The 576,716-nt window shown below is 39.4% G+C and overlaps 5 protein-coding genes across 7 annotated transcripts in view; 4 read left to right on the top strand and 1 right to left on the bottom strand.

The window, feature by feature from the left end:
• The window catches only part of mbtps1 (membrane-bound transcription factor peptidase, site 1), a 119,036-nt gene extending 108,464 nt beyond the window's left edge, over positions 1–10,572 (top strand). For both annotated transcript variants that reach the window (XM_051932364.1, XM_051932365.1), the window contains exons 21-23: positions 4,286–4,412; positions 4,651–4,781; positions 9,830–10,572. In XM_051932364.1, the coding sequence (XP_051788324.1) occupies positions 4,286–4,412; positions 4,651–4,781; positions 9,830–10,026 (455 nt within the window). In that variant the 3' untranslated portion in view covers positions 10,027–10,572. The remainder of the gene's footprint in view (positions 1–4,285; positions 4,413–4,650; positions 4,782–9,829) is intronic.
• Positions 10,573–54,142: 43,570 nt separating this feature from the next.
• LOC114657732 (oxidative stress-induced growth inhibitor 1-like) lies at positions 54,143–66,272 on the top strand. The gene is made up of 6 exons (XM_028809613.2): positions 54,143–54,500; positions 58,223–58,303; positions 58,676–58,812; positions 59,637–59,828; positions 61,045–61,136; positions 65,167–66,272. Exons 2-6 carry the CDS (start codon positions 58,243–58,245, stop codon positions 66,137–66,139), a joined length of 1,455 nt encoding a protein of 484 aa, XP_028665446.2. The 5' UTR covers positions 54,143–54,500; positions 58,223–58,242; the 3' UTR covers positions 66,140–66,272.
• Positions 66,273–72,093: 5,821 nt separating this feature from the next.
• Positions 72,094–82,271, top strand: LOC114657539 (histone H3, embryonic-like). Its single transcript, XM_028809425.1, has 3 exons — positions 72,094–72,140; positions 81,870–82,095; positions 82,143–82,271. Exons 1-3 carry the CDS (start codon positions 72,094–72,096, stop codon positions 82,269–82,271), a joined length of 402 nt encoding a protein of 133 aa, XP_028665258.1.
• Positions 82,272–99,612: 17,341 nt separating this feature from the next.
• On the top strand, positions 99,613–132,358 carry slc38a8a (solute carrier family 38 member 8a). The gene is made up of 10 exons (XM_028808890.2): positions 99,613–100,117; positions 112,062–112,260; positions 114,116–114,272; positions 118,106–118,210; positions 118,336–118,393; positions 119,927–120,041; positions 121,179–121,326; positions 124,050–124,249; positions 129,524–129,575; positions 132,179–132,358. Exons 1-10 carry the CDS (start codon positions 99,929–99,931, stop codon positions 132,279–132,281), a joined length of 1,326 nt encoding a protein of 441 aa, XP_028664723.1. The 5' UTR covers positions 99,613–99,928; the 3' UTR covers positions 132,282–132,358.
• A 6,970-nt stretch (positions 132,359–139,328) lies between these two features.
• On the bottom strand, positions 139,329–574,263 carry necab2 (N-terminal EF-hand calcium binding protein 2). Of its 2 annotated transcripts, XM_028809612.2 has the most exons (13): positions 573,934–574,259; positions 529,921–529,945; positions 414,325–414,433; positions 399,224–399,249; positions 374,046–374,143; positions 244,525–244,661; positions 238,912–239,036; positions 221,572–221,651; positions 191,598–191,654; positions 170,681–170,793; positions 155,866–155,943; positions 147,148–147,239; positions 139,332–140,857 (listed from the first exon to the last, which is right to left on the bottom strand). In XM_028809612.2, the coding sequence occupies exons 1-13, from the start codon at positions 574,198–574,200 to the stop codon at positions 140,829–140,831; spliced, it is 1,236 nt and encodes a 411-aa protein (XP_028665445.1). In that variant the 5' UTR covers positions 574,201–574,259; the 3' UTR covers positions 139,332–140,828. The 2 variants fall into 2 exon arrangements, with proteins under 2 accessions (XP_051788326.1, XP_028665445.1); XM_051932366.1 differs by lacking the exon at positions 191,598–191,654 and having other exon boundaries at positions 139,329–140,857; positions 573,934–574,263.
• Between the last annotated feature and the right edge of the window lie 2,453 nt (positions 574,264–576,716).

Below are 576,716 nucleotides of genomic sequence, written 5' to 3'. Positions count from 1 at the left end.
AGGTTTTTGCAAATTTATTAAAAATAAAAAAACTGAGAAATCACATGTACATAAGTATTCACAGCCTTTGCTCAATACTTTGTCGATGCACCTTTGGCAGCAATTACAGCCTCAAGTCTTTTTGAATATGATGCCACAAGCTTGGCACACCTATCCTTGGCCAGTTTCGTCTATTCCTTTTTGCAGCACCTCTCAAGCTCCATCAGGTTGGATGGGAAGCATCAGTGCACAGCCAAATTTAAGATCTCTCCAGAGATGTTCAATCGGATTGAAGTCTGGGCTCTGGCTGGGCCACTCAAGGAGAGTTGTCCTGAAGCCACTCCTTTGATATCTTGGCTGTGTGCTTAGGGTTGTTGTCCTGCTGAAAGATGAACCGTCGCCCCAGTCTGAGGTCAAGAGCGCTCTGGAGCAGGTTTTCATCCAGGATGTCTCTGTACATTACTGCAGTCATCTTTCCCTTTATTCTGACTATTCTTCCAGTTCCTGCCACTGAAAAACATCCCCACAGCATGATGCTGCCACCACCATGCTTCACTGTAGGGATGGTATTGGCCTGGTGATGAGCGGTGCCTGGTTTCCTCCAAACGTGACGTCTGGCTTTCTCATGGTCTGAGAGTCCTTCAGGTGCCTTTTGGCAAACTCCAGGCGGACTGCCATGTGCCTTTTACTAAGGAGTGGCTTCCGTCTGGCCACTCTACCATACAGGCCTGATTGGTGGATTGCTGCAGAGATGGTTGTCCTTCTGGAAGTTTTCTCCTCTCTCCACAGAGGACCTCTGGAGCTCTGACAGAGTGACCATCGGGTTCTTGGTCACCTCCCTGACTAAGGCCCTTCTACCCCGATCGCTCAGTTTAGATGGCCAGCCAGCTCTAGGAAGAGTCCTGGTGGTTTCGAACTTCTTCCACTTATGGATGATGGAGGCCGCTGTGCCCATTGGGACTTTCAAAGCAGCAGAAATGTTTCTGTAACCTTCCCCAAATTTGTGCCTCGAGACAATCTTGTCTCGGAGGTCTACAGACAATTCCTTTGACTTCATGCTTGGTTTGTGCTCTGGCATACTCCAGGCGGACTGTCATGTGCCTTTTACTAAGGAGTGGCTTCCGTCTGGCCATTCAACCATACAGGCCTGATTGGTGGATTGCTGCAGAGATGGTTGTCCTTCTGGAAGGTTTCTCCTCTCTCCACAGAGGATCTCTGGAGCTCTGACAGAGTGACCATTGGGTTCTTGGTCACCTCCCTGACTAAGGCCCTTCTACCCCGATCGCTCAGTTTAGATGGCCGGCCAGCTCTAGGAAGAGTCCTGGTGGTTTCGAACTTCTTCCACTTACGGATGATGGAGGCCACTGTGCCCATTGGGACCTTCAAAGCAGCAGAAATTTTTCTGTAACCTTCCCCAAATTTGTGCCTTCAGACAATCCTGTCCCGGAGGTCTACAGACAATTCCTTTGACTTCATGCTTGTTTTGTGCTCTGGCATGAACTGTCAACTTGTGGGACCTTATATAGACAGGTGTGTGCCTTTCCAAATCATGTCCAATCAACTGAATTTACCACAGGTGGACTCCAATTAAGCTGCAGAAACATCTCAAGGATGATCAGGGGAAACAGGATGCACCTGAGCTCAATTTTGAGCTTCATGGCAAAGGCTATGAATACTTATGTACATGTGCTTTCTCAAATCTCAAGTAAACTTTTTTCACGTTGTCATTATGGGGTGTTGTGTGTGGAATCTGAGGAAAAAAATGAATTTAATCAATTTTGGAAAAAGGCTGGAACATAACAAAATGTGGAAAAAGTGATGCGCAGTGAATACTTTCCGGATGCACTGTACTTGCTGATTTGGTGACACTAAAATGACGCTAGTGTATGTGGGTGCTTGTATTCACCTTGCGATGAACTGATGCCCTGTCTAAGGATTGTTTCTGCCTCATGTCCAATGCTTGCTGGAATGGACACCTCCCTGGATTGAGTGATTTAATCATTAAACATCCTTTTCAGAGATATTGCGGCAAGGTGTCATCGGAATTTAATGGGTGTTTCAGGCAATTCACAACACAGTGAAGCTGAACCTGTTCTCACAGTGATAATATCTCGCACTGTAACCTGGTGGATTTTTCCAGATTTATGTAAAGTATGTGCACAAGTATAAACAGTAAAATGCTTGCATAGCAGGAGTGTCCGCTGTAGCACGCATCGCGTGAAGTATAAACACGGCCTTACGAGTTTCCAACTGGTTCTGTATGTTCTTGTACATAACACAGAAGTTAATTCTGGGAGATTCCTTGTGAGATTAACTCTTTCGTTTGTAGCTGAGCTGTTAACCAATTACCTCTCAGCTGTCCTCACTAAGCACTGCAGAATCTTGTGATAATGGGCTTTGCTGTTCCCAAACCAAACAGTGATACCGTTTTTCAGGGTATTCTCCATAGTTCCTCTGTGAAAGCTGAAAAGAAAGGGTTGTGGCAAGCCAATTCACTTCAGTCTCTGCAGGAAAAAGTTGTTGTGATGTCTTGACAACAGAGTTGGTGTTGATTGTCCAGGAGGGGGTCATCAGAATTATACACACCTCCACAGCAGAGCCATTGATGAGCAGTGGGGAATAGTCAGCCAGTGTTTTCCTGAAATCAATAAGCATCTGATCCTACTTTGTCTCAAAGCTAATAAAGCATTCTAAAGTAAGAACGTCATTACTATAATAAAACATGGGAGTGGTAGTATAAGGGTGTAGAATGTTTCCTGCCTAAGGACCTGAAAGACTTGCCAAAGAAACCATGAGTTCTGCTTTTTACCACAATATTCTTAAAGAGAATGTTCAGTCTGTGGCTTGAAACTGGAGCATCATTAGGTTATGCAGCCGGACAATGACCCTGAAAGTGCCTTGTCCCTGTATAAGGTCAAGGTAAACAGGAGCCTATACTGTTGTGACGCAAGGCAAGAATCAGATTTTAAGCAAGGCAGACACCCAAACTATTCATAACTATTTAGATTTCAGTCATCGTAATCCTAAGTCTTTAACTGAAAATTATCAGGAGTCATCAGAGGAGATCTCCATGAGCACATATACAATGTAGAGCCACCTTACATCCTGGGTCCAAGGCAGGCATGTCAGCATTGGTAATAAGAGAGTCCCTGATGATGACCATCATTTTCTGTAGTATTATAAAACAGACTTTTCAGTTCATTTCATTTTGAAGAGGAAATCACTTTAGTGCTTGCTATTAATACTGCATGAGTGACATTGACCTTACATGTGGTGGCCATCTGACAGGTTGGAGAGATGGCCGGAGTCCGGTGTTAACATAGTCCCAAAGCTATTATTCTTGTATTACTGTTTTGTTTTTGAAAAGTGTATACTCATTTTGGATTTAAAAATCTTTGCTGAACTCCATGACAGCGCTATTTAAGAATAAATTGTATTATGTATATTTTATTTATTTGTTATTGTCTGCATTTAGGATGTTGTAGGGATGTTAAGCTCAATTCCATTTAGGCTTCTGCGGTCTTGTGCTGCCTCCATCTGTACTGATAATTTGAACCTGAGCTGAGATGCAGTGTAAAATAGCACAGCAGATTTCATTTACATATTCATGTTACGCAGCAAAATCAGTATGGTTGCACTGTGTGCCACATTCATATTAAGGAGTATGAAGCAATTTATTTACAATTATTTTTATAACCGTGTCTACTGGACTGTCCTTGTAGTTCGAATCCCAAAATTCATGAAAGACTGTGCTTTAGAGAGTTATATTTGGTAATGATGCCATGTCAAAATATCATCACTTAATTGTTCTACAACAAATATTTTCTTTACCTTCATTGAACAAAAGTCGTGGCAGTATGAGCAGAGAAAAAGGCCAATTTAAAAGCTATTTTAATTTGCTCAATGCAGAGGCCATTCCATTTTATTTACTGTGTGCTGATGTGCTGCCAACGTCCCTTTCTAAAAACATAACATGTAAAAACAGTTTAACTAGCCTGGAAAGTGTGGTTATTCTCTTGCTGTTTGTCAAGGTCAAAACATGATTGTGAAATTTGGACGATTTACTTCTTAAAGCACTGATACAGTTAAAAAGAGGTCTGATAAAGATTTAGGTTTTTTTGTCTTTTTATTCTTGAGCAAAGGTAGCATTTGCAGTATAGTCTTGGAAGTGTAAAGAATAGGCAGTTCCCTTTCTATTTTTTTTTTTTTGTGTGTGTGTTTTTACTTGGTTTTTGTTGTAGTTTTTCACTTTTGGCTTTGTTTTACGTATTGGGTGGTGTTCTCATTTCTTTTTTCTGATTCAAAGGAAACCACTTGTATCGCTATTCTAAGGTTCTTGAAGCTCACCTGGGAGATCCAAAGCCCCGTCCCCTCCCTGCCTGTCCACATCTGTCTTGGGCAAAGCCACATCCCCTCAATGATACTGCGCCAAGGTTTGTATTCTACAACTTCAGTCAATTTTGCTTGTGTCTCTGTAAAGGTTATTTGTTGCCATTAGTTGCTGGTTACTCTGTCATTTGTTAATGTTAACAGTTTGCATAGAATAACAAATTGCCAAAACCTGTAGTCAGTGGTATGGTTAGACCGTCTAAGTTAGAGCTGGATACATTTTTCACTTCAGTGATAACAGTAAAATCCGTGTTAACCCAGCTGAATTTAATTAATTTACAGCAATCTGTGGAAACACCAGAAACTCCTCTCAATAGACCTGGACAAAGTGGTTTTACCAAACTTCAGACCGAACCGCCCACAAGTGAGGCCTTTGTCCCCTGGAGAGAGTGGAGCTTGGGACATTCCAGGGGGTAAGTTTTGTCTAATTTGTAAGAGACTGGAATAGCAATATCACTGATTTTCAAAAATACTTGCATCTTGATATACTTTTTTCCCTCTCCTTGACTATGCACCTTTGTATTAGAGTAAATTGCTATACTCTGTGCTTGACCATATTGATTGTATTGTTTAAATTAAGTATTCCTTAAAGTTAAAACGAGGGTTGTCTGGGTTCCGCGCGGAATCACTCGAAATAAGTAGCCAAGGATTTTTTTTTTTCTATTTTTCTCATGTACTTCGATCCTTTTTAAACTTTTTCCAAGTATTCACCACCAACATCAATGCACTTTTGGGCTCTTCTGACTCACGCCGCAAAACACTCGCGAAAGGCTGTCTTTGGGAGGCTGTCCAGCTGTTCTTTGACAGCTGCAATCAGTTCCTCTCGAGTTTCGAAGTTGTGGCCTCGCAGGGGTTCTGTCACCTTCGGGAAGAGCCAAAAGTCACATGGTGCAAGATCAGGCGAGTAGGGTGGCGGGTTCAAAACGTTGACACCACTGTCTTCAATGAAATGCTTTGTCGCATTAGCCGTGTGGGCTGGCGCATTGTCATGATGCAAAAAGTGCCTTCGCAAGTTCTTGGACCGGCCTCTAGCCATCGCAGAAAAAACGTCGGGCAGGCACTGAGTGTTGTACCACTCAGAGGTCACAGTTTTCCTCTCCATCAGCGGAATTGACGTAACAATGCCATCGATGTTGAAAAAGATGGCAAACATGGTGCGTTTCACCGAGCGGATTAAACCATCAGAAAAGTCGTAAAAAATCATCACTCGAAAGTCACGCACGCACGGAGTCGGGAGCTTCGCTGCTAGCGCCGGCTACGCACTCTCAGTTCGTTTGCTTCTCGTGTTCATTCTGAAGGAAGAGAGGGAGCAAAACATCTGAACAAAAACATGCAACCACTTGAATAATCCCTCTACACAGCAGAACAGGTTTCGACAGGCTGACACTCGACAAACGATAAAATTCCGCGCGGAACCCAGACAACCCTCATACATTGTGTTATATAAGCAGCCCTGCCTTGGGCCATTCTTTTACTGCTTCAGTATGCCATTCTGCAACATATGTTAAATTCCCCATCTATCAGTACATCTGTCAGTGTGTTATATAAAACATCCAATGTTATTTGTTGATGAAAACAAGGGGTTGTTATCAGTCTAATCAGAGTAACCTAAAAGTGTGGACAAAAGTAATTAGGATTTGTTAAAAGAATTACATGTTTACATAGTATCGCCTAAAATGTTTAGGGGAGTGCAGAATAGCTGGAATATATTGCTTAATTAGTAAGCCGCTTTGTTCTAAAGCTTTTTAACATGAATAGGAAAAGTACAAGTTTAGTATTAATTCTTTTAGTATTTTACTTGTGAAAATATGTTGAATGCATATCAGCAATAGGTTTATTTCACAGTATGGCCTTACATGGTAGTATAATGTCCTAGGGCTTTGGGCCCTTTTTTACAAAGAGATTGTAATAGTTCAGTGTTCAGCACAGTGTTTTCTAGCCTGTAATACAAGTATCTGTGTCAGTTTATAGTCCGAATAATCTCTAGTCAGGATAATCTCAGGAATGAATGAGGGAAAATGCATAAAATATTTGTAGGTCTTGATAACTGTATGTTTGCAGTCTTGTAAGTGCTGTCTGTACTGTGGATTGCTTATTTTTAACCTTATATATTTGTGGTCTTTCCAATGTTTCTGTGCTAATGAATGTTTTTGTAGATTTTTCAAATGAAAGAACCTTTCATCTCAGTGTGTTGAGACTTGATATGGACATGTTTCTGAAAGTAAAGCCCTAGCCAATCATGTCACTGTTAAAGAAAAACGTTTGAGATTTTTCAGGTTGAAATTATTTCGTCATAAACATGGTATAATGCATTTGCCACACAAAATTGTGTTCCAAAGGCAAGTACCTTCTGTAAACTTAAAAAAATATCTTGCCCACAATGGCACTTTACAATGGAGGATGTAGGGCACAGAGGAAAAGCTTACAAACTTACAAAATATGTCATGATCCGCTCCTTCCGTGTTTGCGATTCATGTTTATGACAACCAAAGGGAGCTGGCAATAATTGTTTTATTGCATATTCCTGATATTTATTTTTCTCATGGCAAAGTTCAATTTTCTGTTCACTTGTGTGAATTCCCACATAAATAGTCTCTCAAAACAAAACCAACCACATGGCATGAAAACTTTACACTGATTTGGTGTTTCAAGAGGAAACCACCCCGTGATGGGCAGGACCTGGAAGATCAAGTGCTGAAATATTGCACACATCTGGTCTTCTTTTCAAATGGCTGAATCTCATAATATTGTGTTTTATTTATTTATTTATTCAGAAATGACATGTACAGGATGAGCCAAACATTTATAATACAAAAACACTGCAAGATAAAATAAATTTCATTATGACACAAGAAAGGGTATACAAAATAGATTTTCTCATTATGTTTTCAAAATGATGTCTTCAAGGTGGTGGCCATCATTAGCGATATGCTCCTCAAGACGATTTCGGAATGCTAACATAACTCATTTGGCCATTTCAAGGGAAATAGCTGCGATTTCATGGCAAATAGCGTCCTTGGGGGCTTCAAGGTTTTGAGGTCAGTGTGTATAACATACCTTCGACTTGAGATACCCCCACAAAAAGAAATCGTACAGAGTGAGATCAGGTGAATGTGAAGGCCACCCGACATCACCGTGCAGGGAGATCAGCTTACCTGGAAACATCTCCCACAAAACTTGCATAGATCTCTGTGCCGTATGAGCTGTTACTCCATCCTGTTGAAACTAGGCATCCACCACATCCATTTCTTCCAGATGGGGCTGCAAAAAGTTCACTAGAATTTCAATGTACAGTAAAACCTTGGATTGCAAGTAACTTAGTCTGTGAGTGTTTTGCAAGACCAGCTAAAATTTTTATAAATTTTAACTTGACAAACGGGCGAGGTCTTGCAATACGAGTAGTACGTATACGCTTTGTCTTCCAAGCGTCATGTGATCACAACTGAGCTGATGGTCCTCTCTCGCTGTGGGATTGTGGGTAATTGTCTCCCATGCTTGGTCTCAGTCAGCGACTGAACAGGAACAGCACGGTTATTTATTGTAGCGGGATCTGCCACTCTCCTATACACAGACACAGCAATCAGGCAGGGTTGGGGCCAGGTTAATGGCCAAGTAATACTGTGCCCTTGCATTTATAATGTTCCTTGCATCACCCATCGATGGCAGGCGCTTATAGCATGACTGCGATCTTTTTGGATTCGCTTTTGCAGTGAACTGCTACAGTGCTGGGATCCTGCGGTTGCTTCGGGACGCTCTTCCGCGTGTCGTCCCATTGGGGGGAATCCCAAAAGAGTTTAGAAACCTTAGTGTGTAAAGCATTTTTTTTATTTTGTGTCCAAGTGTAGTGACTCTTCAAGGAAAAGCAACTGTCATTGGATAGGTTCCTTGTTAAAGTCGCAAAAAAAAAGATGATTCCAGTGAGCCAGTGATTCCATTACTTATAGTGAAAGTTGTCCTACACAATAACCCTCCTCCCCTCTCCTCTCTCTCATCTCCCTCATCTCCCTCATACCAGCCACGATTCTTTTCAAAGGTAAAGCGCAGTTTAATTTGTTTTATGTATTTTTACGTTATTTTGTATTAATCATTTTTATATGAATATTTTTGGGTTGTAGAACGAATCATCTGAGTTTTCATTATTACTTATGAGGAAATTCGCTTTGATATACTGTACGGGTGCTTTGGATTACAAGCATGTTTCCAGAAAGAATTATACTTGCAAACCAAGGCAGCACTGTAACTTTCTAAAGTGATGGTGACTGTTGCTCCCCCGTCCTCAAAAAATTAACAGCCTACAATGCCAAATTCTGCAACGATGCACCAAACTGTAACACGCTCACTGTACAGGGGACTCTGATGAAGTTCACGAGGGTTGGTTTCAGCGTTGGTTCCAACGTGACGATGGCATCTCGATGAACGGTTTGCGGAATGTTCACGCGCAACTCTCTAAGGCTCTCCCAGTCCCTCTCAGTGAGTTCCTGAACTACCATCTTTTTGTATGGATGGAAATTAATATCCTCATGCAAAATCCTCCTCAAAGATGTGTTGGAAATGCCTAAGGCAGAATCATGTTTGCGTGCTGAACGTCTAGGAGACTACAAAATTGATGCCCTTACAGCTTGGATGTTTTCAGGTGTTCGTACATTCCGAGGACAGCCTGGAGATTTTCTGTTCAATGTTGTACCTGTCTGTCTAAATTTAGCCACCAACTGAAGAATTGTTGTCCGATTTTGGATATCACCATTAGGAGGAATGCTGAAGTGAATTCTGAAGGCGTGTTGCATAGTGATGATGGATTCTTTGTTTTTGAAGAAAGATTCAACAGTGAAAGCACAGTGCACACCGGACCAAGGCATGCAAGGGATTGTCTATCAAAGGACCCCCACCACAACCCACTCGGCTGCCTCTACCTTGCACAATGACCTTGACAAATGTGGTACTTCATTTTGGCTCACCCTGTATAAACTATTTTGCAATGGGTGTATACTTGCAAGACACTGATCAATACTGAACAACTCTCATTGTTTAAAAAAAATGGACGTTTGGTACGTTAAGTTTTTCCTTCATGCCCCGTGCCCTTCAATGTAAAGTGCGAGTGCAGGCAAGTTTTTTTTTTTTTTTTAATTTATTGAAAGCATTTCACTTTAGAACACAATTCTGTATGGCAAATGCATGTAGAGAATGTAGGTGAAGAAATAATATTGACTTGAAAAATCCCTAACTTATCCTTTAACTCTGCTAAGGTGTTTAAGAAAGAAATGTCAACTAGAATTCTGCCAGGTTATTTGTTCTTTCTAGGCTGAAACTGAAAGTTCATTGGCTGACTAACATTTTAATCTGTGTTTGGTGTTTTTCTCTTTACATTATTAAATCTCAAATGTGATTCCATTAGAATTTATAGTAAATGTGGTTTGTTTCTATAATCACTGAAGTTAATAATGTACTCTTTTTTTCCTTGTAGGTATAATGCCAGGTCGTTACAATCAAGATGTAGGCCAGACCATCCCAGTGTTTGCTTTCTTGGGGGCCATGGTGGTTTTGGCTTTTTTTGTAGTACAGATCACCAAGTCTAAGAACAAACCAAAGAGAAGAAAACCAAGGGTGAAGAGGCCTCTTTTCTTGCAGCAGCCACATTCAGCAAAATCACCATCAGTGTAGCATGGAAGAAGACTTTTGGAAAATGATGAGTGGATTATTAATATTAACTTTGTTTGAGAGTCTTTCGGATCATGGATCCAACTGCTTGCTTTGAAAGCATACATCCCATCACATCTCATCTTTTTTTTATTGAAATATGGATCTGAAATTCAGACTAAGAAAAATGGAAATCCAAAAACATTAAATTATTTGATTTAGTGCAGGCCTAAGAAGTGGCCTCTTAATTATGACCAAAACGTGGCCACATTTTTGGTTGCGCTTTTTTTTTTTTTTTTTTTTTGTATTATTTATTTTACATTAATTAAAAGGGATACAATTACTTTCTAGTGGGGGCTGTAAATTATATTTGTGTTTTGTTTAATTATAGATACAATTTTTTTATTGGGGGTGATATATATTTTTGCCAATAGTGACTTCTGCTGCTGTCCTTGTCTGTCTTTTATAAAATGGCATCTACCATGACATTTTGTAAATAATCATAATTTCACCGTTGTTGGTGGAGATACGGATTTCTAAAATATATACTATCAAGATGAAGCTGACAAAGGTGTCCATCTTTTTATTTCTTGGGAAGTTTCTTCAAAAGAAGCTTTATTTACCTACTGCAAATAATCTGATCTGATGTAGCATGGCAACTAAACCAACGTAGAATGACTGAATTTAGCAAGGTCTTATTTATGGAGAGCAGTTTTCATTTCTTTTTTATGGCCAGGTGTTTCTGTCAAATTAAAACGACAATACAAAGCTCTGAATAGATTGTTTGACATTTCTGTAACAAGTTCACTGCTGTTATTCCTTTTTGTGTGTGTTTCTTCTTAATAGACTGCTTGTAAAGCTGCACACAAGCTCAGCACCATTTCTTCCTCCATGTCAGGCATCCTTCAGAAGCTCAGATGTAAATCTACTGACTTGGGACCACTAAGCCCACTATGTGATTGTCAACTAAATCTGTATCATAATCTGTCTTTGCATACAAATCTAGGTTTACTTGGTTTCATTTCTCTTTTTCAGCTCCATTTAGGAAGTTATGAGAACAGTGGTTTCAGACTTTCAAGTTCATTCAAAATGATGGTAGGCTTTGAAGTATAAGAATACAGATTAATCAGGAGTTTACTTTGGTGGGTATACATATTGTTAACATCTCTAAAATATAAACATATGGGCTTGACTCTCATCATATGACTCCACATATATTTTCTTGGCCTTTTTGCAACATTCCTAATAATTGTTAACTTGGCATATTTGTTTCTGATGATTGCCACAAAGTAGTTTTTTTTTTTTTTAATAGTAATACCTTCTTTAGCATAGTATTATTTTGTATTTTTCCTTTTTAGATCTTAAAGGTGATGCTGTATTACACAACTTCTATTCACTGGATATGTCCGACTTGCCGACTGCAGTTACTTGTCTCATTGCTGGGCCATGTCAGTTTACACAGCTGAAAATTGCTGGCCATGTCATATTTAGCAATCTCGTGTTGGCATTCTGTCACAGTCATGTGTGTCCCTTTTTATGAAAGCCAGTAGTGTGCTGTTTGATTGGGCCAGTGCTGTACAGAGGGTTAATGGAGCATATAGAGAATTCAGCAGCAATCTTTTTTTTTTTTTTTTTTTTTTTCCTCTTCAGCGCTAAATGTAAGTTCTATCTGCTCTCTGCCCTTTGAGGGCACGTTTATATGCTGGGTGTCCTGCAGCATGTACAGTTCAGGTTTTCCAGCCAACAGTGTAGACAGCTTCACCTGCCAAAAGTGTTTAGTTAGAGTTGGTTGGGAAAATACACAAATTGGATGACCACATTAGGAACCTGATAGCATTTAGGCAAACCGAAAATTGGATTGACTTCGTTTGTTTAGACAATTCGGCTACTTCTGATTCGGCTTCAGTCTCTCCAGGTCCCACTGTAGTCAGTGTGCGGCCAAAGTCAGCAGCACCAATTCAGCCACAGGGCGAGTGGGTAACAATAAGACGGGGTCTAAGAAGCCAAAATTTAGTTCTTCTGCACCCAGGTCACCAATTCGGACCCGGAACAGATTCTTAGTACTCCGCAGCACGCCTGTGGAAACTGAGAATAAGAAAGTGCTCATAATTGGCGATTCCATAGTGCGGAATGTTTGAATTCCAAACTATGTTAAACCAGCAGATAATGTTAAATGCCTCACAGGGGCCAAGATTTCTGACATAGAGGCCGCATTGGATCGTGTTGCAGATGATGAAGTATCTACTTTATTGCTGCATGTCGGCACTAATAATATTTATTTACAGCAATCTGAGGTATTAAAGAGGAACTTCATCTCTCTATACACCAAAGCTAAAATAAAATGTTGGAGTTGAGTTATATCTGGCCCCTTAACAAGATTATATAGAGGGGATGTGATTTATAGCAGATTGCGTTCCCTTCACTGCTGGCTAGAAACCTGGTGTGCAAATAAAAGCATAGCATTTGTGAACAGTTGGGATGATTTTTGGGAAAGGCCTGGATTTTTCAAAAGAGATGGTCGTCATCCTAACTGGAGGGGATCTTATGTATTATCCCAAAATATGGCAGCAAAACTGCCTGGCTGACTGATTAGAGCACCATCCAGGCCGCAGTCATGTGATCTTAAATCACAGGCTGTTGTTTATCCCACCTGTTACTTTCCTGAAGCTGTTACCCATAATCCCTGTTGTGTGGCATCTAGTAAATTTAGTCTTGATGCAAACCTTAAATTACTTGATAACCAAAAAATAAGGTGTATAATTAGACTAAGGGATAAAACCAGACCCTCCACCAGGGGCATCTGTAATAGAAATTTACTTTAAATTAAAACAAAAAATATATCACCAGTTCAGAAAGAAGCGTGCAGTTTTAAATGCTGCTTAGTGAATATTCGCTCTCATGGCAGTAAAGCTGTTTTGGTAAATATTAAGTATAAAATCTGATCTGTGTCTTCTCACTGAAACCTGGCTTAGTAAATGTGACACTGTCCCCCTAGCTGAGGCGTCACCAGATGGATACTCGTTCCTTCATAAGTCTAGAGATTCTGGTCGAGGAGGAGGCCTTGGAATAATTCATTGTAACAAAATAAAAATCACTTCTAAAAATTTAGGCGACTTTACATCCTTTGAGGCATTCACTTTACATATTAAAACAGATTCCAACACAATTATAGTGCTAGTCTATAGACCACCAGGGCCATATTCATTGTTCATGACTGAATTTAGCAACCTTTTATCTGATTTGGCTATAAATTATGATCACGTAGTATTGATGAGGGATTTTAATATGCACATTGATGTGGAAACTGACACTTTTAGCAAATGTTTTATTTATTTGTTAAATTTAGTAGGATTTTGTCAGATTGTCAAAGATCCAACTTATAATTATAACCACACATTAGATTTAATTATAACTTACAAAGTTGAAATTCAAAATTTAAATATTACTTCATTAAATGAAGTTATTTCCGATCACTACTTACTGTAATTACATTTGATTTCGTTTTGCCCTTGCCAACGCACTCACAGATTAAAACAAAGACAGTACTGTGGTATAGCGGGTCCGCGGCTTCCAATAAAAAAAGGCCGTGTTTTTAAATCCATATAGCCGTGACGTTCTCCGTGGGCGCGATCGCACGACCACGGGGAGTTAGTGAGGTAATTGGAGCGACGTGTGGGTGCGGTCATTCTTGATTGCCTCATTGGCTTCCTGCGGTGTGTGATTAAGGCGCTGCGCCCACGGAGGCGCGCGGAGGTTGGTGTGTATATATACGGGTCAACACCAGAGAAAGGGGAATGTAGAGAGATCGATCGATGGAGGTGAAGTAAATAGAGGTTAAGTAAGTGAATGAGTGGCAGCTTGGCAAGACGATCTGGCCACCTTGGATAAGGAGACACCACGAGCTGGGGCCCCGTGTAGGAGCGTTAGTCAGTTGCGCCCCACTGAAAACAAGCGAGTGGGGTGAGCAGAGAGGTTTCCTCCTGTGGGATCTGAGGAGCGACTGCAGGTGTGCGAAAGATCATGGGAGAAGAGCTGACCTCTACGGTCTGGCAGTGATGTCTGGAAGGAGGCCAAGACAGAGGTTAGCTGAAGGAGCTTGTGACTGTTGGTCTCCGCCGGCTGCGAGCAATGGGTGAGCCGGGGAGACAGTGACGGAGGTGGGTCGGAGAATAATGAGAGAGAGACTGCTTTTTAACTTCTGCACATTTTAACCTCGGAGTTTAAAGGATTTATTTATGGATGACTGTTTTTATCCCCACTAAACACTGGTTTTATGGAATATTTATCTTTATTCTGTTCTTTTGATGATGCGCTGTTATTTTTGCACCAAACATACCTTTTGGCATTATGGCCAGATAGTTCAACCTTGGCCTCATCAGACCATTAAACATTTATTTTTTGCGCATGGATATGGGAGACTGGGTATACCTTTTTGCAAAGTTTAACCGGGCTTGGATGTTTTTCTTTGTGAGAAAAGGCTTTCTTCTTGCTACCCTTCCCAACATCCCAAACAAATGAAGAATATGACTGATTGATGTTGCACATGGGGAACAACCAATACTTGCCAGGAAATCCTGAAACTCCTTTAATGTTGCTGTAGGCTTCTTCTTGGCTTCCCTCGCCAGTTTTTTCCCCATCTTCTCATTAATCTTGGGAGGGATGTCCTGATCTTGGTAGAGTCATTGTTGAGCCATATTTTCTCCACTTGGTGATGATTGTCTTTACTGTCCTCTCTGGGATGTTTAATACTTGGGATACTTATTTGTACCTCGTCCTGATTGATACCTTTGAATGATAGCATCCCATTCATGGATTTTGGAGTATGTTTGCAACCAAGCAGATATCGGAATAATCCTACAGGAACAGCCAAGCTTTATCTGAGTTTTTTTGTTTTTAGTTCATCCAGATCAAGGAGCTGTTTATTCAATATGAGTTAGAGCTCTTTAGTTTTTAGACAGCCCAAATCATGGCTACCCAGGCTGTTGTAATTGGGCTTGGTTTAATGCTGGAATGACATATTCTGTTTGTTTCTTCTTTTGTATAAATAGGTTAGGGTTTGAAGAAGATGCCCTCTCGAGGACAACATGGCCTGGGTATACTGACTGTCTAACCTATACGTGTTTATTAATTTCATGTACAATCTGCAAGATATTTTGGTGTTTCCTGGATATGGATAAGAGTAATTACTTCATCATTTATCTTTTTACATTTATAGAAGTGGAGCAAATGTAACTCTGTTTAGCTTTCACTAAGATAATTTCTTCCATCCATCCATCCATTTTCCAACCTGCTAAATCCGAACACAGGGTCACGGGGGTCAGCTGGAGCCAATCCTAGCCAACACTGGGCACAAGGCAGGAACCAATCCCGGGCAGGGCGCCAACCCACTGCAGGAAGATAATTTCTTCCCCTCCCTAATTTTTTTTGTTAATGGTTGCAGTTTTCTTTGTTCTTTTTCACTTGCAGTATGGTGATGATTTTTATGATCCTTATTTGCCCACTAGGGCCCTTTTTTCATGTTCTTATTTTGATATCAAAAACAAACTTATTTGCTTTTTGAATCAAGTGTTTTGGGTTTGTCTACTTTTAGGAGAATGCTTATATTAAATGTCCTTTTTGTACACTTTTCAAAAAGCATGCATTTCACACATTGTATGGCTTCATTTGAGTTTATATTCAAATTCTCAAAAGAACAAATTAAAGGAATATCTGTTTATCTGTTATTTCTCCTGTGTTTGTAGTTATGGCTGAGTGAGATAAAGGACCTTGCCCAGTACCAGCTGCTTTATGTGACTCTGGTATTGCCAAGCGTGAACTGAGAGATATGGACCTCTGAGGTTAAAAGTGAGTGAAAAAATATTATCAGCTGGAGTAAACTGCATGTCTCCCATTGGTGAATATCTTCGAGGCATCAATTCAATAATGAGGTTGCATAGACAGTCAATAGAAATACCTGGAAATGCTGAACTTGTGGATTAACAAACCATGAATGAGGAGGAAGGTGAATTCTCGATTCCATTCACTACTGTTGTGCATAACCACATTCTTCAGAAGTGATTTATTTAAAATTATTTTAGCAATAACGCTTATGTTTGCAGCATGCAACTGGATACTTAATGGGCTGATTATGTGACACAAGTAATTTTACATTTTTTCCTGGCCATTTTGATATTTTTTGCTGCTGTTGAGTATTTGTCTCCACTGATGCCTATTGTATCAGTTTTTTTATTATTATTATTATAAACCACTCTTCATAAAAATATAAGATTATCAGTTTTTCTCAGCTATAACTACAAACAGCACAACATAAGTAACAGATAAACATATTATTACTTTTGGATGGAATATTCCTTTAATAATGTTGTGAAATTAACAAAGCTGAGCCTTTGCTAAACTTTTGACACCTCTGTGTCCTGAGGAATTTTCTTTGAATTCTCTGATTAAGTCCATTTGGGGTAGTAGAAGGGGATTAAATTATTCATTGTGTGGAATGCAGTCCTGGTTGCATACTTGATTGATTTGTGTCTTGTGTTTTCTCCCCAAAAGTTTGCCCACCTCTTTCTATGTTTGATTGTAGGTCATGTATTCTGCTGGCTTCTCCTTGGCATTTCATTAAGACCTATGGCTCTTTCTACTTGGCTGACGGTTTTTTTGTTTTTTCCTCTTTCCTGTGTTTTACTTGATCTCATCAAAATTAATGTGTTCTTCAAGAAGCATATGGCACCTCAGAACTGACAATAGTGTTTATTTGCATTTTGTTTTTTTCTGCTAGGCATTGCTAGTGTGTGTCAAGCTCTTGAGGGGAGTTTCAGTAAGTGACATTGACCTCAAGTAGGTTCAGCAGGTAAGGCTCGTCTTGCTTGTCGGTGAGTCATTGCAGTGACGCCTGACACAGCTACTCCTATACTTGCTATTTAGCCTTGAGTTAGAAATTATGAGAGTTACCTAATGAAATGGGCGTAGAGCTAAGCAAATCACTCATTGGCTGATCCATAACCCTTATTTAAAACTTGGCAGAATATGCCACGTGCTGTGGACTGTGACTGCGCTCATGATGTAGATAACCTTTGAGATTCAAGTATGCCTTTTTGAAATACTCCGTTAAGGGAGATGATGATATAAGCAATAAAAAAAAACCTATATTTACCTTTGCAATTATCACCAAGTTGGATAAATCTTTATTTACCTAATAAAGTTACTCATGTTTTGAAGATATCAGTTACTGGCTGCTTTCCAGAGAAAGTCAAGATGGTGACAATGTCCATCTTCACATGCTTTTCTTTGCAGGTGTCTGTCGGTGTCTCTTAAAAGCATCTTCATACTGTTTAGAGTGCATTGGGTTGTGCAGATATTGAATAAGAATTGTTCAACATATTTGAACCAATGTTAATCCCATGTAGCCCTATTTATCAGAATCTACCAGGGTAACTGTAGAATCAGTTTGCTTTTGGGTCCTGTCTCTTTATTAATGTCAATTCAAATTATTTGCACTGCTGTTCTTTTTTTATATGTGACCATTGAAACTTACTTCTTACTGTGTGTAAATCCTGCAAGCCTTAGCAATTTACAGATGCGCATTGGAGAAGTAAATTTGTGCATATGCTATACAAAAATGTACAAAATTTTCCTAATATACTGATTCCATTGCAGGATTTCCTCATAGAAAAAACATGGATATGAGAAGAACGTCCAAGAAAATGTCAAGAAAAACTGTCCAGCCTGTGGACTGAACTGGGCCACAGTGTTAACCACTGTAAGCCCCTGTTACCCTCGTAAGTCCATTAATTTATTTTTAAACTTGCTAAATGCAACTTTAGGTTCACAGGGTCCGAGTCTGTCCCAACAGCATCTGATGTAATGCAGGAAGTGGTCTTAGATGGGCAGCCAGTCCATGATAGAGCAGTTTCATGTACACAGCTACACTGGATCAATATCAAGCAGTACATTGTCCCTAAAATGTCCCTCTGGTGACAAAGTTCTGTCTAAAAAGGTTGCATTTTAGACTAGAAGAAAAAACCCCACACTCGGTGACCAGCTGGGATTCACACCACCTCTCCTGGATCTGACAGCCAGCAGCGTCCATCACTTTGCCAAGCTGCTGCACTCTTTTTATACATTGATGTTCAGTTAGTTCCTGCCAATCTTCATTAAATACTTCTACTTTCTCTGCTGTAGTTTGGACATGATGATAAACCTATTTTCAACAAATAGCCCAAACATGCTTGCTGCAATAAACCAAATAATTTAATTTATAACATAAAGATAATAGATGATGGGCCTATGTGTTTAAGGTAATTGTCCTGCTGCACAATGAATTTGGTTCATTCTACACAGACCATCATCTCAATTTCCAGAATTGCAGCCCCAAATCTGCAGGGATTACTATTGGCAGCAGACACTCGTCCGTGTAGCTCTCTCCAGCTCTTCTGCGGTCCTCATCTATTCCTTGTAAAGCAAACATCACCTAAAGAGGGTAGATAAAACAATGGCATGTTTATGAGCAAGAATATGTGTTCTGTGATTACTATGGCATGGTGAGGAGGTGCAGTTTTTTTACCTGAAAAGTGGTACAGCTAGGAATTGAAAACTTTAACTCCAGAACTCTCTCATAGTCACAACTGCTTGGAGAAGCATTTATTTTGCTAATCCAGGCCTTTCCCCATCTTGTCATGTGATTGTTCTAAACCACTAAGGTATTTGTTTAGGTTATTCCTGCTGGCACTGGGATGGGACTTTAATGTCATCTTTTCACTGGTGATGATCTCAATGTGAGAACTTTCTTGTATTTTGCAGTATCATTGTGTATTTGCCTGGTGCATTATGGATGTGGCCTAGGAAGAGCCAGATGGCCAAGGTGTGTAGACTGTTCTTCATTCTCAGTGGGTCTTAGCTTAGTATAGTCAAACGGATTAAGAATTGTTTATTCATTTCCAGAATGTGCAGACACTCATTTTTGACCTGTAGGCAGTCAGATTCTACTCCATGTGCTCATTCGCATTATCCAGTTCAGAGCCTCTTTTAGAAATCACTCAGAAGGAGGCACACAAAGTTTAGCCAGCCACCACATCACAACATCCCCTGTTTTAAACACCTAATTTGTTAAAGCTAGTTTGTATAGCTCCATTTTAGTTTTGAATACAGCATTGTTTAGTTGCCTATTGGTTTGTGAGTTAATCACACACTTATTGTAAATGGGTGGCAAGATGGAGCAGTGATTATGTAGCAAAGCTCAAGGGGAATTGCACTGCTAAAGAAAAGAGACACACTTGTAGTCAAACACCTGACTAGCCATGTTAGCCTTTGGAGTTCTCCTTTGGCAAAGACGTTTACTTTCCCCACTGTATGCAGGATGTATGACTGAGTGGGCATTACTCAGTTTTGTTATGCTTTCAGTGGCACATAGTCTTTGCTGTGACAAGATTAGACTGACAAAGCCAGTTGCATCTCTTCCACTTACACCCCTGTTCTTTAGCTCTACAAGCATTTGGTCGGCTTGCTTTCTGAATTTCATTTGATAACAAGAGGTGGTAATCAAAGATAAAGTGACTTCTTTGCAGACCCAAAGAGGCACCTAAAAGGATCTTCATCTTAACTTGTACCTGCAAGCTGAAACCTTACGTACTTTGATGGATGAATTCAGGCACTGACCTGTACTAGGAGATGGACTCTGATCCAGTCAGTTGAGCTGACTGCACACCTTCCCTTAAAAACTAGCCGAATGTCTCTGGTCATTTTGTTGGTGGCCAAAAAGCTCCATCTTTGGAACAACTAAGCTGATGTTCTGTTTGGAAATCAAAAGCTCTTTCTGTGGACCTGCTAACTCACCGTAGTGCTTATGGAGTTTGGAATTTCCCCTTGGAGGATCACTAAATGTAAGATACTGCTCTCCTAGCTTAGGCTATTTGCTTGTGGCTGAAGCAAACATGAGGAAAGAGTCTTTAGTTCAAGAAGTCAACATAAACAGTTGCTCCAGAGAGAATTGTGCTTTTCCTTATGAAGTTGCAAAGAGCTAAACAGCCAGCTGAAGAACACAATGCCTCACCATTAGGGAGCCGAGAGTATAGTTCTTTACTTGAAACTGGAGCACCTGCATGAAAGTCCACGCAGCATCAGCTATCATCTTTAAAGGCTTGATATAAAGAAAAAAAAGTTTACATACCTGTGCTAAAAGAATTCAGAACTCTTAAGTAATAAGCCAGTTAAGGGCCTGCTTCATCATCTTTGTTACTGTTCAACAAGCTCACAGTCAAGTGTGTCAGGTAAACTTCTAGTTTTTACAAGCCTTAATATAATCTGGAGTCAAAAAGAGCCCGTTGTCACAGCCCCCTCTCTCTCATGGCTATGCATTACATTGGGGGGAGCGGACTTTGGTACTCTAAAAATTCCAAAATAGAACCATAAATGAAAATCCCCTTGTTTTTGTCCGTCTCATTTGTTTTGCATCTCATGTTGTATATCAATACATAAGTAGTTATGATATTTCTGTCATTTTTGTGTTTCTCCATTTATTGTATTCTGTTTCAGTCGCCTTAATTTAAAGCTGCCAGTTGGGGATGCCCATCTACAGGAAAAAGTAAAGAAAATAAAGTGGAAGTCTTTACCAATGTGTCTCATTAATTACTGCCAATACTACAGGCAAACAAGATATTGACGTAATCAGTTGATCCATTCCTCTTCTCCACTTGGGTGAGAACTAGAGTTTAGGCCTCAGAATCCCTGGAAGTAAAGCTGATGGTGACTGTGCAGAGTGAGCCTGGTTACAATTAGTATGGCAGCTTCAGGAGGTTCAAAGTCTGCATGTTCTCCCACCTATAAATTGGTTGATCTGCAGCATCCAAAAGGCATGAATGTTGGTTTAACTGGTGGTCCTAAGGTGGCCCCATGTCAATGTGCCAGTGATAAACAGGCGCGTGATGAAGCCAGGAGCAGCTTTGGTTTAAAAGAACTTGAATTGAATAACTACTTGGATATATTTGCACATGGTAGGGTACTTTGCATGCAATGTTGAACTGAAATGTGCTGTTTTCTGTGAATGGTGGAGTATGAGATTAGGATTATTTTATAAACAGCTATATGAAATAATGTTTGAGGTTGGTAAAATGAAAATGGAAGAACCTGCAAACACATTGCATATTGGTTAGGCAGGTGTTGTGTTCACTGGCTCCATGGAATCCTATTTTATGCATGTTTTTTCTCTCTTAACGCTTTATTTAATTACACATGTCAGACAAATTGACAATTGTTACTTGCTCGGTCAGAATGATTGTGTGTGCGTGTGTGTGTGTGTGTGTGTGTGTGTGTGCGTGTGTGTGTGTGTGTCATGGACTGGAACTCTACTATGCACTCTATATGGACAGTTTAGGCTCCATCTCTGAAATGTGTTAGCTGGGTTCAAATGATAAATGGAAGGCTTTGCTCCTTTATGCAGTTCTTACCAGAAAGCAAACATACAGGAGAATTTTCTCCATTGTGTTGGCTTACTCCTAGGACGGTGGTGGCGTCTCTGTTTGATGGCAGAAGGTTGTGTTTGGTGGTCAGTCGAGCTGTTTGCGGCATGTCTCCTGTAGTGTCCCATACATTGTAACTCTTGAACCCCTTACTTTTCAGTAGCAATAACTAGTTCCCCATCGTAGCCTGTAATGCTTTACTCATACGTTGACAATCCTGATTCTCAATGGCCAATCACTTCTAGTTGAACATGAGCCATTGTCTGTCTATGTAATACTTCGACTGAATATGACTGACTCCGTGTCGGTGAGTTTTTTATTCCGTTATTGTTCTGAGTCCTGTGGTGCTTTGCTTTGAATGTCACTTTCTGTCCTCTTTAGGATACTGCAAGAGGTTGGCCCACCTTGGTGGTGGTTGAAGTGGCTTCTCTACTATCTATGTACAGGTGCATCTCAATAAATTAGAATATCATCGAAAAGTTAATTCATTTCAGTAATTCATTTCAAAAAGTGAAACTCATATATTATATAGATTCTTTACACACAGTGATATATTTCAAGCATTTATTTCTATTCATTTTGCTGATTACGACCTACAGGTAATTAAAACTCAAAATTCAGTATCTCAGAAAATTAGAATATTACATAAGACCAATAAAAAAATCTTTTTAATACAGAAATGTTGGCCTACTGAAAAGTATGCCCATGTACACGCTCAATACTTGGTTGGGGCTCCTTTTGCATGAATTATTGCATCAATGCAGCGTGGCATGGAGGCGATCAGCCTGTGGCCCTGCTTAGGTGTTATTGAAGCCCAGGATGCTTTGATGATGGCCTTCAGGTCATCTGTATTATTGGGTCTGGGATCTCTCCTCTTCCTCTTGATAATACCCCATAGATTCTCTATGGGGTTTAGGTCAATCGAGTTTGCTGGCCAATCAAGCACAGTGTTATCCTGGTCATTAAAGCAGGTATTGGTACTTTTGGCAGTGTGGGCATGTACCAAGTCCTGTTGGAAAATGAAATCAACATCTCCATAAAGCTTGTCAACAGAGGAAATCATGAAGTGCTCTAAAATTTCCTGGTAGGCAGCTGTGCTGACTTTGGACTTGATAAAACTCAGTGGACCGACACCAGCAGATGACATGGCTATTCATCACTGACTGTAGAAACTTCACTCCACTCCACTTCTCCACTTTTCCTCCAGACTCTGGGACCATGATTTCCAAATGAAATTCAAAGTTTACTTTCACCTGAAAAGTGGACTTTGGACCACTGAGCAACAGTCCAGTCCGTTTTCTCCTTAGCCCAAGTAAGATGCTTCTGATGTTGTCTCTGGTTTAGGAGTGGCTTGACACAAGGAATGTGACAATTGTAGCCCATGTCCCGGTTACCATTGCTTCACAATCCTCTCAAGGCTGCGGTTATCCCTCTTGCTTGTGCACCTTTTTCTGCCACATTTTTTCCTTCCACTCAACTTTCCATTAATATGATTGCATACAGCACTCTGTGAACAGCTAGCTTCTTTAGCAATGACCTTTTGTGGCTTACCCTCCTTGTGGAGGGTGTCAATGACTGTCCTCTGGACAACTGTCAAGTCAGCAGTCTTCTTCATGATGGTTTGGCCTACTGAACCAGACTGAGAGACCATTTCAAGGCTCAGGACACCTTTGCAGGCGTTTTGGGTTAATTAGCTGAGTGGAGTGCGACACCAGGATCCTACAATATTCAATATTGAACCTTTTCTCAATATTCTAATTTTCTGAGATAATGAATTTTGGGTTTTTATTAGCTATAAGCCATAATCAACAAAATGAAAAGAAATAAATGCTTGAAATATATCACTGTGTGTGTAATGAATCTCTATATAATATGAGTTTCACTTTTTGAGTTACTGACATAAATTAACTTTTTGATGATATTCTAATTTATTGAGATGCACCTGTAAAGAGCTTTGCATGCCTGTCTGTTTTTCTGTCTCTCCATCTCTCTATCTCTCTATCGTCCCCGTCTCCTGCCATCAATACCTCCATGACTCCTCAGTTAAATTTTTGTGATTCTCTTTTCAACACTCTCCTGCCATGAAGTGTTCACAGATGACTGCAGTCCCAGACTCATTGTCCCAGTCCTAGTTTCTCATTCCATCACCTGCCAAAATCTAGTTTAAATTTCAGCTATAGCCTGAAATGCTGAAGCTCATTTTTTTCTGTTTTCTTCATACAGTTGTGACTTCCCAGGTAGTAAATTGCATTTTTAATCAGGTAAAATGGTATTTTGTTTTATAATGTGACTTACTGTATATACATGGAAAAACTATTTGAAATGCCCTGTTGAAAATGCTGATTAATTTACCAGTTAAATATTGCTGCCCTCCTACGCATTCAAAGTGGAAAGAAAAGACTTTTGAATTAAAAAGAAAGACTTGTTGGTTTGATGAGGCTTATCTTTTAAATAGTGGATTTCAGCTGTGATTTACACACCCTTGTTTGAGAACTGCTCCTAAAGATTAATGCTTAATTATATCTTCTGAACATATGGAGCAAAGTTAACATTGTGTGCTGGCAGCATTGTGAGGAGATATATAATATATAAAATATACAGTACTGTGCAAAGGTTTTAGGCAGGTGTGAAAAAATGCTGTAAACAAAGAATGCTTTCAGAAATATAAATAATTGTTGTTATCAATTTACAAAATTCAAAGTGAGAGAACAAAAGAAAAATCTAAATCAAATCAATATTTGGTGTTACTACCTTTTGCCTTCAAACCAGCATCAATTCTTATAGGTACACTTGCACAAAGTCAGGGATTTTGTAGGATTATAGTCAGGTGTATGATCAACCAATTATACCAAACAGGTGCTAATGATCATCAATGTCACACGTAGGTTGAAACACAGTCATTAACTGAAACAGAAACAGCTGTGCAGGAGGCTTAAAACTGGGTGAGGAACAGCCAAACTCTGCTACCAAGGTGAGGTTGTGGAAGACAGTTTCATGTCATGGCAAGATTGAGCACAGCAACAAGACACAAGGTAGTTATACTGCATCAGCAAGGTCTCTCCCAGACAAAGATTTCAAAGCAGACTGGGGTTTCAAGATGTGCTGTTCAAGAAGATGTGGTCTTCATAGAAGAGTTGCAGCCAAAAAGCCATACCTCTGACGTGGAAACAAGGCCAAGCGACTCAAGTATGCATGAAAACATAGGAACTGGGGTGCAGAAAAATGGCAGCAGGTGCTCTGGACTTACGAGTCAAAATTTTAAATATTTGGCTATAGCAGAAGGCAGTTTGTTCGTTGAAGGGCTGGAGAGCAGTACAATAATGGAGTGTCTGCAGGCAACAGTGAAGCATAGTGGAGGTTCCTTGAACGTTTGGGGCTGCATTTCTGCAAATGGAGTTGGAGATTTTGTCAGGATTAATGGTGTTCTCAATGCTGAGAAATACAGGCAGATACTTATCCATCATGCACTACCATCAGGGAGGCGTATAATTGGCCCCAAAATATATTCTGCAGCAGGACAACAGCCCCAAACATACAGCCAAAGTCATTAAGAACTATCTTCAGCATAAAGAAGAACAAGAAGTCCTGGAAGTGATGGTATGGCCCCTACAGAGCCCTGATCTCAGCATCATCAAGTGTGTCTGGGATTACATGGAGACAGAAGGATGTGAGTAAGCCTACATCCACAGAAGATCTGTGGTTAGTTCTCCAAGATGTTTGGAACAACCTACCAGCCGAGTTCCTTCAAAAACTGTGTGCAAGTGTACCTAGAAGAATTGATGCTGTTTTGAAGGCAAAGGGTGGTCACACCAAATATTGATTTGATTTAGATTTCTCTTTTGTTCATTCACTGCATTTTGTTGATTAATGAAAATAAATGATTAACACTTCCATTTTTGAAAGCATTCTTTGTTTACAGCATTTTTTTCACACCTGCCTAAAACTTTTGCACAGTTCTGTGCGTGTGTGTGTGTGTGTATATATAAAATATATATATATATATTATAATAGGATTGGGTCACTGCTTTTTGCAGATGATGTTATCCTGTTTTCTTTATCAGACCGTGATCTTCAGCTCTCTCTGGATCGGTTCGCAGCTGAGTGTGAAGCGGCTGGGATGGGAATCAGCACCTCCAAATCCGAGACCATGGTCCTCAGCCGGAAAAGGGTGGAGTGCCCTCTCAGGGTTGGGAGCGAGTTCAAGTATCTTGGGGTCTTGATCACGAGTGAGGGAAGAATGGAGCGTGAGATTGACAGGTGGATCGGTGCAGCATCCGCAGTGATGCGGGCTCTGCATCGGTCTGTCGTGGTGAAAAAGGAGCTGAGCCATAAGGCAAAGCTGTCAATTCGCCAGTCGATCTATGCTCCTACCCTCACCTATGGTCATGAGTTATGGGTAGTGACCGAAAAAACGAGATCGTGAATACAAGCGGCTGAAATGAGTTTCCTCCGCACGGTGTCTGGGCTCTCCCTTAAAGATGGGGTGAGAAGCTCATTCATCCGGGAGGGGCTCAGAGTAGAGCCGCTGCTCCTCCGCATCGAGCGGAGTCAGATGAGGTGGCTTGGGCATCTGATCAGGATGCCTCCTGGACGCCTCCCTGGTGAGGTGTTCCGGGCACATCTAACCGGGAGGAGGCCCTGGGGAAGACCCAGGACACGCTGGAGGGACTATGTCTCCCGGCTGGACTGGGAACGCCTCGGGATTCTCCCGGAAGAGCTAGAAGAAGTGGCCGGGGAGAGGGAAGTCTGGGCATCTCTGCTCAAGCTGCTGCCCCCGCGACCTGACCTCGGATAAGCGGAAGAGGATGGATGGAAGAATATATATATTTATCTATCGAGAGATATAAAAGCTGTTCAAATACTAAGCCCATTCTGTTGTCTTCTACAGGCTGCTGCTTGCATTCTTCCATAGTTGTTCCCTTCCTACCAATGACATGTGCCCTGTTACATAAGAGCTGGTGAGGCACCCTGCAGGCATGCCATCTCATTGGATACTTCACTATGGAAAATGTATTCTCATGAGAAGACACCTCTGATAGTAAAAGTGGTTATTGTACATCAGAATGATGCCAAATGTCTGTTGAAAGTCTGCTTATCTTGCTTAGCAGCCCTTAAGGACTTGCCATGTTAAAAATGTTGAGCTGATGATGTACAGGCACCATCTCTGTGTGCAATTCATTTCTTCTTTTGATCAGAGACTTGAATGATGCCAAAATTCTTTCTGTGGCTGCCAGACCTCAGCTTTTAATAGTTCCCAAGGTGCTTTGTTCACCCATATTTCTAAATATTGTAATCCAGCAACAGCAGTGGCTTCTAGAGCATCCATATCACCATCACAGCCATGCTCAATAGGATGAGCTTCTAATAGTCTCCTTTTCAGTGAGATCCATGTGCCCCATACCTGTTTCTCATATTTTGAAGCCTAGACAGTGCCTTTAAAAAGTATTCTCTCTCTGGAAAGTTTTCAAATTTTGTTATACAACATTACATCAGTGGATTTAATTTGTCATTTCTGACATTCATCAACAGAAAAATGTATCTTTAATGCCAATGTGAAAACACATGGCTGCGAAGTGGTCTAAATTATTTACAATTATTATAAAACAAAGTAATTATCTGTCTGGTCCACAAGGTTTATTCTCGCCTGGACAAGGCTGGCAGCACTGTGAGGATTTAGGTTTTATGATTTCTCCAGTGCTTTCAATACCATCCAGCCATCCCTGCTAAAGAGTAAACTCTGAGAGCTGCAGGTGGATGTGTCTGTGGCGTTCTGGATAATGGATTATCTGTCAGGCAGACTGCAGTTTGTAAGACTTGAGGATTGTGTTTCTTATACAGATGTGAGCAACACTATAGCACCACAAGGAACAGTTCTGTCTCCTTTTCTCTTCATTCTGCACACCTCTGACTACAAATATAACACCAGGTCATGTCACTTGCAGAAATGTTTTGTTGATTCTGCACTTATGCGGTGCATTGATAAAGGGGATGAGGCAGAGTATAGGAGTCAGGTGGGAAACTTTTGTTTCTTGCTGCAAAGAGAATTGTCTGCATCTTAACATCACCGAAACCAAGGAACTAGTTATTGACTTTTGATGCACCAAAGAGCCTTTCTGTCTTGTCACTGTTCAAGGAATGGATGATCCACTCCTACAAGTACTTTGACTGGTCTTGGAACACAGACAAACTATGTAAGAAAGGACACATCCTTCATGTCTTCTATAACTCGCTGTTGGCCAGTGTGATTTTTTTTTTTTTTTGCTGTGGTGTGCTGGACTGGTGACATCACTGCATGAGAGGCCCACCAAATCAACAAGCTAATTAAATGAACCTCCTGGAGGGTAGTAGTGAAGAAGAGAATTAAAACTAAACTGAGAGCTGTCATAATCAATGGTGCACATCCTTTCTCTGACACTCTAACAATTAGTACTTTCAGTCAATGGTTTATTTAGCAGAAGTACATCACACAATTGGGGCTCCTTTATAAAAACAGTGATACGTCTGCATAATTCCACACTGTGCCTGTGACTGTCAAGTCAGAAGTTTTTTTATTTTATTTTATTTTATTATATAAATTCCTGCTGAGTCATGCTGGTGTGTATTTAGACTATAGTGTGCATATGTGTTTGTGTATGTGTGTATATGCATATTTGTCTGTTTTTATATTTATTTATTTAAACAGCTTTCTGTAAAAAAAAAAAAGAGATCACCTAAATGGGGTTTCAGTGCACCTTATCTGGAAGGTCCAACTTGTAGTGAGTCGGTATGATGACCTAACCTACACAATGAAGAGAAAAAACATGTCAAGTAACTCTCTAAACAGGTGACTGAAAAGCAAAAGTCAAGGGGATGGACACAAGAAAATATCCAAGTAACTGAATATTCCTTGGAGTCAAATTGAACCAGTCATTAAAACATGAAAAGAGAATGGCAAAAGTGTAAATCTGCTTAGAGAAGGCCATCCACAAAATCTTAAGTACAAGAAGACTAGTAAGGGAGGCCACCACCAGACTCCTGAAGGAGTTACAAGCTACAGTGAGTATTTGGGCACTTCACCGGAGCTTGTTGGCCATCAGACTAAATGTTGTGTGGTGTAAGCCAAGTACTGCACATTATCAAAAATATACCATCTCCTCCGGGAAACCTGGTAGATTTGTTTTCTAGCAAGAAGACAACCCCAAGCATAAAGCCAAAATTACACAGGAATGGCTCAGAAACAACAGTGTTAATGGGCCGGAGTGACCGAGTCTTAGATCTCAGTCTAATTGAGATTTTGTGGCTGGACTTGTAAATGGCAGTTAACTCAGGATCTCCATGCAACCTGATAGAACTTGAGCAGTTTTGCAAAGAAAAATGGGAGAAATTGTCCGCTTCCAGATGGACAAGCAGTCTATACACACTGCAGACTGTCATGGCTACCAAAGGTGTGTCTACTGTGCACTGACTTAAAGGGATTGAAAACTTATGTGATCAGTTATTTAGCTTTTTGTATTTGTAATTAATTTGGACCACTTTGCAGAGATCTGACTTCACTTTGACATTAAAGTCTTTTTCTGTCAAAAGAATTAAATCTGTTGTGTTTCACTGTTACATAATAACAAAATGTGAAAACTTGCAAGGGAGTTAATACTTTTTATAGGTAATCTGCCTAAACCCACTTAGTAAAATGTAAGAAACTCTGTGAAGGCAACATTGTGTTATGCTCCTACAGTGCAGATATTTTGTTTGAATAACTGTACCATAAGTTTTGTGTGAATCAATTAGCCTAATATACTCCTTTGGCACTCTGTTAATTGAGCATTCTGTTGCCATTGAAATAGTTGAGTTTTTGATTTGTTTTTAGTTATCCTTTCTCCCAAGCATTAGTCTGTCAATAAAATGGTCATTATGCAGATGTACTTGTATTCAGATAACCATCACATTACTGCGTAGTATGTACGCTAGATGTTGTGTACTGTAAGTATACAAAGCTGCATTTTAAAAAGTATTTCAGTACGAGGTATTGGTAATGGTAACGGGCAATTTAAACAGATTTGACCATCTGCTTATATATTTATTTGTTTTATTTTTTCATTATTTTATTACTATGTTTTAATTATTACAAAATTAAAAGTAGAATGTGCTATTTATTTCAGCATTTGTGTGACACAATTGGTTTCATTTAAAACTGACTCTCACATTCCCATTTTGCGTGCTAGTTTCAGTTGCCTCCTGCTATCTTCTCGATGCATCACTTGTACATGAAAGACCACTAATAAAAGTATGCCAGACTTTACTTAATAATCATTTCCTCGAGGTTCTTGTTTTAAGATATTACGTAAAATGTGTTATTTGGATAAAATTAGGGGACAGCAGACTAGTGGCATGTTAACACTAGACGCGTGTTCTTACTCGAATTAATCGGGCGAAAAATCGAGGCGCAATTGTCCTCCTGTCATCAACCCAACAGCGAAGACCCCTTTATTTTTCTCGACTGTCAACACAACATATAAACTCAACCGCCCCATGATCGGGGCTGAATCAAATAGAATAGACAAAAACACCAAGGGTTTCACAATATTTTCGTATACATTCCCGAAAAACGACCAAGGGCTGGGCAGAATACATCAGGAGCTAAAGTCTCTGCCCCCTTAACAATGCCACTGATTAACACCAAACACTTCTCCGAAACTTGAATGAATTACTGCGAGTTGTTATGCAGAAAATGAGCAGTTCGTCTAAAATAATAGAAATAGTAACACTTTTAGAACACATTCCCTCTGAGCTCTGACACATTACAGGCGGACAAGCAATCTCCATCCATCTAGCCCTCCGCAGACGAGCAATCTTGCGTGCTTAAATGAAAAGGCGGCGGGCACCACAACTCTTGCGCATGCGCCACATTAAAACGCGTGGACTCCAGCGAGGCGAGGGTCGAACCTGCAAACACAGCCCATCCTCTGCTGTCTTGTAATTCCGTTAGCATATAGGAAAAATTTGAGTGAACCGACAGGAAATTCTGGTAACGATGTAAAGAGATGGAGGAATAGGAATAAGAGAAAGGTAAGAACCAGCAAAGAATAGTATTTTTAAAACTGTGAAAAGGTTTGGAGTACAGAATCCATGAAGGAATACAAAAAATTGAGTAAATGCACCTGGGAGGGTGGGTAAAAAACACAAATCTTTTTTCTGAAATGAAAAATTAATAAATATAGCGTGTTAATGTATAATATACAGTGCATACAGAAAAAGAGCTCTTCTTGTCAACTCGAGACAAAGGAAATAAAGAAATTAGTGGTTTTTGTTGGCAGGTACAATAATACAAATGTGTAATCCATACCAGAGATAACAGTTGAAAAAATCACTAAAAGCAACTAATTCAACATTAAAATGCATTCAAGTTATAAGTCAGGGATTTGAAAAAAATGGAGAGAGTAAAGAACATTTTTGAGAAGCAGAAAACGAGAAGTCGCAGGAACAAATGTATGCATTTCCTTCTGAAATTATTTTAAAGGCCATCAAAATTGTGAACAGTTTGAACTGTTGACTGTGGAGAGAAAAAAAAAAACCTCACTGAAATGGCACTTTTTGAACAGAAAATGTAAAATAAACAGCAGCCTGAGTGAGAACTTCTGCCACATAAATATGAAGCAGTTGAAACTGAGATAATAGACAAGAAGGGGCACCAGCCACTAGAGTTACAAAAGTCAATCCAGGATTTAATAAAGGCATGGACATTCTCCTTAGTATCACAAAAAAGGAATTTGCAAGCATGAGATATCTTGAGGAGGTGGTGGTAAGAATGTTAATGTGAGTCTAGTAAGAAAGGAAGAATCAAAAAAGAAGTCAAGGTTTCTTGCAGAAGATAAAAATGTGAAAGTACTGTCAACAAGTACATAAAAAGGCGGGCATTTTCATAAGCCAGACTTTAGTACCAATTAATTGCTGTATAGAGTTTTTCAAGGCAGATCATGAGGGAAGAGAATTCTGATCAACATCCTTTAATACTTAAGTAGGACAATATTATCCAGCAGATTCAGAAGCATGCTGCTCTCTGGTAACCTTCAACACACTCAGATACTTTAGAAAAATGAGATAAGAGATAAGAAGAAAATTGTTCAGATTGTTAGCATCAAACTCTCGCTTTAATGCTGCAGTTACAGAAGCAATGCCAAAGAGCTGGGAATTTATTTATTACTGTTGTGTTGTGACAGCTGCATTATAACACATTTTATTTTCTGAATTCGAACAGCATTACACTACACTATGTGATGTTTGCAATTAAACTGGACACAAGACAAAATGCAAAATGTTTTTGCTTTTATTATTTTCACCTGTATCCTGAAAAGGGAATTGGGTTCAAATTTTGCAGCCTGTTTGGGAAGTGGAAAAGTGCAAGCAGTAAGAGACTTCAGGACAGCAAGAAAATGACAAATGTCATAAGGACTAATAAGAATAGACATGTTTCCTTAGTGAGAAGGAATTGGGGTGTAAAAATAATCTTTAGATAAAGCACTACACAGCAGTTTCAGGGAAAGGCCAGTACAAGACTGGGAGCATAAGAATTCATTCAGACTAGGAACATATTCTTTAAATATGGCATTTTGGTAGCACCAGGTGTGAAACTAAAAAGGAGCATTGTGTTATAGGAAAACAGTCACCTAGATCAGGGATTCTCAAATTCGGTCTGGGGGGCCCACTGTGGCTTCAGGTTTTTGTTTCAACCAGATTCATAATTAGTTATAATAATTGATTACAATTGATCTCATTTAATTAATTGTTTCTCTTACTCTACATCCAGAAAAGCACAGAAGCATGATTTTTACATTTATAAGAGAAAAGCCAAGCAAAATGACACCTTTTATTGGCTAACTAGAAAGATTACAATATGCAAGCTTTCGAGGCAACTCAGGCCCCTTCTTCAGGCAAGATGTAATACAGAAACTGAAGTTTCCTATGTTTATATACACACTCTAGGACAAGAAACAACATTGGTAAATATTTAAATGAGAGATTTTGTATGTAAAAAATTAATACATTCATTCAGGCTAGGGTTAATTTAGCAAGAGAGAAAAGAACAATGTATTGTCAAGATCTCTGGATAAGATAACTGTCCAACAAAGTCTTTTGAAGTTTGTAATGAGTTTTTTCAAAACAATGTAGATCTTGTAGACAGGTTGTCTGTCATTCTGAGAGATGTAAACAATCCTCATATCTGGCCATAAAACTCTTGTCTTTATTCAATCCATGTTGTAAAGTATTAAATTTTAGCATGAGTTCAACTTCCCATTCTTTTCTCTCTTGCTGTGTTTTGAAGTTGCCCATAAGTACTGTGACCTTAAAGTCCTTCTCACAGTGTCCATGGCTGTTGAAGTGGGCCGCCACAGGAACATCTGTGTTGCCATGTTTAATGTGGAACCTGTGTAAGTTCATTCTCTGGCGGAGTGTTTGTCCAGTTTCTCCCACATAGAGTGCAGTGTCAGGACATTTCATGCAGAAAATTAGGTAGACTACATTAGATGATCTGCAGGAAAATGATCCCTTGATGTGATGTTCAAGTCGGCAGTGTAGTATAACTATACGGTCTGTATCATAGATGTGGGCACATGTTTTGCATCTTTTCTGTAGGCATGGAGATGTGCCATTTTCTGTTGGTTCACTTAGGGAGCCTCGGACAATTAATTGTTGAAGGTTTGGTGGTTGTCTGTATGCCAGGAGGGGAGGTTCAGGAAATACATTTTTCAGTGTTTGGTCATTGTTTAGTATTGGCTGAAGTTCTTTTATAATTTTTCGAAGTGTTTCAAGATGTGGGTTGTAGGTGACAACAAGGGGGATGCGATCCTTGTTGTCTTTGTTTTTATATTCCAGAAGGTTGTCTCTGGGTATGGCAGTAGCTCTTCTTATTTGAGTGTCTGTTGTTTTCGGGGTGTAACCTTGTTTGATGAAATCTTGTCTGAGCTCCTGCAGTTGTTGATCCCGGTCTGTTGGGTCTGAGCAAATACGATTGTACCGTATTGCTTGGCTGAAAATAATGGAGCGCCTTATATGCTTGGGGTGGAAGCTATCATTTTTCAGGTAGGTCCGTCTGTCTGTCGGTTTGTGAAAAATAGAAGTTACAAGGGTGTTGTCTTTCAGTTGAACGGTGGTGTCAAGGAAGCTGACTTCTGTTTTTGAGTAATTCAGCTTCAGCTTTATGTTGGGGTGAAAACAATTATATTCATTATGAAAATGGAGGAGGTCCTTTTCACTGGCAGTCCAGATTATGAGGATGTCATCTATGTAACGGAGATACAACATTGGTTTTACGATGCACATTGACATGAAATCTTCCTCCAATTTTGCCATAAAAAGATTTGCATAGTGAGGTGCAAACCGACAGTTACAACAACCCCACCAATAAATCCACATGGACACCAGAAGCTGGCAGAAACTCTACCCTGGATAATTATATAGACTGCTTCCGACAGAGAGTGAAAACAGGAATCTTAAACAGGCAACAAAATCGGATAGAAAACATTACTAGGGATGAGCAGAGAGCCATACATTCACTAAGGGAAAATACAGAAATCATTATCAAACCAGCAGACAAAGGGGGTGCTTTAGTCATCATGAACACATCAGATTACATACAGGAGGCACAAAGACAATTGTCCAATACTATGCATTATCACAAACTGCAAGAAGACCCAACAGATCTCTACAAAAAGGAACTAAAAAAAATAGTAAGTAGCTTTCCTCTTGACATCAGGGATCATGTAAACAGTTTAATTCCTGAGAACCCCAAAATGGGTTACTTCTACATGCTTCCTAAAATCCACAAAGAAGGGAACCCAGGAAGGCCTATAATCTCAGGAATTGGCTCCCTTACAGAAAATGTTTCAGGTTGGGTGGAGCAGATCCTTAAACCCCTCACCCGTAACACAACCAGTTACATCCAGGACACCACTGACTTCTTAAAAAAACTGTCTGCTTTAGGCCCCTTACCTGAGGGAACCTTACTGGCCACAATGGATGTTGAGGCACTAACATCCCCCATGATGATGGCATATTGGCATGTGAAATGTACCTCAAACAACATGATTTACCCACAAAGTCAGTAATAGAAATGATAAAATTCACTCTGACACATAATCTATTCTCTTTTGGACAGGATTGCTACTTACAACAAATGGGGACTGCAATGGGCTGTCGGTTTGCACCTCACTATGCAAATCTTTTTATGGCAAAATTGGAGGAAGATTTCATGTCAATGTGCATCGTAAAACCAATGTTGTATCTCCGTTACATAGATGACATCCTCATAATCTGGACTGCCAGTGAAAAGGACCTCCTCCATTTTCATAATGAATATAATTGTTTTCACCCCAACATAAAGCTGAAGCTGAATTACTCAAAAACAGAAGTCAGCTTCCTTGACACCACCGTTCAACTGAAAGACAACACCCTTGTAACTTCTATTTTTCACAAACCGACAGACAGACGGACCTACCTGAAAAATGATAGCTTCCACCCCAAGCATATAAGGCGCTCCATTATTTTCAGCCAAGCAATACGGTACAATCGTATTTGCTCAGACCCAACAGACCGGGATCAACAACTGCAGGAGCTCAGACAAGATTTCATCAAACAAGGTTACACCCCGAAAACAACAGACACTCAAATAAGAAGAGCTACTGCCATACCCAGAGACAACCTTCTGGAATATAAAAACAAAGACAACAAGGATCGCATCCCCCTTGTTGTCACCTACAACCCACATCTTGAAACACTTCGAAAAATTATAAAAGAACTTCAGCCAATACTAAACAATGACCAAACACTGAAAAATGTATTTCCTGAACCTCCCCTCCTGGCATACAGACAACCACCAAACCTTCAACAATTAATTGTCCGAGGCTCCCTAAGTGAACCAACAGAAAATGGCACATCTCCATGCCTACAGAAAAGATGCAAAACATGTGCCCACATCTATGATACAGACCGTATAGTTATACTACACTGCCGACTTGAACATCACATCAAGGGATCATTTTCCTGCAGATCATCTAATGTAGTCTACCTAATTTTCTGCATGAAATGTCCTGACACTGCACTCTATGTGGGAGAAACTGGACAAACACTCCGCCAGAGAATGAACTTACACAGGTTCCACATTAAACATGGCAACACAGATGTTCCTGTGGCGGCCCACTTCAACAGCCATGGACACTGTGAGAAGGACTTTAAGGTCACAGTACTTATGGGCAACTTCAAAACACAGCAAGAGAGAAAAGAATGGGAAGTTGAACTCATGCTAAAATTTAATACTTTACAACATGGATTGAATAAAGACAAGAGTTTTATGGCCAGATATGAAGATTGTTTACATCTCTCAGAATGACAGACAACCTGTCTACAGACCCACATTGTTTTGAAAAAACTCATTACAAACTTCAAAAGACTTTGTTGGACAGTTATCTTATCCAGAGATCTTGACAATACATTGTTCTTTTCTCTCTTGCTAAATTAACCCTAGCCTGAATGAATGTATTAATTTTTTACATACAAAATCTCTCATTTAAATATTTACCAATGTTGTTTCTTGTCCTAGAGTGTGTATATAAACATAGGAAACTTCAGTTTCTGTATTACATCTTGCCTGAAGAAGGGGCCTGAGTTGCCTCGAAAGCTTGCATATTGTAATCTTTCTAGTTAGCCAATAAAAGGTGTCATTTTGCTTGGCTTTTCTCTACATTCATAATGGCTAACACGGTACAACACCCTAGTACTACATTTATAAGACAAATGGAAATACAGTATTTCTATTTTTGCTCTAGATTTAAATGCTGAACTCTGTTTGATTGATTTCATAATGTTTTGCCCTTTCTCTGTTTGCTCCCTTCATTGTATCTTATTAATGACAATTTAAAATGAACAGAGCAGAGCAGACACCCAGGCAAACAACACCAAACCACGAAAAGCTGCAACTACGTTAGCATCAGACCCACTAATTAGTAAATAATGGATTAATTAGACAATTAGAATACCTGGAAAAGCAGAATGAAAATCAAGATGAAAATATTGTTTAAAAGAAAAAAAAATACATTATTCCCATATAACTGCTTGGTACATTTTAATTATAATATATATATATATATATATATATATATATATATATATATATATATACATATACACACACACACACACATATAGTTAGGTCCATAAATATTTGGACAGAGACAACTTTTTTCTAATTTTGGTTCTGTACATTACCACAATGAATTTTAAATGAAACAACTCAGATGCAGTTGAAGTGCAGACTTTCAGCTTTAATTCAGTGGGGTGAACAAACGATTGCATAAAAATGTGAGGCAACTAAAGCATTTTTTTAACACAATCCCTTCATTTCAGGGGCTCAAAAGTAATTGGACAAATTAAATAACTGGAAATAAAATGTTCATTTCTAATACTTGGTTGAAAACCCTTTGCTGGCAATGACAGCCTGAAGTCTTGAACTCATGGACATCACCAGATGCTGGGTGTCCTCCTTTTTAATGCTCTGCCAGGCCTTTACTGCAGCGGCTTTCAGTTGCCGTTTGTTTGTGGGCCTTTCTGTCTGAAGTTTAGTCTTCAACAAGTGAAATGCATGCTCAATTGGGTTAAGATCAGGTGACTGACTTGGCCATTCAAGAATTTTCCACTTCTTTGCTTTATAAACTCCTGGGTTGCTTTGGCTGTATGTTTTGGGTCATTGTCCATCTGTATCATGAAACGCCGCCCAATCAATTTGACTGCATTTAGCTGGATTTGAGCAGACAGTATGTCTCTGAACATCTCAGAATTCATTCGGCTGCTTCTGTGCTGTGTCACATCATCAATAAACACTAGTGTACCAGTGCCACTGGCAGCCATGCACGCCCAAGCCATCACACTGCCTCCACCGTGTTTTACAGATGATGTGGTATGCTTTGGATAATGAGCTGTTCCACGACTTCTCCATACTTTTTTCTTGCCATCATTCTGGTAGAGGTTGATCTTGGTTTCATTTGTCCAAAGAATGTTTTTCCAGAACTGTGCTGGCTTTTTTAGATGTTGTTTAGCAAAGTCCAATCTAGCCTTTCTATTCTTGAGTCTCATGAGTGGCTTGCACCTTGCAGTGCACCCTCTGTATTTACTTTCATGCAGTCTTCTCTTTATGGTAGACTTGGATATCGATACGCCTACCCCCTGGAGAGTGTTGTTCACTTGGTTGGCTGTTTTCTCTTCACCATACAAATGATTCTGCGATCATCCACCACTGTTGTCTTCCGTGGACGTCCAGGTCTTTTTGCGTTGCTGAGTTCACCAGTGCTTGCTTTCTTTCTCAGGATGTACCAAACTGTAGATTTTGCCACTCGTAATATTGTAGCAATTTCTCAGATGAGTTTTTTCTGTTTTTTCTGTTTTTGCAGCTTAAGGATGGCTTCTTTCACTTGCATGGAGAGCTCCTTTGACCGCATGTTGTCTGTTCACAGCAAAATCTTCCACATGCAAGCACCACACCTCAAATCAACTCCAGGCCTTTTATCTGCTAAATTGATGATGACATAACAACTGACTTGCACACACCTGCCCATGAAATAGCCTTTGGAGTCAATTGTCCAATTACTTTTGAGCCCCTGAAATGAAGGGATTGTGTTTAAAAAAAAATGCTTTAGTCGCCTCACATTTTTATGTAATCGTTTTGTTCAACCCACTGAATTAAAGCTGAAAGTCTGCACTTCAACTGCATCTGAGTTGTTTCATTTCAAATTCATTGTGGTAATGTACAGAACCAAAATTAGAAAACAGATGTCTCTGCCCAAACATTTATGGACCTAACTGTGTATGTATGTATGTATGTATGTATGTATATATGTATATATATATATATATATATATATATATATATATATATATATTTTACCAAACTTAGTTTTCTAATTTCTATATTGTTTCCAAAGCACAGAATTTGGGAAATAACAGTTCACTTAATTAGCCCAGGAGTCCAATTAAAAACAGAAGCTGGTTGGAACAAAAGCCTGCAGCCACAGGGGGTCCCTAGGACTGAGTTTGGAAACTCCTGACCTAGATCAGCAGTCGGGAGAAAGGGAAAGTAATCAAAAATAAAGACACAGGCAATCAAGAGATGAGCATTTTACAGGGTTAAATAACTTCAATAGTTCATTTAAATCATTTTATTTTTTAAATAATGTAATTTAAATAATTTCCACTTTAATAAAAATGGAGCTGACAAATTTACTAATACCATTTTTGGGAATGAGGCCAATATAATGCAAGTTCTGTTGATGATGGAGCCTTTGTAGTGTAACTTGGATGAGTCATTCCTTGAGTTGAGGTAGAGTTAGGTTGGCCATGTTTACACAAGTAAAAAGTGCACTCTGTTCTCGGGCATCAACCCCAGAATTGTAAATGTCGAACCATTTTCAGGACCATACGGAACTGGATGGTGACTTTGAAAACTCTTGAGATGGCAAGCAGGTATGAGGAACCAATGGGTCATCTCAAAGCTTGTCCACAAAAAGAGGTACAGGTGGTGATAGTGGTGGTCGTCGCTCCAGGAGCAGACACCTGTGTACAGTTGGTCCACAGATGGGGGATTTTCCTGTAAGGGTGGATATATACAGTATGTCATTGTCCATGTTGGAACAACATGGCTATCACTTCTGCTGTCAAAATTAAAGAGGTAAGTGCCAAGCTGAAGTACAGAATTGACAAGGTAGTTTCTGAAGGTGTGCCACACATCAGTCCTGGTAAGACTGACGACATTGAAACATTTCAGATATTTGCTGGAACCTTAGTGTAGGATAGGAAAGTATAGGTTTATGGGACATTGTGACTCTGTCTGGAAAAGATGGCACCTGTTCTACTGTGATGGCATACATTTGAACAGACGCTGTACCAATATATTGGGGAAGCGTATGAGTAGGTTAGTCAAGGATTCAGGACCAGGGAGTTTAACACAGGCTAGGTTTAGACATTAACTGTGGTGGAATAATAAATATGCCCAGTAACTTAATTTCCAGCCCAAGTTTAAAGTGCTGAAAATTAGCTGTCCTTCACTGTGTTTTAATTGAATTGTCCACATTATTACCTCATAACTTCATTTGGTCACCTAAAGACAGTTTTATTTGGTCAATTAAAAAAAATATGAGACCAGAATATTAACAAGTTGTGGTAGGAGTTTTGCATATGCTACTATTTTAAAATTCAATAATGCTAGTGATTTAAGATACAAAAAATGTACAACCTATTTAAAAAAGTGTCTATAAAATGCATCTGCTCACATTTGCTTTAGCATGTGGGCTGGGAGGGACTATATCAAGTGAATTAGGAACAGAAAACTATTGTCATCCGGCACTGTTAAGTCTATAATTGAAAAATAGGCATATTATGGCAGAGTGTTGCGTTTATCTGCAGCAGGCCGTAAAGGAAAATAGGTTTAGTCTGAAAAGGTAGAAACAAAATCAAAATGGTGCCACAGCTCTGATTGGTGCTTTATATGATTCTGTCAAATGAAATCTAAATGGTTATGATAAAATACAGAATTAATTACTGCATATTTTAATTTGTAATTAAGTTCCAGTTATTAGACTTTTAGTTGCACAGTGATTAGAAAGTCCCAGCTTCTTCCTTGGCACTTCCAAAACTGTTTTTCGTGATCTTGGTCATCTCTTAACAGGTGCAGTTGCATTGTCTTGGAAAGGTTGACATTTCTTCATTGGATCTTCTATAGAGGCATGTTGGAGTTTGCTCAAAAATGTAACACCAGCAAAAATAGGTATGGTCAGGAAATCCCAGATAATAAATTCACCAGAGTCGTCCTGTACAGCTGGAATGCATCCTGAAAATAATTTAAACAATTAGGAAATTACATTTAAGAAGGGGGATCGGATGGTGTGTTCCAACTACAGAGGGATCACACTCCTCAGCCTCCCTGGAAAAGTCTATTCGGGGGTTCTGGAGAGGAGGGTCCGTCGGATAGTCGGGCCTCGGATTCAGGAGGAACAGTGTGGTTTTCGTCCTGGTCGTGGAACAGTGGACCAATTCTATACCCTTAACAGGGTCCTGGAGGGTGCATGGGAGTTTGCCCAACCAGTCTACATGTGTCTTGTGGACTTGGAAAAGGCATTCGACCGTGTCCCTCGGGGAATCCTGTGGGGGGTACTCCGAGAGTATGGGGTACCGGCCCCCCTGATAAGGGCTGTTCGGTCCCTGTACGATCGTTGCCAGAGCCTGGTCCGCATTGCCGGCAGTAAGTTGAACCCGTTTCCAGTGAGAGTTGGACTCCGCCAGGGCTGCCCTTTGTCACCGATTCTGTTCATAACTTTTATGGACAGAATTTCTAGGCGCAGCCAGGGTGTTGAGGGGGTCCGGTTTGGTGGGCTCAGGATTGGGTCACTGCTTTTTGCAGATGATGTTGTCCTGTTTGCTTCATCAGGCCGTGATCTTCAGCTCTCTCTGGATCGGTTCACAGCCGAGTGTGAAGCGGCTGGGATGAGAATCAGCACCTCCAAATCCGAGACCATGGTCCTCAGCCGGAAAAGGGTGGAGTGCCCTCTCAGGGTTGGTAGCGAGATCCTGCCCCAAGTGGAGGAGTTCAAGTATCTCGGGGTCTTGTTCACGAGTGAGGGAAGAATGGAGCGCGAGATCGACAGGCGGATCGGTGCGGCATCCGCAGTAATGCGGGCTCTGCATCGGTCTGTTGTGGTGAAAAAGGAGCTGAGCCGCAAGGCGAAGCTCTCAATTTACCAGTCGATCTATGTTCCTACCCTCACCTATGGTCATGAGCTATGGGTAGTGACCGAAAGAATGAGATCACGAATACAAGCGGCTGAAATGAGTTTCCTCCGCAGGGTGTCTGGGCTTTCCCTTAAAGATAGGGTGAGAAGCTCAGTCATCCGGGAGGGGCTCAGAGTAGAGCCGCTGCTCCTCCGCATCGAGAGGAGTCAGATGAGGTGGCTCGGGCATCTGATCAGGATGCCTCCTGGACGCCTCCCTGGTGAGGTGTTCCGGGCGCGTCCAACCGGGAGGAGGCCCCGGGGAAGACCCAGGACACGCTGGAGGGACTATGTCTCTCGACTGGCCTGGGAACGCCTTGGGATTCTCCTGGAAGAGCTAGAAGAAGTGGCCGGGGAGAGGGAAGTCTGGGCATCTCTGCTCAAGCTGCTGCCCCCGTGACCCGACCTCGGATAAGTGGGAGACGATGGATGGATGCATGGATGGATGGAGGAAATTACATTGATATTATATACATGAATATAAATAAAGACAATCAATTGTACACAACACTGTACATTAAGGCCCATATGGAAAGACATGGTAAAGTTGAGCTGTCTTAGTTCTACCTTCCCACGCTTAGGTCAATGCCTAAAAATGAGAACTGATCTCGGTACAACAGGCTGGTGTAATAGATGCGGGTGAGATAAAGTCCAAACGACCTTAGACACGATCAGATGTCTGGTCACGGGAGGTGTCGCTATTAACTCCACGGTGGTACAACTTTGTTTGCAAACTCCCCTTTCCAATATCGAGGTAAAGATTAATTGCAAGCACAATCTGAAGTCTGAAAGTACTTTAATTCCTGTGGCTGTGTTCTGTAAACAAATTAAATACATACACTAAGTTACAACGTTACGTACAAATACACATTTTCTTTCTGAACGTGTAAGTTTAACAAACATTTGAACCTCTTTATATCAAATTATCTATGATAAACTTACTTTTCCGCAAGGACGCACAGCATGGCTCAAGTGATAAGAGAAAAGGACAAACTATTCCCACAACGTGCAGCAAGCAAACAAAGGGACGAAAGACGTGCGAAGCCTGAACTTTCACCTGGAAATATGTAGGAAAGGCGCCACAAGTGATTTTTAATATTCTGCCATTAGAGGTTCAAATTCAACCTGACAAAGGACTTTCTGACATAGCCGCCCCCAAATTTGTTAGCACAAATTTGTACTTCAAGAAGAAAGTCCTCATCACCCATCTGGTCTATATCCATCACAGTCTTCAACAGCTGGAAGCCTGACTAATTTGACTGTGGGTCGGATATACACTCGATCCTTTACCTGAATCTTCACTGTACGTATGCAACCATCAGGTCCTGGGTAGGTTTCAATGATTTTACCGCTTGGCCATGATGCTCTTGGGAGTTGCGCATCAATAATCATGACTACCTCTCCAACCTTCAACTCATCACAGTCAGTCTGCCATTTCTGACGGAGCTGGAGACCAGGTAAGTAATTCTTGACAAAATTACTCCAAAAATGATCAGCTAAAATCTGACTGTGACGCCATCGCCGTCGTCCCAGCAAATCATCTGGAGGGTAAACTACCTGTGGTAGTGAAGCATCTCGCCGCCCCATGAGCAACAGATTCGGAGTTATCGGGTCAGGATCTGCCACATCTGAGGATACATATCCCAGGGGTTTGGAGTTCAAAATACCTTCAACTTCTATAAGAACGGTAGCTAATACGGCCTCAGTCACAACATTGGTTCCAAGAACTACTCGTAAGGCACTCTTCACTGACCTGATTTCCCGTTCCCAGGTCCCTCCAAAATGTGGACTACTTGGTGGGTTGAACTGAAATTTCACTTGCTGCTTAGCGAGTTGCTCCTGCAAGGAAGGTGTCATGGCAGTAATAGCTTCCTTTAACTCAGCTTCTCCTCCTCGGAAATTTGTACCTCTGTCAGACAGAAGTTCAGAAGGCTGGCCTCTTCTTGACACAAACCGACGGAAAGCCATGAGAAATGCATCAGTATCTAAATTTTCAATTAAATCTAAATGAACACAACGAGTAGTCATACATTTGAATATAATTCCCCAACGTTTTTCCGTCCTCTGGCCAATTTTTACCGTAAAGGGACCAAAGCAATCAACCCCTGTGGACCAAAAGGGTGGCTTAAATAGCCGTAGTCGTGCTGGAGGTAGATCCGCCATCTTTGGAGCCCGAGTGGTGGCACGCCAACGCTGGCATTCCCTACATTGGTGCTGATGTCGTCTGATAGCCTCATGACCCCTTAATATCCAATATTTTCTTCTTACCTCTGCAAACACACGCTCTGGGCCTGGGTGCAGAAGTTTTTCATCATAGTTCTGAATGAGCAGTTTAGTTATTGGGTGACATGGGTCCAGTACAATAGGATGGATGCCTTCCTCATTAAAACCCTCTATTCTTCTTAGTCGGCCACCGACTCGAATGAGACCCATGGTATGGTCAAATTCTGGTGATAATGTCCTCAAGCGACTGCTTAGAGGTATTTCCACTCCTGATTGAAGATTCTTGACTTCTACAGGGAAACTGCTCTGTTGAGCTCTTCTTAGGAGTTCAACTTCCGTCTCCCTCCAGGTTTCTGCTGAGGAATAAGCACTTGAATTCCCATCAGCCGCCCCATGAAGATCCTGAATGGTAGCCTTAACTAAATCATTCCAAGACTGGGATCTGGATATCTAGTGTGCTGCTCCATTACAAGACTCCCACAAAAGGTAGCATTCTTCATTTCAGTGGAGTCCTCAGGTGGGCCAGTAATCAAGGAACATGGCCATTCGTTAATAGGCTGTTTGAGAAAGGAAGGTCCATTCCTCCATCTGTTTAACTCACTAAGCTCCTTTAGGGTCTTTCCCCGGGTAATGTCATCAGCTGGATTATCTTTGGTTGCTATGTAATTCCAGTTGTCTAAATTGGTTAAGTTCTGTATTTCCGCTACTCTGGTGCCTACAAACACTTTATACCGACAGGATTCGGATTTCAGCCAGGTCAAGACTGTAGTGGAATCACTCCACAAGAGTACCTGCCCTATAGGCAAGCTCAGCTCTGTGGTAAGTAGATGCGCTAACTGAGCACCAGTTAAAGCAGCACAAAGCTCTAGACGAGGCATTGAGATTTGCCATTTGGGGGCTACCCTGGACCTAGCCATCACAAAGCTAACATGTATTCCCCCCTTTTCATCTTCAGTACGTAGATAAGCAACAGACCCATATAATCGCTCGGAGGCATCACAGAATACATGCAAGTCTCTCTTAGCCCCGGGAGTATCAGCACATGGTGGGATGTAGCAGCGAGGCAAGATTACATGCTTTATACTGCCTAGCTCCTCTACCCAGGTAAGCCATCGTTGCACAAGGGTGTCAGGGGTAATGTGATCATCCCAACCACTTTCAGTCTTCCAAAGGTCTTGTACCAGAACCTTGGCTCGTGTTGTAAAGGGAGTGAGAAACCCCAGTGGGTCATACTGGCTGGCAAGTACCTTATAAATGTTCCGCTTAGTTGGCTCAATGCATTCAATTGGGCAACATCTGTAACCAAGACTGTCCATGGTACAGTTCCAGCGGAGACCTAGTGTTGGCTCTAGTGGCTCTTCGCCATGCTGTGAAAGCCACAATACAGAATTCTCTGATCTGGCCTCATCTGGGAGATGTTGAATGACTGATGTGAAATTGCTGGCCCACTGCCTAATTTCAAAGCCACCTTCAGAAAGATGTTGATACAATTTATCTACCAGCTGCTTGGCACTTTCTATACACGGTAAGCTGTACAGACAGTTATCCACATAAAAAGCTTTATTAACACAATTCCACACCTCTTCAAAGCCTTCCTGATTGTCCTGAGCATGTTTTCTCAATGCATATGTTGCACAACAAGGGCTACAGGTTGTGCCGAAAGGTAAGACTTGCCATTCATAAACACTTGGTAACTTATCACGGTCCATATTTCTCCATATAAACCTCAGTAATGACCTGTCAGAAGGTAGCAAACATATTTGATGAAACATAGCCTTGATGTCACCAGATATGGCAACTATATGCTGGCGAAATCGAAGAAGAACACCCAGTAATGAGGGTCCCAAAGTTGGACCTGCAAACAGATGATCATTTAAGGCAAGTCCGTCCCTCTGATAGGAGCAGTTGAATACAAGCCTGTATTTACCATTATGCTGCACCATATGATGTGGTATATACCAAGCCTCTTCATGTGATTTTATTTCCTTTTCAGTCAGAATTCTGACATGGCCTGCATCCACAAGCTTCTGGATGTGCAGTGTATGTAAGTCAGCCAAATATTGATCTTTCATAAGACACCTTTCTACACGTCTAAGGTGGGGAAGCATAGCTTTTGGAGAAGCAAGGAAGCATGGACTTCTGGAACGTCTCAATAATGGGGTGGCATATCTTTTGACCCCATGGACCTCAACTCTCACAGTCCTTGTTTCAAGCAAGTCCAGGGCTTCTTGGTCTTGCTTGGACTGGGTCACCTGCTGCAGGTTCAGATAGGGTAAAGTGTCGGTCTGCCAAAGCCGCTCTACATTTCTTATTAGTTCAGTTGAGGGGGATGAGACATTCATCAGTATACATCTTTCATCTTGTCCCTGTCCTTGGATTAGACCTGCAGGCCCTTGTAGTGTCCATCCCAAAGCAGTGTGGACTGCAACAGGTGCATTCGGTGGACCAAAATTTACTGGTTGAATCGGCATCACCAGTTGGGGAAAATCTGAGCCTATCAGAAGCAAAGGACAGGCCCGGTCTATCTGAGGTAATGGTACATTGCGTAGATGCAGGTAACGCTTCTTTAACTCATTAATAGGGTATGAGTATTCTGACAAGCACAGACTGTTTGCAGAGAAGGCCCGTTGAATGGTATATTTCTTGTTGGGTTCATTCACTGAAGAGACTTCAAAGTTCACTGCATTACCAGGAATCCGGACAATATCCTGTCGGACTGTTCTAAGAGTCATTACCTCTGGGGTTTGGGGTAACTTTAGTGTGCTGACTGCCGCAGTCATGATGATGGTCCTTTCCGATCCATCATCTAGGACAGCAAAGGTCTCAACTGAACGCCCAGCATAGTGTACTAGAATCTTCACGACTTTAAGTAACACTTGATGTGGACGTCTGTTCCGGTCAATGTATATGGCATCAGACTTGACTACGGTCATGAGTACACTCTGCCCTCTTCTCTGCATAACAGTATCATGCAGAATTGTAAGGTGGAGCTCCTTGCATGTGTTGCATGGCTTCTTCAACGTACACGAGTCAGGGGTGTGTGTACGGCCACATTTCCAACAACGCTCGTTATCTCTTATCCAGTTGGCAACCTGTTCAGCACTTAATTTCTTAAAGTCTGTGCAGGCATTCAGATAGTGCTTCTCGTTATTGCAGAATGGGCAATAAGGTTTGAGCTTTTCATTGGACGTTTTAAGTGAAGGAGAGGAGTGAGGATTCTTTTGAAATGCAACTGGCTCAGCATTATAGTAAATTGTGTTGGTTGGCTCTGTTCTCCAGACTGAAATTGTATTCTCCTTTCTGCCATGCTTCAATGTCTCCCCCCGATACAGGGTAGCAGCTTACTCCGAAATACGTTTAGCACGGGACTTGGTTTGTAGCCAGACTGAAAGGTCCTGCAGTGTGTAGGTACAGTCTGCATTGGACTGTAATATTCCTTGAGCAAAGCAATATTCCACAAATCCATCACGATAACTAGGGGGCAACTTGCTCAAAAGCCGATCCACATGTGATCCACACCTCAATTCGTAACCACCTTCTCCTTCCAAAGCCTGAAGCATACCAACCAATGCATGTACTGAAAGGGCAAAGTCCTCAAATGCTTCAGCATCCCCAAATTTTATAGGTGAAGCATTAAGTATTGTTCCTATTTCACTCTGTACTAGCTGCCTTGGTTGACCATATTTCTCTTTCAGCGCTTGCAGGGAAATCGAATATGGATTTGGGCAATGCATATATGCTTTGGCCAATTTGTGTGCACCAGGAAATTTCAAACATCCAAGCAGCACTTGGTATTTGTACTGTTCAGTGAGATGGGGATGGCCATTTAAAAGACTGTCTAGTCCCATTTTGAAGAGAGCAAATTCACTCTCTTTGCCACTCTCAAAGCATGGCAGTTTCGGCTTAGGAATCCCACATGATGAAGCAATAAGCAAGTCCATCATATCGGGTGCGACTTGTACTGAAGGGGCATAGGCAGATGGCTTTGACAGGAAGGGTGATTCTGTAGGCATGTTAGAAATCGTAGGAGGGACATTCACCAGCTGGAAAGGCTGATGTACAAGTCGTGGACCCCCAGGCAGTTGGTGCCTGGCGTTTCCACTCTGCATATTATTTGTTACGTGTTGGATTGGTGTATTGATTATAGGAAAACTAAAATCCTGGTGGTCTTGGGACATTATTGTTGCAGTAGGGACCCTGGCACTGTCATCCTTATTTCTGCCACTCAGGTCTAATGGATAGGACATGGTGAAGGGCTCTGCATTCACATTAAGCAAATCTTTAGTTGGTGCTGACAGATTTGAGAAGTGCTTTGGGATCTGGGAAACAGTAGGGGTCACAATCCCTTTGCGTTCATTTTCCATAACAAATGAAGAAATCATTTGTGCTTCTTCTAAGTCCTGCTCAGCCCTTCGGAGACGTCGCTGCTGAGACAACTGCTGGGCTATAGCCTCTCTTTCCTTCAATGCTTCTCTAGCCTGAGTGTCTAGTAGTCTACATTGCTCATCTATTTTAAGGTCTTCCTCTATTTGTTTTCTGAGTTCTTGCAGTTCCACAAGTTTCCTTTTTTCTCTAAGAAAGGCAGACTGTGAATCGCTTAATGACAAATGCGTAACATTACTATGCTGTGAACTTACAGTGCGATGTGACCGCTCGCTGTGACCTACATGGGAACCCAAAGCCGTCTGAGGAATAGTCGGTTGGGATATTGAGCAGCTTGTAACAGAGCGTGCCTTTTGTCTTGATGGGTAATATCCCACCTCATAGGCTTCTAGCTGGGGTGGAGCGCGAGTCTCCCGGTGGATGCGGAGGTGAACTGACTGCTGACTGCGTGCATCTGCGGCAGAACTTGTTTGGCAAGTTGTGCTCACTGTGCATTCAGGAGGGTAACTCGTCTCAGTACATAAAACAGAAGGACTGACCTGACCAGCTACTGAAGGGTTAACATTTCCTGCCGTATTGATCAGGTCCGCTTTATCTGAAGTGTTACTTTGAAGAGCTGGGCTCAGCTCATCAGCGTTTTGCTCCTTATCCATTTGCCTTTGAACTTTTTCCTTGTAAAGAAAAATCCGGCTCGAAGGACCATAAAAATGAGAACTGATCTCGGTACAACAGGCTGGTGTAATAGATGCGGGTGAGATAAAGTCCAAACGACCTTAGACACGATCAGGGACTATGTCTCTCGACTGGCCTGGGAACGCCTTGGGATTCTCCTGGAAGAGCTAGAAGAAGTGGCCGGGGAGAGGGAAGTCTGGGCATCTCTGCTCAAGCTGCTGCCCCCGCGACCCGACCTCGGATAAGTGGGAGACGATGGATGGATGCATGGATGGATGGAGGAAATTACATTGATATTATATACATGAATATAAATAAAGACAATCAATTGTACACAACACTGTACATTAAGGCCCATATGGAAAGACATGGTAAAGTTGAGCTGTCTTAGTTCTACCTTCCCACGCTTAGGTCAATGCCTAAAAATGAGAACTGATCTCGGTACAACAGGCTGGTGTAATAGATGCGGGTGAGATAAAGTCCAAACGACCTTAGACACGATCAGATGTCTGGTCACGGGAGGTGTCGCTATTAACTCCACGGTGGTACAACTTTGTTTGCAAACTCCCCTTTCCAATATCGAGGTAAAGATTAATTGCAAGCACAATCTGAAGTCTGAAAGTACTTTAATTCCTGTGGCTGTGGTCTGTAAACAAATTAAATACATACACTAAGTTACAACGTTACGTACAAATACACATTTTAACACTCTGAACGTGTAAGTTTAACAAACATTTGAACCTCTTTATATCAAATTATCTATGATAAACTTACTTTTCCGCAAGGACGCACAGCATGGCTCAAGTGATAAGAGAAAAGGACAAACTATTCCCACAACGTGCAGCAAGCAAACAAAGGGACGAAAGACGTGCGAAGCCTGAACTTTCACCTGGAAATATGTAGGAAAGGCGCCACAAGTGATTTTTAATATTCTGCCATTAGAGGTTCAAATTCAACCTGACAAAGGACTTTCTGACAATGCCAGTAAACTCTTTTCTCCTGTTTTGCTTCTTGGCAGAAAGAAGCAAGAAATGATAAACTTTTCTGTCAACCAAGAACATCTGTTTCATTGTGCACTTTACCTTAACATTGCTTTTAGAAATACTATGACAGGTATAAACTTTTAAAAATTATCAACAGAGAATGAGAATATGTCAAGGATTTACAAATTGTTTTGTCATCTCTGACAAAATAGGTTAATTTATGGTTTAAAAAAATTTGATCTTTTATTACAATTGCCCTAAAATTTCTCTTTAGTTAGCTTCATTTTTTTCTGTGTAATTTTTCGAAACTGTCAGATAGTGACATAACTGTTGCTTATTGACATGATGATTAATATATTTTGTATAACCTTATGGCACTGACACTGAAGACTTTCAGGCGGGTGGGTATGCTCACTAGGGAGTGCATACAGGCCTAGAATATTTTCCTGTACAAGAGTTCTATCTTATGTATTTTTTCCAAACAACATCTGGAACCAGTGTTCAATTTCTAAGTCACACAATGAACTGTTCTGTCTGCCACAGAACCTCAGGTGCAGTGTGGGCTTGTACATTTTTGATTTTTTGATTAATATGCAAGGATGAGACCGAGTATAGCAACATCAATAAGTTTTTTGGAAATGTCAGTACTGCCAATAATTTTACATGTTTTTTTTATTGTTTAATGTATGTCAGAACTGGCTAGGGCATATAGCAGTTAGCTAACCTAGGAAAATCACGTAATCGACTTTAAAAGTTTCTTCTTGTTTTCCTCTAATCTAAGGTACATCATCAGCCTGTGGGCGGACTATTGTTCTGTAGAAGCAGGCCAGTGAAGGCTGACCAATGGTCTGTCAAGAAAGGCGGGCCATTGGCGTGTGACGGCGAGTCATTGGTCAATGAGGCGCAGACCACTGGCCCGTGACGGGGCAGAACGTCGGGGAGGAGGTACTGGTCCGTGGAACTTAAACGTAACAAAACACTCTGCAAAATGTGAAGGCGATTACTTTTTCTGCGACCTTTAAACATTCACCTTTTCTCATGAACCAAATAAAAAAGGCAAAAGCATTTCCAAACGGGGAGAATTTGTTGTAGAAATGTCCTGCACGACCCCTTATCAAGCAAAAAGAAAAAAATTGAATATTGTGGTGTAATGCTGTTCGAATTTTAAAGCTGAAAAAAACGGTTGTGTTATAACGGCAACTGCACTTAAGTATATGGCCACTGGCTATTGTAATGTGAGTCCTGAGCCATTAGGGGCCCGTACTGCCCCTTGACTCGGTGTCCCGTGGAGCGTGTGAAGACACCTCGGTATCTTGTAATGAACACGGCGGTCCGTGAGCGGCTGCCTCTGTTCAGTGACAGTCCCTGATGCTGAAGCCCTCTCTCCATAATGAGGTGTTTTGTGAAACACACGAACATCAGCGTCGACTGTTTTAACGTTGCGCATCTACCCTTGCGCCGATCTTGTCTTTGAAATTGTAACTGAGTTCAATGCAACGCGCCCGTGGACTAAGAAGATCTCATGGTCTTAGACTAAGGGTGACCAAGCGTCCTCTTTTGCCCGGACATGTCCACTTTTTACGTCCTGTCCGGGGCGTCCTGGCGGGTTTTATAAATTCACGAAAATGTCCGGTTTTTCATAGGACCATTACGCGTGTACGTAAATTGACTGGCGTTTTGCACACAATACTAGGGTACTACTTTTTTGCGTGACGTAATTACCGGGAGGCTGCCTCGTGGGCAGGTCTGCGCCGCGCGCGCAAACACACAGACACAGACAGGGATCAGAGCAGAGAGCGGAGCAGTATAGCAGGGGAAATGCCGAAGCGTAAGTGCAGCTTCACCGATGAACTGCAAAGAAAATTTCCCACATACCGTCCCGGTCGGGACAAGTGGGAGGAGGAGTGCACCGTGTGCAAAGCCGGTACATATGTCTCGGTATCCAATAAAGGTGCTGGGGATGTGAAAGCCCACATGGACACCGAGAAACATAAAAAAGCTGTGCGAGGTGAGACTAGTTCATCTGCAAAGTTGACAGTTTTTTGTCAGACCAGGAAAAACAGAGGATGATGTAAATGCAGCAGAAGGTGCAATGGCTTTTCATACAGTGAAACATCACAACAGTTACAGGTCCATGGATTGCACCAGTACTTTGCTTAAAAAGGCATTTCCTGACTCTGACATTGCAAAAAAGTTTAGTAGTGCTCGCACCAAGACCGAAGCCATCGTCAATGGTGCTATAGCCCCCCACTCTGTTGAAATCACTCATGAAGCACTCAAAGAAATCCAGTACTGTGGTGTTTCCACAGACGGGAGTAACCACGGAGCAGTGAAAATATTCCCAGTCATAATCCAGTATTTTGACTGGAAGAAGGGTGGCGTGCAAACAAAATTGATTGAAGTTAAAGACACACCCAATGAGACAGCAGAAACCATTGCAAAATATCTCACAGAAACCCTGGCAAAAAACAATCTGTCGGAAAAATGCATTGCATTTATTGGAGACAATTGCAACACAAATTTTGGAGGAATCCGACGTGATGAAGCTGTACAGAATGTGTTTGCAATTTTGAAGAGTTTGCTGCAAAACAAGACTCTGATCGGTGTGGGTTGCCCAGCACACATATTGAATAATTGTGCACACCATGGGGCAGGCACAATAGAAATTGACATTGAGAATATCATATTGAAAATCTACCAGTACTTTCACATTTACACTGTGCGCACTGAGAGCCTGAAGGACTATTGTGATTTTGTTGAGATTGATTACAGAAGGATGATCTCTCACAGCACGACAAGGTGGCTGTCATTGTTCCCAAGCATTGAGAGGATGCTACAGATGTTCCCAGCTTTAAAGGCATATTTTCTGTCTCAGCAAAAGCCACCCATAGCACTCAAGAGTTTTTTTGAAAATGATTTTGCTGAAATCTACCTTTGGCACATGCACACACTCATGTCTGTGTTCCACACCCACATTCAAGAAATGGAACAGGAGAACATGTCCATTATGGAAGTGAAGAAGATATTAAACAATATACATACCATTCTTCTTCAACGCAAGAGCAACAACTTCATGTCCCTTAAAGTTAAGGGACTACTGGCACAGAAGCGCAAAGATGGACTTGACAAAGGCTGTGACCAGTTCTGTGCAGATGTGCATGGCATGTACAGTGCATGTCTGGAGTATCTGGAGAAGTGGATGACTCCCATGGAAGAGTTCTCAACATTCATGGGGATGGATCTGAGTGAGCCACCAAACATGGAATGATGTGGAGGCATGCATCAATTACCTTGGAGAGAAGGGGGTGGCAGTTGATGATGTTAAGTGTTTTGACCAGGTCACCAATCTGAGGAAATTCACAGAAACGTGCAACCATGATGAGGAGTTCAGTGGCCTGCAGGTACACCAGAAGTGGACCAAATATTTTGAAAAGGCAAAAAGCATTGCAGGTTACTCAGAGCTACTGACAATTGCACAGTTTGTCTTTGCACTTCCCTCTCACAATGCAAATGTTGAGAGGGTTTTTTCACTAATGCAAAGCCAGTGGACCAAGGAGAGGAACCAGCTCTCCGTAGAGTCACTAAAGAGGATTCTACTAGTTCAGTACAACTTCAAAGACATGTCTTGCAAAGACTTTCATGCTTATTTGTTAAGCTATCAAATAGGAAAGATCAGCGCTACAGCAAAATATGGATGAGCAGACAAGGAGGATGAAGAAGAGAAGCAGGATGAAGAAGAAAATTAAAGATGAAAAGTCTAGATTCTTTTTGTTTAAGTTTTTTTGTCTTTGTGAGACTCTTCTGTTATTTATTTTATTACATTTAATAGATATATTGTTGAAGCTGGAACAGAATAGTTCATATTTAGAACAATATTTAATTATTTATTTGAAGAGTCTAAGAGAGCTATTATTTTGTTATAAGTTTTTACAGATTTCATTTTATTTTATTACAGAGGTTAATTCTGCACCATTGAAGTATAATGAATAATGTTCATCAACCACCAAGAAGCTTGTCTGAATTCGTCTGGAGGCCGTGCCGATCGTCCTCTTTTTTGGAAATCAAAATATGGTCACCCTATCTTAGTCCCCTCGTGATTTTCGCGAGCGGTGCTACTGGTATATAAAATCGAAGAGATTGGGAGTGGATAAATGGGGAAGCGTGTGTTAATCAAATTAAATTAATAAGAATGGAAGGGGAATCCACCTTAGGTTTTTCGCCATTAATCAGGAACAAGAGGAGCAGGGATCTATCGAAATTAATATACTGTACAAGTATGAATTTCCCATCGGGATTAATAAAGTATCTATCTATCTATCTATCTATCTATCTATCTATCTATCTATCTATCTATCTATCTATCTATCTATCTATCTATCTATACGATTTAGAAAAAAGATCAACCCAGACGTCACTGGTACGAATTACCCCGTTCTCTAGGTCACTCCCATCTTCATGTTAGATAATCATCCTATTAGTTTTACGAAGATGTTCGGGTTACTTTCATTTTCGTATTCCCCATTGCTTCAACTCAGACGTTCACATTTCTGTGCATACACGTGCTTCGTTAAAAAAATGCCAAATTATACTGAAATGAATACCAAATACGCTACTTAAGCAGTCTAATTAAAAGCGTGTAAATAAATTCACTTCCTTTAGTTTACGATCAGTATAACTGTGAAACAATGTCCTGGAAACATAACCCGATGTGAAATAAAACGGAACAATGTGGGCGGCCGCACTGTAGCAAATGCAGTCACGAAGGCTGACACAGCAGCGAGATGCCTTACAGTGTGCCTTTACTGTAGGTTTTATGTAAGCCTTGTCAGCTGACGGTCTTTGCTGAATCATGCTTGCAAAACAGTATCGCTAACTCCGCCTCATCGGGAAGTGAATCAGCCAGTTAGTCTTCTAGATCAGTCTGCGAAGGCGACGTTACAAAGCCGGCGTGAGCAGCGGACCTCGTGCACTTTAAGGAGCTTACTGAAGCGAGCTGAACTTCGAATCGGGTAAATCCATTACAGTATTTAACGCAGAGCGATCACTGCTCGAGTCTTGGAAATTTTAAGTTATTCGATTTAAGCTGTACTTATGTGTGTAAAATTTAAGTTATTCGATTTAAGCTGTACTTATGTGTGTAGGTAGCTAACTGTTTATATAACCTGGTTAGTTCAAAGCAGGGTTTTGGGTGTGTGCAAGATTGGACAAACCGTGTAGAGGATATTACGGTATGTACCGTATATATAGATGAGGGGTGTGCGTGTTTGTAAGCATAGCCACAAGGACCTGGGTTCATATTCTGTTCTGTCCGTTTCTGGTTCCATGCCTAAGATCTTAAATCAGCCGGTCACGATGTATGTGCGCGGAGGTGTGAGCCTTACGATGGGCTGGCGTCTCATGTGGTTCTTGTTTTGCACCCATTTCTGACGATTTGTGCCGCCTTGTCGAAATATGTTACGCGTGCAAATATGTAAAAACGAAAACGTCGAAATGAGCATAAGATTTCTATGGCGTTACCGTCAGCCAACGTTTTTTTTTTTCTAAAGTTGCACAAACCAGTCATGTTCTGTTAACAATCACAACTCTAATGGACGAAAAAATACTGAAATTAAAATGGGAAAAGCATTGGACTGAGGTGTTGGATACGTTTGTTCCTAATACCTAAAACGACAAATAATAAAGGTAGTAGGGTCTGTTTTAATTAATTGTTTTTTAAAGTAACTTGTTTATTGACTGTTGTTATAAAACAAGTGTATACTGCACGTGTGTATAACAGCATTGGAGCCAATTTCGATAGGTTGCGTGGTTGGATAGAATACCGGCTTCTAGTAAATGTTGTACGGGTAAATAACGATCTTTGTTTTAATCCGCTATGCATTTAAACCTCTAAATTACCATCTTGCTTATTTAGCTTATCAAGATGTCAGTGTGTTTATTCAAAACTACATGCCATTTTGCATTTTTTCCTCACAAAAGTCAGAGGGCAGAGTGGACAACAAGAAAAGTAATTAATCTCTGATGGTGCCAAAGATGTGGCTCAATACGTTCAAACACTTTTATATTTTGATTGTCCTGCAAACACCATATCCTTCATCAACTGGAAGTGACCACTTGAGTAGGTTTGAAACATCCTAAACCTCTGGTAAAGCCTTAAAAACTTGCAGGCATGAACACTTCATCCATCTGGAATGCTATACTGGAATGACCAAGCATTTTGTAGGCCTGCCATAGCATAACAACAAGTGGTTTTGAAATTCAAACTCTCAGGAAAAACGCATACAAGTTCCATCTTATAAACGTTATGATTGCATACTTTAAAAAAATTAAGTAGATAGGGCTGTAAGATTGTGAGAGTTTTTAAAACAAAGTTTCAATAGAAAAGGCAGCTCGGAATCACTTCAGGATGGCACAGCGAGTAGTGCGTTGTTTAGTGCCACTGCTTTATGGCATCCAGGAACCTGGGTGTGAATTCCTGCGTGAAGATTACACATTCTCCCCATGTGCATATATGTTGTTAGCCAGGTACTTCTCGTACTTCCCAAAGACGTAAAGGTTAGATAGTATTTCTTTATTGGACCAGTGTGGCTGATTGTGGGTTTGCGTGTCTGTGCCCTCTCCAGGGTTGTTCCGCGCCCTTGGATAGGTTCCAGACCACATGACCTGGGTTAAGTGAGTTCGAAAATGGATGGAGGAATACATTGCTTCGGCCATTTGATCTTTGTGAGACTCTCACCATTTCCATTTGCAATCCATCCTTAGATAAGAACGAGTGTTCAGGAAGGGTGTGGTGATGCACTTACCTCGGATATCGTTCCTGTCAGCCATTAGAGTTTGCATTACGATGAATCACTTCTACACTTAGATAGCTTTTTACTAAATGTAAGGTCACCACAATTAAAATGTAGATCTATAAATTTATAATTTACCAAAAAAGGTAGGTTGGCATGCTGGCATTGGTACAATAAATATATAAAAGGAACTTATAACATATACAGGTGCTGACAGGTTAAAAAAGAGGGTCAGTTTCAAAATATTAAACATAATGAAATTTTGTTTCAATTTAGATGAGTCAATGAGAAGTTTGATAAACAAGCCTTGTGGTTGTTTCAGTGTATTTTGCTTATTTTTGTTCAGAATATTTAGTTTGCATCTACTTGTTATACAGTAAATGCAGCACCATCAACACAGTGGTTCTATTTGAATTAGAGCCTAATTATGTTTGAGACATGCGGTGACAGGCAATATGGGGGACGTGGGACGTTACTTGTAATGACAGTCATCAGTTACTAGCTGCAGATTTACCATTGATGTAGCAGGTGCCAACCTTATTAATCATCTCTTTAAGAGGAGCGAGGGCTAGATGTGAAAGCTGTGTTTTTACTGGGTGATCCATGCAAGCAGGATATATGAAAGTGAAAGGCCTGGTGCAGCTGATCAAGGCTGATGTCCAGTGAGTCACTGCAGGCTGATGAGAGTGGTCATCTGTATCTCAGGGCTGTGTGTCCAGTCTTCAAAATCCACAAGAGGAAGTGCTGCTGACCTGGCATCAGTAGAAACTTGGAAAAGAGAAGCAAGTTATTTTTGCACATGACATTCTACCATCTGCTTTATTGAGCAGCTCTCTCATTCCCTGCTTCTCTTTAGACGTATATTTTTAAATTTTGTAAGACACTGACCCAAAACTGAAAAGGACACAGATGTAGAAATCAGCAAACTGTTTTAGGACTAGTTCTGTATTTATTTCACATCACAATAGTAGACAAGGCATCAGTGGGACTGGAAAATTAGGAAGAGGGCAAAAGGGCTGCAGCCATCTTACATAAGCCATTAAAGAAGGCATCAATACAAATAAGTGTAAAAAAAAAATGAACAGATTGAGAAACTGAATGAAGGGTAGAAGGAAAATGTAACTTATATGAATATTCTGTAGAATTTTGCAGCCACCTTTTATGCAAGTGACATTGAAGATTTTCTTTCCATTTTCTTGTCTCAGCCCAGACTTTAGACCTGGCAGTGACTGCAGCCTTTAAGCATTCCACTATTTTTTTTGTTTGTTTAACCGGTTATCAGCCTGGCTTAGGTTGAGTCTTTATAGGTTAAAATTTCTATGTCCTTGAAAGACATTGACTGGGAATGAGAATCCCTCCCCCCATGGATGCTCTTCATCCGTGTGCCACAGTCAGATACAGGCTCATCTTGAACAGCACAAGGCTCTCTGATACTTACAGTGTGGTAAAAATCTGCTTCTGTTTTCAAGACTCCTTAAAAAATACAAAGCCCCATGGCTGAACATACACCCTTCTGCTTAGAGCTAAGAACAGAGCAGTTCTTTAGAAATGGGAACCCACTGGGCTGGTCTGACTTATTTGGGAGAGGGCCTGATGAAAGGAGGCCATTGTCTGAAATATTTGTCAAAGCGAAGTCCCCATACAGATTCTCTCACATTTGACACAGGTCCGCATATCTTTGATATTTCTGATGTTCCGCCTTGAACTCTTGCATCATTCTGGTGGCAAGTTAATGATTTCCCAGGGTGATCTAAACACTGACAGCTCAATTTATTTTTGGGGTCAATGTCATCCAATGGAGTCATAAAACATGCCAATCATTTACCTCGGTCCTAGGATGGTGCTTGTGGCCTCTAGAACCTTCTGTAGTAAGATGAGAATTATGTTTGGGGAAAAGTCCTAGGAGAATGCTCTTCTAAGAAATGTCCCATTTCTATTTCCAGAAAGTGAGAAATCGCCCACAATGTCTTTTGACATGAAGAAGTTGACAAGTGAGCAGCCTGCTCTGCCTGTGGTGATAGTCGGTAAGAGAGCCTGTGGTCCTGTAAGAAGCAGATGAGTGACACTGTCATGTTTTGTGGAAGACACCCCTGAGAATGAGAGAGGGCTTTGCTTTTTTCTTTTTTATTATCATATTCATTAATAATGTAATGCATGGTTTCATGCAGGTTATTTGCACAGAGATGGAAGAACTACTTAAAGGGATAGGGTGATACATACTGTTATGGGGGGGGGTTCAAAAACAGCATGGCCTAGTTGTTAGAACGTTGGACTAATAACTATGAACTTCTCACTTAAACAGCTTGTATACCAACAGGAAAACTGTAGGATTTATTGTGTTATGATACCTTGAGGTTGAATATAGCAACAAAATCTTTTTTTAATAATTTGCATAGGAAATGGACCATCTGCAATCTGCCTGTCGTATTTCCTCACGGGTCACAGACCCTACATAAAGAATGGAGCTGTCCACCCAAACCCGATTCTCCAAAAGAAATTGCAGCAGATAGGCGATTGCTCTTTATTGGATCAGGTAAGTTCCCAAACTAGTTAAAAAATAAAAAGTGTTAGACGTGACAGAACCCTGATATCATATGCTCAGATCACCTGCTCTCATTCTTGTCTCACTTACTGCACAATGTTTTAATATCCCAGAAGTATATCTTGCCACAATAAAATAGCTACAGTTGCCATTCAAGGGAAACTTTTGTCCTGTTTCTAGGGGCTTGTTGTGGACTTGTATAATTTAAACTGTCCCTGTGGTCATTCCCTCCTTGTGTGTGTGTGTGTGTGTGTGTGAGAATGCATCACGCAGTGTGTGATCTGGTGGCATTAGGATGAACCCAAAAGGCCATTGGCCTAAATCATATCTCTGACCTTCAGAATGTCCTAATCTGTCTTTTTTTCTTATCATTCTCATAATGTAAACTGTTTTTGGATGGTGGCCACAATGGAAATGCACCGTAATTAACTAGTGTAGTCGCCTTTTCATGTTTGCGTTGAGCTTCGAATTTTAAATCCTGTTGCTACAAAATGGGCGCATATTTAGCTATGGTGAAGCAACACCATTTGTCAGTCTTGCCACTCAACAGTACAGTCTATGATGGACGCACACAGAGCTCTCCCTATAAATATCCTTTGCCTTTTTCACGTACCTGAAGACCTAATCCCTTATTCATTTTTTGTGTAGCAACATTTGCTTCTTTCAGTGGACTTTTAAGGCTTTTAAATTGTGCAACCTTACAGCAGTCAGAGAAAGGATGCAGTGTTTGGTTTATACATGCTGGGTATTTTTAGAAGGTGTTTTGCCAACAACTTGATATTTTCTTTTTGTTTTTTTGTTTTGGTTTTTCTTAGGATCTTGAGTATCTGGCAGAAGGTGTGGAGGGCCGCTCCCAGAATCCTATGGCTGTTCTGTTTGATTCCCTAGTTAGACCCGACAGAGATTTTGGTGGAACAGCTGATTCGGTGCTTACATGGAAGGAGGATCACAAGGATCATATCCAGCATCTGGTATTGGGCAAAGGTCCTCCTGGGGGCTCCTGGCATGTAAGTTCAATGCTCCTTTGTATCTGTCATTATCAGTGTAGGGGGTAACATGTTAAAAGTAACGTGTGTTACGTAGTCAGGTTATTTTTTAAAGTCGCAAGTAACTTAATGCAATACTTATTTTAATAAAGTAAAAATACATGCATTACTTAAAGTTATGCATTACTGTATTACCACTGAAGCTTATTCCTGCCAGTCAGAAGGAAAAAAAAAAAAAAGCCAAGTTATTTCACGGAAGCATTGCATATTTTCACAAAGACATTTTCTACTGCTCACTGTGTAATATCGTGTACATACATGTTCTCCAGCCTTCTGGTGACAACTCGTGAGGAAGAGGTTAAGCACGTGTCCACCGTGCAAGCAAGTGAGAAGAACTGAACAAAAGTTATAAGTGTACATTTAACTGTGCATGTGCTGATGGGTACATTTATTCAAATTATTCAGCCTCGTTTAGCGAGTCACAGGGAGCCAGTGATCATCAGTGTAAGCAAGAAGCAAACTCAGTGAGCGGTACGCTTAGCTTTTTTTATACCAGATATCTGCTATAGATATTCTGAAAGAGTGTGATCTGGTGGTGCAGCGGCCAGCGTTCATACTGTTAATCTTCAGGGGCTTGTTTGGAGATGGAAAAGGGGATGGATGTTATTTACTTTATAGCACATGAAGGACTAAACATATTTAAAAAATACAAAATGATCCAATATGGCCTTACTTGTGGTCAGGTTCATAAAGATTCATACAGTATATGGGCTTATGATTTCATAACTAGTGCTTACCAGTGTTCAGTTTTTCTTACAAAAGAAGAAAAAGTAATGCAAAAGTAACACACTATTTGTAACATTTTACAATAAGTAACTGTATAACATATTTTTGTAAGTAATGAGTGATGTAACTAAATTACTTTTAAATGCAACATTCCCCAACACCGATCATCATATCGGAGGCCCTGGGTACTCCGGTGTAGGGAAACCCATCTCATCTTACTTTGGCCTTGCTTTTTGTCACTGTCATGACTAACAGAAGCCAACAAAGTTAATAAACCAGCAGACATTAAACGATGAAGGCAGAATAGGCACATCTATCTAAAGCTCAGCTGCCATTCCCAATCCTACATAACAGCCAACAAGAAATGTGCATTATTAGTTTGTATGTATTGTTTTGTGTGATAAGGAGCCTCATACTTCTGAAAGTGACCTGACCTTTACATATGTTGCAGTCTTTTGACGGTTCGATGACCACGTTGAGTCTTGGTGAATGGATGGAGCTTCCAGGTTTAAACTTCAGAGACTGGATAAGAAGAAAGGGCAGGTAAGCCGCCAGAGGTGGCAAAATGTTTACAAGCTGAACTGAAGATTATTGAATATATTATAATATGTATGTCATAAATGTAAACTTTTGATAGTGCTCTGAAGGCCGCTATACAAAAGTAAAGTGCATTGAATGAAACTGAAGTTGATTAACTGCAGCTTATTACAATGAATATGAGGAGTCACCATATCATATATTTACAGATACTTGTCACTTAATGTCCACAATGTGTTCTGTAAAGTAAAACATTATGTGAACACCATATTATAGACAGTACTTAGCAAAGCTACTGTATGTGGGATACTATAGTAGACCTTTATTGACCAAATAGCCAAGATACTGTAATCATACAGCACTGTATTTCAGCCATGAGACCCATGATTCATTTCATTGTAATATTTTCAAAAGAAACATTAAACAGAGAGATAACATTACAGTACAACAAGAGACGCACAATACATGAGTTTGGGTGTAGCTGCCTACGAGTTGAAGCATACACTGTTATACAGTAAACTTTTTATTTTTAAGTAGGAAAAGTTCACATTAAAATAATGATAGAAAGTACTAGGCCTGGGAAAAAATATCAATTTTCCGATTTTTTTTTTTTTTTTTTTTTTAAATGATTCGATGTTGAGATCGATCTTGTGAATCTCTATCCCGCTCAATTAGTATATGTAGATTTTTGCTTAATGTGCTAATGTGCCTGTTAAGGCTTTCTACAGAAAATGCACTTTACTACGGGTGGTCCTCGCTGGAGGGGAATGGGAAGGGGCAGAGGCGGAGCTCAGGGGGGCAGGATACAGACATCTACCTCTGCAAACACAGATAATGTTACATGGGCGAGTCTGAAAGCCTGTGCATGTGCACATCCCTCTGAGCTCTGCACCCTGCCCGCTTGAGCTCCATCAGCCCAAACTTGCGACAGCTGAACATCTAGGGCAGCAGATTCCGATGGTTGTGCTAGCAGACAAGTGCGCTGCATGCTAGTCATATCAGAGCAACCTTGCTGCATATACAGTATGCAGAGCTGCTGAGATGGACGGCTCGCTGGCTATTGTTCCAAAAACCTCTCTAGCATTTCCAATGCGCTGTACCATTGTATGACCACATCAATAACAAGTTAGTGTGCTGGCAAGTCCATTAAACGTTACTTCTGTTTAAGCACGTGGCTAACTGTAATGCTGTGGGGAAAAAAGTTTCCAACGCTCCTTACCCGGCCAGCTGGCAATGCCAAAATGAGCGTGTGTAGAAAGCAGCTGACGTGAAGTAACTGCATAAGCTGTACTGTAAGGATCATTAACGGCGTGATCAGTCACGGTGGTTGGTTCTTTATCTTTTATCTTAAACCAGCAAACCCGCGATTCTCGAAAGAATCGCAAATCCAAGAATGGTATCACTTTCTGTTCCCTCCGATATTTGGAGGGAAGAAAAATCATGGAGGGTGGGTGCGTCCTGGAAAAAATAAATAAACATTTGTACCAAAGCGGTTTCTTTTTGGAGCCGTGACTCATCTGGTTCTGGTGTTTCAGAAGCGCGTTGTAGGCACCTTCGTTTATTGTTTTTATCCATGCAGTCTCGTTTTTGTTTTTCTATGGGTGTATTGTTAGCTAGAAGTCATTTGCTGGCGGCAGCGGATTCGCATGCTGAAGTGACGATGGTGGCGGACACCGGGCTTGGAGGGGTACATTACTAAACAAAGGTGGTATATGCGGTGGTGTGGGCAGTCGCGTTCGGGCGGCGGTGGTAGTGTATACGGCTTGCTTGTGGCCTCTGGCATCTGTGCATATATACAACCTGGCGTGCACACTTTACCTCAAGTTTAGTTTACAGGTCGTGTTGTGTTGTTTGGGTGCCACCTACTGAGTCTGGGAAGCCGCTGGGTTTGACTCGGGGGCACAGTGCGTGTCTGCTTGGTGCATCTGGCATCCGTGCATATATACAACCTTCGTTTAGTAACATAGATTCATCCAACACTGCTGTCAACAAGCATCAGTTCTAGATCCTAGTTTTAAAACGTTTGCTTTTTTTAGTCTGAGAAGGAACAGTGAGGACACATTTTCAAGACTGATTAACATGACTGCTACTCATGAGCAACTGAAGAATATGTAACTTGTACAATTATAGAAAGATGTGTGTCTTCCCGCTGTATCTCTAATTTCAACTAATTTTAAGATTGTTTTAAATGTCCAGTAGGAGAATAAATTCTGCCAACAGTTTAGTTGAAGGGTGTCTAGATGGAGATTCATAACACATGAATAGGTTATTGAATAACATTTATTAAATAAGAAGCAATATCTGATTATTTTATAATATTATTTGCAAGATAATACAGATGTTTTATAACGTAGCTGACATTGCATTGTATTAAATTGAGGAGCCCTCAATAATATGTTTGTTGATACTTTCATCCATCCATTATCCAACCCGCTATATTCTAACTACAGGGTCACTGGGGGTCTGCTGGAGCCAATCCCAGCCAACACAGGGCGCTGGGCAGGGTGCCAGCCCACCGCAGGGCACACACACATCCACACACCAAGCACACACTAGGGACAATTTAGAATCACCAATGCATCTAACCTACATGTCTTTGGACTGTGGGAGGAAACCCACGCAGACACCTGGAGAACATGCAAACTCCATGCAGGGAGGACCCGGGAAGCAAACCCAGGTCTCCTAACGCTACCACTGCGCCACTGTGCCAATATCCGGCCCTAGAAAGTACAATACATACAGTACATAACCCAGTAACGTAGGCGTTTTATTATGAATATCAAGACCTATATTGTAGGTTATATATGTGCTGTACTATTATACGCCTTGCAACACAATTGCTTTGCCTACAAGAGACATGAGATACACGTATAGTGTACAGGAAGCTGTTGCATTTGCTATGTCTGGTAACGTCCACTACATCCAGTTCTCTGAGCGGGATTTCTGTACTCTGTTATAACCTTCTGCAACCATCGATGTATATGTGGTTGGACGTTGCCCGGACTGACATTAGTGGTGTATACCTCTATGTATAAAGTGTAAGCTGGTTTAAAGTAAAAGCTTTCGATTAGAGAAGACCTATATGGGCATCAAAAAAACACACCTACTCCTTTCCATTTCCAGGTACACTGTTGTGTTCACCCATAGAGGGTCACTTCAGAGTCACCAACTCATCCTATGTGCAGACAAACTGGAGGAGCTAAAGGAAAACACAGGCAGACATTGGGAAATTATGCAAACTCCACACGGATTAGGTTTCCAGTGTGAGCTCGTGGAACTATGAGGCCTATCACCATGGTGCCTAGTATATATATATATATATATATATATATATATATATATATATATATATATATATATACCTTACACAGTTGTCATATACAAATTACAAATGTGTATTTCTTTCATCTTCATTAGTATTTAGAGTGTGCTTGTCTTTTATATGTACAGTATGCATCTATGTGTGTAACATACATAATTACTTGAGACTGTCATATTCATCTTTCTCACTACATAACTTCATGTGAATTCTGCACATATAAAAGCACAATATGGCATCTTAGAAAGTTGAGTGGGCTGTGAACCTTGAATTGCAGCCTGTGCTGCACAGGATTTCTGTATTTTTTTCTTGACTGTTCATACTTCACACAAAGCGGAAATCAAATATTTACACATCCTGATGAAAATGTAGCTTTTCTTGACAAATCATGCCAGGTCTTTTTAACTTTAATAAGATCTTGCAATTAAAAATATAGTGAAAACATATTCATTTCAGTGTCTTGGCTACAGAAGTCTGCACTCCCTTCACACTTTTATAACTGAATTTGGATTTAATCGGTCACATTCCAAATTACATAAAATAAACTTACACTTCCAAGGCAAAGCTGACATTTCAGTCCAGTGTGCATGACCTGCTACTCTTCTCTTCATATTTCCTATCCTTTGCTGAAGTCTCTGCTACTGTTTGCCTGTCCCCAGTGCTTCATCCTGTCTGAACGAGATCTTCATAGCTGTAATTCTGTTTTCTTTGTTTCAGGAACCTAAGGAACGACAGAGCTACAACCAAAGATGTCGCCCAGTACTATCAGCACTATGTTAAGGTCATGGGTCTGAAGAAATATTTTGCCAGTGGGACTTTGGTGACTTCTATCAAGCCAGTTGACTTGTCTTCACTTCAGAGGACATCTCTGAGTCTGCATTCTACTGAGGACTTGAGTAAGAAGTTGTATGAGATCAAAGGAGTTTGTCTGTCTAAGGAGGCACCAGAGACCCCTTTCTGTGTATATGCAGAGAATGTGGTTTTAGCAACGGGTACTTATGACAGCCCAGCCCACCTTGGAGTGGATGGAGAAGACTTCCCTTTTGTCTACCACAAGATCTCTGATCTAGAGTCGGCTGTTGAAGAGCAGAGACTCGGTCCAAATTCGGATCCTATCTTGGTAATTGGGGCAGGCCTGACAGCAGCAGATGCAGTGCTACTGGCACACCACAGAAATGTTCCAGTCCTTCACACTTTTCGTAGAGGCTTGAATGACTTGGGTCTTATCTTCAACCAGCTCCCTCAGATGATGTACCCAGAGTACCACAAAGTCCACCAGATGATGAGAGAGAAGTGCTGCCTTCCATGTAAATGTTATACTGGGTACAGGAGCCTCCCACTCCACCATGTGAAAAGCTTCTCTTCAGACAAGACCTGCGTCCTTAAGAGCACAAAAGAGGGAAAGAAGGTCTTCAGAATCTCAATGGCATTTGTCCTTATTGGATCAAACCCTAACCTTTCCTTCTTGGCCAATAGTGGAAAACATTTAACTGTTGATCAAGAGCATGAGGTGAACTGTAAACGCAACCCCATAGACACACACCCCTTCACGTACGAGAGCCTGCAGGAGCCAGGCCTGTACGCCTTGGGGCCGCTTGCAGGGGACAGCTTTGTGCGCTTTCTGCAGGGTGGGGCGTTGGCAGTTACTGCCTCCTTAATTCAGAAGAGGAAGGTACAGTCCGTCAGGTGACTGCGGTTTGGGGGTCCAAGGATGCTGTTTGTTTCAGTTTGTATTAACGTTTCAAATGAAATGTCATATCAATGTAATGAATATTTCAAAATTGAAATTGTAACACACAAACTTTATTATGTGTGTGTGTGTATTATTGTTTATACATATTATATTATTGTATTTTAATATATATATATATATATATATATATATATATATATATATATATATATATATATTTATATTAAACTGTAAGAATTATTTTTTTATATACGTCCTCCTCAGTGGGAAGTAAATTCAGAAAACTGGTGGAAGGATTTTTTTGTAAGTGTAATATTGTGTGTATTTTTTCTTCTTTTGTTTTTTGGACCTTTAAAAACCCTCTCAATTTGGTTGTTCATTTGTGCCAAAACTTTCTTGGGATTGTGACATTCCATTCTGTTTAATTATTACTATTGTATTTTTCTTTCTGTAGTGAAGATTTCTTTTCCAGTGCACACAGTTAAGAGCTGTTTCTGTGTTGCTAGTCTAAAGTGCACTCAGTGTGTCTTTAGATTTTCTCCGTGTAGCCCAAGATCAAGTGTTATAATGGGACCAAGTGGCCAGGGTTGAATTTTATGGCAGATTCACACGTTTCCAACTTCCCTGGACTTGATTTGACGTAATTCCCATTGAGTGTGCGGCACACTCACAAGTTAGGTAAGTTTGACTCTCTTGTTAAAAATCCTAAAAACACTAAAGTTGGTTCATGGGAACTTTCTTGTCATGCTTATCAACAACAACAACAACAACATTTATTTATATAGCACATTTTCATACAAAAAGTAGCTCAAAGTGCTTTACATAATGAAGAAAAGAAGAATAAAAGACAAATAAGAAATTAAAATAAGACAACCTTAGTTAACATAAAAAGGAGTAAGGTCCGATGGCCAGGGTGGACAGAAAAAACAAAAAAAAAACTCCAGAAGGCTGGAGAAAAAAAATAAAATCTGTAGGGGTTCCAGGCCACGAGACCGCCCAGTCCCCTTTGGGCATTCTACCTAACATAAATGAAATAGTCCTCTTTGTAGTTAGGGTTCTCACGGAGTCACTTGATGCTGATGGTTATACAGACTTCTGGCTTTTAATCCATCCATCATTGTTGGAACATCATGGTGCTTTGGGTAGATGGTGGTGGCACAAGCCACCACCAATAGGACACCGGAAAAGGAAACAGAAGAGAGAGTAGGGGTTAGTACAAATTTTGAATGAATAGTTATTATAATGAATTGGATATACAGAGTGTCAGGATTAAATTACAGTGAAGTTATGAGAAGGCCATGTTAAAGTAATGTGTTTTCAGTAGTTTTTTAAAGTGCTCCACTGTATTAACCTGGCGAATTCCTACTGGCAGGCTATTCCAGATTTTAGGTGCATAACAGCAGAAGGCCGCCTCACCACTTCTTTTAAGTTTTGCTCTTGGAATTCTAAGGAGACACTCAGTTGAGGATCTGAGGTTACGATTTGGAATATAAGATGTCAGACATTCCGATATATAAGACGGGGCGAGATTATTTAAAGCTTTTTAAACCATAAGCAGAATTTTAAAGTCAATTCTGAATGACACAGGTAACCAGTGTAGTGACATCAAAACTGGAGAAATGTGTTCGGATTTTCTTTTCCTGGTAAGGATTCTAGCAGCTGCATTCTGCACTAATTGCAAACGATTGATGTCTTTTTTGGGTAGTCCTGAGAGGAGTGCATTACAGTAATCTAGCCGACTAAAGACAAACGCATGAACTAATTTCTCTGCATCTTTCGATGATATAAGAGGTCTAACTTTTGCTATGTTCCTTAGGTGAAAAAATGCTGTCCTAGTGATCTTATTAATATGCGATTTAAAATTCAGATTACAATCAATGGTTACCCCTAAGCTTTTTACCTCCGATTTGACTTTTAATCCTAATGCATCCAGTTTATTTCTAATAGCCTCATTGTATCCATTATTGCCAATCACTAAGATTTCGGTTTTTTCTTTATTTAATTTGAGAAAGTTACTATTCATCCATTCTGAGATACAGGTTAGACATTGTGTTAGCGAATCAAGAGATTTGGGGTCATCAGGTGCTATTGATAAATACAGCTGTGTGTCATCAGCATAGCTGTGGTAGCTCACGTTATGTCCCGAGATAATCTGACCTAATGGAAGCATGTAGATTGAGAAGAGCAGCGGACCCAGGATAGAGCCTTGTGGAACACCATATAGAATATCATGTGTCTTTGAGTTATAATTACCACAACTAACAAAGAATTTTCTCCCTGCCAGGTAGGATTCAAACCAATTTAAGACACTGCCAGAGAGGCCCACCCATTGACTAAGGCGATTCTTAAGAATATTATGATCAATGGTGTCAAATGCGGCACTCAGATCTAAGAGGATGAGAACAGATAAATGGCCTCTGTCTGCATTTATCCGCAAGTCATTTACTACTTTAACGAGTGCAGTTTCTGTGCTGTGATTTGTTCTAAAACCTGACTGAAATTTATCAAGAATAGCATGTTTATTGAGGTGCTCATTTAACTGTATAATGACTGCCTTCTCTAGAATTTTACTTAAGAAAGGCAGGTTAGAGATGGGTCTATAATTTTCAAGAGCAGAGGGGTCGAGATTATTTTTCTTAAGTAGGGGTTTAACTACCGCAGTCTTAAGACAGTCTGGGAAGACCCCCGTATCTAATGACGAATTTACTATGTCAAGAACATTATCACTAAGCACACCCGATACTTCTTTGAAAAAATTTGTTGGTATTGGGTCAAGGGCACAGGTGGATGGTTTCATTTGAGAAATTATTTTATGTAAATCAGGTAAATCTATCCTAGTGAAAGACTCTTAATTTATTTATTATGGAGTACTGGGGTTTCGGAGGATCCTTAGTGTTGGGGAGATATACTATGTTATTTCTAATATCATTAATTTTTTGATTGAAAAATACAGCGATAGCCTCACAGGTTTTACTGGAAGTACTTAGGAGGCATTCCTTTGAGTTACCTGGGTTTAACAGATGGTCAATTGTCGAAAATAAGACTCTGGGATTACTAGCATTGTTATTTATAATCTTAGAGAAATAGCAGCGCCTCTCAAGACGGACTGTGTTATTGTATTCTGTTATTTTAACTTTTAATATCTCATAGTCAATAGTTAGTTTAGTCTTCCTCCATTTACGCTCAGCTCTACGGCATGTTCTCTTTAAATCAGACACTCTTTGGGTCTTCCAAGGTATAACAATGCTAGAAGATTTTTTAACTGTCTTTTCAGGTGCAACTATGTCAACAGCAGCCCTCACTTTAGTATTAAATCTTTCCACCTTACTATTTACATTCTCCTCGCTATTATAGTTGGCACTATAAACGGACTGATTGGTTAGAATGTTTGTAAGTTTTAAAGTTGCTGATGAGTCAAAGAAGCGTTTTTTAACAATATGCTTCTCATGAGTGTTTTCTATCATTATTTCTATATTAAAAAGTAGAAGAAAATGGTCTGAAAGACCCGTATCAATGACCTGCTTTATATCAACTTTTAGTCCTTTAGTAATTACTAAGTCTAACGTATGACCTGCTTTATGTGTAGGCTGATTAACGAGCTGTCTCAAATCAAAAGAGTCCAGGAGGTTCATAAATTCTTTTACTTTTTGGTCACATTGATTATCTACATGAAAATTAAAGTCGCCGACTATTAAGAGTGCGTCATAGTTCGTAATTAAGATTGACATCAAGTCAGAGAATTCCTCAAAGAAAGACGCGTTGAATTTAGGAGGTCTATACACGGATAATACTAGAACGTGAGAATCTCCTTGAATAACAATGGCGAGATACTCAAAAGACTTGAACTTACCAAAACTGATATTTTTACATTTTAACCTGCTAGAGTAAATGTTTGCTAGTCCTCCACCTCTCTTTCCTTGGCGATCAGCACGAGTAAAACTGTAATCCGGAGGCGCAGATTCAATTAAAACAGCTGCGCCATCTGAGCTAAGCCACGTTTCACTTAGTGCAATAAAATCTATTTTTTTATCACTAATAATGTCGTTGATAAAAAACGTCTTGTTAGTTAAAGCTCTAATATTTAATAGTGCCATATTCAATGTTTCGGAGGAGCAGAGATGAATACTATGTGCGTTATTGATATATGGAACAGGAATTAAGTTATTTTTATTAGCGCCGCTCTGTGTGTATTTTTTGTTTAATCTATGATCTGTTTTTACAGTTTTAATACATTGTTCATCTAAAGTAGTAACTTTAATTAAATTATTGGCGTTTATGCCGTATTGCCTAGATTTTCTATGTGCATCATTTAGATTTTTACTGTAAGTAAACAAAAAGAAGTAAAGTTGTAAAAAATGAAAGGTTCTAGATTTTGTTTTAAGCCATTTTTCTGTTTTCAACCATTTCTGGTCTGCCGTCAATTTACATTTTAATGCTTTGAAAGTTGTAGCTGGCTCAGGACCGATGACTTTGATGTTTTGAAGAAAATGTATCACAAAACATTTTCCAATGTTTCCATGCTGTCATCATTGTACGTTAAATATGAAGGAAGGTGTTTCTATCTTTGAAAAAGCAAATATTTTCAGTAAAGTGTTTTTGATTAAACTATTTGTAATAAGAATTATTTAAATGTTTACAATGCGTTTTGAAATTCATAATCATCTTTAAACTGCTGGAGGTTCTCATCTGTCATCCTATGTGTCTACTCAACAGAACCTCATCTCTGTTCTTTTGTATCTTAAACAAAATGTTATAAAGTTGTCATGAATGGAGTGCACTAGAGAGTGGCAGAGATCAATGGCAAGCTTGGTGTTGTTGGTGCCCCTGAGAGTAGTTGGGGTCTGCTGACAAGCTGCCTGATCGTTCACCATTGTGATCAGGGCTACACTAATAATAAATAATTCATTACATTTATATAGCGCTTTTCTCAGTACTCAAAGCGCTATCCACACAGGGAGGAACCGGGAAGCGAACCCACAACCTTCCACAGTCTCCTTACTGCAAAGCAGCAGCACTACCACTGCGCCACCTGTGAGGACACTAAGGCCATGTCAAGAGCAGAACAGGTCTGTCACTCATCATTTCTTTAACTTGGCTATTTTTCCATGATGTGACTGCCATGACATTATGCTTTGCACATATAGTGTCAATCCATCCATCTTCCTAACCCACTTACCCAGGGCAGGAGTGTGGAGCAGCTGGAGCCTATCCCAGGAATCATCAGGAGAGGAATAACACCTGGACAGGGCACCGGTCCATCGCAGGGTGAACAGACAGACACGCACAGAGACATCGAGGCCAAGTTGGCATCACCAGTCCAACTCACCTAAATGTCACTGAACTGTGAGACGCGGGGAGAACATACAAACTCCACAGAGGGTCCACCCAGGATGCAAACCTTACCAAGATGGCGGCAGCAGCAGCAGCAGCACTATCACTGCACCAGCAGAGTGTGCAAAGTTTCACAATTGTGACATCTTTAGAAGTCATAAAATACAATAATGTGTTACCCATGACACAATCCGGTGACATCAATAAAGATACAAAATTATGAAAAATAAAGTGTGCATAAATGTTAGAAATAATCCTCATTGCATTCTTGAAATCCTTCGACTCTTGCACTTAGTGAATATTTACACCCGCTTTATTTCTGATGTTCAACTCCATTAGTAAATCGGTCTTAGGGCGAGTTGTGTGTGAGAGCTCAGACATCTTAACAGTGTCCAGAATCAACACCCCTGTCATTTGGGACTGAATGTTTCTCTCACTTTTGCACAAATAAACACTGAAAACCATCAAAACATTACCTCGCGGTGCCTCAGTGTCAAATTCACGGGAAGCTTTGTCATTGTGGCATCTCCTGCTCTGTTCTCATAATGTGACGTATTTTGGTAAGTCAAATTTAGTAAAGATGCTATTTTTGCAATTTTTTTTAGGAATAAAAAGCTACAATGTCGGATGACATGGCACACGACATTGCAGAAAAACTTGGTGCTGAGTGAGTGCAGATGTCATAACTCTTTTGCCCGCTGTGGTCGTCCTGAATGTCGGGCTCAGTGTGACGGCCGTCATTCCTAAAGATGTTGCATCACTGCTGTCGGAGCAGGCCAGGGTTTCTCATCGGCTGCAAAGTTTTTGGGTAGTGCATTTCTTAATGATGATTCATGTATTTGGTAAAGATGTCCTTTGTAAATTTACATGAGTGTTGTTTGCATTAACATTACATTGCTGGCTTTGTTGGCTGAGGGTTTGGACTTCGACCCACAAAGCTGCCACTTCTGTTAACTGTCTGTGTGACACTGAAGAAGTGATCTAAACAGTCGCATTGTGTCCAGATCTTGGGACAAAGGTGTTGGTCAGATGTGCGTTAAGGACAGATAGTAGTAACTTTTTCTCTTTGGTTTTTGTGAATTTCATTAAATTTTGTCATGATGTGCCATGAAACATGAGGACAGACAGCTTGGGGTCAGTCACCCTTCTAGTGTATAAGGTGGGACTGACTGTTGCCAAAGAGCAGAGCCTGTTGATAGCTTCACTGCAGCTTTGGCCACTCGCTCACTGTATTCACGGCTAAAGATCACATTTTGATTGCCTTGCATACCAAACAAACATTTAAATAAGCTCCAAACATTGGGATCAGACTCTTTTTATATTAGTACACCCCTTAAAAGGATCTGATCGAGACCATTACGAAGAGTACACAAGAATGCAGAAAACAAGATGGTGGCTGATTGTTTTTCACAGAATTGCAGTTGATAAATTTACAGAAACATCAACATACAGTATCTTATCTATATGACGTATAGTGCTTTTCATATCTGTCTATCTAAGGTGTCATTTTGGTTGACTTCTCATTACATCCATAATGGCTAACACGGTACAAGACCCTAGTATCTATCATAAAAGCTTATAAGAAAACAGAGTTGAATCCTGCCTGTTTATTTGCTGTAATTGCTGATTGCATCTTCTCCATTAATATTTTATTACTATTACTAGCAAAATACCCACGCTTCGCAGCGGTGAAGTACTGCTTTAAAATTTTAAATAATAAACTGAGGGAAAATGTACCAATAATTATTTGTTAAGGATCTCTTTGTATACCACATTGTCAGTTCGGCCCTCCGGTTGTAATATGACCAAGCTGTGCGAAGAGCTTACTCTTGAGCATGCAACGTACAGTTTGCCATGTGAAAAGTAATCTTACCTCAAATCAATGCCAACCTTTTGTAGGGTCTGTCCCCGAGACTTATTAATTGTCATTGTGAAGCAGAGCCGTACTGGAAATTGGAGGCGTTTGAATTGAAATGGGAGATCAGAGGGTATAACGGGGATGCGAGGAATAAAAATCTCTCCTCTGAGCCACTGCCAGTAAAAATAGTTGCCTCAATTAGGTTCTTTTGCAGACACGTGACCTGAAGTCTCGTGCCGTTACAAAGTTTCGGTGGCTGTAAGTTTCTCAGTAACATTATTGGTGCCCCAACCTTCAAAATTAGATTATGCTCAGGAGTGCCTGGAGGATTCAGAGTGTGGACCGAACTGCAGGCTATGGACGTATATATGTACGTAAGTAGGATTCAGTTAGCGTTGGGAACCTGCGTACCAAATTTCTTGAAGATGGGCCCATTAAGTAACAAAGACCGTTGGGAAGTTCAATATGGCGGCCGACAGTGGTGTCATACCACTGAAATAAGTACGTATATCGGTTTCAGTTAGCGCAGGGAAGCCGCCTACCAAATTTCGTGAAGATGGGGCCATAAATAAGAAACTTTAACATGGCGGACGTTGTCGACTGTAATGACCATTACGTGTAGAATTTCGAAATGAAACCTGCTTAAATTTTGTAAGTAAGCTGTAAGGAATGAGCCTGCCAAATTTCAGCCTTCTATCTACACGGGAAGTTGGAGAGTTAGTGATGAGTGAGTCAGTGAGGGTTTTGCCTTTTATTAGTATAGATGTGTATATATATATATATATGTGTATATATATATATATGTATGTGTATATGTATGTTTGTGTATGTATATTTTATATATATATATATTCACGGCATTCGTAGTCTGTGAGGTTCGATTCCCGAGAGGGAGTGCAGTGGAGTGTGTACGCCTGATGAGCCCAGACTGAGGGCGAAACACGTGTCTTTGCATTTATTTGACAGTAAACTATTTCAACCATATATATATATATATATATATATATATATATATATATATAATATGGTTTTGGCAGCTAAGCGCTTTTTTTCCAACCTAGAAGACGTCTCTTGAGATCCGTTTAATCGCCTCGTTGATTGCATGTCTTCCAAGGTAGTTTCAATACCCATTTCCTGCACCGAGTCATCTCCCCTTTTATGAGTGACTGTGTTAGTGGCCGTACTTCGTACAGGTCTTTGAACGCACTGAATACTTGTAACTGGTGTCGCCTGTCGGCTACTTTCGACAGGGAATGGAAGCAATTGTTTAGTAATAAAAATTATTTGTAAGTGATTTCGCATTGAAGAAATAGTAAAAACTTGATCACTTCGGTCACTTGCGTCTTCATAAACTATGGGAGGTTTGTAAGGAAACGAAGCTGCTCTTCGGTGAGGTTGAATTTTTTATCGGCGTTTAAACTGTCATAGACATGAATTACAGCACCATCATAACAGGTACACACCCAGTGAGTCACTCGTTCAGTAGCTGCAGAAGGTAATATTTGAATATGTTTTGCATTTTGTGGAATGGGCATTATAGGTACTGTATGTCAGGAGTCCACATTAGCAAAACCTTTTGAGGTTGGAAAATTGTATGCGCAGTTAAAATTTTGTTGAATTTGCTCATGTGATCTGTTGATAAATAATCATTATTTACCAACTCATTCATTGCAAAATCTGACAGTGGTAAGATCACTCCTTCCATAACACTAAACACAAACACTAAGTAGACACTAACACTAAAAAACGGCAACACCGCCGGGAAGAACACTAAATGAGATAAAGTAAAAGTCTACTAAACTTCTTTATTATAACTGCTTTATTGTAGCAGGTGAGGGGACGCTGGCACACGCTTGTTGTTGCCGCTCCTCCCTGTTAACAACACTTTTCGCAAAATTCACCTTAATTCTGCACTCTCTTACGCTTGTTTTATTTTGTTTATTGTACGTATAGTTCGTGGATACAGCTGACTCGAATTGCATGGATTTGGCTTAATATTTACAGATTTTATGGACTCCACTTTACTGGGAACAGCTGAGTCTGTGGATCACGGGACGAGACCTACGAACATTTCTTTGTACCTGGCGATCTAGCACCTCGGGATGATCTGTCTCCGTGATTATATTCGCTATGCTGATCTGCTCCCATTTCATCTTACAGTACTCTATGACCCGGAACTGATCTGATGTTCATACTAACCTGGTTTATGGCTTATGGCTCCGGGGCGATCACACCTGAAATTACCAAGCGTTACTGTTTATGGCTGTGTATTGGAACATCCAAATCCTGCATCCTCCTCCTGCTGTGCTTTCTGCTGCTTGCTATCGCCGCTCACCTACGCTACCACACCCGCCTGTCTTATCGGCTGCGTTGTGCTGTGCTGCTTCTACACTGCTATCAGCTAAGTATCACTCACTATTTTAGCACTTTGAGTACTGAGAAAAGCTCTATATAAATGTAATGAATTATTATTATTTATTATTAAACACTAAAGTGCAAAAACGAAGTAGAAAGTAACACTAAACTGCAACACCGCCGGGAACACCAACACACCGTGTCTACTAAACACTAAGAAACACTAAAGGAAAAAATACTATTCAGTAAGTACCGCGTCTACTAAACAGTAAATCAGTAAAGGTGAAAGGACTAACCGCGTCAGCTGCGGAGCTCAGCTCGGAGCGAAATGAAGTGAATGGGAGGGGAGATGATCACGTGACTCCAACACCCGCCTTAACTCTCCGTCCCTCCACAAACACACAAACACAGCCACACGGATCCCAACTCTCCTTTATATATATATATATATATATATATATATATATATATATATATATATATATATATATATATATATATATATATATATATATAGATAATCTGCGGTGGGTTGGCACCCTGCCCGGGATTGTTTCCTGCCTTGTGCCCTGTGTTGGCTGGGATTGGTTCCAGCAGACCCCCGTGACCCTGTATTCTGATTCAGCGGGTTGAAAAATGGATGGATGGATGGATATATATACTGTGTGTGTATATATATATATATATATATATATATATATATATAATTTTTTTTTTTTTTTTTTTCTGATTATTTAAGTGATAAAACTGAAATAGCTTTCCAATGTCATTCATTATTGTGGGCCCTGGGCTCTTCTGTGCTTATCAATAATTCTCAGTATTTGGTTAAAATTAAGAGAGCAAACCCACAGATATAAAGATAAAATAACAAAACACTTTAAATATGGAAATACAGTATATGGCAAAATAAATCTGTTTCTGCATAAATACAGCTATGAAATTACTGCATATTTCTTAATGCAAGAGAAAGAATAAATGTCAGACAGTTCATTAATGAGATCAATAAAAGGCAAAAATAATTCACTGACTGTAAAACTTGTCAGGGGTGTTCTTTGTTTGGAGGTCTGAATCTGGACCGGCATTCAAGGTGGCACAGGCTGGACAAAAGTCTGGTGCCAGTCAACTCCTGATTACCTGTCACTAATGCCAATGAAAAGTTCTTTTTTATGGATGTGGGCTTTGGCGTAAAGTAGACTGAAGTCTGCAGTGTATCAGGAAAGACTCCACAGTCTAACACTGATGCCCTTTGGCACTGATACCGTTCAACAACTGGACTTCACAGGAACCACAATGTTACTGCAAAGAGCACCAGAATAAAAACCTTATGAAGGCTCATACAAGATATTTTACCAATTGTGGTATTTCGTATTCTGTATTTACCTAAGATTTTATGGATGTTGTGGGTTGACTGGCCAGACAGCACATTGTGTGGACTGGTGGAAGTGACCTTGTTGCTCATATTGTGTTGTTTTCAGCTGATTCCCACTATTTATTTCGTACAGTGATTGTTGCTGATATCATATGGTTAATCTAAATACCAGATTGTTTTTTCATAGTGCACATTTCTATGGTCCATAATATGTTGTGGCATTGGTATGTTTACAGTGATTTGTAATTGATGCTCGCTTTGGGACACTCCCTAAAGGTCAGGGGCAGAGAGGTGGGGTGTCTGTATTAACAGAAATGTCATGAGTGGCTCAAGGCTGAGATCAGCATAGGGACCCCCAAATAAATGAATCCACCCCTGGTTATAATTTCCACAGTTTTTGGGTCTGAGAGAGTGACCAAAGACTAGTTCAAGCTACCTGGACATGTCGACCATTAACGTGGACCATGCAGAACTTGAAAACCAAGGACGTTTATTTTGAAGCTTGTGCTAAGGTGTATTGTCCTGGGACCGTGCGCTCTGGCGAGCCTCCTGCTGCAGGCTTGCACTGGATTGACTCACAGAGGTTCAATTCCTTGTCTCTAGAACACCATGTCATTAGAATATCAAACTGGTCCATTGCACATTTACCTAATAAGTGCTCTCACTTTGGATGGCGAGACTCACTGAATATAAAAAAGAAAAACACACATGAATTTCTAACCTCCTTTATTGCTCTTTTTAAAATATTTCACAGTTTCTGTTTTGGTAAGGTTTAGTCCATGAAGTGATAATCTTCCATGTCCAGAATCCAAATTGCACAAACCATTACATGCAGAAATCGGGACATAATTGTACTGTTTTATTACACATTGGTTTCAACTTAAACACACTTTTTTGATCACTGGCATTCCAACATCTGCAATCTCCTGGTACTTTATGAAAATTCCATGGCCCTCTTGTTTACCACTAGAGGGTGCAAAAGGACTTGGCACGGGGCTGGCTGTGAGTCTGTAGAATGTGAAGAAGACCAAGAACTGAAGAGATACTCTGCTGAGCTTTCTTTATTCAAACCAACTGCCAAGCACAATAAGTGGGTTGTAAAACGGTTTTCTATATCATACTTCCTGCTGACTTTTTCCAAATTATGATGAGTAATCTTTGTCAGGTCAAACAATAGAATTGTTTAAAATATTAATATAAACCAGTGTGCTTGTTTCAAATGTGTAACGTTGATACTTGTACATGACTTCTACTATGATTACCCTGCCCGTCTGCAGTATGCAGAGCACTAACGGACTGCTCAGCTTTCCATCTCTTATGAATCATGCAGAACATCCATCCATCCATTTTCCAACCCGCTGAATCCAAACACAGGGGCACGGGGGTCTGCTGGAGCCAATCCCAGCCATCACAGGGCACAAGGCAGGAACCAATCCTGGGCAGGGTGCCAACCCACCCAGGACACACACAAACACATCCACACACCAAGCACACACCAGGGCCAGTTTAGATCCATGTATTTATTACAGATAGAAGTGCCACTACTCTCTATTATGTCCTAAGTTTCCATCCAGTTTTTTTGCGACATTTTGTTATCGACAAGCAGAATATACGTAAAAAAATGTGCGAAATTTGCTGTCTCCAGCAAACATATCTTCCTCTTCAAAGGAGTGCGCGTCAGGAGCAGAGTCTGTCAGAAAGACAGAAGAAAGCAAACAAATCAATAGGGCTGTTTGCTTTTAAGTATGCGAAGCACCGTGCTGCATGTCGCTTCAGGAAGCAGCTGCACAGAAGGTAGCCAACGTGAAGATAATCTTTCAGCATTTTTAGAAGAGTGTCTGTAGCGTTTAGGTGTGCGAACAGCCCCCCTGCTCAATCCCCCTACGTCAGGATCAGAGAAAGTCAGCGCAAGAGAGAGAGAAAAGTAAGCTGGGTAGCTTCTCAGCAATCTGCCAATAGCGTCCCTTGTATGAAATCAACTGGGCAAACCAACTGAGGAAGCATGTACCAGAAATTAAAAGACCCATTGTCTGCAGAAACCCGCGAACCAGCAAAAAATCCGCGATATATATTTAAATATGCTTACATATAAAATCCGCAATGGAGTGAAGCCGTGAAAGGCGAAGCGCGATATAGCGAGAGATTACTGTATCGCGAAAAAAATCTGCCCTTGAGCCGTTTCCATACATAATTTTGTGTATGTCGCAAATTATCTACCTTTTGTTTTCCACGTTACACCCCCTCCACTAAACAAAGAAATGGAGAGATTATTCAGACAGTTTTTTGAAATTTGCCAGCTTACTGTTAATTCAGTTTCACAAATAATTGGAATTGTATATAATAGCCGAAGACAACAGCAGAATGAAGCAGTTGCTTGTCTGATAGCCCTAGAGCTCGAAGAAAGTACCCCAGTGCGACGAAACCCACGGGTATGGGAGAGACGACGGAATAAGACCTTCTGGGAGGAGGTGGTGGAGAGACACTTCACAGAAAATCTCTGGCTGCAACATTTTAGAATGACACGGCCGACGTTTGAGATGTGTGGATTCATCAGTCCTGATGTTGCGCCCATCACAGGTTGCCACCGACCACCAGTTCCAACCCAAAAGCGGATTGCCATCGCCCTTTACAAGCTGGCAACCTGCGCCGAGTATAGAGTAGTTGGAGAAACTTTCGGGGTTAGTAAAACTACCGTCCATTGATGTGTATATGCTGTGTGCGCCGCTATTAAAGAAAAATTAATGCGGCGTTATATCAGACTTCCGACTGTAGTGGAGGCCAATGAAATTGCATACCGTTCATACACGTGATGAAAATGTGACTCATTTATTTGCGTTAAAGCCCTTTTTTCCGACAAAAACTGTTTCCAATGTAGTTTTTGCGACATCTGAAGTATCGATATGGAATTTATGCGCTAAAGTTAAACGGAAAAATATTATGTCGACATGTACAACATTTTCTCGATAATTAGCATTTCCATCGGCTATATCGGTAAAAAAATTTGAAGCGCTAAATATTTTTTCGCAAAAACTCTTTGGATGGAAACCTGGTAGTGATTCCTTCCTGAGCTTTCTGAGCCTGCTTATTGTAGCTCATTGAAGGCAGACAGGCCTGGCTCAGCAGTTCCACATTCAAAGCAGGAACCAGCCAGGAGTGGAATGTCAGTCTATTGATGGCACAGTCACAGTTGCCCCAGAGAGGTAGGCAGACATTGGGGTGGATCTCTGTGTTATGCCTGGCTAGAAGGATAGGCAAAGGAAATATTTATTTGGATGAGACCTTATTCAGGCAAAGTCAAAAGAAATAACCAAACTACTGTACCAACCCTAAAATGTGAACCAAAAATAAATACCATGGAGGCAAGCCAAAGATTCTTAACCAATATTTCTTTTATACTTTTAACAGCCACTGTAAAATGTTTTATGAGAATCTAAAATCTTGGACAACCATGAAGTGCCTAATGTTGACCTTTACACTAGTGCATCATGCGCTTCAACTCCTAGTTGTCATGTTGTAGCAGCAGGGGTGAAAATCATACACAAATGCAAATCAAAATGACAGACCAATAAAGAAAACAAAATGTTGGCACATCCACATGCAAAATATTTGCAAGAACTTAAAAAATAGTTCCAAATTACAAAACTACTTTATAGCGGTCCAGTGCCGCTAAGATTCACACCAGACGGTGATTTCATTATTTTTATGGTGGAGACTCCAGGGACGCTCCCAGCCTTGGCCCGACCCGCACGCACTCACAAACAGAGACAAAAACAAAGCAAACTGGTTATCAAACAACAATTAATGAATGTAATAAAAACAAATGAAAACAACAATACCACCCCTGTTCCCCTTACACCGATATTACATTAAATACACAAAGCACAAACAAAACACACACAGCAAAGTCCATGAAAAACGGCAACGGATGAAATGTAATGATGAAGATAGATAGTCCAGAGATCTACACATTGAATGGGAATGTAAAGACATGAGGATGAGGATGGGGAAGAGTAGCATTGAGAAGACCGCTGTCATCACCCCGGAGGGGTCGTTCCTGTTTAGGGTGATGCCCTTTGGCAGGGGTGGCGAACTCCAGGCCTGGAGGGCCGCAGTGGCTACAGCTTTTCATTCTGACCCTTTTCCTAATCCGTGACCAGTTTTCACTGCTAATTAACTTTTTTCCCATCACTTTAATAGCCCTGTTAGAAGAGTTCAGCCCTCTGAGTTGATTCCTTTCTTCATTAAATAAAAGTCAGAAATGAGATGTGAAACGAGGCAACAGATGAGCAGCTAAACTGGAACATCAAACTCCAACCAGTTTCACTCCAATCACTTTCTTAATGAGAAGCCAATTCTTGCTGTTAATTAAACCCGTTATTAAACAATCAATGGCTTGTTGCTGCTCTCATTCTGCCACAGCACACATTTTGAAAAATGTTGTTTTTCTGTTCTTTCTGAAATGTTTTGGTGACCTGAGAGATCAACCTTACCAAGACCATCACCTCTTTTTAATTTCAGATATTGTGTAATGGGCACAGGGGAGCTGGTCATGCGGTGGTTTGTTTTGTGTCTCATTATAGTTTGGCTGCTAATTAAAGAAAAAGAAACAACTATGGGGCCTGAGTCAAGTTAATTAAAAGAAGTAATCAGCAGCAAAAACTGGTCACTAATTAAGAAGATGGTAAGAATGAAAACCTGCAGCCACTGTGGCCCTCGAGGCCTGGAGTTCTCCACCCCTGCCCTATTGACTTAAAAATGCAGGGGCATCACTCCAACAGCTAATGGAGCAGGTTCTCTCTTTTTTATTGTTTTAGTGCGTTGTTTCAATGGCAAGAACGAAAAGAGACAGCTTGCAAATCTACGGGTGGTAAAGCTCTGCGTAAACAGCTTGCCATGAGAGCAGCTCGTAAGAGCGCTCCTGCTACAGGTGGGGTAAAGAAGCCTCACCATTACAGACCCAGCACTGTAGCTCTGCGAGAGATCCGTCGCTACCAGAAATCTACTGAACTGCTTATTCGTAAGTTGCCTTTCCAGAGACTCGTGAGAGAAATGGCCGTTTCCAGAGCTCCGCTGTCATTGCTTTACAGGAGGTCAGTGAGGCTTACTTGGTCAGCCTGTTCGAAGACACCAACCTGTGTGCCATCCACGCTAAAAGAGTGACCATGATGCCCAAGGACATCCAGCTGGCTCGTCGTATTCGTGGGGAGTGCGCCTAACTTAAGGAAACTGACTCAAAAGGCCCTAGAGAGAAGAAAACAACAAACAAATGTGAAATAAAAATAAAGTTTAATATAAAAGCACATACAAGAAAGAAAGAAAGAAAGAAAGAAAGAAAGAAAGAAAGAAGGCAGGAAGGAAGAGTTATTGCATGTAAAAGATGTAATACTGTGCAGTAATGGGGCACAAATAAAGAATACAGCCACAATGCTCAGACGTAGGTCCTACTGGTGTCCTTTACAAAACTAACAAAATCGCAAAGAGCTTATCGTTGAACCCACTAATGTTTGCCTCACTCACCTTTTACTAAATGGACCTGCATAGAGACGGCATCAAATTTGGGAAAATTAGACCTCAAAAATGCTGGATCAAAAAATGACACGTACAAAGTCTAAAATTCATGCATTGAAGACATATTTAAAAAGTTTAAAAACAGGACAAAGAAATAATAATAAAAAAAAAAATATTCTGTCTATTTCAAAAATATGGGAAGATCCAATCTTATTGTCCCAAGCTTAATTTTATTGGGAAAATGAGCGCTGTGAAGTCACACGCCTCCTTGTGTGAGTGTCTGTTGATGCTGCAGTTTGAGATAACAGCACAGCATCAGCTAGACAAAAAAAAAAATATGAAGAACGAAAACAATCATTTAATTGTCAAAGATGGAACACAAACGAGTTTGGCCAGCAGACTGACCAAATGTGCAGATCGTCTGGAGGTGCTAACCGTTGTACCGCCTCACTTCTCCTGCCCATTTTGTTCTGGCAAAATTGATCAGCAGGGAAATGGCATTCATCAACAAGCAGTCCTCAATCAATACTCAACTTGAAGACATTTAGGTTAAGAGACTGACAATCTGGAGATCTGGGGACCTGGGTTCGATTCCCGGGTCCTCCCTGCGTGGAGTTTGCATGTTCTCCCCGTGTCTGCGTGGGTTTCCTCCGGGCGCTCCGGTTTCCTCCCACAGTCCAAAGACATGCAGGTTAGGTGGATTGGCGATTCTAAATTGGCCCTAGTGTGTGCTTGGTGTGTGGGTGTGTTTGTGTGTGTCCTGCGGTGGGTTGGCACCCTGCCCGGGATTGGTTCCTGCCTTGTGCCCTGTGTTGGCTGGGATTGGCTCCAGCAGACCACCGTGACCCTGTGTTCGGATTCAGCGGGTTGGAAAATGGATGGATGGATGGATGGACTGACAATCTTGGTGGGCCCAATGGCATCCTTTAGTCACAACTAGTGGCAATCAGTTTCTGTTATGTCCGATATGGATGACATATCATGGAGGGTGGGTGCGTCTGGGGAAATGTCATTTAATTACATACGCATATCTGTAGTAAAGCGGTCTCGTTTTGTGGAGACGTGAGTCTGTTGCCTCTGCTGACACCAACTGTTGGCAGAGTGGAGCACAGCAAGTTCAGCCCAGCGCCCTGCGTCCATATCCGGTTTATACCGTGTAGTTTGGCCGTCTGTGGATACCGTACTGTAATACTGTAATGTGATTCACATGTGCGCTGAATCCTCTCGTTTTTGTTTTCTCTGTGGCGGGCTCATTGCAGTGCGGCTGTGCGCGTGCGCCTCAATGCGCCCAGCACCCAGCGTCCATATCCGGTTTATAACCTTCGGTTAGTAAGATGGATTGTTCTAATGTTTAATTGACTGGCTACACTTTTTGTACTTGGGATTAGCCAGAGATTTTATTCTTTGTGTTTTCTAACAGCCTTTCCTGTGCTGGAATTTGAATTATTTAAAGACAGGGGACCTGACCTTCAGTAGGATGGTGTGTCCAGTTAGACACAGATTGACACAAGAGACACGCTAATACAGCAGTGGCACATGTTCTTGACCACTAGAATTGCACAGAAAAAGCAGAAGGTCATGGAATATGTGCTGAAGGACATAACAATACCAAAACAGAAACTGATTATTAAGAAAACAGCTAGAAATGTCTGGATCTTATGAAAGAACTTTTTATTTTAATGTCTGAATTTTTACTTTTGTTACTTTCAGAATCTCATTTGAGAACATTCTGAACCATTTTATGTAAGTTTTAGAATTTCTGCTGTTGGTATTTGTGTTGGTACCAAACCTGATTATTTTTTGTAGGTTGTGTCACGTTCTTGATGGTAATGACCATTGTTGTTAGACACAAGGGCTAATGGTGATGCATCGTGTGGCATTAGTACACCAATTCAATAACAGATGCTGGCGCGCTTGATTGTATTGTGTGTCTCAAGTTTACATTTATGTGACGCCAGCTGTACACTTCACACTCATAAGCGGGTTCTTGTGTTGACAAGCCATTTCACCTTTCTGCTTACAGTTTCTCTCAGCCTTCTCTAGAGAAAGTTGAAAAACTGGAGCTGTGTTTTAAATACCTTCATTCCACAAAAGGCAGTCTCAGACATTTTCTCAAGCTGTTTGATCCACTTTTAATGGGAATTAGTGCCCTGTGAAAATGCCATCCAAGCATACGTTGGCAGTTTCAATAAATGTTACTTATCTATAAAACATGAGAAATGACCCTATGACCAGTGTCTGCTGTTAATAGGATTTCAAATCTTTTTTTAAATGAGGTCACATGCCCTTGTGTGCTGGAAGGCTCCCAGCTTTATTTCTCAACTTCCTCCTTGAGTGCTTGGCTTTTAATTGATGTGTAGCCAGTTCTTTAGACATAATGGACTCTGCCGATTTGGGCCAATTTTCAGATTATGAAAATGAAAAAACTGAAATAATTGACGGTGTGGCTTACATTAAAGTGTGGCTTAAAGTTTTGAATTTGTAATGCCCAGTACAAGGATGCCAGATCTCCTCCACCTTGTTATCATCATATGGCCTGAGCAAGGTATGTGATCTGACAATATCACATCAAACAGAGGTCCAATGTCACCCTCCTCAAGCAAAATTCAAACCATCTTCTGCTTATGTGGCAGATATATGTGGATAGAAAATGCATCTGAAGTTGCACTTGTGTTAAATGTGGCCAGTTTCATTTTCTGACCACCTCCGAATATGGCAGATTGCTTTTACACCTAGCTTTTAATGTGGTCAAAAACTTTCTGTCCAGAAGGAAAATAATTATTTATGCTGGGTGTAAAGTGGCTTCATTTAAAGGTGATAACTGGGCTGAGAACATCTTGTTGACATCAGTGGCCTGCACATCACAAATTTTTGACATTGTAGCACCTGTTGGGCATATGGATGTTGAATATATTGAGTGAAGGAAGAATGTTGTGCTTGTCTAGAAAGATATGGGAAATAACAGCACAGGTTGTGCAAAGTACAGCCTTCAGCGCTTTCCACTTCAGCTTGACGGCTGAAATCTGTGTCAATACATTTAAGATTAATGTCCACCTCAGCCCTACCCCTGCCAAAGTAGGCTGCTCTCGTATTGTGCAAGATAATCCAACATCTGACCCTACAAATCAAAAAAAGGCAGGATCATTCAAAATCAACTGATGCTTTTGCAAACTCACCTCGGACACTCAGACCCCTAGACTTGGCCTGGTCAGCAAGAAAGGAGACCCTAATTCACCACTGCAAGTCTTGATGGACTAACGAAGGAGCCAATTATTTAAAAAAAAAAAAAAAAAAAAAGGTTGAACCAATTTCCACCCAAGAATCCTTAAAGTGGGTGGCGCAGTGGGTAGCGCTGCTCCCTCGCAGTTGGGAGACCAGGAGACCTGGGTTCTCTTCCCGGGTCCTCCCTGCGTGGAGTTTGCATGTTCTCCCCGTGTCTGCGTGGGTTTCCTCCCACAGTCCTAAGACATGCAGGTTTGGTGGATTGGTGATTCTATATTGTCCCTAGTGTGTGCTTGGTGTGTGTGTGTGTGTGTCCTGCGGTGTGTTGGCACCCTGCCCGGGATTGGTTCCTGCCTTGTGCCCTGTGTTGGCTGGGATTGGCTCCAGCAGACCCCCGTGACCCTGTGTTCGGATTCAGCGGGCTGGAAAATGGATGGATGGAATCCTTAAAGTTGAGTGCAGGTCTGCAGTTGCTCTCAGTTTGGGCTCAGATGTTGCACCCTGTAATGGACTCTCTGTTACCTTGAGCAGCCCTCCAGTCCAAAGGGGATTTTGAAGCTGGAGTTCAGAATCTGAAATGAGGTTAGTGGTGTGGGCGCTAAAGCAAGATGTACAAGCAAAGGTGGCCTACTATACTATATGGAACAGCGATGTGTCATTTTGCAAATGTTACCTGATTGTTAGCCTAAGCAGACATATTTAATGTTAACAACAAATAATCACCACTTGAGACTTCAGGAGACAATAACTGCTATGATTCTGTGGATCATTTTGAACTAATGTGATATTTTTAATGAAACAATTCATCATTTTTTGTATTATTTTTATTGTTGTGTGTTACATTCCTATATTTTCACAAGTGCCCTTGATTCTATCGACATGAGTGCCACCACTTTATTGTTGGCTGCTATGGCAGTTGATGGTCATGTGATCTGCACTGTACAGACTTTTGCGTGAGTGTGCTGAACCTGAAATAATTACTTGTGTTTCTTTTGCTTTTTTCTTTCTTGTGTTGACTTTTTTTTTTCAACTTTTGGTTTTAGTATCACAGCATTTTTTGGCATTTTTGTTTATAAAAAAAACCAAAAAAACAAGCCTCAAGTTTTTGATTTTTCCCCACGGCTCCTCTCCAAGTTCTGCTCCTTACTCTGGGGCTAAACTGAAAGACCTGCCTGACAAAATGCAAAGTACACTCCTTCTACACGTTGTCCAAGTTGTGACCATTCCTTATGGCCTTTGAAGGTTTAAAGGTTACATCTAATTAAAGGTCACATGAGGAGAAGGTTTTAGCAGTACACAGGACGCTCCGTGTCTCTCTGTTAAAAGGAGCACTGGTCTGTGATTGGGCAAATCAAATTGCACACATTCAGTACCATTTAGATCCTTTGCGTCATTCATAAGTCATAAACCGCAACAAGGCCAATAATTTGAGTCTTTCTTACATGCACTCTTCAAGATGTACCTCGCGCACTGTAACTCATTAAACAGCCTTCCACTGTGACTAAGATTAAGGTTGTGGGTTACTCAGGAGTAATGAGGACTATCGATTAGGTGTGACTTGTGGTCGCAGTGTCATGTAGTGCTGACCTTTCTCAGAGTTTTCACTGTGTAAATCATGTGAATTAGACCTTCAGTCTGACTGGCCTTTCTGTAGAGCTTCTGAATTGCAGCACTCTGAAGGCCTGCAGTTAGACCCTTCACCATCCTGGTCCAAGAAGAGGACTGCTATTGCTGCACTGTCTCTGCCCTATACCATGTCCCCTTCTTTGTTAGATTTGCGTAACTTCACTTGCTACCCATACCAACCACCATAATGACATAAGTTCGTCCAATTGAGATTACTGTATGAGGCTGTACTGGTACACATTTGGACGCACCCCCTCTAGTCAAGAAAACCCAACATCTAAAAACAAATGGAGATTTTCCCCAAACCTCCTTCTCTTTTCTTGCGAGTGTGGGATTTTACTGAAATTTTCCTGTGGTCCTTGAATTCTTTAGGACAAAGTATCACCTCCAGCATCTGAGACAGCAAGTACCAGAAAAGGACAAAGTATCACTGCTGCTTTGTACTTACGGTACTGAGGCTCATACGGATTGTAACTTTGGAGCCGCAGTGAATATATCAGTGTATGTATTTCTAGTCATTGGCGTTCCTTGAACCAGAAACAGGAAAATGTTAGCTTTTATGAGTTTTTTTCCTCCAAACGTAAGATGAAAAGGATGTTTGTGTCATCCTTTAAACTAGCAGCACCATATTGACTTTAGACAGATTCTGACATTGCACACACACACACCAATTCAAGCAATTAAAAGCCAGAGCAAAGTAACATTTATTTAGGTAATTCTTTGGAGTAGAATTAAAGACTAGAAATATATTTCATATGATTGCAATCTTTAATGGAAAAAGAGAGAGTGAGGGATTTGGTCAGCCTAGTTTTTATATTTTGTTTTGCTTGCTTGTTATGTTTTTTGTGCCTGTATATGCACGCATATAGTGTCTTTTATATCCCTGTTATTATGAATAACTTATATTATTTATTTTTTTATGCCAGCAACTTTGCAGTATTCTGACAGCGTCAATCAACCAACCAGCCTGAACCCAGAGCCCGATAAAGTCAAACTGTTTTTTTTGTAATCCTTCATAAATCAAAACTGTTCTGTCTCCTACATAATTTGACATTTAACATCTTTATGGAAAGACACCATTAACCAGTAAGTGTGTTTTACTCAGAGTTGTAAACTAAATTCTTAGTCTTTGCTCATTTTTGGCATTCTTCCTGCATTTGTCTGACATTTACAATTTCCTGCTCTGCATGACACAACCACACTTACTGACCAAATGCCCTAACAGCATATCTGGATAAACCAAACTCCATGTTTAAACTCACACAGACATGGTGATCACAAACATAGTTGTGCTCCCTGAAACCTAACTAGCTCAGGCCCAGGAGCTGTAAAGCATTGCCACCATACTGCCTAATACTACTAAAATCAGTTTTTAGTTTTATAACAGAATAAAGCGCCTGTTGTAGAGATGTGTCATAACATCATAACTATTGCAGAGACAGAAACCACTTTTGACTCAAGAAATATTCTTTTATATCTGTTTTCCATTTTAAAACTAGAATTCACGTTTTTGTGCATTTATGTTTTATAAGATTACATTCATGGCCGGATCTATGATTAGGGTGTCTTGGATGCCCACACTGAGGCTGTGTTCAAAAAGAGACCCTATACGAGGAAAGAAAATCCCTAAGTAACATAAAAAGTCCAAATAACCTCTTGATAGACACTCACAGAAACTCACCGTACAGCAAATATCCCTACCCCACTTCAATCCTTGTGATTATAAACCTATCCAGTCAGACCTACTGTAAATAAAAAGCTTTTAAACCAAAAATACGATTAGGGAGGGCATGATCACAGCAGATGTCTAACAGGTCACTTTTAGGAGATCGTATATTTGAAGTGTTACCATGTTGCAAAAGAAAATACAAAATGGATGACCATTCAAAACAACGCCCACAAAAGGAGAATTTACACATGAGAGAGAGAACTAAAACACGCAATTTTGCCAAACATTATACATGGCATTTACAGCTTAAAAAAAACAAACTTAAATTCCAGTTTGAACAAGTCATACATACGCAGATGAGGTTAATGAGACTGACCTTACTGATAGTACAGATAGTCGACAATGGCTAATATCACTGCTTCTAGCTGGCTAGGAAAAGCAATCATCAGCAGTCTGCAGTCCGATTATGAGTCCCGTAACACCAACACAGGCATGAAAAACCATGTCCAGGCCAGAGAGCACATCAAACAGAACCCAACCAGAACAAATGATTCCATCCACATTCTTTTATTTTATTTGGTGTAAATATGAAAACCCAAATCACTCAGTTACGTATTACCTTGTTTCCACAGAATTGCACAGGCGTTTTGAAAATATTTAACATTTCTTAACTGTGCTGTCAGAAGAAATTTGAATTCCCATAGATGTGATGTCACACTCATCAATTCATTTTTTACATTTGTTGTATGTATTGTGCAACAAGAAAAGTAAGGTGAGATGACGTGATATAAAGTTTTTTTTTGTTTGCCCGTACCTGATTTATTGCTGCCATACGTGCGGTTTGTAATGTCTGAGTATACGTGTGTGTCTGCTACAGAAAGTGAGGGGAGTGACACCCTGGCACCTGTGGAGGGCTTAATCCGGCCTGGGGTGTCGTAGGTGTTGTCAAAAACTCTTACATTGGAGATGAATATTTCATGGCAAACCTTTTTCAAGTTTTATTTAATGATTTATAAAACTGCACTTTTTTCAATGATACCTTGAAAGCAGATATTTCTTTTTTTTTTGTTTTTTTTAAATTTTATTGATTTTATTGTAATCATTGAAAACAAACCAACCCCCACTCCTGAGAAAGAGAGCATGGCCAATGGACTAAAACTTAAAAATAGTAAAAATAAATAAATTGATGAGTTTAATAAGTGGATAAAGATAAATGGAGAAGAAAAAGAAATGGGAAGAGAATCTGCTTCCTCAGTTCTTTAAGAGTTTATTCTAAAATATTATTAATTAGATCCAGACAGGTTTTGAAAAAGTTCTGCACAGATCCTCTAATTGAGAATTTGATTTTCTCCAATTTCAAATAATATAAAACATCAGTTACCCACTGACTTCAAAGAGGAGAGTTAGGATTCTTCCAGTTGAACCAAATAAGTCTGTGTGCCAGTAGTGTAGTGAAGGCCATCACAGTTTGTTTGTCCTTCTCCACTTTAAGCCCCTCTGTGAGCCCACCAAACACAGCTGTTAGCAGATTAGGGGGGATTGGGACACCAGGGCTGTCTGAAAGGCACTTAAAAATGTTTGTCCAGAATGATGTTAACTAAAGCAGATATTTCTAGCTAAATAAGATAACCTGCCTTTGTGGCCGACTTCTTTTCCACTTGTTTTTATTGTTGGCAACGTGTTTTTATGAAATTTATCAATGTTTTTGTGTTGATGATATTTACACCTGACATTTTTAATTCTATTTCTTTAATGGGTGACTGTTCCACACATGTTTGCTTATTTTTTAATAGGTTAGCTTTATTTTACTGCTCTGAAAACATTCAATATCAAACTCGAGACTCTCTCTTACCTGACTCTCTTCTTTTTGAAGAAGTATTCATAAAAAGGAACGGTGGATAGATGGCTTGGCGTCACTGAAACAGATCAGACCGACACAGAAAATCTCTTAGAACAGCTGCCACTCATTGGGACACAGTCAGTTGGCCAGGAACAGTGGAGCTGCCACTTGCCAGAAGATGGCTAGTAGGACAAGAACAAACACAACACAGCAATGTAGTTGAAATGACAACAAAAGGTTAGTTTGTGCCAAAATGAAAGCCTTTATTTTCTTCCCCTTTTATTCCAGAAGACTTCTTCTGTTGCCAAATCAGAGAAAGTAGCAGAAAAGAAGGACTGCTTTTGCAGCGTGGATTATAAGAACCCGTTTTCATGTGTGCACGGTGTCCTGTCATCAAGCAGTTGAGGGTAAGCTTATAGTTTTTCTTGATTTCAGCTGTGGGCAAATTTCATTTTATTTGCAGTTCTTGGTCTTTGTTTTGGTCACCACTAATAGACTTTTCAGTACATTTATGTAGCTTTTTTATGCTAAAGGGTTTTTGCAGCATTGTAGTAATGTTTATTGTGTTAAGAAAGACTGAGCTAGAAAGGAAAAGAGAGAGCAAAGTGAATGCTAGATGTTAACAGACTCGGTCACAAAGTGAAGCAAACGAAAGAAGAAAATAAAAAGCAGAGGAGTGGGTTAAGGCCTAGAAACGTTTGAAAGTCACAAACGAGTCTGTACATGAGTCTGACCATAACGCGTGACACGTCACTAAGATATGTCCAACTTACTCCCGCTGTTAACACTGACCTGTAGATGTGCTGCATTTAGACTTTTACCAAGAGACTAAGAGTTTTGCCAAAACCACTTAAAGAGTCAAAAGTACTAACTGCTGCATGTTGCCTTTGTAAAAGTAATCACACCACACAAGCCAGACTGACTTTAAGGTACCAAGGCAAAGAATGGGGGGCTTTGCCTATTTGAGTGGAAATTTTAAAATGTGGCATATTTCATGCACAGTTCCATCTGAAATGGTCATTGCTTGGACAAGTGTGGATGTTTAACTCAGTGGACACTTAAAAAATGGAAGAGTTTCCCCTTTGAAGTAATCTGCAGTGCACTCCACACATTGGTAGGTACCAGCATGTCTCAGTGACGTTAAGGATGGGAGCTATCGCTGCATGACATTCTCAAATATTTTCTTCATGAAAGACGAGTAGTAGTCTCTCATGTCTGGCTTTTTTTGAAACTCACATCTGAGGGGCAGAACATCATTCAGTCCTTGCTCTTTAAGGCTGTGGCTCTGAAGGAAAGAGGGCAACCCTGGTGCTCGAATTATCTTTGACTAGGCCCTGCTAATCTATAGACACTCTGGTTGTCATCGTTTGTTCTTTGAAATACAGTGCGCCTTAGTTAGCCCTGGTCACGGTCAGGGATACGGCTCAAGGTTCTATGAAGGGATAGCATAGATGGCTGCTGTGTGGCAGGTCTTTTTTTTTTTAAAGATTATTGTGATGTGGCTGAAAAAGGGAGTGATGTCTTGTCACTGTGTGTTTGTAAATATGCTCTTAAGTCTAGAAGCTCCATGGCTGATAACAAATGGTCCTTTTGTTTTTAAATATTGGGGTTTTTTTCTTAGTGTGTGTGTCTTGCTCTTGACAGTCCTTGACTTTTCCTATATTTGCTGCACTGTAAGTGCTCACATTGTTGTAACTCAGCACTTCTATAATGTGTTAAATGATACTTTTGTTTTATAACATGAAAGATCCCCAACTACCACCACAATCAATGTCATGGAACTGGGATCCAGGAGTGAATCGCTATCTCTCTTCTCTGATTATGTTCATGGGTTTTTTTCACTTTAAAAATACAAGCTAGCCACCTTAATCAAAGTTATTGTGTATTTATACCAAAATGTGAATTGCTGTTTCCCTCTCCTCCAGACAGTATGCAATATAATCACAGAATAAAATCACTTATAATTACTCTTATTATTTAGTACATGTATTAAAAAAGATACCAGGCTAAACGGAAAACTTACAGGTGCAGTGGCGCCACTCGGGGCGGGGCGGGGCTTCAATTTACCGCCCTCCAACGTGTCTGAATATGTTAACTTATTTAAATAGAAAATTAAAATGACGTATAGAGAAAAATTAAGATACATTTTGCATAGATTTATTTATATATAGAAAAACAGCAATTTTTTTCACATATAATTATTTATAAGCATCAACTAGACAAGAATATAGTACAGACGCACTGATAAGCCGTGTTCTGATTATTAGTTTAATATAATTACGCTGCGAAAACCAAAACCAGCGTGGTGTACAAGTGATAGGTGGGGATGAGCAAGAACGCATTCGGATTGATAACGAAACGAAATTATACATTGTGAATTAGTTGTTTATCTTCCTAGAAATTATTATCGGTGTAATGAATTTGTGAATTTCCCCTTGGGACTAATAAAGTATCTATCTATCTATCTATCTATGTTTATTTTTGTTATTGCCTCATAAATTTCAACTGCCGTGTCTGGTGCCATCACAGAAGGACCGTCTGAAAATGATTTTTGAAGCATTTGTGGATGAAAATCAGAGAATTCATTCAGGAGTGATATTTTTCCGAACCCTGCTGATTACACTTGAAGTGTTCTGAGCCTTTTGGCCAATAATGCCGCCCCAAAAATGTGCCGACCGGGGCGGACCGCCCCCTCCTCCCGCCCCTAGCTACGCCACTGTATAGGTGATCCAGTTATTTCAGTTTACTAAAATAAAAAAATAAGAATATGATCCAGTGTTGGATAGGTACTACAATTTTGACATTGATACCAGTATCAGGTTTCGGATGGCAGTACTGGTACTGAAGCAATAACAGATAAATCCTCTTCACCGTATAAATGCGTGTCTCCCTACTTTGTTACATATTGCGGCCTCCCTTTGAATTCTTCAGTGTATCGAAATTCGCTGTCCAAGGCGTCCATTAACGGTATGCATCTAAATTGCATTTTGTAAAGTTTGACTGCTACATACGTGTGTAAAAACAAATTACATACCAGTCGCTTCAGTTTTACGATAAATCCCGTGGCCGGTGCACTGTGGTAGTGGAAAATTCAGAGCCCCTTGAAAATCAGATTGTAAATAATTGCTTGCAGCCTCTAACGCACATTTATTATTTAAAATTAATCAATTCTATTAGTGGATGGGTGTAGAATGTGTAAGATGAATAAATATATATGGATGGTCCAAATAGTGACACCCGGTTTGTGAATGGGTGTTGTTTCTTTAAGAGACTAATTCACCCACCGGTATAAATTGGCCTAAAGGTCGGAATCCAGGAGTGTGAAGGAATCAGCGGCTAACTGGGTTTTGCAGTGAGGAAGTAAAATCCGTGTGCCTTAAATGTTCACTTGTATATGGCGAGTTTTCATTATTTAAAGGGTTTTATTTTTTATGGGGATTTTAAGTATTTTGTATATATGTATGTATTTTTAAGGATCAAGGTATTTTATCTAATTGTAAGTTTTGTTTTGTAGAGACAATGGGGCTTGTCACGTTTTTCTTTACTCCTTTCACAATATTGCTGTATTGATTTGCCATGGGGCGGCACGGTGGCGCAGTGGGAGACCTGGGTACCTGGGTTGGCTTCCCGGGTCCTCCCTGTGTGGAGTTTGCATGTTCTCCCCGTGTCTGCGTCGGTTTCCTCCCACAGTCCAAAGACATGCAGGTTAGGTGGATTGGCGATTCTAAATTGGCCCTGGTGTGTGCTTGGTGTGTTTGTGTGTGTCCTGCGGTGGGCTGGCACCCTGCCCGGGATTGGTTCCTGCCTTGTGCCCTGTGTTGGCAGGGATTGGCTCCAGCAGACCCCTGTGTTCAGATTCAGCGGGTTGGAAAATGGATGGACGGATGGTTTGCCATGTGTTATTGTTACACAGTTTGTTTATAGATTTTGCTTTTCCTTGTTTTATTATCATTTCACTAGTTCCTGGGAGGTTTGTGGGATTTTATTGTACATTACGAAGTTCATTTGTATTCACGTTTTAATGGAAGCTTTGATGAGTCATATTGTATTTTTTTATCTATTGTTTGTATTCATTTTTATTTGTATGACTCCATAAAGGCATGAGCATTTATATTTATATTAAATGCTGCACTTGTGCTACCATTGCAGCTGATCTCATAATATTACTGGTCAGACAGGGAGAGACATGAAAGCCCAAACGTAGTAAAGTGACGCTATTAATGCAGTTTATTTATGTATTGAGTATGTTTTACAAATGTTCTTTGGTACAAGATGTGCTCCAATTGCTGTGGACTGCTTGTACTCAATCATCTCGTGAATGAACACAGAGCTAAACACTTTTTTTGTGTTGCTTTAATATTTGCTTTGTTTTTATTTAATGATAAGACAACCATTGCCAGTTCTGAAAACTGTAACTTTCAGATGTAATCCGCATGTCAACGTGACGTGAGGATAATTCACTTGTTCCACTCCTGCCTTGATTTTTTCAATGAAAACATTGTAATGTGGATGGAGCCTGAGGGGAGGGAGTGTTTTAGGGTGAGCGGCCCACACGGCATCTTTAGTGCCCCTCACTGCCTTGGCACAAGCATTAATTCCCCTTTGAATTCTCTAATGCAGAGGTTCTTAAACTTTTTAATCTGAGGGACCAAATAAGAAAATGATTACTGTACGGAGATCCAAGAAGAGGATTATTATCTTAATGACAACAAAGTTATAAAGAGATAAATACCAATGGCCATATAATAAAAGGGTAAATGTTTTTGTTTTCATTCAAGCATATTTGTCACTTGAATATTACTAAAAGAGAAAAGTGGAAAATTAAAACAATACTCCATCCATCCAAACCTACTTATGCTGAGCAGGGTCACGGGGCAGCTGGTGCCTATTCCAGCAAGCACAGGACACAAAGCAGGGTACAACCCTTGTCCGTCCAGGGTGAACACTCTCTCTCTCACACACACACACTCTCTCTCACACACACACACACACTCTCGCACACACACACTCACACACCAGAGGCCAATTTAGCATTCACTCATATTTCAAGCACATAAGTCAGACTGAGCAATATGGCCAAGGCTGGCGACCTTAGCTTCAAAGCAGAGCAAACATGAATTGCTTTTCAGGTGCCAAGAGCCGATTGCTGCCCCGGGGCACTTGATATTCTTCAGAATACCTTAGCAAATGAATGTAGCAACTTCAAGACGTATGCTCCTGGTGGCACTTTCCGGATAACACTTAAACAGGCTGCACAAGAAAATCACACAGAGTCTGGCAACCACAGTTTCAAAATACCCTGGCAGGATCCAAAGAGGTGCCAATATCCTTCAGGTTTTTTATTGTTACCCCTGCAAGGGCTGCGCCATTCTAGCAAAACAAGCACGCCTCAAACCTGCAGCAACATAACATTCATACTCCAACAAGGTCAGAGCGTTACTTTTGACAGAGCTAAGCAAAGTACAGATTACTCAAACAGGTACACTATGGGCAGATGATATCAATAAACAAGGCAAGTATCAGTTTGGAAATATTCATGCCTTAATTTAGTCATTACTTATGCTTATTTGTTGGGAAACATCTACATCTCCACAGCCGAGTAAAGGAGCTTCATAAAAATAAGGTCCAAGGTTAGATAGGATGGAATAGCAAAAAATAAATAAATAAATAAATAAATAATAACAGTAAGATAAAACCTGCACATCATACTAAATATTTTTTAAAAGACAACTTTTAGAATCCATCCATCCATCCATCGTCTCCCGCTTATCCGAGGTCGGGTCGCGGGGGCAGCAGCTTGAGCAGAGATGCCCAGACTTCCCTCTCCCCGGCCACTTCTTCTAGCTCTTCCGGGAGAATCCCGAGGCGTTCCCAGGCCAGCCGGGAGACATAGTCCCTCCAGCGTGTCCTGGGTCTTCCCCGGGGCCTCCTCCCGGTTTGACGTGCCCGGAACACCTCCCCAGGGAGGCGTCCAGGAGGCATCCTGATCAGATGCCCGAGCCACCTCATCTGACTCCTCTCGATGTGGAGGAGCAGCGGCTCTACTCTGAGCCCCTCCCGGATGACTGAGCTTCTCAGCCTATCTTTAAGGGAGAGCCCAGACACCCTGCGGAGGAAACTCATTTCAGCCGCATGTATTCGCGATCTCATTCTTTCGGTCATTATCAATAAAGTAACCACATCTAATGTAAAACAGGCTGTACGGGTTCACAGTTAGTAGAAGTCCCCACTTCATATTTTGCTCATAAACATTACAATGTAATTTTATCAGTCCTAACCTTAAAACAAAACTTTCTATAATTGCTTTGTTTCATGAAAGTGCCTGGAAACTATGGTCCCCACTTTGCATGTGTAGAATGACAGTCCCTACTTAGTACGGTAAACGTTTGTGTGTGTGTTTGTTTGCGCGCGCACGCGTGTGTGTATGTCTGTGTGTGTTTGTATGTGCACGCGCGCACCGTACAATGGACTGGCGCACGATCCAGGTTTTGTTCCCGCCTGGCACCTGATGCATGCTGGGATAGCCTCAAGCGGCTTCACTACCGTGCTCTGGATGAACGTGTTTAAAATGGATGGATGAATTTGGCGTTTGTTAGTTATGTGGAATGAATGTCTTGTTGAAGAAATGTGAACGAGACAAGGTTAACGTGGACGATAAACTCGACAAACAACCTTTTAGGTTGTGCTAGCAAAAGGAAACCAGCAGAACTGCAAAGCGTTTCTGAGTCTGGAAATTTCGGTGATGCCCAAATGAGGAGTGAAAACCCCGCTGTCTTAAGTACCGCAGAACAGATAGTAGTAGGTGGCTGGAATACAGGAGGTCGAAAGACAGTATTCCCTTTCTTTCTTTTTCTCCAAAAATGTCAGGCATTTTGGTGATAACCTGACTGAGGGCAGATTCACTCCAGGATTCATGACTGGAAAGGCACGATTAGGCATGGAAGTCACGTAAAGCTAATGGAGAGGTGCTTTGTAAATGCACGCCTCACAAGGAATGTCATTGCCTTTACTGGCCTCAGTGATAACGGTTATTATCTGAGATGTGCTCGTGTCTTGAACGTATCCTCAGAAAGGTAGGCAGTCAGTTATTTTCACCTTTTGTAAATGGATTAGTGTTAACAAAAATCCATTCAAATTAAACGAAGAAAAAAACCGATGAAGCCGTTTACATTGGTATTACTGGACTTTAAAAATTATGTTTTTAAAATAAATATATGTATGTATTTATGTAAATAAATAAATGCTCAACTTCCCTTGAGCCTTTAACAGTAATGAAAAAAACTTTTGAATCACTAATGAGAAATCTAGACCCACACATTTATGAAGTTCTGGAACTACCATGAACAAATATGTCAAAATAACTAACATAAAGTTGAATGTAGAATTATAGCAAGAAAAGGTCAAAAATCACAGGTGGAACAAAATACAGAAGAACATGGGACAAATGCAACAGGATGAGAGCATGAATGAGAAAATAAGAAAGGTGCTGGGCAATTTACATCGCATTTTTAACAAGAAAGACAATTGGAAAATATTGGCACTGATTATGTGATTTGCAAAATCATTAAATTGAAGAAAACTTGATTCCCTCAAATGCTTAATCCTAATTATCTAACCATAGCTTCAGTGGGAGTTTGCATGACCAGCAATTAAACTGAGTGGGCAGTTGAATGATGAGAAATTGCAGATACAGAAAACTCATGCATTTATTTCAAAAGGATGAAAAAGTTTAAACTGCTCTTTCCTTCGATTACTTAAAATATGCCATGAGGTTTATTTCTAGGATTAGGAAGTGTAACCATGTAAGTCCTCTTATATAACTCCTCTTCTTATGTCTCTACAGTGGCTTCCAGGAAAGTTTCAGACTGATTGTCAAAATATACCTTGTGACATGTAGATCTTTAAGTATCTTGATCCGTTTTTATCCAACAGAACGTCACCCTTGATCAGTTTGATAACAAGGGCAAGAATAGGAAATTAGTCACAGTATGAAAAAATATTTATCGAATTAACAGACTATGACATTAGGAGACTTTGTTAATACGATTGAGGGTTATGCCAGGCTTTAATGCTATGGGCACGTGGCGGAAAACAGTGCCGGGGCATCACAAGGTCCACTTACACACAACAGGGGGCAATTCAGAATGAGCAATCAACCTTATTTCCACGTTATAAAATGATGCACCTTACAGTTAAAAAAGGTTTTCTAAACTTCAAAAAGTTGTGATTATTGGACCAGAACAATTGTGCATCACTTTCCTAGAAACACATGCTAAAAAAATGGCATTCTGAAGAATGCAAAGATGTTGCCAGATTCAGACAGCTTTTGATTAAGGAACAATAATTGAACAAAGTGTATAAGATTACAAAAATTATTGGCGGCAGCACAGAGGTTACAGATACATCCTCGCTGGTGCAAAGCCCTGGGTTCAAATGCTGGCTCCGGTGTGGAGTTGGCAGGTTCTCCCGAGTTTGTGCCGCAGTTTTCTACCTTGTTAAATGGCGACTCGAAATTGATCCGTTATGATTATGGATGTCAGAGCTTGTGTTGGATTGCCATCCCGTCCAGGAACTGGCCCGAGCAGTGCCACCGGGCGAAACGAACTTGATCACGTCAATTCGGTTACGGCGAAATGCATTTAACTAAAGTACGTCAAGCCTGCACCTGAGCTTCTTGGCCGTTTTAATGAAATCCGTCACGAAATTACACAAATGGCGCAAAAGAACGTTGGACTTTTCATGGCTCAAAGCTGACTGATTAGCGCTGGTCTGCTTGACTCTAATTCTGTGTGCGCGGTCTTTTTTGACTCTATAATTAAACAATCGAAGTGACATCGCACCTCCTTGATTACGGAGTCCCTTTTGAGATCTGCAAAAAAAACAAAACCGTGCAACCCCCTCCCCCCCGGGCCCGGAGTGCAGAGGTGGGCTGACAAGTTGAGCTACAAAGTTTCGACAGACCCTGCAGCCTGATAGATTTGTAAGCTGGGAGCCAAAAGAAGTGAGCAATGGAGGAGCTGGCGAGAGAAAGCATCAGCCTACTAGCCAAGCCGGCACTGGACTGGGACGGACCAGGTCTGTCCTCCTCCGGAGCAGTCTTCATTATGCTCAAGTCGGCCTTGGGGGCCGGATTGCTGAACTTCCCTTGGGCCTTCAACCGAGCCGGCGGAGTTCATACCGCCCTTGGTGTCGAGCTGGTAAGTACCCAATTTGTGTAATTGACGCATAACCGGCCGTCTATCAAGCAGGATTGGTTCACGCTTGAATTTGGATCAGCAAAATGTAACTGCAGCTTTTTTTGTATTTTTAAATGCACTATTCTTCAAAGCATATGATAATCAAAATTGTATGTGTAACCTTAAGATTTAATAGCGTTATATTAAAAAGCTGTGTATGCGCATGCGTGCAATATTACCTCTAATCCCGGCTGGTAAAAACACGCTGAATGTTTGGTGGGAATATTTGAAAATTCAGCTAAAGCGACACCTGCTTGACACATTTTCAACCACAATAAACCGAGATAAGCGAGTGAAAAGACAAGGATGGACATATTAGTTCCATTGACCTTTTCTGAATATACGTGGCACTGCATTGGATGAGCTTATGTAAAACTAATTAAATTTAAGGAGATTTTGGCGATCTTTTGGAAATTAGGTACATTGATTAAACGTGCGTTAAAATGTGCGTCTTCCCACGAGCAGGCAGTTGATAGTGTTGGGTGCTGCTGGGTGTATAATGGGGATGTGTGGCATTCTGGAAGAGGAGATCTGATGGGGATTACAGTGAGCATGTCACCCATTTTAACAGATCTCACATCCTAACGTTTTCCTTTTCACCAGTGATCTCGTGGACAAAGTGGAGGCAGCAGACTGGACGCTTGTCTCGCAGATCACTTTCGTGAATGCACGTGTAGATAGCGCCAGGGTGATGTCAACAAGCCAACTTCACATTCGCGATTCGGATCGAGGACTAGGACAGGAGCTAAATGGTAGCTGCGGTGTTGATGAGGTGCCTAGAAGTCTTCACCTGACATATCGTTTGTGCAGTTTACACCTACAGTATACCAGTACACCTTTTGGGTATTCTGGGGTCAGAGAGGCGTCCGTTTACGGTATATGTTGCAGTCGCAAAGTGTTGCGTGATTTACAACATGTATCCAGCAGAAGAATGTTTGACGGGATTTCTCCAATTTAGGTTCGCCGTCAGCCTTAGCCCGCAAAACACTTAACGAGACAGCAGTGAACTAGGCGCCAGTTCTTCACGAAACTCGTCGGCGTGGAGGCAACTTACTTCCATTGTGGATGTACGTCAAGTCTTATTTGCAGAATGTACAGACTCCACAGAGAATACAGTACATGGGTGAAACAGCTTTGGCAGAGACCTAAAGGAATTTATACGGAGAACAATCTCGAATCAAAATGTTTGGAAATCTAAATCCAGCTAAGCTTTATTTTTTAACCGTGGAAATGTTCTTAGCCCAGTCATCTCTCTTACCCTCGAATATTCGAAGGCCAGAACCCGCAAAAACGAGATAATTCACCTGTGTTGGCATCGTCAGCCTGGCACACCCAAAAATGACATCGTTTTTAGAAAAGGTGCGGCAATAAAAAAATAAGTGCGGCGGTCATAGGAGAAATCATGCAGAAAACAGAGATGTTTGAGAGTCGTGAGTTCCATCCATTCATTTTCCAATCCCGCTGAATCCGAACACAGGGTCACGGGGGTCTGCTGGAGCCAATCCCAGCCAACACAGGGCACAAGGCAGGAACCAATCCCGGGCAGGGTGCCAACCCACCGCAGGTCATGAGTTTTACACCACTATTACAAAACGGTACATTTCATCGATTGACATGGACAGACGTTCATGCAACAGCTACCAGCAAAATTTAGAGAAATGCATTTTTAATATCTGTGATATGTGATAGCGCCCGTTCAGGTTGGGTTTTTGTACACCACGAAGCCGGGAGAGGCGCAGGTCCACCACCACCACCACACCAGTAGGCGTGTTTGAAAACGCGTTGTGTTAAAATGAATATTTGTGCATATCAGCTCAGTGATGCTTATGCTTAATCGGACATTTAAGTGCTAAAGGTGTATGTACGTTTTGTGGATTGTGCGATCCTATTCATCAATACTCTATTAACGTTTAACTCGTTTTTTTAAATCCATTTTACCAGTTTATCCAGCTCGAGGTCGCCGTCGTCATCAGGGCATTATAGAGCAGGGGTAGGCAACGTCGGTCCTGGAGTGCCACAGTATGTGCAGGTTTTTGTTCCAACCCAGTTCCTTAACGAGAACTCAATTATTGCTGATGAAGCACATATTGCTTAAGTGACATTTTAATGCTTCATTTTAGTGGTCTCGCTTGTTAAGGTTCTCCAACCTTAATTGCTTATTTCAATCTTAAACTGCTGCATTCAGTGTTTTAATTGCTCCTTATTAGCAATAAGATGTAAAACAGGGGTAGGCAATGTCGGTCCTGGTGAGCCGCAGTGGCTACAGGTTTTCATTCAACCCAATTGCTTAATTAGAAACCAATCATTGCCAATCTCAGACCTTATTTAATTTTATGGCTTGTTAGTCTGTGCAATGTAAGGCTTTTATATCGTAGATTTTTTTTCCTTTCCAAGGATATCATCCAAATGATTTGAAGCCTAAAACAGATCATTTTCAGTCTGTCACATTTTTCTATTAAGTGTTTTATTAAATCAAACAGTGCATGATGAACACACACAGATGTAATTGGAAAAAAGCTAGCTGGAGAACTGCTGGCTGCTTTGTCTTTTACATCTTATTGCTAATAAGGAGCAATTAAAACACTGAATGCAGCAGTTTAAGATTGAAATAAGCAATTAAGGTTGGAGAACCTTAACAAGCGAGACCACTAAAATGAAGCATTAAAATGTCACTTAAGCAATATGTGCTTCATCAGCAATAATTGAGTTCTCGTTAAGGAACTGGGTTGGAACAAAAACCTGCACATACTGTGGCACTCCAGGACCGACGTTGCCTACCCCTGCTATAGACAACAGACGGAAACAAACCCACACGCGCGTTTAGTTCTACTGGGAAAATTCCCCTCTTCCTGAAGGCTGGCAGGCAAATCTACAACCCGAGCTGTGTGTGCGTGGAAAGGCCTTGCGGTTTACTGGCCGAACATGCAGGCTCGCATCTTGCCTTGCACTCAGTCTTTCCAGGTCGGGTTCCTGCCTCCAACAACAAGCTCAACACAATAAAGTTCACCGGGATGTATGAATGAACAACTGGTAACGCACTGCAAGAATGTATCCTTTCATTTGCGCCGTATGGTGGTGCAGTGGTTGTGCTGATTCCTTGTAACATGAAGAGCCAAGGTCGTGTCTCGGGTGCGCCCTGCGTCGGGTTTGTCCTGTGGTTTCCTGGCACTGTCTTTTATTATCAGTTTATTTATACTGATGATGCCCAGTTGTCCCTCATATGTGTTTGCCCCTGCTTTAAACCCAGTACTTGCTTGGATAGGCTCCAGCTTCTCTGCAACCCTGTTCTGAATAAATGGGTTTAGAAAAGTGATGTATGGATGGACGTAATTCAGCATAAAGCAAGAATGGCCATTCATTAATTGCATCAAGTATGCTCAAACAAGTGCATTTTTTAACCTTTTAAAACTTAACAATTTATGTTTTGTGTACATCAGCATTAATAAAGATCTTAATTTTTTGTTATCAATGACCACTCATTAAATTTGAAGTTTATTTAAATATGTGCATTGTCCTTGAGCTGGGCCCCGAGGTGTGCTGGCCCTTCACAAACCAGAGTTGGATTAAGCAGGTCTGGAAATGTTATGTGATCAGTTCAAATTATTGGAGATCGGATAAACCAGAGAAAGCAGAGGGCTTGATACACCAAACTGCATGTCATAACAAATCTGCTCGTTTTAAACGTCTTGCTTAATTTTAAAAAGGTAATTTTCTTAAGTAAACATCCCCAAAGACTTCCATGTTCGGTTGAATTCTAAATTGTTATGGCCCGTTGCTCTGTCCATAGTTGGTTGCTGCTTTGTCCTGGAGACCACAAATTGAATCAAACAAACCACATATTAGGGCCATTAGAGAAGGAAAACCTGTGCAGACTTTACACACACTATCGAAAAAATTACAGTTCTGGGTTGTGTGGTTCCTCATAGAGCCATTTCTTGATGAAGAACCATTTTATTCAGGGTAGGATTGTTTGCATGTGACAATGATGGTTCTTTGTGCCTTGAAAAGGTTTCTAATACGTGGGCAAAACTGAGATCTTTAATGTATAGTAGGTGGCCTAGCAGGATACGCCAAAAAAAAAGAAAAATGTGAAACTGTAAACAGCAATAGTCCTTTTAAACTCATGAAGCCATTTGTATTCTACAAAGCTGTGATCTATTTATGGTTATTTGTGGCGCCTGTTTAGAGTTCTTTCTAGACCCTTCACAATGGTTCTTGTGGAAATCAAAAAATGGTTCCCCAATGGCATTGTTCTGAACCACTTGGCACCTTTTATTTTTAAGATGATAAGTCTAAAGCTTTAAACACGAGGCAAGTGAAAATCTAAGTTTGTGAAGTGTTTATTTTGTGCTATTTCGAAGGTTGCTGATCACAAATATGATTGAATATTTTTGATATTTGATTCTTTAACCAGTGGTCCTAGCCTTCTCAGAATGTTACAAATGATAAACTTTAAGCATAGGCACATGGAGCATTGCTTTAGACTATTTAAAGGTCAGTGATTATGAATATGATGTTATTTTTATGCATAACTAGTGGTCTAGGTCTCTATGGATCTCTACCAGAGGGTCAAAAATGACACCTTTCTATTACAATTGAGGACATTTAGACTTTTAAACTGAAGCACATTTCTAAATTTTTCAAATATCTGGCACAGCTGTTCTTGTTTGTTGTGTACGTCAACCTCATGAAGTACATCATTGCGTTTCTTTTGAGCTGCTCAGATTAGGGTGGTTTACGCCAAATCAGACTTTCATGTTCCAATTTGAGGAGTCCCGTTTGACTTGGAGGTTTCAGACTTTTTCCAGACAGTGCGCTCGCCGTCACACACATTTTAGTTTCTGCGCCTCCGCACTTCTTCCATTTTCTGTTAGGTTTTGCTCCGCGTTCAACGACTTCATTGAAATTGTGAAACTCGTACTGGACCGTTTGTAAATCCCACGTGTACCTAACTAATTTGGTTCTCAATCTTTTTTCGAATAAGTGCATTCCATTTGTCATTGATTCGACGCGGTGTATTTTTTTGCTGCTTTCTTTTAGCCACGGGATTTTCGGATGAATGGAGTTACATTGTGCCATTTTGAGACCTGCGCTAACTGCCCCTCGTGCATTCGAGTGTGTTATTCATGAGGATAATCGGTCTCCGGGCCAGTCTTGTGGTATTTTTAGTTCCAATTGTCTAATAATAATAATAATTCATTAATGACTCAGCCCTCCTTCCAGCATATTGCTAATTAACACCTTATTAGCAGCCTTAGTAATAAATTCAGGATCAAGAAATAATGCTGCTAATCCCGCAGGATCTTTATGTGCTTTTCTTTTCAAATTTATTGCAGACAAAAAAAGAAAAAAAAAATCCCCCTTAAACTGCGATTTAATCTCCTCTCGACTGCTGAAGTCCTGTTCGTGCGGATTTGACGTCTGTTCTCTTTGGGCCCTTGTTGAGTTGAGGGGTCCAAAACGATGCGCTTGAAGTGATGCCACTCTAAAGGGATCTTTACATATAAAATTGGTTCTTTTGGCACTGACAAGCCCCCCCGCCCCCCACCCCTCCCGAATTATAACTGGCACTGCAATAGACCCATCGTTACATGAATATTAGTGACCGGCATCATTAAGCTCGTCCCCGCACTTTTAAAGTTAAAGATGCCAGAGCGGCCCTTTCGCTATAAGGAAACATTTTTAGTTCCCAAAAGAACTACCCACATGAAGGTTTCAGAAAGAAACCTTTTATATGACTCTGTAACATTCCATTAACAAACGAAGAACTGATACTGGATTTCTGAAATGCCAGTTTATTCCTGCTTTTTAAACGGACTCTTGTTGCACATTATAACACAGGCCACGTCCAGGTCTTCTTGATCTGCTCAGTTAAACTAATATAACTGTAATCCTTCTGGACCGCCAATCATAGTTGCACAACTTCTAAGCCTTTTATGGAATTTACAAAACCAAATTAAATACCCGATCTTATCAAAAAACATAAAACAATAAGATTAAATTATTTAAACCGACACCCTGAAGTTACGGGGGGGGGGGGGGGGGGGTAGAACTAAGGAAGAAAATTTGCTGCATAGCACAACTAATTGAATTAAAAATGAAAGCGTAAAGGAGTGATGGAAAGCTCGCTTGAGTGCATGCGGTGACATTTAGGGCGACCCCGCTAATTACGTGTGCGGTGCCCACGGCTCCATACGACTCTGTGTAGGCGAACATCTGAAGGGTTTGCGGGGCTCTGATTTTCGGACGGGACGGGGGTGGGGTGGGGGGGGATGGGGTCACACACGGGTCAAACTGCCCTCGACTTGCCCTCACCGGCTAACTGAAAGTAGCGTGTACCAGATAAGGAGTATTTGCCGACCTCACCGAGGTGCGAATGCGGCTTCTCTTCTCACACTGACCTGATAATTAATGGTGGAGGATGGCAGCGGCCATGCAGTGGCGATTTGCTGATCTTTGCAATCTGACGTTGAGGCCAGAGGCGGTTACTGATGGATGCCTCATACTGTGGATTGGGTAGCATTTTGGAGAACTAATGAAAATCACACAAACCCTCTTTAGGGTCTCCTACACACTGCACAGTAAAATGTTCCATTGCCGTTAAAGATTAAATGAAATGTTAGAATATGATATGAGAAGAGTATAAAGAGTTTTCTCAGGGCTTAAGGACCCTAAACCACCTTCACCAGACTGCCCTGCTCTGATCTGCATTAAAGAATCCGACGTGTGTGAAATTGAATCTGCCGTCTTTAGTGAGTGAGTCTTTTAAAATGGCTGATGGCTTCCAGCTTATCATCAATTGGTTTACATTTTTTGACCCAGCCTGCACCCTTAAAATCATAAAAGGAGCATGAAGGCTCTGTCCTTGGGGGTTCTGGAACATTCTGATCCTGACATTCTCAAATCTGCTTAACCCTGCAAGGCCCACTGTTGTAAAATTACTACATTACCTTTAGCTCTCCTGAAAATATACCTGTAAATGTTTTTTTTTTTAAATGACCACATTTACTTTGTCATTGAGTCCTATTGTTTAGCCTTGCAATGCTATTGGATAGTAAATATGTATATGTGCCTGGCCATTTGGTCATAAACTCATTCAACCTGCAACCGCTCCTTGAAGCTCATCCCCTTGTTTTACTGGACTGGATATAACAAGATTCAAGTAAGTAAAACGCCTGAAATATATTTTTATGTGTTTATTACAATGTCTAGGAGCATGTAGATACTAAGTTACTGTGGAATATTTTCATCAAATTAGATTTTGAGCATATTATGTCCATGTTGTATTTCTACAACATTGGGTGAGGTTGGTAGTCAAAGTAGCATATGCACCTTACATATTGCATGGGGACTTTACACTTCATATTCACATATGGAAATAAAAAAAAAAACTAGAATAGAATAATAGATATGCAATGTCTATGGTGATTCCAAAGTTCTGCATGTAATTTCTTTGTTATAATTTGGAGTTTTGACCTGCCTGGCTGGAGTTTTGGACTTTGAATTACATAAGGAATGCGTTACTTCTAGTTGCTTGAAGCTCTTTCTGTAGGTGTATGTGTACATCATTACATTTCACAAACAACTTGACAGTGTTGGAGACAAGAAAGAAAGATAAACTCTGGAAACTCAGACCATGGCTTGACTCATTCAGAGAGAAATGCCTGCAGGTGGTACCAGAATAGCAACTCTGTGGATGAGATGATGATTCCTTTCAAGGGTAAATTCAGCTACATCAAGCAATATATGCGAGGCAAGCCCCACCCACGTGGGTTCAAACTATGGGTAAGAACTGGCATCTCTGGCATGCTTTGTGACTTTGATGTGTACCAAGGCGGTATTGATGGGATACGAGCCAAATCTGAACTTGGATTGTCAGGTGATGTTGTGGTGAAGCTTGCCTCCACACTCCCAAAGGGTCAGAACTACAAGATCTACGCAGACAACTACTTCACCTTTGTCCCATTGGTAGCTAAGCTCCTTGGTTGTGGAAATCATTATGTGGGAACAGCCTACCCAACTGTAACCTTGAAGATGAGAAGAGCTTGAAGAAAAAGGGGAGAGGAAGCTTTGATGCCAGAGTGGAGGGGAACCACAACATCTGTGCTGTCAAATGGTATGACAACAGGGCGGTTACACTTGGGTCAACCTATGCTGGCCCAGAGCCTGTGCAAAAAATTCAACGCTGGGACAAAGCCACCAGAACCTACATTGAAGTTGAAAGACCTTACATTGTGGGTATCTACAATAAATACATGGGAGGTGTGGATTTGTTGGACTCATTTGCAGCCAAATATAAGTTCCCTATAAAATCACGCCGCTGGTATATATACAGTACATCTTCTGGCATACCATTATCCTTGCTGTGATCAACGCCTGGCTCCTCTACAAGCGGGACTGCAAAGCTCTCAGCATTCCTAAGAAGGAGATTTTGAACAGGAGACAGTTTCAGGCGCAACTCGCATCTTCTCTTATATTGATGAATGCTGCTGCCAACAGACTAAAGAGAGGGCGACCATCGTCAGGCAATAAGCGCCCAGAAACATCAAGGAGCCCTTTGAATGTGCAGAAAAGGCCATTTTCAGGTGATGGGAGTCCAGCAAATAGGATCTCAGCCAAGAGGCCATCTGTGCATCCTCCACCGGATGTGCGCAAGGACATTATTGCACATTTCCCCGTGAAAATAAAGAGAGGACGCTGCAGACACTGTGGTAAAGGATATACCAACACGCTGTGCAGCAAGTGCAATGTCCGTCTCTGTTTTTCAGATGACAAGAACTGTTTTTGGGACTATCGCTGCAAATGAATAGTCATTGGTTATAGACAGTTTTCATTAAGTTGTCTAAATACAATTTTATCCTGTTTTCTAAATTGATTATCAATAAATCATAATTGATAAAAATGCAAATGTTGTTCAATTATTATTCATAATATATAGTCTTATGGTGGTACATGAGCAGTAAAACTTGCAATTAAACCCTTAGGTGTTTATATTTGTTTAGAGAGTGTGAGTACAAAATGTGGAAGTTCTGCTCCCAACTAGGCCCAATGTTGCAATATTACAACACAAGTAAGCCCGCGGTTCGCTAGCGAATCGGAAATCCAAGAATGGCAATCAGTTTCTGTTCCGTCCGTTATCTGGATGGATGACATATCATGGAGGGTGGGTGAGTCTGGGGAAATGTCATTTAATTACATAAGCATATCTGTAGTAAAGCGGTGTCGTTTTGTGGAGACGTGATTCCGTTGCCTTTGCTGACACCGACTGCTGGCAGAGTGGAGCTCAGCAAGTTCAGTTTACAGGTTGTGGTGTTCGTGTGCCAGCCACTGAGTCTGGGAAGCCGCTGGGTTAGAGTCTGTGACCGTCATGTGATCTATATAACGGGCACAGTGGAGTAGAGCAAGTGTAGCTCACAGGTTGTGTTGTTTGGGCGCCACCTACTGACTCTGGGAAGCTGCTGCGTTTTGGGAAGCCGCTGCGTTTGACTCTGGGGTGGGCGCCACCGTGTTTTGGGACGCCGCCGCGTTTGACTCTGGGCTCTGGGGAGGGCACCAAACTGAATGACCGTTATGTGATCTACATTACTGGCACAGTGGATTAGAGCAAGTGTAGTTTACAGGTGGCGGGCTCGTTGCAGTGCGCGTGACGTCTGGTTTACAACCCTCTTGTCCATATTACTAACCTTTCTGTGGCTGTGTCGTTAGCTATAGGAGGGCTCGTTGCAGTGTGCATGCGCTTCGATGCGTCCATAACCTTCGGTTAGTAATATGGATATCCCTAAAAACTAACTAAAACAAAAATTTTTTTAAAACTCTTTCATTTCTGCATCAGAGGCCTCCTACAACAACATCTGGAAGGAGAAAAAAAATTGCTCTTTTTTTTTTTTTAATATTTGGGTTTTACAGGGTTAATCTAATTCAGGGTCCTCGGAGTTGGAGTAGTGGGCACCACGCCGGAAAACCTTCCTAGAGGGAGCACAGGACCATCACAAGGCCAATGAGGAGTTCCTAGTTAACCAAACCTGCATGTTTCTGGACTCGTAGGGGTAAAACCACAACAACATTTATTTATATAGCACATTTTCATACAAAAAGTAGCTCAAAGTGCTTTACATAATGAAGAAAATAAAAATAAAAGACAAAATAAGAAATTAAAATAAGACAACATTAATTAACATAGAAAAGGACAACACACAAATCCTACGTTTTCTATTCTGTACTTAATGTAATTATCTAGAAAGTCTTGCTTCATGTAGTATGTGGTAGCGTCTTTGTGCTGAGGCGCTGGACCAGCTGACCCTGCAGTGTTCGCTATACCCTTGTGTGTGTTTGTGCGTCCTGAACTTTTCAGTTTAGCAGTGGGGGGTGTAGTTCCTTGCCCAACTAAAATGAGGGCTGCCTGTTTGAAGTGGTTGGGATTTATTTTTATTATGTGTGTTCTAGTTCTAGGTTGAACTTTTCTCAATCAATGTTATGTAGCACATGCCAGAGAAGTTGCATCCATCCATCCCTCTATATCCTAACTACAGGGTCACAGGGGTCTGCTGGAGCCAATCCCAGCCAACACAGGGCGCAAGGCAGGAAACAAACCCTGGGCCTCATTTCATTTTTTTTGTAATGCAAAAGGTGTGTGAACTTTGCATGTTTTGCTAGTCATTAGCAAAGGAGAGACCAACGTTAGTTAGGTGAGTTCATGTAAACATTCGAGAACTCTGCAGACATAAACTCTGGTATGGTCCTATTAGAGAACGCCACTGCTAAGGTGGTTTAACTCCAGTAGCTTGTTAGGGTTGGGCTTGGCTGCTGCTTTGCACCAAACTGTATATATTTGGATTAAACAATTTTTTTTTTTTTTATATATGTTGTGATATTAATTTGTGAAGTGACCTGCATCTTAACTAGCAGGGGGTGCTATCAGACAAACTGGGGCTTTACAAGATACCAGATTCTTTAAAGGAATGACCGCTGATATTTTGGGGATCCCCCTAATAAACCTGCTAGGGGCAGCCTTTATGTGCTGCATGCCTACTGGCGTTCAATGGCAGCGGAGTACAGAAACATTTGGGGCCAGTAGGGGAAGCTCTAAGAAGAAGATACCAGGGATTCTACATGACATTCAAGACCCGAAAAATAATTCCTGGATACACCCTGAAGAAGTGGTGACCTGAGAGGGGACACGGGCAAGAACTCAACAGGTGAGAGAAGGTGACCAAGAAAGTGGATCAGCAGTCTCCTGTGCACAGTTAGTCCTGTTGGGGTGTCAGGTAGTTGTTGTTTTTATTTTTTTCCTTTTTTTTTTTGTATTCTTCATTTTAATATTACAATTTCCTTTTATTAAAACCCTTCTTGCCTTTTATGACTTTATTTTCCTGGTCTTTTTTGGATTTGAGAATATCACATGACCTGCCTGCTGTTCACAGCGTGTTGTGAGCGTCTCCAGCATTTTGCACATTTCTCCTGAGGTGTCTGTGCTCAGTCTGCCTGTTCTCTTGGTGTTTGTGTGCTTTTTCTTTTTCAGGTGCTCTAGTTTTCCTTCTGTGCTCCATGTTGAGTTGATTTGCACTCTAAACTGGCCCAGTGTGGGTTGTTGTATAGTTTTGGACTGGTAGCCCATCCATCATTGTGTCCTGCCTTACACCTGATGTTACTGGAATAGGCAGCTGTCCATCTGACCCAGCAGGTTCAATGGTGGATGGCAGAGAACACAGTGGTTAGTAATTCTGCCTCACAGATCATGATAGGCTGCTGTTTGTGGTGTGTGTGTTTTATTTATGATATAAGCTGAATATCTCATGGAGGGTATAAATGTATTGGCCTAAACTTCTAAATCCTTTTCAGAATGTGACCACCTTATTCACAGGTCGTATCTAACTATCTGCCTCACTCCTCCGTCTTGTTTCTTCAGGTTTCCTTGGTGTTCCTGGTCAGTGGCCTTGTCATCCTGGGCTATGCCTCCTCTGTCAGCGGTCAGTCAACCTACCAGGATGTGGTACGAGAAATCTGTGGGTCCGCCATTGGCAAGCTCTGCGAGGTCTGCTTCGTCTTCAATCTCTTCATGATCTCTGTGGCTTTTTTAGTGGTGGTGGAAGACCAGCTTGCAAAGTGTAAGACTGCAGGAGCAGAAATTGACGATGTCAAAAAGAGTATTGGGGGGGGTTTGTTTCAGACTAGGGTGGTGCTGCTTTTCATGAGTTTGGAAATGGGGATGTTGGGATGTGGCCCATGTTTGAAATGCTCTTCTTTTGAACACATCTGTGCAGCTTTCAGTGGGTGAATAGGTGACACTCTGCCACCCTGCCCATGTCACATGCCAGATGTTCATTAAGCCTTTGGCTTGTAGAATTGTTTTCTGAGCAGAGTAACCAGACTGTCTGTCGGTGGTAAAACAAAATGGAAAATTATATTTGAAGAGATTGATGGCACAAGGGTTAGGACTGCTACCTCCTATCTGTAGAGAGCAGAGCTGGACTCTTGGCCTAACCACTGTGTGATGTGTTTATGCTGGCTGTATCTCCGACGCTCCCTTAAGAGTGAGTGCATGTGACTGTGGGCTGGCATTCTGGACACAATGGATTCGTGCCTTATGGCTGCTGCCACTGGCATAGAACACAACTGACTGTGACTAAGCAGAAGATTAGCCTTTGGGAAGAAAGAAGTTTGTAAAAGTACTCTGTCTGCCTAAATCTGCTGTATGAAACTAAAGAAGTTTTTGATGTATAAATTCTGTATGCTTATCTTGAAGAATTTGTTAGTCCAGAATGAATTAATCAGGGTTATGAATTCAACATGGTGTCCAGTGTGGCACCAGCATATTGGCACATGCGAGTTGGTGGATGTTTACTCCAGATCTATTGATCCATCTTTTACTGGATAGAGGTCTCATAAACTGGGGTCCTCTGCATTACGATTAGTTCAATGAAATGTTGCTGGAGTCATTCTAGAATTTTTCTGTGTGGCACGAAGCATTATGCTGCTGCAAATGCCCATGTGTAGATAGTAAGACACCTACCATGAAAGGTGCCTCTGATTGGTAGAGATTATCAAATATTTGGCGGTGATTACATGTATGAAGAGAGATGATGTGCATCATGGGATTGTGCAGCTCAGATTGCTATACTGCCTAGGTTGTTGGCACCCGACACGACTTCACAGAAGCTTGGAATCGCTAACACTGATAATGTACAGTATGTCCACTTCTGTAATCTTTCTGGTTTTTAATCAGAATCGATACCATTTTGGACCTTTGTTGCCATACCCATCCATGACAGAGTGCCAAGGTTTGCATGCTTCCTTCAGCCAGCCACTGCTGTGCTCAGCTTTTAGATGACTGACTGTAGTCCATCTGTTGTTCTACATAAGTGTGTTTGACCTCCATAGGTTGTTTTGGATTTAGAGTATAAGACTGCCAGTGGCTGGATGTCTTTCGGCTGTGGCACGTTCTTTGGCAATGTCACATTGTAGGCTCAGCATTGTTTTTGCTCCTTGTACATTCACGTTGGCTGCTTTGAATGTATGTGACTGCACATATGCTGCTGTCCAATTGAGGTGTCTGTTATGTGGGAAGAGCCGGTGGACCTCAAAGTGGCCACTCTGTTTCCAGTTGTAGCATTGTGATAAATCTGCATTTTAGTTTGTTAAAAGAAACCAAAACAATTCTGATTCACAATGGCTGACTTCATCTTAACATCCCATGTTAGACCCATGGCTCAGGCAAAATCTGAAAACTGGAAAAACTGATTAGCAGCACCACTTTGCCAAAAAAGGTCTAGTGGGTGCCCCATTGAATTTCATCTGAGAAGGTGCACCTCGGGCACGGAAGGTCAGTGTCTTTACACGTGTGTGATTTTTTATTTATTTATTTATTTTTTGTCTGCCAATTCATGTTTTCATCTCTACTCTTTCTTTCTTTCTGGATGGCCTTGGTTTTGCCATCTGACTCTACTTCCTTCTCTCTTCTAGTATGTGATTCGCTGTTCCTGAACATGACGGCTCCTGCTGAGATGGCTGTGCCACACCACTGGTACAATGACGAGCGCTTCTCACTGTCTATTATTTGCACCCTGGTTATCCTTCCATTGTCCATCCCAAAGGAGATTAGCTTCCAGAAGTACACCAGGTGCCTGTTTTTTGTTATTACCCAAACTTCAAATGAACTTGTAAGAGAAGTTGAATGATGGCAGAGTGTCAATCAGGGGGTCACACACCCCATTTAATATTTATTGTATTAATCTGCAGTGTAATCCTTGTTTGTGTAAAATATGTCGAGATGCCAAGGGTTAAAAATCGTATCCAGTCCTGTTCATTGTCCACATACATGAATATCCCTTAACTCTGAATGATTTGTAGGGCAGTTAATTCATTCTGCGGCTGCAGCTTGGTGCTTATGGCAATGCATGCTGTTCCGAGTAAAGGCACCATTAAAGGGGAGCTGCATGCTGTGGGCAAATGTCAAAATGATTCTTGCTTTAACTGTCTGTTCATCTGGTATAAGCGGCTAGCGCTGACATTCCTGCAATAGCTGAGAAGAAGGAGTTGAACTTGCAGCGATTTGTCCAGCTTGAACTAACACATGGTGAAGGAGAGAGAGAAATGTCTGTTTAAATCTTTGACAAGATTGGTTGTCTATGGGAGAGTGGGATTTGCAATCCTTTGTACAAGCTGCTTTTCCAAACACCTGCTACCAGCTCTGGACAGGAAGTTCTAGTTCACACTTGTTCACACACCATTACACAGCAAATGTATCAAACTAGAGGGGCTGACACAGTTGGGCCTCCTAAAAGGGCACCCCATTCCCCGCTGTCCCAACCTGTACTTATGGGCTGCACCTTGTTAGCCTTCATCCAGCCCATGCCCGATGGTCCTTATAGGGGTGAAGCCATCATAGGCACCTGCTGGTTTGCCTGCCCCATACTGCCTTTTTCTTTCCAGACCACTCTCTTCTTTTCGTTGTTCCAGTGTCTTCCCTTCTTCTATATTGTTAGGGACCTCATGCCCTCCATGACCCAGTCACCTCTACTTCCTCACTGGATGGAGGCTTAGTCATCCTTGGCTCCTGTTGGATCTGCCTGTCTTCCATGCTCCCCAGAGCACTCCCCTTTTTTCCTCCAGGTTGCCCTCTTCTCTTTTCTCTCCTTCATGGCACCCTTCTGGTGCTGCCCCTCCTGCACTGTCGTGGTGACCTGCCCCGTCCCTACCAGTGCACACTTCCCTTTCTCTCCTAGGGTTCACTGAGCTCTACCCTTCCCCTGTGCCTCTGTCCCTGTTCACTTGGCCACCCATGACAGAACTCGAAGGTGAATGACCAAATAAAACAAAATTGTGTTCAGTCCAACAAAGACATGTCTGATGTGTGTGGTGACCATGCTTACTTACATGACCGCATAAGCAATTTGATAAATGAGAGGAGACCATTCAGTCCATCAAGTCTGATTCTCTTGTAAATAGCTAAGCTTTAGTTATTGTGCAAAAAAATGATCCTTGGTGTCCATACACTGTGCTTGATTTCTTTATGTCCTTCACTTAATTGTGTTGTTCATGAAGTCTGAAGGGTGTAATTTAGAAAGGTTACAATTGGGAACTCAAACTATCCAAGGTCAGGGTCCCAATGCAACAGTGAAATTGTTAGAGACCATTAACAGCAGATTTGGTATGCGCTGAACTTGAATCTCATGTCGAGTTCCAATGGAAATGGGTCAGAGCCCCAGGACTTTCAAAATCCCTCCCCACAGTCTAAAATATTTAATCTAATCTAAGACTTCTATCCAAAGTGATTTTAAATCAGAAATGTACAAAGAAATTCTTGCCACATTTGTAAAGTGAGAGAACTGCCATGTTAAGTCCTGCTTGGACAGGTAGACGATGGTAGGGATTGAAGCGGCCTCTTTGGTATTTAAAGGCCACTGCTAACACAATCCATGCAGTTTGTGGTTTGCGTTGTGAACAGTAAAGTAATGAGGTTAAAGCCTTTTAATCGGTCTTTTCGGAAATATACAATGAAATGCAGCGTACTAGCAGAAGTGCACAAAGAAAAGCACATGGTGACAAATGCACGAGCCAGAAGGATCCTCCTTCCAACTCCAGCAGTTGCTGTGTAGAAAAGCACAAGAATTTATTTTTGTGAATGCTTGGAAAAATGACAAAGCTCCTCATGCATATTAAAATACAATTAGCTTTAACTTTTGTGCGATGCGATGACGTGTCTAGTTCTTTGAATAGCTTGTAGATATTTCCTCCTCCAGAGTTAGAGGCATCCAAGTCAAGGAATGTCCAAGAAAAGATCGGGCATTAATGTGATTCTAGACATTTCACAGTACAGGTACCGCTGTGTTTACATGCTTTTGTGTGTTTGTTTTTCCTCCATTTTATGTTTTGTTTTGCCACATTTACATAGTATTGTGAATAAAGAAAAAGTCCTAAGCACATGTAGAAACATTATGTAGCATGAAGATAATTTCAAAAATAACTATTATGAAGTTTCTAAATATCAAAATATTTACCCTACTTTAGTAAGCTAAAGTGGTGTGACAACTCTTTTTGTCTTTAAAACGGTTTCAGTTTTCTTAGGTCTACCGGTGTGAAGTTTTCTAAGAGAGGCAGCTGGTAGTTTGTTCCAAACGTCATGGAGCACTTGCTCCAGTTCTTCTGCACACTTTGGCTATCTTGCTTGTTTCCATCTCTCCAGGGAATCCAGGCAGCCTTGACATGAGGGTCCTGGGAAGGCCAAGCGATCTGTTGCAGAACTCCTTGGTTTTTAATTTTGTTTAAGGTGGTTCTTTTTGACCTTGGCCATGTGTTTTGGGTCGTTATCCAGATACAGAATGAAGTGGGGACCAACCAGACTCCTCAATGATGGTACTGTGTGATGAGGGTTTGACTCATTCTGACCAGATCACCAATTCCATTTACAGAAATGCAATCCCAAACCTGTAGGGAACCTCCAGCATGCTGCTACCCCAGTCCTTCTGTTTTTGTGCATAGGCAGGTCCCTTTGGAGGAATGATGTTTTGGCAGCCAACTCTTCCATGAAGACCACTTCTGATAAAATTTTCTCTGGACTTGAAACACAAATGCAGAAGATCAAAATAAATATTTGTTAAAAAAAATCTGGGGCGTCAGTACTGTGTGAGCTATATATATATATATATATATATATATATACAGTATATTTTACTACAAAAAAATGATCATTTTGGTGGCATAATTGCAATTCTCAAAAGGCTTATGTATCTCAGTTGAAATGAAATGTGTGCTGTTTATGTAATGGAAAATATATTTACTGGGGCGGTTTACTAGCTGTGCGCATTTGTCACTCTGCGTTTTTCCACCACATTTTTAATGGTGCACCTTTATAAATATTTATAGGGTCATCTTTGGATACAGAGAAGATGGAACTAATCTGTGTGACCATGAAGGCGTGTGGTGTGTTCATTTTGGAATACGCGAGGCTCAATGGAGTTCTTCACCAGCATGTTTTATTATATATTTGTTTGTCTTCCATAATTTTAATTTTCAATACACTGCTAGCCATGGTGCTGAATGAGAGTATTGCATACAGACTCTCCCCATCTCAAGTAAACACAAAGTCCTGCTTTTTGGTGGCTGCTTGTGGTCTTTGTTGGCCACTTTTCTAAGGTGTTACTGTGATTTATTTTTTCCCATGAGACCTGCCACAGCCTAAATGAAGAAGAGCAAAACTGGCACTGCCGTCACATTCCAATCAAATCTCTCCCTCGGATGTGACGGTTTTAGCCGGCCGTTTGCTCAGTGAAGGGAAGCTCCGAGTCTGCAGGGCCTTTGTTAGCACGAGTGAACAGATGCCTCTGTTTAGCAGTCTTTGAAAATTGATGTTGTGCAGCCACCTGCTCAGCCTCAGTCTGTTGTGCTGTCTCAGAACTCAACAGCGCAGCTTTCATTCTGTTTCTAACAGATGTGTTTGTTTTCTTTTTCCAGTATCCTTGGCACCCTGGCAGCAACATACTTGACAGTGGTGGTGGTTATTAAATACTATCTAGTGAAGGAACATGTTGTGATCAATGATCCACTTTCTAAGAACAGGTGAGATGATTTATTTGGGGACTAGGATGAATAATGAAGAAGGCACGCCTTACCTACTCAGTGCTGTCTCTGGCCTCCTAGGCTTCAGGCCCATTAACCTAATGTTATTTTCTTTAATTTTCCAGCTTATCCTCGTGGGCCTCAATGTTCAGTGTGATTCCCACTATCTGCTTTGGATTTCAGGTAATGTGATATAAAGGTGCTGATCAGGTCATGTTTAAGGATAACCCCAATGGCAAATCTTGATGATCAAGCCCTTGGTTTCCCTTTTTCAAGCCATGGAGTCCTTTATTTGTGATCCAATTTGGAAATTTTAGTGCAGAGAATACTAAAAGAAATTAATCACCCGTTTATTTTGTGTACAATAATCTCTGAACCCGGGCAGAGAGCACTGCATTAACCACTAAATGTAAACCTGTTAACCAATTTACAAAAATCGGCTAAAAATGACAGCAGGATATTTGGATCAAATAAACAGTCAAAACAACAAAAGTAAAAGGAAACCCCTAAGGATTTGCATAAAGTGGACGTGACATAAGTGTGGGTCAGTTGGCCACAGTCCCCATTCTAGCAGTAAGAACAAACGGGCAAGTGTTAAGAGTGACGTGGTTGTGGTGGTGCAGCCGGTCAGACTCCTGTAACTGTAAAATGGCAGCGTATGTGTTCTCAGGTTGTGTCCCAGGAGCTTTAAAGGCTGCCTGAGTAAATGCTGTCCTCGGACCCTGGGGACTATATTTAAAATAAAAAATGCAGATTCATCTCCTACACTTAACTGAACATCTGTGGTTTTTTTCCTTCTTTCAATTTGTATTGTGTACGGTGCAAATAAAAAATGAAAAAGCTTAGCTTTGAAATTCTGAGACCTGTCAGCTTCTTCGGAGATACGTCTTCAGAACTGCCGTTTGTTAGAGAAGCCGCCATCACTCACCACAAGCCTGTGGCACCTCGACCCTCCACAGTCTTCAGTTCAAGCCTTGGCCCAGGCACTACTTGCATGGAGTTCACGTTTTTCCCCTAAGCCCATATGGATCATAGATTGATACTTTATTAATCCCAGTGAGAAATTCACATACTCCAGCAGCAGTATACTGATAAAGAAAATATTAAATTTTAAAGAGTGATAACAATGCAGGTATACAGACAGACAATATCTTTGTATAATGTTAATGTTTACCCCCCTGGGTGGAATTGAAGAGTCACATAGTTTGGGGGAGGAACGATCTCCTCAGTCTGTCTTGGCTATAATTTGATGGTAACCTTGATTTTAAAAAATATCCGTTGGGTGATTCTGCACTAGCGGTGAAAAGTGTGTCGAGTGTGCATGTGTCTTAGCGTATCGTGTATATATAATTGATAGGTGTGGATGGACTGTACGTAACGGTGTTCCTCTGCTGCAGTTGTCCTTGTCAGGTTCCTTTTTATTGTCTGCCACCTAATGGTTGTCTCTTATTAAAGTTACAGATCAAGTCGTTTCCTGTCCTCCCCAATGCACAGTTTTCTGCTTGATTTTCTTGACTGAAACTGAGTATAAATCAACAATTTGTCTTCAGTGAAGCTGATTGTTCTGTCTTTGTCAACTCTGGTAGCTAGCAGCTCATTGGAGCGGCTCATAAAGTGTACACCATTACAGCTCTAGTAGATCCTACCATGGATAAGTGTTATGTTTGTCTGTTCTTATTTCGGCTTGTAGTTTCACTGAACCTGTTTGTCTTCCAGTGTCATGAAGCTTGCATTGCTATTTACAGCAGCATGCAGAATAAGAGGCTCTCCCACTGGGTCCTCATCTCCACCATCTCCATGCTCTTCTGCCTGCTCATCTACTCCCTCACAGGTGAGGTGCAGTTGACTGGACTGGAGGAGTGTAGTCCAGACTTCTAACTTGTGTTTGTGATGGGAGATCTGGAACAGACAGAATGGCTTAGGGACTAAGGCTCTGGTCTGTGCCTTCAGTTTCATCAGCTGGCTGACCTACTGACAGTCATTTTATGTTCACATCAAAAAGGATGGGCTTCGTTATACACCACCATGAAAGGCACCACAGTTGACTTTGGTTCTGTGGAACTATTTTGTTTGTGCTGGCAAAATGTCTTTGGACCTACAAAGAGGGAAATGATTTTGACCTGAAGGATCGACCACTCATTCATCATGTCATTAGTAATAATAAGTAATAGAAAATGTCAGGAAACAACAATTACAAATACATTTTATTCCTTAAGATTTGTTTGAGGGTGGCACACAGCCTTGCAGATCCGGTGCTCTGGGGTCAGCTTTCCATCTTGGTTGCTGTATCTGTGGCCCATGCCCATATCCCCAGTATTCCCATGAATGTTCTCCCATAAAACACAAGTGTGTTTATTTTCACTGGTCTTGTCAAGCTGGCCTAGTGTGAGCGGGCCCTACAACGGACTTGGCTCCTCTGTCCGGTTTTGCTTCCTGCTTTACACCCATTGCTGTTGCACTTCCACACTGTTTAGACTCTGAATTTAGTTCCTTTGGCAATGAGTTTTGTGGATTGATGTTTAGGACTGAATTGTCTCATTCCAGAATAGTGTGCTAGTAGTCTGCTGTGCACTGAGAGAGGTCCCAGCCTTTAGGATTGAGGGTGCTACATTATAAGCATAATATTTACATTTGAGGAGGGTTGCCAGTCTTTTGTGAATATCGCCTGCCTCCAAACCTAAGGAGGTTTAGCCCACCTGGCATCTGTTTCTTAATTTAGGCAGACACAAATGACAGAGTTTCCTCCTACAGTCCAAAGACATGCAGGTTAAGTGCATTGGCAATCCTAAATTGTCCTTAGTGTGTGTGTGTGTGCCCTGCGGTGGGCTGGTGCCCTGCACAGGGATTTGTTCCTGCCTTGCGCCCTGTGCTGGCTGGGATTGGCTCCAGCAAACCCCCATGATCCTGTGTTAGGATATAACGGGTTGAAGAATGACTGACAAATGACAAAGATGTTCCTCTGTTTCAGGCATTTTTGGCTTTTTAACCTTTGGGTCCAGTGTTGCTGCTGACATACTGATGTCCTACCCCGGGAACGACGTTGTCATCATCATTGCCAGGCTGCTGTTTGCCGTGTCCATTGTTACCATCTACCCCATCATTCTGCTTCTTGGCAGGTGGGTGTGCTGTTTCTGGGCTGTGACTTTAAACCTCTGCCAGTGTCCTTCTGTAAGGTTGATGTGAAGGAGTGATACTTCAGCACCACTTCCCACATCCCAAGTCCTGATCTGCAATCCATTATCTGCCTAATTTCAAAATTCAAAAAGTTGTGAAAAGGGCACTTTCTCTAATTTTTGGCTTGGTTTGTGCCAGACATGAAGCAACATCCACGATGCCAGGTAGCACACAAACGTGGTCAGCAGTGTGCCTTTTGAGCCTTTAGGCGTGTTCGAGAAGTCCAGACTGTTAGTGCTGGGTGCGTATTTCAAAGGGAAGCCTTCTGTTGCTGTCCTTGTGAAAATGTTTTCATTTTATGTAAGCATGTGCCAGTGAAATATGAAAGGTGTTGATTACTTAAAGTTCTTAATTTTGTTTAATGTCCCACAACTGCTCTGTACATACATTTATGTTTTGTGTTTTTTCTCTGTAGGCTCTCACAAACTAGGCTGAGTGTGAGGTTGGCCTTCCTAAAGTGCTTGTCGAGCAGACAAACCTGCGTCTTTTTGCTGAAACCCCCCCCCCCCCCCTACCCCCCCTAGTCATTGGCGGTGTCAGTCTTGCTGGCTGCAGTTGCCAGTCTTGTCACTGGAGCAGGTCATTTTCCATTCCTGAACATTGTTAGGCATGTCGCATTTAGCGACTGCATGCCGGTCGTCCAGCACTGCCACGCTTTCTCGTTTTTGTGACAGCCAATAATGTGTGGCGAGCTCAGCTGCAACCTCCGAATTTTTTTTTTTCTTTTTTCATTTCTGTTGTGGCACATAAACCGCAGACATCAGACAGACAAGCTTCTTTTCTGTTTGTGAAGTCCACAACTCCCACACTTGTCGTTGTTCATCATTGCTACATTATATGTCTTGTGCTTCTGGTTGTACATTCATTGATTGTCGGCTCTCTTGCACACACAACTTCTCTCAACTACTAAAGACAAAATCAAAGCTGACTAGCTGGAGTGACTTTGCTGAGCATGTCTGACTATGCGGCTGACTTCATGGGAGCGTGTCTCCGACTGCCTTATGTAAATAAAGGCCACTACAGAAAATTGCTGAAAAGACATGGCCTTCACGCAAAGTGTGACACAGGACTGGAGTTCTATGATATTACAGTTGACATTTAATGGTCCACTTTACAGTGTAAAGCACAAATAATTCTTGGGACAATACTCTGCTGCCGTCTATCGGGTAAAATTACATTATACGAGAAAAATTCATACATTTTTCAATGCGTTTTGCCACTCTAAGGTAACTCCTCAATATCTTTGAGAGGAATGGAGCCTCAGTGGTGTGTAAGCATGAAGCTATAAACTCAGTTTTTAAAACAAACTGAAAGTGAACCACGAGTTGAATCAAGCGATAGTCATGACAATGTGAATTGCTCATCAGAAAAATGATGCATATGGCACTGAACATGAAGGTTCAGCTTGGTGCTGGTAGCCTCGTAGCAAAAAAGGCAAAGGGATTGCAATCGAGTGCAAGGACAAGAAAGACGTTGGCCTCCTAAGCATTGCTCACAGTGTATCAACGGTCCGTATTTCTTTGAGGGGAAAAGTGAAAGTCGCTAAATCTCATGCTGTGGTAGCATATAATAACACAAGAGGATTATCAATTGTGTAATTCAGGCATCGACATTCTGTCCTTTCATTCACAGTCAACTGGAAAAATAAATATAAGAAAAGTGCACCAAGAAACCCACTTCTCCTGTCCCGACTGTGACTATGCGCTAATGACTGTTTCAAAACCTGCCACACGAAGCTGGTGTAATGAATCTGCAACAGTACAGCAGTGGACGCTCTGCATGCCTTGCCTTTATTTATGTTGATGTTTTAATATTTGCATCTTGCTGTTACACAACATTAGGAGCAAACCTAACACTAAGGAGGGTAAAGCGTCGGTGTTTGAGCAGGAGTTTTGATGGTGGTATGTGCACAGACCAGGGTGTTGGGATGAACTTGGTGTGGACACAAACTGAGGAACAAGGACGGCTCTGCAGACAAGTGTGGTCATCTGACAGACAGAAAAGTGACATCATTTTGTATGTGCGTGGAAGCTAAAACTTTCAAAAGTGCTGCAATAACCGAAAAATTAAGGAAAAACTCAATATATGCTTTCATCTTGTAAGGTATGTCATCCTTAAGACAGCGTAACCCAGGCGTACTCGTGCAAATGCACACATTGTTACACCCATAGTGTGTACCATTCCAAAATCTCAAATTTCAAAGCCCATCTTGGCCTTAGCATTTCACATGGAGGATCAAGAACTGTACAATTAATAAGAAGGGAACAGAATTTATTTGAAATGTTTAAAGAAGGGAGCCAAGCCACCTCCTGAAAACAGCACATCTATGGAAGTGGCATAAATTGTGATGCAAATTGTTGCCAGCAGTAAAGGAAGGCTCCGCCAGTGGTAAATGGGTATGAAGAGGGGTAGTTTCTAGAAAATGGTGGACAGGTTTCATTATAATATGCTTGGCAGTGTTGTGTTGAGGACTACAAATGCACAGCCAAGTGATGGTGGTACTTGGAGACTCAAAGCTGCCATGTGTGAACCTTGCTTGTTGCCATCTGGCACCAACCTATCCTTAAAACTCCAGGACCACCAACTGTCCATCAGTGTTCCTTGATTATAATGCCTGGCCTTACTAATTAGCTTCTCAAAGGCTCTGTCTTGCTCTCTTTTTTAGGTCGGTCATTCAGGATTTGCTTCTGAAGAACCGGCGGAAGTACACGGTGGTCACCGAAGACTATGAGAAATGGTCCAGAATCTTCCTGACAGTAGCATGGATTGCCATCACATTGCTTATTGCGATGTTTGTGCCGGACATCAGCAAGATCATTAGCGTCATTGGAGGGATCAGCGCATTCTTCATCTTCATCTTTCCAGGTCAGAAATATTTTGGTCATGTTTAATAGTGAGTTTAGTCAATGCGATGGGCAGTAGGACTGTTTTGTGAAGTTGGATCTGGTCCTTGCCTGCATATTTTTGTGTGATTATCATTTTTGGGGAAATAGATGCTTTTTGCATTTTTTATTTTTAGGCTGAATGGAATTATCAATCGAAAAGTACTGAGGTTTTTGTACCAAGTCTTCTTTCTACTTCTTGCTCAATCAATACTAATTGTCAATTTACTAACAGCCTACTGTGGTAGTTCACCATTTACTAAAGATATGGAACCAACAGAAGGCACATTTTACGGCAGAGAAACCGCTCTCTGATGTCCAATACATGACAATTGCCAATTTTCAGCCACTTCTAATTGTGTATGTAGTGTTCAAAAGATACAAACATATTCTCAGTACAGGGGTCTGAAAATGTCACAATCCCTAGCATCTTCCGCTGGTTGAACATTTAAAATTAGATCTTTCAGCGACACAATTTTTCTTGTTTATACAAATCAGATATATTGTTAAAAACAACCTTCCCAGGAACTGACCTCTAATGAACTTAAGGAATGATCAGAAATGGATCTCTTCATTAAACAATTTTAGAAAAGGAATTTTTCATAAATTACTGTGTCCTGTATGCAGTGTGCCCCAGTCCAACTAAAAATATTTCAGAAATCACACATGTCTTATGGAAAATATACCAAGGCAAAATTCCACCTGTGAGTAAGTTTGTGATGCCAAGTGCATGCATCGCTAGGTCACACACTTTGAGCCCAAATGTTTGTAGATCTCTCAGCCTTGGATTTAAACGCACTTGGAATGCATTAACAGTAACATCTGGAGTAATACCAGGTGGGATAAAAGTGGGCTATAAAACTTGGTGGTAACATCCTGCACCACATTACCTGCACATACACTTACTTTACTGAGCGGGAAGGTTCCTGATCCCCACCCTCCGTAGCTCAGTGGATAAACAACAATGCTTTATATTATCTCAAATTTGAGAAAAGTCAAATTCTGTCTGAGAATCTGTGCAGAACGTTTTCCAAACTCCTTAATGCAATCCTACAGTTAAAATGCTAGGCCTCTGCTCAACCTTCTTGCTTTACTTGCTGTTTTATCGAATCTGAGCAACCATTTTAGCTGGGCCTCTCTAGTCATAGATCTGAATGTTCATGAAGTGTCTTCAGAGTAGGAGTGAATCTAAATGTAAATCCTTGGCTGAGCTGAATTTCCCAAAAAGTTGGCCTGAAAACTCTTAGTTTTCTTTTTCATTTAATTTTTTGCCCATTTTGTTTTTGTTGTATTGCATAAGACCTAAATTAGGTAAATTTGCACTTTTAATTGATGCTTTTCAATGGCACTCAATTGTAAAAGTACAAGCTGATGAAAAATTGTTTTGTCAAAGCCAGTCTTTTCAGAGGATAATTTTTAAAATAAGATCGATGATGTACGCATGGTGGAACTTTCAGGTGCGTTTGCCGACTAAAGTAACTGACAAAGTTGGAGCATTTCACATGTTTTATTCACTTCATCCAAGAGTCAGGTATCACACTTTTATTTATGAAATAGTTGACAATGAGCCATATTTCATAAGTCCTATTCAAATAGAAGAGCAATTATAGAATGCAGTTCCATGTGCTAACAGACTACATTTAAATACGAGCTTCTTAACAGCACTTTACAATGGAGTAGAAAACCGAGCACAGATAGACTTGTGGTGGCTTTCACACATGGCAGACTGCAATTTCAAATGATGTGAAAAGGACATTGATTGTTATCTGTTGAAAGTGCACCCAATAATTAGCAAATGAAATGCTGATAGTAGCATAACTGTGGTGGGCTGGCGCCCTGCCCCGGGTTTGTTTCCTGCCTTGCGCCCTGTGTTGGCTGGGATTGGCTCCAGCAGACCCCCGTGATCCTGTAGTTGGGATATAGCAGGTTGGATAATAGATGGATGGATAGTCGCATAACATCATTATCAATATTGCCTTATAAAAGGAGAAAAGGAACTGAAATAAGTTTGTCTAGCTCTTAATATTAGTTAAAGCACAGTAACTCATTAAAATTAAATAAATATCCGAAAACTTGGAAAGGAACTGATTTATTGTAGAACAGGAATACGAATAGCACATAAAGTGCAAATAGCTCCGGGGCTTGCCGTGATTGATTGTGTATCTCTGGGACTGAACGATCAGGAGCTTACGCCACTGAAGCCTCACACCTCCAGACTCCGCTGTCCTTTTTTTATACCCATCCCAAGTTTATATCAGTAAGCTGCAGATGAATAATGTCAGTTCTTTATAATAATAATCTGTATATAATACCGTTCAATCAATTCAGTCTTATATATGCTTTACTCATCCATTTATTTCCAGACAAGTGACTTTTTGTTTTGTACTCGGTTAACTTGGCTAAAGCAGCAGGAGAAGGTGCTGCTGGGCGAGCTGTTTGCATGCTCATGCTCTGCCTGCCTGGCGTTTGACTCGCTTTTATTGGGCATCCAAGCAGCTGTCAGACGAGTAAAAGAGGAAAATCTACTATTTTAAAATTGTGTGCGACTTCAACTAAAAATTAGTTTACAATGTTTCTCCCTTTTTAAGATGAACAAGTCTGAAGAATTGGCCAATGCTTTTCAGTAGGAAATTTCAAAATTTTTTTAAACTCCATACTGCGCAATCTATTCAAGATATCTGAATGAAAATTCAGCTGTTTTAACGTACAGTAGTTCTTTGAAGAATAAGTCTGCCACATCTCAACAAAATTGGACCACAGATGAGCAAGTTCTTTCATGCGGGAGGACAGTCAGACAGACTGACGTGGGTTTTTGCAATTGGTGCTTCATGCATTATATGGAAGTATATCTAAAAACGGAACTGAACATAGATAAGTAAATAAATAAACAGTAATAAAATATAGTTTTGTAAGTCATCGTTTACTTACAAAACTATGGTATACAAGTCCATCAACCAATGTACCCCTTCCATTTATACTGACAAACAGAAAGCAATAGCTTATGATGGGAATATATGTGAGTAGAGGATTGGAAGCTTAGTCTGTTGGTTATTAAGCTCTGCCTGTTTAAATAACGTTGGTTTGAATCCCAATTCAGTTTCTCCCAGTAGGATCAATTCTCATTTTCCCTTTGTTTGTCCATTTGCTTTTGCTTTTGTAAAAGCGTTGCATTTTCTCACAGCCTGTCACTTTTACCTCATAAACAAATCAGTACGATTTCCTAAAGATGGCGTCCACTCCCCACAAAGGAATTTAGTGTGACCAGCCCAAATACCGAATGTGCTATTGTTTGCTTGTGGTGTCTGGCACGATAGTCTGGTGCCTGAGGCACCAGACCGCAATGCACAACGTTGCTTGTTCCATTACCCGTACTGATCAATCCTTAACTTCTTTGGTGTTCTTCCCAAGTGTGACTCAGACTCAGATGTCAATGCAGTTACGGTTAAACCAGAGTCCGTCTTGGCGTGACTTGTAATGATCCGCTTTATAATATTAAGCATTACTAACTCTCAGGACAGAATTCTGCTGCCAACAAGTGGATGAAATAACATCATGCTGCAAAAACATAAATATTTCTAAGCTTTCTGCCATTTTTTGGAAAAACTAACTCCTTGATATTCACGGGCGGCTGGATTGGCGATTCCAAAATTATCCCTAGTGTGTGCCCTGCGGTGGGCTGGCACCTGCCCGGGGTTTGTTTTCTGCATTGCGCCCTGTGTTGGCTGGGATTGGCTCAAGCAGACCCCCGTGACCCTGTAGTTAGGATATAGCGGGTTGGATAATGGATGGATGGATGTAACTTGACATTTTGTATGTCTTTTCTGGTATGTGCTACATAGCATTGATTGAGAAAAGTTCAAACTGGAAGTGCAAAACACGTAATAAATTAAAAATAAAATCCCAACCACTTCAAACAGGCAGTCCTCATTTTAGTTGGGCAAGGAACTACACCCCCCACTGCTAAACTGGATGCACAAACACACACAAGGGTATACCGAACACTGCAGGGTCAGCTGGTCCAGCGCCTCAGCACAAAGACGCTACCACATACTACATGAAGCAAGACTTTCTAGATAATTACATTAAGTACATAATAGAAAACGTAGGATTTGTGTGTTGTCCTTGTGGTTTTTACCCCTACGAGTCCAGAAACATGCAGGTTTGGTTAACTAGGAATTCCTCATGGGCCTTGTGATGGTCCTGTGCTCCCTCTAGGAAGGTTTTCCGGCGTGGTGCCCACTACTCCAACTCCCAGGACCCTGAATTCCTGCCTTGCACCCTGTGTTGGCTGGGATTGGCTTAAGCAGGCCCCTGTAACCCTGTAGTTAGGATATAGCAGGTTGGATAATGGATGGATGGATGGATATTCATGAACAGGAAGAACAACACGATGGCCAACAAAAAAGCCATAAAGGCAGTTTTAGCACAAAATGAAAGTGAACCATTGTTCGAATCGAGTAATAACAATGACGGAGTGAATTGGTTATCAGACATTGACATGGATTAATGAAGCTGATGCAGCATACATCTCTGTATATCCAAACTGCAGTCGTATGCTTGGCGAATTTGGTGACAAGAAGCTTCAGCATAATGTGACAGTAACTGCATAAAGGGCATTATAATTGTGATCAAGATGAAGGAAAAAAAGATGTTGGCCCTCTTAGCACTGCTCACAAAACACCAACTGTCATTGTTAGTTTCAGGGGAAAATGTCACCAAGCATTTCACTGTGGTAGCCTACAATTAACACAATGAGTGGCATCAATCATTTAGGACGGCACTGACATTCTACCCTCTTGTGTGCAGGCAGCAGAAAAAATAGTTTTTAGACAAGTGTGCAGAGAGACCCATTTCTACTGAGCCGATCGCATCATCAGTTGTGCGCTTGTATCGGTTTGAGGACATGGCGCACGAACGACGTGTGCTCAATCTGCACCAGCACAGCAGTGGACACCTCACATGCCTTTCCTACTGTATTTATGCTGATGTTTTGGTATTTACATGTTTCTCTTTTATGTGATATTTTCTTTTCTTGCTATAAAAGGTCATTTTTTTGGCTTGTTTTTCTAATGGTAAACCTAACGATAAGGAAGCTAACGCACTTCTGCCTTGCGGGGCCTCTTTGGATAAAGCTGTGGTACAGTGTGGGCAGATGGCTGACCACCATCTTGCATGAGAGCTCCTGGTTGTTCAGCTCTTTCCACAGTTCCGCAGAGCATCCCAGTGTGACCTGACCATGTCTGTATCTTCTTTGCAGGGCTGAGTTTAATATTTATAATGCAAACTGAAGTTGTGTCTCCAAGAGTGAGGTGAGTTCCAATTTTAGCTTTGTAAGCAGAAATGCAAATGCAGATTCCCATTTAATGTCCCACAAACAGATTACAGTGAGATTCTTACTTGTCTGATCAATTTGCTGTTCTCCTATGATGTGGTCCGTGGCTTAATGCACGAGTCTTTAGATGTGGCAGAACAAAATCTCAGGCTTTGTGAACTGGATGAGTCTGCAGGCCTGCTTGAGGAGAAAGGAAGGATAGACATTGGCCATAGAGATCAGCCCAAACGGGGCTTGTCAGGAATCTTTGCATAAGAGGTCCCGTTTTGTGTGTTTTAGTGCCCATCTATGGTGAATGTCATTCAAAGGCGCTTTACGGGTATAATATGGTACAATTGTTTCCCTACTTGTACAACTGGCATGTTGCTAGGGGAAGCAACTAATCTTAGTGAGTCAATGGAAGGGGTTTGAAATACAACCTGTGGCCTTACAGCCCTAAGCCACATGGCCTTCGAGTGAAGCTGTTTATTCTCAAGTAAAAAGTAATGGATAATTTATGTGTAAACTAGTGCTAAGTACAATTTCAGTTCAATCATTTTTTTTAAACTGCACACAGGCTCAGAGTGTGTGCACAAATCTACATGAACAATCCACTAAAAGCGAGCATGAACATACGCGAGTACAATAAAACACAACCTGGCGATAGAAATCCCTTAACATCGGTATAAAGATCAGGCCAACTGACAACAAGGAGAGGAAAACAAAAGCCCCTGGCCAAGCCAGATGATGTCAAATGAAGATTTAGCCCTTGTATCGATGAATCCCAAAGGTTTCAATGCCTGGGGCAGGAGTAGCAGCCTGTGACAGCGGTAACCCAAGAAGAGAAACGGCATAACTATGGGCAGGGCCGGTGGGCAGTTCTGCTGGGGCTCATGGGTAGGGGAGCCTAGTGACCACATTGTTGTTTCACATGGCTTTATTATATTTGCCCACTTAAATTTGAGGAGGTTATTGGTGGTGTTATCCTAATAGCTCCAAAGTGCTTTTAAATGTGACTTTTAATCTGTTTTATAGAGTATATACTTGACATGTCTCATTGATGGTGTCCAGCTAATCTCATTGCACTTGAGGGGTGTCCAATTTTTTATTTATTTGTTGGTACTAGAGCCCATCACATTCTCCTTACACCACTGGCGAATAGTCAGAGGAGGGTCATTAAAAGATCAGAGTGAAAGTCAACCTTTTATTTTTAAGTAAACTAGGGGGCTCTGCCCGCTGCTCACTTCGCTCGCCCACCCCCGGGATTGATTAACCGGATATACGATTTAAAGAGATTCCCATGAAAATGACAATTGTTACAAATTCATTATTTTCACATTTACTTTAAAACTTCAGTAAAAACAATATTTGGAATGAACTTTTCTTCAAGATCGCATTGCATTTTGATTCCGTTTGGGCTTGCATCGGGACAAGTGAGTGAGTTATTGACTTTTTCGAATGTTTGTCCAAGCTGTTTCTTCATCACTTAGTTGTTGATGTGTCATCTAGAATGTATAAAATTATTGTCCTGATAAAATTTATAAGAGCTGAGAGCGCATGAACTGTGTCTGCCAAAAGCATTCACACGACTGAGAGGTTAGATGACTGTGGTCTTGTTTGAAAATAGTTGTAAGTATGGCGTGACTTGAAAGAATCTCACCGTCTCGCAGGACTTCATACCAAAAAGTCTCTCAAAAAGTCGTGTCTCGTCCCAAGATTTTTTTTTATTATAATAGAGAGACGACAATCAGACAGGGTTGTATTGTGACTGAAACCGAGTGTAAGAGGTGATGTAGCAGACTGGAGAGGGGAAGCCCAGTTAGTCCCTTCAGCTGATCAGGTCTCCTTCATGGCCACCGTGCACTGCTGGTCTGAAGATGAACCTTGTTACACTGAGCCTGAATCATCTGTGACAATTTTGATACCACATAAAAGAAACAGTAGAAACACCAATTGACTTGTCTAAGCAGAGGGTTGCAAGGCAGACCCCCACCTTTGAATTTAGTACTAGCCATGTGTTCCCAAATGCCTCTCAGACTAGTTGGGACTCAAATGTTTGTTTAGCTCGACATCCTGCCTTTGATGTGAGCACGAACAGTTAAGGAAAAAACAAATTACAGCCATGAACCTCTGCTGTCTCATGATGTGCACCACCCAGAAATCTGCACATCACAGGAGAGAACCAGGTCAGTATTTGTAGAATGAGTCCTTTCTAAATACCAATGTGCATACGGGTGGGGGCTCAGGGGGCATTAGCAAAGATAGCATATTTGAGAATAAACCATCGGGCAGCATTTTACTGAAATCTTATTGAAAATAAATGTCACTGTAGCCTGGTCATATGAACGTAATTAATGAAGGGGGCTACACTGTGCCTTGGCAGAGTCCCTGGTTAGGTGGAGAAGATAAATGGCCACAGGTCAAGATGGCCAATGGATTCTGCTTGACTGCAGAATTCTATACAACTCTGGTCAGACACAGAATACGACATCTGACAAGCTGTAACGTCACCTGTGTGATATGTTCGGGTCGCTTGATGCTGTGTTTTGAAGGCTCTTGTGTCCCCCACCTCACTCCATTCCTGCTTTTGTGTCCCTCCAGACTCGCACTGACTGCCTGGGGTGTCACCACACTAGTCTGTGGAGCCTTCATCTTTGGACAGAGTACCACCATAGCAATCCTGGAACTTTTTAATGAATATTAACTCTTATTTTAAAATGTTTTATCAAGTATTTTATTTAATCTCATTTACTATGAAGAATAAAATGGTGTTTTAATTAATGTCTAATATTATTTTTCCTGCATGTTGTGTTCTTTTCCTCCTCCTTCCTAGGCTTGATCACCCATTTTTAAAGGTTTACCTGAGACCTCGACACCCTGATAGTGCAGCGTATCCCAGAAATGAACAAAAAAGGCTTCTGTAATGAACTATGGGAAATCTGAGAGCTGTATATGAATCTGTTATTAGTGTTAATTCAACATCCACCCATTTATAGCGCCTGGCTGTAATGTTCTGTACATTTTTATACCTTTTTTTTTTTTCCCCTTTGGTCAAGTGTTTATTAGATTTCAAAGAAAGGATGAGAACAAGACAAAGTAAAAGGAAATTTCTATACATATAAATTAATAAATTCTCATTAACCCGGAGATATGCATAAAAGTAACACATTTTAAAAAAAAAAAAAAACCTGATAAAGCCCAGTGTCCCATTTGCCCAGCTGAGTGAGGGTTTCTTTAGTGCTGGGCGGTATGACCAAAATTCTATATTACGGTATTTTTCAAAATTATACCGGTTTCATGGTATTTTTTTCCCCATGCATGAGTGGATGTTAACCACATTTCCCACTGTAATTACTGGCTAAGAATAACCTATTCCACTGTCATGAGAATTGTACATTATACAAAAAAAAACATTTTAATGTGCACACAAGTATTAATACAGGTTTGCATGGCCCCATAAAGTGATAGTTTTCAAGGGGGTGGCACTAATGAAGAGAAGGAATCACATTGCATGACAGTTGCAGACAAAATATAGAACCTTTTTTTTTTAACAAAGTTTGCAAACAACTTAAACCATAATTCTGACAACATTTTCAACCATCCAAAGAGGCATTTAGACTTAGTCAAATATCCAGAGGTGCTTGTCAAAAGTTGTATTGCACTGAACATGTCTTAGAAAAGGAATAAAATAGTAAATATTTTTTGTAAACCAACTACACTTTCTATTAATATTAACAATCTCAGTCCACGGCCACGTTAGCTATATGGATTGTAATGGCGTTGGTTATCTCGATCCACCGCTTGCTGTTTTTGTCGTACGCAGTACCTCTAGCAAACGCGTCTACAAGTGACGTCTGACTCGAGTGGCCTCTAGCTTTCTCAGTTTTACCTGAGGATGTGGAGGGTGCCAATCTTAGTTCCATACATTCATGGCTCTCCAAAGCATTTTTGCAGCTAAGGTGGTGCAGCAAATTGCTCGTGTTGCTGCCTCCGGCAACTACTTTAGCTCGACATTTGACAGTAAATAGTAGTTTGGTGTTACTTTGGTCCACATCCGACCTTTTATCTCCAGACAACAGACAGGGCTCCAAAAGTTCTTCTATGTCATCATGTTCAACTTTATCGTCTGCTACAGCTTCAGTTTCAGAATGTTCTCTGTCCATTTTCACCGCTCAATAACTCCGCTAACGCATGTACTCCATTGCATACGTATTTAGCGGTGCAGCAGTGAAAAAGGTCCCCCTTAAACAGTTTCCCACTGCGCCACGTTCCGAACGTTGTTTAGGCTATTTAAACCGGTATTGCAGTATAATAATCCATATCATAACAAAAATAAAAAAACGTTTTTCGGTATGAACCAGTATACCTCCCAGCATCTTCCATGGCTTAATCGCTGAAGCAGTGTCCTCTCACTTGCTGAAACAACATTGATCTCTGCGTCAAGTGTAATAAAGGAGCAAGGTTATGAAATGAGGAAACCCCAAAGAAAGTAACCAAAACTGGGCCCCTACATTGTGAAGCTGTAAGATCATTGGCTGCTATAGTAGCATTTGATATAATAAGCTGTTGATAAAAAGAGAACAAAAGAAAAACAGGCTAGAGAAGACTAGAGACGCCTTCTAGGAGTAGAATGATAGGAGAACAAAGAGTCGAGACAGACTGAGCTGCAATGGTGGGACATTCCTAGAATGTGCGTTTAGAGAGCACTAATGACAGACTGAGTCAGGACACACGTTGTAGGATTGGAGTCAGCTCTATGAATATCTTTATATGGGATGTATTGATCATTACAATTTCTCAAGGAATTTGTGATGTTTTTGAGAGCTGTATTACAGCTCAATGGAGTTGACCTGTTTGGCCAGCAATCCATTTCTGAATCATTCGGATAGATGAAACAACAAAGTCTTGAAGGTGGCATACAAAGAGGAAAAGGGTTTAGTGGAGATGTCATATAATGGGTGGTTTGGAATCGGGCAATCCATGCATGCTGAGAACAGATCTAATCTGCAAATAGAAAAATGTGGTGGAAGAAGGAATTTTAAAATTTTTCCTTAAAAACAGCCAAGTTCTGTCAATCAAATCCTAGAGTGTGCTGATGCCCAAAATGGTTAGGTGGTTGGTTGGATACCAATGTAAAAATGTATTTTTTTATTTTTTGTAACTTTGCTGAACATCTGAAACAAACTTTCTGTATGACTCATCAAACCAATCTGCAGGCTGATCTGAGACAGGACAGTCGCTGTGGAGAGCTGCTGGGCTCAGACTACAGTTTAAAAAATGATAGGAACAAAGTACCAGAAATTTAAGGTGCAATTAACTAGGAGCTGACAGGATCAGACTCCAGGGGTTACACTGCTGGTCGTGAAGGGTGTTGAGAGCAGAAGTCCTCAAACTTCATTCTGCTGAACGATGCCACAGTAAGACTCCACAAGTTATGCAGCAGGCAGCCGAGTTCAGAGAAGAACTGAAAATTAGCATTTAAGCTGCAATGGTGGCCGAATTCTCAGAGGGTTGACCTGCCAGCCTCTGAATAGTGACAGGATCAAACTACTGATGTTCTGCTGATGAGAGCCTGGTAGTATCAGACAGGCTCCAGGGAGCTGTGTGGTCAGGCTGTATATGCTGCTGATTATGAAAGACTAATGTGACATGCCTTCTGTGCGGGTGTGTGTTCACCCAGTGGTAGACTGGCACCCTATGTAGTTGTTGTTCCTGCCTTGTGTCTGATGATTGCTGGGATAGGCTCTAGCTTTCCTGCTACCCTGCTCTGGATAAGAAATTTATAAAGATGGATAGATGGATGGACAGACTTTAGGAAATAAACTGCAGTCTACTGATGGCTATTGGAGACCAACTTTCTGTCATTTGCTGCTGATCAGACCTGAATTAAATGAGGTTGATCTGACAGGACCAGATGCCAGAGGTTGATTTGTGAGACACAAGAGAGCTGATAAGATCAGTCTAGGACTTACAGAGGACCAGTGGAATTGGACACTGTAGGATTAGCTACAGGAAAGCAAGAGGACCAAACTTCAGGGATTAAGCAGCAGAGTGCCGAAGAATGACATGATCCAAGTCCAGAACGTAAGGGACAGGCTTCAAGACTTGGACAATCAGATTTTTGGTGGTTTTGATGTTGTCCAATTCTAGGGTGGTATTGAGTGCTGACAAAATCAAACTTGAGGTGTTATCCTGCTGGCTATGGAGGCCTGACCGTGCTCGGGCTGCAGGGATTATGATGAAGGCTACCGTTACCTAATAGGATTGGGTGTCGGGTTTATGGTGATGATAATGAGAGATTAACAGAAGTAGACTTCAAGACTTAAGCTCCAGTATCTTTGAGGCAACTAGGATCAAAGGCTACAAAAACTGGCTCAGACCCCAGGGGATATGCCATGCATTTCGATTTAACCGTGAAAAAAAATAAGCTACAAGTAGCTAAACACTGACCAGATCAACTCATATGTGGTACAGAGAGAAGACCAGATAGGATGTCCAGGGCTTTGAAAGATGAACAGACTCCCAGCGTTAAAATGAAGATTGATTATTTATAGAACACTAGACAACTACAAGTTTCTGCTGGTACTTCCAAAGGCCTGTCACATTCTGATTCCATTGGTTAAGCAAAGAGCGGACAAGCTTAGTCTCCTGTGAGGTTAAATTGTGGAATACTGAAAGATGACAAAGTCGGTCTCTGAGTGAAGATGCAGCCTGTTGGGAGATAACCTCAGACTCTGTGAACGGAGTTATAGAGGTCTGAGGTCTGATTTGATCAAATCTGATGGACTGAATATGCAGCAATGTATAAAAAAATACAGTCAAGCTCTAAGTGATAAAGCTGCAGCCAACTGAGCGCTGGTTAGGATCAGACTCCATTACAAATCATGTCAGGAGTGATCTCCACCAACGTTAAGCTACAGGATCCTGATGCCTGGGGTTTACTGATTTCAAGTGCTTAAGATGTAGAAGGCTGAAATGGAAAAAAATCTGCAGGCTCTGCCTCTAATGAGAGTAAAGGAGAGAGAACTGACAGAAGACGACTCGAGGGGTCAGGCTACAGAGGAGGCACAATGGCCAATTACAGAGATCTAAATGGACCAGATCTTTGACCTTGAGTTGCAGCACTCGGAGACCTGTCAAGATTTATCTACGTGACAGCTGGAGGCCAAGGTCCTCCTTTATTTCCGTGTGCTGTCAGTGCCCCAAAGAATGAGGTGAAAAGCTCAAATGTGGGGTTTGCCAATTTGACCCTCGTGTTGTGTGCCTGGACCCCTTCTGCCGACGCCGTAAATGAGACAAAAGGCCAGGGCTGAGCGCTTTGAGTACATCCTTTTTATTTTCAGTTAGGCTTACTGTACATTACGTTCGGTCTAAGTCGTGTTCAGATTGAATATCATACTAGCATCAGTCTCCCTGTGCCAACCAGTCCAAAAGAGACAGGAAGCTTACGAAATCATACAGTTAAAATATTTCATATCAAACCGTACTGTAAAAGTGAAGAAGCAGACTCATTCAGGTTTTTTTCCCAGTCATTAAGAGGATACAAAAGGAATATTAGGAAATGCACAAAACTATTAAAAGTAGCACAGCTAAATTCTACTATAAATAAGTTTACTGGACACCCAGAATACATGCACTTGTTATAAAGTGAAGGAAGGCAAAGTCACTCTGGAATCTGTGGTCGGTCGGCGTAGAGGGGGTGAGCAATCAGAAAGTAGCAAAAGAGAATTCACCATCAAGATCCATCTAAATAAACATTGGACATATAACACGACTATGATGGTATTTGTAAGATGAGACTCCTCTCACCTCGAGGAAGTGCTAAACGTTTTCCAGAAGAGGTGTGCCCGGCTGCAGATTATGATGAGTTCTGTAACTGCTCTCATCAAGTTACATTAGAACACACATCTTTAGGGAACCATTCAGGCCATTTTAATGTCGGCTGGAGAGTCGTCTCCGGACCAACTCCTGAAGCATTAGGAGGCCTCCATCTTTTGTTCAGTAACCATTTGTTTGAGTGGGCCTGCTATGTGATCAGTGGTTTCTGTGTGACAGCAAGTGTCCACGTTTTCCCTCGGATAATCACAGCCCACAATGAAAATCAAGACAGCAATGCTTTAATATCACCTCGGTACACACAGGGGCCATGTGGCAGATGGTGTTATCTTAAGTAAAGCACAATCGATCAGTTTAGGTCAGCTGTCACTTGGTTTGGGAAATAAGAGTATGAATTAAACTGGCATAGAGAAACGCCCAGTTCTCAAAACAGGTCGTCCATTTACAAAACTCTCTTCACCAGATACGCCTTCTGTCCCTGTCTTTGTACAACTTGCTGCTTTTTCCTTTGCACATTTCTGCCTTCTTCTGGACACTGGATGGCATTACACCCTGGCAGGGGCACAGACGTTGGCCAGATGGATATGTTTATATATTAGAGTGATGCTCTACAGGGGAGTGACTGGGCGCTATATGGGGTAAATTATGTTTGCCATTTTCAACTGACTATTTTTATGGGTGTGTTAAATTCTTCATATCAATAAAAAGTGACAACAAAGAAAAGAGCATAAATAAAATAAAAGAAGATGATATGGCCAGCTTGGTCATCCGAGAGTCTAAAGAAGGTGACGCATGCTAAAATGGCTGTGTCTAAAGAGCAGTAGGTAAGCTGAGAAGAAGGAATACGGAGCTCCTCAGATTCTGCCTTTGTGATAGAGAGAAGAAGGGACTGACAAGTGGGTTGTTTTAGTTGAGAGATTTTACAGGTAATGTCAGTCCGAGTCTGTCTGCCTCATATAGTGTCTTTCATTATCTATCTACTGTATCTGCCTTCCCTCCATTCTCCTATCAATCTGTCTGTCTGATAAACTTGAAATATTCAGCTTGATGGCATTTGGGATTTTCTTCTTCTGGTTTCTTCAAAGACGTTTAGGGGACTGCAGGCAACTGAGCAGTGCACAGAAATCAATAGAAACATTTTAGAGAGAGACTCCAACTGTAATGTTCTAAACCAGGGGTAGGCAACGTCGGTCCTGGAGTGCCACAGTATGTGCAGGTTTTTGTTCCAACCCAGTTCCTTAACGAGAACTCTATTGCTGATGAAGCACATATTGCTTAAGTGACATTTTAATGCTTCATTTTAGTGGTCTCGCTTGTTAAGGTTCTCCAACCTTAATTGCTTATTTCAATCTTAAACTGCTGCATTCAGTGTTTTAATTGCTCCTTATTAGCAATAAGATGTAAAACAGGGGTAGGCAATGTCGGTCCTGGTGAGCCGCAGTGGCTACAGGTTTTCATTCAACCCAATTGCTTAATTAGAAACCAATCATTGCCAATCTCAGACCTTATTTAATTTTATGGCTTGTTAGTCTGTGCAATGTAAGGCTTTTATATCGTAGATTTTTTTCCTTTCCAAGGATATCATCCAAATGATTTGAAGCCTAAAACAGATCATTTTCAGTCTGTCACATTTTTCTATTAAGTGTTTTATTAAATCAAACCGTGCATGATGAACACACACAGATGTAATTGGAAAAAAGCTAGCTGGAGAACTGCTGGCTGCTTTGTCTTTTACATCTTATTGCTAATAAGGAGCAATTAAAACACTGAATTCAGCAGTTTAAGATTGAAATAAGCAATTAAGGTTGGAGAACCTTAACAAGCGAGACCACTAAAATGAAGCATTAAAATGTCACTTAAGCAATATGTGCTTCATCAGCAATAATTGAGTTCTCGTTAAGGAACTGGGTTGGAACAAAAACCTGCACATACTGTGGCACTCCAGGACTGACGTTGCCTACCCCTGTTCTAAACTGATTGTGGACAGAGAAGAAACTGGACAGTGGGCCTTCATGAATGCGTTCTGAAAAACTTGGAGGTCCTCCAACTGCTGGAAGATCCCGAGTGGTCTTCTGTAGAGGAGGCCTCCAAGGTTAACTCTTTCAGGGCTGATGTCAACTTTTGTCAAAATTCAGGAGTAGAGGACGGTAATCAGCGGTAAACTGCAACAAAACTCACCTTTACGTTTTAGTTCGACTCTCTTAGCTAGAAGGAAAGTTACATAGCTTTGTTGATTTAACCTCGACTCCCTACGTGTGCATGAGTAGCGAAGAGCAAACAACCTCTAAATTGGCACCGACATCTGGCGAGAGACCAAAGTGAATGTCCAAAGCAAAATACTCCATGGGCGTTTTACATAATTTCGTTGAATAAGACTCTGACTCGTCAGACTCTGATTTTGATGCAAGTGATCTGGAGATGGATATCAAAAATGAAAATGAGGTACCAGCAACATCTGATCGGTCCCCAGCTGATCATGGTGCTGAACACTTTCGTGTAGCTGAAACAGCAGTGTTTGCCTGGGAGGATCACCACTTACGATGACAGAAGGTACAGACCATATTGTGTCACACTGCGACCGCCACTGCTGCCCACCTGCTGTGTGAAGACAGCCAGGCAGCTGGCCCACCGTGCATTCCTGTTGACCACTGAGGTGCCCCCATGCAGTTGCTGCCACCAGAGATGCCGAATGTGCGCCAACAGCAGCCACAGCACATAGCAACAGACGTTTTATGTTGACTTTTATGTGTGAAGGGGCAGAGTGGTGAATCTGAGGCTAAGGATCTGCGCTGGTTAACAGAAGGTTGCCGGTTCGAATCCCCGTCACTGCCAAAAGAGATCCAACTCTGCTGGGCCCTTGAGCAAGACCCTTAACCTGTAATTGCTCCAGGGGCACTCTGACCCCAAGGGGTATGTGAAAAGTAACAAATTCCTAATATGAGAAATTGTGTAAGGCGAAATAAAGAACAAAAAAAAAACAAACAAACATTGCTTTGTGTGCTTTTCAGAAAACTTGATTCAGCCCTCAAAGAGTTAATCTGAACGGTGTCTTTTTTTGATTGTTTATTCCAATGGCACTCGGTAAGAAAGGTAGAGAAAACCATGGGATGCATATTTGGAACTTAGCCAAAGGACGACCTCATGGTCACGATTCTGCCATGTGAGCAGCACTCTGAATCCGACAGTGACTTTACCATTCCTCACTTTCAAAGAAGGCCGTTACGCCCTCACAGACCCAGCATTCCTTACGTGTGCTATGTTTAGTATCTAACAGATGCGGTTTGTAAACAAGTCATTACAAAAAAAGGCGAGGATGCCCTCTGCAGAGAGGAAGAGCATTCAGTGAACAGATACTGAGAAGAAAGTTCTGGAAACAGCAGCTCAGGGTTGTCCGGGCTGGACCAGGCAGGCTCAGTCAGTCCTGGTTCAGAGTGCACCATGCAGCTGAAAGTGACAGGAAAAGGAGGACAGTTAGTAGCAGGCTGGGACAGCGAGGAGAGGCAGGAACGTCTGATCACACAGAGGCGCCATAGTGTCACACATCAGTGGCTGTGTGTTTGTCTCCCAGCCTAATAACACACCGCCATTGACCATTTAATTACAACGGGACCACATTTGTCTTCCACTCTATGCCACAGCAGTTTGGCTTTGATTCCCAACTAGCAGTTTGGAGTTTCCATGTCCTCCCTATGTCCCTGAGGATCCTCTCTCTGTTCTACAATGTTCAATTGCCTCTGGGGGGCTTTCCATACACACACACACACACATTTAAGTGTTAAGTTAACACTGCAGTTTTACTGTGTATATGATGCTGGTTTGTGATGATGGGCAAGTGTTACTGGCACCCTATCATGGAGGCCCCTGCTGTCCGTTATATGGTGCCATGCTGAATGCAGCTCCTCACAGCAACAATGTAATGGATAAGAATGGCCACAGGAAGGAATTCTCTGCTTCAAAGTCACATGTACCCCATTCACCTGCACAACGAGCGCAGCCTCCCACCCTTCTGACGTTAATAATGAAGCATCTTTAGCACTGGCACAAAGGACAGCGAGCGCGAGAAACAAATGGGTTTTCTGATGGATGTGCACAAGCGAGGCAGTCGCTGCCTTCCCACTGTGTGTCTGAAATGTTTTTGGTTGAAAGCTGCGGTCTTTGCTTTTAAACTCTGTGACCTGGACACTGAATAGTAATGGACACCGTCACTCGACAAAACACTGGGACATCCCGCTTAGCATCAGGGGGTCCCACAGTTCGACTGATTCATTTTAATTGTGAATGGCACTGCATTTCCAGATGGCATGGCTGCCCTTGACTGCTCTCAGCTCCAGTGGTCAGTCCCATAGCAGGTCTCATTATTCTCATTGTGTCCAGCTGGGTGTTTCTCATGGTACCCTGACTTTCCCCCAACATGCCAAAGGCAAGCAGATTTGACTGACTGGTACCTGTAAACTGGCCTGGTGCGAGTAAGTGTGCCCTGTGGTGGACTGGCACTGTCTCTGCTGCCAGGATAGGCTCTGGCTCGCTATGCTGTGGTAAATGGATGGATTAATGAATAGTAAAAATAAACCTGAGTGTACTGAAACACTTTATAGACCAGACAAAGAACACAAATGAGTTAAGGGTGGACACATAAAATGTTCCAACCAACAGAAAAGAAATTAAAAAAAGAAAATAAAAAAAAAAAACAAAACTGGCAGTGGCAGGAAAAGAATGTCAAAATAAAAGAAAATAACAATAAGCAGTGAAGTAATATTAAGACATCCTGCCTGAAGAAGGGGCCTGAGTTGCCTCGAAAGCCTGCATATTGTAATCTTTTAAGTTAGCCAATAAAAGGTGTCATTCTGCTTGACTTCTCACTGCAGTCACAATGGCTAACACGGTACAGCACCCTAGGACTACAACACGAGTCAATGGATGGTTAATGCAATGTAATAACAGCAGAAAAAAAGATCAGCAAACAATCCACTATCTGTACCCACTTTGTCCACATGGTCACAAGAATATGAGTTATGACAAACCTATCAGGAAAAATAAAAATATCAAAAAGACAAATTAAATAAATACAAACTCCAATAAGTTGTGTCTATCTTGCTGAAATGAAAATGGAGAACTGTTGACTGCCTGAAGGGACTGAATTAGAGTCCCAAAGACGCAGGCCCAAGTGGTACACCATGTGACTCTTGTGAAATATCGGAGGTGAAAAGGCGCTATATTATTCATTTACGCTTCTTTAATTCCCCCTATGGCACAGTCATGGGCAAGGGGAGCGCCGGCCCAGACGTCATGCTTGGTGCTGGCTCTGGTCTTCACCCAAACTGACTGAGGCTGCTCTGTAACGTGATCTTTAACAGCAACCCCAAAGCAGTAACAGTCTTACACTACGGAGCAGCTGGCTCTTCATTGAACTGAATCAGGAAATGCCAGTGCGCATGTTGGCTGCACTCGGAGCATCTCTGAACGTTAGCCTTTCCATCAAATGGCATCCTCACTCAGCGGCTAACTCTGAGCCAGTTCACACATGCTTATGAGCACTGTACCAACACTGGACAGGGCCTCCATTTGACCTCAATCAGCCTCAGTTCCCCATGGCATGGATTCCTTTGAGATTCTGGTCCATAGTGACATGATTATATCATGCAGTCTCTACAGATTTGTCAGCTGCACATTCAACCCAAACATGTTCTATAGGATTCAGATCTGGGAAGGCTACTGAAGAGCACTGAACTCATTGGCATGTTCATGAAACCAGTTTGAGACGACTTTAGCTTTGTGACATGACGCCATTATCATGCTGGAGGTTGCTATTAGAAGAAGCTGTCATTTATAAAGGGAGGCACATGATTAGCAAGAACATTCATTCGATGGCATTCAAGCGATGACCAACTGGTTATAATGAACCCAAAGTGTGCCACACAGACATTCCCCACACCATTACACCACCAGCACTACCACCAGCCAGGACTGTTAACACCTGGCAGGCAGGGTGTGTGGATTCATCCATCTGTGTGATTTAAAAGAAACGGAGATTCATCAGATCAGGCTACGCTTTTCAGGTCTGAGTTTGGGTGCGTCCGTGCCCACTGCAGCCTCAGCTTTCTGTTCTTGGCTTACAGGAGTGGAGCCCAGCATGGTCTTCTGCTGCTGTAGCCCATCTGCCACAGGGTTCAAAATATTGTGCATTCTGAGATGTGATTGTGCTCACCACAGATGTACAGAATGGTTAGTTACCATAGTTCATACAGTATGTCTCATCAACAAGGAGGTTCCATCTGGATATTATTTGTCTTTTGCACCATTCTGAATAAAGACCTACAGACTGTTGTGCATGAAAATCCCAGGAGATCAGCAGTTACAGAAATATTCAGACCAGCCCATGTAGCACCAACAATGGTGTCTCGGTAAAAATCCCTGAGGTCACATTGTTTCTCCATTCTGGTGTTTGATGTGAACATCATGTGAATCTTCTGACCTGTATCTGCATGACTGCTGCTGCATGACTGACTTGTTAGACAACTGCATGGATCAGCAGCTGTACAGCTGGGCCTCTTAATTTGCTAGGCAAGTGTTTCAGTCCAGCGGAAAGACCGAAACAAAGTAACAAGAGCATTGGGAGAATATGTAAACCTGATGCAGACATGGAGCAGACAGGGAACTGAACCTGGGTAGCTGGAGCTACTAATTGGCCTGGCAGGAGTGAGTGAGTGTGCCCTGGGATGGACTGGCACACATTGTCTGCTGTTAGGCTAAGCTGTGGCTCCCTGTGGCCATGTACTGGATAAGCCCACACCATAATGAACTGCAGTTCAGTACATTGACCGTCATCATGGGAGAAGGACTGGCGTCAGCAGACAGGCCTACAGCAAGGTTGCTCAAACCAGCTTTCAGTTTGTCCCTCACTGCTGATCTCAAAGAGTTTCTTCTTTTCTTCTGTGAAAAATTCCATAAAGACAATAAGCATTTTTTTCTCTTGCTGCCCAACATTAATTTAGAACTTAGAGTTGTAATCATCAATCATGACCAGCAGAGTGCAGTGTCCACACTGAAATCATCATTCCAGCTACTTTGGGCTTTGCTGAAGCTCAACAATACAAAAATTCCAAACTTTTGCCCAGTAGCTGCATTGGGGGGTGGTGGTGTAACAGAATTAAAAAGCTGACAATGAGCACAAATTCTGACAGATCAGTGAACAGGTGGCATCAGGACCACTGACACTGCAGTGAGCTATTTAGGAGTATCATTTATAACAGTACATAGGGCACTGCACCTAGGCACACAATTCTCCGCAGATGCCCATAATTTAAGAGAGCAGATTGCTGTGTTTGATGGTCAGTAAGTGGGGATCGGTGCCCCCTTTAGTAAAGCTGCCTTCAATGCTCCAGAATATTGGGGGCACTTTGGGAGTTCAGAGTATCTTGAATGCTTCACCCAATCCTATCCTGGCAACACTAAATGGAAGGTATGAGCCAAATGCAGGCTGGGTACTCATCCATTAGGGGCACAGCCATTCACAGACTCTCACGCGCTCACACTGGAATAATTTAGAATGTCCATTTGGGATGTGAGAGGAAAACCCAGGAAGATACAGGGAGGACATGTCAACTGATGCTGAGCGGACCAGGCTGAAATTCCGACACCGTCAAATTTTGTATTGAGGCCGATATGTAGAATGGTAGACAGGGGTGTCACATGGTGAGAGTAAGCAGTAATGTACAGCTTGTGCAAACTACTCATAAAAGAGGACATTTTCCCAGCTATGAAGCAGAACTGGTGCCAGTACAATGAAGTGAGGATGAGTTTTCATGAACGAGACTCTGGGGGACTGAGAGAACAATGGCTGGAGCTTTAAGGAGATTTTCTTACTTGGTGAAGAATTTAGATGTGGTAGAATTGTTTTTCTAAAATGTTAAGGATCCAAACATACAAGCTAAGCAACACTGGGTGGGCATTAGAACAACAAAGAGAATGGCACAAGCAATGCCCTCTTTGAAGAATGATCATACAGGTATTTGATTAACTGTCCACCATACTGGGACTGCCAAGTCAGACCTTTCCTTTCCCTTTTAGATTTTCTATCTATCTATCTATCTATCTATCTATCTATCTATCTATCTATCTATCTATCTATCTATCTATCTATCTATCTATCTATCTAATCAGATGTAGCTTGAACAAACCTGCCAGAAGGGGCAGTCAGACAAATCCTCACACGAATGCCCAATTCAGGCGGGCACCTCAAGATGAACCACCCAAGGCATCGGTGCAGAGGGCCTCTCACAATGTGCCTCTACACATTGCATTTACGCATGTCCTTCTAGAGCAGAGGTGACCAGCTCTGGTCCTGGTGGGCTGCAGTGACCGCAGGTTTTCTTTCTAACCCTTTGCCTAATCAGTGACCAGTTTTCACTGTTAATTAACTTCTTTTCTCTTCATTTTCATAGCCCTGTTCTTAATTATTCAGTCCTCTGAATTGATTCTTTTCTTCATTAAATGGCAGTCAAACAGAAATTAGACGTGAAACGAGCTGACAGATGACCAGCTAAATTGGGGCTTCAAACTCCAACCAATTTCACTCCAACAAGTTTCTTAATGAGAAGCCGATTCTTGCTGTTAATTAAACCCATAAATGAATTCCACGGCTTGTTGCTGCTCTCATTCTGTACTGCAGTACACTTTTCTAAAACTGTTCAGTTTCTTTTTTCTAAGAACACTGTCAAGATGTTTTGGTGACCTGAGCAGGTCAGCCTTACTGAGGCCTTCACCTTTCTTTATTTTCAGATATTGTGTGATGGGCACAAGTTAGTGGGTTGTGTGCCGGCTATTTTTGTTTCTCATTATTGTTTGGCTGTTAATTAAGGAAAAAAAAAAACATTCTGGGGTCTGAGACAAGTCCATTAAAATTAAGGTAGTTAAGAAGTTAATTAGCAGCAACAGGTCACTAATGAAGAAGATGGTTAGAATGAAAACCTGCAGCCGCTGTGGCCCTCCAGGACTGGAGTTGAACACCCCTGCTCTAAACGAGTACCTCTACAGAAGAATTTCTGCAAAAGTGCCAGTACAATTTCACTCTACAAAGATGCCAGTGCCAAGATGGTGCCACAATTTGTCTTTACAAATGCCTGTCTGCAGTGCGGCCCTACTGAGGGGTCTCTCCAAAGGTACCCTTGCAATGTGCCTTTACAAATGTAGACGTTCAACCTGACGCTACCAAGATGGCACTGTGATGTGCCCGTACTGAAATGCCGGGGCTAAGACACCACTGCTGAGACACTGCTCCAGCGTGCTTGTACAAATCTCTCCAGTTTGAATCTCGTGTGAACATCTAGGGGGTCCTTAACCGCTGCACCTCTACAATTTGACTTCACACTCTGTCTTTACAAACGTACCTCTGTAAAGATAATTTTGCAAAATCAGAGTCTCCTCAAAGTCCCATCTATGTGAGAAGCTATACAGAAATGACTGTAGCTGGTGCTTTTCAATTTCAAATGTGTGCCGCATTTGAAGTAAATAAAGGAAGAAAACGAAGCAAATTCAGTCCTTAGGCGTATAATGTGCCTTCCTCCAGGAGGCATGAATACTCAGTGAAGCCTGGGCTGTACAGGCTGCTTATTCTCATACTTACATTTCTTTTATTTGGGTGGGCACAGAATGGCGTGACTCAGGTTACTTTTTCTGAGTGACCTCAACTTGGTTTCTCCCACTGTGGTCATTAGAATTGCCTTCATGATACTCACCTGGCACTGCAACATGGGACATGACTTCAGGCTGCACCAGGGTGTCCACCTTCACGTGCTGGAGTGCCTTACAGACTGCACTCTGGAGATGCCTGTCAGGATAAAACAGGGAGAGCAACACATTAACATGGCTGACATGAGCACCACGGGAGGCTGCTTGTCATCTGAACAGCGCACATATGTGCATGGGTGCTTCATCTGTGTCAGACTCACTTTTCTTCATTGCCTATTTGCGGTGTCCCCCCAGTAAATATGACATGATTGTGATTAATTATCTTTCCCGATTCAAGCAAGACTCCATAAACCATTTGTAAGGATTTAGAACGTGACATTGGCTTGTTTCCTGATGACAGGAATGCCATTACTAGGAGTCATTGGGGTTGGCAAAAAGAAAACTGTACTAAGTAACTGCTCCTGTACAATTCACACTGAATCGACTTCACTGTACCAGCAAGCATTCTAGCAGAGTTCATGGACAGATACAGTATGTGGTTGGATAAGAATCCCTAAGACAAACACCACACACAGGGCCCAGTTCTGACACATCGTTGAGTCATGGTAGGGTCCCAAGATGACCGTGTTCCCCTTGATACTCTTTATTTTATTATGTAGACCATACTGCCAGGGTTGACTGCTGTCTTTAACATTCCATAACTCCAGGCAACTAGACGTACCAGCGAGTATCAATTACACCTTTATTCATGTATAATACGCGTAGGTCAGTGTCTCTTAACCTAAAAGTGTGTCATGGAATAGCTCTGATGATTGTGCTCAGTTCACCAAAGGGCACCGCTAAATGATCACACTCAATTTCCCATGGGGGACTCCGTCCCCACCGGTGGGTAGCAGAGACACTTCTATGGGAAAATGTGAGTTTGTGACACAAAACAGGTTGCGAAACACTGCTATAGATGAATTGCCCAACATAATTAACAAAATATAATGAGTGTGACAACCCCAGCACTACAATCGAAGTAGCATCTGATCTTGAGTACATACAGTACGCTTACCACCGGGGGGCTCTCTGTCTGATGGTCTGGTCTGGCTTGGTCTTTACTGCCACATGGCCTTTAAATGGAGTCAACAGTGGCTTGTCCTCCCTCCTCAATGGCAGAGAGACAGAGAGACCTTGCTTTGGCAGGCCTTATTTATCCATTTCCATGGTCCTTGAATCACCCCCCAACCCCGCGTAAGTGAGAGTGTATAGTTCTCAAAGACTCCGTTCCGGAATATTCAAGCCTATGCGCTAGCCATGCACACTGTGTTCCTGGCAGGATTTTCTCCAGTTTCAAAGAATATACAAGTAACTAAGTCATAAACCGACTCCCCAAACCTACCTGCCTAGGCGGTCTTCCTGGGGGGAGAACTCATAGAGCGTAATGCATTCCTGCACACCTGGCCCACTCTGGTCAGCTCTTCTCCTCTCTGTCACAGTTGGCCAGAGCATTTAGAAAAGGTCTTATCTGATCTAGTAAGTCGTAAATGCCTCCCAAGCAAGTGCTGGCATAGACAGCGTCTCTGCATTTTAAAATACTAGGGGGCTTCGCCTCCTACTCACTTCGCTTGTCAACCCCCCGGCCTGGGCTATGTGCCAGCCACTTTGCGTCTCTGCTGCTTGCATATTTGGATTTCACTTTCACTAAACAACAAATCTTTTAATTCTCGTGGATACGCCTCTTCATTGGGTGGAAACACTGCTTTTCCCTGATGGCAACACGAATTAGATGATCTGCAAGTCTCCGACTTAAAGTTTAAATCTGAACAATATATTCAATAGCTTTTCACTATTCCATAATAATAATTTCCGTTTGTTAGCTCTAATGCGATCTTTACTATCAGTTTTTAAGACTTTCAAATTTTAGTACTTTCATTATCTCTAACTTGCTCTGCATGTGTATCACGCCAGCATTTTTGAACCTCTTTACGACGTTCTACTTTGTCTTCTACTCTTTGTCTTTTATTTCTGACCCCACTTGGAGCTGAGAGCGCAGGAACTGTGTCTGACAATAGCATTTACACCAATGAGAAGTGAGCGGACCGTGGCCGTGGTTGTAAATGTTTGAGAGGAGGGCGGGACTTGTCAAAATCTCTTGGCAAAAAGTCTCGTCTTGCAGAACCTGAAATTATCTCTCACGGGAGTTGAAATTATCTCCGAGAAAGTCTCTTCCCAGGATTTCCTCTTATAATAGAGAGATGATATTGGTGGGCATTAATAAATATATTAACTTATTAGCAAGATGTTATTCTTTATTACACATATTACAACTCAAACTGTATGGCCGTTCTGGAAGTACCCATCCACTTGTTGTGCCACTTACTCTACAGATGAACACCATTTCAAGGTGCTTTACAAGACTAGGACTGTACTGGAATGGCTTACATGCACTTTTTCAGTCAGATGGTGGTGTTGATGTTGGTGATTCCTACCTTGCACCCAGAGCTGCCAGGACAGATTCAAGACCTCCATGACCCTGAATTGTATTTAGTGAGTTTGAAAAAAATTTCCCATTTTGCGGTTGGGGGTCAAAGCTGCAATGTAGGTGTGAAAGGGGGCAAAAACAAAATGGCAGACCAACTCTGCTCAAGCATTAGGCACACAAACTGGCCAAGAGCTTTGGAAATGACGGTGCTGTCATGGCAGCAGCATTGTAGACCCACAGGTCTCCTAGACAGAGCAGATGTGGAGAGAGTTCAGATGGGAAGATCACAATCACAATCACAATCTGCAGCAGTAAGCACATCACAATATTAGGAGCTGGGAAAGTCTGGCAGGGATATTCACCCACTTTACTGCATTCACTTTCACATTTAGACAAATAAATGGTCAAGATTTAAAATATTCAATAAGGAGTGGCATTCCATGCTGTGTGAGATCCAACTATGTGTCCACTGCCAATTCCCCGTGGTCCGTAATGGGATAATGTGGTTGAGAAGATCAGAGGCATGACTTAATTATGCCTGTAAAATGGCGTCCAGTGATGACCCCATCCCGTATCACTCACATTGCCCAATGATGGGATCCACGTCCTTTGCACCCACTAAGTGTCAATACTGCTCAGATTACACTGATGTTCAGCTGAGGTCCAACTTAACATATCAAGCCATCCTGCAGCCATCAGTGCGCTCATGCAGTGGTTTCCTTGCCCGTTTTACCATTATGTCATTAACTTTTGTCACTTTCCTTGTTGCAGTCACTGCTAGCGGTAATTCTTTCCACATCTACTCCTCATCCTTTGACAAAGTTTCCATCCATCCATTTCGTAAAAACAAGATTCATTTTTATGGGTGCAGGTAGTTAACATCTATCCTGGAAGCACTAGGTGTGTGGCAAGAACCAACCCTGGCCAGGGGTGCCACACTGACAAGAAGATCACTGAAAGTCCACACTGGCCAAGACCCAGTCCTCTGGAGGTGTGCGGCGCAGGATTAGTTTCACTTATTCTGTTCTTATTCTTCTCTTGGGTGGAGCGACAGCTGCACTGTGCACTTTGGGTACACTGAGTCCTAGCAGGGACTGTCCTGGCTGGTGTGTCATGGATGGTAACAGTGACTTCTGTCATTTTAATCCCTTTCCTCATCAGCACAATCGCAATGTGCCAGTGACACTGATGTCCAGTGAGCGGGGAAATGGGCCCTGAAGATTACACTCACTAGCAGACATTTGTGTCATTCAGGAGCAAACCATCCCTTTGGGGTCCATAATGGTAAAACTGCCTCTTACATGCTGATTATTTACTGGACTCCCAAGGCAGAGCCGTCACACAAGATTCGCCTTCAGATTTGACATTTCCGCAGCAAAGTGTGACTTAGATTAAGAGGTAAGCTGTCAAAATCTGTAAAACAAAAGCCCACATAATGAACCTTATTGATCCGTCACAGAGCCTCCTGGATCAGACTCTCCCCGCTGAGCTCTTCTCCAGGAAGTAGCGGAATTCCCTACATGTTTGGTCAGATGAGACTGATCAAACAGGAATCTAATCATCCCTTGCTAGGGGGTCGATACTTCAACTGGCGGGGGGAGGAATACATCGTGTATGACCTGAGTGACAAATCTCCAGATATTTGGACAATGAGATCCGTCACCCAAACAACACAGAAAATATCTTTTGTGTCCCATGCTCCCCACTTTCTTCACCAAGATGATGTCCTCAGGTCGGAATGGGGGGCACTCGCCTCCACCTATCACTTTGTTTCTTGCTCTTGTCCTCAGCTGCTGTCTCTGAGCTAATTTTAGATGATGGCTCTGAGACTTGTGGATTTAAATAGCCACATGGACTCAATGAGCGAGAAGCCAAACCTGTTCCATTTACTGAGTTACTCATTCAGTGTTTTCTTGTCGGCTGCTGGTATTCTATATCCAGTATATCCCCTTCTGAAATTGATTGTCCAGCCCACCCTTCAATCCATTTTCTAATTTGTTTATGCAGGTCGGGGTTCTGGGGCGCAGCATTGGGGACAAGTTAGCCAAAGCTGCACATCTTTGGAATGAAGGAGGGCAGAGGGCCAATGAAAAGCTCAGACAGTCACAGGACGACCAGGGCCTGGAAATGCACCCATGGTGCCACTATGCTGCCAACAACTGCTGGTTTATTGTCTGGGAAATGCTATGTGTTCACCCTGCCACAGACTAGCGCCCTGTCCTGGGATTGTTCCTGCCTTGTGCCTTTACTTGCTGGGATTGGCTTTAGCTCCCTGTGACTCTGCTCTGGACAAAGGGGGGTTGGAAGATGGATGGAAGGAAGGGTACACTAGAAGTGGTATGATGTGTGGCTCTCAGCATGGACAATCTGACTTCTGGAGACTTGTGGGTGGCTGGCAAAGTCAATACAACACACCCCATGGCCCAAGACTGTGGAGATGTTGACCATCAAACATTCTACTGCCCAATATGTGTGTTAAGACACAGGAAAACCAATAAAGTGGTATGGTATATGGAAAATAGTGTCCTAGAGGAAGTGCTTTGGACATCTGCTTAGGAACTGTACAGTAGTATGAAAGAAAAAAGGACCTCCTTGAGCCTGCACTAATGAGATTAGTTAGCAAGGCAGTGCGTGTCTCTCTTATTTTCATTAAAACATTGTCACAAGGAGGGGCGCTATTGTAGCAACCTTCTTACCCAAAGTAACACCAAGGAGGTCACAATGTGCAAGTATAGACATTTAATAAATAATTAATGACAGTGGAAGCAGCGAAATCACAAAGTATCATATACAGTAAACAGTATAGAATAGGGTCTCACATTTGGTGAGTCCACCTTAAACAACTGAAAACGCACTCACAAACCCACCTCCCATGTTTGTCTCTCATGGTGTAATCTGTCCTCTTTCCCTGCCAGATGATCACTTGTCCTACCGAGCTTCTAACAGTGAGCCCATGGCCAGAATGTGGTGTTAAATTTCATCCCAGGCCAAGCGCTGGAGTTACGTTTTCGGGTCAGGAGCAGGCCCATGTTTCCATCAGGGACCTTGGCCTGGCAGCCACTGGTGTCCCTGCATCTATGAACTCTCAGTGTCTCTCATATCCCCAGGGTGGCCCTTTTACTGCTCGTTCTATTAGTCAGACAGCATTAATACAGGGGCTCTGTACCCTCTAGTGGCCACAAAGCATTTCCACCTCTGCTGTTTCCTTACTGGCTTAATTTCCCAATTAGTAAGAGGAGCGAGCAGCCATCCCTGGTACTTGGTGGGTTTCCCTGCCCTCTAGCGCACTGGAGGAGCATTGCCCTCTTCTTGTTATGCGGCCTTTATTGCTCTCATTCTTTCATCTTTAATGATTAATGATGATATACTGTATTAAGTGCCCCATTACACTGGACAGATAAGCCTCTGGACCTGAGAGGAAGCCGCGTTAATTACTAAACAACCGTTCTGCTCAATATCAATTTATACATACCGTGTAGTACACGTTTATATTTACTGTCATTGGGTTAAAGCTGATATGGACCCAAACACTGGCATTTGCTGTTTCTGAACGCATTTTATTATGAAAACCAAATGCACTTTTCTTTTTCTCTTTCTTTCTTTCTTTCTTTCTTTCTTTCTTTCTTTCTTTCTTTCTTTCTTTCTTTCTTTCTTTCTTTCTTTCTTTCTTTCTTAAAAACATGGCCACTGAATCCTCTGACAGCTCTCGATGGGGTGGTTATTTTTAACCCTGGTTGGGATTCCCTTTTGGGGTTTTCCCAGTTACTTCAGGCAGAGTGGTGGCTCTGAGGCTTGGGATTTGCCACGGCAATCAGGAGGCTGCCGGTTTGAATCCCGTAAAATGCCAGAAGTGACTCTACTCTGTTGGGCTCTTGAGCTCCGTCTTGGGTATGACATTAATGTGCATCAAAATGCCAGAAGTGACTCTACTCTGTTGGGCTCTTAAGCTCCGTCTTGGGTATGACATTAATGTGCATCCAGCCCTGCAAGCAGGTCCTCCAACATGCAGGGAAAACCTAGGGGTTGGTGGCAGGATTGGCATTCCAGCCACATGCTTCCAACCTCCGCCTCCAGTTACTTCTGGGACTCCTATGGTCCTCCACAGTGCCCTCTGCCTGTCCCTGAAGTGACCCTGATAGTCACTTAAAGGAAATACCATACAGGATTATATTCTAACTGTAGCAGTTTATTTGTGGTGCTGCCTAATAGTTTGGGAGATATGACCTCTTACATTTACATTTACCTACTTGTCTGATGCCTTTATTGTAAGACATTTGAGATACACTTTGGTTACATTGCCTCTGCTTTTCCAAATGAAGCACAGGCAGGTGAAGTGACGTCCTCGCAGTCACACAGATTCTCATAGAGTTGGGGTTTAAAGTCCACACTACCTGCCTACATAAGATATGACTTCTTCTCCAAGAAGGTTCCCTTTCTACTCGACACTGAGCAGTGTCACTACACATTAAGATGTCGGGCATCAGCTTTAAATGATGAGACCACCACTGATATCACCCTTGTCATCCTAATTACTGCAGATCTCATACTCCTCAGCCACATGTTCTTCTTTGATCTTTCTGTAGCTCAACTTTTTCCTCCTGTGTTCTTGTTTGTCCCAAAGTTCCTCTCATTAAAAATACATAAAAATAGGATAAAAAAAACTGATGAGACTTAGTGAAGAATAGAAAGTACCAAGTGGATTGATATCGATAAGTCAATCTTCTACTTTTCAGGAGAACATTGAAGCAAATCTTTCAAATGAAGTTCAAACCATCAAAGACTCCAAACCCTTCCATCCAACCCTCCAGTTAAATATCACTTTATCTTCAAAGAGGACTCAAATAAAGGCTAAAATGTCAGCTCTGACCTTATTGTCCTATGTGGTCTGCTTTACTGTGTAATGCTTTGTATGCCGGTCTGGTCATCACCACCGCTGTGTATTGAGTACAGACTGTACAGACTGGAGTGACTCACCATACCTGTCAGTGTTCTGCTTACAGAAAGACAAAAGCCATTATGCTGTTCTCAGGGTACACCAAATAAAGTGTAGGGATCTGTGGCCCAAATGCTAAAGTGTAATGGGCTTACGAGTTTATCTGACCCCATATGTGACACTGAGGGAGTCAATAGTCCTAAATATGTGACTATGGAAGAAACTGAAGGGTAACTGTAGTTCAGCTCTGTCACAGAAATACTCAGTACAGTGACTCACTCAATAAGGAGAAGGACGGTAAAGCACAAGGCTGCTAGTTCACTCCACACCTCCACCGAGCCTCTCATAACTCGTCACTGTTCCCATTACCAAAACTTAACATCTACCTTGATTTGTAAGTTGATTTGGACAAAAGCAAAAATAAAAAATAGCTTTGCTCTGTTCTGGTGTTTAGCCTCCTCCATGGGCAGAACATTGCAGAGAGAAAATGGAAACTATATAAAGAGTGTGCTATCTCCTGTCTGGTTGCTAAAAATAATAATAATTACAGTGTTGCTTTCTTAGATGTTTAAAGATTTGTGGTCAGATGTGGCTCAGTTGACTGGGTGTGAATGAGTGCGTCTGTTGGAGCTGCGATGGACCCGAATCCCATCCAAGTCAGATTCCAGCCTTGTGCCCATACCTGCTGGGGCAGACAGCGGTTCCCCACAACGCTGAACGTGACACAGTGAACAGAGAGCTGAAAACGAATGACATACCACTTCTGACAATGAGCCTCAAGCTAAAGTTACAGGGGGCCATCATAGCAGACAATCATTCAGGTCATTACTGCAGCTATCGCACTTGCTTGGCTTTTTTAAACCGTTTGCATCTCGTTTTTTTCTGGGTATCTGGTGGCTTCACTTTCATCTTTGAACAAATGAGGAATAAGCTTATTGGAGAAGCAGCACCACAACAGAGCAAGAGCAGAAATTCTGATAGCAACTTTTAGACAGAGCAGAGTAACTTGTACGACTACTGCAGATGGTCCCGGGAGGGCGAGGGAGTCCAGCTAGCTGAGGTATTTTGACGGGATTTGGCCTTTCTTTCCCCACATGTCCACCTTAGTTACTACAAGTGTATTAGAATCTTTTATAATACCAATTTTGTGTTTTATTTTTTATTCCTATACTAACTAGTAATCTCTGTGCAGTTCTCTCTGCCAATCCGCACTAGATGAACTACATAAACAGACATTAAATTTAAGGTAAAGTTGACCTGAGTAGGGTAGCAGTCCATCCCAGAATAATAGTAATAAGAAGGAGACTGAGGCAGACATATCACTAGGAGCCTTTTGTTAACACTTAGCAGCTGTTTCAACATTACCTTTTCCACTCCTCTTCTCCCTCCCAGAATTCATACAAAACAAAGGTGATTCCATCGGGAAGCCTCAAGGCAGTAGCACTGTCAAAGAGAAAAAAGTCAGCGTGAGTATTCAGAAAGACCAGCAGACAACAAGACCAAAGGGAAGCCCTCAAGAGATGAAGGGCCCCAAATTTCACTGAGCACCCACTCCCTGAGAGGTGGCACAGCTTTAAGAAGTGACACAAAGAAGCAGGAGTGTCCTCCATCCGTTTGACAAAGAATTAAAGAAATATTAAGGGATACCTTCCGATTTATTAAAAGCAATTAGCTGTCTGCAATTACAATGTGGTCTCAAGGTGAAACATAACAAAGCAAAATCCAGTTTGTCTAAATGATCAAGTAGAAGCTAACTGAAAACTGAGTTGGACCAGTGAGGTATCTTACAAAACTGTAATGTATCCTATCTTACTTTAAATTACAGAAAACATTACATTCACCTCACAGTAAAAACCATCAAGACTTTTTTAGAATCCGGCAGGCCTTTACACAGGCTTTTTCAGTACTTCTAGAGTTCTTTCCATCTTTTGCTTGCATCCCAATGGAGCTGCTGATAAACATCTCCCTAACATGTATTATTGCCTGCTTCACTGATACTTAATATGGCCACTGTAATGAAACCCTGAAGTTAATAAACCAAAATAAATTATAAAGCCACACTCCTTGGGCATCAGTGCGTCTTTTCCATCAAAGTACTGCACAGGGACAAGTGAGTTCAATTTAAAGAATATTGTTGTGTATTGTGGCCCCCAGCACACGAGTATGAAGCCTTTTGGGTGCTGCACTGAAGTCTTGTCACATCCACAGGTTCTACAGAACTCTAACTGTATTAATAAACTGGGTCTCCTGCTGAACAATTTGAGCACGATAGCACAAAGATGGGGCTGCTTTTAAAGCAGGACTGAAGAGCATTAGGGTCCCTTATGATGAATGACTTGTTAGCTGCACTGCAATGGCAGAACCGGACTGCTGGACAAGAAGATTCCTTCTTTAACTCTTTTGGGGTTGATATCAACTTTTGTCAAAATTCAGGGATAGAGGACGGTAATCAGCTGTAAACTGTGACAAAACTTGCCCTTACATTTTAATTCGACTCTCTTTGCTAGAAGGAAAGTTACATAGCTTTGTTGATTTAACCTCGGTTCCCTACATGTGCATGAGTAGCGAAGAGCAAACAACCTCTAAAATGGCGTCAACATCTGGCGAGAGATCAAAGCGAATGTGCAAAGCAAAATACTCCAGGGACATTTGACATAATTTCGTTAAATAGGACTTGTCAGACTCCAAGTTTGATGCAAGTGATTTGGAGATGGATATCGAAAACGAATGTGAGGTACCAGCATCATCTGATCAGTCACCAGCTGATCGTGGTGCTGAACACTTTCGTGTAGCTGATGCGCCTACAGCAGAGTTCGCCTGGGAGGACCACCACTTATGATGACAAGAAGTACAAACCATATTGCATCAGACTGCGATCACCACCCACCTGCTCTGTGAAGTCAGTCAGCCCCCTGTGTATTCCTGCTGGCCATCTAGGTGCCCTCATGCAGCCAGTGCCACCAGACATGCCGAACATGTGCCAACAGCAGCCACAGCACATAGCAACAGCCGTTTTATGTTGATTTATGTGTGAAACCATTGCTTTGTGTGCTTTTCAGAAAGCGGAGTTCTTTGGAAAAAATATTCAGCCCTCAAAGAGTTAAACCACAGGAGGATTTGCACATTGATTTTGTATTTCATTGACTGGTATCTCTAAATTGACCTGGCGTAAAAGATTGCTGCTGTGTGTGCCCTGTGATGCCATCCCTTCTAGGGTGGGTTCCTACCCTCTTCTCAGTGTGACCTGAATTGCCGACTCCCTGAGTTGCAGAACTGGATTAGCTCATCAGAAAATGGACAGATTGGACCAAAGATCACACGGCAAATGAATGCACACAAAGAAATCTGTCATTTTCCAAGTGAGCGGACATAACAAAAGAAATCTTTTTTTAGCTCCCTACTGACTTACAAGTTGGTTTGGTTGAAAAGATTTATTTTAAATTGTTTATTTAAACTGTAAAAAGCTTAACAATTCATACCATGTGTGAAAAGGAGCAGCCATACCTGAAGCTGCTGCTCAGGTTTTCATCTGAGGGGAGGGAGACCTCAGGCTTTAAAACACTTTACTCATTCTCGATACAGTGGATTTTTAGGACCCCTACAATTCACACCTTTGCTCCGCTCAAGAGAGGCTGCGTCAGATTGTGCAGCTCTTACAAAGGGTGCTTTAGGCCTCCCACTGTCCTCTCTGCTCTCCAGCCATCTCAAACTGTTTGGGCCAACAATCAATTCTTTCTCACTACGCCACTGACCCCTGATGCATTACTAATAGACTCGCAGAGTGTCTCTTCTAAAGTGTTACTCTAAAAGCTTTTGTGTTTCAATGGGGAAGCATTTTATTTTTTCCTCTGCTATAACACTTCTTTGCAAAGTGAGAAAAGCAAAGTATTCATTTTGTGAGACACGCTTTTAATTGCTAAAAAAGAAACAAACATATTTGACAACTCTTTTCTGCAGGTCCAGGACTATCTCCATGTCCATTAGATTTTGGCTCTGGCCTCGTCCAATGTCAGCAGTGGTGGTGGTAAGCTGTACCTGGGCTGCTCTTAACTGAAGCTCAGGGTGTCCGCATATAATAATAATAATAATAATAATAATAATAATAATAATACTGTGGTGGGTTGGCACCCTGCCCGGGATTGGTTCCTGCCTTGTGCCCTGTGTTGGCTGGGATTGGCTCCAGCAGACCCCCGTGACCCTGTGTTCGGATTCAGCGGGTTGGAAAATGGATGGATGATAATAATAATAATAATACTGTGGTGGGTTGGCACCCTGCCCGGGATTGGTTCCTGCCTTGTGCCCCGTGTTGGCTGGGATTGGCTCCAGCAGACCCCCGTGACCCTGTGTTCGGATTCAGCGGGTTGGAAAATGGATGGATGGATGGATAATAATAATAATGTATTTTATTTATAGGACACTTTACATTAGCAGTAAATCTCAAAGTGCAACATAAAAAGATTAAACAAAGGCAAGGCAAGATAAAAACAGAGATAAAACAACAATACTTATAACATTCTTGTTAATAAGATTTCCTAAATAGAAAAGTCTTTAGCTGTTTTTTAAAACAGCCCACAATCTGCTGTGTTCTTAGGCTCTCTGGTAGGCCATTCCAGAGCCGTGGAGCAGCGGCTGCAAAGGCTCGGTCACCCACTGTATGAAGTTTGGTCACAAGGGGGTGAAGGCGGTAGGTATTTGTAAAATGGAGGTTTCTTGTAGTGGATGGTAATATAAGGAGTTCTTTAAGATATTGTGGAGCATTTCCATGGATAGACTGGTGAGTAAACAAACAGAGTTTGCATATGAGCACAAACGTGAGCAGACACATGCAATAAGCAGCTTGGCTTTTACCAGCATGAATGTAGAGAAAAGCCAAGCAAAATGACACCTTTTATTGGCTAACTAGAAAGATTACAATATGCAAGCTTTCGAGGCAACTCAGGCCCCTTCTTCAGGCAAGATGTAATACAGAAACTGAAGTTTCCTATGTTTATATACACACTCTAGGACAAGAAACAACATTGGTAAATCTTTAAATGAGAGATTTTGTATGTAAAAAATTAATAGATTCATTCAGGCTAGGGTTAATAAAATCAAACCATGAGATTAAATATGAATGGAACCCTGCATGAATGTGTAAAACAAATTAATAAATGGGAAGGTGCAGTAAGTGTACAGTAAGTGACTATCTGTTGTCCAGTTTCTGTTTATAGGAGAACAGTATTATATTATAGGTATCTCCGTTCTTGTGGTGTTACAACAAAAATGATCAGACACTGACTGCCATTGTGGTGCAGTGGTAGCGCTGCTGCCTCTCAGTAAGGAGACCTGGGTTCACTTCCCGGGTCCTCCCTGCGTGGAGTTTGCATATTCTCCCCGTGTCTGCGTGGGTTTCCTCCGGGTGCTCCGATCCAAAAATGTCCCTAGTGTGTGCTTGGTGTGTGGGTGTGTTTGCCCTATGGTGTGACCAGGGGTTTGTTCCTGCCTTGCGCCCTGTGCTGGCTGGGATTGGCTTCAGCAGACCCCCGTGACCCTAAGTTAGTATATAGCGAGTCGGACAATGAGTGACTGACTGGCTGACTGCCATTGGCAAAGTGATTCATAGAGTAGCATTATGTGTCATGTACCTGCCTCAGCACAACTACAGTATACAGTGGGCTAAAGCGTTAAAAACTAATAAGTAAAACACAGAGTGAATGTTTGGTAGTGTAAATATTAATTTTAAAATCAACCTTACAATCTGCATCCTGTTAACCCTCACCAAGGTTGAGTGAATCGTTGTACTGTATTGTCCATCCATTTTACAACCCGCTGAATCAGAACACAGGGTCACGGGGGTCTGCTGGAGCTAATCCCAGCCAACACAGGGCGCGAGGCAGAGAACCAATCCCGGGCAGGGTGCCAACCCACCGCAGGACACACACACACACACCAAGCCCGATTTAGGATCGCCAATGCACCTAACCTGCATGTCTTTGGACTGTGGGAGGAAACTGGAGCACCTGGAGGAAACCCACGCAGACACTGGGAGAACATGCAAACTCCACGCAGGGAGGATCCGGGAAGCGAACCCAGGTCTCCTAACTGCGAGGCAGCAGAGCTACCACTGCGCCACCATGCCGCCCGTTGTTGTATTGTGTTCAATCAAATATAAAAAGTTGTTCTTAGAACCAGACCAGTACTTTTAATGTACCACCACAGCGGCGACTCTGTAAATGAGCAAGACGAAAGCTACAGTAAAAGCAGAACAGTTCAAAATCTTTTCTTTTTGCTTTCCAATTTAACCAGCATGATTCCAGTAAGAAGAGACGGATGGCACAGCCGACTAACTCCAGGTACGACTAGTTGAAATTTGTTTTTCATGAGATTGATGAACAGAAAAACTATATTGATTTATTTTCGTTTTATTGAACAAAAATACACCTGTTAAGCCTGAAATGGATAATCTGCTTAAATCATGTAGGAATAAATAGAAACAAAGTTTGTCTGTTTATTTTGTTGTCTTTAAAAAACAAAAAAAACAATAATACTTTGTGAAATTGCTGCATGTTCTTTAAGTTTATAATGTAATAAAGCACACTTCTGCTGAGCGATGACTGTTGGTGCTATGTAGACAGTAAGCATGTACTTCTGTAAAGGATGGTCAATACTTCTTTGAGTTTTCAACAGATTTATACATTTCAAGCATCCCTGAACGAGGTTTGATAATGTCAGAGTGATCTTGGACTTTAGGTGTACATCACCGAGCCTGAGGCGTGACAACTCAAAGACAAATCATTCAGTTGGAAAGAAACCTGGCACAGTTATTGGCACTGTAAAATGCTAGACTGTTAATGTGGATTTTACTTTAGAAGTAATGTGTTTGCATTTTTGTGCAGTGCTAACAGGGAAGGAGAAAAACATTTTCCTCCAAGATATGACTTTTTCATTTCATTCCACATAAAATACTGGGCTGCAGGATCACACTGCTAAAATGAGAGCTCTGTGTATTGCTAGTCGTGTGCTTCAAACATGAGATGTTTTTGCGTACTGACTGCCACACTTGTGTGCCTGGGGACCACCTTCCGGGCTCTGAAGAGGTTAGCAGCTCTGTCCCATGTCAATAGGGGGGCTGATGCTAACAAAATCTTCTCTCGTCCCTGGAGCATTGAGAAGGCACTCAAGGATGACACCTAGCTGCGAGAAGACCCCCCACCTCCCCTTCTGGCTTAGATACTATAAAACAGAGCCGCTCTCACAAGATGGTATCAGTTACCGATCTGGCACTCGAGAAGGGCAGAGCTCAGACTCTTTTGTTAATTGTTAATTGTCTGACTGGAGACACTTTGTTTTCTTACATACAGGCACCAAAGCCGATTGTTTCTGTTCTAATTAAAAGCGGTGATCTGGCTGGTACCCCAATGTTTTGTCCGCAGGTACCCTGCACGTTACATCACTCTTTGTCCCTTAACGCCTTCAAGGTTTCCAAGTCTCTCCTTCAAACTAATGAGCTTGTTACACTTTAGTTACTTTTCACTCTTGCTGCTTGTTATCTGAATTAGCAAAACAGCAATCAAGAATGAAGCTTTATGCGTTTTTGAAGATAAATATCCTAACACTATTAAATACTAAATTATGTTGCATAAGACACACAAAGGGCAGGAGCAGAAGAGCTTTGGCAGTGGTAAAGTCTCTTAAAGACGAGACTGATGCCCATGTCTGGTGGTCGAGCCGCTCTACTGCTGCCAGTTTGTCTTTTGCTTTAGAGAGCTGCTACTGTACATTTAGTCAGTGAAATCACAGAAAGGCGTCTTCACATCCTGCAGGCAGGCAGCTGAAATTTATGGGTGGGATACGGTGTGCTGCGGTGGGTTGGCACCCTGCCCTGGATTGTTTCCTGCCTTGTGCCCTGTGTTGGCTGGGATTGGCTCCAGAAGACCCCCGTGACCCTGTGTTCGGATTCAGCGGGTTGGAAAATGGATGGATGGATGGATACGGTGTGTCAGTGAAGTGGGGTCTGTTTAATAAACTACTGTAGCTCAGACTTATGCTGGTCGTTACATTATATAAGTTAATTAATTTTGTTAATACTATATTTTTGTTAATAGAGTTTTTTTTGTGTAAGTAAATACGACTATTTGCAAAACTAACCGACTGTGTATCATTTTTGAAGTAGCCGTTGTGTTATCTGTCTTTACTCTTATTCATCATGGTCTCAGCCACAACCCCTGACAGATAATTGAGGCTTTACTGTACTTGTAATTAAACGACTGTTCCTCACAGCGCTCTGTGCCTGCGCCATACAAACAATAACTTGTTGCTGTTGTCTGAAATCGCTGGCTCCTGTGCTGACCGCAGCAGTAATTGGAACGCTGAGATGTGAAAGGCGAAAGTCGTACCCAGAGACTCGCAAAACTAAAAATCAGGGGTCTAAAGAATCCTTTTAGATGGGGCTCTGGAACTGAATGGCTCTCTTCTTTGGGTGGGGGGGTCATTGCTGATTTTTATGGAATGCTTTTGGAACCTACTATGTTGTTTTCAATTGATTCAAACATATATTTTGCTATTTTGATTTTTTTCTTAAAAAAAGCAAACTAAAAGCACATTCAAAAATAGTAATATTTCCCTGTTATATTTTTTGCTGTTTCAGCAGTAAATCTCTTGTGAAGATCTTTTTTTTTCCTTCCTCAGGTTAAAACTTGAATGATGCATTAGGCATGCTTCCATCTTTAAAAGCACAATTGGAGCAACACCATGTGTGTGTCAAGCTACGTGTGTGTCAAGCTACCTTCAAATGCCCTGAATCTGCATTAAAGATGACAGCAGCCATGATTTGAAAGTGCTTGTTCTTGTAGGATATCATGGATTCTCCCAGCATGACTGGGAGAATGGTAAAAAATTGAAGCATTAAGAAATGAAATTGTAATAATATATCAGAACAAAATGAAAGCCTTAGAAACTGCTTACTACCACCATGCTGTGTGTAGAACTTAATCTAACTGATTAAGTCAACCTGTTAGCGAAGTTAACCTCTTTGCCTCTGTATGCTTATATTGATATTTTAAATGCCCACACATAGAGGTTCACATCCATGCATTCTTTCTAAGCCACTTTTTCCAGTTCCTGGTGGCAGGGAGCTGGCGTAAGGTTGGACTCTTTGCACCATCTATCACTCTATCAAACACCAGGGGTGATTTGGTTGATCTCACTGGCTAGGCAGATGTCCTCTTCCTCACTTGCTGTTGCATGGCTGTGCCTCCCAAAGCCAAGCACTTGATGGAAGAGGATGATTCTCCACAAGGCAAAACAATGTGGCTCCATGGGTTTATAAGTAGCTTGGCCCCCTTGCTAGAACCTCTAGATCAGGGGTTCTTAACCTTTTGATGACTCCAGATCCCCAATAGTTTGTCCAATATTGTCTCATACCCCCTTTACTTGACTGTCGAAATAATCTTCACCATTCCTTACTAGACAAAGAGCCTGTTTCGACAACGTAAGATGAAACGAGCACGAGTGGAATAGTAATAAGTATAAGCACCACAAACCTGATATAGGTGTATTGAATGAATGCGTAATTGAATCAGAATGCGTAATTAGGCCTCGAGCTGTAGTCGAAATCACCTTTCAGGCCTCTAGAGCTTTAATCAAAGTCGCCTTTCTCTTTGAATTTTTGCGGCCGTAAATCCGCCTCCTGCCGCGATATCGGTCTCATAAGGTTTTTCGGGCAGCTGCGCAGAAGGCGACTGCGCATTCGGCTTCGGACGGACGTGAGTGAGTGACTGAGTGAGTGAGGAGGCTGGCGAATTATGTATTAAGATATTAGTTACCAGAATGAATGGCGGTGCACAGTTGCTGCCTTTATATACAATGCAAAACGCGCTTCTAGAGTCTTCAAGATACGTACATTGCCAATAAACGAGTAAATACATGCTTGTTCAGTAAATATACATTTATTAAATTTAAATATTAAAATTAAAATGTATAAAATTTAAATTGTAGTAAATACACACATGTAAAATTAAATGCAAGCATTTGCAGGAAAAGATTCTATCGCGTTCCATTCACGTACTATCCAAGTATAAATTAATACATTAAATAAAATAAATACCAGTACCCAGAGATTGAGTCCCATACCCCCAGCATTTGGTTCCCATACCCCCAAGGGGTATGGATACCCCCGGTTAAGAACCCCTGCTCTAGATAAACTCAAGAGACATCTGCATATGCATGTTATAAAGAATTTAGAATGCTGAAAAACTTTACTTATGTGGCTGGTGGAAATTAAAATATTACCTTGCATAGTATTTTAGGGAAAAGCTTTACATCAGCCAGCTGAGCCAGTGTGTGCATGAATCTGGGGTCGAAGATTTTGTGAACAACATCAGCGCTTTACCTGGTGTTGCACATCATTGATGGTGAAATTTGAAGCAGTTTTCTGTTAAAACAATGACTAAACATAAAAGCAACAATCTATCAGCTGATAACAGTCTCCTAAGTATCAAATTGTTTTGATCACTAATTTCAAGCTTCTTTGTAATTACCGGTGCTTTAAAGTTAGCTTGGAAGCTGTAATCTGAACAATCTTAGAACAGTGTTTTACTAAGCCCTTTCCAACAGATGGTTCTAGTAGTTTAGGTCTGTTAGTTTCGGTCAGTTTCATTGTATTAATAGTGTGGCTGAATTCTGGAGACATATTCAAGATCAAGGTCAGTGTATTGTCACATGTAGCGATTACAATGAAATTGTAATTAGCAGCAGCGTTTGTTTAAGTTCTTCAGTGCCCAAGAAGCTGAGACACTTTCTCTGGAACAAAAGAATTTCTTAAGAAAGTAAAAATAAAAAAATAATATGCACATTATTTTCGCTGCTTATGTCTTAAAATAAATCACAATATTCTGTTCTACTTGTTACTGAAAGTGTTACATTACAAAGCAGCAAGTTCCACACTTTGAGGCAGCTGCGTCCCTTAGTTATCTCTAACAAAGATGAATGCACCATGGCAACTTCAGGTGACCTCAACATTGAACCCAATTATCAATTTCCACATGGCAACAATCTACCTCATTTCGACATATTCACAAGATATGATCTTTGAAGAAGGAACAGGATGTATTAGGAGACAGCAGGATGTACAAGATTTGACAGATTAAAAAACACCAGCTAGTAGCGTCAAAAGCCACAAAGTTCATTATGTGCAAATTGGATATGGAATGCAAATTCTGTAACATCGACTTCTCAAGAAGAATGTGGAGAAGTCTGAGATCTTTCATCAGTAGCAGATGTAGAAACAAGGCTTATCATGTAATGCAGATAGCATGGACTACAACAACAACAACAACAACATTTATTTATATAGCACATTTTCATACAAAAAGTAGCTCAAAGTGCTTTACATAATGAACAAAAGAAAAATAAAAGACAAAATCAGAAACTAAAATAAGACAACATTAGTTAACATAAAAAAGGAGTAAGGTCCGATGGCCAGGGTGGACAGAAAAAACAAAAAAAAAAAAACTCCAGAAAGCTGGAGAAAAAAATAAAATCTGTAGGGGTTCCAGGCCACGAGACCGCCCAGTCCCCTCTGGGCATTCTACCTAACATAAATGAAATAGTCCTCTTTGTAGTTAGGGTTCTCACGGAGTCACTTGATGATGATGGTCATACAGACTTCTGGCTTTTAATCCATCCATCATTGTTGGAACATCATGGTGCTTTGGGTAGATGGTGGTGGCGCAAGCCTACTACTATTTAAGCTTTACATGCCAGGTTACTGGTCACCATGTGAACCTAAGCAGGCTGTCTAACTTAACTGCAATCATAAAGTATGAATGCGTATACAGTATATGTTCTTGTATATAGTTAGGGAGAAGTGGTTTGGAACTAAAACGTGTAACAGAAGAGGGCATCCTTCACATCCAGAATAATGCCAGGGAAAGAAGAAGTAACAAAACTGTGCATTTATTGAATACTGCACACAAGGAAGAACTAATAACCACAAGCCCAACAAATCCATGCTGTCCCTCTGGGCCTGAATATGTGGGCCTTGAGCCCCTGTCTTTGCAGTGAGGTGGCTCAGCTATTTAAGCACCTCAGACAACAATGAGAGCTCCTCATGTCATCGATCATCTCTCTCTATCTTTCTTATTTGCAGTGGTGCCGCTAACTAGTGCCTTTTGAGGGCCTCACGCCTTAAAGGGTGTACCTCCTCCTAGTGTCACATAACTCTCCACACTAACATGCAGAGGTACTCTTATGTTGACAATGTGGGGCTCACATTTTCTTAGAATTCTGTAGGAAGGTCCATTTGCATTTTGCCACTTTTGGGTCAGCGTCTAACCAGGAGAAAACCCCTTCGCTGGCCTGTACAAAAATAAAAACTGTCTGTTGGAAACACTGAGGTAAAAAACATTGTGACTCTGGGCAGATCCATTGTGGTCTACTGCCAGGATAGGCTCCCGTGCCCTGTGACCATTACAAGACTAATCAAGTTCAGAAAATAGATACAATTGTGCATTGTCTATGTCCTCAGTTCTCTGTGGTAATAGTTATTTGTGCTTATTTATTTGTCTACAGTGAAGATCTAAATTGTTAAGATTTAAGCAAATTAATTTCATTTATTGCATCTGTTATTCATTCTCTGTTTGTATTCTCTATTTCTGTTCTGTATATAGGGCGGCACGGTGGCACAGTGGTAGCGCTGCTGCCTCGCAGTTAGGAGACCTGGGTTCACTTCACAGGTCCTCCCTGTGTGGAGTTTGCATGTTCTCCCCGTGTCTGCGTGGGTTTCCTCCGGGCGCTCCGGTTTTCTCCCACAGTCCTAAGACATACAGGTTAGGTGGATTGGCAATTCTAAATTGGCCCTAGTGTGTGTTTGGTTTTTGTGTGTGTGTGTCCTGTGGTGGGCTGGCGCCCTGCCCAGGATTGGTTTCTGCCTTGTGCCCTGTGTTGGCTGGGATTGGCTCCAGCAGACCCCCATGACCCTGTGTTCAGATTCAGCGGGTTGGACAATGGATGGATGGAGGTTCTGTATATGCTGTGCAAGGTGGCAGTTTTTTGGCATTATAATTATTTTAATTAAAAAGGAGCGATAATGGCACATTATTTGGAGCTGCTCCTTCACAACCCTATGGATTGGTGTTCTGTTCTTAGCCCAGACACTGTCTACTTGAAATGTTCAGATTTGCACAATTAAAAGGTGTGTGTTATATGTGTGTGTGTGTGTTCAGCCTGCAATAGGCTGGCACCCTGTCCAGAGTTAATTCCTGCCTTGCACACTGTGCTAGCTGAGGTAGGCTCCAGCCTCAATCTCCTGTACATAGATTAAAAAATGACAAAAGTGCGCTTCAGGGCTACCTAATTACGAACTTACCAAGGCTACAGCACTTCAGTTTGACGTCACTTCCATCTCTTGTAGTGTGGTGATATAAAAGCAGATGGGCTTTTATTTATTAAAGGAGAGTGGGATGGTTTAGGTACGTGCTTTATATTTACAGTTATCAGTCTGCACACTCATACAGAGCCCCTGAGGGGATATGGTGTATTTTTTTTTTCTGGGAAACAATTTGGTGCCAACCACTTACTATCTCATGCCCACCATTTATATATCTTATGCTCACCACTTATTATCTTGTGCCCACAGCCTGAGCACCAGGTATTTTAAGGTCACACCAACTATTATTGCGTGTGTGCCACATACATTAAGATAAGCACCAAATACCACCATGTGCAACTGTACATCATTTTCTGGAAGTGAGACATTGTGCTAAACAGTTTGTTTTACTCCATTCCACAGAAATGGATATTGGCAAGTTTATAAAAGCAGGCTATGAATTCAAGTCCAGATTGTTGGATCTGCGAAGCAGCAGCACTAAGCACTGTACTAATGTGTAGTAAAAGGCAATGACATTTGTTAGCTAACTACTTGTATCTACTTACTAGCTCACAGCCAGCTTCTTATTCACACAAGTTATGAAGGAATTCATATTTCACATATTGATTGCATGTGAACTTTACCTAGTCCAATGCGGGTACGCTAATGTAACTCTCTGATAAACCTGGCACACTTGCTCATCTATACCAATGGACTGTGGGATTTAACATGCATCTAAAGAGTGAAATCCAAATCGGGCCACTTTAATTCCCACTATTTTCCCATTACATGAAAACATCTCGTATACCCATGAAAGTATCCTGTAAGTATGAGATATTTTCATGTACATACGGAATAACAGTTATCCCAAATATTTTTTTACTGTGCAGTTCAGACCTTCCATACTCTCCCATCCATATTGCCACCAATTAACTGGCTTGATGTAAAAGAAGAATGTGTGATGTGATGGATTGGTTTCTGTCTTTTTGCCTACAGATAGCAAGCTAAGCTCCAGCTCCCCACAAACCTACACTGAAACAAGCAGTGCATGGTGAGCTCCATGTAAAGGGACACTTTATGCAGGACTGAAGATTCTGGAGCTTCAGACAACACATACAGTAAATCTCTTCTTGTTTTCTGAAAAACTTTAGAATAATAACTTCAACAAATAAAAGTTAACAGTTGTATCTTATGAATATTGCAAATCTCTCCTACAGAAAAGCGTTGCTCCTTAGCCTACTTGAACAGTCGAGAGCTCCGGCCCAAACCTCCCTAACAGCATGACAAACTAAGACAGCACACATCTAATGTAGTTAATGGGAAGATAAATCAGTTAAAGTATTCTATAAAATATTAACACAGTAATACTTACACTCTTCTTAATACTCCTAACTAAACTATATTTTATATTCATTATACATAAAATCAGCACATACATAACCAGACTAATAATATACAACAACCTCAGATGCAATCAGCAATATTTTATAGGAAACTAGTTGATTACCCAGTGGCTTTGCTCACTGAGTGCAAGGGAAAAAAATAAAATGTAGTCTATAAGTTATTAAACAGTAAAACATTAACATTTAAGAAGTAAAGATACATTGAGCACTACTGGAGTGGTTTTGGGTAAACTACATTTTAAAGGCACTATAACACAACAGGTAAGTAGTAGATCCCTTGTGAAAGGCGCTACATGACCGTTGTGGTATAGAAATTCTCGTCCAAATTTTTGCCTGACAACCTTGCACTACATGCCTGTGATTTACTTGTTAAAATAATTAATCACAAAAGCAAGCTTGAATGTTGTGGGGTTTTAGTGACCCGAACTTACCTTAAGGGACAGTAAGTAGTCGTGCAGGGCAATTTACAAACAGAGTCCTGCTTCGATGGCGCCGATTACACTCATTTGCAAAGATTTCCACTCTCCCAGGAGCCGACGGGGGACTTGAAGTGTCACAAACAGTGCGAGAAGAGAGGACGCTGCCCGAAACTACGACGCTCTCGACTCGGCGGACTCCCAGCGTCCACTTTATTCTCACGACCCCTCGCAGCTGAAGGTGGTCTTGTCTTCACATTGTTTACAGCTCGGCGCAGTTAAAAAGTAGAAAGACGCAAAGCTGTTTTCCTCATCTCTTCTACTATCAAGTACTGCCAACTAAAAAAAAGTTACAATGTGGCAGTTTCTGCAACAGTCACGTGGACGAATAAATAAAACGTCTCTGTCAGAACGCGCCTGGTGGCGGACGGCTCAGCGCCATAATTTCCATATTACGTGGTCATATGTAATTTCTGTTTCAAACACGAAAAGAATTTTATATATAGAGATGGCTCTTATAAAGAGAATGAGAAAAAATGGAAGAATAAAGCTACCTCCTTAGTCTGCAAGCACCAGCACCACCACCACCCGATTCCCTACAGGCCCTCACCCGGTACCAAGAGTCCAGCATGTTTCTCCCAAACAAAACAGTTTGCAGCATATGGCCGCCTACTTTAAGTGCTCCCCTCCGCGTCTCCTGCCACTTCACTTTGACTTGTTCCTCTGTCTTCTCGCCACGTCCTGCTGCTGATTGGCTGCTGTCTCATTGCTGGTACTATAATTTCTTCAAAATCTCCTTGTGATTTTGCTCATTGTGAAAGTGCTGCTTAAAAAGTGAACTGATTGAAACTAGCTAGAAACTGCATTTTTTAATTTTTAAAATAAGTTAGTCTGCATCTGTATAGCCTGAGTATCTCATCAATGGCTGAAGTTAAACATACGAATAGAAACCAAATCTGTGAAAGAGTAAACAAAGAAATTTATGAATGAATAATAGTGATTGTAACCAAACTTACTGGAAACAGTCTTTCAAGGTTGTGATGTTTTTCAGATAATTTTTCAGCGCCTCACAGAATTCTCCAAGGTGTTTCTGGGAAACCACCATTTCTTGGCGGACCAAGTACAAACACTGCAAAAAATTAAAAAGTAAAATGTAAAACAACATGTTAGTGTGTCATAGTCAAGAAATTTGACTGAAAACTCCAAAGTGATTTATGACAACAGACCAACAGATGGAAATGAGTGTTTCAATTAGGATCTGAGGACAGACTTTGTGGTGCCTCTGGGCATGCATAGCTCCCAACACAGAAATATAACAAATGCAATAAACTATAAGAAAAGAAAAAAACAAGCACATTCAGGCACATTTTCTTTCTGGCCACATTTAGCCAACTTGCAAGCTCCTGAGAGGTTTTATCAAGTCACAAGAAAGGTGTTGACAGTCACTACTTATGAGGTAGCAGATACATTCCAACATGAACCGAATGGATAAAAGGCTCCTGATGGTTTTCGATAAGTCCTGCAACAATTTGATTTCTTCAGGTGTGAGATGTACTGGAAGCTGATTTTGTCTTCAGTTTTTCATTGACCAATCAGGAAATGAATCTGTTTATGCTTTTGCAAGTGAGGCTGTGAAATATTTGTGGATGCATGGGAAAGACGATAGACTTGGGTGACTTATGACAAGAAAACCTCTAGCATATGATATTTCTTTGGAGAGTTGCACCTCAGTATGAGGCATCACTATTATTTAATTCCATTCAATTTATTGCTACTGTATTATGCCCTACAACAGACTTTAAACATTGCTAACTAATGCACCACTGGGATGTCATTTGAGAATACAGAAGCCAGTCCTGCCACCAAAAGCATGCACTGAGATATTAATAGCACATTTTATTAATGTAGTTTCTACCTCGGCCAAAGACACTACCAAGCAATACTTCACGGGAATTTTATGAGCAAAAATTTCAAAGGAAATACTCAGTTTCATAGTGAAATTATGGGGATGCATTCTTTATTAAGAAAGCCACATAAAAAAAAAAATCCAAAGAACAATGAGAAGGTGGTCACCCTCTGCCCTATAAAGCCGGCCTGACCCTGCCTGAACACCGCAGAGCACGACTCTAATGTGCCATAAGTGCGTCACTTCATTAAAATGACATCTTAGGCCGACTGCTTGCTCTTCTTAAAGTCAGGTCAGATATCGACAGTCGCTTTCATGATGATTTACTAAAAAGCCCAAACTGATGGCCTTTTAAATCGATCTTCTTAAGCAAGGATCATCTTGAACTGAAGTGAGTGCTGGGGCAATTGTTTTAATCCAGAAATGAAATGACCTTTTCAGGCAGCTAAGAAACTCACTTGATTCCACAGTTAAAGTCCATTACAGGGTAGCGGTAGACAAAGCCTATCCTGGTAGTACTGGGCAGGAACAACACTAGATGGGGTAACACTCCATCACACGTAACTCTCATATACATACACACTGTCACATGGGGCTAATTTAGAGTCACTGACAAACCAAACCACAGAACTCTGGGAAAAAGCCATAGAAAGATGAGGTGAATGTGCAGCCTTCACATAGGCAGCAAACAGGCACAGCATTCAAAGCGACTGTACTGTAGAACCGCCAACCACTCAGCCTGGTGCTATCCTAGATTAATACAGCAAACACCAATTATACTGTATTTCCGATTCAGGGATAATAAAGTTCACTTTGACTTCAATATCAATGAAAACAACTATTAAAACTATTTTAATATCCCTTTTCATTTAACTCTGAGTGAGCTTGGTAAAGTTATCTTTCAGTTACTCAATACAACCTGTAGAGAAAAGCCAAGCAAAATGACACCTTTTATTGGCTAACTAGAAAGATTACAATATGCAAGCTTTCGAGGCAACTCAGGCCCCTTCTTCAGGCAAGATATAATTTCCAACCCATTCCACAATTCCATATGGATCATTGGGTGTTGGACAGTATGGCAGCTTAGTGGTTACCCTGTCTGCCCCACAGCTTCAGAGTCCTGAGTCCTAAATCGGCTTAACCTCATTCAAGGCTGTGGGTGACAAGAAGCCAACTCTGCAGGGACCCTGGACAGGGCCAGATATGACAAAGTGTGCCAGCCAAACACATTTCTTTGCTGCCCTGTTGCATCACACTCTGGCCCATAGGAACTCTGTAATGATGATGGGTCTCTGGATATTTTCAAGGCTGCCCACAGTTACTGAGACTACTGTCAGCAATCAGACATGGTCAATCCTTATTGAACTTACTCAGCTAAACAAAGTTAAGCTCCAATGAGACAGAATACACTGCAGCCTCTCCTCTCCAAGACAAGGGCTCTATTAATCTTGCCAGACTTTATTTTTCACAGACAGGCACACTTAGATACTGAATGTCTAAATTCAAATCCATTTAGGACAGCTAACTACTTAAAAGAAAGCTATTGCCGATGCGGATATGTTTTATAATGTGACAGATCGAGAAGTCAATGGATGTTTGGTTGAAACGGTGCATTAAGGGAAACTTGACTTACCATTGGATTATTTATTTATTTTTTTAACAATTATGTAATCAAGACAAACCTATAAAGCATTGAGAATGCAGAGTTGAAAAGGTGAAAAGTCTGAAGCAGCTGAACTTTGGAGAGGAAGAAAGGTGACACAAAGGTCACTGCTGTTAAAATGCTTTATGTAGTTGAGCCTAAGATGAATAAAGAATCAAAATGGCAGCTCACCTTTCAAATTATATACTGGTCCTAGGATTGGCGCAGACGGTGTGGCCTAATGGCTGTGGAATAGGACATCCAACAATAACTTTCTTGTTTCAGTCCCCATCACCAGCCTATTGCATGGTACTGGTTGAGCCATACTGGAAGCTGACATTTTCATAGGAATTGTTTGTAGAATTCCAAGTGAATGCACTGGGAGTGGTATACAGTATCCCGTTTGTGCAGTCCTTAATGGTGCTGCGCTGCAGGACAAGGTGCGAAAATGGGGTGGGTGGGCTTGTTCTAGGGCCTCTAGTTAACACTTTAGATGACCCAAAAGTCTTTAAATAAAAATTATGGTGGGGGCACTGTCACTGAAAATATATTTTAAAACTCTATACTCTAATTCAAGGTGTTCATAACAAATGTAATGATTTATTTCATAAGGTGGAAGTATATAACAAACAAGAATAGCTGCATGAAATATTTGAAATATTAAAATCAAAAATAACTTTATATTTGTAATCACTGACTTTGAAATAGCCTAACACGATATTCCACAAACCTATTTTTGAAATTTTTAACCTAATGGGAATGGCTCTTAGCAGGCTAGGACCACATGTAAAGAATCAGATATCAAAAATATTACCATATTTAGTTGTGATCAGCAACTCTGAAATAGCATTAAAGGACACTCCACGCGCCTATATTACCAATCCCCATTTTTTCCAAGTTTTGTGTAAAGGAGTAACGCTGCCCAGTAGGGAAAGAAGACAGACGTGTTTGACCTCTGGATTAAAGGTACAAGGGAGTCAGCACCAGTCAGTTCTGGTGGTCCCAGCTGCTAGTGCATTGCGGCTGCAGGCTGTGTTTCCTTTTCAGACAGGTGTGTGTAAGAATGGAGGACATACTGTGTGTGTGGCTTTACAAAACTAACAGCCTGGGTGTAGGAATTAAAGAGTCTATGTTTTAGGATAAGGTCACCCCAAAATCTTTCCACGACAGGTTTTCGCCTGCATCTGATGCTTTGGAGATCGTTTATTAGACTAACTGGGTTAAGAAAATGAATGGATGGAATTTATTTTTCACAGTACATATTAAGACAAAGGCTTTTTTTCTCCTATTATTAAAACCATTTTAAACTTCACAGGAACACCATGATGGCAGGAGGGAGGAGGGAAAATGAATTTTCAGTCATTATCAAAACTGCAGGGTTAAATGTGAGCACCACAGGATCTAAACAAGACTTGCAGCACTTAATCACTTAAGAACAGTAAGAAATTATGCAACAGGACATTTTGAAACAAAGTTGGGATTGTGAGGGATGGGAGAAAAAGAAAATTCACAGAGCTCATTATCTGCAAGGCACTAAAACAAGCAGATCGCAGAGTGTTGACCTGTGCACCTGTAGGTCACAGTGGCTGCCATATTTTGCATTCTATCCGAGCATGCATTAAAAATCTAAAATAAAATCCTCCAGCAATTCTTCTAGTTTCTGCCTTTCTTTTTTTAGATCATGGAGAGGATAACAAAGTAAAACATTTTCATATATAAATGTAAACCCATTCCCACTGGTGTGCACCATAGTCCACCTAACCCCTGCATCTATATCAATGAAACAGAGTTAACAAGAAATTGATAAAACACACGGGTCACTGAAAAACCCCAGAGGCCCAGATGGAGAGAGAAAACTAAAATTTACAAATTAAATCAGATCATGAACTCGATGTCATCCACGACATAATCACGGAAATAGTGTCTTCCCACTTGCTGAAGGTTCAAGCAGATACACCTTTGACGCTTACATCTGACAATTCTAATAGAGCAAGGCTGTAAAATTAGGACCTCCAGACAAAGATAGTAACAAGGTCACGGTTATTCAATCTGAAAGTAATAAGAACTTTCGCTACTATAGTAGCTATTGAAATAATGTGTAGTTGATGAGAAGAGAAAGAAAGAGTAGAGCAAATTAAAAGGAGCAGAATGCCAGAAGAACAAGAAATAGAGCCAGAAAAAATGGAGGAGAGCATAAGAGCAACTGAAGACCAAAAAACTGTAATAATGGGACAGTCCTTGAACGTGTGAAGAAAAGTGCCTGCTGCATTAGGGGAACACTGGTGACAGACTGAGCCAGAAGCTAAATCCATCAGGAAACGTTTTCTAGAATAGTGATAAACTCCATGAATAACTTGCTGATGATTTCTGGAGGAATATTATGTTTTCAAAAATTGTCTAGTATCTTCATTTCTGAACTGTCTGCTCAAGGCTTAAAGCATCTGCTGATGTTCTTTGCAGCAACAGTCTTTAAAGATGTCGTACATTGCAACCAGCCATGATTTTTGTGACGTCTCACTCAACCAATCATGCCTACACTGCACTCAACTAAAATTTTGTTGTTTAATCACTTAGGCAGCAAATTTAAAAAGGCTGCTCTATGTAACTCATCAGCTGTTTGTTGAGTACATTTACTAGGTTCTCAAATCACTATTTTCTTTTGAGCTTCAGCCTCTATCTTTGAACTTTCATCTTTACATTGCCCATTGATTGTTTTCTTAACCAACCATTGCATGCATGACAAGGTCTCTTTGTCCTCCAATCACCTGCCTTATTAAAACAGATCAATCTGTAAATAATTCAGCTTTTGTTTTCTTGCATTTGAACAAAGGTTTTGTGCCCAAGCACCACCTAAGGTGTGTCAGGAGATAAAAATGGGGAATGGGACAGCATTAGCCTGCATGGGTCTAGTCTCTAGCCAAACAAAAGCTGAATAATTTTTTGAAAATACATGTCTGGAGACAACCTGTTAAAAAATGTGTAGTGAACAGGGACAAAATCCTGTGCCTTACACGCTACACCAACAGGACTTCTTCCTAAAACACCTGTCCTCAATTCCTCCTGTCCATGCATTTTAAACCACTGTCAGGGATTCAGGGAGAGAGCAAAGGATGCTGAACAAAAGACTTGAAGCTGAGAGAAAATTGAAAGGTAAAATTGTGGTTATCTATTTGGGAACTCAGTCACACAAGGTAACTGATGCTTAATAATGAATTGGCATGTTGTAATGAGCGCTGCGATAGTGGAGACAGACAGACACACACACACACACAGACCACTGCAGCTACTGGGCTCCACACATTTGAGAAGTGCCTCTGTCATTTTAACTATTGCATCACTATATGACAGCGGTTCTCAAACTGTGGGGAACGAAGTAACAAAAAAGAGGGCGCGAATGTTGCCATATGTGGAGTAATTTCACTATTCGTAGGAAAATGTTAAAGTTGTAGCAGTGTATCAGCAGCAAAAAATATAGGAATAAATTTTATTAGGGTTTCAAAAAACGTTAGGGGGTGTGATTAAAACTGTTATGAAAACTCAGGTCGCAAATACTTAAAGGTTGAGAAACGCTGCTATATGACAACAGCGTGTAGAGTTTAGACAAACACTGTGGTTGTTGGGTATACAATGTGTTAAAACACTGAGGATACTTAGTCACGGCATGCATTTCCAATTAGATAGCAATGTTAAGTTTCTTTAGTTATTCATTTGGAAATGGAGTCAGAAGGTGGATGTTATGCAGTCTCATCTGTGCATCTACTGGTGTTGTACGGTAAATTTGTCGATTTGGGTGTTTTGAGTACTGAAATCTACATCTTCAGTGTTTCTTGTTATCAGCTCTCTTAACAGAAGTCCTTTTGACGGAGTGTGACAGACCCTTTACTTCACGCTAAACAACAGCACATAGCACACATAGCACCAGCGACAGCCTATTGTTCACATTTACCATTTATCCACTGATGCCATCAAATGTCTAAGTATAGTCTGATTCTACAGAAAGTATTTTCCCTTGTGTCAGGTTAGGTTTATTTTAAAATGTGTGTTCTCCACACACGTGACACACATTTATATGTCCGACAGCATTTTTTTTAGGAGACTTTTCAACTGTAGACGGTTTGTCATAAACAGACACTTGCTCTCTTTCAGACCAGATTAACAAGAGCACCTCTTATCTTTGCAAAATATCTGCCCCTAGTTTGAGTACCACCTCCATAAGGCATTGGATTGGTTTGGAAATGAATTGTTCCCATATAGTTTTAAGTAACATTCACATGTGGTTGTCTCCAACCATATATTTATATATCTGGCTTCATCGAGACTAGCATGGGTCTGATATAAAGAACAAGATTCACAATAAGGGCTTTAAAGGGGGGTTGTTTATTACCAATGGACAATAAGTATGTTCATGAAATGCTGTCACACTCGTCTAGATGAACTCCTCTAGTCAGTTTACTTATAATAGTGACTGAATGGCATAGTATTTTTCCTCTGATGAATAACTCTGGACAGATCTACTTTACCTCTGGCTCAAAGGTGCACTTCTCAGGGAAATAAGCACAAGGTCCTCTAGAGAGTGACAGAGATAGAGGCAACTCCACATCATGTTATAATCTGCCTACTAGATAATCTCTAACTGCCAAAGCTGTTGATAAACAGGGACTCGGCCAGTTCTTCAACTCTTTTCATATGTTCTTCTTTAGGCTCTTCCAGAACATAAATATCTTTATTCCTGTCACTGGTGAAATCCTACTACATCTTCAGGTTTAATTGTACTATCCTGCCACCAGTACTGTGGATATCAGCATTTTGACATGTTTATTTTTATACAGAAAACTATAGGAAAAATTTCACTCCCCATCTCCTCTTTAATTTATCAGCACACATGCATTATCATAAGAGAGACAGACCACTTTGTTTTGTTAATTTAGAAAGGCTGCTTTCTGAAATCAATAAAGGTTCAGAGGGAACATGTTGGCATTTCAAGCAGGATCAATAGAATCAGCTTGTCCACATATTTATAATCTAAAACATTTACTGATGTGTGACTTGGTTTGTCAATCACATTTGTTTATTGTGTCAAACTACATAATTAATCCTTCAGACAAGCCTATTAGAGCCCATACTTGTGAATGTCAGTCCAAATTCTCCAGTACATTCAATCCACCCGTATGTCAAACCCTTCAGGTGATTGTTCCTGTCAATCTCATTTTTTCACGGTAAACCAGCCATTTCCTCCAGACTGTCATATTCTGCCAATTCCTCATACAATTTATTTAATTTCAACAAAGGCGTGTCCATTATTAGCCACGTAGCAAGTGTGTGACATCACCTGTCTGGGAGAGCAGCAAGTATAAAAAGTCATTGCCTCTCCGAGGAAACCACAGGTCGGAAAATGGAGGGATAGATGGACAAAGGGCATCTTGGAGGCAGTGTATCTCACAGATAACACTTTATTAATAAAGGATTGTGTTCACTTTCAAGACATGTCACCAGTCTTTTCATAAGAACATAAGAAGTGTGATAAATGAGAGAATACCACTCAGTCCATTAAAATTTGTCCAGTTAACTAATAGATAAGTCATTTCAATATCTCGCCTGTATTTTTAAGACTCTATATGTTTCCTGGCTTCAGCCTTGAATACACTTCTCCTTGATTTTCACTAGCACCATTGAGTACATGATTCATTATTGTTACTATTTAAGGGACAGATCACATTTTTAAGTTTCTTTGTTTTCCTCTTCAAGACTAAACCAGCATAATTCCCTTAGCTTGTCCCTATATGCTCTAGCATTTTTTCCTTCATGCACTTACTTGCTCTTCTCAGGACACTTTCTTGTACACAAAAATGGGTGGTATATGTACATTACAATTGCCTTTTAATTGCTCCTGTCAATTTCCTTTTATTTTTGCTGACAGTCACTTCTGCTAATAGTCCCATTAGGGTTTTTTCATAAGCGGCATATTGAAAACTCATTCATCTTGGGAATTGGCTGAATAAAAACAAAACACTTTAGAGTTTGAACCAAGATTCATCTGCTAGAGTGATTGTTGTCTTTCTCTTTACTTGAGTGAACACCCATTTAGCTTTTTTACTAATGACATATAATAAAAAAGCACCTTTTCATTAGTAGAATATCTACTGAGAATAACAGAGGTGTTTGAGCCATAAGTCATGGCTCCACGGAATTTCTTATGTGCATATTTAATTCTTTGGACTCAGTGATCCAGTGGTAGATGGCTTATGGTGATGTTTTTCAGATGTTAGGTCTTCCATGATATTGTCTACCCATCCTGTTTTCTTGCTCCTGCTTCATCTTTTTCCAAGGTTTAGGGCCTTTTCTTGTGAGCCACTGGTAATTGTAATGGGAATCATATATTCTACTTTTTGACAATACACAATTTTTGCTTGCAATTGGATCATAGATAGATAGATAGATAGATAGATAGATAGATAGATAGATAGATAGATAGATAGATAGATAGATAGATAGATAGATAGATAGATAGATAGATAGATAGAGATTTTCTCAAAGTCTGTTTCCTGTAAGTCACTGCCACTGTTCTTGCACTTATAATTCATATTCCTTTTCCCTATATTTATCAATTTGAACTTTTCCACGTTAAAATGTAAGTTTTAAACATTTGCCCAGTTTCTAATGTTTTTTAAATCTTTGTTTGCTATTTATTTCAACAGTATTTGCCATCCCTTCAGTTCTGTTGTCTTCTGTAAATTTCATGAGTTGGCTCACTAGAATAGCATAAACCTCATTAGAATAAATAAGAAAGACTACACGTCCAAGGATGGATGCTGAAGTTGTGCAGCCATTTCATCCCCGTCTGTACTGTTTGTCTCAATCAGCGAGACTACTGAAACTCCATTCAGATGTGAGATTCAAACTCAAGATGCTATAGCCACAAAATAGCAGCATTATCATCTACATTACCATTCCAAATATACAAAAGCTACTCATCTGTACAGCATTCAGTTTGCTAGTTAACAACATTTCCATTTCTAATGCCATATGTTTCTGTTTTTCAACTCATTTCACTTTCAGCTGCAGTGCAATGGATAACATTTGGCAGTGTAGTAGGCCTCAGAGATAAGCGATCAGAAAGATATATTCTTTTCCACTTAGGTTGCAAGTTGCTGTCCTGGTACTAGTAGATTAGATATCTGTTGATCTTCAATTGGGTTCCTCTCCTCTGATCTAAGCACTACTTAAGTCATACCTTGATGACACTGTGAGTAGCATAAAGAGACAGATGGAAATTATTGAGTATAGACACTTAATATTTTAAATATATTTCCACACCCTAGATACTGTACTCTCCATGCATTGTCAAAACATTTTTGTTTAAAGCCAATGCTGTGCTCAATAGTTCTGGACACTTGCATGGCTTCATGCTATTTTTGATTACCCATTTACATGAGAACTCCACCCATGATGGTCGCTGTGAACACACAAGTGAACAGTAGTATATCCTTACTGTGCTAAGTCAACAGAGTGGCAATTTTTAATGAACAAGGACCAGAAGATTCAGTGTAGTCAAAGACATGTATAAAGTTTAGTAACTAGGAATTCAAGGCCCAGTACAATAGCCACAAAATCAAAGTAGTATTTTCAAAACAGAGGTTTAAGAAGCACCAAGTATATCCTAAGGAATTGTTTTCTAAAATACACAGAATATTCCAATCTTGGACAATATGAAAAACACACGTGTCAACCTTTATGTGGTTGCATTGATAATGCCACAAGTCAGGCATCCCTGTGGACTGTGGGTCAAACTGTCACACCAACCGACAATACAAGCTTCATAAAATGGCAGTGCCCATGAGTAAACAAACATGCCATTGTCGTAAAATATTTCAACTTTTCAGGAACACCTTCTAAATGAAAAAATTTGAAATACTTGGGTTGAAAAAACTCGGGATATTCCACAAAACATTAAAGACAAACACCTTTCACAATGCTTACCTCAGGAAAAATGCTGTCAATATTCTAAAATAAAATGTATTACTTCAGGTTTCCTAACACTGTCATAAACAAACCTCAGAAATGCATAAGGCATGTTTTCAGTTATCAAATCTTTTCTGCTTCAAAGTGGATATATTGGCAAATTTTTAAAGGTTTTATTTTCTTGTTTGGACTCGTGCTTTGTAGACACCATTTCAAACTGAAGCAACATTACAGAATTTTTTATTTTTTTTAAAAAAACATTTCACTTAAGAACACAATTTCCCATGGGAAATTAGTGCATGCCATAAACTTGAAAAACTAACTTTGATTTGAAAAATATCTGAACCTTTAATGGACATTTTGCAAGGGAACAGCCTGATTATTACATGCAAGTCCGACATTCACTCAACTCTGTACAAGTGATCCTACAGACCTATCAAATCCAACCACCCTTCCAGTTCCACTTTTGCCCTTGTAGGGTTTCTTGCAGAAATAAACCCAGGATATCACATGAGCCCATCATCAGGGAAACCCAAGTCACTCATGCCAGATATTTAATGAACTGTAGAAGGAGTTCAAAGTGTCTGACACAGAGGAGAGGAGAACATGAACATTCCACATAAGCAGGAACTGAACGACAGTCCCAATTGTTGTGAGGCAGCAGAACTAACCAGTGCTGTCCTGAAAAAAAAAACTCACTGAACATTTTTTTGTTAAACTCCATAAAATCACATCGTCAGCAAGGCAATAAAATCACTTAAGACAAAAAAAAAAAAAAATCTGAGGCTAATGGAAACAATCCATTGTGGGCGACATTTAGCTTCTTAAAGGAGACAGATGGGGAAATGAAGCATAGTTCAATGAGCACAGTGTGGGGGTGAACAGAAAAATGAGGAAAGACCCTGCAGTAATCATGCATATTGACAGGCCGCCGATCACTAGCCACTCACTGATATGGAAGCTAAATTGAATTTGTTTTCTTTTAAAATTTCAACAAAAGCAATCGTCTTGGTCAATACTGTTCTGTAGATTTGCAAGGCTAAGTAATTAAACTGCATGCAAGCCATCTTTAGTGCTGCAATAAGAGAGACGTGCCTAGAGATTTATCGCACTAATTCATCCGTTTGTTTAATGAACATATGTTAGCAGGAGAGACCAATAAAAACAAATGGAAAGCATTAGGAAGGACTGTAAATGGAGGGGACAGTCCAGTGGCATTCTAAAGGACAACTGCATGGTGAGCAGACTGGCCTGACCAAATGCCTACATATACAGCCACACATTCTCCCAAACACACCTGCACCTATACTCCAGCACACTGTGTGTGAATATATCACTCCCTTATGCAAACACTTGCACACCCAACACTTACACAACTATACTCCTTGATGTACACACTTCTATACAGTAACCAAACCTTACCACAACCCGCACCTACAAATCCACATCCCCTATTTCTACAACAACGCACCTCCTGCACACTAACATACCCCTGGACTCCTATATGCACATTTCTACATGTGAAAACGTTTTTGCCTACACACCCCCCATATACCCAGTTGCACAACCACAGGCACATGCACTTACACACTCACACATACCTATCTACATATTTACACATTCATCCCACAAGTCCTCACACTTTCACAACCACAGATCTCTATGTACACACTCACACCCCCCACTCACACAACTATACTCTATATACATGTTCAGGGTCAATAAAGTTCTACCAATCAATCAGAGAACATCACATAACCATACACACATTTAAACTTCAAGCATATGGCTATTAATTATGTGCAAATATCTACATTTATCTACAAAATATCTACATCCCTTAAAGATAGGGTGAGAAGCTCAGTCATCCGGGAGGGGCTCAGAGTAGAGCCGCTGCTCCTCCGCATCGAGAGGAGTCAGATGAGGTGGCTCGGGCAACTGATCAGGATGCCTCCTGGACGCCTCCCTGGTGAGGTCTAACCGGGAGGAGGCCCCGGGGAAGACCCAGGACACGCTGGAGGGACTATGTCTCTCGGCTGGCCTGGGAACGCCTTGGGATTCCCCCGGAAGAGCTAGAAGAAGTGGCCGGGGAGAGGGAAGTCTGGGCATCTCTGCTCAAGCTGCTGCCCCCGTGACCCGACCTCGGATAAGCGGAAGAGGATGGATGGATGGATGAAATATCTACATCCACAGGCTCATCATACCTACATCTCCCAACACACACACACACCTTCATGTGCCACACAACAACAGAAACATATACATGCATTTACACACCCAGGCATCCAACAGAAATACACTCAGACACGCACATACACCTAAACTGCTCATGCATATACACTACAACATACTGACACATCCCACATATTTGCACTCCTATGAATACACAGCACTCATAAACACACACCTAGCACTGTTATTTATACACTCCTACACTCACATGAATACACATAAATATGTCTTCACACCCTCAACCAGGGAGGACTAGCCACTAAGAACACTGGGAGATTTTTCCAGTGGGCTGGTTGAGATACTGTTAGCACATCTTCATATTTTCTAGTAAACCAAAAAAAGATAAACCCCCCAAGTAGAATAGCATTATTTTGCATGCAGGTATTCATTGTAGGTGGAAAAGGAGGCAATCCGTCCCCAAACGGTGCAACCCTGCGCATGTGAAACTAAAGCCATCCATTTCCTCAACTCACTTACTGCATTTAACCATTTTACAATGGACACCAAGAAAGAAAAAAGTGCTGCTGAAAAGGCAAGGATTAAGCAGAAGAAATGGCACCGGAAGAGGACGCAGTGTGACGTATGAGAATATCAGCTTTATTTAGAACAGGTGAGAAAAGTTGTTATTTGTTACCTTTACACACTGCATTGGTTCACGACGGGTTGCTGTCGGTGGGAGGTGAGTAGTTATTTCAGGTACTGCCGACATATGCAGTGATCGACAGTACTGTGCAATATTTTTTTCTTTTTATAACCAAACTCTTCCACACGTACTCGTTTCACAAAGGAGATCAACTCATTTCACAAAGTGGATGAAGCTCCCACTTCTCAATTGCTGCCTGTGGGTTGACATGGAACTTATAAGGGTAAACGTGGATCCTGAGACCATAATAAAAGGTTGAGAAACACTGGTTTAGCTGAGATTGATGTGTGGTGCTTGACATGACAACACAGTTAAACATCAGTTCACTTATTAATTTAGCAGCCAACAATAGTTGTTGTAACTTAGTGCCACTACCAAAATTTTGTACTTAGTGTTATTCTTTAGAATTTAGGCTACGTTTAGCCTAATGTTTAGTGAATGTACAAAGCAAATCTTAAGTAACCGAAACGCTACCTGTAATGTACAAGGAGAACAAAATGCTGTCTGTGTTTCATAGTTCTGCTTCAACTAGAAGCCACAGAGAGTCATTCCAGTGATGTTGATGGGGCAGTGATAGGTGGTCACAAAAAAGGGCAGCAACAGGTATATGTAACATAGTGGTGCTGTGGTGTGACGGTAGAATGGAGGTTTGTGGGTATTTCTCAGTATCACAGAAAATTATATGACCAGTGTGAAATGACTCCAAGATATGAAGAAATCATCTATGGAAGGATATGCAGTGCTATATTATAGCTAAACAGTCATCATGTTTTATGTATTTCAAAATTATAATTAGCCATGCTACACAATAATACACATTACATAGTAGCAGTCCTCTTAATTACTTAATTTATTTGTAATTGAAATTAAGATCGGTCCTGTGGGAAGACAGGAAGTCAGTTCAACTGCAGGATCCATGCCAGAGACAAGAAAGTGTTGTAGTTCTGGGTACATGACGAGGCAACAACAATAACTGAGAGGGATAAGGAGAGAGATACTCAGGCAGATGAAAGCGATCTGGAGAAGGCTACTGCTTTGTCTAAAGCCCAAGTTCAAAGTCTAGTCCAAGGATTTTGATATGTTTGTCTGCTATCACCTCCCACAATCCCCAAGACAGAGCATGTTGTTAATATGGTAAAAATGATTAAAAAGTGTGGCCTTAACTAGCAAGGGTAGAAAGTTGAAGCTACCTATACATTACAAGACAATAACTCTTGATCATGTCAACTTGTTGCTCCAGCATCTACACAAGCGCATTGAATGAGCAAAGACAGCTTATTTAGGTGTTGTATGTCTCTTTTCTTTTGTTGATAGTTACCAATGGCGGCCTAGTAATAATGGTCTGTATCATGTCACTCCAGGGCTGAAAGACCGTCCCACTCCACCCCTGTCCTCAACACTCACACATACACATCTGTGCACACTTTAGCCTCACAAACACTCACAAGCATACACCTTACACATAAAACTCACCCCTAACTCTCACACCCACACGCATACAGATTTGCTCAAACACACGTTAGCCTTGAATAGCTAAGCACAAACACACACACACAGCAGCCATGACTCCTGTGCTTTCATCGTCAAGCAGCTTCTTCATGGTTTCCTTGTCTCGATCCTCACAACTGTTCTAAATAAGCCTTTTGTTGCCGATGACTTCCAGCAGTGTCAGACATTCTACTCTTGACAAGAAGCAGACGCCTCAGTGACAAGCAGTTGCCTGAAGACACACGGGATGGGGTGTCTGATGAGTGGAGAGTGACAAACAGAAGCTGGCAGCAGCAGGTTTGCTGGGCTTTTATGTTTCTGGTGAGGCTGCACAAGTGATATGCTGTGCTTGGATAAATTGCCTCAAGAGAGAAGGAAAATAAGCAAGCCACTCATCCGAAGCTTTGGCCAAGTAAAATATATAGCACCAACTATGACTCCTATCCCAGCATTTTGGTCAGCCTGACTCCCCACTCTTTCCCTTAGTGTGCTCAGCACCTAATTTCAGTCTGTTGCATATGAAGCCTTGAGGAGGGAAAAGATAAAATGAAAATGGCTTGATTGAGGTCTGTCTCTTGATTTTGTTTTGCTAGCTAATGGTAGGCACTGGTGAGGTTAAGCACATAGTGGCCTGCAAAGACAAATCAGGAAAAAAAACCTACCAGGCTAATTCCTCTTTCCTTCTTTCCCTCATTCCCTGATCACTGAGAGCTAAACTTGCTTCAGGTTTAGTGGTAAATGATTAAATGAATGCTCATTTTGGTCCGGTGCCAGTGCACAAAATGCACTGTGGTAATAAAGGGGTCCAGTTAGTGCTCCAGTGTTGGCTAAACACTAAATTATCTTACTCTAGTACTATTGAAGAGTCAATAAATGATCCATTGAGAATTGTGTCAGTTAGAATATATGTATCTTAAGTAGACAAATAGCAGCACATGCTGGTTTGAAATCTGCAAACAATTTTAATCACACATCTGTATGGGAGAATAGAAGTTTCCAACCATAGTGCTACGCTCAACAGCAGTGAAACTTTTTGGTTGAAATTTAAATTGGCACATATTCATTGTTCTGTAAATCCAAAATCCATATTGTAAGAGTAGAGAACTTTGTATTCTATTCCTCCAGAATTAGGCTAAACAAAATATAATTTTACCCACCCTGCCACACACCAACACTACAGCTCTAGATATTTAAGAGCATAGTCTATAGAAACAAGTCAGTTCAAGGGTAAAGCTGGCGAAAATAAAAAGAAATCCCTTAACAATTATATTTTAGCAAAAATAATATAAGGGGTACTGAGTAATTTATAACACCATAACATGCATTTGAAGCTTATTCTATGGGACCTTCCATCATTTTGGTTTAAGAGCTAAAAGGTTCATTAGAAGATCCTGAATCCACAGTATTTTGCACCCTGAGCTGAGTGTCCGTAACTGGCTGGTCAATATGTAAAACTCAATCTGCATGTTAAAACACTGCAGAATAAACTCTTAATACAAATAAAAGAAGCACTGAGTCTAATGCCTAAGGCACTGAACTGAAGGTTGCGTGTTTAGTCACTGTTAGCCTTCTTAATGGCGTCAGAACACTCTCCGGCCGCTGATGGTGTCAAGTCCACTATGATTCCTAAATCCTCTTTATAAGGTGTCCTTTCGATTTTCAGACCCTCCATTGTGTATTCAAACCTAACATTTCTACATCTTATGTGTAATACTTTACATTTACTTCTATTAAATTTCATCTGCCACAAATCTGCACAAGGCTGTATGCTGTCTAAGTCCTTCTGTAATGATTCACCAGATTTTAAATTATCTGCCAATTCACCTAGCATGGTATCATCTGCAAACTTAACCAGCTTTTTACTTATATTCCTGTCCAAATCATTTATTTATATTAAAAATAGCAGCGCCCTAGCACTGATCCCCAAGCAACAAAACTCTTAACTTCACCCAATTCTGATAAGGTTCCTCACACCACAACACTCTGCTTCCTGCGTCCAAAGCAATTTTGCACCCATTTACAAACAACATCCAGAACTCCCACTTTTAGTTTTTTGATAACGAACCTCTCATGTGGCACCTTACAAAATGCTTTCTGAAAGTCAAGATAAATAATATCGTATGCTTCACTTTAATTACATCCTTTTGCTGCTTCCTCATAGAATTCCAGCATGTTATTAAAACACAACCTTCCTCTTTTGAACCTATGCTGACTGTACAATAAAACTCCTTTTCTGGCCATGTGTTGCTCAATCCTTCCCTTATTAATTCATTTCATTAATTTATCTTTAATGCGCATTAAGTTTATTTGCCTATAGTTGCTTGGATCTGCCCGGTCACCCTTTTTATATAACGGGATAATATTTCCATTCTCCAGCCCTTTGGAATTTTCCCAGTGCACAGTGACTTCATAAAAATATCTGTCAAGGGTTTATATGTGTACTCGCTAAACTCCTTAAGAACTTGAGGATACATTTTATGTGGTCCTGGTGATTTGTTTGATTTCAGCCTATTTAATCTGAGCAGTACTTCTCCCTCTACAATTTCCAAATCCCTCAGTACCTCCTTAGAAGTCCCTTTTACCTCTGGGAGGTTATAAACTTCCACTCATGTGAAGACCTCAGAAAAAGTTTAGAGCATCTGCTATTCCACTGTCTGTAATTTTTAATTCCTCTTTACTTATCCTGATGCACTTTACTCACTCAATGATCCTACACAACTGATAACTAGTCAAATAGGACATTTCTTTAAGTCATTCTCGGCATGATTCCAGCTTTGACGAGCCATTTATTCAGTCTGGAAACATTTTCTAGCACAATGCCACAGACTGTATCAGCAGTGCCCACCAATCTATTAATCTACCCATTTACCTGCCAGCTTCCCTCTCCATTAATCCATTTTCTACTCCATCTCACAGTAGGTGATGCTTCTTAGTTCAACACAAGGCCAAACAAGAATTGTACTCATGTGCCAATCATCTGAAAATCTGTCGCATAAGCTTCTCTTAATCCTGTTTTTAGTCATAAATGAGAGAATGTAACAAAGAGAATGTGCTGACGGAGACAAATGAAATAAGAAGTTGACTCCTTTGGATTTAGCTCATTAGTACTCATTTAACCTTCTGGAGTTCTAAGTTATTGTTGCTTTTTCATTTATCTGGAGATATGATCAAATATATGAAAAGGCATACACTAAGTGATGCAAAATTGATTAGGGAAACAGCAGATTTCTTTTACATTATACAATGATACAAGTCTGGACCGAGCATGTCACATACAGTATGTAAGGAAATCAGCAGTGGGTCAGGTTGTAGCTAAGGTGACCACATTTTCTATAAATCGGAGAGTTCATGTGATATCATTTGAGTGACAGAGCTTCAGTACTCAAACTACTGGTTAATGTACTAACAGAATTGCCAGGTACTACATACAGTATGCCAAGAGTGCAGAGCTTCTGGTGAATGTGGGCTATAAAATGAATACGGAGAGGTCCCCATGTCTTTGCTTGGTCTCTTCTTTCTCTGTGTGTGTGTGAGGAGTGTGTGGGTGTTTCATTCAATATTTCCTTAAGAAAATGGGTGCGCCCATTGTGGCTAGTAATGTTAATTTATTAATATGTGATATAAGTGTTGTGCATGGGGCTCCAAGATAATGATAAAAGGTATGAGATTTTGGGAAAAGATTTTCTTTGGTGAGTCAGATCTAATCCAATGTTAAATACCATTACTATGTTCTAGGACAAGAACAGTAGCTAATACTGGAAAATGTCATGCATGTCAGCTGGTTGAAGTCATTATGAATTTTTTAAACTTTTTCTAAATTATGTTCTTGTTTTCCCCATGTGGCTTTGTTTAATAAATGATTTTCTTTTGTTCCAGGTATCCAAGATAACTGCAGGGTTTTGACATTCATTTGGTTAGTATGACCATAAATTGCAGTGGACATGGTCACTTATTGGTATCAGGAGCCACAGTAGTCATCGTCCAAAAAACAGGGCTGGCAGCACAGTAAGCTTGTCAACATTTCTGATTAATTTAGAACAGCCAGATTATGTCGTTTTTATTTTTAATTAGCTATTTCTCTACCATTGGAGGTCTGGGTCTATTGGGTCAATACTGGCATATTGCCACTTTAGATACCACTGGTGTCAGGTAGTCCTATTGCCCCTGGGACAGTAACCTCTACTGTATTCCAAGAACATGTTAGCAGAAGTAAAGGCAAAGCTTGTGGAGCAACTCACAATATGAACCCAACAGAAACCTAAAGCAAGCACATCAATGAGCTTCCTTTTGTTAAACTGACAAAATTAACTAGCAGGGCTTCTGAATGCTGAGAGCATATCGATTAGCATCTCTCAGTATGTCAATAATTTCATAATAAGATACCGGTTCCCCTTGAGATCAATGCAGCATCAGAATGGTGGGATGTACAGTTGAAGTTAAGGCATGCATTTCTCAGATTAGTCTTTGGTTTTGTCGTCCCATGCAGTGTTGATGAGACATAGTGAAATTTGGACATCTTTAAGAATCAGAATGAATGACATAGAAGCAATTTGTACAAAAAAACAGACCATGAACTTAAACTCTTTGATTTCAATGTTTTACATGGGGATGCCACATGCAGGCATGCAAAATGAGAAAAAAGGAATAAAGTGTCTGTGCTGATGGGTAAGTGGTACATACAACACCACTCACCACTCATCTCTTCCAACCCAAGGTCCCTTTAAGGATGCAACGTCTGGCAATACTTGTCATTCTCTCATTTTGTTTTTCAGCAAGTAACACTTTTCTGACCAGCCAAAACAAGAGAACTTTGGCAGATGGTGTCCAGGACACATTTATGAGCAAAGCTAGGTAGACGTTGGCCTGTGTACCTTGTCTCAAAAGGGAAGCAGCCAAGGTTTTTGTGCTTTGAAGAACTGAAATTACTTTTCAGAAGATATTATTTTACATTAGAGTGTGGCCTGCTATCTAAAGAAATGGATTGTAAACCACAAGGCTGCTAGTTCAATGTCCATCACACTGACCTTCCATTAAACAGTATGAACTTGGGAGCGTTTTTCCTTGAAGTGTAAAGTTACATGAGGTAGTGCTCATTATGGAAAGATGCTACGTAATGTAAGAGTTCAAAGGTACTAGCTAACCACCTCCAATAAAAAGAAATAAGAATTAGCAGTCACTTGGGCTAAAGCAATGCTCTGCTAGTTCAAATACATTGGCTCTTAATTGCAGGAGAGTTGAAGATACAAAGGGACCATAGGGACATACAGTCTTTGACAGTAGTGATAGTCCTGTATTTGTCAATAGCTTTGGACCACAACTGTGACAGGCTTGGGTGATGTTTCTCTGTAATGCTCCTTTGATGAATAGAGTAAAATATCTTCTTCTATGGTATGTAAAACTGACCATAGTGTTAAGAATCCTGATTTACATGAAAATAAGAAGAATATTATTGACTGTGTCAGTGCTGTTGTGGTGCAGTAGCTGGTATAGTTGCCTCAAAGTCCTAGAGTCCAGGGCTCTAAGTTCTGCAGAGGTCATTGGGGAATCTGCCTCTCCTGTCTCTGTGCTCATGTGAGTTTCCTCTGGGAACTGTAGTTTCTGTCCACATCCCATGATGAGCATGTTAGGTTTGTTGACTTTCAGGGAGTCTACAAATGTTAAAGGATGCATTCGTATCCTGTCCAGTATCGCTCCTGTCTAAAGTGGCCAATACCCTGATATAGCCTACTGCCCACCACAATCTCATAATGCAAGAAGTGGGTTCAGAAAATGAATGGATGAATGTTAGATTTGTGAACAGTGTAGGGTCTGCCACTAATGGTTAAACTTAAGTGTCAGTGAGAATGCAGGATGTCCATAAAGGCATTTAAATAATACTTTCTTTGCTTCAAGTTAAAAAGTGGACTATGACACAATATGCCTGATGACTGGAAATGGAGAATACCAAAAATAAATGCATTAGCCATAAGAGATATCTCCTTTTGGCTCAGTGTGCAATGATCCTTTCAGAGATGGTGCAGGACGTTGTACCATTAAAGGGAACCAGAAGTAGGGGTTACTTACTGCGCAGGCTGTCCCGTCGGACTCTGTCAGCCTCTGGTGAACATCAAACCATACAGTCTGCAACAAGAATCACAAAGAGTCACAGTTTAATTGTGAATTGGACAAAACCAACAGCTCAACAACCTAAACATCGGAGAAACTAACAGAAGAGGAAATGTGCCCTATTAAATATATTTGCTCTAGCAAAGCCCAATATATTTTGGACAAACCAAGGCTAAAATGACATTGGTATAAAGGTATGGTATAAAGGCAGTCATTAAACAGTTAAACGATCACCTGAATAAACATTCTGTTCTTGACAATTTTCAGTCAGGTTTTAGAACAAATCACAGTACAGAACCTGCGCTAGTTAAAGTAGTAAATGACTTGTGGGAAAATGCAGACAGAGGCTATTTATCTGTTCTTATCCTTCTAGATCTGAGTGCCGCATTTGATATTATTGATCAGAATATTCTTAGAAATTGCCTTAGTCAATTGGCGGGCCTCTCTGGCAGTGTCTTAAATTGGTTTGGGTCTTACTTGGTAGGTAGAAAATTCTTTGTTAGTTGTTGTAATTATACTTCAAAGACACATGATATTCTATATGGTGTTCCACAAGGATCTATCCTGGGTCCACTGCTCTTTTCGATCTACATGCCTCCATTAGGTCAGATTATCTCAAGGCATAACGTGAGCTACCACAGCTATGCTGATGACACACAACTGTATTTATCAATAGCGCCTGATGACCCCGACTCTCTTGGTTCACTGACCCAATGTCTCACTTGTGTTTCTGAATGTAAGAGTAGTAATTTTCTCAAACTAAATAAGGAGAAAACAGAAATCTTAGTGATTGGCAAAAATGGATATAATGATGGTATTAGAAATAAACCTGATCCATTAGGATTAAAAGTCAAGACGGAGGTAAAGAATTTAAGGGTAATTATTGACTCTGACCTGAATTTTAAATCACATATTAATCAGATTACCAGGACAGTATGTTTTCATTTAAGAAATATAGCAAATGTTTGATCTCTTATAACTTTTCAAGATGCTGAAAAATTAGTTCACGCTTTTGTTTTCAGTCTGCTATATTACTGGATTACTAGATTACATGTAATGCACTCCTCTCAGGACTACCCAAAAAAGACAGCAATCGATTGCAACGAGTGCAGAATGCAGCTGCTAGAATCTTAACTAGGAAAAGAAAATCCGAGCACATCTCTCCAGTTTTGATGTCACTACACTGGTTACTTGTGCCATTTAGAATTGATGCTTTTGGTTTACAAAGCCTTAAATAATCTCGCTCCATCCTATATTTCAGAATGCCTTTCACCTTACACTCCAAATCGTAACCTTAGATCTTCAATGAGGGTCTGCTTAGAATTCTGAGAGCTAAACTAAAATCTGGAATAGTTTACCAATAGAAATTCGCCAGGCTTATTATGGTGGAGCACTTTAAAAAACTGCTAAAAACATTTTTTAACATGGCTTTCTCACAGCTTCATTTTAATTTAAACCTTATATTCTGTATATGCATTTAATTATCATTTTCTTTCGTGGCTCCAAAATCCGTACTAACCCCTACTTTCTCTGATGTTCTTTTTCTGGTTTTCTGTGGTGGCGATCTGCACCATCAGCACCCGATCAAAGCACTGTGATGTCCTTACATCGATGGATTGAAGGCCAGAGGTCCACAAGACCATCATCGTCTAGTTCTAATACGTGGAACCTGAAAACAACGAGGACTGATTGAGGTCATTTATGTTAGGTAGAATGCCTAGTGGGGGCTGGGTGGTCTTGTGGCCTCAGAACCCCTGCAGATTTTGTTTTTTTTTTTTTTTCCTCCAGCCATCTGGAGTTTTTTTTTTTCTGTCCTCCCGGCCATCGCACCTTACTTTTATTCTATGTTAATTAGTATTGCTTAATTTTATATATATATACTGTATATATATACTATATATATATACATATATATATATATATATATATATATATATATATATATATATATATATATATATATATACATATACATATATATACATATACATATATATACATATACATATATACAATGATCCCTCGCTATATCGCGCTTCGCCTTTCGCGGCTTCACTCTATCGCGGATTTTATATGTAAGCATATTTAAATATATATCGCGGATTTTTTGCTGGTTCGCGGATTTCTGAGGACAATGGGTCTTTTAATTTCTGGTACATGCTTCCTCAGTTGGTTTGCCCAGTTGATTTCATACAAGGGACGCTATTGGCAGATGGCTGAGAAGCTACCCAACTTACTTTTGTTTCTCTCTCTCTCTCTCTTGCGCTGACTCTCTCTGATCCTGACGTAGGGGGATTGAGCAGGGGGGCTGTTCGCACACCTAGACGATACGGAAGCTCGTCTAAAAATGCTGAAAGAGTTGCTACCTTCTGTGTGCAGCTGCTTCGTGAAGCGACATGCATACTTAAAAGCTCGAAGGGCACGTATTGATTTTTGACTGTTTGTTTTCCTCTCTCTCTCTCTCTCTCTGCTCCTGACGGAGGGGGTGTGAGCTGCCGCCTTCAACAGCTTTGTACCGGCGGTGCTTCGCATACTTAAAAGGCAAACAGCACTATTGATTTGTTTGCTTTCCTCTCTGTTTCCTTTGAAGAGGAAGATATGTTTGCATTCTTTTAATTGTGAGACAGAACTGTCATCTCTATCTTGTCATGGAGCACAGTTTAAACTTTTGAAAAAGAGACAAATGTTTGTTTGCAGTGTTTGAATAACGTTCCTGTCTCTCTACAACCTCCTGTGTTTCTGCGCAAATCTGTGACCCAAGCATGACAATATAAAAATAACCATATAAACATATGGTTTCTACTTCGCGGATTTTCTTATTTCGCGGGTGGCTCTGGAACGCAACCCCCGCGATGGAGGAGGGATTACTGTATATATATATATATACATACATATATATATATATATATATATATATTTGCAGCTGGAGATCCACAAAGGGAGAAAATGAATCACGTATCAAAAGTAGTTTTTTATTCCTGAGCTGAGCTTGGAGCTGGGATCTGAGTTATCACAAATTTACATTGGCAAGTAGTGAAGCAATAAGAAGTTATGCTTATGGACAGTGCCCCAGAATTAAATCCTTTAAGGGCACAGAGGTAAGAGAGAAGCAGAACTCTATGCAGTTCACCATGTTTGGTTCAATGCTATTCATATTTATGCACTGGAAACACTGGGATTGGCCTTGGCCTCTCAGAGTAAGTGGAGTGCGAGTCTTCCAGTAAGAACTTTAGTAGAGCATAGTGCTGAGACTTACAGATATTGCCTGGAAGTGGCACTAGGAAAAAACCCCTCCTTTGTAATCACTGATCAACTCTTCAGAGCCTTTCCTTCCAAGAGCTATAAATGCACTCAATCAGTCCATCAAGTGCTGCCAGTAGAACTGCTTGTACTTAGAATTACAATGACCTCACAGGGCTCTTGCACTACAACTGTAATATTGCACAACCTGAGTCAGGTGTTGAGCTGGAGAAAGGTTTGTCTAGTCAGAGGAAGCAAGTCCAGAATCTTTTAATTATAACATACAGGAGGGGCAATATGGATGTGGGAAGTGGATTAGCCAACCCACCACATAGTCTGGTAATTTGAATTGATTTGCAAGAAGGCCCAAACAGGCATTAGAATGTATTGATTTCTATTAATTCTGTACTTTCCAATACTCCTTGTGTTATTGTCCTTCCTTGTTGTCTTTATGTGTGATGAAATGACATTGACATTTTTTTTTAGATTCTAGATTCTGACCCCTGTTGTCACCATAAGATTCATTAAAATTGATATTTAGAAAATAGCATCAAAATTAAAGCATAGGTACCCAGTATGAAATGCAAGAGCAGGCTACTTATTTTTTAAAATGTATAACATAGACTTCACTTTAGAATGCAATTTCACATGGCAAACTAATATATTCCGTGATTGTGAAGAAATAACTTTGACTTGAAATATACCAAATTTACCCTTAAAGAAATTTCTTCTCTACAATCCATCCATCCAGCGCACCTTTCATAACAACAATAACATTTATTTATATTGCACGTTTCTATACAAATGATGTAACTCAAAGTGCTATGCAAGAAAGAATATATATATATATATATATATATATATATATATATATATATATATATATATATATATATATATATATATATACTGTATATATGGAAGAGAAGGTCTGTGATACGGTTTGCATATTTGCAGCTGGAGATCCACAAAGGGAGAAAATGAATCACATATCAAAAGTAGTTTTTTATTCCTGAGCTTTCAACCCCTGTCAGGAGCCTTCATCAGAGGATAATGCTTAGACTTACAAGAATCAAAGGCAATACATAGTAAAAAATTACGTGGTAGGGGGGCTAAGTCAGAGTGATCAGGAGGGGGGGGGTATTGGGTGTACAGTTTATTTATTATGAACATGTTCTTCTTAAGTTTGCATATGCTGGATTTATGTCCAAGTATCTGTTGATGGCGTTCTCATTTGATAGCCCAGATTCGGCCAGCTCTCTGGCACTTTTAGTTTAAATTTTACTTGTACATTGTCCCAGTTAAATGTATGTCCTGTTGATTTAGTATGCGTGTAGATCAGCGATCATGAGTCCTTTCTTCTGATGGTGTTGCAATGTTTCTGTATACGTGTTGCGATTCTTTTTCTTGGCTATCAAATGAGAACGCCATCAACAGACACTTGGACATAAATCCAGCATATGCAAACTTAAGAAGAACATGTTCATAATAAATAAACTGTACACCCAATACCCCCCCTCCTGATCACTCTGACTTAGCCGCCCCACCACGTAATTTTTTACTATGTATTGCCTTTGATTCTTGTAAGTCTAAGCATTATCCTCTGATGAAGGCCCCTGACAGGGGTTGAAAGCTCAGGAATAAAAAACTACTTTGATATGTGATTCATATTCTCCCTTTGTGGATCTCCAGCTGCAAATATGCAAACCGTATCACAGACCTTCTCTTCCATATATACAGTATATATATATATATATATATATATATATATATATATATATATATATATATATATATATATATATATATATATATATTCTTTCTTGCATAGCACTTTGAGTTACATCATTTGTATAGAAACGTGCAATATAAATAAATGTTGTTGTTGTTATGAAAGGTGCGCTGGATGAATGGATTGTAGAGAAGAAATTTCTTTAAGGATAAATTTGGTATATTTCAAGTCAAAGTTATTTCTTCACAATCACGGAATATATTAGTTTGCCATGTGAAATTGCATTCTAAAGTGAAGTGTATGTTATACATTTTAAAAAATAAGTAGCCTGCTCTTGCATTTCATACTGGGTACCTATGCTTTAATTTTGATGCTATTTTCTAAATATAAATTTTAATGAATCTTATGGTGACAACAGGGGTCAGAATCTAGAATCTAAAAAAAAATGTCAATGTCATTTCATTACACATAAAGACAACAAGGAAGGACAATAACACAAGGAGTATCGGAAAGTACAGAATTAACAGAAATCAATACATTCTAATGCCGTTTTGGGCCTTCTTGCAAATCAATTCAAATTACCAGACTATGTGGTGGATTGGCTAATCCACTTCCCACATCCGTATTGCCCCTCCTGTATGTTATAATTAAAAGATTCTGGACTTGCTTCCTCTGACTAGACAAACCTTTCTCCAGCTCAACACCTGACTCAGGTTGTGCAATATTACAGTTGTAGTGCAAGAGCCCTGTGAGGTCATTGCAATTCTAAGTACAAGCAGTTCTACTGGCAGCACTTGATTAACTGATTGAGTGCATTTATAGCTCTTGGAAGGAAAGGCTCTGAAGAGTTGATTAGTGATTGCAAAGGAGGGGTTTTTTCCTAGTGCCACTTCCGGGCAATATCTGTAACTCTCAGCACTATGCTCTACTAAAGTTCTTACTAGAAGACTCGCACTCCACTTACTCTGAAAGGCCAAGGCCAGTCCCAGTGTTTCCATTGCATAAATATGAATAGCATTGAACCAAACATGGTGCACTGCATAGAGTTCTGCTTCTCTCTTACCTCTGTGCCCTTAAAAGATTTAATTCTGGGGCACTGTCCATAAGCATAATTTCTTATTGCTTCACTACTTGCCAATGTAAATTTGTGATAACTCAGATCCCAGCTCCAAGCTCAGCAGGCGACATGCGAGGGGTAGGTTTAAAATCCTGCACTGGGGTTACTTCTGAACCCTGCAATGGAACCAGTTCTGGGGAAAGGACAGATTATTTGTACCTGAAGTGATGCCCCCTGAGGCCACTGCACCCTTGAACTTGCGTGCTGTCTGATGATTTCTCAAACGTGAAAAAAAACACCACTATGTCCTGCTGTCTCTGCTCCCCATTGCCTTTTGCAAGCTCAGTGACTCTCCACAATATTGAAGTTAAGATAATAAACTACATGGGTGTGAGGAGGAGACTTTCTATTAAAAAAGTAAGATGAGCAGAACTTGTAGTGGATTTTACATTAAAACTTAGTTTAGAGGCTGGAGAACGGAGATCTTTAAACAAAAATGAAGGCAGGACTTCACAGTTAAGTCAAGAGTAAAATGTGTACAGTGAAAGCCATCACTTTGGCTGTGCTCATAATGGTTCTCAAGCTAAAATTAATACCAAGGCAAGTCCCTAGAAGTTCTTCACAACTGGGGAACAATTCAGGTTGCATCAAGTATTGCAATAGGGTTACACTAATACAGTAAAGCTTTTCAAATTAAAACTGTTATGAATAAAAGTACAGTGATCCCTCGCTATATTGCGCTTCGCCTTTCGCGGCTTCACTCCATCGCGGATTTTATATGTAAGCATATTTAAATATAAATCGAGGATTTTTTGCTGGTTCGCGGATTTCTGCGGACAATGGGTCTTTTAATTTCTGGTACATGCTTCCTCAGTTGGTTTGCCCAGTTGATTTCATACAAGGGACGCTATTGGCAGATGGCTGAGAAGCTACCCAGCTTACTTTTCTCTCTCTCTTGCGCTGACTTTCTCTGATCCTGACGTAGGGGGATTGAGCAGGGGGGCTGTTCGCACACCTAGACGATACGGACGCTTGTCTAAAAATGCTGAAAGATTATCTTCACGTTGCTATCTTTTGTGCAGCTGCTTCCTGAAACGACATGCTGCACAGTGCTTCGCATACTTAAAAGCTCGAAGGGCACGTATTGATTTTTGATTGAAAAACAAACTCTGTCTCTCTCTATCTCTCTTTGTCTGCTCCTGACGGAGGGGGTGTGAGCTGCCGCCTTCAACAGCTTTGTGCCGCGGTGCTTCGCATACTTAAAAGCCAAACAGCCCTATTGATTTGTTTGCTTTTCTCTATCTATGTGACCTTTGAAGAGGAAGATATGTTTGCATTCCTTTAATTGTGAGATGGAACTGTCATCTCTGTCTTGTCATGGAGCACAGTTTAAACTTTTGAAAAAGAGACAAATGTTTGTTTGCAGTGTTTGAATAACGTTCCTGTCTCTCTACAACCTCCTGTGTTTCTGCACAAATCTGTGACCCAAGCATGACAATATAAAAATAACCATATAAACATATGGTTTCTACTTCGCGGATTTTCTTATTTCGCGGGTGGCTCTGGAACGCAACCCCCGCGATGGAGGAGGGATTACTGTATTCTTTAGTTTTTGTTCATTTCTGTTCCACACAAGGGGGCTCTGCCCCCTGCTCGCTTCGCTCGCCTACCCCCGGCGTTGGATATCTTGAAATACATTAGTCGAGCTCGTTCGTTTTGGAGCCGTGCCCGCTTTGCCCGCGGCATTTCAGACGCGCGTTGTAGACGCCTGCGTTCATTGATTGTATCCATGCGGGCGCGTGTTTGTATATCCGTCAGTCAAGCTCGTTCGTTTTGAACCTGTGCCTGCATTGCTTCCGCAGTTTTAGACACGTTTTGTAGGCGCTTGCGTTCATTGATCTTATCCAGGTGGGCTCGTGTTTGTATCGTTGAGCTGTATTGTGTTTGAATTTGGTGCAATGCGTTCAGCGGTTTGTACAGTCCCAAGCAGCACATTATTCCTAACTTCACTTCGCAGTAGTGCCACTCACAATATGCCGGTGTCACCTGCTCCTTCACTCCGCAGTAGCGCCACTCACAATATGGCGGTGTGTGGACCTGTGGGGCCTCCGTAGCCTCTTCCGTTTGAATCTGGGCTGCAGCGCAGAATCCTCTTTTTTGTGCGGCTGTGCCGTTAGTCGTTAGCTATGGGCGCGTTGTTGCTTCATTTTTCATTCACGTCAGTTGAGCTCTTTCGTTTTTGGGCCGTGACTCCTTCATGCGCGGTGGATACGACTTCGCTTGCGGTTTATGAGACGTGTGCTGTACGCGCCTGCGCAGAACATCCCATGGTCCCATCGCCGTGTACCTGCGTCCATGCCATCCGGTTTACCATCCTCGGTTAGTAATATAGATATTTTCTTGTTCTTTTCTTCTCCCTGGGAGTTTCAGAAGACATGGTCTATTTCTTTTGTTAATTTTGGGCTTTGAGGTTGTACTAAAAATATTTGTGTTTTGGGGTGCTGTCATTTTATTTTCTTAAAGATGCTGCTGTTGTAGATAGCTTTGTATATTCCCTTTGTTACCACATGACAAGGGAAGTCAATGCGCGTGACCTCACCATTACGGTGGTATAAAGGTCAGCATCACACACTTTCTGGTTGTTCAATCTTTTGGATTCAAATCATAACAAAAAAAAAAAACTTTCACAGTTAGTGTGTTGTACTGACTAAACATTTAGAATTTCTTACATGCCTCCTTGGATTTTTATTTTCGTATTGGGATTAGTGTTTTGGTATATTTTGATATCCTGTAATGACCCTCATAGTTTTAACAACCATGATTTTGTCACATCTATCGCCTGCTCCTGCTTCCTTGCCTATTTCACAGTCACACACAGCATGGGTTTATATCTTTTACAACAATAAGATATGCAGTATGTGACAAGAAACAAAGCTGCACCCGTAGCAAGTTTCATCTGGGAAAATAAACATCACACAGTGAAATCTACATTCATAAAGCATACCAGAATTATTTTGCAAAGTCTTGGTTGCAAACAGAGAAGTGTTCTTATTAAAATAAGGACTGTGGAGCACACTTGGTGATGTTTTCATTGTTAAATAAAGACCACTTGCTGAAGTCAGAGGGTCCTCTAATAGCTTCACTGCTTCACATGCAATCAAGGTTAAAGGCTGGACTAAGGAGGTTAAAGGTTGTACTTGAATGAATTCCATTGCTTGTCAATGGCACTCATAATAGCCTTTAGTTCAAAACAAGGACTGAATAAAGCCATTGAAATGAATTTTCATGTTATATTAATGAATGAACCCTCCACTGGAAATGGTCTTCAAATTATAATAAATGCCGTAGGACCTTTACACATGAAGAAGTGCCCACTTCACATGGTGGGATCCTGACAACAGGCCACTGTAAACACCAAGGTTGCACAAGGAGAAAAGGTTAATTTAAATTAAAGGAACAGGTCACTACGGTCAGTCAGGTATGTCATGAGGAGCATGGATTTCACATTAACAAATGGGGTCAAATATGAAAATTAAGAGAGTACTGAAGAATATATGAAGGACACAAATGTAAATAAGAAAAATGTAGTAAGGACTGTGAGCAGGAGTACATGGTTGAATGATACGACAGGACATGTCCCACAAAGGAAGCCATTTTCAGGCTAGGATGCCAAGCTGAGATATTAAAGGTTGAGAAACTGCTTTGAAGAGATAGTAAAACCCCATACATTTTTGTGCTCTGAGATTTTTTTAGGTCAGGGCTTCAGATGGGTCGAGGGAAGATAATTATACTAAATAATTATGGTGCCAGAGACTTGTGACGTGTTATATGTTGGTTAGCAATTTTACAGTACTCTGTAAGCATGAGAATAATGACCCATATGCAAGATACCTACAGAGACCCCTGGGAGTTGTAGGTTCTGCAGGAGTCACTGTGGGAGCCAGGAAGTTCCATAAGGATATCACCAGTAACAGGAGAGGCACTAGATATAAGGTCAGGTTTAGTTTCTTAGTCGTGTCCATATTCCTCAGGTCAGCTTAAGCTTGAGGTTAGCAGAGAATTACAAGCAAGGATTCATGTAGCAAGAGGAATGAGACAGAGGAAGAGGAGACCAATTTGTTTTGCTGAAGGAAGGCTAAGAGGTGCGAAGGAATCTCTGCAAGAGACTAGGTAGCCAGTCCGTGTTAAGCTAAAATTTTGCTTTGTTATACTTTTTCTGACTGTGTTCCTTCTGTTTTGCCCTTACTGGATGCTTTAAATCATTTTAATAACTTCTTTCAATGGCTGGACTATATGGTGTTTTATGGGTTTGGGACTTGCTCCATAGTGCTTCTTCCTTCACAAGGCTTACAATGGACCATTTAGTGAGCTTTAAAAAGTGCCCTGGTTACTAACATCAGTGGTTCTTGAAAGCAGCTTAAAGGGCTAATCCACAAATATGTATTAGAAGTGTCAAAAGTCATGGCTGAACATAAAATTCGGATATACAGTATCTGGACTTTCTTTGGTTGACATTCTGGATTCGTTTGATGTTAAACATGTGGATCATGAGAGGGATCAGTGGCACAATGAATAGCACTGCAAGATTTCAAATCGTGGCCCAGCCACTGTCGGTGTAGAGTTTACATGTGATCAGAGTGTTGGTATGAGTTTTTCTCTCTGTGCAGCCCCATATGAGTGTGGGTGTTTGTCCTGCAGTATACAGAGTTGGTTCCTGTCATCTACCTGATGATGCCAGGTTAGATTCTGTGTCTGTGAACTGCAGTCAGAAGGTTTCAAATAAAATAGAAGCAGAAAAGGCTCCTTACTGGGAGCCACTTAACCCTAACATTAAACAGAACATTGCTTTCATAAACTACAGTTATCCCTTGCAATTCTTGGGGGTTACAGATGCAGGACCCACTTGAATGCAAAAATCAGCAAGTACATTTTGGGCCCATGATTACTGTATGTTCTAAGTGTATTGCACTAAATAGGATGCACAGAAGTTGCGAGAAACGCAAGACAGAATCATTCCTATGCAAGCAAAGTATGTGTATGAGGCTAGCTGCTGTGACAAAGCTACAGTATGTGGCATCCTGCAGACAAAGTGTGTAGTTCAGCAGTTCTTTAGTGAACTGTAATGTTTTATAAAATGTAATTTATTATAATAAATTTGTGTGTATACTTATGGCAATAAATAACACAAATGATTAATATTACATATAAAAAAATTAAACAAAACACTATTCACAAAATGATAAAAAAAAATCAACACTCACAGCACAGTACAGTTTCACAGATGCAGTTGTGTTGCAGTTGCGAAATAAAATCCCTTGTGAACAGCCTCCTGAAAGTTATGTAAAGTTTGTCCTACCATGATGCTGATTTGTAGAAGTTGGACAAGAAAATAAATCCAGAGAAAACTGTAATCTGATGGGTGCAATTGTAATCAGATTGTCCAGTGAAGCGTTGAAACAAAAAGTTACCACTGATTGCAATCCTGTCAGCTTCCTATGGCTCACTGTTAAAACTAACACCTTCATCTTAAACCCAGCAGGCCTTGTGGTAACCTCTGCAGATGCTTAATGACGCTGTATTCCCGGGGTTGCTGGGATTTGAAGTCCATTTATGCAAGGATATAGTGTCTTCTGCTGTTTTCCCCAATAGATGGCAAAACTTGCAAAATAATTTCCATTCAATGATGACAAAAGTGTGAATCATAAACCCATAAATCACAAGGGGTGACCTGTATATGTATATAACTGATTGTGGACTGAGTGGACACTGTGTGTCTTTGTAGCCTCATGTGCTGCAGATGATCAAATCTCTTTATTAAAGACTGCATTCACAAGCTGTAGTTCTGCTTTATAGTTGTCACTGGATATTGTCGTACACGTGCATGGCAAATCAAATGATATCCATGATTTCCTTTGTTATTTAAATCTCATTTTTGGTGGATGGTTAAGGAAACAGGAAACAATTAAAACCAAAACACAACTGTTTAAAATTAAAATAAGCAATTCAGGAATCAGAATTGTAACAGGTGAGTCAACTAAAATTAGGGCCCAAAAACATATTGTCTTTGAAGCAAATAAATGGATTCTAATTAAGAAATTGACTGAATTGAAAACCTGCAGACACCGAGGTCCTCCAGGACTGTAATTGAGGACCCTAACTAAAAGGTTTAAGATTTCTGGATTTCAGACTGGATATTGTTACTTAGATTAGGCTTTTAGAAATACCTTTTTTATTCAGTTTTGATCTTCTTTGTTGTTTTTCCTAAAGAAATCTTTACATTTAAAGATTCATTGTTATTATTATTTGGTGCCAGGGGTTTTACAGGTTCCTCTCTTCCGTTTTTGTGAATATATAACCTTGGCTTTTGTAGGCCACAAAGCCATCTCCTTGAGATAGAAGACAGACTTGCTTTGATTTTCAAGGGCTGCTAAATGATTGTAGGTGTCAGAGGATCCTAGAAGCTTAGTTTTGGAGGCATAGCCTTGGTTTTGAGTTTCATGACTAGGGCAGATCCTTACAGCGGTGGTCAACACCCTTGTTCATTTGTTCTTTGGATCTTTTGTAGTTGGGGTTGGGAAGGAGGAATACATTGATGTTGATGTACAGTAAAGGGCAGATTTTGAGGCACCCGGCCTTAAAAACTAACTCCTGGTAATCATTAATATGCATCTCTGATGCCTTAATCCAACAGACCTCTTAAAGCCAGCATGCATTACAGTTGTTTACAACTTGATCACAGTGAAGTCACATGTTAAACTAGAGGCAGGAAATGATTGCCTTTGGATTTGAATTTCAATCCATTAGTTAGTACACTCTACTTCCTACTTTGGACTTCTCCATGAGTGTGCGGCCATGGTGTCTTATAGCACCTTGCTTTGAATTTATCAGCTAGAGTTATATCATGCTATAAGTTTACCATCAGGTAAAGAAATTTTGTAATACCACCCCAGAGCCCAAAAACACGGTGCTGTATTATAAAAGTTTAATGAGACCGTGGAGTTTGAGCAGTAGCTTTTTACTTCATACTCTGCAAATCTGCTTGCATTTAAGTTAATAGCTCTACATGTTAAGAGTCAAATCTAATGGTAAGAATTAGGAAGTCAAACATGGCAAGGTTGTCATCTGCTGAACTAGATTACATATTGTGGGAGAGACTGCTGCCATACACAAACACACAGATGTTTCAAAAGTTCTGTTAAGAATTAACACTTGAATAGATCTGTGGGTGCTCAATCTCCATGGGCTGTGGCGATTCATAAAGCCAGCATTGTTTAAAATTGTAGTCTCCTGATTCAGAAAACAAGTTAACCAGAAGTGTTTTTAAGTATAAATTACTCAACACTGCTAAAGCGAATAAAGGCAAAGAAAAAAGGTGGAAAAAGGGCACACATAAGTTACCAGAATCACTCTTGAGTTCCGCTGTAGCTAATGCTTCCATAATTACACATACAATTAGGATTTGTGCCAGATGCCTTTTTTTCACCTTTTCAGTTTAAAAATTTTATAAGAGCCATATTGACAGACACAAATCTTTTCTTTTTCGGTTTCTGTTCTATTTCATTTTTGTTCCATATTTCTCTGTAGTTAATATCTTAGCTGGATTTACCTGCATCCACAGGTCACTGTGTTATGGGCCTCAGCAGGCACCCTGCAGTTTCCTTCATTCCCATAGTAGCTGGCTAGATGGAGATTTTAATTCCCTCCCCGGAGGTTAGCCAACCATATCCTTTACTAACTGAACAATACAATACAATACAATTTATTTTTGTATAGCCCAAAATCACACAAGAAGTGCCGCAATGGGATTTAACAGGCCCTGCCTCTTGACAGCAGCCCCCCAGCCTTGACTCTCTAAGAAGACAAGAAAAAACTCCCAAAAAAACCCTTGTAGGGAAAAAATGGAAGAAATCTTGGGAAAGGCAGTTCAAAGAGAGACCCCTTTCCAGATAGGTTGGGCGTGCAGTGGGTGTCAAAAAGAAGGGGGTCAATACAATACAGCAGCGTTTCTCAACCTTTAAGTATTTGCGACCCGAGTTTTAACAGTTATAATTGCGACCCCCTAACGTTTTTTTGAAAGGAGCCCACAAATACCAATTTGTTCTTTTTTAATTAATGATATATCATAGATGCATATTTTATTATACCTACTTAACTTTTATCGACATTTATCTAACTCTATATTTATTTTTCTAGTATCAGAATGTAGTTTAAGTTAATTTGTTTTGATTTCAATAGATGTATTTTTCATATTTTTGATTCATCGCGCCCCCCTTTTTATTACTTCGCGCCCCCCTAGGGGGGCCCGCCCCACAGTTTGAGAACCACTGCAATACAGTACAATACACAGAACAGAACAAATCCTCAATACAGTATAAAAATAAAAATTTTAGAAGTACGGAGTAGAATTTAACAGTAGATGATATCACATAATATGATTGGTATTTGTTTAGAGTCATGGAGACCTCATTCATCAAGCTGCCTCCCCCATTTGGCCATTCCAGAGCTGAAATAGCGCTAATCTGATGAAAAGACCCCTCTATCCAACAATTCCTGCAATCCTCCATCAGGGATGACTTTACCTTAGGCAGACAAAACAACTTGGTATGTGGGCCGTGGCACCAAGTGCCACATTTGAGTACCGAGAAGAGAAACAGAATAGGTGAGGGTTAGTAACAAATTATAACGATCATGTTACTTATGTTTTAGTGCTAGTGACTAACAACAGAGATGCAGTCTGTACAGTTAATCAGCAGGTCTAGTCAGGATATGCTAAACTGAAGTAGTGAGTCTTCAGCCGGGATTTAAAAGCTGAGACCAAGGGGCATCTCTTATAGTAGCAGGCAGACCATTCCACAGTTTAGGGGCCCTGTAACTAAAAGCTCGACCTCCCACTGTTATTTTATTAATTCTTGGAATCCTAAGCAGACCGGCATCTTGAGATCTTAATGTGCGCTCAGGTTTGTAAGTCATAAGTTCAGACAAGTAAGCCAGACCTTGGCCATTTAATGCTTTATATGTTAAAAGGAGGATTTTGAAATCTGCCCTAAACTTAACCGGGAGCCAGTGTAAGGATTTAAGAACTGGAGTTATGTGTTCGTATTTTCTTGTTCTTGTAATATATGAACATATGCTAGTACAACTTTGTTTGAATTTTATCCAATTGTATTAGTTTCCATTTTCTCATGTTGATGTGTATGATTGTGTTTGGAGATGTTGAAACGATTTGTACTTTACTGCTATATTTGAGAAATCTGTTTAGACACTCTGTGCTTGATGAGCACTAAACACTACAAGACAAAAAAGGGAATTGAATTAAACCAAGTGCATCCCTCATACAACACATAATAACATAAGCACAGATGAGTCAAAGAGCAGCCACTGAGACGAGGAGGTGCATGCATGCTATGAAGAATGTCTTTTTAAATTTGGCTTAAAGGGTTAGCAGGATGGAGTGTGCTCCCTGGATCTGAACTGGACTCATGCATCTTTATCTCTAACTTTGCTTTTGTATGCTAATGCCAGGGGGAGACATTTAAGAAGAGGATAAATAAATTTGATTCAAATGAATTTCTCTGCAGTGGATTTATAAATGTGTTTGGTTACTGCACATTTATTCATTGACCATTTATTGATCACAGAAATAACAGCAAATGTAATGCCTGATTGGTACCTTGTGGTCCATATCCATCCATCCACCTTCAGTTGTTGTTTTTTTCTATTTCAGGGCAGCAGCACCAGGTGCATTGAAGGAATCAATCTGCCAATCTGAATTGGATTCTTTTATTTTGAAGCTTACAGATTACATTACAGGATCCTATGTGTTAAAGCCTATCAGGAAACATTTACACAGAAGGCAGGAACCACCCTCAGATAGGATGCTAGTATGACGCAGGTTGCACTCACAAACCTGTACTCATCCACTCATTCATTTTCTAAATCTTCTAATTGCAACAAAGAAGTTACCTTGGCATAAATTAGGAACCAACTCTGGACAGGACAGCAGTTGAACACAAGTCACACAAACACAACACTATACTCATTCATTTCTCATGCCCTCTTATTTCCGATACAGAGTCAAGGGTGCAGAATTGGGTGCCAGGGAGGAAGAAATCCTTGGGGACCCATTGTAAGGCACATGCATACCCAATCAAATGGGGCCACATTAGAGTATCCATTTGTAGCAATCTACGTGTCTGTATGTCTTTCATTGCTTGCCTGTACCCTTTGTTATTACATCAGTCATAATTTTGTAGTGTCTTAATTCTGCTGCATATTATTATATAGTATGGTGTGGTTTATGTTTGGGATGGTATACTACAGTGAGGAGCTCTGTAAATATTGTAAATTCGCTTTGTGCTTGCTTATCTATCTATCTATCTATCTATCTATCTATCTATCTATCTATCTATCTATCTATCTATCTATCTATCTATCTATCTATCTATCTATCTATCTATCTATCTATCTATCTATCTATCTATCTATCTATCTATCTATCTATCTAATCTATCTATCATTTTTACATCAACTTAATTAAAGTTTAACTTAAATTTATTTGTGTGTGTGGGTCAGAGTAGGGGAAGTGAACTGTGGGACCCAAACGCAAAAAAGTGTTTGTCGATTTGAGTCATGCACATAATCTTGTGGGAGCTAGGAGCTCATTACACATTTAAGGTAAAAACCCACATCCCTAGAATATAGAGGGACACAAACATGGAGACAACTCCTTAGCATGTGTGGATAACCTGCATTATATCCTCTATGCTGACCCTCAATACAGGCAATCCACTTTGTACTCTTTATTTACCTATGACTGTATGGCCAAGTACAGTTCCAACTCCATTATGAAATCTTCTGACACCACCATCATAGGCCTGATCACCAAAAATGATGAGACAACTTACAGAAAAGAGTTTACCTACTGACAAAGGGTACCAGGACAGCAATCTCACTGTTAATGTCAGCAAAACTAAACAGCTGCTCATAGACTTCAGAAAGCAGAAGGCAGACCACAATCCTGTCTAGAGGGAAATCTGTTGTATCTGTTGCTTTTAAAATTCCTGCAAGGACTATTAGTGACAAATCAAAGTGGGTACAAAATATTTTGGCTCTTGTCAAAAAAGGTCAACAGCACCTCTCTTTTTTAGATGTCTGAGGGCAGCTTGCACTTCTCCATCGATTCTCATGAACTTCTATAAGTGCACAGTGGAGTCCATCTTCACTGGCTACAGCATATCCTGGTATGGCACCTGTTCAGCTCACATAAGATAGTAAACCACTGTAGACAGTGGGGAATGCAGTAATGGTGCCTAACAGCCTTGATGCAAAAGCTTCTGTATACTTACGGCAACTCTGAACCATGCATACGCAACATTTCAGAGTAACTGGGAAATGACGACACCCTTGATCACACTGGGAAATGTAGTCAAACCAGCAAAATGACGACTTGCATGCATAGTAACTCATATCACTAAGGCATTTTTCCTCCACGTATAGTTCTAAACCTGGATGCATTAGTATTTATGTGTGTTGCTGTAACAAATATGTTACACCTCTGAAGTGTTGAATATGATGTACAGACAGCACTGCAGAAACATTTTGGGGTTTTCTCAGTTTATATAGCCTTTCTGTTGTCACTTTACAGGGAACCAGCCAACGAACCAGGAGTATCTCTGTCAAGCCTCACTCCATCATGCCTGCTGTGCTGAAACCTTTAACTGATTGGCAAGGCACTACATTCATTTTTGTATAGTGTGAATGCATATACTGTACATTAAAAAACATGTTCTTGCCAACGTAAAAAGTCAATTTGCAGCAATGTCCAGTTCTCCTAATGTAATCATTGCATTTTACTGAACTCATATTGCAAAAAGAGCACCTAGCGATGTTGCAGAACCACCATATGAAGTTCTACAATATCGTGATTGCATATGTATGAAGTTGATTAGTGTACTCCATATATGGTTCTTTCAGGGGACATTCGATGTATGCTCATGTATTGACAAGGTGATTGTGATTTATAAATGGTAAACTGTATAGAAATGCGTGTACACCAGGTTTTGTAAATCTGACTTTTTTTTTTTTTTTGCATACGCATTTTTTTTTGGTGTGCGCATATTTTCACACACAAACCCATGCAAAGTTTTGTAAATGAGGCCCCCAGACACAAGTTCATTTTATTGCTAATGTGCCTTGTTTTGGGATTTGTATGCTAATGTATGTATGCTCACCATCTATTAGGTTCGGTTGGCCCCTATAGTGCAAAATCATGGCATTAGGAACTGGCCTGATGTGGGCATGGAGTAGGCTCATTTTGTGATGGCATCCTGCATGGTGTTTGTAACTGCCTAGCACTCAAAGTCTCCCACTCTCTGGAAAAAACAGTTTAGAAAATGAATGGGTGTATGGGTGAGCAGGGAGATGTTAAACATAATGGAATTTCCTATTAATTCCAATTTTAGGTATGTATCTGTCCTGTGTTACATGTAAAACATTTTTAAACCTGTTCCACTCCTCCTCGACTGTCTCTACACTTAAAAGTTTATCCCAGCCTATCCTACTTATACTTTGTTGCATCAGGTCAAAATTGGCCCTACCAAAGTTCAGGCAAACAGAATGTTAGGTTATATAGCACGGTGTGTGGAGTACAAGTCCAAGGAGGTTATGCTCAACCTTCATAACGCACTGGTGAGGGCTCCTCTGGAGTACTGTGTGCAGTTTTGGTCTCCAGACTACAAAAAGGACATAGCAGCACTAGAAAAGGTCCAGAGAAGAGCAACTAGGCTGATTCCAGGGCTACAGGGGTTGAGCTATGAGGAAAGATTAAAAGAGCAGAGTCTATACAGTTTCAGCAAAAGAAGATAAAGAGGTGAGATGATTGAAGTGTTTAAAATTATGAAATTAGTCCAGTGGATCGAGACTGTTATTTTAAAATGAGTTCATCAAGAACACGGAGACACAGTTGGAAACTTGTTAAGGGTAAATTTCACGCAAATATTAGGAATTTCTTTTTTACACAAAGAACGATAGACACTTGGAATAAGCTACCAAGTAGTGTGGTAGACAGTAAGACTTTAGGGACTTTCAAATGTTTTTTGGAAGAAATAAGTGGATAGGACTGGTGAGCTTTGTTGGGCTGAATGGCCTGTTCTCGTCTAGAGTGTTCAAATGTTCTAATAAAGGAGAAAAGTAAAACAAAGTGACACAAAGAATACCTAAATATTAAAAACTGTGATAGCAAAACCCTGATTAAAAATTTTTTAAGGAAACACACATTTAATTATTTGTGAATCTACAGACTAAATTAAGAGATGTTAAACCATAAAATGATCATTCACTGAACACAGCAAATGACTCTTGATGAAGAGATCACTGGGAGTGAAAATGAGTAACCAGGGACCACCCTAAGAGCAGGATGATTAAAAAAACAAAAGGACGGAAATAGGAGAATCAATGGTAGCATCTGTGGAGACTACTGAAAGTTAATTGTGTGGCTTTGATTTTGTGTGAATTGGCCTATCAATGCATGAAAACTTGTTTTTGCACCTTAGTCTTCCCATCACACCCAGGGAATCTGGAAGAGGTATAAAAACACAAGACCAGATAAAGTGATTCACCCATCTGTTTTCTAACCTGCATGTCCAGGTCAGTGATATGAGGAACTGGTTCTTATTCCAGCAGTATTCAGGAAAACTATGCATGAACCTCTGACAGGGGGCAAAGTCTATCACATGACACATTCATGTGAAGAGAAGATCTCACAGACGTCTGTGTTTATGAATCACAATCCATGTTGTAGATTATGTTTACACAAATGGGGCAAAGAGCAGTGCCTGTGTTCCTAACTCAGATGCTCTTCATTTCAACTTTCACACTTTATTTACTTATGAGAGCTATACGGGGCCTAGTTTTAAAATGACAGAACAGATGGTTTTCTTTTCTTATACATTTTTAATAAGAGTCTGCAGCGCTTGGTTGGACACATCATGCCAACAAACGGAATTATTTACTTTTCCCGTTTTTCCCTGTTTTCTGCTCTTTTGAGCTATTTACTGTCTGATATGGGGAAGCATCGAGCTTGGTCAGGTTCACAGTATGTGGCACTCCCTGCTTCTCTTCCCTGACCAAATGCTGGGGCTTATCCACTGAGGGAATGTTCTCCCTTTGTTAATTTCATGGTCAACTCAACTGTGACCAGCTTTCCTTTATTGCATCGTTTATTTTCTGCTGGGTGTTGCACTAAAGCAGCATGTGATTACACTGTTTACTCCAACTACCCTTTGATGTCGCAGCCTTACTGTCTATTTATTTATGTTTTTACTCATCATCTTCTGCTCAGAAGTTTTGTCATTCAAACAGTTGTATGCCAAATGTTTTAAGTTTTATTTATGCTAGATTTCTTACTTTGAAGTTTACAGGTTTTTTTTTGCTTTTATTTTCTATTCCATATAACAAAAATGGTAAGGATGAGCACAGGGGGCACAGAAGCCTGTCTTTGCATTTATTATGTGACCAGTGTCACCAATTACATGTCTCATGGGGCACAGATGCTCTGATCATGGGGTTTGAAAGGTTTTCTTGGATCCTGATGCCAAATGAAATTAAAAAAAAATTCAGTACATTATGGGGTCTTTTTGCTTACTGCCTGACATTTTATGGTAATAAGGGGAGTTTTACACCTTCTCTGTGGCAGCCAGGTCTTAGATTTGGGAACATTTTGCTGATGCAAAGAAAGTCTGTGAAATTCTGGAGTGCTGAGTTTGGATGATTCAGGGTATTTTCTGCAAAGAACTAACTCTTGTGGTTTTATGGTTTAGATTTGACAACAGGGATTAAATATACTGTAGATATGGTATGGGCTGGGGTTTCATTTTGATTCTGTGGATTTTGGTACTTAGTATTTTCTGTAGTCTTATTCAAGGCTGTAATAATAAGAAATTGTTTGTGCTCAAGAAGCTGCCTACATATGCTGTACATGTGTGGACGTGTGTGTATACATGTACAGCACAATTAAAGTACAACGGAGCTAGTACAGGGCTGTGTCAGCATCCAACTTCAAAGGAAAAAAGGGTTAAAGTTTATTTGCACACTGAAAATAAAATAAGGTCAAAGGCACAATGTTTTGGCAGGGTGAAGGATGGAACAAAGCCAGAGCAGATGAAAGGAGAAAAGATGAGAGTAGGTGAGAAAAAGCTGACATTAGAAAAGACAAAGGGAGAGATTAAAGAGTTATTTGGTCATTAAGACTAGTGATGAGCGTGCCCAACAGAGTTCACTTTGTTGTGATTCAGTGAAATCACCAAATTTGTCACAATGCAATGAAGTCAATGGGGAAGGAGGACTGATTGTTCTGTCCCAAAATGTGACCTGAGCTGTGCAGCAGCAATGCTAACCACCTAACGCACATGCTCAGACACAGATTTAGCACTCAACAGGAGGATTTTTACTGTGAGAAACTCTTCCTTAAAATAGGCATTTCCCACACCAAAATCATAGTCACAGTTATAAGCACAGCAATACTGTTGTCGCTGTCTCTTTCTCTTCCTCTCTTCAGTACCTCCACTCCTCTCATCAAGTGTTGTCCTCCTCCTCCTGACTCTGGCTTCCGGTGTCCCATAATCATGGGAGCACTTCTGGGTTAGGTTGGTGTCTGATAAAAGAGGTCTCTCTGCCCCCTGGTGGCGCCCATGGAACACAACACAGCTGAGCTAAAGAAGTCCAGTTCCCAGGATGCCCTGTGGGAATCCAGAGCGCTAATGCAACCCAGGTGGGCTGCCATCTAGTGATCTGGAGGAGACAATGCCTTGCGCATGCTATCTTTCTGGTTCTTCCAAACTGTGGACGTCCTGTCATGGTAAAGTGTAAACTGAACCAGTGTTTAAGTCCTAGTTTCCAAAGACCCCGCTAGCTCAGTGGTCACATGCCAGGTCCATGCAAGGCAAGGGGGTGTGGGCAAAATGCATGCACAATTTGCCATGTAGAGCTGTGAAAGAGCTGTGATAAATGAAATATTAATTACTGTCTACAAAGAGTTTCTATCTATTTTAACGGGAGAAAAAGTACGAACCACCTAAACGGATGGTCCAGATATGGCTGGCTTTAGACCGGACATATTGTTTTTGTTTCTGACCTATCTATATTGTTTTCTTACACAAAAAGATAGAAATGCCTTTTAAATACTAATGAATCTTTTGATATTATTATTATTATTATTTTACAGAGTCTCATGTGTTTTCTGACTCTGGGATGGGGAGGGATCAAACTCCTTTAGAATTTGTTTTTACTTCCGCCATTGCAACATGGCTAATTACGCATGCATTCGGCATGTGCTCCAGCCCTCTTCCCTTATATGGGCCTGGTGCGATGGACTGCAAGACAGGTTTGTGTTAATTGCCATACAGACATTTTCCTGTTTGAGCTTCAGAATACCAATAGATAACATAAGCAAACCAGTGCACATTAACCTCCTTGGCTCCTCCCATAGGTGGTGAGCCCATGGGAAGGGGGACCCACGTTGCCTCTTCGGGCTGTGCCCGGCCCGAGCCCCATGGGTGCAAGCCCGGCCACCAGGCGCTCGATACCTCCAGGCCTGGCTCCAGAGGGGGGCCCCGGTGACCCGTGTTCGGGTGAGGGAAAACGCCGTCCAAATTTTTTATTCATCATAGGAGGTTGTGTTGAACCGCACTTTGTCTCATCCCTCACCTAGGACCAGTTTGCTTTGGGTGGCCTTACCAGGGGCATAAAGCCCCGGACAACAGAGCTCCTAGGATCATTGGGACATGCAAACCCCTCCACCATGATAAGGTGGCGGTTCGAGGAGTGGTGTTTTGTTATTGGACTTCTGTGCTCGTCACAGATTGCCCATAACGAACACCATGTTCAAGCATAGGGGTGTTCATATGTGCACTTGGCCCCAGGACACCCTAGGCCTCAGTTCCATGATCGACTTTGAGGTCGTGTCGTCGGACTTGCGGCCACATGTCTTGGACACTCGGGTGAAGAGAGGGGCGGAGCTGTCAACTGATCACCACCTGGTGGTGAGTTGGCTTCGATGGTGGGGGAGGATGCCGGTCAGGCCTGGTAGGCCCAAACGTGTTGTGAGGGTCTGCTGGGAACGTCTGGCAGAGCCCCCTGTCAGAAGTAGCTTCAACTCCCACCTCCGGCAGAACTTCGACCATGTCCCAAGGGAGGTGGGGGACATTGAGTCCGAATGGGCCATGTTCCGTGCCTCTATTGTTGAGGCGGCTGACCGGAGCTGTGGCCGTAAGGTGGTCGGTGCCTGTCGTGGCGGCAATCCCTGAACCCGTTGGTGGACAACGGCGGTGAGGGATGCTGTCAAGCTGAAGAAGGAGTCCTACCGCTCCCTTTTGTCCTGTGGGACTCTGGAGGCAGCTGATAGGTACCGGCAGGCCAAGTGGAATGCGGCTTCGGTGGTTGCCATGGTTGGGGAGGCCATGGAGAACGACTTTCGGACGACTTCGAGGAGATTCTGGTCCACCGTCCGGCATCTCAGGAGGGGGAAGCAGTGCAGTGTCAACACTGTATATGGTGGGGATGGTGCACTGCTGACCTCGACTCGGGACTTTATGGGTCGGTGGGGGGAGTACTTCGAAGCCCTCCTCAATCCCACTAACATGCCTTCCAATGAGGAAGCAGAGCCTGGGGACTCGGAGGTGGGCTCCTCCATCTCTGGGACTGAGGTCACCGAGGTGGTCAAAAAAGTCCTTGGTGGCAGGGCCCCGGGGGTGGATGAGATACGCCTGGAGTTCCACAAGGCTCTGGATTTTGTAGGGCTGTCTTGGTTGACACATCTCTGCAACATCGCATGGACATCAGGGACAGTGCCTCTGGATTGGCAGACCAGGGTGGTGGTCCCCCTCTTTAAGAAGGGGGACCGGAGGGTGTGTTCAACTACAGAGGGATCACACTCCTCAGCCTCCCTGGAAAAGTCTATTCGGGGGTTCTGGAGAGGAGGGTCCGTCGGATGGTCGAACCTCAGATTCAGGAGGAACAGTGTGGTTTTCGTCCTGGTTGCGGAAACAGGACCAGCTCTACACCCTTGGCAGAGTCCTGGAGGGTGCATGGGAGTTCCCCCAACCAGTCTACATGTGTTTTGTGGACTTGGAAAAGGCGTTCGACCGTGTCCCTCGGGGAATCCTGTGGGGGGGTGCTCCGGGAGTATGGGGTACCGAACCCCCTGATAAGGGCTGTTCGGTCCCTGTACAATCGGTGTCAGAGATTGGTCCGCATTGCTGGCAGTAAGACAAACCCATTTCCAGTGAGAGTTGGACTCCACCAGGGCTGCCCTTTGTCACCAATTCTGTTCATAACTTTTATGGACAGAATTTCTAGGCGCAGCCAGGGTGTTGAGGGGGTCCGGTTTGGTGGACTCAGGATTGGGTCACTGCTTTTTGCAGATGATGTTGTCCTGTTTGCTTCATCAGGCCGTGATCTACAGCTCTCTCTGGATTGGTTCGCAGCTGAGTGTGAAGCGGCTGGGATGGGAATCAGCACCTCCAAATCTGAGACTATGGTCCTCAGCCAGAAAAGGGTGGAGTGCCCTCTCAGGGTTGGGGGCGAGATCCTGCCTCAAGTGGAGGAGTTCAAGTATCTTGGGGTCTTGTTCACGAGTGAGGGAAGAATGGAGCATGAGATCAACAGGCGGATCGGTGCGGCTTCCGCAGTGATGCGGGCTCTGCATCGGTCTGTCGTGGTGAAAAAGGAGCTGAGCTGTAAGGCAAAGCTCTCAATTTACCAGTCGATCTATGTTCCTACCCTCACCTATGGGTAGTGACCGAAAGAACGAGATTGCAAATACAAGCGGCTGAAATGAGTTTCCTCCGCAGGGTGTCTGGGCTTTCCCTTAAAGATAGGGTGAGAAGCTCAGTCATCCGGGAGGGGCTCAGAGTAGAGCCGCTGCTCCTCCGCATCGAGAGGAGTCAGATGAGGGGGCTCGGGCATCTGATCAGGATGCCTCCTGGACGCTTCCCTGGTGAGGTGTTCCGGGCATGTCCAACCGGGGAAGACCCAGGACACGCTGGAGGGACTATGTCTCCCGGCTGGCCTGTGAACGCCTAGAAGAAGTGGCTGGGGAGAGGGAAGTCTGGGTATCTCTGCTCAAGCTGCTGCCCCTGCGACCCGACCTCGGATAAGCAGAAGAGGATGGATGGATGGATGAAATTCATCTAATAGGTATAATGGAGAGGCTTCATTTGTCAGCTTGACAAAAATAGGTTACCCTAAAAAAAGTCTTGTTGGCTATAGGCTGTGAGACCTTCATTAATAAACATGAATAACTAAGCAGAAGTAAAAACATGATAAAAAAAGGCCACTGAATACATTGGCCAACTAGCAAGCATTTTAATACAAGGCTTGTAGTGAAACGACCAGGCAATTAAATACTTGAGCTGCGAAATAAGATTGACGGGATAAGAAAATGATAAACAACCATAACCTCCTGGAAAGAAAATATGAGGCACAGACAGATTCATACATTGCCATTTCAGCAGATGTGCTGCAGACGACAAACTCATTACTTTCACTTTGCCTTATTGACAAGCTAATACAGACACCGTATGCCTAACACAAGCGCATACGTATCACCATAGACAGTAATGTGGCAGTTTTGAAAATCCATAATTGGACCCTTCCTTTCCGGGCAGAATAACAATAATAATAGGAATACTAAAAGCCATCTTGCAGTATTGCTGGAGGGTACCTTACACTGTATATTCTGTAAATAAGCCTGGAACTGGATTATTGGCCCTTGAAAGTTCACAGAATAATTGCACAGTTTTAATCATTTGTTGTCAAGAACCCGTTAAAACATTCTCACGCCACTGTTAATTAAGGGAAGATTAGACAACATTTGACTACGTGATAATGAGGAAATAAAGGTGAACTTTTGTAATCATGAAACAATTCCGACATGCTTTTGACTACTACGTTGTTAATTTGGTGGAAAGGGGGGTTCAGTCAAATAGGTATATCTGTGAAAACTGTCATATTAAATAAACAGTGGTGCCTGTTGAATTGTGTAAGTGGTTAGGGTCACACATTATAGTAGTGGGACAGAAATCTGAGAATTATCATTAATACTGTATAATTTAATATCATGGGTTATTCAGTCAGTGTATTATTTTTTAGTTAGTAAAAACTGAATCATTCAATTGTCTAAAAAACTAAAAACAGATCTATCTAACAGGCTTTAGAGATAGCTGTGTGACCAATGGTTATTGTGTCAACACTTGCGTCATATAATGTGGTCACTGTGCTTTGGTAAATGAGAATGCTGGCAGCGCATTTTAAAGTTGTGATCACTTCACTCTTTTTGGGGGAACTGATATTAACAGTGATTATTAAAATCCCATCCATGTCTGACTGAGTGAGCTACAGAATCTCTTTTTAATGAGAAAGTTATAAATTATAGCAGTTACAAAACAAGTGATCTGGCTAATTAAAGTTTGCTTTTTAAATTAATTCACCCTTACAATGACTATTTACTATACTTAGCTATTAGAAGAGTTTAATGCCATGATCTGCTATTTATATTAAATTGTAAAAATAATAATGTATATCTACTCTCTATATGTAAAATCCTAAGCCTAAAAGTGCAACGATTTTGTACCACAATTTTATATGACTTTTTATGTCACTTCTTTGTCACCCTTTAAATCGGGCTTATTTTAAAATCTACATGAATATGTTTGGTATCATTCTTTTCAAAATTTATCAAACTTTAATGAGATGTTGTTAGATTTTCAGATTCTTATTCCATTTTTAAATTATAAACTAAAAAATATCAGGAAGTCACGTCATGGAAGACAAGACTTTGTGCCAAAAGATTTAACCACACCTGGGGCCGGAAATAAAAGACAAAGAGCAGGACAGCTGCTTTACAGGCTTTTAAATGTTTGAAGCGCCGCACGAGATGCAGATCACGCTGCACGGCAGCAACAGCAAGCCAGCAGCTGATCGAGCAAAGAGGAGGTAAATAAAAAAAAACTGTATTTGTTTCCCATTGTATCACCGTTTAAAAGGGGGTTTCAGAGGAGCGGCTGTGTCTCCTTGGGGTGCGTTCAGCCCCCTCTTCACAACGAGAGCGGCAGACATATATAAAGTATGAATGTGCCAACAAGACTTTTTTAGGGTAGCCTATTTTGTCAATCTGACAAATGAAGCCAGTTTCTTCTACCTATTAGGTGAATTCTGTAACCATAACATAGTATATACTGTAGTATATGTACAGTATATAACAAATGCATGTACAAATGCAACCATTGTGAGTGTTTTTTTGTGGATTAATAACATATGGGGGAGAGAGGAAGGAAGAACACAGTTTTTAACCAGATCTCTGCTTTCAACCTTAAAGTGGATGAGAATGCATCAGAGGGGAACCAGTAACGCCATTTCTGCCTTCCTCCAGCTCTGCCACTTACGAGGCTGCAGGATAAAACAAGAGAAGAGACCAGAAGCGAGCCTCCACACTTGAAGGCACATCTGAGCTGGGGGCTGACAACAATTAACTTGCTATTCTGTTCTTTCTTTTCTTTCCATCCATATTACTTAAGGCAACTAAACAAGTTTTCCAGTCTGAGACCCCAACACTCTGATGTGTTGCTTTTGTCTATTTGAATTAGTATTTGTTGTATTACTGCCTTAAATACACTATAAACAAACACTCAGTGGACACTTTATTAGGTAAGCTTTCTCATTAACTTCAATAGCCTGTTCCTCCAAACATCAATTTATGTAACTGGTACTCAAAGCGTTGAGCATGCTGATCTGATCAAGAAGTTCAAAATGGGCAACAGGCATAATCTAAGCAACTTTGGCTGTGCTAAATGTATTTCTTCTAGCATCTCAGGAACAGCTTCCTTCCTGGGATTTCCTCACAATAAAGTCCCTAGAATTTAGCATAAATAGTGTGATTAAAAAATGCCAGATGTGCAGAATTTGTGGGGGTGAAAACTGTGGGTTATTGTGACTGGCCAGGGGAAGATGGCCAGATTCATTCTAATTAACAGAAAGGCTAGAAATACTAAAGTACATCTCTGAATTGCCAATGCATTAGAACTTGAACTTATTGGGCTAAGCATCAGAAAACCTCTATGGTTCCACTGCTGTTAGCTAGGAACAGGAAGATGCAGCAAATCTGGATGGCAGGAGATTTAAAAAATGTGACCTGGTCTGATGAAAGTGGTTTCTGCTGAAACATGCAGACATTAAGGTCAAAATTTGATGTAAACAGAAGGAATCCATGGCTCCATCCTGCTTTGTATTAATAGTACTGCCTGGAAGTGGTTACATAATAGTGTGGGGAATGTGTTCTTGGCCTCTTAATATCAAATGAGCATCATTTGAATGTCACAATATATCTAAGTATTGTTGCTGGTCATCTATATGCCTTAATGGACACATTTTAATATTTTTCAACTGGATAATTCCAGCAGCATAATCTGCTAAGTTACACACTAAGCATCATCTCACGCTTGTTCCTTTAACATGACAATGAGTTCAAGGCCTAAAAAACTCCCAGATCACAGTTTAATAAAGGGCCCATTGAGTAAATATGTAGTAAATATAACGTAAACACTCTTCATTGGGTGTAAAACAGCAAAGTACAAGCAGCAAAAATTGACATATACAGTATGAAGTGTTAATTTCTGAATATACAGTATAAACTAAATTTGAAAATGCATGTGGAAAGCCTTTTGTTTGACAAAGTCAAACCTGATACACAAGATACGCTCACTAAGTTCTAAGATTGGTCATCACAGGGAGTTGCTTTGGTTGTAAGCCATCGGCACATCCGTGTTGCATGCTGTAGTTTAGCAGCTCTGTCTGCAGTACCAAACATTTGGTTACTCACATGTGCACTGAAATTGTTTAGTGAGATGTGCATGGAGTATTAGCTAAGCAAAAAATGACAATGTCTGAGCAATGAGCCAACTTCAGAATTTGCCAGCTCCTCATTAAATCAGCAAATGAAATGATATAGCAGCTGCACAGTGGAAAGAGAAATGGAAATGGAGCAAATTTTGACACATAAAACAGCTTATTATTCATTGTAATATACTATATCTATTGGACAACTGCTTCATTTCATTTTACCCAATAAAAGTGGAATTACAAATTTTGGAGCTAATACTTGCCCTTCACTGATTGCCCTAATTCCTCACTTGACTTTTTATTGAATCCATTCCAGCTCTGCCTGTTTGTCTTTCAGGTATTTATTATTCCACACCAGACAAAGTCAAATTAGGCTCTATCAATTCATACACATTTCAGTTTTGGTGTTAGTCTTGGCTTGATTGGGTTTTGTGCAGAAATGGTGTTTGCAGACCCCTATCTTTTACAGTAATACTCTCAATATTGGTGGGTGTCCCATTCCTTTTAATTATCTATGCGTTGACCTGCTCTAGACATTTTACACTCAGTGTGTTTCTTGGGGAGTCAGGGTTCCTTTCTTCTAAACATTTTCTTCTAAATTTCCAGCATCTTCCTCTACTGTTTTTTTTTTTTTACCTACAGCAAAGGTGGCGATTTCTATAATCAGGTACAAGGAGCCCACATCTCACAATTCACCAAAATCTTTGTAAATTAAGTCATTAACATGCCAAAGCACCAAGGGGTTGTTCTTACGTGTGCTCCTTTGTATAGTACAAATATATTGGGAAGGCATTCCAGTTAACTCAGTAAAAAGAATTTCATCTTTAAGTGTCTCATTGATTTTAAAGCATAAATAAGATGGCTACGCTGATGATACACACACTGGAATGAAGGAGTCCTATGAAGAGTGACAACACTCAAGGACAGAGTTACTGATTGTTGATACTCAGATTGACAAAAATACTTTAGTTAGATGCCATGAACAGGGTGGATTTGTAACCTGATATTCATACCTTGTTCTCTAGTCGCCCGATTAGCTCAGCCAGTCTTTTAATCTGAATTTCCAGGCCCTCTTCTTTGACCTCTACTGGACCTAGTAAAGGAATAATATTCAATAAATTCCATTTATTTTTATAAAGTACAAGAGGCTTATGTTTCTGTGCAGGCTGTCAAATTCAAAGAACATACACAATTCAAAAAAAATCATAAACTAATAATATAAAAGTGTAATATTAAATCATGGTATAAATATTTATGAGAATTGAAGTTATTATCATTTTCACAGCAAGAGGTAAACACATAGTTTATAAATTTAAACTATGCAAATCAGAGAAAGACTGTCTGCAGATGATGCATTTCAGTACTGACACCATTAAAATAACAATGAGCAGAACAATTGGATATCTGTAGCAGGTAATCTGTGATCAGTCTAATAATAATTACACTCATTTATTTTTAGCTACATTACACTGTGCATGCAGTTAGAAATAAATTACAATATAGCATATCTAATGTTCCCAGCTAATATTCAGGGCTGTGCTTGTGGTTTAGGGCAGAGCCTATTATAACAGTACTGGATACAAGACAGGAAAGATCATTGCAGGGTCCGCTCACATACACCTCTGATGGGCCAGTTTGGAGACAGCAATAAACCAAACTGGAAAATCTTTGGGGATGTGGGAGAAACACACATGGAGACAAGTGCAGAGAATACACTCACCACATAGACTATGTCTAGGCACTGGATTAAAACCCAGAACACTGGATCCATGAGGAGGAATGTGCTATCCTCTGTATCACTGTGCCACCCTAAACTAGAGATGTAATTATACAGTAATGCCTTATATACAGTATTATGGACAAAGAGCGATGGAATGTGTGACTGAACAAAAAACATTTTGCATAGGATGATAGAGAAAAAGGGAATGCAATGAATTCCCATAAATTACTCCTAAATGTGCATAACGGATGGGGAAAGTTACAAATCTATATATATAAAAGCCAAATACCACTGACTCACTCATCACGAAATCTCCCAAACCATGAGGACTTGGGACTTGAAATTTGGAATGTAGGTTACCCTTGGCCCATAGATGCTCGCTAAGAAACGGTTTTAAAAATTTCATGGTCCAAGTGCAAAATTTCTTATAGTTTTTTAGACCCGTTTGTATGTCTGTCTGCTTTTCACGAGAGAACAACTTAACATATTTACATGAGGTTTTTTTCTATAATTTGCTTGAACATTCCGTTGATTTTGCGACTTTTTCATCACACTAAGTATCATAGTTCGCTTGTGGTACTGATGCATTAATGTGAATCCAAGAGAGACTCATCGGGCTGTGGGGCCCTCCTCACTCACGCGTCTGCCTCGGGGCGTAACCTTAAATTCCGCTTAATTAGTGAATGAGAGAACTACTTAACGGAATTAGATCTTTATTTTCTATAATTTGCTTGAACATTCTGGTTGATTTTGCGACTTCTCTCATTGCGTTAAGAAACATAGTTCGCTTGCAGGAGTGATATATTCGCGCTAATCCGAGACAGAGGCTGAGAGCTGAGGAGAGGGGAAAGAGTGAAGTCAGGAGTAGAGAGCCAGGCAGGGCCCACCTCACTGTCCTGTTTCACTAATACACGGGTGAAGCCGCAGGGGATGGCTAGTAATATATAAAAGAGACTTAAAAACCAAATCAAGGCATGTTAAGTGTAAAAACATATTGGTGAGAAAAGGTCATTCAGTCCAACATATTGCAGTTTGTCAAATATAATACATTTAATATTTCCAAGAACTATTGGGATTTAAAGTACAAAAGGATGATTTCATTTAATTAGGAAGGGAACTTCATTCACTTAGCAAAATTTACAATATTAGTGCAGAATGTAATGTATTAAGTGCACTGCCAACTCGTACAATGATACATTGATGTTCACTCTTTTGCATTAGAGTTGTCTTATAACCAGGGGTATACAACTCTGCCCAGTGCTGTAGGCTCTAATTGTAATGTGGCTGTTGCATTTATAGTAAAAGGTGCGGTAGTACAGGGTGGTACATAAAAACGTAGCCCCCAACATACTGTAAGAAGCCCGCTGTTGTTCTAAATGTAGCAGTCATTGCCAGGTTGAGGTAGTGGGAAGTCTCTGTGCAAATGTCTGTTAATTCTTTTTTCCATATATTGCAGAAGGGTGTGAGGTTGGAGTGTAATTTGGGATACAAAGAGTGCTGGATTGTGATTGGTAATGTTATAAAGATTAAAAATAATTCAGAATTGATTAAACATTGCTACATATTAAACTTCTGTATTAGCATCAAATGATAAAGCAGAATTGTCTTAATTTAAAGACATGTACTTGCAAAATTAACAACTGACAATTATTGCTCTTACTATTGTACTTATGATCATTAATTTCAAGTAACAGAACTACAATGAAGGATGTATTTTGTGTAGCTCACTGCATAAACTGTACTCTGTATACAAATGTGGGCCAATGTTAAACATGGGAATGTTAAATTGCATTAAGAAAACAAAAGATGAATGTATACAGTATGTATAAGCAATGCAGTTAATAAAATCTGAAATAACAGTAATTCAACATTAATAATTTAATGTAAACACCACCAGATAGTTCTGTTGTATAGGTATGTAAAAGCATTAAATGAAATGAATTCTTTAACTATGTAGAATATGACAACATTGCTACAGCATAGACACCATGCTATGCACAGTGTTCGGATTTAGCATAACTGTCATAAGACATGCAACCAATCACTACACACAGGTTATGACTAAAGCTCTGATCTCTGGTCCAATCATTGACAGCAATGGCATTCACTAGGTTCACACCATGATTTGTAATTATGAAAACCTGCCAATTTTTTTACAAGTCACAGAGGCCATTGCAACAATCTCTCCTTGAACAGTTGCAATCCTGTTCTTGAGGGAAGTATTCTGTGTTCAAGCATTCACATTTCAGTGCACATCTCTCATTAATATAATGAACAGTGATGCTCAGGCATGCTTGCATAGTTTTACTCAAGCATTCATCAGTTGTGGTTGCATAAAGAATCACTTGTTTCAGGTCTATTTCAAATGTATTTCAATTTAAAATAAAGTAAAGCAATGCAACTTTGGAAAAATAATTGTATGTAGGGGTGGATCACTGTGGGGGTTTTTAATCAGAGCCTTGTCTTTTGATCAGTAAAACATGATGACTTTGGTTTGGCTTTTGATTGCCTTCTCGACATGGAGATGCTTTAGCATGGACAACTAATGAACGGTTATCTGTGCGTGGAACTAATGTTACTGGGACTTGGTGCTGCTTACTACTTCTGCACACTTCTGGACTAAATATTTGAGTGCAGTGTTCCAACAGTTTGCACAATATTCTATTCCAATCAATTTATTCACTGTTGAAAAGAATTATGGACAAAGCAATTCAATATGGAACTAAAATGTTTAAAAAGTTCCAGGTGATTTGGGTTCAACATTATTTACAGTTCTCAGGTTTTCGGGAGGATATTGCAAACACTTTTTCAAAATGTACTGTCAGTGATTGATTCCAAATGTACCTAATATATTTGCACAGTCGTATGACGCAAGTACTTTGAATTTGTCAATGTATATATAAACAAAAATAAAACAATGCAACAAAACACAATTCAAAGTTATCACAAACAGATAATCAAAAATAAAGGAATAATTTAGTCAGTCTATTTATCGGATGTGGTTTGATGGCCATAAGCCTTATTGGTGGTACAGAATGTTGCCAAGCCACATATTAAAGCTGGGACACAGTAGACTGAGAGTGTGTTTTCTTTCTGTGATTTTTGTTATTTTGTTTTTTAAACTGCTTTTGCTTTTTTTTTTTTAAATTGTTCTGTTATGAGTGACAAACAATTAGCACCATGAGGTGTCACCATTGCCTGGTGTCCTCCATACTGCTTGGGAGGGTACCAGATGCGCATCAGTCCCATTTTATTTTTTGACTTCCATTTTTGGATCCTGAAAATGTATTTAATTACAGACACATTTTCTATGAGTTATTAAATCACCAAGTAGTGTTTAGCTTCCCAGTTTAAGACCCATATGGATGCTTACAGTTTTATTGAGCATTATAATTTGGCTTCTGCTATAAACACCAGACAATCTGCTTTGTTAATGAGCATCTTACAACTGCTAAAAAATGGAGAAGTAACTCAGATACTTTAAAAGTCCTCCCTGCTGCCTCGATGTGGTGTATCACTTACTTCTTGGTCAACTTATGATGCTGGCTGGCAGTAATACTCCTCTTCCCCTCCCTTTATGTATGAACAAAATTTGTATTCTTGGGGTGGGGAGTCTTAAATAATTTATTATTATCAATTATTATTTACCTGTTACCTTACTGTACAAAGGAACAGAGATTGAAGCTCCTCTGATGATCTTAGATGATCCTTAGATGATCCTCAGACATCCTTACAGTCACATGAAATGAAACACTCTCTAACTTTCTAATTTTGGTTAAAATGCAGTATATGGATGACATACATTTATGAACAAAGCTGTGAAAAACAGAGCTAATGCTAATTGCGTGTCAAATGGTGTTTAAGGAAAAAGAATGTGGTTTAAAGGAACTGCCGCTCAAGTTGACAGTATCTAAATAATCACTTGCTTGAGAGCTCTCATGTAGCAAACAGCATCACAAGTGCATTTTCATAAGAGAAATATTCCATAAATGTTAGAGATAAAGATGCAGAAATTTTACTTCATTCTTATTACAACTAAAATTTGTTACTGAATGCAACTATGGGGGATGCAGTATATCAAAAATTTAGTGTAGAGCTATATAATGTATCAAACATTAAGGATTTTTTACCTGAGAATTTCTTCAAATGTCTTTATCTCACTCTGCATTATCAAATTACAAGTGTACATTCAAAACTAGCAGGTTTTCTGTAAAATGAAATCTGTCTGTTAATATAAAATTGTTTTGGTGGGTTAAGTTACCTTCAAGTTGCGAAAAGTAACATAAGCAGTCTATGGAGTAAGATCACTGTCAAAAATAACTCGTAATACATTAAGTCAAATTTACATTGCACACGTGTCAATTACACTTGCACTTCTGAAAGTTATGTGCTTCTGAAAATTCCGAGTACAATTCTCAAACATGAACAAACTATCAAACACGCGTCACATGACACACAAGGCATTCTCTATCGAAGAAGAAACAATTGATTTTTGTTACTACAGTAAGCATGTGCCAGAAAGGAGGAACAATGGAGTTACTTTTGACAGCGACCCTTCTCCATATATACAGGCTAAAGCTTTGGTTGTCGGTTCAATTGCCACCTCGGTGTTGTGTGTTTGTGATCTAACTCAGGGACTGGAGTTTTCCCTAACAGCATTTAGTGAACATCCATGGGCAATCAGCTCTGGCTGTGACGCTAATCCATTACGGGGTTGCACCATTGGACCCTCTATTTACTTGACCTGTGAGTCTTCGGGAGGTGTGGCATAAAGCCCACTGAGACATGGGGAGAACGTGACCGTTTCATGTGAACCTGAAGTTATTTGCTTCCTGCCAGATTCTTATTTACATAACTTGTTTAAAGCAGTTACTTATTCAGCTTTAAGAGCCAATCATAATATTCTGAAGCCTAAGAAGATATTAAAATGCATCACTAAAACAGGCCCTTTATTTGAAATAAGAAATCAGTTTTCCACATTTCCTACTTGATCGGATACAAAGGAGTTACATCAAATTGGACCAACTTAATTTTCAAAGTTTTGCAACAAGACAGGTGCTTTTATTAAAGGGCAGTTCAGTTTTTTCCCAGCTGAATGACAAATGTAGCACACTGTTATATCTAATGAGTAAGATGTACTTATGGGCAAAGTAAAGCGTTAAGTGATGTTGAGCAACCCTCATTTTCACGGCTTTGTGACAAGACAGATGATGCCTTTGTTATATATGAGTTGGGTACATGGGTCATATTGACAGGCAAAGTTGGCACATTCCCATATCTAGTGAATGGAATTAGATGTTTAATGGGCACTGCAGAGGGTTAGATGGCATTGGGCTACACTAGTTTTGAGAAAAGAAAGATGCCTTTGTTAAGATGCAGTTGAACTTTGGGTACATGGGTCAAATGGACTGGCAAATTTGTCATTTTCCCATACTGTATATCTAATGAACAGATTTCAATGTGATGCTCGACTGGCATTATACAGGGTTGTATGCCATTGATCCACTGTAATTTTCTGAGAAAAGTGAATACCCTTGTTAAAGTGCAGATGAGTTTTGCTGTCCCAGTGCGGTTACATGAGTCAGACTGACTGGCAAACTTGGCAATGAAGGAAGTTAACTGTGATGTTTAATGGGCACTTTAAAAGGTTAAATGGTGTTGGACCACCCTAGTTGTCACAGTTTTGAGAAAATGCAGATGCCTTTGTTAGGTTGCAGTTGAGTTTTGCAAAGACCAATGTGACTACCTGTCTCAAACTGACTTGCAAATTTGTCACATTCCCATTTTACTGACTAGGATTAACTTTAATATTTAGCAGGCGCTGCATTTTGCCACCCTTATTTTCATAGCTTTGTGACAAGATTCCTTTTTTATGTTGCAGCTGAGATTTGCCTGGCCCAAAGTGAGTTCATGGGTCAAATTGGCTGGCAAACTTGCCATATCCAATGAATAGGTTTCACTGTGATGCTCAGTTGCCATTGCAAATGGTAAAATGGCACTGGACCACACTAATTTTAATAACTTTGTAACAAGATGGATGCCTTTTTAAAATTTCAGTTGAGTTTTTCTTGTCTCAACATGGTTACATGGGTCATGCTGACTGGCAAAGTTGGCACACTGTAATCTGATGAATGCGATTATGTGATATTTAACTGGCACAGACAAAAGGAAAGAAACCAAAAATAAAAGAAAAGAGCTTTATACTTCCCGGGATAGGCTCCAGCTTGCCTGTGACTCTGCCTATACTCAGGTTAAAGTGGGTTTAGAAATTGGACATGGACAAATGCACAAATAAATAAATAAAATGAAAATAAATAAAAGTGTTGTCAAATGTGACACTAAATAAATAATAACAACTGGAATGCAAGTATAAATAATTAAATAGGTCAGGAAGTATGCCTCTTGTTCCTTATTCCTTTATGTCAGTCAGTCATTTTCAAACCTGCTTAGCCCTAAACAGTCCTCCGGAGCCTATCCCAGCCAGCACAGGGTGCCAGTCCAGCTCAGGGCGAACATACAAAAGCACCTAACCTGCATGTCTTTGCACCATGGGAGAAACCCCTGCAGACAAGTGGAGAACTTGCAAATTCCCATATTTAATGTTATTATGTATTTATTGTCATAATTCACAGGTTTTGATTTTTTTTGCTTATTTATTTTTGTCCTAAATATTCCTCCAATATAAGGGCATAACATTATCCACACTCAGTTGTTAATCTAACTCAGTACTTCCATAGCAAAATTGTGAGCGTTAAAAAAACAACAACAACAAAAAAAAACAACACTCACTTAAAAGCAGTGCCGTCACGAGGGGGCTGCTTCAGAAGTTTATATTGTGCAAAGCCCCCGATCTTTACGTCTGTTTTGTATATAATCCTATCCTGCGGGAAGCACGTCCCACCCCAAACCCAAATCTATGACCAAGAGTGCCGAAATCTGAAGGTTGGGAACATTCTGCAACAACAAACATCTGGACACTTGGTTAAGACATTACGTGAAGTTTAAAATGCACTGCCATCAATTTGTTAATTTCATGCTCTCACTTTTTATTGTTAATTGCATGTTGTCATTTTTTAAGTAATTTCATTGTGTTGGTTTTACTTTGTTTTTTGTGTTTTGCCCTTTGGAGCCACTGTAAGGGGGCTAAGCATGAAGTATGTCTGCTGTAAGAAATAACTCAGGTATTCTACCTCTGTAGCACATGCTTAGTAACAAAAATTGATTGTTTCTTCATCGATAGCGAATGCCTTGTACCTCCAATGATGTATTTTTGACAGTTTGTTCACGCCTGAGAATTGTACTCGTAATTTTTAGAAGTGCAAGTAGTGAGAAGTCAAGCAAAATGACACCTTTTATTGGCTAACTAAAGAGATTACAATATGCAAGCTTTCGAGGCAACTCAGGCCCCTTCTTCAGGCTTGCATATTGTAATCTTTTTAGTTAGCCAATAAAAGGTGTAATTTTGCTTGACTTCTCGCTACATTCATAATGGCTAACATGGTACAACACTCTAGTACTACAGAAGCGCAAGTGTAATTTTCAGAAGTGCAAGCGTAACTTTCAGAAGGGCAAGCGTAATTGACACAGTGTGAAATGTGAATTTGGCTTAAATTATTACGAGTTATTTTTGACGGTGATCTTACTCCATAGCAGTCTGTCTAACATACAGGTGTTCCTCATGGTCCTTATTTACAAAAACACCTGAGAACATGAATACAGCTTAGATCATATGGAATGATAGAAAGTAGTATCTTTTAACATGTAATGATCTTCTATTTACCTACTTCTTGAATTTGCACACTCATGTACACTCCCACAATGGAAAACTTACTTATGCCATTCAACAGAACACATCTTTGCAATGTGTGAGAAAAAACAATGAGACTAGAGGAAAACCAACATTGACATTGGAGCAATGTGCAAATGGCAAATAGACAGTGTCTGGAGCTGTAAGACAATAGGGCTAATTATTGTGTAATCACAATCCCCATGTTTAAACAGATCAATGAAACTGATGCAAAGTTTAGAAAAAATAATTCCTACTTCTTCTAATATTGGCACAATCCACTGCGCTCTACTCTATCATCTCAACATATAGTTTGCCATCACCACCCCAGGTTAACGTTTGTAGTATAAGAATGATACATACAGTTAATTCAGGAAAACAAATTTTGGTGCTGACTCTTTCGATACAGTATTTGTGCATTTATCTTCTGGCCTCTACAGGGTGAAAACTGACAACAGCAGACATATCTTTGAATGTTAGTCTGTTTATATTTTATTCAGTAGGACTATTTTGTGCTGATCTAGAGAAATTCCCAACAGCTTGTACTGGACCTTTTTCATCACCTTCATGATTGAATAGACTGAACTCAATACAGTTGAGAATATGTCATCATAAACTGGTGCTCAAAAACCACAACTTTTACACTGTTTTCCCCTGCCCTCTTACTGAAACAGTGCAAAGACTGCAACAATAAAACCCTACAGAATTTTACCAAACTACTTCTTGGAAATGATCACTACCGTAACAACTAAACACAACGCTTATTGAATGTAGCACTGGATGCCTAACAGTTATTAATGGATCTGTCCATGGTGCTGATTGAATTCTGTATTTTCAAGAAGTCACGGAAATGGAGATATTCAGTTTGTGTTTTGAAGGGCTACAGTGGCCACAAATTTACATTCTAGCCAGTCTTGAAATTAGTTGCTACTTTATGTGCACAAAGAAGTCTCACTTTTGTTTATAATTCTTGCTTAATTGTTTGTTGTGGAACAAACATGGTAAAGAACATTTCAGTTTTGTCAAAAATATTATTGCCAGTAGTGGACTTCCAGGTTACTTTAAATGAACTATGCAACTTTAGCAAGATCTACTAATTTTGCTGAACTGGAAATCTGTCTCGACTGTAAGACTGCACATCCCTGCATTTGATGAGTTTGAATTCCCGCTTGAAAGGAGAATTTTGAGCATCTCCTAGAGATCTGGACACTTGGCCTCTTTAAAAGTCAAATTTGAAAGGCAGTAATGTAATAGCATTCCTGCCTTTTAAAAAGAGTTAGTAGGGGCAACATCCTGCAAGAGCTATAGAAGCACCTGACTACATTTCAAGTTGGGCCCTAGTACCACTAGTACCACAAAGGCCTATGGACACTTCCACCTTTCATTCCTAATTTTAGCCTCCTAATTATTTTTCTGTTCAAAGTCTGCTGACATTTTCAGTCAGAATGCCTTCCCAAAAAACTCCCTCAATCTGATTTTGTTCCACCTGGTGCAGGCTGTCAGCTGCCAGGCTGCAAGAGGGCAAAGTGGTGCAGACTAGAAGAGCCTTTAATAAGTACCTGCCTGACATATCCCAGCAGGGTGCAGAACCAATTAAAATGTAAGAGGGCGATAGGCAATCAAGCGAGCCCTGTGAAACACTGAGTCCAGTGGAGAAACTTGATCAGCAGCCCCTTCTTATCTTGTGCTTGCTGCTGCTACACAATATACTTTGAACAGCCCACGTCTGCCAAACCCGGGAATATTTGATTTAAAAGTTAAGTGTAAAACAAATGTAATGAAAAGCACAGAACTCAAGTGAAACACATGCACAGTTTGAGTTGTGACTGTTAGGCTGGCATACTGACATTTTCTAGTATTAAATAAAATCTGACTAAAATGTGTCATTTGGATCAGATTATAGAAGCAATACCGATTTGTGAGGCCCAATTTTGCAGTGCCTGCACTTTTCTGATGGTGTCTGTGGATATTCATACCTATGACAGGAGACTCATAGCTTTACTGTCCCCATCCTATATGTCACACAGCTTGATTTTTGGAATTTATCAACTCCAGTTCGATTAAATCAGTCAGTGAAAGTAAAAGCAGAAGGACATTTGTGACCCACAAAAATCTAATAACACATTAGATAGATAGATAGATAGATAGATAGATAGATAGATAGATAGATAGATAGATAGATAGATAGATAGATAGATAGATAGATAGATAGATAGACAGACAGACACACACACACACACCATGGTCTGAACACACACATGAATGACTAATAAGAAAGAAAATTAAAAAGAAAGAAAAATTCTGACTTGGAAGTCACAGTTATAAATAATGAGGCATTAGGCAGGCATATAGCCATTGGTAAAAATAAGCCCCTGTAGTGTTTCTTAACACATTTCTGCTGAGTAATTCATTGACCGAAACTCTTCAATATTAGGTATGTCAGAGACAGGAAGCATGACATCGTTCATAATGACAGTTTAGTTTAGTTTTAATTCTCTACTCCTCTACGGGTGTCAGAGTGTGTCACATAACTGACCTTGCCCATTTAGTTGATTAGGTGGGCATCTCTTCAAGTGATGTTGCTTGCCCAGCACACCACAGGTGTAGAAGAAATATTACGCAAGTTTATGTTGCTTATATATAATCAAATTTGGGGTCAATAATAAGGTTTCAGTGCCATTATGTTAAATAACACAACTGGATTGCAGAACTCACAAGCATCTTAAAGAAGGAACAGCAGGAAATCATCATTAGTAAGATCAGCAAGGATGTCATTTTAAATAGTAGCCCTGTCCAGACAGATGAGACACCCCTCCTACAGTCTGCTGCATTTTGGAAATTCCTTTAACATCTGTTTATGCCTCACACATACATCAATCAACTTTCATACCTGCTCCATCCAATTCAGGATGACAGGAGTGTGATAAGAGGTCCGGGCCAAAGCATGATTTTTAAATAAAAAATTAGGTCCTGGAGCATGCAGGCTCCGAACAGGTGTGGGTGTACGCATGCCAACACTCGCTTCAGGGTTGACTGGGGTGCTTGGTTGATCATGTATTCACGTACAAACGCAAGCAGATCAGTCAGGTGCATCATTCATACCTTGGAGTAGGTGGGGGACCACACCTGTACCCAATCTGGTAGGATATAAGGGAGCCTGCATGACAGAGAAAGGGAATCAGATGAAAAAATAGAACGAGAGCAGCTGAGAATACCATGAGTGAGCAGTATCAGGTGCCTGAGCAGAGCCATTGTACGAGTGAGAGATACAGAGCAATCCTTAGCCCTGCAAAAGAGGGGCAGATTGTTACCTCTGATTTTTCAGAGGAGTGGGCTCAATGGTGGTCGAGTCTTCTTCAGGGATCCAAGGGTGTGCGAGAAGGAAGATGGAAAGACAACCAAGCCCGAGCGAGGACCGATAAGAACAACTGCATCTGCTGGAGTCTCCGCTAGCTGAGCAAGCTATGGGTGAGTTAGGGAGACAGAGAGAGAGTTGCCCTGGGCTCAGTTTAAAGAAGATAGGAGAAAGATTTAGGTCCTAATGACTGATGTTTAATCTCTGGCTTTATGGGTGGATTTTAACTCATGGACTATTCATTGTTTTATGGATTATTTATTTATTTAGTGAAGATCATTTGCACAGCACTATGGGACACTGTTCATGGATTTTAATAAAAGCACTTGGCGCCTTTGCACCAACCTCTTGCTGAATGTATGAGTCCTCATTTGCCTGGTTCATCTCGGTTTATGACTATCAAAGGTTCTGGGTTCAAGATGCTCCCGGAGGTGACCAGGAAAAGTGGAGCCAACCCAGACTGTCATAAGGAGTGTCAAAGAATGTTTAAAGGAACAGTTCATCTCACCTTCCAAATTTCACAGTAACTCAATGCATGCATTCTTGTCAGGCAATCATTCTCTGTGCTCTTCTAAGGTATGTACTTCCACCCGTAGTCAAGAGGGGGCGCTGGGCGCTAACCTTATGCTATTTTGTTCCCTCCATAGTGGTGAGAAGATGCCCAGTGAGGGCAATTGACTCTGCTCCTTCTGGTAACACCACTACATACAACGCAGTTCCCAGAAGGGATCACTCATTTATAGAATGCACCACAGAATGCAAGTCCTTCCCACTGTGACTTTCACAGGCTTTATCAGCTAAGAAAGGTCCCTGAACCAATGACCTGAATTTTCACTTGTTTGGTGCCACTGAGCATACCTTCTGTTTGCCATTTGTTTCAATTAAGCAAGGACATTTCATGCTGTGGACCTGCAGTTCCTTCCACTGACCACACATAAAACATACGTGTGGAGGTTTGGGGGATAAACTCAAACATATCTTGCTTAACCCACTTTCCTGTGTTCTGTGCAACTGCCAGTTTAAACTTTCTTCCGATCTGCATTACTTCATATAATTTAAAATTATGCAACTGAATTTATTGTGTTACATTTAAGATTAGCTATTTATACTTGCCAACAAAAAAAAATATATGCCATATATTTGTTGTGAATGGCAAATTTCTGCAGTCTCTTTAGGCACAATACTTTATGTGGAATGTCTCTGTTCATATGCGATCGGTGATCAGAAACTAATTACTAACATCAGTCTCAAAAGATAAAATCAATTAGCCTGAAAATGAAGACAGGGAATTAAATCTAGCAATATTAAACAACTGGAAAGTAAAACAAATCCATGTAAAGATTTTCTAGGAAAGTCCATTTCATTCTAAATAGTGACCCAAATAGAAGGGAAACTACTATTATATTATTATTTTGGAAACTGTTCATTTTACGGACCTACAGTAAGTAAGTGAGCTGTGATGAAGCCTCTTAGTCAATATGAGGCAAGCCTGAATTGCAATTTTAGCCAAGGGCCTCCTGTTTGCTACATACACAAACGGCCTCCTGAAGTTATACATCCAAATTATTCTTTTTATCTTGCAGTGCTAGCACTGATGCCTTGCAGTTAGGAGACCCGGGTTCACTTCCCAGGTCCTCCCTGCGTGGAGTTTGCATGTTCTCCCCGTGTCTGCATGGGTTTCCTCCAGGTACTCCGGTTTCCTCCCACAGTCCAAAGACATGCAGGTTAGGTGCAATGCGATTCTAAATTGTCCCTAGTGTGTGCTTGGTGTGGGTGTGTGCGGGTGTGTGTGTGTGTGTGTGTGTGTGTGTGTACACTACAGTAGGCTGGCACCCTGCCCGGGGTTTGTTTCCTGCCTTGTGCCCTGTGTTGGCTGGGATTGGCTCCAGCAGACCCCCGTGACCCTGTGTTAGGATATAGCGGGTTGGAAAATGGATGGATGGATAATGGATGGATGAATGTTTTGCAACATGCTGTGCATGGATCTCCTGAATTTAATATTTTCTTTCCTCAGAAGAGGGCATCTACAACTAATAAAAGCTTATTTCTAGAATATGTTCAAATGAAACAAATTCTAAAGAATTGTCTCCTCTGTTAATGAGGCTTGTAGCTTATATCTGCATTAAAATATTTTTTTCTCTTTTTGCCACCATACCAATTAGACAGCAATGTGTCACAAGAGCAATGCAAAATAGAAGGCATATGGAGATAATTAGATAGAAAAACGTCACTGGGAAAGGCCTGTTGACCACAAAACAGCAATTACAATAAATAGTAAGAGTGCAGCGAGAAGAAATGTCCACAAGTGTATGGTTCAGACTGGCACTAGAGGGGGATACCTGTTTTGGTATTTCACTGCTACATGGCTACTGAAGTTGATGGAGATTAGGACAAGTGAAGTGAATACCTTTATTTATTCTATAGGTTTGTTCAAATAATTCTAAAGAAAATTGCTTTCAATTAAAAAATTATACTGCAAAATGTTCTGTGCAACCCTTCTATATTGTTAGAAGGTGCCAGGAGCAAATGCCACAAGATGGCACTGAACATGGCTAGGTAATATAAGAAACAAATAGAGCCACACTGACAGTAGGAGAAGTTCTGCAGATACCATTGTGGAGGCAGAACAGTTGCCAGATGGTGATATGTCTACTGGGTTCCCTAGAACGAGGATGAGAAAGAGAGTGAACTAGGTGAAAGCATGGAATGTTCCCAATGAGGAATAGGGAGTGGTGGCCCAACAATGGGCAAGGATGTCCACCCTCTAAATAAAGAGAAAGTGAGGCTAGATAGGAAATGCCATAAGTGACAACCCTATCTCGTCATTAAACATGATACAGCCCTGTTCTGCTGTCATTCTAATGGAAGAGGCCAGTAGGGAGCTCTCCTGGAAACCTTACTGACAACTAAAGTCCTAGGGATGCAGATACACCAGGAGTTGCTATAAGGGAAATCAAACCTGGTGTTGAAGAGCAAATGAAGGACTCTGCCCTGATCTCAGAAGAGATTCTGAGTCTTGGCTGGAAGTGACCTCTTGATGAGGTTTATCATTTCTCATTGTCTAAAGACAATTAAGGATAGAATTTTGGATAAACTCTCAGCTAGTAGAGGAAGAGAGACCAAGATTCAGAAAAAAGAGAGAGAGAGAGAAGGTAAAAGAGAAAAAATGCATTTTTACTCATTTACTATTAAGTAAATTAAGTAAAAATTAAGTAAATTAAGTAAAAACTATCTCCCCCAAACTATGCGACTCTTTAATTCCATCATTTGGGGGGGGGGGGGGGGGGGGGGTAAACGTTAACATTTAACATTATACATAGTTATTGTCTGTTTTTCACCTGCATTATTATAATTCTTTAATTTAATATTATTTATTGTATCAGTATGCTGCTGCTGAAGAATGTGAATTTCCCATTGGGATTAATAAAGTATCTATCTATCTATCTATCTATCTATCTATCTATCTATCTATCTATCTATCTATCTATCTATCTATCTATCTATCTATCTATCTATCTATCTATCTATCTATCTATCTATCTATCTATCTATCTATCTATCTATCTATCTATCTATCTATCTATCTATCTATCTATCTAATACGACCTTACCAAGACTTCTTTTGATGTTAGTAATACTTACAAAGCCTCAGTACAGCGATTATTCATCTATGCAATGTGATCTACTAAAATAACTTAATTTTGGAGCAGTCAGAGGTGGCTTAAGAGAGACAGATTTCTCTTGATATTGCATACATAATTATAAAACTTGGAAATCCTTTATATTAACAAGGAATTTTTCCAGTATATCAAAGGGGTTTTAATATGTCACATTGCACAGAGATGAATAACTTATCTACTGATGCTTTAGAAGTGTAATGAAGACCAAAGAAAGCTTTTCTTAAAGTCTTGTTACTTAAGAGAAAATGAGTAGGTACTGTAAAAATACAGTGTTATTTATTACTCTGGCAAAAAAGATGCATACCTTGTTAGGTCTAGAAGGTCACATGTCCTGTTGTTTTATTTCTGTATATTTGAATTTTGTATTTTCACCTTTGTGTAACACCTCCTTTTGAGTATTTCTGTATTCAATGAAGTCACCATGTTGCTAATTTCCGGCCTCCTTTGTTATTTTTGTGTGTGCAGGAGAGCTGCCACCAGGACACTTCCTGTCACAGTATACTTTAGATGTTTTCCACACAGGATGTGGGACTTTGGAACACCTGAGGTCCCCATCGGTTCCTTCCGCACAACAAAAACTAAAACCTGTATGCAAGAAATGTGCATTGTGAAGAGGAGTGATGTAGTGCAAAGCTAAGCATGTTTGAGAGTTCACAACCGATGCCCACACCTTATTCCTTCAAAGCAGTGCACCAGGAAGATGGTTATGAAAAGTGATGGGGTGCAGTGCTCTATCTTCACCAATAACTCTCCAAAGTCCAAACTACTAAGAAATTTCTAACCTGTCGCCAGTGCTTGTGGTCAACCAATAAGCACAATTCATCACCTGAGCCTCATCCATTATAGTTTCTGACTGAACGAAGAGTACATTCCCTGAAGTAGGAGCTAAAAAAAGTTCTAGAAACTACAAATGGCCTGAATTCATGTGGTGGGAATGCTACAATAGCTCCTGGGTTTCTAAAAAAAGTCCCTGCAGAGGAAGTGTCCATTTACTGTCAATAAAGTATATCTCTTATTATCAACACAAGATTGCTGCACTGTCATGGAGTGACAGGATAGCATTTAATGGCTCATTAGAGTATAGTAGAGACTAGTTTAAATTGGTGGTTTAGTGACTTAGTGCCAATATGTACTGCTAACCCAGTGTGGCGACAAAACATACCAGAAAAATAGAGGAAAATGGAAAAGAAATTTGCAGTGAGCTGGAGTGTGTTGGGATGTAGAAGGCCAAGATGGAGCAGACAGACATTTGTGAGATTAGCCAGTTGAGGTATTTTATACTTATATGGGTTGCCTATATTCACCTCAGACTTATTCATTTCAGATAAGTTGAGTGCATCATAAAGATAATTGAGTCAGGTAGGCAGGATTAGTAGTGCAGCAAAGCAGACAGCAGCCAAAGGGAATTCAAAAAATCGGGTTTGAGACCACAAATCCCAGCAAAGGAAAACAAATACACTGAAGTTACAGTAAAATAAATATGCAATGATATTCAAGAAAAATGAAACACAAAGTAGCAACAAGATCATTACAGACTGAGAGGTCTGAGATGAGACATTGTGGTTTTTGATCTACCTGGGCTGAAGGCAGAAAGCAGAAGGTGCCCTTGGCATTAGGTGACATATGATATTCACAACACAATAAATGTCTACTTTGTTAATCTGAAAACATTGAAAGGCAACAACAGATCTGGTCAAGTGTAACTCTGCAGTAGGTTATAATGCTGGATCATGAGTCAGAAGATCCATCAGAGGTCACTTAAGAGAGCAAACAAGCTTGCATTACATGTCTGGATTAGTTATTTTGGCCTACCTTTACTAGGCTGGATGTTCCTCTTCTGCTCCTTAGCCATAACTCTGTTGTTGGGAGGATAGTCAGGAACCTTGCTGTTGTACCAGCGGTCTGTTACAACATGACTCTCTTTGCTTTGACAATGCCTGCAAAAGAGAATACAAAGGAAATGAAAATGAGGTGAACATACACGACTTTCTTTCTGTTTTAGTTATGTGTTGTTCAACATTTCTTGCATCGCATTTCCTGTCACCCTACATTTCGTTGTAGACATGGAACACACATGAAATGGATGTGTTCCAAGTAACAATATATTATTTACCCTATACAACTTCAGGCACCTCACACCCAGAAAAGGAGACTTGAGCTGGGAGAACTTCAGATATGTCAGTGGAGGATGGGATAGCAGGCTGGTTGCTGCTTGCACTGATTGACACATCTGCAAAACAAAGATGCTGCTGACGAGGTGCGATTATGACTTTTTTCATAGGTTTCAGGGATTCTGGCATTAATACCATGAAGAGGTGGCATCACCAGACTTTGTTCATCAGCAGACCTGAGTAGCCTGGAAGGGGGAAAGGACCTCATAAATATCTCCATATACACAGGTTCTGACCCACTAACTACTCTGTAGGCAAGAACCAAGTTAGACTGTAGTTTGTGAGACCTGTGGCCTGGTCTAGGGGCTGATTTTAGTCAATAGTCGGCTGGCTGTCATGCCAATGTGGTGCACCCAGCCAACCCTAGGATGGAGTTGTAATTGTGTTAACTTTGCACATGACTTCTCTCAGACTTTAAAGATCTGGAGGTACAGTGGCCTTATACTTTTTTGGGCCAGGTTTCAGTTCCTAATCCAATTAATATCTTTGTTGAGGTTGGGTAATCTTCTACTGCTTGCAGGTATTTCTCAGAGTACTCTAGCTTCCTTCCACACCCTTTGACACATGTTAGGTTTAAACTGGCGAGTGAGTGTAGGTATGTATGGCCTCCTTTTGGATTTCTCACCCATCTTGCCTTTAGAAATACCTTGCATATGCACAATTTTCTTATGACCACACATTTCATGCTCTATTTGGCTGTTTCCGCAATTTCAACTTTAAGTTTCAGGACAACTGTAATTATTATAGTACTGCTGTATCAATGAGCCACAAAGCTGTGCACCTTACTGGTTCTAACATAAGTTGGAAACTTTAATACGGATTGAGTTGGTGGCTAATGGATATCACACAAATCCGTGACCTTGCTAATCCTTTGGCATTTAGCTGCTGGGTGCTTGTCAGTTTTCTAGAACATTCAGTAGTACTGTAGTGTTGTTTCCCCACACATTACTAAAGTGAACACAGCTAGCAGCGTGGTTTTCACTTGCCATTTCACTTGCATCACTGAAATTTTCAGTATAATATAAAACTCTGGCACATTTTGCACTTCTGTTTGTTTCCTTTTCTTAATAAAACCTAAAACAACTGTTTGTCGAGACATTGTTCACAAGACATAACCTAACAGTAGTTCATGAACAATTCTTTTTGAACGACTCTTTCCAGTGTATCACATGAATCAATTTAGTAGAGCTTAACAGGAGTGCTAAGCAACTTCAGTGAGTTACTAGCCTCCTGTTAATGTCACATGTTTTGAGTAGCTGTGACTGGCAGCATTTTGTTAATCTTATTTTCTAAACCTTGTTATGCAAATGCATCCATATATGCACTTTGCAAATACTTTTTTAGGAGTTAAGCAAACATCTCTAGTGAAAAGTTAACACTGGTGATTTTGCTGTGTAAGTTCATAATCAACTGACATTTTAATTAAGGGAAATGCATATTAAATGGCGTATATGCAGTTTAGACTAATTTTCATTTGAAGAAAAATAAATTTTAAAAACCTAAGTTATAGGGCATGACAATAAAGAAAGTGGGTGGACCCAAGTCCAATACTTGTTTTGCACTGAGTCAGCAACAGTGTGAGCTTGAATTCCATATTCAAATAGAAACTTCAGTACCAGCTGCAGTGGAGCCTATAAACAGTGCAGTGGCACAATCTCCATTCTGGTATGGATAAAGAGAGGTGTCCTTCTAAAACTAGAAATCATTGGTTAGCACTGACGATCACCACACAGTGCTAAAATGCAAATTCATATGTCCATTTAATATACTGTCTTTTTTCCTCTTCAGGGTGTCAGGAAGAGAGGTCTACCTTAGAAGTAACATGCATAAGGCAGAGACAACCCCCTTGTATAATGCCAGACCATGGCAGGGCACAGAATTGGCATTTACATGGTGCCAATTTACAGTTGGCTATCATTGTAACAGTCTTTGGAATAGCTGAAGAAATCCAAGCTCTGAGTGGAAATAAAACCAGTGTCAAATGATGCCACCCCTTCAAATAAATATGTTTTTGGGTAAATTGTTTCAAAATAAACAACATTCAACTGAAAGGAAACCTGAAGTGAAATAGTTGAAAATCTTCCATAACATTCTATAATATAACAGTAGAGGTGTACCGTGCGGTCTGTCTCTCCAGAAAACTCCTCCACGAGTACAGTAAACACACACATATTATATATATATATATATATATATATATATATATATATATATATATATATATATATATATATATATATATATATATAAAATCACATTCACGGAGAGAAGGGCTTGGCCAAAAAAAAGGAAAGGCTTTGAAATTCTTGGAGCATTGCAGGAAACAGTGCTTATAGTCCTTTGACAGGCTGAAATAAATTAAGTTGCAAGAATAATTATCCAGCCATCTTGTCTGGCTTTTTAAATTAGTATACGCCTGGCTGTTTCTTTAGTGGTACCTCTAGCCCTCCTCAAAATCCAATTAATTGTGTTCGCTTCATTGCCTTCTGTTCATATTTTTGCTTTTATGGGTATTTAATATTATCTTTCTTTTCCAGCATAGTCAATTCTCAGTTCTGACTCCTACTCATCTTCTTATCTCTATGGCCTCTCAAGCAGCAATCACATCAGTTTGATTCTTTTGCACTTTAGATTTCTGCACTTCTGCTTGCACGTCTGAGATAGCCTATGGATATAGAAGATACCTCTGTGCCACTGTCCAATTGAACAGGAGTAGAAAAAAAATCTGAGAATTCCTGTTGTCACCACAAAACATTTGATAAGAATCTTCAGGGTTTAATCCAAGAAATAAAACGTGGCACAAAGCAAACTCTGAACAACCCTGTCCATTTCTCTCTAAACTGCTATTCCTCTATTTAAAGTACTGAACCAAACTGTATTGTACTTTGGTTAACAACAACAATTTAAATAACTAATTACATTTACATAGCACTTTTCTGCCAAACAAAATACATAGTGAGTGGGGAGCCACTTCAACCACCACCAATATGTAATGTTCACCTAGATGATGCGACAGCAGCCATTCTTGTGTCAGTACACTTACCACACATAAGGGGACCATTAGTGTTAATTACATTAATCATTAATAAGTAAAACATGTTTCATTATAATCATTATGTACAAAAACACTACACTGGCATCTAGTGAGACCATTAGAATTTTCAGTTATCCCATGACATGGCCGTGCCACCCACTCCTCCTACTATGGTACCTTTTTAAAAAAAATTTTATTCTAATTTCAAAGAATTAAAAAACATTTTTGAAAGAGAAAAGGTCATTGAGTTCATTGAGCTCTGTGCTACTTGATAGTTGGTTTCAGGCCCTTTATGTGTGGAAATGTTTTCCAGTTTAACTGCAAATCTCACTCAAAAATAACACTCACTACATAGATGAAAAAATTCTACTGGATCAACTTTTATCATTACCTCAGAGAATTTTAAAGATCTGGAGTAAGTCATCACATTGCCTTGTCTGAACACGTGATGTTGGTGTAAGGGATAATATAAAATGAACACTTATTATGTCAAAAGCGCACAGACCATCTGTAGCACACTCAGAGTCATCTATGAAACATAAGGGTGAAAATGAAAAATCTGAAATTTTGAATTCTGCTTTTGTCTTGTCTTTTAGACGCCTCTGCCTGATTAGTTATTTTTCCGTTTTACCCTTGGAAATTTTCACTGACTCTCAGATTTAGTAATACACCTCCTTTTATTTAATGTATTTAGAATATCTCTTTTTAATTTGGCTCATCCAGATGTGCACATTTACTGTGGTTTGTGCTCCCAAGTGTCCTTAACAAGGCAGCTTGCCACACTGCAGTCCCAACACCTTGGCTTTTCCCTCTCAGAGGCTGATGTCGAGAGATCACGTTGAACATAAGCTTTGGTTTGTCTGGCCAACACAGCCAGAGCAGAGGGTATGACACAGGCACATAAATAGGAATTCACCAGGCTAATACAGTGGAGCACTTTAACTGCTGAAAACACATTATTTTAACATGGCCTTCTCATAACTTCACTGTAACTTAATCTCTGTATATCCAATTCATTATAATAACTATTCATGGTGGCTCTAAAATCTGTACTAACCCCTACTCTCTCTTCTGTTTCCTTTCCGGTGTCCTTTTGGTGGTGGCGCATCTACTCAAAGCACCATGATGTTCCAACAATGATGGATGGATTAAAAGACAGAAGTCTGTATGACCATCATCATCAAGTCCTTCCGTGAGAACCCTAAATACAAAGAGGACTATTTCATTTATGTTAGGTAGAATGCCCAGAGGGGACTGGGCGGTCTCGTGGCCTGGAACCCCTGAAGATTTTATTTTTTTCTCCAGCCGTCTGGAGTTTTTTTTTGTTTTTTCTGTCCCCCCTGGCCATCGGACCCTACTCTTTTCTATGTTAATTAATGTTGTCTTATTTTAATTTCTTATTTTGTCTTTTATTTTTCTTTTCTTCATTTTGTAAAGCACTTTGAGCTACTTTTTATATGAAAATGTGCTATATAAATAAATGTTGTTGTTGTTGATGGATTTATTTTAATAATATATATTCTTTCATTAAATAGTACTATCATTTGCAAATCTTCTTTGTCCAGTTCAGGGTTGACGTGGTACCAGTAATTTGGGCTAAATCCGAATCACCAATTAACATCATATGAGTGTTTTTTGGCATATTTCAAAAAGCTAACATGCCTGAAGAAAAACTCACCAACAGTGCCTGGGTCAGGAGTTAGACCAGAGGAATGAAGCTGGGAGGCAGTGGTGATACCCACTGCACCACCACCTAATGTAATAAATGTCCAGTATAATTTAATTTAAGTTTTGTACAGTAGAACAGTGGTTATTGATGCTGCCTCGCAACTCCAGTGATCTAGTTTGAATCATGCCACAGTTCATGTCTTCATTGAGACTGGATATTCTTCCCATGTCTGTGTGGGCTTCCTCACACATTCTAAAGAAATGCATGTCAAATTAAATTGGCCTGAAATGAGCACTGTACCTATATGTATAACTATGCCCTGGGAAGTTATCTTGGGTTGGTATCAGCACTGTACCAAAAATGCAAAGCACCCTCCAGCAGGTGTTTTGTATCTTTGATGAAATGCCTCTGTACAAATACATGAACTAAACCTGGATGTTATATTTCTGACATGCTGGACCAAAAACACCAGAAGTTCAGTGTTCAGTCCAATTTATGGATTGGCAGTTTTCTCAATACCTGCTAGCAGGGTCCCAGATTGCATAGCTTACCTGGACTGAGAGGTCTGCTCATCTATGGCATCCACAGCACTCTCCACAGAATTCAGCAGTGACTGAATCTGATTGGCAGTCTCTTTTAACAAGAAGCGTGTCACAAACTGGTCCACATTGGTGCCTCGCTCATAAACCTGGAAAACAAGTAACAACAAGAGAGATTGGAAGCATTTGCCAATAACTTGAAAAAAGTACAAGTAAGGCAATAAACCCAAGGAATAAATATTACATAATATTTATCAATGAATAAAGCCATGCAAATGACCTTGAAAAGTCTGGTAGCCCACAAAGGGAGGCAATGTCTGGGAAACCCAGAGAAGCCTGATAAGAGTTCTGGAGAGGCAGAGGACTTTGGGTATTCCAAGTGAAAATGGATACTCTGATCTAAGTGAATGTATTGTCTACTTTGCACTTCATCAGAGCAGAATTTCTTAACTATGGAAGGTCAAACTTACAGTAAGTGGTATGATTTTACAACTTTCAGTCACATAATGAATGGCCCAGTAGGACACTGAGAAGAAGCTTGCCAGTCTACATACAGTAATTCATGCGGTTTGTTAGTCAAACATAATACATCCATCCATCCATCTTTAAAAAAAACACTTATCTAGAGCAGGGTGTTGGGGCAGCAGGAGCCTATTCCAGCACAAATTGGACACAAGGCAGTAATACTGCCTGGACACACACACACACACACACACACACACACACACACACACACACACACAAGGCCCAGTTTAGCATCACCAATTCACTTAACCTACATATCTGGACTGTGGAAAGAAACCAGATCATCTGGAGTAAATCCACATGGACAATGGGAGAACGTGCAAGAGAGCAGCACTACCAATCTTTAACTGTGCTGCCCCAGTCGAATATCATGTTACACAAAACTTAAATTAAAGTACAATTCAACATTTAATATCAAATGAATTTACATGAAAATGCAACATTCAATATCAAACAAATTTACACGAACATTCAAAAGATTGTGAGGGCTGTCAATGTCCCCTTCACATCAATAAAATGCCAAAGAATGTTCTAAATATAAAGGATTGGAAAAGAAAAATAAATAAGCATGTGGTGGTTCAGTAGTTTGTATGTTGAGCACATTGTAATTCAAGTGATGTGAAACTGGCATCGATTGATGTCCTATTGGTATTGGTCACATGACTAACTGTAGTTCAAATATCTTAAAGATAACATTTTTGAAAAAAAGTACCAAATGAAGAATTAAAATCTCTGTTGAAGTCTCAAGGTAAAATCGTTGGTTGCTTCAGACCATGATGGAGAGGGGGTCTTGAACTTTGCTGATGAAGTGAAAGTGTCAGATAAATGCTGTATCATTACAGTTAACAGATAATGAAGCTGTGAGGTTGGTTTTAGTGCGACATACTTGAAATACAGAGTACATACAGGTATTTGTGAAATCTGTGCTTACAGAATGATACTTATGTAATCCCATGCTTCTTTTATTCATCTCCAGATAATGATTTTGCATGTTTTTTCTTCATTTTATGGTTAAGTAACTTCAAATAACAGGATGACATCTGACTAACTTGTATTGGGGATCTTTTTTGTTATCAAGAGTGGCTGTCAGATCAGTAAAATACATAAGCTGATGTAATTCCCCTTAAGGTAAATTTGGAACAGTAAATTAAGTCACACAGGATGTTTCTTGGTTTCTAAAGGGAGATTTTGAAATGTCAAAAATTTGTATAGTGTGCTCTATTTGAAACATTTCAATGAATATGGAACTTTTCCAGCAAATTTCCTTGAAGAATAAGTGTGATACTTTAACAAAACTGGTCTACTTGGAGCCATGTTGTTTCAAACAAACAGAAAGAAGGTCAGATAGACATACATGGTGACTACAATAGCAGCATGGAGAAGGAATATGAGCAAATGCACTGTAGGAGGAAAATGGGCCCTCTCAGCCACGAAGGAGGATGTGTTATTACCGAGATGGGAAGCCAAAACGGAAGGACAGATGGGATGGCTGGTTGGACAAGGAAATAACTCTACACTCGGCCGGACTAATATATTGGATGGACCAGCAGAAGCTGAGAGTTAGGAGAGGTTCCATCCCCCATACGCCAGGTGGCAGTGGTCCTCGTATGGGAACCCAGCTGGAATTCCCCGCAAGGGTGCTTGACAGATAGAATCCGGAAGGGCAGCCCTGGGGAACGAGAGAGGGTGCTGTTGGGTGAGGTCCTCCCTACTTTCCTTATGACTCAGAGTCAGAAGGGAGCAGGTGACATTTGGCAGAGGAGAGAAGGAGGAAGAATTGTGATTTACTGTTATTTGTGGCTTATTACTAGAGAGGTGATTGTAGAAAGTGCATTGGTAGAATAAAAATCCTTTATTTTATTTGTATAGTGTGTGCTGTACTACTGTGTCTGTGGTTTGGGGCTTTCTGGCGCCCCCTTGTGGACATAACACATAAGACTAATATTGAGGAACACTAATCCTGTTTGGAAGGTTTAAACATTTTGGTGATCTGCTCTCATTAATGCAGCAAAATAAGACCAGGAATAAATCATCTAAAAAACAGATTTTTCTAACAGTTATAGAGAAGGTACTCTGTCCTCTGGGTACAAGAATTTGAGACCTCTTCTTAATGGTGGTCATACTATAAGCTACTCCCTCTGTGTGACACTCAATTAACTGAAGTGGGATTAATGCCATCTCTATCAGTCTATTTTTTATTCCTAGTACTTTGCTTATACATAAAACTTCCTTTAGTGTCAGTTGTGCCATCTGTTAGAATGAAAAATGCAATGTATTTTATTATTATATGCAAGTGATGCCTTGGAATGAGTATGTTGAAAGTGACTCCATTGAGTGGGTATTCTGTGAGTAACACCAGTAGGTGTGACATGAGTAATATCCTAGGTATTATAGATAGCAGTTACACTCTATTGGGAATGACACCCCAGGCACAGATATAATAGGGGGCCCATGGATAGCAAAAAAGTAAGAACATGTTATTTTGCTGATAAAATATTGACAAGGACACCCTTCACCCTGTGCTTCCACCAAATGCAATCAAACATTGAGACTGGTGTCCAAAAAGCCTGTAAAGATGTCCTGTTTGACAAATGGTGTAGTGAGTGTCACCATTTGTTAAAAGTTTTTGCTTTTTAATCCAAAGCCAGCAAGTTTTTATTTTCTTTTATGCATTTGAATGCTAAATCTCCCGGTAATGTCATTCCTTTCTTGGGCACTTCTCAATGTGCATTGCTTTTTTAATAGTGAAAGAGTGGAAATATGACATGATGCACCTCGCTGTCTGGCAACACGTCAAGGAAGTAGACACAGGATGCCAGCTCTCATTGCAAATTACGGATGCAGAATGATGAGTGAATGATAAGAAATAAAATTAGCAAAATAACAGGACAGAACCAGGATGTCAAAATTAATTAACAACATCTTCCTGAAAGACTGTAACATAACTCCACACTCATTTAGACACTAAAGCTATGTCCATGCACTACCATGAGTTTTTAAATGAAATCAATCCCTGTTCACATTGTTGTGTTCATTATCATTTACAAAACTATCCCTGTCCATATTGAAATTGCCAAAAACGCATGACAGTGCCCTTCGCCTGCACTGGGCACATCTCATGTCAGCGGCAAACTCATTGAAGAGACCCTTATGAAAATCAAGATTCCTTTTTGCTTTCTGTGCTTTCAAGAGTGACTAGGCTGATTCCAGGGCTACAGGGGTTGAATTATGACGAAAGATTAAAAGAGCTGAGCCTTTACAGTTTAAGCAAAACAAGATTAAGAGGTGACATGAATGAAGTGTTTAAAATTATGAAGGGAATTAGTACAGTGGATCAAGACTGTTATTTTAAAATGAGTTCATCAAGAACATGGGGACACAGTTGGAAACTTGTTAAGGGTAAATTTCGCACAAAAGGAAGTTTTTCTTTACACAAAGAACAATAGACATTTGGAATAAGCTACCAAGTAGTGTGGCAGACAGTAAGATGTTGGGGATTTTCAAAACTCGACTTGATGTTTTCTTGGATGAAATAAGTGGATAGGACTGGCGAGCTTTGTTGGGCTGAATGGCCTGTTCACATCTAGAGTGTTCTAATGTTCTGATGTTCTAATTAACATAGAATAAAAGTAAAGTCCAATGGCCAGGGAGGACAGAAAAACAAAAAAAAAATAAAATCTGCAGGGAGGTCACATGTGTAGGACTCTGATACATGTTCACGGTGTAGAAGGAAGAAAGAAATTCTTTAAGAAGCCAGAGTGAATTGCCCCTGTATCACATTAGTGCACTGATTACAGATGAAAATTACAGTCTTCAGAGCTGACAGTGGTCATCTTGTCATTAGATAAAAACCAAAGCAAATGTTAAAGCAACAAAAAAAAAAAAGTGTTTAGCGCTGTGTTCATTTGAGAGATGATTGATTATAAACAGTCCACAGCAATCTGAGCGCCATCTTGTACCAAATAAAATTTGTAAAACTTCATCAATAAAGAAAGAAAGAAAGAAAGAAAGAAAGAAAGAAAGAAAGAAAGAAAGAACGACTTTTGTGCCTCTCTCTGGCCTGTAAAATTGTGAGCTCGGTTGCATTCTACACATATCTATTTCCTTAAGCGCATTGTTAATAATTTTACTGTAGAATGCACTTCTCCTTACTGAACAGATTATGTTTAATAAACGTGTATTAGAGGCTGTCAACTGAGTTATTTATAATCTGATTTTCACAGGGCTCTGAATTTTTCACTACAACAGTAACATTGCCGGCCACAGGATTTATTGCATAATTGTAGCTACCGATAAGGAATTTCTTTTTAGGCATGTACGCAGCATTCAGACTTTACAAAACATAATTTGATGCATAAGGTAGGTAGCACAAAAATTGCCATGCCAAGCAACTCTTTTACGTTTGCTATGGTGGAAAATGTTTCTCTTCCATGAAGGATGACCAATCAGAGAATGCATCATTGTAATGAGCAAGATCCAATCAGAGGATGGGACACAAAATAGGAACATGTGGAAGGGATGAAATTCCTCTTGCCCCTCTAATCAAATACTGTAGAGTGCCAAACATTGGGTAGGAGAGAAAGGCTTATAGATACCAAGATGCCATTTTACAATTTTACATCAAAGCAGCATCATAAAGTAAGAGTGGCTGTAGAGAATCCGCTATTGCACTTACCAGGTTCTTCTTGGTTTGCAGGTGACCTTGGTAGCATAGCAGACTGAGTCCTTGATGTTTGGGGAGGTACATAGAGATGGTCACCCCAGTTTGTGGACTACTTGCCAATTGTATTTTATTTCTTTTATAATACTGTACAACAGTGAAGATACAGCACTGAGCTACCCAAGAACACTTCACATTTTCTTCTGCACTTTTTTTTACCACCTTTTTTTGCTCCTCCCTCAAATAAATTCAATAAACTTTATTAAAACTTCCTAACATGAACTCCTGCTTACAATAAAGATGTCTAGGGAGAAAGAATGACAGAGTAGGAGCCAAGTCAATGGGATGACTGAGAGACTTCACAGGTTTATATGAATTAAGCCACCCTAAACAGTCCATTGGAGTTTACAACTTTGTAATTTCCTTAAAAAAATTCTGCATTATTTTAGAAGCCAGACTAGTGGAATAAGTTGTGAGGTAATTTAATTGTTGCGTGTAGTTGCTAGCAGTGACATGATGATTTTCCTTTAGTTTGTACTCCTTCATGTAGAAGTAAAGAGGCAGGGCCCTATGGTGGGGCTTTTCATTTTTGTTGGAAAGATGTTTTGACTGCCTCTGAGTTTTGAAGATCAGGGTGCTATCCAGTTCAACTTTAATTAATCAAGCTTTATTTTATATAGCTCCTTTTAGTTTGTGAAACATCACATGGATCTTTAGGAGATAAGCTGGAATAAAGGGTCATGCTTCACAAATTGAACATCTCAGTTTTAGCCTTTAGGAAGAGTGCAGATGGAGAAGATGGGAAACACAACTTTCAGTCACTGGAGCTGTTGAATGCACACGTCTTGAAGTGCTCAGCTGTAGGGAGTTATTAGACATACCTGTGAGCTGTTGGCACTGAAACAATTAGTGGACTTGTCAATGGTATTTGTGCACCCCAGAATGATGGGAATGCAGAGATGGTTATCTGGGAACATTAGGCCAAGCTGGTGAGTCCTGTATTTATGTGGTGTAAAGAACATTTGGAGCAGGAGAAAGCCAAATCTGAAGGAGGGCTTATAACAGGGATAAAAGCTGGATTCACCAAGAAAGCAACTGAGGAACAGGAACTGAAAATCTGGACAAAACAACAATCTGGTAAGAATGTTGTTTTTAGATAATGTTCACTGTCATCTTCCAGATTTCCATGTGTGCATCTTTACGCATTCCGTATCACCATTTCTCCCTTTGGTCAGCACTGCTTTCAGACATCTGGCCAGGCGCCCCCTCGGAGCACCCAGTTTCCTTCCTTCATACATTTTCCAGGATCTTTCATCTTCTCTTTTAATTGATGCACACTTCAGTCCTTAAGGCCATTAAAGTGAATGGAAAATTTACAGGGACACAAGTCACAAAGAAAACAGAAAAATGCTGAGAAGGTGCCTTAACACTGTGGTTTACAGCAAGCCTTGCTCTTTAATTCAACCGTATTTAAAGCTGCAGATTTATTAGCCTTTTCATTTTTTTCCATAAGAGAAACCTTGTGGGAAAGTTTAGGCTTATGCAGTGTTGCACCTTCACTTTGCAATGCAGATGAGTACCGCAGTGCTGATCGAAAAGTCATCCCCAGGTCAGCAAGCTGCATTTGGCCTCAGCAGGCTTTGCGCCACTAAAGTGGTTAAAGATAACTAAGCTGAAACTTTATTGCCTACCTAGGCTCTCAGATGCAGAGTTTGGGGAGGAGCTGTGAAATCACGTTGCATTCTGATTGTCCTCCATACTCAATTGACAAGAGTTTGCCAGGAGAAGGTGCACCTCGTACTGAGAGAGAGAGAGAGAGAGAGAGAGAGAGAGAGAGAGAGAGAGAGAGAGAGAGAGAGAGAGAGAGAGAGAGAGAGAGAGGGACAGAGAGAAAGGTCCTGCAGAGGTTCTGCAGATGCCAGTGTGGAGATACAGGAAGTCACTAGGAGGCAGCATCCTCTGTATATATTGTAACAAGCACCAAGATGGAAAGACCAAGACACACACCAAATGGGAGTTAAGCCCAGAAACAGGCATGTTTATCGCACAAAAAATGATATACAGTAGTCTTCTAGAATAATCAAACTGTGCTGTAAAAGCCTATAAGACACCCCATAAAAATAACAGTTACTTCCAGAGACAGGCTATTCCACTCACGCTGTGTTCTCAATCGTCATCTAGCGTCTCATGTGAAGTCCCCTTTCCCCGTCTCCTCGTTATCATCTGCAAGGCTGTATTTATAATGCCCTGGGAGTCTCCACCTGCCTTCTGTAGCCTTCTTGGACTTGTAAGGTATAACGAGAAAGTTCAAGGGGCTCCTGGGATGCAGAGCTCAGCACAACTGTAAATACCCTGCAGTCAATCACCTGTTCAGCCCTGGCCCAGCTCTAGGGTGGCAATGCTTGCTATTACAATATTATGGGTACCCTGAAAGGACCTTTGGCAGGGGGAACAACACAGATATGAAAAAGCAGACTGCCATAGTGGAAGAGTGTAAGGTTTCACTAGAATGTCAATCCATCCATAAGTAGAGACACCTGGTACTAGTAAGGCCAATCAGAGACATGAGAGTTGACAACATTTCTTGGCTTCTAGAGGCATACAGTCACTGAAGAGAATCTAATAGGAAAAAGTCTGAAATAGCAAAAGCTGTCCTAATTTGGGGTGTTCACAAGAAATGTAATGAAGTACTTCATGAGGTAGAAGTACATAATAAACAAGAATAGCTGCTCTAATATTTGAAACATTAAAATGTGTGCTTCAGTTTATATTTTTAAAGTCTAAACACTCTTGACAGTAACAGAAATATGTCATTTTTCACACTCTGGTAGAACTCCATAGAGGGCAAATCCCTAGTAAAGGATTAAAAATAACATCATATTCATAATCACTGACCTTAACATAGTCTCTAAATGATACCTCACATGCTTACATTTGAAATGTTTTACCTACTGGGATGGGCTCTTAGTGGGCTAGGGCTACTGGAAAAAAATCAAAGTATTATCATTTTCAATGATCTGAAAGTTCCAAATAGCATAAAACCACACTTTACATGCCTATGTTACCAATCCCCATTTATTCAAAGTTTTGTGAACAGGAGTAAGTTTGACTCCTTGTGTCCTATTAGTGGGTGAACCCCTGGGGTCGGTTGATGTAGCATGAACAGCTTCACTAATGCTAATGGCTCAAACATGCTCCATGAAATGGTTTGTTTCTCTCTTTCACCTATGTAGATAGTTGGACACATCCTACACTACATGCAGTGATTAGGATTTTTAGACTGGAAAGACACCCATTGCTTCATATTGAATTTGCCAGCCTGGGAGCGTATTTGAGCTGCTAAGATCAAAGACTTCACAAAGCCTATTGTAGAACATTTCACATCCCAAAATCATAGCCATGCTAATCTTTCTGTGTTCTTTCACAGGTCTTCACAGACACTTTTGAAAGAAAAGAAGAAGAAGCTAAGTTCATTCTCATCCTGTCATCACATACTTTTCCAGGTATCAATGACTGAGAAACTTTTTAATCTCTCCTGGCAGCTTTTTCTCATCTACTCTCACTTTTTCTCCTCTTGTCTGTCCTTGCTTTGCTCCCTCCTTCTCCTCCTTTATATGTTACCCACCTTTTCTATTCAGTGGCAAAGCGGATCAAGAATATACAGCCAAAACATCAAGACTTTAAACTACATCCCATTCCAGCATGGAAATAACTGTTAACCTTTTTTTTTCCTTTGCTATAGAATATATATAGTTTTAAAAAGTTTTTCACATTTATGTAAAGATGCTGCCTCCAGAAAAATATGTTAATGAGTTGATAAGTAAATGTATGAAATTTGGATTCCACCATATATGGCATCATAAAATTCAAACTTGGTATCTTTTGTTTCATTAATGTGCTTTCAATGCTTCTTTCTCATCTTGCCATAGGCAGGAAAGAGATTGTGTTTTTCATAAGTGTGTCAAGCAGCTATCAAAGTGATGAGGCCTTCAAGAACCTCCAAAGCTTTCAGTCCTCTCACCCCTGTGAGGATTGATGAGCTTGTCAGAACAGCTCTGATAGCAAAGAGTGTCCTTGAAAGAACCTTGTAATCAAAAATCACATCTCTTCTGAGATTGAAAAATAGGGCAGCAGGAAACAAGGCTAATGCCTTTTAGGGTTCAGTTCACTTGGCAGACAAATCTCTAGTGATCACCTAACAGAGCAGACATGGCCAAGGTGAGAACAGAATGGAGTTTAGCAACTCATTCCATTCGAGATTAGTAGATGGACCAATAGATAATATTTAGTAGAGAGAATAAGATTTTCAATGAACACACACAATGCTGAAGGACTGATTGCTTGGAAAAAGTCACTTTCATGAAGTTTACAAACCTGTCTTCACATTCTGAGAGAATGGCACAAAAAGGCCTACTCCCACTAGGCAATAAATTCAATTAGAGCCTACCAATAATTGATGTCCAATATGAAGGACTTCAGGCATAAGAACAGCTCTGTTACCAACATGGTGTTGGTGGATCTAAAGAAAATTAGAATCAAAATTAAGGTCCACTTTTTGTTTAGAATAACATGAAGCATGCCTTAAGATATCATGTAAGACTTTTTATGAGCAAATGCATGCTCAAATTCTAAGAGAACAGATCAACCCTTATTAGGAACCCCATATGAAATATAACATAGCAGGTTTAGCAATTGGCGATAAAATAGGACATCAAAGTAACCATGTTTTATTGGTTTTATTTTCAATAAATTCAAGCACTAGCCTTGATCTCAACCACTTTCAAGGCATCACACTTAAATCCCTCAATACCACTATCTTCATCAGCCTGTCAAAAATGTTGTAGGAATGCCCCCTTCAACAGCATAGACAATTAATGCTTGCAGTACACAGGAGACTGGTCTTGGCTTATCTATAAAGCAAGCCAAAAAGTCATGGTACAAGAAGCAAGACTATTTATATTTGAATAATAAAAGATGCATAGCAGAATGATTGTAAAATGCTTAGACAGCACACATCAATCCATCTGACGAAATAGTACAGTAAAAAATCATCATCATTCAAGAACAAGTCTTTCCACATAATGAACATTATTGAGACAACATCAAGCACACAGAAGTGATGGCTGTAGCAGGCTTGGACCTTAATATCCGAACAAACAGTGTTGTGATGTACACAATTTGTAATGTCAAACTACATACAGATGCACCTGTATGAGTACAAATGTTCTGCACTTCTACAGTAGGTGGGCCTCCTGTGCTATAGGAGTCTAATATTCATATGATGCCTCTTCTCATTGTAGGACAAAGCCTTCGCTCTTCAAACTAAAGGTAATATCTGACAAGAAGGTTTAGTACACTAGCAGCTGCAATAACCGCCAGTTTTGTTAAAGCTAAACAAAAACTGAAATAAAAAAATAATGGCAAAAATGAGCTGTCAGAATACAGTGTGCGTCTCAAAGCACTTCCTTAATAAGGATGGTAATTACAACTTGGTGCACATGTATCAGCCAGAATTTACCATGTAACAGAGCATGCTGAAAAGTTCAAACATGACATGCCTAATTCAGAGACAAGGAATGCCAGAAACGGAATGTCACTCAATAGATTTCGCTGGCACACATTTTCAAATAATCTTTGAGGAGGTCCAGCAGTACTTAACTGACATTCTCCTGACAGTATGGATTGATTTGTTATTTGGCTTTTAGGCGACAGGTTCAACTCAACTCCAAAGTCCATCTATAAAAGTCATGCTTGTTATAACCACAGCATGATAATCTTGGATATAGCTGGAACAGAATTCTCATAAGACAGAGGGGAAGGCAGAAAGAGAGAGTGTCACATGCTTGTGCATTGATGGTAGTTTAGAGGCTCAGATAATTATAATTTCCTGCCAGAACACAGGAGGGTTCTGTTGACTAACACCTTTTCTCTGCAGACTGGAAGACTGACAGCTTTACCACACTTGACGTCACTTCTGATGTCTGCCTGCCCAGACTCCCCTCTTCCTGCTGGAAGTCGTTATCGGCGAAAGCTCGGCAATCTTGAATAAGTCTACTTGGAGACTCACTTCTGCAACGGTGTTTTCTTTTCAATGTGTTTATAACCTGCATTTTTAACTTATACTGGGATTGCTTAAGGGTGCTCCAACAGTTCACAGTTGTCCGTGTTCTTTCTTACAAGTAGGAGAGACAGAAAAGAGAAATTGAAGGAGCACAACATGAATATCCGACCAGTTATCCTCTTATATAATACGCTACCGTGGCTGTTCATTTGTCTGTCCAGGATTTTAAATCACCTGTAGTGCGCAAACCGTTTGAACTATTGACCTGAAATTTGGTACACATATACTACATGACTTCTACCGTCCACTTTCGCGGTGATGATTTTATTCCTCTTTTTACTTTTATTCTATTTTATTATAGAATGAACTCTCGGCAGTGGCAAGCAGGGCGTCCATGCGGCACATGTTCTCATCCCTACCACCTTCGCCGCCACTTCCTCTACCTCTTCATATCTTAAATCATTCTTGAGGCAGAATGAACACTTAAGTGCCAGCTTAAGTGAAAAATTAAAGAAAACGTACTAAGTAATTGCAACACAAACACTGACTTAATCAGTTTTAACACGAAAAGATGCCAATGGAAGAAGAGAAGAAGTGGGCCACTAGGGTGTAGAAACGAACAGCTGCTCAGAAAGCAGCAAGCGCATCAACCTCTGAGCAAACGAATGCTAAAGGTACAGAGAAAGAGGATGAAAACTATAAGTCAAGTGTATTCATTGCTCATTATTGTGCAGTATGCCGTTACTGGTTATTAATATTTACATATTACCAACTATTTTTTGCAATAATAAATAGAATCACCTGGATTCTTTGCAAATGGTATGGGTATTGGAATTAGTTACATGGAAATTTGATCTCATCTGTGTGTCTCCATTAGGACAGGAATTTAGAGGTAAGGTTTTTTATCAAAAGTGAGTGTGATAATATTGATGTTGGATATGAAAAGAAGTGTATCAGTTTAAGTTAGGTGTGCACCATCAACACCTCACATACCGTATATCCTCAATGGCAGGATTTCCTAAACATTTTTATTCTGAAGAATGGAAAAAGAAATTGGTACCATAGTGGGACCCAGGATGAGGATTATTACTACAACAGCAGACCTGTATATGAAATGATATGTTTAGTTGCTAAACTCCAAGACTGTACGTTTAAGAAGAATGTAATAGGTCAATAACATATACTATTTATGACTTTATAAAATATCTTTAAAAATTCATTATGTTAAATGAGTGCTATAGTATGCATTATAATAGAATTATAAAATATGTTGTAAAAAATAATTAATAATGTAATAACTTAAATAACATAATATAGTTAACAATAGGGCACCATGCAGTTCTAGACACTTTCCTCATTTAAGATGCAGATGGACTGTGGGGAAAAAGCTCTTCTTCAGTCTCTCTGAAATGGACTTCAGAACAGAGAAATTCCATTATTAGGATGTCTGGTGTTTCTGATAATTCTCAAAGCTATATATGCCCAGGGGCTAGAAGAAGTGTGTTTGGAGCTGAGCAGCTGATGCCTAGTGTACAGACTTTTGAAATACATTTTTGCAGACTAAATTCTTTAAAATGTGCCATCTCTTCAAACTACACATCAGGCAATTTTTGTCCAAAGCACCTCCGAAATGCCTTACAGAATGTTTACCTCACGCCCTGGAGATCGCCTGCCATTAATAAGCTGTATTTTATATAGCACATTTTTATAATGAGCAACATGTCAAACCACTTCACACATCTACAATGGTTTCCACATTTCTACAGCTGTAAAACTGTCAGTTTATGTTACACACATCTGGTTAAGTAATGATCACATGAGAAGGAGCAAACAGGCAACACTTCAATTCACAATACAGCAACTTAGCCACAGAATAATAGAACATTAGAAGAATATACACCAACTTAATAGTTAAATCAGTAAAAACAGCAAACATTCAATCCATCCATTTAATAACAGTGTAATAGAATCTTGGAGCTGAATTATCTTGTAATCTTTGATGGCCTGGTAAGAGAGACCTTGTGACAGTGTTATATAAAACAAAGAGTAATTGCTCTAAAAAGTGCCTTGTGATGGCACATGTTGTTACTACCATTACATAAAATATTGATTAAGTGACTGAATGAAACATGAGTTTCATCAAAAGTTGATTGGTTTTGATCTTAAATCAATATACTCATATACATCCCAAGATGTTCTCTAAACCTGCCAGGCTTATGATCCCTAAATTTTGTTAGAAGGACTTGGTGGGCAGAAATTCCTTCTGCTGCCTCGATGTTGTTAAGTTCTACACATCATTTAAAAGACTCATAGGCTGAAGCATGGGGAGACTACATGGTCATTTTAGATTCTTAGATCCATGATTTAAGGTGTGTGAAGTTGCATAAAATGGATTTTGACAGCCCTCTGATGACCTTCTCATAGGCCTGTCATTATTCTTTCCCAATCAAACTAAACTTTTATTTGTCCCAGCTAGGCTAACAAAACAAGGAACTTAAATCAACAGCCCAGTGCCTTGGATTATTTTTGTTTGTTGGCTGGAGTTTTGCTGACAGTAAAAGCAAAAATCTGAAATGCTTACAATTGAAAAAATATATCCAAAATTTAATTTCCGCCTACTGCATCATGCAAGGGAATCACTGCTGGTTGCCCATAGGAATCTGAGAACAAGGACTCCTCAGGCACTTTAAGTGTGCTTCCCTAAAAACATTTTATCTTTATTCCTGTGGATTTCTGTGATCTATCACTCACAAAGCACTCCACAGTGACTGCCTCTAAAAGACACTGAAAACGAGGCAAGATTAGCGAGCAGCCAAACAGCTGAGAGATACAGTTGTGCTTGAAAGTTTGTGAACCCTTTAGAATTTTCTATATATCTGCATAAATATGACCTAAAACCTCATCAGAGACAAAAATATTATACTTGGTCATTTATTTATTGAGGAAAATGATCGAATATTACATATTTGTGAGTGGCAAAAGTCACACCAAATACTGAAAGGAAAGGTTCACATACTTTTGCCACTCACAAATATGTAATATTCGATCATTTTCCTCAATAAATAAATGACCAAGTATAATATTTTTGTCTCATTTGTTTAACTGGTTTCTCTTTATCTACATTTAGGACTTGAGTGAAAATCTGATGATGTTTTAGGTCATATTTATGCAGAAATATAGAAAATTCTAAAGGGTTCACAAACTTTCAAGCACAACTGTAAGCCTGATGTCACTTGAAATTGCATTCCCGAAGTCATCCTGTCTCACATTACTCTTGTACAAACTGACCCAGATTTCATTGTCAATTGAGGGACCTTAACTTTTATAATGGGGATTGCATCGCTCATGCCAGTGTAAAAGTATGACACCTCATCTCATCCGCCAATCCTCAAATTCAGTTAAGTTGTTTCAGGGAGCCACAACCTATCCCAGCAGCACTGAGCACAAGACTGGAACAAACCCACTGGTGCCAGTATACAGAATCAGGGGCAAAACCTGTTCTAACAGTGCCAGTGTAGAGTAATCAGTTAACTTAACATGGAGGTCATAGGGAATACAACTGGAATATCAGGAGAAAAAGCCCAACAAGACAAAGGGGTAACATGCAAATTCCACACAAACAGTAAATGGACTGAGATTTGAACATAAGAGTCTGGAGCTGTAATGCAGCAGCACTAATCACTGCACCAACATAACACTCATAATTGCACCTAAACCAAAGAGACAGATTTATGTTGAATTGTAATTAATATTTTGCATAAGGTGGCATGTCATACAGTGACTACACTGGTCACAAAGCTCCAGGGGCCAAGGTTGAGATTTCAGCCAAGAGAATCCATGCTCTCCTCATGTCCTTGTAAGTGTCCTTCCACCTCCGAAGCGCATTACAGTATCTTAACTCTGCATTTCTGCAGAATGATTATGTGCAGCAGTGCTACGGAGTTGTCTGCCGTCTGGGTGTAGTTTCTCCCTTTTTTCCCATATTGTCAGAATTGAATTAGGATCCTGGATGGCTTTATAATAAAGAAATAGATTCAAAGACTAAATTGATTAATTTGCAACCTTAATAAAAAAACAACAATGCAGATACCAATTAAATTGACAAGACAATACAAAGCGTCAGTAGAGCTGGTTAGTAATTAGCACTCCTTGAACAAACAGAAATAACTGAAGTAATAACCAGTAATGGCAGCATGTCAATAATGCTGCAATATCATGGATAGCACTAAGCAAACTGAAGCCTCCCAGCACTAATCCTCTTACAAATAAAAATGTCCTCATGCTTTTATACCCAAACCCAAGTAGCCAGGAACTCAAAAATCCAAATATTGAATTTGTAAGCAATCACTTCTAATCCAAGAATGATACGCTGGTGTGCTGTGTCAAAGCAGATTTTACAGCAGAGCACATAAAATAATAAATAAATCTGCAAAGCTTTGTTTTTTGGAGCTGCTAATTTCCATGGTCATTCTCATTTGTATTTCTGCAGTTGGCATTTTTCGCTGTTGCTTCTCCAGAGTAACAAATGACAGAAGCTTTATATTTAAAAAGGAAAGAAAAATCCCCAGAACAACACTGCATTCCCTTAAGAGATTAGTCCAAAGGGAATTCTTTCAAATCTTTCTTTTCTTCTCCTTTACTGTGAAATGCTGGTTTGTCAGCAATAAATCCAACTGTATCAGAATAAACTTGGCATGGGACTTCTAGTACATGCTGATGCCAGAATACTTTGCTGAACATGTTCAGTTACTCTGACATATTCTGCTACTCAAATCTTCAAGAGAAACTTCAATAAGAACACCAGATTTGCTCATTAGTAGTTGCGAGATGATACATTGAGAATCTGATGCCATATGTTGTCATTTTCAAACAGTTGAATCTTTTATAGCATCTTTCATGGTGAAATATCACAAAATTCAGCACCAGATCTGAATTGAGCTGTGATATAATTGCAATAAAAAAATATATGAGTTAGTGTATTACAGATGGACCCACATATCTAAGCTGGCAGACCTTGTGGACTTGCATTGCATTGTTCTGCATGGAACCCCTGACACTTAAAGTGAAGTTTACAAAATGACTGACTCATCCTTTAAATTTTCCAAATTAAAAAAATTGGTGAAATTGTCTCCAATCCCATGTTCAACTGCAGAAGTACTCCACGTTGGTAAGAAATCAAACTAAGTGGTGACTTGACCAGAAACCCGGATACATGGCTTGGCTTACAGCTTGAAACCACTGGTGAATGAAGATAGAATTTTAGGTGGTGAAGTGGTGGAATGGATAGCCACTAGACCAGGAGTCCATCTCTGTGGCCTTAGGAATCAGTTCTGGACAGGACTCCTTTCTATCTCAGGGCACCCTAATACGAACACATACGCACAATGGACAAGTTTGGATTTGCTGAACAACCTAACAACATGTATCTGCATTACGGGAAAAAATGGAATTTCTCAGGGTGGAAAAGGGAGTACATGAAAGATTTGCACTGACAAGCATGATACAATGAGGTTCTTATACAATATTCACATGTCCACTTCTGAACAATCTTCTTTAAAGAGTCAAGAATTGACCTTTTGACAAGGCAAAGATCAAACATAGATTAGGACACATTCACTCACATCCAATACACTTTACTTTATGCTGAACCTCTTTATAGTAAACACCATCCCAAGGCACATTATAAGAACAGAAACATTGTGTACAGCATTTTAAGTGGGTTGGAGAACAAATGACCTACTGACCCATTCTCAGTTCAGTTCCTTATCCACTATGCCACACCAGGCAAATCCAAATATATACAACTAGGGGTTTTAATTGATTCAGCAATTTTTCCTCAATAAGAGTGTAATGGTGAATTCTTATAAGTATCTCCAGATTATATATCACAGAGGAGCAAAGAATGTTATTACCATATGTATGTTATGGTTATTATGCTTTCTGTTTTAAAAACATTTTCATCATCCTGTTGATCTCCTTGGATCCACATTATCATTAAAACAAATAAAGCTAAGCTACATAAACACAGTTTACCATCAGATAAAAGAAAAAGCATCATTACAAATTGCATAGTTGTGAGGCAATTAATAAATGAAAATAAACTTGATACAGCTCTCCTCAGAGGAAGTATAAATATTACGCACCACTGCATTAGTTAAAAAAAAAACTCGCATCCAGAGCTATTTTACTACATTATTGTTTATCATGGTGCTTGAGAGTGGTGATGTACAGTACTGATTGTTGGTTGGACATTCTAGCATGAATTTCTCTGAGTTCTGTTCAAGATACAGTACAATAATCACACTACTGCTGCTAGTACTACTACTGCAATATTTCATATGGTTGTTTCATTCATTGCAGTTAGAATAAACTGTCAGTGTGGATCTCCTGGGCAACAGGAATAATTACAAAGACTGTGGTGCCCTGAAAGTATTGGAGATAGAAAGAAGAGATTAAAGCTTCCTTGGATATTCAGAAAATAAGGTGTATTTGGTGCAAAGACCTGCCAAGTAGACACAAATATACAGTAGCATGGAAACCTCCTTAAAGTTGACTCCATCCTTAGTCAATAGCATAATGTTTAATTAAACTCTTTTTAGGTGTATTCACATACAAAAAGTACTTACTGCAACTGCTATGTCTGTTCATCTGCAGGAAACAATTTGTCTCCCAGTGGACTTGCTTTTCTTTCCAAATTTGGCACACTTATTCTTCTAAGGAACCTTGTTGGGAAAACTGAATGCACCTAAATAGTATACTATGCATACATTTTCTAACTTGCTTGACTTATTAAGTCGCAGGAACTGGATTCAACAGCATTTCAGCCAAAGCCGGTCAGGCGAACATATTGCCAATTCATCATAATATGAGTCGCCATTTCCTTGAGAAGGATTAAAGCACTGTAAACTCAATTCATTTTGTGACAGAAATACACTGACAGCATCAACAAATAAGAAGTGAGCTTCACTAGTGCTGATATGGCACTCTTTTAAATTACAGCCTACCTGCAATAGGGAAAGCAGCCATTACTTAATGATTTCCAATACTGTAGAAACAAAACTTGCTAATTGATTTGCTCCTTCCCAATACCAGTTCCTTATCAAGTAGAGGTATGTCTGTCACAGGTGCCCTGTTTTTCACATATCTTCTGGAGTTCTGATAAACCACCTGCCCTCTATCCTCATGACTAGCTGAAGCAGCAAATGTGGGTGACACATGAAAAAAAAGTCAGACCCATAAAATGTTGGATAGCAGAAATTCAGGGGCAGAAAAATGAGGAAGGAGTAGTAATTATGGCCAATTACTGCACTAGATTAAACATCTAGTGATAAATATCAGCTGCTCACTTTTATTAACTTTGGCAGATTCTGAGTGTCTGATAACTAGACTCCTGGGAGGACGTCAGTATCCTGCGAAAGACCACACTTATTGAGAGGAACATTTGTGGGTTTAGTTTGTAGCTATCAAGAGACAGTGAGAGTGCTTATTATCACGGACTCAATAAAAGAAAAAGAGGCAAAAAGTACAGTATATAATTTTTTAAGAAAATAGCAAGTGAGAAAAATAAATTTTAAAGTCTTTAACATTCCTTCATTTCAAACCATTAGTCGAGGCTTAGAGCTTTGGATGTTTACTGAAAGGAACATGCATATTCTCTGTTTTTGCCTCATTTTCCAAACTGACGGAGTCTAATAAAGCAGAATGGTGGTGCAGTAGTTAACATTGCTGCCTCATGGATCCTGTGTCCTGGTTTCAGTTCAGATGAATCATACAAAAAACGCTTAAGAGTGAGACTGGGGTTCAACAAGTAATGCTCTTAAATCCAAAATTCACCATTATCACCCTCATATATTGTAAACAAATGTTCATTCACTCATGCCATCTCTCTTGTAAAAAGAGAATCACTGCCATTCACTCCCATACTCTCTTACATTACACATCTCTTGCACATTCTCACTTACACATTCAGGCATTTAGAGTGAATGCTTTAATGTAAAAAGAAATCCCACTTCACAAGGGATACAACTACTGTGCCTTGCAGTTTAAACATAGGATGACAAGCAAGAGGACAAACAGTGTTGACTTTCACTACCTTGGCTGCTGTGAGAGGTCCAACAGAGACAGCAACCAGCTAGAAATTGAGACCGAGACTCTAGAACCCATGTCTCTAGCTGTCAATACATTAAACACCATGTCACTGTTGTTCTAAGATGCAAGATAGTGTAATTTATATAATTTATTAGACTAACTAAATTATTAAAACAAAGGACAAATATACTGTACATTTATTGTTCTCATGATTGTTGTGTATAAATAAATGATGCTATCTACTGTAGAAAAGGCAATAAAAAAACTAACAGAAAATTATAAAAACTTAATCATTTGGTGTTTTACTCCCAAGAGCACAGTCTTTCACCTCTATTTCTCTAACTCCCATCTGTGGGATTTTATTACCTCATCACTTTCATGGAACATCTGGCAAGAACACAATACTTTCTTTAGCACCTTAGGCCTATTTGTAGTTACTTACAAGTTTGTATTTGAATAACTTGATGGTAAAAGTGGAATCATAGATTAGATTTCATAAATAGTTTGGCTTGATTTGAAGTCACATTGGGCAAGTATGAATGGTTATGTTTACTGGTCTAGCTAGATATGCCTCTCAGCTGAAACCGGTTTTCAAACCCATATTTCCGTAAACCCACCCTAATATTCTGTCCCACTACGGAGTCATACAAGAGATGTTTTTTCAGTCTGTGCCCACAAGAATTGTATCCTACCAGTGTTGTGGCGTTGAGCCGTTTACCACAAGGCTGGATGGCAATGAGCATGTCCTTGATGTTGTTAAAGATAATACAGTCAACTAAATGATTGAATTGAAATGTTAATGAAGAAAGACATTATTAAAGCATTCAACAGTAAAAAAAAGGACTAATGGTTCCATTACATCATTAAATCAGTGGTTCTCAAACTCAGTCCTTGCAACCTGCAGTGGCTGCAGGTTTTTATTCCAATCAACTTCTGCTTTTATTTGGACTCCAAGCCTAATCAAAGAAGCTGTTACTTCCCAGTGTCTATGTTCTGGGGTCAATGTAGAAATGACACTACTAAGTTTGATATTTTTTAATTGGAATGTACCAAGCATTTATGTATGTTGCATGAGGATAATTTAGCATATTCTACTTGGGTTTACGTTTTTCATCCTCATAATTATATTCATTCTGCTTTTCCAGGTGTTCCAGTTATTTCATCCATTTTACTCATGAGCAAATCAGTGGGTCTGACATTGAAGTATTTGCAACCCCTTAGCATTCAGTGTGGTTTGCCTGAATGCCTGTTCTGCTCTTTGTTATTTAATATAATTGTGAAACAATTAAGACAACAACTTTTACAGAAAAAAGAAAATTTATCGGAAAAAACAAAAGAGAGCTGAGAATTAAAAAAAACTATAGCAAAAATACAAATATTTCTAACAAATGTTAAAATTACACTGTTACGCTTTTATGAATGCAGAATAAGGAAAGACAAAAAAAAAAACAATGACCTACATATTAGTGATCTGTTAGAGGGAACATGAATGCTTCTTAAGCTGGCTAGAACAAAAATGTGTAGCCATATGGGGTACCCAGGACCAAGTTTGAAGACCACTACAATAAAGCATTGTTTCACCGAAGAGACTATGACTGTGACTTATCCCTGGTCTTCAGCATTGATGTCCTGTAGCAGACTGTCACTTCAGCTTGGTCCAAAATGTATTTGTCCTTCCCTTGGGATACTGTGTTACCCTTGCCAAGATATGGCACGATCATTATATTATTATATTTATATTGGGGTGTAATGTAAGCTGTTTTGGAAAGCTTTTAAGTGGTGCTCATAATAAAAGACACACTAGATAGATAGATAGAGATAGATAATTAAAACTTTTGGGCTTAACTGTTCATCATCAGAGTGACCACGCAATTATCTGTGGGTAACATTACAGGGTCTAGAAACTCACATCACAAATGTGGAACAAAGGACAGATTGCCTGAAGCTAAAGAAGAATAAAACTCATCCATCTGAATGTCTGCCATGCCAATTATGCACAAACTGGACTACTGAATCAAGACAAGCAGTCTGAAGACATGATGGAACAGATACTGTTTCTGCTCCTTCGCACCTACCGAATGGATTCAAATCACAGATCAGTCACTGTTTCCACTGTGTGGAATTTGCATGTCCTTTATATTGATATGTTTACATATATATGAAATATTTGCAACGGACTAACACCTTGTCCACGTTTACTTTGTTCCTTTCCAAATGAGTCTTAATTGGATTAAGCAGGTTCAAAAACTAATTCATGAAGACATTCAAGGTTGTAGTTTATTTTCAAATGAACATGACAGACTGAAATGTCTTCTCGTTTGTCAACATGGCACAGTTTTAATGTAGATTTGTGTAACTTTATTTGGCTAAAGATGTCCGCAAAATTAAAAAAAGAAAAAAAAAACACATTATTGTTATTATAGTTGTCACCCTACCAGCTGGAGCACAGGTGCAGGACTGGGAAGAGTTGACATTTGTGGACTCTAGTAACAATGGCACCCAGCAGCCACCTGATTTATATGAATCTCTTGCCTTTTAACTATCTGCTACCCTGTCACCTCTCTCTCTCTCTCTCTCTCTCGAGCCATCTTGAAGCTGCAATTCTTCTAACAACAAGGAGGAGGATGCAGGCAAACAAAGCTGACTTGATTGGCACAATGGAATTTATTTATTCTGTTGCTAGGTTACTGGTAAAAGTTGTGGTGAAATTTCCTGGTAATATTTTATCCCTGTTGCTAGGTTACACCGAAAACTAGCGGAGCACAAGTTCTCTTCCGACACAACAACCCTTCAAAGCCAACGCCCTGAGGATGCTTTTAGCCTGAAATTCTTCTCCCTGTCTATAGGACCTGGAAAACATGTTTTTTGATACAACTATTCTGTCAAAGGGAGTTTACTCAGAAATCATTATGTTTATCCAGAAGAGAGCTCTCCTATTGCTAAAGCATCATTTTTTTTAAGATATACGTCATACTTTGATTCCACTTACTTGTAAAACATGCCACACAGCATTCTGTCTTGGAAAAAAAAACCTTTTAGGGCTCATATCTAAATAAATACATCAACCAAACATATGACAGACAAAAAACAGTTTTCCACATCTTATTTCTTGTGAATCAAAATAGAAATGCAAATTAAAGAAACAAACATGTTGTTGTCATGGTATAACCCACCCAGAGGATGGTGATAGAGTTCAATGGACAGTTCAGAGTGCCACACTGGACAAGACCTCAGATAAAATATTGGAGACGGATACCACACAGGTGATTTGCTACAGTACCCCAGGACAATATATGGGCAACATTAATGCCATTTGCCCACCCAGAGCCACCCCTTCCTCTACACAGATCACGCACTGCACAAGGGGCCTGTGATTGCAAAACCGATGTGACGGGGTCCAATGGGGGATTGCAGACCTCCACGATTCAGGAGCACGGCTGCACAGCCAATTGGATTGCATATTTTTGTTGCTTAGTTTACTTGACTTGAGTCAGATGACTCCTCCCACAACCCTAATTTTAACTATAGTGTTACTGAGTGTATCGCATAACATCACTGAAGTATAGTGTAAAGTGACAACGTCCTCAACAGATCGGAGCTCTGGAGGTCCACAGTTACAGTCTATTCAGGATATTTCTGTTTCTAATCAATGTCGTCGACAGTCATCTCTTATGATAATTGTCTGTTAACGAGCAGAGAGATGGCTGCAGGTTAAAACCAGTCAGAAGCAGAGAAAAAAGACAAAAAAAAAATCAAAGCATGAAGAAACTGTAAACTGCATTTGCAGTTATGTTTAGAAATGTACATTTGTCCAACTTCCAGTAAGCTAGCTAATGTTAAATCAGTTATCATTACACTGAGGCTAGTGGTTTTCTGAAGTAACAATGCAGGTGTTCGCTGATGTTATAGTACCTAGCTGACCTAGTTGTGGATTATTTATTATTGCTATATAGACCTCAGGACATCTACATATTGTTAAAGGCTGCTAATATTAGTCGACATATGAAGAGCTCTGAGTGTTATTGCACTGAGGACACATTTGTAAATTTCACCAACACACACACTCTTTTGCTTACTATTTAGTTATTAGCTGAATTATGGAAAAGCACCATGTGAGCAACTTTGACATACAAAGGAGCAATTGGCTCAGATGAACTTCAATTGTTGGTTAACTTTATTGGTAGCTAACATTACTGACTTAGTTAAATTCTCATTGCTATCTGCTGTCATTGAAAGGACAAAATGAAGTTTAGATACATTCATAAGTGTGGGAGATATATTCATATGTTATTTTGTTTAAGTATATAAATATGCAGTGGGGATCCAAGGCACACTTACTAATTCATAAGCACTTAAAACAGTCACAAATAACAAGTCCTATTTGCTAAAGTTGTGTTTTTTTTTTCTTTTTTGGACCAACCCTGAAGATTCAGCTGTGTGAGAATGAATAGAAAAAATCACTGCTAAAGGTGGTTATAAATGAGGAGAGTCAAGCCCATCTTTAGTTGTGTTGGGAGCAAATGAGTTAATGGAGCTAAGATGAGAGGAGGATGACAAATGCCTAAGAGGAGAAGCACATCTGGAGAGGAGGTTGCTGAAGTGTAGGACACATCTGAGGCTCACATAGGCGATTGACGGCATTCCTTTTCATCAAAAATTTCCAGCAATGACACTCCTACGCAATTAAGAGCAATACTTTCCTCATATGTAGTGCATGTAACCCATTAAATAAATCCTTACTTTCAAAGATTTTTTTCCTGGACTTCCAAAAAAATGTAACTTGCCATTGTGACCTAGTAAATGAAACTCAGGACTATTGAACTAATACAGTTTAATAGCCATTACAGGGACATTGTGTGACCGTGACTATGTAAGTTCACCGGCCTGATCTCTATTTGGGCAAGTATATAAACTATTACAGCATATACAGTAGTTCCTGTGGAAGATGCTATAAAATCCAAATTTAATATGCATTACTGAAAAGCTCTTTAGCCTGATAGCAGTCAACTATGACAAATGGACAACTGACATAGAAAAAAAAGTCTATACTTTACTAAGCCATTGATTTATTTGATTTAATGTATTTAATGCAGAACCTTTAACGGCAACTGCTATTAACAAGATCCTCGTGTTATTAGTATGCTTACTCCATGTTATGAAGCACTGTTTAACAGTGCTATAAAAACCACTGAAATGAACACCGATCTAAACTCCAGTCATGCTCAATGCCCCATGCTCAAGTACCATAATGTAAATTTCCTTGTTCAGACAATGCCAAATAATTAATTGAGAAAATAGTTATGTTAAAGACAAGCTTCAAGGTAAATGAGAAATACTCTTTACCCTTGATGCCAATCAAACCAGAAACACACAAACCTGATTAACTCACCAACATTGCTATGCCATGGCTCTGACTGATACAAGAAGAGCTAGCTGATGACTGGTAGTGTACATTAGATCCACTCTGACCAAACAGAATAGATGACAGATTATTAATAGTCCAGGGTACAAGGAAAGTATAATTGGTGCAACCCTCTACCCAGGTGATGGTGTCACTGTCCTGAATCCTGGCATTCATTCCTCACCACTCCCCCCTGCCATTGTGCCAACTAGATTTTGGAAATCAATGCAAGGACTATCAGTTGGGGCTTGCCCCATTACCCTTATGGGTTGAGCCTGCCTGTATGCACATCCACTTCTGTAAGAATTTTCAAAATCAATCCACAATTAGAAATGCACAAAGTAAAAGGCCATGCCATGGCTAAGTCTTCTCTAGTTTTGTGCCGAGGAGTTGAAAGCATTCCACTGAGTTGCAAAGAGGTGCTGTGTGCTTGCTAAAATATTCAGAAAGCTGCACTTTGAAGTTATAAGAACAATTTGAAGCGTGATCAGCATCCGCACATGTTGGAAAATGCCATTTAATTCTCTTACTTTTTCCTTCACTTTTTAATGTGAATCATTTGTTCTTTTTTGTGTTTTTCTTTTCATTAGACTGGTGGAGAATAATGGGATTCCTTGTAAAATAGGGCAATGCTAAATAAAGCAGCTCTGTCTGAGCGAAATGACAGCTTCAGCTTGTTATCTAAACCCGTATCTGCCATCAGGATTTCAGACCTGCACAGGAAAAGCTTAGGCAGAGTGTGAGAGCACACCAGGCCTTCAGACTAGCAGCACAAACTGACGACCCTCCTTCAATATGTCATTACTAAATGTTGCATTGGTGGATACTGCCAGTAAGTGGTCCTTTCTGCCACTGGAAGCAGCGGGTTCCACAAGTTGTCTTCTCTTCATTAAGATATCAGGTACAGACAGCTGTGGGGAAGGTTTTACAATCATTAATTAATATTTCTGAAAAACATTGCGTACAGGCATAACAGATACCGTGTATTGTACTGATATCAGATTATTATTTAAAATTTCATTCTAAAGTGCTGCCAGGGGAGTCTAAGCTGGGAAGTGAGAGACAGCCCCTCAGTCCAGAGTTTAGGATGAAGAAAAATGTCCTTTACATAGGATATCCCTGCTAGAGCTGCTGGTATGGTGCTACATAGTGCATCCTTGCTTTTGCTCTTTTTTTTTTTTTTTTACTGTAAATATCTGGGTCATCACTCCAGTTAGCACTGCAAGTCCCTTATGCCCAGTATATTGAATATAGAGTCTAGGTTTTCACAGCTCTATGTTAGACAGGGTCTGTTAACCAGTCATTTAGCCTCTCCTTTTCATATCTTTTTAATCCAATTCAGGGTTTTGAGAGGTCAGAGCTTATCTCAGCAGCACTGGAGACTGTACAGGAAATAGGAAACTGGAGTCAATAATTAAGTCAACCTACCCATCTTTGCACCTGAGGGAAAATCTAGAATGGCACAGGTGTGACGGGCAGCCTCAGCCATTACTTAGCCAGGACGCCAGTGGGATGGAAGGACTTGGGGAGGGAGCATCTCCGAGGCACTACCCCCCCGGGATGCTAGAGGGCAGCTGTGGCACCACGGATTCCTGCAGGGCATACTGGGACTTGGAGTTTGGTACAGCCCTGTTGGGTTGTGTGGGGGCTGTCAGGGGGGGCTGCAGAGCCCTATAATGGACTTACACCACACCTGGGAGTGATTCCAGGTAATAATAATGAGCCACCTGGAGCACTCCCAGGAGTAAAAAAAAAAAACAAAAAACAGCTGCCTCACCCTGTTTGAGGAGCCAGAGTCGGTGGACAAAGCTTGCCTGAGAGGGAGTGGAGGCAGAAGGACTACGAATTGTGCTTAGGTACTATGCTGTGGGGAGAGAGAAAACACTCCCCAGCTGTAAATAAATCGTGTGTGTTGGACTGGAACTTGTGTCTGCCTGTCTGTGTCGGGTTAGGGCTTTACACGCCCTGGTGGTCCACACAGGCTAGATTGTGAGATCTGGAAATAAACAAGTGAATGACAGATTATTGACAGAGTCCAGTGATAGACTGGTATCCCAATAAAGGCTTCTGTTTTAAACCTGCAGCTGGAATATGCTGTGGCTCTCTGTGAACATCTACCATATTAAGCTGGTTCAGAAAATGAGCAAGTAAATAAATAAATAAAGTTAGTGCCCAGGAACCATTAATCAAGAATATTCTGGTGAAATGCAGAATTCATGGGTCCTTCAATAATGGCAAGTTTTCCAAGTCCTGAGGCAGAAAAGCATCACCACCCCATTACTCTATCACTGCCATTTTGTACTGTAGGTATGATGTTCAAACTGTTGAATGCTGTACTAGCCAGACACAAAGGGAGCTATGTCATTCAAAGAATTCTGCATTTGATTGCTCTATTCATAGAATATTATTCCAAAAGGCTTGGGGATCATCTAGGTATTTCATTGCAAATACCATACCTGCACTGAAATTGCGCTTGGGTAGTAGAGTTTTCCATATTGCTATTCTCTCATGCATTCAAATTCTATTTAATCTGTTTCTTATAACGGAGTCATTAACACTGACCTTAACTGTGAGTAGAGATGTGTGCGTTTTTTTTGGATTGTAAGTGTCATGAAGGATTTACAGGTATCCTGGCCGAAATGGAGGGTAATGTCTCACCTGGCCAGGAGACCATAATGGAATGACAGCATGTGTAGAGATGTAACCCAGCTGAAATGCCTTAAAATCTTCATCTTAGAGGGGACAGATGGATAATGGATGGACTGGGCAAACATGGATGTTGGAGGCAGTTCATCTTCTTACATGATAGGTGTCAGTGCTCCTCCAGGCTGATCCAAGATAGGACTCCCGCAGGGTTGCGTGGGAGTTGGACTGCAGAAAAGCAGCCTTGTTGGGGTCCTTGGGTGCTGCAAGAGTGCAGTGCCTGGGGAGGACTGTCCTGGCTTCCTTACAACTCAGAACTGCTCCGGACATCAAAAGCATTCCGGTGACTGGCTTAAAAGAAGCCCAGCTTATCACCTCGAGGGGGCTGGGTTGGGAGTCAGCAAACAATACTTACTTGAAGGATGGAAGGAAGGATAGAAGAAATGATTTATCTGATATATTCTTGTATTCATTTTGGTTGGTGCTCAATTGGAATGTGTTGGTAACAATAAAACCCTTTTTTATTTAAGATTGGAGTTGTGCTAGGTGACAGTGAGTCTGTGGTTTGGGGCTCAGTGGTGCCCCCTTGTGGTTACAGGATGTTCTTTTGGGATCCTTTGTGATTTCTTGAATGAATTATTGCTCTACCCTTGGGGTAATTTTGGATCTTACTGTAGTGTGGTGGAGTTTCAGAGCCTTAGAAATGACTTTGCCACCCTTTTCTGATTGGTAAGTTTCAGCATCTTTTTTCCTCACTGTTCTTTTCATTTGATAAAGGCATAATGCTCTTCTAGAAAACTTGTGACTACTTTACTGCCATGGTAAAGGTCAGTACATTGTGAGGTTGAGATTCAGCATGGCTAGCTGCTCTCAGATCTAGCTGTTTCCAGTCAGATGAGTCTAATTTTCAATTAACTTTGGTCAGCTGTTTGAGTGAGTGACTAAGAGGGCAATTACCTTTTTACAATACAACTGTTGGAAATCTTTATTACCTAAATATGTTAAGTAAAAATTTACAAATGCTGTTATATTTACTCCGATTCCCAATATTCTAATATTACATTTTCTCTATAAATATGACGTCATTAACTGTGACAAAAATATAAAAATGAAGGATATATCAAAATACTTTCTCACAGCATTGTAGATAGATAGATAGATAGATAGATAGATAGATAGATAGATAGATAGACATACAAACTACAGTTAGGTCCATAAGTATTTGGACTGTGACATAATTTTCATAATTTTGGCCCTGTACGCCAATCACAATGGATTTGAAATAGAGCAGCCATAATGTGATTGAAGTGTAGATTTTCAGCTTTAATTTAAAGGGTTCACCAACAATATCATATGAGCTGATTAGTAATGAAAGCCATTTTTCTGCATAGCCCCTCTATTTCCAGGAACTCAGAAGTATCTGGACAAACTAACATAACCATAAATGTAATGATCATTTTCAATATTTGGTTGAAAATTCTTTAATTCAGTCAATGACTGCCTTAATTTTGGTTCAGGTCTGTTCAGAACTTCTAAATGATGAACAGCTTGTAGTAATCTAAAATACAACTTTTCTGTTGCCATCTCCAAGTGCTGGGTTTCCACCCTATTGATGTTTTGCCAGTCCTTTACTGCTCCTTTCCAACTGTATATGATAGATATAGATTAATAGATAGATATAGATGGATACATATGATATCCTCCTTCCCTCTGCTCCTGTCTCCTGAGAGTTTAAGCCAGTCCCCAGTACAGAGCCAGCTTTCCTGATTAAATTAACAAGTGCTGCTGAAATATGCTATGGCTTCTCACAGTCATATATAAGAAAAACGAGTTTGGTATATGAATAAAATAAATTAATGAATATAAGTAGTGCTTGACTAAGGATTGGGATATCCAGGGCTGATTTCTGCCCTAACACATTGCTGTGGTTTGGCAACCCTGCCCTAGACGAAGTGGGTTCTGAAAGAATACATTAACCACTCCATTGTTATTACAGAGGCTGTTATACATGAGACAGCTAAACAAGTCTGTAATGTCACAGAAAGCAAAGTTCACTTTCTACAGAGCTTTTGCTGAAAGTGTTTTGAACTTCTCCATTGTAGTTTAACATTGTGTAATTTTTTGCTGAGGAAAAAAGTGACAACAAAGAGAGAGCGTTTTGTGCAATGTTTAAAATTACTGATCATCACCACCCCACTGTGGGATTAATCGACCTTGGCCAACTGAAATATAGGGCTGTCAGGAACATTTCTAATCAGTGTCTCCTATCCACTATATACTCTTGTTCTGACAAGTTGATGACCTGGGCTTATCAAAATCAGAACTCCTAGGTTTCATGACAGTACTTATCTGCAAGCATTGATATATATGAATTTAACAACTTGACCATAAGGTTCGAGGAAGACTTAAATATGTTTGTGTTAAATTGTTTTGTGAATTATTGGAGAATAATTTATTGATGATTTATTCATATAAGCTTCACCAAATCAAATTCTATGCAAATTACACTGTTTCAGTGATTTAGGATTTACTTAATGGGTGAATTCAGCCTTCTAGCCTAGTCTAGTTTGGAAAAGACAGAAGTAAGTGATTAGTGAGTATCTAGTCAGGGATAATGAGAAGCAGAGTACATTGCCATCCAAACCTTAGTATATTCAACATATCAATTTATGTTAAGGTATAAGGTAACAAATACAGCTATATAATTTAAAACACAACCACAGCACCTATTCACCATACAATAAACTCATATTTCCAATTTCTTTGAATGTAGGAAAAATATTTAGGGGGATGATCTCATTTTGATACTGTATATGAATTAGATCATTTGAGTTTTGTTGCAACCAAGACCAGCTATCAGTGTGGCTCTACTATGTAGCACCTTTCATAGACAGCCAACCTCATTACGCAGCAATCAAACACTCAAGAAACCATTTAATAATCACAAAGTCAGCAAACAGACTATATATAAAACGAGGGCTGACTAAGGAGAAGATAACAATAAATTAGAACTGAAAAGTATGAAATCAGGACTAAATACAGTAGAGGATTCTTAACATAAACATTCTGCCAGACTTCTATTTTCAGGAGCCATCAGTAATTCAGGGTCACCTGAACAAGAGAAACACCCACAAGGTAGTCATTCGGCCTGGGCAGAGCGGGCCACACACAATTACAACTGGCTATGTACTGTACATGGTGACCCTGGGGAAACTGGGGTTAGATACCTTGGGTAATATGTGTATGTTATTGTGAAGTGCATTATTTTAAACAGTCCAGAAGAAGGACTTACCTGTAAAACATAGAACATATAGCAAATGAGGCAGATAAAGGGGACCAATATCAGTATATCTCTGGAAAAAATGTCCAATGTAGAGATTATCCTTGCAGCCACAATTATGGGATGGAGATGAATCTGGAAGACCTGAAGAAGTCCCAAACAGACTTTTGGAGAACATTTAAATCCTGGTAACATGTCTGCCACATTTTGAATTAGAGCAGCAGTGCAGGTCATGAACAATCAATCCGAGTCCATAGTGTGCTCTATATTAGGCGGATTCTAACCTAAACCTTCTGCTAACTGAGGAAGTAGGCCATTACACCAAAAAGTGTCAAAGTATCAAAAAGTATCAAAAAAGATTAATGCAGTGCTTGGGTCTATTAGACTGCTGAATGCAACTTCGTTTCACTCTCCTGACCTCTATGCTTTGATAAGGATGTAATCCCTCTTCTTGGACAGCCTGTTATTTCACTTCTGTGTGGTCCGTAATCAAGCAAGGCTCTCATGATGCCCTTAGTGACATCTGGCCTAATGGAGCTCTACAACAATGGCCTGAAAGCCAAGCTCTTGAAAGGGAGAATTATCAGCTTTTAAAGTATAGCAAGTTGCTGCCGCGCTGTCAGCAAAGGGCGGTCACATGGCCTTGATGCTGGCCTCATCTTTTCAAGGTCATCAGTTAATCCTTCTCTTTGGTACATACACAAAGCATCACACCTTATGTGACAAGATGTGCTTTAAAAGTGAATGTCTTAATAAAGAACAGCTCACAATCTCTTTTAGACCTATTAAAATGCTATTTTTAGTTTATATTGGTGTATTCTTTATCTTCATATTTTTAAAGCGATGCAGAAAATACAACAGTATCACTATTTTGTTGAACAGTATCAGACCTCTTAGTAAAACCACCTTATTTTAGGAATCGTAGTAGTATAACAAAGCAAACACTCCCTCTATCTGTTTTCTTGGTGCTTTAAGTATTATACAGTACACCTTTAACTGCATCTCTATATAAGTCCTATTTAATGAATGGACATACAAATATGCATGTATTGGCATGACTAGGAAAGTTAGACTCCTTGAAAAGGCCTCCAAAGCCAACTTGTTGTGAAAAAGAGGGGAGCGCTCTCATACCATCATCCAATACAGAATAATACCAGGGAAGCCAAAATATATATTTATTATTAAGTTATAAATGGAAGGGTTGAATAATGTGCAAATCAAAATGCAAAATATAAGAAAAGAACAATCAACTGAAGAAACTCTGGGCCTACCAAACACAAATGGGGTGCCCCTATCTTTGTGTGGGGTGGCTTGTCCATATGCCTATAGCTCCTACTTTGTCTAGGAACCAGGACACTCCATTTTACCTATAGTCTCTATCTCCTTTTCTCTCTCACTTTTCATCCTCCTACCAGATGATTGCTTGTACTTCCATTTTTCCCAAACCCATAATTTGTCAAGCAATGATCTTAAAGAGGCTTGTATGCCAAAGTTATGGATGCCTTTATTCCTGAATCAGGAAGGCCCCTGGAGTTTCTGAAGCTCACCTCCAAAAGCTCTCTCTACTGGCCCCAGGTGTTCCAGCAGCCATTAGCCCTAGCTCATCCTTAAACAGACAGCTCTTGGGTAACTTATAATTTATAGCAAGAGACCTGGCACTGAGGTCTGAATCCCTGCTGCCTACAATTCAGGTCCTACCTGTCACCCATCTACACTGTGCTAAACCTATTTAGAAGCAGGTGTTGTGGAAGAAAAAATTAGACTTAGGGGTCACATAGTCATTTAGGATAAAAATGTTTTGATATGCTTTCCATTTTAAAATATAGCATCCATTAAAGAACTGTAAGAGATTTAATAAATGTCAGAAACCTGTTCAGACATATCAGAAAACCAGATAAAGGTCAAGTGAACAACAAAGGCAAGAATATACCAGGAGAAGGTTGATGTAATACACCAAGCATATCATTAAGAGATCGTCAAACATTCTGTAAACAATAAAACTGGACAGTTGTCACATACATGGAGATTTTAAGGGTAATATCTAAAATAAGAGATTTTGAAGAATAAGGATACAATGGAGAAACACTTTTATTTAGGCTGGTTGTGCTCTGTGCTAAACACCTTATGTCTTTTAACCACTCAGAGTAAGAAATGTATGGATTGATTGATGCTGCATGTAAATTCAATAGTTAATATAATGAACCTCTGTCCTTTGTTTCTGTGACCATTCTCATTATACTGTAAAGCAGTGTTTCCCAAACTCGGTCCTGGGGACCCCCTGTGGCTGCAGATTTTTGTTCCAACCAGATTCCTAATCAGTGACAACACCTGATAGCACTGATCTCATTTAATTAGCTGTTTTTTTCTTCTTTCATTCGACATTCAGAAAAGCACAGCAGCATGATTTTTACATTTATAAGACATTTAGAAATTTTTCTGCTTTTGCTATAGATTTAAATGCTTAACTCTCTTTTGTTGATTTCATTATACTTTGCCCTTTCTCTGTGCAGTTTTTCCCCCTTCATTGTATCTTAATAATGACAATTTAAAACGAGCAGATCAGACACCCAGGCAAACAACACTAAATAATCAAAGGCTGCAGCTACTAACCCACTAATTAGTAAAAAATGGATTAATTAAACAATTAGAAGACCTAGAAAAGTAGAATGAAATCAAGATGAAAATACTGTTAAAAAGAAAACAACAACATTATTCCTATATAATTGCTTGGTACATTTTAATATTTTTTTTTTTTAGCAAACTTACTTTTCTAATTTCTATATTGTTCCCTAAACACAGAACTTGGGAAATAACAGTTCACTTAATTAGCCCAGGAGTTCAATTAAAAACAGAAGCTGGTTGGAACAAAAACCTGCAGCCACAGGGGTTCCCCAGGACCGAGTTTGGGAAACACTGATGTAAAGGAATGCTGTAAGAGATGCTCCCTCCTCACCATGGTGCTGCAGGTGTCATAACTGATGCAGATAGACAAGCTTTTCTCCTGCCTGATTACTGAATAAAAGATTTTTTTTAAATTTGTCCTGTTAGAGGACAAGTATCTTTCTTTAATTAAGATGTCAATTTCTACCACAGCGTGGAAGAAGAGAAATCAGCTTAAAAACTAAAGGGGCAGCTTTGGTAAATGTACAAATACCCATCTGTTTTATAAAGCTGCATATTTTTAATATGGGGTTGTGAAGAACACAGAAGGATTGGGCATGAAGCAAGAACCAAACCTGGATGGGAAGCCATTTCATTATGATGCACATTGTCCAAAACAGAATTAATCATCATACTACAAGATCTCACAATTAGCCAAAGCTGAGATTTGAACTTGCTGCCCTGAGCTTCTCTGGCCATCTTCTAGCAGTGTGTGTGTCTACCACACTGAAAATGACAACGGAATTTTGTGGGGTATTTTGCAAATTTGAAATCTTTTTTATTTATGCTTTATATATATTGTATCTCTGTCCTATGAAAATTAACCAAGCTAAAAAAAATGTAATAATACTGTTCATCCGCCTAATTTCAAAAGCATATGCATTTTGGGTGAATTGGTGATTCTAAATCTGCCAAATAGGAGCACAAGTCTCTGTTTAAATTGGCTGTACATTCAGTGATGGTGCCTGCCTTGCACCCAATGTTGTGTTGCTGGGCAGACTCTGTCCTCCTGAGACACTGAATTGGATTAAGCAGGATTGAGAATTTTATGTTATTCTATTTTTCCTGAGAGAGGGAGAGAGATAAGAAAGAAAATAGGATTAACCAAAAATGTGCAGATCATCTTAATGTAAGATTTACACACTCTGGGGAAGACAGTGAAGGAATGTAATGGTATTTTACATAAATGGTGTATGTCCTGCCTATGTTTTCATTATGCACATATAGTTCACAGATATGAACTAGAGGATGGGTGTCACACTAACCCAAGATTGGATCCGCATTTGTAGGCCTGTACTTTCCTAATAATAAGCAGCATTTTTATATTTGTTGGTGTAGTGGGTTTCATTGCTGCCACAGTTCAGTTCAGGACTGCAGTGACTTCTGGGAGAACCTTTCATGATTTCCCCATCCCCATGACAGGCTTAATATGTAACTGTGTTCTCTTTTGCCTGGGTGCTACTCCTGCCAATTTACTCTCACTGATCATCTTGGGTCCTGAACTGTGTGTGAAGACTGTATGGTGTGTTGTTGGATTAGTACTAAAATACTGACTTAGTATCAATACCAATGTTTGGACCTTAGTACCAATACCAAAACAGTGATAAAGCAAACAATGTATAACGCCCCATATACCAAAGTCTCACAGCAGTCGTTCTGCTCTGCCAAACAATTGCATGCTTCCCTGCCATGCCACACACCACGAACAATCTAAGAGGGTTTGATGGTCCCCCTTAGTAAATTGAGCTAGATGTGACATGCATATTTTATCAAGGAGGGGGAGGGGAAGGGGTTGCAATCACATTAATAACTTAGTTTAAGGTGCTTGAAAACTACCATTTACTTCTTGTACCATATCCTTTTAAAAATTTGGGATTTTAGCACTTTTTTAGTACTGGTATACTGTGTTACCCTAGTATGGTAGCCATCTTAGGTGATCAAGAGACTAAACAGGTTTTTGACAGCCGGGGTGTCAATTTCACCCCACTTAAGGTCTGCTACAATAAATACATTGGTAACACTTTAGTTACTGCAAAAATTAATTTATTACCCATTTACTCTTATGTAACAAGACCTTAATAAAGGCTTCTTTTGGTCTTTATAAAACTTACAAAAACATCAGTTTTATCAGGTTATCTCTGTGCAGTATGTCATATCAACATGATGGCAATATGATTTCTTAATATGAAGGATTCATAGGTCTTATACTAAACCAGTAAACCCCAGATTCTCTAAAGAATCACATTTCCAAGAATGGCAATTACTTTCTGTTCCCTCCAATCTTTGTAGGGATGAAAAATCATGGAGGGTGGGAGCATCCTGGGAAAGTTTTCATTTAATTAAATAAATATATTTGTACTAAAGCTGTTTCTTTTTGGAGCCGTGACTCCTTTGGTTCTGGTGTTTCAGAAGCGCGTCGTAGGCGCCTTCGGTCATTGTTTTTATCTATGCAGTCTCGTTTTTGTTTTTCTATGGGTGTGTTGTTAGCTAGAAGTCGTTTGCTGTTAGGAATCATAATTGAACTTACTTTTAACACTGAATTACCTTAATGTGATTCAAATAAGCCACACTGACAGCTGCCACACTGAGTGCTGGCACAGTGGATTAGAGCACACTGACTGGTGGCACTGTGTAGTGGAGTAGCTGCTGGTACTGTGGAGTGGAGAACACTGACCACTGGCATTGTGGAGTATCTGACTGCTGGCACTGTCAGTAGTCACCAATACCTCAAGTTTAAATACATAGACAGATATAGATAGACGGCGCATTCACTGTGTTTCGCAGACGACACGATACGTCAGCGCGTCATCCTTATTGCGAGTGGCAAAAGTGGCATTTAAACTAATACAGGTGGAAACTGGGTTTTCTGATGAAAAAACAATAACGTTTAAAACAGTATCGTTTACATACAACAGATTTTGGCATATCGTTTAAATGCAATTGTTTATATACATTTATACACTAATAATGGCAAATATTAAATAATAATAATTATAATTATTATTATTAAATAATTCCTCCCATATAAGTAACATTTCGGGGACTGCCTTCTTCTACCTTCAAAACATTTCCAGACTTTGTCCTGTTCTTACGCCAACACAGTACTGAAGTATTGGTTAATGCCCGAGTCACCTCACGTATAGATTGCTGTAATGCTATTCTATCTGGCATCCCACAAAAACTTATCCATCGCTTACAACTTCTTCAAAATTCTGCTGCCAGGATAATATCCTGCTGTTCTAAATCCATTGAACATCTTACACCTACTCTCTCTCAACTTCACTGGCTCCCTGTTAACTACTGAATACAATACTAAATACCTCTCTTAACATTTAAAGCTCTCCACAACCTCACTGATCTCCTACAGACTTACAGTCCATCTCACTCACTCAGATCCTGTAATTTGAGTGTATTCAGTCTGGCAATATGGTGCAGCCTTAGTTTGTGGAAGACAGACACAAATAAAGACATGAGCATAAAATGATGGTTGTCAATTTCAAACGGTGTTTCCTCAATGTGCTCCTTGAGAAAAAACATCATCAAGTTTGAGAAATGTTAACAGCTAACAACAATCTACATAGGTGGTGACTAAATACGTTTAGCCAAAACATTGTTTGAAGGCTCACTTGAGCACATAAATGCATAGCTTTGCTAGCTTAGCTGAAGTAAAGATTATAAAACGGGATTTTCTAATGGCCAAATATAACCAAAACAATTGTTCAGCCTTACCTATGAAATGTAATCCCCCGGGATCTGGTTTGGAGCATACAGTGGTTTGTACAATTCCAAGCAGCACATTATTCATTACTTCACTCCACAGCAGTGCCACTCACAATATGGCGGCGAAGTTGACGTACGATTCTTCTGGTCATGAGGCGTCTAGTTATTCTATGTCTAAATATGTCACCATGGCAACTTGTTGTCGTGCACACTTTACCTCAAGTTTAGTTTACAGGTTGTGTTGTGTTGTTTGGGCGCCACTTACTGACTCTGGGAATCCGCTGGGTTTGACTCTGGGGTGCTGAGGCGCTGTGCGAGTGTGCGTGCGCTTTTGGCACAGGTTGCGTCTGGCATCCATGCATATATACAACCTTCGTAAACATTACTAAACAAAGGTTGTATATGCGGTGGTGTGCGCGTTCGCGTTCGGGCAGCGATTGTATTGTGACCTGAAGTTTAGTTTACAGGTTGTGTTGTGTTGTTTGGGTGCCACCTACTGAGTCTGGGAAGCCGCTGGGTTTGACTCTGGGGCGTTGAGGCGCAGTGCGCGTGCGCTTCAGTGCACCTGGCCTCTGGCATCCGTGCATATATACAACCTTCGTTTAGTAATATAGATATGTAATATCAAGAGAAATGGAAAAAAAAACTACACTTGAACTTGAATTTAAAAAGAAAGTAAGCGCAGACAAAGAATGTCATGAAGATGAAATGATGGACAACATTACTGGAACCAAGATTCCATTGTTAGGGGATCACTGGGAAGCCAGCTAACTCCTAAAAACATCAAGGATTTAAATCAGGGAATGGCAAGGACCCACCATTATGATCTCTGTTGCCAGTAACACATCACCAACAATGTGTGTGCCAGAAGCCTAACAAAGGTGCATCTGGTAGTTTAGTGCAAGATATCTGGTTATAATATTTGCCTCTACTTGGGGTCAGCGCAGTCCCATTAAAGCACACATCTCCCACTGCCAGCTCTTTGATGATCAGAAAAGCACAGCACAAAATTGATCCCAAGGAACACCTGTGTCTACATCTTAACGAAACACCACCCAAACAGCGTTGCACAGCAATGAGAGGTCAGAGGCTAATGAGGCAAGTGAAGCTGGAGGTTTAATTTATTCTGTCTCCTTGCTTGTGCTTTCCCATAATTGGACTAATTCAAGCGCTATGCATGAACTAGGTATGGAAATGAGCTACAGGCCCCCTGGTTTGTGCACAGAGGCTTAATTATCTTTAAATCCAAATCCCCAGTAGCTAAGCCTTTTTCGTGCAGACAGATATTGTGTTTTTTTTTTGTAGTTATATGGTGAAGTAAAAGGTATCTTGAGACTGGAATCACAAATTAGATGCACCATAAGCAGCATGAATGATACTTTCAGATGTGGTGGGGCTACCTCCTTCTTTCTAGGATATACCAGGAAACATGCAGAGAGGAAGAGGTATCTGCAAGCAAGGCAGAGTTCTATAAGGCATGGGAATCATCATGAATGTGCATTTAAATTCAGGCCAAATGTCACTTTAAATAAATATTGAGTATCTAGAAAATGATTCTCGAGATCTGCAAAAAAGAGTAGAATATTTGATGCCTGCAAAACAAGTTTTTAATCTATCAGTTACATAGTGCCTTTAATATCAACCTATCTATTTTAATGGGTAGACTCAGTTTTGGATGAAAGAATTTTTCAATACTTTTACCTACTTGCCAAAGTGTTAAAAAAACAGTTGTAGTTTGTCAGTGATCAGATAATTTCACTGACCACTAAATCACATCAATACTGACCCATCAGAGAAGCATAAGTGATCATCTGTCTGCCCAACATGAACTCTGTTTCATGTTGAAATGCCATACGTGGAAATAAAATCAACAGCCTTCAAAGGTTTTGTGCAATCTTTTGTGGGAATTTCTCAAGGTTTGTATATTAGTTAAGGGGTATGTACTATTGGAGTCTTTATTGGTTATTTTGAGTCAGCAAATGAATTGAGCTTCCTGATCCATCCATCCATCCATCCATTTTCCAACCCGCTGAATCCAAACACTTCCTGATCATGACAGTGAATAGCAAATTCAGCTTGAATTAACATTCAGAAATTCATTGTCCTGAGAATCGATGAATCTGTTAAGGCAGGAATGTTGAGAAAGTTGAGCTTACTACTATTTGTTTTAGCAGATGTAAGATAATTCCATATCAATTAACTAAATAAAAGTCTGACTGCTTTTATAATGACAAATTTTAGTACTGAGTATTCATTGCTATTTCAGTGTTTATTTGGATTGGAAATTAAAGTAAAGTTTCATTTGGAGAACGGCTGCAATTTAATTAAAATATCACTGACCCCTTGAAAATTTCAGGTGCCCCCAGCAATTTTTTTCCCCAGGTGCCAGCCTTGTGATGGGGTAAGAAAGGCAGCACATACTATAGCAAAGGCAAATCCCAGTAATATTCCAATGAAATGGAGCAGAGACAACATATGTCATCATTCTATATAGTGCAGAAGGAATGGCACTGCCAGGGGGAGGCATACCCTGCAAACAAACTGGATGGCCTGAAGGGCTAGAGGCAGGGGCTCCCAGGAAGATGAGAGAGAAGGGTGGCCTGAAATAACACAAGTGTTTTTTCCTTAAGGACTCTAGAGGGCAGGCAGTTCAACAGATGGTAACGTCTGACCTACTTTATAGTGAGAGGGTGAGGTCATGGAGGACTGGGTGAAAGGACCTTAACAGAACAGTGCACAGTCTAAGGCTGTAAAACACAGACTAGGTAATCTCTAAAAGATATCTGGTAGCAAAAGAGATGCCCTAGAAATGTGGACAGTTTATCCTTGAGAAACTGAGGCCTTTGTGTGCAGGATAGCAGATGCAAGTTCATACCAGGGTGACCCTTTTTTGGCTAAAAGGACAACAAGCTAAAATTCTTACTGTTGGAGCCTGTTGTTCCTGCACCCCTAAGCCTTCCATTATTTCAAATGATCCTAATTTCCAAGGTGGTAGTTTTTAGGTCTTAAAGAGAAGCCTGGTCTCAATCTTTCCAGCTTGAGAATGGCCCTCTATCAGTCAAAGATTTTTTTCCAGCACACTATAACCTCATTCTCTACAAGAACAGAGGGTCAGATATCCATGATAAATGCTGCATTGTCTTCTCTGCAGCAAGCTGCTGAAAAACACTTCATGCCTTCAGTTGGGCTGCATCTCACTCTCTAAACCCTGGTCCACCGGTTTATGTAAATATCTGATACATTTACAGTGTTTAGTGTCTTTTTATCTGTAACAGCCATGACAGCCTTTCCAGTGCGTGCTTCTCACTCTCCCCCCCCATATCCTCTGGGCCTTGATAGGTTTTTTCTGTTTCCTGCACAAACATTTCACCTCAATCTAAAGGGGCACTGGTTACCATTACAAGAAGGGCTGCCACACTTAACTCGATGCTGTGGTTTAAAACTGACTTACATTCTGGTACCTAAATTCTGGCATGTGGCACATTTAGTATCAGTGGAATATTATTTGTCATTAAATTTAGTATCATTGAAATACTTGTTTGTCGAACTTCTGCTACATCCATGGTATCAAAAGCCTTAGAAACCAAATGCATCAAATATTATTTCACATTCAGAGCAATATGCCACAAACACATTTCCATCACTTGTAAATTAAAATCTGTCCATAAAATCTGTCTGTTCCATCTCTGCCCTCTTGGTCTGTTGTGGAGACACTGCTAGATAACAAGCCATTAATAAAGGAGTAATGCCAAGAATTTAGCAATGGCATTAACACAGCTGAGCTACCCCACTTGTACTAACACAGCACATTCTGACAATAAAAAATATATTTTCTGATAGTGAAATCCATTCTCCACAATCCAGCTTAATGTAATGTAAAATCCACCAATCCATCCATTTATATCCAATTTAACATTCACAATTTAAAATAGCACACTCTAAAACCTGCAAAAGATGCAGCCAGGCACCATCTCTCTTGGCTACAGGCTCTATTTCTTTTTCTCGTTTTATGCCCTATTGGTCTTATGTGTATTGTGTGGTTGAGTGCCTTTTGTAACTCAGTAGATCTATAGTTGGACCCTGTACATCAGTGGTCAGTCTGAAGTACTGTAGATGTCTTTACTACATTTCTAATTTGTCTCTTTTGCTAAAATGGAAGAGTCCTGCACCAAATTCTGTTTGTATTGGGCCCTGACTTAGAGACAAACTGCATTATCCAACATTGGCAAAAACAAAATTTACTCAAAAACCTATAAAGATGGCTGCCTTTCTTGGATATAGTATGTTTCTTTCAGCCTACACACTTATTCTTCCTCTTTCTCATGCTAGTTCTAACTTTTCTCTTTTTGTGTTTCTTTCAAGAAATGGGAACATGCTGCACATTTGATATAATCATAATGTAGTTTGGTGCTCTTTTACTCTGGAGACAAAAAAAAAAAATATTTGTCCCCATTGTTCACAAGTGATTACTAGTGTCACAGTGATTGAGAAGTATTATTATTTTTACAGTGGATCATTTGTAGTATATACATGAGCGCCAGTAAGTGAGATAAAGGAAAACATACTGTATCTGTCCCAAGAGAAAAAAAGCAACAGCAAAATGAAAATTTTATTCCAGTAAAACCTGTTTTTGCTACAGAAAACCAAAAGGAATCAACTCAAATCACCACCTCAACCTCTCACCCTCATCTAGACTTCCACAGCCTAAGACAATCTACCATAACAGAACTCTCTCCAAAATACACTGAGAAACACCCCACTGCTTGATTTGTTGTGCACTTTAACAGTATGTCATTCTTTTTTTGATCCCCTATATGTATATATATGCAAAATGCAAGAGAAGAATGAGATTAACAAAGAAAAAAGTGCAAATCATTGTAATGTGAGATATTTTCCGAGGTAGACACTCAAATAATTTAAAGAGATTTTTATTTACATGTTGTATGTGTTTTCTATGTTTCTATCTCACATACAGTATGTCTCATGTTGTGTACAATAGATAGTCAGAAATATCTACAACCAAGAAGAAGTCCAGTAGGCTAAGTGACCACACTGAAGAAAAGTTATATTGGCCACCCATAATTATAGGTATTATTTTTAGGGAGACATAAATAATTGTGGGAAATGAGACTCTGAATATCACTTCTATTTAGGCAGACTTTAGAATCAAAAGAGTGAACAGCCTGCAAATTCATTCCTCTCCTGACACTGAGATGCAGGCAGAAAATAATGAAAATGATGGGGAGAATCAGGCAGAGTTAGAAGCTAGCCAAAGTTTGATGTTGGGAAATGAATCTTAAACCTTTACCTACCACAAAATACAAACCAAAATTCATAGTCAGAAAATCAATGCTGGAGGTCAGAATTTTGAAGATCAAACAAAGAAATACACTCGGTAACGTACAGTCTAGCTGCAATCTTGGATAGGAAGCTAACTTTTTATTCTGTTAGTATGACAAAGTCACGTGCCACAAACTCAAGGCAATCTGTGCTCAGTAATGCTACGGTAACTATCCTATGATAACAAATGGAAATGTAATTTTCCAAAACCCCTAATGGATTACAGAAAACCTGAAACTGACATCATAAAATGTTAACAAAAACAAAATGGAAATATAACAATTTCACCCACTTTTGCTTTCTTAAAAAGTCTTGAAGTTATTCTTGACACTGCCCTTACATCTGAAATATCAGTCTCCAATGATTAATTTAATCACCTTAAAAACGGGACATTCTTAATCATAATTTGTAATTAACTAACTGGTGGTAGATAGATAGATAGATAGATAGATAGATAGATAGATAGATAGATAGATAGATAGATAGATAGATAGATAGATATGATTCCTGCGGTGGGTTGGCACCCTGCCCGGGATTAGTTCCTGCCTTGTGCCCTGTGTTGGCTGGGATTGGCTCCAGCAGACCCCCGTGACCCTGTGTTCGGATTCAGTGGGTTGGATAATGGATGGATAGATATGATTCACATCACTCTTTCCTAGAGTATTAACAAATAAATCAAAATATACTAAAATGAAAACATTACTTAAGTAAATAAACAAAATGGAGGGATTCCCACAAAGGTGAAACCAAGGAATGAGGTTTGCAACCTCCTGCATAGCAAAACACCTTTCGAGTCTAACATCGAGTATCAAGGGCTGATTAGTGCAAAGAAGAGAGTCAAGAATCATGATAAACATATATGACACAAAAAAACAAAAAACAAAACAAAAAAATGAGTTAAGACAAATGCTGCATTGCCATTGTAAAAAGTAAAAAGGAATCCTTAGTAGTTTAAACAGTACTCCTTCAAGACACACTGTTGTGATGTGAGATTTTACATATAATTTGATGAATATTTTGTATGTCTTTATTTGATTTTTAGACAAAGCAATGTAATTTAATGTTACTTTGGTGAGAGACATTCGTGTTTGCTCCCCCTTTTGTGACTGAGCCTCTTTACATTTTTACGACAGGATTTGGGGGAAGATGTGCCTTAAACTGGTTTGGTTAGTGTTTCTTTGCTTAATTCATTTCTACCCCCGCAACAAAGACTTAAAGACATATGGTCTTGGGGGTGGCAGGTTTTAAGATGTTGCATTCCCCCATTGGTCTGAGGTATGACTGTTTAGAATTGGCTTGTCTCAGAGGCCTTTAAGTACTACGATGCCCTATTGGCTGTAGGGGTTGGACAGAAAATCTATATATTTACTTGTTTAACCTCACACTCTCTCTCTTACCAACCAACATATGATGAAGAAATATCTCTCTCTTGCTAACCTGTGATGATATAGAATTATCTCTCTCTTACTAACCAACATCTGAAGGAAGCATCTCTTGCTAACCTGTGATGATGAAGACAAAACAATGGAGAGCACAGCTCAGCAGCCATTTTGAACAGACATGTGGCTGAAAGCTGAGCACCAATGATGCCTTAACTAGAGACATTTAAGTAACTATAAGTCTGTGTGCCGCCTGAACTACATATCACCATTTAATCAGGTTGTATGGTTGCCAATATTCAAATGTACTTTGCATTTTGTTATTATTTATGAATATTATCAGTAATACATTATTTTATGTGTAACTTAACTTCTGCTTGTCTTTTTACTACATCTAATTGCCTGAGGTTATAGATATAGAAGGGAAGGTGGGGATAAGTTATATACAATAATACCTTATAAACAGTGGTAAGTCTGTGAGATTAGGCATTCTAAGGCTACATATTAATAATACAATAGGGGAAAGTAGAGCAATACATATTACTCTACCGAGACAAAACACACACCAAGGGTGAACAGAAGACAGGAGCACCTGTAGATGTTGAGAGTGTCCTGTTATGAAGGATTAGGAGAGATAGGATACTGGCAGGTTGTTAGCTTTCTTCACCTAACCAGTAGTACTAGGGCGTTATACTGTGTTAGCCATTATGAATGTAGTGAGAAGCAAAATGACACCTTTAATTGGCTAACTAAAAAGATTATAATATGCAAGCTTTCGAGGCAACTCAGGCTCCTACTTCAGGCAAGATATAATACAGAAACTGGAGTTCCCTGTGTTTATATACACATGTCCTAGTACTGAATCATAGTACTGAAGCCTAAACATAATAATGTAGAGCTGGAGACTAAGCACTAAGGTTGGTATCCAAACACTGCATAACCTAATGAGCGATCATTTTCACTCATTTTTCTCACACTCTCACACTTTATCATGCTGCTGTGAAACCACTGTGTACTCATTCTTTTATATTATATGGTTACTACGTAAATGGACAAATACAGTAGATCCTGCAGCAGGGCCCATTTGATCCAAGCCTTACTTTTTAAGAAAATGATGATTCTAATGAAAATTCACTTGTAAATGTAGCTGATATATGAGGCTAATCCAGTCATTGTCTCCACTGCAGTGAGCAGTTTGTGTTGAGCCAAGCAGGTCTGTGATATCCAGTGAGCTCAGGAGTTACACAGACTCCCTCCCAGTCAGCTTACATGCCTGCTTAACCAGCCTAAATAAAACAAAAATCATATGAGGGTAGAATCAATAAATCAGAGAGAGCACTGTCACACATCTATCCATCCATCCATCCATTCTCTAATCAGCTTACCCATTACAGGTTTCAACCCTGGTAACTTGTTTTTATCAAACATCTTTATAAAAAATATTCATTAGAATACAGAAAGGCTTAAGAAAAGCAGCTAATGACAACATATGACTCATGCTAAAAGCAAGCATTTAAAACAAATTGTCAAGCTGCATTGGAATATTACTGTATTTATAGACTCTTTCTGTTTCCCTTGGATTAGTAATATTTATTTTTAAGACCTCATTAGTATCAGTGCATTAGCTTTCTTAATTACAAAAGTACAGTACAATTATAAAATTTAAACAGTAACAATAAAAATATCAGCTAGAACCTTTGTATAATTTAGAGATGTTCAATTATTTAGTGTAATGAATCAAATTGTTTCCTCCACATAATAAAAGTCAGACTGAGAACAGGCCATTTGGCTCAAGGTAGTTTGTCATTGCACATTCATTTAACAATTCCAAAATATTCACAAGATGTGATCAAAAGATGAAGAGCTGCTATTTTCAGCTTCAATTCCTCCTTACATTTGTGCTCATTTTAAACTAACAGCTGACATTCACCTTATCCATTCCTTGATCCATTATAGGGTCACAGGTTTAAGATCGCTGCTAAGGCTACACCCCTTGTCCTTCCTTTTTGCCTGTTGTTTGTCTCGGGCCTCACCTATATTTCTGTTTCCATGCAACACTAATTATGCATCAGTCACATGATGGAAAAGACAGGGGGACTGAAAAAGGAGAGCTAGGCTATTGGCTTTGCTTGAATGCTGTGAGCCTTTCTCCTCTGCTAAGCCATAGTTGCATTCGCTTAGTGCCATCAGCATTTTTTTTTGCTATTTGCCTGTTTAGTATAGGGCCTTTTGTATATTTTTTTGGGTTATGTTATTGTCTTGTGCTTTTTGTATATGATTGCTCCATTACAAGGCTTTCTGCCTTGATGACAATTCTTTGTGGACATGAATAAAACAAAATTTTTCCTTTTTTCCATTTCACGTTTGCAACCTCACAATGTCATACACATCTTGTTGATCTCAACTGGGTACTGCATTGATTTCCACCCTCACAGAACAGCATCATCATCTAGAAAGCCAAAGTTGAAAGGAGATTTGTGCACTGTGTGTTAACAACAGGGTAGCAAAGTCTACCAAAACAGGATCAAATCCTGGAAAGGATTCCGGCCATTCATACTGCACACACCAACACTAACCCATACTGGCCAATACAGAGTCGTCAATTATCCCAACATGTGCAACTTTGGAAAGATGGAGGAAGTTAGTATACATGGAGAAAAAAAATAGACACACAGAGATTCTAAAAGCTCCCCGCAGACTGATACTAAGCCAAGTGCCTGAACCCAAAGCTTTTAGGCAGCAAAGCTATTAACCTCTGTGACACCATGCTGCCCACTCTACTCCCTTGCTTCCTAATTTTAAAAATTTCTTCCATGTCTTCTCTTAATTACAATTTGTTTAAAACAAAAATATTGAATTTCTTGAAATCTTCTTTTCTGGTCATACTTAATAGTATTAAAAAGGTTTGTTTTGTTTTTCTCATTTTGTGTTTTTTTATGAGAAGGCAACACATATTAATCTACTTGTATCTTACAAGTCCATCATTCAGGTTAGGCAAAAATTCTCTTGATGTATATTTATCAAACCCAAGGCCCAATGAACTTTTCTCTTCTCTTTAGGTACACTATCTGGTTGTGGTTAGGGACATGCCTGTTGGGACTCTCTTTTTAAAAGATGTACATTTCAGATATTATACTTTTACAATAAGGACAAAATTGCATCAGAAAAAGCACAGGGGAAAATGACTAGACTAATTTACTTATGAGTGGCATATACAGTACGTGGTACAGTGGTTAGCCCTGCTGCTTCGCAGATTTTGAGTCTGATGCCAGTTTCTTATCTGTGTGTACTCTACATGTTCCTCAGGTGTCAATGTCAGATTTCTTCTACATACCAAAAACATTCATATTAGGTTGACAAATATTTTTAAACTGGTCCAGTGTGGCACTAATGGACTACTTACCTGTAAATGCTTGGGTGCACAGTTCCAGTCTTAACCTGTATGAACCCGAATTGGAATGAGTTTGTGAATGCTATGTAAATATTATATTAATGTATTTGTAAGTAAGCCAGTTTGCCATTAAAATATTATACTGACATTAACATTCACTCAGAATGACACCACCATTTTAACTATTCACCCTCCCTGAGGTAGCAGTACTGGGACCCAAAGTCAGGGCCTTCTGCTACAATTCCGAAGAATTTCTCTTTTAGTGCAGTTGGCTAAGGAGGAAGTTCTGTAATCCTGAGGCTTGGAGTTAAACTTCCACAACTGATGAGCAACTAGTGGCATCGCCCAGAGTGAACTCCGGAGCAAATACACACACACCTTTGTACATACATAGAGACACAGAAGCAGGCATGTGTGTTAATGCTGGATATACAGTACAGAGACACAAAGGTGTTAAAATATTTTTATATCCTGTTCTTACTGCAAATTATTCCTAAACAAAATTCCTCAACAGACAACTCAGTACAAACCCAATATTTGGAAATTTTAATTTTATTAAAATATAATTTTAACAAAATGCACTAAAAATGATTGGCAACCCTCACTGTGTCAAATATTTTATGAGGACACATTATCAAAACAACTCCACAGCTTGCTAGTGAGGTCTAATCTCCTACCCAATGACACACATACACAGTTTCATACCCAAAATGCCATAATTTAAAAAGCAGATCAAATAAATTCCTCACTGTACCCACGAAAGGGACTATACCCCTTCGGGAAAAAGCTGATTGCAGATTTCATTTTAAAAATAGGACTATGAGATGACAGTCAGCCTTGTCTCCTGGAGCATTATGGGCTCCAAAGGGGATTTTCTACTTCTTGAAATGTTTTTCATTTTTAAGAAATTCACCAAGGCTCGCAGGATTAACTGCTCAGATATTTGTTTCCATTTTGAGCAGTGTCTTAATATCATGTAATGGAAATTTCAAATAAAAGACAGCTTGACGCTGTGTCAAGGAGGAAAATAAATCTGTTTTCTATTAAATGAGGAATGAAAATGGATGGAGGGAATATATAAAGTATCAAGCTAGGAACTGCGCAAGTGGTGGATATTTGGTGACATGCTGCATCTTCTCCTGAATGAATATCTGCAATGCCTACATTCTCAAATTGGCACTTTTGTTTTTGATCCATCTACTTATTTATGCCAGCTCATCTCGAACTCATTCCCACTTACTTTCTTTTATGTTCATGTAGTGATGGACACATTTTGAAATGAAATGGGCATTGCTGTTTTGTGTTGAAGAGAAGACAGCTGAAAGGCAGCTCGTCTGAATTTTAGAAATGCTCAACTAAAACACAAGAGGATTAAAGCAGGTGGATATCTATGCTGTGAGGCCAGAGTTCAAATTGCTGAACCCAATGAAATGTACCTGGGCATTAAAAATTGAAGCCCAGTGACACAAACATATGAAAAAGCAATTTGCTTGGTTTGCTCTCATTATTAGTAATACAAGGAAAGTGTCAGTTATGGAATGTTTAGGACAAGGCTGAGGCCAATGCCACCACCAGTTATTGAACATGTTAATCAACTGAAGCCAGTGCAATCCATTAAATGGAGCTCTTAAAAGACCAGAGACAATCCAGAAAATGATAATCTATGGACAGTACAGAATGGTAATATGAGGGTGGAAAGAATTTTGTTCCATGCAGTGCATGGTAAGCATTATTTATATTCTAGGATTGACATGTCACTGCACATTTGCCCTTTGCTGCATAACTAAACCATGAGGTCAGTGCCAAGTAACCAGAACGCATAGTTAGTGCTTATCATCAGGATGTCAAGCTAGTGTAATCTCACTAGTGAAACCAACTATACAGGTACATCTGGTTGGACTGGCAATCTTTGGTTAAAGACTCCCAAACACTGACAATCTACTGTACAAACACTAGACCTACCTGTCACTTTTTCCACCAATGTTTCTCCTCTATTACATTTCCTGGCTCTATTCCTTTACATCTTCAAGACAATTCTGAGCTGAAGGGTAGGTAGGTGATGTGTTGGGGGCACAGAATTTTGAAAAATAAAAGGCTTTCAATACTTTATTCTTGCAGTGTTTAAGATAGAAATGCTGTAGACGATGAGAAGAGTCAATAAACAGCTGCCAGTTTGTCTCTTAACTCTGATCTCTTCATGCCTCACAAGGGACACACTACCCACAACTCACAGATGGGGCAAGGGTCAATTAATTTGTATGTATGAGTGCTCCTGCAGAGCATCCGTTGAGATACAATAGAGAGCTAGCATTCTAACTAAGAATAAATAAGGCCAGGTAGGGAATGCCAGATGTAGCTACACCCCCTGGCTTCTAGATGTCAGCTCATCCCAGGAAGGACTGGATGGGGACTTCTGCAGAGCAGGCAGCATGGAAGCTGCTTGGAACACCCAACCTTTGAGAATGACTAAAGTCTCAGGGAAGCAGGATATTTTTAGCTTGGTATCCCAGGAGGAAATCTTAAGGAATTTTCACACTTAGATAATTTTGTACATTTTTTCTAACTCTGGTGCTGTTTCCCCAAAAATTCAGTTTGTTAAGGTGGATGTGAATACCACAGTCAGACTCTGCTGTGAACCAAAAGCAACCATATGGAGACCCATTGGAAAGATTGGTCTGGGTGCAGTACCAAGAAAACCATGGAGCGGTTCACATGAGGTATGAATGTGATCAAACATGGAAGTGAGATAACTGTAGGAAATACTGTTGATTATAGATGAAATAGTGTGACTGCCACAGAATGCACAAAGTTTTTGCTAATAGTAAGTAGGAAATTTAATTCACAGCATAATAAGTAGAGGGTTAACATAGAGCATTAAACCAATATAAAGGTACAAATATATGCACACATAGGTACTAATGCATCACAATTCGCAAAAAATAACTTGCACAATTACCATTCTGCAAGCCTACCACCTAATGAAGTTCACAGCCTCAGTGCGCAATTGGGTAGGAGTCTGAAGAAAAAAAAGAAAGTGTAAATTCACTTGTGATCCTGTGTATAAAAAATACATACATAGGTGACACAAAAAAACAGTGCCCTGTGAAACCTACCATCAAACTCCCTGATCTTATGCCATAAGAGTGATGTGTTCAGGTGGCTCGTTTTCTCATTGTGATTGCTTTACATCTGCAATGTGGATCTGGTGGTAAACTAACTTTGACATATGCAATAAATATTAAGCAAACATTCTAAAGTGTATATTAACAACAAATATTTACAAGACTTAAGAAAGTAGACATGTGATCTAAGAAAAACTAAATTCACGTTATGTTCATATGGTGGTATGGTGGCCACTGGGTAGTAAATGCACAACACTATTAAATGAAACTCACATGTTAACGTCTACTGTCATAATGCTGAAGCACACCAGGTTATACTTTGCCTTCTTTTGTACACTTGCCTATTTGAAAAGTGTCCTTTTTGTACCATGCACAGTAGTAAATAATTTTCAAGTAGTCTTCCATTTGCTCAATAGCAAGCTCTTTGCTCATAGAGCTGTGTTTGGTAAATATACCAAATAATTGTGGAAATTTGTATGGCAGATGAAATCCCTTTAATCAATAAGAATAATGGAGAGAGACAGATTTATGTTTGGAAAGATCTGTACTCCCTGCAGCACACATTGCAAGACCAAAAAAATAACAGCCCTGCTTCTTCTTACATGTCCTCCCAGATCTTAAATTGTTTGACTTTACAGACACTATGTTTACAGTACAAATTAATCAGCATTGCATGTCTCAATATTGGTACTTTTATCATTGTGAACAAATGAAATCCTGTTCATCTAAATTCAACCCCTAAGTAACATTAATATCCATAAACTATAATGCCATATTATTCAGGAAACAGTCCTGAATTAGGTGCCAGTCCATTGCACAAAGTCTTGCTTGATTAAAAATGATTCTTGATTAATCAAATCATAAAACTTTATCACACTACTCTTGTTTTATGCCTACCGTACCTGACCATCATCATTCACTCTGTGGTTGGTAATCCCACATGTCATCTTCATGGCACCTCCATGCTGCAACAGTTACCAAAATGAAAACTGACACGGAATGAGCCAAAAACCTATAAACACCTAAACCCTTTCCTAATTTCAGCATAATTATTTAGAGGAATAGTCAGTGGCATCTCTCCATTAGGAGCAGGTGGGACAATGACCAGAGCAACAGAGCAGAAGCTGTGTTGTACAAAAATTAAATAAGCAGTCAAATTGCCTTTATAATTTAAGATATTATTAAAATACTTTTAGTAAAATCTACTTTTTTTCTAGTATGTTAAATTTTCTTTGTGCTTGGCACCACTGTCCTGTTTTCGGGTGGCTTTGGTAGCCACTTTGAGCCCTGCAACATTCTTGGGATTCAACGGTGTTGAAAATGAATCTCATTTTCCTGCTGTGTGATTTTGGTTTTCTTGTGGATGCTGCCATTTTGAGAGGTTTTGTGTCTTGGTTGCCATGCTGTTACTATTCAGGACAACACTGAGTGCGTGACATGTGATGTCATTACTGTATAAAGGACAGCTTTGTGCACTTTCTGGTTGTATAAGTTTGTGGATTGAATCTAAAAACTCATTGTTATTACAGTTTTCTTGAAAAGAAAAAGATCTTTCAATTAGAATTCTTTCTGTACTTGAGTATGATTTAATTCTTCCATTTGAGATCTGATTAGCCATTCTAGCTATTGACTTTCTCGCTCTGTTCCTTGAATTCCGATTTCTGTTTCAAGTCTTGGGCTTTATTGATTGGAATTTCTGTCATCCCTAGTTACAACGCTGGTTTGTTTTTCCCACTCTAAGGTTCTGTATTACAATTACAATTTCAATAAACACCCTCAGTGCAGTCAATACAGAAACAATAGGCTTGAAATCCAAAAACAAAACCTAAGGGCACAGACCGAAGATTAGGTCTTGATGTTTGGCTACTGTTTAATGCAATCTTTTATATCATAGACACCAAGATGTCAAGCTCGATCGTAAATGGTCAAAATGGTGGTGTATGAAAAAACACATGTTAAATAGTACTGCTATAATGTCTTCAATATAATGATAAAAATTTCAAAAGTTCAAAAAACAAAAACGTAACTTATGATTTGTTTCGATCCATTTTTGCATCAATGGAAAATAAATTCCCAACAACTTAACATGGTTTTTCAATCAAACTTAATGGCTTTGGCAGTGGGGAAACCTCTACAGTAAAGAGATCACATTTAAATTTGTCTGTTATGGAAATCTGGTATCCTGCTCTGTTTGTTATTACTGTGATGTTGTTTTTATATCATACATAACAACATTTAGGTGTTCCAGTGGTTAGCTCTGCTACCCCATAAGTTTCCCTGTGTCCTGTTCCCACATTACAAAGATGTGCATGTTAGGTGAATTGAAAGCTCTAAATTGATTTGGTATGTGTCAATGTGCCCTGTGCCTGACCTGCACCCTTTCTGGCATTGGCTCCTCTCTTGTGGCTGAAATTTTCAGAATTGCCTCTGTACTCTTAATTGGATTAGGAACATCACAGATGGATGGGTCCAGCTCCTCTTCCGACCCTGACTCGCCTGGATGAGGTTGAATGGCTTCTTTTATGCCACACCCAGGAGTACTTCTGGGTCAGGTGGAAGTTCCTTAAAGCAGGGATGATCTATCCCTGTAGCTCCCCTTGGCAGCACCCATGGAACATCGCAGAGCTGTGTAACAGGTCAGCAGTTCACAGCCATGCAGGCACCACAGCCCAGGAAGACTGCCACTTATTGTATTCCAGGAGCAAATAGTGCATGCAATTGGTCTCAACTTGTCCTTCTGTTAAAATGGCCTCCCAGCAGGGTAAGGGGAATTGAACCATCCTGGCCGGAATGCCAGCCCATGCCTGGTGTCCGTTACACTGGTTTAATCCAAACTCTTAGTGAAAGCAGAAATAATGAATGGTGAAGATTTTTTTTTTCTAAGACAAAAGACACAGTGCTTGTGTTCAAGAATATTAGTGGATTAACTAATCAGAAGCCAGTCATCTTGGTTTTGCTTCATTGTTTCCTTTGAATTAACTTTAAAAGTAACCACTTATTTAAGATACAGGGTTGGAGATATCATGAATAAACTGCTCCTGCTCATTAAAACACTCTGTATGCCATTTAAGCCAAGTGAACTAAACTGGAGCCAAAATCAAGTTCCACTGAGAATTCACATTAGAAGATGTATTCATCCTTTCACATGTTTTCTGAACCCATCTTTTCTATTTTTATGTTTAGAAATCTATTAATCCATTCAATTCATTTTCTAAATCTTCTTAATGCAGGTTTAGGGTCACAAGAAATTGAAGAATGTTTTGGAATGGCAAAAACTAATCCTGGGTGAGATGTCACACCATCATATCATCACACATATCCTGTACCAGTTCAAAACCATTATTATACCAGCATGTATAGTATGTCATTAAGATGTAACAGGAACCTGGAGTACCCACATATATATCAGGAGAACATACAAACTCAATGCAGGCTGTAATCAGGCTGTGAACTTATCTTGAGTCTCTATAGTTGTGATGTAGTAGTTCTAAGAACCATACTGCTCCAACAAAATCTAATAAATGCATAACATTTTCAAAAATGCTTTATGCACATCAGAGCTGAGGGGGTGGTGGGGATGGGGCACAGCCTAAAACAGCAGCACTGGGTACCAGGCAGGATAAACCCAGGGTAGGGACAGCAGTTGACTGGAGGGCCCTCTCACACACACAAACAATTTGGACCCACCAATTAATCAAATACACATCTCTTTGGGATGTGATAGGGAAACCTTTGGATCCAGAGGAAAGCCCACATGAACACAGAAAAACACTGACCAGTGCCAACCATTGTGACACTGTGCTGTCCCATCTACATTTAACTTTGGAACTCCTCTCGTTTTGTGGAACAGGATTGTCAACAATTCTAAATAATGAAGGAGATTAGTGAATGGCAGAACCAAAACCAGCAGCCTTAAGGGTATGAGGAAGACCAAAGAGATCACCAAGATAGTTTTTACTAAAACAATAATTATCACATGATTTTTTTTATTTAGATGACCCTAAAACTGGAATAAGTGAGTATGGCCAATAGATTGATGGACATACATTAAAAACAAAAATAAGAGCTATGATTTAAAAATCCCACAGAAACACAAATAGATTAAACTGGTTTAGTAACTAGTCTCCTCAAACATGAAACCTTTCTCTCCAATTACTTACAGGCGTACCATAATTTTCACATGATGTATCAGAAAAACTTTGTTCAAATGTCGCTGCACTATTATGCTGAAACAAAGAGCCTTCAGGGTTCACAGAAAAGTTTTTAATGAGCTGAGTAGCTTACTTCAGCAGAATCCTTGTGATCATAATAAATTTATAACAGTAATAAAAATACCTGGCACGGTGGCAAAATAGTATCACTGCTGTCTCAGAGTAAGGAGACCAGGTTTCATATGATGACCCTTCAGATGCTCTGATCTCCTCTCACAGTCCAAACACATGATATTCAGGTGGATTGGTGACAAAACACTTGCCCTAGTGGCTCTGTGCATGCCTGTGAGTGTCTTTCCCTGTGATGGACTGGTGCCCTGTCTAGAGGATTGTACCTGCCTTGTGCCCTATGTTTGCTTGGATAGGCTCCAGTCTTCTTAGGGTAAAGTGGAATTGGAAAATGATATTGTATAATAATAACAAAAACTAGAGAATGTGTTGCCTTTCCTGCATTTGACAGAATGATAGCAGTTGTAGAATTGTGCTGGTTTTGGCTTTTATTTGGATAAATTCTGAAATAAAAGATTAAAGATGCATTTTTCAGTATGCATCAGCTCAGAGGGCAGAGTCTGGGCATTAGACTCAAAGAAAGGGTTGGAAGGGACCATGAGCAAACCAGGGATAGGAAGAGTACCAACAAAAACTTTGGTCTGTCTATGCTTTTATTCTGTTTTACTCTTATCAACATCTTTATTCTTTCCTACATTCTTGCTCTCAAACTTTCTTCCTATTGTTTATGTGTGCTATATAGGATTCAGAATCAGAAAGGGTAGCTTATCGGTACCTCAAAGTCACGGTCTCCTAATCCTCATAAAGACTGCACAATTATTTAATTTTTACCACCTTATCAATTAGCTGTTAATCTTTTTTTTTTACAACGTCATAAGGAGCCCGAGCCACACTCAGCCAGCTAGAGCTGCCCATTAGAGAAAACTGGAGTACCAGCAGGAAACCCTACAATGGGAGAATTTGCACAATCCACACAGGCAGTGACAGTCCAGGATTCAGATTAAAAGTTCAAAACAGAAACACAAAACTCTGCATCACCATTACAACACAAAATTAATTTTTGAACTATATTTTCACATTAACATTTGCTGTAAATGTGTCTAATTTCAAAATATGCTTAATATATCAGTTACTAAAATTAAGCTGTGCAGACATTCAGACTTCCTTTTTAAAAAGAAAGCTACTTTTTTAAATACTTTCAGTATCTTGTAATAGCAGAAAATCACCCACAGGCAACACCATAAACCAGAATGGATGTCAGGAAGCCCAAATCTAAACATAGTTCGGTCTTCCATTTGAAGAGGCAAGGCTGTGTCCCAAGAGGTTAAGAGCCATTTTTATTGTATCTGTTCAGGCAAGAGTGATTGTTGGTGTGTGACTGAGCGAATCCTGTGATGGACTGATGTGCTTTTGACTTTTTACATGATAATATAACATCAGATAACATTCTCACCCATGCTTAATCCAAATTACTGTCATGGAGCAACTCTTCGTGCAACACAGTAAGTAACCCTGGACAGTGAGGGCACCAGTCCAAAACATAATTTTTAATTAAAATAACAACAGTGCTCTCATATGTGACTAAAATATAAATAAATTATAAGGAATACAAAATCAATTGATCAGTCAAAAAAGAATGAGACGGTGAAAATAAGGGAGTGATGAGTCATGGCAGCAGAAGCAGCTTGTTTCTAATATGCCTTCAAATCAAGCAAAGCAGTGAAGTTTAGAGCAGCTTCCTCTTTTTAATGAGAATGTGAATGCGACTGTGTGCATGAGTAAGCCCTGCCATGGACTAGTGCCCTGTCCAGGGCTGTTCTTGCTTTGTGCCCAGATTATGTCCATATTATGTAGACTTCAGAATGTTATCTTAGACCTGGCTTGCACTCTCATCAGGGTATAATTATTGACTAAGATGCGATTTGTTCGTTGGAAAAAGCTGCTACAAAGGAATATGTATAACAACTGCACATCTTCACAAACAACAAGAGCCTGACACATCATAAAAGTGGTATTTTCCTTTAAATAGTCAACTATGAAATGGCACAGCCAGGATGAACAAGGTTATGGTGTCTGCTGTTGTTTCTGTGCTGATTTTTCTGAAGTAGGGCTAGCTGTAGGACATATGGCCCTAGGCAAACTCCAAGCTTTTGATTGGGTCAGCACTAGCAGGATGTACAGAGTATTTAACTGCCCCACTTAAATTAGATGATGTAAATATAACTGTTATATGCTGGAGTTTCATCTTTCCGTGTTTCAACTTGCAGCACTACACTAGGTGATGGATATCACTCTATCTTTGGCTCTTACTGGATTGCACAGCACACCCGCATACTCACTCACTTGAAATGCCTCCAAAAAACTTCCAGTGAAACTTGTGATGCTTTTGCTATATTTTTTAATAACAAAATTAATGATATTAGCAATAATATGGTACATCTCCCCAATACTGATCCTCTTAAAAATCTGGTACTCCATTTTAAACAAATTAAATTATTTCAACATGATAGATTTACCTGATTTATATAAAATACTTTCTCAACTGAGACCCTCCACCTGTATCCTTGACAAAACATAAGTTTTTTCGAAGAAGTATCTGGTGTGCTAACTGATAGTGTTCTTGACATAGTAAATTCATCATTAGATACGGGGGTCTTGCTAGACTGTGTTAATGGCTGTAGTTAAACCCCTGTTCAAGAAAAATAATCTTGACTCCTCTGCTTTTGAAAATTGTAGACCTATTTCTAACCTGCCTTTCATAAGTAAAATCCTAGAGAAGGCAGTCATTATGCAGCTAAATGATCACCTGAATAAACATTCTGTTCTTGACAATTTTCAGTCAGGTTTTAGAACAAATCATAGTACAGAAACTGCACTCGTTAAAGTAGTAAATGACTTGCGGGTAAATGCAGACAGAGGCCGTTTATCTGTTCTCATCCTCCTAGATCTGAGTGCCACATTTGATACCATTGATCACAATATTCTTAGAAATTGCCTTAGTCAATGGGTGGGCCTCTATGGCAGTGTCTTAAATTGGTTTGAGTCTTACTTTGCTAGTTGTGGTAATTATACTTCAAAGACACATGATATTCTACATGGTGTTCCATGGGTCTGCTGCTCTTTTCGATTTACATGCTTCAATTAGGTCAGATTATCTCAAGGTATAACATGAGCTACCACAGCTATGCTGATAACACACAACTGTATTTATCAATAGCGCCTGATAGCGACTCTCTTGGGTCACTGACACAATGTCTCACTTGTGTTTCTGAATGGACGAGTAGTAATTTTCTCAAATTAAATAAGGAGAAAACAGAAATTTTAGTGATTGGCAAAAATGCACATAATGAGGGTATTAGAAATAAACTTGAAGCATTAGGCTTAAAAATCAAGACAGAGGTAAAGAATTTAGGGGTAATTATTGACTGACCTAAATTTTAAATCACATATTAATCAGATTACTAGGACAGCATTTTTTCACTTAAGAAATATAGCCAAAGTTAGACCTCTTATAACTTTGCAAGATGCTGAGAAATTAGTTCACGCTTTTGTTTTTAGTTGCCTAGATTACTGTAACGCACTCCTCTCAGGACTACCCAAAAAAGACAGCAATCGATTGCAACGAGTGCAGAATGCAGCTGCTAGAACCTTAACTAGATAAAAAAAATCTGAGCACATCTCTCCAGTTTTGATGTCACTACACTGGTTACCCGTGCCATTTAGAACTGACTTTAAAATACTGCTTATGGTTTACAAAGCCTTAAATAATCTCGCTCCATCCTATATTTCAGAATGCCTTTCAGCTTACACTCCAAATCGTAACCTTAGATCTTGAATGTTTGCTTATAATTCTAAGAGCTAAACTTAAAAGAAGTGGTGAGGCAGCCTTCTGCTGTTATGCACCTAAAATCTGGAATAGCTTATCAATAGAAATTCGCCAGGCTAATACGGTGGAGCACTTTTAAAAAACTGCTAAAAACTCATTATTTTAACATTGCTTTCTCATAGCTTCATTTTAGTTTAACCCTAATATTCTGTATAAGCATTTCATTATCATTTTTTGTGGGTCCGAAATCTGTACTAACCCTAACTTTCTCTGATGTTTTTTTTCTGGTTTTCTGGGGTGGCGATCTGCACCACCACCACCTGATCAAAGTGCCGCGATGTCCTTACATTGATGGATTGAAGGCCAGAGGTCTACATGACCGTCATCATCAAGTTCTTCCATGTGAAGCCTGAAAACCATGAGGACTGATTGAGATCATTTATGTTAGGTAGAATGCCTAGTGGGGGCTGGGTGGTCTCGAGGCCTGAACCCCTGCAGATTTTGTTTTTTTTTTTTCTCCAGCCATCTAGAGTTTTTTGTTTTGTTTTTGCTGTCCTCCCTGGCCATCGGACCTTACTTTTAATCTATGTTAATTAGTATTGCATAATTTTAGTTTTATATTTTGCCTTTTTTTCTCTTTCTTCTCTTCTAACCTCATTTCGTTGTCTTGAGAACCCGCTGTCCATACCGATAGCACTAGTTGAAAGGTGGTAGCCTTAGGCAGGGTACTGATCCAGTTTCAGTTAATTAGTGACTTTAAATTAGCCTGGTGTTGTACTGGAAAAAAATTCTGTTTTAAAAGAAGTCATTCACGGAGACCTGATGAAAATGCAGAAGAATTCTTTATTTGTACACAGGTATGCACAAGTACCTCAGTCCTTGGAGTGTGAAATCATTAATACAATTCATTCCACTTTATATTTTTATATTACCATTACCTTATCTAACAAATCACATCATCTGACTCTTAATATGCAGAATTCTATCATGTTAGCGAATCGACTACAGCCACCAGTAACTTTGTATATATGTTGATTCTTCCATTATTCAAAACATTGCTTCATTAGCAGGGGCATCTTACCTTATCAACGCTTCATAATAAGTAGTGTTTGGGCTTTCTCACTAGTTTATTCTGACCTTTTAAGGGGGTGTTCATTACAAACCTACTTCATTTTAACCTTAGCAACTATCTTGGTGGCTCCTCTAAATAAGGCAAAAGCCTCACGTGCCCAAGCTTTAAGCCGTGTTTAGTTAACCCTTTAGTTACTTTCAGTTCTTTTCCTTATGCTTTTAATAATCCATTGTTACAACTTCATTTAAGTATATACTTATATTAAATTGTAAAAATGATCATGTATTGATTAAAAATATTTGATAAAAATCCTGTAGTGTAAATGAGAATGAGAATGGAAATGTGTGATTGTGCCTTGTGATGAACTTGTGGTGTCTTCTGAAAAGGGAAACAGTCTGATATCACATGGGGAAAATATAGTGAAATTGGACTGTTTCAGTCAGTCCACATCAGTTTGTGGATCAAAGAGTGTCTGCGTCTGGCTCTGCTGGTAGTTAAGCATACTGGGTGAAGCACAAGACCTAAAAGAATTTGATATAGAACCTGAGTACAGTCTGACTGAACAAGCCATAAACTGGGAAAGACAGAAATTAAAGTAAAATACATTGTACCCTGCATCTAAACTCATCCAAGGTGGCTACAGTTTGATATACTGTTTTGATGGCTTTATTCATTTTCTTTGTTGGACAGATAAGCTCTCAGTACTTTGAGCCAGTGGTGGCTAGTGCTGCTGTCTCATAGCTCCAGATAGCTGTATGGCTTGCGTACGTTCTTTGTGTCCTTGAGAGGTTGTCTCCAGGGTACTACTTACTGTATTCTAGATAGATAGATATAACTATTTGTCCCTGGGTGAAATGTGGCCTTTTACAGAAGCTCTTTAAATAAATAAATATATATACACACACACACACACTTTGGATTGAACAAACAACAGAATGAGTATAAAGAAAAAATATTAAAAGGAAAGAAAATAAAACTTCTGACTTGGATGTCACAGTCCCAGTGAGGTACTATGCAGACGTATTGCTGCTGGTATAAAGGAACCCGAGTTGTATGTCGACACACTTCTGCTGAATAATTCGTTAGCTAAAAGTCGTCAGTGTTAGTGTGTCAGAGAGAGGATGAGCATTATGTTTCATTGGTTTTAATTCTCTCCTTTGCCATTACCTCCAGGGGATCCAGAGTGTGACCTGTAACTGAGCTTGCCCTTTTAATTAGCCTCTTGATTTGGTAGGTGTCTCTTTAAGAGTGATGTTACCAGCCCAGCACACAGCATAGAAAGTTTCATGGGCCATCACTGAGATATAGAAAATGTGAAGGATGTCACTTTCCACATTAAAGGAACGCAGTGACCAAACATAGAGGTGCTTTGGTGCATTAAAAGTGAATAACCAGTTCCTTATGTTTTGTTGATGTTAACATGATGATACATCTCAAAGAAATTATGTTTTATTTAATTATCAACTCTAAACTGGCTCCCCTTCTCTCTCTATCTATCTATCTATCTATCTATCTATCTATCTATCTATCTATCTATCTATCTATCTATCTATCTATCTATCTATCTATCTATCTATCTATCTATCTATCTATCTATCTATCTATCTATCTATCTATCTTCAAACGGACTAGCACCTTTTGCCCAGTGCAACTGTAATATGCTCTGGCTCCATGTGACTTCATAACGGACAAAGTTGGGACAGGTTATGAGTAGATTTCCAGTCACCTATTTCAATAGTACTACTATTCCTAACTTTCCCATTTCTCCTTCCTTAATCATTATATACTAATCCATAGAATATCTATCACAACATAACCCTTGTAAACCCATGTAAGGCAGCAGAATGAATTTTCTTCAGCAGCAGAGGCATTAAATAGATGCCCATTCATTCCTTCTGATAAATGAAGTTCCATTTAACAAGAAGCACGCTCAGAGTGTAGGAGCTGAACTACAGAAATCTCATTTCTACCCTTTGGGCTCTTGGCTAAAGGATTATCTGGCAGGTTAAATGCACTCATTTAAAAATAATCATCTTTCCCTCATTCTCATCTAACAGACAATGCATCGAGACATGCTCTTTGCTTCTGTGGGTTGGACGAGGACCGGGCCCCCACTTCAGCATCTGCTCATCTGTGTCTCAGCAGAGTCTCTGAGTGGCCTTGACAGTCAGGGAGGGCAGCAATGGCCACCTGAGTATGGAAACTCATAATTTAAAAAATAAGGAAATCTGCTATTTAAGAGGCTTGACCATCTCTGTATATTAAAGTGCAATAGGAATATTAAAAATAAAAAATGGCATGGAATGGGCTATATTCATGTAAATTACATTTTAACGACTCAGCAGGAAATCGCTCAATGTAAGATTTTACAACACAAGTACAATAATATAGAATCAAGTATATTAACTTATATTTATTATAAGCACAAATAAGTGTGTTTCCTCCCACAGTCCAAAGACATGCAGATTAGGTGCATTGGCGATCCTAAATTGTCCCTAGTGTGTGCTTGGTGCGCGGGTGTGTGTGTGTGTGGGCGTGTGTGCGTGTGTGTGTGTGTGTGTGTGTGCCCTGCGGTGAGCTGGTGCCCTGCCCGGGATTTGTTTCCTACCTTGCACTCTGTGTTATATGGGATTGGCTCCAGCAGACCCCCGTGACCCTGTAGTTAGGATATAGCGGGTTGGATAATGAATGGATGTACAAATAAGTGTAAAAAGAACAGGAAATTGAATCAAATAAACAACTTAAATAATATTTAATTACAAAAGCTGCATATATGCACAGGATGGCACAGTCCATGTCACCCTTTACAAAGCTATTGTGGTGTGTGTCTGTATGTCATTTCTTTCTCTTCAACTTCAAGTGTATGCTCTGGTAAAGAAAAAGGCAGTCTGTTATCTTCACTTATGCATTTCTTTGAGTGTGTTTGTGTGCATGCTTGGGTGTGGCTTTATTGTGTGTGCATACACATATACTTAAGTAATGTATCTCAAAAACTACTCATGCGAAAATTGTGTGAATCAATATCATTACTAAATGGAACAGATTGCAAAAATGGCAGTTAAATAAAAAGTTTCTAAGGCAGTTATCACTGGACAGAGATGAAAGTGTTTTTGAAGTATTTGGAGATACTGTAAGTACTGGACCAAACTGGACCAAGAACAATAGGTCTGGAGCCTGTAACAAGAAAAATAAAATGCAATTTGTGTGGAGAAGGTTGGTCGTTTTTTTCTGATACTTTCATTTCACATAGACCTTGGCATTCAACACATTTATCTCAGAAACCACTTGTTCTAAAATGTTCTATCTTTGCTGGCATGTAGTCATCCAGGATCCCTGCACAATGCAAAAAATGCATAATTATCTGATCAAAGTTGTAATTTTAAAACATAAAAGTACATTTCAATTTTTTATAGATACATACAGACACACATACAGACACCATGCTAAAATTAATTCGACATCCTGAATATTTTAGAATCCGAATCTGAATTTAACTCAATAGCAAATTTTTAAACCTGCCACCAAACTTCCATTTACATGAAAGTCATACAACTACAATAATGAAGAAAGTAAATACAAAACTGCTAAAAAAATTGGATTATATATAATACTTTAAAGTGCCTGTTTCAGAAGTTACTTCATACCACAGAAAGGCAGCCAATGCCATCCCATTATCCAAAAAAGGTGACCAGGTTGATTCTGGTATCTAGTAAAGTTAATATTAATGTACATCACAGAACAATTAATGGGCAGAATTATAAAAGAATGAAAATCAGATTCTAAAAGACAACATAGACCACGAAGCTCTTCCCTATGCTTCTGGACTGCTTGATCTTTCCCAAGTTCTTTATGGCTTTAAATGTCCCAAAGTCACCTTGGTTTTCCAAGGAGGCAGTGGCACCTAATTGGTAATGCTATCCAGGTGAGTAGTTACATTTGGCTGTAACAAATTCCATCTTATCTCCAAGTTTGAATCTAAAGAACACACCAGCCTATAACTAATCTCCGGGGTCCCAGTTAATACTCTTAACACGAGCACTCCACAACACCATTTACCCCTCATAACATAAGGAATCAGCAGGAAAAAGAGAAGTTAGATAATGTTAAGCAAAGTGTATTGGGCAGTACCTACAACATCAGTAAATACTGTAGATAAATACATTCACATTAAAACACTTACACAATTCAGTCCACAGTCCACGGTGCATTTAACAGCCTATTAGTTCAACATACAGTATCTTTGTTGGCATTTATCAGTTGTCAAAAATAATTAACCATGATTTTGACCCACCATAATAGCTTAGTCTTCTACCTTCATACTCCAGTATGGGTATTATTTGTCCAATTTCAACATAAAGGAAGTCAATGTGCTTTAACACTTGATTTAAGACCCCAATCTTTCTGGTTCAGTCCCTGTCTGTGACTCACTGGTTGACCCTGAACAAGTCACTTAACCTACCAAAGTGTCAACTTCAAAAAATACCTGAAAACATCTCTAACAGATCTTGTGTACAGTATCTTGTCTTAGGCAAAGGTGTCAAGCAAATGTGTAATAATATTATCCTTCCTCAATGAACACCATCCACTCATTAAGCTTTAACTGAATGTTGTCACTGTTTTCCATAAGTTGTGCTCTTCCAGGACGATCTCACCATTAGCATAAAGAATTAAATGCTGCAGATAATTATAATAAACTGGTTTAAAATAAATGGATTAAAATGAGGAAACTATGTGATAAGCATTTCCACATCGACTACACATAAAAATGTCACAACATTTCTTAACATATATAATATCTTATAGAATACAAATATGCATGTACTTTTGTTATTCTTGTTTCAGTTTTCTAGTACTTCATTGTTTCAAAAAGAAGAGGCAATAGTACAGCAAGAAATGTTTTTATAATAAGTCAGGAGCAGCACATGAAAGTTTTTCAGAGGACTCACTGAACAAAATTAAAAACAGGTAAAGCTGGAATAATTAGCCAATTCGCCAAATAATATTTTATAGTAAACACTGTTCCTTCTCTCTCCTCTGTTCATCTACTTTTGATCCTGTTAAATACTATAAAATCACTTTAAATTTTGACTCTTTTACTGTAAATTACAGCCGATGATGCCAAAACACAAATAGGGCAAGTTGGGTTTGGAGGCAATGTTGAGTGGGTGGTGTGGAACAAGCCTCGGACACAAACAGGTAGACATGGTAAATTCACCACCACGCGTTTATTTACAACTATATTTACAATAATAAGTGCCACACAACCCACAGACTCCCCCAAAGTCCAGGCCAACACCACACTATGCCTCTTCTTCAGGCCGCCTCCTTCTCTCTCCTCCAGAACTTGTCCTCTACCACCTGACTCTAGCCCTGAATGAAGGGAGGCGGCCCCTTTTATTGTCCCCCGGATGTGCTCCAGGTGTGCTCCGGCAATCTTCCACCGACACGCCTTAGTGTGGCGGAAGTGCCGGCTGCATCCCCAGAAGCACTCCGGGTGTCCCTGGTCCTCTTCCCCCTAGCACTTCCTGGTGTGGCGGAAGTGCTGAGGTCCAGGGCTCTCCAGGCATTGGGGCGCCCCCTGGCGGTGACCACGGGCCCCTACAGGGTTGAGCTTCAAAGCTCTGTACCCGTGGCCCCCACAGCAACCAGGGCGGTCGCCCCCCTCGTGGTCTGGAGGAGGCATGAGCCCTCCTCCGGTCCTCTTGGGCGTCCCGGCTGGGTACCACCCCCAGCCACGTGCCACAGTGGATTAAACAAGAATCATAGTTTACAACAGACGACTCCAATAATTACACTTATGCTAAGAGTGGCAATTAATTATAGAATCCCTCTGCTTCTGGTTTGTGTTTTATGATTATTTAAATCATTACTAACTCATAATAGTGTGCAAGTGCTCAAAAACAGTACAAAACAGAACAGAACTTCTGAAGCATTGACACATAAAATATGCAATCAAATATTTTACAATTAAATCAGTGTGTCTTTGTTTATTTCAAGACTTAAATAAGAGGATTCAGAAATTGTAGAAAGTTAATTAATAAAGCCACTCGTATGAAAATCCCTCTGCTTGTCTTATTAGGCATTTAAATATGGCAACACTTGCATAGAAATTGAAAGAATGAAGCTGTTGATTAAAAAGTACATGAGAGCGTAACAAGAGAGTCTTCAGAAATAGCCCATGTTGTTAAATGATTTAGACCAGCAGTTCTTAACCAATGGACTGTGATGCCCTTGGAGCTCTGGAGTATTCTCAAGGGAGCCAGACAGGATCAGGGTTCACAAATGTTCATAATTTGCTGTTAAATCCCATCAGTAAAGGAGGATGTTTTCACATATTTCCAATTACTGCTGAGTAGTAGTACACATAATTAGATTTTGAAATGGCTCATCTGTGCTAAAGTTAAAAAACTGACACCCCCATTACTATGGTGAAACTACATAATGAAGTGAGAACTGCCCAAGTATTATGACAAGGTCATGACAAAAGGGAGGTACAGAATAAAAAAGTTTAAGATGTGCACCAGTTTTAAGGCATACAGTAAAAGACATGAGACTGATGGATGGGTGCCACCCCTTGATGCTGGGTCTTGTCTATCTGTGAAGTACTCTGTAACCTCCCAGCCGTTACAGAAACTATCAATGAACTGCTCAGTGATTTGGAAAATACTGAGAGAAAGAAAAGGCTGAAGTCACACATCAATGCCTAAAGTAGATAGCATTTATCTGAGAGTGCTTAAGGAGGCTGGTGAGTACATACATAAACCTTTGACACTGATATACATGTGTGCTTAAGAGCCCATTTCAGGGCTTGTCAAATGGTAATTCCACCCAAATTGAGGGTTGGCGCTATCACCTAATACCTCTCCGCTTATTGTGTCTGCAGATCTGACAATCAACAGTGGGATGATGATTGGTGTCACATCCAGTTTCCGGTTACCTGAGCCTGCCTTTTCTGCTTAGCCTACCTCATAACTGGCTGCACCATCATCTTTGGGCAGTAAAACTTTGGAGTTGCTTCTGGAAAGACATTCTTGCTTATCTGACATCATGTTTTTATTTCTTTGACAACAATTATACGGGGATCATCTACTGGTGCCTCAACCCTCTATGCTTTGTTTATAGTTTTCTTACAACACATATTAAAAAAAGTTAAAAAAAAGAACAAAAAACTATAAACAGGAAATTCCAGCAAAGCGAATCCAGAAAATGTTGCCCCAATAAACCTGACGCACTTTTGGCTGCCTTGAGTAACTATAGTTTAATATGTATTACAGGTAACTTAATGGAAGAAGTTATTAAGGATATGTCAAAGCAACACATGGTAAGAACAGGTGTACTAGTGATCAGTAAGCATGGGTTTAGACCTTGGAGATCAGGTTTCACTAAAGTACTAGTACTCTATGAGTAAATAACAAAAACACAGGTACATACAATATTATTTACCTTAATATTCAGAAACATTTTCATAAGGTCCTATATGACAGGATAGTGATATAACTGAAGTTAGGGTGTTATTTGTAAAAGTGTGCAAAATTGGCTTTAAAACTGAGAAGAAAGATTTATGGAGGGAGAAACCTTTTCAGAATTAGGTGATGTTTAAAGTGGTGTCTATGAGGGATCAGCACCTGGTCTGCTACTCTTATTAATATACATAAAAAATCTGGATAAGTTTATAAAAATAACACACAGATATCAAATGATACCAAAAAAGTCGAAAGGCAGGCAATCTTGTATCAGTAGAGTCATTACAGCTGTAGTTGGACAAAACTCAGACTTGAGCAAATTTATGGCCAGGTCAGATTAGGTTGGCGAGCATGAACTGGTACAGCATTGCCGCACCCACCACTCAGCTCAGCATCCTGGTTGGCAATTCTTCAGGCAGACAAGCGGGCCAGTCCCACCTTCCAGAAACGACCATCCATCTGCCACAGCCAGGTGTTACATCGGCATCCCCTCAACCAGGTCCGGCCACTCGGGTCCACAACAAGGAGGATCATGTGAGCCAGATCACCCTCAGGGAATTCAGACTTGAGCAAATTTGTGGCAAATGCAATTTAATGTGAATAAATGTAAAGAATTATGCACAGGAAGTAAAATGTTAGATTTGAATGTATGATGGGAGGTTTGAAATGTAAAAGTACATCTTATGAGAAGGACTGAGGAGTTGTAGTGGACTCATCACTATCTACACCTTGCCTGATGAAGGGGCCTTAGCTGCCTCGAAAGCTTGCATTTGTAATCTATTTAGTTAGCCAATAAAAGGTGTCATTTCACCATACTTTTTCCTGTATCAATCTATGGCTAACATGGTACAACACTCTACTGCTATCTACATCAAGACAGTGTGCAGCAGCAGTTAAGAAGGTCAGTAGGATGTTAGGTTATATAGCACGATGTGTGGCGTATAAGTCGAGGGAGGTTATGCAGAAGCTCTTTACTGCACTGGTGAGGTTTTATAAGGAGTACTGTGTGCAGTTTTGGTTTCCATATTACAAAAAATACACAGCAGCACTAGAGAAATTCCAGAAAAGAGTGAGTAGAGTGATTCCTTGACTATGAGGTACTGTATAAGCTATGAGGAAAGATTGAAAGAGTTGAACCTTTTCAGTTTGAACAAAGAAGTCTTCAAAAATTCTGGAAGGAATTAGTACAGTAGATAGCTGTTATTTTAAAAGGAGGTCTTTAACATGAGTGGGGGGCAGAGATGAAAACTTGCCCTGCAAATTCTAATTTTGAATGCACAAATTTTTCTCACATATTTATTTTGTTAAGCAATTTTACTTGCTTTCTGCAAGAATATTCAATATCTTCTTTAAATTAATGCTTTATAATTGTGCCTTGTTATTTAGGAATTCGTTAGTTGTTTTCATTGTTTACATTTTGTTAAGCTCACATGCACAGGATGTCACCTGTTGCAGTTGCTCGTGACATGCACCCGTGCAAACTGGCAATATGGTGTGCTGTTCAGCAGCTGCCACGGACGTGAACTGTGTGGAATGCAACGTGTTTCAACTACAACTATACTTTAGAAGAAACTTGACTAAACTTAAAGTTAAAGACTAAAGGCACTCTGAAGTATATTCTTTCATATGAATCAATACAAAAATTCAGGAAATTTACTTGGATTGTTTAGTGAATTCATAATCACTTTCGCTCCATTTTTTTTGTTATTCTGAGCACTGCTAATTTGTGTGGTATTGTGACAAACCTCTCAACCATTATTTTTCAAAATTCTTTGGTGGGTTGACTCCCTTTAGAGCTTTATCTAGATAGTAAAATCAGTGACACACACACAAACATAACAAACAATGCTACAGAATAATTTTCAATAAAATCAGTTCTAGAAATACCCATGGATAAGGCTACCAAAATGTGGAAATAAAAACTTTTTCACAAGAAATAGTGTGAAGAAGAAAATAAAGATCATAAGCAAGAGCACAAGGAGGTTTACAATTTTAGAAAACACAACGCAATGGACACATAAATATAAAAATAAATTCTGTCTGTCTGTCCGCTTTTCACAAGACAACTACTTAACTGATTTAGATCGTGTTTTTTCTATAATTTGCTTGAACATTCTGGTTGATTTTGCAACTTCTCTCATTGTGCTAAGTATTATAGCTCAGTTGCAGCACCAATTTATTCATGCGAATCCGAGAGACAGGGTGCGGACCAAGGGGAGGGGGAAGGTGGGACTTCAGGTGTAGGCCATCCTCACTCACGCACCAGCCTCCGTTCGAGTCGCTCTATCTTTCGCCACGTGTTGGAGCATATCTTGCCTCTGCTTAGCTAACAATACCCATTTGTTCAGCAGGCATCATCATCTAGAGATTGTTAAAGAGTAACGTTTTTGAGAGAGAGATCACAGAGATCACAGCTACATGTGTTTTAGAGGGTACCTGCTTATTGGCAGAGATATCACGGCCACATGCTCTTCTTCCCACACGGGGGACACTCTCCCATTAGAGATGAACACAATCAGATACAGTGGCAACATTTGACGTTGGAGCGTACCTACCTTACGCTTGGCCAGAGATACCTTGTCAACTTTTTAAATTTTTGGCAAAGAGATCAAAGCTACATTCTCAGCCCGACAGCAAAACCAAAACTATTGTATATCAAGAGACACTTGGATATGAAAGCTATCAATATAAATTCTTCTCAATACAAATTATTACTTTTTTTTATTGGATTTTTAAAGTTTATTCTGTTTCACTAATATGTGGGCAGAACCACTGGGGACAGCTAGTTTTAATATAATCACGAGCAATACAATGTTGTACTATACACTGTATATACACGATGAAGCAACTACAGCAAGACTGCTAGAGACATGGTCAGGAATGCAGAGTTAATAAAGCAGTTTTGTGTCCCACACTGGACAAGGGCCCAGAAAGGACTTGGGAGAGTCACATTTGTTAAGACATGCTACACAGGTATCAGGGAAATTCCTGTAGAGAATTCTGTTAGGCACTGCTTCCTCTTCATGAACATTTCAAGGCATGGAAAATATTCTTTCAGTGATCCTGGACTGATGTGTGGCAAAGTGTTGCAAGGGACAGAGGAGTGAGAAACTATGCTTTTCAAATGTATGCCTTTCAACATTTTGGTATGGAGAGGCACTGAGAGGAAAATCTTAAATAGAAAGCTAGATGGCCTTCATTTTTGCATTATCATTGATAATGTGTAGTACATTATATTGGGTCAACATGATTTAATGGCAAATTAATTAAAGCATAGAGGTTTGCAGAATATTATGAAAGTTCATGACAGCAATGCCTGTATGGAAGTGTTCTAATAGTGTCCCGAAATCCAATAAAGTCCAGTCACTCTGCCATAGGCAGATCCACAAGCCACCTAAACTATTAAATGGATATATGGATATACATAAAATCAAGCAGAAACTCAATGCCTCAGAAACAATGGGAAGCATGAAGTAGCAGCAAGGAGGATTAGTAAGCCCCAACTTAGTCATCTACTGTATAGCCATGCAGATAAACCTAACACAGAAATGTGCCTACTTGGTTAATTCTTAAGACATAAACCTGCTCCCAAGTAAGGCACAGTGTCATCCAATCCATGCAGGAAATATTCATAGGTTTAATGCTCACTCACAGCCAACTCTGAAAGACACATCTCCAAAGGTTTAACACTGAGCAACTTCTCTATTGACATTTTGTAATTCTGTGTGGTGTAGATGCCACAATGGCTGGACAGGCATCACGGCCCGGAGACGAGATGGTTCCTTACCTGGATGGGAGACTCCTAATAGGCAGATAAGCATCCCAGTTTTGGAGGAAAGAAGGAGCAGACCCGGAAAGAAGGATCGGAAAGGATGGACGGACAGCCCATTGAAAAGAAAAGATATCGATGGGGGCACGCTTGATGGCAGCAGCACCAGATATCGGTATCCAGTGGAAAGCCAGCAGGGCATGCAGGGAAATGTAGTCTGGCAGAGCAGCCCTGCTGGAGTCACTGGGTGCTGTAAAAGGGCGCTGCAGGGAGACAAGCTCCCTGCTGTAATGGACTTCCATATGACCTGGAAGTACTTCCATCAGGCAGGGGCACTGGCACTGGAAATACTTCCGTGTCCTTAATAAAAAGGACAGCACTTCCTTGGCCGGGCAAATCAGAGCTCTGAGGAAGAGAGGCAACACTCGACTGGAGGAGAGTAATGTGGTGGTAAGAATAATTGTAGTGGTAAATTGTGAAGAGAGAAATCTTGTGTTTTTGTGCTTTTGCAACTGAGGAGAGGATTTTGCTGAATAAACCAACCTTTATTTGAACCAAGGACTATGCTTATGTGTTTGAGTTGGGGTTTGGGCTTGCTGATGCCCTGGTTTCCATCACAGTGGGCTCTGAACATCTCATAATCCAAAATCTCCTGCTCTTCAAGGCTGAGAAACTGTTCCGCAAATTGCAAGGGGCTTCCCCAGCTTCCACCACTGAGTCACAGTATAACCCTGGATAAGTCACAGCAACTTTAAACCCTGATTCTGCAGAACTGCAGAAAGACCAGCACTATGCGTGAGTTAAGTGTCTTTGAATAAATCAAATGTAAATGAATGAATAAATTTAAACATAATAAATACATACTAGCATTAGTGGAAGTTATAAAGGCTAGTAATCGTAAATATGATGTTTCTCATGCTACTCTGACCCCCTAACCCAAAATCCTGTGCGCCACTTTCCTTTCCTCCAGCAGCGCAATCCCCAAAGACCAAATTCACAGCAATAATGGGCAAATTAAACCCCTAATCCAAACACTGGCAACATATTCATCCTACTGAAACATAACATTGGAAGATATGAAATTTGTAATTATTGAATATTGAAGTATAGATCTGAAATAGCTTTTCTAAAAAGGCAATGCAAATAAGGCCTCACAGTGAATAGAACAGTTGAGTTTTCCTAAGCTTAAAATCCAATAAAGAAGAGCTCTGTTTCAAATTAGATTCCAACCAGCTGTCAGGCGGCATTGGTTCTTGACTTTCAATTATGGCCTGAGCCGTGCGGCATCTTCCAAGTTGTGAGACTGGAAATGTAACAAGATTAAAACAACAGCGGTGAGTAGGCCCTACTGGGTCAGTTAAAATTAGCATTCCCCCTAGAAAAGAGTGGAAAATGCCTTCAGAGGAGTTATGACACTTGATGTTTGACAAAATGCTCCTGGCAGTAGATCCATAACTAAGGTGTTGTATATTTAACACACCCAGTGTCCTTATCAGGGAGAGCCTGCTTTCAACCCAATGAAATAACCCTGACTAAATATGCGAAACCTCTGATGAACATAAGGATGACGAAAATGTCACCTCTTCTCTTTTAACTCCTCAAGCCCCCATCCTGTTAGTTCAGCCAAAGAGCTAATGAGGTCATGCTTTCTTTGCTTGAGTTACATAAAAACACAGCATATTATACAAATGACAGGAGACAATCCAGTCTACAAATCTCATTCCATTAGTTAAGCGCTAAGTTGCCCTAATATGTTAGCAGTTAAAGGGTGTTAGGGTCTCCATGTCAGCTACATACAAAGGTCAACAGCATAATTTTAAATGATTGGGGCGTTTGTCCCAGATTACAATGATCCTTTTCAGGTTCCGTCTTAAATGCATTGCCACTTAAATTCTACCAGTGTCCTCAAGTATGTGATTTACTATTTGACTGGAAAACTCTTCTGGATGTGAGTATTTGGTAAAAATGAACATTGTTGATCCTGTTTTAAAATGACTGAACCTTAGAAGCTATTTGTAATAGCCAGTGACTAAATGTTTTTCATGTTTTTACCCTTTCCCCAGATTTTAATTAAATCAGTGTATAAAGCAGGTAAATTACATTGAGCTTAATACAGATATTTGTACGTCATTTTCAGTTGTTGTGGAATGTTGTGACAATGCACAGCATTTCTAAGGCAACTGAGTAGCAGGACGAAAATTAGCTTCCTACATAGAAAGACTGAGGAGCAGTGCAAGTTTGACAGAGTTCTGTTTATGTTGGGATTTTTGGTGTTTTTAACAGTGGCAACTTAGCGGGCAGTTAAATTAAGAAGGCGCTTCCAATACACAACCCTGTTCAGGTGTAGTATTTCACTATTTGAGTCTGTGTGTCAACTCTTTTTCTTTGTACCTCAGGTCATTACAGTATTTTTTGAGTAATTGTACTTAAAGAATGTGATAATTGTAATGCATAATTTACCGTAATGAGTGACTGTTGGCCATATGTAGTCCTCCATATCTTTGACTTTGACAAAGTCGTCCTCAGTCCTAAACAACTTGAAAGCTACTGCTCCAGGCTTTTAATGAAAGTTAGGCAGTGTATTCCTTCTAAAATGTTGTTCATACCTTAATATAGGAAAAATGCTGATGTTATCAATCTGCTCCTTTGCTGTTATGCTTACATGTCTGCCACATTACAGTATTTTATATGGTGGAGAATACAAGGTATTAGAGGGAAATCATCATCAGATTTACAAACAGCCATTAAAGAGAGGTGTCAAAAATGACCAGACAACTTCTTCCATGGTCCTTCTTTACTTCAGTATTTGGTCTTCAAATTTGAGGTACTCAGAGGCACAATGATCATTATATTCAGTGCAGCTCTTATTCTAAGGCTTGCAGCTAGAAGGATAGAATCAAATAAATAAATGGACATGATTTATTCAGGCTCAGCTGGAAGTAATAATGGATGTTCAGCTAGATGCTTCTTCTTTCAAATAGGGGGTAGTGAGGTGGCACTCATTATTACTGCTCTTCTGCTACTGAGGATATTCGATAACTTCTGGGCTAGAATACACTTAATACAGACCTTTCATTTTTTCTAAGTAGAGGGAAGAACTCCAGTTTCCATTTTCCTGTTCTATGTAGGCCTTTGAGTCCAGTTGCATTAGTCATCTGTCAATGAATTATTCATTCCTCCATTTTCAGGGTTGTAGGGAAACGGAATCTATTCCAGCAGTGTCCAGGACAAGGCAAGAAACTAACCCTGGATGGACTGCTATTTCCTTACACAACACACACACCACCACATTCATTCATTAGAATGTATAAGTAAACTTAGAAAACGAACTATGGTGTTTTTGGCATGGACATTCTGGTGAGGCCACACAAAACTGGGAGAAAGACACTCTCACGCTCACATTTACTCATACTAAGCCAATTAACATAACACAAGCATTTTTGGGATGTGACAGTAAAACAGATAACCCACTGAAAACTCACATTGGCATGAAAATTTTGCCAGGACATCAACAAGATTGGGATTTGAAGGCAAAACTCTGACTGTGTAATACGCCTTTAACACCATCCAACCTCTGCTCCTTAGGGACAAGCTGATAGAGATGGGAGTAGATTCATAACTGGTGGCATGGATCGTGGACTATCTTACAGACAGACCTCAGTATGTGCGTCTCAGGAACTGCAGGTCTGACATTGTGGTCAGCAGCACAGGAGCGCCACAGGGGACTGTACTTTATCCGGTCCAGTTCAGCCTATATACATCGGACTTCCAATACAACTCGGAGTCCTGCCACGTGCAAAAGTTCACTGACGGCACTGCTATCGTGGGCTGCATCAGGAGTGGGCAGCAGGAGGAGTATAGGAACCTAATCAAGGACTTTGTTAAATGGTGCGACTCAAACCACCTACACCTGAACACCAGCAAAACCAAGGAGTTGGTGGTGGATTTTAGCAGGCCCAAGCCCCTCACAGACCCCGTGATTGTCAGAGGTGACTGTGTGCAGAGGGTGCAGACCTATAAATACCTGGGAGTGCAGCTGGATGATAAACTGGACTGGACTGCCAATACTGATGCTCTGTGCAAGAGAGGACAGAGCTGACTATACTTCCTTAGAAGGCTGGAGTCTTTCAACATCTGCAATAAGATGCTGCAGATGATCTATCAAATGGTTGTGGCGAGCGCCCTCTTTTACGCGGTGGTGTGCTGGGGAGGCAGCATAAAGAAGAGGGACGCCTCACGCCTGGACAAACTGGTGAGGAAGGCAGGCTCTATTGTAAGCACGGAGCTGGACAGTTTGACATCTGTGGCAGAGTGACGGGTGCAGAGCAGGCTCCTGTCAATCATGGAGAATCCACTGCATCCACTAAACAATATCATCTCCAGACAGAGGAGCAGCTTCAGCGACAGACTGCTGTCACTGTCCTGCTCCACTGACAGACTGAGGAGATCGTTCCTCCCCCAAACTATGTGACTCTTCAGTTCCACTGGGGGGTGGGGGGAACGGTAACATTATACAATGTTATTGACTGTTATACCTGCCTCGCACTCTCCACCTTGCACTTTTTCACTTGCACTGTGTTTTTATCACTCTTTAATTAATATTGTTTTTATCAGTATGCTGCTGCTGGAGTATGTGAATTTCCCCTGGGGGATTAATAAAGTATCTATCTATCTATCTATCTATCTATCTATCTATCTATCTATCTATCTATCTATCTATCTATCTATCTATCTATCTATCTATCTATCTATCTATCTATCTATCTATCTATCTATCTATCTATCTATCTATCTATCTATCTATCTATCTATCTATCTATCTATCTATCTATCTACACAAACACTATTTTGCATACCAATATGCCATGTCTCAAACTGTGTAGTATATTATTTCTATATAAACTTGACAATCCCCTTTTCTTTCATAAAAATAAAGTGAAAAAAGTAATGCACCTAATAATATTAAATATAAAAACAGTCTAGTTTTCAAGTGCAGCCATCTGAAAAGCCTACTGGGCTTACTTTAAGTCCATGCTTCATGCTGTAAGGCACACACTGTGAGTCTACCTCATCTGACTGCTCCTCATAGTTTGGTGCAGCAGGCATGCAGTCAAATTCACTGTTCATGACAGTCTGAGCTCTCATTACTTTATGAAATTCCTTCTGTTCTTATTTTCTTTTGAGCAGGTGGTGGTGATGTTTTTTGCAATGAACCCTTTCAATATATGATACGCTTGTTTACTGTCAGCTAGCTGTTTGACAACATCCCTTCTTAGTAGAGATCAATAAAGTTGTTTTGTATTGTATCAAAAGGTGACAAAGGACGATGATCCTCATTTAACTGACACCAATGTCATGACCGAGGTTCACCACCCATCCAAGTGAGTGGATGAGGAGGAGAGAATTCTTAAGGCTCTTTGGAGAAAGGAACAACTAACACCTTGAGCTACAGCCCATGAGGTTTACAGGCAAAGAATGGGGTCAGGTTTTTCTGGATATGCTAGCTATCTATTAAAGTACACATTAAGTTCCAGTTAAAAGACATGTTACTCATATTTATCCAATTGAAGGGGCAAAACTTGACTCTAGTCAAACTTGAAAAGGTCACTTTTATCCCACATGTTTGTATTTAGCTTGCTAATAACTGAATTGACCTCATTAAAATACTTCAGTGGGAAAGCCAATGAGGAGGTCCTGGCATCAATTCATTTTTGTATTAATAATGCACAGCTGCTTTGAATTGAGTGGCAGGGGTGCTGCCTTCACTGTGGGAGGTCAAAGTGCACACCTCATTAAAACCATTTGGTCCACTGTGCATTAATATCAGGAGCAAAATGCAAAGATGACAGTATAATTCAAAAAAAAAAAAGTGATCCTGGGAACTAGATTAACTATTAACTCTCTTAAAACAAGAAGCAAAAATGCCCATTCAGTGTACTAATATAGACCCAGGAGAGCATTTTCATAACAGAAAAAAATTAAGTAGAAAAGAAAAGCTGGGAGGTTTATTTTTCTCTGGAGTCTTTTCAGAGGTCTCAGAGAGTTTTACAGTCATTAAGCCTTGTAGCAATTCATTTTTTTTCTTTCTTTTTTCATTTTAATATGGAAAGGGCAACATTTACCAAGGGCTTCTAATGGTCTTTGCATCTTCCTTTTTCTCCACACAGAGCAAATCAGACAAAAATAATGGAGATGTAAACCTGTCACTGGCTCAAAATATGCTGAATAATAGTTAACAGATGGTGAAACATAATGGATAATAAGACAGTATTACAGTATTAACCAACTGTACTGATCAGCCACAACATTAAAAACACTGACAGGTAAAGTGAATAACATTGAATATCTCGTTACAATGGCATCTGTCAAAGGGGGGATATATTAGGCAGCAATTGAACTATTAGTTCTTGAAGGTGACGCGTTAGAAGAAGGAACAATGGGCAAGTGCTAGGATCTCTGTGAGTTTGACAAAGGCCAAATCGTGATGTCTAGATAACTAGGACAGAGCATCTACAAAATGACAAGTCTTGTGGGGAACTCCCAGTATGCAGTGGTTAGTACCTACCAAAAATTGTTCAAGGAAGAACAACTGGTAAAGCAGCAACAGGGTCATGAGTGCCCAAGGGGTGAAGGCTATCCTGTCTGGTCCGAACCCACAGAAGAGCTACTGTAGCACAAAATTATGAAAAACTTATTGCTGGCCATGTAGCCACTGACCGGTGAGTGCTCATTCTGATCTCTGTCCACTGCTGAAATTACCTACAATGGGCACATGAGCATCAGAACTGGACCATTTAACAATGGATGAAGGCAGCCTAGTCTGATGAACCACATTTTCATTACATCATGTGGATAGTTGGGTTTGTGTGCATTCTTTACCTGAGAAAGAGATGGCAGCAGGATGCACAATGGGAAGAAGGCAAGCTGGCAGAGGCAGTGTGAAGCTCTGGGCAATGTTCTGCTGGGAAACCTTGGGTCCTGGCATTCATGTAGATGTTTATTTGACATGTATCACTTATCTACAGATTGTTGCAGACAAGACACACCCCTTAATGGTAACGATATTCCTTGATGGCAATGGGTTCTTTTGGTAGGATGATGAGCCCTGCCACATTGCAAAAATTGTTCAGGAATTGTTTGAAGAACATGACAAAGAGTTCAAGGTGTTAACTTGGCCTCCAAGTTTCCCAAATCTTAATCAGCTCGAGCATCTGTGTGATGTCATTGAACAATGAATTTGATCTAAGGAGGATCCACCTTGCAACTTATAGGAGTCTTGGTGCCAGACACCACAGAACACCTTCAGAGATCTTGTGGAACTTATGCCTCAATGGATCACAGCTGTTTTGGCAGTACAAGGAGGGGGCCTACACAATATTAGGCAGGTAGTTTCAATGTTGCAGCTGATTGGTGTATATAGTGTACAACATCTCTTGGTACATAAGAAATACAGGTACACAAAGAACAATTTCATGGCTCGAAAAGAAACAACATCTAGAAATATACAAGAGATTAATCTCTCAGTGTATGGCCTTTAAAACAGCTCAAGATCCAGGTTTACTAGCATGAAAATAAAAAAGTAGATATAGTTAGCCTACATTATTTGAAGGTTTGGCATCTGTGGTTTTGACCAATGATGGTTCAAAATTATAACACTTTTGAGAAATAACATTTGAAATTCCTGTGTGCAGCACTACAAGCTAAATATGCACAAGAAACAATATGTGCAGGCTGATGCTGCTGAGTCATGGCACATCCAAGCCCAGCCAACCCTCAGTCCTGCTGTATCAGGATTTGTGTTCAATTTGTGCGTTCAATTGTCTATAGGTCCTAAGTCCTAAGCATGTGTGAGGCAGCATGTGCAGCCTGACCTGCATAAAAATATACTAAAAATACTTCTACCTATTTTTGTGTGAGCTTCCTCAGTCATACCAGTCCCCCTCTCACATCCCTAAAGACAAGTAGGTGACATTGTGAATATGTGCATGTAAGCTCAGTGAGGTCTGTATGTATATAATAATGTCTGTGACTGCACACATGACTATATATGACTAAATGTATATATTGCTATGACTTACCTGTCTAATATAGCTCATCTGTTTGACCCATAAACCAGACTGTGACCTAATAGCTAGGACATTATTCTCCTGGCACAGGATGTGAACCTAAATAAATTAGCTCACTCTGCCCCTCCATTAAACACCTGAATTACCTGATTAGTACTACAAATATTAACATATAAAACCTACAATTTATGAGCATTTTATGTGTTTCTGGATATTATTTTCATAGGTGTGGTTTCTGAGTGAATTTTACATGTTCTCCCTATGCCCTTATGGGGTTTTTCCAGGTGCTTCAGTTTTCTCCCATATTTCAGAAAGATGCACGGTCATGTTCACTAGTCTCTTTAAATCGGTCTGTTAAGAGTAAATGAGAATTGCTGTAATGGATCAATCCCTGGACTGTACCTGTCTTTCAACTGATGAAATTGGGGATTGGCTGGGATAGGCTTGGACTCCCCATAATCCTGCTACAGAAAAAGTAGCTCAGGGATTGAATTGGATTGATTTAAGCAAGGTAAACCAAGATGCCACTTCAGGTTTATTCCATGTGGGATCTTACATTTACATCTCTTAATTCAGAAAAATATCGTCACACTTGAACCTGTTATTTTCTGAGTTGGAAGTCGTTTATTCACTCCTGTGTACATCAAGCCCTAAGTACTTTCCACATTCTGATTTTGATGAATGGCTTTAGCAAACATTTTTTAAAAGCTAAGATTTCCCATCTTTTATTAAATATTTTAATGTGGGATTTGGATCTCTAGTCTAAAGCTATGGTGGCTCTTCTTTAACACTCCAGTGCATGATATCTGCTTTTCTTTCTACTCCAATCACTTTCATTATTATGCATATATTACAAGTGAAAAAGGACTTACCAATAATACCTTATATCAATACAAACTCATGTGTATACGATAATATGAGGGTTGACAAAAAAATTCTGCAACACCATCATTTTCAGTCAAAACTAATAGGAAATGTCTACAATTTATTTTGTGCATAACCTGAAATGTGCTTTTTGTTGCTGCTATGTTACGGTTCAGTTTCTTTCCTAGTCTATGCCCAGTTGGCACTCACAAAGGCACCATTCAATGTTGTACATTTTAAATGCAGGAAACAATCATAAATCTAGAATGGACTGTTTATCTGCCTCAGATTTCCACTTCCTCAAAGCTAACAAAGATACCACCTGTTGAAAACCCTTTGGAAGTTATGACAAAATTACTGAAGATTTCTTTGTTTGAATTATGTGTGAGATGATGGACATGATGATGGGGCTATAGTTTCTGGGGTGTTCTCTGACACTGCCATACTCTAAAAATATAAAGTTTTCATTTGACAAGGTGGTTGGGGATTAAGTTTACTGGTTTAGTTTTGTATTTATACACAGTTGCACTGTGCATCTATCACAAGGAATACCTCAGGCTTCTACAAAGTTGGCAATATATTTGAGCTCAGATGAGGATTTGTCTGAGAAATTAACAAAGGTACATAGATTCATTAACATACTGTAACTTACTGTATATATATACAGTGGAACCTCGAGATACGATCACCTCTGTATACGAGAAATTCAAGATACGAGGAAAGTATGAGCGAAAAATTCGGATCTAAATACGAGCATTGGCTCGCGTAACGAGCCACGAGCCAGGCTGTGGGTATGCGTGACGTGTTTCCCGATCCGCCTCGACTCGGGGATTCACCCAAGCTGACGCTGCCCGCCCGTCAGCTCACTCAGTGTTCCTTGTTCTCCCGTAGCGTGCGCTTGTGATTTCATTGTTTTTGTTTGCATTTAACGTGAAAATAATTATTCCACGATGCCTCTCAAGAAGATTGTTGCCTCAGATAGTGCTGCAAAGAAAAAAAAGGAAGCCATGGCCGTTGAAATTAACTTACTTACTCCCTATCGTCTCCCTCAAGCCAGCCAGGACTCTTCATAAAGGTAAACTACAGTTATATTATTTACCAGTGTTATTTATTAAAGGTAAACTACAGTATATATTATTTATCAGTGTTATTTGTTAGGAAAATTGATTTTTATGTTGATATTTTTGGAGGTGCGGAACGGATTAACTGGATTTCCATTATTTTCAATGGGGAAGTTTGTTCTAGATACGAGAAATTCGCTATATGAGCTCAGTGCTGGAACGAATTAAACTCGTATCTAGAGGTTCCACTGTATATATATACAGTATATATATATATATTTATTGAATGGTAAAAATATACATATCCTGCTTTTGGTATTATTACCATTAATATTATTATTAATCACTTGCAAAAAGTTTTCTGTCATCCCGCAAGTCATTGTGAGTTGTAATGCCTGCCCATGGAGGCTACTCATATACTAGAACATCCTCAGTGACTCAGTCATAGCAGTCTGTGATCAAACAGGTTTATTTTGTCTTAAGACGTAGTGGTGGGGTCCTGTATGTGAGAGTTGACACCAATGACATCTGAGCTGGAAGCACAATGAAGACAAAAGAAAAGAAGCAAAGCAGGTGCTTTGGACTGGAGAAATAGAAGATAGGCTCTTATATCCAACGTCTCATGTTAGCTAAGACAGTGTAGAAAAACATGGGCTGAGACATGATTTACTCCCCATACTGGGAAAACATTCATATAGCCACCAGCACTGTCAAGCAACACATTAGTTGTCTTTATTTGATGTATGGTGAGCTTGCAATACTTTAAAAATGTGAAACTGTGCTATAACATCATGACAAAGACATATAATCTTTTATACTCTGTGATTCAGAGACGTGTAATCTGACATCCTCAAGGTGACAAGATCCAGCCACTACAGTGATTAAGTCTGACATTCTCTCTGATTCAAAGTTGTGTGGTGTGCTGCTGACTTTACTTTATATTTCTGTTTTGAATACATGGAATAGGTTGCAATGGTGACTGAACCTTAAGCAAAAAAATAACAAATGTTATACAAAATGACATGGCAGTAAAAATGTGAAAACTCAGAAGAAATTTCAATATCTTAGCAAAGCACTTTATAAAACACATTGCAAGTTCAGATAAGGCAAAGCTAAACTGTACTGCCAATGTACTATTTTGCCTGCCTGTCTTGAAAAAAAGTCAAGCAATCAATCGCAAACAGATGGCATTGCAAACATGAAAACCAGATGCTCCCAATTTGATAGAAGGCTGTGGGACACTTTCTTTTGGCTGCTGATTGCATCCCCTGAGCTTGCTGATCAAATACAGTGACAGCAATTCCAGGCTTCTAACCAAGCACAAAATAAACAAAAATAACATAATCTGCTTTTTTTTTCAATATTATCCCTCTTTTTAGTATTTGGATTGCTGAACAGTATAGCGTAGATATTACAAAGGCATTCTAATGGGATTTTAATACTAACAGAAATATGTAAGTTACTGCAGATAATAAAAATAAGGTGCATTCATTGTGGAACTGAACGAAAACAGACACAGGCGAGACTGTGACATGTAGCCTAAAAATTACAAGCCACAAATTGAAGGTGGGTGGGCTGCTGCATGAATGCAGAAGATAAGCCTGTAGTACATATGAAAAATGTTACTCAGTTTTGATTTAAAATAAATGCAAAAGGCATCCTAATTATTATTACTCAACTCAGTTAATTTTTGTACAGGACTTTTAACTCAAGTACAGATTCAGAGTGCTTTAACAAGCTTACAGGTTTAAATTATTGATGTTACAAATTGCATAATGTACAAACATAAAACTATAGATTAGGTTAAAAACACAGTAAAATAAGCAAAGTCATACTGATTAACATAAATGGAACCTAACAATAGCTGTCCATTAACATTATTGTAGAACTATGGCCTTTAGACAATGAAGGAGAAGGGGGAAAATCTAGTCAGCAGCATCCCTGGAGAAAATAAACCTCTGAGGATCCATTGTCAATTATAATGCAGAATCACAGACAAGGTCATAGTTCCCCATGCTCACCGTTAACTTGGAATTCCACAGTATAACTTTGTGCTGGGCAGCCTAGTAAGTCAACAGAATCCTTTGAATCCTGGATTCCAAAGCCTCCAAGATTGCATTAAGTAGTCTCAAATCTGCGTAATGCAGGTCAAAGTTAGAGGGAGATGCAGCTTATCCTAGCAGCATTGGGTGCAAGGCAAAACCCAGCCCAGCAGAGGCTGCCATTTCATTGTAGAGTACCCTCACATTCACTTATCAGGGCCAGAAAAAGTAATCAGGCCCAGGATTCAAACCCAAAACTCCAGAGCTGTGACATCAGAGTGTCAATGGCTTGTTTCAAAATGAAGATTTTCAATATTGTGTTCACTTTGTGTGTTCAATTAAGATTTGATAGTTCACTCCTTTCCACCTTTCATCATACAAGTGAAAATTCAACACACTGCACACCTCTATAGGTGTGATATAACCAGAGAAATCATGATTTATTACTGTAACTGAGAACTTCTCCTGTTCCTTCAGTGACCTGTTTGCCTCTACTCTTGCAGACTGTCTCCCTGTCAAGTACACAACTATTGATGACAATACAGTGTCTTGTTAAATTTGTTTTCAATTCTCACTCCCCACTCTCCCGTTTTTTTAATAGGGTACCCAAAAACATATACTGTCAGTTTAAAAACTGCCTTCTTGTCTTAACACTAAACCTAATTCCACATACCTGTAATTCAATTCACTGCTTTCATTTCATCTTTAAAAAAAGAACAACACTCAGAGCCTGGAGCTCTGCAGAATGCGGCCATTTTAGGACAGTCAGTAAATCACATTTACGGTAATAAAGTACCTCATTTATATTGCATTTTTCATCAAAATAGGATTTAAAAGACCAGAAAAATGTGGGTGGTGGTGGGGCTGTGGGGTTATCATCAACCATATAGAAACATTAAAAAGTGTGCTGTATGGAAGACTTCACTGAAAGCTACCAGCCAAACTTTATTAGCACAGCTGCTTGGGGAAGTGCTATTAATAACATTCAATCACTTGTCTTATTTGCATCACAAATTTTGCACTCTAAACCTGTGGAGGTGCACTGAAAGACAAAAGAATTTAAACAGTAAAAATATTAAATGCATAATATGAATTAATCATTTGAATGCTAAATAAGAAAAAGCATATTGGGTAATGCTAACTTGATTTCAAAGTAATTTAATTCACTCCTACCTATGGGCAATTAATATACTGATTTCTTTGATGTTCTTCATAAAAGTCACTATATAAAACCAGACTCATTAAAGGACATAAAAACTATCAGGGCAAGATACAATAAGTGAAGAACCACAAAGTAATTTGTCAGCCAATTCAAAATCATAAATGGCTATAATCTTAAATAACACAACTAACAGCCTGAAAGTTCCTTTGTGGCTCGTCTTGCACCCTTAAGCATGAATGACTAAACTTATGATTCTTCCAACGTTGTATCACACCATTTAGTTTACAATTTCCAAGATGTGCAAACTATATAAAAAATAAGATAATGTGTAACTGTAGCTGCAATTTGAACTTTTTTTCCTCTCTCTCTCATTGCCACATCTCTTTCTTTGCTCCTTGAGCTATGGCTTTTTCTTTTCTCTTAACTCACTCAACGATATAAGCACATTCCTGCCTTCCCTTGACTACTTTTCTTCTATTGGTCCAGACACTCAAGAGTCTAACACACTTAATCATGCCTATTTATCTGCAGACAATGGAAAAAATGGATGTAACAAAATGGCTAAAACAGGAATCTCTAGTAGCATTAAAAATGATTAATATACATTTAATGTTCAGGTCTAGATTGTCACTGATATGAACCCCTAAGTACTTCTAGTTTTCTAACCCTCCATATCCACTCCCTAAGTAGAGACTGAGGCCTTTTGTTGCGGTGAAAGTCAAAAACCAGTTCCTTGGTTTTGCTGAGGTTAAGTTGCAGACAATTCTTTCCACATCAGAAAACAAAGCTCTACTCCTGCCTTCCATACGCTGTCCCATCCCCCTGTCAATACACCCCATAAGTGCACAATCTTTAGTGAATTTCTGCAAGTCATGTGACCTTGTATTCATAGTTGGCTGTCTGCAGATTAAACAGAAAAAGTGACAGGACTGTTCCTTGTGGACTCAGTGTGTTGCTCACATCCGTATCAGAGACAGAGTTCCTTGAGCCTCACAAACTGCAGTCTACTAGACAGACATTCCAGGGGGATGTTAACAGACAGTCCATTATCCAGGATGCCAAAGGCTCATCTACCCATAGTTACTAGCATGGTAAAATGTCTACTGATTTTGTTCCAATAGATTTTGTCATACAGAAATAGTAACATATACTGTAAATACAGTATATACACTATATACTTTATAAAGAGATTATTATTATGATGAGGTCAAAATTTAAAAACTACAGAATTATGTAGGTGAAATTCAATATGCTGGATCTTTGTGTAGCAGTTTAGCAAGAAGTGCAACTCATTGCTTAATAATCAGACTTCAGGTGCAATGTTGTTTCAATCTCACAACTGACATGTTGGTAACATGATGCTGGTTTAGGATGATGACACTGGGCATCTTGTTTTCTCATTGTTTTCTATTCTATTCCCAGTTGAGAATAACAAAAATATTTGTGCTGCTCAGCAATATAATGATGAGTTACCTTTAGATTTGGCTGTAGAGAAAATGGATTTGGAGGACTTTACTTTTCTGAAGAGGACAAGGCCTTTACTAGAAGTCCACATTCTTTTCTCTTTCTCGAACTTGAATATTTAAAAGAAATGTACAATTTCGTGAGTGCAAGTTGTTTAATTAGATTGACTTTACCTATTTGTATGACTTACTGTAGATGAAGTACAGGTAATATTTTAGTGTGCTTTCATACAGGAATCCAGAAGACTGCTTCTTTTAATTCCTGATAGTCACAATCAAATGATCATGGGAAAGGCACTATATAAATAAAATATATTATTATTATTATCATTCATGAAGATTACTAACTACATAAGTTTCCCTAAACTGGGCCCTGATCAGTTCTGATTCTTATAATTGACTGCTTCAGATTCCTTAGAGTAGCACCATAATTTGAGAGGAGGTAGCCAACTTCTTCAGATTCCAGAGAGCTGTGCTTTAATTAACATTGATTAAGATGGGTCATGGCTTTATATTACTGAGAATTACATCTTGATCAGCATTGGTGAAGACAACTGGCTTCTTCAGATTCCTGACATTTGCAACCTGATATGCTCCAAGTGTAAATGGCTAGTCAGTCAGTCAGTATCCAACTCGCTATATCCCAACACAAAGGTCACGGGGGTCTGCTGGAGCCAATCTCAGCCAACACAGGGCATAAGGGAGGAACAAATCCCTGGGCAGGGGACCAGCCCAACGCAGGGCACACACACACACACATCAAGCACACACTAGGGACAATTTAGGATCACCAATGCACGTAACCTGCTTGTCTTTGGACCGTAGGAGGAAACCAGAGCAACCAGAGAAAACCCACGCAGACACGGCAGAACATGCAAACTCCATGCAGGGAAGACCCGGGAAGCGAACCCAGGTCTCCTTACTGCGAGGCAGCAGCGCTACCACTGCACCACTGTGCCGCCCTGTAAATGGCTAACTAATTTGAATTCTTAAGAATTGCACCCTGATCAGCATGAATGCAGATGACTGCCCGCTTCAGATTCCCGAGAGTTCTTCCCTCATCAGCCTTGATGGATATGGCTTATAGCTATGAGTTTCTGACAATTATGTTCTTATCAGTACTGATAAATACAGCAAGCTGTTCAGATTCTAGAGAGTTGTATCCCGATAAGCAACTATGGAGATGTTAGACTGCCTCTGAATAGAAATGCCTGGCTGCTTTAGACTTCTTGTTCACATCATTGTTTACTACCATGGATGTTATATTGTTGTTAATTATAACATCTTGTTCTAGTATATATGTTACTATTGGTAATCTGGGGTTTTGGGAAGTGCAGATTTTATTTTTGTACTTCTATTCTGAAATTTCCAAAAAATTGTAACATTATTTTATTTATTTTCACATCACCATTCTGTGTCCTATGGATACCATCATTTTACTTTATTGCTTTGTGCCCTCCCCAACCATAACCTATTGTCTATGGGGATAACCTATCGTCTATTGGCTTTAGATTTGTCAAAAATGTCTATGTCTGGTTTTTGACAGAGCTTGACATTTTAGGGGTCCCTGGTAATGAAAACATCAATATATTGATGATAGGTGTGTGTCTGTCTATGTGTCACAGATTCTTGAGGACAGTCAAGAGCTAAAATGGCTGGATGGAAAAATACCAAACTCTAAACTTAAGCCTGTTATGAGATGACGATGTGCTGTCTCTCCATAACTGACATGGAGAGGACTCTATCCAGAGTCAATCCACGCAAGGCTGCAGGACCTGACAACATACCTGGTCGTGTGCTCAAAGAATGTGCCAGTCAACTGGCTGGTGTCCTCACAGACATCTTGAACACATCCCTGAGCCAGTTGTCAGTCCCAGCATGCTTCAAGTCGACCACCATCATACCAGTGTTGAAGAAGTCATCAGTGACATGCCTGAATGACTACCGGCCAGTTGCACTCACGCCAATCATAATGAAGTGCTTCGAAAGGTTAGTCATGTCACACATAAAGACTAATCTCCCTGCCTCCCTTGACCCTCTTCAGTTTGCATACCGCTCAAACAGGTCAACTGAGGATGCCATATGCTCTGCCCTTCACCTCTCCCTGACACATCTGGATAAAAAAGACTTATGTCAGGATGCTATTCATAAACTTTAGTTCTGCCTTCAACACAATCATCCCTCCAATGCTGGTTGTAAAACTGAGCAGGTTGGGCCTGAACACCACCCTCTACAATTGGATCCTGGACTTCTTGACAGAGAGGCCCCAGTCATTTCAGATGGGCTGCAACACTTCCAGCATCATTACACTGAGCACTGGAGCGCCGCAGGGCTTCATGCTTAGTCCACTGCTGTTCGCCCTGCTGACTCACGACTGCACAACCACGCACAACACCACCCACATCATCAAGTTTGCGGATGATACGACGGTGCTGGGACTGATAAGCAGGGATGATGAAACAGCATACAGAGATGAGGTGGAACAGCTGTCTGCATGGTGTGAAGACAACAATCTATCTCTCAATGTTGACAAGACAAAAGAGATAATCGTGGACTTCAGAAAATCACATCCTGCCCATATCCCACTTGGCATCAACGGTTTTGATGTGGAGACTGTTAGGAGTACCAAGTTCCTCGGTGTGCACATAACTGAGAAACTTACGTGGACACATAACACCTCATCACTAATCATGAAAACCCAGCAGAGACTTCACTTCCTGAGGTGGCTGAAGCGAGCACGTCTTCCCCCTTCCATCCTCACCATGTTCTACAGAAGCACCATTGAGAGTGTTCTGACCAGCTGTATCACTCTCTGGTATGGCAACTGAAACATATCCGACCGTAAGCGCCTGCAAAGGATAATGAAGACAGCAGAGAACATTATTGGGGTGCCTCTCCCTTCACTACAGGACAAATTTTACAAACGCAGTGTCTGCAAGGGCTGCAGCATTGTGCAGGACCCCTTACACCCCTCACATGGACTTTTCACACTTCTGCCATCCAAGAGAAGATACTGCAGCATCAAAGCCAGATCTGCCAGGCTGCAGGAGAGTTTTACCCCCAAGCTGTTAGACTCCTTAATAACATGCTGCCCCCTGGGATCTTCCACACTGCCTCAACCACCTCTAAAACAGAACTTTTATACATGCGAGCCACTGTCCTGCAAAGACGAGTGTGCAGGTAGAAAAGAACTGAAAATCTCCTACCGACCTTTAAGTATTTTGACACTCTTGTTATCCTTCTGCTGTGAAACATTCTGACCTGTCATTGTTTACACAGGTCTTAAACAACTATTATCATACACTGATAATTTCTGTATTATCTATATCTATTATTTATTATTTATTTATTTTATTACATATCTTACACATCAATATTGCTGCTACTTCTTTGTCTTATCTTTGCACAATGTCTTGTCTTGTTTGTGTTTTAATTTTAAATTTAAATTTTAATTCTATCTTTAATTTATTATTTGCACATCATGTTGTTACACTGTGGACCCTGAGCTTTGCAATTTCGTCTATCTGTATACTTGTATATGGTTGAGATGACAATAAAGTTCACTTTGACTTTGACTTTTGACTTTTTGAGCCAAATAGTTTAAGAGAAAGAGGCACTCCAGCGGAACCCTCAAATACCATATTCTGCAATTAACTATGAATTCTTCTTGTCAATTGCTATCATAATGCTATCATAATGACCTATTTTATGATCAGAAAGATCAGTATCAGAGCAGTTACTGAAATGGTATAGAATAGTTTTGGTAACTTGGTTTCTAGGGTGCAAAGATCATTCTATCTGACCAAGAAATCTGAAATATCATTGTGGTTTTCTCCAAGCTCTTCATGACTAAATCAACTTTTCAATAATTCTGGATTTTTGTGGACATTCTTAATTTATTACAACTGGGGTAATTGGGATAAGATTGGACAAAGTTATTGATTATTCCTGTAATCATTGTTAATTTGCACATGAGATTAGGCCTTAAAGTTTGGGTGCATGCTGGAAAGGTGAGGAAGGAAGGCAGGCAGGTAGAGCAGAGCAGGAGAGACGAGAAGGAGAGAAGCCCAAAGAAATTGACAAGGACCTCTGCGGACTGAACACCAATCTGAAGCAGCTCTACACCCAGACTTTAAAAGACTCATCTTCCATCACCATCAATTTTCTGAAAAGAATGTTCAATAAGGCTCTTTTACAAAATACATTTCTTAAACTTTAAAGTGTAAGGACTTGGAAAAGGCATTCGACCGTGTCCCTCGGGGAATCCTGTGGGGGGTGCTCCGAGAGTATGGGGTACCAGATCCCCTGATAAGAGCTGTTCGGTCCCTGTACGATCAGTGTCAGAGCTTGGTCCGCATTTCCAGCAGTAAGTCGAACCCGTTTCCAGTGAGAGCTGGACTCCGCCAGGGCTGCCCTTTGTCACCGATTCTGTTCATAACTTTTATGGACAGAATTTCTAGGCGCAGCCAGGGTGTTGAGGGGGTCCGGCTTGGTGGACTCAGGATTGGGTCACTGCTTTTTGCAGATGATGTTGTCCTGTTTGCTTCATCAGGCCGTGATCTTCAGCTCTCTCTGGATCGGTTCGCAGCTGAGTGTGAAGCGGCTGGGATGGGAATCAGCACCTCCAAATACGAGACCATGGTCCTCAGCCGGAAAAGGGTGGAGTACCCTCTCAGGGTTGGGAGCGACATCTTGCCCCAAGTGGAGGAGTTCAAGTATCTCGGGGTCTTGTTCACAAGTGAGGGAAGAATGGAGCGTGAGATAGACAGGCGGATCGGTGCAGCGTCCGCAGTGATGCGGGCTCTGCATCGGTCTGTCGTGATGAAAAAGGAGCTGAGCCGTAAGGCAAAGCTCTCAATTTACCAGTCGATCAATGTTCCTACCCTCACCTATGGTCATGAGCTATGGGTTGTGACCGAAAGAACGAGATCGCGAATACAAGCGACTGAAATGAGTTTTCTCCGCAGGGTGTCTGGGCTCTCCCTTAAAGATAGTGTGAGAAGCTCAGTCATCCGGGAGGGGCTCAGAATAGAGCCGCTGCTCCTCCGCATCGAGAAGAGTCAGATGAGGTGGCTCGGGCATCTGATCAGGATGCCTCTTGGACGCCTCCCTGGTGAAGTGTTCCGGGCACGTCCAACCGGAAGGAGGCCCCAGGACACGCTGGAGGGACTATGTCTCCCGGCTGGCCTGGAAATGCCTCGAGATTCTCCCGGAAGAGCTAGAAGAAGTGGCCGGGGAGAGGGAAGTCTGGGCATCTCTGCTCAAGCTGCTGCCCCCGCGACCCAACCTCAGATAAGCGAAAGCGAATGGATTGATGGATGGATGAAACTTTAAAGTCTCTCTTCAAATATATTTCCTTCTTTTGCTACCATTGGATTTACTGTGTTTTTATTAATGTTGCTTTATACTATTAATTTTATACTGTTTGATTGGGTCAATGTATATTGTTAAGAACACCTGATGAAAGTGATGGCCATATTCCCACATGGGTCTGCAGCTGAGACGTGTTCAAAAGAAATCAGCGTAGTGATCGGACACTTGCTTTGGTGGTTGGCACTGGTGTAGCTCAGATCTGAAGACAACTGTTTGGTCTGCTTATGCTAAGCTAGTAAATCTCATTGCTTAAAGCAGCTGTCCACATGCAGATAAGATGTGGGGCGCTATAAAGCAGCATTATTAAGGCAAAATTCAAGATGTGTGTTCTTGCCCCAGGACTCTTATTTGGAAAAAGCAGATTTGAAGACAGCAGGGTGGATGAATGGACTTGTGCAAATTGCCTTGGTAAAAAATGATAAGTAAATAAATATTTATAAGAAACATTGTGTCATTTAATGGGAGAAATCAACACAACTGCGGCTCAAAAAGATTTTATTTAAAATATCTATTAAAAAGCTTTTATTTTGTTTTGCTCCTTTCAGCAGAATAACCTTTCAAGAAGAATTTTATTTGAATAAAAACCCATCCATCCACTCCATCCATTTATTTTCCCCCCAACAGCAACATATAATTTTAATAATATTAGCCTTTATAGAAATGCTTATTATATGTTTCAGTAATGACAGGGTAAGTGATTTGTTCAGTGTCACATGCATTGATAGGATGTGAAGCTTCAACATTGTAGTTTTAAACCTCTCACTGGCTACTGGGCTGCATGGCTTTCTTGTATGTGATTTAAAATATAATAATAAAGTGTCACAAACAAGCTGAGCTAGATGGGGTGAGAAGAAGCCTGACTAGTGCTGCACAGATCTGTGGCTGTCACTCGCTTTAATCTCACCACTATGACAGTCTTTATATTGCCAATTATCTTTTTTCCAGATTCCTTTATTGAGAAATGTAACAGCTGATCCAGCCTGCCTGTCCACTTGATAAAATAAAAGATCTCTGTGCCTTCCTTCTCTGTCCTATCAGCCTTATTCTATTTTTTCATATTTTGCACCTGCTCAATTAATGACAAAAAATAAGAGACATTTGTGAAAGAAGGAGACAATCTTCATCTCAGGAAATGTCATAGTTGCCCTTCTTCAGTAAAATAGGGTCCTGGGCTACACAGTTGTTTTAAGTGTTTGTCTCTTTCCTTCTCCGTTGCTTGCTTGGATATATTTTCTTTAGCAATTCTGTAAAGGTAGGTGTAATGCTTTCTCATTATCAACATGTTTTGTTGGTAGTGCTTTTGACTTCATGTTTTCTAAACCAGTGACTCACAAGTTTGCTCTAGACTTGGAATTTTGATTGTAAATTCTGAGAAAATATATGGAGATCTGTAAAATAAAATGCAGCCGTGAAAATTTGTTAAATGTCAGTTAATAATTTTATCATGCAGACTGTGATATGAGACTTTGGAAAGCATGTGTTATTACTGCAAGGATTTTCCCCAGTATTACATTTAGAACAGGCAACACATTCAGCTATGACTATTCAATCAGCCTTTGTTGTATAAAGCCCCTTGCATTGCAAGCATTATCAAAAAGCCCTTTACACATTACTACACATTATTTTAAAAAGAGTTATAGTTTGCAGCAGCAGCAGCAGAAACATAAACTGGACTGTCTCATTGAAGCCCAGATAAAGAATAATCCTAGTTTGCAAATCAAAATGGACAATATGTAGTGTAGTGTCATATTTCATGTGGTCTAGTAGCTCTGTTCTTCCATAAATATAAAATAAGCTCTCATTTTCACATGAATGTCATTTCTGTGGTTTTCCACAGAAAAAGATGCAGCTTTATACACCTGAGCAATGGCTGGTAAAGTCCATCAAACAGTTAAAGTATTTACATGGGGAGAGCAGTGTGACAGCTGTCCTTTAAAAGTTAAACTGGAGCAGATGTTTAGGAAGCATTGGTCAGGAAAGTGATAGAAAGTCAGAATGAAACATCTGCAGCCCTCAATGGCTACTGAAAGAACACAGTGCTCCAGATGTATCCCTAATGCTATTTCTAAATGATTCTTCCCAGTCCATTAAAGTATTTAATAAACTTTGTTAGTTTATCTTTCTTACTTCAGTATTCCCAGGCTAATATGGAGAGAACTGAATAAGTGCATCTTGTTAAGGTGCTATATAAAAAAACTGATACAATTTGTCATAAACACTGTGGCCAAGAGAAAATTCATGAAAATAGTAATTCTTTCCAATCCCAATTTAAATTGAAGCAAAAGATAATCTAGTCACCAAACAAAGATATCACCCTGTGGATTAGTGCATTTCAAGAATAGCTCAAAAGAGTGGCATTTCAGATATGGAAACAGTGCACAGTGATCATAGCCTGCAGCTTATTAGCAGCTTTCACAATTTCCCTCTAATTATCCCCCTGAGTAACGTCAAGAACAATTTCTAGAGCTTTTGAAATAATTAAAAAAAACATTATTCTTAAAGAATAATTAAAATTGCATTAGAGCACCACAATGAATGCTTGCCACATGTTAATATGCAATACAATATTTGAGTCTACATTTAACATTAAGTCCTTATTCTGGTGGAGCCAAGAAAAACCTTCTGTCTGTCCTCTGCTATGGCATGAGCCCTAATGCCTCCAATTATTTTGGTAGCATAAACAATACATCATGCACAACAAAGGTAAAGATATTTTTTACAATAATTTCAAGAGCTTCTGTCACCAAGTCCAGCTTGATACATAAGAACATAAGAAATCTGACAGACAAGATGAGACCATTCAGTCCTTCAAGCTTGTTTGTTCAGCTAAGAGTTAAACTGTCCCAATATCTTGTATAGGAACTTCTTAAAGGTTATCAAGGATTCTGCTTGGGATACATAACTTAAAAGTTTGTTTCAAATACCACAGCTCTTTGCGTAAAAAGGTACTCCAGTTCTAAATGTACTTCCCCTTAACATCCACTGGTGTCCTCAAGTAAATGATTTATCGTTAAGTTATAGGATTCGCTTTTTACCTTGCGCTTCTCAAACTTCACTGAACTCTGCGGAATGCATTAAAGTCAATGGGGAAGGAGGAACTAAAGTAGTTTTGAGTGGATTATACTGGTGTCAATGGTCTTTTAAGTGTCCCTGAGAGCTAGGGAAAAGACTTTCAACAATTCTGGATTGATTATTGTGGCCATATAGGTGATCTGAGCTGTGAGGTAGCACTGGTAACCACTGCCCATCATGCCTCAAAGATCAAAATATTTAGCTTTAACAAATAACATAAGTAAAATGCAATAAATGGGCACAAACTAGGAATAAGTAAATGAAATACACAGATCATTGTGTGGAAAGATTACATACAATCTTAAGGCACACATTAGCCATGCCCTGAAGCATGTGGGACTGGCTTTTTCCATTGCTTCCCATGTATATGTGTCTTAAGTTTTACACTTTTTTCTTCCATCAAGAAGAAGCAAACATCTTGTAAATAGTAATACATTTTTGTTTTTATTATTCCATAGCATTTCCTGTGTTTTCTGGTGAGGGTCTGAGGAGGCAAAGGGCTATTTATGCTTTGTTTTGAGTTCCTTGCTAAGTACATGTCTAATCTGCATACATAAAAAGCCATGCAGTGCTGGTACATAGGAATCAATGTTATATTTCCCTGACAGTTCTAGTAATGCAGTGTTTTGTTTATTTATTTTTATTTTTTTACACATCTGAAATGGAAATCTAGCAGTGTTCCTCAACCTTGAGGCTTCAGGACACATTTTTACCTTTTGAAGTTCTCATGACAGCCCACATATGGTAGTTGAACAGTCCGGGGCGGGGGGTTGAAATGATCACAAGTGGAAGAAAGAAGTACAGTTAGAGACAGGAAAAATATCATGCAGCATTGTTTGTGGAGGGGGGTGGTTTTCGGCACATCTCAGTAGCTGAAACTGCATTGTTTTCCCTTTGTGTACTTGCAACAACAGTGATGGCTAAGTCGGCAATGATCTTAAAGTAGGCATGCATGAAAGTTTTTTTTTTCCTTTATTTCACCTTATACAGTATTAGGAAGTTGTTAGTTTTCGCATACCCCTTGGGGTCAGGGTGCAGGGTCAGCCATTGTACAGTGCCCGTGGATCAATTGCAGGTTAAGGGCCTTGCTCAAGGGCCTAGCAGAGGAGGATCTCCTTTGGCAGTAACAGAGTTTCGAAATGGCAACCTTCCAGATGCGAGCACAGATCCTTAGCCTCAGAGCTACCACTCTGCTCTACAGCTCTGTTATATCACATTGGCCTCGTTAAGCATCATAGGGCACATGGGAAAAAAATGTTCACTTAAGCTGGCTCCACAGCAAATTTCCAGGAAAAAATTCAGCAAACATGGTCACCAGCGAACACAGCATATTGGCTGTAAAAATGCTTTGGAGAAATTTGCCAATCAACACTATTAAGTTGAAAGAATTCTGCAGGATCTACTTTATCAATGGTTGAGGATATTGTGGACCTGGATTATGTCCCCACACAGTCTCCTATGCTCAAGACTAAAATGGTTTAATTCTCAGAGTCTGTCAGAGTACAACATGTCCTTAGAGATGTACCTGGTTGCTCTCTGTTCCACAGCTTCAAGTGCTGCTATGGCCTTGTTATAGCGTGGTGACCAGAATTGAACACAGCACTCCAGATGTGGTCTCACTAGAATATTGTATTGTCTAAGCATAACATCCCCGGACTTGTATTCAACAGCTTTAATAATATAACATAACATAACATTTTATTTGCCTTTTTACTTGCCTCTGCACATTGTTTAGATGCTGAAAATGAAGTGTCAACATAAACCTCTAAACCTCTGCCTTTCCCAAGGTTTCTTCCATTTTTTTCCTAGAAGGGTTTTTTTGGGAGTTTTTCCTTGTCTTCTTACAGAGTCAAGACTGGGGGGCTGTCAAGAGGCAGGGCCTGTTAAAGTCCATTGCGGCACATCTTGTGTGATTTTGGGCTATACAAAAATAAATTGTATTGTATTATATTGTAAATCATTTTTAGAGGTTGCTTCTTACAGGTTATTACTTCTTTTGTCCATCACTTTCAGAGCCTGGAACCCCTCAGACAACCAAGTACTGCATACTATTTATCTATCTATAAATGTGGCTCAGAAAACATAATGGAAAATTTCAGCGATCGTCTGTTTGGTAAATGGTACAATGAATTTATAAAAGAATGAACTGGTCTAATGGGGCTGTTTGAGCAGCAACATTTTTCATCTTTAAATAAATTTTTTAAATTATCACCTTTAAATAAAATTATTATATGAGTAGAAGACTCATTCTTCCTTGTGAAGAAGTCAAACCCACTAGAGGGTGACAGTCCCTGGTTTTACAGCTAGTATTGATACAGCTAGACCTCGATCACCCTGGGCGGATGGACAGTCAGACGTGCTCATTATTATAATATACAAATAGACAGATATAAAAAAGTGCTATTTCCTAAATGCTGCTAAAGCCACAAGTTCCGTTCATAAATACCAGATGGGAAAAATTATTGGAAAATAGTATTAAAACAATACAATATATAAATTCATTATATGAATCCACTCATTCCCATATACATATGTGGGAACCTTGAGTGTATTCTGGTAGCACCAGCCAACAATAAAAGAAGTTTTATTAAGAAAACCATGAAGGTATCTGCTATTACATTAGAAGTGTGTCAAAAAAAACACTCCAAAAAACACTTTAGAAAAGTTAAATAAGGAACTCAAGTAAAGGAGATAAGGGGAGGGAAATGCCAACACTTAATTTGCCAGAAAAACTTTCAATTCCAAAAGGTGTGAGAATGCCCAGCATGGCATCACCTTTTTAGTAATGTACAAAATATGTATGAAATTAAAAAACTTATCCCAGTGTCAGATGTTCAGGATGCTGAATCAGCATCTATAAACAGTGTTTCCTTTTGTATTTATAAGATAAGAGGTGACATGCCTCTGTTCTTCTATAAAATGATGGCATAGAGTCCCCCTTTTTCAAGTATATGGGGTGGATCCCCAAACCTTTCACTTTGTTTTGTGTATTCTTTCACAAATGATATAAGGAAAATACAAATAACATCAATACATTTATAAGCACAAATAGAATCTGATGTGAAAAGCCTACTTTGACTTTCAACATTCAGAAGATGACAAAAATTAGCTGAGGTTTCCATAAAACAAAAAGAATCCTTAGACAAAAAAAGCCCACTACCTGCACTCATGTGCAACTAAGTGACTCCAGTGAAATCTACTGATGTGAACATACACATACGTATGTGTGACATAACATTGTCACCACATTACAGAATTTCAGGGGAAAAAAAACCAAAAAATTCTAAGTGGACAGACAAACTAATCAACAAGAAAAACAATGTTATTTTAAAAGGTGTCATGGAATGAGACACCTTCTTCTTTTGAGACCAGAGAATGCAGTGCTATTTAAGCTTGATGAGCCAACAATGTATACTGTTTGCTTGGTGAGGATAAGAAACAGTTCTCAGATAAATTGCCTGAATAGCTGGTTGCAACAAAATTCAGAAAATCAAAACAAGACCAAACCAAGAGCAGAATAATTCACACTGAAAACTCAGCAAAGTAAGAGCCAGGTTTAATCTGTGCTTAAAAGATCTAAAGACTGTACAGGTCAAGTGAAAATGTAATATAGTTCACTTTTATTCCTCTAAAACTCACTTACATTTATAAGCCAGTGTACTATATAACAAAAGCAATTTCAGCATAACAAAATTACAAGCAATAAAAACACAAAAGCAGTAAAAAATGAAGCCCTAACTTAACATGTTAGCTAATCATGGATCCAGAAAGTGGAGATGTGTTCCTTGTTGGTTAGAACATTCAAGTAAGAATTTCACTGGACTCTGCATATGTGATAATAATGATTTTTTAAAACCTATGTTCCTATAAATTCCGATTTAGGAGAAAATTTTATCACATAACTAGCAAAATACACCAAAATATCGTTGCAGCGGAGAAGTAGTGTGTTAAAGAAGTTATGAAAAAGAAAAGGAAACATTTTAAAAATAACGTAACATGATTGTCAATGTAATTGCTGTAAGCTTATTTTAGTATTGACAGTGAATTTGATGATTGTAAAGAGTTTAATTTATGATTGTAAATGTAAGGATCTCTTTGCAAACAACGTTTGCAGTTCTGCCCTTGGGCTGTAAAATGACCAAGCTGTCTGCTGAGCTTACTCTTGAGCATGCAATGTACAGTTGGCCATGTGAGAAACAATCTTGTGTCAAGTCAATGCTGACCTTTTTTAGAGTCTGGCCCTGTGACTTTATTGTCATAGCGAAGCAGACCCTTGCTGGAAACTAGAGGCGTTTGAATTGGAATGGGAGATCAGAGGATATGAGAGGGATGTGAGGAATAAATACAGTCTCCCCTGAGCCAGTACCAGTGAAGACAGTTGCCCCAATGTGCAGAGATTTGATCTGAAGCTTGGTGCTGTCACAAAGTTTTGGTGGTTGTAAGTTCCATAGTAAAGCGGTGGAGTAAACGAAAAGGCAGGAGTCACCAGCAGGAAGACATGAACCAAGGCGAACAATAACAGGCCTGAAGCGGTGGAGTAAAGAAGAAGGGAGTAGTGAGCACGATGAACAGCTGAGGAAAGTAAGGAAGCGAGTGACGAGGCACATGAGCGCAGGATGTCGTTAATGTATATAGGCAGGGAGCCAACCACGTGGTAGGTGCGCGGACAGAAGCCAAAAAGGAAGGGGGACTAGGGGTGGCCCTTGTGCGTCTCTGCCATGAAATAAATCCTCTGTTAATGGAAATAAGGAATGAAACCACGAAAAGGAGAGGTCAGTTCTGAAAGTTCCTTACAGCATTGTGAGATCTGCCAAAAAGAAGACGTTATTTTCGAAAGTTTGTTACGGGGCACGGCGCAAAATGAAATATACAGTACTTAACGTTTGTAAGTACAGTGTAAAGGATGAGCATGGGAAATTTGGTCCTCCTACGTATATTAGAAGTTTCAGAAAAAGTGAGGAGGGGTTTTCCCTATCTATATATACAATTTAGGGGGTACACCCGTTTCCCCCCCTTGGGTGTTGCAATAGGACATGAAGCATACCTAACTTTTGTAAGTACACTGCAAGGAATGAGCATGCAAAATTTCTACCTATATGGAAAGTGGGAGAATTAGTGATGAGTCAGTGAGGGCTTTGCCTTTTATATGTATAGATATGTTCAGTTTTTTGATAATCACACCTTAAACAATAAAGCTAAAATCTCATGGATAAAGCTGATAATAAAATGGGAAGTATCTTTAACGTGACTATTGAGGTAATGTCTGTATATTCAGTAAGTACTGGGCATGTAGTTTTTAAAGAGGGTACACTATTGACACACATACTATGCACACCTTCAACACACAATATATGATGTGGTTATGAGGGAATAACCCTCTGTAATGGAGTTTAAAAATTGGAGAGTATCCTCTTTAATAAAACTCCTGTGTGCGTCCAGTGTCCGTGTGTGTGTGTCTTCTGGTGAAGTGCGCATGCGCGGGGCACGGTGCGATGCTTCAAAGCAGATGCTTCAAAGGCTGCCTGACGCGTCACACAAGACAGAGAGGGCGGGACCTATAAAATATCGCGCGGCCGATCCAATCGGATTTCGGTAAATGAGGTAAGACCTAAAACATAAAACATGAAAAATCCAATCGGGTACTGAGACGTGGAGACCAGCTTCCCAATTGTTGTGCAAGAGTGTAAAACATGAAAAATCCAATCGGGTACTGAGACGCGGAGACCATCTGCTTTTGTTTCTTATAAAAAGGCGGATTGTAAACTGGTATATATGTGTGTGTGTGTGTACATTTGTATGCCATGTAAAATGAGAAAATTAAAATAACTACATACTAAGATTATTCATTCACACTTCAGTAACTTCACCACATGCATTTATTTAATCAGGGCAAAAGATTAATAGTTGGCCTAATTTTAGCATTCTGAAATAAATTAAACCTTCAGCATTCATCTATTAAATATTCCTTATATAAATACAGTTTCCTTACTTCAATAAAAGGTAAGTCTAGGCAAGGATAAAAGTCCAGATATAATATTCTATAATGTTTAAAGGTTCTGAGATACAGTATATGGAACAGTGTTATCAAAAAACAGCTCAGCTGGAGCTGCTTTAGTGAGGGGAAGATGGAATTTCCAACAACAATCACTACACAGCAAAATTCATCCTGATCACTGAGTCATGACTGAAGATGAAGTAGGTCAACTTATGACTGTTATGATTCAGGTTCAGAGGGAAGATGTTATCCACAAAAATACTAGAGGCACTATGATTGCCTTCTAGTGGTTACAGAAAGTACTGCAGCTACAAAGACAGTCAAGCATTTAGGATACAATACACAGAGGCAAACTGATTGCCTGCAGATATAACATGTGCAATCATTACTTCACAGATTGCAGCATGGGCCGCAAAAGTTTATAAACTATCTAGTCTATTGGGTTGGGTTGTGTGTAAGCAAAGTGCTCCACAACTTGGTCAGATTTTAGAGTTTATTTGTCTGTCCTGGTATAAAAAACAGCTCAGGATGGCTTTCCAGTTAACCGCAGAGCATACTCACACATTATGGGTCAATTTAGAGCCAACGTTCAACCTAAATTGCACTGGGTAACACAGATAAACCACAGATATTTGGAGAATTTATAAACCTTACGGACAAATTCTACTTGGATGGCAATGCTATAATCAGGAGCTATAAAGAAGCTGTTGCGATTGTGGTTCTGGTGGTAGAGATGAAGGCATCTAACCAGAATGCTTGACCAGGTGTAGCCACCCAACAGCTGATCTATGCCTCTTTTCTTCTTCAAAAGCCGGTGACAGTCCATCAGTTTTTTTCACCCTCTCTTCCTTCTGTTTTTCAAAGGTTGTAACTCTTTGAAGATGTAATAATAGAAATAGTAATAATAATAATAATAATAATAATAATAATAATAATAAAATCTCTCTCCTTTTCTTTTCTATAAGTTACTTTTTTCACTTCAGTCAATTTGATCCTTCAATTTATGTTTCTTTTTGTGTTTTTTTAAAAATAATTAGTGATTTGCATGCCAACACCCTTAAAATGTCAAGTGTTGGTGTGCTGACATAAACTACATGGCTACTGTGTCATTTGGCTGTTGGCACCATTGCTACAAACATGGCCACAGTTTTAGCACTTTCTAAAATATGAAGAGAAGCCAAATTTTAAAAATTAAAATAACAACTTGGAGTGCACTAATAATTAGTCAAACACACATCAGAAGCTTACCAATCTGCTGCATCTCAAGAATATGCAACAAAATATAAGGGGAAAATTACCTGTTCTGGGTTAAGTGAGCACAGGGGACTATTTCCAATACAAGCAAACATAAGTCATTAATGGCTGTTAAAAACCATTCAGTTTAGCATTTACATTTATTAATTTGGCCAACACCTGCCCTTTACCTAAGGCAACTTACAACATTTATGATACAATTAGTTAAATTTCTTTTGGTTTTCCAGTTGGAGCACAGGCAGGTTCTTTTTTTGTTTTCCAGACGGAAGTAGAAATCCAAAAGGAGATATTTTTGGCAATTGACTGTAACGCACATCTTCACGCTGAATTTCAGTCATTTCCAGTTGCTAGTTCACATGTGCTTTAGTCATGTTAGCAGTGAAGATACCTGAGAATAAGTAGATGTCCACTTCTGGGTGTGAGAAAGCACAAATAGGACTTTTATGTTAGTGATGCAATTACGTTCAAGCCTTTTTCTACTCTGCCACCAATACTGGCATCTGGATCAGTGCCCCTTGGTCTGTGACTTTTCACATGCATTTACAGATTTACTGGGTCATTATTATCATATGTACAGAGTACAGTGAAAGTTTTACTTGTATGTTTAATCATATGACACCATTCTATTTTGCCTTAATATTTAGTACATACAGAAAACGTCATGCTGCTGAGCATTAATCCAATAACTATTTGCCATTTCATCATAAAATGTTTAAATCTCCTTTCTTAAAAAGCAAACCCATGTCACACTAAGGTCAGAACTGAGGAATTAGACATAACACTTGTTATTTATAGTCTCTGTTGTTAAGTTAAGAGCTTGATTGCATACTTTACATCCAGGTCCAGGTATGATGGAAGGTCACGGAGGTTTCACTGTCACACTGTGGCTTGCTGTTTGTGCCTCTTCCAGTGACATTTCTTTCCTTTTGAACATCACCACCAGGTAACACAGCACCCCTGCCTAGACACTATAAGCCCAAGAATTCTTTTGAAATTCTCAATGCATTTAAAGAAAGGTAAGAAAACTGACTTCAAAGAATTGTGTGACAATGCACTCCCTGGAACACAGTAAAGTAGACCTTTTTTACACAAGCTAAGTAAACGAGCACAACCCCCCTTAAAATAATCAGTCCCATCTTAAAGGCCTTTAGTGTGGATACCCTGTTGGCAATAAAGCCATTTTAATAAAAGTGGCTGCTGTTAAAAATATTTTGCTTGATGATCCATATTACCTGTACTAGGTTTTATAAAATCCTTAAACTACAATTTTTAAAGTAAAACAATAAATAGAGAGGGATATGTAGTCCAGCAATGCCACCAATGATAAACGTCAACAAATACAAGTATTTCTTTACATGTCCTTCTCCCTTAGTCAAGAACTACATTAATGTTAAATGAATATCCTACAAGAAGGAGAGTCAGGAATCTACACCAGGAAGAGATGCACCTTTTTAAGACAAATCTGAAGATTTCAAATCCAATCAGAATGTCAGCTCAGTGGCACAGTGAGTAGGATTTCCTTCTCACAGCACTTTAGGTCAGTCTGAAGTATTATTTGTGTGCTTTACATCTCTCAAGTGACGGCAATGTTTCTTCTGGGACTCTGTTTCTCTAGCACAGTTCACAGATATCCTCTTAAATTGTCTGGCAACTCTAAAACGTAGAATTGGGTAGAATGCCCAGTGAGGGCCAAGTGGTCTTTTGGCCTTGGACCTCCTGCAGATTTTTTTCCCTCCAGGTTATCTGGAGTTTTTTTGTTATTTTTCCTGTCCTCCTCGGCTATCTGACCTTATCATTGGATATATATTTATTAACTTACAATACAATATATATAAGGACACAAATACTAACTACAGTATGTATCTATACTATTAAGTAAGCCCATATTGATTCATTTTTGTTACTTATTTATTATTATTATTACCTGATTTATTTTTTCTTTTATAGTAGGTATTTTATAACATTTTGTAAAGCACTTTGAGCTACATCCTTTGTATGAAAATGTGCTACAGAAATAAATGTTGTTGTTGTAAACTGGCTCAATGCGAAAGAATATGGGTGTCAGTTTTTTAGTGCTTGTCTAGTGAATGGCTGGTGTTCTATGAAGGGTTGGTTTAGTCTGCACCCGTTGTTTCCAGGATTGAATTCAGATACCCATGAATCTGAATTGTAAAGTTCTAATTCAATGTTAAGATGATTCCCAAATGAGGAACCCCAAACTATCAAAAACCTTTCACCAAAACAATACTAAACATATTCTATTAATGTTAGTTGCTATTATTATGAATCCTGACTGGCAATCTACTCAGAATGAAGCTTTGCCTCGAAAATGTAGCTTTAGAATCCTATGAGGCCTAAAAATAAGCTTACCCAAAAACTCAATATCATACTTTGGCCTTCACAGTCTAGGAAATGGAGAGGCTTAAAGAATGCTCAATATACCAAAAACACTGCACAACAATTTTTTTGAAAAGTCTTGCTTCCTGAAAAGTTTTTGCTGATTTTGACAGGTACCTACTGGGTATGCACAAATATAGTTTTACTGCATCACGTAGGAACTCTGAGAAATAGACATTTATATGTTTACTGACAATAACGTATTTAGTCACATTTATGTTTCGCATAAGCGATTAAATTCAACAGAATTAAAAGTGTTTTGCTCCTAATTTTCTTTTGTATTCAATATCTGTTGCATCACGTTGCAGTGTCCAACAGTAGTCAGCAAGCATTGACAGATTCCAGTTGCCCTGGTATCATTTCTCCATCGTAGCAATGTCCTGGTGAAACCTTTCACCGTGTTCGTCACTGACAGCACCGAGATTTCTGGGGAAGAAGTTCAAGTGTGAGTGGAAGGAATGAATCTTGAGTGACATGTTGCACTTCATTGTCTTGCATGCTTTGAGACGTTTGTCTACCAGCTGAATGTAGTTTGGGGCTCTGTAATTGCCCAGAAAATTGTCAACAATGTCTTTGAAGGCTTTCCAGGCAATTTTTTCCAGCCCAACTAACCGATTTTCAAACTGCTTGTCACTAACAACATGTCTGATCTGGGGGCCAACAAAAATTTGATCTTGGTGTCAGTTATTCTTGGGAACATCTGTCTTAAATAACAAAAACCTTTGCCTTCCTTGTTCAGTGCTTTCACAAAATTCTTCATGAGTCCCAGTTTTATGTGAAGAGAAGGCAAATATATCATTGCCAGGTTGACAAGCGATTCATGTGCCACATTTTTCTGTCCTGGAACTAACTTTTTACGGAGTGGCCAGTTCTGTCGAGAATAGTGCGACTCTTTGGCATGGCTGTCCCATTCACCGATGAAACAACAGTACTTTGTATAGCTGAGCTGCAGTCCTAGTAACAGAGCAACGACTTTAAGATCTCCACAGATATTCCAGTTGTACCTGCTATACTGGATGTGCTTCAACAGTTACATATTCTCATACGTTTCTTTCATGTGTGCTGCATAGCCAACAGGTACTGAAGGATAAACGTTGCCATTGTGTAGCAGAACAGCTTTCAGGCTTAACATTGACGAATCAACGAAGAGATGCCACTCTTTCAGGTTGTGATCACAACCCAAGACCGAGAACAATCCTTCAATGTCACAACAGAAACAGAGACTGTCAACTTGTGCAAAAAATGTGGTTATATCATGATGTTGGCCTCGAAACACAGAAATTTACGTACCTGGTGACAGCAAACACCATTCCTGCAGTCTCAAACCCAGCAGCTCAGCTTTTGCTTCTGACCAAATCGTTCAATTCAGACTGTGTTATCAGATGGGGATCACCTGATGAGCACGGTTCAAAATCCAGGTCAATGTCACTGTCAGTACACTGCATTGCAGTTTCTTCATCTGGTTCGTCTCAGGTCCTGGTGGTTTCAGAATTGGAAGACTGTTGTCATGTGGCACGGGTCTCATTGCTGAAGGCAGATTAGGATATTCAATTGACATCATGTTTTTGGCAAAGAAACCAGACACATTAATCAAACAGAAGTAACAGTCCATCACATGGTCTTTCTGTTCTTGCCATATCATCAGAGCAGCATACGGCATCGTCTTTCGAGTTCCTCTGAGCCAGGCTTTCAGACTGACAGCACATGTCGCACAGCAAATGTGAGGCACCCATTCTTTGTCTTGATCACCAATTTTGCAGCCGAAATGCAGATGATAAGCTTTCTTCACAAGAGCAGTCATCCAACATCTCTGAGGCGCAAGTGTATATTCGCCACAGATATAGCAGAATATATCGTGGCTGTTACGACATTGATGAGACATATCGCCCGAAACCAAAACGTCTATAGCATCAAGCTTACTTACTGTTATATTGCTACAGATACTATACTTTACTATACTGATACTACACATACACACTGACTATCTATAATAACCAAATAAGCAGGATCGGTGTATTCAAGCAATCTTTATAGCATGCTGAGACAGCGTCAAACTCGTTCAGACCTGCCCAGGTATGCCCAGGATGTCAACTTCCACAGAACAGCTTCCAACCTGGCCTGATTCCATGCCTGGACATGCCCTTGCTGCACAAATCGTTGTTGATAAGTCACTTACGGGATCAAAAATGTTTGGATACAAATATAAAAAATCATGACAAAATGGTATATGATGGCTAAATTTTGATGTGATATTCGTGATCAGCACCCACAAATCTATAAGAAACACCCAACAGTGTTTAAGAAGCAAAAATTTGTTGTGCAGTGTAATCAAAGTGCTGAAGGAGGACTGTCTTATCAGAGTACCTTTATAATTCAAAATGTATTAATTAATCAAAAACAAAAGCCAAAAAAATGAAATCAAAAAGATATACGTATGTAAAAGGCAAACCAGTGAAAACAATGCCAGTCCCAAACCAGAAATCTTGATAGATAAAACCCAATCAAAGTTTAGAAACCACAAACTTAGAAAATAAGGCACTTACAATGATCCGGAAAATCAAATGAAAGCCAAAACATCAGAGTTTACAAGTGAACAAGAATGATTCCACAGTGAACACTAACCCCACCCCATGATGCTCCATACACAAGACACAACGTATGCAATTCAAACAGAATAAGCATAACTCAAAAACATAACAAAATAAATTAACAAACCAATATCAAATTATAAAAGCAAAAAATAATATTTACTGAACAATAAATAAACACAAAAAGACTGAAAATAAAGAGAAGAAACTTGACCCAGGGGAAAAACCCTGGCTATAACATAACAGTTATTTAATAATTGTGTTAAATAATGCTAAAATTAAAAATGAAGCCATCTAAACTTCAAACAAAGAATGAAAAAAATTAAATTTTCAAAACTAAAAGGAAACTAACTACTAAACCAAAACTGAACCAAACTCAAAATCTATGTTAAAAAGAATAAAATTTAAAATAAAACACACATAAGATTGCAAATCATCAACACTACAAAATTATTAAAGAGGAAGTGAAAACAAAGGAGTCAAAAACAGTCAAGCAATGCAAACTAAATGACTCTGACAGCATTTGGTTTATTCAGGATTCTCAGATCATTACAAATCTAATTGATTCAGTCCTTGAGAATCCTAACTGACAATGATTAGAGTAAGTGAGATGGGATGAATGAAAACAAAATGTACACAAACCAAAAGCCAGGGAGAAGAATAAAAATAACAAATGCAAAAAAAAGTTATAAAAGACAAAACAAAGCTGAAATTCTAACATTCAGACAGTGACTAGATGGATGAACGACCGATCACATAAAGACAACAAGTTCAATAAGACTGAAATATTCCACTGAACAGATTTTGAAACAAGCCACAGAGATTTTTAACCGTCTTCCATTAAAGGAAAACCAGATGAGTTTTGAAGATTGACAACAGAATTGTACATCTTTTACATTTTTTATAAAGTATCACCATATTAAAAGACCAAACCAAATACAAATTCAGAAGGTAGCAATATTCAATCCCAGTAATCTATTCTGAACAAAGTTTGATTCCTTTTGTTTGCTCGAGTTCTCAATCTCCTGTTAAAATCTTCCTTTACTCTGGTCTAAGCTTGGATGTTTTGCAATAAGAGTTGCCCATTTTTTCCACTAACAATGCACACTACACAAAAATTACAAGATGTTTACGTCCAAGCTGGCAGTCAGCAACACAGAGCATCCAGAGTAAGAAAATGTTGGTACCCAATGTAAATGTTAGAGCAAAAATATTACTAGCATGTTTGTGTCAATTTTTATCATGGCAAAGCCCTTTCTATAGTTACAAGCAAAATCATACATGATAGACTGAAGACAAGCACCAACTTCCTGTAACCCTGAGCTGGTTTAAAAAGGTTCAACAATGGAAAGCTGGATAAATGACTATCCAAGAATACTGTAAAACATTTATAAGACTGCTCATAGATTTTAACTCAATTACAACTCTGACAGCATTTACTACATAGAGGTCAACATTATTAAATGGCTTGTTCTATTAGAATCAAATGAAAACAGTAGGTTCATATACAGGTGCTGGTCATAAAATTAGAATATCATGACAAAGTTGATTTATTTCAGTAATTCCATTCAAAAAGTGAAACTTGTATATTAGATTCATTCATTACACACAGACTGATGTATTTCAAATGTTTATTTCTTTTAATTTTGATGATTATAACTGACAACTAATGAAAGTCCCAAATTCAGTATCTCAGAAAATTAGAATATCAATTAAGACCAATGCAAAAAAATGATTTTTAGAAATGTTGGCCAACTGAAAGGTATGAACATGAAAAGTATGAGCATGTAGAGCACTCAATATTTAGTTGGGGCTCCTTTGGCCTGGATTACTGCAACAATGCGGCGTGGCATGGAGTCGATCAGTCTGTGGCACTGCTCAGGTGTTATGAGAGCCCATGTTGCTCTGATAGTGGCCTTCAGCTCTTCTGAATTGTTGGGTCTGGCGTATTGCATCTTCCTCTTCACAATACTCCATAGAGTTTCTATGGGGTTAAGGTCAGGCGAGTTTGCTGGCCAATCAAGAACAGGCATACCATGGTCCTTAAACCAGGTACTGGTAGCTTTGGCACCGTGTGCAGGTGCCAGGTCCTGTTGAAAAATGAAATCTGCATCTCCATAAAGTTCATCAGCAGCAGGAAGAATGAAGTGCTCTAAAACTTCCTGGTAGACGGCTGCGTTGACCTTGGACCTCAGAAAACACAATGGACCAACACCAGCAGATGACATGGCACCCCAAACCATCACTGACTGTCGAAACTTTACACTGGACCTCAAGCAACGTGGATTCTGTGCCTCTCCTCTCTTCCTCTGGACTCTGGGACTTTGATTTCCAAAGGAAATGCAAAATTTACTTTCATCAGAGAACATAACTTTGGACCACTCAGCAGCAGTCCAAAGGCGAGACGCTTCTGACGCTGTCTCTTGTTCAAGAGTGGCTTGACACAAGGAATGCGACAGCTGAAACCCATGTCTTACATATGTCTGTGCGTGGTGGTTCTTGAAGCACTGACTCCAGCTGCAGTCCACTCTTTGTCAATCTCCCCCACATTTTTGAATGGGTTTTGTTTCACAATCCTCTCCAGGGTGTGGTTATCCCTATTGCTTGTACACTTTTTTCTACCACATCTTGTCCTTCCCTTCGCCTCTCTATTAAAGTGCTTGGACACAGAGCTCTGTGAACAGCCAGCCTCTTTAGCAATGACCTTTTGTGTCTGCCCTCCTTGTGCAAGGCGTCAATGGTTGTCTTTTGGACAACTGTCAAGTCAGCAGTCTTCCCCATGATTGTGTAGCCTACAGAACTAGACTGAGAGACCATTTAAAGGCTTTTGCAGGTGTTTTGAGTTAATTAGCTGATTAGAGTGTGGCACCAGGTATCTTCAATATTGAACCTTTTCACAATATTCTAATTTTCCGAGATACTGAATTTGGGACTTTCATTAGTTGTCAGTTATAATCATCAAAATTAAAAGAAATAAACATTTGAAAACATCAGTCTGTGTGTAATGAATGAATCTAATATACAAGTTTCACTTTTTGAATGGAATTACTGAAATAAATCAACTTTGTCATGATATTCTAATTTTATGACCAGCACCTGTACAGGATTAAAGTTAATGTTCCCAAATTTAATAATGTAATATAACATTCTTAAAGAGGCACAAAACTGTTTTGACAGAATCAGATGCTTGACAGCAGCTAACCCTGGACAGGGCACCAATCTATCTTGGGGTCCAAAATGACATACCGTCACACATGGCTAATTGAGGGTCACCAGTTAATCTAACCATTTAACTTTTGAGAATATGAGAGGAATACCACACACAGAGAGAACATGCAAGTTCCACACAAAAATTATAGGGGATTCAACTCCAGCATTTTGGGTCAGTGCAGCATCACCACCAATGATGGTACCATTATGAGGTCCATTATTTGATTTGACTTCCTAAAAATAATTCCTGATAGCCATGCCTACAACAGTCCTATAACAACATCAGGCCAATGTCATCTCCCATATAATAAACTTATCCAAACATAGTAGATAATACAGTGTATATTGCTTTCCTTGGTTTATGCTCCCCAACCATTGTGGTCAATTCTAAGCTTTTCTTTCACATAATTAGCCAGAACCCTTGGCTCACATCCCACAGGTGGTCACTGGCTGTGCAGAGAGTTTACATTTTCACCAGGTTTACATGGTTTTCTTCTGGATATTCAAATTTCAATCAAATGTCCCAAAGAGATACAGGTAAGGATAATTAGATAACATACCTAGAATGAGTTGGTGTGTAAGGCTTTATGTCCTGAAACAGACTGTCATTCTGTTCAGAGTAAGCTGCCACCTTGCAATCAATGTTGCTGTGATAGACACCAAGTCTCTGTGATCCTGAGTTGAGCAGGCAGTTAATGGAACTTTGATGGATGAATGAACAATTAGACAGCTATAAGAACACTATACTTTCTTTTCAATATTTTTGGATAGCCAGAGAATTCACAGACTCATACAAACTCATTATCAGCACTCCTACTATATGATAAATCAGTAATGTCAAGAATAGACCAAACATGGCATGTCTTCACAGCCCTATGGTAAAAACCACCCCCCAAAAAAGAAATATGTATAAAACATTCAGCTTCCTAAGCATTAAATTAGCAAATGATAAGAGCAGCTCATAAATGCTGGTTGCTGTCAGGTCCCTAAAAATTCAATATAATCAGGCTTTCATGGGCACAGTTGCCCAACTGTGTATACAGTAAGTGTCACCCTTAGTGTTAACATCACCCAGCCTTGTCAAACAGCTGTCCACCGACTTTCCTGGTCATCATTAATGGACTCTGTGGGCATTGTACATGATAAGCATAATTTGCTGCCTTGTAGATAAGGTTAGAGCTTTTTTTTGAAATTTGTGTTTTCCCATTTCCTTTTCTTTGTCAAATTTACATTTTACTTTGAGGTTTTCACTCTTTCCCAGTCCCTTAACATAAATTGTTCTCTGTTTTTGCAGGGGAGAGTCTGGTTTTGAATCAGGACTATTAGCTGCTACAATCATTAGAGCTACACTTGTTTGAGAAGACTAAGGATCTCTCTTAGTTTGCCTTATTTCCAGCCCCATTTTGAATACTCTGTCTTTTGATGATGGTCAAAAACGTTATGTGGCTCAATTTTGGTATCTTTTGAGATATTCTGACATATATGTATGTCTCCCATCTTGTATACATATTTTGTAATAGTGTTGTCACAAGTCTGTTAGAAGACTTTTAGTCACAATTTTTGGGTTTTCAAATATTGACTACTGTTTTGGTCTTGTTTCAAATTGTGCCGTTTTTTTAATTGAAATTATTGTTATTAGGGTCTCTGGCTTATTTTCAGCTTGATAAATATATTCTCTGTTAACTACATTTTGTTTTAATAATCTACTAATTGATTTGGTTGCTGATTCTAAAGTTAAGTATTTTTGGTCAGTTGCCTTTTCCTTTTCCAATTTAACTTATCACAACTTTATTCAAATGGTTCTTTTAAAGTTTGGGACGTTGCCTGTACTACTTCATTCCCGTGCTTTCAATAAGACACCATGTTAAAATTCAAGACACCTTAAATGACAGCTATCTAATATAAGAGAACAAGCAGCTGGTCACCTGCCATTATGTTCATTAGAACTCTTTCTGCCAGGGAAATGTTAATGAAATAAATAGTTTAAATAAACAAGATCTCATTTAAAGCAGTGATTTCAACATTGTAAAAATGAATAGACATAAATGGGGAAGTGTAATTGAAATAGTTACTATATTTATCAGCTCTTCATTTCAGGAATATGACCCCTGGTTGGCTGATTTGCATCTATCTACAGGAATGTTGCTAGAACCTGTGCATTCTCTATTAAAGCTGTTATTTCTACAGTATGTAAGTAATTCAAATTTGAGATGAAAAGATAAATACATAGCACAGTTATGGGATGTCAACATTTATTTCTCTTATCTTCCTGCACAAGTACACTTTAACATTTTAAATGTGTTTGCCATTTTGTGTTTAATCCACCTATATCAGGTGGACATAAATGTTGGGAATATTAGCTGCCATGTATTCCTTACTTATCAGGTGCAAAATATATAAAACAGGTATGAAAGTGTACTTTTGGGTTTAGACCTCTGTGTATGTCTCTGGAATCACTGCATTAAAAACACACATCCTTCCTTTTACACATAAATCACAATCTGAAGGCACTTTACAAATACTGAAATATAGTCCAACTTACACATATTTTTTAACAATCGGGTGATGTGAAGGCTAAGTAACTTGTCATCGAGTCACTTGAAGGGGTGAGTCTTGGGGTTTAAACTGCACTGTTTAAGCAACTAACACAGCAATGGTATGTAGAACGTGTGATAAAAACAATGACATGCAAACAACTCACACAGTGACACTTAGGTAGCTTCTTTCAGAGCCTCAAGATATTTTACAAGTACAATGATACAGTACAAGTGTTAAGATGCATTTTTAACCACTGGAACACAGATAGGATAGGTGACTTTTTGAGAATCACACAGTGAGTTGGAGGTGAAGACTGAACTGGCAACCTGGTGGTTGAAAATCTAATCTCTTAGTTATTAGGTGGTGAGTACTTAAACATTCACAGTTACTTCTGGAACTAATTCACTCTACTTTATTGTTGATGTAAGTAATTATTGTAATAGTACGTGAACTTTAGTCTACAAAAACATCATGTCTGTCAATGTCTGTTAGGGGAGAAAATTCCTCCAGATCTATCAACCAAACTTTCATTATACAAAAACAGTGAGACAAAACATACATCCAGTGCAGCCAAAGTGTTTATCACCAGTAACAAAAAATCTTAAAAGTGGCCAAGTTAATCACTTCATTTAAAGCCAATTGATCTGAATTGCTGAAAGAGACTCAAAAGTAATTCTGAAAAGGTTCCTCACGCCACAACCCTTTGATTCTAGTACTTAAGCCAATTTTATACCCATGCACACACTATACCTTGAGTTCCCACTTCTTTTTATTTGATCATCAGCATCTTAATTTGTACATTTTTAAAGACCTTTGGAAAATCAATATAAATAAGATCAATTTCATCTTCCTGACTGTATGCTTTTGTTCCTTCCTCACAGAATCTCCAGCATATTAGTACAACACAACTACTCCTTCTGAACCCATGTTGAATGTTCACTAACACTTCTGTTTTGTAATGATTGATCTTTTTCTAAGTAATTGTTTCCATTGATTTACCCTTGATGCATGTTAAGCTTACTGGCCTGTAGTGAATTGTTTAAGCTCAATAACACTTTTTATAAACTAAAATGAAAATTGAAGTGAGTCTCCATGTAAAATTTCCCCAAAATAGATGAAAACATATGTGTAAAACTGAACAAGTACTACACTATTTACCAGTTGCTGTCATGCTTTCATTCTGCCATAGGCCCAACAGTGGGACACATTTAAAGTTACAGTAACATATATTAAATAATAAACAAACATAACAGAAATTACGTAAAATGTGAAAAACATTTCAAAAATAAACAATAACAGAAAACATACATAAATCCTGGCTGTAACATACTGCAGCACATGTATGTCTAACATGTTTATTTGATTCCTGCTGCTGATTTTACTTTTGCTTCATAACTATGGGGCTGGACATTTCAAAGTTATCTTTATATTTATATTACTGTAAATCCCTTTACGTGAAGGTAAACCTGGTCTGTCCTAAACTCCCTTTTCTCTACTGGCTGACCCTAAAAGGCAATAATAGTAAAATAGATATTTCAAAATGCATTTGCCACAACAAATCTGGAAGGTTTAAATAGCAAAAAAATTACATGAGAGAAGGTGCTTGCATTTACACTGAATACTCCTGCCAAGTTAAAAAAATAAACTGCTGTTGTTCGAATTAATGATTTAAACTTGAATCCACAGCCAAACTTACTAGGCTTATTATAATAATGAACACATTTTGCAATCTCATCTTATTAATATTTTCAAACATATTTTCTTGTAAAGAACCTTGTGAATGGAACTACAATATATACATTGATTTATTGATATAACACTACCGTAGCTCCTAAGCAACGGTCAGAAATGCTTTGTTTCTGGCATTGAACCATGGTCATATTCAAAGACTCAAACATTAAGATTACATGATGCTTGCATCTTTGTTTTGGTTGCTCCTGCTGCCAAATCAGAAAGAGATATTAAAAAAATGAAAAAAGCAAACAGCACTTTCCTGTAAAGCAATCAAGTGTCACTCCCCTGCTATGTTCTTGTAATCTATTATTTCAAACCCTCTGAAACACAATCACTCAGCTGTCTTCTCCTGTCAAGATCTGACATCCCACTAGAGGACCAACGAATATGAAGAATGTGGAGGAAAAATGCAAAGGAATGTTTCTTTTTTTTAAGTGTTTGGGAAAATACCCAGACAGCCATCTTACTGAGCAAATAGTTCACTGCACATGAAGCAACTTAAAAATAGAGCATAGCCCAGCATCATGTGAAAACTGTAAATATTCAGTCAAAGTCTAGCCTGTTATGGGGTCAATATTTTTGGAAGCAGACAGACATTTTCACAACAATATTCATTGGTGATTTTGACCCATAGCTTTGGTAAGGGTTGTTTTCAGTTTTTAAGGGCTCTTGTACCATAAACACAACGCACACTATTGCTTTTATATGTTTTTTCTTTTCTTGCCTACCACTTTTTTTTTTTTTACTGGGTGCATCTGCTTAACACTTTTGTTAAAAGACAGACGGACCTACCTGAGAAGTGATAGCTTCCACCCCAAGCATATAAGGTGCTCCATTATTTTCAGCCAAGCAATACGATACAATTGTATTTGCTCAGACCTGATAGACCAGAATAAACAACTGCAGGAGCTCAGACAAGATTTCATCAGACAAGGTTATAACCCAAAAACAACAGACACTCAAATAAGAAGTGTCTGGCTACTGCCATACCCAGAGACAACCTTCTGGAATATAAAAATAAAGACAACAAGAACCGCATGCCCCTTGTTGTCACCTACAACCCACATCTTGAAGCACTTTGAAAAATTATAAGAGAACTTCAGCCAATGCTAAACAACGACCAAACACTGAAAAATGCATTTCCTGAACCTCCCCTCCTGGCATACAGACAACCACCAAACCTTCAGCAACTAATTGTCCGAAGCTCCCTAAGTGGGTTCTATTCAATAAGGGCGCGCACAAAAAGGCGACCTTCAAAAGGGCGACCTCAATTGGGCACGGAGAATAAAGGCGCATGTAAATAAAGGAGACCTTCAAAAGGGCGACCTCAATTGAGTGCCGAATAAAGACGCCCATAAATATAGGCGAGCTTCAAAAGGGCGACCTCAATTGAGCGCCGAATAAATGCGCGTGCAAATAAAGGAGCGCTTCAAAAGGATGACCTCAATTGAGCGCCGAATAAATGCGCACGTAAATAAAGGAGCGCTTCAAAAAGGTGACCTCAATTGAGCACGGCAAATAAAGGCGTTCGTAGATAATTTAGTTGAAATGGCTCTGGAATATGTGAAGAGCAACAAAGATGCAGATCTACTCGTAGTCGAAGGCTATACATTCAGAAAAGAGAAAACTATCAACGGGAAACACATCTGGAAATGCACTGAATATAGGATTGGAAAATGTTCGTCTCGCTGTCATACCAAAAATGGATTATTCGTCAAGAGACCATCTACGCACAACCATGTTCCAGATGTGGTGAAGTTCATGCATTAATTAATTGGATGTTTTAATATTCTTGCTTTCACCTTTTTATACGTTCAATCATTGCCTTTATCTAATAAATTTTCTGTAATAATTTTGTTGCATTTGCCTTTATTCGCTGCGCCCAATTGACGTCACCCTTTTGAAGCACTCCTTTATTTATGAGCGCTTTTATTCGCCGCGCCCAATTGAGGTCTCCCTTTTGAAGGTCGCCTTTTTGTGCGCACCCTTATTGACGGATACCCCCTAAGTGAACCAACAGAAAATGGCACATCTCCCTGCCTACAGAAAAGATGTAAAACGTGTGCTCACATTTATAGTACAGACCGTATAGTGCTAAAATTTAATAAATTACAACATGGTTTGAATAGAAGGGGCCTGAAGAAGGGGCCTGAGTTGCCTCGAAAGCTTGCATATTGTAATCTTTTTAGTTAGGAAATAAAAGGTGTCATTTTGCTTGAAGTTAAACTCAAAGGAAAGAAAGAACTTTCTAAGCTTTTTTCATGGAGACTAATACATTTTTTCTTACAGACTGATATAGCACAATAGTGAAACAAAGAATATGCAGTAAAAAGAAAATGCAATTAAGGTAATATAAAAAAAATAAGTAGACATAAAATATAAATTATATAATATTTAATAAACATGTTGTTTATATAAGTTCAAAGCTTATTTAATTTACTGTAAAAATTTGAATAATGCACTGAATATTGATCATCCCCGCTGTGTTTGTATTTGCACACTGCATTAACTTTGAAAGTCATTTGTTTTTTGCAATTTTAGGTTTTTCTTTCTTGTTAAATGTTCCAATTTATTTTTGACTACTGTAGTATATTTTGTACTAATTAAACAAATTAGTCAAATATCCATTGATATATTATCCAATCCGCCATATCCTAACTACTGGGTCACGGGGGTCTGCTGGAGCCAATCTCAGCCAACACAGGGCGCAAGGCAGGAAACAAACCCTGGGCAGGGCACCAGCCCACCGCAGGACGCGCACACACACGCACACACACACACCAAGCACACACTAGGGAAAATTTAGAATTGCCAATGCACCTAACCTGCATGTCATTTGACTGTGGGAGGAAACCGGAGTACCTGGAGGAAACCCACGCAGACACGGGGAGAACATGCAAACTCCATGCAGGGAGGACCCGGGAAGCAAACGCGGGTCTCCTAACTGTGAGGCAGCAGCGCTACCCACTGCGCCACCATGCCGCCCATTAGTCAAATATATTTAGCCAAATTCTTACATTTTTGAGTTAGTGCATCAAGGGGTTAATTGGTCCTTTACTTTTCACCTAGTTTTAAATCACCACAACTTCATCCAAGCAGCTTATAAGACATACAGTTCAATTATTACATATATTCTATAATTGCGGAGCACACAGACGTTAGGTGACTTGCTGAATGAGTTAGATGTGGGGATTGAACAGACAGGCTTATAGGTTAAAGTCCAAAAAATCATAGGCCAGATCAAGCACAAAAAAAGTTTACTTAGATGATAACCTAAAAAAACCCAAAACAATAAGAGCAAATGAGCTTTCTGAAGGTGATGGTGATGTTAAGATATTCAGCACATTCTCCTTCCAATGAAGCAGTCTGCTCTTGACCAGGTAGATAAGGATTGCTGAGAAATAAAAACAAAATATAGTAAAGATATCCCTTTTCTTAGTTTAGGCCCATTTCAATTATTGACATTTCTTTATCTGTGTTAGCTAGCATTGTTTTGTACTTGCATCTTCATCTTATATATCATCATCATATACAGATTTTCTGGTTTTGAAGATTGTGTAAGAGTCATTACTGTTTAACAATGTGTTGTTTAATCTGAGGGAACAAGAGTGCTAATCATTTAAAAATAATGCTGTATATGTCTTTTATTAAATAAGAAGCACATCTCCTGAAGACAGGTTTTATCTCCTCCTTTAGGCATGTTGTTTTTCTGCTGTTCTAAACACTTATTGTGCACTTTATTGTATTTCCTAATTTGATTTGTTGTATATTACTTCATTTTGGTTATCTTGAAGTGAAAAATAATATGATTAAGATTAAGAACTCAGTCAATATAGTATACATCTACCTGAACAATATATAATAATTTCAAATTTATTAGATTTCTGAGGGTCACGCTTTGTGTGAGACATGGCTGTTAAGGAAAGATCAGGGAGGTTACACAGTGATTAACCTTTGAAAGTAAATAGCACCAGATACTGTAGGCACCTAGACTCTGTCTTCATCTCCTCTTTTCCTGTTCTGTTTGCCCATAAACCTGCCCATTTAGTTCTGTCAAAGCTCCTATTTCATTTCACCGTTTGGAATTTAGCGTCAGTCCTTAATTTTATTTGAATTCTTGCCTGATATTTTCATTTTTGCATTTTCCTAATCTTTTCAATACCTCTGTCTGTACTTTGCTTGATTTGTTTTTTTTCACCACTGGATGCAAGAGAGAGAGGCCCACCCTGGATGCACCCAAGAACTCAAGCTTATACCAGGTCAGTTTTGCACAACCAATAAATCTAAAATACTATAGAGAGGAATCCAGATTATCTGAAACAATTCAGAAGTCATGGGGAGAACACGAGAATCCTTACCAGGTAAGTACAGAGCTAGGAAGGAATCTTTAGCCTTTGCACACTGTAGCTAATGAGCAAAAGAAAAACATTACCAGTAACAGGAAGACTTGTCTAGCAGGTGAGATTACATAATACTGTAGTTTAAACCTATTGTAAGGGTCTCCGTGTGTCACACAGAATGCCTAGAGGACGTTAGAGGAGAAAAAAGATAAAAGAGCTCCTGCTCCAGTGAATTACACTGTGTGTGAATGTCAAAGTGAAAACTTGCTGGATGATAACAAGGAGAGTTTGTGTGCATCGTTAGATTTACAGCACATGCAAACTGAGTTCAAGTGTTAAGATGATAGTTTAAGTCAAAAAATACAGCACATCAATGACAATGCTCTAGAGAGATGCTTTCTTCAGGAATATCATGCTACAGTGGAATTATAGTATTGCCTAAATTATACAGATCAAAATTAACAAATGATAACTTGATTCACTTCTAATTTCTCTATACAAATTTACATGTTTTAGTCTTCCCTGAACACAATTTGACCATTTTCTGCTAATGTCTTTTTTTCCTCTTGGCACTTCTAGAACTCTATTGATTTAAAAAAGTATTTTAATAGGAGGGCGGCACAGTGATGCAGTGGGTAGCGCTGCTGCCTCGCAGTTGGGAGACCTGGGGACCTAGGTTCGCTTCCCGGGTCCTCCCTGCGTGGAGTTTGTATGTTCTCTCCGTGTCTGCGTGGGTTTCCTCCGGGTGCTCCGGTGTCCTCCCACAGTCCAATGACATGCAGGTTAGGTGGATTGGTGATTCTAAATTGGCCCTAGTGTGTGCTTGGTGTGTGGGTGTGTTTGTGTGTGTCCTGCGGTGGGTAGGCACCCTGCCCGGGATTGGTTCCTGCCCTGTGTTGACTGGGATTGGCTCCAGCAGACCCCCGTGACCCTGTGTTTGGATTCAGCGGGTTTGAAAATGGATGGATGGATGGATTTTAATAGGAATTTCTATTAGAACCTCATTGATTAAAAAAGTCTTTTAATAGGAATTTCTATTTTATGAAGTAGGAGTTCAATTGTTTTACCTGAAACCACACTAAAAATTCCTATAAAATAGTTGAAAATGCTTTGCTTTTGCAATGTTCTTTGCTAAGTCGGAGCAAATACTTCAAACTATAGTATATATGTAATGCTTTCACCTGAACAGGACTGTCAGCCATAATGCACAGTTGGGGCTTCAGCCACTAAGGTACATGTTTACCTACAGTGCTGTTTCTTTTAAGACTACACCATGCACTGACTATACAGAGAATGTCTCCTCTTACCTCTACTGACCAGGAATTAATAATAAGCTCCTAATTCCTAGGTGAGAAACCACAAGTTCAATAGCAGTAAATTTAATATTTTATTTAATATAATTTAAGTGTAATATCTTAAGCAGAAGTATGGAAAGCAGTACTACATAAAGTATACAGTTTGGACTCTGGTAGCTGTAGCAGTCTTAAGATAATCTTCATTTTGTGTCCAGGTGGAACATTTTTCAGGTACAGAGCCTCTCTTGAGGCAGACTCACAGCAGATTAAGTCATTCACAAATGGAAAAGAAGACCACCTCTCTAGGTTGTTGTATGATTTATATCTCCTATCTATTAGGCTTTCCTATCCTGCGAATGCTGAGTTATGCCTCCCTATTATGCCTATTCTAAATGAAACTTTAAAATCCTCAGTAAATAATCAATATACAAGCACACCATTTGAAATATCAAACCTTTTTGTCAAATCAGAAAATAAACAATCAATTGTTAAACTTTAACCAAATCCAACAAGGATTCTAAAACAAAGTCTGATTGTTAAACCTTCCCCAAATTAAGTAATTCCAACTGTTGGTCCAATAGTTTATTTTATATAACAAAGACACTGAAATACCTGTGGACAGGCTCATATCATAAGAATGGCACAGAACAAATTTAAACATAATTTACTTCTAAATTATGAATTTTTTGTGAGTTATACAATTTTCATCCGCATGTCAATTCCCTTTCTGAAAAAAGTCAAAGAAAGTTTGTAGAAAATACAAAGGTCTTCAAATTTTGTTTTGGAACATTTATTGATTTTCCTTACCATTTTCAATCTGGCTTCATTTTATATTTGCCCAAAAAGTTTTGCCTTCTATGGCATTGTGACTTTGCTATTGAAAGAAATGTTTTAAATCAATAGAATTAGGCATTACTCTGTTAGCTGGAAACAGTTTTTGGATATTTTGTTCTTTTTGAGTAATGGAAGAAATCAACTTACCGGCTAGAAAATGTGACATGTTTACTCAGTGATAGCCCCACCATATTCAGATTTCTATGCTTAATCAATGTTAATATCCTATGTATTTCCATGAAGTGAGCACTAATGTTAGATTTGTTAATGTGAGATTTTGGAACACAGATGTGCTGTCAATGAGAGTTATCAGAGTTTGGAAAAATATGTTTGACTTCCTGGCCAGACCTGTCTATTAACAAATACCCCCACTGAGTGAATAATTTATTAATACAAAAGCTTTTACAGCTTAATTAATAAGATTTTAACCCATATGTGTTTGCTGTCTTAAGACTTATAGTATATTCTGTTCTCATTTTCACCAGTTATCAGCAAGGTCTGATATTTTTACCAAGGAATAATTCTACCCTTCCCCTATACTATGAGCTACAGAGCAACAGTTCATTCCCACGTATGTAATTCTGCCCCATTAGTTCAGTTTTTCATAAGCTGCCAGCTATTTTATTGCACAACACTTTTTTTCAATCATAAGGAAAATAAACAGTCATAGGAAATATCCAGAGGCTGTGAAAAATCACAGCAGTACCGAAAAAAATGAAAATGTATTCCAGCAGGAAAGCAGGATGACCTCCTTGGGATGCAGCTCTTTCATTTGACAGCATGTAATTGTGCTAGCTGGTGACACACTGGATGAGCATGATGGAGCAATCTGGAATAACGTGTAAGCCCAGGCTCCCATCTGACTGAAGGAAGCAGGTCTGCAGCTCCCAGAAAGCTGCCAGATTTGAAGAATCACACTCCCAAAGCCTTCAGACAGATTTCCGCTGCCTGGTATATTTCTTCCAACAGAACCTCAGTTTAGCATGCCGCCGGATCAGACACCCCTTACCCCCACCACCACTTGGGATTCACACCAGGATTGCTTGAGACATCTTCATTAATCTATGTCCTATGTAAGAAGATGATTCTATTAAAGAAGTAGCAAACAATTTCCTTCAGCAAAGACAAAAATACATTTGGAAATTCCAGCAGGCAATGAAAAGCAAATGGGGCAGGTGCCTTGGGCACAAACTGCCTGCCCTAGGGAGTGTGATCACACCCTGTTAGGAGTTTGAAACATATTTGGTATTAGTTCAATTCTTTCTTCCTATCTCTCAACTCTGTTTATACTGTAGATACAGGGAGGCTAAAATGTGAGAGTGGAAATGTACAAAATGACTCATTGAGTTGTGTACAAGAGTGAGCTGGGCTGTAAAATAATCGAGCCATGTTTACGGCCATACCATTTGTCTGTAACTTCTAATAGTATTTGTATCCAGAGGTAAGTTTAATGTGTTTAAAGTATGAACACAACATCTGCGTTGCCAGTTTAGAAATGTAATATCAACAAACTGAAGCCATAAAAATTATTGAATATTGCACGGTTGAAAACAAAAATAAAAAGGGCCATTCAGCTGGCCAGCTGGGGATGGAATATGAATAAATTGCTTTTCACAGAAAAAAAACCACAAAAACTATTAACAAAATTGGTGCACCCACTTCACACAAACATTTTATCTTAGAATTCAGCATGCAAAAATAATCCCATCTTAAAGCGGGGTCCATGGAACAATTTACTTACTTATCTGGTTGATGCCTATTTCCAAGACATATTACAACATTTGAGTTACAATGGGTTACATTCGTTTTATTTTTCCAACTGGAGCACAAAGGTAAAGTGACTTGCTCATGGTCACACCGTGTAAATAGCAGGATTTGAACCTACAATGTTAGGGTTTGAAGTCTAAAGCCTTAAACACTATGCCACACTTCCTGCAATGAATAAAGAGTGTACTTTGACAGCACTGGCCAAATGTTAAATGACCAGTCCAACACATCTAACAATCAGCTATTGCACAATTGTAAATCCTTGGAGTATAACCACTCATGCTGATTGCCCTTAAACCTGGGCTGTTTACAGCGATGGTCAGTATATATTCTAAGACTTCTGTTTACTCCAGCCCATACATACTTTTTTACCACCAGAATAAATGGTTTACTTCTGGCATGATATAAAGGTAAAAAACAAAGACACAAAACAAGAGATTAAGTTCATCTACACATTAAAAAGTTTGTATACATTTCAAGACATTGCTTCAGCAAGTTTTGAAGTCAAATGCATAAAGACATAACAACAGCTCCAGGTCTTGATTATTGCAATCCCATGGAACGAGGGTGATAAACATTAGAAAACTTAAAGCTTTCATCCAAAAGCTTTCTAAAATGAGAAAAAACTGAAGTCCTCTGTTTGAAACAATAAATTGCAGGAAACCATTACAATAACAGCAATTTTCTTCAGTGAATGGATGACCTGCCTCATAAAAACTGTCATACTACAACTAGAATACCAGTATGCCCAGAATACTGTCTAGTAGATGTTTTCAAGTAAACTGAAAGGTCTGTTCAAAGACACAGACAATAGCTGAAGATGTCCTGAAAGACAACAATGTACAGTGCTGGATCTCACAAGCCTTTACATATTTTATTATATCAGAGTTCATTCTATCCCCCAAAAACACATGAAAACAGATCTTTAGTACTAGTAGAATATGATGATGATAAAAAAGCAAAACCCCTTGGCAAAGAATCACTATCAACTGTGGTAGTCACATATAAAATACCCTTAACAAACATTTACTAGATGTGGCTCACCTCTACAGTCAATGAATATCTGATGGAACTAGAGAAAACATTCTACACACATAGTGGCAGGAAAATCCTATAATTGTGCATCCTAAAGAAGAGTAAACCTAAAAGCTCAGCACTTGCCACTGCACAGATGATACTGGAAAATATTACTAATTTATAAATCAATCTGATCTTATTTTACATATACAGAAATGACAAAAATCAAAAAACCTTCCAGCATTCAAAATTTAAATTAAGAAATCTATTAAATAAGAAATTGCAAACAGAAATCAAAAATATAACGAGGAAGCAAAAAACAAAGAAATTAACTTATAACAACTGAGAGAAATACTCACCAAACAAAGAAAAAAGTAACCAAAGTAATATACTCAAAGAAAAAAAAACACTTAACAATACAGGCTATTACCCGAAACCCAAAAGAGTATTCCAAGAGTGAGAATACAAAAGAGGGTTAAGGACCAGGGGCCTCATGTATAACACCGTGCGTAGAACTCACACTATAACATAGCGTAAGCACAAAAGCGGGAATGTGCGTACGCACAGAAAAATCCAGATGCAGGAATCTGTACACACGCAAACTTCCACGTTCTTCCGCTACATAAATCCCGATCAGCGTGAAAAGTAACGTACGTGCACGCGCCTTCTGTCCCGCCCCAACTCCTCCCAGAATTACACCTCTTTGAATATGCAAATCAATATAAATAGCCTTCTGTGAAAAGACAATGGGAAAAGCACGGGGGGAAATATAAGAATTTCAGTGAATACCAAGTGGAGGCAAAGGAAAAACGTACTATTTGTTGGTTTAAACAGTGGTAAAATCAACAAAAGGAAGTTGATCAAGTGACAGAGTGTCGGAGAAACTCGAAGGCTCAAATTCACAAAGTCACACAGTGCCCGAAATAAAAAAAGAAATCACATATCAAAGTCGCCGTTAAAAGGCGAGTCGTAGCCCACCGTCTGAGTGTCATATGAAAACTTATTAGGGTACAGACAAAAAAAATAGGCACACAGTGGGAAAAAAGCACAAAATGTCAACTTTAATCTCGAAACTTCCACTTTAATCACGTAGTTTATTTTGCCATTAAAGTAGAACATCATAAACTTCATCTTAAAATCGTTTAATTTACTAGTTTCTCAAATCCCATTGTAACTAAAGTGGCACATTAAATGCTTTGTTCTGTATATGATCTTCTATGTGTTCTACATGTGTGAATCACTACCTGCTTCTTAAACGGGCTTTCTCTTTCTCCGACAGGACACATAATCCATTACATTCGTGATATTACAGCTCTCTGAATAATTAAAATACTGAGATGTACACGTGATATCTTTTTCATGATGATAGGAATGAAAGCATGTTATTAAACATGGGAACACGGTGGCGCAGTGCTTGTTCATGTCTCACGCAGGAGGCTTGCTGCGCCATGCGCGACCTTCAATGAAATAATTTATCACAGCAGTACTGTCTCTTTCAAACGTACTAACCTCCAATTCCTGTCCTTACTTTTCTTTCTCCAAAAACCCAATTGCCACACAATCAGCTATATAGACGTGAAGCCATCTGTAAGCTTATAACGCCGATTCTTCAAAACTTTTAAGGAACATTGAAATATCTTCGTAGTACATATTTAATTATTCTATCCGTCTAGCATTCCAGTGTCGCGTCAGCACCAGCAAGAATACAACGCAATGCAGGAACAATCCCTGAACTAGCTAGCGCTGCGGCACCGTGTCCTCACATGTTTAATTATTAACTATACAGATTATCTAAATGAAGTTAAAGTTTTATCTGTATAATATAATCAACATATTTTGCTGCATTTCATCTTAAAAATGAATACCGTCATCATATGTAAATACGCGCTTTATAAAGTGGCGCAGGTTGTGCAATATTATAACTGTAGTACAAGTTTACAGTGAGGTTTCTTGGGATGAAACCTTTTCTAAACCGTGAAGTCCGTACTGGGAAGTCTCTAAAGTGTTTTTTGCCGTGGCTCAGGCAGCGTCTGCTTCATGCTGTATACCGATATTTCTCTTTCCGATCAACTGCTGCTGTGACTCCTCACTCAGATACAGTGATATAAATACTCCGAGTGTTACAGTGAGAGTAATATGGAAAAAGATGATCTGCTGTGGCAACCCTTAACGGGAGCAGCTGAAAGAAGAACATGCAGTGAGAGTTACAACGCTAAAGCAGTTATGGTATTTGGAATACTATGGCTATTCCCTGGACCATTATATTGCTGCAGGTTAATTACAATCAGATGCGTTACACTAATAAACAATATGCAGTTAGTTTCAGTGTATTTATAAAGCCGCGTCAGGAATGTGGAGCTAAGAAAGAAAGGGTGACCACACAGGAACAGTAGCACTGCTTTGATGCTGGGTGACGCCAGTCTGCAAAACCGAGCGGAGAAATTGCGTACGGCAAGGTATGAGTTACCGTGGAAATGGGCGTGGCTTTACGCCAAGTTTAGGTTTTATACATCGCGATTTGAGCGTGGAAACGTTCGTACGCAACATTTCTGTGCGTACGCACCGTTTATACATGAGGCCCCAGGACATAGAAAAAATATGATGTAAAGTATAAACAAGATGACAGTTAGGGAAATGGGGAAAATGACAATACAGATAAAATGTAAGCAGGATTATGCACTGCAACAATCCTACAATAATCATTGTCCAAGATATAGAAGAGAGCAAACAGGTTATTTTTCATTTACTGTATAGCAAGTACCAGAGATTGTATTTAAGATACTAGGTAAACAGACAAGTGTCACTAAACAAATAACAGAATTTCATTTATCAAAACAATGGGGCAACCCAAAACATAAAATAAAAAAAAAGATTTTTTAAAGTTCCTTATCTACTGACTTTCTCAAAAGAAATGATTGTACTTTATTTAATATTCACTTTAAGCAAAGTTAAGAAGAGCTTGCTCTTAATTACTATGGACTCCATAATATCACACTGGGATGTGTGTGCACACATACACACTTAGTAACAACAGCCATCTCCACAGATAAGGTTGTGACAAACAAGGAAGAAAGTCCTTCTACTTTAATAAAACATAATACCTGAAGCACAAAGTATGAACAAATTAGCTACAAGAATTAATTTCTAAACAACAAATTGATCCCAATGATCCTAGGAGCTCTGTTGTCCGGGGCTTTATGCCCCTGGTAGGGCCACCCAAGGCAAACTGGTCCTAGGTGAGGGATGAGACAAAGAGCGGTTAAACAAACCTCCTATGAAGAAAAACAATTTTGGACGGCGTTTTCCCTTGCCCGGACGCGGGTCACCGGGGCCCCCACTCTGGAGCCAGGCCTGGAGGTGGGGCTCGATGGCGAGCGCCTGGTGGCCGGGGCCTGCACCCATGGGGCTCGGCCGGGCACAGCCCAAAGAGGCAACGTGGGTCCCCCTTCCCATGGGCTCACCACCTATGGGAGGGGGCCAAGGAGGTCGGGTGCAGTGTGAGTTGGGTGGTGGCCGAAGGCGGGGACCTTGGCGGTCCGATCCTCGGCTACAGAAACTGGCTCTTGGGACGTGGAATGTCACCTCTCTGAAGGGGAAGGAGCCTGAGCTAGTGCGCGAAGTTGAGAGGTTCCGGCTAGATATAGTCGGACTCACCTCGACGCACAGCTTGGACTCTGGAACCAATCTCCTTGAGAGGGGCTGGACTCTCTACCACTCTGGAGTTGCCCCCGGTGAGAGGCGCCGAGCAGGTGTGGGTATACTTATTGCCCCCCAACTTGGAGCCTGTACATTGGGGTTTACCCCGGTGGACGAGAGGGCAGCCTCCCTTCGCCTTCGGGTGGGGGGACGGGTCCTAACTGTTGTTTGTGCATATGCACCGAACAGCAGTTCGGAGTACCCACCCTTTTTGGAGTCCCTGGAGGGGGTGCTAGAGGGCATACCTTCTGGGGACTCCCTCGTTCTGCTGGGAGACTTCAATGCTCACGTGGGCAATGACAGTGAGACCTGGAAGGGCGTGATTGGGAGGAATGGCCCCCCTGATCTGAACCCGAGCGGTGTTTTGTTATTGGACTTCTGTGCTCGTCACGGATTGTCCATAACGAACACCATGTTCAAGCATAGGGGTGTTCATATGTGCACTTGGCACCAGGACACCCTAGGCCTCAGTTTCGATGATCGACTTTGTGGTCGTGTCGTCGGACTTGCGGCCACATGTCTTGGACACTCGGGTGAAGAGAGGGGCGGAGCTGTCAACTGATCACCACCTGGTGGTGAGTTGGCTTCGATGGTGGGGGAGGATGCCGGTCAGGCGTGGTAGGCCCAAACGTGTTGTGAGGGTCTGCTGGGAACGTCTGGCAGAGCCCCCTGTCAGAAGTAGCTTCAACTCCCACCTCCGGCAGAACTTCGACCACATCCCGAGGGAGGTGGGGGACATTGAGTCCGAATGGGCCATGTTCCGTGCCTCTATTGTTGAGGCAGCTGACCGGAGCTGTGGCCGTAAGGTGCTCGGTGCCTGTCGTGGCGGCAATCCCCGAACCCGCTGGTGGACACCGGCGGTGAAGGATGCCGTCAAGCTGAAGAAGGAGTCCTACAGGACCCTTTTGTCCTGTGGGACCCCGGAGGCAGCTGATAGGTACCGGCAGGCCAAGCGGAATGCGGCTTTGGTGGTTGCTGAGGCAAAAACTCGGGCGTGGGAGGAGTTTGGGGAGGCCATGGAGAATGACTTTCGGACGGCTTCGAGGAGATTCTGGTCCACCATCCGGCGTCTCAGGAAGGGGGAAGCAGTGCAGTGTCAACACTGTATATGGTGGGGATGGTGCGCTGCTGACCTCGACTCGGGATGTTGTGGGTCGGTGGGGGGGAATACTTCGAAGACCTCCTCCATCCCATTAACATGCCTTCCAATGAGGAAGCAGAGCCTGGGGACTCAGAGGTGGGCTCCCCCATCGCTGGGACTGAGGTCACCGAGGTGGTCAAAAAACTCCTTGGTGGTAGGGCCCCGGGGGTGGATGAGATACGCCCGGAGTTCCTCAAGGCTCTGGATGTTGTAGGACTGTCTTGGCTGACACGCCTCTGCAACATCGCATGGACATCAGGGACAGTGCCTCTGGATTGGCAGACCGGGGTGGTGGTCCCCCTCTTTAAGAAGGGGGATCGGAGGGTGTGTTCCAACTACAGAGGGATCACACTCCTCAGCCTCCCTGGAAAAGTCTATTCAGGGGTCCTGGAGAGGAGGGTCCGTCGGATAGTCGAGCCTCGGATTCAGGAGGAACAGTGTGGTTTTCGTCCTGGTCGCGGAACAGTGGACCAGCTCTATACCCTTAGCAGGGTCCTGGAGGGTGCATGGGAGTTTGCCCAACCAGTCTACATGTGTTTTGTGGACTTAGAAAAGGCATTCGACCGTGTCCCTCGGGGAATCCTGTGGGGGGTACTCCGAGAGTATGGGGTACCGGCCCCCCTGATAAGGGCTGTTCAGTCCCTGTACGATCGGTGCCAGAGCTTGGTCCGCATTGCCGGCAGTAAGTCGAAACCCGTTTCCAGTGAGAGTTGGACTCCGCCAGGGCTGCCCTTTGTCACCGATTCTGTTCATATCTTTTATGGACAGAATTTCTAGGCGCAGCCAGGGTGTTGAGGGGGTCCAGTTTGGTGGGCTCAGGATTGGGTCACTGCTTTTTGCAGATGATGTTGTCCTGTTTGCTTCATCAGGCCGTGATCTTCAGCTCTCTCTGGATCGGTTCGCAGCCGAGTGTGAAGCGGCTGGGATGAGAATCAGCACCTCCAAATCCGAGACCATGGTCCTCAGCCGGAAAAGGGTGGAGTGCCCTCTCAGGGTTGGTAGTGAGATCCTGCCCCAAGTGGAGGAGTTCAAGTATCTCGGGGTCTTGTTCACGAGTGAGGGAAGAATGGAGCGTGAGATCGACAGGCGGATCGGTGCGGCATCCGCAGTAATGCGGGCATTGCATCGGTCTGTCGTGGTGAAAAAGGAGCTGAGCCGCAAGGCGAAGCTCTCAATTTACCAGTCGATCTATGTTCCTACCCTCACCTATGGTCATGAGCTATGGGTAGTGACCGAAAGAACGAGATCGCGAATACAAGCGGCTGAAATGAGTTTCCTCCGCAGGGTGTCTGGGCTTTCCCTTAAAGATAGGGTGAGAAGCTCAGTCATCCTGGAGGGGCTCAGAGTAGAGCCGCTGCTCCTCCGCATCGAGAGGAGTCAGATGAGGTGGCTCGGGCATCTGATCAGGATGCCTCCTGGACGCCTCCCTGGTGAGGTGTTCCGGGCACGTCCAACCGGGAGGAGGCCCCGGGGAAGACCCAGGACACGCTGGAGGGACTATGTCTCTCGACTGGCCTGGGAACGCCTTGGGATTCTCCCGGAAGAGCTAGAAGAATTGGCCGGGGAGAGGGAAGTCTGGGCATCTCTGCTCAAGCTGCTGCCCCCGCGACCCGACCTCGGATAAGCGGGAGACAATGGATGGATGGACAACAAATTGATAGATAGATAGATAGATAGATAGATAGATAGATAGATAGATAGATAGATAGATAGATAGATAGATAGATAGATAGATAGATAGATAGATAGATAGATAGATAGATAGATAGATAGATAGATAGATAGATACTTTATTAATCCCAAGGGAAAATTCACACACTAAACCAAAGAAACACGTAAACATATTGTTAATTATGCCAAAAACCAGGGAGTCTTTTTTCCTCCAGCTACACTTTCATAATTCTTTGTTGATTTGACAGAAGTGTGTGCAGTAAGTGTGTTTATTTTCAGAGTTTCTCAGTCGCACACGTCAGAGTAACCAAATGCAAAGGTAAGCCACTCACCCTCTTAGTATAGTCCATGGCCTTAAGAATGGAGAGGTTGAGAGTCTCCAGGGAAGCCAACACATCTTCATAGTCTCCCATGTGAGAGGCAAAGTATTCTGGGAAACACAAAAATATTATTGATTGGTTTTAGTCAGCAAAAATTCATATTGCTTGGTATTATCTGCAAAGAAATAAATCTATTTGTTTTCAAAAAACACAATATATTTAGTGGTGTAAAAAATACTGAAAAAAATTCTCAAGTAGAAGCATTACTATATAGACAAAAATTTACTTAAGTAAAACTATGTTAGATGGAGACTATTCAAGTAAACATACAATTTAGTCATTTCAGTAAAAATTTATATTAAATTATTAAATGTTGTGCATTAGACAGTATAAGCACAATATACATAGCAATAACAGATTTTATTAATCAAAGAACATATTAATTATATATAATTATAAACTGAACATATATATGAACACTTAGAAACAGAAATGATATACTGTACTTTACATGGCAATTACATTTCTAACAAAGTCAGTCTATACATTTCTATTAAAAACAAAAAAGAAATTGTAAGAAAATCTAAACGAAGCACACAGCAGGCCTTTTTGATTTCAAGTTCTTTTTATTGTACAGTTCTAGCAAAAGGAGCCCATCATTGATTGCAAAGCACATTGTACTCCTCGCACTAGAATGAGACTAATATTATGGAAGCAGACCACTTATTTCTATTGCTAGAAATGCACAATAACAATTAAAATATGAATAAGACTGCTATGTTCTCTATTTACAATTTATTCAAAGAAAAAATATTTTTCATTTTCATGTGCTTAAACATGTAAAACTCCTACATGAAAAATTGCAATTGTTTATTTATTAAATGGTAAAAATTGACTGATTAAATGCCAAAAATCTAAACATAAAACAAATATGACAAAAGACCCCAGTGTCATTACTTTGTTTGCAGCTTTCTACTGGATTTCAACATATGAAAACGTTTTTATTTTCAAAGTAAAATCCAAATAAACAGCACAGCAGTGTGGGGGGCTTTAAACTGTAATTATTATTGTGTAATTCTAGCAAACTGGATTCTTCCTCCTACCAAACTGGGCTCTTCATCAACTACAAAATGACTCATACTCTCAATCCCCATAATGAGATTTTAAATTTAGGAAAACAAGTCATTATATTTTATTATTAGATGTGTGTTACACTAATTACAATATGAAATCATTAATAAGACTGCTATATTATTTAAATTGTTATTGAAAAGTTGTTGACCAAGCACATCCCATGCTATTACACTAATAGTGCATATTACTGAAGCAATCTGTACATTTAAAATACTAAAATAAGAAAAAAAATGACATCATGACAATGAATTCATGGTAAGCAAGTAATCAAAATCATCTCTAAATATTAGATGGCAATGCAGTCTGTAGTTATCATTATCAAGTATTATTTGAGACAGCGTGAGTTCAGTGGAGGGAAAAGCTTACATGATGAATACAGCATATGTGTCTTCCATAAAACAAAGGAATTTTTTTCTTTCTACTAAACCCTTCGTTTGACCAAATCTTAGGCATTGCATGGACCTGAAAAGTAAGACCCTGTGCAGTTGCATTACAATTCTCAGTATGAAGCTTTTTGCTGTAGCCTGGCTAAGATGGTGAAACCAAACATTTTGCAAGTGCTCATATTCTTAGATGGAAGGTTACTGCTAAATATTACAAATTTAACAGTGCACACTACACATGTTTTGTAAATGATGTATGTGTTAAATGCAACTGACAGATATTACACACTGAAGGGAAACAAAAAAATGATGCCACCTGTTAGCCTAACTCAGGGGTCGGCAACCTACGGCATGTGATTTTCAATGGCACTCTGATTGAATTGAAATATAGTAAAAAAAAATTACAGTATATTTTAAATAAAGCGCATGCATTCGCGCCCTCACTTTTTGCATATGTGACTCACATGTAAATGGAAACCATGTGTTCAGTGCAGGCCGTGGTACGTTAAAACAAACCTCTTGTTATTATTAAGTAATATACTGCCTTTAAATGACTCATAAAAGACAAAAGCTTGATGTTCGCTCTTTTCAAGACTCTTGGACGAATGAATATGGATTTGTACAACAAAAGGATCTGCTGTGTGTGTGTTATGCATGTGAAAGTGTCGTACGTCAAGTGTACAAAGACATTATCAAACTAAACATCAGTCCACGTTTAAAAACTCTGATGAGAAAAATGAAGCAATAAAAAAAGACTGTTTCTGGCTTTAAGAAACAAACTACTTATTTTAGTCAAATAATTGGAACCAAAAATAAAGCCACAGAATGTAGTTATAAAAAAAATTTGACAAAACATTCTTTTCACATATGATCCTATGTATTTTAAAATATTAAATGACCAATAATATAAGATCTGGTTATAATGGGCTTCAAAAGTATATCATTGATACTATATATAACAAAATTGGTAGAATTATGTCAACATGTGGAATAACATTGTAACACAGGTTCAGCACAACACCACTGAAAGGTTTGCAGACCCCTGTCCTAGCTTATTCTTTTGGACAACTGGGAACTGCTTTGTTTGCAACATTAAGTAGCTATGAGAAATTTAATGTATATTTTTCAGTACAATTAACTATATTTATTATTTATGCTGTATTTTGGGCACCTCGCTAGTTTAAAGGTTAACTTATTTCCATAGGCTTTTGTATATTTCAGGAAGTGTTCTTGCATGCACAGAACTCCACAGTTTTTGGGATACAGTTTATAACGCATAATGATGCTGTTTTGTCTTATGTCATTAAAATTAGCTTTCTAAATGTAACCAGTGATATATAGCACCATCTTTTTTTCCATAACACCAACAACTTTCAGCTGTGTTTTCCATTGCACTGGAATCTCCTTGTGGAACAGAAACATAAAGTCACTGAAAACTACATTTTTTTACTGACTATTACAGCTCTTGGCCAATACACTGGACCACTACAATGATATGCTGAGATGCTTCCACTTACTGAGTCAGAGAAAACTGATTGTGTCATTTACTAAAATACTTTATGTTTCCAGATCATGACCTATGACCCACAAAATGTAGTAGTTTTATTTTAATTAACCACTGTGAACTTTGGATTTTGAACATAGCCAATCAACTGTAGTTTGTAATGATCTGCCTTGAAAGAAGGATCATTACCAGATAAATATATTTTTTAAAAAGTTAAAGATTAATATTTAAATACTTTAAAATGTACAGTTCCATACATAATCTAATAAAGTTTAGTAACAAATGTAAATGCTATTGATTACTTTCCATCACTGCTTACATGTTACTCAGAGTGTAAGTTTTAATTAGAATGCAGTGAAAAACACATTCTGCTCCTTCTTGGCAACACATTCACATTTTTGTATTTTTTTTAATTACAGTTCCTGTAAACAAGTATTTACATATTTTTAACAAATGATCTTCATATTAGTATATAACAGATTGTTTGAGAAAAAACATATATTCATTTTTGTGTCATTGCTTCTTTTATTTGTAATCAAACATGCAGGCTTTGGGTGTTGCAAAGTCACCCGTCACCCCCACCCTTAAATATTACATAATTGATACAGGTTTATAAAGAGGGGTGGAACAAAAAAAATGTGAAAACCAACATCTGATTACAGTTACTGCTATCAAAAATGGTGTATCTGATTATAATGTCTAAAGAGCAATTACTTTTACATACAGGGTGTTTTGTCACTATAATACTGTATAGTCCAAGATCTGAATATAATATAGTATGTCTTCATTAAAACAAGTCATTTCTTGACAGAATATAAAAGCCATCAGAAATGAAGATGTGTAATTCACTTAAACATTAATATAAACCATAAGAGAGTTGTGAAACAGCTAAAACCAAAATCTGAAGATTCTATAAACCAAAATTTGGATATTTGTTAAGAGTGGAAATTACAACATTTCCATTTTTCATTACTTTCCATGGTTTCTCTTTTTTTCCTGAAAAAATTTTCCTTATATATTTTTTAAACAGTTCTCAGGCCAGCTGGCATTTTCCATGATGAACACCATTCCAAAAGCTAATAGAATTTGTACATAATTCTCCTGCGTAAATTTGTAATTACTTACATCTTGATCTCTGTTTAACTGCCAGCCACCAACTATACAAAATGTGCAGAATCAGTACAATGTATTTAATTAAGTGTTTCATGAGCACCACAAATAGAATTGTAATGATCCATATGGTAGAAACATTAACATTATTAATAAAAGGTGTTTTTATATATTGTGATTGCACCACAGTGAGGCACTGCATTATCTAACTATTTTAGCTTTCTTGTTAAACAGCTGACGGATGCATTAGGTTCTGAGTTATAAACATCAAAGAGTCAGAAAGCAAAGCTATCAAGAAAATCCTAGCATAGTCATTGGGAAAAGGGATCTACAAGAAAGAATAATTCAGCCCCACAGAACTTGTTGATTATTATTCACCTAATGTGTCTGTGTGTGGAAACACCAGACACTTAGCCTAACATGGGCTGTCAGTTTATACCCTATAACTTTTGCAAAATATCAAGTCAAGATTGGACAGTCACCAAATTACTATTATCTTTAAAAAACTGTTTGGTGACTTATCACTTATCTTTGATTTACTGAAGAAGAATTTTTATTTTAATGTTTGAGCTAAACTTTCCCTTCGCTTTATTCCATCTGTGTCCCCATTTGCAATAACCCAACTAACTCAACTCAATAGTGTTAATTCCTCCTCTAAAGCCATATTTTAAATCAAGCTGTTATGTATATTTATGTCCAGATACTTTAGACACATAAATATAAGCATAAATGATCCTTGTGGAATCTCATTTTACGCACCACTCCATGATGCCAAGCCTTTTGTAGTTTTGTGATAAGTCTGTCATGCCATAGAACATCAAAAGCTTTTTTAAAAGTCTTGATAAAAGATACTGGACGATACACCATAATCAAACCTCTTTTATGCTCTCTTGTAAAATCAGCTATTTCTTCTGGGAAAATGTGTTCTTATTTTACAAAGCTACTTTTTTCCATCTTTACATTAATTTCCATCTTATAGCTATCAAGCTGTCTTGTCAGTAATTACTAGGGCATGCACAGTTAACATAATCAGCATTACTGGGCATTCATTGGTGTCCATTATATAGGGGGAATGCCATCGTGGCAGACAGCCATCTTGCAAAAGAAAATGTGGGTGGAGAAGCTTACTTTGGAAGCAAGGTAAGACAGAAATTTGACTTGTGTGAGGCTCTCATCTATCAAACTGTGTGCATATAGGCAGATACACATAACGCATCTTTGCTCTGGGATAATGTGGAATCACCAATGGACCTGATGGCAGGTTAATTAACTGTGGACATAATTGTACAATCTCCTGAAAGAATATAAGGCAACAATCACAGTGCTATACCATCCTATTAATAAACATAACACCAAGTCCTTGACTCTAGAAAGTTTGATCATAAAGTACAAAATATTTACTATGAAGATCCTTCTGCAGCATTAATAGATAGATTGATAGATACTTTATTAATCCCAATGGGAAATTCACATTCTTCAGCAGCAGCATACTGATACAATAAATAATATTAAATTAAAGAATGATAATAATGCAGGTGAAAAACAGACAATAACTATGTATAATGTTAAATGTTAACGTTTACCCCCCCTGGATGGAATTAAAGAGTCGCATAGTTTGGGGGAGGAACGATCTCCTCAATCTGTCAGTGGAGCAGGACAGTGACAGCAGTCTGTCACTGAAGCTGCTCCTCTGTCTGGAGATGATACTATTAAGTGGATGCAGCGGATTCTCCATAATTGATAGGAGCCTGCTGAGCGCCCTTCGCTCTGCCACAGATGTTAAACTGTCCAGCTCCATGCCAACAATAGAGCTTGCCTTCCTCACCAGTTTGTCCAGACGTGAGGCGTCTTTCCTCTTAATGCTGCCTCCCCAGCACACCACTGCGTAGAAGAGGGCGCTCGCCACAACTGTTTGATAGAACATCTAGAGGCATCTTATTGCAGATGTTGAAGGACGCCAGCCTTCTAAGGTAGTATAACCGGCTCTGTCCTTTCTTGCACAGCACATCAGTATTGGCAGTCCAGTCTAATTTATCATCCATTTTAATTAATTTATTTAATTTAATTTATTAATTTATCATGGTTAAGTATGTAGCTTTATGCCAATATTATCATAGGTGGCATAGTTCTGTTTTAGTGGCTTTTTGCTGTAGTGGTGTAACTGTATTTGAGATTAATTTCTACGAGTTAAAATTATTTAATTTTTCTTTATTTTATGTGACCTGTATATATATATGTTATGTACTGAAATTAATGTAATAACTATTGGTAGTACTCCCAGGCAGCAGGGGGAGCCACAGTGGGGTTAAGAGATATAATGGACAAGTGGTTACAGAAAACGTTCTTAGTAAAAAGACTACTGTGCAGTTAACATAACTTCTGGTCTCAGTGTCTATCATTGAATATCTGCCGTCATCAGCCTCAAATTACCTAACATAACAATACTGTACTTGCACTCAAGTTTCCAAGGGCAGCACGGTGGCGCAGTGGTTGTGCTGCTGCCTCGCAGTAAGGAGACCTGGGTTCACTTCCCGGGTCCTCCCTGCGTGGAGTTTGCATGTTCTCCCCGTGTCTGTGTGGGTTTGCTCCGGTTTTCTCCCACAGTACAAAGACATGCAGGTTAGGTGCATTGGCGATCCTAAATTGTCCCTAGTGTGTGGTGGGTGTGTGTGTGTGTGCGCCCTACGGTGGGCTGGCACCCTGCCTGGGGATTTGTTCCTGCCTTGCACCTGGTGTTGGCTGGGATTGGCTCCAGCAGACCCCCGTGACCCTGTGTTAGGATGTAGTGGGTTGGAAAATGACTGACTGACTCAAGTTTCCCCTGAAGTCTTTGTGAGTTTTGTTTTTACACTCTGTTTTCCTCCCAAGTAAGAAGAACATATTTAATTTCTGAGCATAAATTGTTCATGTGTGGCTGATTTTAGTTTTGTACCTAATGCTGCTGGGTAATGTTGTGACTTGCTGAAACCTTGTAATGCAATAAATGAGATACAAAATAGGGTAAATTGATGGAAGGAAAAACCAGTGGAGAAAAAAGTGTCAATGAGATGAAGGTAAGTGTAGGGCAAGAGATGCCAAATATATTAAAATGTATTCCATTGCCTGTCTTTGACACGTGCAGTAGCTACATAGTGCAAAATGGTAAAAAAGTAAAGGGCAAGGAACCACAGACATAAAATAATAAAATTATGTCATAATATAAACAAACTAGTAACGGTGGACTGCACGATAATGTGCAGTGAATACACTGTTTTCATCCTCTTTCTCTGTACATTTAGCATTTGTTTGCTCAGAGGTTGCTTCCTGAGCAGCTCTTCTTTTCTCCACTCTAGCGGACCGCTTCTTCTCTTCTTCCGTCGGCATCTTTCTGCATTGCAACTGATTAAGTCAGTTTTTGTGTTGCAATTTCTTAGTACGTTTTTCTTAATTATTCACTTAAGCAGGCACTTAAGTGTTCAATCTGCCTCAAAAATGATTTAAGATATGCAGAGGTAGAGGAAGTGACAGGGAAGGTGGTAGAGATGAGAACAGCACTCATACACATGTGCCGCATGGCCGCCCTGCTGCTAAGAGTTGATTCTACAATCAAATAAAAAAAAAATAAAAAGAGTAATAAAAATCATCACCCCGAAAGCAGACAGTAGAGGTCACGTAGTATGTGTGTACCAAATTTCAGTTCAATAGGTCAAACGGTTTGTGAGCTACAGGTGATTTAAAATCCTGGACAGAAAACGGACAGCCACGGTAGCGTATTATATATAAAGATATTCTCTCTATGCCATTGATTGTATTATAACTGAACAAAATGAAAAAGGACATATGTGACATTACATTATACAGTCTGAGGTGGGAGGAAAAAGAGCCTCAGTAGAACCTCTCAGCATATCTAGGTAGAATTAGCAGGTACCTAAAGGTGCTCCATGACAACATAATCAGTTTGAGGATAGTCTTTAATTTGCCATTTCTTTTTTAATAGAAGCTTAAAACCAGTGGTATAATGGAGGATTATTCTTATCTGAGTACCACGCAGATTTTCATGGATAGCTGCCAGTGACATCTTAACCTTATAACCTATGTTTCACCCACTTCCAAGGCATCTTCTAAGCCACAGTATGTTCAGCACTATATCCCCATTGCTTCTTCTCTGTTTAATGAAAATGGGGCATTTCCAAAGTTTTGGATTAGATGATGAGATGATGTGTTACAGACAGAACTGCATTGTGGTAGTGCGCCTACCAGACATTACCACTTTAAAAAGAAAAAGTCCTAAGGATAGGGTAAAGTCGACATTTACGAAACAAAAGTTAATGTACCTGTTTAAATCGTTGATGTGCGGGGTGCGCTTTGGCCATCACTTTAATTTTGTCTTTGCGGGTTCAAGCAGCGAGATGACGGCAACGGGTCGCGCGCACCTCCAGGTCTGGCCTGCTGGAGGATGCTGCGCGTACCCTGTCATAAAGGCGAGCGCCTTTTTAGCACTGGCGTTAGAAAAAGAAAAGGTGCGAAGTGTTTAGTTTAGTTAGTGCATGCATTAACATAGGAATCCTCAAGAATATCATCTTTCCCGAGGAGAGCGCGTCGGGATGCGCCCAAGTACGTGCGCACGCGAGACCGCTAGCCCTATTTAATAAATGCTTTGCAGGAAGAGGACCAGTACAGAAGGCACCTGCGTCAGTCGCGATTGGTGAAAGGGAGCAAAGTGTCGCAAGATTGGCTTAAAGATTTGTTCCCCGACAATAAGAGGCACTTCCTGCCTTTTGGTATTTGTCTTTAGACTCGGTGGTGTGTGTAGCAAATTTACTAAACAGCGACTTGTACCTATATTTGTAAATATTTTTTATAGATATCTTTTAGTCGTAGTATTGTATTGGTGGAGGTATCTTATAGTTTGGGCTTGAGGTGCACTTTTTGTTTTTATTGTATATAAACTCTTTTTTTTGTTCCTTGTAAATATTTTTTGTGGATTCTTTGGTTTTCATTTTGTGCAGTTTCTTCCTGTTTTTTTTCTATAGGAAGACTACAATTTTGTGTATATACATTCTTATCTTTATTTTTCATTTTGGGACCAGAGAATTTACTGTATATATATATATATATTGCTCACCATTTTTTGATTGGGACATTATTTTTGCGTTTTGGTGCACCTGTAAATAAAACTCATTTTTGTTTTGAAAATAATACCTTTTTGTGTCTGTGTTTCCATGTCTGACTTCTCACAAGTCTGATCCAGGTCAGTCCTGAACTACAAGATGCCCACTGAGTAGTCTGGTGCCAATCCTGCCATTACACGGGGTGTCACATGCATGTATTTATAAAGCTCTATGAGGTTTTAGAATGTCAGGTGAGATGGGTTGATCAGTTAACCTAGAAAAGGAAAATTGGGATTCCATCTAATATAAAGGACTAAGAACTCTACCAACAATGCTCTTAAGAGTTTTTGTTTTTCTCTCCTCCATTGTCAAATGGCCATATCTGAATTTGTATTTTTAGGACTTCATATTGGCATTATTTTGTTATCGGAAACCATTATTATGAATATTTACAAATGAAAATATTGCAAGTTTCAGTACTACTGTTATTGTATTATTGTTTCAGATTTGTATATGTTGTAGAACATTGGTTTCCAGACTCACTCCTGGGGACCCACTGTGGATGCAGGTTTTTATTCCAACCAACTTATGTTTTTAATTGGACTACAAGCCTATTTTCTGTGTTTTGGGGTTAATGTAGAAATTACAAAACCTTGATTGTTACATTTTTATTAAATGTACTAAACGGTATTATGTAGATAATGTAGTTTTTTTTTTTTACTGTTTTAATAGTATTTTCATCCTGATGATCATTTTGCTTTTCCACATGCTCTGGTTATTCAATCCATTATTTACGATTTGTGACGTGGAAGTAGTTGCAGCCTTTCATCATTCAGTGTTGTTTGCTCTGCTTGTTTTTAAATCTTATTATTAGGATACAATGAAGGGAACAGATTACATAGAAAAGGAGCAAAATAATAGGAAAAAACAGAGTTAAGAATTTAAAACTATAGCAAAATATTTCTAAATGTTTAATAAATGCAAAAATCATAGGTTCCTGTGTATTTCTAAATGCAGAAAAAAAGAAGAGAAAAAAGACCAGCTAATTAAATAAGATCAGTCATTATTAATGATTGTGAAACTGGTTGGAAGAAAAACCTGCAACTGCAGTGGGTTCCCCAGTACAGATATTGAAAAAGAAGAATAGATCTGTAGAAGAATAAATTGAACAGAAAATTGTATAATAGGTAGGACTATATTTAATGTAAAATCCTATATTTGTTATAAAGTTAATATAGTAACTTTTGTGAAATTAATTATAGTAATACTAGTCAGCCAACTGCTTTCATCATTAATGGCCATCCATTACACAAGCCTGTTTCCAGCAGGCTTAGATCATGAATCTGCAACAGAGACTGCAGTGGTGGGTTGCACCTCATATCTGTCATCTTTATTTTAAAAGACACTATGGGTTCACACCTTCTCTTCCCAAAACTCTCCAAATAGCACCAGGACAGTTAATTAGTGTCCATAGAAAGGACTTGCTTGGTTCAAAGAAGAGGCTGCAGGCAAGATTTGTGAAAATGGTCTTTGAGCTTCCTAAGGGAAAAACACTTCATCTGAGGCAATAATGTGATCAATAAAGCAAGACAGCATCACAGTAGGATGTGACAGCTTTTGGCACGGCTGGTGCTAAGTACAAAATACTAGTAGCACAAATGAACAGGAATGGCATATTAAGACTGAATGTTTTGTAAAGTGACATTGCTGTGCAAAGGTTTGTTTTGAAAGGCGGCAGATAAAAGAGGGTGCACCAAATGGAAGCCTCTTTATTTGACATTTCATCTCTGAAAGAGAATGTGTTTCTACCATGTTTCACTCTCCACTGATTTCGTTTATTTTAGTTTCACCTTCATTTTCTAGAGGCTATACACAGTCAAACGCCTTCTATTCTGAGTGAAGCTGTACCCCATTGGCAGGTCAGATCCTACAGATGCATTTATTGACCCAGGTAAAGTAAAACTACCCAGTGGACATGAACTTTTGTTCATTACATTATTTTATGAGGTGATGTGTGCTTCCTCCAGACTTTTAGAAATGTTTCTACTGGTGACCATTCTTTTCATTTTTGTATACACTTCCCTATTTGATCACATTTAGTGCCTGAAAACTCATCTTTCATATGTTGCATTTCAGTTAGCTATATCTAAATGCATCCATTTTCCAAAACTTTTTCCCAGATTAAGAGTTGTTCTGAGCCCTAATTGATCCCAATAGTATTGGGTACAAGGCAACAAACAACCCATGACATGGTGCCAGTGCAGAAGCTAAGGCAAATGCATTCACACATCCACACCCAAATACATACCAAGCCAGTTAAATTCACCAAACGGTCTAGCATCTTTGTCTTTGGTAACAAGTTTGGAATACCTGCAGAAAAAAAAAACCTCTTGCAGCCACAGGGAGAACATGTGCTTTCCATATAAATACCAATTAATCCAGGGTTCAAACCCAGTCTTTCAGAGCTATGATTCAGCAGCACTAGGCACTACTGCACTATTGTCTCCCAGCAGTAGTATGTTTTCTAATTTTAATTTCCAGTATTGATCCTGATTCTACTACATTACCATCTCACGCTGTCAACTACCTCCCATGCCATGTAGTATCAGGTCATGTTTTTTTTAGATCAGATTAGCTGAGGGTAATAGAGATGCAATCAAACAATTCTATTTTAAAACGTGTTTTGACCATTTACAGTGGTGTGAAAAACTATTTGCCCCCTTCCTGATTTCTTATTCTTTTGCATGTTTGTCACACAAAATGTTTCTGATCATCAAACACATTTAACCATTAGTCAAATATAACACAAGTAAACACAAAATGCAGTTTGTAAATGGTGGTTTTTATTATTTAGGGAGAAAAAAAAATCCAAACCTACATGGCCCTGTGTGAAAAAGTAATTGCCCCCGAACCTAATAACTGGTTGGGCCACCCTTAGCAGCAATAACTGCAATCAAGCGTTTGCGATAACTTGCAATGAGTCTATTACAGCGCTCTGGAGGAATTTTGGCCCACTCATCTTTGCAAAATTGTTGTAATTCAGCTTTATTTGAGGGTTTTCTAGCATGAACCGCCTTTTTAAAGTCATGCCATAGCATCTCAATTGGATTCAGGTCAGGACTTTGACTAGGCCACTCCAAAGTCTTCATTTTGTTTTTCTTCAGCCATTCAGAGGTAGATTTGCTGGTGTGTTTTGGGTCATTGTCCTGTTGCAGCACCCAAGATCGCTTCAGCTTGAGTTGACGAACAGATGGCCGGACATTCTCCTTCAGGATTTTTTGGTAGACAGTAGAATTCATGGTTCCATCTATCACAGCAAGCCTTCCAGGTCCTGAAGCAGCAAAACAACCCCAGACCATCACACTACCACCACCATATTTTACTGTTGGTATGATGTTCTTTTTCTGAAATGCTGTGTTCCTTTTACGTCAGATGTAACGGGACATTTGCCTTCCAAAAAGTTCAACTTTTGTCTCATCAGTCCACAAGGTATTTTCCCAAAAGTCTTGGCAATCATTGAGATGTTTCTTAGCAAAATTGAGACGAGCCCTAATGTTCTTTTTGCTTAACAGTGGTTTGCGTCTTGGAAATCTGCCATGCAGGCCGTTTTTGCCCAGTCTCTTTCTTATGGTGGAGTCGTGAACACTGACCTTAATTGAGACAAGTGAGGCCTGCAGTTCTTTAGACGTTGTCCTGGGGTCTTTTGTGACCTCTCGGATGAGTCGTCTCTGCGCTCTTGGGGTAATTTTGGTCGGCCGGCCACTCCTGGGAAGGTTCACCACTGTTCCATGTTTTTGCCATTTGTGGATAATGGCTCTCACTGTGGTTCGCTGGAGTCCCAAAGCTTTAGAAATGGCTTTATAACCTTTACCAGACTGATAGATCTCAATTACTTCTGTTCTCATTTGTTCCTAAATTTCTTTGGATCTTGGCATGATGTCTAGCTTTTGAGGTGCTTTTGGTCTACTTCTCTGTGTCAGGCAGCTCCTATTTAAGTGATTTCTTGATTGAAACAGGTGTGGCAGTAATCAGGCCTGGGGGTGGCTACGGAAATTGAACTCAGGTGTGATACACCACAGTTAGGTTATTTTTTAACAAGGGGGCAATTACTTTTTCACACAGGGCCATGGTTTGGATTTTTTTTCTCCCTAAATAATAAAAACCATCATTTAAAAACTGCATTTTGTGTTTACTTGTGTTATATTTGACTAATGGTTAAATGTGTTTGATGATCAGAAACATTTTGTGTGACAAACATGCAAAAGAATAAGAAATCAGGAAGGGGGCAAATAGTTTTTCACACCACTGTAAGTGTAATTTGGATGCCACTGGTCTGACCTGAAGAAATGATGATATCAAATGTTTCTCCAGGTATACTAACCAGGGAGACAACATACAAAGTTCAGCTGGACTTTCTATAGCTCACAGTGAACTCCAGTGTGAAGTGTGTTTGGAAAACTAGATGACTACTGTAGACTGAGGCAACAATCCTATTAGGAATTTGTGCTGTAATCTTTACTGCTTTCTGGCTTAGCTAACTGAATCCAAGTCTAGACATAATAGAAAGTGTAGTGGTCAAACCTAGGGATGGCCAATGTTGTTGACATTCTGACATTAAAATGTTCACATCAGTTGTTTTTTTTTGCTGTTACCCATTAAGTTATTCTGTCAGAGCCTCAATCCATCACAAACTACTGAAATCAATCAAGCCAAGATGTTTTTCTGTCTTTTTCCGTCTGGATTTTTTCCTAGCACTTCATCTTCATCTCCTCCTTTTCCAATTCACTATGTGGCATCAGCCTATTTACTAGGTGAATGTTTCTTGACACAAATGAATGGCACTGCTTGGTGGTAATGGCTTGCTAGTATCAAAACAGGGATGGTGGTGATGGTCCTGTTTCTTCCAAATATTTTAGGAACGGTGACGTTGACACATTAATGTTACTGCTCTGCCATTCCACATTGTTTAGTAAGGTTGGCTGACTCGATAAAGTTGATGTTAACTAGTACAATAGTGTAGCCTGCTCCAACTGCCAGATGATTAGATTTGGAATTCCAGTTAAGCATTTCCTTTGCTGATTGCCTAAAAATCCTAATATCCACTTCTTGGAACTGGTATAGCTAGCACAGTTATGACAGTTATGATTGATGGAAGCCTAGAAGTATTAACACAAGCTCATAAAGATAAGGCAGCAAGCTTAGTGTAAACACCAGTAAATTCAACCAGGACGATAATAAATCCAACATTCTACTGGGTGATGATGTTTGAACAAAGCTAAAACTGTTGGAAGTGTTGCACAGATATATAACAATTAAGATTTATTTAAATTAAAATTTTTAAATTATTGTATATACTGATGGAAAAAGGAACACTCATTACTGGAGTGAAATTTAATTCTTCATTACTGTAAAACAATAAACAAATGAGAATAATAAGAAAAAAAACAAAAACAACAACAGGAAAATAATATCAACTATCAACAATAAAAACAGTAATCCCTTCAGTAGCTTGTGTGACCGCCTCTTGCAGTTACCATTGCCATATGGAGCCAATGAGCCTCTAAACCTCTGAACCTGCATTTATGGGTTGTTACCCCATTCCTGAAGAAGAGCCTGACAAAGCTCTTGGCAGGCAGAGGGTTAATATCCCCAGATGTTGTACTCTAGGACATGCCAAATATGTTCTATGGGGTGAAGGTCAGGAAAGATGGCAGGCCAAAGTAGAATCTGCACATAAGCAGGATGATTCTGACCAAAGCAGCTGTGCGTGGCCTGGCATTGTCCTGCGGTTTTGTCAGACATCAACAAGGTGTGAGCAGAGAGTCTCTGACAGGCCAACTTGTTCTAAGTACAGCATCATGGAACCTGTTACTCACTATCTTGTTATTCTGATGGGCATAATGTCTGCTGAAAGCATCAGCAGCACTACAATTGGCGGATTTGAAACAATCTCTTAGATGGACTACTTTGAAATGGTTAGAGGAGGATGTCCAGATCTTGGATGGTCACCTGTCCTGTAGGTTGGCTAAACCCTTGCCTGCCACCGGGAGACTGGAACAGTTTAATCCATACAGTCTGGCAACACTAGCACAGAAGGTCACTGTCTGCAGCATGCCAATAAGTGTTTCCCTTACTTCTGGTAACATTAGAGACATTATGGAATGCAAAGAAAACTGACCAAGTGTGCCCCTTTGTCTTGCTGTTGTGTAAACTTTGGATTGGTTACCTCATCAAGCATTGTTCAACATGGACTTCATTTGGTAAAAATACACCTTATGAGCTTTTGTGTATTTGGTGTGTTTTGGTTAGGCCTACTCCATGAAGCCAGACCTGGAATAAATGCTGGTCTGACATGTGGTTTTTTGAGGCCTGCCCCCATTTTCTAAGCTTCTGTTGCAATTAGAATCAACAAAGGCTTTCTGCCCCTAGTGTTCTGGATTTGAGATAAACTAACAATCATCACATGTGTCAATATCAAGGCCCGCTGGCCAGACACAGCCCCCATGGCTTTTAATCAGGCCTACCAATAAATTCTGATAGTCAAATTAATGTGGCCCGTGTGTTGGCTTTGGTGTTTAAAATTAAGCTTGTGATAGTACAACATTACACCCCACTCATGATTTTTTAGATAATTATCCTATAATACAAACCAATTAATGCAGCCTGCCTCCTCTCCAAACTTAGCTAGCATTAACAATGGCCAGAAAAAGAAAAGTGGACAATGCATATAGACAATTTCAAAAAAGATAGGAAACAGAATATTTATTCTGTGAATTCAATCAGAAGCTAATGTGTTTCATATGTCAAGAGTCAATGGCAGTTTTCAAAGAGTATAACCTTCGGAGGCATTTCAAAACGAAGCATGAGTGTTGTAAAAGCAATGACCAGGAGCAGCAGCTGCAAAACGTCGCAGAATTAAAACGCAAGCTTCAACAACAGCAACACGTGTTTACTTGCATTAACAGTCAGAGCATGGGAGCTGTGAAGGTAAGCATAATAGTGGAGGAAATAGCTAGTGCATGTAAGCCATTCACAGAGAGAGAGAGTTCATTAAAAATTACATTGAAAAGGTATATGATGTTGTATTCCCCAACAAGAACCAGTTATTTACAAATACCAGCCTCTCTTGAAATACTGTGGCTAGTCGGGTAAATGAACTGGCCTCCGATTTACAGGTCCAGCTAAAATCTACAGCCATGGAATTTGTTGCATATTCATTGGCTGTAGATGAGAATACAGACAGGATGGACACTGCCCAGCTTTCCATATTCATCCGGGGGGTGGATACTCAGTTTGCTCCCACAGGGGAACTTTTGTATTTAAAGGCCATTCACGCGACAACTACTGGACAGGACATTTACAGGCAAGTGGAGTGGTGCATCAACGAAAATGGACTACAATGGAATAAACTTGCCTGACAACTGATGGTGCACCTCTGATGTGCGGGGAGGTTTTTGGTTTGGTTGGTTTAGTTTGGTGCAAGGTGGAGTGGAATGTGTGATGTAACAGAGCACCTCAATGTCCTGAATGTAAAACTCCAGGGTCGAAAGCAGCTGAACAATGAAATACGAGACTTAGTAAATTCATTTAAAATGAAACTGCGTCTATGAGAGGGCCAAATGTGCCAAGGCAACTTATGTCACTTTCCTATTTGCCAGTCAGTCAGTGAGACAGTCAACATTCCATTGCCGACAGAAGTTTATACTGACAAATTGAACACACTTAAAACAAAATTCAGCAGAAGATTTGCTGATTTTGAATAACAGATATTTTACCTTGATCTGTTCACAAATCCGTTTGCAATTGATATTGACATTGAACATGAGCCCTTGCAGTGAGAACTCATTGAATTGCAATCTAACAGTGCTCTGAAGGTCCAGTACCAGTCAGCTGGGGCTGCTGAATTTGTACCTTGTGGACCAGCAGGGGGCGCACCGCCGACCAAACTCGACACAGACAGGTGTAGACACAAGTTCAAGGCACACACTGTTTTTTATTTTCTCTTTCCCTCATGGGAAACGCCTTCCCCAGTTTCCCACAAGCACAACACAGTTCAGCACAACAAAAGCACAGAATACTCTTCTTCTTTCTTTCCTCCTCCCCTCTTACTGGCAAGCTTTGTCTTCTCTAACTCAACTCTGGCCCCCGAAGTAGTGGCTGCTGTCTCCTTTTATAAGGCACCCACAAGTGCTCCAGTTGCTCAATGACACATTTCTGGCAGCTCTTCCGGATGTGGCAGAAGAGCTGCACTCAAGGGCAAAGCAGAAGCTGCAGCACCCCTGACGGTGCTGCCATCTAGTGTTCCGAGTGTAGTAATGCTCTGGATAAGCTCCCTCCCCCGATCCTTCCAGCATGGAGGCATCACAGCCGGGCAAAGGTCCTGGCCGTCCGTCATAACCTTCTGATAACAATTATGTTTGTTATTAAGTACAGTGATCCATGTTTTTGTTAATTGTGAAGTAATTTTCACATAAAAATGTTCAGAGTGTGAAAAACATATGCCAGTAACAAAGACCTTATTTATTATTTTCTTATATGTGGTTATTTTGTTGTATGTGGATTGTTTAATTGTGCAGTCATCATTTTGAAAGAACTGTTTAGCATTTTTATAAATACTATTTTATTTTTAATCATGTTTTCTGAATGAACAAACTTGGGAAAACTATATTAATAGAACTATATTTTTTTTAGTTTACACAGTTACCAGTCAAGTTATATTTCTACATTAAAAATAAAAATTATTTTAAATGTCTGTCCTCTGCTTTTTTCGCAAGTCTCACCATGGCCCTCATTAAGTTTAAATTTGACATCCCTGATCTGAATGAAACTATATCATTTTGCTTTTTGTAAGAGAACCTTTTTCTACTTATGGCTTTGACCTTTGATACTGGCCCTTTTTACCTAACATTTTGGTTTTGGTTTCTGAAAGGTCTGCTTGTTTGGCCTTCACACCACTTTTTTTTCGTCTTTGCACCTTTTGGTCATTTATCTCCCGGTAAATTTACTTTGAGATCTTCTATAACATGCCAGTTAACATCTTGTCACAACATTAACAAGACACCAAGTTAATCAATCCAGTACTGAGACTTTTTCAGCTCTTAGTTAAACCCTTCATAGCCCTAAACCCATGAGGGAGAAGCTCTGCCATTAAAGTTTCACTCTTGTCTCTTCTAGTTGCTTTCTAATCTTTCTTCTGTTTGTTCTCATTTTCTTCCCACCTTGGATATGTGCAGCATGGTAACAGCTCTTTTATTTAAAGCATTACTGGGACATATTAATTGGAATTTGGGGACTTGAGCTAAAGGGCATGACGGGAGTGATATTCAGGAGTGTTATTTCATATGTTTAAATATGTGTTATGATCAGGTTTCCTTAAAATTTTTTGTTGATTGTTTTTTATGAGTTTTGCATCCCTTTTAGGGTTTTTCATATCACAGAATTTGACTTTGATCTTTTTGTTTCTGTTTTGAAAGAGTTATTTATTTTCACACCTTATCATTATGCCATTTTGTTGTCTGATTGTTTACAGCTGCTAACATGTTGTCATGTGGGGATGACTGGAAGTATGCAATGTGTGACATCACCATTACAGCAGTATAAATATCAGCATTGTAGCTGCTGGTGAGTAAGGCAGGATCAAGCACGGGTCAAACGTGTGCTAAAAGAAATCTCTCAGTCCAAAAGTTCATTTTAAAAAGTTTAGTGAAAATTCACAGCAAACAGGCCACAGAAGAATAAAGAAAAAGGTTGTTACACATGTAGAATAAAAGACAAAAAAAATTGGAAAAAATGTCTCTTCTCTAAACTTAGCTTTTCTTGTCAAGCTTCTGTCACTTCTATACTTAAGGATGTTTTGCTTCACCTTCAGTACGCTCTAAATGTACGGCACTGCACATTCAATAGAGCTTGATGCGTTACATACTATTGGGCACGTTAAGGCATGGTTTAAAACCGTGTACCGTCCATGCCTTACTCTCAGCAAACCAGGTCACTAACTGAGACTAGTTTATAGTCAGAGGGACAAGAAATAGTTAGAGTATACCAATTCAATTCATCTTGTGGGGATTATAAGAACCTCCCATAGAATATGCACTAATATTTAGGCAAACATTTAATATAACTAGCAAATGGCTCTTACCAGTATCATACACTTCTTGACTGCACAAGTGGATAAAAAAAAACCTTTTTCTGAAATCATTTGAGAATTAATACTCTTATTTTCCCTTTTGACTCATGACTGTGATTTGATTTAGTGTTTGAATTGACATTTGGATGTATTGATTTCCTTGTAGAGAATGTTGTCCCTTTAATTTAATATGTCAGATCTTTTTTTATTTTATTAATAAATGTTGATTATAAAACAAAAGTGTCATGATTTTAAGGTATTAATGTACAACATCAGGAGTTTTGAGAGATAAAAATGACATCCTATCAGTGAAAATCTCCAAGCTGAAACTGAAAGCCAAGTCTTGCAATTACTGTTCCCAGAACTGAAAATACACCTATACATGAACAAGTTATCAAACTCGCTTATTCCAATTCATGATTACAATGAGTCGAGGCCAGTCATGGCAGCAACGGCCATATGGTGGGAAACACATTCTGAAACAAACAATGATTCAGCATATTTGATTAATTAAGGGTAACAGTAACAATTACCTGTCAGATTCTTTTGTATAGTTCATCATAAAATTTACTTTTTTCATTTTTTTTATGTGTTTACTGTTGTTATATAACAGGTGGGCTACTCTTCTTCTAGCTGAACAAGACAATTCTAGTACATTTTACATACAACTTTTATTTAATTCAGTGTGAATGTATAGATGTGTGCACTTTTATTGGCTAATAAACCTTTAATTTACATTTAAATGTATTCATTCAGGGAAGGCTAAGCTTCCCCTAATCTCTATTCCAAGCTGTCCATGATAACTATGAACAGTGCTAGTCCACAAGAAGATCACATTACTGAAACAAACATAATCCAGCTCCCATTCAGTAATCTCTCCCAGACGACTCAATGGCAGTTCCTCAATAATGAATCACCTACTCTCTAATTCATACAGAGCTGATTTTAATAAGAATTGTGTCCTTATAAGGAAGAAGTAATAATGTTTAATGCCATTTCACATGTTTAGTGTCCATGATGATTTAAGTAAATGCAAAGAGAAGATGTTGTTAGTGAATTACCTGTGCTTAATTTATTTATTGCAACACGTTCTATTTAGCAGCAGCGAGTGAAAAAAAGATTCCTTCGTTGCTGCAATACAGACGATTCCAATCAGTTAACTACCCACAGCATCAGACTCGTAACTTGTTTGTTGTCACTTCAGCCTCTGTTTCAGAGTCCCACTAACCATACTGCAGTTTTTGTTAATGATTTTTCCACAAGATTTCATGAACAGGGATCAACTGAACATTAGGTAAGCCAGTTTGTGTTTTCAATGGTACTGACAGGAAACTAGTAGTATGGAATTTTTAAAAGAAAACCAGCAGAATAGGTATGGTCAAAGTCAGTAAAGGGTCAAAACGGTAAAGTCTACCATGCAGAGTCAAGGTCAAAATGAGAATCAAAACTCAAAGTCACAAAATCACAAGCAAGAGTTGAAACAAAAAAAGAAACTAAGCAGAGAGAATAATTATTTCAACATTGAATGTCAAAAGGTTTCCTCCGGGTTCTCCGGTTTCCTCCCACAGTCTAAAGACATGCTGGTTAGGTGGACTGGCGATTCTAAATTGGCCCTAGTGTGTGCTTGGTGTGTGGGTGTGTTTTTGTGTGTGTCCTGTGGTGGGTTGGCACCCTGCCTTGGATTGGTTCCTGCCTTGTGCCCTGTGTTGGCTGGGATTGGCTCCAGCAGATCCCCGTCACCCTGTGTTCGGATTCAGTGGGTTGGAAAATGGATGGATGGATGAATGGATGTCAAAAGGTTTTTTTGGAATTTGTAATTTGGTTAGGGAACGGATCTCATAAATGACATTTTACACCCATTGTGTCTTTAACCTCTAAAGGAATGAATATAACAACACAGGAGCTGTCCTAATGATAAGAAAACAAAATAACAGAATCGCAAATAACCAAGATGTCAGCAAAAACAGTAAAAAATAACAACACAAACTACAAAAATTCACAGCTGTGCAAATCTGGCATCAAAAAATTAATTGAAGATTCAGAATCTAGTGTAATAGAATGAGTACTTAAATTCATACATAGAGGCTGAAAAACTCATTCATAAAATCAGTTCAATAAAATGAAGTTTATCATGGTGCCAGTGAGTGTTACTCTATACACTATAATGGATGGCATGCAGAGACTGGCATCCTGGCTGGGACTGAACAGGCTGAACAGGGATTCTTACCCGGCTGGGAGGCCAGTATAATGGAAGGACCAGGAAGACAATTTATTTAGGACATTTTCTTCCCCAGTATGTTAGTGGCAGCATCCTTGGATTAAGATCACCTGCAGGACATGGAGGAACCTGTAGTTCTGTTCCCTATTGGGTTCTGTGGGGGTCACCAGGGAAGTTGAAGGGTTAACAATCTCTATTTTTATAGGACTTCTTATCCAAGATAACTCAGACCACTCTATCTCATTCAGGTAAGTTGGACTCAGGTGGAAGGAGGACAGAAAGAATAAAAGAATAAAATAATTGTATTGTGTTGGGTTTATTTCACTCTGGAAGCCTTTGTATAAAGTAATTTGTGAAAATAAACCCATCCATCCATTATCCAACCTGCTATATCCTAACTACAGGGTCACAGGGGTCTGCTGGAGCCAATCCCAGCCAACACAGGGCGCAAGGCAGGAAACAAACCCCGGGCAGGGCGCCAGCCCACCGCAGGGCACACACCCACACACTAGGGACAATTTAGGATTGCCAATGCACCTAGCCTGCATGTCTTTGGACTGTGGGAGGAAATCCACGCAGGAACGAAAAGAACATGCAAACTCCACGCAGGGCGGACCCAGGAAGCGAACCCAGGACTCCTAACTGCGAGGCTGCAGCGCTACCCACTGTGCCACTGTGCCGCCCATGAAAATAAACCTTTTATTCATATTGGGACTTGTGTCTATGAGGTTGTAACTTGGGTGTGGGATGCTGGGGGTCACAACATGTACCAATAACAGCTACTACTACCTCTGCTCCTTACATGTTTCTAAACGGATTCTTTCTGGCACTGCACAAAAAAAATCTATAGAGCCTTATTGTTAAGCATGAAAAAAAGGGAAAGATGATTGAGAAATGGGGATAACATGGAGAGGAAATGTTAACCAAAGCCAAAGTCAAAGCCAGAAATCTGTCCTATAGTTTGCCAGTGACAGAATGCTAATCAAAGAATTGTAGAAAGAAGACAAAGCAAAGAATCAGGAATCAGGGAATTTAAACCACAATATCTAAACATACATGCACAACGACTGTCTTTTTTTGGAGATATCTTGAAACTCTGATAATAACATGTCTGATGAGGTGTTTTTTTATATCTTTGCATCAATTACATTAATTGCACTATTTCTAGACACACGCTCAATAGCAACTAGCAATGCATTCTATCAATGCCAATGCAACATTGTGACAACTGTAAAAAATAAAATGATTGCAGAAACATCACAATTATTTCATTAATAACTGAAAATAACATTATTAACAAAAAAACAGTACAAAATGTGATGTAGCATTTCAGAAACCTCAAAATGAGAACAACTATGAACAACAAGAATTTGAAATAAGTACTCAGAAATGTTTCAAAATACAGAATCATAACACTATTATCATACATGTAGTTGCAGTTGTATTGTGTTATATTACAGCCAGGGTGTGTTCACTAGCTTAAGTGTATTTTCCTTTTTATTGCTGTTTTTATTACTTTTGAATTATTTTTTTAACATCTTTATGTAATTTCTGTTAAATACACAATGCATAAATACAAAATAATAACTAGTTTTAAGTATGCATATGATCCTTATACTCCAAGGGTGGAACAAAAAGAGTCTGGGCCACCATGATGTCAGCTCTGAAGGAGTGCCCTTCACCTTTATCTTCTCATGGAGGAGATGGATTCCATCGGAGCATCGTTGAGTATTACCGGAGTTTGGTATTGTTACTATTGCCTTCTTTTGATCTTCTGGGTTTGCAGACTTTTTGTTCCTGTTCTAGATTTTTAAACGTAAAATGGATTTTACATTGGGACTTGTTTGCTCTTAGTTGCCTTTCTAGGCAAACATTTTTTGCTCCTTGTTCATTTGTGTTTCTTTTGTGAAGTTCAAATAAATTCCTGTTCTGTTATAAGTTATGCTTGCTGGACTTGACTTATCAAGTCGGAGGTTGACAGTAATTCCCTCCCTTGAATGGCGTTTTACTGAATTTTCTGAATATAAAGTACATTTTGAACTTTTAAAAAGATAGGTCCCATTTTGGGCACATGCATGCCGACACCTGTTTGTGGTAGCTGGGAGCTTGCTGGCTCATGTAAGGACAGCTCTCTAGGCTGGTAAAGATCCTGACCCGTGTGATTGGTCTTTTTTGAAAGCCTTACTCCCTCTTCGCCATGGTTCTCTCACCCTATTATAACATACTGAGGATCATATATGGGAAAGGAGGCTTTACTCTTCATCCTTGGGTCATTTCTAGTCAAGACCTAGAATCATTCCTGTGATCAGGGAGGTCTTTGTTTGATCGAGGGACCCTAGGCTAGAACCCTCTTTTGCTGCTTCTGGTGTACCTTCAATCCAAGCCTTAATTTGTATATAGAGGGTTAGTCCTTCAAGGCAGCTGTCCATTTTAGAAGAAAAGATAACACTCTTCCAACTTATTCTTGGTTTCATTTGGTCCTGGAAGGAAGCCTGCAGTCTAGCTTCCTAAGGGAGCATTACACATTTCTATCCAGGTCACTACTCTCTCTGTCTTCCTTTCACTCTCTCTATCCCTTGGAAACTGTCTGCAGGGCTTTCTCCTGTTCTGTATCATCTGGGCACCGCCTCATAAGGTCAATACTTAGCAAGTGCACTAAATGACAAATGAATGACTAAAAGAGAAATACACATATTGCTAAACATTATGCTGTGGATTACTCCTGCATCCATACTTTGAGCACAGCCATTGTAAAAACTGAGTTAAGGAAAGAATTTCAGCCAAAGCAGGAATTATTTCATTTTAATGAAAACTTGGAGACAATGCAACTCTTCAGAATAGAAGTCTACTGCTACTATTCTTGGATTTCAAAAGAAATCAATGTTCTATCAGAAAGACCCATCCTCCTCATTAAAATAAAATAGAAAAATTATTTCTTGAATTGATCAGAAATGAGAATTTGGCATATAAATAAGACAATACAAACACAAAACCTACAGACAATAGTAAATGCCATTCCACAATGGTTCACAAATAACTAATTTAAGAAAAATACCCCTGGACATTCATCAAATTAGTTTAGATAACTCTTAAAGTCACACTATGCATCCCATAGCTATTGGATCAGTATTTTTATAAAATTTGTAGGCCTGGTCTTGACTCACCTAGGCTATTTGAACCAAATAATGCCCTAGGAAATCACACAAAATTATCTTTTAATATATTTCATACAGTACATCCACCAAAGGACAGTGTTAAAAAATATTTAAACATTAATATTCTCAATACCAAAAGCAGAAACAGAAATGAATATTCACAAATTTCCAAATTTGTTCAAAGGGCTAAATCACATTGTATGTAAGTAATAAATAATGTCATAATAACAATAAACATATAAAGAAATATTAATAAAAACTATTTATGTGATCCAGACAATACACACAATTTAGTATTAAAAGGATTGTGTGGTCAGATCATCCACTGAACCAATAAAAATGCAAATGCCTTTCAAAAGTATAACATACCATTTGTTCTGTCATCAAAACATTTGCTTCTGTACCCGTGACATGTTTGGCAGAAACTCTAGTAAGACGAAAATGGTAAACAATTATTTTAAAAAACTCACCACACAGCTCCTTAGTGTCAACATTACTGAAGAATCACCACAGCAGGCAAGCAAAGAGAAAGAAAGAGCAGAAAAGACAGTGTTAATCATACAGTAAAAAACAATAATAACATATAAGAAAAAGAACTGGTAAAATGGTGAAAACAGTTAATCACATTATTTATTGCTTGTTGTGAGACTGACTCACTGTACTGCCACTTTAAATATATTTTTCTCAGGGTTTCTCTGTAGACCCCTAAGTTCACCAATGCATAATTACTTAAAATAGAACCTTTGTTCCCTAGGGGGTCCTTCAGGAGTACCTTTAATCATCCAAAAGGTCCACTTCATACATGAAGCTAGATGAGTCTTATGACAAAGTGTTTAATTGTAATCAGAGAGGGTAAATCTGCAGGTATGATTGGCAAGTGTCAGTCGTGTTGTCATTGAAATTAAAGCAGACAAAACCCCCAGCTCAAATAGCCTATTACTGTGGTTCCATTATGTGTCCCCAAAACATTTTATTCTCACATAAATCAAGACCGTTCCATTCAATTGTAAGTAAAATCCAAATACCAAAAAACTTATTTTTCCAGGAAGCAGAATTCTGAAAAAACAGATGACCATCAGTTCAAAGAGATTAACTCATGGCATCTGATGACCTTTGTATTCAGACACCTGAATATCTAATGATATTAACTGAGAGATACACACAGAGGTACTGGTGGATGAAGGTTCCTTACAAAGCATAAGTTGTCCTAGTTTCCATACTTTTATTGACACTAAAACCGATGTCACATTATGTGCCCTCTAGCCATAAGGTATGTCTGATTTGCCAAGTGGTGCTGCTGATCTTGTTGCCAGACCGAGGTTGCTGATCTTTTTGTTGGCAATGACAGCTTTTACAATTGACAAGCACTGGGCATGTCAAATTCAACAACCATGTGGTAACTTTCCAGCACAGTCGTGCTTGTCCGTGTTTCTTACAACCAAAAGCATGCTGCCTGAAGGAGCCAGTGCAGTGTGAGGGGTTAACAGGTACACATTCTTGGCTTTAAAATTTTTTTTCTGTCATGATATGTAAAATATGAGACATCAGACAGACAAGCTTCTCTTCTGTTTGTGAGGTCCTTATTTGTCACTGCTACATTGTAGGCATTGTACTACCAGATGAGCGTTAATTGGTTAATTGGCTGTCATGAGCACATAGCCTGTCCCTACAACTAAAGACAAAATCAAAAGTGTTTATATTTTTTAAATTATTTTTTAGTTGTTTTATCATTGCCTCCTGCTCCCAAATTACAATGGTTGTTCCAGAAGTTAGAACATAATGTTCATTTGTAGTTAGCAGACTTATTTGGAAATAATCATCACAGTGGTTAGCAAGTTGTCTTTATGTCACAGTGTATAGGTTTCAAAATTTATCAGTATTTTAAAAGAAAGATCACTGTATCTTGGAAATATGTGCAGTTATATCTTTCCTCAATGCAAAAAACACAAAACAAGTTGCCTGTGCAAATTTATGGTTATTAGTTGCTGATCACATTGAATATTTAAAAAAATAAAAAATTAACAGAATGAACACAAGCAGAAATATGAAAATTCAAGTGGAAAGTCTGACACATTTTCCTTCTCTGAAGGACAACACTTTAGTAGTAGTAGCAGTTGCATTTTAGTTAGTTGGTCCCTTTGGGGCTTTTTGGGGTTCTGGGACACATCAAAAGTGCCCCTATTAATGATGTGTCCTAATATATAAATATGAAAGTGTGTTTGTGTGTGTGCTTATCCAATATGCAAACCACACGGTTGAGTAAAGTAAATTAAAATTACTGTTCTGTCTCCACCAAATTTTGCACAGATTCCCAAATTCTAGAAGGTATGTTTTATGCCAAAATATAGTTGATACCCCCAACCCAAGGTACTTGCATATTGGTCATAAAAGTGGTGTGGCCAAAGCCTATGATGACAGCTGCTGTCACTTTCAACATTGATCCTTCAGAAAGTATTTTTCTTTCATTTTATGCAGTGATTAAATGTAATGCTATAGGTAAAGGTACACTTCTCAAAGATGACCAATTAAAATAAGCAAGGCATTAGAGGAGAGATTTTCTTAAAAGAGAGAGAGTCACAACACATGTAACATTTACTCCTGTTCCCTGCCATCCCATTCTAGGTTATCCAGTTTGACTTTATCTGCTTCTTTCTAATACATCTGTATTTTAATGCATTACTTCTTATTTAATGTAACCTTTGTATTTTTTAACCCATTTGAAAAACATCACACAGCAAAATGCAAGTATCAAACTAAAAATAATATTTTGGTAATTTAAACCAATATACATATCTTAATAAAAAACTCTAAAAATTTGCTCTTATCTTGATAGAATTATCTAGCCCATAGACAAATGCAGATACACAGAGACTAATCAGACTTGGAGCTTCAAAGACTTGGGGTTTGGTGCAGCTGAGCACTCACAGGAGGGATCTCCGGCCTCCTTTGTGCTGAGCACGCCATGGCTTTCTGATCTGCTGTCCACATTAGAAACTCTCTGACCTTTTTAGCTTTATAGTGTTGCACAGTGTAATTAACACAACTTGTGCCCTACACACCCTTCACAGACTCTGTATAAACAGAGAGATTTACAGTGGCAGACATTTGGACTATAGAACAACCACATTCTTCAGGTGCTTTGAATTTAGAAAAACAGAGTATACAGTACATTGACTGAACAGATACAAAAGCTTCAGGTTCACTTACCTTGTCAGGTGGTTTGGAGATATCTACAGAAGGTAGACTTAGAGACAGTCTATTTCAGAAAAAAACAACTACCAGTCTTTCATAATAACTAGGGAGTGCTAACATTTTAATCTTACTATGCTAATGGAAGTCCTAATGGAAAATTAATTGTGTGTGCACCACATTGGGTTATAACTTTGAAAAACACTATTCTAAGTAGTATGGAAACAGATTATTGTCTAACAGACCACCCATTCTTTAGTTTTCAGAAGGGTGCAATGCAGTTCAGAGTTGTGTTGTCTGGAACCAATTAAGAAGTGAGAGGTTAAGCAGAGTGCCTGAAGAAAAACCCAGGCATTATTGATTAATATAACAGAGAAAAGACCACATTAATGACTGAATTTAGATTGCATAGTACTGAGAGGAAAAACAGTATATATGGAGAAAAATCCATTCCAGACATGGGGGAATATGCCCAATCCACACAGGCACTGAGCAGGCAGAGACACTGGAACTGCGAGACACCAGCTCCCATTCTTCCTGGATTTCTTAAAGTCACTTCTAATGGGTAGGCAGGGCAATACCATCATCAACACAGTTAGATTTTACCCTATATAAATACTTTCTTTTCTTCTTCAACTTCAATGTTTTTCGTCTTTTCTTTCCTTTAGTCTCCAATTGTGTCATTAGGTGTCCATTTCATTAATTATCTGAATAGGTTCGGCTCAATTCATCTTTGAAAATGTGGTTTATTGTACAATGTAATATTCTAAACTGAAGAAGGAAATTAGTTCTTGGAGCCTATCAGAGTACGACACACCATTTAGGCCAGGGGATGTGCCCAGCTACTCTTCACCACAGTGCTTTTTGTAAAGCTTAGAGTACAATTGATAATAAATCTCCAAATGCTGTCTAAATGTTATATTTCAGAGTCTGAAAATATGTCAGCAAATACCCAAAAGCAATGCATTTGAGGCTGTCCATCAATTTATGCAAAGAAAAATACCTAATAGGATTCTGTTTAACCATCAAAATGGAGGAGGATATTTAATATAACATTTAAAAAAGACACATCTGTGTTTGAAAGGAGACTTGAAAGAAAACTGTAAAATTTGGCTCAGATGACTGAGCAGCTGCACCCTTCAGACTCCGACAAAAGCCCACTGATACAGCATATGATGCCAGGCATGTGCCTGTGGACTCTGACAGTGTGAAAAGACACCAAGCAGTCACATGGACTTGAAGTAGGGATCTGAAGAGGAAATTTTAATGTCATGCAGTGACTACTATCTCAGCAGTAATGACGCCCAGCAAATTGCATGAAACATGCAAGACTTGGATCACTTTAGATATAACCAAAGTAGTAAGGCAAAAAAGTTTGGTATCACTGGACTTCTGGAAACAATGTTTGATCAGGTGCAGAATTCCTCTTGGGAGTTATGTGCCTGGAATGAGTTATATTCCATGGCAGTGCACAATCAAGCACAAACATAAGGCAAATTTAAATTCTTCATTTCAGCTAACACATGCACCTTCAGGGTGTGGAATGAAAATTGCAATATCCAGAGAAATATGGACATGAAAAAAAGGTGCACACTTCTCACAGATTGTGACATGGCTCACAGAGCTGTAAGCCAGTGTTGTGATGTGAAAAATCTGCAATTTTGTGTGTATTTTTATTATATTTAGCTCAAGCCAAACAAGATGAACTTAAATACAGGACACTTGCATGGGCAGTTTAACATCAAACCATTTTGTTTTCCTGAATTGTACCAGTATCAATCACAGTAAAAGCTGTTTGAATTGAGCATGAATTCAGGAGATACCTCAAGATGTATTGATGATTTTATCACCTCTGAAGAGATGGGCACCAGAACTAAATCGGTTTACAGCTTGGGAAAAGAAGACATGCAGATGCTTCAAATTCTATCCGATTACTTTAAAACCTGCAAACAGAACGAGATTCTAGTTTACAGCTTGAGACAAGAGATTCTTAATACATCAAAAACTTTACTCTTTGGGAAAAACAGATGTACACAAACAAATTAAAGAGCCTGAGCAAATTCATCAATCATATTGATAGCCAGCCAATCAGGTGTATGTAACAATCACGTGTTGCGAAACCCAGGTGGAATTTTTAAATACATATGTCGGACTAAACAACGTGACAACAGAGGAGCGACATCAGAAGAGGGCGAGAGCGACAGAACAATGTCAGGAGAGGGCACCAGCAATGTGCGACTGTTTTCATCTGATCATCAGCTAAAGCATCTCATGAACAACTTCGATTGCTAGATCAGTGCCGTCCAGGGACATTCGTCTTTGACATCTTTAACTTTTCGTAAGCCTTTTTCTAAAGGCTATATATATGTCCAGACTTTGCTATCCACATTTTCTTTTATGCTTTTCTCTACTGGCATTATTGCTCTTTATTAAATACCACATTTCTTTTAACTTTATATACTTTGTCTTCATATCTAGAGTGATTGATGTAATAAGGTAAATTTCTTAGAGCACCTGGAGCATATCATCCAAGCTGCAAGGTTCATCGAGCTCAGGATGTAGAGATCTGTCCAATAATGAACAGGGTGTTAAATTTAACCTTCACTGGTTGATAAATGGCCAATAGCCAGGGATGTTGAACATTTATATGTCTGAATATATTCTTGGAGACCAAATTTAATATTTAGGTCTGAGATATATCTAAGATATTGCACATTTTCCTGCCTATGTTAAGTAGGTCTCTTGGAGTACTAGGGAAAGTGGACTGTGTATGCGTTATTCAAATCTAAAGTTAAAGTGCTAGGGAATAACGTACATGTTATGTGTATTTGTGTACATCTTTCATACGGTACTTTTGTGGTTAGGGTCTGTGTGTATGCTGTGGACCACCAGGGGGTGAACCACTGTCCAAACCTGACACAGACAGACATGGGACACACGTTTTTATTTTTTTCCTTTTCCCTCGTGGGATACGGTTTCCTTAGTTTCCCACATGTACAGCACAATCAGAGTACAAGTCAAAAGCACTAAACCAAACACTGTGTTTTCCTCCACTCCTCCTGGCAAGTTTCATCCTCTTCCACCTGATTCTGGCTCCTGGAATAGTGGCTGCTGGCTCCTTCTATAAGGCAACCAGAAGTGTACCAGGTGCTCATTGACCTAATTCTGGCAGCACTTCTGGGTATGGCAGAAGTGTTTCAATTAAGGGCTCAGCAGCAGCCGCATCACCCCCTGGTGGAACCCATGGCACCCAACAGGGATGCACCAAACACTAGCTCCCATGGAGCCCTGCAGGAGTCCATGGCACTGCTGCAACCCAGGGGGCTGCCCCTAGCACTGCCGGGGGGGTAATGCTCTGGATACACTCCCTCCCTAGTTCTTCCAGTGTAGAGGTGTCCCTGCCAGGCAACCCCGGCCAAATGCCACAAAGTGTATATCTATGTATGTGTGTGTTAATCTTAAGGTGCAACAGTAGACCAACCTGGTAATTAACCTGATGACTACACTTATCCCTGAAGAAAATAGATAAATGGTGTTGAAGCAGATTAGGCAGTATGGACACCCTCAGCCCCAAAGAAGGCACTCGAAATCTCAAGACAGGCAGCAGATTCAGGCTCAGTTCAGATGACTTGAGCAATTAGCAAATACAGCGATCTTGTATCTATTACAATTCTTACCACAAAATATCCCTTCTTCACTCAATTTCCCATCATCTGTTTTACAGAGTTTCTAATAATTATGACCTCATTCAGCACCTTTTCTCATAACAATTACCAGGTGTTGCAGACATTCTCATAATAATATCCTGCTGTCATAGACTTTCACATAACAATTTAACCTTCACTATCTGTTTCTTCATTAAAATCCTTTTGGCTCAAAGGACATATTTGCCTCCTGGAGGTGAGCATCATCTTGTCACTCCTCCTTAATCCTGAGCTGTTAAAGATTGAGAGACTTTGGTTAATTAGTTCTCACCACTACTTTGGACTCAGTAGAACCCACCTGTGAAAACTGGACCGCTTAATTAATAATTCAATTAATGTTTACTTGTTGCATTAACATCTCTTAAGGCTGACGTAATAGACAGCTGTGACACTTAGGTGGCAGCACGCAGCTTCACTGATAAGGGCTAAGCTGCAGACAGCTTGGCGTGGTGCCGCTTGACTACTTGAAATAAAAGTACAGGTCTTTAACAATTAATTCTTACGTAATTTAAAACTGGTTTATTTTCTGTAACTTTATTATTATTCATAAAGAGGCACAGACATATAAACTTAAATGTTCCTATAACCTATATATACATATCTGTTATAATAAAAAAATCTTTGGTGGAGACGTGATCTTCTCGGAAGCAAAGCGAGCAGGGGGCAAAGCCCCCAAGTATATATATATATATATATATATATATATATATATATATATATAGATATACACGAGGGGGGACCTAAAAATATCCGGAAATATTTTTAAAACGTGTTTAATTTCATTTTCTGTACAAACTACAATTAGTCTCCTTCAAAGTACTCTCCATTGGCGGAAATACACTTATCTAACCGTTTGTTCCATTGTTCGAAACATTTTTTAAATTCATCTGAAGTAATGCCCATTAATGCTCTGGTCGTTTCTTGTTTTACCTCTTCGACGTCAGCAAAACGCCTTCCTTTCAAGTCTTTTTTCATCCGAGGGAACAAAAAGAAATCACACGGAGCTAAATCCGGTGAGTAGGGTGGGTGGTTCAGGGTTGTCATACCATTTTAATAACAATAGTTTCTGCAACACTTTTTTCAAGATGAAAACAAAATTTCACTGCCGCATGTTGCTCACGATAATCGGCCATCGTAAAAAAAACGACGCTTGCACAAAACTACTTTTACAAAAAAATTCATTGAACACAAGCACAACCTTCCAGACTGATGGCACTTGGCAGACTGACTTGTAAGGAGTGTAACTAGATCGTCCTATCAGCCCAACCACGTACTACAAGTACCAACCTAACAACAACAAAATTCCGGTTATTTTTGGGTCCCCCCTCGTATATATATACGCACTAATATGAAAGCTTGCCTATAGTGTTCCCATAATTAAGCCCTGAATGCTTAGAGAAATTTGTTTAATCAATGTCAGGCAGAAGACCCAGCAGCTACAGTCCTAAAACAAAATCTTACCTCCTTCAAAGAACACAAAGTCCTTGATTCACAGAACTTTAAAACAAAGCAAGTAAAAGGACAGGCAGGCCACTCTTCTATGCTAAAATTAATTGTGGCCTTTCTTAATTAACTCCTTCATGGTCTAAGACTAACTGTAACCCTTATTATTTTAACATACACCAGGATATAATGCTTATTTTCATATATGCTTATGATTCTCTTTGAACATATGCAAATCGTCAACTTTAAGAATATACTTTTCTATAAGGGTAAGTAGAGAGAAATATCACAATAATACAGACAAAAAACATTAACAGCTGTGCATAGCAAGAAAAACACTATAAACAAATATCATATCTCAGTGTACATATATCATCCATCTATTCATCAATCGTGAATTTACCTATTTATCTTTAGGTTCACAAAGGAACTATTCCAGTGTAATATTGGATTGGTACTAGAATTTTGACTTTGCTATCAATATCAGCTTTCAGATGTCATTACCAGTACCAAAACAATACCAAAGCAAATAATGGATAACACCTCACGTACCACCTCCCCTATCTCATAGCTGCTTTATTTTCCCAGTCCGCAAACATGCATGCCTCCCTGTTACACTGTTCTGCAAAAATTAATGAAGAGGAGTTTTCCCTCTTGGAGTTTTTTTAAATAAATGTGTAAGTTCAAGGAGGCTTTGATTTGAGCTAGATGTAATTTGAAGAATCAAGCAGCAGGATGAGGATTACCCCTTGGAGTCCCTCAAAGTCTGAAGGTTCTTGAACACTGCCATTTACTTTCAGTACTTGTGTTAACAAAATGCTGTACTGTAATTGGGATTTCGGTACTTTTTCAGTACTGGTATTCCATTCAACCTTATTCCAGTAACACCAAATGCAATGCAAGAACTAGCAATGACCCAGAGTCACTATTCAGAAACAAAAATAACAATGTTATTGATAAAATTGTATATCTGGGGCCTGTTCATGATATTATTATTACTATTGTATACTTGGCAGACAACATTATCCAAGGCCGCTCACAATATTAGGATACAACACAATTGTTTACATACATTTTTCAAAATTGGCAAATAGGCAGCAACACTGAACTGCCAAACCTGTAAATCTTTCTTAAAGGCATTGATTAATTTCATTCAGTAACACTGGTTCCGTTAAATAGTGAATAAATTGCTCAAATACATCAGTTAAAATAAATAAATAAAATTCATTTAAGATGGAAGCCAGGGAGCACATATTCACACAAAAGGTCAAGAGAATGTGGAGCAAACTACCAAGTCATGTAATTGAAGCAGAAAACTAGGGAACTGTTAAAAACTACCTGAGCGAGATATTGAGACAGCTTAGCTATTAGCTAATCAGTTAACCTGGATTACTTGAATGGACTCCTCTTATCTGTCAACCTTCTTACATTTGTAAGAATATTTATGGCCTTTTCCCCTTAACTCAAAATGCTCCCTCTTGTGCTAGGGCTGTTCAGCACTTTTAGTGTCATAGCATAAGCTTGTCCAGTGTTTTCATATGAATTGAAACAATTATAATTGGGATCTCTCTGCTTGGGTGGTAGCCCCCACACATGTCATCCCCACTGGGCTTCCAGGATGTGAACTCAGAAAATGGGAAGCTAGTCAAACCAAATGAAAGCTGACTTTGCTCAAGTGATTACTTAGGCATGGGTGAGGTTGTCTCTTCTTTGTAGTGACTCATTCCATTTGAGTCCTGATAAAGTTACCCCTTGTACAATGTCAACCTCTGTAATGAGGTACCATTACATGCCACCACTCTTTGGCAAATTTAGGTCACATTATCAATGTAACTGGTTGCTTGGGCTCCCAACACGTCTTCATGGACACAAACTCAAGTTTTCATCTCATGAGGAATGCAGAAAGCAACTGTCTAAGTTAGTAGAGCTAAAGATGAACATCCTAGGCTCAAGTGACCAATTGGGATTCTGACTACAAGGTTGTTTCTTTCCAGTTATATGCTCCATTGTACTGCCTCCATGCAAAACCAGAAGCAATCAAGGCAAGCTAAGAAGAACTTAGCTGGGTCTTCACTAGCAGATTAAGCTTTACCATGTTCATGAGAGTGCGTATCCAGAAGTCTTCTTTGTAAATATTACACAGCAATTCCCAAAATCTGGGAAGCTAAGAGGATACCAATCCCCTATGTCAGTGCCCATCTCCACTTTCTGGTTTGAGGAAGGCCCAGATTTCACATCGCGCCCTCACTATTTTTCTTCCATCTTGTTAAAAATCAATGCAAGGCAAATTAGGCAACAAGGAGCTTCTGACAATCAAGGCAGCGGCAAAAGGTCCCCTTACTGGAAAGAGGGAATGTTTTTTTCAAAATACGTAATACCATTATATATGGAATACTAGGGAAGCTTTGGGTATCTTTAAAGTAACTGTGTGACATTAAACATTTAAAAGGACTTTGGTTTACAAAAGTAGATTTGAGGTACAAGGAGTTGAAATCTCCCTGTTTTAACTATCTACTGCATGATCCATAATGAGCACTATTTGTGCCTCCTTTTCCGGAAAAAAGGAAGAAATTCCTTATTAAAATTAATATGTTTTTACCTTCTTTCCCACAGGTTTTATACACTGACAAGACTCTCTGCTTCATTTGATTCATCTCTGCTTGAAAAGCTGAAGCAAACTCTATTTATAACTCTTCTTATTGCTCCATTAATGAGCTGAAGCTCTGCTACTGCAGCTAAGCTTCCCAATTGCTAATTACACACAGCCACAGGAGTCCACCTGCACTATGGAGACCAAATACACTGATCACAGACCCACAAAGCACGTGGACAGTAACAAAAAGTGTGGGTGCCAGACAGCCTCCCAGTTCTTCCACTGAACAAACAAGATGCAGAGCCGTGGTTTACAACATACTCCTCGCAGGGGTGTGCAGTAATAGTCTTGCCACATAAATAGCTGCCTTCACTTGAAAGACTGAGATGACGAGGAGAGAAGTAGCATGGCCTGATTTATTTTCACTCTTTCTAGATATACTGAGTCAATAGATGCAGAATGGAGTATGGCAGCTCTCATTTTATGCCCTGGAATGGAGAAGGATGACAGTTTAGTGGCCCTCAGGGTGGTGTTTATCCCATGATACAAACATTATTCATGCTGGCATAATGCATTACCATGTGTTAAAGGACACGGGGTGTGACCAGGCAAAAAGGAAAAGAAGAGCAGTGAGACCTCTGAAAGACTACGGGATCAAAATCTTGAAGTGTGGCTATACATCACAGTGGTGACTATATAGTCGAGACAGTTCTCTGTAGTGTTCTTTGATAAGATTTAATATATGATGTATCTTGAGCATCATTTATTGATGAAATGTATTATTAGACTTCCAGTTGACTTTGTGAGTGGTGCTCTCATGGTGTTTATAATTGTTTTATCTTTAGACTTCTGTTTACTCCCAGAGTCCAAACACTTAAAATGGCACATACTGAAATAGCAAATGTGACTGTGTGAATTATGGTGGACTACCTGGGCTGCCTTTGGTCATTTGTAATGTGGAAAGGTGCTAGCCTTCTGTACAATTCATTCAGGAAACAGATGAACAGCACTTGCGTTTATATAAAAATCATAATCTGCTGATGTAACAGGATGAGGGCCTGTTTACGTTCAAAGTTTTTTGAAAGAGGAAAACAGTTTCACATATCCTTGGTGAACAAACTCATCTAGGTACAGGCTGGAATCAGATATAATTCCTTCATTCATTCACTCACTCTTTTTGACCACTTAATTCAGTGTAAAGTCATGGGGCTCTGAATCCACCTCTACATTATCAGGTGCAAGGTAGGAATCAGCCCAGAAATGCTTACTCACTAATTTTTGTGTTTTTTGTGTTCTTAATGGCACTTGGTCAACCCTGAAGTGAATCTTATGGTACAAATTATTGGCCTATTTTCAGATGTCTTCTACCCATTTTAGAAACTGCCTGACCTAGGACAGTTGGAATCTTGACTTAGGACCTCCCCATATATACATATGTATCTCTATATCTTTAAAGCAACTTTTATATTGTTTGTAGGTACAGTTTGGTTTTTGAAACCACAGACTTAAGATACGACAAACTGCAGGCTACTCGGGCTCAGTACAAGTGGCAAGAAAAGCTAGTGTGATAACATTGCATGACACCAAATTAACAAGCTAATTAGAAGTGCAGACTCCATTAGAAGTGCAGGCTCCGTTATGGAATGCACTCTGGACCCTCTGGGGGATGGTTGGGAGGGTCAGTTTAACCCAATGGTGCATTTAAGGTTATGTTTCTGTTTAATTATTTGGTACTTTTATGCATTCATTATACAATTCATTGTCTTATTTTGTTAAGAAAGCTCCCTCTTCAACATTTTTGACCTCCTTGGCGTCTATAACAAGGTTCTGGTAGAACTCCAGAGTGCTTGTTACTGGCAAAAAGTATGCTTTCGAATATACTGCATGATGTTTCCTTGTTTATGTTTCAATATTATTTTTGGTGTTAGTGTTACATTTTGTTTATTCATGCTATATTTGTAATTATTGAATAGCATTTAATAAGAAGAACATTAATAAAACTGAACAGAATATATTAGGCCTGTAAACCTGTAAAGCCCAGTAAAGTATGATGTATGCTTTGGAATCCTGAAAAGTCTTCATCTGAATCTGCTTAATCTACAGTAGTTTAGGTTTACAGAGATTGGACCATATTATGGCAGCATGAAGTGCAAAATTGGAAACAACCCGAATGGGGTGTCACACACTCATACTAGGCCTATTCAGAGGTACCAGACATTTGCAGAACACCTCACATAGACCAGTCTCCTGAATTTAGGTTTGCCAGCCACAGCAACTCATGGCCAAGAAAATAGTTGGAATAACATACTCTTAACTGCAGAATAACATACTCCTTATTTTGGGAAATTGTCTACTTGACTGCCGATTATTAGGTAACTTTAGCAGATTGTGACAACTCAGCCTCAGTCTTATGTTCCATACTGGGAGAGTTTCACCCTTGGCACCAAAGCAACAGTGTCTGTTCCAATGTTTAATGTATTGAATTTGCTCACTTGGTGTTATTTGAAATGAAAATTAAAGGATTGGTGTTTTGGGAAATTTTGATCAATAAAAAGCATTCTCCTGTGGTTCTCCATCACGTTTCAAATGAGAAACATTTAACTTGAAACTGTCACAAAGACCTCTAGTTCCTTAATGGGAAAAAAAACTTAAATAGAATTTGGAAAATATTTTGCTTTCTTTGACACTTCTTTTTACTCCACCTCCCCCTCTCCATGTTGTGTAAAACCTTTGGGTTTCTGATTTGCCTAAGTGTGCATGAGGAAATCCATTGAGCTTTTTAATGAGGAGCTCTGCATGAAAAGCCATAACACAATGATTTCCAAACATTCGCTCTGCAGGCACTAATGCACTCTTTTTAATATTGGCTGTCCTTTGATTGTACAAGTTTGTGTTTGACTGGGGTCGATGAAAAGCTGAAAGACTTTGACATTTTCTGCCAGTACATTCATGCTCACTAGCTCTATAAAGATACACGTTAGCTGTGGCAGCAATGTTGGCAATTGAAAGAGCAGAGCAAATGGCAGGGAAAATGTCAGAGCTGGATGAGACCAGACTTCATGAGGGCTATTCACATGACAAGAAATGCATTTATGGTTGATTTAGAAAATATTATACTAGAGCGCAACACACAAATAATGAGGAGAACAGAGTAAGACATAAAATGTATGCATGGTATAACATTCAGAAGTAATCAGGGATTGTTTAAATGTTTTGAAAGTTTGATCTTTTAAAATTTTGTTTATTTAATTAAATAGTCAAGTCACATTTTTGTTTATTACATATATTTGTAATAGTGAGCCTAATTCAAACTGTGATGATATAATGCAATTACATGTATTAATGGAATTCACAAAACACTTGGTTTTCAACAGTATTTTACAAACCATACCCAAATATACTAGTCAATGAAAAAGCTTTGATACAGTAGCATGCATGTAATAGGTAATGTAAAAATGGCACTGATTGACACACTAAAGTTAGTAGTTGGATGTGACCAACTGTAGTTCATATTTCTTAATCCTAAAGTACCCAATGAACAGTTAAAATATACACTATGTTGAAGTCCACCAGCCTGCATGACTCTGTGGCCATTTCAGTCTCTTGAACTGGGGATTTGTTTGGCTGTCGAAAATGTCAGATAAGTAAAAGAGGAAAATGTTTTAGTAAAAATAACATCTCTTTAGGAAAACTGGAAAGAATACATCCATCCATCCATCCATTTTCCAACCCACTGAATCCGAACACAGGGTCACGGGGGTCTGCTGGAGCCAATCCCAGCCAACACAGGGCACAAGGCAGGAAACAATCCCGGGCAGGGTGCCAACCCACCACAGGACACACACAAACACACACACCCACACACCAAGCACACACTAGGGCCAATTTAGAATCACCAATTCACCTAACCTGCATGTCTTTGGACTGTGGGAGGAAACCGGAGCGCCCGGAAGAAACCCACGGAGACACGGGGAGAACATGCAAACTCTACGCAGGGAAGACCCGGGAAGCGAACCCAGGTCTCCTTACTGCAAGGCAGCAGTGCTAACAGTGCGCCACCGTGCTGCCCTGGAAAGAAAATATAAATCAGTAATTAAGGTTGCACAGAATGTTGCTCTGTTTTAAATTGGAATTTTTTAAATTTCAAAAATATATGCAACAATGAGAAGGTGTTGTTGAGTTTGCTACCTTACCCAAGTGTTTATATCAAGGTTAAACTAGAGGACAGCAAAGATGTGTGAAACAAAAGGGCATGTGCCTTTCATATTAGGCCTGCATCATTGTTTTCCATGGAATCTTTGCTGAAATGTTGTTTTTTTTTAAATGCCTAACCATTTTTTTACCATGATAAAATTGTGCTTTTCCTGTGCCAAAATCTCACCCATCCCCAAGTAAAAGTCAATAAAAAGCAGTTGAAAAACCTGCATATAAACTAAGCTAAATAGGGCAGAAGGAGTGCCAAGTGTCATGTGTCAGCCATAATGGGGATCATCAAAAGGATCAATGTTTTTCTACTCAAACAATCTACACTAAATATGCACATGCTTTAGAGATAAGTATGATACAGTAGTCAAGAAAATATCTACACTTTAGTTAATCCATTCAAGTCATGCTGGAAGTGAAAGAGAAATGCAGAATTTACTTGGTATTGTCGGAATCGATAGTGTGAAAAAGCTTCTCCAGCTCCTGTTCGTTGAGAGTTCCATCAGAGAAGAATGCCTGAAACTCATCCAGGGACAACTTTCCATCATCTGAAAGGAACCAAAAGAGGAAAACAATAAGAGATGCAGCGTTGTAAAAAGATTAAATACACCGAATTACAAGTAAAATGGCTGCACAAATTCTCAACATCAAGTCATTTAAAAAAAAAAGTGATACAGACTTAAGTCTTTTGGATTTTTTATGGGTGAATGAATCAAGAGTCACTTAATATATTCCTTTCCACTCTATAGGGATGAGAAAATCAATTTAATGTACAAAAGCACATGTTTTAATATTTATTTAAATGTATAAAACAGTGAAAGATTGATGTCCATGTTCATCCATTTATTGAGTCCTTTTACCCCAATTTTATGGTTGTTGGGAGCTGGAGACTAAATAACAGCAATAAGCACAAGGCCTTGGAAAAAGTGCAAATCGTTACTTACTGACTTACATCATCTAGTTTAGAATCTTCAGTCAATTTTATACAGTATGATTGCTGCTAGGATATGGGAGAAATTAGATCAGATTAAGAATAATCAAGAGATAAACACTTGATTTTCTGCTATTACACTATTTTCCTTGTGCCTGGTGTGGTTCCAAAACCTCCAAAAAAGGACTTTGGTTCAAGCCAATGTCATCTAACAGTCTGAAGTTAACACCCAAGTCCAAATGTTACTTTTAGTGTGGTCTACAACAAACATGTAAAAAATATTTTTTGAAGTTTAATTATTGCATTAGCAAAACTGAACTCTAGTAAGATCATAAAATAAAAAACAAAAAACAGAAAAAGCAACAAAAAAATAGCACTCATATGGTCTCTTTGGATGTGCTAATGGATTGTTAGGGACCTCCCCATTAAGGTGAGATAAAAGTAGCTCCTAATGGCAGTTCATGCCTCAATTTACATTTAAAAAGACAAAGCCCATTACTGTATGTCCATTTCCAGCCATAATGACTTCCGGTTTTACTAGAGGATACAGACTCATGTGGATTCTGACTCTCCATTTATCGTTGGCCCCCATGCAGTTTCCTCTGATGTTTAATGCTAATTGCTGTATATACCTCTTAGCAATGTTGCTTTCTGTTAAAGGCAGAATATCTAATAAAAACTGACCATATTATGGCATTCTGCAAGAAAGGTAATATAGACTATTTGCTCTCATCTGCCATGCATATGGGATGTCCAGCCTGAGTAGTAAGGACAATGATAGATGATAGATGATGATAGATTATCCGTGCAACCGTTCATTAATCTAGAAGACTACTATAACAGGACCTTGGAGTAGTGAGGCAGCAGGGCTAACTACTGTGTCATCATACCATCCTGGTAGTAAGTATTCAAAATATACAAACATTTATACATATAAAACGTTTAGAGCTTCACGGCCATATTATGGTAGCAATGCTATCTTACAACAAGGAAACTGTTTTTGGAGTTTGCATTTTTCTTTCTATGGGTTTCTTCACGGAGCTCCAGTTTCCTCCCACAGTCAAAAGACATGCAAGTTAGTTGGACTGATGATGTTAAATTGGTCCCTAATGTTTATGTGTGTGTGTTGAACCTGTGACGTGCTGGCACCCTGTCCAGAGATTTTCCCTGCCTTGTTTGTATAGGCTCCACTGCATCTTCCCTGTAACCCTGTGCTGGATAAGCAGGTTTAGAAAATGGATAGATTGATTAAATGTTCACAAAATCTGATCCACTGGAAGGACAAAATGAAATGAATTAACAACAAAAGCATTTTTTGCAGTTCTCTTTACATTGCTCTATATAATGACTGAATGACAAGCCTACCTATTGGTGTTGAGAGCTGCTTCCTTCAGTTGCTCCACCACATTAGTCCCACATTAGCTTATTTTAAAGCTATTGCAATTGGATGCATTGCATACAGTATCTTTAGCAGTTAAACACAAATGTCAACATACAGACATGGTTGTATCTACAAGCTCCAAGGTGTATTTAGGTTTACTGTAATGTACAGCTAAATTTATCAAATGTTCCATATCTGTTCATATTCACGTGAACAAGCAGACACATGCCAGAGAAAAAAAAATGAACCCATCAATATACTATAAAATATTTAAAAGAAAGCAATACAAAAATTCCAAGACTTTCAACGGTTTACATTACATCCCATTTTCAGTCTTATTTAATTCAGGGTTATGGGGTGTAGGCATCTACCCTGGCAGGTTATGGTGCAAGGCAAGAACAGGAGAGTATTCAAGTCTATCACATGACTCACCCATGTGCACAACTGAACAGTGGACAATTTGGAACTGGAAATCAGCCCAACTAGGATATCTTTGAGTATGTGAGATATCTCACACAATTTCAATTCATGTCTTTTTTCTGCATTGTTTGGGGACATGGGAGTAAAACCCATATGGGAAGGACAGGAAAACTCCAAATGGACAATGACCAGGTGTGGGATTCGAACCAAAGACACTGGGTCCATAAGGCAGCAACAGCATGAAACCCTGAGCCCCTGAATTACCTTTCCATTTATGAACATTACACTTTTTGTTGTCTAACATTGAAAAACTGATTTCATTTAATTTTTTACCTTATATATATATATATATATATATATATATATATATATATATATATATATATATATATATATAATACATACGTACAGTATATATACACTGTATGTGAATATATTATATATATATATATATATTATATATATATATATATATATATATATATATATATATATATATATATATATATATATATATATATATATATAAAATAGAAAAAATGTTAAACAGAAATCTAATTAAGAAAAGAAGTTCAATTAAAACTTGAAGAGCTGATCTACATAGCATGAAAAGCTGAGCAGATAGCATGAAAACCTGCTGACAAAGAATTCATCAAGGAACTGAATTTGGTGCTTGCAGCTTTAGGGTCACCCTGCCTGTACTGCTGTTTCAACTAGAAGTCCATGTACCATAACATGCAGCCCTCTACAAAGGTCACAAAGTGAGGTCCCAAATACTTTGGCTTTGAGATAATATGCTGGCATTTGGACAGAGAGCTTCCTTAGACCATAGACTTGACTATGGACACAAGGAGACATGTACTGGCTTACAGTCACAAAAGGATTCATCATCTGAACCAGAGGCTTTCTAGCAGTTACTAAACTGTGAATGACACAAGTGTGGTGGTCAGCTGGCTTTGCTCAGTGATGCCAAGGAGCATAGCACGTTACACAGGCTTGACTGTAACACAAACAGAGGAAACGGGGAGGCAGGCATTGACCTGAATGTACTTCAGTGAATATTCTCACCTTATTAAAGACACAAGAAATATTTTTAAAGCATTCCTTATATAATCTTCTGTCTATCTTGAAAAGCTGCCTTTGTAAAACTAAACCCTTAAACATTTGATCAATCAGTTGCAGGAGATGTTTCTATCGAAACAGCCTTCTGGCAAAATGATTTTGGGTATCAAAGCCTTGAAGCATTAATAGAATTTATTACTAATACCCTGGAAAATGAGATTTTGTTGAATATAAGATAACAACCAGTCAGTAGAAAATTGATTTTGTTTGAGTCAAAGATGGCAAGGAATTTCAGTGATGTGTGAGAAAATTATGTCAGCAATATACACACAAGCAGTTTTATTAATGTGTCCCTTTACAAAACCTGTGCTTTACATAAAGAAAGATTACAACTTATCCATTAGCCCTGTCAAATCTTGCTCTTGGCAAAAGCTATTGCCCAACTGTGTTCTTCTTTGCATAGCAAAGTCAATTATTCAGCCATTACCTGAGACTCATTTAAACTTTGTTGGCTTCCCTACTTTAAAATGCTTCTTGCAACATCTCTGGTTATGTACACTTCATTTTTTCTAAACAGCTTTGCATTAGGCATTTGGAACCTTTGACTACATGTTCTCTTGACCAGTTTTTCTTTAGTCTTTTTCCCATTTAATTTTGCACAGTTTGATTTTTTTGACACTTTGGTGATTCTGACACCTGCTGTTGTTACCTTAATCAGTTTTCTTGTGTAATACATGCTTTTCTCATTTTTCCCAATTAGCATATGTCATAACTTAAATTGTGATCATGTTTCATTTTTAAATGACAATTGTTGTTAAAATTGGTCTTCACCATTAGCTGCTGTCTCCTGGTATTTCACATTTCAATTTTTTTAAGTATTTTACTTTACTGTATTAATTTTAGTTTATTGAACAGTTTACATATTTGATATTGCACTGTAATTAAGTTTGCTCTGTAAAGTGCCTTTCACATTGTCCTTGGTGAAATATCCATTGTAATACTTCACTCTCCAGTGATTTGCTCTCTGTCTGGAAAACCTCCTATTTAAAAGCCCATCAGTCCATGTCTCATTCTACTGAAACTCTGTCTTCATTCTATTCTAATTTCACGGACTGAAAGAAAATTTGGGGTTTTGTTGTCCACTACAGCCTACAGTATGTATCAGAACTTTTAAAGAGACAGTTTATGTTGGAAACGCTGAATAGTGGTGTAGAACGTACCACAAATCTCAATTTTAGAGTCCTGTCCTGAATCTCAATGAGATTCAATATGCAAATCCCCCATAAACATATTTTCCTATAAAATGATAAAATACTAACAACAATAATAATAATAATAAAAAAACAATGAAAAATATACAACATGAAAACATACCATACCATACCATACCATTTTTATTTGTTAAGCGCTTAAAAACACAGCATTACAACTGACCGAAGCGCTGTACAGTTAAAACAAGCAAGACTAAAAGCAAAATATTAAAAAAAAAAAAACATTAAGAGAGAATTTAAAACAGAGACACTAAAAAAAACAGGTCAGGGGACCCAATAAAACAGAGAAATAGCAAAAAGCAAGTGGGAATAAGACAGGTTAAGAATTAAAAGCCAATGTGAAGAAGTGCGTTTTTAGGTGTGATTTGAATGTGGTGACTGAAGTGGCTTGCCTAACCACTAAAGGTAAGGAGTTCCAGAGCTTGGGTGCACAGACAGAAAAGCCCTTTCACCACGAGCTTTAAAATGATAGTGCAGATAGTGCAAATGGTTCATGAAGTGGTTCAGGTTGTGCAATATTACAGTTGTAGTGCAAGTTTGCAGTGAGGTAAGTGTAATTATAAGTACAAACGGTTTGACTGATTGAGTGCGTTTATAGCTCTTGGGATGAGACTGTTTCTGAGCCTTGAGGTCCATGCATGAAAACTATGAAGTGTTTTCCAGATGGAAGAAGTTCAAATAGACTGTGCACATGGCTGAGTGGAATCCATGCAGATGCTGGTGGCTTTCCTGAGGCAGCGTGTGCTATAAATCTCCTCCAGGGCTGGAAGCTGTATCCCGATAATCCTCTACACCAGGGGTGCCCACACTTTTTCGGCTTGCGAGCTACTTTTAAAATGACCAGGTTGAAATGATCTACCAACATTAAAAATGATATATATATATATACTGAGTATACTTTATACATAAAATATATGTTGTTGTACCTTGCATAACTGAATAACCATTATGGCACAATAACAATTCAATACATTTATGGTCACTACAGTATTTGTATTTAATAATCTTCATGTGGGAAAAGGCTCACTCGCATAAATAAGTAGAACCGAATAATGCAGTCAAGGAGGTAGCACATTTCCTCATGTTTGGGTACTTTTCCTCTGTGAGAAATTTCCAAAACTGTCCAAGAGCCCCAGACTTCAACTGAATGTGAAAAATGACGGCTGTCCAATTAACTGCGATTTTAGTTCCCTCTCCTTTCTCTTTCTCAGATCACTTTTCGGAAGAAAGTCAGTTTCGTAGTTTTTATGAACAGTTCGAAAGTGCCTTTCTACATTTTCCTTCTTTGGAATAGCAATGATAGATTGACAGATCAGACTTCAATTGTGACATTGTGAGAAAAAAAAATCCTCTTCCAATTCCACATCCAGCCCATACCCTCCCCAAACAAATTTTTTTAAAAATCCCTTCTTTAGTCGGTATAAATTGGAAAGCTAACTAGATCACAGCCGGAGTTTTGCGGTATCTTGTGCGTTTGATCGTGCATGCGGGATGACCAGTGTGTTAGAAGAAAAGAGATCTTAGACTGACCGCCCTGTATGTCAATCAAGTGGCAAATGCCATAGGGAGGATATACTGTATGATAGACTAACGCGATCTACCTTAATTTTTTTGAATGCAGCGCGATCTACCTGCACTACCTTTGCGATCTACCGGTCGATCGCAATCAACGTATTGGGCACCCCTGCTCTACGCTCTCGACACAACCCACCGTAGAGATTTCCAATAAGCTGCTGTACAGCTGTGATTCCACACTCAGATACAGTGGGTTAAGATACTCTGAGTGGTGCAATAAGAGTAACAATGCTAAAGCAGCTATGGTATTTGGAATAGCTTGGCCATTCTGTGCACCATTATATTGTTACAGGTTAATTACAATCAGGTGCCTTAAATTTATAAACGATATGCGGTTAATAATACATTTATTTATATAGCGCCTTTCCCATGCTCAAGGCACTTACAGAATATAATAAAGAACGGCAGAATATACAGTATATAGCATTGTACAAACCAGATAAATAAATAAAGAAGATTAAGACAGTAAATTCTGAAAAAAAACAGACAACATAATTGATGGTCTAGCACACACATACAGGTTACATTGGCATCTTGACAGAGAAGTAAACTGAGAGAAAGGTAATAAAGTCAAGTAGAGCTAAAAGCCTTCCTGAACAGATGAGTTTTGAGTTGTTTTTTAAAAGAATTCATGGAGTCAGCTGACCTGATTAATTTTGGTAGGTCATTCCAGAGTCTGGGCGCTATACAGCTGAAGGCCCTGTCACCCATAGAGTGTAGATTAGTGAGGGGCACAACAAGATTACCAGAATCAGAGGACCTTAGTGGGCGGGCAGGCACATAGTGATGGAGGAGGTCACTGATGTAGTTTGGTGCGAGGTTATTTAAAGCTTTGTAGGTTATTAGTAGGATTTCATATTCGATTCTGTAGGACACAGGGAGCCAGTGAAGACGGAGCAGGATGGGTGTGATGTGCTCACTGCTGCTGGTTCGAGTAAGGACTCTTGCAGCTGAGTTTTGAATAAGCTGGAGCTGTGATATAAGATTAGAAGGGGCACCTGCCAGTAGGGAATTACAATAATCGATACGGGATGTGATAAAAGCATGGACAAGTTTCTCAGCATTAGAGAAGGAGAGGAAGGAGCGAACACGGGATATGTTACGGAGGTGAAAGTAAGAAAGTTTCTTAATGTGATTTATGTGGGCGGAATAAGCGAGGGAGGGATCAAAAATGACACCAAGATTTTTTACAGTAGAGGCAGGTCTGATGAGATCACTGCCAAGATGGACTGGGAAGGAGCTCATTTTATTAAGTTGCATTTTAGTCCCAATTTGCAGGAGTTCAGTTTTATTGCAATTTAATTTTAAAGAGTTCTGCTCCATCCAGGTTTTAATTTCACTAAGGCAGGTTGTGAGCTGAGAAAGCTCTGATGAAGTTCCACTTTTAACATTGAAGTAGAGCTGAGTATCATCTGCATAAAAATGATAACCCAATCCATAACTACGGATGATATGGCCAAGGGGAAGCATATAAATACAGGAAAAGGTTAATCTCAGTGTATTTGATAAAACCTGCATCACGGATGTGAATTTAAAAAAGAAAGGGAAACCACATAGGAACAGTACCACTGTTTGCAAAACCGAACAGAAACGAGCGTATGTAAGGGGAGAGCTGCTGTGAGAATGTGTGTAGGTTTACGGCAAGTTTAGTTTTTATACATCGCGATGTGAGTGTGTGTACTCACCCTTTATACATGAGGCCCTTGGTCTTTATTTCTACTCTTCTTTTAAAAGCAATATTTTTTTCCTCCCTCAATTTTAAGGGCAGGCCTTCCTTGTGACTGCAGTTACCTGAGAATCCTATATTAGACTTTTGCTGCTTTAGCCTCTGTGCTGTGGCATTAATAGTTTCCTACTGTCTTTTTTAGCTCTTCTTTTAAATAGTTTTAAATTTTTTGGTACTTGGGATTTTGTTAACTTTTAGCTTTGTGCTGTGATTAGAAGTCCCAAACACAGGAAATAAGTCTGAGGCATCCTAACAGGATCATAATGGCAGGGCCACAACCTAAGCAGCCTGCCCATGGAGACTCACCCTTAAATCTAGTTAGCTTCAAAACTGTTAACTACAGGCTTCTGGCCTAGCAGACCTCAAAAATGGAAAACTGGATCAAATACCAAAAAAGTCAAAAGCACTGCAAGAAGATAGATGTTTTCAAATCTTCAGCTTTTAATGTTTTATCAGAATAATCAGAATCATATAAGTAAAATGCTCAAAAGCAGAAAAAAATAGGCAAAAAGGAGTTGCCTAAAAACAATCCTAGGCAAACAAGTCCAAATTCACAATCCAAAAGAGAAAATCAGAAACAGAGGCAAAATAAAAGAAAGAAAAACAAAATGTACAACAAACACAGCAGCACTCTCAAAGCTCCTTTCACAAACAATGTTCTCCTGCTTCTGAGACTTTTCAACTCTGATTAAATAGCCAGTGAGATGACTCAGTAGTGGTGATGTCATGGTGGCCCCACCTCCTGGGCATCCACCCACAAAACACAAGGAACATCAAGGTATTTAAAAGAATACTCCACCCAAAAATTATATTGTTTTATATGTTACTTATCCCATTTTTGTAGATTTACACAAGTTTCTGTGTTTCCATTAATGTTTTTTCACTCATTTTCTGATTTTTGTTTTATTATATTATGGTTCATTTGAAAGATATTTTTTCTCTCTGGTATTGACCCTCACATGTATTTTGACTTCACTTCATCTCCTAGCCCCATTAATAGAACTCAGTTCCCTAACTAAAGAAAAATTCCAAACTTTGCTTTTATTTTTAGAAAAGAATCCAAAACCTTGGACATCAAGTGACACACACTGTCACCTTAAATTGTTATGGTGCTCTGACATCATGCATATCAGTGTTAAGTAGAATGCTAGCAACACCCATGGCAACTAATAAAAACATGACCGCAGTCATGACAAACCAAAAGCAAAACCAAAATGGAGACAAGCCAGTAAACAACAAACAAAATGTCATTGCAGGAAAACAAATATAATTATTAAACAAAAATGACAATAATGAGAGAAATACTAGAACAATCAAAATGATAACACGATAACATTAATTAATGTAATAAATCCTCAGAGATTTGCAGTCACTATACTTACACAATTATGTAACATTCAGCTCCATTCTTACTCTGGCTACATCTTTACATCTAACAATAATGTCAAGATAAGGAAAACATGTAGCAGTCACACAAAAATTTTCAGGGTATGGTTTAGGATGGATGTTAGTCATATTAGCTTTCTATAATTAAAACAGACAAATAGAGTGGTAAGGATTGCAGTGATAGTGAACCACTTCTAAGAGAAGACCTGATTATAATTTAGTGGATTATTACAAGTATGCAATTAGCTCTTGAATGAAATGCCTTGGCCACTACATGCACATACATGACTACATACGAATACTCTCTGCCGTTAGTCTCCTTACATCTGGGTAGACATTGATTGAGTTTTTCCCCAATCAAGACAAACTGAAAAGATTGGAGACTGCTCTCAGCGCACTGCTGAAGGGATACTAAAAACAAAGTAATAATTAGGTATTTGAGCAGTATGGTGTGGCTTGAATGTGGCAGAACCTTGTTACAGTTTGTGGAAGGCTGAGAGCAAGTAGAAGAAGCAAAGAGGAGCTCAAGCAGCATTTTCATACTTTTTCATGGCTTCTGTAAATTATTGAAGAGTTGGTGACTACAGGGGTCAGATCTCAAAGGGGGAAAAAAAAAAATCCCATTTCCTGCTCGTGCTGTGGATCACCTAGGTATTCAACGGGGGCTCTGTATTTAGACTGAGCAAGCGAGTGAGAGGAGGAGATGACCCAATTTACAACAGACACTGAATAAAGAGAGAGAGAGAGAGACACACACAAAGGAAGAGAGAAATAGGGAAAGAGAGCTTGTATTCATGTACAGTCGTGTGAAGAAGTAAGTACACTCCATGGAAACTGTTGACTTGTTCAAACATTATATCTCAAAGCAAGCAGTAAGGGAGATATACTTGAACAAATGACACATAAACTGACATGGTCTATTTATTCTCATAATCTAAATGAGCAAAAAATGCAGGTATGTCACAAGGAAAAAGTAAGTACTGTACATTCCTACATTTATCACCACTTCAGATTAGAATCAGGTGTTCCTGATTAGGTGCCAATGCTTTCAACCTCCTTATGTAGTATGCAGGTGGACCTTGTCCTATTGAAAATTCAAATATCTAGGGTCTGGTGCTCTCTTTGTGATTGATGTACGTGGTATCATCATGCCAAGATCAAAAGAGCTCTCTAAGGCCCTCAGAAAAGAAGATTGTGGATGCCTATGAGCCCGCCAAAGGATTTAAAAAGACCACCACAATATCTAAATTTAACCATTCTACTTTAGGGAAATCACCTACAAGTGGTGTACATTTCATATGACTTCTAATTTGTCCAGTTCTGGCTGGCCCAGCAAATTAACTCCAAGAGCTGATCATTTGATACTAAAAGAAGTCTCCAGGAACCCCAAAATGTCATCATAGGATCAGAGCATGGTAACAATCGACAGTACACTATCAAATCCACCAAAGAATAGCTCAAAAATAAGAAATAGAGAATTATGGACTGGGCTAATCAAAGCCCTGATTTGATTCCCATTGAAATGTTGTGGGGGGAATTGAAATGGGCAGTGCATGCAAAGGAACCCACAGATATCTTGCTACTGTGTAGAAACTTAGCATGCAGGAATAGTCAAAAATTTCACAGACTGAATCTCAGAGACTGGAAGCAGCAGTTATGCAAAACGTTTACAAGAAATCATTTCTACTAAATGGGAAATACCAGCTTCTGAGGCCAGGAGTGTACTTACCTTTTTCCTAATAAACCATTACATCTATTGATATTTTTGTTGAATAAATGATTCTTGTGTTTTTATTCAAGTATATCACCTTCATCTGTAGGCACTGTTTGCATGAAGATCTAAGTTTGCCTGTTCAAATATGTTGAAATAGCCAATAGTATCCACTTTTTCACATGTCTGGAAGTGTCATATTTAAACTATTTTATTAATTCTAGACAAAAAGTAAAAAATGTGTATAGTACAATGACATGATGACCTCATATAGACAGCATCCTGGGTTTGAGTCCCCCACACTAATGTTCAACATTTTCCCCGTGTCAGCACGGAATTTCCTAATTTCTCCTGAGTGAAATGCTAGTTACAACACTTTACGTTTGGGCCCTGTGATGAACTGGCACTCTATCCACAGCTGTCTCCTGCCTTGTGCCCACTTATTGCCCTCTGTGACCTTGAACTGGATTAAATAAATTCAAGAATATTGTTATGCGAACACTATAGAATAGAACGAGAGAGAGAATTGCAGTTTAAATGGAGAAGCATTGAGGAAAGTGGGAACACATAATGACATATCTTGTACTGTGCCACCTCTAATCATCTATGGTTAGATTTTGTGAATAGTGAGTGCTAATCAAAACACTATTTTAGTTAAGGATTTTGAATTAATTTTAATGTGAATTAATGTAACATTCTTATATTGTTTGGGTTTCCTTTAACATCCTGCCATATATTGAACCCTGGTCTTGCACTTGAAATTATGTCATACATGTTACCTGACTGACGTAACAAAGATCATCCATTGCTCATGCAGCACTGCAGTTATCTGCTAAACTGTTATCACTTCTTAGCAGGCAGTATGGTACATTGGCTAGGACAATGGACTTTAAAACCAAAGTCTGATAATTGAATATAAATTTCTGAGTCACTCTATATGCATATTGTGAATGTAGTAATATACAGTATATTATGATAGAGTGTCAGGCTTAATAGAAGATGGAGAAATAGAAGGAGATTGATCTGTTTGGGTCTGCAGTTTAATAACTAAGGTTCCTGTTTTAAATAAAAATGTGGGTTATGAACTGGTAGAGAGCTACATGGCCCATATGTTTAACAGAACAGTCAAGAATTATCATAGCGTAGGTCTACAGTTGCTAGTGGCTGTCTCTATACAGACAGACTAAGCAGAAAGGCTTGTGCATAGCTAAGCCACAAAAAGTAGCTGTGCCTCATCAGTTGATATGGTGCACAGGTAGTGGAGAAGGAGATTATGGGGTGAAGAAGAGGCCTGCAGAATGTGTCCAGATTTCCAAAGGACAATACAGATTGCCCACAATATATGGCTACAGACCTGTACCCTGTTATGAGTGAGAGGGGAAGTCAGAGTTACCAAGAGTGCCTTGTTCTTTAACACTGTACTATTTCAGGAGTACAGAGGGAGCCCTGGGGATTCTCATTATAAGTATGGGGGTTTACTTTAGAAGTGGCTCCTGGGTTTACCTTTAAAGTCACTGCTGAATGAGGCATAAGGTTGCCACTTTGCTATAAGCCAATTGTGCTTGAGTAGGCATGTGAGTTGGACAGGTGATCAAACTAGCAGTTAGCTAATGTTGCCAGAGGACATAGGAAAAGGAGAAATGATTGTGACAATAGTGGTGAAGCAAATGGACCACCATCTCATTTGAGAAGACAGGGAATTTGAACCATCGCAGTGATATGTTTCTTTTAATTCATTTGTTGTTTTTGTTTTCCCTTGAGTTTTATTATTGTGTTTAATTTATATAATTAATAAAATACTCAGGTGACAGTGAGATTGCAGTAAGGAAATCATTGGCACAGAACATATACACAATTTAAATATATATGTTGTAAGCCACTAGGGGGCATACTGCCACCCTAACCCCTGGACACAGACAGGCAGGACACAGGTTCACTCAACACCCATGTTTATTTACAGTTTATGCACATTACCAATACCGGAATATACAGTCTATTCCCTTCCTTGCCGCCAGTCCATCCACCTCCACTCCTCCTCAGGCTTTGTCTCCTTCCTCCCGACTCTGGACCCCAGTGAAGTGAGGCGGCTCCTCTTATTCAGGTCCTTGGGAGCGTTCCAGGTGGCTCATCACTATTACCTGGAATCACTCCCAGGTGCACTGGGGGGTCCTCTACAGGGCTCTGCAGCTCTCCCACAGAACCCAACAGGGCTTCACCAAACTCAAGTTCCCGACATGCCCTGCAGGAATCCGTGGTGCCACAGCTGCCCAGGAGGGCTGCCCTCTAGTGTCCCAGGGGAGGTACAGTGATCCCTCGCTATATCGCGCTTCACTTTATCGCGGATTTTATATGTAAGCATATTTAAATATATATCGCGGATTTTTTGCTGGTTCGCGGATTTCTGAGGACAATGGGTCTTTTAATTTCTGGTACATGCTTCCTCAGTTGGTTTGCCCAGTTGATTTCATACAAGGGACGCTATTGGCAGATGGCTGAGAAGCTACCCAACTTACTTTTCTCTTTCTCTCTCTTGCGCTTTCTCTGATCCTGACGTAGGGGGTGTGAGCAGGGGGGCTGTTCGCACACCTAGACGATACGGACGCTCGTCTAAAAATGCTGAAAGATTACCTTCACGTTGCTACCTTCTGTGCAGCTGCTTAGTGAAGCGACTTGCTGCACGGTGCTTCGCATACTTAAAAGCTCGAAGGGCACGTATTGATTTTTGCATGTTTGTTTTTCTCTGTCTCTCTCTATCTCTATCTCTCTCTCTCTCTCTCCCTGCTCCTGACGGAGGGGGTGTGAGCTGCCGCCTTCAACAGCTTTGTGCCGCGGTGCTTCGCATACTTAAAAGCCAAACAGCCTTATTGATTTGTTTGCATTCTCTGTCTTTATGACAGTCTCTGCTCCTGACGCACACTCCTTTGAAGAGGAAGATATGTTTGCATTCTTTTAATTGTGAGACAGAACTGTCATCTCTGTCTTGTCATGGAGCACAGTTTAAACTTTTGAAAAAGAGACAAATGTTTGTTTGCAGTGTTTGAATAACGTTCCTGTCTCTCTACAACCTCCTGTGTTTCTGCGCAAATCTGTGACCCAAGCATGACAATATAAAAATAACCATATAAACATATGGTTTGTACTTCGCGGATTTTCTTATTTCGCGGGTGGCTCTGGAACGCAACCCCCGCGATGAAGGAGGGATTACTGTATTGCCTCATCAATGCCCTTTCCCCTGGTCCTTCTGCCCTGCTGGCGTCTCGGGCAGGTAGTGGCCATGGCTGTCCATCATAATGTATACATACTCTTCAATTTAAATGTACTGCTTCTGTCATTACCAGTGCCCACTGTTGTGAAAAATTGGCTAAGTTTCCACCCCTAGCTATTCCTTTTGCTTCTGACCCCTCCTAGATGTGTCTGCAAAATACAAATGAGGTGTTTATATGGTGTCACTGCACTAGCGTTGTGTGCTTTTTACCTTTGTAACAGCCACCATTCTGAGGTCCCCTGTGTCCTTATGTTTAAGTGCTCTACCCAACTCATTTTTTCTCTTTTTAATTCTACTTTTTCTAAACTTATATGTACTTCAGCATTTTGCTTAATCTGTGAATACCATTCTGCCTTTTTGAATTATGGACTTACTAAAAAAATACATTTTACTTATCCACTATGATCCTTTTGAAATCAGTTTGTCTTGATCTGTACACCAGCCAAGGTTTTCACTACCAGCTGCGCTTTCCAGGGTCGTGCGCTGTGCTGCTCTCCTGTGTCTCAGCTTTTCCTGCAGAGTAGATGGCACAGAGGGGCTGAGCTATGCATGCTTGCACATCTGTGGGTTGGCATACACCCAATAACTGTGGGTTGCCCCACCTCCCCTGTGTATTGAGATACAACAAGGGTGGTCCTCTACATCCTGGGGGGCTAGTATTTTTGTTATATATATTGGGCACAGTACCATCATTTTATCAAAACAGACTCACATGTTGAACACTGTTAAAATTGTGCTCTATAGATTGTGTTATTCTACTGTAGAATTCACTGCAACCAGACCATTGCGTTCTGTGTAATATTAATAAAATAATTCATTTCTAATGCTATCAACCACTATGGAACCTCAATTCACTTAGTTTTTTTTGGGACCCACTTTGTCCACTTCAGGACAAAGGGAGTCAGAGCTTATCATGGTTATCAAGCACAAGGCAGGAAGCAGCCCTGAAAGACGTATCAGTCCATCACAGGGCATATTCATGTACACACCCACACTCACTCACACTGGGCTAGTTTAAAGATTCCAGTTAAACTATCAAGCTCGTCAAACTCAACATTAGATGGAAAAACAGAGTACCATAAGAAAAACCTCTTCATGTTGTAAAAATTGTGTAGGTGAAAATCTCTCCAGCTATTTGAATAAAGCCATTATAGAAAACCAATTTTCTTAAGCTTTATTGCAGAACTTTAAGGTTGTGAGCAGTATGAAGGATGATAAAAATTAATTAATGATTTCTTGTAATATAAAATCTAATCAATTTTCAAATCAAGTTTTATTTGTCACATTCAAATCATAAATGCACTAATTTCTCTGCAATGTACTTTATTTTATATAGTTACTGTATATGACTGATTATGTTGAAATTTTCTTGCCATCAGGTTATCTATAACATACCTTTTTCAAAACTGCTTAATTCAGTTCAGGATCAGAGAGAGCAAAAACAAATTCAGGCAATGCTGCAAAAAAGACAGCCTTGAACAGGGAATCAATTGCAGGGTCCACTCACACCCATATTCACTCTTGTAATCACAAAGGGGCCATTTTAGAATTGTCTATCAAACTAACTTGCACCTCTTTGCAGATATGGGAGGAAAACTGGAGTACCATGCAGACTTCACACACGTATTGATGGGTCATGGGATTTGTACCCAGGAGCATTGGATCCCTTCAGCATTCTCCAGTCCACCACTATTCCATCCAAGTTAACTATTTATTTTTTATTGTAATTCACTCACATAATTATTTACATATGTAAAAATATTGGAATAGAACTGAGGTATAACATGACAATAAAGTAAGACTGAATTTGCATTAGCAGCCGCATGCTTGACGCAGATTTTCAAAAAAACAAAAGTGAAAAATTCACAATACTATAAAATGTTGCTCATCTTGTACAGCTTCCAAATTCATTTATAATGAATACAATAATGCAATAACGGCAGCTGAGAATATGTCATCTGAGCAAAAAAGTCTTGTTAGCAACATACAGCCAATTCACAATGTAGTTACATCAAGACAGGGAACAATTCTCATTGTTTTGAAAAGGCAGCACCGATGCCACTAGCCAATACAACTACATAATGAAACATGCAATTACTACAGCTTTGAAAGCAAATGTTACTGTAGAGGTGAATTATTGATATAAATAAAATTTAGTTTGAATAAAATTTAAATGTAAAATGTTAAAACACATTAAAAGAATATATGTACAGTAGAAAAAAATATATTTCCAAATCAGCAATTTTCAACATAATTATGTTTATTCCTAATAGAAATCAAATGAACATGGAAGACTATTGCTTAAAGACTGATAAAAGACTATCAGAGAGCAAAATATTTACACTTGTTTGGCTGTAGATCAGGGGTCGGCAACCCGCGGCTCTGGAGCCACATGCGGCTCTTCAGCCTCCTTGTAGTGGCTCCCTTTGGCCTTGACAAAAAAATAAAAACCATGAAAATGAATGATGGCAATTTCTTAATTTAACTTGTATTTATATATATATATATATATATATATATATATATATACATACAGTGGTGTGAAAAACTATTTGCCCCCTTCCTGATTTCTTATTCTTTTGCATGTTTGTCACACAAAATGTTTCTGATCATCAAACACATTTAACCATTAGTCAAATATAACACAAGTAAACACAAAATGCAGTTTGTAAATGGTGGTTTTTATTATTTAGGGAGAAAAAAAAATCCAAACCTACATGGCCCTGTGTGAAAAAGTAATTGCCCCCTGAACCTAATAACTGGTTGGGCCACCCTTAGCAGCAATAACTGCAATCAAGCGTTTGCGATAACTTGCAATGAGTCTTTTACAGCGCTCTGGAGGAATTTTGGCCCACTCATCTTTGCAAAATTGTTGTAATTCAGCTTTATTTGAGGGTTTTCTAGCATGAACCGCCTTTTTAAGGTCATGCCATAGCATCTCAATTGGATTCAGGTCAGGACTTTGACTAGGCCACTCCAAAGTCTTCATTTTGTTTTTCTTCAGCCATTCAGAGGTGGATTTGCTGGTGTGTTTTGGGTCATTGTCCTGTTGCAGCACCCAAGATCGCTTCAGCTTGAGTAGACGAACAGATGGCCGGACATTCTCCTTCAGGATTTTTTGGTAGACAGTAGAATTCATGGTTCCATCTATCACAGCAAGCCTTCCAGATCCTGAAGCAGCAAAACAACCCCAGACCATCACACTACCACCACCATATTTTACTGTTGGTATGATGTTCTTTTTCTGAAATGCTGTGTTCCTTTTACGCCAGATGTAACGGGACATTTGCCTTCCAAAAAGTTCAACTTTTGACTCATCAGTCCACAAGGTATTTTCCCAAAAGTCTTGGCAATCATTGAGATGTTTCTTAGCAAAATTGAGACGAGCCCTAATGTTCTTTTTGCTTAACAGTTGTTTGCGTCTTGGAAATCTGCCATGCAGGCCGTTTTTGCCCAGTCTCTTTCTTATGGTGGAGTCGTGAACACTGACCTTAATTGAGGCAAGTGAGGCCTGCAGTTCTTTAGACGTTGTCCTGGGGTCTTTTGTGACCTCTCGGATGAGTCGTCTCTGTGCTCTTGGGGTAATTTTGGTCGGCCGGCCACTCCTGGGAAGGTTCACCACTGTTCCATGTTTTTGCCATTTGTGGATAATGGCTCTCACTGTGGTTCGCTGGAGTCCCAAAGCTTTAGAAATGGCTTTATAACCTTTACCAGACTGATAGATCTCAATTACTTCTGTTCTCATTTGTTCCTGAATTTCTTTGGATCTTGGCATGATGTCTAGCTTTTGAGGTGCTTTTGGTCTACTTCTTTGTGTCAGGCAGCTTCTATTTAAGTGATTTCTTAATTGAAACAGGTGTGGCAGTAATCAGGCCTGGGGGTGGCTACGGAAATTGAACTCAGGTGTGATACACCACAGTTAGGTTATTTTTTAACAAGGGGGCAATTACTTTTTCACACAGGGCCATGTAGGTTTGGATTTTTTTCTCCCTAAATAATAAAAACCATCATTTAAAAACTGCATTTTGTGTTTACTTGTGTTATATTTGACTAATGGTTAAATGTGTTTGATGATCAGAAACATTTTGTGTGACAAACATGCAAAAGAATAAGAAATCAGGAAGGGGGCAAATAGTTTTTCACACCATTGTATGTTTATTTACTACTACTACTACTGTTATACATTTTAACATCTAATTTAGAGAGTTTAATTCTGCGTGGACAGAAGCATTTGCCTTCACCGCCAACGACGCTGGCTTACCGGTGTGCTTAATATGTGGCGATAAATTATCGAACAACAAAAAATGTAACGTTGAAAGACATTTTCAAAACAAGCTCTCAGCATTCACTGAAAATAAGCGAAAAGATAAGCGAAAGAGAGCAATTTCGGAACTGCAACGGAAAGCTGAACAGAGCAAACATACTTTCAAAAAGTGGATCACTTCTACACAGTCAACTACAGCTGCTAGTTTTGTGGCAGCTCAAGAGATCGTAAGGAGGGGTAAGCCGTTCACAGACGGAGAATACATGAAAGAATCGTTCATAAAAATATCAGAGCATCTATTCTCCGACTTTAAAAACAAACGGGAAATTGTTCAGAAAATGCAAGCTGCATTTAGAGAAAGATTCAGTGAGTTCAGAAAGAAAAAAAACACTCTCTCCTTCCCTGTCACACCCCTGGACGTCGACCCATCCCTGCTGAACACATCCGCATTCACAGGAGTAAGTAAGCCCGATCTAGAAATTTAACTGGACGACATAGCAGATAAAGATTAATGGGTGTCCAAGTTCAAATGTCTGACAGCGGATCTTGAAGAAGTCACCCGTCAGAAGGCTACTCTCGCTAAAGAGCACAAATGGAGTGATATTTAAAACCTCCCCAAACCCGACAAATTTGTTTTCGACACATGGAGTGCCATTCCCGAAACGTATATGAACATGAAAAAATATTCATTTGGAGTCCTGTCCATCTTTGGCTCAACATACTTAAGTGAGCAAGTTTTCTCAAGCATGAACTTCATAAAGTCCAAATATCGCTCCCGCCTCACACATGAGAGCCTACAGTCCTGTGTGAAGGTCAAAGTCACATTGTACAGCCCCGACATAGAGATGATCAGCAGCGAACTTCAGAAACAGAAGTCACTTTAAACAGGTGACAACAATAGCATTTAATAAGCTATTATTTTTCAGAAAAACAAAACACATTCATTTCGGACCCGGAGCTGATGTAGGTTTTTTTGTATGTTCAGGTGCTTCAGTTGATTCAGCACACTGAAATGGAATTTTATGTTTACTTTTTTAAAGCTGCTAAGCTACAGCTAAATGTTTTATTTATATTAAAGTGGGCTAGTTTTTATTTTAATTTTACACAGGTATAGGAAGGACCCAAATAGGCCTGCATAGTTCAGTTTAATTTATTTCAAAGTAGCCCTACACATGCACACTGCACTTCTGTTTGTTGTATTCCGTGGTTGTAACATGTAAAATCTTAAAAAAGATTAAAACTTTTAAAAGTTTATCAGCTGTGTTATGTTTTGCGGCTCCAGACTATTTTTCTTTGGAGGAAGAGGGGGCAAAATGGCTCTTTTCATAGTGAAGGTTGCAGACCCCTGCTGTAGATGGCTTGACTGAGAAGTGAGAATGTGCCTCTGTCTGCTTTATCATTCTGTACTCTTCCAGTTGAGCTCCACAGGGCTACTCGGGTAAGAATGAACAGTAGGGCTAGCAGTGCTACAACTTGTAATGCTAAAAATAAATGATCAATTTGCAGTTTATTAAGGTATCCATAGCATTCCTTTGTTTCAGTTGCACTTGGCTGCACATTAGGTGATTACATCTTAATCAAACCCTTCATACCCCATTCCCCTTTGTGCTGCTTAAGCAAGGTATACTGCAGGGGTGGGCAAATTCATTCCTGGAGGGCCTTAGTGGCTGCAGGTTTTTGTTCCAACCCAATTGCTTAATAAGAAGCACGTATTGCTCTAGAAACATTTCTGCTTCATTTTAGTTATCTCCCTCGTTAAGATTATGAACCCTTATTGCTTATTTAAGTCTTAAACAGCTGCATTCTTGGTTTTTAATTGCTCCTTATTAGCAATAAGATGCAAATGACAAAAGAACCCAGCAGTTATTCATTTTGCTTGTTACCCTTTACACCTGTGTGTATTTATAATGCACTATTTGGTTTAATTAAATACTTGGAAGGAAAGAGAAGAGAAAAAAGTGAAGGATTGAGAATTACCCATCCGTTTTACACTTCAAAGTATTTGGATGATATCCTTAGAATGGAAAAAAAAATCTAGGATATGAGAATGACTTGACATAGCAGAGTTAAAGCACTAACAAGCCATGAAATGTAATTATTGGCAAGGATTGTTTTCTAATTAAGTAACTGGGTTGGAACAAAAACCCGCAGCCACTGCGGCCCTCCAGGAATAAATTTGCCCACCCCTGGTATACTGTCTGTTTCTATTATTTCCTTCTTTACATTTGAGTTGTAAATTATATAGTCAAAAATTAGCATACTTTTTCATTCTCATGTGTCATTTCCATGGTGCAAAAGACAAGGATTTAACAGATAGATAGATAGATAGATAGATAGATAGATAGATAGATAGATAGATAGATAGATAGATAGATAGATAGATAGATAGATCTCTGTGCATTTACTAAGCTGGCACTTTGCCCATTTTTTGGGGGGGGGGGGGGGGGGGGTTGGAAACTTTGCCTTTATTGATTTCTCCAGTTGTTGACCACAGCACATTCCTGATAACAAGTTTTGTCACTTATTGGTCCTTGTGTTTATTTTTGCTTTTTAAGCCTGCCATTTATATGTAATACAACAGGCAGATAGACAGATGGATAGTGTGATGAAAAACAGAGATGATCTGGTGTCCCATCCAAGATATACATGGACAAAGAATGCCAGTGCACAGGTGTCCCAACCAAGATTGTTCTGTACTCAAGAGTTCCAAAGCACATAAGTAGCAAACAGTTCCAAAACTACCACTAAAGGGGAAAATCCTGTCAAAAACCCTGGCTAGTAATAACATAGGGTCATGTAGAATCTTTATAAATAAAATATTTATATTAAAAAAATGGGCTCTGTTACTAGGCCATAAGAGGTACAGCAGGGGATGCCAGCAAAGGCAAGGCAATCCAAAGTAAGCACATCCTAAACGCTAATCCAGCAAACAAAATTAAAAACTAGAGCACAGGTTCAAAACTGCAGAGTTTCACATACTAAAGAAAAGCACATAAAATCACAGTAAAAAACTCACCACACCAAAGCACATTCAAATGAACCATGCCAAGAACTGTGGGAAACCCTCCGTCTTTATAGCACTGACCACAGTCCCTGACCACCCACAAAACACAAGGCACACAACAAATGCATAGAAACAAAATCAAAAACAAGAAATAATGCAAACAACTAACATAAGTAACATTAAGGTTAACAACATAATAAAAAATAAACAAAACAGACATAAAACAAGAATTTGAACTGTGGTCAGAGGAGGAACCCTGGCCAAAATACTACAGCAGTTGCTGGCATTCCTTTTCCAGGTTGGGATGATGTGATTGCAAGATGCAAGATACCTTTATTGTCATTGTGCAATGCAATGAAATATTGTTTGAAGCAAGCCTGTAGATGCCATAGATTAAAGTATATAAGAGTAGACAATAAACTAAGTAAACATTAAACTATGAGAAGCACAGTTATTACTAACAGTTCCAAATATACAGAGTAAAAGTAAACGTAAACATGTAAGCATAAACAGATAAATAATAAATGAATTCACAGTGAAGATTACAGTCAGTGTAATGGTCATGAATTTCACATGGGTCATGTATAAGTGTGTGACTATGTGTGGTTGATGCAGACGTTCAGTTCAATCAGTGATGGTTTGTGTTATAGGAAGGGACAGTGCATGCTGTTTATTTAATAGACTGATTGCTTTGGGGTTAAAGCTGTTCTCCAGCTTGGTAGTGTGGGCATGAAGGGCTCTGAAGTGCCAGTCAGAGGACAGGGGGGTAAAAATGCTATGGCCATGCTGGGTTGGATTTCTACAAATATTCTTTGCGTTTCTGCTGCAGCAGGTAGTGAAGATATCTTCAGTCATGGTGGTAGAGTGCCAGTAATTCTCTGATCCATTTTGATGATATGCTGGAGGGTCTTTCTGTTCGCAGAGGTGCAGCCAGAGCACCATGCTGTAATGCAGTATGTGATGACAGACTCTATGGTGCACCTGTAGAAGTTAACCAGCAGCTGTTGTAGGAGTTGTGCTTTCTTCAGGCTCCTCAGAAAGTGAAGCCTCTGAAAATCTTTCTTGGTCATTGCTGTCATGTTTGTTATCCACGAAAGGTCCTGGGTGATGTGGACACCTAAGAATCTGAAACTCTGGACTGTCTCCACCCTCATGCTGTTAATGCTTATGAGATGGTGACCACTGTAGTTCAGTCTTCTGAAGTCCAGAATCAGTTCCTTTGTTTTCTTGGAGTTAAGTGCAAGGTTGTTGTTCTGGCTCCAACTCTCCAGATTCTCCTCTCTATAGGCTGCTTTGTCATTACTGGAGATCAGGCCTATCACTGTGGTAGGGTATGTTTGCAGTCATTTGTGAAGAGGGAGTAAAGGAGAGGGCTCAGTACACAGCCCTGCAGAGGACAGAGAGAGACTGCCCCTCAGGGCTGCCAACTGGATTCCTTGGGTGCCAAGGAGGTTCTGACCTGCAAGTGCTTCATGTGTGCAATGTTATAGCACCAGAAGTATATCTAGTATAAAAGAAGCCATTCCAACAAACCTGGGCAGTAGGACTCTGGAGAGGAGAAAGACAAACCTCACCTTTGAGGAGTGGAGGATTGCATTTGGTTTTGTGCTGATTTTGAGAGAGAAGCCTGTCTGAATGTACTTTGTTAAATAAAAAATATTTATTTAAAAAAGGGACTTGTGGGGGTGATATTGTGTCTGGGGTTTGAGACTCTTTTATGCCTCCTACATACCACAATAGAGTGACGGATAGAACTAAATAAAATGTGCCTTTGGCGCCCTAATACATTTTTAAGATCCGCCTTCTGAGGATGCACCCACTAATTCCTAATTACCACATCAAAACAGAATTTCCATCTATCCATCATCCAACCCGCTATATCCCAACTACAGGGTCATGGGGGTCTGCTGGAGACAATTTCAGCCAACACAGGGCACAAGGCAGGAAATAAACCCTGGCAGGGTAGCAGCCCACCGCAGGGCACACACACACACACACACACACACACACCAAGCACACACTAGGGACAATTTAGAATCGCCAATGCACCTAATCTACATGTCTTTGGACCATGGGAAGAAACCGGAGCACCCAGAGGAAACCCACGCAGACATGGGGAAAACATGCAAACTCCATGGGTCTCCTAACTGTGAGGCAGCAGCGCTACCCACTGCGCCACCGTGCCCCCCGAAAACAGAATTTCCTACAAAAAATGTAATGATAATTTTATTAGATATATTTATTAAAGAACTAGGGAAAATACTCAGTAAGCAAAATGGAAGAGGAAAGTACAAACAAATAATTAATACAAAAACAAGAATTTCAAAGATTATTATAGAAGTAAAAAGTGAAAAGAACAAAAAACTAATCCATTAAATCAAAAACTGGAAACTTAAGCAAACAAACATTTCAAATGCAAAGGTGAAATTCATCCATCCATCCATTTTCCAACCCACTGAATCCGAACACAGGGTCAAGGGGGTCTGCTGGAGCCAATCCCAGCCAACACAGGGCGCAAGGCAGGAACCAATCCCAGGCAGGGCTCCAACCCACCGCAGGACACAGACACACCCACACACCAAGCACACATTAGGGACAATTTAGAATCGCCAATCCATCTAACCTGCAGGTCTTTGGACTGTGGGAGGAAACCGGAGCACCCGGAGGAAACCCATGCAGACACAGGGAGAACATGCAAACTCCACGAAAGGAGGACCCGGGAAGCAAACAAAGGTGAAATCTAAACTCTATAAGACCTACGCAAATTAACAAAATATTTTTGTTAACAGACGAAATTTCCATAAAGCCAGAGGCACCAAGTACAAATTCTGAACAATATAAAATCCAGAAGAGAGGTGCTGGCATGGTGAAATGTAATGCCTCAACAACAAATTGAGTTGAACGTGGCCCTTTCATTACCCATCCTGTAAATTGGCAGCACACCTGAGAGTTTAACCATAATTAGCAGTGCCATCTTCTTAAGCTTAAGCTAAATTCTTGATGAAAAGCAAAGGAAAAAATAATTAATTAAAATGGATTTACTAAGAAAAAGAACCAAAAAGGAAACATAAAAAGCAAGGGCTTCCACATGACATTAATAAGTGAATGGACAGAAAAAATCTGTTTCGTGCACATGCACCATACTATCAGAAACAATCCTGTTATGAAGCTAATGCTCATTTGAAAGCTTAGTTTTATTTTAATTTCTCTCTTTCCTCATGACAAATGATGGATATTATCATTTTTCAACAATCTTTTGTTGCCGTCATGCCTCACCCACAGAGACTTGCATGCTGTTGCTCTCTAGCTACCTCTCCCACTTGGTGTTGCCTGGCAACAGCAATTACCCAGCAGTCACCTGAGGCCTCTCAGCCTAATTGCTGCTATACTTAAACAGACTCCTGAATGTAGGGCTCAATCACTTAATTTGATCATTTTTCTCATCTTAGGATTCTCATTTTCTTTGTAAAATTCTCGATATTTTAAAATTAGATTACAATGGATAAAACAGATCAATCAAAGATACAGTCAGTACCACATCTAACACATATATATTTCATATCCATCTCAATAACTTTAACAAACACAATTCTGGAAGACATGTGGTCAGAGTGTCCAATGAAACAAAAAAAAAGGTTATGACTACTGTCCAGTTCAAGCACAATAATGTTTGTTATATAATAGCTAGGGATAAGAATATGCAAAATTTGACAAACAAAAGAAGGTCATGCAGTCCATCAAACCCATTTATTTAGCTAATAGGTAAGTTGTCCCAATATCTAAGTCAGACACTTCTTATAAACTGTGAAGATTTTTGCTTGAACTGCATGGCGCAGTAGGTTGTTCCAGATTCCCGCCACACTTTGTGTAAAGAAGTGCCTTTAGTCCTAAATGCACTGCTCTTTAATTTCCACTGGAGTCCTCCAGTATGTGATTCACAGTTTACTTGGAAGAATTCTGCTGTATCTGCTTTATCAATGCCTTTGAGAATTTTGAAGACCTGTATTAAGTCCGCAAGCAGTCTCCTCTGCTCAAGGCTATACAGGTTTAATTCTCGGAGTCTGTTGGTGTAGGACATGCCCTTATGTCCTGGGATGCATTTGGTTGTTCTGTGTTGCAGCTATGTCATCCTTGTGGAGTGGTGACTAGAGTTGTACATAATACTCCAGATGTGGTCTCACTGTTGCGTTATATAGCTTGAACATCCCTTGACTTATATTCACCAGTTTTTACCATATTAACCTAATGTTTTATTTGCTTTTTTAATGGCTTCTGCACATTACTTAGATAATGAAAATGTTGTATCAACATAAACCCCTAAATCCTTTTCAGAGGGTGCTTCCTTTTGGACAGTGCCTCCTATCTTGTATTTACAAATGACATTCCTTTTGCCCAAGTGTAGCACTTTGTACTTTTCTACATTAAACAACATTTTCCAAATGTGTCTTATCCAAGCCTTTCTGAATTGTTTTTGCCCCTCTAGTGTCTGCCATTGCTTCAAATTTCAGGCATTCAGTAACTATAACCGGAATCAATGTCATGAAGGTAAAAAGTGTCAGAAAAAGTAACAGTCCAAGGAGAGACCCCTGAAGAGCTCCGCTGATGACCTCACCTCCACGTGGAGCATTCTCCTCTTATCTGTGCTCTCTGCCTCCCACCAGATAATCAGCTCAAGTATTTGTTCTTTTAATTTTATCTTTTTGATTTTTTTAGATACTACTTGGGGCGGCATGGTGGCGCAGTGGGTAGCGCTGCTGCCTCGCAGTTGGGAGACCTGGGGACCTGGGTTCGCTTCCCGGGTCCTCCCTGCGTGGAGTTTGCATGTTCTCCCCGTGTCTGCGTGGGTTTCCTCCCACAGTCCAAAGACATGCAAGTTAGGTGGATTGGCGATTCTAAATTTTCCCTAGTGTGTGCTTAGTGTGTGGGTGTGTTTGTGTGTGTCCTGCGGTGGGTTGGCACCCTGCCCAGGATTGGTTCCTGCCTTGTGCCCTGTGTTGGCTGGTATTGGCTCCAGCAGACCCCCGTGACCCTGTGTTCGGATTCAGCGGGTTGGAAAATGGATGGATGGATAGATACTACTTTGTAGATGTTGTGAACGAATATGTTTTTTGCTTACTTCTTAATGTATATTGTGTTGTTTATTAATTTCAGATTATTTTAAATAAGCAAACAGATCACAATATTCAGTGTGTTCCAATTTAAAAAAATAACATGCCTGTTTTTGCAGTTTAAATGTGGTTCAAGGGGCATCAGAAATGTAAAAACAAAAGCCTTAAAACTTACAAAATACATAAACTTTAAAGTGGAAAAAGGGACAATTTAAGAAAACTTGCCTTCTACTTTTCTGAGGCATGTTTGTTGCCATAAAAAAAAACTGGAGGTAATACGTTTTATCTCAGATTCTTGGTACTGCATTTCTTTGGTAAGGATAGATTTCCTGTTCGCTTGTTTGCTCACAGCAGCCCCATTGTAGGTGGATTTTTGACATTTTCCACAGGTTCACCACCAATCGCCAGTTGTCTGTAGCTTCATTGTATCTTTAGGCTGTTTGTTTCATTTTTCTTTCCTCTTCAGGAGCCTATAGCTCTTACAAATACTGTTCTACAGTTATACTAGATGTATGCTTGTCTGGATGTTTGGACAGATTGCTGGTGAAAAATGACAGTATATTGGTCTGAATCAGTTAACCATAAGCAGTTGAATTGTTCTCAAACCAAAAATGGTGTGTACAGGAATAACCAAAAGAGTTATAAGAAGCCATGCTTGTGTAGGTGAAAGGCTGCCATGGAGGGAAACAAACAGCAAGAAGACAGCTAATAACATTCTTGGACATATTTGGTAAATTTTTAAGGTTTGGTTTTCATATTATTTCATTTCATATTTTCATATTAGAGCACAGCTATTTGTGGCAAGTTAATATATACCATGTGTAATAAGAAAATAAATTTAATGTCACTGTGCTCTGTACAAAAATTATTTTATAAATCCACTCACATGTATAGGCCAGGCCAAAGTTAGCACACAGGGGCTCTCAGCGTTTAGAACTGCTAGGCAAGCATTTGAAGAGAGAAGGTACAACTATGAAAATGGGCATTGTACTATTTCTGTATGTTAGAGATGAAATTGAATCCTCTTCTTCCCTTGTTTGGAACCTAAGTAAGGGTCTGCACGTGGAGGAACCAGTATATAAGACTTGGACAGCAGCCAAATACTTTGAAGCCGATGGACAGATGGGTGATATCGTCATCCGTCCTGAACAGCCTTCCAGCGCAGGGTCGAAAGATGGCAGACTATATAGATCAAGATCGTACCTTGCTATTGTCTTGCTATAGGCTTCTCGTCTGTAATGCCACGTAAATCATCAGTAAAGAAAGCTAAGTTATTTTCTCTTATGTGATTTTTACCACCGTATCACTATGGGAGGGATATCGCCTTTTAATATCATATCTATTATAGTTTTCGGTTACTTAAAATGCCGCAATTACAAAAGAACTTATTCCAACTAGGGAGGTATCACCCCCTAAAAGGAAACACCATGATGATGAAGAAATAAGAGACTAGAAAAATACTGAATTTTCCTCTTTCTTCCAAGCTCTCAAAGTATGTACATTTATGACTCAGAAATAAAACTGACAGTTAGGCACTGCTTTACAATAACAAATTTATTTAAAAGGATTTAGTACACATAAATAGGAATTGTTATGTCTGTGTCTGTGGTAAAACAGACTCAAAGGAAAATAGTGATGAGAAGATGAAATCAGTAAATGTGAGCCAAGCCTGAATTGGATAACCAAATGTATGTACAATCTTTTAATAAACCCAAGAATGGATATTTGAAACTCAAAGTCAGAAAACAAAGTAAGAATTGTTTGTACAAGAAAATCAAACACAAAAGCACACACCAACAAATAAGACTATTTTTTTATCCACACTCAGATAACAGGAAGTGAATAGCGCTGACCTTTTGACATGATGACATCACTGGTTGTGACCTCCAGTCATGCAAGGTGGCAACCCCCCTAGCAACAGTACACAAAGAATTTCCTTGAAAAAATAATGGCTTTGGAAAAGGTGCACACCAAAAATGGCATGACCAAAAATGAATTTTATATAAAATTCAAGTGCAAAAATGAATGTTATAGTGTACAAAACCCTAAATAACAAAAAGAAAAATAAACAGAGATATAACAAAGACAGAAAAAATTAAATAAGTTCAATCATAGCAAGAGTATTCTATGTGAATTATAGTAACTTTGGAAGCATAAACATTTTAACAATATTAATTCTCCCAGCTTATGTTAATTGCTTTCAAATAACAGCAACATTTTACATTTTTTTATTGCTTTCTGTTAATGATTATATGTTTTTCTTAGCAATTTTGCCTTTCTTTTTATCTTTGTTTTTAAGTCTTCTCTCAGATGTGATGCAGAAATTCAGCTGCACTCCAGAGTGAACAATAAAGTGAATGGCTAAATTGCAGCTCTACCAACAGTTTGGTCAGCTCTGTATTTCATCTGATAACAAAGGTGTAAATCAGAGTTTAGCTAACACGTTTGCAGAGACTTCTTCAGATGAAAAGGTGCCCAAAGCTATCATTCATTTTAGGCTTATAATCGCTAACTGAACATGGACGGGATGTGAACAATAAAATAATGCTCCTACAAGCAGGGACTGGACTATAACTAGAAGTGACCTTGATCTAATGACTAGAAGTTCCATCTTCCTTCAAAACTAGCTGCATTCATCCCTTTTGTCTCTTTTAGGGCCTCAAAGCTGATAAGTTGCTCTCTTTGGGGTGAGAAGTAACCCACTTTCTAAAAGCTTATAAACTTTCTTTTATCTGGAATCTGAATAGGGCTTTAATGCTGGATGCCCTCAACAAGCTCTAAGAACCACTCTGTCAAGCCAAGCTCTGTGCCAGGGACATATCCTAGGCTGAGAAGACTGAGAAACAGCCATTCCCACTATTGTGCCAGAATGAGTAATGCTTTTTCCTATGAAGTTGTAGAGGACACAGCATACAGCCTAACAGTGAGCTGAGGAAGGCAGAATCACACCACACCATGGAAAAAGGACCATTTAACAAAAGCCAAGAGTGCACTCCAACACAAAAATTGTCCTCCACTTGAACCCGGATACAATAATCCCGGTAAAATGAGATAAAAATGATTGATTGACAGCTTTAAGCCACACCCCTACATTATGAATTATGATTTATGTCCCCGCCTCAAATTATGAAGCATAGACCTCTGTCCCAACTGTCAAAAAGGGAGATAAGAATTATTTATTGACAGCTTTAAGCCCCACCCCCAAAATTATGAATGATGATTTATGTCCCTCAAATTATGAATTATGATTTATGATCCCATCCCCCAATAAATGGACATCTGTCATGATTTATGTTAATTTGAACATTTCATTGTTTTTGTTGTTGAGTAGAACTACACAAAGCACTTTGAAGCACCAACCTTACTTGCTTTATGTGTCCTCATTGCTCTAGCCATCCCAGTCATGACTATGGATGTCCATGTTCAATAAGGTGATGCTAGCTGCAGGCAACTCAGGCATCACAGCAGCTGTCAATAGGATGCAGTGTAGTGTAATGCCACTAGTTAACAAAGTAAGTTTCCTGTTTCATTAATGGATAATGCAGGTATTTTTCCCCAGGTTTTCCTGTATTCCTCTCACATTCCAAAGAACAGATTATGAGGTAACTTGTGTGGGTGTAGGTGTACGTTAAGTGTGCCCTTCAATGGACAGGCCATAAGGATGGGACAGGCCCCAGCCTTGGAGACCCTGAAATTGATTCATCAAGCTGAAAAATGGATGAAAGCACTAACAGAAAGCTAACAGTTTATACTTATCAGAATGTGCTTTTGAAATTGAATCAAAGTCTTCACAACCAGGCAGCACGGTAGCATACAATTCAGCTCAGCTAGGTCTTGGATCCAGCATCTTAATTTTGAATAATACACTGGGTTGTTGTCGGTGTGCTATTTACATGTTATGCATCTCCATCTGTGTGAGGTTTTCTCTAAGTACTCCAGTTTCCCTCCGACATCCCAAGGACACCTGTGTTAGATGTCTTGTTATTCCAAATTGGCCTGCTATGAATATGCACACGAGTGGGTCCTGCAAAGACCTGACACCCCATTCAGTGCTAGTTCTTGGTTTGGATTAAGAGAATTTGAAAGCATTGTGTTTTTTATTCAGAGGAAATCAATTATACACTATAGACTGAATGAGAAATTATCTAAAACTGACACAGTGGCTTATTCTTACAGTACTTGTGGATAAAATCTTATGAAAAAGTATCAGGGAAACTCCAGCTTTATAAGAGAAAATTTGCAAAGTTAAGGTTAGGCCTCTTCCATGATCATTATGTCTCTATGGGGGCACCATAATGAATGGCAGGGCTACTCATTTATTGTCTTCCAAACAGTCATCTTCTTTGATTTCTTCTTTATCAACTCTCACACCAATGTTGCTGAGACTCTTAATAAGCGAACATCAGAGTGGACGCCTCCTGCTATCTGCACAGTCAGAATATTCTGACTCTGTGTTTCCTAATTGCTGATGTGATTCTTTCATTTACCTGCTCTTTCTCCTATTTCTTACCTCTCGGCAAATTCTGTTAGGCTCAGGTCTTTGAAGTTATCTTGCTTCAGCAAGTGCGCTTTTCCGTCTCGATAAGAGAATTTACAATTATCTGTGTGCACAGGTATTATGCCTTGAAATGCTCTCATTATTAAGCTTTGAAGTATGGAATTATTTAAGTTAGAAAAAATCCAATACAATCAGACAGAAGACCTACTTCCTGCTATATAAGAGGAGAAAAGTTGAAAAGAAGAATTAAAGAGCAAACTGAGCTCCAAGTCTACAAGTAAAATAAGCCCTTTATGGCTTCATATTCACAAACTGAGCTGAATTATAAAAATGTTCATTTTACAGTACAGCCACTGGCCTTAGCTTTCTGCTACTGTATATCTAGTTGTCTTATAAATTAGGGATACAAAGAAAGCAAGTGTGAAAACTGGAAAAGGAGCTGGCAGATTAGTCATGTGCTAAAGGGATAACCTTAAATCTGTTTTCTTGGGTATTTGTTATGTGTCAATAAAGATAGAAGGACTTGAATCCTAAACAAACGGGTGTTTGGGGTAACAAGGCCTTGTCTACATACCTCCAAAAATTAAAGCAAGAATCTACAGTATGCTACTGTGGTAGCCAAACAGAATTTGAGACTGAGTTTTATAAGCCTAGTGACATGAATCTAGATGGAAAGTGACAGGAGTTTGATGTTAGAGGAAAGTAAAATGAAATGAAATGAAAATAAAAAAGTTGAATGAATCTGATTAAATGCAAATTTCTATGAATTTACTAATGACTGGGCACGAAAGTGAATCCAGATATACTCTAGGTGGAAATTAATAGGTACTGTATATTCAGGAGACGGTAACATTTCAAGCCCTATAATCAATAGGAATCAGTAGGCAAAATATGTATTTATGTAGGTGTTTTGAATAAATGTACAGTTATACCTAGAATTATATCAAAATAAGATCTTTTAAAGGCAGATGCTACTAAGAGCTAGGCAATGTAGTACAGGATTAAAGGGAAGGGCAGTACAATGACACAACAGGCACCATAGCCACCTATCAGCACTTGCACTGTGGTCCTGTTTCTGGCTACGGTGCTCTTTGTACAGAGTTTGCATGTCATTTTCTGGTTTCTGTAGTTTATTTGCAAGTACTCTGTTTTCCTTCCAGTATACAATGGTAAATCATATAGTAAAGGCTATTTGAAATTACACGGCAATCACAACAGATAGAAACTGATGCAATACAACACATTTGTGATGGCATTTGGGTGTTTTGAACACGGACAGGGCAGCGCTCTGCCATAGCCTAGTTGAAGCCAAGGTCAAATTAACATGGACGCTCCACTGCAGGATTATACCATTGTTGAACAACATGTCATAGTGAGATTTCTTTGGGAAGAGGAAGTGGGCAGAATGTTTACATGATTGAATAGTTTGACTACTTTTATGTGAACTTAAAGTGCATTTGTATAATACTCACTATGCTACCTGGCTTCACCCAGGAAATTTCCTAAGACAATGAGCAGTACTATGTATCGAAGTGATATTCTTTATACAATATTTATAGTTTGGTTTTTTTTTGTTTTGCAAAACTGAAGTTGTGGGTTCAAATCCTGCTGTTGTCACTTCACCTGCCTGTACTTCAATTGAAAAAAACAATAATAATACAATCAATTGTACCTCTGATGTTGTAACATACCATAGATAAGGACATGAGTCAAATAATAAGTAATAATAATAGTATTAGGTCACTGGAGATACTTAATCTTGAACATGGTATTCACATTTGTCAAGAGGAAAACATTCCTGCAATAGATCAATTCCTGCTTTTTTATGCTCTTCCTAGTGACTTGACTTTTCTTGATACACAACATAATTATTATACAGGAAAGTGTATTCTTTTGAATTGAAATGGGTAATCAGTATGAATAATGTGAAATCTGAGTGTACAGTCATATGAAAAAGTTTGGGAACCCCTCTCAGTCTGCATAATAATTTACTCTTCTTTCAACAAAAAATATAACAGTGGTATGTCTTTCATTTCCTAGGAACATCTGAGTACTGGGGTGTTTTCTGAGCAAAGATGTGTAGTGAAGCAATATTTAGTTGTATAAAATTAAATCAAATGTGAAAAACTGGCTGTGCAAAAATTTGGGCCCCCTTGTAATTTTGCTAATTTGAATGCATGCAACTGCTCAATACTGATTACTTGCAACACCAAATTGGTTGGATTAGCTTGTTAAGCCTTGAACTTCACAGACAGGTGTGCCCAATCATAAGAAAAGGTATTTAAGGTGGTCAATTGCAAGTTGTGCTTCCCTTTGAAAAGCATCTTAGGAAGTCTTTACTGGAAGAACCCAAAATAAACACACACACGTAAATTACTTAGACTACATTCTTTTAATTCTCTCTGTAAATTAGACAGGCTTTATTGTCTGTGCCTCAACCATCCTCATGTCCAGTTAAGTGTTTTTGTTTTCTTTGTACTTTTAAAGTAAAGTCTGCTTTTTTGAATGGGTAAAGCGATTGATCAAGAAGAAGGAAGATTGTCTTGAATTTGGGTATATACAGTTAGGTCCATATATATTTGGACAGAGACAACTTTTTTCTAATTTTCATTTTTTTAACACAATCCCTTCATTTCAGGGGCTCAAAAGTAATTGGACAATTGACTCAAAGGCTATTTCATGGGCAGGTGTGTGTAAGTCCGTCGTTATGTCATTATCAGTTAAGCAGATAAAAGGCCTGGAGTTGATTTGAGGTGTGGTGCTTGCATGTGGAAGATTTTGCTGTGAACAGACAACATGCGGTCAAAGGAGCTCTCCATGCAGGTGAAAGAAGCCATCCTTAAGCTGCAAAAACAGAAATAAACCATCCGAGAAATTGCTCCAATATTATGAGTGGCAATATCCACAGTTTGGTACATCCTGAGAAAGAAAGCAAGCACTGGTGAACTCAGCAACGCAAAAAGACCTGGACGTCCACGGAAGACAACAGATGATCGCAGAATCATTTCCATGGTGAAGAGAAATGCCTTCACAACAGCCAACCAAGTGAACAACACTCTCCAGGGGGTAGGCGTATCGATATCCAAGTCTGCCATAAATAGAAGACTGCATGAAAGTAAATACAGAGGGTGCACTGCAAGGTGCAAGCCACTCATAAGCCTCAAGAATAGAAAGGCTAGATTGGACTTTGCTAAAGAACATCTAAAAAAGCCAGCACAGTTCTGGAAAAACATTCTTTGGACAGATGAAACCAAGATCAACCTCTACCAGAATGATGGCAAGAAAAAAGTATGGAGAAAGCGTGGAACAGCTCATTATCCAAAGCATACCACATCATCTGTAAAACACGGTGGAGGCAGTGTGATGGCTTGGGCATGCATGGCTGCCAGTGGCACTAGAACACTAGTGTTTATTGATGATGTGACACAGGACAGAAGCAGCCGAATGAATTCTGAGATGTTCAGAGACATACTGTCTGCTCAAATCCAGCTAAATGCAGTCAAATTGATTGGGCGGCATTTCATGATACAGATGGACAATGACCCAAAACATACAGCCAAAGCAACCCAGGAGTTTATTAAAGCAAAGAAGTGGAAAATTCTTGAATGGCCAAGTCAGTCACCTGATCTTAACCCAATTGAGCATGCATTTCACTTGTTGAAGACTAAACTTCAGACAGAAAGGCCCACAAACAAACAGCAACTGAAAGCCGCTGCAGTAAAAGGCCTGGCAGAGCATTAAAAAGGAGGAAACCCAGCATCTGGTGATGTCCATGAGTTCAAGACTTCAGGCTGTCATTGCCAGCAAAGGGTTTTCAACCAAGTATTAGAAATGAAGATTTTATTTCCAGTTATTTAATTTGTCCAATTACTTTTGAGCCCCTGAAATGAAGGGATTGTGTTAAAAAAATGCTTTAGTTGCCTCACATTTTTATGCAATCGTTTTGTTCACCCCACTGAATTAAAGCTGAAAGTCTGCACTTCAACTGCATCGGAGTTGTTTTATTTAAAATTCATTGTGGTAATGTACAGAACCAAAATTAGAAAAAAGTTGTCTCTGTCCAAATATTTATGGACCTAACTGTAAATCTCCATGTATCTGATAGATTGTGATCCATAATGAATTGCTTAATTGTCTTTGCAGTTTAAGATGTTATAGTTGCTGTAGTTGAGGACCTATCCAAGTCTGGATTTAAAACACAATTAAAATCTCCAGCCATTATAATTTTATGAGTGTTCAAGTTATGAACCGATGCAAATACATTTTGAATACATTCTCTGCTATCCACATTATGTGCATATACTATATGTTTACCAGAATTACAGTACTTTAGATTTGAATACATTTCCCACCACAATGACATAGCGCTGTTCAGGACAAGATAATACATTTGATGCTACAAGTAGGATTGTTTTATGGGTTAAAATTCCCACACCTCTGTTATTCTTATTATAGCTGGAATGAAAGATTTAAACAACCCAATCTGTTTTCAGCTGAAACTGGCCCTTACTTATTAGGCGAGTCTTCTGATAAAAATGCTGTATTTGTCTTTAGGTTGTGATTTTGGCCTTTGACATTACAGCTTACAAAGTTCAATGATTTATCAGAGATATGCTGCTTATGAATGTTAAGGAACATTTTGTAGTCTTAAGTAAATGCAGTGAGTTATTTCACATTTTAGCTTTAACACTAATCTTGTATCTTTATTGCTAGATATTATGATTAGTAAGCTAGCCAATAAATTCATATTTCCAATTGTGGCGATAAAAAAAATAGAGAAAAAACGTCCTGTGCTTTCCACCAAAGAAAGGTTGAAGTTTAAGTAATCAATGTAGATTTCAGCGTTAATGTTTGCAGTGTAGTGTGTCCATTCAGTCGCCATGTCTCTGTTACATACCATTTGACACAGGATTTGTATAAGCAGTGCTAAAGTTTGTTGGATAGCAGAGACTTAGTAACCAGATGAACACCCAGACAGACACTTGTCCTTTTATTAAGGTGGGTAATTTATTCTCTTTCCCTTCTGTTCCCATCAGAACCCCATGACCACCCCTCATTTTGCCTCCCCAAGTGAGGCTAAGACCAGACATCTCAGAATTCCAGTCCTGTGACATGACAAGAGAGAGTGCAGAGCCAAAACATTAAGAAACCACTGACAGTGCTGAAGTAAGGATTAAATTTAGATATCAGTAGTTAAAAGTCACAAATTTTTATAGTAGCACAGTCAAGGTAGAAAAAAATCTGGAGTAAGATAATAAACAGTCTCAAAAAAGGAATTTAGTGAGTTTATAAGGACATTTTAAAAGACATACAATTATTGATATATATTACATACTTTATTTAGTGCGTTTATTTTATGTTTGGATTATACTATTTTATGTTTTGATTATACTATAAGTTACAAACACAAATACTAAATCAGGCTTTCACTGGCATTCTTCTGTGCATTCCACATACACAATTTAAATCCTACCCTTCATTTCATGTTTTAAAGATTGTTGGAAATAAACCATTTTGCTATTCTTTTTGTTTAAAAAATATTCCTGTTTTTAAAGAGCCATTGTTGCCAGTTGGTCACAAGTTCGAGTGAGTAATTTCCATATTTTTGAGACTTTTAAGAGCATTTTGAACTTTAACAGCCATTTCCCTCATTACAGGCTTGTTCAGGATAAATCCTGCAGGTAGTGGATGTGGGGCAAGTTTTTCAGGGGTGAGCTTCTTCTGGGTTGGCCAGTGAAAGTCCTGACTTGCTTTCTGTAGAACTTTTGGAGGACTCACACTATTTTGCCATGTTCCTCACTCCTGATTACAGAAGGGGCACCCAGTACACTTACAGGGTATACCACCAACTCCCAACCCAGAATCTCCTGCACTCTGACACTGGTATGTGGGATATCTCTCACTTTGTAATAAACACCTTATGTGGTGTTTCTTCTGTTCTGTGCTCTCCTAGGAATGCTTTTGCCCTGAATAAGCCACTGATTTACATCAGTTGTCTTTGGTTTCTAGATACCTTTTAATCATGACAAAAGCTTTTCAGGCAGGATCCATCCCGGCTGTAAATTCACTTGACATGCCTTTCACAGTAGTAATGTGAAGGAGTGTGCTTATATATACGAGATTAGTGCCAACATTTGTTGTTGGTCTGCTAGATCATAATATACAAAGTGATTAAGGTGTCTACCATGCTTTTCCTGGCATCCTGGATTCAGTCCTTCCACAGGGGGTTGTACATAGCCTTTATTTTCTGATCCATCAGAGAGTTTTCACTGTCCCAGACTAAGTGGTCTCTTAATCAATGCATTTTTCCTTAATATAGCAATTTTTAGGTCAATATGGTGGTATAATACTTAGCTCTGCTGTTTCAGATTTCTAGTTTTTTGGCTTGGCTTGTATGTTCTCTGTATATCCTCAGGAGTTTTGTACTCTTTTTCTCTCCACATCCCAAATATGTGCTGCTTAGGTTAACCACTCTCAACTGACTTGCTTTCTGGGGATGTGTGAGGCACTATAAGATGTCATGTCTAAGGTTAGTTCCTGCCTTATTCATGGTGAAGTCCACTCCATATAAACTCTTATTAACTATGTGGTGTGAGTACCATGGTGATTTCTTTCCCAGCTGTGATGCCCTAATAAAGAAAAATGGACAGATGTGTTTTCCAGCTGGGGGGGAATAGGAACCCCTTCCAGCCAAGAGGTCAATATAATGGAATGACTGGGGTGGAAACAAGGCTTGGATCCTTTATCCCCCAATATGCTAGATGGCAGTGTCCCTGGGTTAGGATTCCCACATGGACACCCACAGGGTATGCTGGGGCCTGTTGTCCCATGGGGCATCCCTGCTAGGTTCTGTGAGGACCGCCAGGGTGAGCTGTCAAGGGACTTTCATTTGACTCTGAAGTGCATCCAGCAGGCTATGCCCTAGCATTGGAAATACACAGAGTCAGAAAGAAGCCACTCGACCTCATCCAAGGGAGTTGGAGGCAGAAGGCAACACTTACTTGGAGGAAGAGGAGTAGAACAGAGAAGGAGGAAAATGTTTATTGTGTGATGTGTTATACAGAGCATTCCAGAAGGGCCTGTAAGGTACTGGAAAGAATAAATCATTATATTTGAACCTGTGACTATATTTGTGATGGTTGTGTCCAGGGTTTGGGGCTTGGTTGCACCCCCTATCTGTTATAGTGGTTTAAGAAAATGGATAGATGGACAAGGAAGCCATCACAAGATGCTTCATAAAGCTTATAATACCTAAAAATTGTAACTTAATTGTAGATCCCAAATTAACTTAATATATGGGAGTAAATGCTTAGGAAATGGCTAGAACTGCCTTTGAGATGTTGCAGGGAGTCCTTTTAGTGGATTTAATTCCCCACTAGGCTGGATAATGAATCAGAAAACAAATGGATGGAACGCAAGTTTACTTTAGTCATATGAAAGCTGTATAATTACAGAGTAGACCTCATCTCAAAGTTATAAAAATATGGAACACTCATTTAAATTTCAAATTCTAAGTATATATTAAAAGTTAAGTTAAGTAACCATAAAAACAGAAACAATGATGTTTATTAACTCATTAGAGAAAGTAGGAACATGCAAAATATATTGCTATGGTAACAAGCAGAAGCCTAAAACTGCCAGAGACAAGAAAAATAAAACATTCTGGAATAAGTGTGGGAATCAGAAAAATGGCAGGGTACTGATAGCCTTCTGCTTTGAGGTTTATCATGGCTTAGAGACAAGAAATGAATGTAAAAAGTGTCAATTTTCATATTTGCACCATCTGTCACAACTACTTGATAGCTGAGAAGCTGCCAAATATTTTCAAGAACTTCATTTTTAAGTGTGATGGTGTTTCTAAAGTAATTTTTGTAGGTTTGATTTAACGAGATGCCAGCTATTACATGTTTGAATGGCTGAGAGGTATCATACAAAGAGAAAATTGAAGACGAATGACTGAGTTTAAACAGGATGGTTCTTAAATACGCCAGCATACAGTCATGGCTTCAGCAACAGTCTCCCAATCTGCTGTGTGGAATTCTTGGGCTGATTTCAAAATAATATGATTAACACCATTTTCATATCTGGCCATCTCGTATGGATAAAACAAAGTTTGCAAATGAAAGGCGATCATTCAGCCCATCTGCTGCTTTTTGATCATCTAGAAGTTAATTTGCCCCACGTCTCATTCAGGCACTTCTTAAGAGACTGGAAGGTGGTTGCTTTAATTTAATGACCTGGCACGTTGTTTCAGACTCCTACTACATTCTTCTTAAAGAGACACTTCCACTAAGCTTCATCAGTGCTTTTAAGTGTGTTGTCAACCTTAGAGATTAATGGAATAATACAAGAAAGAATTTAAATTCTATTGAACTATTATAAGACACAATGTGGTTAACAAGAGTATCCTTTTGTTAACTTTGAAGTTGAATTAGAATTTACATGTTTAACTGAAATAATATCAACCCTGAGATAATTTGTCCGATTACAAATGCACAACAGTGTAGTTATACTTTTGAGTACTTATTATTCCTATTATTATTTCTGGTGGGCGGCATGGTGGTGCAGTGGGTAGCGCTGCTGCCTCACAGTTGGGAGACCTGGGGACCCGGGTTCGCTTCCCAGGCCCTCCCTGCGTGGAGTTTGCATGTTCTCCCCGTGTCTGTGTGGGTTTTCTCCGGGCGCTCCGGTTTCCTCCCACAGTCCAAAGACATGCTGGTTAGGTGGATTGGCGATTCTAAATTGGCCCTGGTGTGTGGGTGGGTGTGTTTGTGTGTGTCCTGCGGTGGGTTGGCACCCTGCCCGGGATTGGTTCCTGCCTTGTGCCCTGTGTTGGCTGGGATTGGTTCCAGCAGACCCCCGTGACCCTGTGTTCGGATTCAGCGGGTTGGAAACTGGATGGATGGATTATTTCTGGTTCTTCTAATAGAGCCTATTACTCAATTTCCTAAGCCCACTCTTCCATGAAAGGATTCAAGGGTATGAAGTTTATCCCAGTAACATCTATCAAAAAGTACAGACCATTCTTTAATGTTCTTTTTGCCTGATCTATGGTATAAGCCATATACACACATGTGGCTAATGTCTTTGCTGAGGGACCTAGACAGTGAACAGACACTTCCAGCTAGGATACCAGTGATTGATTATGCCATTGGACATATAAATCTAAAATTGTTTGCATTTAACTGATAAAATGTTAAAGGATCCCATCACCTCACTCACCTCAAAAGTGTTAAGTAGGGTTATGAACTGGGAGGATCAACTATGTTGGCAACAGAGGAGGACCCGCACCTGTCACCAGTTAAACTGACCTGAAGCTCTTTAGGAGAATGTGGCCAGTGGCATTTGCAAGAGTGGCTTAGAGAAAGAAAGGAAGTTAGCTGCTTTGTAGGTCAAAGCCACATCACAGAAAAAGTGGTCAGATCTACCACTGCCTAACCAAAATTTACTTTTAGTGTTAAGGTACAGCTGGAAGTTTATAATTCCAGTGTTGCGAGTTGGACTGCCACCTCTGCCATCTCAGGGTGAACAACCTTAAAGATAGAACGAGCATGTGGAGGCACTAAACCTGAGCAATTCCTTGGTTATTGAGCCCAAGTGAGGGATGATGTGCAAACTCCACATATGCAGTGTCCCCCACTCAGGATTTCAACCCAGGACTCTGAGGCTATGACTCAGCAGTGCATACCATAATACCTTCATGCTGCTCAACTCAACAATATGTTTTAAATTTTATTCTTTGTATACATATGTATATAAATATATAAACACTATGTGTGTTTTTAGATTCTAACCAGTGACATTATAATAGAAGCTATTTTGGCACATCTGCAAGTCAGTTACTAATTTGAATAAATATTAACAATTACTATATCTCTGTACTTTTAAGCTTTAGAATGCATCAGTGACACTTTAGAAGTCCCTAAAGTCCCTCTATTAGTCAGTTGCTGCTATGATTATTGTAAATGTGCATAGCATTTAATGGGAAATGTACTCTAAAAAATTAACTGAAATGACAGTGCTTTATATAGCAAAAAAGAATACAATGAAAAAACATAGTATACTCTACACAGGAACCCAAACAGGACTTAAAATGCAAGGTAAACACTGGGAAAAACAAACGATATCCTGGTGTCTAATCTGAATGTAAAATACTGAAGTGAATCTGCAGACTGTTGACAGGCAGAACTGAAGGACAGCATATCTGAGTAAGCAAGTAGGTTGAACAGAGTCGTCAATAACACAATTAAATATAAAGCTAGTGGATCTCAAATATGAGAGTGATAAAAAGTGTTTATTTTTGTTTTATGTTTCATGAAAGGATATGTAGGGAAAGCTCCAGAGAGCATTAGCGAGAAGATTTACACAGCATGAATTTTGGGTGGCAACAAGGCCAATACAGAATTCATTAGTTTTGTATCAGAAAAGCAGAGATGACAGGTATTCTGGGATGATAGAATTTACCTCTTTGTTAGCTAATTGCAGGGTTTTCATGACAATTCTATTTAGCCTGTGACCGGCAGTAGGAAACATACAGTATGTTGCAGACCACACACAGCATCAGATAAATGGCCATCACACAACGAGATAAGAGTACACAATGAAGCATGTTTTACAGCAAACACGAGAATCCCTGTATACTGCAGGGATGTCTCTCCTCAAATTGAGTCTGAGAAACTGAAATGTGACATGACTGAAAGTGTATTTCTAAGGGCTTTATAGTGTTTCTCATCTGTCATTTTTGCATAATACTGATATCTGAGTGAAAAGGAGGCAATAATAAAATGTTAACAGATTGGTCCATTTGCTTCCATTCTTTCAGTTTATGAGTTATAGGTATGGTGAACCTTTTGGAACACTGTGCGCAGTTTATTGTGAAGTTGAACCATAGAAACACTACCAGTAGTGTTTTTTAATTTCCCAGGTAATACAAATAACAGATAAAATAAAGCTAAAATTTACAAATATTTTGAAGTGCTCCTGACTAGAATAACATTATACTATCAGAGCAAAAGTGATTTATTGTGAATTTTTAAACCTTTCCAACAACCTGTGTGAAAACAGTCAAATAAGATGACAGTAAAATGTTTAAACCACTATAGCTTATTTGTATTTCCCCACATTTTATTTAAGAACTATCGTAGCAGAAGCATTTCTCAAGCATATCTGTATAATGAGTTAAGGTAATAAAGCAAGTATTTATGTGATTTTTTAAATGTTAGCTCTTCTGCCATTGCTGACTGAAAAACAAATGTCCAATCCATCATCTACACTACCTCTCTGTCATTTTCTCTGCTTTCATGAGTTCTTTTTGTGTAAGATTGGATTCCATAATTGCTCTAAATCCTGGCAGAGTTAGAACCATTAACATTACTTCTTTGTATTTTCTGCTTTAGTGTGGTTTCACAAAAAGATTTGTAATCCCAGCAATAATTAAATAATTGAATCAATGGATCAAGCAAAGCATCTATAGTGGGGTGGCTGTCAGGGATATTGGCATTCACCTACAGTACATCGATGTAGGTCTCTATATTGTTTCAGAAGAGAGCACCAGTGGTGGTAGTTGATTACGTTATAAAGATGATTCAAAGTGGATTCATTCAATATTGATTTAAAAATGCTACATATCACAATGCTGCACTGGCATCAAGACCAAAAATTATAATAGCCTCATCATAAAATGGTCTTGAATAAATGTCTACCATCAAAAAACAGAAAAGTTACGTGTTTCATTATGGTTTGTCTCTATCACATCCTGTAATGTTATATAAGTGGCTTTTTAAAAATTTATGGTTTTGCTTTGAAAAAAAATAGTGCCATTAAGCTAATTTCAGAGTTAAGTGTTACAGGTACAAAGTGCAATGAAATTCCAATCTAGACCCTGGACCAATATGCAACAGTCTGTCACCGTCCTTGTCTGTCAGTCAAAATCTCCCACCATAGGCTATGTAAAATACAAAGTCACAGTGAAACAACCGAGGTTTCCTTTCACAGTACAGTTTCACAATACTGATACTAAACTTCATTTTACATACAATTTTGCAATAATGAAACTCACTTCAAATCAAATCAAATTTTGTTAATTACATACAAATTATACATACAATACAATATTCTGTGAAATGCTCTGTTGCTAAACTTCAATGAATGTGCATATAAGAAGCATATAAAAGGACAATAACAATAATACATGACTTTATAAATATCAATACAAATCAGATATTTTAAATATGTTATAAATAATACATAACTAAATAAATAACTTAATAATTCAATGTAAGAGAGTTAACAATAGGGCATCATATTTATAGGCACTTTCCTTCTTCAAGATGCAGATGGGCTGTGCGAAAAAGCTGCTCTTCAGCCTCTCTGAATTAGACTTTAGGCAGCAGTACCATTTACCTGACCGCAGCACAGAGAAAAGGATGTTGTTGGGATGGCTGTCATCTCTGATCATTTTCTTTGTCCTTGTTTGGTGTAAATGTTCTGGAAGTTAGGGAGTGCAGATCCAGTGATGCATTCAGCTGACTACATCATGCTCTGTAAAGCCTTGCAGTGTTGTTTTGTGCTGTTCCCAAACCAGACAGTAATACTTCTTGTCAGGATACTTTTAGTGGTAAATATGTAGAAATTCTTTAGTAATTGGGAGGGTAGCCTGAAATCCCTGAGGCATCTGAGGTGGTATAAATGTTGATGTGCCTTCTTCATCAAGGTGTTGATGTGTTCATACTAGGTCAGGTCTTCTGAGATGTGGACACCAAGGTATCTGAAACTGCCCACCCTCTCCACCTGAGTGTTGTTAATACTGGAGCAGTGGTAGTGCCTTTGTTATTTTTTCCCCCTAGAGTCAAACTCATTTGTCTTGCTCAAATTCATGAGTGGACTGTTGTCTGAACACCAATATGACATACTCTCCACTTTCTCCAGGTAAGCTTGCTCATTGTTGTTAGGCATTAGGCTCACCATGGCCGTGTCATTAGAAAACTTGACAATAATGTTGGAGTCATATGCAGACATGCAGACCTATGTATAGAGGGATTACAGCAGAGGATTCAGAACATAACCCTGTGGAGCACCTGTCTTAGAAATGAGGGATGATGAAGTGTGGCTGCCTACTTGAACCACCTGGGGTCTGCCTGGCAGGCAGTTAAAAACCCAGCTGTACAATGAAGTACTCAGACTTTTAACAGTGCTTTGGAGTTATGGAAGTTGTTTTGGGATTGAAAGAAGGAAACATTGTTCCTTAAGGTTTGGCAACACTGTACATCTCTTGTGAACGGCCTGGATGAAAATAAATGGGAAAAAACTGACTTGTGGAAATTCAACATGCCTAAACAAAAAAGGCAAAAGCAGTAATCCTGTAAGGCAATTACAGTGCTATTAAAATTGGTTGGTAAGAAAATCACATACCATAGATTTTAGATGAGCTTGATCAGCCCAAATGTACTGCTGCTTGATAGGAATTGCAACCCATGTGAAGATTGTTTTTTGGGTTGCCTCTCATTACAAAACCTTTCCCCAACAAGCCATATATCCTATATTTTAAGTGGGATGAATGGCAATGTACTTGCAAAATTTCATAAGCAAATTTATTTATACAGAGGATGGATAGATTATTGGTGCAGCCAATATCATTTCCTTGAGTTAACTATTTCAAAATGACTTTTTTCTCCTAGTGTATTTAGCTCCCCAGTTATTATTGTAAATTTGAGCAGACCTTCAGCTGTGTAGAAAGACCTATATTATTTTTCACTTTATCTCACATTTTCATTGTAATTTCATTGTAATTTGCTGTGGAAACAAAAAAAACTTTTTTACTTATATTGATGAAAAAAGACTTACATTTTTAATTTGAAGGAGAGGTTAGTATAGGTATTGATTTTGCAAAAAAGAAGGTTTCATTAGAATCCTTTAAAAAAAGGTTTAAAGAACATGCAATTTATATTGGGATGCATGGTGGTGTAGTGGTCAACACTACTACCTGACAACTGCATAGTATTGGGTTGAGGTCCTGACACCAGTACTGCTCGTGTGGAGTCTGCATGCTCTCCACATATCTGCACTGATTTATTTCTAGACATTTCAAATTTCCACCCTACAAAAACATACAGGCTAGTGTATCTCGTTAGCCTATTACAAGTGTGAGTGTTGTTCAACCATTTAATGTGCTTCTATAATAGTGATGGACTGGTCCATGCAGAGGGTGGACACAGAGGACAAATGTGACCAAAAAAACACTTTTTATGCTCTAAGGGGGTAGAAAATACATATTCCTGAATTAAACACCTATAAACAATTAAACTAAAATGAAGAGCTAAAAATCTAAGTCAAAAATGATTATAATAAAAAACCTAATGAAAAAAAAACCTTTCCCTATCAAATGTGAAAGGAGGATGGGTTTTTGTAGGTTTATGCAAAGCTTAGATACCTGTGGTTGCATGCCATCATCTTAAACAACATTAATGTGATGATGTCACTTGTAGCATGTTATGTTCAACTGGTGATCTTTTTGAGTTCTTTGTATTTTGTTTTTTTCTGCTTTCTGCTTTTTGTTTTAATGTAACTGTGGTTAATTTGTTCTGTTTAGTGTATTAAACTAATTGAATTTATTTCTTCCATCGCTTTTAATTATACAGTTATAATTTGAGAAACCAGATTAGATAATTGCCCTCAGATGTTGTAATTGGATCAAGAAAAAACAGCTTTTGCCTGCCATTTATTCAATGGAATGGCATTAGTTAAATTTCAGCTCACTACTCCCTTAAGAATTCTTGTTTTATGGTTGGGTGGCTTTGTTGGTTTTTACTTGTCTTGATTTTTGACTTTTGGTTTTGTTATTAGTGTTGTTTCTGGATTTTGACATTTCTTTTTGCATGTTGCCTTTTTGAATTTTGGCAGTTTTTGAAATCTATTATTAGTGTTTCAGTTTTCTCTTTGAATCAAGTCAAGTGGCCTTATTGTCATACTATTTATACACTTTATTGCATTATACAGTGGCAGGAATAATGTTCCCCAGGACCGCAGTGCAACATAATACATAAACACAGGGCAAGTGCAAGACAAAGTCTATACTTTACAAATTAATGGAGATAAATATAATTATATTAACAGTGAACAAATTATGACAGAGAGTTGCTCTCTACTTTGCACCTAATGCTCCAGGTATAGGCTCTAGCTCCATGACCCTGAATTGGATTAAAAAGGGCTGATGATGAATGGATGCTATATTATTAAGTTTCAGCCTAATACCTACCATTGTGTCTTTAGGATATAACATTGATTACTCTTTACTTCATCAAGATTGAGCCATACAAAGCTATCTGAAACTGGAAAATAACTTATTTAGTGAGGATATATTATACTGGATATGGCAAACCTTCCTGGATACAACTCTTCTGTGTTGACCTCCAGATTTCAGACCTTAGATATTTTTGTTTTGCTTACTGTTTTTAAATATGTTATTCAAGGTGTGTGTGGGGGGGTGTCATGGTGGTGCAGTGGTAGAGCTGCTGCCTCACAGTTAGAAGACCTGGGTTCGGTGGAGTTTGCATGTTCTCCCCGTGTCTGCATGGGTTTCCTCCGGGTACTCCGGTTTCCTCCCACAGTTCAAAGACATGCAGGTTAGGTGCATTGGCGATTCTAAATTGGCCCTAGTGTGTGCTTGGTGTGTGTGTGTGTGTATGCCCCCTGCAGTGGGCTGGCACCCTGCCCGGGGTTTGTTTCCTGCCTTGCGCCCTGTGTTGCCTGGGATTGGCTCCAGCAGACCCCCGTGACCCTGTAGTTAGGATATAGCGGGTTTGATAATGGATGGATGGATGGAAGGTGTGGGGGGTGTAATTATTGCATATCACAGTAATGATCAAATGTAATATTGAAATTCTTTGTCCTCTTAAAATGCAAGAGATTTAAATCAGTTTCATGACTTTCTGAAAAGAAGGGTTTTCAGAGATTCACTTAACACAATAACGGTAAAGCAGAAGACTTTACAACATTAACAAATGTATGGCACATATACAGACAGTAGAGATAGAGATAGAGATAGATAGATACTTTATTAATCCCAATGGGAAATTCACATTCTTCAGTAAAACATGTTCACAAAAATACCAGATAGGTTTTAACTGATAAACTGCAGAAGCATTAGCTAAAGTGATTATATACCAATTATACTCAGTAAAAGTGCTAAAAATAAGTCTGCGATTTATAGCTCTCACATAAACAAATCAAATCAGATGCAATATGTTGGCTAATTTTAAAAAAATTGATGATCTTCATACTTGTTCAGTCAATGTGGCTATTAGGGAAAGTGTGTGGTTAAAATTAACATAATTTTAGACAATAACCAATGCAGAAAGGAAGCTGTCCTATTAGTAAGCCATTAAGAAGACTAACAGAATGTTAGGATATATAGCACGATGTGTGGAGTACAAGTCCAAGGAGGTTATGCTCAACCTTTATAATGCACTGGTGAGGCCTCATCTTGAGTACTGGGTGCAGTTTTGGTCTCCAGGCTACAAAAAGGACATAGCAGCGCTAGAAAAGGTCCAGAGAAGAGCAACTAGGCTGATTCCAGGGCTACAGGGGTTGAATTATGAGGAAAGATTAAAAGAACTGAGCCTTTACAGTTTAAGCAAAAGAAGATTAAGAGGTGACATGATTGAAGTGTTTAAAATTATAAAGGGAATTAGTGCAGTGGATCGAAACTGTTATTTTAAAATGAGTTCATCAAGAACACGGGGACACAGTTGGAAACTTGTTAAGGGTAAATTTCACACAAACATTAGGAAGTTTTTCTTTACACAAAGAATAAGCTACCAAGTAGTGTGGTAGACAGTAAGACGTTAGGGTCTTTCAAAACTCGACTTGATGTTTTCTTGGAAGAAATAAGTGGATAGTACTGGCGAGCTTTGTTGGGCTGAATGGCCTGTTCTCGTCTAGAGTGTTCTAATTAATTAATTAGTAAATATTAAGAGCAATTTGAAAAGTAACACGGAGTAAAGGTATAGTCAAAAGCTGAAAACAGTTAAACAAACAAAGCCAACCAAATCTCAAGACAAAAATAAAAAAAAACTACCAAAAGTCAAGATCAGATAAAACTTATAGAAAAAGGGATTTTTATGAACATAAGAACGATTGACAAAAAATGGCTCTTAACTAAGATAAGGAAGTCTAATGAGAGACCATTAAACCCATCGAATCATTATTAAAAGATTTCTACCTCTGAAAGCACGTCCCTAGAAATGCAGGCGCTGTAATAATGACAGGTGAACAAAATGGCGATGATTGAAATTAAATGATATGTCAGCAATAATGGTGCAAATAAAATAACAAAAACAAAAGTAAGCTTCTGATTGAAAAACTAATGAAAGACTCAGAATGTGCATAAAAAACAAAATAAGTACCAGATCTCTCAAAATAAGGAAAATTTGTAAAAAAAAAAAATGAAATAATTAGTCCAATCTCAACAAAAGCAAAGTTTATTTAAAAAACATTTTCTTAATCATTAAGTACATTCTTTACTCTTTATTGCATTACTCTAAGGTATTTAACAAATACTGAGGTAACCTATCACATAAACAGTATATGGGTTACTTTTTATGGAATCTTTTTAAAATACTTTTTTTAATGGGTGATAAATGGTTCTTCCTCCTACATCACACTCCTCAATATTTTCCCAATTTATTTTTTGGGTTGTAGTTCCTTAACAAGGTCAGCCCTAAACTGATTTTGAGAATTACATACGACAAAGAAGTGTATCTTCATCCAGAGCTCCCTTCCTTAACTTTGCAGGGTTTCGTGCCCGTTCAGTCACACCAACATCATCAATGATCTTTTGGCACTGATATTTGTTACAGTTTCAAAATGAAGTACCCCCATTTGTTAAACCAGTCCTGTTACCATTTGGCAAATACTTTTCTTTTCTCTAGAGCCCGTGGAGCTTCAGCCCGGACACAGACAGGCAGACACCAATGGTTCCAGCATACACGCATTTTATTTACAATATTTACAGTTCCCAGCCGCCCGCCACAAGCCCTAGAAGGTATTTGTTAGTAGAAGAACTGATAAAGAGTGTTGTTTTCTATTAATGAAGATATAAAAAAATAAACAAATTGGTGTACCTGCTTTTAAAAGCCTGCTCAAAAGTTTTAACGCTTGATGTGCTCCATGCTTGTGGTCACAAACTTTTAAGAAGTAAATATTTGTGCCTTTCTAACAAACACCATTGGACTTCCTCCAATAACCACATGTAGCACAGTAAATGATGCAATTCCAAGAGAATGTGATGTTCAGGTTGGCTGCAGCTAGCATCACTTCCTCGAACTCAGGACATTGATAGACATAACCAAGGATCGACTGGGCAATGAGGACACAACACAGCAAGAGGTAGGTGTAAAAGTTAGCTTAATGGGGTTTTTTTTTGGTGTTTTTTTTTCCCCACATGCAATGTTCAAAACAAAGTTCAAATGTTTCTTCATCAACAATAAATGAATAAATAATCCATGGTAAACAAGTGTATCTGTGATGGTTAAAATATCCAATAGACAAATGAATAAAAAAATACATAAAATGGTGGTTAAAATCACTGGTATGATATATATTTATAAAATCCACTCTTGTGTTTCTTTCTGAAAACGAGGCTTCCACAGCTCATCTTTTTATGGTCTCCTCTGCATGACAAGACATTCTCCAACAGGCACACTCACTCTGGGAACCCTGGTACTTTCTCCTGCCTCCATCCCTCAGCCTTCAGCAGAAGCCCACTCAGAGAGTTGGTCACTCTTGCTCCTATATCGCTCAGCCCCTATGGCCCCTATGAATGCCATCTGCCCACTCCTCTCGGAGCCACTTTGTGACCACCTGCCTCCTTCCCAAAATAGCACTGGCTTAACCACAATCCTATCTCCTTTACTTCTGCCAGTTTCATTTTCTTTTTTAACCTCCAAACTCATTATTACCTTTTTTCTTATCCTTTATCTCACTCTCTGACCTACTCAAACTTTGTTTATTCCTCCTATGAGCATGGCACTCTACTATAATCCATGAAATAGTGACATAGAGCATCTGACCAATTAAACAATCAGCGTGTTTTCACACAAAACACCCTGCAGCAGCCCAGCTCCTGAGCTGTGTCCAGACCCACAGAGACTGAGTAGCACTACTACCGATTAAATAATAGCACACAGCCACCAGGGCCTTCTCATTAGCATCATAGGCCCCCGGGAAAAGTAGTGTGCTGTTTCTCCTGCTTTGATAGCAAAACAGAAACATACATAGGCATCAGAAACGTCATGAGCCCCTATGCTTCTGGGGCCCCCGACCAGTAGCCATTGAGTTCATACATTAAGATGGCCCTGACTGCTGACCCCTAACACCCCTCATCACAGAGAACCTCTGCTTTTTGTCTAGGGGTCTGCAATTTAGTGACATTTGCTATAATACTTCAGCTAAGGCAGTGGTTCTCAACATTTAGTCATCAGAGCCCCTGTAGCTACTGGTTTCTGTTCCAATCAGTCAGTCATTGCTACCTTTAATTGATCTCAATGTTTAATTAGCTGAACTGTGTTTTTTTATTTTGTATTTAGAAAAATGGTGTCATCTAGCACATATAGCTTCCTGTCTAATTCAGTAAAAAAGCATAATCAGCTTGTAATTTATGAGTGGTTGTAAAAGCATAGAAACTGGGGAACAATGGCATGCTTAATTAAGGTAGGAGTCCAGCTAAGAGAAGTAGTATGTTGGGACAAAAACCTACAGTCACAGGAGGGGCCTAAGGACTGAATGTTGACAGCCATTGAGCTATGGCATTCTGCTTAAAGGGTAAGTTTGGTATTTTTCAAGTGTAAATTATCTCTTCACAAACATGGTGTATGTGCATTTTCTACACAAAATTGTGTTCTAAAGTTAAGCATTATATTTAAGTTTTTAAAAATACAGAGCCTCTCCTGGAATTTTATAATGGAAGCCATGGGGCACAAAGCCCAACTGGAAGACAAAAGCCTTAAAACGTACCTAACACTGCATGTCCGCTTTGAAACAGTAAAAGTTTTGAAATAAGAAAACATGCCTCTGTGTTTCTTACGCATGTCTATTGACAACAAAAGGGATCTGGAAATAATCATTTTATTGCATATTCCAGGTGTTTTTTCTTCTTGAAGTAAGGATATTTTTCATTTGCTTGTGTCATAGCAGTGGCCTTCGTGGGAGGAGTTCTCACATAAATACGGAAGTAAATCAATATAATGCTGTGGCAGGAACAGTTTAGTGTGAAACCATTACCCTGAAAGTTAGAGGTTGTTGTGGAAGAAGACAAGCACTGATGTAGGGCACACAGCTGGTCTGCTTTTAAAATGACTGATTTTCAAATTATTTATATTTTTGTGTTTAAAAATGACATGTATAAGCTACTTTAAAATCAATGCCTGAAAAATGGATGTATTCAATAAGATTTTAGGTTTTTTGTTTTCTGGTTGGGCTACATGCCCCATGGCTTCCATTATAAAACACCTAGACAGCCTCTGTATATTTTTAAATTTATAGAAAACACCTAACTTTACAACTCAATTTCAACTGCCAAATGCATACATACCATGTTCGTGAAGAAATACAGTAACTGTAACATGAATTTACAGAGTTTATCCTTTAAATAATGTTCTGGTCCTTTTGTCCATGAAATCATGGGTTATGTCTCTACGCAACCCTGGATTTTAATTCATCTAATTTAAAGGATGTGTTTATTTTTCAGAAATTATTCAATCATGGGCTGAAATATAATTTTTTATACAGTACACTGTCAAATGTGTCATTTGTATACTAGGCCAATTGTGGAACCTATCTAAAAAATTAAAGATTTGACAAAGATTTTTAGGAAGCCCTGCTAAATCTTTCCAAAAAATTTCTACCAATAATTAACCCTTTGTGCTGATGAAAATCAGAAATTGTGACTTGTGACTGCCAGATGTCGCCAAGCAGCAAAAGCACGCCAGGCAACCAGAGCACAGTATTACTGCTTATTATGAGCAACATTTTTATATTAGCAGTGTAAAGCACTGAAGAAGCCAATGGGGAAATGGCAATTAGTCTAACCTGCATATATATAACCCAGAGAAAAATCCATAAACCTTAAAGTCAATCTGCAAACTCCACACGTACAATGACTAAGGATAGGATTTAACTCTAGGGTGCTGGATCTATGAGGCATCAGCACTAACCACTGTGCAACTCTAACTAAAACAAATTAATGGGGATTAATGTGAGAACCATAAAAGACAATGCATGAATTGGTAAGTGCAAGGCTCCCTGTGTTCAAGCATCTTAAAATAAATCTGCAATGTTTAAATGTGCAGCTTTGAAATAAAATACTGATCAGAAAAAATGTTAGCTTTAGTTGAATAAATATATTTTTATATATTTGGTTTTGTGTTGCCTTTGTGTGTATTACAGTAGAAGGTTTAAAAGACTTTGACTCTTTGGCAAGAAAAGTTAAATTTTTCCTTTACATCTCGTCTGGCATTACCCTTCATGAGCAGGAAGATTAACAAAAGAACTTTGACTCAGCTATGAGCTCCATTGCAAGGTCAGAGCTGTAAGTAGCAAACAGCTCCCTGTTTAAATATTAAAGACAGATGTAAACTTCTTTTACTTATAATGCAAAGTTAGCAGTAACATTTGTTTCATTATTTTTTCTTCTTGGATTCTTCATAAAAGTGGAGTACAACAGTTTCTGGTATGTATATGGTATTGAATGTTTCAAATGGCAAAACCAACAGCCGGGAACAGTATTTAATTTTGGTAAGATTTTGGTATGCAGAATTTAATATGAAATAAAAATATCAGAGATGACATTTATTTATGACGTTCAACTAGGAGATGATGCTCTTTGTTCTATTGCCCCAAAGAGCTGAGACAGCTCAGCTGTGAAAGAATAAGAATGATTTCCAACATTGTTTCTTATGTTCATAAAATGGATAACTACTTTAAATTTATTAGAAGGTGGAGGCAATTTACTTTCCACTTCCACTACAACTAAAGTGTTTATTTGGGCTGCATGTGCCACTTTCTTTCAATGACCAGTACCCCAACACCATCCCTATTATATCAACAACTACTACAATTGCAAATGGAATGGCAAGTGATGAGTCCATCTCTGACCAACAGTATGGGCTGTCCATAACTGAAATCAAGTGAGGAGACAATGGAGAAATCTACATACAGAAAAAGCAATGGGACCAGATGGAATCATTCCTTGAGTTATTAAAGCCTGTGCTAGCCAACTTTGTGGTATCCTTTTTCACCTGTTCAGTCTGTCTCTAAGCCTCCAGAAAGTGCTGCTTCTGCCATAAACATCCTACACTATTCCTGCTTGAAAGAAGGCAGGTGCCTCTTCTACACATCAGTGGCATTTACATCTCACATCATGAAGACCTTTGAGAGGCTGGTCCTGAACCATATAAGTCCTCTTGTGGTAGACCACCTGGACTGACTGCAGTTTGCCTATGGAACAAAGATTGTAGTTCGTGATGCAATTATACATCTACTCCACCAGACTAATTTTCACTTGGACAAATCTTGCAACACTGTGAGGATTACGATTTTTTATTTCTTCAGTGCCTTCAATAGCATCCAGCTATTTCTGTTAAGGGGTAAGCTCAGAGATTTGCAGGTGGGCTATTGTGTCCTGGATAATGAATTATCTGTTCAGCAGACTGTAGTTTGTGAAGGTCTAGGACTGTGTCTTGATATGGATTTAAGCAATACTGGAGCACCACAAAGAAAAGCCCCGTTTCCTTTTCTCTTCACTCTGTACAGCTCAGACTATAAATATAACACCAGGTCATGTCATTTGCAGTAATTTTCAGATGATTCTGCACTAATAGGGTGAATCGATAATGGGAGGAGACTGAATAGAGGAGTCTGGAGGAGAACATTGCTTCTTGGTGCAGAAAGAATTGTCTGCAACTTTAACATCAGCAAAACCAAGGAACTGGTTATTGACTTTCGCTGCACCAAGGAGCCTCTTTGTCTGTTCACTATTCAAGGACTGGAAGTGGAGGTGGTACACTCCTACAAACACTTGGGGATCCATATCAGTAGCAGGCTGGATGCACATCCACTTTCTAACACACTAACAGAGTACCTGCAGCCAACAAATTATTCAGCAGAAGTGTGTGAAGAAATGCTACTGGTGCTCCCTATACAAACTGCTTTATTCCTGCATAATGCCTCACTGTGACTGTAAATGCCAAATCTAAAATATTCTTTCTTTTTAGTCATTCTGTTGTGTGTTCAGACAATACTCTAGGGTGTGTGTGTGAGGGCATATTCATTGGCAAAATCTCCCCTAGAATAGTAGACAGCTGTGAGCCAGGGGGGTTGCCCTCTAGATAGATAGATAGATAAAGTATCTATCTATCTATCTATCTATCTAGAGGGCAACCCCCCTGGCTCACAGCTGGGCCACAGGTTTGGAGCTTAGAAGTGAAACCCTGCCGGGGGCCCATGGCCACCAACAGGGGACATCTGGATAATGGTTGAGCCCTTGTTTGCAGCACTTCTGCCACACCTGGAAGTACTGCTCGAATAAGATCTGGGAGCACCTGGAGCACTTCCGGGTGCCCTATAAAAGGGGCCTCCTCACTTCAACAGAGGAGCCAGAGTTGGGAAGAAAGGACTGTGTTTTGGTTTTGGTGCTGTACCAACTATATATATATATATATTATATATATATATATATATATATATATATATATATATATATATATATATATATATATATATATATATATATATATATATATAGATATATATACACACATGTAAATATAAATACTTATCTATTTATTAATTAATTAATTAATTTAATTAGCTTCTGTAAAAGGCCAAATTTTTCCCTGGAGACAAATAAAATTCTATCTATCTATCTTTTTGCCATTCTTCATTCTATGTCCAAACTTAACTCAACTCTCCTGCATTCTCTATTGCTAAAATGGTCAGGTCAGCTCAGGCTGTTATTTTATATGTCATTTCTTATATGAGCAAAATGTAACTAAAAGATGTTTCACCTTTACTACCTTAAATTAACATTGACTGATACTCTTATTATTTTTGTATAAACTTCTCTTTATATCATTCATTTTTACATTAAAATGTAAAATATATATTGCTTGTTTCGGTTTTGTTGTATAAGATACCTCACACTCAATAACTTATATATACTGACTACTGAATACATTTTACAAAATCAACATACAGTACATAGTATTTACTAAGCAATGTATTTTTATAATTATTACCAGCATCAGTTAATTGTGCCTTTAAAACTGTGACTGGAGAAAAAAAAAAACAAATACTCCCATGTAAAGGAGTATTTGTTTACCGTATCTTTGTAGAAATACATAAATGAAATCTTTGCTGGGCAGAGTGAGCTACTAATAATATTCCAGCTGTATAAATGTAACCAGAACTGTATTCATGAATACTCAAGATGGCATGAAATGAATATTCAGCAGCTATTTTAGGAAGGCCTTCCTCTGTTCCATACTAAACAGATGCCGACCTTCAGACTCTAAGAGAGTTTGCTGTGTAATCGTGACAGCACAATGAAGTTTCTTATTATACATGCGACTCAGGAATTAAACAACTTCTGATGGGTGGTCTGCTACAAAAGGGGTTTGCATGCAGAAAAGGGTTGCATAGGACAAGGACAGGAGCTAGTAAGAGCCTGGGGGAGGGAAAGCAACATGTGCTGGTACTGACAAAATGGAAGTGTGAGAGGAAGAGCATCACCACTGGGGTAAAATAACAAGTTTATTTCAGTAGTTTCTCCCTAGGCACTGATGTAAATGAGAGGTCAAGGAGCACTGATGAGATATCCAGAGAACATTAGGTCGCAGAAGGGGGTCCCATATTGAATAAGTGGGTGCCTAGACAATTAATTTTGAATTGGTGAGATACAGAATTATCTGAGACCACTAGAAAGAGCAGTGGGTGGGGAAGTAGCCATAGAACTATCACAAAGTGATTTTAGAGGTTTGACCAGAAGTAACCACAAAGTGGGGTTTTAAAATATCCCTTCTTTCTAGTGGTCAATAGATACTTACACTCATTTCTCCAACTTGCCGTAAGTTAGAAATGGAAGTTGAATAATCTAATGGGCCCAAATCCATAATCCAAACAATACTAATTCTACATTTTAAAGCCAATGTCAAAACCTGACAGACATATGCTTAAGAGCTAAAGCTAGGACTTACACAAAAAAAAAACTAAGCAACAAAAAAGGACATTGTAGGAGAAACTAATGCAACACCAAACAAGCTATGGCAAGAAAGTGTATTAAATAGCCTTCAGTCCACTGCTCCAGTAATATCCACAGCACCTGAGGGCAGTAACTCAATTACAGGTCCTGGGTTCAAAGACTTCATTGACCTAATTACTAAACACAAAAAGATAATTAGTCACATTTACAATTTTAGAGAAATTGGGAAAAGTAGTTGTCACCAAATACAGAGGTAAAATAGCTGAAACAACAAACAAAAATTGAAACAAATAAGAAAAGAGCTAATCCCCTGCACAATCCTAATATCTAGGATTGAATGTACCACTCAATGAAACAGAATGTGTGACATAAATCTATATAAAACAAAATACTTGATTTTTGAGAGATGAGTGGATTTATATAAAACAGCTACCACAGTGTGTTTTATCAGGCACATTTGCTAAAAAGAATTATAAATCTGACACACAAAAAGAATTGGATAAAGAAGAGTTAGTATAAGAGATGTCTGATATGCATGGCAAAAACTGGCTGACAACTATTTCACTAAAAAAAACGATGACTGTGAAATCAATATAATGAATAGTAATGAGTCTAGAGATCTCCATGACACAAACAGCAGTCCATGCCAACAGGTGCTTCAGCCCAACACTTTGCACTTGTTCCTGGCCATTAGATGCAGTAAAGTCCAGAATGTACATCTGAATGATGTATAGATAATTTAGAAACAGGACCAAATGGAGCTGCGTCATAGGACACATTTAAGAAGTAAGAAAACCTGTGACAAATTTACTTCAACCCTAAAATTCTAGAGACTTGTTCTAAAGATATTAAATTCTGAATGAAGATGAAGTTTGTCACTAAGCATGTACAGCAGAAACAGAAATAAGCAGGTTCACCATCTCTAATGCTACTCAATAAAATCAGTGCATGCACCTGGGAAATAATTCATGGAGACATCTGCTTTGACTTCTACATATTGTGTACTCTGCCCATAACTGTCACTGGACATTTAATAATTTGAAGTTGATCAGTATTTGCTTACACTGTACTGTGAACAACGAGAGACTGAACAATCTTGCTGTCATCTCCATTGACTGTGAACGTGCCTGAAAAATTAGCATGAATGGCATGCTTAATAATTTGGTGAGATGGGACAAAGTACTTTGTGTCTAAAGGAGACATTCAATGACGTCAAATAAGAAATTCTTTAAAATAAAGCCTCTGTTATTGTTGATCATACAGTACATTATCGAGTGTGGGAATGGGACCTTAGAAAATACAGTATATATCTTAGGCCTGAAAATTCCTAGCTGTTTGCCTCACATAAATTATAACTGGACCTTAGTTAATGTATAGTTCCAGGAAGTCCAACCATTATCTGCCTATAGCCTTTAGACAGCTATACAAACTGGGTAAAGTCTTTCAATTGATTCTAATTCTAACCATAATAATGCTGCATAAGTTATTCGGGCAGGAATACCAAAGCTGTAATGTTTTCATATCTCATGTTTCATTAAAGAAGATATAAAACAAACAAAAAACAATCACATAGGATAATATTCTCCAATCACTTAATCAAATTCAGAGCCAATCTCAGGGTTTACTCAAACACATACAGGGTAAGTTTGGAATCTCTGATCAAATTGACACACAAATTCTTAGGACATGGGAGGAATAAAGGCCTTCTGGAGAAGTAGCCAATTGAAAAATATAGAGACGTAGTGCAAAGTATGTTTAACTTGTGACATTTTCGTGATATGCCTCCTTGTAAAAAAACAGGGGTCTCTCCTGAGCTTCTCAAACTATTTTCTTCCAAAGCCCCCATGGCAAAACAAAGATTGTAATGGCCCTCTTTCCTCCCAATAAATTAAACTTAAAGGAAAACAAAATTATAATAAAACTATTTGGGAATGGAAAATAGCCTTGGGTACCTCCTGGTGTAAAACTAATCCTGTCCAAATAGGACTTTAAACACACTGATTAACTTTTGTACTGAGACTAAACTCTACTCTTAGTGAACTGATGCATTAAATGTGTTCCATGAAAAGGTGAAGGAACCACAGAGAATAAAATAAGGGACACTACTAGGAAAGGAGATTGAAGGGTAGCTTGTTACAGCTGAAGTAGTAGAAACTTCTCTTAAGACTATCACTTTTAGCTCCTAGATTTTCTAAAGAAATAACTCATTCTGCAGACTGCTGGGAATTTCAGCGCCCCCCAGGGATCCATAGGTCCACAGGTTGGGAAGCACTACCCTAATTTATATAAATAAAGCTGGGTTAGTGCTGGTGTCTGTTTACATGAATGTTTATATACTTGTTCTGGAATTACACAAAACTGGTTGCACAAATTTCCTTGGAGGATAACTCAGGTATAGTCCAACTTTGAGTATTGGCTATGTGGGGTTTTGACATCTCCATCAGGGGCTCGGGGGCAGAATTAGTGTAATGAAATGCTACACTGTTGTCTATTGATACAGAAAGAGCTTCAGGAAGGTTGTGATGGTGATGTAATCTTTAGTACGCTTGCTTTCCAAGCAGCCTATCCAAATTTGATTCCTTCACATCACACTTACCTTCTTATGGAAGCTAGAAATTTTCTTACTTTTTCTGTCATGTCCCCATGCCCCCCTGGGTAGGGCTATATAGCCTCCAGAGTTATTTTTTGCAAGTTGGGATCACAAGCATAATCTGTCACCACTACACCACCATTATAGCCTGCCCAGCACTGTTTCTCTGTAGTATATGAATCCTTACACTGCTAATCACTTCAGTTAATTCCATGTCTACAGCTGAATCAAATTTCATAATGAATTGAAATAACTGATTGTGTTTAACACAATACATTTTTCCACTTCAAATGTACATTGAATTCAGACAGCTAGACTTAAAAAGAAGACACAATAAAAATCATAAAAATCCTGCTCTTTATATGTAACTCAAACAAGGTGGGAGAAAATAGAACTAGCAAGAAAATCACAAAAACAGACACAAGAAAATAATCCTATTGCCTCTCTGGCAAAATGTTGCTCAAACATTAGTTCCCTCTCAGGCACAGATGTTTCATTTGGTAGTACTCTTCAGTTTTCATATCCTTATGGAAATTATCGTTTATGCGTTGTGGCATATTTCCGGGGCCCTTGCTGGCCGGGATGCCTCCACACTGGTAGGACTGTGGGAAGGAGCGTATCTAGAGTATTACCTCCCCCGGAGCACTAGGTGGCAGCACCCCTGGGTTGCAGTGGTGTCTCGGACTCCCACAGGGCTCCATGGGAGTTGGAGTTTGATATAGCTCTGTTGGGATCTGTGGGTGCCGCCAGGGGGTGCTGCAGCTGCTGCTGAGCCCGTATGTGCAGTTCTTCTGCCACACCTGGAATTGCTGCTGGAAGCAGGTCAACAAGCAGCTGGAGCACGTGTGAGTGCCTTATAAAAGGAGCAAGCAGCCACTACTCCTGGAGCCAGAGTCAGGTGGGAGAAGACAAAACTTGCCAGGAGGAGTGGAGGAGGAAACAAAGAAGAAGAGTGTTACATTATATTGTGCTGTGCTTGGGGACTGTGCTAGACTTGTGGAAAACAGGGGAAGGCGTTTCCTACCAGGAAAAAATAAAAATAAAAAATGTGTGTGCCTTGAACTTGTGTTCCACACATGTCTGTGTCGGGTTTGGGTGATGGTGCACCCCCTGGTGGTCCACAGCGTTCTGACTAGGGTGTAATTTTATTAAGGCTTTATATCCAGATATTTCTATTTATTTAGACTCTTCAACCATTTATAGTTTCTGCTGCTGTAATTCTATTTAATAAACATTTCTTTTCTTTTAACTTTTATACTTTGTCTGCTCATCTTGAGCAACTGTAATAGCAAAGTAAATACAAGTACATAGTTCAGGTACACAGCCACTTCAATCTCTGAGGGTATGGATGCCTCCAGTAGTTGGCAGTATGGTAACGGAGTAATGCATCATTGGTAAGCGGCAATAACTAAGTTGTATTAGCCTCCATTGTCTAGGGGACACCCAAAGATGCCAATCTGATCAAGCCAAAGCTATTGAGTCCCTGTGTACAGTACTGAGGAATGATAGGCTGTGCAGGCACCTCTGATAACCAGTGCTTAAGTGCATAGGGTGTGTGTTTGTGTGTGAGTCCCAGTCACCCCACAATAATGCAGGTGTCCCACACACTTGCAAACCCTCTTGTTCTCTGGCAATATCCATGCTATTGTTATATCTCTTAGACTTTTTTGTTAGTGCCAGCGTATACAGTACCAGGGCTGTTTCTGACCTCGTCCCTTCCTTGGCAGCACCAAAATGCTTGCAATTCAGGCCATGACCATGATTCCCACTTCACCTTACTGCTAAGATATAGCCAGGAGGTTTCTCCTCTTGCTTCTGTTTTTACTTCTGATGGCCAGTCTGTCTGAGCTGTACGGAGGAGGAGCTGCCCTTCATTTATTGTCATTCATATTTTATTTATATTTATTCTTTTATATTTGTTCATACAATTTACTTTTTTTCTCACCCAGTAGATGTGTCTCTAATAATACAACTGTTCAAAAATTCACAGATCAAAAAAAGATCAATAAATGAGTTTAGTTTCACTAGTAATCCTCACAAGAAGAGACAACATGACATATGCAGGATGCACAAAAACAAGATGCTTTTCAGAGATTAAGGAAAACTTAAAAACAGATGGGTATTTGGCCAATCACATCCTGTCATTGAGGCAGACTGACTCTGGTCCTGCCATATTATTATGATGAAAACAGGCATCATTAAACAATAATTTCCTCTGTTTCCTTATCAGATGTTTTAAGAAAATCAGATTTTCATCCTAAAAACAATATCTTGTATGGAAACACGAGTGCCTTCTGGTGCAATTCCAGTGAGCTTGTGCTATTCCATTAACAATTACACACAGGGACTTCTAGAAAAATTGAAAGGAAGGCTGTGATTTAAACCTGTGAATCACAAAATAGACATCTTAACCATCCCCAGTCCACTATTCACCAAAGAAATATACAGTATGCAGACCACTCAGGATCCTCTCGACCGACCATGAATTATTGTTGTAAGTACAACGTTGTATATAGAGATTGCAGTACTATGGGCAATTGGATGACCTTAACATTTGAGACTTGGCAGTGACTAGATTTGGTGCAGGATAGGTGAATCAGTATGATTACAATTACAATTTGTCATGCGCATGCACATAGGGGACAGCTGAAAGGCTCTAGTTACTGAAATTCTACTGCCACACCAGTGGTTGGCACTGTGTCCAAATGCCTTTCTCTCTTCCTCACTCTGCAGACTGGATGATTGATGGCTTTAACACCAATGATGTCAGTTCCAGTGTCCGTCCACTTGGACCTGCCTCTTCCTGCCAGTGGGACCTGAAAACCGAAAGCTCTGCTATCTTGTCAGTTCTGCCATGAACTCAAGTCTGTAAAGACCACTCTGCAATTACTTAATGTTTTTTCATGTTGCTTGCTATCCAATCATACGGGGTTACCAAACTGGTACCCCAACTCTTTATCATTGTCCATTGATTCTCTTACGGTCTAGACAGCTATTACTTTTTAACTACCCAGTTGTTATCAAATCTTCATTAATTAGTAAGAATTTTCTTTAAAACACAATAGAGCACCATAGTATAATCATTGATCCTCAACACAAAATAATGCATTAGACACAAAATGAACATGCTCACTGCAACCACACACATTTCCTGCATGACCCTGCTGCTGCAGCTGATACAGGATAGAAGGTGGGGTCATGCATTGGGTTATAGAATTACTAACCCCTGCTCGCTTCTCTCACCAACCCCCCTGGCCTATGCTACGCGGCAGCCACTTCGCGTCTCTGCCGCTTGCGTTGTGAAGGGGGGGTTGAACACACCCCAAAGAGACGCGGTCGCTCCTCTGAAACACCCTCTTAAACGGTGACACAATGGGAAACAAATTCAGTTGTTTTTTTACCTTCTCTTTACTCAATCAGCTGCTGGATTGCTGCAGCTGCTGCCGTTCTGCGTGATCTGTACAGCAGCTGTCCTTGTCATCTACTCTTTGTCTTTTATTTCCAGCCCCGGGCATGGTTAAATGTCTTGGTACAATGTCTCGTCTTGCGGGATGTGAGTCCTTGATATTTTAGTTTATAATTTAAAAACAGAATTAGAATCTGAAAGTTTAACAACATCACATTAAAGTTCGATAAATTCTGAAAATAATGATACCAAACATACACATGTAGTTTTTAAAATAAGCCCAATTTAAAGTGTGACAAAAAACGTGACATAAAAACGTCTCATAAAATCATTGCACAAAATTGTTGCACTTTTAGGCTTAGGATTTTATATATATATATATATATATATATATATATATATAAATATATATATATATATATATATATATATATATATATATTATATATATACAGTGGAACCTCTAGATACGAGTTTAATTCGTTCCAGCACTGAGCTTGTATAGCGAATTTCTCGTATCTAGAACAAACGTCCCCATTGAAAATAATGGAAATCCAGTTAATCCGTTCCGCATCCCAAATATATTAACATAAAAATCAATTTTCCTAACAAATAACACTGATAAATTATATATACTGTAGTCTACCTTTAATAAATAACACTGGTAAATAATATAACTGATTATTAAAAGAATCAAAACAGGTGTCCAAAGTGCAGTAGAGCATTCAATAAATCTTTAAATAAATAATCCTTAAAACAGTTGTGAAGTGGAGGTTTAAAGTACATAAGAATAACAATCCTTTAACACGAGGTTAAAACGTCAACAGGAAGCAGTCTTCAAAAAACAGATGACAATCCCCGGTGCTTCTTCTCACCTGCTTCTCCCATGCGGGCTCTGCAATAGGCGAGACACTTAATGCAGCTGACCTTCTCTACACCGTCCTGCTTCAGCTGTTTGGCTCGACTGTTCAGCTACACGCGAGCCTGTACTCGCTCGCTCTCTCGCACCGACTTCCTACTGCTGCGGATTCCTGCCTCCTCCTGCAACCTCCGTTCTCTCTCCTCTCCTCTCTTTTCTTTTACTTCTTCTCCCCCTTAATCGGCTCGCGCTTCTCTATATATGCGGGGAAGACATGGCAGCTGCTAGGGTTACCACTTTTAATACAAAAAAATAAGGGACGCATACGTATTGATTCAAAACGGGACGCGCAATTTCATTCTCAAATACGGGACGATTCCGTATTTTAAAGGACGGGTGGCAACCCTGCCCAGCCCATCAGCCACAGGACAAATCATGGATGTGGGCAGTTTCCCACCTGTGCACTTAGGTGAGAAACGCAGACACCGCAGATCGCCCTGCGGCTCGCTACAGCTACCACGCCCCCTCGCTAAGCCGCGAGCTATACCCACAGTCTGGCTCGTGGCTCGTTACGTGAGCCAATGCTCGTATTTAGATCTGAATTTTTCACTCATACATTCCTCGTATTTTGAATTTCTCGTATACAGAGGTGATCGTATCTCGAGGTTCCACTGTATATATATATATATATATATATATATATATATATATATATATATATATGAGAGAGAGAGAGAGTAGATTCAATTAAGTGCAGCATTTAAGTGAATAAAACTGCGCAAAGAAGACTGTATTGTAAAGCTCAAAAGGGAAAGCTATCATTATTTTTGGACAGACTTTTTGGAGAAGCAATCACATGACAATGACTCAAAGGGTGACAATATGTTTTTCAAAAGAGAGGGGATATTGAGATGCATGCAAGTAAATTAAAGAACATTGGGAGATATGCAAATGTAAAAGCAAATACTAAGATTATTAGTGTAATAGTGTAATAATTAGATTGCATAAGATTTAAGCTCAGATAAACAAACCATGCTTGTAAGATATAAAATAAGTGCTTAGGACCTTGAAGTCAATGTGTTATTGAATTTACCTAAATGTAGTTTCACTGAGAAGTAACAAGAACATTGGAAATTATCAGTTGCCCAGTTTTAGCTAAGGTGAGTGCTGCTAAATCTTGTGTGATCAGCCACCAAAGTGCTCCATTAAGGAAAGGATTTGAAAAGCACTCTTGGAGACAACACAACCGGCATGAAGAGATAGCCATCACAAGAAAAGAATAAAGAGGGAGACATTAGAAACATCAAGAGGGACTCTTTTTTGATATCATTGTTAGGCTAACTACCTGCAAAAATGTTCCAGCTGACCAAAGAAGAAAACAATGGCACAATGTCTTGCACTTTGAAGGAACACTTTAGCTAGATAAAGACTGTAACAGCTAGAAAGCCAAAAATTCTGATTCAAAGTTTGCTGTATGGACTTTTATTTGAATCATTCCGGTTGTATGTTTTCTCATTTTTAGCTTCTGATGTTTTTATATGTATAGATTCTATGCAAATAAGCAGAAATTTAGATTGAAATAAAGTTTGAGCATTATTTCACTGAAACTGCCTTCTTGCTTACTGACACTAGCAATCACTGGAAGGACTAAGATACTTATTCAGGTTCTGTAGGATCTTAACTAAAATCAAAAGTGTTAAGAGTTTTGGTAATAAAATGACCTGTGTTCATTCAAGTTAATTCTTTAACTTTATTGAACTGAAAGTAGATGGTGGCCTGAGATCCCAGCAGGGACAGGCTCCTGTTCTTTGTTAGGGTTTTTAGTGCAAGGCTTTCCAGGGTAGACAGACAGCCTGTTAATTATGGTTCAGTCCTTACAGTGGAGGAAACTGAGAGAAAGATTGGTTTTGTTAAAGTATTCAGAGGGTCAGTGTAAAATCCTTGCAGGATATGTTTCGTCTTAATAAACTCAGGAACATTACTTAGGCATTTCCATGATTAATTTGTCCACCAATAAAAAAGACCCTTAGAAAACAGGTGTGCAAAACTAACGGTAGTCGTTTTCTATGTGTACGCAATGAAAGTGACAGGAAAACTGCATCTGTTTTGAGAACTTCTGGTTCTAGACATTTGGCACACTAGGTAAAAAGCAAACATACAATATAGCCACATAACTGGATAACATGGCTTCTGAAAATGGATGAATTAATTGTTTTATACTTTTGAGGATACTTAGCCTTTTTAATGTTTGTGTATAGCAACAGAAGGAAATCAGAGGATGGGTGTAGGTTTAGGTGAGCTGATTAAAAAAAATATCTGAAGGAGGTAAAATGTTTCAACTATATTAATTTTTATTAAGTTGACTTTTAACAAGACTAAAGCAGGATCATCCTGACTTCATTACCTTGGTCTAGACAGAAGGCTATGTGTTTTATTAAACTATTTTCTTCCCTATGCTTATCCCGTCATCGAGAATATAAATCACATCTTCAGATAGAGAGAAAGTCTATTTTTAGATTGTATACTGTGCCAGATCTGGATTTTTGAAGATGAAGGTGGCATATGATGGCATTACAAGAGTTGCCAAGGAAACAAATAATAGGTTTGGGAATATTAAACATTGCTGAAAAAAGTGTTTATTTTTTATCTTACCTATAATCTTAAGTGTTGTGGGAAAATTACATTAACTACATTGTAGTAATTAAGGCATTGACATTTAAATCACAAGGTTGCCAATTGTGCTCTAATTGTAAAAATGTATATGAAGAAGTGTGCTGGGTCCAGCTTTCATAAGTTACCTTAGATAAAGACCTCAGCAAAAAGAAAAAATATATAGTTTCTTCCAAAATCTTTTTATAAGCTACAGTAGTAGTTACCTGCTGCATCAAATGTGCTCTAATTTCTAAAATGTCAATTGTCAGCCTGTTCCTTGTTTTCATCCTTAAGCAGATTTCTGCCAGCTAAGGAAAGTCAATATTACTCAGGTAGCCAAGGGAAACACATTCTTCCAACTACTGCACTCTGGCAACATTTCAGTGGATAATTTTCCCAAAAAAGTAACAACAAAGCCTAGGATCAAATTAAGGTTTAGTTAATAATTAACTAAACATTCATTGACTGTTAGTGATATAGTAATAAAGCATATGCTAAGAATATTCATATAGTGTTTCAATATTTAAGAAGCATGGCTAATATATTAGTACAAGTTCAATAACCTACTCAATATGTAAACATGTCTCATTGTTAGAAGATTTAGTTTTCAACATCTTCCTAACATCCATCCACCCCTTTGCTGAATCAGCTGTTACTAACACACGATCACAGAGGGTCAAAGCCCATTCTGGCAGCACTGGACTTAAGGCAGAAAGCAGCACTGAATGTGATTCCAGTACATCCAGAAGCAGGAGGAGAAAACACAAAAAAAAAAAAAAAAAAAACAACTAAATGAAGTAAATGGCACACAGAGTGTAATGTCAGAAAAGGGAAGAATAGAAAACTCCAAACATGAAGGTGGCCAGAGATTTGAACCCAGGCTTCTGGCTTTAAAAGACAGCAGTTTTTATCACTACACTATACTACCAGTCTTTTAATAATCACTGCTTAACACTGGCATCCACCCTTCCTTCTGTCCTGATTTAAGCCACACCCCTACATGACTTTTGCCATTGACCCTGCATTTTCAACTAGTTTCGGTTTAGTCTCCTAATAGGAGGGATGCATGATGTGAAGGAGGGCCCAAATGATTTTCATATATGCTATAATTATGTCTTTATCTCTGATAAGGGCACTTTATTCATTTAGCTTACTTTTTTGCTTTCCTTCTGTGTTTTTAGATTTTTTAAATCTGTTTACTGTTTTTAGTTCTATCCCTTATTTGCATTTTTGCCTCAGCTTTGTCAGTGACATATATGAAATATATGGCCCACTTCTGACAATGTTTTGTCTCGCTGATCAATAAATTCTGTTTTACCATTTTTATTTACCTACTGGCTATAAGCTTTTGCTTCAAGACTACAGCTCACATTTGTCCAGCTGCCCAAAATCACATTTGCGAGTTTGCTGCTTGCATGAATTATGTGCAGCGAGCGCTGCTTCATTTCTGCTCAGCAGGAGGCTGCTCTGGGGCGTCAAAATGAGCATATGGCATACTTCAAAGAAGTGACTGGCTCCTGCAAACATGACTACCTCCATCTCCATGAACCTCACTGGAACAAAATAGGTACTGAAAACAGAAAGGTAATTTGAAAGTAGAGCCCAGTCCAAAGGTGGTGCCTACCTTCTGCCCAGTTCTGCAGGAATAGGTGCTGGACCCTTCAATCCTCTACTGAAGAAGACAGGTTCTAAAATGGATAGATTATTTATTTGTAATTCTTTGCGTGCCTCCTTCTTCTTATTAAACCAATTCACTATTCCAGGCTTTACATACTGTCTAAATATACATCACTGCTGATGTGAGGTTGTGATTGGCACGTTGTAAGCATTAGCAAACAGTTTGGCAAATCTTGATTGGAGAATATATCATCCGCAAGTGGAGCAATGTTCCAGTACAAACTGCAAACAAATCCTCTCTGAGGGCTTTACAACCAGCTACACTGCAAGCAGCAGTGGCCTAGGCTTTGCTTGGCACCATGGACAGTGACTTAGTTTTATTAAGTGTGAGTGCTCAGATTTTTCCTTTAGCTCTGTCGAATAAGTTACTAGTTTGCCTCTAGAAAGTAAAATCCTGAGATTGAATCATGTCTAAGCACTTTAGAGTAAGCTGCACTGGATGCAGTGGTGACCCAGTCTTTGCTCATTTCTATGGACAGTAACTTAAATTGGGTGAGGCATGTAGCAGAGTGCTTTGTTTGAATCCCATCCAAGGGCTATACAGTAATCCCTCGCTATATCACACTTCGACTTTCGCGGTTTCACTCTATCGCGGATTTTATATGTAAGCATATCTAAATATATAACACGGATTTTTCGCTGCTTCGCGGGATTCTGCGGACAATGGGTCTTTTTACTTCTGATACATGCTTCCTCAGTTGGTTTGCCCAGTTGATTTCATACAAGTGACACTATTGGCTGATGGCTGAGAAGCTACCCAATCAGAGCACGCAGTTAAGTTCCTGTGTGCTGATTGGCTCAGCGACGGAGCACAGAATTCAATTCCGCTGCGTTAACCAGGAAGTCTCGTCTCGCTCATTCAGCATCAACGTGCTCCTGCTACTGCTTCAGGGGCCGTGCCCAAGCGCCAATGGAAGATGCTAACGATTTTCGAAAAGGTAAAAGTTTTGGATATGTTGAAGGAAGGGAACAGCTACACCGCTGCAGGACGCCATTACGGAATCAATGAGTCCACGATTCTTTTTTATTTAAAAAGGAGGAAAAGAATATAAGATCTATGGCCACAGTGTCCTTTAACCAGGGTGCAAAACGAGTTGTAAGTGGATGTAATAAGGCGGTAGTCCGGATGGAATCTGCTTTAGGGATCTGGATTGAAGACTGCCAGAAGAAGAACAACAACTGCGGTGCTACACAATCGCCTGAAGAGGCTCCTTTAGAAGAGCTGTAATGCTCTCCTTTGTTGTGCAGTAAAATTAAACTCATCGTTATCGGACAAGTCGCCGTGTCATAGTTGGTGAGTAACATAATTAATTTTCTACGCACAGTACTTATTACATGTACATAGTTTAGTATCACTGTACACACATTTTACTGTATACAATTTTTCTTGCATTGTACGTATTTATTGCTGGTGGCCTGCCTGTCATAATGGCTGTAACATATGTGATATCGGAGATGCTTGATATCTTTAAAATAATATTTAGGTTTTACTGTATATAAACTGTGTTTACATACATAATTTCAATGAATCTTACCTAATATCTAAGAGAATACAAAGGGTTTATGCTATATAATTGTGCGGGAAATTTTTATAAGAGTGTGGGAGAGTTTATAAGGGCTTAAAATATATAAAAATAACCATATGAACAAATGGTTTTTACTTTGCGGATTTTCACCTTTCGCGGGGGGTTCTGGAAAGCAACCCCCGCGATGGAGGAGGGATTACTGTATATTGTATAACATCAATTTAATCATATATTCACTTATTTCAGACTATCATCCTTTAAAGCATGTGGCTTTCAAACAATATTTCCTTGTATGATTTAGAGGCTGCTGTGATTTTTTTTCTATTTTAAATTTTTTCTGCACTTAATTATTTTTTAGTGATTGAAGAGCCACACATAAATGCCAAATGTCTGTAACCTGTGTTGCCTTTTGAACTGAACAGGACTGCTACTGTGACAACATATCAGCAGGGTAACTTAACCTGTTGCTCAATGGTCTAAGTCCAGCTCATGTTTCGTGTTATTGGCAAAATAATAAAACACTTGGTGAATTTTGATTTACAATGAAGGAAAAGCCCACCACAAATGATCATAAAGCAGAAGGAAAACCCCACAATGAATGATCATAAAGCAATGTTGCTATAAACGGTTGGCTGCCACAAGCCAGGTATACTTTTTGTAACTTTTGTGACACTTAAGATCCAAAAATTCAGAAGGATCATGAGGTCGTTCTCTCACAGTCTATTCTCATACTGAAAATGAAGATCAACTGAACTGTTTTCCTTCTGCTTCACAGGAGGTTTCTGGATTCCCTGAACTCATGTTAGTCTGACAGGTGTATTGACTCAATCAACTTGCCTGTCACTGCATTCAGAATGGGTCAATTCCAAGCAGACATTCAACGACAGAAGTGAGAGCATGGTGGGGCACCTTCTTCCGGCCTCAGTGGCTGAGTGAAAAAAATGTTAAGGCATTGACACATCACATTAACTTTGGTACCAGCTGAGACTTACAGTGTGTGGAAAAGGTTCTTGTTCTCTCTAAGTTTATGGGCGGTTATTCTCATGTATTGCTTTCTTTCCACAGTTTCTACATTCGTTAGATAGGATGATTTGAAAATGTTAGGTAGCTCAGTGTGCATGAGTGTGCCCACTAATGCACTGAGTGCTCTGTCCAAACATGGCTTCTTTCTGAACAGGCTCAGGCTCTCTGTGACCCTAAATCACAATAACTAAGTTCAGAACATGAGTAGAAAAACTTACTCAGCAATCTTGAATTAGGGCAAACTCAAAGTAAAATGCATTGCTGGCTCTTCTAGTACCCCCAAATCGCCACCAAGGCCTCTCAAGTTAATGAATGACCACCCAGCAAAGGACATTTTATGGTTTTCTTTCAGGAGCAGTGACATGACCTGCATAAAGGCAGTCACATTCATATTTAGAGCCTATAACACTAAGCAGTCTCTGTGCAGTGATTTACAACTGTTCAATGTGCCTATTAATACCTTTGTTATGTTGGGAAATTTCTGTATTTCTGCATTTTTTTTTTTATTGGCAGGTTACTTCAAAACATTGGTAGGATCCTGAACAATGGATACAGTTCAGCTCCAGTAGGTTTTTATATCAGTTTCTATCAAGGTGCTAGAAGTGAAAATGCTCCTGTCCATTTCTTTTTTAATGTTTTATTAGTTTTATGAGCTACATTGCTGAATTACAATGAATAAAACCTAGAACAAACAAGGATTCAATTAATGCTGCTTCCATGCAGTTTCTATATGCTGCATGTCAAGTCAATTTTAATGAAATCAAATCAGATCTTTAAAATTCAAAGTTAGCACCACTTCACTACTCAATCTGAAGAGCTATGTCAACAAAACGCCCAACAGGAACTAATCTCTCCAATATCTTGTTTATTCATCTTAATGCAATGCTAATAAATATGTGCCAAATTTTAAAAAAGCTTTGGACCATTCCTGACAAAGAAAATTTGATCTTTACTGGTGGAATAGAGACCTTCCATCATAGTAACATTCAATGACAAGTAAAGCAGTGTTACCTAAGATATCACAATAGAGCTTACTTGGCAGAGTGCTGTCCCATCTGGTATGGCTCCCAATAATGCAGTCTAAGGATTTGGAGTAATTGTAAATCCAAAGCTATCTTACAATTAATCATACATTTTGTTACCAATATGATGTGAGTGTCAAGTGATCCCAAAACATAAATCCTGGAAAGGTGATTGAAAATATTGTTCACACATTACGTCTTGTCCTGGATATATTTTGGGCAACCTTAAATGAAATAGATGCATGCAATGTTTCTCTCTCTCCTTTGCATGGCTGCTCACGTGTCAAATAAAGGTGGCCAACAGACTTTCTCTGTCATGGAGGTGCTGGAGTGTAAAATAAACAGGCGTTCAAGCCACTTAGTGCCAAGACAAATGACAGACAGCCGGCCATGGAGGCATTAAATTAACTATCACTGCTGCCAGGTTAAATCAAGCAGAAGTGGCTGCTAGTGGGGGGGTAGGGTTGTGGGAGGAATGGGGATGGGGTGTTTTAGGAGACTGCATAGGTCCCATTTTCAAGAACCACATCCACCCAGTATCTGCAATGATAAAAACCTCATCCAAAACACAGCCCAAAAATAAATGTTAATTAATTCTGTAACCAGAATGACCCATTCATTTCATTACCCATTTGCTAATACAAGTATGAGTGAAAGATTATCAGAACAGCATTTATAACTTTGAACTCCTTTGAAAACAATGCATTTAAAGGTATGCAACAACCAGCACCCTGAAGTTAGCCATCATTTCACATTCATCTTCACTCCTGAGAAGAAAATATGTTATGAATAATATAGCAGCCCACTACTGATGTACAAATGGAGTCACCTTACCAAGTTCAGTTAATGTTTTACACAGAAAATGTATAATTTATCCTGTACAGTAATTTGCACCTCAACACAATAGCATAATATGTGCCAAACAAAATAATTAACTCTTTACAGGGACTATTCACATAATCCACCATAATATTATGGTATAATATATACAGTGACAGTCTTGGCTCTTTTATATATGGTCCACTGTACTAATTAAACTTTTAATTGATAGTTAGTATCCCTCTTTTCAGGGCTTATGTGTTTCAGGCTTTTTTGTAGTCAACCTTGCTTTAATTGGTGCTGACAGCATATCTGTCTCAGATTTTCATCAATGCCAGGCTTTAAGCTATCCATTTGGTCTGAGAACCAAATTCGTACAACTCTAGGTTCAAAGCAAATGGCTCATGAGGACCAAATTCAACCCATCCTCCATTCTTAATTGCTGCCCTGTTTTTTTGTTGAACACACAAACAGCATCAAACTACTGACCTTTATCTTTAAATGGGTCTTTTCCTTTGTAGCTTTTGCTTATGAGACTGCACAAACAATATACTGTATTACAGGAAAAGATCATTTTAAGACTGAGATTCTATGTTGCTCTGAGAATTCAATAGTCAAAACTCCATCCTGCTAATGGGGAACATAAGGCTACCATCAGATATACTGTATGCGAACTGAAGAAGGAATATGAAAATAAGCAAATGCTAATTGCAATGAAAAAGCATTAAAAACAATGTTTCAGCTGTCAAGACATACCATCAGTTGTATATCAGTACAGTGGTTCTCATAACCAAGCACTTTAACTGAAGTTATTTTGAGCTACCCTGCACCAAGTGTATTTCTTTCAGCAATGACACAAATTAGAGAAGGATTATCAATTGATTGATATTTCCACAAGCAAAGTTCTGATTTCACAAATATCAAACATTTTATTTTGGCAGTCATACTAACAGATTAGAGGAGGCAAGTAGTCCTTCCATTGGAATGTAAAGTGAATGGCATGTCTACCGTTTGTGACCAATAAGCACTTTAGGCAGAACTTAGGAATACAATCAGATGAGACTAGATTCCAAAAAAGGAGTTTTATTGAATAAAAAAAACATGCACAGGAGGAAATAACGGAAGGATAGTATACAGAATAACGCAAAAGAATATAATAAATACTATGCTCTTGGTCCAAACTACAAGAATGCCCTAAACTGGCACTTATGGAAGTAGCCTTCTGACCTCCAACCTTAGTCCTCTAAATCTTGGCTCTTACTTCTCCTCCACAATGAGACATGACTTCCTCTTGACTTTAGAAGCTTCTTTACGCCCAATCTGGGAGCACCTTCAAAGCTGTGCTTGTTGTATCCAAGAGTGATTTTTGAGTCAACCAAAACCACATAAAATTAATAAAGCCACTTCCCTGGCGCTCCCTCCAAAGGCCCCAACCATTGCTACTACTGTGTTTACCTATGTGGACTACAATGTCCAGGCAATCTTGTGAGATTTGGGCACATCATAGTGTTGTTGCCTTCTGTTGGACTGGAGGAATAAACTTGAATACCACCCATGCTATTAATTTAATATATTTTCCTACCATCAAGGAAGTGTTCACCTCTGGGTGCTGAACTGATTACAGTTTGCACTGCCAACCAAGCACCCTTTACAGACTCTTTATCCTTTAGGTGCAGCTAAATCGTAGACTTAAAAATTAGGGGTTCTTCATCCTGGAAAGCATTTTGAAATGCACTTATGTAGAAAAAAAAACATTACATACAGTAAATAAATCCTTTTGCAATTAGTGTAGCAAACAAAAGCCAATGCAGGCTAAAATAAACTCATAGAGAAAAAAGCAGTACACCGTTATTGTTTTATCTTATAGTTATGCCTGTACATGTGACAACGCTACTACTTCTAGTACTAAATATATTTATTATTTTTTTCCTAGGAGCCACCTGCTGTTTTCAAATTTTAGCCTGCATCCAAAACCACAAAAAATAAGAAGTACTAAATTTCAACTGTTAACATTTTTTGAGTGTTCCTGGTTTTATTTAGAATTGAACAATGTGTGTGGAGCCCTCTGGGATGGCAATATAAAATTCTTCCATCTATTTCTCATTTATTGAAACTGTTGCAGATTAACCTAAGGTGTTTCAATATAACTGACAGAGACATGTTCATCGTGCCAACTGGAGAAAAACTTATTCTTTTTGAGAAGCCCTACCCATAAAAAACCTGCCATCATCCATTCGTTTCCCAAGGCTTGTTTTTTTGGAGACTATTCCAGTAGTTTGGGAATCACGCCAAATTTGAATGTTTGTCTGTCGGATAGCACCCTTGCTGTGATGTATTGGAAGTTAACAATAACTAATTAACCTTAAAGTGCATGAGATATATCTTTGAGATCTGAGGGAAAACCCTGGTGAACATAGGGAGAATGTGCAAAATCAACATAATGTAATGTCTAGGCAGGTATCTGTACCCAGTCTCTTAAAGATCTAACACAGCAGCATTAACCTCTGAGCCATTTAAGAACATAAATCACAAATTTTTGCTTTGCTCTTCTTAGTCAGTTGCTTAAAGAGTTTATTGAACAATTTTCCATTGTAATCAACTAGCACACACAGTTTAACATTTCTTAGCATTTTTGACATCAATGTATTCACCTATTTTCAGATTCTCTTAATTCAATTTTCATTCTTAGGAGTGCTGAAAACTGCATCAGCAGCAGAGGACATAAACTATAAACTAACTTCAGTTAGGCTGCCTTTCTGGAATAGTGTGAATTTCCCCCTGGGATTAATAAAGTATCTATCTATCTATCTATCTATCTATCTATCTATCTATCTATCTATCTATCTATCTATCTATCTATCTATCTATCTATCTATCTATCTATCTATCTATCTATCTATCTATCTATCTATCTATCTATCTATCTATCTATCTATCTATCTATCTAGTGCAGCCAGTAGTGATTACTAAATATCCTGTATTCATTAATAAACTGTGCCATAAGTATTGTGTTTCACAATTGTGAAATCCAATATGCACTAAAATTACATTTTTTGGGATTTTTTTGTCTGAGTGGAAAGTAAAGAAAATTGCTCCCTACTGGTTATTCCACATCTGAAATTTCCATCTCTTTCCACTGCAGCCCTAATGTACCACAGCTCCTTCCATGTGGCTCCATGCACTCTCATCCACCTCATGAACTGCTATCCTGTACATTTTGCCATCAGTTCTTCCTTACTCCACTAATGTGGGGTCAGATGTAACAAGATAAGTAACACCAAAAGCTGGTCTAGGTCAGGATCCTTCCAGAGGCCCACCATTGGCCTCACAGGACTGGCCACCCAGGCCAAAGGATTTTAGCAATAGAAAAGTGCTTGCAGGCAATTGCTTTCCAGTTGTATTCCCTTTCCATGCACTGCACCATGATAAACTGTGCCATGTTTTTGCACATGGAGAAAAATGTTACAGATGACATATAATTTTATGCACTAATTTTGCCACAAATTCAAATTTTGTGTTACTTGTTTTGAGAGCCTATTTTTGCAATATTGGTAACAAAGCAAAAACTAACTCTAGACCGGATGCCAGCCCAGCATTTTAACATGCTGATTCTGAATCAATTTAGTGTCAAAAATTAATCCAACCTGTTTTAAAAAAGGAAAGTAAAAAAAAAACAAAATATGAAGAAAAACCCCATGTGCAAGCTCCACACAGACAGTGAACAACCCCAAGAATTGAAATCAGGTCCCTGGAACTGTGTAGCAGCAATGCTAATCACTGTGCCATAGTACAACCTGACTGTGAATATATTGGAGACAGAGATACAGGAGTTAAAGCCGTAAAACTACATTAGATATCAAATTAAATGTATGGCTGCAGATATAAATAGTGAAGTTTGATCCTTTGTGTACTGCAGAGCTTAACAAGGCAACAGTAAAAAAGAAAGATAATTACACAAGATCAGAAGTCATCTCATTAGACAGTTGTTCAGTCTGGTAAAAAAACAAACAAACTGCTTCTTTAATAAACACACTGCCTGCTCAGGTTTTCTTCCATAACTTCAAAATAATTGAAATAAAAAAAAACAAGGTAGAACTCCAAAAAATGCAATTGAGGAAAGTTGGTACAATAAATAGATGGCTGGATGTCTTGTTCATTTATGCTACTAATGAATGAGGTCAGGAAGAGGCTAAGGGACATCACATGACAATGACCATGACAGATTTGTTAAGATTGGGCAATGAACCTGTAAGCAGGAGAGATATACTTCTGACAGAATGAGAAAGTGTCCAGGATCTCTAAAACATTAAAACATAAGAACTATTACAAGTGGAGGAAGTGAGTAGCTAGTTTGTTGAGCTCATTTGGCTACCTACTGAAATAACATAAGAAGCAGTGAGTCTATGCAAGGCTGGCTTTAAAGTTTTTATCTTCTAGAAGCTCAAACCCATAATCCAGCTGCAGGGGATGCACAAACCAGTCCATGTCTTTCTGCTGGTCCCAAGCCCGGATAAGTGGGGAGGGTTACATCAGGAATGGCATCCGGAGTAAAATTTTGCCAGATCAATATGCGGACAATACAGATTTCAATACCAGATCGGTCAATGTCCAGTTTAACAACAACCACCACCAGTACTGTTAGCCAACAGGGTGCTGGGGGAAATTGGGCTACTGTTGGCCAAAGAAGAAGAAGGAGAAGAAGAGGGGGGAGATGTGTCCAGAGGCAGGAGGAGAGGAGGAATGTAAAGAGAGTGGAACTGAGGGTAGGAACTTTGAATGTTGGCAGTATGACTGGTAAGGGGAGAGAGTTAGCAGATATGATGGAGAGAAGGAAGGTTGATATAATGTGAGTGCAAGAGACTAACTGGAAGGGGAGTAAGGCCAGGTGGATTGGAGGTGGATTCAAATTGTTCTATCATGGTGTGGATGGGAGGAGAAATGGGTAAGGAGTTATTCTGAAGGAACAGTATGTCAAGAGTGCTTTGGAGGTGAAAAGAGTGTCAGGCAAAGTAATGATTATGAAGCTGGAAATTGGAGGTGTAATGATGAATGTTGTTAGTGCATATGCACCGCAAGTTGGGTGTGCAATGGGTGAGAAAGAAGATTTTTGGAGTGAGTTGGATGAAGTGATGAACAGTGTACCCAAGGGACAGAAAGTGGGATTGGAGTGGATTTCAATGGGCATGTTTGTGAAAGGAACAGTGGAGATGAGGAGGTGATGGGTAGGTATGGTGTCAAGGAGAGGAATGAAGAAGGTCAGAGGATAGTGGATTTTGCCAAAAGGATGGACATGGCTGTGGTGAATACGTATTTTAAGAAGAGGGAGGAACATAGGGTTACGTACAAGAGTGGAGGAAGATGCACATAGGTAGATTACATCCTATGCAGAATAGTTGATCTGAAGGAGATTGAAGACTGCAAAGTGGTGGCAGGGGAAAATGTAGTTAAGCAGCATAGGATGGTGGACTGTACGACGACGTTGCAGATCAAGAAGACGAAGAGAGTGAGGGCAGAGCCAAGGATCAAATGGTGGAAGTTGAAAAAGGAAGACTGCAAGGTTGAGTTTAGAGAGGAGGTGAGACAGGCACTGGGTGGCAGTGAAGAGTTACCAGACAACTGGGAAACTACAGCAGATGTAGTAAGGGTGACAGCAAGAAGGGTGCTTGGCATGACATCTGGAAAGAGGAAGGAGAAAAAGGAAACCTGGTGGTGGAATGAGGAAATACAGAAGAGTATACAGAGGAAGAGGATGGCAAAGAAGAAGTGGGATAGTCAGAGAGATGCAGAAAATAGACAAGAGTAGAATCAGATAAGGCGCAAGGGGAAGAGAGAGGTGACGAAGGCTGAAGAAAAGGCGTATGATGGCGGCACGGTGGTGCAGTGGTAGCGCTGCTGCCTCGCAGTTAGGAGACCCGGGTTCGCTTCCCAGGTCCTCCCTGCGTGGAGTTTGCGTGTTCTCCCCGTGTCTGTGTGGGTTTCCTCCGGGTGCTCCGGTTTCCTCCCACAGTCCAAAGACATGCAGGTTAGATGGATTGGCGATTCTAAATTGGCTCTAGTGTGTGCTTGGTGTGTGGGTGTGTTTGTGTGTGTCCTGCGGTGGGTTGGCACCCTGCCCGGGATTGGTTCCTGCCTTGTGCCCTGTGTTGGCTGGGATTGGCTCCAGCAGACCCCTGTGACCCTGTGTTCAGATTCAGTGGGTTGGAAAATGGATGGATGGATGAGTTGTATGAGAGGTTGGACACTTTTAAAACAAGTAATGTTATCCAACCCATCAATTCATGATCGGATCCACCAGATCCTAAGCTAGCAGCAACAGGTGCAATACAGAAATCAAACCCAGAGACAAGCAACCGGTTCTCAAAGAAATACAAAAATAATAAACAACAAATTTTCATACTCATGTTTTTTTTTTTTTTTTTTAATTTCAGTTAGTAACCTCTGTGATGGAACCAGCGGCCTCCAAACCCCAAACACGAAAGCACCAATGCAGTCCTGGATTCAAATAGTAGATGGTTTAATAACAAAAAAAGTACCTTCACAAAAGGGTAAGCATAAACAGAACACACAAGTAATCTCTCTTCACAATTCCTCTTCTTTCACCACTCTACTGCCCTTCTTCAGTTGAATGTTGCTCCATGTCCTCCCAGCTCCTCCTCCAGTTCGAGCCTTTTATTGAGGACGCGGGAGTACTTCTGGTGTCAAGGCTACTGCCCAATGAAAACACTTCTGGGTCATACAGAAGTCACATATTTTGGGGAGAGAATCTCCCTGCAGCATCCCCTTGTGGCACCCACGGACTCAGCAGGGCTGGCCATTTTTTGTAATTTCATAGATTCTGAATAAGTCATTGTGGTGGCTTGCAAACACATATAGGATACTGTCGCTCTTCAGTAGGTACTTTTTCACTCATAACAGAGGCTTCATTGTTAGAAGAGCATGTCAGAACCGGATCTGACTGAGGTGTTCTCTTGGATGAAGAAGGATGTTGTATAATCACAGGATTAGAAGTTTGAACTGGAATCTCCCCACTTACAGCTATGCCAGATTTCCTTAACTGATCAACATGGAGACACAAGATAAGATCAAGAGCAACTTTGACTTTATAAGACAAGGGCCCACTCTGCTTCATATCTTTAGCAGGAATCCATTTGTGATCTCCTCTGTAATTCCAATACAGTCTGACTAATCTCAAAATGGCATGCATCACTGTCCCTGAAGCTTTCACTTTGTTTCATCTGTTTAGCCCGTACCACTTTTAAGATTTGGTCATAACAAATCTAGTCAGGAAAACAGTTGTTTTTCTCGAAATAACATAGCTGGGATTTGGTTTGTGGTTCCATGTGTAGCATTTCTGTATGCAAACAAAAATCTTCTCGGAAATAGTAATGCATTCATTAGACATTGCCTACAGACCTTCTTTAAGCTCTGAACAAACCTCTCTCCTAGTCCTGTGATACCCCAATGCCATGGTGTAATGTGTTTTATTCCATTCAGCTTTAGAAAGATTTAAAAATCATCAACAGTAAATTGTGGACCATTGTCACTCACCAGTTGCTCGAGAACTCAAATCCTAGCAAAAAGGCCTCTTAGCACCTCAATAGCGTGAGATGAAGTTGTGGAACTCATGGAGAACACTTCAGGTCATTTGGAAAATGTATCAGCCATCACCAGGAATGTCCTTCCCTTAAATGGACCAACAAAATCAACATGTATCTGCTGCCAAGGTGATGTAGGCCATTCCCATGGGTGCAGTGGTGCTCTTTGACCTATTTTGCACTTGCTGACAGCCAATACACTTCGCAGGAAGCTGCTCTATTTCTTGATCTATATCTGACCACCAAACAAAACTCCTGGTCAATGCCTTCATCTTTACCACTTGAAGATGGCCCTGATGGAGCTCATTCAAGATTGTGGGCCTCAGTTTGGTTGGGATAATGACCCTAGATTCCCACAACACACAGCCGTCACTTAAAATTAATTCCTTCCTTTGAAAGAAATGTGCCAATGTGGATTTATGTTCAATCACCAAGCTGTGCTGTTTTCCCAGAAGCACTTGTTACAGGGTCTTGTCCCGCCTAGTTTTACTTAGCACAATTTCAGAGGTAATGCAACAACATTTATTTACTGTATATAGCACATTTTCATACAACGATGTAGCTCAAAGTGCTTTAATGGGTAACTCTTCCAGGTGGTTCAAAGAAAACATATTCAACATTTCCATATTGTTCTTATTATTGTCTACAACTTTTAGTGGGAGACAGGATAAGCCATTTACATTAGAATGAGATGAGTTGCTCTTATAATTCAATTTTGTATCTATGACCACCCAAGAATAAGGCTCAACGGTGCATGCAGGATGTGGCAGTGGCTGGGATACCCCTTTGTAGATTGCAGTTAGAGACCAATGATTGATGATCATTAATGAGTGTAAACTCTCTACCATATACTGTTTAAACTGCTTTACATCCCACACTAGACTCAACACCTCCTTGTCTACTTGAGCATAATTTTTCTCAGACTTGGAAAATGAACAAAATAAAAAAACCAAAAAAGCAATAGTCCTTTCACTGCCATCACTTATCAAATGCTATATTACTACTCGGATGCCATATGGCGAAGCATCACAAGCTAGCCTCACTGGAACCACTAGGATGAAGTACATTAGTACTGCGTCAAAAGTCGCTAACCTTTTTACTTCTTGAAAAGTATGCTTACTGTCCTTTGACCATATCCAGTTTGAAGATGCTGATTAAGTGGGTATAAAACTATTGCTAGATTAGGCATAAATCTGTTATAGTAATTCACAGATTCTGGGAATGATCTCAGATGTGAAGCATCTTTTGGTGGTGGAGACTTTAGCACCTCCTGATTTTTTTCTGGGCATTTGTGTAATAGCTGAGTATCTATTATATGGCCACTATAAGTAATACTAGGCTTTAGAAACTCACATTTATCACATTTTTCTCTCAGACCATAATCATTCACCCTCTTTTGAACCTTTCAGATTTTTGAGGTGTTCCTCATTTGTTTCTCCAGTGACTATGTTATTGCAGTGACTATAATGTCATCCAAATAGCACTGTGTTCTTTGCACTTCCTGTAAAACCTGGTCCATTGCACATTGCCATATAGCATGGGCAGAAGCAACTCCTAATATTACAGAGCGCCTTTAGGTGTATGTATTTATTGTCAGCAAAACCTTGGAATCTTCCTCCATGTCCATTTACAGGTATTCCTCTGTAAGGCTATTTTTGAAAAATGCTCTCCCCATGAAAGACTGGCAAACATGTCCTCAGTTCTTGGCAAATGGTACTTCTCTGCCCACAGCACTGGGTTAATAGTGACTTTAAAGTCTCCACATAATCTAAATGTGCCATTTCTCTTTGTTACATGAGCTACTGGTGTGGCTCATGAGCTCCAGTCCACTTTGACAATAGATTATTTGCCTGTGTGCGATCAAGTTCATTTTCTACTAGTGGTCGCAGAGCATATGGTATTGGGTATGCTTTCTGAGAGAGGAGTTTGGGTGCATACTTAATTGGTTTGCGTGTGAACAATACTGGTTTAATTCATATGAACTATATTGGTTTGTGTCCATATATTATCAGTTTGTGCGTGAACTATATCCGTTTGTATATGCATAGCACTGGTTTGCACATGAACTATATTAATTCGCATGTGCATATCACTGGTTCCAGTACGTTTGTTATTGGTTTGTGAGAGAACTGCATTAGTTTAGGCTCGCATGTTATCGGTTTGCGTATGAACTATTTGGTTTGCATTCTGAGCACTATATTGGTTTCATGAATGTCTTACACTGGTTTCATGTGGGTAACATGTCGGTTTTGCACTTGAACTCTTTTGGTTGTATATGTGTAGGTCGGTTTCTTGTACGAAATATACTGGTTATGCGTGCACACCCTATCACACCTTTGTGTATGAACTATATCGGTTCTGCGCGTGCGAATTATATTGGTTGTTCACGTGATCTTCAGTGGAAATGGGAGGGGCAAGAACCAGGAACTCAATGGCCGGTAAAGTCATGAAGTATGAAGAGAAGTGAGAATGAGAGGGATCTGCGTTTAAACAGCGCAGTATTTATTTTGCACACAATATGTTTGTGAAAGAACTTGGTGGTGATTATTACTATTTAACAGAATATACCCTTGAGTCTGTATTGATCACAAGGCTGAAGTTACGTATGTATTCGGCTGCCTTTTTATTCACTCTAAGCAACATGCTTGCTTGTAACCAGCGACTGTACTTTTTCACACAGCTTTTGCAAATTAGTTAGTCATTCTAAAGGCAAACTATTGTACATTTACGGCTGACGCCTTTATCCAACATAATATTTAGTTACTACTGGCTACATTTCTTATGCCCAGCGATCCCGCACCGTGCTGCCCAGACAGGTGAAGTGACTTGCTCATGGTCACACAGTGTCAGTATCAGGACATGATCCCACAAATGCAAAGTTAAAAATGCAAAGCCCTAACCACAATGCCCCAATTCTTGCACATCTACAACATTTATATTATTTGACATAATATAATCATGTCCATTCTTTGAAAAGCTAAATCATCCACATTTAGGACCTGCATGGGTGAGTTACACACAGTTTTGTGACAAGGCCAATTCGTTATTTAAGATGAAGCTGAGTTTTGCACTGCCCAATGCAAGTGCCGTGGTGAAACTAACAAAGTAGTCCCACTCCAATTTCTGATAAATGGGATTTACTGTGGTATTTAATGGGCAATGTAAAGTGTTAAATCACGTTGGACCACCTTAAATTTTCACAGTTTTGTGACAAGACAGATTCCTTTGTTAAATTAAATCTGAGTTTAACATTTTTGACCCGTGCAGGAGCAAAATGTGGAATATTCATTTTTTCAAATAATGGATCAGTTTTTAATGATGCTGATTAGTGTACACGGTGTAGAATATTTTGTCTTGCTGTTACAATAGAATAAGAAGCATGTTTGCAAAAGCTGTGTGAATAAATAGCTGACTGCAAGCTTATACTGGATGTAGCTAGGAGTGAATAAAAAGCCAGCTGAATGCGTACCTCATTTCAGAATTAAGGGAAAATACTGTTAAAAATAACAAAGCATTCAGTCCCTTTAAAAGTCATTCTAATTTTCTGTATGACAAAGATTTGCCCACATGTTTATTCATCCAGTCTTTTTATTATTATTATTATTACCACGCTTATTTTAACTTCACCTGTTTGTTGTCTAGTACAAAACCTGTAATCGATATTTAACCCACTTGCTATAGTCCAAATGACTTGAAATTTTGCACACTTACTCGCTTCCGATGACAATACATGAATCAATAATCAGTTTCACTAATTGCTCAATTAATCCATGTTAATTAACAAATGAAATTTTCATATGAAGAATAGTTAAAGATTTCACCAATAGATTGCGCTAGTAACGGATAGAAATATTAAAGATAGTGTTAAAATATTGATTACAAAATTATACTAAAACAAACCCAAGACTAAAAAGTTAAAAATAATATATATTAAAAGTATGGATGCTTTTCATCAATCAACATTCAAAAAACACTTCTTAAAAGCGCCCACCTTTTATTTTATGAGTATGTATGAGACACTTATTTTTTACTTTTTGGTTCACTTTTTAACTTAATAAGTGTGGTTTTTAAAAGTATTATTTTATATACTGTATATATTATTTTTAATGTTAACTTTTGTGCTGTAACAATACATTTCCAAAGTCTAAATAAACCCTTTTCTGCAGATATTTAGCTGAAGAAGAAAAACTCCAAAGTTGGTGTTTGTATTAAGTATTCAAGCCCAACACATTCATACTTTGTTGAGAACCCTTTTGCTGCCGTAACAGCCTTTGTTCTTTTGGGGTATGGTAAGTATGCTCCAGTTCTGCACATTGCTCAGAAGTGATTCTGCCCCTTTCTTCTTGGCAGGATTTCCAGAGAACCTCTGTGTTGGTGGGATGGCACTTCTGAACAGCAGTTTTCAAATAGTGCCACAGATTCTCAACAGGGTTAAGATCAGGGCTTTAACTTGGCCATTCCAAAACATTCACCTTTCTGTTTTTGAGCCATATCAGTGTCACTTTGGCCTAATGCTTAGGGTCATTATCATGCTGAAAAATTAATCTTCTCCTGAGCTTTAGATTCATAGAAGACTGAAACAAGTTCTCCTGCAATATTGAGCGATATTTGTATCCTTCCATTGTCCCTTCAACTCTGACAAGATTCTCAGTCCCAGCACATGAAAAACATCCCCACAGCATGACACTGCCACCACCATATTCCACTGTAGGAATGTTGTTTCTTGAGGCCTGGGCAATGTTAGTGTTATGCCGCACATACCTCTTGGAAGTCTGACCAGAAAGTTCTATTTTGGTCTCATCTGACCATAAAACCATCTCCCACATCTTAACTGGGTCTTTCTCATGCATTTGTGGCAAATGCCATATGTTCTTTTCTGTGGACTTTCTTGAGGAATAGCTTATTTCATGCAACCCTCTCATAGATACCTGCTTTATGGTATAGCTCTTGAAATTGTGGACCACTGCACCTTCACTCCAGTTTCAGCCAAACAGCATTACAGACGTCTGAGAGCAACGTTTGGATTTCTAGTTGCCTCTCTCACCAGTTGATGTCTCACTCTGATGTTTAGTTTTGAGGGATAGCCTGTTCTAGTAAGAGTCTGGGTGCTGTGATGAAACTTCCACTTTCTGATGATGGGTGATGCACTATATAGGTTTTATGCATATCTTATACTGGTTTCATGTAGGTAACATGTCGGTTTTGTGCTTGAACTCTATTGGTTTTATCTGTGTACTATGCCAGTTTCGCGTACATACTGGTTATGTGTATGCATCCTATTACAGTTTTATGTATGAACTACTGTCACCAGCCACATTCTTGGGTACACCTTTCTAGTACCAGGTTGGACCCCCTTTTGCCAACTGCTGTAATTCTTTGTGGAACAGATTCAACAAGGTGCTGGAAACGTTTTGGTCCATATTGACATGCTAGAATCATGCAGTTGCTACAGATTTGTCTGCTGCACTTCCATGATGCATCCCACCACATCACAAAGGTGCTCTATTAGATTGAGATCTGGTAACTGTCAATGCTATTTGAGTACAGTGAACTCATTGTCATGTTCAAGAAACCAGTTTGAAATGATTTGAGCTTAGTGATATGGCACGTTATCCTGCTGGAACTAGCCATCATAAGATGGGTACATTGCAGTCATAAAGGGATGGACATGGTCAGCAACAATACTCACATAGGCTATACTGTATAAGAATATTCATGCTTTCGTGTTGTTGACGCCAAATTCTGATCCTAACATCCGAATGTTGCAGCAGAAATCAAGACTCAGCAACATTTCTCCAATCTTCTATTGTCCAAAATTTTGGTGAGCCCGTGTAAATTGTAGACTCAATTGCCTGTTCTTAGCTGACAGGAGTGGCACCCAGTGTGGTCTCCTGCTGCTGTTGCCCATCTGCTTCAAGGTTTGATGTGTTGTGTGTTCAGAGATGCTCTTCTGCATACCTTGGTTGTAACAAGTTGTTATTTGAGTTACTGTTGCCTTTCTATCAGCTCAAACCAATCGGGCCATTCTCTTCTGACCACTGCCATCAACAAGGCATTTTTGCCCAGAGAACTTCTGCTCACTGGTATTTTCCCTTTTTCAAACCATTCTCTGTAAACACTAGAGATGGTTGTGCACTCAGCAGTTCCTGAAATACTCAAGACAAGACCAGCCCATCTGGCACTAACAATCATGACATGTTCTGCATGGTGCTCAGTTTGAATTTCAGCAAGTCATCTTATCTACATGGCCAAATGCATTGAGTTGCTGCCATGTGATTGGCTGATTAGATATATGAATTAACAAACAGTTGAACAGATGTACCTAAAAAAGTGGCTAATGAGTATATATCGGTTCTGTGTGCAAACTATATTGGTTGTTCACATGATCTTCATCGGTAATGGGAGAGTATGAAGAAAAGCAAGTAGGACACACAGCTGTGTTAAAAAAACTCAATATTTTCTTTTTCACACAATGCAATTGCAAAGGGACTTGGTGGTAATTATTACTGTTTAACAGTATCTACCCTTGAGTCTGAAATGAATACAAGGTTGAAGTTAGGTATATATATATCCATTTTCTTATTCGCCCCAGCTACATGTTTGCTTGCAACCAGTGACTTTACATATTCACACAGCTTTTGAAAACCAGTTGCTCATTCTAAAGGCAAAATATTCTATATTTACGACTGATGCCTTTATCCAACATACAACATTTAGATACTACTGGTTATATTTTTTTTGCCCAGTGCCCCCATACTGCAGAGACAAGTGAAGTTACCTACTCATGGTCACACAGTGTCAGTATCAGGACATGAATCCACAAACTTGGGTTTAAAGTGCCTTAACTACTTAATTAGATAGATAGATAGATAGATAGATAGATAGATAGATAGATAGATAGATAGATAGATAGATAGATAGATAGATAGATAGATAGATAGATAGATAGATAGATAGATAGATAGATAGATAGATAGATAGATAGATAGATAGATAGATAGATAGATAGATAGATACTTTATTAATCCCAGGGGGAAATTCAAATACTCCAGCAGCAAAAATATTAAATTAAAGAGTAATAAAAAATGCAGGTAAAAAACAGACAATAACTTGAATAATGTTCAACGTTTACCCCCTCTGGTGGAATTGAAGAGTCGCATAGTTTGGGGGAGGAATGATCTTCTCAGTCTGTCAGTGGAGCAGGACAGTGACAGCAGTCTGTCGCTGAAACTGCACCTCTGTCTGGAGATGACACTGTTTAATGGATGTAGTGGATTCTCCATAATTGATAGGAGCCTGCTGAGTGCCCGTTGCTCTGCTACTGATGTCAAACCGTCCAGCTCTATGCCAACAATAGAGCCTGCCTTCCTCACCAGTTTGTCCAGGCGTGAGGCGTCTTTCTTCTTAATGCTGCCTCCCCAGCACACCACTGCGTAGAAGAGGGCACTCGCCACAACCATCTGATAGAACATCTGCAGCATCTTACTGCAGATGTTGAAGGATGCCAGTCTTCTAAGGAAGTACAGGCGGCTCTGTCCTTTCTTGCACAGAGAATCAGTATTGGCAGTCCAGTCCAATTTATCGTCCAGCTGCACTCCCAGGTATTTATAGGTCTGCATCCTCTGCACACAGTCACTTCTGATGATCACGGGGTCCATGAGGGGCCTGGGTCTCCTAAAATCCACCACCAGTTCCTTGGTTTTGCTGGTGTTCAGTTGTAGGTGGTTTAAGTCGCACCATTTAACAAAGTCCTTGATGAGGTTTCTATACTCCTCCTCCTGCCCACTCCTGATGCAGCCCACGATAGCAGTGTCGTCAGCAAACTTTTGCACGTGGCAGGACTCCGAGTTATATTGGAAGTCCGATGTATATAGGCTGAACAGGACCGGAGAAAGTACAGTCCCCTGCGGCGCTCCTGTGTTGCTGACCACAATGTCAGATCTGCAATTCCCGAGACGCACATACTGAGGTCTGTTTGTAAGATAGTCCACGATCCATGCCACCAGGTATGAATCTACTCCCATCTCTGTCAGCTTGTCCCTAAGGAGCAGAGGTTGGATGGTGTTGAAGGCGCTAGAGAAGTCTAGAAACATAAGTCTTACAGCGCCACTGCCTCTGTCCAAGTGGGAGAGGGATCGATGTAGCATATAGATGATGGCATCTTCTGCTCCCACCTTCTCTTGGTATGCAAACTGCAGAGGGTCGAGGGCGTGTTGGACCTGTGGCCTCAGGTGGTGAAGCAGCAGCCGCTCCATGGTCTTCATCACATGTGATGTTAGAGCGACAGGCCGGAAGTCATTCAGCTCACCAGGACGTGATACCTTTGGGACTGGGGTGATGCAAGATGTTTTCCAAAGCCTCGGGACTCTCCCCTGTTCCAGGCTCAGGTTGAAGATGCGCTGTAGAGGACCCCCCAGCTCCGATGCACAGACCTTCAGCAGTCGTGGCGATACTCCATCTGGACCTGCTGCTTTGCTGGCACGAAGTTTCCTCAGCTCTCTGCTCACTTGCGCTGCTGTAATTGTGGGTGGGGATGTCTCTCCTATGTTGATATCAGCAGAAGGATGTGTAGAGAGTGCAGTACTCCGAGGTGAGAGTGGGTTAGGGTGGTCAAACCTGTTAAAGAAGATGTTCGTTTGGTTTGCTCTCTTCACGTCTCTCTCAATGGTGGTACCCCACTTCGAGCTGCAGCCAGTGATGATCTTCATCCCATCCCACACTTCCTTCATGCTGTTATTCTGCAACTTCTGCTCCAGCTTTCTCCTGTACTGCTCTTTCGCCGCCCTGAGCTGGACTCGGAGTTCCTTCTGCACGCGCTTGAGCTCATGCTGATCACCGTCTTTAAAGGCCCTTTTCTTCTGGTTCAAAAGGCCCTTGATGTCACTTGTAATCCATGGCTTGTTGTTAGCATAGCAGCGTACAGTTCTTACTGGAACTACAATGTCCATACAGAAGTTGATATAGTCAGTAGTGCAGTCAACAACCTCCTCAATGTTCTCACTATGTGATCCCTGCAGGATATCCCAGTCTGTAGTTCCAAAACATTGTCTCAGAGCATTCTCAGCCTCCAGGGTCCACTTCCTGAATGATCGTGTGGTTACAGGTAGGACTCTCACTTTTGGTTTGTAGTGAGGCTGAAGCAGAACCAGGTTATGATCTCCTTTCCCAAGCGCAGGCAGCGGGGTGGCGCTGTATGTGTCTTTAACGTTTTTATTATTCAATTATTAAATTAAAAGGTTTAAAGCCTTAACAACTGTATCACAATGCACATCTACAACATGTATATTAATTGGCATAATTAAAACTGGTGCATTCTCCATGACCCTATTGGCCCTTGAGTTCCTGTTTCTTGCCCCTCCCATTGTCGCTGAAGATCACGTGAACAACTAATATATTTTGCACGCAGAACCAATAAAGTTCATACACAAAGCTACTATGGTGTGCATATGCATAACCAGTATATTTCATATGCAAAACCAGCATAGTACACACATAAAACCAATAGAGTTCAAGCGGAAAACCAACATGTTACCCACATGAAACCAGTTTAAGACGTGAATTAAACCAGTCAATTGTTAGACTAGCACACCAGTAGTGTGCAAACGCAAGCCAATTCATTTGCAAACCATTAGCATTCAAGCTTAAATGGAGTACACTCACAAACCAATAACAAACACTCTGGAACCAGTGATAAACAAGTGCAAATCAATATACTTCATATGCCAACCAGTGGTATGCATATACAAACCAAAACAGTTCACACACAAACCGATAATATATGAACACAAACTAATATAATTCATATGAATGAAACCAGTATAGTATGCATGCAAACCGATAGTAAATATTCATAAACCAATACTGTTCACGTATGGTCTCTTTGACCTCTCATAATTCCACGACATAGACAGCAATCGACTCCCCTTCATTCCGATTATGTTTTTGGTGACAAGTGGTTCTGCATAACTTTCAGAATATCGGTGAAATTCGTGTTACCAGGTTTCTCCGGGACAGTCTAGCTACGCAACAGACTATATGCCTTTTCTCCCATGGTGCTAAGCAGTACAAAAATATGTTTTTCTTAGTCTATTTCATGAGCAGTGAAGTACTGTTCAAGATGCTCTATGTACACACTTGAATCTTCTGTGGTACAATTAAGTCAATTTTACAAATGTACACCATATTCTGACTGTACTCATTCAGGCAGAAATGCTTCTTGCAGGTTGCACCATAGAGCACAATACAAGATCTTTTCTGGTTTCACTCTGTGTTTCTTGCACTTGGGGGGGGGAGGGGTGTTAGAGTATGTATTATGTACTCGTCATCACTGTAGTATCTTCTCTTTTCAATAGAGACAAAGGGAGACACAATAACAGTTATAAAATTCTTTCTTTACTATTTGGAAAAAAGGAAAACAAAACACCACCCATCTATAGGCATATACAATAAAAACAGCTAGTGGGGGCAAATATCATCAATAGATGACAATCTATATGTGTCATATATATATATATATACAGTATATATATATATATATATATATATATATATATATCCTCTTTAATAAAATCCCTGTGTGCATCCAGGTGTCCGTGTGTGTGTGTCTTCTGGTGAAGTGCGCATGCGCGGGGCATGGTGCGATGCGCAATATTACTGTCAGAGAAAGTTACAGGCGTTTTACGGAAATACAAACCAGTATTACTGCGAGAGGAAATTAAAGGTACACAATACAGTGACTCATATTACAGCCACATACAAGCCAGTATTACTGTCAGAGGAGATTAAAGGCATATTACCGACGCGCATGCCTGTATTACTGCCAGAGAAAATTAAAGGTATATTACAGGCGTACAAGCCAGCGGACATACAAGACAGTATAACTGTCACAGAAAATTAAAGACACACAATACATGGCGGCAGCCCACGAAGAACGGTCAGCTCAGCAAGTAAACATCAACAAAAGAAAGGCTGATAGAAAGAAGAATACGACCAACAAAAAGAATGAGGTCAAAGTCCCTTGCCATTTAATATAGACTGTTCCTACTAATGTTTATGCACTACTGTTCTAGCGCCCGTTATTGTAACGGGCTAAATGTCTAGTATATATATAAAACAATATTTACCCTTAAAATACAACATGCCATTTTAATTTTAGTTTAGATTTTGCTTAACTTTTTGTTTATAAATGTAAATGGAAGCTTATAGATTGGGTCAAAAATTTTTATTGAGTTAAGTTCAGATTCTGATGTTCAAAATACTGGAAAAGGTTGATTTTAGCATGGTGTCTGTGAAAAATTGAAAGATTACTGAAAAATAAAATGACAATTTTCATTAGAAAATGATGCTTTGTTTTTCTTCTTTGCATTGTGTAAGTACTTCCTAGCAAAGATATAAAAATTTAAAACGAGTGGTTTCCAGGATATGCACCCTGAACACAGAGACCCATGTACAATGATAACTTCCAGAAAAGTTGAGATTTCTTTTTTAAACATTGTATTTGTCTTGTTGCAGACTGCAGCCCTATTGTTTGGTCCAGTTTGGTCTAGTACTTTTCACCACATTATTCAAAGCTGATTTGACCAATGTTCAGCGATAGCTGGTGTAGAAATTGTGTGTAGATATTGGCTTCACAGACCACACCCTCATCCCCTAAATGCCAGGCACAATTACTCAGACTTCAGCCCAGGTTTGAAACAGATGTTTTTATTTCAAGAAAATAGCTCCCCTAGGTTTATTTTCATCAAAATCCATACAATTGCAAAATATAGATGCACACACACATACAAAGACACATGCAAGTGCACACATGCACAAGCACATACTCAAAGAAATTTATAAGTGAAGATAGCTGATGGCTTGTTTGCCCTACACTCTTAAAACTAATGGCTCTTTAATGGCACTTTATGGCTCTTTACAAGGTTGTGTACTTCCTTGTAGAACCGTTGCATGACAAACCACTATTAAATTCTGGAAAGGGTTCTTTGCATATAAAGATGGTTGTTTGTGTTTTGTAAAACATCCTAATATGTGGAAAAAATCTTTAATGTATGGTAGGCTATTTAGCAGAACACTAACAGAACTTATCCCATGTTATTATATGAAACAAGATTCCTTTGTATTGGTATTTTACAAATCTGTTACCATCTATTCATGTAGTGAGAAGTCAAGCAAAATGACACCTTTTCTTGCCTGAAGAAGGGGCCTGAGTTGCCTCAAAACCTTGCACATTGTAATCTTTTTAGTTAGCCAATAAAAGGTGTCATTTTGCTTGACTTCTCACTACATTCATAATGGCTAACACAGTACAACACCCTAGTACTACATCTATTCATGGTTATTTACTGTATGGAGTCTGTATAGATCCAAATATATAAAAGCTCTTTCTGGAACCTTTATAGAGATGCATCTTTTGGTAACCAAAAATGGTTCTTCTGTGGCAGTGGTGGATTGTAATGCAGGGTGTTTGTGTCCCCCCAGATATTTAAAAAACTCTACTTAAATTAATAAGATAATGTGAAATAAATAAGCTTATCTGCACAATGTGCAACATGTTAACATCCATTAAAAATTGGTTCTGACTTGAACTTGTTTAATTTCTGTGTGTAAATAAAAAAAATTCTGTGTGAACATCTATATTTCCAGAGTGAAGGACGCCGGGCAAATGAGAGTCTATGTAAGTCTTTGATCTTTTGGCAAGCAGGTGGCCTTAGTCTGCCCTTTAATTGGTTGTTCTCAGATTTTTCTGGGGACACAGCTCTGTGCACCCCAAACACTCCCACAATTAATGGCAGTGAATTGGTATTGTATTAGTTTTTTTTTTTAATCTAATGTGATTGGACAATCATCGATACACTATTTCATGTTGACATCAATGGTTCACAGTTCACAGCTGCCTTTAATGGTACATAACTACAGATAAGCAAGAGTGGCTTTAATGAGATGGCAACTTAAAGAGGAATTTCAAGAATCAAAGAAAATTTGGTTATATCTTTAATTAAGCACCCCTTCATACATCATTAACTTGAAGAAATAAAGAAGATAAAGGACAAGCATACACACTGACTTTTTCCAGCTCTTTTTATGACAAATGGAGTTGGCTTACTGGGTGTAAGTAATGTCTTTTTTGCGTTCCATTTACTGTTTCAAAGTGTTGATACCTAAGCATTGTGGACACTGATGGGGGTACAAGACCTAAAACATCTATCTGAAAAATGCAAGCCGCATGAAAGTATCTGCAATCATCTAGACAATAGCATGAGGCTACATTTTTTGGCAGGCTTAGTATTGCTGAACAGCTAGATGAAGGCTACAGGATTGGTATTAGAAGACACAACGAAGAAGTGACCAAAAATGTACACATTCTGTAAGAATAATAGATTGTGTGAAATTTTGTGGAGCATTTCAATTGGCTTTGTGTAGCTATGATGTGAGAGAGACCTCAGATAAGCCCAAAGTGATCACTTCTCCAAACCATGCATTAAAAATGGTTGAGAACGCTGTGATGCTTAAACTTATAATGTAATAACAGTTGTCTCGATAATAAAGGGCCTTCTTTTATTATGCATTCTACAGCTCCTGCAAATATAAGCATCTAAAAGCATTTCAATACTGTGCTAGGTAAGGTTATTTATTTCATAAAACAGAAAGTAAATATTAATACATTCAAACAAGCAAAATTATTTGCATACAATATGACAATAGACTTGGGATGTTATGATTCAGGTGGTTTGTTATTCTTGAAAATATTTCAAAATGAGTCTTTTTTTCTCTTGTTCCATGCTGCATTGTGCAGCTGCCTTTTTTCTTTTTTATTTTGTGCACAAAAAGAGATCTACTCTGCCACCTGAAAATGTGAACAAACTTGTGTGCCTTAGCAACAGGTTGAATGTTAAGAAGGACAAATAATGATGACAGTGGCCTTGAGCAATGTTACTGAACATGTCCAAAATGTTGTGTTTTGTTTGTCATAATTTTGACAATAAATGGAGTTTCTGAAATCCTCTGAAAATTATTTGCAGTATATCATGATACTGACATTATTATATTTATAGCTGATCTAATAATATAGTAACTGTACATGTTTACATAATTCATAGTGTATTGTAGTACTAAGCACCATCCTGTAAAATTACAAGACATACAAAGACTCTTTTCTTTTTATACATCATGGGTTTTATTCCCTTAGTGTGCTTTAGTAATAGGCTACTGTTTGTTAAGGTTAAGAGCTCGAAAGAGAGAAAAAAGTCCACTTCACAGTGTTATTCACCATACGCTATTATTGGTGTCTATAGTTTGGGTTCTATCATGCCAGTTCATTTTTTTTTTTTTTTTGCATCATCATAAGGCCATACTTTTAGTTTTCTTCTTATAATAGCCAAGAAGAACAATATTTTAATTTTTAACAGCTGCTTCTTTGAATTTGTGTGTATGTGTATCTTCCAACATTGTGTGCATTACTGAGCAGGGTTTTGTTAGAAGATCCCCCCATTTGGCCACTTATGGTCAAGTTCTATAAACTCTCTTATCTGAGAGAAATTTTATTTGCCCGCCTAGTTTCATATATACCTATATTTCTGAACTGTGAAGTGCTGCTTCAGTTTGTACCTCCAAAAAGTACACCCCTGCCCAAATTGTTTTCACCAGCTGCCAGTGCTCTATGGCATTGCTCTGAAGAACTACTTTGGCACCTTCATTTTTAAGAGTGCACCACAGCATACGCTGGATGATGAAGAAAAGGAAATCAACACACAAATTCCCACACATACCACAATAGGCACCACAATAGATCTATAAAGATCAACATTAAGCCATCCCTTGACCAATCTATCTGTCTATGCTGCTTGCTTACTTCTTCTAACAAAATGTTTTTAGTATCAAATTAAATATTATTGACGTTTTTCACTTGATTCCATTTCCTTTTCATTTTACTCTACAGTGATTTGTGTACATAGCAAATATAATATATTTTAATGTACTTGGTTGTAAACTATTTTACTGTAAAATCAGTTGCACTGTATTGTAAACTTTCCTGTTGAGTGATTTCTTGTGGTATCCATAATGTCTAATTTATATGTAAGTATTGTATGGGCCATTCTATACCGATATTTTTCATTTAAGACAATGCTTTTTTATTTGTTTTAGTTACAGGTTTGGCTAACAATAACACTTGTTTCTACCACTGTGTAATTTACATGTTGGTCCACATTTAAACCACCTCAATAAGAAAACATTTCAATGTTCCTGAGGCAGTTCAGTTCCCAATTTGTACGCTAAACACGTAAATTTCCAATGCCTACCAATACACCTTTGAGAAACAAAGGTTACCTCTTCTGCTTACAAACTACCTAACATATGAACATATGAATTTCAGATATTTGTAACATTCATGGAAAATTGAACTTCCCATTAAGGAATAGTAAATTTAACTTTAACTCTGAATTGTCTCTACCATCATTTTCATGTCTATTTTCAAACTTCCACCAATAGGAAATGGTCTGGTAACTCTATCTCCTATAACCAGTAGTAATACAGTTTTAGCTCACCACAGTGCTACTCCAGGCTGAAAATATATTCTGCTGTGATTCACTCCTGAAAATTTGGAGTAATCTACCAAACCAGTTGATTTGTTGGAACTGGTATATTCTTTTACTGTGGAAGCAATTTCCGTTCACTTTTACACATCAAGGCAATAGGCTTGCTAATCTGTTGCCAAAAAGCTTTCATCTATTGATAAAACGGAAATCCTGATTGAAGCTGACATTTCACAAAAAGGCCAGGGAATGCAGAAGAACTGCATATTCCATTCAGAGCTGATCAGTAGCTGTCTAAAAAAAAACAAAAAACAGGTCGGCAAGGCAAGGTCAAGCTCTCTGGCTTTGCATGCCCATTAAAACTGTGATTGTCTACTCCTAAGTAAATCAGAATGTGGAAACCTCTCAGATAGGCTGGTACATTTGCATTCAATCTGTGAATCTATAAGCAGTTATTAAACAGCTGTGTAAATTATTTAGTCGAGGGAATCACAAGAGAACCTTCAGAAATATCCTCTTTCTGCCAAATGGAGCTCCAGTCATATAAAGTTTGCACACCACAATATAGAAATTATTATTATTATTATTTAGCAAGTACATTTATCTAAAGGTAATTAGTAAACCATAATATATGGAATATGAGTGATTATAAAGTACATTTGCTGACAATTGGGAGGTTTTGTTTTTGGTTTTTATAGTTTACTGTTAATAAACTAACTAATGCATCTTTTTATTGTAAATAATGCTTTTCTTAAAGGAAATTATTGCAGACTTTTATAGTATTATTTTTGATAATTCTTAACACTAAGGTTAACTACCTAGCTTAGGACCATGTTTCAAGGAAGAGGTATACCTTAACCCTGTCACTTTTGCTTCTTAATCCAATGGGGACTGCCAGTTAATTTAAAACACACACACCTTAAGTGGGTGGCATGATGACATAGTGACTACTGCTTCTCCCTTATAGCTCCAGCTTCAGTTTTCATCCTTGCCACTGTCTATGTAGAGTTTGCATGTTCTGTCTATGGGTTTTTTCCAGGTACTACAGTTTTTGCCCATATACTGTAAATATGTTACAATATATTGCAATATATATTAATTATAATATCTCTTTCTCTCTCTCTATTAGAAAATTTGAGTTCAGATAATACACAACTGGTATATAATTTTTTTTCACCTTTTTGTCATCATGGCTTTAGAAAATTATTATTTTTTTGTTCCAATAAAAACACAATGTTGGGCATAGCCATTTGTTATAACAGACACGTCTGTAAAGTGAGTGTTTGTGATTGCAGATGATGACAGAGCTATATATAAATTGCGCACTATTCATTCATTATTCAGTCATTCATTGTCTGCCCAAGTTTGCCCCAATTATCATGTTAAATATTAAATAAACTGTATATTTTACTGTATCTAATGGTGTTCATTAGAACCCGCACAATATTAAGAGGATTTATTACAATTAGTTAGTGCCAAATCTTCTCCCTGTGGAGTTGAATGTATGCATACTACAGCTGAAGGAAGAATGATTCAACTACGAACAAGGTAAAACCCTGTGGTGCTTTAAAGGAAACACATGATACGGCTTGTGGAGGGATGTATTACTGATCTATTGAGCAAATTTTAGTGTACTTTTTAGAGAGGATCCATGGCTTTGTGTGTCACATATCTACATTAGGTTCACCATGAACACACAAGATTACTGTTGGATTTTTCTCTGAGAATAAGGCCAATATCCAATAAAGCTCTTCCTTAAAGGTATTATAACAATAATAAATGCAATTCTTTAATTGAGTAATTAAATTTAATAATGCAATTACAATGTAACACTGATAAACAAATGCTAAATCACAAAATTAAGAGGAATAACTAAGATGTCAGACGGTAAAAGAAAAGAGACAAAAGAATGTAAAAAAAGGAAGATGGAATAAACTCAAAAACTGTTAACTAACAAAGCTTAAACAAAATCCAGGTGGTATAATCCAAAACAATGTTACCTGAGTAATGGTCCTGTTTATAGCCAACAGGGGGTGCTACTGTAAAGGAACAGTGCAATACACACATAAGAGTAACACTGTTGTCAGGTTTGGAGTTCCACAAGCTTCGAGGGGTACAGGGGAGGAGATCATGCAGTCTAAATGTCATTTACCAGTGATGTGTTGATTATTTCCATGGCTGAGAATTAAAAAAGAATAACAAATTTTGCAGATATCCTTGATCCCCACCATCTGGAGTGATTAATTTTTTTACCAACATTTGACCTGAATTGATGCTGTAGGGTTACTGTGCTGTGAATCATTCGTTAATTTACTTAAACACACTTACCATGCAGACTTAGATTAAGGTTGATAAAAGGCTACAGTTTAATAGCCAAGGATGACTTTAAGAGGTACAGGTACATGGTCTGGGATTTTTTGATGCTGCAGGTACGAGTTCTTGTGCTTCAGTAGCACAAAAAGCTGCCTTAATGTAGACAAGGCTCAAAGATCGGAAGCACAAATAAACCCTTACTAAAGAAAAACAAAATCTTTTCAGTTTCATTTTTTATTTTGACTCTTATGGTATCTTAATAATAAAATTTCAGTTTGATCAAGAAAGACTCAAATGTCATTTTTAATGAATGCTGCAACATAAATCAATTCAGCAACAGATGTGAAGGCACTAGTAAAAGCCTGAGTGAAAAGTCTAGGTTGGTGTCATGCTGTGACCAAGCAGACGCAGTATACAGGAGGAAGCCAGTCCTCTGTGCACAACATACAGAAGAGAAGATGCCATGAGAGCAGAAGCTCACATGCTGGTGGGTCATAGAGATGGGGCTGAAATTGTGTACAGGAGGCTACAGCCATGAAGGTAAAAAATAAACACATAAAGGAGAGAAAAATGAGTAAGCACATGAGCCACTTTGCCACCTCCTGGGTGAACTTTCTTGATTTCATCAGACTTCTTGGAGCACACTGTGCAATCAATTAGATGAGTTAAACCATGGCGACAGGAGGCAATTTTATTTGCTCTTATTTGAATGATTGCAGAAGCAAGCATTTCCGATTCCTTGTTTTCAGTTTATCTCAATTAATAAAATCTTTCCTGAACTTTTTATCAACTTTCTTATTACTTTTTAAAGATAAATCCCATTTTTAGTTTACAGTATAAAGGAGTTATAAATGATGGGGGACTGGAAGATCAGGATGGCTTTAGGTATCTTTGGAGAGGAATTAATGATAGATTTGAATTAGGAAGCGAAAGACATCTTAGTGAGCAGGGTTATAATTTAGACAATAAAAGAGGGACCTTAACCTTGCAAATTTTAGGGCAACCTAAATAACTGCAGTGAATGCCCTTTTATCGCAAATTGTCTTGATGAGTGACACATGTCTCACTAACTGAACGTCTTATTATTTGACATGAATTGTGTGGAAAGGGAGAAAGATTTCCAGTGTTTAATGTCAGTCCTGTATTACTGTGATAATATAAAATTATGACAACAGAAAGGATGAAGTCCTGACTCCACATATCTATCATAATTAGCAATTTCATACACCATCAGTCATTGCAGCATATACCAGCTCTACAATCACAAGAATAGCCTACAGAGCCAAAAGTCAAGTCACACTCAATAAATTATCTGGAAGGAGAACAAGTGCTGTCACAAGATATAGTGGTGTGTCTTAAGTAAGTGAAGGGTGCTATCTGTGATCTGGCTTCAGTGGCTTGCTTAAAGGAGGCAGTATTATGTATACTGGGACCTCAGCCTGGATGGAGTTAGATTTAAAAGATGGTAAAGGAATAGAAAAAAAAAAAAACGCAAAACTGATTCTGCACCTGCAATTTGTTCACCACCTACCTATTGAATTGGTTTTGAGATGGTTAGTTGCTTCAGTTATATTATTTTCTTTATTTGTTTTATAGCAGGCTCACAACTTGTGCTATGTTTTTTTTGTTGTCTAATTTTCTATGACAAGGGTTAAGTGAGTAGAAATCGATGAGCTATGCTGGCCTGCATGGTGTGTTCTCGACATAATTGTTGAAATGTTGTAACTTAAGGAGACATGATTTAAATCCAAGCCGACTCACTGACTGTGCAGAGTATCTAAAGGTGCTCTAGTTTTGTCCAGGACTTGCTAAAATGTGTAAACTAGGTTAATATACAACTTTAAGTTGGCACACTGTGGGTGTATGCTTAAATATGTCCTGTTACAGACTTGCAGCCTAATCTACAGTTGACTCTTGCCTTGCACCCAATCCTTCTGGGCATGAAGCAGTCCAGAACTGAATTAAGGATAATCATTAAATGTAATATAATATGTTGTAATATAATATTATAATTTGACTTCAGCAATCATGTCAGCTTTTTTCTGGACATTTTTAAATATTGTTGCAGTTCCGCCTCTTAAAATTATCCACAAGGAAAGGTCTTAAAAACAAACACAAAAAGTCTTTGCAGGTCTAGTCCTTCTGAGTTGGGCTCACTCCTGGCAGCCTTTCCCCAAACACAAATGGCACGCTTCAAGCCTGCACAGACCAAAAAGAAAGAGACTGAGGACTTTTAAATATCATAGCTCAAAAATGTCTACAATTAGGAGGAAAATAAAACCACAAAACCTCAGGTTCCATTATAAACAAAGGCTCTTTAATATTTAAAGAATTTATCAAAGAATTTCAAATTAAATTAGCATAAAAGCAAGGCAGAATAATGGAGAAAAAGGAGAAAAAAGCTAAACAAAATCCAGTCCAGGCACAATAAACAGTACTTTAGAGAAAAGACGTCATTATTCTGTTTCTTTTTTCTTTTTCTTTTTTACCTGTTGGGTTTCAAGTTCTGGATATTTTACACTTTATAAGGGATTTGGGCTCATCTGAATCCAACTTTATAGTAATTTTCAGATTTAGTTTCATTTTAATTATGTTGATTTTTTCACCTACTTTGCTTTAAATACACTATGTCATTTTTTTGTCTTTTATTGAATTTATTAAAAGCAAATAATATTCCATACAATCAAGTCAAACTTAACAAAAACGAATTAATTTTGAATACTGTTACGTGACTGCGATCAACAGTTCTGGTAATCTCATAACTTTGCCAACATAAATATGCCAATGGTCAGACACTACAGTTTCACTCGGTGGAGAAAAACAAAGTTTATTTAGTTTTGATTCTAACCATAAGCATTTAGGTTACATTTTGTTTTACTGATTTTGGCTATGTTTAAGACTATGTTTTTCGATTATGCGCTTGAATATTTGTTATGCTCTTATATTTCTGCTGTTTTCAGTATCGATTCTGTTTCTTCCTCACTAACTTTTGGTCCTGTCCCTACATATCATCTCTTGACTTTGCACCTCTTTTTTGTAACAATAACCTTTAGGTGATCACACGTACCCTTAGCAGAAGCAAGAGTTGAAAATAAATCCAAATGCAAAAAAAATAAAAATCAGAAAATCAAAAGACAAGGGTAGAAGCTAAAATGCAAGGTTGAAACTGCAATGAGAACATAAGTTTCTGTTTTGATATACTTCAGGAAGTCACACGCTTCTACATAAAACTAACACATAAATATTTATAAAATTCAAAATAATTAATAATGCAGCCTCAATAAAATTATAATATTACATAAATACAACAAAGACAAAACCAGAATCAAAATTCAAAACATAACATGAAAAATAATATTTGAAAACAGCACAGATTAAGTAAACAGAGAACATACTTGAGTTAGAGAAGAGACCTTGGCTGAAATGTAAGAAACATAGCTCAGGTGTGTGTTCCCTTTTCTCAAGAGTGCCTTCATGGTGATGTCTTTACAGATGAAGAAACACAAAGGATCAGAAAAGGAGCAGAACCTCGCGTCAACGAGTTAAAAACTGTGTCTGTTTTCTCTGTAGTGACATCTTCACTAATCTAGAAGGGGAACCCAGATCCATGGCATGAATCCACCTAGCACTGCATCAATAAGAGCTAGAAGATACCAGTGTGAAAACCAGAGAGGTAGGAGGGAAAGACTCACTGAGTTTGAGAAAAAGAAAGAGAAAACATACACTACCTGTCTACTGAAACAAACAAGTAATATCTTCCTTAACAATAAATACAGCAGGTACTGCCTGCCCATTTTAGCAAAATCAAAAAGTTAGATTAGATAAACTTTAATTATCCCAAGGGGAAATTTAGATTTGAAAACATTAAAAGTTCAAAAGTACTGTACAGTTGCTGACATTCTGAATTTTTTTAATGAGCCATTCTACATGTAGTTGTACCCCTGATTTGTTCTTGACTTGTGCTCAGTACTGCCAGGATAGGCACTGAGCTGGGTGAATGGACTGAAACGTAAATGGATTGCATTCTACACTGTAGAAAATATACAGTAATCCCTCGCTATATCGCGCTTCAACTTTCAAGGCTTCACTCTATCGCGGATTTTATATGTAAGCATATTTAAATATATATTGCGGATTTTTCGCTGGTCCGTGGGTTTCAGTGGACAATTGGTCTTTTAATTTCTGGTACATGCTTCCTCAGTTGGTTTGCCCAGTTGATTTCATACAAGGGACAATATTAGCAGATGGCTGAGAAGCTACCCAATCAGAGCATGTATTACGTATTAAATAAAACTCCTCAAATATATTGTGAGCAGGGGGGCTGTTCACACCCCTAGAGGATACGGCCGCTCCTCAAAAAATGCTGAAAAACTACCTTCACATTGCTCCCTTCCTTGCTGGGCTTACTTGTGGTTGCTTTGTTGCGCGATATGCTTCCTGCACGGTGCTTCGCATACTTAAAAGCTCAAACAGCACCTATTGATTTTTGATTGTTTGCTTTTCTCTCTCTCTCTTGCTCTGACATTCTCTGCTCCTGACAGAGGGGGTTTGAGCAGGGGGGCTGTTTGCACCCCTAGAGGATACGGACGCTCGTCTAAAAAAATGCTGAAAGACTTCCTACTCATTGCTCCCTTCCTTGCTGGGCTTCCTTGCAGCTGCTTTGTCAAGCGATATGCTTCCTGCACGGTGCTTCGCAATACTTAACACTAGAGTTACCAGAGCCTACGAAAAAACTCGTAAATCCGTCCCACCTTAAATCGCGTCTTAAATCCGTTTGCACCTCTCCGCCAGAGTCCTTTGTCATCTAAATGTGCTGATAAACAAAAGCTACTAGCAGCCAGCTATTCCATCCCCCCACCGACTTAGAAAGAATTTCTCCTAGCTCATGCCTTGCCTTGATTTGATTATCTGGGATTGAAGTGGAGTTTTAGAGTGGAAATAATATAGTGTTATTTGGAATACACGCATTTCATGTGTGTTCCGTTTCTATAGTAGTCTGTGCAAGCACATTTTTAAAACAGAAACGTTTTTCATATTCTACTAGTAAATGACAAAATGTAGGCATAAACTATATAACGTATGAAGCCTGAAGTCCATATATCAAAGAAACACTTTCACAAAAGGTACAAATAAGAGAACACGTGCGCTTTTATTCAAAAATATAACCGCACAAAAAAAAAAGCCGCGTTAGCATGCCACATTGACATTCTTACTACAACCGCTGCGGTGGCGTAATGGTATCAGCTCCTGACTGGGGATCAGAGGGTGGCGAGTTCAAGTCGGTATCTCACCGTCACTTGAAATCAGCAGTTCTTAGCTGCTTATCAATCCATACAACCCCATCTGACACAGCTGTTTTCACATAAATAAAAGTGTACTTTTATTCAAGACTATAACCGAAGAATAAAGAAAGCAAGTTACAGTTGGTGGTTGATACGACAGCTTGCGTGGTGCAATGCTAAGAACTGCTGATTTCAAGTTACGGTGAGATACGAAGAAGACAGCTTCGCCAGCGTTTGTGTGTGTGTCAGAACCCTTTTGGGGTGGGGTGGGGGCGGTAGTATGCATCGTGGTACACTGCAGACCTATAGCGTGTCTTTATGTCAGATGGGGTTGTATGGATTGATTCTGAATGCGACTGCGAGAATGAAAAGTGAATTAAAAAAAAAAAAAAAAGCTAACCTTTACCAGTATCATAAGTTACACCGGCTGTTAGAGACTGAAATCAAATTTATGTTGTTATTCTAAAATTGTAAGAATAAGAGCAGTTCACATCTCGAAGTGGAGCCGTGCGGGATTGAACTCGCCACCCTCTGATCCCCAGTCAGGAGCTGATACCATTACACCACCACGGCGGTTGTAGTAAGAATGTCAATGTGGCATGCTAATGCGCCTTTTTTTTTTGTGCAGTTATATTTTTGAATGAAAGCGCACGTGTTCTCTTATTTGTACCTTTTGTGAAAGTGTTTCTTTGATATATGGACTTCAGGCTTCATACGTTATATAGTTTATGCCTACATTTTGTCATTTACTATTAGAATATGAAAAACGTTTCTGTTTTAAAAATGTGCTTGCACAGACTACTATAGAAACGGAACACACATGAAATGCGTGTATTCCAAATAACACTATATTATTTCCACTCTAAAACTCCACTTCAATCCCAGATAATCAAATCAAGGCAAGGCATGAGCTAGGAGAAATTCGTTCTAAGTCGGTGGGGGGATGGAATAGCTGGCTGCTAGTAGCTTTTGTTTATCAGCACATTTAGATGACAAAGGACTCTGGCGGAGAGGTGCAAAAGGATTTAAGACGCGATTTAAGGTGGGACGGATTTACGAGTTTTTTCGTAGGCTCTGGTAATTCTAGTGTTAAAAGCCCAAATAGCACCTATTGATTTTTGATTGTTTGCTTTTCTCTCTCTCTCTGACATTCTCTGCTCCTGACGCGCACTCCTTTGAAGAGGAAGATATGTTTGCATTCTTTTAATTGTGAGACGGAACTGTCATCTCTGTCTTGTCATGGAGCACAGTTTAAACTTTTGAAGAAGAGACAAATGTTTGTTTGTAGTGTTTGAATAAAGTTCCTGTCTCTCTACAACCTCCTGTGTTTCTGTGCAAATCTGTGACCCAAGCATGACAATATAAAAATAACCATATAAACATATGGTTTCTACTTCACGGATTTTCACCTTTCGCGGGGGGTTCTGGAATGCAACCCCCACGATCGAGGAGGGATCACTGTACTATAAAAATAAACTGATGTTTTTCTTGAAATGGCTCTCAGGACATGCAAGCGTGTTTCTTCTCTAATTCCATAGTGTTGTTTCTTGCAGTGTTGCTGTCTTCTGTGAATGTGGGTAGATGCTTTTGATTGGTACATTTGATTTTGATGTTAAAGCCAGTTATCTGGGCAGTAATTATGCTGCATATTTGCTAATTAAAACACAATAATAGTACAATGAACAAAAATAAAATTCATAAAATGAATGCTGCTATTATGTGTCTTAAATTAACGTTATTTCTTTTATGCTATGTGCTGGGTGATGTAGTTACGAGCCACTTGACTACAAGTGGCTCTTTAATGGCATGTGCAGAAGTTCCTTTATAAATTCAGTGGTTCCACAACATAGCTTCTTTCTTCAATGGATAACGTCTATCTCCTTTTGACAATAGTCAATTTATCAAGTAGGCCTAGAAATAGGACTTGTTTCTGTTTTCTGCTTTGTTCTGTTTCGGATGACTCTTTAGATTTGCCTCTGAGTTTTGTTTGCGGATTATTTAGGATGTTTTCATTTATTACCATTGCTTGTCCCTCATTATGAGTGTGTCTCAGGTGACATCGCCTGGTCTCTGTGCACCTCATAATAATTTCTGGAGATACTGTCTCTACAAAATGTTGTTAGGAAAATTGAATGATTGTTTTTGCATAAATAAGACAGGGAGTTTTAAGGTTTTATTACAGTTATACAAACTTATTGGTGATGTGATCACAACACCACTTTGTTTCCAAGTATCATTGCTATTTTATAGTTATTTTTCATGGTGGAAGCCATGCTGTTTATAATTACGATTATCATTGATGATCACATGGCATGGAGCATATCATCATGTGGTTGTGACATCACTGAGCCACCATTATAAAAGATGCTCTGAATCTAAGATTTTGGATTTATAATCTACTTTACTACAATTAGTATGCAAAAGACCTTTTGCCTCACTTTATGGTTTAGGTTTCTGCCGTTTTAGATCTCCTGGATTTTATGTAATGACTAGGGGGGGCTGCCCCCTGCTCGCTTCGCTCGCCCACCCCCGGGTTTATACACAATTTAAAGAGATTATTATTTTCATGGGAATTGTTACATATGCATTATTTTCATTTTTACTTTAAAACTTTTGTAAAGACAATACTTGTCCTGGGCGGCACGGTGGCGCAGTGGGTAGCGCTGCTGCCTCGCAGTTGGGAGACCTGGGGACCTGGGTGAGCTTCCCAGGTCCTCCCTGCGTGGAGTTTGCAAGTTCTCCCCATGTCTGCGTGGGTTTCCTCCGGGAACTCCAGTTTCCTCCCACAGTCCAAAGACATGCTGGTTAAGTGGATTGGCGATTCTAAATTGGCCCTAGTGTGTGCTTGGTGTGTGGGTGTGTTTGTGTGTGTCCTGCGGTGGGTTGGCACGCTGCCCGGGATTGGTTCCTGCCTTGTGCCCTATGTTGGCTGGGACTGGCTCCAGCAGACCCCCGTGACCCTGTGTTCGGATTCAGCGGGTTGGAAAATGGATGGATGGATGGATGGATACTTGTCCTTTATTTCCGGCCTCGGGCATGGTTAAATCTCTTTCTTGCAGGACGTATAACGCTGATTGTGTTGCAAAGAGGGGGGGATTTGGATGTTGGATTTACTGGTTTCTTTGATTTCTTTTGCTTCTGTCCCTGCTTTTTTCTAAAAGATTTTGGATTTGGACTTGTTTGTGCTAGGATTGCCTTTTAGGTAGCTTCTTTATTGCTCTCTTTTTGGCATTTTCTTGTATTTTCCATTCTTGTTAAGAGGTGTTTCTGCCCCTTAGGAACCCTCTTTTTGATTTTGAATTTGGTTAGTGTTCTGGTTTTGACAACTAATTATTTTTAATTCACAGTTAACAACTTTGCTCTGCAATTTAGTGTTACATTTAACCTCCTGGTCCATCCTTATTCCTACCTGCTCAGTTTGTCTGCACTGGCAGTACCAAATGACATGGGGCCTCATACATAACGGCGTGCGTAGAATTCACACTAAAACATGGCATACGGACAAAAGTGGAAATGTTCATACACACAAAAAAATCCAGATGCATAAATCTGTGCGTTCTTCTGCTCCATAAATCCCGGTCAGTGTGAAAAGTAACGTGCACACGCCTGCTGCCACTCCCCAACTCCTCCCAGAATTACACCTCTTTGAATATGAAAATCAATATAAATAGCCCTTAAGCTCAGCATTCTGTGAAAAGGCAATGGCAAAAGCACAGGGGGGAAATAGAAGAATTTCAGCGAATACCAAGTGGAGGCAAGGAAAAACTCACTATTTGTTGGTTTAAACAGTGGTATAAACAACAAAATGAAGTTGATCGAGTGACATAGAGTGTTGGAGAAACTCGAAAGCTCAAGTTCACAAAGTCGCACAGTGCCCGAAATAAAAAAGAAATTGTCAGATATCAAAGTCGCCGTGAAAAGGCGAGTCGTAGCCCACCGTCTGAATGTCATATGAAAGCTTATTAGGGTACAGAGAAAAGAAAAAAAAATAGGGACACAGTGGCAAAAAAAGCTCAAAATGTCAACTTTAATCTCGAAATTTCCACTTTAATCACGTAGTTTATTTTGTCATTAAAGTAGAACATCATAAACTTCATCTTCCATCCATCCATCCATTTTCCAACCCGCTGAATCCACAGGGTCACGGGGGTCTGCTGGAGCCAATCCCAGCCACCACAGGGCACAAGGCAGGAACCAATCCTGGGCAGGGTGCCAACCCACCGCAGGACACACACAAACACACCCACACACCAAGCACGCACTAGGGCCAATTTAGAATCGCCAATCCACCTAACCTGCATGTCTCTGGACTGTGGGAGGAAACTGGAGTGCCAAACTTCATCTTAAAATCTTTAATTTACTAGTTTCTCAAATACCATCGTAACTAAAGTAGCACGTTAAATGCTTTGTTTTGTATGTGTTCTTCTATGTACTCTATGTGTGTGAATCACTATGTGCTTCTTAAACGGGCTTTCTCTTCCTCTGACAGGACACAGAATCCATTACATTCGTGATATTACAGTTCTCTGAATAATTTAAATACTGAGATGTATACTTGATATCATTTCAGTATTCATATCATATCAATTAAAGCATGTATTAAACAGGGGAACATGGTGGGGAAGTGGTAGTGACGAACTGGTGCTCCATCCAGAGATTGTTCCTGCCTCACGCAAGATGCTTGCTGCGCTGTGCGCGACCTTCAATGAAATAATTTATTGCAACAGTACTGTCTCTTTCAAACGTACTAACCTCCAATTCCTGTCCTTCCTTTTCTTTCTCCAAGTAATTGCCACACAATCAGCTCAGTAATAGATGTCAAACCATCTGTCAGCTTAGAACGTTGATTCTTCAAAATGTTTAAGGAACATTGAAATATCTTCATAGTACTGTACATGTTTAATTATTCCATTCATCTGTCCTTCCAGTATCGTGCCAGCCCCAGCAGGAATACAGCATGAGGCAGGAACAATCCCTGCTCCTTGCTAGCGCTGCAACACCATGTCCTCACATGTTTAATTATTAAAAATATAGATTATTTAAATGATGTTAACATTATATCTATATAATGTAATAAACATATTTTGCTGCATTTCATCTTAAAAATGATATCGTCACCATATGTAAATACACGCTTTATAAAGTGGCGCAGGTTGTACAATATTATAACTGGAGGTCAGTACAGGAAAGGCTCTGAAGCATTTGCCATATGGGAGCATTTCAAATAGGCAGCATGGCTGAGGCAGCGTGTGCTAAATGCTGTATGCCGATAATTATCTTTCTGATCAGCTACTGTAGAGCTGTGATTCCCCACTCAGATACAGTAATATAAATACTCTGAGTGGTGCAGTGAGAGTAATATGGAAAAGGATGATCCGCTGTGGCAAACCCTAACGGGAGCAGCTGAAAGAAGAAGAAGAAGGTGTAGTGAAAGTAACAATACTAAAGCAGCTATGGTATTTGGAATAGTTTGGCATTCCATGGACCATTATATTGTTACAGGTTAATTACAATCAGATGCCTTAAACTAATAAACAATATGCGGTTAATTTCAGTGTATTTATAAAGCCGCGTCAGGGAAGTGGATCTAAAAAAGAAAGGGAAACCACACAGGAACAGTAGCACTGCTTTGACGCTGGGTGCCGCCAGTTTGCAAAACCGAGCGGCGAACTTGTGTACGCCAGGGTTTGAGCTAGCGTGAAAATGTGCGTGGCTTTATGCCAAGTTTAGGTTTTATACATCATGATTTGAATGTGGAAACAGCAGTACGCAACATTTTTGTGCATACGCACCGTTTATACATGAGGCCCCAGATGAGCAAGCACTTTACTGGATTACCTTTTGTTTCTTAAGGAAGTGACCTTTAAGTATTGGCCATCACAGCATTTCCTGTCTTCAACATGTCCAGTTTATGTTAACATTTTTTATGATATTTTGGAAATCTAGTTTAGTCACTCACTGTAGCCTTGTTGATACAAACTACTTTCTACAAACAATATTAGCTTAGCCATTTCTAAAACTCTCCTAGAGGCACCACAGTGTTTGTAATTACCACCAAGCATACCCATTGATTTGTGAATTTGTACCACTAGCATACCTGTTTTGGCCAGTCACTACTTCATTAATTTAAATCAGTAACTGTGTTGTTAGTGAATTTAACAAATACATGGAATGGCTGTGGTTTCCTTGAGGGGAGGTTTGAAGATAAATATATAATATTTTGAGATTAAAACTAAGTGTGCTCAGGTTTGATTCCTGTCTTGTCTTTGATGGTGACTAGACAGGCTCTTCTTCTCTCAGCAACCCCGTGGATTAAATTGGTTTGATAATGGATACATTATGCATATGAAAAATTGTAAAATGTGTTTTTAGAAAGTAACAATTTTGTTTTAGGTCTATCATATTATGAATGCAGTGCTGCTGAAGTTCACTTTGTCTCTAATTCATTTAGTTTTAAAAAAGTCTGAAACAGTTAAATCACTGTTTGACATAAGCATCTTGACTGTTACTACTGCTAGTGAGTTTTCACATTATGCATTTGAGCTTTTTGCTCTGATTGAGTTAAGGAATGAAGGAAGTGAAACGAAACAGTGCTCTGGGTGTCTTGGAAAAAGCCAAAAGCTTCTCCAGCAACCAAGGAATTTCAGAACGTGTTTTCAGGGCCTATGGTATAAATGTAAAACATTGTTTTACTTCTAAGTATTCATTTTCTTCTGCGTTTGTTATGAAAACAGTAAAGAAACAATTTAAATATATATTGCCACTACACATTCAAGTGATGCCCAGGCCAGCAACATTTTTTTTTTTGTTCTTTATTTTGCCTTATACAATTTGTTGTATTAGGAATTTGTTAGTTTGTCAGAGCGCAGGGTCAGCCATTGTACAGCGCCGCTGGAGCAATTACAGGTTAAGGGTCTTGCTCAAGTACCCAGCAGAGTAGGATCTCTTTTGGCAGTGACGGGGATTTGAACCGGCAACCTTCGGGATACCAGCACAGATCCTTAGCCTCAGAGCCACCATATTTCTGTTTTTCAATTGATACACTATTTTGCTGGTTAATAACTATGAGTTGTTGGGTATGGGTGTGTGTGTGCCCATATAGTTGAAAATGAGGAGACCTGAAGCATATTAAGTTTATAAAAGAGGTTTTATGAAATGTTAAGATTTGGAAGATAAGTAAATATAGAAAGAGAAGGTATAAAACTGCATTGAAAGATTTAAGTAATTTACTAAGTGAGTTTAACAAATTAACTGAAGAATATATTTTTGTATGTGTATTGAACTGAGTTATTTATTTATATTATTAATAAAAACTTAGAATATTTGAAATTTAAAGTGCTGTTTTTTTGTTCATGAGGCTCTAAGTTAAACAAATGAAGTACCTAAGTGATGCATTCAAGATATAGATAAATGGTAAATGACTGACAAAATCAATAACTAAGCACTAAGAGATTAGTTATACAAACTCTATGTGCTGTCTATCAGTTATTAAAGAGTAAAGAAAGAGCTACAGGAGGAAACTCTGCTTTTGCCTTCTGATGCCTATTAGAGGGTGTTGCTTGACAGTTTTTCAGATGTATGGAATACATTCTTTAAACAAATTATCTAAATAGATAACTTTCTGTACTTCAGTCTAATAGTTTAGTAATTACCAACTGACAGTATCTTCAATTTGGCTTTCTTTTACTTTTTAAGGTCTTTATAACATTTTCAAAAACTTCAGGTGCTGTGCCTTCAAATTGAGGGTGATGCAGCACCCTCAGCACCCCATTCCCACACGATGGCTTCCAGCAGTATGCTATTGCACCTTTGCATTTCCTGACATTTAGATGTACAAACAATGGACTAGATTTAGTGATTTTGAAAATGGTTTAGATGGTTAGATATGTATGGACAATCAAAAACCTAATATGTTCATTTTTATAATGAGATTTTTTGTTAAATACTTGGGAATTGGGGAAAAAACCTCCCAGTTACATCTTGGTTAAAGAGCTCAATAATGGGGAAAAACAGAAAACAAACCTCAGATATGCCTCACTTAGACAAATGAGTGCAACTAGAATGCAAAAGGAGTATTAAAAGGAGGACTATGTTCATTACATTTGGGTAAAGATCAGAAGTGAAATGATTTGTGAGTCGCAACTCAGTTCTAGTAAGACCCTTCTCTAGCTGGACTTCTTTAAGGCAGGGTAGTTTAGTAAGTCATATCAGGATCATGAGTCAATAGTTATCCAGTAAATGGACACCTTCCAGAGACAAGGCAACTTTACTAAAGGGTTTTAGTCTTTTCACAGTAACACCTTATTCAGATCAGGTAACACATAAACACAAAACATCAAGGCCTGTCACACCAATTGCTTTTTCTACTTGTTTCATCACTAACACTAGAACTCCTGTCAGATATTTTGTATTTATGAAATACAGACTAATTAATTAAATGTAGTATATTATGCTTTACTTGCAGCCCCCCAGGTAAACTACAAGGTGGTAGGAGGTATAACACCTTTGAAAGGGTAAGGTGAGGCCTATGGCTGCCAAATTAGTAACTGCTTGTCACGATGAAGATGAGATACAGTTTTGCATGAACAGGGAAGCACAAGTCCTGTTTCTTTTATGGAATTTAAGTTATTTTGTTTGTTTTTATATATATATTCTAGGGATCTTGTATAACATCAGGGCCCTGGAAATAATGTCACATAAGATCCCACAGATGAACATGAGACAAGGGAATGGTGTATGTACTGTTGGGTATCAGACTGCACAATAGATAAACGTAGCACTTCATCATGTATCTATACTGAACAGGTGAGTGTATGTGACTTGCAATTGCTGCCCCATCAAGGGTTTGTTCCTGCTTTGCATTTGATGCACTCTGATTATTACAACCATAGAAGTGGATGCAGAAAATGAATAAATGTGTGAAGCTTTGTAGGGACAATAATTTAAAAACTACTGAGATCAAGTATACCATAGAAATGCAATGCAGATTTTAGATATTAAACATTCTGCTCCAACAAGTCTGTACTTTGAACCTTACCCTAAGGTAGACAATGGAGAGTAGTGCCTACACCATGCTTTCTTTGAGGAATGGCTGAGTTATATCTTCTTGAGTGAAATCCATATAAGACAACATGTCACTAAACAACTGTGAAGGCAGAAGTGACAACGGGCTTTTGCTATCAAGTAGAATTAAATGCTGCACTATCAATTAAATAAATGCCAGTATGTTAGATTAATCATTGAGTCATTAAGTTTAGCCAGGAGCAAGTGGATGTAGATCTATGGAGACAATAATATGCCAAAATGGGCCAAGCCATACATATGCCTGTGGCATCTTTCACAGGTTTTGAGTAAGCTGGGTACATTTTGGAAAGTCTAAGCTTAGACAGCTAAGCATAATGTAAAATGTTAAGTTGGATTAGCCCATATCGCATAAACTGAAAATATTAAAAAGTTAATTTCCCATAATTTCTAATGTCAAAACCCATTTGATTTGTTTTAAATAAAAGATGCAATCAAAACACTACATTGGATGCAAATGGCAGAGAATCTTTATGAGGAAAATGGTAAAAATGCTTGAAAATAGCAAGTCCAATACAGTGAGTAGGCAAATGATAGAACACCAAAACAAAAGGGCAGATTGAACCTGAAACACCAAAACCAAAGGAAATTACTGAAGAAATTGTTTTCACTCACCTAAAAGTCAAACAAAGCACTGTCACTTTCTGAGCAAACAGCTAACATAGCCGCAGCCTTGACCTTGTTATGATTCTCCCAGATGAGAAGGTAAAAATCACCAAAACACTATGTGCACCCAATTCATTCTTAAACGCAATACTTTCATTAATTAAATCAAATAAACTAAATTCCTAAACTTCTTTTTTTATTTTAAAACATTCCAATATATATCAATAAATTGTTTTTTAAGCAATTAGATTCAACAATAACCTCATTCATTTGGAACTCAAAACACCCACATATCCGAAGAGCAACCCTACAAAGACCTCAGACAGAAGGTGGCATGGCTTTACCTAATTTTCAGTTTTATTACTGGGCAGCAAACATACAAGCCATAAAAACCTGGACACAAATAAATGAACATACACAGGCTTGGTCCGCAATAGAAGTAAAATCCTGTAGTACTTCTTTATACTCCCTGCTCAGCGCTCCAATAAATGCAAGTTATCGCAAATATACTAATAACCCAATTGTGCTTTACTCACTCAGAATATGGAATCAACTTAGAAAGCATTTTAAAATGGAAAATCTTTTATCCGCGGCACCTCTGCAAGAAAACCACCTCTTTCAACCCTTGCAAACATATCCAGTTTTTAATACCTGGAAAAGTTTTGGGATTAAAATGCTCAGAGATTTTTATATAGACAACATATTTACATCTTTTGAACAATTACGTTCAAAATTCAACCTCCCAGCTGCACATTTCTTTCATTATCTTCAAATTAGAGATTTTGTTAAACAGAAATTGCCCGATTTCCCCCACCTCACACCCTCCACAATGCTGGAAAAAATACTGCTCAATTTCGAGGAATTAAACACCATTTCCGCATTATATAAAATCCTATTAGAGTCCCTACCTTTCAAAGATCCAAGAAGACATTGGGAAAAAGATCTCTTAATCAATATATCAGAAAAGGAGTGGAAGGTAGCAAAGCAGAGAATTCACTCGAACTCCATATGCGCAAAGCATAGAATTATTCAACTAAAAATTATATATCGAACTCATCTGTCTCACTTAAAACTGTCCAAAATGTTTCCAGGGCAAGATCCAACCTGCGAATGTTGCAACCAAGCTCCTGCCTCACTGGGTCACATGTTCTGGGTCTGCACCAAACTAACATCATTTTGGACCAAAATTTTTAAGTGCCTTTCAGACAGCCTTGGTATCACAATCCCTCCTAACCCACTAACAGCTGTGTTCGGTGTTCTTCCAGATGGACTTGAAGTGGAAAAGGACAAGCAAACGGTGATTGCATTCACTACACTTTTGGCACGCAGACTTATTCTGTTAAATTGGAAGAATCCTAATTCTCCTCTGATAAGTCAGTGGGAAAGCGATGTTTTATATTATTTGAAATTGGAAAAAATCTAATTCTCAGTTAGAGGATCTGTACAAAATTTTTTCAAAACCTGGCAGGATCTGATCAATATTATTTTAGAATAAGAGAAATAACTATAACCGCATTTAATTCCCTTCTCCATCTCTTATTTACATATATATTTATTTCTCCCTTTCTTTTGCTTATTGTTGTCTTATTAAAAAGCCCTAAGCAATTCTCCTTTGGCTAAGCTCTCCTTCTCAGGGGTGGGGTTTGATTTCTCTTCAATTTGTTTGGTTATAAATTGATCTATTTGTATGGAATGATTACAATAAAAATTAATTAAATTTAAAATAAATAAATAAATAAATCAAATAAGAATCCAAACTCTAAACATGTAAAAATTCTAAAATGAAATGGATAAATTTAAAATTAAGAAGACTAATAAACTGAAAACTATAAGATATTTAACTTCAGAGCCAAACATACAAAATCATAAATACCAAAAGCAAAAGCCAAAGGCAGAGAAGCAAAGGCAAAATGGTTAAAGAAAAAAGGATGCCAGTACAGGAAGGCAAAGAACAGCTTTAAAACTCCCTCAGATAACAAAGGTCCTAATTAATGGCCACAGCACAGGAGGGCTATAAATTAATCTGAGTTCCCACACTTGCAGGCAAATGAGATAAATGGAAGATAACTGGGGCAAAGGACTAGCACAAAGTAAAATATACAGCTGTGAAAAAATAAATAAATAAAATAAAAAAGTAAAAGTAGCAGTGAACTGCAGGTTAGACAAATGGCAATTGCATGTTCTCTTGTTAATGTAGTGTCTTGGCAAAAAAACAACATTTATCCTTTTTACTGATGTTTAAATCCTGACAATTAAATTTTGATTACAAGAAATTTCAAGTAACGTGACTTTCCACTCACCTATCCATGTCACCATCAAGTTATGTCTTCAGTGCAGTTCAACGATGAGCTGGTTACTGTGCTAAGATTTAAAATGGCTGCCTTAAAGGCTAATAATTTTTGGATTGCAAAACTTCGACATCCCAAAAGGCAGGAAACAATATAGTATATGAAAAACAGACAGAGGGGTTTTGCTAAAATCTGAGTTTTTGCTAAAATCCTAAGTGTGAAAGAATTACAAGCACAAATTCTTGCTTTTTTGTTGCATCCCAAAACTAGAATAACCTGAGCTCCCATGGCACCATTTTAAATAGAGATACCTATTAGTGACAACACACACAGCACAACATGAATCATGGAAAGGCAAACAACTCAGAAATTTAAACAACATGATTGCCACCATGGAAAACAATACCAAACAGTGGGAGATGGTAAATATAACTAAAACAAAAACAGCACAAACATTCACAACAGCCTACATAAGGAGAATCCTCATGAATAACAAACTGCTGCAGGATTCAAACCCAAGATGCTGGACCTGAGAAGCAAATGACCTTACAAACTTTGTGCTTTAAAACACTTTGGGCTTTAGCCACCAGAGGGCAAACAGCTAAACTTACTGAAGTGACATACCCCACATCCAGACATGGAGAATGAGAGATTGCTGAGAATGGGATATAAGAGTTTAGTATAGGGACATAAGTACAGCTTGTGACACTTGTGAGTAAAGTCAGAAGCAGAGGAGCTACTTAAAAAGGCAGCTCTTTTAACTTTTACCAGTCACTTCCAGACTCCCAAAGAACAGAGTGGTCCTTTCATATCATGCAGAACAATCCTTGTCGTATGTAAAATAACAGCAGCAGGCACTAAAAGAGGTAAGAAACTACTTTGTGATGTCAGAAATGAATGAGCATTACTTACCATTTTTGTCTGCTCTTCTAAATATCTGTAAAAAAAATACAAAAAACATAAAACGTGAGAACAAAAAAGTCACCCAAAAATAACATACAATAGATTCAGCTGATCAATTTTGGTCAATCTGTTCAAAACACTTTATGAAGTAATAGACCACTTTCCACAATATGTGAGATCTTTCTAGTTACATAGCAAATACTGCACTTGATTAAACAAATTTAACAAACTAGTGCTAATGATCAATGACATAGTGCAGGCTGTACAAAAATGAAATGAAATGAAACAGAAAGGGTGTAGGGTTATAACTGGGCAAGGGACAACCATACAACAAAAGTGAGTTACAGAAGATGTGATGGTTCAACCTGCGAATCTTAAATGGCAAAAGTGAACATAGTAGCAAAACACAAAGACTGTTACCTGACATCATCAAGGTCTCTCCCAAACTAACAATTTGGGAAACCAAGTGCAGCAAACAAGAATTACATCAAGCCTACTTCCCTTCAAAATCGGAAGATATCCAGCACCACTATAGGCGCAGGACTAATAGAAACCTCACTAGGATTCTGGTACACCTATCTATAGACCAGAACAGTTTTATCAGAAATGGTCTTCATGGAGGAGTTGCAGTTAAAAAGCCATTCCTCCAAGGTGGAAAAAAGTCAAACAACCCAATCATGAAAAAAAGACTAGGGTGCAGTGAAAGAGGAACAGGGTATCCTGCAACAGATGCTATGGCCTATTAACAAGCTATTAGGACTTTTGCACAGTATTTTGTATAAACTGGTTACTCTTGATTGTTTTCGTAAATCCTCCCTTGTCACATTTTTTGCTATTAAGAAAACTATTTTTATATTGTTTGTTCTTCTTAGCTATAGTCTGGGTGTGGAGTTTCTTAATAGTGACCGTAGAAGCCACAATATATACTGTATATACTGTATGTAGAGCTTATAAACTGTTCTATGTAAGTTACTAATGCTTGTACAGACTTTATAAGGATTATCACTTTAAAGGGTTTTTATTTACACCTTTTAGTACGCTACATGGGAGATGGCATTTCATTAGATTTCATGAGGACTGTATGCCATTATAGCCTAACACAAACGTTTTTACTGCAAATTCGGTTCACAATATGTTATGTTTTATGTCTGCTATTTTGAGAATTGAAAGTTGATTCTTCTTGATTTGGATTAACTTGAACAGCCTAATGTGCCGTAAAGAAGGAAGTTTACGTGTCATTACATCATTTAATGTTTAAATATCAGCACTGAGTCAATACAACAACTGTACTATATTGACCTGTCAGTTGGTGATTTAATTGCTCTGTCCTATTCATATATACCAACTTGTTTCTATAAACAACTTCCCATTATGAATCTACAGCTAATAATTAATATTTGTATGCACTTGCTGTCTTTTGACAACACACACAACTATTATCACCTGAAGAAGTGGAATCTGTATACCTACTAAACAATCAATGAATGGATAGCATATAACTGTTCTTCCTGTATTCTTTGAACTGCTCTCTGCCCAGAGTCCTTGTCCCTAGTGCTCCAAAAGACCCACCTTTAACACAGTCACAGTATTAAACACCAATGTGAATTAGCTACTTTATATAAATCATTTTTTGGTGGATATTTTTGCTTTCATTTTCATTTGACTTCACTTAATTTGTGAATGGTACTTCACATATGTTACATGTGCTGCTTTAAAAAGGCAAACAGCATCACTAAAGATCTAAGTCATCCATTCGATTTTCTTACTCCTGGGAAACAGCAATTGGCCTTTGGCATTGGCATCAGTAGATTTATAGCCAGTTTCTAACCACAGGTTGTAAGCTAATTTTTTATATTATATTTATATATATTATATTTATATATATTTATTTTATATATATATATATATATTATATATTATATATATATATATATTGTCACACACGTGCGATTGGGAGGCAGCTAAAGTGCCTGAATAAGAGTGACTTTCTCTCTCAGTCCTCTGCAGACCATCCACAGGAAATCCTGCACGGTTCTGGCACCATTGATGACGTTACTTCTTGCCCAGATGGCATCACTTCTGGGTCCGGCAGCATTGATGATGTCACTTCCTGTCTACTCCTTTAAAGCCGCCATCTTTACAACCTTATAATGAGTTCTGTTTTGGACTCAGACTTGTGAACAACTCACAGATGAATTACCTATTTGCAGCCAGGGCACAATATACGGGTGGCTACCCCAAACTTTTTTTTTGATGTCTTTTAACTATTATTGTGACAATATATATTATATATAAATGTTATATATACTACCAGTCAAAAAATTTTATAATACCTCAGTCTTTCCAATTTTTCTTCAAATTTAATCGGTTCAAATTCAATGAATGGCCTAAAATGGTAAAAAGGTAAGCAGTACACTATCAGAGGTTTACATTTAAAGTTTAGGTTAGCAAAAACTGACAAAAGGAAATATCAGAATATTACAAATTGGCCTTCTTCAGTCACACACCAGCCTCGGGGCATACCTTACCTCCGCTTAGCTAGTGAACTAGTTAACGGATTTTGATCAGGTTTTTTTCTATAATTTGCTTGAACATTCCAGTTGATTTTGTGAATTCTTTCATCATACTAAGAATCATAGTTTGCTTGCAGGAGCAATATATTTGCAATAATCCTAGACAGAGACTGTGGGCCGAGGTAAGGGGGAAGCGTGACGTCAGGAGTGGAGAGCCGAGCAGAGCCCTCCTCACTGTCCTATTTCACTACTACACGGGCGGAGCTGTGGGGTACGGCTAGTATTATATAAAACTGGAAAAAAAGCATACATAGCCTCCCTTTAAAAATTCCATGCATTTTATGCATATGTTTATGTGTAAAGAAGCTTCTTGCTTTCATGACATTGTTTTTGTGAACATATATGCACAGGAGCCTGCAGAGCTGAAGATTCACAATTTTCCTTGTTACTTTGAGAAATACTTTATAGTACATAATAAATATTCTCAAGAGCTAAATGATCATAAATTGGATTACTGAATTAAGCAGATTTGATAAAGCATGGACTTGTCCTTTTTGCTCCATTGTCTGTTTTAAATAACTTATTGTGAATGATACGACAGCCAGAGGTCGCAACCTCGAAGAGTTATTTAGTTGATAGCAATATAATTGTGTTCATTTGTATCCAGAGACAACCGACTGAGGAAAAATTCTGTCCTCACATCATAATAGAGTGTTGCCTGTTTATGTAGAGAAAATTAACACTCTTCTTACTTAGCATCAGAAATAGTGCCTCTCACAGCATTATGGACAATCTGTTGAATGATGGAGGAGGTGTTTAAGTGGTTCCAGGTTCACAATGGCATCAAAGAAAGATTAAAAAGGTGCAAAAGTAATTAAAATAACAGCTCCTATCTTGTCATTTCATAATGTATAACTTTCAATAGGTTTATAATCCCAAAGACTTGACTTTATTGATGCTGCATAGAGGCTTTGCTGTTCTGTTCTCAGTTTCATTAAAACATGCCAAACCTTAGGCTCAAAATAAGGTAAAACTGAATAACCATTTAAGAGCTTAGATTGTTCTAACCATTAAACATTTCTTAAGTTAGGATAATGACTATGACATTTAGAATTATGATATTCTCAGTATTACTTCCTGCACAGGTGAGTATGGGTCTTGTCTGATCAAATCTGCATGAAAAGCTGCACTTCATTATGATAATGCCACACATTCAAAGGGGCTCACTTTTTCAGCAATTTAGCTAATTGTCAGTCAAAACTGGACAATAATGAAGAATGGCTCAGAAACAGTAAGGATATCTTTCCCTGCAGAAAGTTCAGAAACAGACAGGACATTTGATGATACTGTGTGTGGCCTGAAGGGGTTTTCGCGATTACTACTGTTGGCGGACTCATTTTAAGGCCAGAGAGGTGCTTTCACACTAAGTGGACGGGGAGAACTAGTGAGAAAATGGACTTGACTTACAGTACTTGCTCAAAACCATATAAAATATCTAAGGTGGGATTCAATTCCACGGACACTCTAACTGAAAACTACTGTATGCTATTAGTGCTTATGTCCTGTAATTCCCAGGATTACATTTTAGGAGACTCCCTGAAATATATATAAGCATACATACATAATGAAACTTCAGTAATCTAATTCTGGGTCACACGGTCCAGAATTTACCTTAGTAACACTAGGCACAATGCTGAAATCAACCTTGGTATATGGTCCAGGTCCATTTCAGGGTCTTCTTACATAAACACCTACACTGGGGCTAACTACCTAACTTACAGTTGGTTCTGTATGAGTGAATATCTCCCTTAATGAACTGGTATTTCATACAGAATGGAATCCTGCTTTAGCCTCATTGTGTCTGAAATTGACTTCAGCCTCTCCACCACAAATATGCTTTGGATTAAACAGGTTCAGAATGGATGGAGCGATGGATCACACATATTATATTTTAATAACAATAGGATATGTTAGACTGAATGGCTTATCAATTCCATAACATAACAAGGCACCTTCAGACCATCTTATTCCAATTTACTGTCACGGCGAGTCATAACCTTACAAAAATGTAAGGCATTGCACATAGGAAGTAATAAGTATAATAATTGTAATAATTATGTCCCTGTTTTTAATTTTTGGCATAAATCCACCTTAGGAAAAGTCCAATGCCTGCTCAGGGACAGAAACACAACTTTTAGGTCTGGTGATAGGACACAATACAGTGCTGTCAGAGTAAAACTGAAATGAGGCATAAAAAAAGGCCAAAGCTGCTTGTAAAAGAAAGATTAAGGACTACTTTTACAGTAACAATACAAGGTAGGTGTGACAGGCTACAAATCCAGCAACCCCCCAGCTGCTGATGGTGATGTTTGCTGGCTGAGGAGCTTAACCACTTCTTTGCCCACTTCGAGGTGAAGTCACCAGAGACATCATATCCACCAGCTCACAACAGCTGCATCCTCAAGGTGGAGGAGCATGGCGTGAGGCGTACACTGGTAAAGACCCCAGCCACTGGTGATGAACCCGAGGTAGGCTGTGGCACCTGATGGAGTGTGTGATCGAGTGCTGTTGGTCTGCGTGGATCAGCTGGCTGGAGTCTTTACCAAGATCTTCAACCAGTCTTTATCCCTGTCCACTATTCCACCCTGCCTGAAGTCTTCTATTATAGATCCACTGCCAAAAAAAGCCTACCATCAGCAGCCTGACTATTGTCCAGTGGTACTTACTCCTGTTATCATGAAGTGCTTTGAGAAACTGGTCCAGAATCACATCATTTCAAGCCTCCCATCCATGTTAGACACACACCAGTACACTTACAGAGCAAACAAGTCTACAGTGGATGCTATAGCCACAACTCTCCATGCTGTCCTAACCCTCTTGGAACAGCAGGGAAGTTAGCTAGGTTGCTCTTTGTAGACTTTAGCTCTGCATTTAATACCATCCTTCCTCAAAGACTTGTGACCAAATTGACAGACCTGGGACTATTTCATTCCATCTGCCTCTGGATTATAGACTTTTTCTCTGATCGCTCCCAGAGGGTAAGAGTAGACCCTCACATCTCCTCAGCCCTCAGCCTCAGCACTACTTCTCCACAGTGCTGTGTGCGGATTCCTTTTCTCTTTACCTTCTATACCCATGACTGCACCCCTACACACTCCAGTAATGGTATCATCAAATTTGCGGATGACACCACCATAGTGGGGCTCTTCTCTGGTCAAATGAGTCCACTTATCAGGATGAAGGGAAGCGGCTGTATAGGTGGTGCATAGACAATAATCTGGTTCTCAACACCACCAAAATCAAGGAGCTGATCATTGACTTTAAGAGGAAAAAAATGGATATTCAGTCCCTTTTTATTGGCGGGGATTGCATGGAGAGGATCTCGGACTTCCAGTTCCTGGGTATGCACATTGAGGAGGACCTGACATGGAGTGCTAACACCTGTCACACACATGTGTTTAGGGGACAACTAAAGGGCCTGAATAGATGTAATTCCACGCCGGACCAGGGGGTGGCAAAGTGCACTGATTCTGTCTCTCAATTCCTTGCAGACAGTTCTTGGGAAATCCCACCCGGTTCTGGGGCAGCCTACAACGTTACTTCCGGTTCCGTTCCTGATTACATCACTTCCTCTGCAGGCCTTTAAAGTTGTCATTTTGCTTCCAATTAATCAGTTCTGTTTTGGACTCTGTAGTGTGAACATGTCTGTTCTCGTTGATATTTCCCGGCTGCAAAAACCATTATATGGGTGGCTGCCCCAAACCTTTCCAATGGCTCTTTGTCGTTGCGTGTGACACACCACTAAGCTCGTAAAGAAGGTACAGTAGAGACTTTACTTCCTGAGGATCCTCAGAAAGAATGATTTCACCCAAAAACTGCTCATGTCCCTCTATTGTTGCTGTATAGAGAGCATATTGACTTATTGGGCCTTCTACTCTAGTCTTGACTTAACATGGGAACTGAATTAATCAAGACTACGGAGACAGTAAAATGAAAGAACTTCTGCACTGCTTCAAAGTTCTGCAGTCTTTTTTATTTTCTTCGAGATTAGTGGTCAGCACACAGTAGGACTCTCATGCTGTTATAATATGGGCATTTCACAGTCACACTAATGAGAAAGCCACATTAAAAAGTTTTGTTTTGGGTGAGGCTGGTCTTTTTTCTTGTCTTTTTCCTAAGCCTTTGTCAGCTGCTTTTTGATTATCATAAAAGAAATCTTTGCCCCTAAAAGCTAGTGGGTGTCCTCCTTCTGCTAAATGTTGATTTAGTCCTTCAATGAGCAATTGAGATGTGATAGGAGGTGCTGCCTATTCATGATTAAGTGATAGAGGTACAGCTGTGAGAGTGCTTAGCACATAACATTTCAAATAAATACATAATTAAATTAGTAAGATACTGCTTGATGACCCTTACCTTAAGCTTAAGGTCAGTCATTACTGTACAGTGCCTTTCAGCAAGGACATCATCTCAAAGTGTGTTAAATAAACAGAGCATTACAACTGCAGTACATTATTGGGCAGGGCAGATTACTCCCATGTAATGACGATAGTGTAATATTATTATGATAAAAATAATTACTTAGAAAAAACACTTTAGAAACCAATTGTAATAATTACTACATGTTAAAACTAGAATTGATAAAATATTAGAAACTGACCAGTAAGCTGGTCTAAGGGAATGCAGGTAGAATCAGATGGACAGGCAATCTGACTGGGGACGTGCTGAAAGAAGAATGGAATAAAGAAGGGAGTTTCCTGGTACTATGATATCTCATTGGTCAGGAATGTACATCAAGGAAGCTGGACTAACAAAGACAAAGGTAACAAAGAAAGTCTCTCTCTCTCTTCCATTTTCCATCCATAAAGGCGAAGACCACCTCTTTTGGTGGCCATATTTAGATAGACCATGCTGGATCTGGAACAACAAGCAACCTGGTAGTCTACAATCAGGTTGTATTATTTTGCTTTGTTTACATCTGGCTCAGAAGCAAGCTCCTTACAGTGTGAGCTAATAGGAGAGCTCCTTCAGTTAGCTATGCAAAGCCCATCCCTCAACACTGCGAGTGTGTCACTTTCTGGTGGTATCAGTTGATCTCTCTTGGTGTCAGCAAAACCCTTTCTGTCAGTGATGCCAATACAGCACTGATCTGGGGTGAGATGCTGGATGTGTGACCACACTTTATTAATTTGGACCACACTTTATGTAATCTGACATCTTCACCTGCAGTCTTAGAGACAGATGTGTTGAGTCTAAGAAGGAAAACATGCAGACATAGGTCATTTTTCAGAGCCACTTGAATGAATCTGTTTTATAGATGCAGCCAATGCAGTGCCCAGGGTTTTACAAGCATGCATATCCACATCCCTTTGCAGGACTCTTTCCCAGGTTATCGTACCTCCCTTTTAAATCCAACCTGCTACACCCAAAATATTTTATATAGGAATAGGCAGAAACATCAAGTTTTTACCCCATGTAAGCAGGCTTATAGCAGATTCACCTTTTATTTGGACATTTAACATTTCATGAGAAAGTCAGTTAAATAATTTCCAGCCTGCTTTGTAATAAGCATGTATGAATTACACGAGGATAAAAAAGAAAAAAAAATTATGCTGAACCGGTAAAAACAATATGGAAGTGTAGCCTTATATAACACAACATAAAATTTGCAGACCAGCTTAATCCAATTCAGAGGTACAGAGGACCACAGCCAACCTCAACAGCATTAGATGCAAGGCATGAACAAACTGTGCATGGGGTAGCAGTTCATTATGGGGCACACATGCATGTTCAATATTAGCTTAGAGTCTCCATGTACTAATTTACACAGATTTGGTAGGAAACCGGGATGCCCAACAAACACAGCAAGAACATGAAAATGCTACACAGACATCTACCAGTCATGGGAATTAAACACAGGATACTGTGTGAGGTAGAAATACTAACCATTGCATCACCTCATAATACATAGTGCTTCAGGATTTTTCTTATACAATGACGATCTGCTTTTAAGGATCATCTACAATAAACTTTTAATAGAAAAAAATAAGTGGGCATTCCATAATCTAAATCAGCAGCTTTTACATCACACATACAGGTTTAACATCTCACACGGGTGTACTTTCAAAATCTAACTGACAGGAAAAAAGAAAAAATGATGCAAGATTAAAATGCCTGGCCCCAGCCGTAAAGAAATTGGAAAAATGTCAATGCTTTTCATAAGCACATTTTATAATTACTTTGTGAAGTCAGGCGGCCTGCAACAGTCAAGTACAGAGGCTGCAGATGCCAAGAAGACCTCTGTGTTTTGCGCTTCATTTCCATGTGAATGGCCACTTCACAGACTCATTCATAAATGCAATGATGTTGAATGAGGACTTGATTGGTATCTGTTCTATGAAAAAGTCTTCTAGTCCTCATTAGCCTGCAATTACATTGCATATTTAAAGTATAGTTATTGCTTGTTCATATCTCTTTTCTTCACCTAAAGTCACACAAAAGGTATGTTTAATATGTAGCTCTACTCTCCTAGGACTATATAAAATATTGATTTAATATCCTGGTCATCTCCTTAGCTACTCAGCATCTTGAAAGATTTTTTATTGGAGTGCTATTCCTCCTCAAACACTCAATTCAGAGTTTGCCTGAACTTGCTGAATTGGCTCTTGAGCTGCTTTGAACTATTGCTTCCTGTGAAGTTGACAATTTGCAAAATAGTTCATATCTGGGGGAATCTCTTTTTACTCAATTAGGAATCATTGTTCAGCTTCAGGTCTACCAAGTAATCATTCAAAGTAAGACTTGCCCCATCTTAATTTAGTAAGATTACAAGTTAACTGAAATCCTGCACCTATTTTTTTGGAAAGGGTTCAAAATATTGCGTGCATGTTCTGAACTTTGGAGGCAGTAGTGGGACCATCTGGGTCCTCATTTTTTCTAAATACAATAGTTTGAAAAGTGGGACAAATTGGGAATATTCCTTACGGTAAGTGTATAATGATGGAGAAAAAAAAAACAACACACAACACACTGCAAGAATGCAAGCTTAACTCATGTCAAACAGATTATCATTATGCAGGAGCTCTTCCCAAGCAAACTCTACAAAGACCTGCACACAAGCTGGAAAGCAGGACAGGAGCTTCACTGGTGCACCCAGCAGAGGCACACTGAATTCGGCCAATACCCATGGGAACCTGCTGGTTTCAGAGAGAGAGAGAGAGAGCAGGCCTTCAGAAAGAGAAACTGACCACAACAACTAACAAGTCCAAAAACACTGTAGCAAATGCCCCCAATAGAGAAAGGGTAACTGTCAACCTATAACTATATAAAGGGGCAAATGAAGAATCTTTATAAAATAAAAGATTTATTGTATTTCAAAAATTCTGTGTAATCCATAAATGGTCAAAGTTCACAAAAAGGCATAATGGTGCCCAAAGGCAACCCGATAGCAAACAAAGCTCCATGAACAAAATCCAAAGAAAGAGGCCAAAATCAGAGTGTAAGATAGAAACACAGAATCAAATAAACAATAATATTTCAATAAACACAAAGAAAACTCACCAACACCAAGTGTAAATGACAATGAACCACATTTGACCTATCGATCTTCTCATGCTTTATAGGGCTGGGAGTGGTACCACACAGTAATGGACAAGTGTCTTGCCACTTAGGGAACCATCCACAAAGCATAACGAACATATGCATATAAAATGAACTGCATAATAATGGAGTAATATAAATTGAACATGATAGACATATGCAACATACTTTAATTTAAACAACAAAGACAAAAAGAAGAACTTAAACTGAGAATAAAGAAAGAACACAATCAGACCAAACCTGAATACAGATCTGTTGTGTAATTCATATTTCCTACCACATCCTCTTTGTTTTTTAGTATTTATTTTCCTGGCCTGCCAATATTCTATTATCCTGGGATTCTGGATTACTACATAATGCGGTGGAGAAGGTGACATCAAGATGTCCGCTGAGCCACTAAAAGTAGACATGGAACAGTGGTTTGACGGTCAATGCTGTATTTTTGACATTCAGTCTGCTGATATTGAGATTTTTGTTTTCTTTTGCATCTGTGTATTTTGCAGATTATTGTACTTTGCTTTTAATCACATATAGTTTTTTTTTGTGCTCCTGTGTCATTGTTTGATATGGCTTTACCTGTATTTCTGTTTTTGTGATTTATTTTCATCATTAAAAGTAGTTAATTTTAGCAAAGCATTCATAATCACCACATTAGGACAGAATGGTTAGGCAAGCAAGTCCTTGTGGGCTTCACCATATCGTCTTTGTTTAAAGTTCTCCTTTTAGGCTAGTGTTAATGTAAGGGCTGCAACACTCAATCAATGTAAATGACTAAAAAGTTTGGTCAAATTGTATTTCTTAATTGACTAGTTGTTCCTGTCCCCCTCAGCCCCAAATCACTGCTCACTGCCATGTTGCAACTATCTGTGCTGGTTTTGATTGGACTTATCATGACGGCAGCTGTACCACATTGGGCGCAAGAAGGTTCCCCCAAATTTCAAGCAAAATTCTCCTCTGTCTAGGAGTATTTCACCTGGAAATCTGAAAAAGTGGCTGTTTGCTCATTGAGTAAAAACAGATGGTGCTCCACAATATATAGCTCAATGCAGTGAACACCTAAAGAGGAAGGATGCTGGTAGTAAAGCACATGTCAAGCCAATTGTTCTTTTACTGTTGTGAAGTAGGATAACTTCAGAAATTCATGCTAGTGAATAGCGTTGGAAAGAAAGACAGAGCCATGGTATTTCTTCAGACAGAATGGACAAATTATCTGCTGAATGCACTTGTCAGTTGCCACCATTATTTCTCGAGAGTGCACTAAAGTAAAGCAATGTTTCAGTACATAGACCAGTCTGTTAAATGCACTTACTTGCTTTTTTTCTAGCAGAGTTGCATTTTTACCCTTTACCAGATATTTTATGCCAGGGCCGGCAGCTTGTAACTCTATAACTGTCACCTCTTGAATCCTAAAGAAAACTTGCTTATCAGGGTTTGTCCAGCTACATCCTTAGACCTATTTAAACATACGTCAGTTTTGTAACGTTTTTTAGGGATTTTCTCCAATCATTAAATTGTAAATAAATCACATTCAATAAGTGATAAGGTGGCTTCAGTATGATGTATTTTTTAAATCCAGTGCAGTGGATGCTGCGTAGTAACATGCAGCTATCTGTAGGGCAGACGCTGCTGTTGCTGCTGGGAGGCTGGCTTTTTTAAGAGATTCAGCTTTTACTGCCATTTAACTTGCCAAATGCGTAGAACGTACAGCTCAGCAAAATCCTGGTTTTAATATTAAATGGTTATGAAAAAAGCACATCTTAACTTAAATGGTTTTGGGCACATTCCATGTTCTCTCTTAAGCAGACAGGTTGCTAATCGTTCCGTCACCCATGAAGGAGTGCCCTGGAAGTGCAATATGCGGGTTTTCTGAATGCTGCTTATGAAGTGTTCTCCGATGTAAAGGTTTTCTCACACTTCTCCTCGCCTCCTACGTCTAAAATAGAGTATTATTTTAGCAGAAAATGTTCCGAGTGAATTCATTTGCGTGTTGCACAAAACCTTTTGCAAAAGATTTTTGAAGGGATTATTCACGCACACTTAGATTGTAACCTACTGATTGACATATTGTATATATTTCATATATATATTCAGTTTGCATATTTATAGCAAGAAGTTCACAAAGGGAGAAAATGAAATCACATAACTTAAAATAGTCTTTTATTCCTGAGCTTTCAACACCTACCAGGTGTCACATCAGAGGAAAATGACTATACCATGCAGTGCATGCCCAGCTGCATACACACAGGCGCCAAGTTCACTATAGTATATGATGTCATAGTTCAATATACTAAATGCATCACAACAAGAAGAAACAACCTTTTAATGATTATATATGTGCAGTTCAGGATAGTTGTTTCTGTGAGTTCTTCTAGGGAGAATGATAGGAACATCTCAGTGTTAAGCAGAGCCTAACAAAATGGCTGAAGCAGGAAATACAATCAAGATTTCCTTTTAATGATGTGTGTTGGTAGCACACCTGTACCATCACCACTCACAAGCACAAATGAGCAAGATGAGCCGCACTACTTCATTAGGCCTTTGTGGCCTAATTTTGTGCATATGGTGCATGTGAAATCTTTCTAGTGTTTCATTGTCATTCCGCTTTTACTTACAAGCCATTTCATAAGGTCTTTACACAGCCGAAGGTCTGAATGCCTTAAAATGGTATCACTGGGAAGCTCCAATGCAAAATACAGAAGACACCTCTGAAGAAGCAGATCTCTGTTGATATTAAAAAACTTTATTTTATATAATTCATTTGACAGTGTACAATATTTTAAAGCTTTTAATTACCCAGCACATCTGTTTACTTCAGTTAGTAAAGCACCCTGTTCACAATCACACAATCAGATGTTGCTTGGTACTTAAACTTACAGGCGGAGTGGTGGCTCTGAGGCTAAGGATCTGCGCTGGTATCCCGAAGGTTGCCAGTTCAAATCCCCGTCACTGCCAAAAAGAGATCCTGCTCTGCTGGGCCCTTGAGCAACGCCCTTAACCTGTAATTGCTCCAGGGGCGCTGTACAATGGCTGACCCTGCGCTCTGACCCCAAGGGGTATGCGAAAACTACTAAATTCCTAATACAAGAAATTGTATAAGGCGAAACAAAGAACAAAAAAAAACAAAAAAAAAAAAAAAAACTGCAGCCATGCCAACTCTACTGGTTGCCTTTTTATGTTTTGATATTACGTATTGTTTTCCTTTTGCTTAGTGGATAACCTAACAAACAGTTTACAACAGCAGACTGCTTGAAAAGCATACAATATATTTAAATTTCTATAAGTAAGTATGTAAGTAAAATGTATTTATAAAGCGCTCTTCACAGACATAACTTCACAAAGTGCTGTACATCAAAAAAACACATTAAATTGCAAGCCAACAAATATAACAAAACAAGAAAACAAAGAAAAACAATAGAATAACAAGAACACAACTAAGAATAAGCTAAAAGTCCAAGCAGAGACTACTTAGCAGTGTTCAAAAGCCTGCTTAAACAAAAATGTCTTAAGTTGCTTACTAAAAGAATCAACCGACTTAACTGTAAGGAATACTAGCAGCAGACTATTCCAGAGCTTTGGCACAACAGACTGAAATGCACAAGCCCCATGTAGCTTGAACCGGGTACGCAGGACGACTAAGAGGCCCTGTTGCCCAGACCTAAGTGCCCACCAGACTGAATGGTGGTCCAGGAGGCCAGTGATATACTCAGGGGCTTGTCTGCAGACAGCTCTGTAAGTAAGCACCAAAGTTTTAAAACAAATTCTAAAATAAACCGTAAGCCAGTGCAAAGCATACAAGATGGGAGTAATATGCACTCTCCAACTAGACTGAATTAAAAGCCTAGCAGTTGCATTTTGCACCAAATGTTGCCGGAAAAGGGAGGATTTATTCTGACCTGTATACAGTGCATTACAGTAGCCTAGACACAAGGAAAGAAAAGAATGTACAAGCATCTCCAATTCTGGTCCTGAGATTACAGTCCTCAATTTAGAAAGGTTTAATAAATGAAAGAAACAAGAGTGGCTAACAGACCCTACATGTGAATCTAGGCTTACTAACTGATCGAAAATAACCTCCAGATTACGTAAATTCAATTTGACAATTGGAGAGACAGAAGTCATCTTGAGACTAATCTCAGAGTGAAGAGTAAGGGGAGCAACAATTAGAACATCCTGTGTTCAACTGCAAGTAGTTATTACAAAGCCAAATATTAATCTGTGACAAGCAGTCAACCAAAGTGGACATTTTTTCAATTTGATTGGGTTGAAATGAAATATAAAGCTGTATATCACCTGCAAAAAGTAATACGAAATGCACTTATAATTTGAGACAAAGGAAGAATGTGTAAGGAAAACAACAATGATCCGAACCCTGTGGTACTCCACAAGCCAGGAGAGAAGTAGCAGACATAAAGTCTGCAACACATCCAAGCAACTCCTGTTAGTTAGATATAGTATGAGGAGAACCAGTCTAATACAGAACCAGAGACCCACAGTTACGATTATACCAAATCATAACAGTACTATTTTTATTAATAAAACTAACATCTCTACTATTCTATTGTCATTTATATTACAATTAATGAGAGGTACAATTTTGAGTTTCCTTTTTTTTTTATTTTTTTATTTTTATTTTTTTTTTAAAGATGGCATGGTGGTGCAGTGATAGTGTTACCAGCCTCGGGCCTAGAAGAACCTGGGCCGGGTACAAGCCACTGTTGCTACAGGGTGTAGCCACAGTGGTATGGTGAAAGAGCATAAATGAAGCAGGCAGCAGTCATGAGTCTCAGACCATACTTCTCTGTTCTCTTTTATTCTCATTTACCCAGAAACATATACAGTAAATGCTTCAGTCTCTGTGAAACAATGCCAATTTCCTCTGCGGAACAAATAGTGTAAACACATTTACTTTGGTTCAACAATAGTATTGTGGTCAGCTATCAAAACATACTTGATTAGAAACCAATGTCCCCAGAACTTGTTAATTTTCAAAGGAAGCAGGCAGTTCTGTATCCCCACATTGTGTGCAGATGAGATACTAAATCAAAGCAGTCTGACTATTCAAAGCAGGTGACTCTTTAGCAAGACAAGTAAATATTTATGTCCTGAAGATAGCCATCAACAATAACCTGTAGCAGAGTTTTCCAGAAATTTTGCCTTTTCTTTAAAACACTGGTTTATAGCCCATTACACTAAGCAACACACAGAAATGTCATTTTCTTTAAAACAGTGAATTCTAGCCCATTACAATAGCACTGCTGCCTCACAGTAAGGAGACCAGGGTTCCTGTCTCAGGTCCTCCCTGTGTGGAGCTCGCATGTTCTCCCTGGGTTTGTATGGATTTCCTCTGGGTGCTCTGGTTATCTCCCACTGTCCTAAGACAAGCAGGTTAGGTGAACTGGTAATGCTAAATTGGCCCTGGTGTGTGAGTGTGTATGTGTGTTTGCCCTGTGATGGACTGGTGCCCTGTCCGGTGTTTGCTCCTGCTTTGCTCCATACGCTAGCTGGGATAAGCTCCTGTGACCCTGGTTTGGATTAGGCAATTGAAAAGTAACATCTTTTTATATTGTATTAAGGTTTTTGTTATTTTTGTTTAGGTAAGTAGGAAAAAACCCAGGCTGGATAGTCAAGCAGTTGTGGATGAAGATGCAGAGGAAGATGAATAAACGTTAACCTGCCTAAAAAATGAAAGCATTTTTGTGTTCAGAATTTCAATATGTCTGCTCTTTCATTAAAAAACAAATTCTCTACTTCTGTTGCCTCTAGCACAGATTCACAGGGTCATTGAGCTCATCCCTACAGGGCAGAGTAGGCTAATTTTCTTTAGGAGAATGCATTCCTTTAAGGTGGGAAGTGACAGCCTTCACATCTTCTACAACTCTGTGATGGCCAGTGTGATTTTCTATCCTGTGGTGTAATGGGCCGGTAAAATCACTTCAACAGAGGGCCACCAAATCAACAAACTAATGGCTTAGTTATGGGATGCACTCTGAACACCCTGGAGGTAGTAGTGAAGGAGAGCATGAAAACAAAACCAAGTGCCATTATGAACAATGCTGCATATCCTCTATCTGAAACACTAACACTGAGGACTTTCAGCCAACAAATTATTCAGCAGAAGTATTTCCAAAAAACACTACTGGGCTCCTTTATATCAACAGTAACCGTAAATATGAAGTCAGAAGTTTTCTTTGTAAATTTTCTTCCTTTTAAGTTTTTTTGGTATAAGTTCAGACAATATTGTGCATGTATTTTATTTATTTATTTATTTATTTAACAAGCTTGTGTACAAAGCCAAATTTTCCTCATGGGACAAATAAAATGTTATCTATTGGTTTTACAATTCAGTAACCTAGATGTAATAACGTTAAATTGTTTGCTGGGTACAAGGCATCATTTCATGTCTAAATGGCTACATGGGGTGGTATCTTAAGTGCTACGTTATAGACCTGTCCTCTTTAAGACTGCTTATGGTTTACGGTTACCAGGACAAGAGGTGCCACTAGAAAACACTGTAATCTTTAAGCCTTGGATGTGATTGTAGCCCTTGGCTCAACTGTAACAGTAGAATGGGATATAATGGCTGCCTCTTATCATAGTGTAAATGAGTATTGAGTCAGAGGGTAAATTAAGTAAGGATAAAGGAAGGTCAAGAAGAGAAGAGTGGGAGGAGAGGAGAACAAAGCAGACACATCTGGCCTGGATAGTGAGGCCCAATAAAACTCTAGGGTTTCTTCTTTTTGCCATTTCCTTTGTAATGCTGTGTTCTTCCTTTGATCATCCCTGAGTAATGTATGTGCAAATCAATAAATGTACCAATTTTAGCCCAATTTGTACAAACAGAAAAGTATCAGAGTTGGAAAATGAATTTGCCTGGGCAGTATTATTATTATCATCATCAACATATCTGTTCTTATTATATTACTTTGAAGTCTGGTTTGGAGGAAACAGAATCCAGACATGGTCTTCATAGAATGATAAATTATATTACTATATACTTATGACACCTCTGTAATAATAGCTGAGGTACAGCAAGATTTGCCAAATGTCCCGATAAAGACAACAGAAGTGCAGCTGCTTGCTGTATAAAGTAGACTAAGATAATGTGAAGTGGTTTCATTGGCAGAGCAACAACAGATGATGAAGTAGTGGAGATGGGAAAAGATTTCATTTTGTGCTTAGTGATGCACATAGCCTGCATTTACAAAATAAAGCATTTTGTCTTCTAAGGGAAAGAAGTCATGATAAACCAGGACATGATAATGAAATCCAGAGATGCTGCATTGACAACAAAAGGTAAAACAATTAGAGCAGAGAGTTTCCTGGTATAACATCATATGTCCCCCAGAGCAGAGCCCAGAAAGTTGGTGTTTTTTAATGTAAATCTGGGGAAGGTTACAATGCATATCTTGGACACCAAAAAGTGCAAATAACAGATGAGATATTAAGATAAAACCAAATTGGATTAACCTACAATCAGTCTAAAGATAGAATATTACAGTAACGTAATGGGAAAATAAGGCTTACTTAGGAACATCAAAGGTGAGAGATGAAGGAGCATGAAAACAAGATGGAGGATTATTGAAGATATGTAAGTGCAACTCTAAAACTTGAAAGCCACAAGAAGAGAGATGTTTAGTGAGTGATTAGGCATTGGATTGCAAATAGTCACAAATGACCAAATGTCATCCCTCCCATTATCCATTTTTTAAACCCACTTATTTCAATTGCAGGCATTTATACAAAGTACAAGCATGGGCTCCCAAACCATGATAGGTCAAAATCACAAAAACATCCTTAAATATTCATACCCATTCAATTATTAATTTTGGGGATTTGGGGGAATAAATGAAAAAAAACTTACCCAGACTCAAATTCAGTTCAGCCTATTTTTGAAGAGTACACTCTCCGAGCACTTGCACGGATTTACATGTGTAATGTATTAACAGCTAATTACAAATCATACCACTTTTACTTATGTTAAGACAGAAATTTAATTGAAAAGACAATACAACAGTATAAGTTTAGCAATTGCCATGGACAAATTATGACAATATAAAATGTGGTGTTAACACAAAAAATAGTGGAATGGCCAGTTGACAATGGAGGAAAGGAAAACAAAAATTCAAGTAGTCCTACAGGGAAAACACAAAACTCTAGAATGTCTGAGGTTATAACAGATGACCTAAGTGAATTGGCCATCTTTCTCCTCCTGGATATTCTACATACTGTAAGACTCGCAAACAATAGATGCCTTCCCACTGCATGACCTTTTTTCAGGAACCAGGGACTTTTTAGAAACTCAGGAACTTTTATATCATTCCCAGCACATGAACTCAGGCCATTGGAGGTTTGTGGTACTTTTTTTAGCTCCTACTCCAGGGTATGTTCTCTTGTTCAATCAGGAATTATCATAGGTGGTGCTGATCCTGTCCTGATTGGCTGACCACAAGCACTTGCAACATCTAATAATCTGTTAGTAGTTTGGACTTTGGAGAATCTTCAGTGATGCTGGTGTGGTGCACATTGCACTGTATCACTCTTTACAGCTGCTTCCCAGGTGCGCTGCACTATGTACTGCATTGAAGCAATAATCTCCCCCGTGATGTTGCAACCTCTTTGAAGCAGTAAGGTGGGGATATCTCCACCATGAACTCCCAATTGTGCCACATTCTTCATTGCACCACTCTTCTTTGCATGTCACATACTTTGCATAAAGGTTACAGTTCCTGTTACAGTTTCTTTGCCCAGTGGGAGCTGGGAAGTCTCGTGGCCTCAGAACCCCTGCAGATTTTGTTTTTTCTTCAGCCCTCTGGAGTTTTTTTTTTTGCTTTTGCTGTCCTCCCTGGCCATACTTTATTCTTTGTTATTTAGTATTGTCTAATCTTATTTTTATATTTTTCTTTCCTCATCTTGTAAAGCACTTTGAGCTACATCATTTGTATGAAAATGTGCTATATAAATAAATGTTGTTGTTGTGTGGTGGGAATACAACACATGAAAGTGGCCCAGGGCCTGCATTGTGCAGGCACTCATTTGTTCCTGAAAACAAAGTTCCTGTAGCGAGAAAACACCTTATGTTAAGTGCTGTCAGGGGTTGTGCTAGAGCTCTGCTTCTGACATGGTACTGAAGCATCCCTTTTTAACACGGAGTACACTTCGATATTCTGTCTGTAACTTCAGAAATGTGAGTTTAGTTGTATGAGCTCTGTATGTTGGAGACAGGGAAGCTTTACATTTTATTAATCCCTGGAGAAGGAGTATGTTTCTTCAGTGGAAAAACGCCTAAGGTTTCAGTAATTTGTCTTTCTTATGGACAGGAATGGGAAAGAAGTTAGAAGTCCACATTGCTGTTTTCTACATCGGGGCTGCCAAACTCAGGTAGTCATGGTGGCTGGTTTTTGCTTCTACTGGTCTCTTATTTACAATCCAATTCTTGCTTCTTAATAAAATGCTATATAAGCCAATATCATTATGAAACATTTCAAATAATGCTGAAAGATTAAGTAAGCACTGTATTTTGTATGCTGGAGCAGTTCTTCACTTTTTCTCTACAGATATAGTACTATAAGATAAACTCCTAGATGCAATGAGACTAAGATAGTTGGCTAGTGGTTGGCTTTCTTTGCATCACACTGGTGATTGGCAGATTATTACAAAACAAAAGATGCAATTACATTTGAGGGTACTGAATCTTAAAAAGATAGTCAGGAAAGCAAAGACATACTGTATATGTGTTAGTGACAGTGACTGCCTACTAATTATAAATTGCTGAAATAAAAACCCCAGTACAGCCACTGTGGCACTCCAGGATCCGTGTCTGAGACCCCATTCTATGTAGGGCCACTCATAACCAAGACTGAATCAGAGACTAGAGCTTGGATGGAAAATTAAAATCAGATAACATTACAATAATTAAATAAACAGAAAGTGAAGATGACTGGCATGAGTGCCTCTCACTGCTGAAGGAAACAGTCACCATGTAACACTTGTAAAAAGCTTTTGTTTCTGTAGCAGTAGAGGCCTTTGTCCACCTCTTGAACCCTCATGTACCACTCCAGACACCAGGTGAAAGTACAAGACTTCTTTATTTTACTCTTGTACAGTGCACAAAGCACCCTCCACTCCACACTACTCATATAATTCACAGTCACTAACAATACACTCTCCTCCTCGCCCAGACACTTCGCCCTCTTACCTCCTAGCTCAGCTCAATGTCTGGGCTTTCCCATAGTCCATTTATATACCCTGACACGGAGGTGTTCCTTATTCCTTCCGGGTCAGGGTAAACAGTCCTTCTCTTCAACGCGGGAGCATGTCGTTTCTTCCCGTCATGTGACCATGATGTACTCCCGGGTTATAGGGCACATAAGAGCCCACGAGCCCCCCTACAGCGACTCCCGGTGGCCCCCAAGGTATCCAGCAGGGCTGTGTGTAGAAACTACAAAGTTCATGAGGCCCTGCTGGAAACTCGGGGCACGTTTGTGCTGTCCAGAGAGCTCCTCCTTGCGGCCTGGGGGTGACGGCCGGAATCTGCGGCCGGCCATCCATCACAATTTCTTTTGCTCAATTGTTTACTCCAAAATATTCCTCAACTTATACCATGCAATGACTGTACAACAACTAAATTCATCTCTTGCATATTTAACCTCATTAATGGCAAAATACATTTATTCTCTATAGGCACCTAGAGTTAAATTTTGCTTGCCATAGCTGCTGAGCAAATAACTGACTAGCTTCATCAAGCAGAGCTCACTTGTCCAGATCTTTATATCTGGGGCAAGTGATTCATAAAAGACTTTTTCCTTCGCTTTGCAGATTTACCTGCTTGTACATCACAGAAACTGTGAAAGCAGGGGGGCTTCATAAGCTCATCTAAAATTTATTGAGTGCTGTGCACCAAAGAATCACGAAATAAAAACAGTTCTTATGATAATTAGGCTTCCTTAACCTCTCTGAGAAAGATAAAAATTACTTGTGCTGTGCTACTCTATAGCAATCATGTCCCATCCGCCTACATGAAATTTCCTTCCCACCGCCTTCACTTGTAGAGATCCCTGCCGAAGGCTCCAGTTTATAATCCTGTATTCTTCTGTGCAGCACGATGCAATCTCTGCCAATGTCTATGCAAATGAGCCACTCTGTATATGTGTCAATGCAGAGGAAATTAATTGGACCATTTCAGAAACTGGAGCACTCGAGCCGGGGAGCAGCGACTCTGCCCTGCTTTAGCGCAGACAGGGGTGAGGGAGTGCCACACTCTTAGGGAGTCAAACCCAACAGGCACATTTTACATAATTAAATCTGTACTTTCAATAGGAGATGAGTACAAAGATGATTGTTTTGCAACTTCAGTCCAGTGCTGCTCTTGTTTAGTACATCTTTGTCAAAATGTATCGTAAAATCCTTTACAGCATTAGCCATCTGTCAGTGAGAATACCTTTACAAATTAGTTCAGTTTCACACAACATATGCTAATTTTATAGCATCTTTTATAGTAATGGACATAGAGTAGCACTTTACCAAATACAAAGCAAAAAAGAAAATAGATGATCCTTCTATCTCCTTTTTCACCAGAAGATTCTTTCTAACTGTGTACAATGTTAACAGAGCAAATGTAAACAGATGATCATTGTATAGGGTATTCCATGGGAGGAATGTTTAAAAGGTATCTGACCAGCAAAAGGGCAAATGCAAACATCTAGTCTTTTTATAGCATCTTTCACCATGAGCACGGTTACAAAACAGTTTACAAAATTAAAGGTCACATGCAAATGACTGACCTTTACATTATGCATTTAAATTCAGGGAACATTTCTGAGTGAAAGGGTGGCACGGTGAAGCAGTATAACACATGTCAGTTTTAATGTGGCTCTGTGTGGAAGCAAGACCTTGTCCAGCATTGGCTTCTGCCTTGTGCCTGAGCCAGCAGGCTAAGTTACAATCAGGCCCGAACTAAAAAAACAAACCTTCCAACATTCCATAAAATGCACAGAACTGGATTAGGCCTGATTAAGTATGTTATGTTTTATTGGATACATAGTTAAGTACAAGTGGATGATCTTTATATGGTGCATTTCATTGTGAGCACCCTTACAAAGCATGCTACTAGAAACAAAGCCAAATGCAAGCAGATATTCTTTATTTAGATCCTTTCACTTGGAAAATGTTTAGTACATACTTTACAAGATAAAAAAAGATAAAGGCACGCTAATGATCCTTATATGGAGGAATGTCTTTCCACTATATGCATATTTACCATTCTGCAGTATTAAAATGATAAATGCCAACCGCTTACGCTTATATAGTACCTTTCACTGAGAACACACTTGCAAAGCACTTTAAAGAGCTCATCTTTATTTTATCTCAACTCAACGGTGATAACTTCAATGACATTATAAACTGAACTTTGAATTTAAATGAGTTCATTTTAATGTACTGTATGACCTTTGATGGTAAATTCTAAAGGGTTGCTCTTTCATTGAATACATAAAAATCGGACACTTGATTTTTAAAAAAAGCCACACAAAAAGAGTGTGCACTTTTGCATAAAATATCTACCTGCATATCTAATTTCTAAGCTTGCTAAGCTAGTTTAGGGTCATGAGGAGACACTGTCTAATCTAGACACTCGCTGCCTTCGTGGACCTCACTTTACCACACATCCTAGTGTAATCTTTTATTAGTGGCTGTTTACATATTTATCATTAGTTTGCCAATTTCACCTCTTCAGCATTTTCTGTTCTTGTTTTTCATAGGCAGTGCAATTGTGTGGGTGTAAATTTGAGTAGATCCATTTTGGGGCTTTGGACACTGTGTATTAAATGCATGATAAACACAGCATGTGACAAATAATGTCACAATTGTCACACTATAAAAGTGTGTCCACTAAAATACATCCAAATATTAAGATGTTTAAGAATCTGCAAAATGTTTGTGTTTGAGCATACTCACAATTTTGGTTCATATTCTAGTGCTGATTTAGCCTGGCTTTTCAACTTTAAATTTAATGTAGCTCCTTGTACCTTACTGATTGATCTTACATCTGACATACTGAATTTGTGTATTTTCTTACTAAAGCCACTGATTATACAAACTGTCTGAGCGGACAAAAATCTTAGTTCTTCTTGAACATAACATTATGTAATGGGAGATCATCAAAAAAAAAAAAAAAAAAAACATAATTGTGTTTCATCAAAAGAGAAATAAAAAACACCAAAGAGCTCATGTTGGTCTTCTCAAAATAACCAACGTAGAGTAAATATACAGAATCATATACAAATTAAGGAACTGTTATATTAAAATGCAGGTGAAACACACAAATAGCGCCATCAATACAATGGCATCACACTCTGTTTTATACTTCAGGAGTGAAAAGAGGAGGCTTAAAACTTAACTACAGTAAAAAAAGAATACAATCTGGGAAGCAAAGTAATGACGGATAATTGGGAACACCTATTGAGCACAGACCACTTAAACACTGCAATGAAACATCAAGATTCAAAGACACTAAAAGTGACCTTGAAGCAATGATCCCAACGGATTAGTCCTACATAAAGGCATGATTTTTTTTCCACTTTTAAGTTTATTTTTAGAAACTAAACATACTGAAAACTGGACATGTTCTGGGACTGGACAAGTAGGTAAGAATCCTAGAGGTGTTCTCTTCTTTTCTTTCCCATTCCTCTCTTATGTCTTACAGTGGATCTACCCAGCCTAACTAAGGTATAACACAGTACTGTCTCCATCCCTTGCCTCTCTTACACTTTAGATTTGGGATGGACCGTTCAAATCAAAAGTAATTTGACATGCAGTTAGGTCCATAAATATTTGGACAGAGACAACTTTTTTCTAATTTTGGTTCTGTACATTACCACAATGAATTTTAAATAAAACAACTCAGATGCAGTTGAAGTGCAGACTTTCAGCTTTAATTCAGTGGGGTGAACAAAACAATTGCATAAAAATGTGAGGCAACTAAAGCATTTTTTTAACACAATCCCTTCATTTCAGGGGCTCAAAAGTAATTGGACAAATTAAATAACTGGAAATAAAATGTTCACTTCTAATACTTGGTTGAAAACCCTTTGCTGGCAATGACAGCCTGAAGTCTTGAACTCCTGGACATCACCAGATGCTGGGTTTCCTCCTTTTTAATGCTCTGCCAGGCCTTTACTGCAGCGGCTTTCAGTTGTTGTTTGTTTGTGGGCCTTTCTGTCTGAAATTTAGTCTTCAACAAGTGAAATGCATGCTCAATTGGGTTAAGATCAGGTGACTGACTTGGCCATTCAAGAATGTTCCACTTCTTTGCTTTAATAAACTCCTAGGTTGCTTTGGCTGTATGTTTTGGGTCATTGTCCATTTGTATCATGAAACGCCGCCCAATCAATTTGACTGCATTTAGCTGGATTTGAGCAGACAGTATGTCTCTGAACACCTCAGAATTCATTCAGCTGCTTCTGTGCTGTGTCACATCATCAATAAACACTAGTGTCCCACTGCCACTGGCAGCCATGCACGCCCAAGCCATCACACTGCCTCCACCGTGTTTTACAGATGATGTGGTATGCTTTGGATAATGAGCTGTTCCATGCCTTCTCCATACTTTTTTCTTGCCATCATTCTGGTAGAGGTTGATCTTGGTTTCATTTGTCCAAAGAATGTTTTTCCAGAACTGTGCTGGCATTTTTAGATGTTCTTTAGCAAAGTCCAATCTAGCCTTTCTATTCTTGAGACTTATGAGTGACTTGCACCTTGCAGTGCACCCTCTTTATTTACTTTCATGCAGTCTTCTCTTTATGGTAGACTTGGATATCAATACGCCTACCCCCTGGAGAGTGTGGTTCACTTGGTTGTCTGTTGTGAAGGGGTTTCTCTTCACCATGGAAATGATTCTGCGATCATCCACCACTGTTGTCTTCCGTGGACGTCCAGGTCTTTTTGCGTTGCTGAGTTCACCAGTGCTTGCTTTCTTTCTCAGGATGTACCAAACTGTAGATTTTGCCACTCGTAATATTGGAGCAATTTCTCGGATGGGTTTTTTCTGTTTCGCAGCTTAAGGATGGCTTCTTTCACCTGCATGGAGAGCTCCTTTGACCGCATGTTGTCTGTTCACAGCAAAATCTTCCACATGCAAGCACCACACCTCAAATCAACTCCAGCCTTTTATCTGCTTAAATTGATAATGACATAATGACGGACTTGCACACACCTGCCCATGAAATAGCCTTTGAGTCAATTGTCCAATTAGTTTTGAGCCCCTGAAATGAAGGGATTGTGTTAAAAAATGCTTTAGTTGCCTCACATTTTTATGCAATCGTTTTGTTCACCCCACTGAATTAAAGCTGAAAGTCTGCACTTCAACTGCATCTGAGTTGTTTCATTTAAAATTCATTGCGGTAATGTACAGAACCAAAATTAGAAAAAAGTTGTCCCTGCCCAAATATTTATGGACCTAACTGTACGCCAACACCTTGGATGGTAATGCACAAGGGTGACAGTTTAGCTTTCACCACTAACTAACTGAAGTAAAAACTTTCAAAAATGAATTAATGTTTTTGTCTCTTCTCACCTCGACTATTGCAACTCATTATACACTGGAATTAATCAGTCATCCCTTGCTCATCTTCAACTAGTCCTGATAGGCACACAAAAACATCCATCCATTCATTTCCGCTGAATCCGAACACAGGGTCATGGGGGTCTGCTGGAGCCAATCCCAGCCAACACAGGGCACAAGGCAGGAACCAATCCCAGGCAGGGTGCCAACCCACTGCAGACAAAAACATAATTACATTAACTAATTTTAGCTTCTCTTCACTGGCTTCCTGTTCACTACAGGATTGGGTTTAAAATTTTATTGTTTGTTTGTAAATCTCTAAATGGTTTAGCTCCCTCTTATCTCACTGACCTCTTACACCTTTACTCTTCCTCGCAATCACTTAGGTCCTCTCACCAGAAGTTATTGGTCATGCCGAGATCAAGACTTAAGCTCAGAGGAGACTGTGCTTTTGCATTAGCTGCCCCTGAGCTTTGAAATAATCTACTTTTTTATATTACTTAAGCACCAACTTTGGTCACATTTAAATCCAGTCTAAAATCTTTTTGCCTTAGCTTTTTAAACTTGCTTGAGAGCATTTTTTTACTTATATATTTTGGTGTATTTATGCACCTTATCTGTTTTTATTGGTGTCTTTATGGAAACTGTTAAATAGTGCGAGTTCAAGAAAGCCATCTCCCCCGCCAGAATTTTAACTACGGAAGTGAAGAAACTTGTGTTTTCAGCAAGACACTCGAGTATAAAGATTCAACAAAATAATATTTCAAAGTGGTTGGGCCTCGGTTTGAATCCCCACTGTAATGCTTTACTCCTGTAGTTTGACGGTGAGCTGTCTACATTGAGCATGTTTGCGAGCACAAGATGTTTGATGGTCACCACTTCATCAAATAATATGTACCATACCCATTCAAGGCTGAGCTCTGCACAGAGTCATTCCATGGCCTTTTCTTCACTCATTTCTTCTCCTTTTGCCATACATCATTCATTTCCTTCATAACTTCTTGCTACTCTTGGGCTTGCACTTGACTTAAAGTATGGGGTGGGGAGTATGACAGACTTCTTGCTTCAATTCAGTTCTCTTTGTGTCTGATGAATCTGTTGTCTTAGAATGCTAGCATTTTGACCTTTTAATTTTCATTTAGGAGTGTCAGATTTCTACCTATATTTTTGATTTCAACCATGCCAGTTTGTTTAATTGTAACTCTGGTTGTTGACTAAGACTCCAAACTCATCATCTGCAAGAATCATACATTTGAGTCCAGCTTCAAACTCTAATGCACCTACTGCTGAAACCTCCATCTTAAAGGACTGCCTCATTTATTATTACAGTTTGATCAGGTAATAACTGAGAAGTGCCTTCTTTCCTTTACCAGGCAGCTGAACTTCTGTTATTAACTGGGAGCCACATTTCCCCTGGCACCTCCACTCTGTGTGAGCCATCTTTTCTGCTATGCCCAACAACTGACCAGCACTTGGCTTTTTGAATGTTTTTTCTTTCTGCTTTTTGCACCCAATGATAGTTTGACACACATCAACACCTCCTTGCTAATACAAGCTTTTTGCCTTTTCTTTTAATAACAGCAGCAGCAGACCGAGCATTAACAAATGTCACTTTTTCATATTTCCCTCACACAGAGCCAAATGTCATTAATAACTCTGATGCATGTGAAAAAAATGAGCCCAAAATAGAAAAGTAATGAAACCTGGTAATGTGGAAGTGACCTTTAGTACATTTTGCTTACACCTAATGAATGTTAGGGTCTCTGGTGCACACACAAACATGGAATTACCTCTCAGAAACTACTGAGCCCTTTCTTTGCAATGACCACTACACACACAGCACACTATTCCAACTTTTGCTCGCATTTACTGTATTTGCTTTCTTTCCCCTTAACAATAAGTGTCTTCATATCCTGGAGTACTGTCAGGTTAGCATGCCAACCAAGTCACTTGATGGGACTGAATGGACCATCAATACTTCAAAGCTACATAGATGTCCCCGAAGGCTCAGCTCACATCACTACCAGGGTCACACTAATGGGGGGAACAGCCCACAATACTTTGTCTCAGGGCATCATGAGCAAGAGGCACTAAACTTCAGAAATTAAAGGCAAAGCAAAGATGACTGAAGCCAGACTGCTAATTGCTGACATTTTGAAGAAAGCTTGATGACCTTAAAATCAATAAGTATTTAATGGTAAAAGGCTAACAGTTTAGAGGAGCACAAGAAGAGGCTTCTGAGTCAAACTGCCATCCTCTGGAATGGTCATGCTTACTTTAAGTGAGGCTCCATCACCACTCTGACTATCTCCATTCAGAACAGTTTTAAAACTGATCACCTCTGTGTCATCATGGACAGTGTTTTTAAGCAAACCCCAAAGCTTGTACCCACAACTGTCAGATGTATAGCATCAGTCAGAGAATTCTCTACCCATAAATCGTGAAACTTTCTTTCTCACATCTGATGAGGACATTTCTGGACGGCTAACACAAAAAATAACCAAACGTTCAATGAAGTGTGGCAACACAGAACACTTGTCTACCAAGGAAAGCCAATGGTTCAAGGCCAACAAGATTCACATTGAAGGAATACTACTGAGAAGAACTGGAGTCCTATCTACTGGAAGTCTTGGTTCTACATAAGATGCATTGCATTTTAAGAGGATAAGGATGATGAGATTATCCTATCATTTATTTCAGACTACTTACAATGTCAGTAGCTCGCACACAGCATATGAAACTGGCAGTGAAGACTCACTCCTTCAGATCAATACTTTCACCACACATGACGACACCTGCTCTGGATTCTGGGAAAGATTTCCATTTTTGGAGTTCATAACAAGAATACTTCCTAACTGGGTTTTACAGCAAACAAAACACTCTTGCTTTAGTTTTGTGCAGTTGAGAAATAAAGCTGCACATTCAGGTAATGGTGATCAGTTCTTGGTGGATTGTAAACATTAAAACTATATTTGTTAAAAAAATGAGCATGATGAGACTGATGATTCTATTTTATATTGCTGGATGGTGGAATATCATAGCCAGGTTACATTTTGTAATTGATTTTATAGGAGTAAATCCATATGATGGAGAGGCTGTGGCTAAATAAAAAATGCATCCATTCTGCTTTTAGCCCCCTAGCATAGAAAGCTGCACTGCGGCATTTGACCATCAGCCAAGATAAAAAGTTAAAGAAATAAAGATGAGATCCAAAACATGGCATTTACATGAGATGCACTCAAAAAGCACCAGTAAAATACACATCTTAATTCTGATTAGGGGCAGGGCAATGGTGTGAGTACAGAGGTACAATTTCATAAAAAAGAAATGAACAGGATATTCAAGCCTTGTATATCTTATTACAAGATGCACCAGTTTAGCGATAAATATTCTTGTGGTTTCTAGCTCTTTTTGACTTATGAATTCATTCTTTCACCTCCAGATGTATTGTCTGATTGCTTGTTGTTCTGTCCACTTATGTATGAAAACTGTGGAAAAGAGCAGTGTGTGTGAGATATTATTTGACAGTACACTTATGACTTTCAATGACACCTCTAACAACATTTGACTTATTAAAGTGTTGAGTGTCCTTTATAGAAAATACACATTTCAGAAAATATAAAGTGAGACAAAAACTGAGAACACATACACAGACAGATGTTTCACACTCTCAGACTGGGCAAAACAAATTTAAAGTAATCATTTATACAAAACAGAAAACTTGCAAGCACATTTGAGTGGGGTCTCACAGCTTAAAATATCAGCAGTCTTTAACATATGAAAAATAAATGAAACATGGAAAAATCTGTCACCAAACCTGCTGTGACTGAATCAGGTACAAATCAGAGTCCTTTCCTGGTCGAGATGCCAGTCTCTAGCATGGCACACTCACTGGTACAGGACAAATTTAGGGTAGTTTAACTAACACACACACCTTTGGGAAGCAGGATGAAGCCCCATAATGTTAATATTGTATATTTGTCTAAAATTTCTTAAGAGTTCAGGATACAGTGCATTTGTTTAAAGCAATATTTTACAGTTGGAGCATAGCGAAATGAAGTGCCTGGCTTGGGGTCACAAATGAGTCAAATCTACATCATTAGCATTTAAAATCCAATGTCTTAGCCACTACACCCCACTGCCATCCTGAACCTGAAGGAAATAAAAACACACAAGTCACAGAGAGAACTGCACACAGACAGTGCCTCGGCAGAATTTGAACAGAGTGCTCTGAAAATGCAGAGCAGCAATGCTAATAAAATGTTTGATTTTTATTCAACACCTACAAACCCAGCAAAAGAAGTTTTCAAAAATCTTAACCCAGTTTTGACAATGACATTACCTACATTGCATCAAAAGAGCTGCATGATCAACCAGGGCTTTAGAACAGTAAAGAAGCACTGCTAACCACTACACAACAGTGTGAGAAAATTTTAAAAGAAAATATATACATGCAATGAAAAGTTAATTTCTACTTAAAAAAATAATGATTACTGTAAAAACAAGAACAAATAAACCACCAAAAATTTTCCATTGCTGTAATTCTAGACAGAATAACTGAGGTCACCAACTCATGGAGCTAACATTATAATACCGGTGCCACCTCTTGAAGTACTAGTGTCTAATGACCCGTGTGCTGGCGCTCAGGCTAAACTCTTAACTGGGATGCTGATGCAGCATGCAGTGGTAATGACATTCTGTATTGAACACTGAGCACCCCTATTGAAATGCTTTTGTTGGTGATCATAATGGCAGGTAGTACAGTGTTTGATATGTTGAGTTTTCTCGTGAGCATGGCTGCTTTTTGTGACAGCCAATACATTGTTTGACTGCTAAGTTCACAGTTACAAAGATGATCAGGATTACAATGCTGAAATATCAGTGAGGTTAGGAAAGGTGAACTCAGTAATTACTGGGGCAATGTTCGAGGCCTTACTATAGTGAAAGTAACTTTGTATATAGTGTAACTAAGCAAAAAACAACATGCGCTTTTGCCTGACTGGTTACATTTGTATTGAAAGAAGCAGCTTTGGAGGAAAAGATAGACCATGTGGAGGAAAATACAACCACTTTGCTTTCATCTTCACTGTGCCCAGCCCTAGTTTCTACTTAAAGCTTCTCTTCCACCATGAACCATCTGAAGAGGAAAAACAGACTTTTAACAAAAAATGATTTGCTTTTTCTCCAAATAGGCTTCTTTCAATTGATTGTAAGCAAATATTCAGATAAAGTGCAGTTCTTAATTTTAGTTTTACAGAGTTGTAGTCCTCATTTTGCCAAAGGGTGGGAAAAGTGAAATATTACTGTTTACTTTTTGAACACTGTTTCCACTAGATTGTTATGATTTGTGAGGTTTATAATTTTTGTTTTTTGTTTACATTTTTAAGGTTTACACATCACGCACTATTGAAATGAACAAAACTTTGCCCAGCATGTCATGTAAACCATTTTTGTCTCACGGTTACAGTGGCAACCTAGTGCTTCATACTCCCCAAATGATGAAAACTTTTGCATGACCTCTGGGTTAAATATGCCCATGTCGACCATGTGCAGTTTTCGTCACTGGATAAAAATAAACATTTGTTCATTAGTAAATCCTGTGTGAAAATTGGCCAGTTAGGCGACAATTAGTTCTTTTGGTTTCTTGACTCTCCTTTTGCTTTCAGTTTACGAATCACAGTTTCCCCTTTGTGTTTCAGGTTCTCATTTTTCGTCTGTCTTTCTGGGTTCTGACATCTTACTTCTTTCTTTTGACTATTCTCTGGTTTAGTGTTCCCAATCTCCTGGCAAGCCTTAAACTCACAATAAACCCGTGAGACATTGTCCTTTATCAAAGATTAACTGATTTTGTTATGCAGCAGCCAGGACTCTTCCTTGACTCAAGTCTGTTTCTTGCTTTGTTAATTATGATGTCTTACTTTCTTTTTGTATATTATCTCTTTGTAATATATAGAATACTGTATATATGAATTATATTTTTTTTATTATAGCACAAACGAGCATAGGGAATAATACTCGAAGTATCAAATAGTATTATGGGGGAAACTTTTGGTGTAATGTTGCCACTACTAACACAATTTTCATTCTCCTAATAAATGGATTGAGAACAGTCTGGAAGACTTCTGATGTCACTTCCACTTAAGTATCATTAAGCCCCACCCTTGCACTTCCTCCACTGCCCAACTGCCCTCCTGGGGTATATGTTCATTCCAGACCTAGCTACAGAAGAGGAAACATCTACTCTCCCAAAAGCTACTCTATGACTGCGTCAGCCAACAAATGTCAAATGATGAGATGTGTATCCTTTTCCAAATTCTCAATCTGTTTTCTCCTACAACCAGAACATTAAACAGGGTTTTCTCTGAAGCCCCAACTCTTCCTTTGTTTCTATTTCATTTTCATTTACTATTTATACTATATTATATATATATCCATCCATCCATCCATTTTCCAACCCGCTGAATCCGAACACAGGGTCACGGGGGTCTGCTGGAGCCAATCCCAGCCAACACAGGGCACAAGGCAGGGAACCAATCCTGGGCAGGGTGCCAGCCCACCGCAGTTTATATATATATATATATATATATATATATATATATATATATATATATATATATATATATGTTATATACTCGCCTTGTGCCTTTTTATGGAAACTAAGGAGGCAGGGTGTCCTAACCCAGCAGCTGGGGGACTACCCCCATCTCTATTTAAGACCTCAACAGGCAATAAGATGGCTTTTGTAGCATTTGTTCCTACTTCTACCTTTCAGCTCCCATTAGCATTTGGCTTGTTTTTAGGATAACAATATGAATTTGTGGACAGGTTCTGCTTACTTTGGTTTACCTTTGCTCTGGCATACCTTTTAGAAACAAATTTTGCTTTTGTTCCAGTTTTGCCTATTTTTTAAATTTATTTTGAAAATAAAGTCAGTAAATTTAAAGAATTGTTGCTTTTATTAAGGAGGGCCACTGTACATTTCTAAAATGTTTAAAGTTTTTAAACTTTTACTCCTTTTTGTTGGGGTGGTCCAGGCTAAGTCTGCTTCTAGATTTTGGGGTAATGCTGATCTTCATGGTAGGCCTCTCTAGTACTCTGAGGCCTGTACTTTTGAGATAAGCTTGTGTCGTTAGTTTGTGAAGCCAACAAATTCACGGGAGATTTGTGTTTTCTATTTAATAAAATTAACCTTTTTATGGCGCTGGAGAGTGGCAACAATGATCAGACAAGCAAGTAAGGATTTCACTGTACTCTGCACACATGACTGTATTACTACAACTGCTTCTATACACTGTCATTCCTGAAATCGGAGTTTAAACATGAACATCTCCATTTAAAACAACAACCCTTAAAAACTTAATTTATTAAGCGCCTTTGTACAGTGAACACCATCTCAATGCTTCTTACGGTTTTAGTGCTATAGCATCATTTTTTGACAGCATAAAGTTTTATTTGCATCTGAAGCACCAACAGATGATGTAACCCACTAGTGGTCACATAGTGCCATGACAGCCAGTTTACATTAATCCTTTTCTTTTTTAGTGCTTCCCACTTTTAAATTGTTTTAAAGATGCATTGACACCCACTTACGTTGCAGTAGAGCTGGAGTATAAAGGTCGGATTCAAACCTGCATTTCATGCCCTTCTTCTTTCTGCTGCTTTTACGAAGTGGTATAATATTTTTTTCTAGATTTCAGTTCAACCCGATGTTTAAAATAAATACTTTCAGGTCCACATTCACATGCACTCTTTTGTTAAAGTAAACAACAAACATTGAAAAGGAAACAAGAGTCTGCATGTATATATTAATGTAGGGGCTTCCAGAGCACCATCTTTTGACATACATAGAAATGAAGCGGTTTTGGAAACTGGTATACTGTACATGTTCATGGCTACAGAATGGGAAGGAGGTGTGCAAAATGTGAACTTAAGAGCTAACTGAGAATTTCAGATTTTTTACACTGTGTGCACAACTTGGATAAAAAGCCAGAGGAAAAGAGAAGGCCTGCTATCTGTGCTTATGGATGGCACGTCTCCAGGACTGAACATTCCTTTTTGTGTTATTTCAGTTTCCTACAGTCTTATACTGGAGTAAACATGTTAGGAAAATTGATGAGTGGACGGATGAATGTGTGCTTGACGTTCAACTTGATAAACTATCATTTTCCTATTTTTCAATGATATTGCCTTCCAAAAATGGAAATAATCATCCTGTTTTGAGAACTTTGCTCATATTCATATGAGTAGATACAGTGCATCCGGAAAGTATACACAGCGCATCACTTTTTCCACATTTTGTTATGTTACAGCCTTATTCCAAAATGGATTAAATTCATTTTTTTCCTCAGAATTCTACACACAACACCCCATAATGACAACGTGAAAAAAGTTTACTTGAGGTTTTTGCAAATTTATTAAAAATAAAAAAACTGAGAAATCCCATGTCCATAAGTATTCACAGCCTTTGCTCAATACTTTGTCGATGCACCTTTGGCAGCAATTACAGCCTCAAGTCTTTTTGAATATGATGCCACAAGCTTGGCACACCTATCCTTGGCCAGTTTCGCCCACTCACACTTTGCAGCACCTCTCAAGCTCCATCAGGTTGGATGGGAAGCGTCGGTGCACAGCCATTTTAAGATCTCTCCAGAGATGTTCAATCAGATTCAAGTCTGGGTTCTGGCTGGGCCACTCAAGGACATTCACAGAGTTGTCCTGAAGCCACTCCTTTGATATCTTGGCAGTGTGCTTAGGGTCGTTGTCCTGCTGAAAGATGAACCGTCGCCCCAGTCTGAGGTCAAGAGCGCTCTGGAGCAGGTTTTCATCCAGGATGTCTCTGTACATTGCTGCAGTCATCTTTCCCTTTATCCTGACTAGTCTCCCAGTCCCTGCCGCTGAAAAACATCCCCACAGCATGATGCTGCCACCACCATGCTTCACTGTAGGGATGGTATTGGCCTGATGATGAGCGGTGCCTGGTTTCCTCCAAACGTGACGCCTGGCATTCACACCAAAGAGTTCAATCTTTGTCTCATCAGATCAGAGAATTTTCTTTCTCATGGTCTGAGAGTCCTTCAGATGCCTTTTGGCAAACTCCAGGCGGGCTGCCATGTGCCTTTTACTAAGGAGTGGCTTCCGTCTGGCCACTCTACCATACAGGCTTGATTGGTGGATTGCTGCAGAGATGGTTGTCCTTCTGGAAGGTTCTCCTCTCTCCACAGAGGACCTCAGGAGCTCTGACAGAGTGACCATCGGGTTCTTGGTCACCTCCCTAACTAAGGCCCTTCTCCCCCGATCGCTCAGTTTAGATGGCCGGCCAGCTCTAGGAAGAGTCCTGGTGGATTCGAACTTCTTCCACTTACAGATGATGGAGGCCACGGTGCTCATTGGGACCTTCAAAGCAGCAGAAATTTTTCTGTAACCTTCCCCAGATTGGTGCCTCGAAACAATCCTGTCTCGGAGGTCTACAGACAATTCCTTTGACTTCATGCTTGGTTTGTGCTCTGACATGAACTGTCAACTGTGGGACCTTATATAGACAGGTGTGTGCCTTTCCAAATCATGTCCAGTCAACTGAATTTACCACAGGTGGACTCCAATTAAGCTGCAGAAACATCTCAAGGATGATCAGGGGAAACAGGATGCACCTGAGCTCAATTTTGAGCTTCATGGCAAAGGCTGTGAATACTTATGTACATGTGCTTTCTCAATTTTTTTATTTTTAATAAATTGGCAAAAATCTCAAGTAAACTTTTTTCACGTTGTCATTATGGGGTGTTGTGTGTAGAATTCTGAGGAAAAAAATGAATTTAATCCATTTTGGAATAAGGCTGTAACATAACAAAATGTGGAAAAAGTGATGCGCTGTGAATACTTTCCGGATGCACTGTATCTCATCGTATATTTAACACTTCAACAATGCAATTCTAGTTAGACAAGTCTAAGATGGGTGGCAAAGAATTACAGGAAATAAATTTAGAAAACAAATTACATCGGGGTGTAAGCAGGCAACTGATTTGTACTATTACAGCCTTGCAAAACAATAAAAAATTAATAAATGTTAGGCTGTGCAGACAGCCATGAAGTTCAACTAATATTCAATCCATTACTAAGGATCAGTGAAATTCATAAGTCTTGCACTCATATAACCTACTTATAAACATTATTTTTTCAAAAACCATACATATTTTATTTCAACTTATGATTATCATGTCATATTGCTTGTTTTTCCTTTTTATTATACATTCATTCTTTTGTCTTTATTATTACACTGTATCAGTCTGTGAGAAAATATTTATTGGTTTCTGCCTAGAGAAACACTGGTATGAAGCTCCCAGTTAGACAATGAAATTGGTTTATTGTACTAAAGTAATAATATCTTAACGTTATAAAAGAGTGTTAGCATGCCCCGATATTGAGATTCCACAACTCCTGAACACCAGACATACACGAGTGCCGATGGTTTCTGACCTGTTTAGCCCTGGGACTTTTGAATTGCAGCCCTCTCTCTGTCTTCCAGCCAACAAACGTCTGCAATGGTTTGACTCCACACTCTTAAAAATACTGGTTCTTTAATGGCACTGTATGGTTCTTTACTGGGTTATGTGGTTCTTTGTAAAACCATTACTTCTCCATACACCATTTCATCCTGGGAAGGGTTCTTTGCATATGACGTAGGCTCTTTCTGCTTTGAAAAACATTCCAGTATGTAGAAGAAACTGAACTCTTTAATGTATGGTAGACAGCCTAGCAGGTCAACAACAGATTAAAAAAACTTGGACTTGGTGTTATTGTATGCAGCAAGAGTCTTTTTAAAATCATAAGCCATTGGCATCTCACAAATCTGTTAACATCTAGTTATGGTTATTTATTGTATGGTGCCTGTTACTTATCTAAATAAATAAAGGTTCTTTCTGGAACCTTCATGTGGATGTGTCTTTTGAGAATTAAAAATGTTTCCCCTATGGCATCGCTCTGAAGAACCACTCTGGTCCCTTTATTTTTAAGAGCGAGCTGGGAAAGATAACATCCAAAGCACTAAGGGCAGCTCAGCTAACTGCTGCGTTCATCTCTGTCTACTTTAATTAAGAAGCCTAACTTTGGATTGTACTCAATTATTCTTTATTAGAAGATAAATATAAAACTATTATTTGTGTGATGGCTCCAGCAGACCCCCATGGCCCTGTAGTTAGGATATAGCGGGTTGGAAAATAGATGGATGATGGATGGATAATAAATTTGTATTGTTGTTATGGTTATTTTGTCACTGCTGTGGATTTGAGGCAGCACTGTAAGGAGGACAACTTTTCCACAGCACATTTCTCAGCACTGATCCAGCTCCATCCATGGAGCTAACTCTCCCTCTTGGAAACAGGAGAGGAGAGTCTTGAGGACTATGTGGACGGATGGCCTAATCATACTCTTCGAAGTTCTAAAAGGCATCAATAAAGAACATTGAGCACAATTCTTTCAGTTAAACAGAGAATCATGTACTCAGGCACACAGCTGGTAACTAAAGAAAGGTATACTCAAAGAGAAACCACAGACATGATTCTGTAAATCTCTTTCAAATGAGTTGAATATCATGGTTGTAAAGAATTTTTAATTTTAAACAATACTTGTATAGGCAGTTCATTTCAACAATTCATTTAGAGAAATGCTTAAATTTTAACAACATCTCCTATTCCATCTGCTGCTGTCAACAGGTACAGGAAGGTCTCAACTAGTTAGATGGCATACGGGGAAAATTGTGGAAGGCTTCATTTAGTCCTTGGTTTTCTTCAGTAACCTCAGTTTCCTGCTACAGATGTGCATGTTAGTTGAAAAGCAAGCTATCTTTGTTCAAGCGAGTGATGTTGTGTGTGGGAGTTTGCCCTGTTTTGGTTACAGCTTTGCAGCTGAGGTTGCTCGGATGGCCTCCTGCTCAACTTCATGCTGTAATGGAGAAACTGGGGAAGAACATGTAAAAGATGGATTAATTCTAAAAGCCTATAAAAGGAATATATTTACATGATGGGCAACCCATTCTCAAACAAGGGCTCAAAAAGTGTGTCTAGAAGTTCAGCCTATGCTCAGTCTGCGGCCCTGATTCCATATCATAAGGAGGTCAATAAAAATGTCTGAACTTGACAGGCCACTGATGACAGAAGATTTCTAATGGTTGTGCTAACAGTTAACTTAGTATTTTCAGAGTGGGGTGTCCAATTAAAGTTTTTGCATTTGTATTTCTACTTTTTGTTGTTAATTTAACATGTACAGAATTCTAAGATAATCAATGCCAACAGTTCTATTACAAGGGTTGACACTAAAAAGCTACAGAAAATGGCTTATCAAAAATGAACATCAATGTAAAAAATGTTATTTTTGTTTTAATTAAAAAAACTACCAGAGTTAATGCACATTGCCTAAATAAGAAAGTGAAAAAATTAAAAATAAATTTTAAAATGATATATTACCAATCATTACTATCCTTAAACCTGTACTATTTACTACATAACTATTGTTAGTATTTGGAGGCGTCTTCGTATGCAATATTCTTGTAGTGGCGGTTTGTAATGCAGGGCACTGGGGCACTGCCCACCTCCAAATATTTTAAAAACTCTGCTTAAATTAATTAGGTAATGCAATGTGCCTGATATCAGCGCATGTCAATATCCCTTAAAAATTTGATCCAATTTGTTCTTGTTTAATTTCTGTGTGAATACCTGTATTTCCTGAGTGAAGGATGCCAGCCAGATGAGAGTCTAAGTCATTGATCTTTTGGCAAGCACGTAACCTGAGGCTGCCCTTTAATTGGTTGCTTTCAGATATTTTCAGGGATTCAGCTCTCTGTGCCCCAGGCACTCCCACATTTATTGGCAGTGAATTAGCATTGTTTTAGGTTTTTTTAATCTAACGTGATTGGACAATTGTTGATGCACTATTTCAAGTTCATGTCAATGATTCACAGTTCACACCTGCCATTAACATAACTACAGATGAGTGGGCTTGACTTTACAGAGATGGCAACTTCAAGTTAAACTTCAAAAATCAAAGACAATTCAGTTATATCTTTAATGATAAACCCCTTCATCAATCGTTCACTTGGAGAAATAAAGGAGCATGGACCAGAATAACCTGACTTAACAATTCAGCAGCAGACAAGTGATCGAGGATGAGCTTACCCACTGACTTTTTCTTGTTGTTATATATTGCCCAACTTGATGTGATGTAAGTAATGCCTATTTTTTTTTTTTTTGCTTTCCCTGTTTGCTGTTTCAAAGTGTTGAAGCATTGTGGACAATGACATGACACAGGTATGAGACCTAAAACATCTTTCTGAAAAATGTTAAAGGTATGAAAATAGCCACAGTCATCTAGAGCAGTGTTTTTCAAACAGTGTGCCATGGCCCAGTGGTGCACCGTTAGAGCTACCCAGGTGTGCTGTGGAAATATTAGTGTAGTTGGGTCTGAACTGGAGAGGGACAAGCTCTGCCGGTGGTCGAGACCTGTCTGAGGAGGATAGGTCTACCTGGAGAAGCTGGTATTAAAGCACCTCCATGATTGCTATGTTCCAGACACCACACTTAAAGCACTTCAGACATGCTGTAGTTGCCAGAAAGCCTCACAGTGCTGGTGCATAGTGGGCATTTGAGTTGCCTCTGAGGCAGAGAAAGGTGGGCAAAGGGACGAAGCAGCTTGGAGATGCCACCAAAGGCCTGAAGGAAAGGAGGGCAAAATTTATGTTTAAGGAAAGCAGGTATCCTGATTATAAAGGCCAAATAAGATTTAGGTTGGACTTGTCCTGTGGGTGTAGTACAAGACAGGTTGGGGTGTGAGTTATGTTTTGGGATGTGGGATTCTGTGGATCTTAGAGAATTTGTGCCCAGGTCAAGTAAGCCTGGCAAACTTGCATAGGACTGGACAGACTGGCAGCAAGTGTAGAATAAAATTAGGGTGGAAAAGACTCTCTGGGTGTGGTAATGATAAACTGCGATACAAGACTTGAGAAAAATCAGAAGACTTGTGATTTCATGATGTGGATTTATGGAATGCAGTGGAAATGGCCAAGAACGGGGCACTCTATTAGCAGTAGCAAAATAAGATTTGGATTGGACTTGTGCTATGGATGTGTTATAGTACAGATAGAAGTGCATGTTATTGGAAGATTACAGAAGTGGAGGTGCAGACATTATGGTGTTGGTTTTGGCAGAATGGGGAACTGGGAAAGTTGGCAGAGGATTGGGGAATTTAGAGATGTGTAGTATGCAATTTGGGTGGCAGGTGCACCTGATCCTTTCCACATCCATAGGGCAAGTTATGAAAAGAATAAGGGGACTGTGGATGTCACTGAAATGGAAAAGCTGGCATCTGATTGGGTAGCATGGGTGAAAGGGTATATAACATTTTAGCCTGGATTTGTCCTATGGGTTTGGTACTGGACAGGCCAAGATAGATAGATAGATAGATAGATAGATAGATAGATAGATAGATAGATAGATAGATAGATAGATAGATAGATAGATAGATAGATAGATAGATAGATAGATAGATAGATAGATAGGAGTATATAATATTTATATAGATGTGAAAGGCACTATAAAATAGATAAGTGCTGCTTCAGTTTGTGCGCCGATGCCCAAATTTTATTCACCAGCCACCTCTGTATTCTTTGTTTGTCTTAACGGCCTCAAATTTCAATAAATGACTCCTGCGATGGGTCTTGGGACAATGACAAAAATACTGAAGAAAATGTTTGAGAGAAGAAAAAGTTCAGTGTTTTGGGAGACCCTCAGACCTTGAAGTTGTAATTGAAACACAAATATGCCAAACATCTGATTTCCATCACAACCTGTATAGCTGTGTTCAGATCACACTGTGGTATTTCAGACCACTCACTACTTTGAAATGGCAGCTCTTTTTCTATACTGTGTCCAGTTATTATTTCCAAACATCACTATAAAAGTAAAAAGAGGAAAATTATACTCATTAATCACTAATCAGTATTATATTTGAAGCAGTGGTGGGCCTAACATAAGATGGCCCTAAGGCAAACTGTTAAATGCCAAAAAAAACAAAACTTAAAAAGTAAGTGCATGACAGATTTCAAGTATATGACTTGAAAAGCAAAGCTGTGCACAAATAAAATAGATTGAGCTTTATAGATACATATGTAGAAGTTATGTACATTAATAAATATATTTTATAACAAAAACAAAAAATATATAAAATTATTAAATGTAACTACATACATATTCCTCAGACAAATCTGGAATGCCTAAGTACATAAGCAGCATATGAAATTCGTGAATCATAACACAAGCCACTTCGACTCCTTGATTACTGTTCATGAGTGTGATCAATCGCCAACAAAGACAGAAGAAGTAGATTTAATCACAGTTACCATGCTTAAAGGAAAAAATACAGGGGGCAAACGTGTATTCGGAACTACGCTGTCAGTTCTTAACAATAAATCATGAAAAATGTTATACAACAGGAAGGAAATCCGAAAGATGAAACCCAGCCTGAAATAACAGACATAAAAAGCAGCCGTGATAGAGAGAGGCAGACGGAGAAGGAGAGACAAAATGACTCTGAACAGCAAAACGAATACAAAAGAAAGAAGCGAAAGAGACAAGCACTCAAAGATTTTGATGGTTGCAGATACAGAGGGCTGGTGGAAGAACAGTCTTTTAATGAATAGAAATGAATAAAAGAAAACTTTCTGTTTTCTTGCTGCAGGTTAGCAGAGAGCGGAGTCTAACATGAAAGACACAGGCGCAAGTCTGTCTTGAGCTAGACGTCAGCCCGATTCACAGAGCGCTCACAACAGGCGGATTTGAACCATAAAAACATGAAACATAAAAACCTGAAACAAAGGGTGACCCACCCTGAAGCAATGGGTTCCAAGGAGATGTGGCGCGGCAAGTGATACCCAGAGAATTACCCCGCTTATTTAAAATTGACGGTACTTCATTTATGTGTTGCCCTAGATTAAGAGGCATACGAATTTCAAGAAATTAAATACTCCAAAATATCATTAATCGTTTAAATATTTGAACCAAGTAGCACAGGTGTGTTATTCAACTCTATAAGTGCCAAAAAGACAAATAATACAATCATTTTATTCTAAAAATAATTTAAATAGCGTTCGTAATTGAACGGCTGTTTTTGTGTTTATTAATACCAACTATGCTTCATTACTTTTCCATTTAAGCATCCCGAGATTTAAACACCACCGAAAGTAATTCTCAAATGCTCAATAATTCTGCTCATAGCAATAATGATTAAGAGCCTATTCCGGGAGCAGCAGTAACGGGGCAAGAACCAAGACTTGACGGGACGCCAGTCACATGTATCTATTGCACAATACACGAACAAGTGTACCGATCAGTTATCGATAAAACGAAAAAGTCACAAAAATATTTGGATTCGCTCAGCAGAGAGACACCGCACTAACTTGCACAGCGGGTAGCCGCGGAGCTGTCCAAGGTACCACAGTTGTCTTACTTTGTACTGCACTTTCACCCGAGACTTAAGAAACATGCTGAAAGATTTTATATTTGTCTTTCCGAATGGGAGTTTAATTCATGGGTAAAGTCAGAACCAAGCCTTTCATTTATATTGATTATAAAACGAGCGCTTCAAAGTAGTCAAAACATAACGTGCACATAACACACGGATGGGAGCAAACTTTAAAGCTAACTGAAGTAATAAAATCATAGCGAGCCAGACAAGCAATAACATATAATACAACCACAAGAAAGCAAAGTACTAACGAACTAGTAAGAAAATGGAGAAAATGGCTAGTGTCTCTACGACGTCCTAAATTCCATGGGTGTCACAATGCGAAATTTTTAGTAAGGTGAATGAGTGTGACCATGTCCCTGCCATTGCACACTAACAAGCTGCTTGTGAAATTTAGACGAAAGCCTCGGAGGCATGCTATCAACTGTTAGGGCGGCATTATAGGTTAAACGTGCATATGTAAGCAATATGAGAGCTCCTAGAAACAATGTTTATAGCATTATACAAAATCCCTAATGAAAGTTCATCTACACAATATAAGACATTAAATATAATTGCGCTCAATTGTGTCTCGCAGGAAATCAAAGTAATAGATAACGACGAAAAAATAAACATTTGCAATCTCGATTCTGCCTTTGTTCATTAAAATATGAAATATGTTAAAAGATTTGCTTTTCTCCTATTCAAAGCAAGTTGACAAAGCGTGAGTGTGAACGCCTCGGTAAATGTTCATGTGGTGTAAATAAATGGAGCCGTTAAGCGATGTTACAGTTCAACGGCGTGCATCTGAGGAAGCATCTGTAAATGCGAGTATGCAGTTATGTTATTAACATCGGTCTACTGCTTCTGTAAAAATTTCGACACATAATCCCTTTATTCGATCAGTTTCTGGCTTTGCTAAGTGCTACAGCCCCGACACTAAACGACAGTTAGTAAATTGAAAGTCCGAGCGTGTCCTGAAGTGGACACCCGGACACCCACTGATCCGTGCACTTCGCCTGGTAATGCAGTGCACCTTATGAAGGCTCAAGAGCCGAACTAGTGAGAAGAACTTTCGAAACGCCCAGTTTGTAATATTCTCCTTTTTATGTTGAGAAGGAATGAACTCTCATCTATTTTCAACCTTTGAAAGTTACAGGGATGAACGTGGAACAGAACTGTTTAATCTGTTTGAATATCATGTTTCCGATAGCGAATGAAATATACTTCAGTCTTGCATTTATAAAGCGCCTTTCATGAACACATATTTTACACGTATATATTGCACAAACGGGGAAGACAATAAACATAACCTTTCATTACTACATTACGTTCAGTCCGGACTGATTCAAGAGAGAGAGAAATAAATTATGTGCAGATTATTTTAAATAAACATCGTGGTGAAAGGACTGGCACTTCTTGCCGTGGATGAGCCACACGTCTTATAAGAAAATACTTTCGAAAAAGCTCTTTGCAAAGAGTTGGTGGCGACAACCCTGACAATATAACATACAGCCTTATCTGGAATGACTCTTATTAAGTCGTATCAGATATCGATGGCTGTTTCGTTTATATACATTTACTGAATCCTGTAAAGTGTTCCGTTCTACTACAGTGAACCTGCACACCAAGGAAGCGGTTCGGAAATTAAATTTGAACTTCAGTGGTTTCCGCTTTGCTTTTATTTCCCACGGGGATCCAGGCAGTGAGCGATCCAGCAACTTTCATGCAAGCCGAGGACTAGAATCGCTATTCCACATTGCCGATGCTTTTTTAGAACTACAATCTTGTTATCCCCATCCACTTTCCTCCCCCACAGAACCCCTTAAGGTACCGCAATTGAGAGGTGCGTCGGCGGGTCTTGCTACCTACATCGAGGATGACTGAGATGCCTTTTCGAGGCTCCCGGGTCGCAACCGGCTCCTCCTTGAGCATCTCCCGGCTGGAAAGGTTCTTGCTGTCGCTCATCTTGGTGACGATCCAGCGGACTAGCCCGTCAATGCCGCCGAGCTGAGCGCTGCCGCTGCCGGAGTGCGCAGCCGTCGCTGCCTCGCTGCTTGCAGCCCGCAGTTTCGGCTGTTCCTTAGTGAGTAGTTTGTGGACGCCGTCCTTGCAGTAGCGGGCTGCCTGATCGCACATCCTCCCGGCACAGAGCCTTCATGCTGAGAGCTGAGGGCTCTCCCTCCCACCCGGCTGACATCAGCGGCTGCGCCCCCCGCGAACGCACACCTCCGCGGTGCGGCGCTGGACAGCAAAGAGCGGCCAGTCAAGCGGGGGCTGGTGGAGGGAGAGGACACAAGAGTGCAGAAAACACTAACACTGTTGATCAACGTTGAAAAGCGACCATAACAGTAAATGTTAAGCGGATGGGCCGTGTTCAAGGGGGTCAAATGTGAAGACTTTTGTGTGGTGGAAAGACCGTCGAAAATGCAAGCGTTCTGGCAGAACACAATGCAAGACTCATTGTTTTCCAGAAAAGCGTTCCATTTTTACCAAAACGTATAGCATACTTTCAAATGCCAAATTGAAACACAGAGCCAGTGGTGCTTTTGGTTTAATCCATTCTCACATAATTTTCAAACTGAAGCTTCTGCTGCACGTTTTTCTTATTTATATAAAACTGAGGAATTCCTCCAGATGTTCATGCTCTATAATATTTTCTATCTGAGGCACTCTGTTCAGATATCTAATGTTGGTTTACTGTGAAGAATGGCGGTAGTGGAGTCAGAGAAAGACAAAGCTGACCAATGGATGTTTATCTAATGTTTTAAACTTTAAAATTGAACCATGGTTAGCTTAAACGAATCTACATAACCTGACAAGCTCAAACCTGGTTTGTCCAGCTCACAGTTATGATGGACCAGAGCCTATCTCAGCAGCACTAGGGATGAGAATGGAGTCAGCCCAGTCCGGCAAGGCACAGTCACACACACTAGGCCAGCTGATAATACAGTTCTCTGAATTTAAGAAAATTGAGGCTGCTGATATAGACGTCAGCTTCATTCAACAGCATGTAATAGAAAACGGTGAAGAGAATGACACATTCAAGGATTATTACAAGGTAAAATATTTGTATCATTCTAAAAAGGTAATGAAAATGGTGCTTAATGTGTCAGTCAGTGCTAGTCATTAGAAAAAATACTTGAAAACACTTCAGAGAAGTCTCCTTCAGCACTGAAGAATAGGCTGTGTGATGGCCAGTGGCTGGCACCTTCCTACATTTTACTAGCTGAGATTGTAGTTTCTTGTAGCCCTTAATCCTGGTTGCATGAACAAAGATGTTTCAGATAGAAACGGCTCTGCTGGCATTCACACATTTGCAACTTTTAAGGAATTTCAGAGGTCACTCATTTGATTCTGTTAAATGTTTCATAACAAGTACAATCTTATAGTAATTCAGACAATGACACTGTGTAGTATTTAGTGCATACTCAGTCAGACTCAACTGTTTTTCTAAGATGTTATTGCTTAAAAAAATTTAAATTTACTAAAATTGCACAGGTCCAAAGTCCAAGGTTGAGTTGCCAGCTCAGTCAGTGTTTGTGGGGAGTATGCATGTCCTCCCATATTTGCATAAGTATCAGTATTTGCAATTTACAACTGCTGTATGTCATACCTAACTTCCTAAAAGAACTTCAATTTATGTTAACTAATGTTAATATTGGACCTGTATGGCCAAGTCTCTTCTTTGATAGACTGGGGTCCTATGAAGGGTTGAATCCTGCCTTGCCCATGGTATTTTTTGAAAGACTGCAGCCCCTCCACATCCCTTAACTAGTTTAAGCAAATTCAAAAGTGAAAACATCACTTTACAAGACCATTACTGCATTCCATGCAAGAACAGGCAGGGTTTCTTAAAATAACTGATTGTGTCCATAGTGTAACATTTTGAGCCCCCCCCCCCAGCAGCACTGGACACAAGGCAGGAAACCGCAGGATTCACTCACATTTACCGGAGGTAAATTGGACCTGTCAGTTAACCTAAACATTTTTAGGGACATGGAAGGAAAAACATAATATCTAGTCAAGTCAGTCAAGTCAAGTTGGGGAGCATGCACTGGTACAGTGCGCTGCCGCACCCACTACACGACAAAACAACTCAGGATCCCGGTTTGCAACCCCCCAGGCAGACACGCGGTCCAGTCCCAAATGACCCTCTATTTGCCGCAGCCAGGTGTTACGTGGGCAACCCCTTGGCCTGGCCCAGCCACTCGGGTCCCCAACAATGTGAATCTTACGAGCCGGATCACGCTCAGGCAAACGCGCCACATGGCCGTAGTGCTGTAACTGACGCTCCCTCACAATGCAGGTAATGGGCCTCATTCAGGACTTCATGAGCAACCGTTCATTCGACACAAAGTCAAACCAACAGTACCCAAGGGTTTTCCGGAGAGACACGGTACCAAAGGAGTCCTGTCTTCATCTCGGGTCACTGGATAGCATCCATGTCTCGCAACCATATAGCAAGACAGGAAGCACCAGGACTCTGAAGACTTGGACCTTCATCCTTTTGCATAGATATCGGGAGTTCCACACACCCCTTTTTTCAGTGACCTCATGACCCCCCATGCTCTCCCAATCCATCTACTGACTTCATAGGAGGAGTCACCAGAGACATGAATGTCACTGCCAAGCTAAGCAAACCTCTCAACAAG

The sequence above is a fragment of the Erpetoichthys calabaricus genome, chromosome 9 (genome assembly GCF_900747795.2).
Source record: "Erpetoichthys calabaricus chromosome 9, fErpCal1.3, whole genome shotgun sequence".
Classification (NCBI taxonomy): domain Eukaryota; kingdom Metazoa; phylum Chordata; class Cladistia; order Polypteriformes; family Polypteridae; genus Erpetoichthys; species Erpetoichthys calabaricus.
This window is presented reverse-complemented; position numbering and strand designations above follow the sequence as displayed.

What these genes read in the sequence shown, in the direction of transcription:
- LOC114657732 (XM_028809613.2), top strand. Translation starts at nt 58,243, where the DNA reads ATGTCTTTTGACATGAAGAAGTTGACAAGTGAGCAGCCTGCTCTGCCT. An exon ending in TCTGCCTGTGGTGATAGTCG is followed by an intron (nt 58,304 to 58,675) that starts GTAAGAGAGCCT and finishes TAATTTGCATAG; the next exon opens with GAAATGGACCATCTGCAATC. An exon ending in TGGATAAGAAGAAAGGGCAG is followed by an intron (nt 61,137 to 65,166) that starts GTAAGCCGCCAG and finishes TCTTTGTTTCAG; the next exon opens with GAACCTAAGGAACGACAGAG.
- LOC114657539 (XM_028809425.1), top strand. Translation starts at nt 72,094, where the DNA reads ATGTCGGATGACATGGCACACGACATTGCAGAAAAACTTGGTGCTGA. An exon ending in GCAGAAAAACTTGGTGCTGA is followed by an intron (nt 72,141 to 81,869) that starts GTGAGTGCAGAT and finishes TTATTGTTTTAG; the next exon opens with TGCGTTGTTTCAATGGCAAG. An exon ending in AGTTGCCTTTCCAGAGACTC is followed by an intron (nt 82,096 to 82,142) that starts GTGAGAGAAATG and finishes ATTGCTTTACAG; the next exon opens with GAGGTCAGTGAGGCTTACTT.
- slc38a8a (XM_028808890.2), top strand. Translation starts at nt 99,929, where the DNA reads ATGGAGGAGCTGGCGAGAGAAAGCATCAGCCTACTAGCCAAGCCGGCA. An exon ending in CCGCCCTTGGTGTCGAGCTG is followed by an intron (nt 100,118 to 112,061) that starts GTAAGTACCCAA and finishes TTGTTTCTTCAG; the next exon opens with GTTTCCTTGGTGTTCCTGGT. An exon ending in AGCTTCCAGAAGTACACCAG is followed by an intron (nt 114,273 to 118,105) that starts GTGCCTGTTTTT and finishes TTCTTTTTCCAG; the next exon opens with TATCCTTGGCACCCTGGCAG.
- necab2 (XM_028809612.2), bottom strand. Translation starts at nt 574,200, where the DNA reads ATGTGCGATCAGGCAGCCCGCTACTGCAAGGACGGCGTCCACAAACTA. An exon ending in TAGAAGAGCAGACAAAAATG is followed by an intron (nt 414,434 to 529,920) that starts GTAAGTAATGCT and finishes GGTTCCTTTCAG; the next exon opens with ATGATGGAAAGTTGTCCCTG. An exon ending in GTCCCATGTTGCAGTGCCAG is followed by an intron (nt 140,858 to 147,147) that starts GTGAGTATCATG and finishes TGTCACTTTCAG; the next exon opens with CTGCATGGTGCACTCTGAAC.